The sequence below is a fragment of the Pan paniscus genome, chromosome 10 (assembly GCF_029289425.2).
Source record: "Pan paniscus chromosome 10, NHGRI_mPanPan1-v2.0_pri, whole genome shotgun sequence".
In the NCBI taxonomy this organism is placed as follows: domain Eukaryota; kingdom Metazoa; phylum Chordata; class Mammalia; order Primates; family Hominidae; genus Pan; species Pan paniscus.
Window position 1 is genome coordinate 52,563,824 of NC_073259.2, and position 506,004 is coordinate 53,069,827.

General features: G+C 36.5%; 1 protein-coding gene across 2 annotated transcripts; it reads right to left on the reverse strand.

Annotated features, from left to right (window-relative positions):
- Positions 1–2,118: 2,118 nt before the first annotated feature.
- PDZRN4 (PDZ domain containing ring finger 4) lies at positions 2,119–388,594 on the reverse strand. 2 transcript variants are annotated; one of them, XM_008951057.5, is made up of 10 exons: positions 387,821–388,594; positions 385,382–385,468; positions 382,741–382,848; positions 70,116–70,372; positions 66,899–67,001; positions 24,049–24,147; positions 21,038–21,100; positions 13,159–13,260; positions 8,917–9,033; positions 2,119–4,458 (listed from the first exon to the last, which is right to left on the reverse strand). In XM_008951057.5, exons 1-10 carry the CDS (start codon positions 388,466–388,468, stop codon positions 2,932–2,934), a joined length of 3,111 nt encoding a protein of 1,036 aa, XP_008949305.4. In that variant the 5' UTR covers positions 388,469–388,594; the 3' UTR covers positions 2,119–2,931. The 2 variants fall into 2 exon arrangements, with proteins under 2 accessions (XP_008949305.4, XP_034791913.1); XM_034936022.2 differs by lacking the exons at positions 382,741–382,848; positions 385,382–385,468; positions 387,821–388,594 and adding an exon at positions 140,052–140,376.
- Positions 388,595–506,004: the final 117,410 nt, after the last annotated feature.

The following is a 506,004-nucleotide window of genomic DNA, read 5'->3' on the forward strand; positions in this document are numbered from 1 at the left end:
ACATTCACGTATTTCTTCTGAACTGGAATAAAATATCCCGCATATAACCAATTATTTTTCTTTGCAGAGCAACAGATTTATTATTCATTTACGTGAAAAAAGTTTAGCACAAAGATATGTTATGTAGAAAGATAAAGCATGACACTTTTTATATTTTCACTGATTTTTTAAAAAGAGACATTTCTCAACTTGTAGAACTATATAAACACAGACATGAAAGACACCAGCATCACATTTTTAAACAATTGGCAAGCACATTGGGCCTTAATAAAAATAAAATTAAACTGGTAATTTTGGAAACTACATACTGTGAGATGTGTACATGTTTCTTCTGGAAAAATCTACATGTTGGTTCCTAATGAAGATTATCTATTAGAGTAATTCAAAGGCAATGAATATTTCAACCTAGTTGTGTCAAGAGGAGAAACAATAATGACAGGCATTAGATCTGGAAAGAACTGAGCACTTAAGATAGACAGGCATTCTTATGTGATTCAAAAGTTAACTCTAGGTGCTCAAAAGTTAACTCTCTAGGTGCTCTGGGGGCAGTCTTATTCACTGGATTAACAATAGCTCAAATTACAAGTGATGAAATTTTCAGTTGCCTTAGGTTGCTATTACTATCACTATCTTAAAGTTTTTGAGTCCAGCTTTTCATTATATATAAATAAGATTAGTTTCTTTTCATCTGTGTGATAGCCCTTCAAAAGACAAGAACTTGAAAGGGTAGAAGAGCAAGGAAAACAGTAACAAAAGGACGAATATGTGGAGGAGAGAGATAAATGCATAAAATAATTAGCTCAACTAAAATTCATTATTATTCAAATGGCATCCTACCAGCTTACAAAGACAGAGGGGGGTCATGAGGGCTTTCCTCTAGGAACTTCAAATCTATGCAGGGAGACAATAAGTTCTATGCATGTATGTGATTCAATAACAAAAGAATACAATTTCCAAGGTGAAGCAATAGGCATGATAGTATATGTCAAATAGCTGAGAAAGTCTGATGTCATTAAAAGAGTCTCCAAAAAGGAAATATATGTGATCCCATGCCAAGGGAGGCGTAGGATTTGTCACAGAAACCCCAGACAGGACGATAGCATAGGATAACCTGAGTGGAAATGATTAGGCTGTTAAGGAGTCAGGAGTAACTCAGAGAAGATCTAAATAGAAAGAGCAATAGGCAAGGCCCACAAGTTAATGGAGGCCATAGGAGTCTGATTCTAGAGCTCCTAGGAAGCCACTGTAGGTTTTTAAATGGGAAAGTAGCTTCAGAAATAAGCAGACGTTGTGTATCCATTATGTTAAAACAATCTGCTAAGCTGAATGAAAATTTGATCAAACTCATGTTTGCATGTACATAGTTTGATCTGGCCTTTCACTTTGGAGGTATGATGATGGATATGCAATATAGTTCATATGTTTATATGGTGAAAAGTTAGATTTAAAAAATGTATCTAGTCGTCTAATAATCTTACCTTTTAATAAACTGACATATGAAGCATTTATACTTGACTATGCTGAGGATTTTGCAAATATGGTTCCCTAAAATTATTTATAAATTATTAAAATTTATTTATCAACTAAATACACATAGCACTACGGACTGAATTGTGTTCCTCCAAAATTCATATGTTGAAACCCTAACCCCTAGTGTGTTTGACCTTGACCCTTTCAGTCTTCAGAACTATGAGAAATTGATGCCTAGCACAGTGGTTCACACCTGTAATCTCAGCACTTTGGAAGGCCTCAGTAGGAGGATTGCTTGAATCCAGGAGTTCAAGACTAGCCTGGCAACAAAGTGAGACCACCATTTAAAAAAAAAAAAAAAAAAAAACTATGAGAAATAAATTCCTGTTGTTTAAGTATGGCATTATGTTATGATAGCCAGAGCAGACTAACATACATTGCAGCATTATAAACAATCTCAGACACTTCACTGATATTCTCTCTCCATGGCATTCTTTAAATTTTTCTTGGTTTTACCTTAAAAGTGGGTGGCAGGCAACGGGAACATGAACTAATGGCTATTGAATGTTGAGTTAGCATCTGTTAGATGCTGTACATATATTATCGAATTTAATCCTGGTAGGCATATGTGACACAGTGATCTATAGGGAATGTTTCAATACAACTTTATTGGAAACAAGTGATAGAAAATGTGCACATTTTATAATCCACAATTAGGCGTCTTCTAAATAGTATACACATATAACTACTTTATAACTGTCAACCACTGTGGACAAGGAAAATAAAACACTCCTTGATAATTTTTCTGAAGGATAATCAATAATTTATTTCTCTTTAATTGTCACAATTACCATAATTATCTAGCTACATGACCAGTGTCACTACATATCACAGGAAGATTGTCCACCTACACTTTACTGAGACAAAGACAATGGCCATTTATGTGTTAAATGTACAATGGGATGTTAAAAGCAGTGACTTTTATGTGTAAGACAAGATGTGGCACATGATTTATTACGAACAGGTTTGATTTAAAATGTATTATGCCAAGAAACAAGCATAGAAATGTTTTGGCATTGAGTTATTATTAAAGTAGAAAATAAGTAAACTAGAGAAATAAATCCAGATTTTCACTTACATTAGATACATTGAAGTAGGAAATTAATTGGCTCCTCAGTATTTTTGTGCAAGTTTTTTTTGTTTCTTTCCTTTTGTTTTTGATTTTTTTATAAACGAGTAATATGAATATATCACAAGTAAAAGAAAGATCTCAGCCAAAAAGAAGGTACCAGTATATGAAAAACAAATGAAAAATTACCAGGTATTTTTTGCTTACAAAAAATTTAAACTATAAAGAGTCACAAAATATATATAAAAACGCCACATTGAACGAGGCAATCATACTCTACCGAAACTGGTAGCATCCTCTTAAAATCAGTCGCATGCATTCCATTCATTCGGTCATACAGTGGTCACCGACAAGAAGGCATTATGGACTCTCGTGCCATCTGGAGACTTGGCCCCATGGGTCATCAGTTCTTGGATTGTCATCCAGTTGTCCAAAATTTTCTTGTTTCTCTTTTTCATCATCTTTTTGTGACTCAGTTCAATGATATTGATCTCCTTCTTGCCCTCACTGCCACTCTGAGGGCTCTCCTTGAGACACTCTAACCTGCTTCGCATCATGAACTCACGGCGACGGCGCTGCTCTTTGGCCCTAACCAGGTGCTGCTTTCTCTCCTCTTTGCTCCAGTAGCGCCCCATTTTCATCTCGCTCATGGTGTCATCGTCTGTGGTCATGCCACTCCGCTCTTCCTTGATCTTTAAGGCACGTTCCTTCAGGATTCGGTCTCGCACGGGTCTCTTTGTGATGTACCGTGTCCCGTCGCTCCTAATTTTCACCTTCCATTCCATCTTGGGCTCTGAACACTTCTGAGACTCCTTGCACATGCTCACCAAGCTGAGCTGACTCTGAGCATACTCGACTGCAGATTTCTGTTGAATTAACTGCATGTAGCTTTGATAATGCCGGGCGTGTGCTGGGATGTTTGCATATCTATATGAGGAGCTGTGGTAAGGAGAGAGGTAAGGGATGTGTTCGCTGACTGCCTTCTCTTGATCAGGAAGCTTGCTGCCTTCTAAAATCTTCTCCTTGCTTTCAGCGCTACAACCTTGCTCAGTGGTTTTGGCTTTGGTGGAGGTCGACTCTTTACTGCTCTGTCCGGAAGAGGACTGGGTGGCTGCCATTGTGCTTCTCAGGTTTTTCTTATTGGTGAGGTTGATCACCCTTGGAAGGGAACTGTCAGGGGAACGGTCTACAGTGAGCGGAGTACTTCTGCAGCTCTCAGCTGTGTTGTAAGCACTAGAACTGTCCTTGTCAGACTTTTCTGGATGCTCCATGATGTCATCTAGCTTTCCCCTTTGCATATCTATGCTGGTGTTATAATTCCGGAATCCTCCATCATGCAATGTCCAGATGTCTCCATACTGGTCTGTCACTTTCTGGAGCCTGTGAGCCTGCATGATATTCTGACACTCAAGCTCAATGTTTCTCAGCTCTTCATTAAGCAACTGTAGCTCATGCTCCACTCCCTCTTGCTCCCCTTGATTGCATTCAATTGTGCTGCTTGAGTAATACAGGTCATACTCTCCATGATTTCGAATCTTGCATTTGAGCTCCAAGAGCTGCCTGAATCTTTCACAGTCCTCATCTGGGTTGCCAATGCAGTCTGAGTCAATGTATTCACCAGACACGAGGCTCTCATTGTACTGAAGTTCAACACTTCCCAGAGTGTCTTGGCTCTGCCCCAGGTCTCTCTTGCTCTTCAAAGATGTGCTATTGGGGTCCTCGGCTGCATTCTCCTGCTCTGAGCTCTCATCATTTCGCAAGCTTTCATCTGTACGTCCTACTCCACTGTCCTTCTCATGGTTGTTGGATGAGGATGTTGCAGTGTCTGTTGTGCCTTCTTCTTCTTCTTGCTTTTTTGGCTAAGAAAATGATGTTGAAAGAACAAAGAAAATTAATGATTTTGGAAGACATTTGTTATTAAAAATCTTGTTTGAAAACCAATGTTTCCTGGCAAAGTTGCATCTCCTAGACAGTTGCTCTAATTTAGGGTCCATCACAATTTTAGAAATAAAGGAAATTAGCTCATGGCAGCTTTTTATACAATGAAATGAAGAAAACAAAACCCGCTTGAATATGGCTATGATATTCACTTGGATATAAATAAGACAGAATGCATTCAAATAAGTGATTCTTTAGGTTTTCTCTTACTTGGGAAACTCGGGGGTGAAGGTGTATAAACAAAGTGACTGTATGAATTTCTGAGGTGATAATATGCAAAAGAATAAGACAGAATGTCTAAATAGTCTTCAGCAATATGGAGACCTGATGTTCAGAAGCCACAATCACCTTATGTTTTTCCCCTTAAGTACAGAGGAAACTTCACTGGCTTAGTAATATGCTGACAATGGGTAAGCCAAACATCACAGAGTTTTAGGACTAAGTTAACATTATGTACTGGAGCCTAGGACATTGCTATCTATAGGTGAGGATGCTCAATTCCAAAAGGATTCAGGTTATTAGTGGCAGATTCAGGTTATTCATGACAGATGGAGGCAAAGCTTCATCTTCCAGTGCCAGAATTTCTTATATGTCCAGGATGCCATATTCCTGAATACATGTGCTCTGACCTCAGTGCACTCTAAATCATGTTTCTCAAAAGCAACAACAATGTTTTAGGACTCATTGGGGTTGTATAAGATTTTTCTGCTCTTAACCAGGGATTTTTTTTCAAAGATAAATTTTAGTCTATTGAGAATAAAAATTCAGTCCTATGAAAATTTGAACAGCACTGATTGCCAGACATGGGCATAATATCAAAAAAATTTTGACACTTATGTCACATATATGTATATAGGCATGCATGTATGTTTATGTAGTGTGTGTGTGTGTGTGTGTGTGAGAGAGAGAGAGAGAGACTCTGGTAATTTTTGGCTTTAATGTAAAACAATTAACTGTAACTGTCCTAATAAGATGCATATGTAGTTCTTTCTCTGTGAATATGGTAAAGTTACTTTCACCTCTATCAGTCATCATATGATAATCTATAAGGCAGTTAGTGTCTAGGTTATATCTGCCTTATGCCTAAGTTTATTCACTATATATATATATAGATAGATAGATAGGTATAGATATAGCTCCATCCCTCTAGAAGATGTAATTACACAATTAAATATAATCAAGCCAACAGCTAGTGCTAAAGAAGGATAGAACGGGTGACAAAAGATATTCTAAAAGAAGTCTAAAAAGGTCTCTCTAGATAATTGTTATTTTGTTCCACAAAAGTAGTGGCAGAAAAAAAAGTAACAATATCAAGAGGAGAGAACATAACCATGTATCAGCTTATTCTATGACTCTCAATCTTTCTTTCCCTGGAAGATGTTCCTTCATTTGTTGAAAACATACTGAGATTTATCTTAAATGTCTTATTGATTAAAAAATTATAATAAGTAACTGTAACGAACAATGGGAAGCTTGCTGCATCCCTAGGCTGTGACTTATAAGGTGACAATAGTATTTAATATGGCAATGTCTGTATACTACACCATATAACTCTCAAAGAATGTTATTGATACTGGGCATTTGAATTTATATATCGTGTTATTTATAATTATATTTTTCTAATATCTTGTCATGAGCTGAAAAATACAAGAAGACTAGTAATTTCTTTCTTATTTTACATGCAGATGACATAATAATGACAAATTATGCTATGGGAGATGTTGCACAATGTAACGGCATTCATAAGACCAAACATACTGTGTAAAATGAAACTTTCCATAAAGTAGGTTCACATATGGGTATGTATTTTATTTTTTCAATTGAATATCCCCTTTCCCTTGTTATTGGTCTATGAACAACTGTGAAAATAAAATAGTTTTCTATTCTCAAACCTAGAATTCCTAGTTTCTAATGCAATGCTACTCTATCATTTATCATTTCCCTATGGAATTATTATAGTGACAGGCAATGTTTCTACCTAGACATTTCTAATGTAGTATTATTGTTTATAAGGGCAAAGGACTTTTAAAGGTTTCTGTACTTCTCATCATTTTTTAGTCTCATGGTGAAGAAAAAAATTCCACACAATGAGAATCTAACCTCAGGGACATCTAGTGTTACCTCACGAGACCTAACATTTGTATTACCTCTGATGAGTAGGCAGCATTTGACACCGTTGTCACTTTACCTGGACAGGATTTCTCCCTGCTTTCCTTATTCCAACATCCTCCTATCAATTCAGTATCAGGTCACATTTTGTATCTAAGAAAAAAAAGCCTGGAGCAAGGACTTTCTTGCTTGTAACCAGCAGCTGCCACCAAAAATATCTTTATTTTTGGCCAGTGTTGAAGTTATACATAAAAATTTTAATCTGCCCTATCTATACTGAAAGACAGTCACCACAGTAGCGATATTACTTGTGAGCATGAAATTCTGTTTGTGGAGTGGCCAAACTCCACATAATGAGCACATGAGTATATCACATATGACTATGTTGATGCTATAGTGTGCAATCTAATTATTTATTTAATATGTGGACATGTGCACACACATACACATTTCTGTTATGGGATGTTAGCAAGCTGAATATTTCATTATTCAACATGGTAAAGTGATAGAATGTTTGTGCTGCAAGTTTCTAAGCCTGTCAAGATTTTCAAAAAAATTATCATCTTTTAAGATGTGTTAAGAATTAATGTTGAGGCCAGGTGCAGTGGCTCATGCCTGCAATCCCAACACTTTAGGAGGCTGAGGCTGGTGGAGCACTTGAGGTCAGGAGTTCGAGGCCAGCCTGGTCAACATGGTGAAACTCCATCTCTACTAAAAATACAAAAATTAGCTGGGTGTGGTGGCAGGACCCTGTAATCCCAGCACTTTAAGAAGCTGACGCTGGTGGACCACTTGAGGTCAGGAGTTCGAGAACGGCCTGATCAACATGGTGAAACCTCATCTGTACTAAAAATACAAAAATTAGCTGAGCATGATGGCGTGCACTTATAGTCCCAGCTACTCAGGAGGCTGAGGCAGGAGAATCGCTTGAGCCCAGGAGGCAGAGGTTGCAGTGAGCTGAGATTGTGTCACTGCACTCCATCCTGGGCGACAGAGTGAGACTCTATCTTAAAATAATAATAATAATAATAATGATAATAATAATAATAGACAGGGCACGGCGGCTCATGCCTGTAATCCCAGAACTTTGGGAGGCCGAGGCAGGTGGATCACGAGGTCAGAGTTTAAGACCAGTCTGACCAACATGGTGAAACCCTGTCTCTATTAAAAATACAAAAATTAGCTGGGCATGGTGGTGGGCATGTGTAATCCCAGCTACTCAGGAGGCTGAGGCAGGAGAATCAATTGAACCCGGGAGGCAGAGGTTCCAGTGAGCTGAGATTGTGCCACTGCACTCCAGCCTGAGCGACAGAGCAAGATTCCGTATATATATACATATATATATGTATATATATAATAAAATACATATAATAATGTTGAGAATAGGAAGATAATTAAACAAATCAGTAAACTGAAAACAAAATTATATCAGGCAGATAAATGACATGAGTGTAACATAAAAAATCTAGAATACATTGAACTTGTTTTTGTAAAATGGGAAAATGACAATAAAAATAATATACTAATCACACTGTGATCTTTTACTAGTTATGAATCCATTAAGGACAGCAGTTCTGCTCATTTTTCTTTTTATTCTCAGTTTCAAGTGGGGTACTTGGAACATATTAGGAGTTCAAAGTTTTTAGTTGAATGAATATGTGACTTCAAGGCAAAATGATGTTAATAATCTCAAACTATGCTATGAGAAATGTTGCACAAGTTATACTATGGGAAATGTGACAACAGCAGCCATAAGACCAAGGATAATCTCTATGATTATTCAGAATATACAGGTGTAATCACGCCATCCAGTACGCAAATAAAACTGATGGCTTACATCATATCATCTTCATCCTATAGTGATAGCCTAAGTATTCAAATAGATACATTAATATTTTAGAGTAAAAAAAAATTACTTATTGGGGAAGCTACCTCAGTTTGTTTTCAGCTGGCATATTGATAAGCAACACACATTTTTTACTCTTAAATTTCTGCAATTAGTTTGAAGTAGTGCCTGGGTCAACATTTGGATACTACTGTACTGTATTAACAATTGTCTCCAAGCTTCCCAAACTGGATATATTCTTAATGGAAAAACATTTTATTTATTCCCCCTGCTTCATTTGAGATGATCATTTGCTCTAAAAAATTACCATGATAGAGATGTTGGATTAAACCCTTTGATTTTGTTTTCATCTCCATTTATGGTTACACATTAAAAAAAGAACAAGCAACATATCAAATGATGTAGTTCAAATTGTTGGCCCTACCTGCTCCACCTCATTGGCAGTGGGCTGCATTGCTTCATTATGCTCTTCTTCCAACATCTCCAAGTTTAACTCCTCTAAGAATTCATTCCTTTCATCTTCCAGCCAGCCTTCATCCAGCTGCAAAAGAATACATTAGTACATTATATTATGTTAGTGAGAACTCATGCTAAAATAGAGTAAACTTAAATGGCCAGTGCCTGACGAGTTCCTTTTATCATAATGATTCCCTTCAGAATACCAGCCTCCCACAGTTCACCTCTCAGAAAGAAGAAAAGGTGATAAAAAAAAAAAAAAAGGACTCTTATGCCTTTTATCCTTTCCTGAAACGGGACTACAGATTTTCTCTCATAACCAAGTAAATCTCACAGCACAGAATATTACCTTCTTTCAAAATGTATGAAAAGCATCCTGCATAATCCACAGCTGTCATGCTCATTACCTCCAACAGTCCCGTGTTAAAAGGACTGCCATGCTACTAATTGGGCTATGAGACAATTGGGCTGTTTTCTTTAACAACAACCCCCAACGAGACTGCACACAAAGTGCCCCCCATACGCTCATGCTATCCTCATCCTGCTTTTTTCTTTTTAGGTGGGCTCCCATGTTAACAAGATGGCTGCCTGCCACAAAAGAATCTACAGACAACATTTATTTTGTCTGTGAAGAAAGGAAAATTCTAAGTTATTCTTCTCAAGGAAAGGAAAGAAAAGCAATATTACTCCATGTCTATTTTAATTTGTTTTCAGGCCCAATTTTACAGGAAAAACACCTCAGTGGATGTGACATTTAAGGGTGGTGGAGTGGTGTGGGGCATGCAGGGTTTTGTTTATGGGTGTTGAAAACAAGTATTCTTGTAGGACTCTTAATGCAAATTGAACTGAACAAATCCCTTCGGCTTTTCAATACAAAGTGAAGTGGAAAACTGGTGGTTACCTGGCTAATATGATCTAATATGATCAATGTTGACAGTTACTACAGATAATTTGCCTCAAAGTGGATTTTTGGAGCTGGATTACATAAATTAGCTGCCTATGCTGATTAAATTAATTGGATTATTGTCAAAACTCTGCATCACCCTGTACAAAGAAATAGCATTCTAGTGAGCAAACATGGATAATAGTTTGAGATATTTTCACCACCAATGAACTGGCAAAATAAGCTTTTAAACATAACCGAACTTCTACAACTTAAAAACAAACTGGAAAGGACATTAAGCTGCACCAAAAGAGGCATTAGCATATAGGTATCATCTTTATTAATATGCAGGCAAATCATAGATTTCATGATATCTATTAAAGGCCATGTAGAACTTAAATGACCTCAAACTTAACTGGGGCCCAAAGTGCTGGCACATTTGTTCATCCTCATTTATCGTAATGTCGCCTGAATAATTTGATCAAATTCCTGTGACTTTGATATGCAGATGAGCTATGATAATTATGCCAAGTAAAAATGTAAATTCAGCCCAATTTATAATTGTTCAAATTTTACATTCTTTAATCTTTTTCAAGTATCATAAAGCTACAAATGCCAGACCTCATAAAAAATTACTTAAAATGCGGAGTGCTTACTATTCACAAACACATCAAGGAATTTTTCTTTAATCAGGTCAAAATAAAGTATTTTCTAACACTGATATAGTGAATGATGAAACAGAGTCCTTTGAGGATTAAATGAAGTAGTGGGGAAAATAAAGAGAAAATGGTCAAAATTAATGATTCCCCATAACTCTTTTCTTATTGAGTAATCCAGTAGATTCCTGAGTTGCCAGCCACAGTCATTATATGTCTATTTTGATAAGGCTTTCTTTTAGGCTGGAGGTGCACACAGCACAATTAGCAAGGGAGATTCTTCTTGCTCACTTCCTTCTTCTCTCCTATTTCCCCCTTTCTACCTAGATGTACATTCACTACGGTTTGAGTCTAATGTAATGGCAGAGACAGACGTCTCCCTTGAGCTGAGCTGCAGGAAAAGAGGGATTGTTACTACTAAGAGTGGGGATCTATCTGCACCAAAGGGGGCCACATGTGGCATCCCAGAAAAAGGAACAACCTACACTGTCTCAAAGGTAGTGGCTACAAGTTCTTATGAGAATCCTCTCTGCCCCAGTGTCCTGAGGGAAATAGGACAGAAAAGCAATATCTTTAATGGTCTCAGGAAGAAAATGGGCAGAAAATGAAAGAGAGTTGACAGGAAATGAGGAAAATGAGTTATTTAAAAATATTGCACAGATGTACAATACTGCCCCCAGCAACTCTGTAGATCATTTCCAAGAATCTAGAGAGTATTTGAAACGTTAAAAAATTTTTTTAAAAAGCTAGAAAAAGCACACAAAAGCTTCCACATTCTCCCTGAATAAAATACACACGCAAAAAAAAAACATACAACGAGATAAATTGAGTTCAATGGAAAAATATGGGTGATATAAAGACAAGATTTTTTTTAGTTTTTTTTGCCACTTTATAGCATGTACTGATTAAATTACATTTTAAAAGTATGGTATTAAAATGTATTTCTTTTCCTGATTTCTCTGGAAATCTGTTTTTTTTTTCTATAGGCAATTAGCTTCCTTCCAGTGGAATGAAGGTTTCTTTAGGATCAAGGGGCTAATGGAGATCATAATTTTGACAGGCAGGACAGCATCCTATGGAGTCAGACAACCATCTTTCATCAAATGTGGAAAGGGAAGTCTCATTTGAAAATTCATCCTTCAGCATTGACTCTTTTGGAGAAAAAGGTCAGAAGTGTAGCCAGATACTCAAATTTTCCACTGGTTCTACCCAGCATATGCATTCCATCAAAGATTAACAGGATCTGGTCTATGTTATTAATTTCTATTATTTCTACAGCCCATTATGGCCACTATGTGGCATAGTTTAAGGAAATGCTTTAGTTCTAAATTAATGAGGTTCTCTAGCAGTTACATGGAAAGGGCAGGGAAACCACATTATAACATAAAAATATCTTCTCTACAATAGAGATGGCAACTTCAATTTATCATAAATTTCACTAATATGCATTTAGCCCCTTTATTATGTTCTTTTTTGAAGAAAATGGGAGCAGCGAGATAACTGGGTTGAGAAATTTCCAGATAATTGGTATAATTTCATATGTATTTAAAAATTCACTCCCACATAGGCAGTGTGGGGATTTTGTGGGCTTTTTCCCCCACTCCTAAGACCTCAGGTGTGTAACTTTACTCTGCCCCAGGCTATGGCAGACTTTATGAGAACCATTTAGAATGGGCAAGGGCATAAACGAAATATATGCGGAAAGGGTGATCTTTTATAACCACTATATTCAAGTCAGGATTCAGTCTGACACTGGAATACACTTACTCAATGTAATTTATAGATAGTATGTAGTTACTCAGTCTGAAAAATATCAGATCAATAACCGAGGAGACAAATGGCGATATAACTAACTTTACTCAAACTACTGACAGATGGATAGACTGGTGACAATGTTTTGTCCCTTCTGCCTTGTGGTGGGAGATAAAAAGGATATAAAAGGAAGCCCCAATAGTACTTTTTTTCCATTACCTTTACTCTACTTTCATGACATCTTCTTCCATAAAGATCTAAAAAATTCATTTAGAAGTTATTAGTTTTTGGCTGGACAATTGTTTTGGTCACACTAAACTTGGAAACAATTCATTTACTATACATGGAACCAGATCATGCTATACAAGACATTCTAATTGATAAAGTTATTTTAAAAATATTTAAGTTGATGACTAGATAGGCTAGTGTTTCTCTCGTGGAGCTTCTTCCAAGATACCTTCATATGCCATTTAAGTATTTTCAGATGGAAACTTAAAGCAAGGATCCACACAGAATTAAAAGGATCCACACAGCCATTTTTCATTTGAGTATTTATTTAAGTAAGTGGCAAATTGAAGGAGAGAATCACAATTCAATTTGGTATGCTTTTCCCCCCTTAAAAGGGATATTTAGCTGCCATTCTATGGAGCAATATAAGGAAGTCTTTAATGTGTAATACTTTCGATAAATTAGGAAAGATCAGTCTTTATTGTATTTTGTATACCTTAATTGCTTTCATATGTATTTTTAAAATTCACTCCCACATAGGCCATCTGGTGGGTTATATGGGGAGAGATAACCATGATAATGATCTGATAGAGAATAGCAGACAATGAATATAAATTCATTCACGAATTTACATTCAGTGAATTCAATGAATATAAAGTTCAGTCTCAAGACTTTTGATCTCTGTTCTGACCTGAATCTCTGGCCTTGCAACAAGCAGCACGATTCTCTTACACTCATCGTTAGACAGCAAGGCCACTGCTTCTTCTCGATTCTGGACATCTTCCCCATTTATCTAGAAAACAAATGAGAGTGGCACATTAGTTTCCATTTCCACAATGCTGCACACAATAAATGGCAAATATCAGCTCATTTATGGTAAATGTATGGACAGTGAAGCTCACACAATGGGCTCATCTTCAGCCCTTCAGCTCAAAGTGCCTTCACTCAATTACGCGCTTACTGTAAGAGCCATATCGATCCGTGAAGGATGGCGGACATCAGAGGAAGCAGCTATGTTCATAAATGTCCAACCTGCGCCCTGGCAACATACATCTAGCAACACAATTAACCAGCTCCTGACAGGTGACGTTCATCTTTCTTCGCTCAGAGTAATGGAAGTGTCACTCTGAGATAATAGTGCTGGGGGAAGAAGGACTGGCAATACCACAACTGAAATCCGTCATTCTGCACGCTTGCCGCGAGCCAATTAGAGAGCTGCAGTATTATCTCTCACCAGGCAATGCTCCCAGGCCACTGCTGATTGCATTTTTATTTAATCATTTCATATTTGCGTGTGGGTCTGACCCAGTTGCCCAAACATCATCGTCAGGATAAATCTCAGTGTTTAACTGATCAAAGTAAAATAACATTCTCATCAATACTCCATTTCCCTTCTAATATCTATCCATTTCCTAAAGTAATAAAACTAATGAAATATCTTCAGACTCATCTCTTAAATTTAAAAATTTAAAAAATATTAACATAGAGTAAAATTGAATTTTTAAAATAATGATGAGTGAAAGAAACCAAGCTTGACTAAACTTTAGATTTCATGGAAAAGATTCCAGTGACATTAGAAATATATCTTTTTACTTTTTCTAAGTTCTAAAGAAAGAGTAAATAAGATTTGTAAAGTTTCTTTTTTTAAACTACATTTTCATGTGCAAATATATTTAGCTCTTAATTAATAAAACTTTTTCCTTTGGATATTTAATAATTATTTTCTTTTATTGATTACTCAACTCCATAGAGACAGCAAGATTTTTGACTTATAATTATATGTAATCAAATAATGGGAAAGAAATTCCAGTTAAAGAGATCAAGTAATTCTGTCTAAAATAGTATTAATTACTTGAATAAATGAAGCAGATGGAAAACTTAGCAGCACTGACCATTCTTTTTTCAATAATCTAATGTCTTTCACTAAGGACTTCTGCTTAAAAGCATGAAGTAGACTATTGAGGTTTTTCTCCTCATAGGTCTCTGGGTTTCTGGCAGATGCATGAGGACAGACGTAATTATCTGAAAACAAGCCCATGAATTTCAACTTTGAACCACAATAAATAATCCTTATTCCTATACTCTTATATGTATTTAGTGCAAGGAAAGCAGGCAATAATAGTAAAAATATATATATATGGGCACAAGTTGTATTTTCTTACTCCAATCACTGTCATTTCTCACTTGTATACACAGAAAGGAAATTCAGTGGTTATAAGTTTCACATGCATTCCCTATTTGTTTTTGAAATTCACAAATAAAATTCATCCAGTTAGGAAACAAAAGCTGATTCCACAATGGGAAATAATGACTGGGAAGGATATGTTGCGGTTTGTCATAAATACCTCTAGAAAAGTATGTGTGCACTGACTCCAAGGCCTTTTTTCTCAAATAAAGATAAATTGGCAGTGGGGGATTCCACTATACTTCCCCTACCCTCTATTAAGTGTAGTTTTAAAATAATGACTTTGTAGTATTTACTCTATTTGCACTTTGAGGGCTTATGTCTGTTTCATGGTAATTCTTAGTAATATATTTGCAATGCATTTATTTGTCTGTCAAACATGGACCTGTTTATTCATCTCCTCTCCACTACAGGCACATCTGATCCTAAGAGAATTGAATTGGGTGATCTTACACAGCTTGTCTTCATCTTTTCTGTTTGAAATATACTTCTCACTTCTTTTTTTCCTGGTCTCCACTTGACTGTACATATATATATATATATAGTCTTTATATATATAACTTAATATATATAATATATATATAAAATATATATTTCCTCATCCTTCATCTAAATTGCACTTACCATTAATCTAAATACTTATTCATGTTAGTCTAATGCTGCTATTAAGTTTGCTATCTTAAGATGCATATAATAATAGTGCCTTTCTCAGAGGGTCTTTATAAGGATTACATGAGTCGATACAGGTAAAAATCTTAAATAGTGCCTGGTACATAGAATGTCTTCAATGCTGGCACATATTACTGTTGATGCTATTGTTATTGTTGTTATTACTATCATCATTTATATTTTAATCCTTAGTAAAGACAAGACTCTTTTGTGCTAAATAAAGCAAATAGAGTGAAATTTATAGAAAGTTATTAAATGCATAGTAGTAAACATGGTTTTGTTTTAAAAGATATCTACCTCATATGTATTTCTAACTCTTAGAGGACCATCAGGAAACAATGGGGTTTTTTGCCTTTTAGTTTCTTTACAGTTGGTATTCATTTCTCTCCCCTGAGAACTCATTATGACCAGAGCTATGGTCTCTGGTCCTGGCAACAATTAGTTCTTACATTGGGGCAACAGATCATTTCTTGCAGAAACACTTCTACCTTCAGGATCGTACCTGGGATGAAATCACTGACACAGAAATCTGTCATTAAAATGTAATTTATTGTTTCTTTTAGAAAATAAGTGCCACAGTTTAGCCAACTGGTTGGTAGATGCTATTGTACTCAGGACATTAGTTTTACACCCAAACTGATACTGGGGCAAGAAATGTAGACATGGGTTTCAGCAAAGATACTGCTCAAGGAATGAAAAGAATTGAGGAACAGAATCAGATAGAGCTTTCAACCTTCGGTTGCTCTTGGTCCTGAAATAATGGTTTATAGTTACAGGATTGTTTGTGGGAATGCAGCCTGCTGTGCCAGGAAAATACCAGGCAGACATGGAAGTGGAGGACCCAGCAATAAGGGAGGGAGACAGATGAGTGTCATGTCACATAGCTTAATGGAGGACTTCCACTTTAGGAAAATAGAGGGAAAGAGAACCAAGAGAAAGACAGCAGGTAAGTTTTGTTAACGTAACTGTCTCATTTTCTTTACATGGCCATATGTAAATGTTAGTTTCAAAATGGATATTGCCTTGGCTAAGAAGAGATCTGTGGTACTTATATGGATAGATCTGTCAAAATCTCACTTTAGGCCCAATCTCCTGTATGTGTGTATGAGTGTGTTTTGCGTGTGTGTGTGTGTAAAGCCCTAAAAGCTTAGAAATGAGATGTAATATAGCTTTTCTCTTCCATATACCAATATCTAGGTTTTTTCTATTATTGTACCAGAGGTAGGTGGGCAACTCAAATTCTTGACATCCAACCATCAAGAATCTTAGGCAATAAGAAAAGATTTATTTCAAGTGTGTTTATATTTTAGTATGGAGACAAAGGAGGTGATCAAAGTCTAGAGACATAGATGTGGAAAAAACAGAAATAGGGAGGAAATATCCAAAGGGGAGAAAATAAAAGAATATGAGAACCGGGGTATTAGTTTGTTCTCATGCTTCTATAAAGAAATACCTGAGACTGGGTAATTTATAAAGAAAAGAGGATTAATTGGTTCACAGTTCTGCATGACTGGGGAGGCCTCAGGAAACTTACAATCATGGAAGAAGGCACCTTTTCACAGGGTGGCAGGAGAGAGAATGAGTGCCGAGCAAAGGGAAAAAAGCCCATTATAAAACCATCAGATCTTGAAAGAACTCACTCACTATCATGAGAACAGCATGGGAGTAACCGCCCCCATGATTCAATTACCTACCACTGGGTCCCTCCCACCACACATAGGGATTATGGGAACTATAATTCAAGATGAGATTTGGGTGGGGACATAGTTAAACCATATCAACCAGTTTATGTGTAGAACAGAGAAATGAAGAGAGAGCTCATTAGAAGTCCTGTTGTTTCACTGAGTTCTTGTAAAGTTTCGTCAGGAAGTCATCCTTAGGAACATTATTGAGCTTTTGGCCAACATGAGATTAGGAGGCTTACATGGAATATTACAGGTTTACCATCCCAAGGAGAAAAGGAGAATATAGCATTCTCTCCTTGGAAACTCCTTGGAAAGCTAGTCACATATGTGGTCTTTTACTCTTGTTATCTGATTCAGAAATGCCATATTCAGCACTGCAATTTTGTGAGAGAATGTCCCCAGATTAATTCCTGGAGACATTTGATATAAGTTCCTGGCAATGACACAGCAGACAGAACTGTGAAGGAATGAAAAGGAAGAACTTTCCTTGCAGACTAAAAACACAGGAGAACCACAACTATTCTCAGGAAGTTGGTTCCTGGTTTCTCTTCTGCACAATCCCTACTCTATAACAATCCCCTTTGTGTGAGAGCACGTGTGTGTGTGTGTGTGTATGTGTGTGTGAGTGAGATGTCATTGGGTGAGTTCACCTACAGGCCCATGGTGTGCTACATTAAGAAAAGTTTGGCTACACAATGAGGGCAGGGCCATTGACATACTTTACTTAGGTCAAATGAACAGAAAATTAAAATCACAATTGCTCTAAAAGGATTCATTTAAATAAAAGTCATCCAAGAAATTTAAGGATAAGAAGTAAATCCTCTATTTTTCCCACTCTCGTCTCTCTGGGAAAGGAGTCATTAACTGCTCATTACAGGGTATCCCATAATCTCCTCATCAACCATAAGGGAGGTATTTGTCTCTGGGTACAATTTTGTCAGAGTTTTACTCAATATAATTTCATAATCACCCTTAAGACTCTTTGTTTCCTATGTGTGAAAACAGAATTGTATTCCAGGTGTTTTTACTGGGACATGTATTAAGTGTGACATATTTGTCACAGAATATAAAGTAATCAGGCGGAAAACAGCACTTTAACATCCTGCTATTGTTTCCTTAGTGAATCTAGACCATTAAGAAATGCTTTATTATCTAGCAGGTATTTTCTCTAAAAACTTACCTGCCCACAATATCGCTAAGGATTTGGAAGTGTCATAACATACAGTATGCATGTATGGAAACACATGCACTTTATTTCCATCCAACTATACCCACAGAACAAATGAATGAAATTTTAATAACTGTATTTGTGTATCTAGCCTAGGGAAGAGTGGTTAGCTGGGAACTAGGAAGGGTGCCAGGTACAGTAGGAGGTATGGGATATGAAGTAGATGGCAAGAGGAAGAAGTACCAGCTGGCAACAGCAAGGGAGGAGTAAGAAAAATGACACAATATAGACCTAATGCATCTGCAAGTGTATCCAAATAAGGTCATTTTATGTTGGGGCACAGACCTTCCAGACTTTCCAATCACTGAGCATTTTACTCTATTATAGTATTGTGGAATGAATGCTGGATGTAACGTGACTCTGAGCATCAAAAGATTACATTATTTTCAGTATATTTTACTGGAGATGTTAACAAAGTGAACAATACGTTTAAAATTATTTCAAAATTTAAAAAATAGTAAAACACTTTTGAAGCTTTTGTTACCTGGATGATACACGAAAATGGTCCCTTTAATTTCTTAACGAAGCTGTACAAGCAAAGCCTTTCAACAGATGTTACTCATCTACCCTATCATTCTCTCTACTGAATACCCTGGTTTCATTCATTGATTTATTCATGTGCATGTGTTAAAGATGACAGAAATGCGGTGGTCAACAAGACTATGTCTTGGCTTCCTGGTCCACTTTTCATTCCCCTGTGTATGACAGACGTAGTTCCATTTTGTTTACTATAGATCACTATTTCGGGAGCTCACTGAAGGAGAAATTATGTACTTGAGGTTTTCTGAAAACTAGTGGGACCCCAAACGATCATTAATTCACACTTTGTATTCTTTCCTGTTTGGAGCCTTAACAGAAGGTCCACGGTAAAAAAAAAAAAAAAAAAGGAGCTCTGCACTATCTAGCTAGAGGAGGAACAGGCAGTGAGGAGGGGGTGTGATTCCATGAGTGTTGTCCTGAACAAGGGAGAGAACTGCAGAAAGTTGGGCAGGACATGTGCCCAGGCCATGCAGGCAGAGTGTTACCATGACAGTGTCATGCTGTACTGTAATCATCTGTGTATGTTCCTGTCTTCCTAAACAGAGACGGCGTGCTCCAAATGCTGGGACAACATCTTGTCTATTTTTGAAACCATGGTTTTCGGATTCCAAAAGTGTGGAATCCAAAAAAACACTCTCCAAGCGTCTGTATCCAACAAGGAGAAATAGTAGCTCTGAAACAGTGGCAGTGACGGTTTAACAGCTTATCGCTCCCTGGATTTATCATTCAAGTCCTCCTCTCTGTTTCACAGTTGTGATCAGCAGTGAAATTCCATCCCAAAGGACCTCTGGCCTTATCTTGGGGTTGATCTGTTCACAAGAGCTGGGGAGTTTGTGTGTCTCCTTGCAGCCATTCTTTTTTTTTTTTTTTTTTTTGAGAGTGTCTCACTCTGTCATCCAGGCTGGAGTACAGTGGTGGCATCTCGGCTCACTGCAACCTCTGTCTCCCAGGTTCAAGCGATTCTCCTGCCTCAGCCTCCCAAGTAGGTGGGATTACAGGTGGCTGCCACCAGGCCTGGCTAGTTTTTGTATTGTTTAGTAGAGACAGGGTTTCACCATGTTGGCCAGGCTGATCTCAAACTCTTGACCTCAGGTGATCTGCCTGCCTCGGCCTTCCAAAGTGCTGGGATTACAGGTGTGAGCCACCAGGCCTGGCCCCTGCAGCCATTCTTTATGGGAGAGGACTCAGAAAGGAGAGAGCAAGGAGGTGAAGGCAGGTTTAGGATAGAAACTGGCTTTCAGCTATTCCTGATTTGGCCTAAAACTCTTTCCAGCCTCACATCCCTCCTACAGTCTGCTTACTATCTCTTGCATAAAGCTGAAATGTAATCAGTCTCTATGTTTCCATATTTCCATGTGGGGAATAAAACATATTCTCCTTCATCTCCCAGCAACTCATTGGTAAATACAGTAGGGCACTACACAACAGCTTTTCAGTCAACAATGGACTGCAGATACGTCAATGGGCCCATAAGATTATAATACCATGCTTTTACTATACCTTTTCTATGTTTAGATACATAAAGAGTTACCATTGTGTCACAATTACCTACAGTATTTAGTGCAGTAAAATGCTGTACAGGTTTGTAACCTAGGAGGAGTAGGCTACGCCAGCTAGCCTAAGTGTGTATGTAGTAGGCTGTACCATCTAGGTCTGTGTAAGTACACTCTCCAATGTTTGCACAACCTGGAAATCATCTAATGACATTTCTCAAAACATATTAAGTGACTCATGACTGTAGTTGGCACCTTCAAACTTCTAGACTTTCATATAGCAAAGGAACATCTAGATCCATGTTCACTTAATTTATTCTGGAAAAGGCAGCAATAACTGCTGCTGCTAGTAATAATAGCCATTAATATTTATTAACTACTTATACATTGTGTTAAGCGTATGGCATGCATAATCTCATTTCACATTCACAACAACAATAGGTTATTATTACCATTTTTTTTAAGATGAGGAAATAAAGCTTAGGATGAGAGGAGGTTATGCAGTGTGCCAAGCAAATGGTGAAGCTGGAAGAGAAGTCAAATTTGACTCCAGAGATGGTATTCTGAACCACTAATTATTAGCTAATCACTCTTAATATCTCGCACCATCCTAAATTAGTTTTAAATGACAGCACTTTTTTTTTGGTTTTGTAGATGTTAGTATCCAAAAGCAAAGACAAATTCTTTTCTCAACAGTTTACAAGAAACAAAGTAAAATAGTAACTTTGGACAGATTGTGGGAAACTAAAGGAAATTACTATAACACCTACTTGCAAAATCCGATCCCCTTCTCGAATCCGGCCGTCTTTGGCAGCAATGCTATTTGGGTCAACCTGTAATGAAGAGGACATACATCTTCAACTAGGTATGAAACATTCCTTCAAGAACTTAAAAATATGGCTTTAAAATATATTTTGAAAAAGCTGTTTCAAAATTCTCTGTTGATTTGTGACAGTATACGTCATATTTCTCTCCAACAAAACTCATTGATTCTAAAAATGTAAATGAGCTATTTTAGAATGAACATGAATAAAATTGTGAGGACTAGAGCAGAACTTAATCTGAAGACCAGTTTTCCACCATTCCTCTATTTATTCTTTCCTTTTTCCCTTCATTCTTTTTTTTTTTCACATTTATTCACTCATTTCTGTATCCCAACTGTCACACATGATCTTCAGTTGACGTGAGGTGATGGTAATGCTAGGACTCTCTGGACCCAGGAAATTTACTTTTTGTCTTAGCAAAGCTGATAGCTATAGTGTAAGTCTGTCCTTTTTTTTTTTCTTTTTTTTCTTTCTTTCTTTTTTTTTTTTTGAGACGGAGTCTCGCTCTGTCGCTCAGGCTGGAGTGCAGTGGCGCCATCTCCGCTCACTGCAAGCTCCGCCTCCCGGGTTCATGCCATTCTCCTGCCTCAGACTCCCGAGTAGCTGTGACTACAGATGCCTGCCACCACACCTGGCTAATTTTTTTTTTTTTTTTTTTTTTGTATTTTTAGGAGAGATGGGGTTTCACCGTGTTAGCCAGGATGGTCTCGATCCCCTGACCTTGTGATCCACCCGCCTTGGCCTCCCAAAGTGCGGGGATTACAGGCGTGAGCCACCGCGCCCGGCCCAAGACCATACTTATTAAAGAGAATTATGTCTCATGGGCACATTAATTTATATATAAAGACATTTACAACCTATATTGCTCAAGAAACACACACACACACACACACACACACGCACATCTGATCCATGCATTTAATTACTCAGTACTACTTTACATGTGGGGTAAAGTATATTAACTATAAACTATTTTAGAATGTATAGATATTTAAGGCTGTATTAGGAGCTTATCAGCATTTTAATGGGCTAAATTGAGTGATGACTTATAGTTCACTGGGGGTAATTTCATCTATCAGATTTCATGTGATGGCTTCAAACTTTATTTAGGCTTGTTGCATCAAAGCTTTTTTTTTAAGCAAACTGTTTCAAGTGTAGCATAAGGTTGATCCATCCTATCCATATGTTAGATATTACTTTCTTATTATGGGTGCCACCTAGTAATTGAGTCTTAAATCATCAATCAAGAATAAGTGACACTATAATTACATGTAAGAGGTAAAAGGAAAACATTCCTTCCAAGTACATATGTTCAGATCCTGTGGCTTCTTTCCCTTCCCTGAAAAGTGCAGCTCCAATTCTGACATATTTAAATAGTAAATAGAGACTTACTAGAAGGAAGTGAAGGGTGATTCATGAACTGTATCCCATTTAAAAACCACTCACAATCTAAAGCCTCATCTTTAGAACTGTAATCAAACTAATATTAAACTTCTACCTTCCTACCTCTGTACATATTACAAAAGATAATGCCACAGGTGTTTCCTTATACTTCCTCACCCTAATCAGAGGAATTATCCTAATTGCATATTTAAAAGAAGTACATAAGTTGAATATTATCTGGAGATTTTTCCATCGCAGAAGCCAGTCAGTAAATTTTTTGGCAGAGGGATAAAGAGTAATATTTTACACTTACACAGTTGTGTTGTTTTCTAAATACATTAATTACATTATCTCTTCCACATTCTAAGCAGGTCTATCAAAACAATAAGATAAGCACTGTTGTACTCACCTTCTAGTTGAGAAAGCTGAAGCTCAGTATATTAGGTAACGTTTTCAAGATTATGGCCAAGAAAACTCAGAACAGCATAGAGCAGCAATTAGTATCTAGTTTGTCTAACTTCTGCATTTATATATAAACATATGTACACATATGTTTTGCACATATAAGTATGTAATTTTTTATCATAAGCATATTTAATTTTAATTTATTTATATTTAGAGACAGGGTCTCATTCTGTCACTCATTGTGTCACTGCACTGGAGTGCAGTGGCACAATCATAGCTCACCGTAACATCGAATTACTGTGCTCAAGCAATCCTATTGCCAAAGCCTCCTGAGTAGTTAGGACTACCGGCATATGCCACCATGACTGACTAATTAATTTTTTTTTTTTTTTTTTTGTAGAGACAGGGTCAAACTCCTGGCCATAGGCAATCTTCCTGTCTCGGCTTCTCAAAGTGCAGGGTTTATAGGCATAAGCCACTGTGCCCAGCCTAAATTTTTAAAAACATTCCTTCCCACTTCACATAAAATAATGCTTTTTGCGAGTTTTAAAAAATCATCTCTTGTAATACAATTTGCTTCACAGTCTTTAAAAGGAATGAACACTAACAGTATCTCACATTTTAGACTCTCACTTGTGCATTGCTTCTTGGTCTTTGCCTAAGATCAAGTGTGGAATCTCACTTGCGGGGTTGAATAAAACAAACTAATAGATGCACTCATTGGGTATTCAAATGTATCAATGCCATCAGCAGAGTAAAAGATGTGATTATTGTGAGTAGTAATTTAAAACAATTAGCCAGTGCTACTGTTAGTAGAACTCATAAAAGACACAGTAGAATGGAAGGACAGATGTTTGAGGATCAAAAACTTTGCTGGACTTGCTGCATTCTTATGGGAATTTATTCAAATTTGGACAATGTTACCACTTTTGCACTTTTCCTTGCTGGGATTCTGGGGTGAAAGTGTTCACATTAAACAAGCTCATAATAATTACATTACTTGGGCAGAATAATTTACTTTCCTAATTGAAAGTGACACGTTTTGGAACATGGCCAATTCCAATTCTTCACATTCAAGCCTCTGAAGGAAGGGTTTTCTCATTGTGAGTCATTTCGCTCTGTTCTTCCTAGTCTCCCTCCTCGAATTTCCCCTCCATGGCGTTTCTTACCTCGCTGACATAAATGCCGGTGTCTTCTTCATCATCTGTTCGGTAACAGACTGTCAGGCCCAGCTTCTCTTGACTGCTAACACGACACAACTCGACCTCCTGAGAGAACAACACACACAGATGACATTTATGTCAGAGAGAAAATCTGCAGCAGAATGGAGAACTCACTGATATTCTTTGGGTCACTCTGGCAAGTATTAATAATTATTGCCCAACATTGGAAATTAACTTTTTTTTTTAACCAATATTATTCAAATGTTCTTTCAGCATGGATTTCTATGTAGGGAAGCCAGTGTTTTATATTTTTATTGTAAGTTTGGAGATACACAGTTGTTTGCATCAAGCTGTCAATGCAAAACTGCTTAAAAATTACACAATAATGTATAAATCAAATACATGTATACATGAATATACTGGAATCAATAAAATATTTGAGAATGTCAAAGTTAGTGGCAAAATGTTCATAAAAACATGAGGAGTTACTATTACATATTTTTATTTGTATTGTAAGAAAACAAGTTCAAATAATAAAAAAAAGATATACCAAGCCGTTTCCATCAATTCTGCTCTGAAGTTCTACACAATATGATAATAAGCGTTTTGTATAGGTCAGGCTAAGGTTTTCTATTAGTTTGTAGAAACTCTCATTCTTGGAAAGAAATGGGTTCATCCAGGCTGAAGGGAGAGACATCAAAAGCCATTTGGGGCAGAGGCAATGATTCAAAATGAAGCAGTAAATGAACAAGAAAATACATTTACTGAAACACATGGCTAAGGGCTTGAAATGTCAGTCCTCAGGTAATGTATATTGAATTCATTTCCTGATTTATGTTCAGTAAAATAATAATACATTTCAGTGTATTTCAGTTTTATATAATGAAATGGACTTGTACTACTTTCAGAAGCAGATGACTTCAGGATAAATTACATATTTCCAAGGATTAAAACACAAATTAGCACACTAATTATGGAGAATTTATTCCTATTGGATGTAGAATATAAGACCCATTAGTAAATAATTGGATGAAGAAGAACAATGTCTATTTAAATTAGAAGTGAAGTCTGGATCAATTTCTAGCACTCAGGCTCTGTGGGAGCTCTGAATTTGTCTGTCTTGCTTAATGCTCTTTCTCCAGTGCCTAGAACAGGATATTTCAGCGTGGGCACTCAGTAACAACTAGCTGAAGGGTGACTAATTTTATTTCAAAAATCTTTCCAGGTGCACACAGATTTTTGTAAAACCATAAGTAGGTAGTCTTTCCTCTTTGATTGGAAATAGAGGTGAGGTGTGTGTGTGTGTAAAGATTATGAAAGTTGATAAGAATAGAGTGCTAAGGTCTAAATGTTTGTGTTCCCTACAATTTGTGTTAGGGTTTCAACATATTTTACCTACCAAGGAGGTGGGGCCTTTGGTAGGTGATTACCAAAGGTAATCAACTTTGGTAGGTCGTAAGAGCTGCTGAGCCCTCATGAAAAAGATTAGTGCCCTTAGGAAGAGGCCCCAGAGAGCTATCTTGCCTCTTTCACCATGTAAGGACAGACACAGTGAGAAGGTGCCCTCTATGAGGAACAGGCCCTCACCAGACACTAAAACTCCTGGTGCCTTGAACTTCTACTTCCTAAACTCTAGAACTGTGATAAACTTGTTTCTGTTGTTTAGAAGCCACCCTGTTCATGGTATTTTGTTATAGCAGCCCAAATGTATAAAGACAAAAAGTATTCATTTAATTGTCTAAAATCTGAAATAGTTACCAGTACAAAATGAAGGAAAACTTACTTAACTTCAAACAAGAGAGTATTTCCCAGAACACTCTGTACATTTGAGTATATATCCTCCTTTTCAATTTTGTATTTGAATGAAGTCCTTGTCAGTGGATAATAACCTGTTTAAAAATGATGTGCTGTACATCATGGGTAAATCCTTAGCAAGGGGATTTGCTCTCATAAACTCCAGTGACCAATAATTTCACAGATAATAGCAAATAAAACTAAATTTAAATCCTCTATTCTGAGATAGGTACTGCAAATTAGTGAAATGCATGAAACTAAGAAGAATGCTGACTTTCTGACTGGTGGACAAAGATACTCTATATTATAGTGCTTAAAAAGGTTATAGTGTAGGCTGCACAGTAAAGAGAAAAGGTGAAACATCCTTTTTCCTAGATGTAGACTAGGAAACAGTGAAATGATTTGGCACCAGAAGCAAAAATGTACACACCAAGCAAAGTTCTTTTCAAAACTGGTAATAATTAATGCCTCCAGAGGGAAAGAATACTTGACTAAAACTGCAACATTAGGAAGGAATTATAGCAACAAAATAGCTTCAATTACAGCAACAAGGTATATAGTCAAGGAGTATCTCTTAGTGATTCCTAAGAGGCCAATAAGGAAACCTACACACTCCAAAACGAGCTGAGATTGGGACCTTTAAATCAACACAAATGAGGAGCTGTAGCCAAAGCTGAGATCCACCGACTTTCAATGCCCTAACAAAGCACGGAAGCAACTCTCAGTATTGTGAGAAGACATTTTCAGGGGGGGGACATTCTTTTTTGAACGTTTTCTCCACATTCTCAATGGTGTACTTTGACTTTGGTGTTTGCTTAGAACAACTGTTTGGCAATAAAATTGAGTGAATGTATTAAAACAAAAAGGGCACAATCTGCCTATAATTCTTCAACACCACAAATCAAAGCACTTACCCAAGTATCTCAGAGGAAAGGAGACTAAGGTCCTCAGGTCAAAGTAACTTTTCAATATTTTCCTTACCTTGGACCAAACCAAAACTGTGAAACAGGTCTCAAAGTTATCTCCATGGTCTTTGTTTCCAATATTCCCCTTTGTAAGACACTCAACACCCTCCTATTTCCTTTCAGCTGCTTGGAGTCCCTGAGGTATGAGTATTATAGATTTGCCATTTTGCTTGTCCCCTAACAAAACCTGGCATTCAGTGTGATTTTCCATTCTCTCACAGATAACTCTTGAGACATAAAAATAATTGATACATAAATATCTCTCAAAGGAATCATCATTAACAATTACTTAACATGTGACCCCATCAGGCTTTAGCGCATATTAATAAAGGCTGAAAATACAAAGCCTTAATGCAAGGGACTAAACCCTTGGCAGAAAGCCTTCAGGCACCATAAGAGACCCAAGTTAGATTTTCCTGGAACCCGCAAACCACCTCACACCAGTCCCAAGTGTGAAGTTGTATTTCTTGGTTGAGATTGTCTCAGATACTACATAGTTTATATTAAAACACAGAAACATACATTTTAGAATCAAAGTTCCCTTAATTCTATGTCAAAATAACTCATAAGCAGCTACCTGTAGACAATTTTGTTTGTAGGAGGCAAAGGTGGCTTTATAAAGACTTTGATTATCTGAAAGGAATTCTGCAGCACAGGTTTAATTAAGTATTCCCTTCACAGGACACACAAGCCTCTGACTTCTGAAGAAACAACCTCCTGGTAATAGAGAATGTTTTCCCTAACAACTTTCATACCTTTCCCTCTGTCACTTGGAAGCTGTTTGATGAAACACATAAAAGTGAAATGCTACCTCTGTACATTTTTCCATGGAGACAATTCATGAGTGTATACAAATCAAAGCCAAGCCTGCATGGATGGCAGCGCTAACCATCCATAAGTCATTTGTCACTAGAGTGAAAGAATCACTTCACACACCTGGTGAAACTACATTTATTTTGACTTAAATGTACTTCAAGACGTGCTATTCTGGGGACGCGTCTAAAGTCTCTTTAAAAAAAATCAAACTTCAGCATCTAATATTGTGAGAAATTGATTATATATAGGTTGAAGGTGGAGTAGAAGATTAGAGTTTGTTATTAAAGCTTGCTGTGAAACATCTTTCTAATCATAGAATGACACAAATGGGATTTTTACATACATTGGTTGTACTCCAGTGGTGTGAAATTTTTATATTTTTTTGTGATTGAGTCTAGGGAGAAATGAGAAACTTAGAAAAAAAATGCTTTCTAGATAGAACTCTCTCTTACTGGGGAAAGAAACAAGAGTTGACACTGCTTAAAAAGCATTGGCTTTTTAAGCAGCATTGTTCTCAAACTTTAGGCCCATGCATGCCATAAAGATTTTCCTCTTCGTAAGAAAATTCAAATGCAGTCAGCACTATTCAAGTCTGAGGAAGAGCTAGGGCTAGACACGCTAGCCATTTATATCAGTTGACAACAGGGGAATGTAGGGTCTTTTATGTCCATATCTTTATTTATTTTCCTGGTTTTCATTTATTAGACAATACATGCACTTTTGCTCAATCTGAGTGTTAATCATATATCATCTTACATTTTTTAATGTTGATTAGCAACTAGTGAAATATGCTTTGTTGTTCCAATAAAACACTTATTTCAAAAAATAAATCAAATGAGAAATATTAAAACTTTAATGCCCACAGCTAAGAGAAAGCTAGATAGTCTATTATAAAAATATTGCTTCAGTATCATTATCTCCTGCATAATGGAATCTGGGGATAATACTTAGTGAAAAATAAATCACGAAACTCCTGGAATATCAAATCCCTCTGACAAAACATTTCAGGTTTGCACCCTCCAACTCCAAATTATTCATAACAAGTTGCTGCAACTAATAATTAAATCACATTTCTGTAGAGACATAAGGGTAAAAGCTAAAGCTTATCGTCATGTCTTTTCTCTAACATCCTTAACCCCGCCTGTTTATTTGACTACTTCTTTTTCAAGGGTCTTCTGAAATATGGGCAGCTTTTAACCTCCAATTTCCCATTCTTAGAATCAGAGACATTCTGGATTCTTTGGGAAAGAAAGCAGTCACATTTCTCTAGGCCCAGGTTGGCTGCTTCTCACTGTGGGCTCTGAATCCCCTTAAAAAGTCATCAATGACCTATTTGGTGTAGATTTTATACGTTAACAAAGAAGGAAACATTATTTTTGCCTCTACTGTTAATGGGGGAGGAAATGAATTCATGATGCTGGCAAACAACAATCGATGTCAGGAAATCTGGACCAGGAATAGAAAAGAGAAACATAAATTGAAGTAAGTGAGAAGTGATTCATACATTTTGTTTTTATTTTATTTTTTAATTCTTTTTTTGAGACAGAGTCTCACTCTGTCGCCCAGGCTGGAATGCAGTGGTATGATCTCGGCTGACTGCAACCTCCACTCCCAGGTTCAAGCGAGTCTCCTGTCTCAGCCTCCTTAGTAGCTGGGATTACAGGTGCCTGCCACCACGCCTGGCTAATTTTTGTATTTTTAGTAGAGATGGGGTTTCACCATGTTGGCCAGGTTGGTCTCAAACTCCTGACCTCAAGTGATCTGCCAGCCTTGGCCTCCCAAAGTGCTGGGATTAGAGGCATAAGCCACCGTGCCTGGCCATGATCCATAAATTTTGTGTCATTACTTCTGCTGTGACAACTAGGGAACCAGGCAGACTGCATGGAAACCTTTCCTAGAATGGGCTTCCACCCAAAAGCAATCTGTCTAAAACAAAGAACAAAGCTATAGAAGGAAACCAGGAAGACACTTCTGTTTACATCAGGAAGGTTTTTTCCCCCTTCTCTATTTTGCTTGTTGTATCTTTTGAGGAAATTGCAATTACTTTGCTATTTGTTAGTGTCATGTGGTTTACCTTTGGAAGAATCCAGAATCCAAGGTTTTTCATAGTTGAATGTTGAGTTTTTAGCAGATATTAAAATGATCATTTATTAGGTTCCTAAAGGTATTGCTAACTATCCACGGCCATTTGTGATTTGATTTCCTGACTCACATGTCAGTTTTTGGGACATCTCCATCAAAATAGTTTAACATGCTATAAGCAATGTGTAGAAGAGGACATTCATAAAATGTCATTTTCATAGTTGCCTTATTTTAAAAATAGCAATGTTAAGCACTTCACTTCCTGGTCAGCTCAAATGCTCTTGCATTCCCACTCCAGCACTTTTGTTCTCTCGCTAGAGCTTGAACCTGTTGACCCTTCCCCTTCTCACTGTCAATAATTCCCTCAGGCTCACTCCTGTCTCCTGATGCAGCTTGAAATTCACAGTTAGACGTAGTATCTTTTTTTGGCTTTTAAAATAACCTTTATTTTTAAAAAGTTAATATGTGCATTACAGGAAACTGAAAAACACAAGAAGCAAAGAGCAAAGTCATTCACAATCACAAGCAGTTTATAGTTTGACATGTTCTTCTAGGTCCTGTGCATGTGTAGGCACAACATTCAGTTTTATGAGACTGAGATCGTACAGTATGTATCATGATTTTTCACACATCATGAATATTTACCAGTTCAAAATCCCAAAGCTATACGAGTATTTTGATAACCAAGAATACACTACACCAACTCAATCTGTTAAACAATAATCTAATCCTGCCTTTCTTGGGACAAAAATGGCAACATGACTCTAGATAAAAAGCATTGGCAGAGTTCTGAAATCCTCAACTACCCTATTCTCTTTGTCCACTGTATCATCCAGAAGAAGGTCAATTGTGGTTAAGACCAAGTATTCACCTCCCTGCTTCCCCAGCTAAGCAGTGACATGGTCCCAGAGGGGATGCACACCATGACGACCATAGTGACTGCTTTCCCTGTATGTTCATTACCACAATTTGCAAATGGGCAATCCATGCTGCCCGACAATTATACTCCACTTTCCTTGCCAAGTTGCTGTTTCACATGCTAAAGGAACTAGTGCCATAATTCCTCCTTTTTCAAATTTCCAACAAAAACCACCCACTCTTAGTTGATGACGTTATCTGATAGTTCACTGGATCCTAGTGGGTTATTATGACCTCAACTTTCTGCTCTCCCAGTCTGGTATCTCGTACCTCTTCTGTCTGCAGTTCTGCTACCGTGCCCTTCTCTCTCTTCATGCTTGGCTGGTCATCTTGTTCTAGACTTCATGGAGGAAAAAGAAACCATGGAATGGAAACCTCTGTGTCTTCCCTCCACTTGTCAATCCACATGCATTTGTACGTAGAAAGACTCTCTGGGCTGCCTTTCTATACAGCAAAAGAAAAATCCCCAATCCTACCAAAGTTGAGTGCCTCCATTCATGCTCTGTAAACCATTCCTTTATTATTTTTCAAGAATTTATCTCATGGAATTATTCCTTCTTATCCTGTATTACTTATTTCAGTATCCTCATTAGATCACTCTCATTGTCACACACACACACACACACACTCACGCACACATTAATATCATCAATATGGGCTGGGGCAGAGGGAAATCTTGTGGACATGGTAGTCAGTTCTAGGTTGGGGGCTACTGGAAGAATCCAGCAAATTTTGAAGAGATCATAAAATTAGTCTTGGTGTTTACCAAGGAGACCAAATTTCCAAACAGAGAAACATTGACCATGCAAAGGCACAGAGGTAGGAAACAGCATTTCATGTTAGAGGAACTTTACGTAGTTAATGTGTGCGAAGCTAAGAGTTTAAGATTGGGCTGGGTGAGGGGTCATGGTGAACACTAAAACTGCAGAGGTAGGCAAAGGCCAGATCACGGAAGGATGACTACACCCTATTAAATAATTTGGGTTCTTTGCAGAAAGTAAACGGGGCTATTATAAAAGAAATAAAACTATCATATTTGTAGTTTAGAAAGATGACTTCAGCACTAGCATAGTGGGTGAGTTGGAGGGATTAAGCGAATGTTACCAGTTCATGCAAGAGAAGCTAAGGGCTTGAATGCAAGCAGTGTCATTGTCCTATCGGTTCTTAAACACAGTTATCATTATTTCCATTTCATAGATGAAGAAAAGAAGCCACAGAGAGAACTTGGGCCCAAAGTCACACAGCAAGTCAAAAGTGGAGTTGGGATTCACATTCCACCTAAGGGACCTGGTCTGAATTCTAAACAGCACCTTCCTCTGATTTCATAGTATATTGCTCTTTCTCATTTTTCAGCTCTCAGCTTAATTGCCAGATGGTACCACTGTCCATCACTCTTCCTGAAATAGGGGTCCTGAAGTCCTCTATCAAAATTTCACTGATGTAGTAGCTTCTTGGCAATTATGAGCATTTATTTTTCTTTCTTTTTTTAATTAGAAAATTTGTATTTCATTAATATGTTTAGTTTTAAAATTACCTGTTTATTGTTCTCTAAGAAGGTCTTTATCTGTTAGGTCTGTTATTATATCCCACAGCATTAGATATGAAACAAAAAGAAATTTGTTTCTCTGATGATGGCACCTTGCCTTCTTTTACTTTGCATTTCTAGTACCAGCAGAGGACTGAGAGCTTATGAGAAGCCCCACATGCGTTTGTTGAATTAGTTAACTGCTAAAGCGAAGTTGGGTGTAGGGTGTAATTGCTTTTGCTATATTTGTACAGCAGCATAATTGTCTTAGATTAAGTAGAATACGTTCCGAAAGCTGTACAAACAATAGATGTGACCCAGTCTCTTATCTCTGCCAACAAGAAAAGTAATCAAAAAATGAACTGTAAAATTAAAACAAAATTATCTATGAAGTTACTCATTCTAAGAATTCCTCTAGCATGTTCAGTTTTTACTTATTCACTTTACTCACTGGACATTTTCCTAGCACCTGCTACATGCAATGGATTACACTTGGAAACTTATTCTGTACCAAACATTGCTCTAAATGATTTGTGAATAATGTTTCATTTAATTGTTAAGAATCTGATAGGATAATACAGTGCACAGTAGTTATCTCTGGTCCATCTAGCATTTATTCACGGTTTTTTTGGAAATATGACCCTAAATTTATTTTGCAGAATTACACCTTTTTCTTTCTAGTCCATGTGTTTGTTCAGGGCTGATTCCAGCTCCAGGGCTGGGCTTGTGATCTAGGGATTAGCTAATGAGTGCATTTTATTTAGTTCACTGGGTATAGTGATCATTTCAAAAATGAGGATTTAGTTCGAGCCCATCAAAATCAGGTTCATGACTTTTGTTGAAACTATTAGGAAAAGAACACTTGTCTTTTCTATTGTATTTGAACCACAAAAATGTAGATCAGGAGTAGCTCAAAGCTTTATCATGCCACAATATATAGACCCTGAGAATGGATTCAAAAAAGCGAATAAAAGCCAAAGATGGAGAAAGATTGAAATTTAGTGCCACTATTTGAGCCCCTGCAACAAGTTATATCTAAAACAATAAACCTTTGGAATTTTTAGCAAGGAGAGCCAATAAAACTCCTTTTTCCCTTAAGCATTTGTTTTGGGTCTTCTGTTTCTTGGACTGTAGTCCCAATTGCTTTTGGTAGGTATTATCTACAAATTTTATGTTATAAATGAGGAAATTCAGAGCCAGCATTAAGTAATTTATTTAAGGTCACTCAGCAACTACCATCAGAATCAGAAATTGAACACAGATCTCTCTCTCTCTCTCTCTCACACATACACACACTTTTTAATTCTGAAGATTGCTTTTTTAAGAGATGCATTCTTATAGTCCAATGGTCATTTAAGAGATCATTGTCTATAGACGGAGGCTTAAGCACATAAAGAATTCACTATAGTGCAATGGGATATGTGGTAAAAGATAGATGGGATGAATCAAGAGGCAAGATGAGCCACAAAAGGGGATGCTCCAGAGAGAAGCTACTGTTTACATGGAGGGTGAGAAGTTCAGTGTTGGCTACCATTAAGAGGGTTTAGGGATGTATTAAGAGAGGACACTAGAGAGGTGGATTAGGACTGATTTCTAACAGGTCTCATAACCAAAGTCCTGGGCAGAAAAGGGAGAGGGAGGGCAATATGCATAATCTGTGGCTTCCATCTTATATAAAACATAAGCAATTATAAAATTAGGATGATTGAGAGAAAGCAAGAACTTGATTTTCTGGTATTTAACCCAAGCAAAAGCATAAATTTCTTCTATTTTATCTGTAGTATTGATTAATTTTTTAGAAAAAAAAACATAATTATGATTTACTTCCTAGAATTATTTGGGAGGGAATTTTAGACATAATCTAACTTGCCTTCTATCTTTTCTAAATTGAAATGACTTACCCACATTCATCTGACAATTTAGTGGCAGAGCTGAGAGTAGAAACCAGGCCTCCTGACTTTCATTCAATTGCTCTTTTTATTGTTACCATGCTGATACTGTTCTTCAATCAAGTCATTCTGACCTGGAACTGAGGTCTGGGGGTTCATGGAAAGGTGTGTGTTGGGGGTGGCAGAGTCACTGAATGGGAGAGCGATGCTGAATGAAGCGTATTATCCAGATGAAATGTGTGGAGGCAGGAACAAGGTGGAGAGCTTTGTTTGTTGTGATGTCAACTGAATGAGGATGGAGAGCATAGAATTCTTAGGAAAGCAAGGCTTGAGTTGAAAAGATCTTTACTATTCTTTCAACCCTTAGTGTCTATAGCAAATTTTAAAAGAAGAAAGAGCAGACTTCACTTTTATAGAAGAGTACTGTCCATTCTCGGAGAGGCTCAAATCCCTATTGTAATGTCTATAGTGCTGCTTTCACCCGGCCCTGCGGTCTTTATTGCATCTCCACTCTCAGCATTTGTAAACTGTCTTTCCTTTGAATTACTGAAAATAGCTTTTCAAAAGAGAGTGTTAACAACCTTCTTTTGACATTAGCTATGTGCACTCTGCAAAGTAAGCAACCCATAAGGAAGGGGTGACCCTTTGTGCTGTGGTTGTCTCTGATTCGATGATTGTACTTCTTGGTTACATCTGTTATCATGCTCTTGAGTTGGCTATGTTTTCAGCAAAGGAAGTCAGCTAAAGAGATACCATCTACTGTTTGGGATACCGTTTTATAGTTTAAAAAGTCACTTTGAAGACATATTCACTTCAGAAAGGCAAAATACCTTTTGTCTAAATATAAGAGCAGATACAGATAATAGATAGCTACTTCGGGTGCCAGAAAGAGGATTGTCAGGGATAAAAGCAAAGTCTAAACATTCGCAAAATGATCCACAAGAGTGCCTTCAAGGGAATTTTTAAAAATAGGTCTAGAAGGGCCGGGCATGGTGGCTCAGGCCTGTAATCCCAGCACTTTGGGAGGCCGAGGCAGGCGGATCATGAGGTCAGGAGGTCGAGACCATCCTGGCTAACACGGTGAAACCCCGTCTCTACTAAAAATACAAAAAATTAGCCGGGCGTGGTGGTGGGTGCCTGTAGTCCCAGCTACTCGGGAGGCTGAGGCTGGAGAATGGTGTGAATCCAGGAGGTAGAGCTTGCAGTGAGCTGAGATTGAGCCACTGCACTCCACTCCAGCCTGGGCGACAGAGCAAGACTCCGTCTCAAAAAAAAAAAAAAAAAGGTCTAGTAGAAGTAATAAATATCAACTTTGGGTGACATACTATGGTGGTAAGGGTTATCATTGCCTTATCTAGTGGGAATCAATGTCGTTGGCAGCCAACATTTTGGAATCTTGTAAGCCCTGTTAAATATTTGGCGCAAGAGTTGGGACACTGCTTAGCCCTTGAGAGGTAGGATAGATGGGTAAGGACAAAGGAGGCAGAATTAAGAGTTGTAGGGCTGGCTGGGCATGGTGGCTCACACCTGTATCCCCAGCACGTTGGAAGGCCAAGGTGGGCGGATTATGAGGTCAGGAGATCAAGACCATCCTGGCTAGCATGGTGAAACCCTGTTGCTACTAAAAATACAAAAAGAAAAAATTAGCTGGGCATGGTGGTGGGTGCCTGTAGTCCCAGCTACTCGGGAGGCTGAGGCAGGAGAATGGCGTGAACCCAGGAGGCGGAGCTTGCGGTGAGCCAAGATCACACCACTGCACTCCAGGCTGGGTGACAGAGTGAGACTCCCTCTCAGAAACAACAACAACAACAACAACAACAACAACGAAAAAAAAGGGGCCTTGGGGCTGTAGGGCTGCAGTCCAAGAAAAAGGCAAGTAGGAAAGTTTATTTAGGTTTGCTAAGGCTGAAAGACTGCTCCAAAGCACACAGAGTTAATAGAGAGGCTATATTTACTGTAAAATTGAGCTAGAAATTAATGAAAGAAAAGAATCTGGGGCATGTTAACAAAAACTAATTTTTGAACTTGCATAGAGATGTTAATTTAAATTTATCAAATGTTATTCCGTTTATCATGCTTTATGATGGACCTATATGCTGATGAGGAATGACAATTATTTGCAAAAAATATAGTGCAAACCTACTGTTTTCTTCATAGGTGGATCATATTGTTTGTGTTACATAGAAATGACAAAGGTTTTACATAGAAAACATTACACAGAATGAATATGTTCCTGAAGGTAGATCAAAGAAAGAAATCCTTTCATATTATTATATTTTTATACCCAATGCTCAGACATTCATTGAGAATATGACATAATAATGAATTAAATCTCTTCCATGCCCTACTATAACACCCCTAAAATACAGTATTTTCTTCTAGGGTCTGATGGTCAGTGAGAAATCTGATCTACAAGATTAATTATTAAAAAATGCTTGGAGTTTCTCATCTTCAGGTTAGTACCACAGTGTATAATAACAAAAAATGTTGTTGTAAATACATAATGATTAATCATAAGTAATGGGCTGATCCTGAATTGATGTATGATTTCCAATTTGGTAGGTTCTACATTTTGTCACTGGTCATAATTCCAAAGCATTTAAAAAACTCATTTAATAGCACAAATTCTAGATTTTTTCTTTTCTATTCCTTCTTTTTAGAGCCAGCTCTCCTAGTTATTTTTAATGCCAGTCTATTATGATACATGAAATGCATTACATCTTTACTGTACTGGCAATAAAATTCTAGTAACATGCATTAAAACCAATTAGTAGACCTGAATATCTCCTGATCTGATGAATGAGAAGAGGAGGGTCTACATGTATCTATTTCAGATATTATACATTGAATTCCAGACTGGGAGATGCCCGTGTCTATGTTGACACAACAGAGATTTGTCAGTCCTCCTCAGAACTTCTCTTTATTTGAAAAGCATTCAGGAACTTTTCCAGCATGTGTTATTAAGAAAACATAAAAGGAAGATTAACAAAGAAGAAGAAGAATAAAAAATAAGTAACCCTGTTGATAAGATGAACTTCATTTCTATCAGCTGGTTACTGAAGCAGGAAATAGAGGCTTTTCTAATGAGGCAGTGGGCTATTCCGGCAATGTTTCTAAGCTATTTTATACTGGGGAGAGGGAGTTTTTCCTGTGGTCATCATAACAGGAAAAGGTACAAGACTTAAGGCTGTCAAGATCCTATGAATGTAATAATAATTGTTCCCAAATTGCTTTTCTCTGTTCTTTTTCTTGTTAGGTAAGGTAATATTTTAATATAATTAAATATGTTCAGACATTTCTGATCTAATCAAATAAACTGTGAAATAGATTTACTAAAAAATATAACAAAAGATCATAAAATATTGATGTTAAACTTTAGTGTTTTATTCACATTTTAAACCTTTTTTTCCCAAAAAACTCAGGATATTTGAATTTTTTAAACAAGCAGGAAGATATGCATTTTAAATATATATATACTCTTAGAAGAGAAAAAGTCATTTTAAGGAGATATGTCCATTCTGGAGGAGGAGAATTAGAGGAGCTCCCACAAAATATATATATTATATTTACGCATAATATATATATATACACACATATATCACTTATTGGCATAATTGCATGTGCACATACCTTCTAAGTTTTATTATAACTAGTTGCCTGTACCTCCTGGATTTATAGCTAACAGCGGACTGTAATGTTTAACACTGACATTGTGTTATCATCTATTTCACAAAATGCAAAATAAATGATGGTATAGAATTTTGTGCACTGTTAAATTTTCATAAGAATGTACATACTGTCACACATATATATCGATAATTTATTCTAGATAGTATAATTCTTCCAGTGACTGGTGCATAGCTGTATAATTGTATGTTTGTATAATGATGATGACAATTTGTGTCATTTTAAAGAAATTCGAGTAGTATTTTATAACATTTGAATATAGGATTAAATTAATCATCAAATTAATTTTAATGTTTAATTTATTTAACGTATTTATTTATTAAAAATGTTTAATTTTTTTGCCCAACAATTATATCAATTGCGTTTTCCTTGGGCCTTTAAAGAGTGGACATGTTTCTCCATTTGTTGTTAATGGATTAATCTGATCATTTGGCCATTTGAAATTAATTTCAATCACTGCATTATCTATTCTTCATTCTGGTTTAGTAGCTACATGAAAAAACATGGATCATCGAAATTAACCCGAGTATATCAGCATCTGTTCACTAGTGCATAATTTATAATAGCAAAGTATCATGAATATCCTCCATGTCCACAATATGACGTTTCTTAAATAAGTAAGGAAATATCTAAACAATGAATTTTATTACTCTGAAGAACTTTTATAAAAAGCAAAATGATCACAAATTTGTAAAACATAACCTCATTCTTCAAAGTCTTGTATTCAAAGAAAAATTTCTAGATGGAAATAGTAGTTAGCTCTAGTTGCTGTTATTATGAAGATGGTTACTTTTTTTTAATATATCTTTGTATTTCCAGACATTTTTGCTGTGACCATATAGTTACTTAAGATTAGAAAAATAAGCATTATTTTAAAATACAAATATTTATCCTTAATAAAATAAATAATGGATACACCATAAAATCTGCTCATCTCTTTTCTTTCTCTCCTACCTGATCAACTTGTTTACTGGAAAATATTAATTAAGAATCAAGAAAACAGTGGAATTTGATTGATTCAGTGGAGTGCAGCCAAGCTTTTCAGCTGCCAAGTTTAGTGCCTGAAGTTCTTTCTGCTGGCACCAGAACCAGATCTCCACATGAGCGGGTTGGTCTTAGTGACTCTTCACAGATCTGATCTTCTTCCTAAGCTGGTTAATGACCTTATCATTTTGCCAGTCATCCAGGTTTAGGTCTTCTCTTCAGGGTTATCTTTTCCCCCTTGCTTTCTACTCCCTCTGTTGCTGCTACAGTTCAGGATGATGTAATCTCTTTCCTAACTGTTCTATCTCCTTGAATTCATCTGGTACATTACTGCCTGATGAATCTTCTTAATATAAGTCCTTAAACACATCATTACATCCTTACAGCACTACTGAAGTCCAAACTCCTCAGATTGACACTATAGGCCCTCTGTAATCTGATCTCAAACAACATTTCCCCCAAATCTGCTGCTATTCCACTCACACATCTGACGACCTAGCCAAACTGAAGTAGGAACCACCCACCAACTCTGTTGTAGGGATTCCTCTTCCTCCTCACAGAAAATGTATGCCACTTCGTTTACTATCCTAATTAAAATTCTACCTATGATTCAAGATTTAGTGAACTATGAATTTCCAAAGGATAGAGCAAATGTATTCAGCTTTGTATCTCATTGTTGATTATAGAACTTTGCAAGTAAGAAGTGCTCATTGCCCATTTGCCACATAAATGCACACATTTCAAACCACGTGTTTACCACAGTCTTATTTTATCACCAGAAGTGCTTTTCCACCCTCTGAGTACACAGAGATCTCTGCATCTCTATCTCAACACATATCATACTTGAGCTTATAGTGTTTTAATGGAAGACAGGGACAATCCCAGCTTAAGGCCCTATACTATGCTCAGACCAGTATTCAGTTACATCAGGACATGTCTAGAAGACTAGTATAAGGGCCTGCTAGGACCCATATGAAATAGGGCTTAAGAGTCTTTTTGTGGAAAATAATACTGATACTCAGGAAACAAAGATTCAAGGAGTATGACTCAAAAACATAGAAGTTTCATATTTGCCAGTAGGTATTGCTAGGTACTATGAAAAATATGCCTGCTAAAAACAGCTAATGATGCTTCTTTTTGTTAAACATACTAACAAGATGACAAAATAACAGTAAATACTAAGAGGACAAAACAAATGAGTGAAGGTAAGAATTTGAAGAAGAAGAAAAATCAAGAAGGGTTTTTTTTTTTTTTTTTACTTTTCAATAGATGTTATTTTTTTCAGGCAGTTTTAAGTTCACAGAAAAATTTAGCAGAAAGTACAGAGATTTTCCATCCTTCTTTCACACATACATAGCCTTTTCTATTATCAACATCCCCCACCAGAGTAGCATATTTGTAATAGTTGATAAAACTACATTAACACATCATCATCTCTCAAAGTCCATAGTTGATATTAGGGTTCACTCTTGGTATTATACATTCTGTGGGTTTGGACAAGTGTATAATGGCATGTATATACCATTACAGTATCACATGGAACAGTTTCACTGCCCTAAAAACCCTCTGTGCTACACTTTTTCATCCCTTCTGCCACAATATCCTCTGAAAACCACTGATCTTTTTATTTTCTCTGTAGTTTTGCCTTTCCATGTAGTTGGAATCATACAGTATGTAGTCTTTTTAGACTGGCTTCTTTCACTTAGTAATGTGTATTTATGTTTGCTCCATGTTTTTTTCATGGCTTGACAGCTTATTTCTTTCAGCACTGAATGATATTCCATTGTCTAGAGGTAAACCTAGTGCATTTATCTATTCACCTACTGAAAGACATCTTGGTTGCTTTCCTGTTTTAGCAATTAAGGAAGTAGATTTTAACCTTGAGCATATTTACTGATTTAAGTGAACCTCAGCCTCAATGTTGACAGTTTCATAGGGCATGAAGGACAGGAGACAAAGCCCATGGTGTAGAGTCTAATAGGAGACCACGAGAATGAATCTGGGAACCCGACGGCTATACTCTTAGTGAACAAGAAACACACAGGACCCCTCCCAAGGGATTGTAAAGAAAAGTGTTGCCTTAGTCCATTTACACAGCTAGGACAGAATATCAAGACTGGGTAATTTATAATACAAATTAAAAGAAGTTTATTTGCCTCATGGTTCTGGAGGGCTGGGAAGTCTAAGCTGGAGGGGCCAGCATCTGGTGAAGAACCTCTTGTTGCATCATCCCACGGTGGAAGGGCAAAGAGAGGGCAAAAGAGAGACAGAGAAAAAGTGACCAAACTCACCATTTTTTAATGAACCCACTGCTGTAATAACAAACCCACTCCCATGGTAAGAGCATTAACGCATTTGTGACAACACAGCCCTCATGGTCCAATAGCCTCTCATCAGGTCCACCTCCCAATACTGCTGTATGGGAGATTAAGTTTCCAACACATGCTTTTTGGGGGACACATTCAAACAGTAACAGTTGCCTATTATACATTTTGGCCTGAGTGAAAAGGAAAAAAGTCTCACTTGAGAATGCACCAATAATAAACTGGCCCTTATAGAAACCTCACAGAAGTTTGCAGTTCAAATTCACACTAACTTGTGAACTGTGTCTAAAATAGTTCAAGCTGATAATTAAGCTTAAAAGACTCCTAAGAGGGTAATATCTTCAGAAGTCTGGCAGAAACAAACACACTTTCTAACCAGAAACCCAGGTCAAAGGGTCCCAGAGATAAAGTTAAAATGAGCTTACAGTCAAATTTCACAAAACACACAAAGAAACAACGCATCATGAGTGAGATCCAGCAACAGAAAAAAGTAGTTGAATAATTGCAAAGCCATTAGAAATATACAGAGATTTAACACAACAGAAGAAATATGAGAAGGGATTGCAAATATAAGTAAAGAGTTAGTATAAAAATAACTAACGTGAAGAAAGAAGAATTTATAAACATTAGAACTGTAACAATTGAAATGAAAATTTAATGGATGCATTTAACCACAGGTTGGACATACCTGAGGAGGGAAATTACTCAACTGGAAATTAGTGAACTAGAAGGTAGATTAGACAGAATTATCTAGAATGCACACAAAGACACAAAGAAATAAAAACTAGGAGATAGTAGTTAGGAAATATGGAGATAAAGACAGAATATTGTGTAACTGATGAAAAGTGCTAATCCACAGATGCAGAAATAACCTTCTTCACTATGTATTGTATTTATATTATGGATCAGTAAATACATGGTGGAAAGATATCTTTATTGTGCTGAGACAAAACATCTGCAAACCTAGAGTTCTATACCTAGGGAAAATATCTTTTTGGAACAAGGGTAAAGTAAAGATATTTTCAGACAAACAAAAAACCTAAGTATTTTGCCAATAGCAGACTGTAACTAAAGGAAACTTTAAAAGATGTACATGGATGGAGCTGGAAGCCATTAGCCTCAGCAAACTAATGCAGGAGCAGAAAACCAAACAATGCATATTCTCACTTATAAGTGGGAGCTGAACAATGAAAACACATGGACATAGGGAGGGGAACAACACACACTAGAGCCTGTGAGGAGTGAGGGGAAGGGGGAAGGGAGAACATCAGGAAAAATAGCTAATCCATCCTGGGCTTAATACCTAGGTATTGGGTTGATAGGTGCAGCAAACCACCATGACACATCTTTACCTATGTAACAGACCTGTACATCCTGCACTTGTACCCCGGAACTTAAAATAAAAAAAAAAAGTTAAAAAGAGATGTGTAAATTCAGAAGGTAAATTCAGATGGAAGGTCTGTGGTTTAAAAAGGAATGAAAAGCAAAGAAAATCTAACCAAATCTGGAATGTATATAGCAACTTATAATGAGTATAATGACTTAAAAAGTCAAAATAATGCCAGAAGGAATTTAAATGCTTATGAAGGTAACATATGAATCAGCCAGAGAGTGGATACAATTTAAGTGTTCCTGAGTCCTTTTATTGTTTAAGGAAAGTAAAAGAATTAATTAATTTTGAAATTGTTAAACTCAAATTTCTAAGATAAGCACTAGAAGAATAGAAATAGTATATATTACTTCTAATTCAACAGAGAGAAAAAAATTGGATGAGAAAAATAGTCAATCAATTCACATAAAAGATTTTTAAACAGGGAAGAAGAAACAGAAAAGGCAAAACAAGAGATGCATAGTATGATGTAATGTAATTAAATACAAATTTATAAATAGTTATAAGTAAATAATTATAAGTGTAAATAGAACAAAAGACAGAAAATGACAAAATGGAAATGTGAACAAGAACCACCACCACTTGCAAAGCAATAATAATTCAGCTATACAAAAAATGTGTAGGAAACACCTGTAATTAGAAGCTTCAGGAAGTTAGAAGAAAAACATCTAAAACACAATTCAGAAAAGTTGAAAGTAAAAGATTGGTAAAAGATACGCCACAAAATACTTAGAGAAGCTGGTATAGCTATATTTTCAAATAAAAAATACTTTTGGACAAACAGCATCACAATAAATAATGAGGGCTACTAAATTTTTTAAAAAGTTAAACTGAGGCTGGGCTCAGTGGCTCACGCCTGTAATCCCAGCACTTTGGGAGGCTGAGACAGGTGGATCACAAGGTCAGGAGTTCAAGACCAGCCTGACCAACATGGTGAAACCCTGTTTCTACTAAAAATACAAAAATTAGCCAGGTGTGGTGGCACGTGCCTATAATCCCAGCTACTCAGGAGGCTGAGGCGGGAGAATTGCTTGAACCCGGAAAGGGGAGGTTGCAGTGAGCCAAGATCGTGCCACTGCCCTCCAGCCTGGGGGACAGAGCGAGACTCCATCTCAAAAAAAAAAAAAAAAAAAAAAAGAAAAGTTAAGCTGACCAGGAAGAAATAAACATTTCTGAACTTGGATGTACCTCAATTCATGATCCCGAATTGTAGAAAAAAAAAATGACAGAATTAGAAGTAGACTTTGACAAATCTATTAACATAATGGTAATTGATAGATCAATTAGGCAATACACTTTAGCGTGTAGATGATTTGAACAATATGATTAACAGGTTGATCTAATGTATAGTTATAGACCATTATCCCCAATAAATGCAAAAAATATATATATTTTTCAAGCATGAATTAATCTTTCATGAAAAATGTTCTCCTCAACATAATAATAGCAAACACATTACATTTAATTTGTACTAGGCAGTGTTACAAGCAATTTAGAATACATTTAGTCCTCACAACAATTCTAAGGGTTTGGTATATAAATATTCCCTTTTTATATGTGAGAACGCTGAGGCACAAAGAGGTTAAGTGATTTTTCCAAGGTCATACAATCCAAAAATGGAAGAGCTGGGATTTCCGAAGTCTGTACTCTTACCTACTATGTAATATTGCAGAAAAATACGCACTACTTGGGAATTAAGCTAATAGAAATATGTGTAATCATATGGAGAAAATTATAAAATCTGTTGACAAATATTAAAGAGGACCTAGAGAAAAGAAGAACTAATGTTCATGATTTGGAAGAATCAATGGCAAAAAGAGTCAGTTCTTCCTAAGTGGATGTATAGATTCAAAATCTATAACATTGCTGTAGACATGCAAAGTTAATTCAAAAATGTATATGAACTACCAAATGACAAAGAATAATGAAGATATTTGTAAGAATAAAGTAACAGGATTAGTCAGCCAGCTACCAAGACTTCTTATAAAGATATAACAATTTAAGACAGTGTAGTATGACACAGAGTTTGACAAAATGACTCATGGGACAGATTGGAGAGACCAGAAACGGACTCACACATATACAGAAACTTGATTTATGATGGAGTTATAACTACATACCAGGTGAAAAATGGACTTTCAATTAGTAGTACTGAGGAAATATGTTGTACATATCAGAAAAATAAATTTAGGCCCCAAATTCTAACAACAGTAAAAAATAATCTCTGTGGGTTAAAAATTAAAGTAAAAGGCCAAATTGTTTTTAAAAATTTAGAATACAAAGAGAAACTACTTTTTCTTTGCGAAGGAAAGATTTTTTAGACTAGATAGAAGAATCATGAACCATAAAAAAATTAATATATTTTACTGCATTAAAATTAGGAACTTTTGTTTATCATAAATACTATGGCAAATACTAAGCAAAAAGCAAGTCACACACCGGAAATAGTGTTTGTATTTGCAGCATATGAAGGGTTGATTTTAAAATATATAAAGAGCTAAAAAGTAAATAAACGAAATACAGTCCATATAGAAATTAGCATTATAAGAAAGAAGAAAACAGAACAGGCCAATAAACATATTGAAGTGATGCGGAAGTGCTGTGTAGAAAACAGCATGGTCCCTTTAAATGATAAGGAAGTGGGGAAGGGAAGTGCTGGGGAGGGAAGGTGGTCCCTACCTAGGGCTCCACCCCCACGGACCTAGGCGGGAACAGGCATTTTTCTTTTCCTGCCCAAATGTTGAATTTCCCAAGACCACCCTGGCCTGCCATGGCCCCATCCTGGGCCTATAAAAGCCTAAGACCCTAGCAGGCAGACACACAAGAGGCTGGACCTCAGGAGGAGCAGATTAGCCGAAGAAGATAACAAGCACCTGCATGTTGACAGAAACACATCGGAGGAGGAACACACAAGCAGCTGGACTTGGAGAGGACGTTGTAAGCACCGACAGGCACTGGAACTCCGGCAGGCCATCCACTGGCGGAATGACATGGAGTTTGGCTGGGGCGGTTGGAGGAGAGCCCAGGCAGCTGAGTGGCCCTACTCCGAGGGAAAATCATCTCCCTTCTGGCTCCCTCATCTCCTGAGAGCTACTTCCACTCAATAAAACCTTGCACTCATTCTCCAAGCCCAGGTGTGATCCGATTCTTCAGGTACACCAAGGCAAGAACCCTGGATACAGAAAGCCCTCTGTCCTTGCAACAAATAGAGGGTCTAATTGAGCTAGTTAACACAAGCAGCCTATAGATGGCAAAATTAAAATAGAGCACCCTGTAACACATGCCCACTGGGGCTTCAGGACTGTAAATATCTACCCCTAGACACTGCTGTGGGGTCGAAGCCCCACAGCCTGCCCGTCTGTATGCTACCCTAGGGGTTTGAGCAGCAGGGCACTGAAGAAGCGAGCCACACCCCCATTGCACTCTCTGCCAGAAGGGCAAGGGAACTTTTCCCATTTCAAAGGGATCCTCAACGTCATTCGATATCACCGGAAGAAAGATTTTAAACCAACTGGAGAAAATTAGAAGTCAGAGAAATCATAAGTCCGATCATGCCTACCCAGTGTTTGTGAGAATGTGGTGCTCTGGGAGCACCTCCACATAATTAGTATGAGTCAGAATTGCTCAAGCACTAACTTCTTAGTAAATATATTATAAAGATCTGCATATCCTATGCCCAGGAGTTCCCCCAGAGAACTCTATTAATATGCACCAGTCTATGCATAAAAGAATGTTCACAGCACATTGTAATATTACAAAACTAAAACACCCAAACGCCCACCAAGTGAATACATAAACTGCACCATTTTAAAAAATGTTAATCCTATATAGCAGTGAACACGAGTGATTTCCAGCTACACATTACAACTTGGATGAACTAGGAACTTCGTTCAGAATTTTCGGAAAAAAATACAGGTTTCAGAAGAACCATACTGTATTCAATATTTTTCCATGTATATAAACATGCAAAGTTAAATAACACATTAATTATAGCTACAAACTTATGTGGCACAATTATAAAGATAACCAAGATAATAATAAACATAAAATTCAAAATAGTGGTTCAGGCATGCACAGAACTGCAATGTCATGATCATGTTGCTTTTCTAAACGTGAGCGTTGGGTAGACGGCATTCACTGAATCTTTGTTCAAAGGCAAGTTGATATTGTAGCATAGTATTTATCACTCAGAGTATTGTAGATCTGCCATTGAAGTCTTATGCCATTGTTCTAAAAGTATAATAGAGAAATAGTGAAAATGAAAGACCCATTTCAGCTCTTGATAACACCAAAAGCATAAAGACAGACACAGGTTGCTTCTTCTCCTTGAGGTAATTGTTGGAACATGGCATGGCATTACACCGTGATCTGGGCAACCTGTCTGAACCAGTCAGAAGTGGAGAGAAGGAAAGAGAGTGGGCATCAGAACATTGGGTCCAGAAGAGGATATGATCAGCACAGTTGAAGCCAGAGAGAAGGAAAATGTCAGATTTCATGGAATAGCAACAAAAGAGTTTGAGATCACATATGACGCATACCCTGAGGACACTCAGAATCTTCTGGAAGGATTTTGAGGAGTGACTTGAGGAACTCCCACAAAAACATAGGAAGAGTAGAGTCAGGAAAATAGTTTTATAACTGCCTAAGGTTGGCATTTTCTAAGATAACTGGGCAACTGTTATTTGTGTACTTATAATGAATAATAGATATTAATTCACTGTGGCCAGAAGGTGCATATATCTTTTATCCTAGTAGTACCTTACAAAATGTAAAAGAATAAACACTTTTTGCATAAATGCATAAATGTGTGTGTCTGATGCTAGATATTAGGGATATCATCTTTTAAAAAAAGGAAGTTGCATGATTATGGTAGCACTAAAGTGCTCTTGAATTAGTTAGTCTCCTAATACTGTTTGGTGTAACCAAATTTAACTCAATATCTAATCTAGGACAAATATGGCCATGGAAAGAGGACTGTGCAAACACGTTTCCTTCAGCTTATAAAGGGAATGAGAAATGAGTGTAATACAGACAGTAATTTGGTACACTTGGAAATCCAGAAATTCACACACACACACACACAAACACACACACACGTGCACATGCATGCACACTCCTCTTGAATATATACCGGCCCTAGAAAGCTCAGTCCTTTTCAGCTTGGCGATGCCACTGGTATCCAGCACCCCAGGAAGTCACTTTCTCTGAATGCTCCTGGCTAAAATGCGGAGATTCTGCAAATTACTTCTGTAATGGGCAATGGAGAGGAAAAAGTGGATGAAATTCAACATAGGAAAAGCCAATTTGAGTACTATAAAATGTTTTCTAACGATGGAGTCTATTAGGTCTTGAAATAATCTCAGCAGGAGAATGTGAAGGCTGTATCAAAAAAAAAAAGGACTTAAAAAACTGCAATAAAAATTTTGATTTAAACTGTCAATAGGGCAAATGTCTGCAGCAGATGAAAGGCAGGACCTTCAGAACATTACCAGGGTTATAACACTTTTTGAAAACTTATGTGTTAAAGAAAAAAACCTTACAATTCACTGCTGTGTGCCGGAAAGTAAAGGAAATTGTAGTTTCAAAGAACTGTTATTTTCTTTCTATAAGAAAAATCAGTTTAATCTTCAAAAATATGTTTTCTCAACACAAACAACGCGAGGCAGGATGGTCTGGAACTAAACAGCAGTGGATGTGAGCCTGCCATAATTAGAGTTTGTCTAATATCTCATGTTTTTAAAAACAATTCAAGAATTTTTGAGTTTCCACAATGAATGGAAGTTTTGCTGATGACCACGCAGTGGACAGACCTAAGTCCTGCTGTTGCTCTATTAAGAATTTGGCTCTTTCCTTTCTAGGTTTTACAAGCAATGTGTTCATGTACATAAATAACCACAATCTCATTTGTAAAGAGAAAATAAAGAAAAAGTTTATGTACAGAGTGCACTGTGGACTTCACGTAAGCCCTGGAGGGTCCTCTGAGACTTTCATTTCTTTCTTTCACAAAAGCAGAAGATGAAGTTTAAGTGCCTTCCTGTGTATTTAATTTAAAGATACCAGCCACTCTATTCAGAACTAAGTCCTAAAACAAAAACAAAAACAAACAAAAAAAACCCCCAAAAACGGCTCCTTGTTCCTCAGACACCATCCATGCATGAGGTGATGAACTTTTTAGGATTTTAGAAGTAGGCGCTACTGTAATCTCGTGGGCCTTTCTGTTTCACAGAATTTACTACCCTTTTTGCTAAATGGCTACAGAGAATTGATGAAGTTCATGCCGTCTCTTTTAAAGCTATTGAAACTCTTCAGTTGTGAAAATAGCCTAATGAAAGTAGCCTCTTTATCCTCCTCCTACACTTGCAGACTGGTCTGGAATGAATATCTCACATAGGTAGGCATAGCCTCAATGTGTTTTGGGGGCTATTTGGGTGGAAATAGAAAAATCTCAGAGTGAGACAGAACCAGTCTAGAGGTAAACAGGCTGCAAATGCTGGCAGCTGTGCCGTTACAAATAAGCCTGCATTCCCCACTGTCGTCTCACTTATCAATTTTGACAGGTGACTGTCTTGGCTCCTTAGAACATTTATCAAGGAGGACACATTGTGCTGAATGTCAAGCTTGCCCAAATGACTTTGGTCAGTGGTTGGCTATAAAGAAAATTTGGCTCATAACCACTTGTCATGCATGGGAAAGATAACAGTTGACCTAAATAATGTGTGCTTATTTTAAAAAGCCCTTATTTACTTATTTGACTCGATCCTCTTCTATTCTCAACACCTTAATTCTAGTTATTTTCATATCCCAACTGGTCTATAAAAATTGGCCCCTCATTTATTGCTTTTCTTTGGGTTTTGTTCCTGCAAATTCCTACAAAAATGGGTCTATCTGGAATGCTAATCTGACCCCCATCACACTTCTTCTATTATGGAATTGCTGTCCCATTATCTGTAGCGTAAAGTCCAAGTTTCTCATTATGAAAAGGCTTTTCCTTATATGGTCCTGCCCATGGTCCAGTCATGTCTTTCTTCACTTCTTGTAACATAATTCTCTTGTTAGACTGACCTATTTGCATTTCCTGGAACCTCCTGTGCTTGTCAGTGCCTTCACCTTTCCATTTGCTCTTGCTTTAAATGTCTGCCTGGTCAAAATTCTGCTCAGGTATCATTTCCTCACTGCCCATTTCCCAAAGAGTCAGCCACTGACTTCTCTGTACCACATCTGTATTTTATTATTGTGAATGTCTCACGGTAGTGTAATTATATATGTCTTCCCGTTTCCACATCTACATCTAACAGAAGACAGTGCCTTATTTATTTTGGCTTACCAATGTTCAGCATTGAACCTGAAACTGTATTGCTCAAAAATATTTATTTCTGAACTTAATTGGGTCACTATGGCTTTCAGATAGCTGAAAGGAAAGCATCAGTATATTACAGTAGAAGTGGAAGTCATTTCAAAATCTTTGGATGTAAGAGCAAAATTTAGTAAAATATCAAAAAAATTTAACACTGTGTATTTAATTACATATTATGGGAATACCATGATCTGTGTTTGTATGCATAAGAATTAGACTGTGAAGTAGCACAATTTTATATCTTTGACTACTGATGTGCATAAAGTTGTAAAACTAAGAACTGAGACAAATGTCTGATAGTAGGGTGTGTGAAACTTAAAAAGCAGTGAAAAACAAGTATTTTATAAATATTTTGCAAAAATTTCTTCAATTTGTGTTTATGTTTAATAACAACATTAATTTATTTTGTCAGGACTTTCCTTATGCTCCACATTCCAACAATTACCATCATGTTTTAAAATAAGCAAGGCAACTCTTCGTGCATTGGAAATTATGAGAAATCCTTGGAAAATGAAAAGCAGAAGGGATTATGTTAAAGCCTTAAGCTAAGGCAAGATCAAATGAGAACCAAGAGGTTTATTCTCCAGCACTTGTGAACCAGAGAGTCTCTGAGCTTGGAGATTCCAGACAAATGGGATGAAGGGGTGCCATGCACACTGAGGATTCCTGCAGCCCCGTCCTCTCTGCCAGCTCAGAATGCCAAGAGCCACAGGTCAGCTCTCTTAAGCCTCCCCATAGCTCTAAGACATATGGTTTTAGTAGCCCCACATTTAGATACAGGAAACTAGCTTTAGTCCAGATAGAGCTGTCCTAGAATTGGAAGGAAGGGCAGTGTGGTATTATGGAGGCAAAGGAGAAAGAGCCTCTCAGGGACATGCAATGGCCAAGTACACCAGGTGTTGTTGAGATTATAAGGTAGTGGAAGGTAGGACTGGATTTGGTCTTTCAACTATTACTTATCATCCTCAAATCAGATTTCAATGGGTTGAGAAATAAATGAGATTTTTAAAAAATGGCAGAGAATCAAAGTACTATTTTACGATGTTTGGGAAAAGGGACAATAGAGAATATGAAAGTCAAATATACAAATGGGCTTAATTTGAATTTTTTTTTTGATGAAGGACACTTGAATATATTCAGACCTACTATGTTTCTCAGAGCATTCTTCCTTGTGCATGGCTCTGAATCATGTTTCAAGTGCTTGTACTCGGACCCTATCATCCACAAGGTATGGAGTTTCTTTTCCATTTTTTCCTTTCTTCATAAATATTCTCTACTATAGGTGATGAAATTGAGACTTACAATGGTTAAATGATGGAATAGAGATATATAACAAATCTACGTAGATCTATCTATACCTATATCTATCTTACATATCTGTATTCCATCATTTATATGGTTTCATATGTGTATATGTGGCATATGCTTACACTATGAGTTTATATATACATACATATATATTTACATATATTTCACATATGTGTCAGCCATGATATTACATGTTCTTATATATTATCTCATATAATCCTATGAAGTATGTATTATTAATATTATCTTTTCACAGGCAAAGAACCCGAGTGTCAGAGACGTCTCACAAGTACTAAGCAGCGAAGCTTGATTTGAGTTCACTTCAGGCTGATTCCAAAAATAGTGAAATATAATTCCTCCTCAAATCAGCGATACAATTAGACCTCTAGTTTGTTGGTAATACAATTTTGAAAGTCTGTCTTTGGCCTTTTTCTCTCCCCTGGGACTCTCTCATCCAGGCCTGGTATCTCCCTGAGTGCTGTATTGCAATAGCGGCCCACTCAGCATCTTTATATGCATGTCTAAGAGGACTCTGAAACCTAATGTGCCCTAAAACTCCTGATTTCTGCCTCCTAATTCCCCACACCACACTTTCCCTCCCTCAGTTTTCCTCCTTTTAGGAAATAGCTATCTAATAGCTCAACTTCAAAAATGAAGAAGCTGCTTTCAACTCCTTTGTTTTCCTTATTCCCATAATTAGTCAATCAGCGATAATGTCTGTCATGTTTCAAAAATATTCACTGGCTTCTCTTCCCTTCTAGTAACTGACCAAATCACCATCTGCTCTCACCTGAATTAGCACAATCACCTCTTACTTACCACCTTTCTCTGTGTCCTTACCAAACTTGACAGCGTATTTGCCAAAAGGCAGCCAAAGTTATATTTTTAAAATAGAAATTAAAATAAAATAAAATATAAAAATAGAAATCATTCTGTTTCCTTCTTAAATCCCTCTAATATCCTTTTATTTCACTTATAATAAAATCCATAAGCCTTATGATTTGCAAGGTCCTGAATTATCGGGCCTGTAATTCTCCCCTGTCTTCTATAAACACCATTCCAACAACTCTGGCCTTTTTCTTTGCGTAGTACATTGAGCTCCTTCTTTCCTAAGGGACTCTGAACTCTATACTTTCCCTTTCTGTAGATGAGCATCTGCTCTGGAGCCAGGCTACCACAATGTGAATACCAGCTCCTCCATTAACCCACTATGAACAGTTCTTGACCTTTTCTCTGCCTCAGTTCTTTCATATGTAAAATGGGAATAGTTATAATACCTGTCTCATACTGTTGTAGTAAAGTTGAAATGAGTTAATATGCCATTGGGATTTTGATAGGAATTGCATTGAATCTGTAGATCACTTTTGGGTAGTACAGACATCCTAAGAATATTAATTCTTCCAGTCCAGGAACATGAGATGTCTTTCCATTTGTCTGTGTCTGCTTTAATTTATTTCAATATTGTTTTATACATTTCAGGGTACAAGTTATTTGCCTCCTTGGCTATACTTATTCCTAAGTATTTTATCTTTAATGCTGTTGTGAATGAAATTGTTTTCTTAATTTCTTTTTCAGACAGTTCCTTGTTAGTGTACAGAAGTGCAACTAATTTTTGTATGTTGATTTTGTATCCTGCAACTTTACTAAATATGTTTATGGCATAGGTTGTGGTGATGATTTCATAAGTGTATACTTATCTCCAAGCTCATCAAGCTGTATACATTAAACATGCACAGATTTTATATGTTCATACCTCTATAAAGTGGCTTAAAAATGAGTACATGAGTCAATATACACTAGTACTTTCCAGCAAGGGATAGTTGTTGTTGTTATTGGTGAAGATTATTATTCCTTTTGATCTTTGTGTGGGTGGTTTTTTCTTTCAGTTTTCAGCTTTCAGAGAGGCCTTCTTTGGCTATTCTGTCTGTACTTGTCCCATACTGGAATTTCACACTATTTTCTTCCTAACACTGTCTTCATCTGAGATTTTCTTACTTCTCTTAATTTTTATTGCTTCTTTCCATTTTGAATACAAACTCCAGGAGAGCAGTGGCACCATGTTGTTGCCCCCTGTGTTCCCAGTACCTGAGACAGTCTCTAATACGAACTGGGTGCTTAATAAATATTTGCTGAGCAATGTGTGAAGTCACAGGCTCCAACTAACACTTAAAGGCTGACATTCTTAGCTCTGAACTCCACTGAGCTCACTATGTTTGGCTGTAACTCCATGTGTCCATCTACTTTCTAGACGCTTCCACGTGAATGTTCCCATGTCTCAAATTGTCCACAAGCAAACCTATAGCTATGCTCCTTCTCCAGCATTTTCTTCCTCAGTCAACAGCATCTACATGAGAGGGACCTTTCAGCTAATTGGGAAAACTGGCAGCCATTTTTCTCTCAGGGCCACGAAATGATGGCATATATCTGAATATATACATATCTACCATGTATGTGCCAGTCAGGACTACACGTTCTCATATATTATCACATTTAATATTCACAAATATGTATTATTAATACTATCTTCTTTTCACAGATAAGGAACCCGAGGCTCAGAGGGGTCACACAGGACTAAGCACTGGAGTCTGATTTGAGTGCACTTCAGGCTGATTCCAAATATACCTAAATACAACTTCTCTTCCAATAAGAGTGATACAATTAGATGTCTAGTATCTTGGGAATAAAAGTTTTTGAAGGAATGACTTGTAAATTAATGGGCAAGTTATTTATAGGGAAGAGTGAATGAGGACTTAATGAGGGGAATTTATTTCATATAGTTGGAATATGAGCAAAATAATTTGGGGAATAGAAAGTCTTCTAGAATCCTTTTCACATGATTGATCTGATACTAATCAGCTATTGATCATTTTGAATTATAATATTATGAACGTCTATACTTTATTACCATACAGCTATGCACATGTTTAAGACCATTAAGGAAAGTGACAGGAAATGACCCTAAAGCTAATTTCCCAACATCTGAGAGAACATATGGCTTTCTTTTCTTTTGGCAGACATAAAGAATAGAGCCTGCATATAAAATGGCCAGTCCAGTATTGAAGTGGTGATAATGTTAATTCATTTCCTTCTGTAAGAATCAGATAGTAAAACTAATTGAATATTCACATGTGCTGCCACCTATATGAATTAATCTATGTCTGTGAATTAGTTTATCCATCCTACACTCGGTTGTATTGCATGAGAATGCATTCCAAAAAAATATTTTAAGGTGAATAAATCTAAAAGCACATCATTTGGGAGACTTAGACCTTCAAGTTAACCCAGAAAAAAGTAAGTCATGGAAAGTCTGCTGGTCATGCAAATTATCTGAGTGAGACAAAGAGAAGTTTGGAGTCCCTTTCACTTTCATTTTGGAGAGAGAGATTTTGTTAATTTCTTTGTCTATCAGACAGGAAGTGATTAAATCATTATTAACTAAAAACATTTAGTGATGTCTCCACACAGGGAATCAGTTTTCTTTTGAATTTCCCAACTGCATTGCTCACATGCTCTTAAAGCATATTTACAACCTTTGCTTAAAAGGATTTGTAACTGTCTTTACTTGGCAGATAGCCATGTACAAGTCAAAGGAAGGAAAAATTCTTTAAGGATTATGAACTTCCTGGCTGCAAAAAAGGCTCAACAGCTGTCAGTGGATCCTCTAGTTACTCATAAACATTCCCTTGGAAAAACACTACCCTTCCAACAGCTATTTAGGAGTCTTAGGCCTCTCTCATAAGATAAACCACAGGTAATCACATAATATGTAGGATGTATTAGTTTTAATTTGTTTATAAAAACAAAGTGAAATACTATATCCTCTTGACAATTACACAGTCTAGGAAAGAACACATACTCAATTACATGCCAAAGGGGAAACTGAATAATGAAATACCAATAACAAGCATACAGTCCTTTTAAAATAATAAAAAAATCATTTCTTAAGAGAAAGAAGAAATTCTTGCCCAGCACTTGCCATTAACTAGCTGTGACAGGTGAATATTTAACCTTCACAGGCTTCAGTTTCCTCTGTCAAGTACATCTGATGTGCTTCTATAGCCTCCTTATGGTTCATATGCACCATGTCAAAGTTCTCTTTATTTTAACTCTCTTTGGTCCAAATATGATGTAATCATTTTTAATCCATATGTGTTTTTCCATTATTTCAAATTTCTATCTCTAATATCTCTTATTGTGCCTTGATTACTAAAGAACTCTATTCATCTTATACAATGTATAACTTTTTTTTCCCAACAAGCTTTCTACGGCAAATTCCTATTTGGTAACTGCTTCTTATAGAATCCTTCATTCCTACTGAGAAGAATCTGGGACTTTAAAAACCTGGTATGCTCAAGAGAGCAAAAAGAGCAAATGGTGTCAATGTGTTTTACAGAATGAAGAAAAAGTATCAGATTTAACTTCTAACATTTTGCTACTATTGAAATGTTTTGCTAACAAATATAAATATGAAAAGAGAATATCTGTAAGAGGGTGAGAACAATGAAATGAAAGCACAGGCAAAAGAATATTTGAGAGACTGGTCAATTTTAACTTCGGCTGGTGAATAACTTCTACTGCAGAGCTCCAACTTACAATTAGATTTCGGTTCCAAAACTGTGGTTTCTATAATAGCTTGCATCAACACCAAATACAAACATATGTTGCCTTAAATGTCTTATTTTAAGTAATGAAATATGGACATTTAAAATTCAACGATGTCTAGAAGTGCTGTATCTCAGTTCAAGCCAAGTGGTTATCAGCTTTGTGCCTTCATCTTCACATTCTCCTAATCTGTTTCATTTATGATGACTACAGGCGTAGATTATTTGTTGTTGTATTTAAAAATATTACCATCCAGTGCTTCATCTGTAAACATCATTATTACTGCTGACATCTTTCTCTGGGTTTGAAATGAGCCAAAAGATTTATTTGCTCCATCAACACACTTTAAACATGCTACCAGCCAATAATGCGGCTGAGTTAGAGGCTGTGTGTGTGTGTGTGTGTGTGTGTGTGTGTGTGTGTGTGTGTGTGTGTCTGTATTTAGGCATGTTTACTGGAAAAGTAAATAATAATTTCAAATTTAAACTACAAAAATATGATCATATTTTCTCTCATATTTAATTTGAAGAACAAAACAACTTTCTGAAAAAGTGAGAGGTATATCCAAAGAGTCTCAGTTCTAAATCCTTTTCGAGATTTATGCTTTAGCTTTGCTAGCCTGCAAGTGTCTTTAAGATTTAGTCATTGCTTCAATCATTCTACCATGTGCAGAGTACTTGGAAGAGAGGGATGCATAAAACAAGGTCAACCATACTGAAGAAGGTTAGAGACTTTTGGCAGAACCCAAAATAAGAAAAAACAATAATGGCACATAAGGCAAATGGAAGAGAGGGCAGAGGCCAGAATCTAAGCATTTTTTAAGAAGAATTCAGTACTTCTTTAAGTGAAAAACTGTAACCATATCTTTTGTTTGTCAAATATTTAAGAGTTCAAAAAACTTTTTTGCTTTTGTGTTCTTATTTCTACCTCCGTCATGAAATCAGTGGTATAGAACAGTGTGGAGGAAGAGAAGAGGGGATAATCCAGGCAGAGGAAAGCAAGAACAAAAACAAAAAACCAAGACAACGTCATCCTTGGGGAACTGCAGGCAGTTTGTGTGTGCAGAAGCACAGCATTCCCACATCACACTTGGATTAGTGGGAGGTGAACACAGAGAGGCAGATGGGAAGTGCTTCATGTGCTATGGAGTTTACATTTCATTATACAGGCCTGAGTTTTCCAAACTGGAATGTCAGGGGAGCCAGAAAACCACAATTTAAGCACTTTGCATCTTCCTGGAGTATCAATTTGTGAAAGTGGGTGTGGGGAAACCACAATATATCTACTAAGAGGTAAAACGCAAATTTCAAAAGAAAATGAAGCACAAAACTGGCATGAAATTGTTCTTTAGGCCGTACACCCAGACTTGGTGGGCTAAGACCCCTCACGTTCCTCATTTTTCCTCTATGAAAAAGCACTGAAGAGCACTGGTAGAAGCAATAAAAAAAATCACTGAAGAATTTTCAGCAGAGGAGTGACACGATCATTCATAGTAAGAAAGAGATGGAGGTGGCAGAGACTAAGATCAGGAAGACGTGAGGAGACTACTGCTTCAGAGGAATTGGGGATAGGGCCTGGCTGTGAAGATGCACCAGGCTCAACTGAGAACATTTTGTGGATGTTGGAGGTGAGAAGTAGGAAGGAATCAGGGCTGCTCTCAGCTTTCTGGTCTGTGCCACTTTACCTAGAAAGCAAGTTTGTTTTAAGGATTAGAGGTGATCTCTAAAGCATGTAGTTGAGAGACCGGCAACACAGTAAATGCTCAGAACACAGTAACTCTTAGAATTGTGCAGCTGATGAGGCTGTTAAACAAGACAGGACAGAAGAACAGGCAGATTTGGGGCAGAACATGCTTAATTTAGGAGGCATTTCCTGATTTCATTTAAAATGTCCTTCAACTTTGAAAATTCAAATCTCTTAAAACTTATCTGTTTTTTTTCAACCTTATGCTTATGGACCTATATTTGAATATACAGTTGACATGGAAGTAGGTATATATTACATACTAACTATAATGTTAAGCCCATTTACTATGTTGATGAAACTATATTATTTCCATAAACTGGATATTTATTCCAAGCACCTTTTATTTATTTATATAGAGTTGGGGGTCTTGCTTTGTCACCCAGGCTGGAGCACAGTGGTGTGATCAGAGCTCACTGCAGCCTCTAACTCCTGGGATCAATAATCCTCCCACCTCAGTCTCTTGACTAGCTGGGACCACAGATGCATGCCACCATGCCCAGTTAATTATTTATTTTTTTTGTAGATACGGGGTCTCTCTACATAGGCCAGACTGGTCTCAAACTCCTGGCCTTAAGCCATGCTCCTTTTAAAATGTGCTTTAAATAAAGGTTATATAATAATAAAGGAAATACGCCCACTTAATACTAATGATACTACTCTCATATATTGCTTGTAAGAATAATTTAATACATCTTTTCTTGGAAAGCAATTTTTTAATAAATATTTATCTGAAGTATTATAAACTATTCTTGTGCATTGATACAATAATTTTACTTTGGGAAAATTTTCTCAGGGAGATAACTCTGAAATGCAGACAAAGACTTATGCATAAAGCAGTTAATTATAGCTCTTAATGATTTAAATAAAACCTGGAAAAAATGCTGAAACCCCCCAAAATGGCAAAATTGCACTCATACGGTGTACATAGAAAAGGAAAACACACACAAAATATAAACTGTGGTTATCTTAGGTGGTACAATTTCCATCATATTTAAAAATTGTATTTTGGATCTGAAATGCATAGATTGGATTTACCGGTTCTCTTTCATTTATATTCAATTACATTGAACTGGATTATTTAATAGACAGTGAATATTGGTAAATGCAGCATGTAACCAGAAACCAGAGTATTATCAATAGCTTATGCCCTTGAAGGAGAAGGAGAACTGTAATCCTAATATAAAACACATCATCTTTAGGATTCCACTCATTCATTTCAGAGACAATGTGATATAGTGAAGAAAAAATTCAAACTAGGATTATTTTCTGCATTTTTAAATTAACAAATATGTATTATATGTAAATAAAGTAATTTATTTTCTAGTTTTTACAGACTGCATCTTCCATTTCAAATTGGTAAATGTATATGAGCTAACTTGCTCTGAATGCTAAAGCTAAAGTCAGAGATAATACGGAGAGGTGTGCTACTTGATACCAATTGAGATATATGGTACTACACATAGACCAGTGTGAGGCCATGTGAGTGTGTGGGCTTTCTCTGTAACAACTAAAAAAAATGTGGGTTGATATGTTTAAACTGTTAGAATACTCGTAAAAATTTTTAAGGATTTGACCATGAATTTTTCTCACTTTGCTTATGTGAGTTACATTCTAGAAATAGATGCAGACCAATCACTCCACAGCCAACACTGGTTGTTCTGTGGAGCACACAGGTGGAATATGATTCATTCAAGAGACAGATCTAGAACTGGGGCCACACTCCTAGTCTGTTTCCTTCCACTCTATTTTATTGCCTCTGAAAAGAATATTAGAATCTTTAATATGAATTTTGCTTTATATTGTAAAAGACAGCTCTCCTTTTTCTGCCACTATGGAAACAGTTTTTGAAAGCAGAATAGAAGTCACCGGAAAATATGATTTGATATGCAAATATGCACCTTAAACACAACCTTTCACAGACACCTTTAAGTAATGCAAGGAAATCCTCTGAATGTGTATCATAAGTATCTTCAAACAAAAATTGAATGTTGGCATTTTGATAAAAGTCATATATGTAGTACAAGGAATCTTTATTTTATATCTAGATCCCTGGTAAAATAAATGTGCCCATGGTTACCTGGTTTAATAACCAGCTTGGAAGGTTCAATTTACTTTTCATTGTTTTCTTAGGAAATAAGGTTTAGTGTTGTCACAATCAGTGAGGCGAAAGACAGATTTGCTTCTTATTTGTTTTATGAAATTACATGAACAAATTAATAGCAATACTAATCTTGTTTCATTCAGTAAGAAATCTGAAAGAATTATAATACTGTGGTAACTGTTGCCAACTTTGTGGCATTTTTCTTTCTAGTGACAATGCAAGACTTACAAGAAAATAATAAGGAATATCAATTTAGGGAAATCATGCAATTTAATAAACTTAGGTATTCAATTTAAGAAATTCTGCTTGGAATCTTAGGATTATACAACATGTGATTATGAAGTATCGGTCTCAACCAAAGTTCAGTAAGTATAAAAACAGGACAACCACACAATGTATTGTCTAACTAGGATACTTTCGAAAGTAAAAAAAAAAAAGCTGCTATTCATAATGAGCCATACATCAAGACTGTTTAGGGCAAACCAGGATGTATAGGTACCCTAACAGACCAGAACCCCCGTCATTCTTTAACTACATAAATTAGCATGTCTATTTACCAGGGTTCGACAGCTTACGCATTTGTGGTAAAACATGCATATGTTCCTTGGTAAAAGAGAAACAATAAAAATCCCAATTTTCTTCCTTTACAAACTGGCTCAGGTATACACTTAAATCCATTTCCTCTAATTACTAGACAAATTGATATCCTATGAAAAAAGACTTTCTCACTTTATTTCAAATTGTTATTCTCCATCAGCCTTCTTCTCCTCTCCCTCAATTTAGCACTTTGTACTTGTTTTGGGGACTTATAAAATAAGAATAGTAGCAGCAATGTTTATTGATTCATCACACAAATACTACTGAGGACTCATTGTGTGCCAGGGCATGTGCTGGGCTCTCCTGGTGATGTGCAGATAATTACAAGTGGTCACTTCTATTATGAAAGACTATCCATTTAGAAGAATAGACAAGTACATAAATGACTATAGCCTGGGGCATAATCTAAACGACAGAAAATATTTACAGAATGCGGTGTGGGAGTTCAGTGGTGGGAAAGATTGCGGTACATGGCAGGAGGACATCATGGAATGCTTCTGATGGAGTGATGATTGACTCTTGTCTTTGAATGATAGCAGAGATTGTCAGAAAAGCATTCCAGAGGCACAGCAGCCCACGAGCAAAGGCACAAAGAAAGGAAAGCACACAGCTTCCTCTGAGTATTGTTGTGCTGTGGAGTTTGACCCCAAGGTGCTGGAAAGGTGAGGTGGTGAGAGGGTTCCAAGGACCCTCAATGCCAGGCAGAGGATTTCAGAGTGAATTCAAGGAACAGAGTCATACAAGATGATAAACAAAGGAGTTAACCAATGAGAGTCACACTTGAGAAGGTTTGATCTGGCAGTGGTGAATAGGACAGCCTGCAAAGACTAGGGACTGGCTACAAGACACCAAAAACTAGCCTAAAGGTAGAACATTGTTGGAAACAAAGGGAAGGCAGCAGTGATAAGGAGAAACATGCCACAGAGCATCTGGAAATACTAGCTCCGATATATGATCACTTATTGGTTTGGCCTACATGACTAAGATTCTCATCTGAAATATTTGAGAAAATGGTGGTGACATTAATAGGCTCTTCAGTGAACCAACTCCAGACTGACAGAATACCATCTTATCGTTAATGCTCAGGTAATAAAAAATTTTCACACTTCATCCAGATCAGTTTTCAATTCAGTAAATTTCCCAAAGGAATGGCACTTATGAAGGTGATTTTTTTAATGGATTATTTTACTGCCCCAGTAGTAAGTGGTATAAAATTATTTTAGCTATTTCATTAATAATTCTAAAATGTGACTAACAAGCGGAAGAAAAGGGACTAAGTGGAAGACATTCAGTGAGTTAAACAAATCTAAATATGCTACTCTTTTATACTCTATACACTATTTTCTCGTTTATCTACTTTAACATACAGATAACATATGGTCTCTTTATCAATTATGTTTCATACCCATCATGTTTCTTCCATCATTGGCTTTCAAACTCTTTGATAGGTTTGCCTCTCTCAAGATCAGAGATGGACAGAGCCATCTCTGGATGGACAGAGACAGCCCCCGCTGGCTAGTGGGGGAAGCGCTTATTTCCCTGTCTGTTGCAGTGTTTCTCACATATGCTGATTGAGCCCTTGTTCAACAAGTAATAAAGGGGGTACAAGTGTTTATTAGAGAACATGCCAAATTTATACCAAATATGAGATTCTATGATTTTATAAGGTGGCCAGTAAAGATAAATTTTCATGGAGACCATTAGCTTTCTACTACATTACTTATGTCTCCCTATTTTTCACCCTCTTTGCCCTTTCCTTACAAGTGTTTGAGACAAAAATGGCATTAGGATTAAAACTCCTGACTCCAAGAACAAATACCTGCTGGAAAGCAAGAGGGCATTTGTTATAACTGGACAGTGGTCCCAAGTTCTTTTCCACTTCCCTTTGTATGGAAAAGAGGAAAGGGACTGAGTGGCTCAGAAGTTGGTCCATGCAGACACCAATGGGAACCCTCATTTATTCCTTCATGAAATATGCGTTGAGCACCCACTGTGAAACAGACCATGTGATACAATGATAAGCAAGGCAGATAAAGCTGCTGCCCTCAGAGCCTTAAGATCCATATAGCTCTATACATGCATCATGCTAGGGACTTGTTTTGTTTTCAACACTGGCTTCACAAATCATGAAGTTGCTCAAAAAATATGACAGAATCTAGTTAATAATTATCCTCTTGTTATTTTTTGAATGAAAATTTCCCTGATTCATGATTCTCTTTTCTTTATGTAAGAGAGAGATTATATACCTAAAATCTCACAAATATTCAGCACATATTTGCAGGGATCTAGCTCCAGGAAATACATTTTGCAAAATGACACTTCTCAGCACAGCACAAGGGTTAACTTATGCCTTGCATAAGGACTGCCAAGAGGAAGCTAATTAATATGCTAAGTGCTCACTCCTATTTATAGACACCGGTCCAAGTTTGGTTTTCGGTTAACATGTACATAGAACTCTGACATATATTTATCCTCTCTTTTCCACTTTTAATACCTCTTCAAGCAAAGTTCTAAATTTTTTTGGCTTACGTTTTTATGATATTGGACGCATAAAGGGTACTTATTTCAGCCTTTTGTATATGTTTCTTTGCCTGATCATTGAGGGAGAAGTAAAAATGATTTCAAGTGATATTTCTAAGTGATAAAAATCTGCAGGCACAGAACTGTTGCTTGTCTTGACTAACATGATGTTTTATACTATCTAAATTTTGCGTGTATTGGTTTCTGACCCCTCTATCAGCATTAGCATTGACTTTTGAGAGTTAACAGCAAATGCTGTAGATAATTCAGCATCTTCCTTGCACTCAGGCAGTTGCAAACATATCTTTATTAGGAGTCAGGCAAAAAGATCTCTGTGTTTCTTAAAACCTTTCCCTTTAAATTATTTCTAGTAGAGGTTGGATTTGAGATCTACCTCTGACTTGCTAAGGGCTGTTTATGATTTATTTCAACCTTTAGCTGGCTCTAGGGGGAAAAATGAACAAAGTTGAAACTAAAAGAAGGAGAAGCTTAATCCTTAGTGAAATTCCAGTGGCATGGAACACCCTGACTCTTATGATGGGTGCATTGTTAAATTTTTATATGTTTATTTTTTCTCAAAAATAAAATTAAACTCATTTATCATTTTTAATTAGAGAACAAGTGCCATCATTTTTTAAAGAGAACAAGTTTCAAGCTGTGAGTCTTTTAATGTAGACTGGTCCTCTGAGACTTTTCTGAAGCACAATGTGGAAATTTTAAACCCAGTCAAATATTTTTCTTAGGAAATTGGTGATAGGTCATGGTGAGATATGTGTGTCATTAAATTTTCATAGAGGTTCCTAACACACCAGAGTCACCATAACATGGACACTGACTATAATAACTCCAAAGAAGCATTTGCTTGTCTGCCGTGGCTCTGAAGGGACCTGTTACAGTCCATCAGTGAAATAATCTGCATGTTAAAAGTCCCTAAATATGTATTTACAAGATAGTCAGATCTGTTTTGGTCTATTGGGTTAATAATCCATGCACTAAGTCTGTATATAAGTACTCACGAAATACACAGATCAGCTTTGGTTCACTGAGTTAATAGTAAGTAGGTCTTTAAAAAGGCACCTAAATAGCCACATAGTTTGTATTTTAGCAAGTTCAGAAATGCAATCTATATACTAGAAGCTATTTCTTTTAAAGTGTGGATGCATTGTTCTTGTTCCGGTGGATGCCAAAAGGTGTGCTTCACTCTAACCTGTAATATTTTGCCATTAAAATGTCAGAAGAAAATTGCCATAGCACAAACTATATTGAAGCTCTGAGGCACAGCCCTCCAGGCTGGGGTGGATGCTGTCCTAGATTATGTCATACGTACTCCATCCGCTATCACCGCCCAGGTCCAATACCCCACTCCCTCTCAGCTGACTTTGCTTCCTTCCTGTCAGTCTCAGCCCAGCAGCTGGAGTAATCCTGTTATGGCCTTCCTATGTTCCAGCAACTTCCCATCTCAGAGTCAAAGCAACTTCCTATATCATGGTCAAAGCCAAAGGCTCGACAAAATACGCCCTCCTTTCTCTGAATTCACCCCTTCCACTCTCTCACTGGTCTCTTTGCTACTCCTTGTACACCCCAGCATGCTTCTGCTTCAGGTCCTTTGCACCTGCCCTTCCTTCTTTCTGAAAATCTCCTTTCACATGGCTAGATCTCTTATATTCTTTAGTTCTCTTATGAGAGAAGTCTCCCATGACCACTCTGTATAAGACAGCAACATCCTGTCCGACACCACTCTTATTATTTTCCATTAGTACTTCTCACCATTGAAAAGAATATGTCTTTACTTGTTTGTTTATTGTTGACCTCCCTCTCCTAGAAGCTCCTTCCACTGGGGCAGGAGCTTCCTAATCCCATGCATAGATAACTGCCTGGTACATTTTAAGTCCTCATTAAATATTTATGGTACAAATGAATGAAAGCAGATGAAAAAGGAGTCTTCTTTCTACTTCCTTGATTGCCTGGTTGTGCTCATGTTTAGGTTGAAGAGGAATACATATCTCTTTCTGAGCTGAAGTCTTCTTCTTGGCCATTAAACCTCACTTTCCTGTGATATTCTCTCAGTGGCACAAAACTGGTACTTCCTTAAGGTGCTCATCCATCCTGTTCCTAGAGCTATAGGGTTATATTGAAGCTCCTAGAGGAGCTAGGGTCATCTCAGCTGGTCACAGAAACATCAGATCAGTCTGCTATAGGGTTATAATGAAGCTCCTAGAGGAGCTAGGGTCATCTCAGCTGGTCACAGAAACATCAGATCAGTCTGCTTCTAGGTGCAAGAGTAAAAGTGCAACACATAGACAGAATTAGCATTTCTAAATCTCTTCACTGAATGAGCCTAATGGTGTCCACCACAGGCTCCAATGATGGCAGTGGACTGACTAGATTTTGCAGTTTGATGCAGCCACAAGGGATGGCATGTGCCACTCTATGTGTGTGTCACATAACGGTAACAGACTGAGGAGTACTGGGCAGAACCATTATTCTCTCTTGAATCTGGTAAATTTCTCTGGAGGTATTCTCCCATGCCTCCACTCCCACCTTTAACCATGCATGTTGTTCTCAAATGCATCCTTTCTAATGATTGAAAACTGTCATAGCAACTCCTTCCTTATTTGAATTTCACAGGAACATTCTTTATTTCAGTCACTCAGAAAGGAGTCTTTGGCAACGGAATCACAGCTGACAGCAAATTAATGACTATGATGCTGTGATTAGTTGAGATTACAGGCTACAGAGAGCTTGTCTGAGAATTCACCACTGACATCATCCTGATGCTGGCTTCTGCTGGGGATTACTATTGGTCAAAAAAGAGGATGTGGTTCAGTTACAGTAAGCTCCATAGAAATGTAAGGAAATCTGTCTGTATTGTAATATTTCAATGACATGCTGATTCATTTAAAGGGCTTTTACTGTTAACTTGCTTAGCCTAAACAATCTTCCCCTATGCCCTCCCCCAGCACACTGACTTATTTTAATAAAGCTTTAAGGCATCCAAATAAAAAGTTGAAGTGATCTACATAATTCCAGTCCCCAAACTGAAAGTATTCATTAACCAAAAGGAAAACATAAGAATCTTGAATTATTTGGATAAGTCATTCAATTTTATAATTTATTTTACATGAATAGACAAAGCAATGGATATTGTAATGCATGTCAGTGCTTGAGTAGATTTAGAAAATAAAACTTTTCAATCAACTTAATAAAGAGGAGGTAAAAATTTAACATGAACAACACAAGAATGACAAAAACCGTCTACTCAGTTATCAGTTGTCATTTCACATCCTTCTAAATTTTGGCTGCAAAGAAATAATGATTTCTGTAATCCCCAGGAATGACTTTTGTGGGGAGAAGATTTCAAACAAACGTCCATTTGCTTTAGATGAGCTTCCTTATTTGATTTAAGATCCTCCTAAGGGAAGAGATTTCAGGATTTCCTGGTTGTAAAGTGGAAGAGAACACTTTGCTGAACTTGTATGACATCACCTGAAGCATTAAAAGGGCAGGTGACCATGGGTTCTCTGCCTGTTTACCAAAGCTTCTTTACTTCCTCAATCTATTTTATTTTTAAATGTCAGAGTAGTCTGAAACCTTTCAAAGATATTCAGGCTGCAGAAGCAGAGGAAATATTAGGATACATTCTTTAACTTTTGTGAGAGCTTTTAAATAATCAATGGATGGACTTTTCGAATTGTTATATATCACAGTACAGATATTCTGACATTAAACCATGTGAAGAATAAATAGTTTAACAACAAAGGGCATGAGGCCATCTCTATTTCTAGGAAGTCTGTGAAATGGCTCTTTAGAGTACAGACCAGAGGCACAAAGAGAATATTGCATTTCCAAAGAATACAATATAATAAAATTTAGTTTATCAATGAAAATTAGAATATTATACAACAAATGAAAATAGTAAACACAATCTTTGTTTTAAATATATTTTTCAAACTCTACTTGGAAATCCACATATATTATAGAACAGATTTTAAAAATGTAGCTGTTGCAATATTATTTATTAAAAAGCAACAAAATGAGAGCAAATTATATTTAAGCTAATACTATAAAAATATTTTCCAATATACTTAAAACACTAGAGCCACATAGCTAAAGCAAACAGTATTTGAAAGATCTTACACTGGATATGTAATAGACAAGACATTTCTCACTGTAATAAATTAATTTCTTTGTTATACAAAACCCCTCAACCGTAACTTCATGAAGAAATGTGAAGTGGTATGAAAATGATCTTACCTCATATTCAAAGTCTTCTGTTCTGTCTGCATCAGCAGGCAAGCTGGAAATATACTCATTGTCCTCATAAAATTCATGCTCCATTGGATGTAGAGAATGGCAGCTATGGGGAATGTAGCAATATGATAGGAATAGATTAAAAGGGTTGTTTTCCAGATTAAAACTGATTTTAGAATTTCACTTTAGTTTGCTCTGCTTTGGAATAAGATCTGTAGTGATCTAGTCTTTAAACAAACTACAGCTGAAGAAAAGCAATAGCTTTTCTTTCTCCCTCTACGTGAAGTCCATCAATTTGCAATTTCTGAGAGAATGCTAGGAATAAGGGCCTGTGGTCAGAGTTGTATTCTGTGGAAAGACTGATGTGAAATCTCTGACAGTCCGTGGTGCTTTATTGATACTTTCTGGCCTGCTTCCATTCCACTGAATGTGACAAGCTCCACACGTGGGTGTGTGGCATTTGAGATTGCAGTCTACTCAAAGAGGGGTATTTTGTCATAAAGCACTACCAATTTCATAATCCACAGCTGCAAACTATTTTTTGAAAACCATTTTCAAAAGCACATATTTTTCCAGACTCTAAAATGTGCTCACATTGTCCCCTCCTCTCTTTCTTAAGATCCCCCTTTCTCACTCTCCCTCATAATGCACATTTTCCCCTCTTTGATCAAGGACATATACACAAATATTAAAGAACATTCATGGCGATCAATCAGTGGAAACTCCTATAAGCCACAAGGTTTCAAAATACCTTTAGAAAATTCTCAGTGACAGAGAGAGCAGATTACATTAAGGAAATGAGAGAATATGGCTTTTATGTATTTCAACTTTTAGGAAATTTTTAAATAGTTTGTAAACATGTTATTCGATTTAGTATGTTCTGATATAAAGACTACACATCATACCATATGAAGACTAAGCATAGTTTAACAGCAAAGAGCATAAGGCCTTTTCTATTTCTAAAAGACACTGAAAAAGCCTAAACACAATTGACAAGTTGGTTGCAGATGAGACCTCTAACTCCTGCCAGTGTGGATCTTTTTGAAAAATTGGAGATAGCAGTATCAATTAGTTCCCTTCTCCCTTGTTGAAAGGCAAGAGACCCATCCTCATGCCCTCATACTATAGTCAGCGTAAATATTCTACCAGCCTCTCCTCACTACTATCTATGGCTGTCAGCTCCACACAGGTCTAACTAGTGTGGGACAAAATGGTAAAAGTAATACAGGCAGCACCTTGCCTTGTGTCTACCAGATAAATCTCCTTGCTTATAGCTGGACTGGGTCCGCATAGCCCTTTTGGGCTCTTGGAATATCGAAGCCTGCTGCTTTGGACATCTGATGTGTTTCCCTTGTCTTTCGGATAGTAAGAAGGGAGCCCTGCTGTGAGAAACACTTTATTCATTCGATGTTTATTTAGTGGCTGCCAGATGCAACGCCAAGTGCTGGAAATATGTTGGTTTACAAAATCCAATTCTGCCCTATTAATTGGGGAAAGCAGCAAAGTGGGAATTTTAATACAGTGCAATAATTAAGGGAAAAATACAGGAGCCTTGGGAGCACATGGTAGGGGTGGACCCACTGCAGCCCTAGGAAGTTTTCTAGAGGAGGTTGTCTCTAAGCTAAGGTCTGCAGGACCTAGGAAGAGCAGCAAGATGCACTGGCTAAGGGGGTAGGCATTGGGGTCAGACCTCTTAGGCCTAGAAGCCTGGCCCTGTCACTTTTTTGCTATGTGATCTTGGCCATGTTACTTAATATCTGTTCCCTCATCTTAGACATAGAATGTTGATAATATAATGTACTCCCTCCTAAGATTATTGTGAGAACTAAATGAGTCAATAAATGCAAAACGTTTGGAATAATACTGAAAGCATGTTAAGTTAGCTAATACAAGCTAGCTATTATTATTCATTCAAGGAAGTATTTGTTGGATGGCTACTATATTTAGGCTGTATTAATGAATATTATACATTTGTTTCCTTGCTTTTTGTTCAACTCCCCTTGTAGAATATAAACTCTAGAAGGCAGTGACTTTATTTTTGTTCGTAGTTTTATGCCAAGCATCTAGTTGCAAGCCCTGACACATCCAATTTGTGTCTGATACAAAGGGCTATTTAAAAGGTAATGGATGAATGAATAAAGAGATACCCAAGACAAACAGATCCCCTGCCTTCCTGGAACTCGAAGTCTCAAGGAGTGTTTTCAGAACTTGGCTGCACATTAGGATTGCCTAGGGAGACTTTTGAAAGTTTCTGATGCCTAAGCCTTACTCTAAGAATTCTCATTTAATTGGCCTAAGGAGTGATTCAGGTACTGATACAGCTTCTGAAAGTTCCCAGGTGATTCTATTGTACATCTGTGACCCACTGAAACGGGCTTATGGGAGCCAGCCATCAAAGGGCAGGAAAGTGGCATGACTCAGATCTTTGTTTTACGAAGTAGAGAGCGGATTGGAGTAGGTGATGAAAATGCAGGCTAAGGAGACTATTGCTCTTACAAACTCTCAATGTTTGAATATTTGCTCGAAAGCTCACAGAACACAATGAATTGGGCAAGCATACTTTTAAAACTGTTCAAGCAGGATTATTTGAATAAAATCTCTCTGACTTCCTTTAAATTAGGCAAAAATCAGGAGGAAGTATTCCTTGAATAGATCTTTATTTGACAGCACTATACTTACTCTCTGACAGCCAAGATCCTTTGTTTATATCTCAATATATTGGGTAATTGCTTTCTTCAGAGAATTGCACTTTAATTAAATCAATTTCCTAGCTTCTCTTTAAAGAAGAGAAATGCAAGGAAGAGAGAGAGGTGGCCCACAGAGGAGAATGTGGTGCCAAGATGCCACTTCCACATGAGTCTTAATAAGGTTTTTGGCAGCTTTGGTGAGAAAAGTGATTTCCCTGACCAGTGTTCATGAGTAGCATGAGGCTTTTGACAGCTAGTAATATGAAGATGAACTAATCAGAGCCAGAATTTTTTATAGCAGCTAGCAAGTATGATTACCCAGGTGGAGCAACCATGTGGGTCAGGGAGAGTAGCTAGCAGGGACCACTGAGAACTAATTGCACATATCAAAACAGGGGAGACATTTTCCAAACGGAGCTGGGAAGCCTGTCTCCATAACTGTCAACCTGCTAGTGGAACTGCTTCTTTTCAACATCTGCTTTACGTGACAAATGGAAACAAACAGGGCTTTGGAAGAAATGACAGAAAAATACCTGTCTGAGAGCAGGAATGGACAGATGTCTGGCACTGGAGGGGTAGGTGGACGAAGCTTGGCCAGAGCCATGATGTGTTCGAAGGTGATGTCCGTCTGAGTGCTGGCATTCATAAGCTGCACTTCTGAAGCCATCCCATAGGCTGGTCTACTAAGAGGTGTTCGCCTTAACACCTGCACCACAATGGGCTCCTTGGCATTGCGAAAAGCTTCCACTGCCTCTTCATGAGTGGCCTTTGAAAGATCCTTCCCATTGACCTACAAACATATAAGGACATTGTTCATCTCAGAGGAAAGATCAGAGAGGCTGTCATGATAGATTAATAAAAGATAGAGAGAAAGGTTTCAACCAGCCCTGATATGAATTTTGTAATGGAATATTTAATCAGATATTAATATTTACTGAAGTCTTTACCAACATGATGAAGTACCTGAGATTACAACAACAATTAATTCTGTATCTTTATAAAGTATCTGGAGTTGGTTAACTAGTAAAACAGCAGAACTATTAGCAAAGATTTAAAAATTTAAGTAACACATCTGCTTCAGAAAAGGGTCACCAAAGTCTTCAGATAGATAGAAATGTTAAGTATATCCTACTTTTTCATGATCTATCAATCTCTCGGTGAGATTTTCAAATTTAATCAAGGTCTTACTTGCCTAAAATTTAATTTTTTAAGATATTGTCAAATTTCCTCCATATTCATAATGTTTTAATCCAAGACTATGTTATTGCCCATGTGCATTTTATCCTAAATCCTCACTGTTTGAAGTGTGGTCTGTGAACCAGCAGCATCAGCATCACATGAAAGATGATTAGAAATACAGAATCCCTGGCACCACCCTGGACCCACTGAATCAGAATACTCACAAGATTCCGGCTTTATATTTATATTCACTGAAAGAAGCAATGCTCTAAAATTCCTCTGAATGGGTATATTATGTCCCTCTAGATACTCACTTGTTTTAATTTCTACCAATTCATGACTCTCCAAGGTAGCCCTGGACATTACAGAGAAAGAGGTGAAGTCTCCCTTTGTCCTCAGTCATTGCTTCTCAACAGGGGCAGAAACCATTGGCATTTGGGAGAGAAAAATTATTCTTTTTGTGGGACTCTCCTATGCCAGCTTACCAAGGGCCAGGAATGTTTCCCAACCTCTGTGGTTCCCAAAACACCTACACATTTTCCCTAGCAACCTTGTGGGAGGCAAAACAGACCACTCTCAAATATTTGTCAATTTATTCCCCTAAAATGAGTCCTGATAACACAGCCTTTTAGCGGAAGTTGTGTTTTAATAAAGGACTCTAGAATCCTGAAAGAGCTTTATGACTCTCGCCCCAGATGAATCGATAATGCTGGTTTTTGCAGATATGAAGAGCTATCTGGTGGCACAATACTGTGCCCAATATCCCTGAAACTATACCATCTCTAGACAGCTAACTAAGCCACCCGCCTGTTGGTGAGGCACTGATAACTGTTACGCACCAGCAAACCCTTAGAGATCCCTGGGTGCCTAAAAAAGAAGCAAAAGAAGTCACTGAGTTGCAGCTGTAGAGAAACTGCTGACATTCGAATGAGCACATTCTCTCTCCCTGAGTAGACAAGGAATATGTGTGTGCTCAGAGCAAGTGTGGGGCATTTTGGGGTAAATGATACAATGCCAGGTAGAAATCATCACGTCATGTAGAGGCAGGCTTAATGACCTGGAGGAGCTAATTTACTCAATGGACCCTGAAAGAGTTAATGTGCCTTCAAAAAATGAGCAATTAAGCTTCTTCACCAGCAAAATATGTCCCAATTCAGTTCTTGCTCTTGAATCACTAGTAAGAAACCCCAGGTGGAGATCTGACTGGGTGTTTACCAGTGTGAACACATTCACTAATCTATGCATTCTCTGTCTGATTCTTTCTTTCATGAACTAAACTTGAAAAATTATCACTGAGTTTTCATTGATACACCTTGGAATATCTGACTTGGGGCACATGAGGATATGTGGACATGAGACACCTATGGACATGATCACACTCATTCCTTTAGCTTCTGCTGTATGACAGGCGCTCAGGCCGGGGCCACTACTGTCTCCCCTGAGGACATGTAGACAGCAGATGATATAAGAAATCCCAGAACGAAAAAGCACAACATAAAATCTAGCCCCTTTCATTGAATAATATCATCCCATATGTTTCATATTGTGGTCAGTATTTATACATTCCAGATTGTGGAAGATAATCAAGTGGTAGGTAAGACTGCTCTGTGAGAATTGATGCAGTAGGTAAAAATTGCTCTTTTGTCCTCAGCCTTCCTGCTTCAGGATGTACCCTCAGTTTAGTGAAGATCTGTTCCTGCAGGAACCCACACCCTTCCCTCTCTGAAAAGAAATCTCAGTCACACAGTCTGTTATCAACTATTTATTTATTTATTTTTATTTTTTATTTTTTGAGATGGAGTCTTGCTCTGTTGCCCAGGCTGGAGTACAGTGGCGTGATCTCAGCTCACTATAACCTCCGCCTCCCAGGTTCAATGATTCTCCTGCCTCAGCCGCCCAAGTAGCTGGGATTACAGGCGCATGCCACCATGCCAGGCTAATTTTTGTATTTTTAGTAGAGACGGGGTTTCACTATGTTGGCCAGGATGGTCTCTAACTCCTGACCTCGTGATCTACCCGCCTCAGCCTCCCAAAGTGCTGGGATTGCAGGCATGAGCCACCACTCCTGGCCTTATCAACTATTCAATATATCTACTGGAACTGTGTCAACATGTTATCTTTTCCTATAAGCCTTGCATCAAGAGGAATCCCTAATAGTGGTAGAGTGAAATAAGACCACTTTTTTGAGGCAACTTTATCCAATATCTGAAGGTAAAGTGAAAAACTCGTGACCAGGGTTTCTTCCAGTTGTACATTAAATTCTACTAATGCACAAAGTGTTTCAATAAGTAGTAGACAGATAAATGCCATTCACCTATTTTTTCCCCAAGACAAGGCAAGGCTCATTTTTCCTCAGCCTTGCATGTTAATCTAGTCCTGGTGTTCTGAATGTTTATTTGCTTCAGTGATCTTCGAAGCAACAGAGATTTTTAAAAAGTGAGATTCCTACTGATAATGATTATTTATCTGTGTTACTATAAGCTAAGTAGGATTGTTTTTGCAAAATCCAGAAGAGTATAGTTTTTTTCTGAGGAAATATAAAAATCATTGAAAAGTATTTGAGGCTGTGAAATCATTATTGTAATGCTTAGTATGTGCAAACAATATTAGCGTTCATATGTCAAGATCAATGGCTATTTATTATATGACCTATACATTCATTTATTTATTATCATGAAATTTATATGCAAATTTCATTCTTTTCTCTAAGAACAATCAAATACAATCTTAAAAAAAGGACAGTCAGTGTAATCTCAAGATCTTACTTGCCTATTGGGGAATGCTCTTTTCTTCCAGTTATCATGCAGCTGACCTCTATTTTCATAAGCTATTTAATATCTCTCAAAGTAAAGAAGTCTATGACCTTTAAATGCTCTACTGCTACACATGATCCCTTAGAAAATGCAAGCATTGATGATCCTAAACACATTTTTTTTTCACTTCACTTGAAGTTCATCAACATACTGTTAGCCCATCAAAAGGTCACCATTTTATATATTATGCCTTTCCCAAGAAAAGAAAAGAAGAGCTTAATTGGGATTTTCTGGCAATTGCTCTGCTCAGTTATCATCAGTTGCAGCTAGAGAGAAGAATTATATGGGAAGAATATCTACAGTTAACCCTCTAGGAGAAATTTGTTAACAACAGCAAAACTTCCTTTTTTTTCAAGTGATTAGTTTTTAAACCAATAACAGATATTTGGTGTTTCATATTGCCATATCCTTACTTATTATTCTATTTCTTTACCACTATATTCTGTCCCTCCATCCCACCTTCCCTTTTTTCCTCTTCCCTCTTACTCCTTTGTCTCAATCTTAAATTTAGTCTTGTACGGATGACATATAGTTTTTAATTGTTTTGTGAGATGAGACTAAAGATGAAGAAACTATCCATTAAAGGAGTCCCATTTAAAATAGGTAGTTAAGGGTAGATACCCAATATTTCTGGGTGTCCAGTAAAAGGTGGGAAGATCTTTTGCTAGAGGAATACAGATGAGTTGATTTTCAGGAGAAAATATGAATATGGTTAGGAGCAAAACCGAGGGAAGAGGGTGCAAGGTAACTTGTTTACTGAAAAAAATACCCATGTGTTATGGGGTTTGAGTTTGCATGCAGAAGGATTTTAAGAAAGAGCAATTTGATTTAAGCATACCATAGGAAAAGAGCCTTTTTCCAAAAGGGTTGTTATATCGAATGATTGAGAGGATAGGGTGTCATAATAAACAGGAGTAGTATATGCAATAATTTCCTCTATTGCCATAACTTCTGGCGTTTCGATAGCTGTGGCCCAAACTGATTTGGTTCCATTGTAACCGGGCAACTAGCATACAACTGAAAAGATTTGTGCGATTGATATTTGGTAAGAGGCTAGTAGTCCCAGGGTGGGACGATTGGATTCTGAAATGATAATTTAGCCACCGGACTTGAGATAAATGAAAAAGCAGACACATTATGCAACGAGAGGTTATCAGAATTGGCAACAGCAAAAAAAGAAGAAAGGATGATGCCAATGAGAGAAATTCTAGGATAAACAGTGACATGTGGTTGTCCCGAGACAAACTAAATGTAGGATTAGAAAAAAAGTGGAGAGGGTAGTCTTAATCATTCTTAATCATATGAAACTTGAAGCAGTTATAAGGTATGTATTCAAATGAATTAACAAGTAAATGGATGATAGGAAACTAGAAGAAAAATTGATCATAGGAAACCATTTTCTGAGAAGGTCTTCACCTCATCCCTGCACTTATCAATTCAGATCAGCACAGACAAATATCCTTAAAGATTATATATTCAAGTGATGGCTTGTAATAAACACATGTAAATTTTTAGATACAAAAATAATTATCCTGTTTCTAAAAAGTTATTATTTCCCATTATATTGATAGCATAATGTTAAGTGGATAAAGAAAAAGCAATCACTTTTCAGTGATCAATGTAAGAAATGTGCGAATACATTTCTTATGGCAGATGGGCTAATGAATCCATAAGCAACTTGCGAATGTTAGGTAAAGAAGAGGGCTTTTCATATGTAAACCATATCATGGTAATATTTGATGAAGCTTCTGTTTAATGAATCATCTACCCTTTTGGATATACTGCAAAATCTGGGCCACTCTTCAATAACTTCCCCAGAGTGCCTAGGGGCCTCAGCTTGGATTTGAGCTGTTCCCCTTTGATTATTCCTCCAAATCCAACCACATGCAAAATTTTCTTGGATATCAGAAAACAAACAGCCTTTTTTGATTTTCTTTTGAAGTGCTAACAAGTGCATGAATAACTCAGTCACTCTAGTGAGAAGCCATTTCTAGAGTCAGCTGTTTGAGAATGATGAGGGTTTCCAAACCTCCATGCCTCTTATGAGAAATAAGGGCTTCTAAGCACCTATGGCTTTCAAGGGAGAATAAATTTAAGAAGGCGCCATAAAAGAAGCATAGAATTCCAAGGATTATGGACAATTGATATAACCGAATTTGAAATTGAGGATAAGTATAAAATACTTGTGTATTATAATTCTGGTTGGACATGATCCTGTACCTGGTTAGTCTACAAGATCTCCCACCCTCACTAGTAAATGTGGAATTAATTTTGACTGAAGTCCCTAAGTGACGCAGAGTCAATTCTCTATTTGATAATTAGGGAGGTGTTGCCAAAGCACAATCTAGTAACATTTTACAGAAGGAAGAAACAATATTTAAATTGCTGCTAAAATGTTTGTTACAGAAGGAATTTCAGATAATCTGAACCCTATATTCATCAAAACACTTGTCATATACAATCTTCAAATTAATTTTAAGAAATTTCAGCTCACTGCTTTTTTTCCCTAAACTTTGGTATGATTGACTCTATTTGAACATTGTTATATTAATGGAATATAGCACAGTGTAAAATATATTTATAATAAAAAGAAGTCACATAATAGGAATCTGCAAAATTGTATGAAGGAAACCTGACTAAAATTAACTTCGATCTTTAAAAAAAGGTTATCAATGAACAAAACAATCACTGATATGTAGGTTTGTGTTCTTCATATAATTTCAGAACCTAAGTACATAGGAAATGTTAGATTGCATCAACCCCAAAGTCCATTTAGTCCAGTGTTCCGCTTTGGACAGTGCTATAATTGGATTTTTGGAAGAGAATATGGTGATTATTCCATGTGACACAATAAGCAGACTTATCCTAAAGTGATCCTGGGGCTTCTTCTGCTTGTCTGTCTGGACAACAAGAGACTGGGAGCTTCATTTCCCTGGGTATGGTGTGTTGCAGCTTCCCTTAGCTCCAAAATCCCCAGGGACTTTGCCAGGCAGCTGGCTTTCTCAGACAAATGAAAATAAGTGATATCTAACCCAGGCAGCCTGAACCTCCAGTAGTCTGTTCCCTTACTGACAATGTTCCCTATAAGAGAGAGCAACAATAGGGTGGGATCCCTCTGTTGAAATACAGACCCACCGCATGCCCACAGTTTCTGGTCCCTTGCTTGACTGTGTATTGCTGATTCCTGACTTGTGTGTTTCCTTAATAAAGACTGTTGCCTAACCTATTACTTGTGACATTTTGGGATTTGCCTCTACCAATCTGATTTAACATAACACCCATTTGCAACCTAAGATAATTGAATGCCTTGGAAATGCTTACGTATGTAACAGTATTGAATTGAGGACTCCCAGCATCCCAATGAGATATTTGAAAAGCCTACTATTACATTTAGTTAATAGATTGTGACACTGAGGTCACAATAGTCCAGTATGTTGCTTCTGATCCCTTCTACAGAGCACTTTGATGGTAAGGCATTCTCAAATGCAAGCAGGACTCATTTTTAATTTTTCATATGAAGAGGTTATGGATCCATTATTTGTGAACTTATCCAAACTGTTCCTGAACCAATGAATAATTTTGGTTATAGGTAATCTTGAGGATGTATCTGTTGCAACTGCTTTTTCCTTTCATTATCTTTTCCTTGTCTTGCTTTTTTTGTATCCCTCCTTCTGTATTTTCTCTTCCTTTCCTTGTTCCCACTGTCACACTTCTCTTTTAAGCTTCCCCATCAAAGCATTTAACACCTTTGAAGAGTGCATATTTATATGAATTATTCCTATAATTAAGAAACGTGTTATGATATGTTCTGATTCTTACTGAGGAAAACAAACTAAAATGCACACGACATAGTTTTATTAACCTCTTTATGAATAAGTTTATTTCCCCTCACCTTAAGGAAAGAAATGGAAGTTTCTGCTTTTTGGCACATGAGTTGTTTGTCTTTGGTTTGTCTTTCAGATCCACAATCTGCTCTTTTTACCCAGCTCTCTGTCTTGGCACCCCTGCCTCACCCAGGATCTCTACTGTTTTTTTGTTTGGTTAAGCCAATGGTTAGAGAGTATTACAGGTCTTTATCCAGTCCCCAAGACTCTAGCTCTTGCTTGGCTCTGCTCACAATCCTGACTCACCTTCACTCTTCAGGTCTACAGGTAGTAAGAACGTCTCTCTCTCTCTTGCTATTCCCTAGGTTCTTTATCTTAACTCTGCTCATGCGTTTGTAAGTTTTTCCATCATTAAACTTTCTTCAATTGAACGCTTTGATTATGCTATTTGTTTTCTTCTGGGACCCTAAACATGAAACTCTTCTGACTTTAACAAAAATGTGGCAAGAACTAAAATTTGTTATCTTTGCAAATTAACTTTACTATCAAAAGTAGTTGCATCTAAAATGAGATTATGAGTTTGTCAGATTTAGCAAATTTACACATTTTTAAGGGAGATTTTAAAATATAACTTTTATTGAGATCATAGAACAAATTTAAAGTATTTATATAGTTGTTTGATGTGTACAGGTATTTTGTAGAATATCCCTGCTATGGTTTGAATGTGTCCCTCAAAGTTCACATGTTAGAAACTTAATCCCCAATGCAACAGTGTTGAGATATGAAAACGTTCAGAGGTGATTAGTTTATAAAAGCTCTGCACTCACGGATGGATTAATGCTATTATCACATGAGTGGGTTCCTGATAAAACAATGTGTTTACTCTCCTTCCCAAACCTTTTGCTCTCTGGCATCCTCTCTTGCCACGTGGTGCCTTCCACCATGTTATGACACAGAAAGAAGGCCTTTGCCAGATGCTGGCACCTTGATATTGAACTTAGCACCCTCAAGAACTGTGAGAAACACATTTTTTAAAATTATAAATTGCCCAGTATGTGGTATTCTGTTACAGCAGCAGAAAGCAAACTATGACAATCCCTCCATTTGGGTTTGTCTAATGTTTGTCTTGATTAGACTCAGGTTATATATTTATGTATTTTGAGCAGGAATGTCCAGAAGTGGTGGTGTGTCCTTTTCAGCCTATCTTATCAGGAGGCATGTAATGTTTATTTGTCTATTACTGGTGATGTTAACATTTATGACTTGATAAGAGAGAGAGAGAGAGAGATTGAGACCCTAAGCAAATGTAAACTGTTAATTAATCTTAAAATTTGGGGAGCCTAGGTGAATTACATTTGAGAATTTTTATACTATTCTTGGAACTTAAAATTATTATTTTTTATTCTCATAATTTTTTGATGTCTGAAACTGAAAAAAAAGTTTCATAATATTGTTATATTTATTATTAGTTAAAAATAGATTCATGCTGTAATCATTTAGAGTTCACAAATAATTATAAGGAATTGATAGATGAATAGCTTCCTGTAGAGTTTGTTTCTGTTGCATATCCCTAGAAAAACAAATTCTTACTGTACTATGAATGTCTTTTTTTCTCTGTGTGCACATGCACACACACACACATATCCCTACAAGCAAAAAACACAGATTTGTGTCACCAACTTTATCTTTGTCATAACAATTCATCTACTGAATATCACCTGATATCCTGCTCTCCAAGCTGAGCTATTTAAAAAGATAGATGGCTGCCTCCTGGCTAATTGTGGGAGTTCTTTCATTACTACAAAAAGACTTTTTATATCTCAAGTGACTCTATATGCAGTGAAAAATGACTCAAATCTTTGGAGAAGATCCCACTGATGAAATGGTTGGCTAACAACTACTTACTGACCTTTTACTTCCTAACGTAATACTAAACTGATGTAGGTGATTATTAATAAACCTATTCACTGAGTTGTGACATATCAGACCCAAGTATTTAAAACATAACAAGGAATTCAGATGGAGACAAAATTTTCTATAACAGGTCTAAGGATATAAAGGCATAAGGCATATATACAATAAACACTTGAAATAAACTCAAATTATTTCATTGGGAAAAAAATGTCATTGTCATTAAACAACTCAGGTTTCTTAAAAAAAAATCCTGCAAACAACATCAACAACTGAGGATTTGGACAGAGCTATTCATCTTTCATATCCATTGAACAAGAGGAAATGTGCTCTTAGCCCTTGGACAAGATCTTTTTTGTCCCATCTTTGTGATGAGAGCACAAAAGGATGTAGAAATCTACCTTGCAACTTAGCCACACTAGCACTAGCTGGAAAATACCTATTTGTTAAATAAACGAAATAAATTGTACCACATAAAGGAATAGGAGACAGTGAATTACAACAACAGGGCGTCTGTCATAACGGGAAAGAAGATGGTAAAGTATCTTCACCAGAGGTTCATTATACCCTATCTATGAGAGCAACATAAGGCTTCACTATTTAAATGCTTCTGTACAAAACGCACTGAATGATAAGAAACTGGAAATTGTGTTTAGTGCTGTAGTTTCAGGGCCTAAAAATGTGCTTGGCACATACTTGAAAATAATTATGTGTTAAATACATTTTCATATATTTCTTTATCAAGAACCATGTTTAAACAAATATGATTGCACTTGTCACTAAAATCACCTGTGTTCACAATGCAAACTGCATTACATTCACTTCCCAGCTCCATTCTGTAGCCCAGTTGTCCACATTATTCCGTTGACTTAAATGTATTGTACAAATGATTTCTGAGTGGCAAGCAAAGGTCAGGGCTGCTCTGCTCTTAAACCCCTCAATGCCCTGTCATTCATTGTTGTAGCAGAAAAGAGCATCGATGTGGGAATCACTCAGAACTGGGCCTAAACACAGTTTTGGGGACTAGCTGTGTGACTTTGAGAAAGTTACTGAAACTCTCTGAGCCTCTACTTCTTCATGTGGAAAAGGGGATAATAATACCCACTCAGAGTTGCAGATAGGATCAAATAAAAACAAAGCTAGGGCAGCCGGCACAGTGCTATGGTGGTGATCCATAACACTTCCTTCCCTCCCTCCTTCCTTCCTGGGTAACTCCTGAGTGACAGAGATGAGGCTACTCTCTGGGGATACACGTTACATTCCTGGCAGTGACAATGACAGTAATACTAGTTCGCACTGAGTGAGCACTCACAGAGTGCCAGGAGCTGAGCCAAGCCCTTGGCCTATATTATCTCAATCACATCCAAGAACAGTCATGGGAGGTAAGTATGTTATCCCCATTTGAACGTTGTGGAAGCTGAGTGTAAATGAGTGTAACAGGCTGAGCAAGGAAAGGCACCTGCTCTTACAATCTGGGAAAAACAACATATACATCTATAATTGTAACCAAACTCATAAAAAGCTGAAAGGAAGGTATTAACAGCTCTGCAAGAGCACAAAGGGCTAACTATGCCTGTGCTATTGGGATGTGACTCCAGGACTTTGACGTTTCAGGTGGGTCTGATGAGATGAAAAACTTTATAAACTGCACAGATGGGAGAAAGGAGAGGAACCCCAGGGTTGAGGCATGAAAGAGTAAGTCCTCTGGGGACCACGAGAGGTCTGGGGTGACTGAGTCTTGGGGAAGAGGTTGTAGAGAAAGACACCTTTAACATAGATCCTAATGTCCTCCATGGGTCATGGTAAAGGATTTTTAAAAAATACCTTTCATCTGAAAAGTAGTGTGGCCTCATTTAGGTTTAGGGGTATAAAACTTGGAAGGCTGTGGTGAGACATAACTGAATGGAAGCAGGGAAACCATTTAGGAAATTAGTGGGAAAAATGACGGGTACTTGAGTCAAGACAGGGACAGTGTGGATAGTCCAGTTGGAGGAGGATGAAGAGAGCTGTAAAATGGTATCCTGATGCTGCCATTCACATGGATTTCAGTGGGCCCCATGGATTCAGATTGGCAGATTTTCTATAACAGCCAGCCTCGGTATCTATTCCCATCAATTAATCCACACCATGCAGAAATACAAGCTGTAGAGGTTGAATTTTAAGTATATAAAGGCATTCCAAGTAGACGTTGCCCATCCCTTGAAGACTTACATTTTCAGAGGTTATTTTAGAAATCAAAATTCACTTCTTCCAATATTCTGAAACTCAATTTTTCCAGTTATTACCGACCTAGCCAATTGGGTAACTGTTCCACCATAAACACATTCAATCTGTCTCTCTGTTTCTCTTTCTCTTTTTCACACACACACACACACATGCACAAACACACACACTTATACTTTCTAAGGTCCTCCACCTGCATCATTATACCTTTGTGTAGGATATAAACTTAGAAAGGTATGTTACCAAAGAGAATATATAGAAGTTGTGCAACATGGACATTAACATAAGAAAGTAGAACTTGCATGACATACAACTGTCCCTTTCAATACCAGCATTTTTAACTTAGTGCCTACACAATGAATGGTATTTCACATCAGTTTGAAAGGACAGGACAAAATTTGAACAAGCAACCAGTTTCCTAGGAGAAGCAGGAGGCTTAAATCACTTTCAACAATCAATTCTGCCATTTGAATGCAGCCTGACACTTGTTGAGTTCAGTCGATGACATGAAATCACAGTAGAAAGGCCAAACCCTAAGGGAAATTCACAAGCTTCTACATCTGCAAGTAAAACCACCTGAACTTGTGCCCATAACCTTCCCAACACCATGCCCTTAACTTTCTCAAATTCATTGATTTAGAAAAGAAATATTTTGTTCTATATTAATGAAACATAGATTGATGCCTAAGGCAAAAAAAAAAAAATAAAGTAAATGCATTTAAAATAGCAACTGATGCTATTTTCTATAGAATAGTTGGAATTTGCCCCAGTAATTTCATCGACATGGTCGTCTCTAAGTGCACCTTGAAATAGACTATAATAACAACAACAGTAACAAAAACTTGTTGAGCGCTTACTATTTGTGTCACACATGATGCTTGGTACTATCTGCCCCTAGAGGTGCAGAAATTATTATATTCATCCTATAGGTTAAAAAACTAAATAACTTAAGCAACTTGCTGAAGATGACACTATGTGAAAAAATACCCAGGATTTTTCTATACATTCATATTAATTATTTTTAAACATCAATAAAATATTTAGCATAGAAGCTCTAAAACTTGAACAAGATGATTGATGTGAAGTTTATTCTCCTATTTCCTTTTAGTAAATACAGCAAGTAGTTCATAAGATTACAATTAAGTGGTGAATTAACTGCCTGATCCCCATTCGTAACCGTGTGGATAATTGTTCTAACTTATGTTCCCAGGACAAGGAAACTCCAGTTGCAAAATGAAAAAAAAATGTTTCTGTGACAGGAATAGGTTAGACAAAATGCTCTCCAAGGATTACCTCAGTTCCAAATATGTATAATAATGTATGCATATGCATGAATAAGCACTATTCTTGATGCAGCTTAAAACTTCGGTAAAGAGAATCCCCCCCCCAATTATTTTTTTAATATAAGTGAATCAGGAAAAGCTCAGAAAGGAGGTGACTTAGTGCCTGCCAATTTTCCAGCCTAGGCCACCTTTGAGGTAAAGCTGTTGCTGCCTTACAAAAATTCAGCAGCCCACTGAGATAAGATAGGACAAAGTTCCAAGTGAAAAAGACCACCTGGGTTCTTACCTGCTTTTACCTTTGTGGACACAATCACTATGAGTGATTCAAACAGGATTTCCCTAAGACAGCAGCTGGAGTGTATAGAGAGTTGTAACCAACTGAAGGTTTCAGGTCTATCTGAGAGCATGCGTGTACAACGAGGCAATAATATTTGGGGCGGCACTTTCTGAAAACCATGTTTTACATGACACTATGGTTGCCTCAGCAAGCAAACAAGACAGGGCAAAAAAGTGGATGCATCTCCACCAAATAGAGTCATCACATCCTTAAATTCAAATTGCCACAACATTTTTCTATACTAATACTGTTGATTTTATTTAGCTTTATTTGGAAGAGTAGGGGAGAAGGGCACAGTTTTGTACATTTACTTCCTTCAAACAATTAACATCTGTATGCTTTTGAAATAATTTTCAGCAGATAAAACAATCCTGCCAATGCCCAGTAAAAGCTCTCCATTGTTCCATGTCTGCACAAATTACTTTGCATCTCCGATGATTTTATGTACATTTAATCACTAAAGATTAATTACATGGCATACGGAAACCAGTGAAACACTGCAGAGATAACTTCAGTTTAAGTGCACATGCAGCTAACTTGTGGCTTTTTAGAACAATTTTAATTAAAAGCACTAGAAGAATCATCGGGCTGAAAATATTAGGAGCTCTGGGATGGATGAACTTAGCATAGCTAATTAATTGTATATTTAATCAAAGCAGCCTTTGGCTGTAATTAATAAACTATTTTCCTCTGGTAATAAATATTTAGTTCTGTAAAACAGAATGTATAATTTCCAGAATGTCATATGCACAGAAGAATGGGACAGAAAATGAGCATTTCCACGCCAGCTTTCAAGGGAAGGTTGATTTTGTTGATTTAGAGGGGATGTTGTCTATGTCTTTTTCATTCATTTTAAATGTCATCTCATAGTGGCAGCTTACAAATAGCTATCCCTGAGTGACTTGGACATTTCAAAGGTGTAAAGAATAATCCAAAAGGAGAGACTAGTAGAATGCAAAATGAAGTCTGATTTTTTTCTTACACCACCAAGATCTCATACTTTAAAGAACTTTGGGTAGCTTCATCTTAATACAAACGCTAGGACAGTTAGACTTGGCATTAAACAGTTCCTTCCCTTCACTTCCTTTTAAATGACTGAATGAGACTCAGAGCTTTTCAACTCTTACAACCTGGTAAAATGCACAAATCACAAAGCAAAGTTAAAACACGCTCTTCCTTGCAGCAACATGATGGCTTTTACTTTGAATAGTAAACACTCGTCCCCTCCCAACCTTCTCTGCTCTTAAGGTATGCTATCCATGATAAGAACAGCATAATTTTGCTCTTCTGACCCTTTTCTTAATTTTTGTGAAAGAAACTCTCTAATGGGAGGCAGTCATGTGCTTTTCATATTATCTAATAGTTCTTTCTTCTCCTTGTCTTCTTGAAAGCAAGATTTAAATTCAAGGGTTTTACATATAAAAGAATTAAGATAATAAGTTAATCTTAGATGATAAGTTTTCCTTACTTTTTACAGATGTTTTAATGTGTAAAACTTAAAAATTAACTATCATATTGCCATTGCTGTTTTATTTTTTGAGACTGTTACAGTAACAGGTGGGATTTAGAAGTTGTACATATTGAAGAACATGCATTTTGTATGCATCTGATGCAAGTGCTTGATATGCTAATCAATTCATAGCATAAATCCCATTTTTCTGGGGGTTATGTGGTCTTCATATGAATATGTATGAAAGAAACAAGTATAAATTAGGTTATTAAAATTATATCAAGTGAAAATATTTTTATTCAGTCTATACTGGGTGTTAATAAAGGTCTAGGAACCAGATACAGAATAGAATAAAACACAGAGGCAAAAATTTGCAGGTTTCACAAAGGCCACCAGTAATAACATATGATCAGAAGTAGCTCTTATTGAATACATGATAATGTATTCAATGCTTAATCAGTTTATAATATAATGTGTAATTTCCAATGACAACAAAACTATTAAAGACAATGATCCTGAAAACTGCAGAAGATAGTCTTGTCTTTTTTAGAATTGTGCCTTAGTTGGCCACTCTTGACACAGGCTCTCCCAGTGATCCACTAAAGTTATCTATGAAGGCACAGGCAAAAAACATTCACCCTGACAGGGAAAGCCAGTATTCATGGTTTTTGTTTTTTATTTTTTTGTTTGTTTGTTTTTGAGATGGAGTCTCACTCTGTGGCTCAGGCTGGAGTGCAGTGGCATGATCTTGGCTCACTGCAACCTCCACCTCACAGGTTCAAGCGATTCTCCTGCCTCAGCCTCTTAACTAGCTGGGTCTGCAGGGGTGCGCCACCACACCAGGCTAATTTTTTGTATTTTTAGTAGAGACAGAGTTTCACTGTGTTAGCCAAGATGGTCTCAATTTCCTGACCTCATGATCTGCCCTCCTCGGCCTCCCAAAGTGCTGGGATTAGAGGTGTGAGCCACCACGCCCGGCCAGGATTCATGGTTACCTTATTTGTCCCAATTTTTACAGAATTGTTCACTTACTAATTGGACTCGACTGACAGTTTAGACAACTTTCTCTGAAGACTCACATATTGGGATAAAATGGGCATGCAGTATGTACGTGTAATTTAACAGCTACCCCACTGGACACTCAGAAGAGTAATGTGGCAGATGTGCTACTACACTGTAGGGAACCCTCAGAGAACCTGGCAGTGCTCATGCTTGCCTTGAAATGTTCTGTGCTACTTAGAGTACGGAAGCCTCCTCTGCTCTGTCTTGTTGGAACCCACGAAAGATTATTCTGACTCAGATATGAATCTGAGTTATGTACTTCCAGGGCTGAGAAGATGGACTTTGAAGGGTGAGATTGCACCAATAGTTAGAAGATGGGAATTTCTTGAAATGTGTGGGGAGAATTGCATAGTAGAAGTTCAAAGTAGAGGACTTTGTTCCAGCCTGGGTGACAAAGTGAGATCCCCTCTCTAAAATCAATAAGCCAATAAATTAATAAATCAGTAAAACGAAGGATGTTGAAGAGCAACCAGCCTCAAGACAAGAGAGTCTTGGGACTCTGAGGAACTCATGAGGAGGTGCTCCTGTGGGGGAGATAACATATAATAAATGCAATAATAAATATAAAACATACTATAATATATAATATATGCACATATATAAAGAGTAATTAATATGGGAGATAGAGTAGGAAGTCAACAAAATACACAAATTATTTCTAATACTTTGTAATCGACATGGCATTCCAAATAATTTTCTTTGAATGTTTGTCTGCAAATAATTACGGCCCATTTAGACACGCTGAGAAAGCATGCTTGCAAATTTTTGGGTGGTATAGATTTGAAGGAGCAGAATACTATACACAAAAAGCCTTGGATTCATGGTCAGAAGACTTAAATAGTCTTTCTAGTTTCACCGTTTGCTACCAATGTAGACTTGGAGAAAACTCTCAAGCTCTGGAAACTTCAATCCATGGTAAGTTTCAAACACATGTGAAGTCATCAAAGATGAGGGGAGTTAGTCTTGATATCTGCAATTTATTTGGCAATTTATATGTTAATTATCACTCCAATATTTATTTCACTGCTCACAGGAGTTTTAAGTATTATCCACATCTTAAATAAGAGGCAAATATTGGTTTAATTGATTTTTTTTTTTACTAAGGTCACACAACAAGTGGTAAAGCTGAGATTAAAAGTCTTGACTTTTAATGCCCAGATTAGTTAATTAATCACTGTACAGTATATAGGAAATGGTTGTTAATTTAAACTCAAATATGTTCTCAGCAAAATTACTTATCAAAGAAGTCAATGATAACAAGAAGCCGGAATCTATTATTGATTCTCAAGCTCTAATGACTATATTTGATTTGAGTATTAATAGAAACCAGAGCCCAGAACTATTGGCTGAACTTGGCCCTTGTGAAATACTCAATTTGCAGGTTATGGCTAATTGGTGTCAACATTAAAGTTTTACTGATGTCCTAGTCTTATCAAATGACAGCTTCGCAAAGTAAGAGTTCTCTTTTGGAAAAAAAAAAAAAACCTGGAAATCTCAGTAAAATATTTAAGCTTTATGAAGTCTAAATCTTTCAAAATAAAATAATAAATTTTGTTTAGAGAAGGACGAGTTGACTGCCCCTCATTGCTTATACTAAACACTGCATGTAAAGTGCTGAGATTCCAAACATAGAGGTAAGTTCATCTACTGCTCCATTACCCTCATGATTACTCTAATACAAGGTGCACAGAGAGGAGCAGCTGTGGGAATTATTTCCTAAGTGACTGAACTTCTTGTTGAATATTGCTAGAACCTTTAGTCTGGGATTTCTCAACTGCAGTACTGTTGGCATTTTGGGCTGGATAATTCTTTGTTGTAGCAGGCTGTCTTCTGCATTAAGGATGTTTAGCAGCATCCCTGGCCTGTACCCACTAGATGTCAGAAGCACACCTCTGCCCCCACCCAAAACATCTCCAAAAATGTCTCCAGAGAGTGCCAAATATTCCCTAGACTAGCAGCGGTGTCCAACCTTTTGGCTTCCCTGGGCTACATTGGGAGAAGAAGAATTGTCTTGGGCCACACATAAAATACACTACCACTAACAATAGCTGATGAGCTAAAAAAAAATCGCAAAAAATAACCTCATAATTTAAGAAAGTTTACAAATTTATTTAAACAAAGTTTATGCATTTGTGATGGGCCACTTTCAAAGCTGTCCTGGGCCGTATGCAGCCCATGGGCTGTGGGTTAGTAAAACTTGCCCCAGAGGGTGAGATCACATCTACTTGAGAACATTTACTTTAGGCTTCCTTTGAGTCACAATTTACTCCATTAAGATTGAAGAATGCTGGATCTAATCGGGACCTGGTTTTCCTATAAGAGAGATAAAACACTATAACACAGAAGTTGAAGGATAAAGCTTCACCTCTGTTTCATGGATTATTGTTTTCATTTTATATTTTAAAGGAAAAAATTGACTTGGATTATATCTGAATAAAATAGCAAGGAATATTACTTAACAGAGCTTCATTTTTTTTCCCTCCAGCCCGGAGAAGTTAACTGTGATGTTGTCGTTCTTCCACTATGGCATTGTCCTGGTGTACAGCCTCAGAAGCTGTCATTGTCTATCAGTGACTGCACGCCAGGTTTCTTGAGCTGCCATTAATGAGATAAAATTATTCTTTGATGGCAGTGGCCATATGACAAGGATTGAGAAGACAAGGATCCCTGGATTCCAGAGGATTGTCACTTAGTTATTTCAACAAATAGCGTGTTTCAATAAATTTTCCACATAGATCTTATCTTCTATCTCTTATTTAATATTGTAATTTCCTCTAAACTTAAGTTTTCCAAATCCTTCTCAAGTAGTGATAACTTCAGGTATAACATTTGACTCTAATGCACACCCTAATAAATAATAACATAAACACTGTTAATATGCACTGAAAACTGTTCGAGATTCCATGTGCTCTTCTACAAATGCTCTGCTTCATGTTGATTATCCGTACACTTCACTGACTTGGGTCAGGATTTAGGATGCTGGATAATGGAATGTGGAGGAGATGGCAGAGTATAGTTTTGCACGGCTAAAAGGCAGTGATACATTGCCGGATTAAAATAATACTTTGTAACATTTGTTCTGAAAATAGTACTTGACTATTTGGTGCTCCTGACATGACTACATACTGTTATTTTGGATGCCTATGGAAAGAAACACAGCAGACTCATTGCTTATTCATTCATTCATATATAATGCATTTCTTTCTAGATTTAAAAAGGATACATACATATGTATTTTCAAAAAGGCTATAAAAGTCAATTACTATGTTTACCCAATGAAGAACTACTTTCTTAAGTTTAACTCCAATTTGGGAAAATTCTCACTTTAAGAAGCAGTCGACATTTTCCATCTTTCCTCATTAAGGGTGGCTGAGCACGATATGGAAAGAGGTGATCAAGTGTGACAGAATCTGTGCTTTGTCTATACCAGTTGCTTCCACTATAATTTTAATTGCTAGATATCAGGGCTTCAGATACTTCAACTAGATGTCAAGAGACAAGCCTTATGAATTAAAGAATATTGTTGGTATATAACCAAACATGTAAATAGACACTTTGCATAATTAGCTAATTTTTAGAAGCCAACATATTTTTAGAGTTCTCAATATTGAACACTTTTTAATACACATAGTTGAGGTTCTCTGTTTATAGTGTTTCAACTTCTATTCTATTTAGAGCTGGTTACAGTAGAATCAAAGGCAAATGATGTTATTAAAACTCAAAGCTAACAGTTATAATTTAAATATAATTAGATGTTGAGACCTTTCTAGTGTGCAATGTTATGCTCCTGTCAAAGCACTGGGAATGCTAATTAAAATGGAAAATTAGAAAATATTTTTCCTGAGTCTGGGATTAGTTTCTTCCTCCTTTTTTCCCTTCCGTTTTCATCATGAGTTAAAAAAAAAAATTATTGGGCACCAGCCATGTGCCAGACCTTGTTCTAGGCACTGAGATAATGTCAATGAACAAGTCAGACAAAATCTCTGACCTCAGAGTGTTTACATTTTAGTAAGGCAGACAATCAATGTAAAAATACTTCAATTAATTTTAAGCATATGGAAAGTTGATTATGTGTCAACTGCTATGAAAAAAATATAAAACAATGAGAAGAATTGGGGCAGGAGGAGGGGAGTTGTAGTATTTCTTTTGTGGTCTGTGTAGGTCTCACTGAGATGGTGCTAGACATTGGAATGAAGATTTAATTAAGAGGTAAGGAATGCTCCTGCCGCTAGCTGGAACCTAAGGAGAGAAGCAGCCATGGCAAAGGCCCAAGGGTGGAAGCATTTCTGACACATTTGTGTACCCCAGGGAGGAAGAGAGAGCAGAGGAGGGTGAGCAGGGGAGAGGAGTAAGAGATGAGCTCACAGGAATCAGACACCTAGGCCACTCCGTGGACAGGGACTTTTACCTTGAGTTGCTTTCCCATGACACACAACTTTCCGAGAAAGCTTTCTCCCCTTTTCTTACTCTGATTTTTTTTTCTCTATTTTCATCATTCACATTCCCATTTGGTCAATCTGCCTCCTTCCCTCTCTGCCATTGCCTGCACTTTCCCAGCTGCTACCTTCTCATATTATTGCTATTTCTCTTGCAATCTTCAGGTAGACTGTCCACAGAAATCATAAACCCTCATTCACTGGGTTCTTACTCTGTGCCCAGCATGATGCATTATATAGAATCTTGTTTGATTCTACTTTTGCAATAACTCCCTTATGTTGGGCATTATTACTTCACCTATTTTTTGCATGACAGAGATGAAGTTTACGTATCTTGGTTTATGTTATATAAAAGCAATGAGGTTTGAACCCCAGTTAGGCTGGCTCCATACACAAGATAACACCAAGTTACATTGTTTCCTGTGTTTTTGTATCCCCAACTCAAATCAAAAAGTATCTCAAACATTGGATTTAACAAAATGGGACTCCCATATTTATTTTTTTCAGTGTTAGATTTAATCTGCCCTCAATATTTTAATGTCTTTTACAATTTCTCTGTCCAGTGGTCATCCAGCCTGTACACAAAAACTCCTAGCAACAAAGGGCTGAAATAATGTTTTTAAAAAATATGTAGAACTATGATATAACATAGGTCCATGATAGTCCATTGTTCCGCCTTACATAAAACTGGAAACTATTGATTGTGATTTTTCACGTAATAATATTGAAAAGCTACTGTCACCTTTCCATTTTTTCTTCTTTCCTAAACAGTATGTTGTCTTAGTCTATCTCAGTAAGTGCTAAATTTTTTAACTAATTTAACAGCATACCTTTAGGTGTATTTCTGGTTAAATTGTTTTTTGAGACTAAGTTGTAGCAAAGACACATACAGGAAATGGTAAACTGTCTTGCCTTTATTTCTATTTCAAAACAAACACAAATAGTAAATTAAGGACCAATAAATGATTTCTGGAGTTTAATCATGTCAGAGAACAAGAATGACTCATCGTTTATTTATTTAAAATAGTTTGCTATAATTATCATAGATTTTTAAATCCAAAATGCTGATTCAATGATATTCCAGGTAATAAGCTATTTTTGTTTTCTTTTTTCCGTATAACCTCATATAGAAATAAAACAGAGCAGGACTCAGAAGAGAGAGAGGGAGAGAAAGAAAGAAAAAGAGAGAGAGAGAGAGAGAGAAAGATTATGAGCAATTCTAGATTTCAGTGGTTAGGAGTGATCTTAGATATGTGACAGTAAGAATAGCAACACCTCCGGTGAGTCCTGGCATGCTGGGAATTTCCTGACTTGTCATTTCCGTACCGGAATTGAAACACAGGAATAGCTAGTCTCTAAATTCTAGTCATCTCAGGATAGGTATAGGGGTGCACACTGTCTGACTTGCCTGCCCAGGGATAGCCTTCTTCTTGTTCGCTCAATGACCTCCTCTGCCACAGTGCCTGAAAGTCCTCCCTTTCCCTCTACTTTATCCCTCAATTAGAAAACAAACAAGCACATCTTTTCTGGAAATAGCAACACATAGTATTAGCATTTACTGCAACTTACTGTAGATATGTTTGTCAGATCAACTCATATCAAAACTCTGGTACTCAGAAACCTGGGTCCAGAGCAAGTATGTTTTCCCCTGAGGAGGTTGAGGTTGGAGAAAAGGGGCAGATTGTGAGGCATGGGATGGATGATTAGGGAGTCAGACCTGGGAAACATGGTAAGGACCAGCCTTGGACAGCCAGAGGGAGGTTACAATCTAAAAGACACAAGTCACTTTGTTGTCAGGATTGTAGGCAACCCTGACCTACTACCTGATATTCTTTGGTGTCTGATGTCCTGTAATGAGGGAAAACGTCAACATGCCCACAAAGACTATTAGGACAAGAAGCTTCATCTGTGGGTTAAGGAGACAGAATCATAAGGGTTACGTAAATAGCCCAAAGATACACTGTTAAGTTTACAGCAAATCTGGGCAACAGAAATCTATCTGGTCTTTGGACTCCTTGGTTTGGTCAGGGTTATATGAGGTGAGATGGAAATATAGAAAACAATGTTTCTAATAACTAACATTAATAAAGCACATACTATTCACAAGTGTTAAATATCCTGTATGCATTCAGCATTTAGTAAGTGAAAAACCTCATTGTGGTGGGATGCTCCTATTACGTTTTTGGGGCAGGTGAGAAACAGATGCAGTGATTTTAAGTGACTTACCTAAACTCACATAGCTAGCTCAGGAACAGTCAGGATTTGAACAAAAACTCTTAGTGACTTTACTAACATGCCAAAAGGCACTAAGGTTAACAATATCAAGTTAGTTGGTTGGTTGCAGTAAGAAGAAGCCAACACATAAATAATTTTTTCAATCCTGCAATTTTGAGAAAGGTAGATTTCAAGTTCAAAAATTCACATAGATTTACTTTGATCTCTTATGATTATTTGAGTATTTACAAATATCTTTTCTCAATTTCACCTTGTCCCTCAACTTGTGAGGAAAAATCCTCCCTCAATTTTGCTATAGGACACTAATAAGTTCTCTGTGTAATAGAGATCATTATTCTCTTTCATTTAAAAACAAGTTGATGAACTTTATTAGGGTATCTAACAAAAAGGAGGAGTAGAATCTTACACACAAACTCAAGATATTTTCATCTATTTAGGTATTTGAAAAATGTATGATTTTTTTCAGAATGGAATCCAGGTTAAATTTAACAAAGGTAAAAGATGAGCACAACAAATTTAGATTAAAAGAATATAAGTTCACATGTCAAATGAAGAGGGCTCTTTTCTCATAAATGCAATGTGTGTACTACTGGACTATGCATTAAGCCAAAGAGAATTTCTACTTGATTGGTTGTTTATTTCTTTCCTTTTCAAGGCCACATTGGAGCGAAGGCTAGATGCTTTAATAAGCTGCCCAAAATCTTTAAAAAAAGACTAGCAGTAAGATGCCATAATTTATGGATCCTGACAAGAACCATTAATTGTCACTGTGTTGTTATCATTTGAACTCATACAGTCGATTTAGTCTATGTTCTTGTGAGATCTGGGAAGATCATTAAAAGAAGCTGGAGGCTAAGCACAGATAATAGGAGTATTTTAATATTTTTGATGCTTTTACAAGGAATAGCGTTTCTTACATCAATTCTACACATTGCTCTGAAGCTCCCTACATGGGGTGGGGAAGGGTTGGGAATCTCAGTCACTGTCTCTTTTCGCTTCCTGACTGCTTCCTCTCCCACCCTGCAAAAAGAGAGATTTAGGATCCTGTTCAAGCCCTGTGGCACCATAAGAATCCTAAGAAATTTCAAAAGAGATATATTATTTTTCACTCTTCTTGATATCCTTCTCTTTTAGTAAGCTTACTGTGTAGGATCTTGTGTAAGTTCATAGACAGAATGAAAATGAATTGCCACTTTTTGATAACCTTAAAAAAGGAAATTGAAAAATGAAGAAGAAATAATCAACTTTGGTTGTGGAGGTCACCTACTATCTATTCTTTCATAAAGAGGGGAAAATATAAAAGGGTAAGAATATTTAAAGGCTGAGCTGGAATATAGGCTGTGCTTTAGATCTCATGTAAATTATGTCTCCTGAAAAATTCCACTTCATGACTGCTTCTCAAATGCCACATGTAATATATATTATATATAATTTTTAATATCAATATGAATTTTCTCAAAAAGTTAAATATTTTTGTTTATATAAATACAAATAATTGCATAATATTAAAAATGTTCTTGAAACACTGAGGGTTGATCCTGGGCTAACCTCTGATGGATGCCCTGCTTCCCCCATTCCCTCATACCCAGCCTCACTCATCAGAAGGCCAATACACTTGTGCCATCCTTGCTACCTTTCTCACTATACTCTAGGTATACTCTCCTATCCCATTCTAGTTGGTTTTCTTCTTCTATAATGTATCATTAAAATGTTCTTCTCTGAGACTCAGCTGAGGTACAGTAGAAAATATACTGATCTTAGCCTTATAAAATGGACTTAAATCTCAGCTCTCTTATTTACTTAAATTTGATAATGCCCTAATGTCTCTAAGCCTCAGTTTCTTCATCTGTAAAATGGGAGAATAATATTAATCTTACAGGACTTTTATGAGAAATAAATAACTCAACATATATGACAGAAGCTGATATGGATCCTGCCACTTTAAGTACTTAATGATTGTTAATTGAATGTGAATCTTACCTGGTGACAAATACTATTGGTTGGCTAGCCAACAGTTATTTCCCTCTTCCTTTTTTTCCTTGTTGTAGAATCCAAGTTCTCATCCTAAACTAAATATTTCAGATTTTTCTTTTCCAACTTCCTTGATAGCTACAAGCATATACAATCCTACACTGGTCCAAAGTATTTCTGTGGGAATCTGCTGAGGCATATCTAGGATTTTTCATTTTGATATCAGAGAGAGGTGACAAGGAAAACACCTTCTCTTTCTTTCCACCTTAGGTTTTGCTGTGTGAAGATGTGATGCTTACAGCTGTGGCAGCCCCTTTGTGACAATGAGGAAAAGTCTAAAAGAAAGAGAAGGCAACCCAATGGTCAGACATCAGTGATTCACTGATCCAAGCTAGGAACAGTTATTTCTGGAATGTTTTGATATGATCAAAATGAATTTGAAGTCCTCTATTTAATCCATTTTTGGTGGGGTATGTTAGTTGTTGCCAAAAAGCATTAAAAATGCCAAAACTAAAGAAAGTCTTTAAAAAGTATTGTTATAATTAAATTATTCTTCTTAATCGGGTAAATTGATCATGGTTATCTACAAACATCTAGTAAATGCTTACTCTACATAGAGAAATGTAATATATACTACATTGGCAAATAAATATAAGATTTAGTTTCTGTCTGGAGAGGCTCTCAATTTAGTTGTAGAGATTGGACATGTACGTAAAAAAGATAAACAATAATGTAATATAGCATATACTAAGTGAGAAATTACTAGTGCAAACAATCAGTGTGGGCTGAAAAAACTCTCAAGATTACTGAGGATCAGGGAAAACTTTACAGAAGACTTGGATTTGAGCTTGTTTTGAAGGGAAGTTTAAGGAACATGTTTTCAAATGGAAAATAAAGAGAAAGCCAGAGAAAGATAGCTGGATCAATCACATACAAAAAGGAAGACTTTTGGTATGATAAGACTAATTTACCAGATTCAAATTTTCATATGGAAAAACAGGGAGAGGGAGTAAGGGGCAGATTGTGGGGGTTTAAATGCCAAGTTAATAAGCTGGACTTGGTTGTTTGGCAGGAGGGTTTTGAGCAAAGAAGTATATGTAGCTTCATTCTTGAGAAAGAGTAATTTGGTAATATTCTTTAGGCTAGGTTGGAAGGAAGAGAAACTGAGGATTGGAGAGCAAATGAGGTGAGTGTCTAATTATGGGTGGTCAGACTGGGAAGAGAAAAAACAGAGATGACTATGAGCTGCTCCTGTTATGATGGGTGATAGGTTCCTATCACTGATAGGTTGGTACAAATGGATAGATCATGACATGGCTCACAGGCAGCAACCGCTACAGGAGAAATATGAGGCATTATGGGAAATGGTGAGATAGATATAGTTTGGGGTTCATGCATTTGGAGAAATCCTTACACCACACTTTCCTCATGTGCAGCTTAATTCATTTATACAGAGGGGGGAAAATGAAGATGTCTAAAATATAGCCTATTAGAAAAAAAAACCCTGTAATTTAAGGCTTTGTTTTGGCTTTTATACTTAATTTATCTGACATGTATTGTTTTAGTTTATCAAACAAAATAATTTTGATTTAGTCATGTTTTGAAATTATATTCTGTATCACCTGCTGAAATCGTATTTATTCTTAATTCTATAGAGTATCAGCATATTCACCTAGACTCACATTTGAGTTGAATAGAATGTCTCTTTCTATTCCTACTCCCCTATCTTGCTTTCTGTTGACAATCTGAAAAAAAATCTTCCAGGAGAAGAGAAGGTAAGAAATTATAAAATATTTATATGAAAATCTGCATTTGGTAACTGAGCCTGATATTGGGAAAAAATTAATAGCAATGTTGATTTGTTTATATGTTTTCATTTATTATATTCCTTCAAGCTTCATTCATGTAGAAGTAAATACATTGTAGAAACTGTCCCACCAGGCATTTGGGATATGAAATAAAACCCACTACTATTAGCTTTATATCCTGAAAGCATGTTATGTTTTGATGTCCAACCCAGAATCAGTCTCTAAAAGATCAAAACCTCAGAAAGATCTCTTACTCTATTGAACATCTATATTCTTAATATAATAAATAGATAGAGAACAAAGAGGTGGGAATACATTTTATTTCAAATATCAACTTGACTATGCATAATATTCCAGCCACTTGGTGACTGAGCAATGAACTAATGTGAGATTTGCATGTATTGTGATCAAAACTAGAATGAGGTGACAAGCTAGCTTCACTTAGAAAGGACTCCAGGCCACGGAGACAATAAACAGGCCAGCTGCTCTCTCAACAGGTGGCAGGTGAAAGAAGATGATTATCGTGCATGAGAGAAGAAATTGCTAGTATTTCCAAATCATGCCCATGAACTTTTAATTATAATAGCTAATTTAGAGAGGAAGAATTCTACACCAATGTTTCATGAGCATTATACAGACTTAAAATATGCAAAGAATTACATCTCTTTACAAGACATGAACCATCTTGTTTCATGAAAATTACATTAATTCATTTGATTTAGTTTTATAAAGTTATGGACCAATGATGTTCATTCACATTTAATATAATAGCTATTCAGAGTAGATGAAACAGTCAGGTGGATCAAATGAGTGGTTTTAAGGATAAAAAGTATTTTAATATGTGCATACATTAATTAAATCCCACATTTCTTACATTTTCTGGGCTCTCATATTCTTTAGTGCAAATTTGTTATTGATATCTTGAACAAAGAGACATGTCCACATGTTTCTATAAAGAGATCTATACACGGGTATTCTGGAATTTCTCTTGTGAAGTCTTTCTTGCATCTAGCCATCTTTCCAGAGAGGAAGCTCTTTTCTCTGTGCACAGCAGGAACTCATGTGTATGGAGTTCCTTTGAACTGATGATGATGGCAGTGATTACAATTCCCATGCAACTTAGAGAACTGCTACTTCAATTTAAACTATTTCTTCTTGCTCACTCTTCAGTGAAAATAGTGAGCAGCTGGTTAACCTCTTTCATAAAATAATCCCATGCACATGAGGAGTTATTCAATCATTCTCTCAGCCATAGAAGAATTTTGAAGTAATAATGGAACCAAGTAAAAGTGAATGGATACATAGTATCATAATACTATCAATAACTATATTCACTGATCTATTGGACTGTAAAAAAAAGAAAAAATACTGTGTCATCTACTTTCGTTTCCTGACAAATCAATACTATTCCAATCTCAAGAGGATGTCAGCTTTTCTTTCTATCAATCAAAAACAGATACCCACATCCAAGTCAGGATATGATTACATTCTTTTATCTGTCCCCTACTGTATCTCATTAATATGTCATTGGTAAAAGTCATTATTCCTAATCCTGGACTCTTCCTGTCAATTGTGATATTGGGTATTTGGATGGATTTCATTAACAAGAAAAAAAACTTACTTGTTTTCACAACTACTTGAATTTATTTTGGGAAGGGAGGACAAGATTGCTTTGGTCTTTATTTTCTCAACTCATGAAAAACTAAAAACACTATTATTTTCCCTTAGAATTTTGATTTGGAACATCTCTACAAATGCTGAAGCTTTGTCATTTTATGTGTGTTTCTGAAGTAATATGGTTTTAACAGAGTTTATCAAACATTAGCTTAGCTTCATCAATTTTTCCTAGGAGAACTCCCTGGATATCAGGAACAGTGTGTGTTGTGTTGTGTGTATGTGGTGTGTGTATGTGAAGGGCCCAAACTCATTATGATTATAAAACATCTTAGGATTTTCTTTCTAAATATCATTATTAGGTCATGTTGTCATCACAGTTGTATTTGTTCCTCCGTATAAAAGGACTTTTATAAAACTGTAGAGAATGGGAGGAAAAGTTTGTGTCTTGTCAGATTTTAGTTTGTGTCTTGGCTTCATTTAAATTGACAACAGGTGAAAATGTTTTTGAACATATTTACATATTATAATAGGAATAGTCTCTGCTCTTTTATTTTTTTGTAACAAATGAAAACCAGCTTCTCAAATACCAGCATAACTCAAACTAATGTATATATGTAAGTATATTTAATTTTACAGGCTGGGTGCAGTGGCTCATGCTTGTAATCCCAGCACTTTGGGAGGCTGAGACAGGCGGATCACCTGAGGTCAGGAGCTAGAGATCAGCCTGGCCAACATGCTGAAACCTCGTCTCTACTAAAAATACAAAAATTAGCTAGATATTGTGGTGCATGCCTGTAATCCCAGCTACTCGGGAGGCTGAGCCACGAGAATCGCTTGAACCTGGGAGGCGGAGGTTGCAGTGAGCTGAGATTGCACCACTGCACTCCAGCCTGGGTGACAGAGTGAGTCTTCATCTCCAAAAAAACAAAAAACAAAAAAATTTAATGTATTATTAGTGTAATAACATTTAAGGTACCTATGAGATAAAATATATTATTGGGGGACACAGAACCAGTGGTCACAAAGAAAAGACCAAAGCAGCCACATTTGTCCTCTTATCTATATCATGTAGATTAATTTGCTCACTGATAAGCAAGAGAATAATATGATGAAATAAATTTAATGCCATACTTACAGTGGATGGCCAACATGTCAACAATGCCAAAGGTTTAAGGAAAAATTCTCTTACCTGAAAAATGCAAGAAAAATCCAAAGATAAGCATTTCATAATCAAAATCATTACCACATGCATGGTAAAGGCGCCTGTGGGCTTTTCATAATGTCATGTTTATTCTAGGATATTTTTATTTGGCTGTTTTGTGCAGAGTTGGTCTGTTCACCAAATAACCGTCATTTATATTTATATTCATAATTGTACATCATGCCAGTTTTGAAACCATACTAAAAAAGGCTTATGTTTTTCTGGTTCTGTAGTAAAAAGAACCTTTTGCTGATGGCTGCTACCTTCTAAACAATGGAAATTAAAAAAAGGAATTAAAATACTCAAACTGTGCCACAATTGTCCCCAACCCAAACCACATCCATCCTTTTCACCATCCTTTTCGGCTGTCCTTAACAGACATGTGCCAACCTCTTTTCTAGACAATTTCACCTTCAATACTGCTGAGAATCTGCCCACTAATGACCATAATGAAACATGCTTTGTGTGAGAGCCTGTTCATTTATTTTCATTCCCGTGAGTGCCTTCAGAGACCAGAGTTGCAATCACGGCTACTTACTATTTAATTCCCAGCCAAATTTATGGTCAAATTGAAAAATGGAGGCAGGCAGCCTGATGTAGGATGCTTTTGTCTGAAGTGTCCTTATGGAATCATTATACTTTCATTAATCTTTAATCTGCAATTAAACAATCAGTCCTATGTAAAAGATAGCTGCAAACAGATCCCCTGCATGTGTCCTAGACAATATATCTTAATGGGAGGTGTAGAGGAAGGGTGAGAGTAAGGTGTAATTAGGACTAAATTCATCATGGATCCTGCTTCAGTGGGAGGTTATTTATGGAGCTGAAAGTTGCTCATGCAAAATGACTTTTGTATATTCAGATCTTCACTAAATAGCCTCCTTGTCTTACAGTGTGGGGGACTGCAGAATAACAAAACACAAATGCAAGCGTGAGGAAGAGGGGAGGAAGCTTGGCTTGACTGATAAATGTCTTGGCAGAAATTGTAACCTGCCTTGCATCTGCAGCTTCCCAATTAAGAGGACTGCTTTGCAGCTTCCACAGATGCTTAATTGGAGATCGAGGCCGCCAGGCAGGCATGGGAACCACCATCATTATCAGGTGGTTTGAGGACGTTAGGTGCTCAGGCTTGTCAATTTCCTTTCACTATCAGAGCTGTCAACAATGTGTCACCTTTCTGAAAGAGTGAAACACCTGGATAAGAGGAGCTTTTCATAAATACAACAAACAAAGCTCTTAGAGTAGACCAAAGGTTTCAGGTGTTCCTCGGGTAGGAGCATTGGGAAGGGGAGGCTCTATAGGCCTTTCTGTCTGGCAAAAACAAACATTAGAAGAGGGCTAAGTGGGTGAAGCAGTATCAAACAAAAAGGTCATCTGTTTCAGTTTTGAGTGGTCACCTAATTCAGCTTTTGTAAAGAATGGCATTTAAACACTAGTTAATTTTAAGTCTCATTTAACAATTTACAATAAAAATGAGATACAAACCTCCTATTTTTAATCTCTAATTGTGATTCTACCCCTAGTTTGTTATGCTGTTTCTTTAGCAATGCATACATAGCATGGAAATGAGTAGTGTCAGTCAATTTTGCAGGAACAACTATTATTACACATGTAAAGTCAACCTAACAAAGAGAAACAAATCAGGGAGGTAATTTTTATTTCAACACCTTGTTTCTTTCTTTATATACAAAGTTTTCAAAATCATAATCATGTACTTACAGGGATACTAAAAGACTAACTTCAAGGTACTTTGGGATCTCAAAGGCTGTCAGTCAACAAATGGCATTGGGATATGCTCCCTGTGTGTGTGTGTGTGTGTGTGCACAAGTGTGGTATGAATGGAGGTTTGCTGGGTGCTAAGGAGGATTTTTGGGTGTTGGAGACACAATATCCTCAAGGAGCTGAAATTCTTTACATGTGGAACTATAGCTTAAAATACCAAGTAGCAAGTGCCAAAAAATGGTACAGACAACATTTACTCCCGGAGGTCAAAAGAGGAAAACAAAGGGGAGGACAGCAAAGGAGATAAGTAGAAAGGGATCTGTAAATATTGTGTTCAAGATATCATCCAGGCATTGAACATTTCTAACACATCTCAAATACTACATGCATACAAAAGGAATTATGATTTTCATGAAATTATGTATAAAAGAAATAAACAAAATTTGAGCTCTAATATTATGCCATTGACTTGCTCTTTCAGAGTGGTTTAGATCCAGGAGAACACAGGGCCAAAATACTTTGCTATTTATAATCAAGAAATAAAAGTCACTTTGAGTACGTGAATGTTCTTATGAGAATTTTCTACAATACCATTTAAAGCTGCAAAGAATGTGTTTCTCCACATCACTTATAGCCTAGCAATCAAGTGCTCTAGATAAACATAATTAATGCCATGAAAGCAATAGTCATATATTGATTCTAACTACTAAACCATTAAGACAATTCTAAGGTAATATTTTGTTAAACATCTGGTGATTTATTTTACCCTACATTTTTACAGGCTGCAAATTTCAGATTTTATTGGGAAAAGATAGAGCTGAGACCATAATCTCCAGAAAAAAGAGAAATATGATACCTGGTCCTCATTTTTCTACAATTTTCCTTATAGACTCAAGAGCATAGCTATTATTAACTATCTAGATAATTCTTATTCATTCAATCATATTTATTGAGCATCTATTATGTTACTGGGTGCTGTGTTAGGCAATGAGGATTCAAAGGGATGAGAGAACCTAGAAATCACTTCTAGGTAGGAGAAACAGAAACACAGACACATTATTATGATATACTGTAACCACACTATTGAATATAAGTACATCCAATGTACAATGGGAAATTCAGGTATCTATGTCCAGTAATTCTCTAGATAGTTCTACTTGCATTTTCCAGCCTGGGCACAAAATCTGCCTCAAAATATTCCTTGCAAATTTCTTTTATATCAGATAGTTTTATTTTAATTCTAGCTAGTCAGAATCAATTGTGCATCCTCAGAGTCAAATATTTTTCTTTCACAGCTATGCTTCATATTTAATTAGTTCTCACATCTGCTTTATTCTTCCTTTGTAGGATTTCCCACAGTTTTTTTTCTCTGTGTCCTCACCAATTCTGCCCTAATCCAGGCCTCAGTCATCTCAGAGTAAAATGATAGCCATAATCCTCCACCTGACTTCCCATTGAAGTACTTAATAATACTTGCAAGCCACTTTGCATAGATGATTGTCCTGCTCAAATCCTTTAGTGTCCCTGAGATCCCCAGTTTCACAGCTATTAGAAGAGTGCATAAGAACACAGACCCTAGGGCAAAGCCTCCTGTGTTTGAATATCAACTCCATCATTTACAAACTGTAAGACTTTGAGCAAGTTAGAAAACCCCTGGGTACCTCATTTAGCTCTAACAGAAAGTGAGAATAATAATAGCACACTCATTGGGTTGTTGTGTAGTTTAAATGCATTCATTTTTGCCAAGTGCTTAGATCTAAGCCTGTTGTATAATAAATGCTTTATAAGAGATTAAAAATAATTTTAAAATATAGCCTTTGACAAGACACTTAACCTCTCTGGATCTCAGTTTCTTATCTGTGCAATTGATAATTAATTTCTTCAGTTGGGTAAAATTGAGAAGTCATATGTCAGTGTCTGACACGTAGTAGATACTCAGTATGTGGTGGCTATTATTGGTTGTGATGCAAAGACCTCAGCCTAACATTGAGGACTAGACAGAAACTAATTAATCTTTCTCATTTATCCCCCACTGCATTTAATCTTCACTTTGGCTGGACAATTTCTTATCCTCTTCACAGGCCATGGGCACCTCTGTGCTGTTCTTTTAGTTACACTGTTTCTCCAGCCTGAGTAGCTTAACTTTTATTTTGCCATTCATCCAAATTCTACCAGGTGTTCAAATCTCCATTCAAGGCTTACCCATTTTCAGTGAAGGTTTTTCCTAAAAACTCTGATTCTCAAAGACTTTCCTAAAAATTACAATACTAAGTATTTTGGTTGCTTTCAAAGACTTTATTACACAATATTTATAACTTGGTCACTTAGTAGGTTGGGTTTTATTGGATATCAGGAGGGGCACTGGGGACAGCTCCACTGGATATAAGAGGTAGAGACAAAGATCAGATGTTGGAGATAGCGGGCAGTGGGTGGGGATAGAGACAGGTGCTTAGTAAGCAGGTCACCAGGGCCACAGCTGGAGAGATAAATACATAACAAGAGATAATCAACAGGAGTGCAAGCTTGAATCAGCATGAAACACGCAGTGTGTGCAGTTGCCATGGGGCCCATGGCCAGAAGTTAGAGAAATCTGGCAGGAACACTCAGAAGTGTTCTTGGGAGGTACAGTGGGGATGCCATGGCTCTTCCTGAAATCCTGAGAGCTTATTCCTGCCCTTGAACTTCTATTGGTTTTATAGGAAAGGCTCTTGGAGCCCCAGCATCTGAGCACAATCCCATTCTAAGATTTCCTGAGTGGTATCATTTAAATTTACAGGTATGTATGGTTTGTTATGGTTTGTTCCTATTGTAAACTCTCTTATGACAAGGACCATGCATTACTCTTTTTGAATCCTTGCATCTCCCCCTTTATAATTTATGACCTACTCTTAATAAGAAATAATTGTGGTATTATGTTGGTAACAGGCTGAATCATATGGAATTGCCAATTTGTGATCACTTTTTGACCTCTTAAAATGGTGATTTCATAGGGTCAGTTAAATATATTTTATCTATTCCATAAGGCTTTACTTAAAAAAAAAAAAAACTGTAATATCTTACCCAACTTAAGAGGCTAAAGTGACTCTCAACTTCTTTTGTCTTTTCTGTTCTGAAATAAAGTGTATTTGCATTCTATCCACTTATTGGCTGCTCAATAATGGCATGCTTAGTTAGCTACATTGCAAAGATTATTATGTAAAAACCTAATACTTTAACATTTTGGTTGTTGCTAGTAAAAAGAACTTTAAACTAGTAAGGTCCAGAGCAAGGGATGTGATATTCAATTTCTTAGTTTCACATATGATTCCACTAGTTAGCAGGGCAATGCCTATGGGATAGTTATTTAGCTATTCTATGCCTCAGTTTTCTAACTGTTAAAGTGGAAATGGTATTACTACCATCTCATATGTTTATCAAGAAAACCACATGAGTTAACATACATAAACCTCTTAGAGTGACACCTGGTACTATTATGATTTTAACATGCAATCATGGTAAAAAGGGATGTGATGAGCCTAGGATACCTCTTTTTAAAAACATTGAACTTTTCTACATTATATACATAGATCAAACATCAGACTATACTCCATTAGTATACATAATTATTGTCAATTAAAATTAAATTAATAAAAGATCATTTGAGTACCAAAAAAATTAAAAACACTGTCAGAGAAAATTAATTACTTTTTAATGTATCTGAAGAGGTAAAATGTGTCCTAACAAAAATATATATCTATAGAAGTGTATCTAGTTGTTTTGTCACAGTGGTTTAATAAACAGTACTGTGTGATATGAAATATTTCAAATGGAATTGGTCTTTCTAATAAGTAATACAGGGCCAGGCGCAGTGGCTTATGCCTGTAATCCCAGCACTTTGGGAGGCCAAGGTGGGTGGATCACCTGAGGTCAGGAGGTCGAGGCCAGCTTGACCAACATGGAGAAACCCCATCTCTACTAAAAATACAAAATTAGCTGGGCGTGGTGGCACGTGCCTGTAATCCCAGCTACTCGGGAGGCTGAGGCAGGAGAATTGCTTGAACCTGGGAGGCGTGGAGGTTGCAGTGAGCCGAGACGTGCCACTGCACTCCAGCCTGGGCAAGAAGAGTGAAACTCCTGTCTCAAAAAAAAAAAAAAAAGTAATATAGAATAATATTGTTATTAAATTCATGTACATTTTTTACTTGGACTGGTTTTGATTGATATCATTTGCCACCTATCAATTACTTTGAAGTTAATTAGAAATATAATTACTTAGGCTAACAGAAAACTTAGTGTATGAAAATGTATTTTTAAAAAAGCAAATTGACTTCTACAAAGAAATTTTTATAAAAGTAGCACATTTTATTTTAAATGGAGCATTATTCTCAGCATATTTTTCAATGATTTATATTTATAATCATCACCCTAATAATTATTATAATGATTATTATTACATAGTTCATCATAAGAGCTAAAGTAATTTCAACGTGCATTCATTTATTCATACAACTATCTCTAAGTTTCTGTATAAAAATCATCACAATCATCATCATTAATATCATCAAATGGTCTATTCAAATTTATAGAATAAATAATTACTATTTATTATAGAAATTATATAAATAAATTATAAATATTACATAAATAATTTCTACCTTGTAGAAGGCAATATTTTAAAGGCAAACCAATAGATAGAATCATCCTCTTTGCCAAAGTAAAGAATAAATCCTTTTGAAAGCTAAATTCAGCTATCCTAATATATTTTCAAATGTGGCAACAGAAACAATTTACTCTGGAATTGACTGCATTTCACATTTCTCCTTGACTTCACCTGTTATATGTGACAATAAATAGCAAACAAGATAAAACAATAAACATAAAGACCTTCAGCAAGAGTGAGAAGAAAAAGAACATGATGTTGGTTAACAGAAATTACTCTTTCTCCATTTGCATACTTTCATAATATTTAAGTTGCTTAAGGGAGGCTGCCATAGGGGTGCGCTTTGTCCTAAGAAAGTTTGTCACTGTAGCTCTGCACCCACAAGTTTCTTAAAGGGGTCATTTCCAACCACCTCTGTGTTCATAGTGTATGATTAACTCAGTCAGGAGTGTTGCTAAGTAGAGGATTTGCATATTGGTGGAGCTAGATGATTTTATGTGTTCATGTGTGTTATTACATATTTGTATTGTACATTTTCCCTTATTTTCCAGAACTTCTAGGCTGTTTATTGCCTATGGCTGCTGTGACTAGTTCTCTACCAGAAGTTCATGCTGTGCTGGTGTGGGGCTGTGGCGGAGGGTGCTCCTGAGCCAGGGACTGTACCTCCTGGCTCCCCCATTGTGTGGGTTTTGGCCATGAGGCTCGTTCTTGCCAATCGAGTAAAAGCAGAAGCGATCTGTATCATTTCTGGTCAGGACTTTTAAGAAGTGGGTGGGAATTGAACAATGAGAACACATGGACACAAGAAGGGGAACATCACACACCGGGGACGGTTTTGGGGTGGGGGGAGGGGGAAGAGATAGCATTAGGAGATAAACCTAATGCTAAATGACGAGTTAATGGGTGCAGCACACCAACATGGCACATGTATACATATGTAACAAACCTGCACGTTGTGCACATGTACCCTAAAACTTAAAGTATAATAATAAAAAAAAAAAAAAAAAAGAAGTGGGTGGGAATTTCTACTCTCCTGTTTTCCCCTTCTGCTGGCTGGAAGCAGAGGATTCTGAAGCCACAGGGAATGACAGAGGTAGATGGAAGGAACCTGGGTCTCTGAATCATATGGAGGAAGGTCTCCCACCAACAAACAAAAACAAACAAACAACACAAAAACACATACAAAAAAACCCAAACAAAACAAAACAAAAGAGTATCCAATACCAAGTTAATTTTTTTTTTTCTCTCCTGGAGGAGATTTTTGCCAAAATAAGTCTGAGTTTCCTTGTCACTACCATCACAAACTTACTAAGCATGAGGGTGATTTGTTTAATTGTGTCACTGGATGAAAGGTTACAGGTAGAGATCTCAATTGTATCCACAAATCTAAAAGGGTTTGTAAATTTTCTGACAAACCCATCTCGATAAACAGAGTAGAGACCCAGAAATAAGATTTTAAAGGCCTTCAAGTAGTCAAAATAAATGAATGCCATACACTCCTGGTGCCAAATGACAGGACTTTCCACAGGGAGACTCCATAAGACCTCACTCTGAGCTCTTTATACTTATTTTACAGACAATTTTATGAAGCATTTATTTATTTATGTATTTATTTTTATTTTTTATTTTTGAGACAGAGTCTTGCTCTGTCGCCCAGCCTGGAGTGCAGTGGCGTGATCTCTACTCACTGCAAGCTCTGCCTCCCGGGTTCACACCATTCTCCTGCCTCAGCCTCCCAAGTAGCTGGGACTACAGGCGCCCATCACCACGCCCAGCTAATTTTTGTATTTTTAGTAGAGACGGGGTTTCACCGTGTTAGCCAGGATGGTCTCGATCTCCTGACCTCGTGATCGGCCCCTCCTCGGCCTCCCAAAGTGCTGGAATTACAGGCGTGAGCCACCCTGCCTGGCAAGAAGCATTTCATTGGGGTTTCCAGTCTATGGCATGCAGAATTAGCAGACACACTAATACTAGCAAGAAACAGAACTACATTGATTAATGTGCAGAAAAAGGAAAAAAACCTCAAAAAATTAAAAGAAAACCTCAAAAACTTTGACAGAATCTACGTAGTAGAAGGAACACAACAGTACAAGTCACTGTGTTTAACTTAACTCGGTGTTCATTTTCATTTACAGCAAAGTCTGAATTTAGAAAATAATTATATACATACAAGGTAAGATTCACATAGGGTAAGCTACTGGCAACAAGGTCAGTTGAAATTCTTTGATTCCACACATTTGGTTAATATCAAATTATCCAATTATTTCACGAATTACAGTATTCCTTTTACAACTTCTCAATCATTTTTAGTGTACCTTTTTTCACACATAAATCTTCAGCCGGCTATTCAAGCAAAATAATGTCACTTACGAACTTAGAAAAAAAGTCAGTGTTCTAAACACTTTCCCCGATTCTGAATAGGAAATATTTCTTTGCCTAGTATCTCACTGTAGCATTCAGGAAACCTAGTACCACACAGTAACTTCCTGAGAAAAGGAGGGCTAAGAGGTGCAAGGTCAGATGATTTGAGTAACAATTTTTTTTTTTTTTTTTTTTGAGACAGAATCTTGCTCTGTCTCCCAGGCTAGAGTGAAGTGGCGCAATCTCGGCTCACTGCAACTTCCACCTACTGGGTTCAAGCGATTCTTGTGCCTCAGCCTCCTGAGGAGCTGGGATTACAGGCGTGAGCCATCATGCCCGACTGATTTGAGTAACAAAAATTAAAGACAAAAAACAAAAGAGTCAAAAAGGCTTATTAGAATCAATTCTGATTATTTTTGTCCACTCTAGAGGGGAAGAGATTACAAAGGACATTTAATTTTGTAAATTATGAATGTATGCAAAGGTTATTCTAACAAGTGTAAGTTACCTTTGTATAGAGAAAGACCCATAAAGTTAAGAAAATTAATCATAGTTTCTACAACTCAAAAGAAAGAAGCAGGCAGGGAATTTACTTGGGAAAGTGTGGCTATTAGCTAAGAATGTATATTTTTAGTGGATGAATGCGAGTAAGCAAAAAAAGTACACTTTTAGAAAAGGAAATTGACATTTCAGGCTTTCTGGTGGTTTCCCTTTTGGTTAAACTACAGTCAGGAATATCTGTCTTTGATATTATGTTATTTCATTGTCCACTTAGTTTTGGGCTTTGGTATACAGAGGGCAAACATACTCTGTAGTCTTTTAAAGGGAAAACATTCGCTCCTATGTATGGGTGAGAAAGAGTTTTCTTAAGACCATGTAAGTGTGTGGGAGATTTTTCTAAATATTTTCAATGATCCAGTAGCTCAATCTAAGGGATAGAGAATTAAATTGGGAGGTCATTCTAAATATTCAATGGCTCATGTTCAGTTTCCATATTCTGAGGGTCAGATGCATAATCTCTCAAATCATCCCTTTCTTCCCTATGCGCAGCCAGTACTTTGCCCACACTCCTATTACAACATCCCTCACATTGGGATGTAAATATTTGTATGCTGTTTCCTGTTTCATTTGAGGAGAAATGTAAGACCATGGGGTTTCTTTTTGTCATCTTTATTTTCTACCAACAAAATGCAATGCCTGGCACTAAGTAGATGTTCAATACTTGTTTGTTGAGTGAATGTAAGACTACCAAAAGTTACAGCAGGAATGCAATAAGTAATTTACAGGGGGAAAAGAGTCTTTCAGTAAGAATAGCAACTAGTTTACCAACAAAAAGGGGAATACACCATGAATTATGAATGATTCATGGAATAAGTGATTTCTCACTTTATATTAGCTTTTACTTGGCCAGAAAGTACAGAGTCCCCTGGGGCTTTCTGCATTATGAGTTGGGAGTCACCAGTATCACCAGGCAGTAGATCAAAATTAACAGGGAAGCTAGAGTCCATGGCTGGCTCTGTGTCACAGTTTTATATTTCTGGTTTGTGGTAAGGTAAGAGTGGATGTGTTAAACCTGCAAAACACTGCTGTGTTCTGGGCAAATGGTGAAGCCCTATCATAGTGACAGATACATCCAATTGCTTCCTCTGAATGAATATAGAACCCAGAAATTCCCTCACATTCAACTTGACACACTCAAAACCTCCTTTTGTTTTTGTTCTATTGAGTAGGATAGGAATAAAGTGAGGTGAAATAGCATTTCTGTAGCACTGAGACAAACAGTTCAATTGTGAATCATTTCTTAACACCTATAAAAGACACCTGGGGTATTAATTTCAATGACGATGGATTGTGAAAGAATGTACTATTATTACACATATTTTCAGTCAAAACCAAAATTCTCATTAGTTTTTCAGACCAATGCTATTAAACAAATTTTTTTCTGGGCCAATTTTTTTCTATGCTATTACCATGTAATGAGTTCAAACTCTCCACCTACCAAACTCTCACTGTGTCTACTGCTGCCCTTATATGTCATCGAAAGATATGAACAATATTTGTGGTTAGGTATGCCATGCTCCCATCAGGAGCGAAGCTATTTTGCGCTGTAATGCAAATGACTGCATTCATCAAAGGAGCTTTGTTAGTTATTCATTGTGTTCCTTATCATTCCATTCCCAAACCCCAGCCATTCTGCAGCAAGCACAGAGGTACGTCAGCAGCAGCAGCAGCCACTGTCAAAGGTATCCTTATCAGACGAAGCAGCGTGCACTGGGAATGACCTGCCAAGTCACTGCAGGCTCTTGTCTTCCTATTCTTTTGTGCATAGTGGGATTCTTTGTCCTTATTCTATGATCTGCTTTTCTCAGCATGGTTCATGGTGCAAGACCCATAAACACATCTGGAAACAAAACAAAACAAAACAAAACCAAAAAAAAAAAAAAAAAACACTGGAAATATAAAGGATTTGTGATTGTGAAAACACCAGGCTCTCTTTTTCTTCTTTTCGTGCAAAATGAATTACTTTGTCCAACCCTTCTACATGGAAAGCTTAGGTGTCCCCCCCTCCACGTTTTTAATGCAAACATAATTATTTAAAGATGTCATAAAACTCTGAGAAGCCTAGTAAGAGTGGAGAGAAGGAAAGCCCAAAGGGATATTGACAAGTTGAGAAAGGGTCATCTAACGTCTCCGACAGAGGCAGGCACAGGGGGCTCTTTTTCATTACAACTAACACAGCTTAACTGAGTTCAACATACCCTCCTCCCTCCTCTGGGGAAAGGTTTTCTTTTTGGATGGGCACTAGAGATTAATCCTCCTGTAATTTCTCCTGCTTTTCTAACTGTCAGGGGATTTGTGTTGGAGATAATGGCGGTATTAATGCCTAACCTAGGTGTAGAAATTGCCTTAATATAACAGGGATCATGAGGAGCACACCAATAATTGCCCCTGAGTGATAGCCCTTAAAGTAAATGGCAATATAGGCGGGCCCACATCCAGCCGTCTTTAATGAAGTTTGGGGCTTTTCTGATGAGATTCCCTACACAATAGGCAGAGAATCAAGGCAGCCTCATGAGTTTTAACCTCTAGCCTGGATTTAATATGGCCTTATTAAAGATCCTGGCTAGGTTCATTCTGGCATGAAATGTAATAAAAACAAGGCACAAAATGTTCTGTAATTAAAGCAGTTTGGATAGTATTATCAGATACTTAATAATTAAGGATTTTATCAGACAGTGGTACTGGACAAGGAAGCAAACAATACACTGATAATGAACTGATAATGGCATTGAAACCAAGGCTATTAAAAAAAACCACTGAAACAGTAATGCGTATATTTTGTGAAAGTACTATGGCATTATAACTTAAGTTATATAAGTATCACTGGGTGAAACTCTATAAATAAACAGTTGGCAGGAAACTAAAATAGTCTTAAGTAAAAATTCGTCACATCCTGCTCCTCTTCATCTCCACTGCCACAGTGAACTGGAGGAAGGGAGAGAGACTGGTTAGTTCCCAACTGTCCAGATATAACACAAGGCTATGGCAGTGGGGAGAAGGAAAGGGGAAGAACAAAAGCTATGTTAAAGACTAACAACTGCTGGAACACCAAAGAGACTATAAATGATGTTATTATATTAACCTATCTATAAGCAAAGAAGGGCATTTACTATTGTTTCAATACATAATCTTTCCATTTATAATGTTTTAACATAGTATTTCGTTAGCTTTTCTTTGGCCAACAAATTTTTCAGAAACATGCATATTTTCTTAAGCTTCTTGATTTAGAAAAAAAGAGTTTAAAAAAAATAACCTCAGTTGTTAGATGTGTGAAGCAATTACAAGTGAAATCTCTGTGGTTGTTCACTGATGTGTTTAGATATCAAAATGTAAACGTATTTTTCTCTTCCATATTTGTCCAATATAAAGTTCTTCCTCTCCCTGCAACACAAAGGGCAAACCATGTAAGTAGAAGGGCATTGGTAGATGATTCTTATGCCCTTAGAGAAAGGAGTAGAGTTAGGGGCATGACAGTTGGCTATTCATATTCACTGTCTTAGGGGATAAAAAGTACAAAAGGCGGCCAGGTGCAGTGGCTCATGCCTGTAATCTCAGTACTTTGGGAGGCCAAGGTGGGCAGATCACTGGAGGTCAGGAGTTTGAGACCAGCCTGGCCAATATGGCAAAACCCCATCTCTACTAAAAATGCAAAAATTAGCCAGGCGTGGTGACAGGCACTCGTAATCCCAGCTACTAGGAAGGCTGAGGGAGGAGAATCACTTGAACCTGGGAGGAGGGGGTTGCAGTGAGCTGAGATCATGCCACTACACTCCAGCCTGAGCAACAAGAGCAAGACTCTGTCTCAAAAAAAAAAAAAAAAAAGTACAACAGGCACTATAACATTTATTCACTCATTTAACAATGAAATTTAACCCAATGGTTCTAAACAGGCTCTAGTTATCACATAATGTCTTCATTGTCACAAAATGTCTTTGCTTTTTCTAAGAGTGATGACTAAATTACCCAGATGAATGAATTAAAGAGAAAAAGGTTTAAGTTAGTATTTGGCTGTTTTTATTTACAAATTCTCATATGTAAACCCTGTTGCAAAACGTCTCCAATTTAGAAAACTAAAATTTTATGCCAAAAAGAATAAGAAAAAAATACATCAACTACAATTTTAGAATGCATATTAATTGTGCTTGTAATTTTCTAAATATTCAGATCTCATGTCTAGACTGGCTCTTCCCTAGACACTATTGAATGAATGACGGACTCCAGTGAATGGCATCAGAATGGAAATGATTAGCAGGACAGATGGCTATTCTGTTCACTTGAACTTGAACTCTTCCATTTTATAGAATTGATCAATATATAAGAGCTGTATTCTATTTTTTTTTTTTCCTGGAAGCTAGTACAGTGGGAGGCTAGAACTGGGCTAATTCTCTTGGCATTCAGCTGGATTTAACTGAAGAGAGCCAGTTGTATCATCTGTGGAATGTGTTTTGCCCCTGTGTTCGTTCAGGACTAGGCTGGCATATGATTGCTTGACTATTCTGGTTGAACATGGCTGGTGTTATAGAGTGTGGAGGACAAAGCAGCCACTTCTAGAGGTAACTGAATTCTATTCTCCTGGCGTGCTTGGAAATGCAAATCCAACCTTCGCAATAGACTCACGGTGGAAGCCATGAGAGCTCTGGTCATCCTGTGTGCCCCAGAGCTGTTGTACCTCCTGTGGGGGTAAGCTGGCTCCCAGAATCATCCATATGCTTGGCCAGATTGGAGCCTTCTGTTAGATGGAAATGGCTAATCCATATCGCATTGAGACTAGATCTTTAACTACTGAAGGAAATGTGTATTGTCCTCCATTTTATCAGAGGCCGTATCTAAGTTCCAGTTGTTTTCTGATAATAAATTCAACAGGAATGGAAAACAAAAATGTACTTACAAACCAAGTGGGTGTGAGTAACCTACAATTTCTGTTTTAGACTTAAATTTCTCACAGGGCACCTTTCTATGTGAATTAGCAAGAGTTACATGCTAAATATAGATGTGGTGATTACCCTATAGTATTCTATTTTATGGTGTTTTACACCTGTAAAGCACTGTGCACTGTGCCCTATGAGGATGGTGTGAGTTCTCATTTGTTTATTTAAAGATTATATTATTTTATATCCCCAATGAATAAGACATTCTACTAGATACTGTAGAGGGAAAAAAGAGTCTTAGGGTTCCTTCTCTTGTTCCAAGAAGATCATAACCTAAGGATGAAATCCTCAAAATCTGAATAATTCTAATCCAGAGTATGAAGAACTAATTCCAAGACATATAAATTAGGAGTACTACAGATTTAAAGAAAGTATAGTTGAGGAAGTCAGGAAAAGCTTTGGGGCTGGGTAGGCATCCCTGAAGTGGAGAAAATGTTTCCAGCAGAAACCTTGGAATGGGCCAACTTCAAAAGAAAGTTACAAATCAGCCATTTGTCCAGTTTGGCATTTGTACATTTCAGAGCACAGGGAAATATGGCTTGAGAGAAAGGTGGGTTTGATCACAGCTTTGCAGTCTTAAAATACTTGCTAATCACAACTGATTTGGTGATTTTGTAGATAGTTGGAAGCTACTGAAGATTTCTGAGAAAGAGAATGCTATAGTTTGATATTCTTTAAGAATACATATCTGGCAGCAGGGTGGCAAGGCTGTGCCTATCATGGACAGAAGCAATCTCAGGGGTCAGATATTCCATCCCTACTTCTGATCCTTGAGGAAGCCAAGATGCACCCAGAGTTTGACAGTGGACAGACCACAATTCCTTTTACACATCTCAAATCCTTTTACATCTGGCCAATTGTTCTTGCTAATATCACTGTTGAATTATCGTAATTCTTGTGTTTCTTATAAGACCATTTTCTGAAAAAGAAATCACAGAATTACTGATACATAATTGTGTTCATCAATTTTTTATAATATATTCTCTCTATAGCAAAGGAGTCTCCCCCTCATCTAAAATTCACATTTTTTAAACTTGATTTGCCAAAATCTGACATTAATCAATGTTCTCTGCCTTTTTCTCAGAGGTTGGCTAGAAAAGATTTCAGAATCCAGGCAGGAGACACTTCCTAGGTCTTCCTAAAGATATGTCTGTATATCCTTAAACATAGTCTAGGAACTCTTCTGAAGGAATGACTAACTGGTGAGCAATTTTTTACCTGGATAGCTTCATTTGTTTTACTCAGGTAGAGAGATTAGCAGCATCTTGTGACTAATGATCAATGACTTTTAAACCATGTCAATACCTTTTTAGAGTTAAAGCATAATGAAAACTTAATGAAGGCTTCCTGGCACATTAACTTTCTATGAGAAATATACATAAGAAATGCATGCTCAGCACTTGAATGACTCCATCTGAGTTTTATAGGTATTCCTGACTTAACAATTTCGTTCCACAAACACTGCATATCTATTTTGTAAAAGCACTATATTAAGCAATTCTGCGAAATACAAAAATCATATATGAAGTGGATATTTTCCTCAAGGACCCTTTAAAATGTAAGTTAATTTTCTTGTGTTTAATCTTGAAAAGATCTGAAAATCAAGTTTAGAAAGCAAGCTGAACTACTGGTTGGCAGAAGAGATAGATATCGCATAGTCATATCAGAGCGAATGTAATCAGAGCTATTACCAAAGTCTAACCCTTGGGAGCACAATGTGAGGTTAATTATAAATGTGAACATGAGTCACATTTTCCTGAAAACCTACTGTGTGCAAGCATTATTCTAGGGGCATGGGGGGTTGGGTGAGAGAGTGAAGCAAATATGAGAAGTGGGTTTTGTTCTGGAGGAGAAAGACAGGCATGCACTCAATTAAAATATAAAGCATCTGCTGAAAGTTCAATAAGAGAGTTTCAAACAATATTATGGATTTTTGGAGGTGAATCCATTTATTCTATTTAGGGCTCTGAGAGGACATCATAAAGTAGATACCATTTCAATTGGGTCTAAAGGTGATATGGGATTTCTAAACATAAAGAAATAAGGGAAGAATCATATCAATCTTGATCCCAAAATTTTAATATTTGTATTTGGGTAAATCTGGTTAATATATATGAATATCAAAGACACACTGGAGGAGTAAGCTATCCCTAGCTATCTAATAACGCGTGGAGGTGTGGTTGTTGGGAGTCTTGTCTGTTACTCTCTCTAGGAAAGCAACACTGTAGGCTGTTATCCTTAGCAAACTAACACAGGAATAGAAAACCAAATACCACATGTAATGATGAGAACACATGGACACATAGAGGAGAACAACATGCCCTAGGGCCTTTTGGTCCCAGAGTGGAGAATTTGAGGATGGAGAGGATCAGGAAAATTAACTAATGGGTACTAGGCTTAATACCTGGGTGATGAAATAATCTGTACAACAAACCCCCATGATGCACGTTTACCTATGTAACAAACCTGCACTTGTACATCTGAAATTTAAAATGAAAGTTGAAAAAAAAAGGAAAGTAATACTCATGCAGCACAATGGTTGTTTTATGCTGTTGCTTTTGTGCTTGTCATTTGTTTGGTTGGTAGAATCATGTGGAGTCCCTGCAGTACTCGTCAAATGACTCAGGTCTCTCTAAAGCCCAAGGCCCAGGGAAACTGCTGCACTTTTTACACAGGGAAACTCTAGGGAACATCACTCAGTGCAGAGGAAAAGCTAAAGCTGTGTCTGAGGACAGCCACAGCAGTAGAAAAGACCCCTTGTATATGCAGGGATCAGATGGAACAATTTGAAACTCCAATGAACTTTTGCTATCCACTTTGCTGTCCCTTAGATGAGCAACATGAAAGTGTTCTACTCATGACAGACACATTTCCCATGAACTTATTCATCTAGAGTTATATGTGCATTTTACAGCAAGACATAACTCTACCCTTTTCTACTCAAGAAAATATAGCGGAACTGAGTAACACTGGGGATTAGAGGACTACTCTCTCCTCCTCCTCCTATATTTACATCTACGTATATATGGTTTGTGAACATTGAGTCCTTTTATACAATTATTGGTAACATATTGTTTGCAAAATACGTCACAACTTCTAAGACACATTTGAATATTTCAAAAATATATTGACACAATTGGAAGGAGGCTAAGCCAGTTATTTCTCCATACTCCTGCCTTCAAGAAGGCTCTTAGAAGATTGGTACAGGAATCTGCTCCTAAGACTTTCTCATAATAAAATCCAAGTGAATTCATCTGGAAACAATATTTCTTTCCAGACTCAGTTTATAAGTTGAACACAAAAAGAAAGTTTCATTCAGGAAATGCTTCTCTATTAAGCCTCATTTCCAGCATGTTAAAAAATATGCACTAGAAAGTTTGAACTAATTAAATATAAGCTTATTTTCATTCACTGAAAAATTAGAAGTTTTAATCACTCTATATTTAATATGCAATATTGTAAGAAAGTAGCAAGTGTATAACTTTGCCTATTCCTAAAACCTACCTAACTAGGATATTCAATATAGGAATAAACTCTTGTTAAACGTGCAACCAATATATACATAAAAAGGTAACAGTAAAAACATGTGGTAGGCAGGCTATGTTTATGATCCCCTGACAGAAAATATATAAATAGGGAAAATTTACCACTCATTCACAAGAGCTTAATGAAGCAGAACTAAGATCCCACACATACTCTCCATCAGGTTAGGAACATTGGCAATTTCTCAATTTCATGCAGAATAGCATTGTTCAAGTCACAGCTCCTGAAACAAAGGTCATTTTTTCTCCTTCAGTCAAAACAGTAAAGCTGTAATTGTTCTAGAAGTTTTCATTTTTTTTTTAACTAATGTTAATTTAATGGGTATTTTTCCCCAATACCCCTGAATGTACATGATGCAGGGCTATGCTGTCTTCAAAAATCAATCTGTTCCATGCATTGTGACATGTAACTACATTTAATTGATGTTTATTGCAAGGCAAAATGATTTATAGTGTCTAATAAGCATTCACAATTTAGAGCCTGTTGTTCATAACAGCTTCCTGAAATAACAGAATCTTGGGGTATATAAGTCTGTTTATAAAGGCTATTAAAAACATTGCATTTATTTAGCTGTGGATCTAATTCAGCTATAGGCAGGATGAAAAATCAAGCAACAGCAAATGCTGCTATGGCTAAGTCTGGTAATGGCTAATTGAAAGGTTGCAGTGGGTAAGAAGGCTTAAATACAGCCCAGATTTTAGACAAAGGCATGCTTCCAATTTCTGAATGTTCATTTATATTTCCGCAAGCTGCATTACTGGGTTGGCCAAAAGAGGCATATGGAGTTTCAACTACTCTTTAAGCTGCACATTTTTAACTTCCACATGAAAACACATTTTAAAATTTGTTACATCACCTTGGATCATATACCAGGTCTGAAAACTCTCTTCTAGCACTTCCTTAAATTGTTTTGAAATGTTGGTATAAAAGGTCAGATTAACAAATCTACGGGATATACTAAAGAAAAAAAAGTAATAAATACAGACAAATCACCTTCCTATCAACCTGGAATGTGCTGACATTATTTTGGACAGATATTTAGCCCATCTAAACCATAGGATAAAGCTGCCAGTATTTGTCTGAATTTTGGCACCCATTCTTCTACTAGTCTACAAATCCTTTGAACTCTGATCTCAAACCTAATTCCTCATCTACTCCCAAAGATCTGCCCTTCTCTGTTTCCTATCTCAGTGCCAATGTCCATCCTCTTCCCAGTTGCTGCAATCTGAAACATCGGAAACTTCTGTGACTTCTTTCTCTCCCTAACCCCCTCATGGAAATCAGTCACCAAACTGTGCTGCTCTGGCCTGGCTTCCCTTCACTGCCATGTCTTCCAAGCCAGCTCTCTGCCCCTATTCTCACTACTCTTGCCCAGAGATTGGGATTTTCTGTTGACCTCTAGTCTCTCTTACATACCACCCTTCTCAGTCCCACCTACAGGAGCCTCCAGGGCCACTGTGGGGTACACAGTACTCAGTCCATCCTCCTCAACTCCCAGAATTTAGCCGTGCAAAGCTCCTTACTTCATCTGGCAAAAAAATGGCTATACTAAAAACCAGTGTGAAAATTTCCTGCCCTACTTAGCTAATAGTAACCCTCCCTTATTATAGCTGAGCATAGATCTGATCTTGCCACTTCTTTTCTGAAAGAATTTGAAGATTTCTAACTACCTATAAAAGTCACTCTCGGCTGGGTGTGGTGGCTCATGCCTGTAATTCCAGCACTTTGGCAGGCCAAGGCAGGCGGATCACCTGAGGTCAGTAGTTCAAGACCAGCCTGGCCGATGTGGTGAAACCCTGTCTCTACCAAAAATACAAAATTAGCTGGGCATGGTGGTGCATGTCTGTAATCCCAGCTACTCAGGAGGCTGAGACAGGAGAATCACTTGAACCTGGGAAGTGGAGATTGCAGTGAGTCAAGATTGTGCCATTGCACTCCAGCTTGGGCAACAAGAGCGAAACTCCATCTCACATACACACACACAAAAAAAGTCACTCTCCTCAGACTAACACCTTCTAGATTTCCCAGATTCAGACTCTCTGCTTTTAACATCTTTACAGCCAGAATGCTACACCCTCATCTGTCAAGGAATAGTTTGAATTGCATGTTCTTCATGAAGTTTTCTGGTGGTCCCCTTAGTCCAATTCCCCCTCCCTTTTCCCCGCTCTTCTCATCAATTGTATTTTGTCTCACTATATAATGATTTGCCTGAAAGACATAAAGCCCCTACAGGGTCAAGATCCTGTCTTACACACCTCTGGAGCCTCACTTTGCTACTGCAATGCCTTGCACCTAGAATCACTCACACTCAGTAAATATTTGTTGGATTTAATTGGATGGTCATTATCAACCCCTGGGTTAATTTACTACTCCTATCACCAAAAAGTTACTAATGCTTTCAATTACTTATAATAGCTACATTTTAAACTTGCAAATTAAATTACTTTATTTTAAAACAAATGCCATGTTTCTGACATTGGTACAAGGAAAATAAGCATTGATGGAAAAGATCTTGGTCCCCTAGAAAACGTAGGTATAACCACATGACTCAAATGGACACAATAATCCCTCATTTTATTCTGCTATAGCTAAAAAAAGGAAGAGAAAGATAACTCATTGCTTCATGGCTGTGAAGTTTGTTATGAAGCTTCAAAAAAATTTAAATGCTTATTTTAGTATTTGCTAGAAAATCTGAAAGAAAATCGTCTTTAAAATTCCAGCAACTTTTCTTCTGTGAAAAATTTAGTTCGGATTATTCATTACATTCCCATCCCACTTTACAAAGCACCTGATAGCAAAATGCATTTCAGAAAAATGCGGCTAATACTTTTGAGAACAGCCGTTTTTCTGAAAAATAATATTTTTGTTTATACAAATTGCACCTAAGTTAAACTTTCATGGAGGATATGATATACTCCAATAGCATAGTGTTTATATCATATTAAGGTCTACCATTTGCTGAGAAGTGGACTTGGTGCCCTGGGAACAATAAAGAATTAAAAGATTGAGAAATACAGTATTTTCATGTGTGAATAATTAGTCAGAGATCTAGTAAGGAGTATAAGAAAATCTATAGTATAATTAGATGCTAAAGGATTTAGCACAGATAAAGGCTCATCTGTATTTAAGGGAAACAATCCTGTCTTCCTGGTATGGCCATCACCCTTTGCCCACACACTATGGTTGCAAACTTAGGCATGATGTTTGGTTCTGCCTTCTCCATTGGCCCTTCCATTCAGTTAGTGTCAAGAAGTAATAACTCTAAGCCCTTTCTTTAAAATTTCTCTCAGTCTCCTATTTTAACTTTGGGTTCCATTGTCATACTCAATTGCAGAATCTCCTCATTTCTGTATTAACTTTCTCGTTCTTTCCTTTAGATTTATCTGCACCTGCATGTGACCACACCATTTGGCCTGCTCAGGTGATCCAGTGACCATTCATTATGTGGTTAAGCCAGTTCAAACACCAGTTATGATATTTATAAGGCCCTCTGCAGTATGTCTTCATTCATTCATTTACTCATTCATTAAGTCAACACTTATTCCCTAACACTTGTTTTAGGCCAAGCACTATTCCAGGCACTGGGGATATCATTTTTATTGAAACACTAATTTTATTAATATAGAAAGGACCTGGTTATGTCTTCTTGGATTATTCCCTTGCCTAATTCAGCTGGTTTTCTCCTTTACAAAATGGGAAAACATCTTGCCTGCCTTATTTAGGTCACTGGATTTCTGGAAAACTTAAACATGAGGTAGGGCAGTGAAAAATGTTTATAATCTCTAAAAGAATAAACAACCATTCATTCTTTTATAAATTTTTGAGTTATCCTGGGGAGAAGTACATTCAAGTAACTTAAGCAGGAGGGAAATTGGTTCCAACTGAGGTGTCTGTGGAAGGCTATCAGGATGCAGTGTTCTCTGAGCAAGGTATAACTGGGATAACTGGACTTTGTCCTGCAACCACTGGAGAATCTGTCAAAGAAGCTAGAAGAACAATGTACTGGCAGCAGGGTGGATGATGGCTTGAAGCTTAGAGACTGGAAGCAAAGAGAGAGATCAGAGGTTGAGAGAAAATGTGGGCTTAATAAATCCAGAAGGTTGGTGGTAAAGGAAAGGAGAGATAATGCTGAAAGAAATACAGATGAAAGAAATGTTGAAGATGAAGAACATTAGAATTTGGCAACTTGGATATGTGGTGGTTGAGGGGACAGGGTGAGGGACACACATGAGTAGACAATGTAGACAATGGTTCCCTAATTAGGATTTACAGTGAGAGAATGGCCTGTAATATCCCTACTGGGAAAGAACAAATTTCTATTCAACCAAGATGGGTTTAATTTTGAATGGTGAGACTGAAGTACACACATCTTATGGTCAGTACTGAATATTTATGAAATACTGACATAACAGGAAGTATTACTGGAGCCAAAATGCAGTAAGCGGTTTGAAGAAACAGCATTTCATAAGGACTTCTCAGATTAATGTACAAGATTTATGGTACAGAATCCTAAGATCGGGGAGGAGTTTGAAAGAAGGTTCAGTACAAGATGCTACTCCAATTAAACTGTTATTAATATTGTTATTTTATTATTTATTTTTGCTGCAATAGTTGAAAGGGGAACTGATTTTCTCAGAACGCCCCACTTGATGACAATTTTTTTGAGTTCTGGAAGTGCAACTCTTTGTATTTGAATTAAATTAATTCATTCTTTATTCCCACTGCTAATACAATGACCTAGATTTCAGGCTGTCAAGATTTGCAAATGTAAAATGATAAGACTATCTTTTTCATGAGATTTTAGTGTCAAGATTATTTACTAAATGCTGCTATCTAAGGGAGTTATTTTAGTATTCTAGTTTCCAAGCCTCCTCTTTGTAGGCTATTCCATGGGATTCATATTTTATACTTGCTTTTATAATTTATATTTCATTTCAGATCTTAAAAAAGCACTACACATTTAAACAAAATTCATCTCCCTAAAAAATCCATAGAGAGAATTTTTAAATGTTAGGATAGAATATAAATTGAACTGTAGACTTCAAGGTTTTAAGACATCATTTCTATAGAACTGCATATGATTCCTTAACAATTTCTAGACCCTGCACTCTCCAATACAATAGTCTAGCCACATGTGGCAACTGAAATTTAAATTGGCTAAAATGACCAAATGTAGAAGTTCAATTCCTGAGTTACACCAGCCATACTTCAACTGTTCAACAGTCCTATGTGGCTAGTGGCTATTGTACTTGATGGAACAAATATAGAATATTTCCATTATCGCAGATATTTCTATTGGAAAGTGCTGGTTCAGGCCATTTTTTACATAAGGGAAAGGATCTAACTGTATTCTCCTTAGTTCCATTTGTCCCACAGTTGGTCAAGTATTTGTATAGCACATGATCACTAATGTTGCTGAAAATGTGGACCAGCTTGGCCACAGCCAACTTGACAGCTGTTCACAGATATATTCCTATGGTCAAAGTCCTAGAATAGCTCCTGCCATCCTTGTGACCAGTGTCACACCGGAAGAATGTTTCTTATTTCCTGTCTCCCTCAAGGGACCATGCTATCCATACCACTCAAATTACCCCAAAGATCCCTGCGTATTCAATCTCCCGCAAGGGAATACAGACCAAAGTAACTAGTCTCATATTATTTATTTATTATTTGGCCACATTTATTTCATTTTGAATTTTGTAAGAAAAGAAAAAAATACATCTTTTAAAAATGTGACTCTACCATGTCTCCTAAGAAACAAGTCCACACTGTTTCCTCTAACTCAAACACAGGAACCTCAGGAGGAAAGAGGTGTTGAGACCGAAGCCTGATCTCAGCCAGTGGGCAGGCTTTATTTTTCCCCTAACACATTCAATAATGTAATTAAACAAATGTGTTGTGAGTATTGCAGAGATATCTTGCTGTTCTGCAATTTGTTGAACACAAAGATAACATTCAATAGATCCAAGAAAAACCTAGGAAGATTGAGCCTTCCAAAATCACTTTGGTTTTGGCTTCAGCTTACAATAATGGTCAATTTAATTATTGGCTATCACAGAGCATAAAATGAGCCATTATGATAGCTCATCAGAAGAAAAAACCCTGACACGAAGGCGTCTGATTTAATTGGTTCTGGTACTGAGAATTCACCAAAACAATCCCTGACTATAAACAATGTTACAGCTATTAAATTCATCTTATAAAGATCAAACATTTCAGAAGGAGATTAAATTTTAAAGCGAGCTGAAAAATGCACCCTTATAAACAGGAAACTCTGTTTAGTAAACCTGCTAATTAAAGCACTTAATAAATGGGGGAAACCCCCCACTCTAAATCTCTTGTTGGTACTGGAGAATTTTCATTTACGCTTTCAGAGAAATAATCAATCGAAGGGCACATTTTTCTTCTCTTTGTTCTTTCCCATCAATTTTAATGGGTACAGAACATCAGTCACACCAAATGTAATGGGACAAGAAGATGGATGAGTACATTTGAAGCCACTAGTCACAGGATAGAAAACATCCTGATGAGGTGACCGTGGCAGCACAGACTTCAACAATATGGTCTGGGCAATATTTAGTAGGTGAAACTATGTTGCTACATGATTTGGTATTAGCACTCAGCAAAATCAATCTCCAGACACAATTTACCACATGTCCGCAGGTCAGACTTTCAAAGTCACATTCTCAGAATATGCTCCAATGACACACTCTTAATTCCAGAAATGATTTAAACAAGCAACAAAGTGGGTAAAGAGGAGAAGGACAATGTAACCTTAAGGAGCCCGACCTTGTCTCATAAGTGATTAAAATTACCTGGAAAGGAAAATTTTATTATGGCTTAGAAATTATGTCCACATATTACAAGATGAATTGGTGTACACAGTGGGTGCTGAAGACTGAGATCCCATCTTCAGGATTGAGGGACTCACTCCCCCAGGGGCGGGGGGCATGGGCTGCTGCAGCTTCTTCCTACTCTGGAAACTGAATTCAGTCAAAGGGAGTTGCTTTATTCAAAGCTATGCTCACTCCTCCAGGGATAATGGCATGGCTCTTTTGCCTGGTTCCGGACAACTCTGACAGGCCATTCCAGTTTCAGAGCTCTCTCTGCCATCAGATCAGCAGGGGTCTCTGTTAAGATTGCATCATAGTTCTACATTTTCCTCTGCCCAGCCCTACTACCTTCATTTCCTCCCAGGTGTTGTTCCTGGGACAACTCTCCAGGCTTCTCACATGCAAATCTCTGCCTCAGAGCCTGTTTCTGGGGCCACTTAAGCTAAGACAGTATACATAATTAAAACACTTTTTCGCTGCAGCAAATTAAGGTAACTGAAATGCTGGACTAAATGAAATATTAACAACTATGGATATTCAGGTTCACAATTACTTACGTACTATTACTTCATTTGGACTTACACAGACGAGGTGTTTTCTATTTAGCTTATTTAAAATTTTAAATTAAAAAAATTAAATCTATTGCATTTAACACTTTAAGTAAAGAGTTTGACTCTGTGGGTCTCTATATCCCTAGGTAACCCAGTAACTAATTAAAATGTAGCAACATATTCAGGAGCAGGGGTACCATTTGCTATGCATGATGGCTTCTTATTTGGAGCCCTGAAGGTAATATTAGGCATCATAAGACCACTCCTTGGTTCCCACCTCTGACTACTATAATTTTTCTTTCTTTCTTTCTTTTTTTTTTTTTTTTTTAAGACGGAGGCTCACTTTGTCGCCCAGGCTGGAGTGCAGTGGTGCAATCTTGGTTCACTGCAAGCTCCACCTTCCAGGTTCATACCATTCTCCTGCCTCAGCCTCCCGTGTAGCTGGGACCACAGGCACCCGCCACCACGACTGGCTAATTTTTTTTTTTTTTGTATTTTTTAGTAGAGACGGGGTTTCACCGTGTTAGCCAGAATGGTCTCAATCTCCTGACCTTGTGATTCGCCTGCCTCAGCCTCCCAAAGTGCTGGGATTACAGGCGTGAGCCATAGATAGTTCCCTAAGGTCCTATTAGCCACTTTTTTTTTTTTTTTGTCTCTTATTCACCTTCTAAAAGCAATAACTTATTACAGGATATTAAAGAAATGAAACCAACCCTATATGAAACATATCAACAAAAGATTCTACATCTCAAATTAATAAGTGCTTTTCCCTCTTTCAGAATTTTCTGTGATCTATGAAACACAGATAATACTGGCCAGAAAGCTGCAAATACTTCAAAGCTGCCAAAGCAAACTTCAAAGTGAGAAGCCAGGTTTAAAATGATTTTCTGGTTGTAGTAGAAGATGAGAATGAGGTATCTTTGGTGTGAGGAAGAAGAGGAAAGCACCCCAGAGCAGTCATTAGCACATTGACAATATTGTTACTAGTTGTGCTCCAGGACACCAGAGGGGACCTGGTGATCATGTTCATCAGCACAGACAAGGTGTCCATTACTCAGCCAGAAAACGGCAGTCCATCAGAGAAGATCATTTCATCAATGAGATGATCTTAGAAACTGCGAGAAGGCAATTATATACACCATTTGCTCTAAATGCTTTTGTCACTCTTTTGTTTGATTTTTTGTTTTATTTTTGTCATTGATCAGTTACAAAACCATAATTTCATCTTCCTGAAATTTAAGACCTACTTACTTTGCTTTCAAGAGACTGGAGTGACACTATAAAAGATTTGTAAGGCAACTTCTTTGTAAATTTATATTTAACTTACTTTCACCAACTTTTTGTAATAGTATCCAAATGGAGCCCATAAACCTGAACAAAAATGTACAGTCACAGACTCTATTTAATACCTGTTAATAACCAACTATGTATATCCACATCATACAAATAAATTGGTAATATTTATACCTTTGCTGAGGTTACTAGTATTTATTGGTGACATTTTTATTCAGAAGGTAGAAATGAAAAAGATTAAATTAAGCCATTTAGTCTATGCCAATTCAGGAGGAGATATTTTCTAAGTTTTTTTTAAATCTAAATTGCACATCCAAGGAAACAGTATTATATTGAATGGAAGACTGTTATGGTCTGACTTTCTCTCAATTCTATCAACTGTATTAAAGAGAAAGTTAGACTAAAACAGTCTTCCATTCAGTACAATACTATCTCCTTGGATGTGAAATTTTGTCCCCAAAAAACTTAAAAAAATTTTACATTATATATATATAGTAATATATACACAGATATATACATATATGTAGTTTGTTTGTTTGTATTGAGACAGGGTCTTGCTCTGTCACACAGGCAGGGGTGCAGTGGCACAATTACAGCTCACTGCAGCCTGGATATCCCAGCCTCAAGCAATCCTCTTGTCTTAGCCTCCCACGTAGCTGAAAGTAAAGGCATGAACCACCAAACTCGGCTACTTTCTTTTATTTTTTACTTTTAGTAGAGATGGTTTTACTATGTTGGCCAGGCTGGTTTCAAACTTCTGGCCTCAAGTGATCCCCCCGCCTCAGCCTCCCAAAAGTGCTGGGATTACAGGCATGAGCCACGGCACTTGGTCTCAACGAATTCTTGATGTTTGAGTAAATTTATCCTCAGGTAGAAACATCACTTTTGCATGTAGTTCTTAAAACGGCCAACATAAGCAAGACAGTAAAGATATCTTTCCTCCCTCCCTCCTTCTTCAGATTCCCCAGTATCTGAATAAGATTCTAGTCTTACATGGGAAATATGGTTAGCATTTTGGTCACAGTTTAAAGCTAAGTTTTGTGGAATGGAAAATTAATCTTGGTTAAAATGAATTTTTAAAAGCAGTAACTTAACTTCCACCCTTTCTGAGTTGTCTATCTAAGGTTATATGTGGGCCACTGAATTAGTTTCCTGAAAAGCTTAACTGATATTGGGCATATGAGGGGAGATTATCTTTACTTTCATATGTTTTTCATGGTTCAAACAATATCCTAGATGTAAAAGTAATAACAAATAATACAAGTAAAAGAAATATGGTTTTGAGTTATTCAACGATGTATGTTTAGTATATTATTAAATTGGGTTAGGTTTTATTTAAAGCTTAAAGTTTTAAAAATGATTCTCATGGTTTTCTTAGGCTACTCTTTGTTTTATATGACTTTAATTTGGATATTTGCAGTTGAAGAAATTCTCATTTTAGTACTATCATAATTATGAAGCCCAAAGGCATCATCATCAAATAACATTTAGGCAATTTCCAGTATATTTTATAACTATCACTTACATCCTTTTTATACTAAAGAGGAGTGTATATAAAATCAATAATTTGACAATTTAGCTATACTTGACTATTTCAATGATGGACAAAAACCACGTAAAATAAAAACAAATATATTAAAGTATTTTTACACAAAATAGTGAATTCAATTTTACAGCACAGAAGGCAGCAAAAGGAGACACATCACAATTACTAAGTCAATAATTGATTCATTTAATTTTATACAGATATATCCTATTTTAGATGCCTTATTTTAATTTTTACTTTTACTTTTAATTTTCATCTATGCTACAGACAATTATCATCACTATGACATCTCATGACACTTTGTTCCCCCTGTCTTTCTCTCACACACAGAACTAATATTGCTCTTTGCATCATAGTTATTTGCGTGCACATCCATTACCCATGTCTGCTGGATAGTAACCCCCTTGAGGGCAGGGATCCCATCTTATTATGCTATTGTGTCACCTTCATCATCTGACTCTGGAGACAGGATTCATTTAGTATTTAGTCATGCACCTTTACTTGAGAAACACCTGTAGAGGTACTGAGGTAGAGGCTGAGGATGCAGAGATTGAAGACAGGGTTTTTGACCTCCAGAGATTCGGAGATCAGTGAAGCTGCAAGTAAACTGAGAAAACAATAGCATTTGGTACATATTATGACAGATATATGAACTGGGTACCTTGGAAAGAGAAAAGAAAGGACCTACTCAAGTCAAAGGACTCTAGGAAGATTTCCTGGAAAAAAACAATGTCTGAACCACACTTTGAGGAGTATTATAACTTATTCAGATGAAGAAAAATGGGAGGATTCTGGAAAGAAAGAACAGCTTAGTGTGTTGGTCGGTTTGACAGTTGAATAATAAAAATTCTATCATTTTTTGTCATGACTGGAGATCTTAAGATGAGGTCCTAATGTGTTGGGTCAGCATAAAGCGAGGTAATGAAATGCTTGGTCTGGGATAAGAGAGACAGGAAGAGGAGCCCAGTTGGGGCAAAGGAAGGGCCAATAAATGTTTTGTTTTTGGAGAAAAGCAATGACAGTTTCCTCAATTCTAAGGGGCAAGTTCTTCCCAATATCTTATTGTTTCTGAAATTGGGATATAGCTTGCAGTCAATATGCATATTAAAATATGTTTGTCAATCCCACTCCCCCCAGCTGTTCTTAAATTTGACAATGAACCTCATAATTAATATGTGTCTTAAAATAGGTGGCATCTTCAAAATCAAGAAAACATAGCATATGTAGTTTCTTTAATGATTTTATTTTCAAACAGAACTCAGTGAATACTGGAGACAATAACAAAATGTTTCCTTGGTGAATGCAGTTTTCACTATGTCCCCACTCCTATTCTTTGACTCAATTTGTATTAAATAGCTGCTCTGGGCCATACCACTGCATGGGATGGTAGAACTGCATAGGCGCAGCAGAACTAAATATACACACAGAAGCATCTGACTATACTTTAAGTTGTGAAGCATGATGGAAGAGAATCATTGAGAAGAGTGAACTAACTCTGTCCTGGACTCAGTGAAAACTCCATAAGTGGCAAACTTTGGATTGAGCCATAAGGTATTAGGGCTTTTACCAGAATAGGGGTGAGGAAGGAGAGGTGGGAAAGGCACTGTAGGCATAAGGGACTTTGTGTTGAAAGAAAAAGACATGGGAAAAATCACATTGTCTTAAATAGAAAGTTATAGTTTTCTTTGGTTAAAATTTTAGCTGTTAGGAGAGAATGAGGAAACAAAACAGATTGCGAGGAACCTTTCATGGCAGAAATGGATTTATGGAAAAGTGGGGAAAGGCTTTCAAGCCCTCAAAAGTGGGGAGTGACAAGTCACCTTCCCATACTGATCAGCTGTCATAGGTGAGATAATTTCACTGAAGTTACTAAAATGATGGGGAAAGAAGTAGTTGTGAGGATTTCTCTTCCTATGCCGAAAAGAGCATCTTCCATAGACCCTTTCAAGGGAAAACAATTTAAAAAGCATCTTTTATTGATTCTCTTACTTCTTTCTTCCCTTCCTCTCCTCCATTCCTTCTTCCATTTTTTTTCTTTATGAGATACTTATTGAGTGCCTACTATATGTCAGATATTCAAAATTTATGGATAAGTTCAGTGGATAAATATGAAATGGGACATTTGGTATTTACAATAAAATGAACATGTACTCTAACATTAGGCAGATCCTGGTTTGAACTCCAGGTGTCCTGCATGCTGACAATATGAATTTGTTACTTGACTACTTTGTGCTTTAGTTTTCTCATCTGTAAAATGGGGACAGTATTACATATCTCATAGGGTCATTGTTAGACTGAAATGATACCCTAACTATAAAAATTACCATTTATGTAATGCCTGTAATGTGTTATACCCTTTAAATGTATTATGTCATTTAATCCTCAAGAAAACACTTACAGGTTCAGACTTATCAATTAAACAGAGGCTCAATGAAGTTAAGTAACTCACAGTTAGAGAGAAGACTGCTTGATTCAAAAGTCTCTATTCTTTCTTCTATACACAGTGTTTCTCCCATGCTATGCTTGATATTTAGTGTGCAATCACCAAAGGCAGTAACACTACAATGTGCCATCTTAGTAAAACATTTTTATTATTTTCCATGTTGTCTTAACACTGAGGCTCACAACTCCATAGGCAAAGTCAACTTCAAACATTATAAACATGACTCATTAAGGAAACAAAGGGCATACTTGAGCAAATGGCAAAATCTACCTATTGTAGGTCAAGTTAGCGTGGCTGAGCTCTTTTAACTAAAGTACCAAGCAAACAATATTTATACATATTCTATGATTAAAATTGACTGAAGACTCTATTTGATTGCATCCTCAGGGTGTTTTGTGTCTCATGGGGATGACGGCACTAAGCCCCTTCACTTTTGTGTGGAGATCAAGATCCTCAATAACTATAGTCGTCCCATATCCTGCTTTAGTCCAGCTGTTCCCATTACCCCAAAATATGTCCTATAAGTCATCTTTCTGTGATTTGGCTTTTACAATACATCCTGGACATCAAACACATTACCTTTGACTAAATGGTATGCAATGATTATGCTGAAGCAAAAAAAAAAAATTGCCCTTGGCTCCTAAACTAGGCCATTGGGAATAATATCCACTGTCTGGCTGTTCCATGAAGTTTCTTAGATGCCCCTTGCTCATAGAGAACTATCTTTTCTCTGCCATGTCCACTGTACTAAGGTCATACCTTTCCACATTTCCTTCTAATTCCTTCATGATACACTCCTGGAAGACTGGCTTCTTTTTTTCCTTATGCTTCTTTTGTGTCCTGTGTTACTATCTAGCAGAGTTCTGAGCACAAAGCACATGCAGAATCATTATTTTTGGTATTCAGTGAGAAATGCTCTTTCCCAAACTTTGCTTTACCTAAAAAAAAACCATCTAAATTCTACCATGATTCAGTTATAGAAAAACATTTACTGTCACTGATTACAATAGTGGTCTTTCATCTGCAGATTTATTATTTTTTAAACCATACTAAGTAGTTTGGAAATTCTCTTTGTTCCTATACTCTTGGGAGAGTCTTTTTCATTGTTAATAAAGATATCTGAAACAGACCCTTAAGAGGCCTAGGAGTGAGAGGTTAGTTCAGAAAAAAAAAATCTAATTTCCACTGAGATGAGAGCAAGTTTCCAAAATAAATAAATAAATAAATAAATAAATAAATAAATAAATAAAGCCCTACAATGTTTCTATAAAGCTACATAAAACAGAAGGGAGGGGGAAAAGCAAAGCTTCAGAGGACCTAAACAACCATAAAGCAAGATTTACAGCTTGCTACAGAATGGCACAAATTAGCAATTAGATGTTACATGTTGAAATACAGGAGAATATGGGGCTGCTTCCTTTTAAGCTTTTTGTTGAGGGAAGCAATAAAGTATTCATAATAACCCTTTTAAGGCTAGTATTCCACATTGAAAGTGATAGAATTAAGAAAGAAGAAATGAATACAGCTGGAAGGGAGATGGAGATGGGACAGGTTATATTGATGACTTTGGAAACTTTGCATTTAGATATAGAAAACACAGCTGCATTTGAATTATCTATAATTCTAAATCTGAAGACATGATTGCTACCCAGTGCTACTCTAAATTCACATGAGTCACAAGAAGAAGTTTTTTAAGAATAATACCTAAAATTCTCAAGGTGCATGCCCTAGGATGGAAAATGAGAGAAAACAGTGCCTGGAAAAGATTGAATGATTGAGGCAGATCCTGTTTTGGGCAATGTGCTCACTTTTTCCCCATGAATTATAAACATGTCAAGAGTATAGAATCTTCATAAAACCACAAGCTGGGGACCTCTTTTGAGTGACTACCTAGTGATTTAATTCTTGGGTCTTTCTTAATCATTTAATCAGATTGATTGCATACCTATTAAATGACTTGTGAAAATTCAATATATGAAAATCTACTTATATAAAATGAATGTACTGGACAGTGATTGACTGTTGTGGGAGGATTTTTGCACTATCAATTAATCTTTATTCTTAATTACTTAACACTTATAAAGAAACCACTTTTTGCCAAAGATATGCAGTTCATTTGTTACTAACATGATTGGAAATGAATAACAAATGTGCAGGTTAAATAATTATGTAAATAAGATCATGTGTTTTGGAAATATTTGTAACCAAAATTGAAATTAAATAATTTTCTAATGAGAATATCTTACTTCACCAACAAATTCAGGTGAGTCGAAGAGTCAAATATCTAAGCATATTTTCTAGCTAAGATTTTAGTAACGTGCCTCCCTTGTGTATAATTTGGAAACAGTGAAAATGTTTTCCTACAGTATTCCATCTAAATAGATATGCAATTAGAAATGGCTGCCTTTCTCTTAGGTCTGTGTCAATTAAACAGTGAAAATATAAAGAAGTTATATATTTTTAATAAAATATATGATATTTTGATCTTTCTATGATGGAAGGGCTCTTCACTTATTAAACCTACCTAAATTAATTATAATCATTAAAATATTTATTTTTATAAAAGGTCTTTTGCATATCAAAACCACTCTGACATTTAAGATTTTCTTCAAAGGTCTTGAATAAGGAACATTCTAGCTAAATGTACATGTTTTATTTTTTAATCACTATATTATCATCACTCTCTGAACATCATAGCTCAAGATGTAAAATCAACTTATCTTACTTTTTAAAGGAAAGGTAGTGATAACTTTCATTTTTCATTTCACAATTTTAAGTAATTTTGCACTTAACAAAAAGGGACAAGAAAAGCTTTACTCCAGTGATAGCAGTAACTTCATTTTTGACAATCTGTCATATCTAAAGTTTTTGAAAGTTCAATCTCTTCTTTTAATCCAACACTTTTTGGATTATTTTTCCACATTTCTGCATTGAAATGCTCTGTGAGCATCACCAGGTTAGGCTCTCCAGTAAGCCAATGCTGAGAATATAGTGATTATAATGTAGTGTGCAAGATGTTTACTAAGGAGTGTTCCCTTTGTGGAAGGGACAGGAAGGAACCAGGATTGGGCAGAAGGAGTGAACTGTGAGGCCCAACACCAGCTACAGGGAGCTCTTAAGCTCAAATTGCCTTTCAGAGTGTCCCAAGTCAGGCTTGGGGCAGAAGATGGCCAGACCTGTATATACTTGGATATTTGCCTCCCAGGAAGGGGAATGACGTTGGGTGAAGGATTTTCTGCAGCTAAGACAGTTAAAGTGGAGCCGAAAGTTAAAGGCTTTTGCTGACAGCACGCCCAGCAGCTGGAGCAAGTCTGTTCTAAAGAGGCATCTGAGTAGCACATAGCATATTTTCAAATCCAAAGACACTCGGTTCTTATTACACACTCTAATACAATTGACCACACTGGCCACTCCGATTTTAAATCTCTCTCCTCTTGACTTCCATAACTTTCTGCTTATTTTCCTTCCTACTCTGTAACAATATCAGTCTTTTCCTTTTCTTTCTTCTTATTGGCCTGTTTCTCAGTGCTTATACCTCTCCTCACTTTTTGGTTCTCCTTACTTATCACATCTGCGTGGGTGATCTCATCCAACAGACACATATATGCCAAGTTTTAGTTTTGAATATTCACTATTCCACTGTCCCTGGACATTGCTTAGATATCCTGCAAATGAAATCAACAATCTCCTCTTCCTTTTCAGAACACACTTCCCTTCTTTTATTTCTTCTCTCTATAAACTTCACGACATCAACCCAGTCTCAAGAGCCACATACCTATTGAAATTACCTCCTAGTAGACCTCACTTTTGTTCTCCTTTTACATTCTTTTGACCACTAACTTAGGCTTTTCAGCAGCCTCCTGGTTGGTTTCGCTTGTTGTAGTCTTGCTGTAGTGCACCATCCCCAAGTCAAGCCCAATTGGCCCCAAACACACACCATAACCAAATCTACAATTGAACTCTTTTTTTTTTTTTTTACATTGACATTTACATCATATTGTTTTATTTTCTGAGGTTCTTGAAACGTGTATAATTTGCTTAGAGTTAGTTTTCCATGTGTGAGAAAAATCCCTCCATGTGAAAGGTCTTTCTTTTTTTTTTTTTTTTTTTTTTATTATACTTTAAGTTTTAGGGTACATGTGCACATTGTGCAGGTTAGTTACATATGTATACATGTGCCATGCTGGTGCGCTGCACCCACCAACTCGTCATCTAGCATTAGGTATATCTCCCAATGCTATCCCTCCCCCCTCCCCCCTCCCCACCACAGTCCCCAGAGTATGATATTCCCCTTCCTGTGTCCATGTGATCTCATTGTTCAATTCCCACCTGTGAGTGAGAATATGCGGTGTTTGGTTTTTTGTTCTTGCGATAGTTTACTGAGAATGATGGTTTCCAATTTCATCCATGTCCCTACAAAGGATATGAACTCATCATTTTTTATGGCTGCATAGTATTCCATGGTGTATATGTGCCACATTTTCTTAATCCAGTCTATCATTGTTGGACATTTAAAAAGCCTTTGACAAAATTCAACAACCCTTCATGCTAAAAACTCTCAATAAATTAGGTATTGATGGGACATATTTCAAAATAATAAGAGCTATCTATGACAAACCCACAGCCAATATCATACTGAATGGGCAAAAACTGGAAGCATTCCCTTTGAAAACTGGCACAAGACAGGGATGCCCTCTCTCACCGCTCCTATTCAACATAGTGTTGGAAGTTCTGGCCAGGGCAATCAGGCAGGAGAAGGAAATAAAGGGTATTCAATTAGGAAAAGAGGAAGTCAAATTGTCCCTGTTTGCAGACGACATGATTGTTTATCTAGAAAACCCCATCGTCTCAGCCCAAAATCTCCTTAAGGTGATAAGCAACTTCAGCAAAGTCTCAGGATACAAAATCAATGTACAAAAATCACAAGCATTCTTATACACCAACAACAGACAAACAGAGAGCCAAATCATCAGTGAACTCCCATTCACAATTGCTTCAAAGAGAATAAAATACCTAGGAATCCAACTTACAAGGAATGTGAAGCACCTCTTCAAGGAGAACTACAAACCACTGCTCAAGGAAATAAAAGAGGATACAAACAAATGGAAGAACATTCCTTGCTCATGGGTAGGAAGAATCAATATCGTGAAAATGGCCATACTGCCCAAGGTAATTTACAATTGAACTCTTATCACAGTTCTCTTTCTCTTAAAAAAATGAACAGAAAATTGGAAGATGGGAAATTCTTTAGGGTCTGTCTTGAGCACTGTCAGGCCATACCCAGGGAGTCTGCCTCTTACTTTAGCATTTAGCGATACCTATTGCTTATAGTTTCCAACTCCCAATCCATTGACATCTACTGCCTGTTTACCACCTCCACCGGCTTTTTAAAAACCCTTTCATCATTTTAGTTTCTCCTCCCTTCTTCTCCCCCACTCTCCAAGCTCCCATCATGCTGAGCAGCACCTTTGCATTTCCATAGCTGTCTGTCAATATCTCTGTTGATTCAATATTTACCAGGTTAAATTGAACATTCTCTGCTTATGCCTCTCTTATGCTACCAGACTGTGCATTTCTCAAAAGCAAGGACTATCACATGGCAAAGTCCAGGGCTTGGCACATATTAAGCAATCAGAGCTTACCCAAAGTTTTTGAACTGAACCACATGTCTAGAGTTTAAGACATCTGCTGAGTAGTTGATAAAAGCAAGACATTACTATAGTGCATCCTCACTTGTTATTCTGATTTTAAGGAACAGACACCTCATTCTAGCAAATAAAATGGAGGTTTATCATAGGAAGGTATTGGAACTGGGGAAATAAAGCCATTCTGAGGACTTGCTATTTATTTCTTAGCCTTTCTCATGACCCATCTGTTTCATTTCTTAGATGTCTCTGATTCTCTTGGTAGGTCAGATCCTCATAGATATGGTGGAACACAAACCCCCAAGCTTCCCCACCAACATTCCTTTGTACCCTTGCCCCATTACTAGTGTCCTACTTCCCAATATAAATTTCTGAGACTGAAAAAACCTAACTGAACCCTCAACTTTATGCACAAGGTACTTGTCCCTGGTTTAATCAGCTGTTAGATATAAAGTAGAGAGGAAGACAGAGTGATATGGGCCTTTGCCAGCAGGTGTGGATGGGGTAGTTTAATTCCAAAGAGGCTGCAGATGAGCAGGGCATCCTGGTGAGTCCTAGAGGATCTGCTGTGAGAGTGAAGGTGAAAGGACAAACAAGAACCTGGCCTGCCCTCCAGATGCTTATAATTCACTCATACAGAATTGACTATAATACCAGGCAGGCAAACATGAAAAGGAGTCCGAAGGTGGGAGAGATTAATTTTTTTAAAAAAAGAACAATAATTGCAGAAATTTCTCTGCACAAGGAGACATTTGAATAACTAGTGATAGAAGAAAATAGTGGCAGAGGTGATTACAAGGTGTATTCCACAGAGGCTGAAGAAAAGTGGAAGTAAGTTACAAGGGTCCAAATTGGGAGGCCTACCTTAAGAGAAAAGCAAAAAATAGAGTCTGGAGCAATTACAAATTGCATTAGAGGAAGAATAGGAAGAGGGACAATTGGAAAGAAACCTAGAAGCAGCTCAAGAGGGCCTTTAATACTGGAATAAGAAATGTTTACTTCATTTTATAGTAATTGGGAGCCATTAAACATTTTCTGGAAAATTATTCCAGCAGCAGCCATCAGGGTGGAGTGACACAATGACAAATTCTAAGAGGGAAAATTCTTACGGTATCAGAGAGAGTTAATCAAAGGAGTTGTGATTGTGGGAAGGCAGGAATTGATGCTGGGAATGTGCACAAATAAGAGAGCCAGGGGAGCCACTGTGTGAGTGGAGAAGGCAGAAGTGGCCCTTTTCATTCAGTGGTTTTGAGTTTTGTTGAAAGCAAAAGGGAGGGTGAGACCTTCACTGGCGCTAAGGAACATGGGAAAGGGATAAAGTCTGGGGGAAAATGTTAAGAGACTATGAGTAGGGGTTACATAGTATGAGACAAAATAAATTTCTGAAAGATCTAGGACAGCACCCAGAGAAGGGAGATTATATGAGATCCAAGAAACATTCTAGAATAGAGGAGACTTTAGCATATTTAAAAGCTATGGGAAGGGATCCTGTAACTATTTCATGGTATATTGTGATGATTAAATAAGATGATGCTTAGGGAAAAGTGCTTAGCACAGTGTCTGAATATTCTAAGTTCTCATTGTCAGCTGCTGCCAATATTGTTACTTTCAATGCAGGTTCTGTTTCAGTTTATGTTACTAATTCACAGATGCAGGTGGTGGGGAGACCTCTTAGCTGTGCCAAACCATTCAAATTAATAAATGTACTCTCTCTTGTGCTACAGTATCCACTTAGAAGAGAACAGCAGTCACAGCAGTGACATTGCCTGAGAACTAGTGCTAGTCTACTTCTGGTTTTCCTGAGATTGAAGGCAAATTAATTTCTTTACCCTGATGTGGGAAGTGAATAAGAATAGAATCTTGCATATCACAATATGAGATTTAAATGAAATCCTATAAACAGCTTCTTGTTAATAGTATGGTCTTCTAAATATTTGCTCCCAATTTTAACACATTATTGGACACCAATGAATATCCCATCAATAATCACCATCACATAATCAATCAAAAAGTTACACTGGATTCATATGTGAAAAAATCAAGCTTAAACGTCATTAGATTTAAGTATTATTATATAATCTTACTCAGAAATAAATCTGTTATTAGGTCAGAAATACCTAACAAGCTATTGTAGCTCTCTTGGTCCAGATGGGTATTTAATCAAATTAATAAGAAACAGGCAGTTCAGTTTGTGTCAATAGAAGGACATTGTTCCCATTACTCCTTTATTAATTCATAAGAGGTTAATAAATAACTTACTTTGAATAAAATAAATCACTGCAGATAAAAACTGTGTCCCTGGCACATATAAAAGTTAATAGGTGCGTAAAGATGCATGGAAACCGCATGGTGTGAAGGTTACTGGGTCCACCCAAACCCTAGATTCTTGTATCTGTGTGCATACTGGAGCCTGATTGGCCCAACTCCAGTTGAAAATAATTTTCTTGAGGTGACATTCCATCTCTTGTGCCAATTGAAAGTCTTAGCTCCTCCAGAGGAGCAAAAAATATCAACAAAATATAAACTTGACCTCATTTCACACCTAAGCACACCATTCTGATTGTTTTACTGGACTCCTCAGCGAGCACATTTGGTTTGTTTACTGCAGTTATAAACCAGAAACTGCATTCTATGTGTCCTGTATTATCAGGTCACTAAATCTAGAAAGAAAACGTGGAAAAGTTCAATATCATAATGATTCTATTATAAAGAATTAAACATTTTTCCTGTTGATCATATGTTTCGTGATCGCTGCTAATCTTAAATTTTCACATCTCCTGGTAAACTTTATTTTGCCTTAGCTCATAAGCAATAGTAACAAAAGAAACAAAAAGGCAAATGATCTGAGAATTACAATTCTTTAAATAAATATGATTTGGGCAATCAGGTGTTAGTGTATGTGCCAGAAAGTTTATTTTAATATACAGCTAGAAACAGGCTTCCAATCACAAGTCACTTTTGTAAATAGTATCCTCTCTTATGGGGGAAGCTATGTGCCCTCCTGAACACCTGGTTAAGAACATGTTCACTTTCATGTGTGCTCTGAGCTGCCTTTCCTCCAAATAAAAATAGAAACTAGTTTGCAGCACCACACGGGGCTCCAGCGTATTATATGAGCCTATCACTGGTTTCCTTTGATATCTTATCTATTCCATTAACTCAATAAAATAGAAGGCAAAGCTGGGGACAAACTGTAGGAGGGCTCCCCTTGGAAAACACATGCAAGACCTTTAAGCTGGGGCTTTAGCTTATCTAATAAAAGCCAGTTAAATGGAAGCTAATACTTCATTTTTCACCCCCTTTATTAAAGATCATAAGTACTGCAACTCAGGAGTAGAGAAAATAAAATAAATATATGGAGGAGTACAGGTAGAGGCAATAAAGAGCATGGCTTATCTATTTTCTCAAGATTTAGGAAGCACTTGAAGGCAAAACTCACAGACAAGCATTTTAAAAATCCATAACAAAGGCTCCTGCTTCTTAGCAAATACAGTGGTCCTTTCTGGCTGCAGTAATCCTGCTGGATTTCTTAGTAGAATATAAACAGCTTAACCTAGGCATAATCAGGGAGGATGCCACCTACCACGCTCTCCATATTATACTTTTATATAAATTTAGTAATTCAGATTAAAGAAAAAGATTGATGAATCCACTCCTCTGCTCCTCCACCATCCAAAGAGAAACAATACTAGAACTCAAACTCTAACAACCAAACTAAGGAAAGTGTTCCACCTAGAGACTGTTTTCATGAGTCAAAGTGGATGAGAGCTCATCTAGGAAATGAATATTATTTTAGCCTATCCTTGCAAGTTTGTATTAAAAAATGAAGCAAAAGGTATTGCCCCGGTGTAATTAACAATGTTAATCTTCTTTTTCCTCTCTATGGTGATAAAGCAGTCATTTTTATATTTAATTAATGCAGAAGATCATTTTGGAAACTGGCTAATGAGCCTCTGATCACATTACCATGAAAATGTGCATTAACATTGCAACTGAGGAGGCTGTTTCATGTGTAGCAAATCCACTTTGTAATTAGCCCACTGTGAAATGAATCACGTCAGGGGGAAATCTGAGGGAGCCAGTGGGCACTTGGCTACTGCTGTGCCATGGGCCACCAACATCCCAAGCATCGTCTTTCATCAGCAATCTTGTCTAAGAACAAATGTAGCACTGTGTCACCTTTGGGACAAACTGGAAGAAGGGAGAAATAAACTTTATTTTGCTAGATAAGAAATTCGAACTTGAGCATACACTCCCAGGGGAACCTCCCCCAATAAAACAGTAAGTTAAGAAAATTCTGTTAAAACTATAAAGGCTCAGGATCTAGTTTTCTTATTTGTATTCCTAAAAGCCCTCAGATACACATAAAAGAGACATCTAAATTTATACACTTTTTTCTAGGTCACCTACAGTTGTTGTAATAAGCTCTCAAAATTAATTTCTAGTGCTAAACAAACAAAAACCTTATAAAAAGGATCCAAGAACAAGTGGTAAGAGAATTTCTTTATCTCCTGTTTCAGCCAGGACATAGCATATATTTTTTCCTCATGTAATACAAAATTACTAGGTCTTCCTCTTAAACCAAAGCACAAATTCTCAATTCATCCAATAATTTCCTATGGCTAACAAGATTTGGCAGGAAACTTCTCCTGTCTATTGAAAATAACTGAGATCATAGACCTATTAAACCCCAATATTTATGCAGACAATGATACAATTGATTTTCAAATGTCAACAGTATTTCAAAATGAAAGAGATATCTCAAAATATTACAGACATGGATCTCAGTGCTACTCCTGTTATGTGACTGACATCTTGGCAGTAGATACACAAAATGTTAAAAAGAATCCCACAGGAAGTCATCTGAAGGGGGAGTGGCAAGGAAGCTGAAAACTGCCACCCAAAACCAAAATTAAAAGCCCCAAACCAGCAAGTCTGCCCTCAATTCTGAAATGTACTGAAAGAAAAAATAAAGCTAGCCAGAATTCATTTACCATCTTTCAGACAAACACAAAGCCTGGCTCTTAGTTGCTGGTATCAGACCCTGCACTCACCTGGGAAACTTCATACAGCAGTTTGTAGTGTTCCTCTCTTTTCTGAAAAGTGCACAAATTGCAGCCCATTCTAAGAAGCAGAGAGAGAGAGCAAATCTTCTAATTTCCCCAGAACTGAAAGGCAAGTGAACTGAAAGGGAATCACCCTCCAGACTTGACTACTGTTTTTCATCAGTCACTTCATTCCAGAAACACAGACAAACCGCTGTTAGCTGGAAGCGTAAGCCAGAGTGGTGTGTAGCAGCATGCTCTTCTTCGCTTTCCCTAAGTATCTTGCACTCACCGATACACACACAGAGTTTCCAGTCAGTTCATGGCAACACTCCCCCGTCTCTGCATCAGTGCACATGACTACACAGATTCCAGCTCATGAATATTAAAAGTGCCTCATTGATTATTTATGACAGAACATGTTAGCAGGGAGGGGTGTCATAGCTGCTGCTGATGACAGATGAATATTCACTAATTAAGAAGCAAATGTAGTGTGGTTAAACAAAATTCACTTGTGTCAATACCATCTCTGTTTATTAAGGATAGAGGGGTTGCATATAGGGCATTTAAAAAAAAACATACACTTAATTTCTCCATTGATATAAGCTTTTAATATGGGAATAAGAAATTCAGAAACAGAAATATACTTAGTTTACATATCCATGCTCTGCAACAAGAAGGAGAAATATTTTTAGCATTATTAAACCTAGGGGAAAATGAGTAGGGATAATTATTTACATTTATAAAATAAACACAGAAGCAAAGGAAATTTTGGGGGGTGACATGGAAAAGGAAGAGAAGGCAGGGGCATCATTCAGTTTTAATTCTGATACTACAAAAATAACTGAATAGTTCATATGTAAAGACCATTACTTACTAAGGAGGAAATAAGGGATATTCTCTTAATTCTAAAGAATATTTAGCAAGTATTAGCAGATGATACTTGTACAGATAATTAATATTTTAATTAGATAATGAAGGCCCATCTATTGAGTATATATTTGTAGCATATAACGCATGTAGATTTGTATTCAAAAAGTAGATCAATACAATGCGTTTTCTAAGAAAAATTTCAAATGCTTATAGTATTTATGCTAATTTTATTAAAGTCATATATAATATTTTAGAAAGCTGATACTGGCGATAGTTAAACTTGAATGTAATGCACAATGACTCCATTTATGATTCTATATTTAGAGTTCATAATGATCAAAGGTGAACAGAGACTTAAAAACTAAGCTTAGATGTTTAGATAACAGAAGTAATGCATTTCATTTCACACTCTTGCAAATACATGTGTTGTATTGCAAGCTGGCGGTTTTTGTCCCTTAAAGATATACTACAAACAGCTAAAGCAGATAATAAAAGAAAATTCCTTTTGTTCCCACACTGACTTATCCACACCCTCTGCTAATTAAGAAGTATGTCCTTGTTCCAGCACATCTTTAAACTGGACAGGATAGCAGGTGGGTTCCAAAGCAAAAATAATTACTTGGAAACTGATGACTCTGGTTAGGAATTACACTGGATCTTGAGATTTTTAATTGCTCATCACTGACGAATAGCTACGTTTTGGGGTCCAGTTTCCTAAAAGTGCTTTGTCACATGTTTAGAATCGATAACAGGAAATGATTCTAATGAGCACTAATTGTTAACAAATTGGCTTTGCAACTAGCAACACCTCAACACCAGCAAGTAGCAAGGAGATGAACAATCATCTGCTGCTTATCAGTTGTTTCCCTTGGGATGTAATAATCCGATTTTCTGGGCCTAATTTCACCTAACAGCCTGGATGAAAGCCAAGCTGAGTGACATACATGAAAGTGGCATCATAATTGGGAACAGTGTGTGTGAAAAAAGTTCTCCAGGACTTCTAGCAAATTAGAAACCACTTGTAGGAGATATTAATTTTAGGACTTGATCCCTCTATGGAAAGAATGTTTTCAAAAAGGTATTTGAAGTGGCCTTTATAAAAATTAATGGTGGCCACAAACACAAGCAATCTCCTTCTTCTCAGGTGCAACTGTTAAAACATAAATGTCTGATGCTTTTGAAAGTTTTAACTTCTCTAAGCCTCTATATCACTTCCCATGAAGTATTCTCATGCTAGAGTTCACATCCTCAAAGCAAACATTGACTATTTCTTTGAAGGATTCTAAATTGCTGAGTTGTGGAAGAATTATTGATTCTCAGATGTTCATACTCTGTATTTTATTTTATTTTATTTTATTTTATTTTTTTGAGACAGTGTCTTGCTCTGTTGCCCAGGGTGGAGTGCAGTGGCGCCATTTTGGCTCACTGGAACCTCTGCCTCCCAGGTTCAAGCGATTCTTCCGCCTGAGCTTCCTGAGTAGCTGGGATTACAGGTGTGTGCCACCATGCCTGGCTACTTTTTTGTATTTTTAGTAGAGACGGGGTTTCACCATGTTAGCCAGGATGGTCTCGATCTCCTGACCTTGTGATCTGCCTGCTTCGGCCTCCCAAGGTGCTGGGATTACAGGCGTGAGCCAACGCACCCAGCCCATACTCTGTATTTTTTTAAAAGTCAGATCAAGGAATTAGAGTGCAGTAAGGCAAAGATAGCTCACCCTTCTATCAATGAAAATGTTTGCTTTTTCCACTGATAAAACTCTCTTGTGTGATAGGTTTTGAAAGCCAAGTAAGAAATTTAATTATCAAAACTGGTTCTTATTGGAGCTTTCTTCTCTGTAAATGCAGTTTGCATTTAAAGAACAATGAAACAATCATAGCTTTAAAAATATTTTCTTATTTATCAAAAAGTGAAGAATGAACATTCTAGGGAAGTAAGCAAGTTCAAATAGAAGCTCACCCTTCAGCAGCTCCTCCTGGCTGTTTTCTTTATTCATTCCTAATCCCTCTATTCTTGTGTTTCTATCTCAGGAAGCAAGAGCAGCTTTTCCAATCACGTATCAAATGCTGCCCTTGGCCCATTTACCCTGGAGAGATTCTACCTTCTGCTTCTAATGGACTCCTTCTATAGAACTGAAGAGTGACTTGGAAAAGGGAGATTCATAATTCCAGAGTTCTCTAAATTTCATTAGAATATGATGGTTAAGTTTTCCAATAACTAAATCTTGCATTGGAGCATAAAGTTAGAAGTAGACAGGGACAAAAGCATTCATTTGAACATTGCCCTGAAAATGCAAATAGAGCAGATATTATCTGTCTTGGGCAATAATAATACGGGATAAAAAATAAGTAGGGAATGAAGAACTATCTTTCCAAGTATCCTTAGAAAATAAACTCATCAAAATGTAAAACATACGTCGTGTGTGTATTTCAAGATATAGTTACTTATTTTAAATGCCTTTAATTTGTGTGAGTTTACTCCACACAAATTTATTGGCATTCAAAATAGGACACATTTGTCAAGATCTAGACTGACGTATAAGAGGCTAAACTGGCAAGTGAAAGGAAGGAATCCAACATTTTTCTTGCTTTTTCCATATAAACTGTACTACTGAGTAGCGAAAGAGTAGATGAGAGGGAGTTTCTCTTTATAGAATCATTCTGACTAATAATTGAAGATTAAATGATAGACTGTCATGCCAGCAGTCCTTAATTCATTCAAGGATCTAAGTACTGTGAATGAATGGTGTCTAGCATGACACAGTCACACACACACGAGATAAGTGTACAATATGTGCCACCTGAGACAGAAAAATTACACAGCCCTTAAATTTGCCTTTTCAAATGTGAGCAAATGTCAGCGAATGCAGAGAACAGAGGAGCATATTAAGCTAAACCATGGGGATGCAATCAGCTAAATTCAGACTGTGAGCAACGCTACATAGACAGGTGCATATTCCAGTTTCAGAGATAAAAAGAGAAAGAGAGAGAGAAGACGAAGAGGAAGTCTATAGATTTAAAAAGATTTTAATAACAATAAAAAGTCATTACTCTATATTTTCACATATACATATCATTTGGTTGATAAAATTCTAAATAAAAGTAGGAAAATGATTACCAAAAAAGTCAGGATGGTGGTTACTCTTTAGGAAGGGACACCAGAAAGTTTCATCATGGCCAGCAAAGTTCTAACTCCTGATAGGGGCAGTAGTTTTCCTAGGTGGTCACATTACTATTCATTAAACTGACATTTGTTATTGGTGTTTTCTATATTTTTGCTATATTTAACAATAAGACTTCAAAAAGACTAATTTACAAAAGAGGCTGTGCCTATGTCTCATCCCTGGCTGCCAATGTAGTACATAATTGTGCCCCTTATCAAGAAAGGAATAGAAAATCCAAGTGAGCCTATTCTGAATCACCAATCCCATTGAGCCTGTGACAGCTGTCATAAATTTCAGATGATGGCTTGCTTATGCCTTTTGCAATGACTCCAGTGTTCTTTTCCTGTGCCAGTGTGGAAGTTCCGTACGTAACTCCGCTTGATTACCCTCTCTTTACCCTTGCCACTATCACATGCAGATCTTCCAACTCTGCCTGCTACCTACCTTGACATGTGGCTTACAAATTTCTAGTCCCAGTTCTGCATTCATTTCAGGAGACACTTATGTGCTTTTGAATATTAGTAGACACGTAGCTGCCTAACATTTTCTGCAGTTAAATACCTTATGTGTAATCATAAAGACAAAGAACCTGAGGCCCAGAGAGACTGTGACTTGTGGAAGGTCAACCTGAGTACAGACATCTGAACTCAGTTTTCCAATGACAAATTCTGTGGTGGAATTCAATCTGTAACATCCTGAGCTGTCTCTCTTGCAGAAGAAGCTAGAGCTACACCAACATGTCTTATTTGATGATTGAGGAAATGGAGGATAGCATCTGAAAGTGCTGAAATTTAAGAAAATAAAAGAGAATAAATTTTCAAAGACAGATGTAGCTTAAAATAAGGGGAATGGCTTGTGGTTAAAGATGTAAACTTTATGTATTAAAATGCTGAAATTTTTTGAATGTCACAGCTAAATATCTTTTATCAGCTAATGTCCCACAATAATCAGTAATTAGGAGCTGTACCTGAACACACACTAGGATGACCAGCTTATCTTCATATGCCTGGGACTTTGTTGGTTTTGGCACTGAAAGTTTTAAATCCTGAATTCCTTAGTTCTGCACAAACTGGTCATTTGAATACACGATTCTTTTTTCAGGCTCCAGCAAAGCTGAACTGCTCTATACACGTCTACATCTCCCTACCTGTGCTCCAGTTGTTACCTCATTCTGCTTATTCTTTGGAAACCCCACAAATTGAACTATCCACCCAATTGTCCAGTTTAAAGGCTCCTTCTTCCTTGATCCCATCCGCTAGCAGTAACTTCTTCAACTTCTGAATTCTTCATGCATTTTATCCCTACCTATTTGAAGGCACAAATTACTTCTCCTTCACATCATTTTTAGCTGCATGCTTTACCTCTCTTATTGGACTATAAGACATGTAAGAGCAACATTAACATTTAATTGATCTTTGAGCCCCCCAAACTCATAGAATTGTACCTTTCACATTCTGTACCTTTAATAAACATATATTGAATTAATGAGTGTAACTGGGAAATGACAGCATACCTGAGTTGGGCAAAGTGACATAAATTTATGTTTGTAACACACACTAGCAATGACTAATTGCTATATGACATTTTCCCCCATAGGATTGCTTCAAGAATATTAAAGAATATTCTTAACATTCAAGAATATTAAGTTAAAAGACTGAAAGGCCATGAACATAAACCATTTTTAGTTTGATTCAAATCCATAAACATAAATTTGAAAGTCTATGAAAGAAAAACATCGGTGACAGGTATATAAATGAATACTGTACGATTCAAATGTGCTTTGTCAGTTGTGTATTTATGTGTATACACTATCTGTACATTTAAATTCACGTTCTGCTCTACATATCAGCAAATTATTCACTTATTTATTTCACAAATATTTACTGTGTGCTTATCATATGTCCGGTAGTATATGAATGCCAGATTTTTGTAGTTGTATATCATCTAATTTTCACTCTATCTCTGAGGTAAAGATGTCAGATATTGTCCTTTATTAATACAGAAATCATTAGATGTTGAGATTTCTAATGCTGGAAAACCTAGAACTTTGCCTTTTGATTCTAATCTAGTTTTATTTTTAACAGCACTATGCAACATTAACTAACATCATGAATTTAGAAAGATGCTTCTGCTAATAGTTCCCATGTGTCATCCCCTCCTTGGTTATAGCTCAACAGATCAATGTGTAAGCAAGCATCCTTTCCTCACTGTGTTCACTAGTTGAACATCTTCAATTTGCATTTAGTTATTGCTTGCAGAATGAAGAGTGCCTCACCAACTTATGAACTCCTAAGAGTTGTCACAAACATTATTAGACTAGACTCCAATGGAAAGAAAGAGCATAAGATTTCAAAGAAGAAGACTAGGCTTCTCATCTGAGCCTTGTCACTGTCACCTGTGTGGGCTTGTACAACTTACATGCTCTGAGATAACACTTACCCTACAGGCTGACTGTGAAGACGAAATAAGGTAACAGACCTGAGGAAGATTCATGAACTATGAAGTATTCTGTCCTATTGGCGTGCTGGTTAAGCATGGTTTCTGGAGTCAGTGTGCCCTGGGTCAAGTCTCAGTTTCCCTGATCTCTATTGATGTAATGTGGGGCAAATCATTAGTGTTTTTTCAATCTTCTCTGTTTCTTGGTTTCTCATCTCTAAAACAGGGATAATAATAGCACCTACTATACAGTTATTGCAAGAGATGAACTTGCTGTGATGATAATTTGTGTCAAGTATACCTGGCACAGAGTACGTATGTGCCCAATACTTGTTGGCCATTAGTAATCACAGGACTAAGTATAATGATAATGATGACTTTCATTTTCAATTTCCAAGTTGATATGGTTTGGATCTGCGTCCCCACCCAAATCTCATGTCAAATTGTAATTCCCAGTGTTGGAGGTGGGGCCTAGTGCGAGGTGATTAGATCATGGTTTACCAACTTCATGAATGGTTTACCACCATCCCCTTGGTACTGTTCTCCTGAGAGGGTCCTCACAAGATCTGGTTGTTTAAAAGTCCGTAGCACTACTCCCATCTTGCTCCTGCTCTCACCATGTGAGATGCCTCTTTCCCCCTTTGCTTTCAGTCATGATTGAAAGTTCCCTGCAGCCTCCACAGAAGCAGAAGCCTCTATGCTTCCTGTACAGCCTGCACAACTGTGAGCCAATTAAACCTCTTTTCTTCATAAACTACCCAGTCTCAAGTATTTCTTTATAGCAATGTGAGAACAGACTAATACATGATTTATCTTTACAATTTTTGTTATGTTAAATCTCTATTACATTGTTTGAAATTTTATACTTCTGTCCACCTTGTTTGCCATTGTACACTGTGCAACAACTGCTAAAAGGCTTTTTGTTTCCTAGTTCTTTATATAACAGAAATAGTTGCACAGAAGTACTCATTGTGTAAATGTGATGCATGTACACACACACACCCCTCTATTTCTTTTCTATATAAAGAATGTAATACATACAGAATAATAATTCTCATATTCTATTTCTTTCTTTCTTTTTTTTTTTTTAGATGGAGTCTCGCTCTGTCACCAGGCTGGAGTGCAGTGGCACAATCTTGGCTCACTGCAACCTCTGCCTCCTGGGTTCAAGTAATTCTCCTGCCTAAGCCTCCCAAGTAACTGGGATTACAGGCACATGCCACCACACCCAGCTAATTTTTGTATTTTTAGTAGAGACAGGGATTTCACCATGTTGGCCAGGATGGTCTCGATCTCTTGACCTCGTGATCCACCCACCTTGGACTCCCAAAGTGCTGGGATTACAGGTGTGAGCCACCGTGCCTGGCCTATTTGTTTCTTTTAATGCACAATGTGTGAATAAGGCAGACATAAGTGTACTAGAAACCAATAATGGCATCTGAAGCAAGATTTCTTGCAATCATAAAACAGGGAGTCCAGTGACATTTCTTTTGGTCTAGTCACGACTACTAATCTAGCCCCGTATAAAGTTGGCTTTATTTATTTGATCATATAGAGGCCAAGGTACCATGTTTGGATAATGTCACACCATTCAGCAACATCACAGGTATTATGTAGGGTTTCCACTGAATGCTACTATCACTATTTTTAGTTCTGCAAAAGTGGTCTAGTAAAGCTCAGTACAAACTTTCATTCAACCAGTATTTATTGAATAGTAGTGTAAGTACAGCAGTGATAATACGTAGACATTTTAAAAAATAAGAGCTAACACTTATTTAGTACATTTTGTATGCCATTGTTCCAGCACTATATGGTATTAATTGTATTTAATTCCCACATTAACACTCTGAGATGTACACTCTTAATATATCCTCTCTGCATGGGCAGTAAATAGGTCACGTCAGTAGTAAATGAGGGAGCCAGGATTCAAACCCAAACAATCTGCATCTACTACTTAACCAGTACTTTCCATTGCCTGTCACTCAGAGACAGTCATCATTATGACAAATTCCTAGAGGGCCAGAAGAAGGAATTCTGGTGATGCTCACAGCACACTGAGATGTAAGGATTTCCCCGAGGACTGGAATCGTAGTCTAAAATTAACTTCCAGGTTCCCTGTTGTGTCCTCAAGCATGGCTACATAAAACAGATTGAATAAAACCTAAGCAATTTCATAACCTTACTCCACTCCACTGGTGATTGGGTACTGCTGCATTGAATATGTACGGATAACTGTAGAATATTTTTCCTTCTTGGTAGTTATTATGGTAGGCAATATATGGGCTGATATTAGGGCAGTCATTTTACATCTCTGTTTTAAGGAATAATCAACAGCTACTTAAGGCAGGTAAATTTGGAGGTTTTAAGAAAAGTAAAGGTAGAGATTTACCGATGACTCTAAATATATATCTCCAGACTTAATTTCCCTCTTAATTTCAGACCCATCAATTCATTGACCACTGACGTTTCCATTGGGACTATTAAAAACATATTAAATTCTACCTAGCAAAACTTAACTCATGGTTCTTTTCCCCCATAACTGCTTCTCCACACGTTCTCCATATCACAGAATGGCCTGACTATTCTCAGGCACTCAAGTTTGAGGTTTGAGCATTGCCTTGGCTCTTCCCTCTCCCTACATCTAGTGACAAGGCCCCGTCAATCTGAACTGTGCAGTCTCTCATTCCTTCATTTCATCCTCTCCTATGCCACTTTCCTAGATTCAGGATATCATCTTCTCTCAGCCAGGTCCTGCATTCGCTCATGAGCATCTGGAGTTTCTAATGGTGTGAGGAGCAAGTTGTTGATTTCTTGCTCTTCTCTGCGTACACACACACATTTGTAAGCCCATCTTGCCCCTGATTCCCTGGTCGCAACTCCTCTCACTCTTGCTCACTCTTGCTATCATACACACATACATATACACGTGCACACACACGTGCATGTACACAAAAGAGAACACAAAACAGAAATTTCTGCTTTAAGAGCGAAGGTTACAACTCTGCTAACATGACTCTGTCTTTTTGGTATATTTCTCTCTTTTTTTTAGAGTGTGGACAATTCTATCTGGTACTGCAATACATGTTCATTCCTCTCTCAACATTGGATTCTGCTCAAATATTCAGTCATTATAACGGTAGTCAAGGTATATAAAGGTCCCAGATCTCATGGAGCAAACGTTATTGTGAGAAGAAAGCATAAGTAAACACAAGCTATGGTTATATAACATTTCCAGAAAATAACAGGGTCAACACAGGAAATTAACACACGGTTGTATAATAGGGAGTAACTAGATCATCCTTCTTAGATATTCTAGAGCCTGGAATGTGCTTTCCTGTCTGCTTTATTCCCTGCCTGCTTATATGCATGCATATATATAACCAAGTACAGATAAATCAAAAAAAGTAGGCAGGTAGTGGGATAGGAAGTAAAGAGACGAGTTTTGTTTTGTTTTTGTTGTTGTTTTTTTGAGATGGAGTCTCACTCTATTGCCCAAGCTGAAGTGCAATGGCGTAATCTTGGCTCACCACAACCTCTGCCTCCCGGGTTCAACCGATTCTCCTGCCTCAGCCTCCTAAGTAGCTGGGATTACAAGCACCTGCCACTATGCCCAACTAATTTTTGTATTTTTAGTAGAGACAGGGTTTCACCATGTTGACCAGGTGGGTCTGGAACTCCTGACCTCAGGTAATCTGCCCACCAGCCTTCCAAATTGCTAGGATTACAGGCCTGCGCCAGGTGGTCAGGACCTGAAGTTTTCTCAACCTTCGGGATCCTAGAAAATCTCTTCTCTGTTGTGTTCCTTGCATTTTCAGACCTAAATCATTCAATTCCCACTTTTTTCCATCATGAAAATGGTCCTCATATGGTTGTCTAAAACATTAGCACTAAAAAATCGGCATGTTAATATCCATTAATTTCTGTGAAACTGATAATATAGAATGTTTAATTGCATTACACATTCTGGCCCAGGACACATTATCATCAGAATGAGCATGTATTCGGATGCTTGTTAGACTTTGAAGTAATCTAGAAGCATATTTGAGCCTCACTCTAAAAAACTTGTATGAAGTTGAACAAGTTACACATTGAGGCGTGCTGAAATGCCTCAGTTCCTCACTATGAAATAGGGATATTCATAGTACCTACCACAAAGGGGTCTTATGAACATGAACTTTACCCAGTGCCTGCTGCATGTACGTGTTCAATAAATATTAGTTAATATGTTATAGCTTATAATATAGCCTTGCCAAAGTGTCTAAATTCTAGCATTGTGAAAATATTCCAAAAAACAGGCAGCCATATTATTCCTTTGTCTATATTTTGGCAAATGTCTAGATGGATACTTTGGAGCATCAATTTTTCTCCAGGAGCAGTTAAATTCCTTTAAGATAAAAATGTTTGGTGTCATAGTGACTGGCAGCCAGGGAGAAGCAGAAAACAGCCATATGGTTACGGGAGGTAGAAACTGGGCTAAGACATGGACCATCCAAGTTCTGCAAATGTTTGCTGAGAACTTCCTATTCACCATACTTTATGCTGGCTTCTAGATCCATAGCACTTAACTAGGGGTGTGTGTAGGAATCAGCTGGGAAGCTTTTTCAAGTTGCAAGTGCACAAGCTCAATTCCTAGGGCTTCTGAGTTATTCATAGCAAATCTGAGATGGGCCTGGGAATATGCATTTTTACGCATCCCACAGAAAACTCATTTGTGTGCATCCATTCCTCCCTTCTAAGTCTACATGTAAGGTATTAAACTAGACAAATTCTTGAATGCCTCACATCATTATAATTTCTGATATGCTAACTTTTGTGATTATGAAGATTACTGGATCTGTTACTAATTTGAAAAGGAAACTAACATTTAAGAAACACCTATTTTATCTAAAGTTTTTTACATCTCAAAAAAATTCTATTAAGATGTGCATTTTCACATTTAAAAACTCAGGTTCAAAATATTGTGCAATTTGATCAAAGTCACACTGTTAATTGAATGGAGAAGCTGGCATTTAAATACAAATAGGTTTGATTCTGAGATCATGTCTTTTTCAATAAGATATACTCTTCCCATGAGGACCCACTTCATTTAGCATAGCATCTTTGGTCCTGCATGCCATGAATGAAGAAGAGTCAGTGGTAGAGTTGGTCTTGAATCAGTCATTGTTTCCTTGTGTAGTTTACCAGACATGTCCTACCTATGGGATGTAAAGGTGAGTAAATTCTTACTAGACCTGTGGGACAGGCTGGGATTTAGCTTCTAGGATCAGTTATGGGTTGGGCATAAAGAAGCCCCCACCGAACCTATCTACTGGTGGGACAGCAATTGGCCCAGCTGTTGGTGACAGGCAAAGAGAATTAAATGCTGTTTACTGGGTAACAGGATCTGTCTTGGATATGTCTGGTCCTTTCCCAGTGGATTTAGTTATTAGATTTCAGGGTCCACCTCAGCTTAACTAAGAAGCATTATACATTGATGGATTTAAAAACAAAAACAATTTTAGGAATTCTAACCTGAAACTGCAATTTCCATCTCAAATGCCCTAAGTGCTTTATCATCACTACTTTCTGCTCCTCATGAAACAGATTTCAACCGTAAGCAACTAAGCTCCAGACAGGTTGAACTTGGTGTCTAGAGATACTGGAAATCAAAAGAGAAATCACATATTTTAGAAGAGTGGATGGATTTATATTTTTGCTTGATAAGTTGTACATTATGGGAAATCATCTCATTAATACTGAACCCACTATATTTTGATAGGCTTTAGTAGGTTAAAGAAGACCCATTAAAAATCCGCAATTGCTATTGACTGAATTAGATCAACTACACAGTATTTGCATAACTCCTGATGAAATGCTTTCTAGTTGTTTGCTTAAGTTGAATGAAAAGTGAATCCTCTGACTCAAGTGTGAATGTGGACATATTTTTTTTCTGGCTTTATTTTATAGCACAGGAGACAGTAGTCCTTAGATTTGGTGTCTTATTCTCATAGATGCTTGGAGAAAAACACAATTATATTTGAAGACCTCTCCTTTATGCATTGGTGTGGAAATTCTGTACAGGAACACCATCTGGCATGTAACAGAACACTACTTGTAAGAAAAAATTGTCCAGTTGTTCCTGGAACATTGGATTCTTTCCTGGGCCAATGTATTTGAATTTTCTCTGCCCCAGTGTGTAGGAAGGGCTGAGCTTTCCTCCTACTCCTTGGCTATACTTCCACCTTCCATACCAGATAATGCCCAGCTTCTAGGTTACCTTCCTACCAGCTTGTTTCCTCACTCGTGTTAGAAAGTTAACTTTATTTTTAGGTCTTTCATTTTTAATTTTGTTTGAGTGTGTGTGTTCATGTACCAACATAATGTTTTAAGTTTTAAAAACAAATCAATGGAATCATTTGCATTGCCTGGTATAATAATTTATTTAAAATTGATCGTTTTATTTTTCTCTTTTAATCTATTAAAAAGCCTGTTACTGAAAGTATTTTATTTTTTAATCATATGTTGTGAATGTTGTTTCGATCCATGCCATCTTCCTAATTGTGTCAGAGTCTTTGTGGTATATCAACTGACCTATTTTCTTTTCCCAGCCCCAGAAGACAATGTTTGCCAATGTCTATGTATCTAAGTGGGGTGATATGACAAGCTGTGGTCAACTAGTTATGGGCAGAAGTGCAAGAGCATCGTCAGGCCTGGCCTCTTACATATGCTGCTCTCAGTCTTTCTCTCCACTCACTCCAGGCTTGTAAGCATAAGCCACCAATGTAACAAAGTCACATAGTGGAAATAGATCCCTGACTCACTATCTGGAGAAAAGTCACTCAGAGGAGCTTCCTGACTTGCACATAACTCTTTATAAAGGAAAAATTCACCTTTTCTTCATGAAACTACTAAGTATTTGAAGACTGTTTGTTGCCCCAGCATAGCTTAGCATGACTAAGACTCAAAGTAAACACTTCTGACTTCATGTATTAAGCAAACATATTTAAATTATAGTTAGCATGAAAAAATTCAATCCATTGAACCAAGTAACAGGTCGTAATTGCTTCTAGCAACCAATTTTGTGTAAAGACATATAGCAACGTTATCTAGCATGATTGAATGATTATTCAGTAATGTCAGTATAAAAATTGTTAAGTTTCTCTACACACCATCCAAATTTTCATCAGATCATGTGTTTAATCATACATATGCAATATTTGTTTGGAACAAAGGGAGAACAAATCCAACATAAGGAAAGCTTTATATAATCAAACTAAGTATATACATGGTGTGTCATATAGAGCTAAAGATCCCTTGAAGCAAAATCACTGTCCGTTTCAGAAATATGAACTCTCAGAGGAAGTTTGCATTTTAACTGGCTTAAGATTGCAACTGCATAGCAAACAAATATTGCATAAGTAGTTTAAGCTAATTCCTTATCAAGCAATAAATATTTTTTCACAAAGCAGAGTAGGGCTTGCAGGAAACCAGACATAGAATGGACAGCATTTATTAATTTTTAGAGAACAGGCATTTCCAAAACATGAGGAACTTCCCAACATGGCAAGAGTAATGGAGCCATATGAGCTTTGGAATACAACAGTCATGGGCTTAAATTCCAACCCTACAACGTGAACTACAAGACCATGTTTAACTCTGAGTCTGTTTCTCCATTTGTGAGATGGAGTTTATAGCTTCTTCCTCATGGTGCTGCTGATAGGACTGATTACCTGAAATGACTGATCCCCATATATTAACTATCTTTTCTTACCCCAGCTCGCCATAGCCTTATCACTTTCTGAATGATTTGGAAAGATTACAATCACTAACTGTTCAAAATCATAATGGCAAATTCACATCAACTTTTTAACCAGTGGGAGTAGGAGTCCAATGGCAAAATAAACAGAAAACTTCTGTTTTGGGGAAAGACTCAGGAATATGGAATTAACACCAGAAGTTGGGCAACATTTTTATGGCAGTATGCCTGTTATAGGACAATGTGATGCATAAAAGTTTAAAGGTATGGGATTTCAGAGATGCAGCAAAATTTTAGGAAAACTGTCCTAGTAGAATGAAGGTTAAAGATATATGCAGCCATAAAAAAGGATGAGTTAATGCGCCTTTGTGGGGACATGGATGGAGCTGGAAACCATCATTCTCAGAAAACTAATGCAAGAACCGAAAACCAAACACCTCATGTTCTCACTCATCAGTGGGAGTTGAACAATGAGAATACATTGACACAGGGAGGGGAACATCACACACTGGGGCCTGTCAGGGGATGGGGGACTAGGGGAGGGATAGCATTAGGAGAAATACCTAATGTAGATGACAGGTTGACGGGTGCAGCAAACCACCATGGCATGTCTATACCCACGTAACAAACCTGCATGTTCTGCACATGTGCCCCAGAACTTAAAGTATAATAAAAAAAAAAGTTTCAGCAAATAAAAAAAGATTTATCTAACTTAAATTACTCCTGAGGAGTACAAAAAATCAACACTCAAGAAATAAAAACCATAGTTGAGTCTGTGTTGCCAATTTTTAACTAACAAAGAGGAGTTGCTGAACAGAGCATATCAGAAGGTAAGAGCCATGTAAAACCAGAATCAGCATATGTAAAAGGAAGGAAGATACTGGAGGATAGAAGTTTGGCTAATCATTTTGCAAGTGTCTTGGATAAATGCCATATTGACAAAAGAAATTTCCATTGTGTGTGCATATGTGTGTACACACACACATATTATTAATGTGTATGTATATATTTATGAAATTTGGGACATTAGTAATGGTTTTTGATATGGTTTGGCTCTGTGTCCCCACCCAAATCTGGTCTTGAATTACAATCCCCACATGTCGAGGGAGGGATCTGGTGGAAGGTGATTGGATCATGGGGGCCATTTCCCCCATGCTGTTCTGACAGTAAGTGAGTTCTTAGGGGAGCTGAAGGTTTAAAAGTGTGGCACATTCCCCCTCATCCACTCTCTCTCTCTCCTGTCACCATGTGAAGAAGGTCCTTGCTTCCCCTTCACCTTCCAATGTGATTGTAAGTCTCCTGAGGCCTCCCCAGTCATGTGGAACTGTGAGTCAATTAAACCTTGTTCCTTCATAAATTACCCAGTCTCAGGGAGTATCTTTATAGCAGTGTGAAAATGGACATATCCATTTCTAGTGGAGTTTTACTATAATAATGATAACCAACACAAATTCACTGAAGGGCGCCAGATAATCTGATCAGTACCTGTGACACACAGCTCATTTGACTGAGGATATATTCCACAATTTCTGCCATATAATGAACAGATACACACTACTCTCTTCTAATATTAGTTAGCAATATGAAGATAAGTTATGTGTGCATTGACTTCTTTTTCTGCTTTAATCATAAATTCATTTAACTATTTCCCTAGGTATAGCATATGATATGGTGTACAAATCAGTGAGAATAAAATTACAAATGAAAGCAAAATTGATAACTCTGTCAGCCTCAAGAAATACCAAGATAATGAGCCAAGAGACTCTAATTAAAAACAATCCATTAAATTCATCTACTTATTCAACAAGTATTTATTGATACATGTGGGTACTCTGCTCATCTTAAATAATTAAATAAATAAATCGTCAAAACAGAATTATCAGTAGAGCTCCAGCATACTAATCACTGCGGGATATTAGCTTGCCAAGAGATCTATTTTATATATTGTTTACTTATAAACATATTATACATGTACATGTATTTTATTGTTGGTAATACTTTACTATTTTTCAGAAAAATATAATAAGATGGGATATATTTAGCAGACAGAAATGGAGGGGCTGAGAAAGAAAAATTGTTAGTAGAAGAAATAGTGAAGAAACAAGTTACATACTTAAGAAATAATGGGAACATTAAAGGGGTGACACTTAATTTAGTCTGGTGCAAAGTGTGGAATCCCTCAGGAGAGATCAAACTGACTATTAGGTGAACAGTTTTGAGGGTCTGTATTTGTTCTTTCTGTAGTGGGTAATGAAGAGCTACTAAATGTTTCCATGTAAGAGAGTGCCAACATTTATTTTATCATTCCAAGGGTCCTAAACAAAAAGATACAAATAGGCTGGGCACGGTGGCTCATGCCTGTAATCCCAGCATTTTGGGAGGCCAAGGCAGGTGGATCATCTGAGGTCAGGAGTTTGAGACCAGCCTGTCCAACATGGTGAATCCCCATCTCTACTTAAAATACAAAAATCAACCGGGAGTGGTGGTGGGTAATCCCGGCTACTCAGGAGGTTGAGGCAGGAGAATCACTTGAACCTGGGAGACAGAGGTTGCAGTGAGCTGAGGTCATGCCATTGCACTCCTGGGTGACAAAGCAAGATTCTGTCTCAAAAGAAAAAAAAGAAACAAATAGTAGTCTAATAACATTAGGAATTATAAAAAGTAATGATGTTTTACAATAGTGTGTAAACAGTCTTGAACAGGGAATTGAAAAGAGGTATATGCAATAAATGAGAAATGCTACAGAGGTGGGAATAAGAGGTTTTGCCAAATGATTGGCAAGTGATAGGAGGAAATCAATGGCGAGTGCATTTGCAAGACTGAGTGTCTGGGTTAAAGGCTACATCATTTATAAAAATAATGAAGTCAGGAGGAAGACGTACCGTGAATAACGAATATAAACAGATATGAGTTGAGTATGATGAGATTGAGGTGCTTCTCAGAACAAAGATGTTCTTCATGGAGTTGAAATTTTGAATAGAGATGTCAAAGATAATAATATGGATGTGAAGATCACTAATACGTATTTAAAACTGAGGCAGGGAGTTGGGCATTCAAAGAAAAAGATAGAAGAAAAAAAGGGTCAAGAACTGAGCTTTTGGATATCCCTAGATTTTAAAATAAATCAAAAGATGAAGGGTCAAGAGAATAAAGACAAGAGTTAAGGGAGTTGCAAATCTGCAGAAATATAATTTCAAACAGAGGGAATTGTCAGTAGGGTCAAGAGAGACTGAGAAGACCAGGCAGGGGAGCTATGTAGGGAGAGGTGGGTTTATTGATTGGAACGTATCAGTCATGTTTGAGAGAGCTACTTAAGAGTAAGGCAGAGGGGGCTGTACTGAGTTGAATGAGGAATGGGACAAATAATGAGGTGGAGGCAGCAGACAAAAACCAGTCTTTCAAGAAGTTTGTAATGGCAAGAAGACAGAGCTAATGTGATAATTCCAGGAGACAGTAGGATCAAAGGAAGGATTGGTTTGCTTGTTTTCTAATAGGAATGAGTTCAAGAAAGAAGAGGCTGAAGATGCTGAAGGGAGACAGAGTACAAATCTAGAAAAGGTGAGAGTGGATAGGAGGAAAGGCACAGTAAAGGCAATATTTAGGTACTGATTGAAGGAAGATTTTATTTTCTTAGGCAGAAGACAATTCTGACTAAAGATATGGACAATTTAGCAGTGTGAGAAGAACAGAGATTTGAATGAACTCACTTCAGATGTCCTTGCACTCAGTAATGCAGGAAGTGAGGTTATAGTTTTCTTAAGCTTAAATTAAAACAAAAAATAAATAAATCAAGTACTCAATAAATAGCAAAAATTTCAGTTACTCTAATGCTGAAGAAAATCATGTTTCCTTCAAGGACATGGAAACTGCCTCTTAGAAGTGACAACCTGCTTTGCTTTTGTTGTGATAAAATTTACATCAAGCATATGCAAAACAATTGCAGTTCCAAGCAATGATCTTATAGCCTGATGGATGTAAGGGAAGCACCAAATATTACCAATAAGGAGTCTGCATGTGCTGCATGCATCTGACAGCTGGCTAGTTTGATTTAAAATTACAATTTGAACCGATATAGACTCTTATTTCTTGACAGTCATTAACCGAGAGCCATAAAAATGCCATTAATTCTGCAGTAGTCAGCAAAATGCTTTAAAATGATCTAACACTAATGTACCCCACTCCTGTAAAACCCCCATGGTGAGAAAGGTTTACTCTGTAATACTAGTTGGGTTTTCAGAAGCTTACAATCCCTGCCAATGCATCTGCTTTCCAGAAGATCATTAGGTAAAAATCCCAAGGCACCACAACCAACCTGGCTTTGGTTACCTTACTGTCTGGTAGAGAAGAAAATTAATGTTATTTGATGAGTCTCTCTCCCAAGATTGGCTAGTGTATAGTTACTGGACCAGCTGTCTGAGGGGTACTTGGGTCTGTTCTAAGCCGACCCAGCTCATTGTCTACATGGATCCCAAGTCTCAACATAGCACACTAACACACCAACTGCAGCCTGCACCAGCTGTTACACTATTGTACAGGTACTTAACAGGATTACAGCACATGATTTGGCAGCAAGGACTTTGTTGTCCAACCAGCTTTATGGTGACTCTCGCAGAAGCCATCCTACTTTTTAAACAGGCATAAAACCAAAACACCAGATATGAAACAGGTATTCAAGACAAGAAGCCCAGGAGAAAAGAAAGGCTCCTAATACAGGGTTATTGCTAAAGTCCATTTAACAAAGGATTTCTCTTTCACTCTCATTTCCTGTGGAAAATAATACAAATTAGCACAGGAAAATCCTACTTTATCTCTGAATGGAGTTACATAGACTTAATCTGAAATCTGCTTTTCTTCTACTGGCTACGAGAAGCCAAGCAGGGCATCCCAACAAATTGCAAGGGGAGATTTGTCACATTTGACTAGTTCTCAGGCTGTGGGTTGTCAGCTAGATGCTGATCTGAGACAGCAGTTACCCCCCAGCTGACACCTACACCCTACACTGGTCACCCAGCGATTCTTCTCCAGCCAAACCCTTTTCCCTTGGCTGCTGCTAAATGTGCTCAGGGAAATGGCAATAGATCAACACTTCCTTCATACATCAGAGCTCTCCTCCAAGGAGGACTGCAGGAAAATTGCTTTGTTTTACATAACAACAAACTCTGAAATTTCAGGGTAGAAAAGTAGCCACAGGCAAAATGTAGTGACTCTCACAGATTCTCCCATTTAACCATTTAAAATAGGACAAAGTCATGACTATTTAGAGAGATGAAGCTTGCTTTTAGATTTGCATAAAACATGATCACACATTTTTTTTAAGTTCAGATTTTCTTTTTAAACTAGGAATAAAACTATTTTAGGGCCATTTTTAAGGTTGGTATCTGTAGGTACTACCTCCTATTACTTCTTTGTTTTGATGTAAACTGGAATGCCTTTGTTAGTGTTTGAAAATGTATATCACAATACATTTCTTCCAGTTATGATTTTCAGATAATGCACCAGCAGAATTGATAACAATGATTCATTTAGGATGACACTCTACTTTCAACTAATGTTCCGTAGAATGAAAACAATGTTTCCAAGTTTTTCAATTTAGATTTTAAAGCATGTTAGTATTTTTAAAAAGTGAATACATGCAACATCAATATACTTTTGTTGTTTGTCAATGTCAGTTATACATTCAAATAAATGATAATCTGCTGCAGAAAGATGCTCATAGAAGCAGGAAAAATAATCCTATTAGAACTGCATAAATTCTACTTTGCATTTAATGTTCAGTATTTTTATAAAAATATACAAACCTGTAATTACACAAGTGGTATGTTGCATATGTAAGGCAAAGACGATTATTTGTTGCAAGGATAAACAATAAGACAATGAATTGGAGTTTGTGTTACATGGCTATCAAGGGAGTTAACATGTTAGACTGTTTGTCTATATATATATGAAAGTGTGGTGAAATCTTGAGGCCCACACAATGTGTCTTCCCCCTTACAGTTCAATTCTCTCTATTTAACCAACATACACTGTATAGTCTTGCCATTCTACAACATTCTCATGCATTTCTGGTCATATTATTTCCTCTACCTTTAATACCATCACCTATCTGAGAATGCAAACTTTACCAGTTCTGTGAGCTTTTCTCTTCTTTCTGAGGCAGAATCAAGTGCCTCCTCTCTATACTTTCTCACTACTTTGTAATTATTGCTATAATAGGAGTTCTGACATTGCATCCTTAGTGGCCTGCTGTATTGCAACATCTTGGAGTACAAGCATCATCTTTGTGTTCCTGGCATCTTGAATACTGCCTGGTACACAACAGAAATTCAGTAAGTACTGATGGATGACTGAATGAGAAATGTGAAACTAAAATAGTGGCTAAATTAAGGAAGAACATCATCATATATAAATCTCCTAAACTATTAGCATTGTCAATGATTTTGACAATTGTCCTCCTTGAAATTAGGTAATGCTATTCAGTTTGTGCTAGCAATGGCACTTATCAAATTTTCTCTGGCCAAAGATGGCATTGCCTGTAAAACATCTGGCAATTTAATATCAGCTTGGTGAAAGAGAGGAAAGGAAACACTATGACATTAAAGACATGTATGAATTACAAGCCTTTTAAAAAACATTTCCAAAAATGTTAAAAATATCTAAATATGTGTTTCTTTAGATTTGAGGAAATATGGCAATTTCCTTTCCAAGTAAGAATATCAGGAAATCATAACTGACCAAGCTATGGAATTCTTCTGAACATTCCAAATCTAAAAGCCATAAACAGAGGTTACCTCTTTAGTTGTATTACAAACATAAAATAAGGCTATCATACAGAAAGTCAAATTCCAGTTTCTTTAAGAACCTATTCTTTAGATGCTTTTATCACTAAATTTAAACATAAAGGCATACGATGATTTTAAGTAAGGAGTATTAAAGTAGTGTTCTGGGGAAAGTTTACACATATTTGGACTCAGCTGGAGTACCCTGCTGCAGTATCTAAGAATAGACCAAATCCTACACATACTTCAGAACCAACTTGAACAAAACTAGAACATCTACCCAGGGAAGAAAACCAATTCATTCCTTGTAGCCACCGCCTGTGGCTAAATCTGTCCAAATTTCTAGCTGTATATAAAAATAAATGTCGAGAAAAGTAAAAGACCATTTTCTTTTTTTCTTTAGATGGAGTTTCGCTGTTGTTGCCCAGGCTGGAGTGCATTGGTGCGATCTCTGCTCACTGCAACCTCCGCCTCCTGGGTTCAAGCTATTCTCCTGCCTCAGCCTCCCGAGTAGCCTCCTGAATAGGATTACAGGTGACTGCCACCACAGCTGGCTAATTTTTTTTTGTATTTTTAGTAGAGACAGGGTTTCACCATGTTGGCCAGGCTGGTCTCAAACTCCTGACCTCAGGTGATCCACCGGCCTCAGCCTTCCAAAGTGCTGGGATTACAGGCGTGAGCCACTGCGCCTGGCCAAAACCAAATGTTTTTAATCAGAAAGAAAGTCCTTCTTTCGCCATTTTTTTGTTTTCAGAAAGAGGAAAAAGATTCTCTTATTTACAACAGAAGAAAAATGTTACCTCTAAAATAAAAATTTACTTACCACACTTTAAACTACAGTGGATGTATGTCTACAGAGAAAGGAACAAATATGAACATAAATTTTGTACACTTGCTCACATTTTAATTCAAATCCTCTTTTTCAATTTACACTATGTTTAAGTCCTCAAATTTTAATGGCATGATTTGGGAAAAATATTTGTCAATCTCAGAGAAAATATTTGGGTCTCTATCAATCACACAGTTGTAAAGTCACGGAAGAAAACTGAAATATGGTTTTGCTTCTAGGTCCTGTGTGTCCTAGCTAGACTTAGTCTGTTTCATTCTATTTAAAATTTAAAATGAATTTAAAGTATACACATATTATACTCGCAAGAATGAAAATAAGACAAAACTTAGAATAATTTTATTTCAAGAGTCAAGATCTTGATTATCTAACTAAGTAAGCAGATAGTAAAATGTGACATATTCAGCACATTCCTCCCATGATAAATTACCCTTTGCAAAACTGAAAGACATACTGTAACTCAATGTTAAGGTTGCTATGGCAAAGCATGCCTTCTGGACACAATTTCTCATTTCCAAATAATTATGTTTTATCTACCATAAGGTAACCAATTTCTTCCTTTAGATATGGAAGAAAAACATTTCTATACTTAACTACAATACTTCCCCAAAGTCTGAATTTCACCAAAATATTGGATGCTTTACAACAAAGATTGTTAGCTTTTAGAAATTTGACAGGGTCAATATTTTCCTATTCATAGGCCAAGATGTTTGTTCATTCAATTTTTATTTATATATGGGTAGTATATACTGCTATACTCTAGGAGGAAAAAGTAAATTCTGAACCAGTAACTGAATATTACAATGATATGTATATCTTTGTTATATATATAACATTTATTACATATATTATATATTACACATATATTTGTAATATATATTATTTCATATATATAATAAATTTCCATCGACTTTTCCTCCTAAATATATTTCAATTCCACCCATATGTCTACATTTTTCATTGTATCCAACTAGGCTGCAATTAGTGTCATCTCTTAACCGAACAGCACAAAACTGGTCTCATATATCCTGCCCACTTCCAACACTTTCCACAAGTTCTCTATGGCTCATCTCAATGGAGGTATATTTTAATATACAATCAAGATCATACTACATCCCTGCTTTAAATCTGTATTGAATTCCTGGGTGTCTTAAGGTCAAATACCTGAATCCATAACATTGTTTGCAATGTCCAACATGATTAGAACCTCTCTTTCCAGCCTGAGCTCATACTGCTCATTTTCAGTCACCAGCTTTCATTCAGTTCTTCACATGTGCTCTTCCCTTGACTCTGCTATCTCAGGGCCTTTGGCTCTGCTAGTCCCTGTGAATAAAGAACGCTTCTCTTTGTCTTGTAAATGCCTACTCATTTTACTATGACACTTCTGGGACACCTTTCCTCTGGCTCAAAATGATATTATTTGTTTGCTACACATCTTTGTAGCATTTTATATTTTTCCATCATGGTAGTTATCATAGTTTTAATTATTTTTGTAAAAATTTCATATATGCTTATCTGCTTCACTAAGTAAGCTCTTTTTAGTTTTTAGGTTTTAGATATTAATAATTTTTTTAATTTGAAGATGGTTGTACATTACTTATTGGAAGACATCCATCTTTGTTTTCTTTTCTTCTTTCTTTTCCTTTTTATACTTTTTATTTTTTTCAGACAAAAATAAAGGGAAAATAATTTTTAAAAATGAACAAAATTGCTGAGAAATACGAGATTATGTAATTATGTAAAGTAACAAAACTTACAAATTATTGGCATTCTTGAGAAATAAAGAGAAAAAGTAAACAGCCTGGAAGACATATTTGAGGAACCAATTCAAGAAAATTTCCCTAATCTTGCTAGAGAAGTAGACATCCAGATGCAAGAAATCCAGAGAACACATTCCAAATACTATACAAAATGAGCATCACCAAGGCATATAGTCATCAGACTGCCTAAGGTTAATGCTAAAGAAAAAAATCTTAAAGGCAGCTAGAGAAAAAGGTCAGGTCATGTGCAAAGGGAGCCCTGTCAGGCTAACAACAGACTTCTCAGCAGAAACCCTACAAGCCAGAAGAGACTGGGGGCCTATTTTCAGCATTCTCAAAGAAAAGAAATTCTAACCAAGAATTTCATACCCTGCCAAACTAAGTGAGTAAGTGGAGAAATAAATTTTTTTTCAGACAAGCAATCATTAAGGGAAATTATTACCACTAGACCAGTCTTACAAGAGAATCTTAAGGGAGTTCTAAACATGGAGATGAAAGAATGATACCTGCTACTACAAAACCACACCTAAGTACATAGCCCACAGATTCCTTAAAATAACCACATAATAGAAACTATGAAACAACCAGCTAACAACTTCATGGTAGGATCAAAACCTCATATATCAATATTAACCTTGAATGTAAACGGTCTTAACACCCCACTTAAAAGTCAGAGAGTGGCAAGTTGGATTAAAAAAACAAGACATATCTATCTGCTGTCTTCAAAGGCTCATCTCACATATAAGGGCACCCATAGACTCATTTTTAATTTAAAAAATTTAAATTGACACATAATAATTGTACATATTTATTCAGTACACAATGAATAAACATTATATGTGCTGCAACACATATAATGTATAGGGATCATATCAGGATAATTAGCACGTCCGTCGTCTTAAACATTGATCATTTCTTTGTATGGGGAACATTCAATCCTCCTTCTAGCTATTTGAAACTATATAGTATAGTATTATTAACTATAGTCATCTTACAGTGGTATAGAACACTAGAACTTATTCCTTCTATCTAGCTATATCTCTTATATACTTTAACAAATCCCTCCCTATCCCCTGTTTCTCCCTATCCTTCCCAGCCTCTAGTGCCTTCTGTTTTACTTTTTAATTGCATGAAAATATTCTTTTAGCTCCCACATATGAGTGAGAACATATGATTTTTAACTTTCTATTCCTGGCTTATTTCACTCAATATCATGTCTTGAAGTTCTATCCATGTTGCTGTGAATGACAAGATTTTGTTCTTTTTTATGGCTGAATAGCATCCCATTATGTATGTATACCACATTTTCCTTATCCATTCACCATTGCTGGACACCTAGCTATGACTATTCTTTTTTTTTTTTTTTTCAGATGGAGTCTCACTCTGTTGCCCAGGCTGGAGTGCAGTGGCATGATCTCGGCTCACTGCAGCCTCCACCTCCCAGGTTTAAGTAATTCTTGTGCCTCAGCCTTCTGAATAGCTGGGATTACAGGCACATGCCACCACATCTGACTAATTTTTGTATTTTTAGTAAAGATGGGGTTTCACCATGTTGTCAAGGCTGGTCTTTAACTCCTGACCTCAAGTGATCTGCCCACCTCGGCCTCCCAAAGTGCTGGGATTACAGGCATGAGCCACCATGCCTGGCCTAGTTATGGCTATTATAAAATAGATATTGAGGATTTAGATATTTTACTTCCCCTTCAGCATTTGGTATTCATTGTTCTATCGCAGTTTTTATTTAAATCAATATTTAGTAATTATATCATTTAACTATGTATATATGATTCATAGCCACATCATGTGAAACATTCTGATTATATTTCATTTCTTATACAATGTCTTGTTTTCCCTGGAGTTAATATTGACCGTCCTTTTTGTTTGTTTACTGAGTATTTATCTATACATCTTTGCAACAGAGGCTGATAAATGTCACCTGTTATCACCCGTCTCTCCTTCCAAAGAAAGAGAACTCCCAACTTTTAACCTGGCACATGATTACCCAAAATGAAGACTCCATATATCAGCCATGGCCAAGTTTCTGACCAATGAGATGTAAGTAAAATGTCATGTGGCAATTCCCAGGAGCCTTCCTGAAATCACTTCTCGCTCATGCCCTTTGCTAGTTTTTCATCATCACCCTTTTCTCCTTCGTGCTGTCTTTCCAACAGAAATAAAACAGACATGACTGGATGTGAAACAGTCATTTGGACCATGAAGTGACCTTGGAAAAGGAAGCCAGGTATGTCTGTGCACATTGTTCAAGGGGGTCTACGACTGCTACATTACATAGAAAATTGTACTTAACATATATCCAGATAGGTGGGAAAAATCTACGGGAATTATCAGAGTTTCAATGAGTGGACCCTTACTCTAAAAATACTAATTGAAGTTTATGTAATGCAATCTGTTTATTTTACAAGTAAGGAAACTGCCCTAGACATATACCTTGCCTTAACTAAGATCATATATAAGTGTATAGCAGACACCGGAGTAGACCTGATTTGACTTGACTAGACCAGACTTGGCCCTCTTCTCTAAGCTTTCTTCTCAACTTCTTTATCTCCCTCTGTCAACAAGAAGAGTTCTTCTTAGCTATAACTACCTGGAAGAAAAAGTTGCTGATCACATTGAGAACTGAAATTAATAGCGGAAGAAAGTGAAGAGTGAAGAACATAGCTGCTCTATTTTGTTTACTATAGGGCCTTGTAAAGAATTAACTAGGTTTAAATGAAATGCCTTTTGATGTATTTTACTTGAAATAGCATTCTTGCTTCAATTAAGCAGTCCCCAGAAAAGCAATAACACGGTAGGATCAAATAAGCCAGAATTTGCTTATCCTCCAAGTTCGCTGGCGTGCTAAAAAGTCAAACTCAGGATGCAATATCTGTGCTTTTGTTGATGAGTGCCCAATAAACAAGGAACTCCGAATCAATTGATTTTTTTGTCTTTCAGCTGGTGAGAGAAGTCAGTCTGATCAATGACAGTTCTCACTCACAGGTGCAAGTTGTACTAATCTAACCCATGACTAAAGCAGAGAAACCTAAGGGGAGGTGGTGTGTCTCCAAGGTGGCACATGGGACTGCCATCTTTCTCCTTCCTTTTCACTTTTCCTTTCTTAAATGGAAAGATGAAGGAAGTGGGGCTGGAAATGAAGACTAGTACTACAAATAGGAGAGCTGTACTTATATCTGGGGGTAACACTGGTTTTATTTGTTCTAACCTTCTAGGCATTAGGTTGTAAAACTTATGCTAGGCTGGGCACGGTGGCTCATGCCTATAATCCTAGCACTTTGGGAGGCTGAGGCAGGAGGACTGCTTAAGCCTAGGAGTTTGAGACCAGTCTGGACAACATAGTGGGACACTATCTTTACAAAAAAAAAAAAAAAAAAAAATATATATATATATATATATATATATATATATATATATTTTAAAGCTCAGTGTGGTGGCACGTGCCTGTGGTCCTAGCTATTCGGGAGCCTGAGATGGGAGGATTGGTTGAACCTTGGAGGTATGGGCTGCAGTCAGCCTTGATCACACCACTGTACTCCATCCAGCCTGAGTGACACAGTAAAACTCTGTCTCAAAATAGAAAATATCCCCCAAAACCTACGCCTCACTTGCTACAAATTCCTAAGCAGATTTGAGTAACTCTTTCTCAGGTATCTCTGCACCCAACGGTGAGAAAAGGCATTTTGTCATGTTATGTAATTTCATCCTGACAACAGCCCTTTCACTTTTAAAGATGAGGAAATTAAGGCTGAGACAGGTTTAACAGTTAGAGCCATTAAGCCAGAGTGTGGGATTCCCAATTAAATCATTCTTTTCATTTCAGTGCAGCATTCTTCCTCCTGGATAGGGTACCCAACAAAATATACTTTGGATTCTAAATGCTAAAGAAAAGACTGCATCATCTAAACTGTGAATATAATATAATATTTTAGCATTTCACTTCAGCCTGGCCCAAAACAATATCAGAAGGCTCAATAGTAAAATGGTTGCACAGTAGATATGTTAATTATAGCATTGCCTATGATAAGGAAGTCTTAGTTGCAGCTTATATTTAAAGGCAGACTTATGCACAAGTTTCAGAATATTCATCTTTACCATCGTAATTATTTTACGTGTACGTATGTATGTATGTATCTGTGAGTATGTGTATTTCCCAGCATATGAGAATATGAAAGCTTTTAGGAAATATTTATTGCTTATGATTTCTAAGCAAATACACTAAAGAAGGCGAGACATGACCATGCCAAACAGAACATGAAAAATCGTATTAGAAATTATTCTGGGAGAAATCATATATGCTATTGTTCACATTTTTAAAATGTTTCATTTTCTCAAAAAGATAAAATGTTGAAATAGAGGTGTATATGCTGGTATGGGTTGAATTATGTCCCTCCAAAAAATATGTTGAAGTCCTAACCTCCAGTGCCTCAGAATGTGATCTTCTTTGAAAACAGGGTTATTTTAGATGTAATTAGTCAAGATGAGGTCGTGCTGGTTTCTGATCCAATAGGACTGGTGTCCGTATAAGAAGATAGCCCTGTGAAGACACAGACTCAGAGAGAATTCTAATATGGAGATGGAAGCAAAATCTGGAGTCATGCTGCTCCAAGCTAAGGAATACCTGGGGCTACCAGAAGCTCGAAGAAGCAGGAGAAGTTCCTCCCTAGAGGCTTCAGAGAACATGACATCTGACACATTGATTTCAGTTGGCTGATCTTCAAAGCGATGAGGTGAATTTCTGTTGTTTTAAGCCACCCAGAGACAGCCCTAAGAAATTAATGCACATGCTAATACTAGTTTTCTCTAAGTTTCATTGAGAATATTGAAAAATATATATTTAAATATCTGGATCTTATTGAGAATACAAAGAAGACTTTCATACGTTGGTATTTCTGAATCTTCATTTATAAAGTGTTAAATAACTTATGCCCAAAAGAAAAAATCGGTCAGAAATTACCTCATATCAGTAAGTTCTATAGTAAAGGAATAAATGCATCTAAGAATGACACATGAAATATTTCCCCTCAATGCTCCTGTAACACCCTATGAATCCCTCTGTCTACTTATCTTTTTCCCCAAAGGACTGGGAAGAACTTGAGGATAGATATCTTGTTTTTTTTTTTGGGAATTTTGCACCTACCAGAGTGCCTGGGGATCTGGTCAAGACTCAATAACTATATGTCCCAAGTGAATAAATGAAGGAATAATAAAATAGCATAGATTTTAACCCTTAAAAAATCTAGAAATAAGAGGTATTTAAAATAAGAGGTATTTTTGTTTTCTAAAAGTATGATAAATTCCCTTTATTTACAGGTTATATTAATATGACTTTAAAGAGACATTTTATCATCTTCAACTCTTATCATAGTTCTTATCTCTATTGTTACATTTAGAAATATAATCAATCTCCTCTTTTAAAATGCATTCCATAACAGTAATAGTTTTGCCTATGATACCACTTGGATTCTACTTACATATCTGAGTAGGTTGGAAAATGTGTAGATGTTTTTAAAGGAAAAGAACAGAAGTTTTCATTTTTCATTCAAGCAAGCATTAATAATAAAAATGAACATCTTCTGGCCCCAAGAGTAATAAGGAGAAAGAAAAAGAGGGAGAAAGAGAGCAAGAGAGTGCGAGAGAGTGAGAGAGAGAGAGCAAGAGAGACAGAGACAGAGAGAGAGAGAGAAGACAGAGAGAGAGAGAGAGAGAAATGTTTAGGAAGGAGAAAGGAAGAAGAAAAATAGAAAAATAGTTTCTTCATTTATTCAACCAGATCTTTGAAAATTTTACAAGAACATCATATTGTTTTTTGGAAAAATATATAAAATTCCGATTTCCAAAGTCTTCAGCAGACCTCCAGTTGTAAGAGAAGCCATATAATCTTTCCATCTTCTGTGCTCATATTCAGCATAGCTCTTTAGGGAACTATTCCTCCTTTGAATAAAATACCATTTTCACTTCAGAAGACTTCATCTCTTACGTTGAAAAAGATGATGTTTTAATCAGCTCCCCCACACTTCCACTTTGAGAAAACTTGGACTCTGGAAACTTGCAGAAAGGGAGCTCCACTATGTGTACTTTACCCAGAGCAGCTTAAAATAAAAACCTGTTGTGCTAAAAGGAAAGCAATTTACAAACATCTTTATCTTTCTGTTTCAGAACACTTCTAAATTAAAAACAATAAGCTTTTCATAATGCATGAATCAGTATCTTCTAAATGTTTCCACGAAGGTGAAATATTCCTTTCTTTATAGAATACAAATGCTTAATTTTTCTCTCCTACTCACTTTCTTGGTCTTAGTTTATCATGCTTTCTCATTTGTAATATCCATTTCCTGAAATTATTTCTGACATTTTTTTCTAGTTGATAAACACTGTCAAGGTAATTATTAAGTGTATATTTCTCTACTCAGCTAACTCGCCTTATTATCAAACATCACACTCTAAAAACTAATTGTATGTTCAGTCAACGGGCTGCATGTTTAAGAATTTTAATTACTTTTCTATGATCACTTTATATTCTGTACATAACATCCAGGTAACACAGCTTCTACGATGATAAGCAGTTTAATTAGAAAGCTTAGATAAGAAAAATGCCTTTTACGTTACCAAATTTGTTCATGCCAGTTGCGTGATAACTTGGACTCATCTTTTCTCGCAGAATTTAAAAATGTGAAATGTTAATATTAGGTGAACCTTACTTCCTAACAGTCTAGCAAATGCTTGATTAATATGCCATTTGTTTTTTTTCTCTTTTGTACATGTAAACACTGCAGTTGTAATTAGATTGCAAAACTGAACCTGCCTTTAATCTTTGTGCCAGTCCAAACAAACAAGTTTTTTCTCACACTCCTAAGCTGGCACGAGAATCACAACAAATAGACGCAAATGTAAGCTGTGAGCTGCCAATAGCATGCCTGCCCTTTCCACAAACTGTCTCAGAGGATCGCCATTGATTTCCTAGTTATTATGAACATGAAATTATTGAATGACAGATGATAGAGTGTTAGGTCCTACAAGTATTTTCCCAAATGGGTTATCCAGCCAGGGTTGCCATGGTAACTATGCTGTTTGACAGACCTTCCCACAAAGAACCCTTTGCTCAGAATTCAGCATCAAATAGCTCTCTGCTTACTACAGGCTCATGTTAAAACACAGAACTTGGAAGCCTTCTTATAAAGAAAAGAAGGGTTTTCTTGCTAGCTAAGTCCACTCCATTATCCAAAGTACTAGCCTAAAATGACGGTGAGATATTATAGGTCAGTATTATCCCCAAGTGGATGAGGACTTTGCCAAGGGCTGAACCTTGTACTATTAATAAAGGCAGTGTTAATTCACAGAAAATAAATGAATAGTTCTGAGAGCATAAGGTCCATGGGGACTATAAGTTCTTTATCATAACACACAGCTCATTAGGAGGAACAATGCTCATCAATCAGGCATTTCTTGAACACCTAAAGGTTGTAGCATTTCTTGTCAGTGCAATATTCAAACTATGAACATGGGTTGGGATTGCATTTTTCTCTTTCTTTTGTTGGTGCCACACACACAAGGGAAATAAAACAACATTTTCAAATTAGAATTGTCTTTTTTTTTTTTTTTTTTTGAGACGGAGTTTCACTCTTGTTGCCCAGGCTGGAGGGCAATGGCGCAATTTTGGCTCACTGCAATCTCCGCCTCCCAGGTTCAAACGATTCTCCTGCCTCAGCCTCCCGAGAAGCTGGGATTACAGTAGTAGAGTCGAGGTTTTGCTATGTTGGTCCGGCTGGTCTCGAATTGCTGGCCTCAGGTGATCTGCCCGCCTCGGCCTCCCAAAGTGCTGGGATTACAGGCGTGAGCCACCGTGCCGGGCCTGAATTGTCTTTTTAAGCAATGCATTTTTAAGGGTAATTTCTCTAGTTGATAGGTCTCTTCCTCAATTTGGGGTTCACATTCAACAGATTGATAATGAGAAGTCATAAGTTGGATTGATCAAGATGAGTTGTCCCGAATGACTGTAAAACAGTAATTTCACATCAGAACAACAAATTGAGGACATCACAGTAGCTTGGTAATGATGTAAGGAGCCATCCTCCTGACAATAGTAGGCGTTGACTTCTTCTTTTATACATATTTTGTTTCGTTTTCAACCAAACTGTTTTATTTTTCAACTAAATGTGTCATTTCCTCATTTTCTTTTCTTCTCACTAAATATAACATTGCTCTTAATAAACATTGTGGAAATTAAAGAGCTTTAATATTGTTACTTGTTAGACTTATCTAGTACTTGTATTTTAGTCTTTAGGCAGAATCATCACTCAAAAAAAAAGCAGAAATTAGGTTAAATTTTGGATACATTTAATGGTTTTTATTATTGAAATATTTTGTTTTTTTTTTTTAGTTTTAAATATGTATTTATTTATTTTGGATACAGAGGGTACATGTGCTGGTCTGTTACATGAGTATATTCCACCCAGGTAGTGAGCATAGTACTCAACAGGTAGTTTTTCAACCCATGTTTCCCCTGCCCCCCACCCTGCTGTAGTACTCTGCAGTGTCTATTGTTCCAACATTTATGTTCACATGTGTTCAATGTTTAGTTCCCAGTTATAAGTGAGAACATGTGGTATTTGGTTTTCTGTTTCTGCATTAATTTGCTAAGGACTATGGTCTCCAGCTCTACCCATGTTGCTGTGAAGGACATGATTTCATTCTTCTTTATGGCTGTGTAGTATTCCATGGTGTATAGGTACCACATTTTCTTTATCCAATTCAGTACTGATGTGCATTTAGGTTGGTTACATGTCTTTGCTATTGTGAATAGCATGGCAATAAATACATGAGCGTATGTGTCTTTTTGGCATAATGATCTATTTTCCTTTGGGTATATACCCAGTAATGAAATTTCTGGGTCAAATGGTAGCTCTGTTTTCAGTTCTTTGCGAAATCTCTTAACTGCTTTCCCCAGTGGCTGAGCTAATTTAAATTCATACCAGTAGTGTGTAAGCATTTCGTTTTCTCTGCAGCCTTGCCAGCATCTGTTGCTTTATGACTTTTTAATAATAACCATTCTGACTGGAGTGAGATGGCATCTCATTGTGGTTTTGATTTGCATTTCTCTGATAATTGGTGATGACAAGCATTTTTTCATATGTTTGTTGGCTGTTTGTATGTCTTCTTTTGAGAAGTGTCTGTTCATGTCCTTTGCCCATTTTTTAATATGGTTGTTTTTTTGCTGTTGAATTAAGTTCATTATCGATTCTGGTTATTAGACTTTTGTTGGATGCATAGTTTGTGAATATTTTCTTCCATTCTGTAGGTTGTCTGTTTACTGATAGCTTGTTGTGCAGAAGCTCTTTAGTTACTAGGTCCCACTTGTCAATTCTTATTTTTTTTGCAATTGCTTTTGGGGACTTAGCCAAAAATTATTTGTCAAGTCCAATGTTGAGAAGGGTGTTTCCTAGGTTTTCTTCTAGGATTTTTATAGTTTGAGATATTACATTTAAATCTTTAATTACTTTTTGTATATGTTTTACCATATACAAACTGTATATGGGTACAGTTTGTACATATACAAACTGTAAGGGTACAGTTTCATCCTTCTTCAAATGACTAGCCAGTTATCCCAGCATCATTTGTCGAATAGGGAGTCCTTTCCCCATTGCTTGTTTTTTTGGTCTTGTTGAAGATTAGATGTAAGCGTGTGACTTCATTTCTAAGTTTTCTGTTCTGTTCCATTTGTCTATGTGTCTGATTTTGTAACAGTACTATGCTCTTTTTTTTTTTTAGTATAGCTTGAAATTGGGTAGTGTGATGCCTCCAGCTTAGAATTGCTATTCATGCTCTTTTTCAGTTAGGTATGAATTTTAGAATAGTTTTTTTTTCCAGTTCTGTGAAGAATGATATTGGTAGTTTGATAGGAAGTACATTGGATCTGTAAATTGCTCTGGGCAGTATGGCCATTTTAATAATAGTGATTCCTCTAATCCAAGAGCGTGGAATGTTTTTCCATTTACTTGTGTCATCTCTGATTTCGTTCAGCAGTGTTTTGTAGTTTTCCTTGTATAGGGCTTTCACCTCCTTGGTTAGCTGTATTCTTAGGCATTTCATTTCCTTTGTGGCTATTGTAAAGGAGATTGTGTTTTTGAATTGACTCTCAACCTGGACGTTATTGATGTATAACTCTCTGGGAACTTTTATCTCTGTGCTCCAATGGCTTTGGAATTTCTTTCACACTCTCTCATAGATGCCATGCTACTCGCATTTCTATGGCCATGATTACAGTTGGTCTTCCGAATCCATGGGTTTTGCATCTGTGGATTCAACCAACCGCAGATCGAAAATATTTGAAAAAATAACAATACAAAAATTAAAAATAATTTAAATAAAAATGATACAGCATAACAACTATTTATATATCATTTACATTGTATTAGGTATTATAAGTATTCTAGAGATGGTTTAAACTATGTAGGAGGATGTGCATTGGTTTTATGCAAATACTATGCCATTTTATATAAAGGACTTCAGCATCAGCACGTTTTGGTATCCCTGAGGGTTCCTGCAGCCAACACCCCAATAGATACCAAGGGACAACTGCACTCCCTTCTTATCACATATGGCTTACTGCAAATTATCTTTCTACTTATCCATTTATTGGGTTTATATTTTGTTTGGTATTGCATTTTTTTGTGATTTTTAGAATTGCATTTCATATGCCTGGTACTAAAAAGTAATTAACAAATATTTTGAATGAATAAATTGTATGCTAGTATTGAATAAAATTTACCTAACATTTCAGGAGACTCTAGTAAAGATTCTCTCTCACTTATTGTCAGAAAAACAATTGTTTTTCTGACAATAATTGTTCTAATTGAAATGTAAAGCCAAACTTTTCAGTGAGGACTGAAATATGCTTACTCTTTCCTGTCATCCCAACCCCCACAAGAACCAACCGTGTATTTCTAGTACATTTATTGGCTTAACATATAAAGAGAATATTCTGTAACTCTTAGGATCCAAAACCTTGGAGTGAGGGGCATATGTGATTTACCTGGAACACTTTTTCAAAACAGCCAAAATATTTCCTTCCCCATCTCTCACATTCCCGATGGAAATACCTTATATTCACCATGTATTTGGGGGAGCAAAAGAGGTTTCAAAATTCATTTTTCTAATTCTACTGTTACAAATGGTCTTTCCAGCTCACAGCTATGTTTTACAATTGAAGTTATGATACGAGAGGGTAGACATGAAAATCAGGGCAAAAAAACCAGCCAAACAAAAAAGAGCAGATATTTTCCCAAACTTTCGCCCCGAGGTTTCCTAGCCCCTGGGGCTCAGTATTAAATGTGTGGGGGGAATCACAAGTTCTCATCACATCGCTGGATGGTAATATGCTGCCTATTGCTATGAAGCTGGGTTTAATTCAAATGAATGAGCAGGAGGAAGACACTCCATTAATTCTGAATTTTTAAAAGTTATTATGGCTTCCCTTTTTAGACTTCTAGAAACAGGAACAATTACAAATCTGGCTTGAATTATTAAGCGATGAGTCACCCAACAGTGAGATCTAAGTTATCATGAAATATATCAATTCCCTAAATTTGATACCACGATATTAGCTTCTCTTTGCAATTTAGCTCACGTTACACACAAAACACTGTGCCAGGTGCTGTGTGGACAAATAAGACATAAGACGCTGACGCTGCCCTCAAATAGCTTAGTTTTTTATTTGTTTGCTTTGGATTGTTTTCTTATACAAAACAGAAAATAACTTTTTTTTACCTCTAATCAATCATAAGTAAAAATCACTGGTGATTCTGACTTTTGAGAGAGTATATATATATGTATATACTCAGTATATATATATATATATATGTATATACTCAGTATATATATATGTATATACTCAGTGTGTATACATATATACTCAGTGTGTATACATATATACTCAGTGTGTATATATATATATACTCAGTGTGTATATATACATTTATATACTCAGTGTGTATATATATATATACTCAGTGTGTATATATATATATACTCAGTGTGTATATATATATATACTCAGTGTGTATATATATATATACTCAGTGTGTGTATATATATATATATACTCAGTGTGTGTATATATATATATATACTCAGTGTGTGTATATATATATATATACTCAGTGTGTATATATATATATATATATATACTCAGTGTGTATATATATATATATATATATTTTTTTTTTTTTTCTTTTCCTGCTCCAGGGGTGGGAGGAGTGGGAAGAAGTTACAAGTGTGGTGAGGGAGCGCCACATCCATAGGGTGCTTTTATGCTGACCTCAAGGGATAAACAGAATCTTTTACATGAAGAGAGAGAAATGAGGGTGGAGTCTTGTAGGTGAGGGGCACAGAATGTACAAGGCCCTGAGGAATTTAATGCTTCACACAACGAAGAGGGGGAATCATTTTTGGCTGTTTTGGCATGGTCTGGGGATAACTCTAGGAGATTAAAGATGGAGACTGGGGACAGATTATAGTCTTTTTGTGACATTCTATGGAATTTGGACTTCATCTTGCAGATAATGTTGTTGTGTTTATGTTGGAAAGGAAAGATTCTGCCAATACCAGAAAGGCTAGACTGAACAACCAACAGGAAACGTATTACAACAAGGTAGATAAAGTATGGAAGCATTTGCACAAAAGTGAAGACTAGAATGGCAAAGAAGAGATGGATTCAAGAAGCCCTATGAAGGTAACAGTCTGGATCGGTGAAAAAGGTTGAGGCAAGGGAGGAAGAAACTGAGGAAGATTCTGAGGTTGCTGACTCGATAATTAATGGATAGTAAATGCAAGTGAAGAGAGCATTTTATAAATTACACATTCATAGTAAACTATTAAATTTAGTATACAGCACAATGTAAGTGCAACTTTAAAAGAAAACTGAAACATACTTATTAGATATGTTAGAGAAATTGATGTTACTTTTATGAGCTAGTGGAGAGAAACTTTCAGTTTTAAATAGCTTAGTTCTCAGTAGACACTCATTGTTTCCTGAATGAGGGAAATGGTACAATTTATTCATTTGGCTATGGGCATGCAAAATGTTAAGTTGGTGACAATTTGTATCTTCGTGGGTATTTTTAACTTACTTAGCAAGCAGATTAAGGGAATAAATTATTAGGCAAAACTTGTAACATTTACACAGAAAATTTCAATTGTCTGTAAGTGGATTTTTGCTATATACCAAGTACATTATGATTAGCCACCTCTTTGAAAGGTAAACATTTAAGTAATGAGAAAGAATTTTTAAAATGCTTCAACATGAAATGAATGAGAATGCCAACTACATCATAAAATCCAGAATTTTAACAATACAATCCAAAGCCAAATAACAGTCAGGATTCAGGCCTACCTCAAAAATGCAAAGAATATAAATGCAGGGAAAGCAAAGGAGGGCTAATTTTGGCCAAGTTGGCTATATTTCCCTGGAATGAAGTTAGCTACTTGAACATTTTTATAAAAAGATGTTTTACATGACTTGTAAAGCAACATCTGTTCCTAAAGGAACTTTTATAGGATAAGTCTTAATGAAATTATTTTTCATTGAGGGCTAGTTTAGATTCTACTGTAAGAAAGAACCGAATGATGCACTAGGGCAGTTTTATGGAGTTGTCTTCACCTGACTACATCCCCCCACTCACTCCATATTTCTCCCTCTAGCTGAAAGCTGTAAACATTTTAGGGCTTTGTGATAGTCCCAGAACAAAGCAGAACATATGTAGTATATTTTCATATGAGAAGAAAAAAACCCCAAACCCATGAGGTCCTAATTTCTAAAGTATGCCTTCTGCCCAAAATGCACCCTTGATGGTGCCTCGAAAGTGTTGCAAATCACTTAACACAAATTATTCAGATTTAGATGAATCTGAAGCCCCATCAGAAGAATATTAGTGGACTATTTCACATGGAGCCCAATTATATGATTTCTGTATCATTCCCTGACTACCCACTAAAATTTTGCTGATATTAGCCTATCCAAAATGCCTTTCCAGGATTTAAGTACCAATAGTGTCTATTACAAAATTCATCCGCGGTTTCTGTCAGATTTCAGTTAAATGCACAACAGGGAGAAAAAGCTGCTAGAAAACTGCAGATTCCATGGATAAAGAAACAAGGAGATGTATTGTGTATTGCTCTCATATTCTTGCAACCAGCACCTGAGTTATCTGATGACTGCTTCATAACTGAAGGCTGCTGCAATATCCCTTTTGAAAAGTTGCACAATAGCCCAAGTTTAAAAGAGATCAACATTTTACATATGAAGCCAGTACAGAGGGCCATAACATTCTCTCTCTCTTCCCCATCCCCCCAGCCCCCTTTTTACTGTGCCCTTTGCAGAATGTGTGGAGCCTCCTTTATCAGGCCAAGAGAGAAGAAGCTTCTGCATAAACAGAAGTGATTGGATTCTACCCTAAAAACGAAAAACCCATTGAACAATTAAGGAAGAAATATAAGGGGAAATTTTTTTCCCTTGTGTTAATGTCAATATTAACATACCACTATAGGTTGAAATACTTTTTTTTTTTTTTTGAGACAAAGTTTCACTCTTGTTGCCCAGGCTGGAGTGCAATGGCACAATCTTCACTCACTACAACCTCTGCCCCCTGGGTTCAAGCAATTCTCCTGCCTCAGCCTCCCAGGTAGCTGGAATTATAGGCACTCACCACCATGCCTAGCTAATTTTTGGTATTTTTAGTAGAGATGGGGTTTCACCATGTTGCCCAGGCTGGTCTCGAACTCCAGACCTCAGGTGATCCACCTGCCTTGGCCTCCCAAAGTACTGGGATTACAGGCATGAGCCACTGAGCCCAGCCAATATACTTTTAAAACCCTATTAATTTGTAAATTTTTAAGTGTGTACCATTGAGAAAGAAAAGAAAAAGAAATCTTTAGCAAGTTGGCAAAATAGGCAGAAAGAATAAGCAATAGAATATAGGGACACAATTCACTATTTGAATTTTAATACTCTTATGCTTTCATATGTGTTCATATATGCATATAATGCCTGTTGACTGATTTTTTCTTCTTTTTTTATATACCTTGATCACTGTTATTTTTGGCAATCAATATGTATTATTTGTATAATTAAAAATAATTAATGAATTTTAATGAATCAAGTTAGTGTTTTTGAATTGCATACTTTTTTACTACATACAATAAATACTTTATTTTTAGACCTTTCTAGTTTTCTGTTTTTTAGCTAAGATCCAATAACTCAAATCCTTAAAAAATAATTCAAATAAGTGGAAGGATTGAAAGATACTTTTGCAAGTGCTTGTTTTACAGCTGAGAGTGTTTTACAAATGAATTTGTACAGATGAGATGAAAATAGTTTATTTGAATTTAATCTAATAAAATCTTAGAATTAGAGCACTAAGGGAAGAGTTTCAGATTAATTAAGTTATCATTCATGCAACCAAAAAAATACTGAGCACCTAGTGTGCATTAGACACTATTGTAATTTCTGGAATAAAAACTCTTGTATTATAATTTACATACAGCAGGTATGAAAGAAATGAGAAGAGAAAGCTGTATCTTTGAATTTCTACCCCCTGGGTGACTGAATAGGCTTCAGTTGTGATATAAATTAAAGAAGTATAACATTTGATTTTTAACAAAAGCATAAAAAATTTACTAAATGGAAGTTACACACAAGTTACAGCTTGCAGCATTTGTAAGTCATTATAATTCTTGATTCAAATTATTACAGCTAAATATATCACCATGAATCTTTTGGTTGTGATTTGATCTGTTCATTCTGTTGGGGAGTGTTCTAATATTTTTCTAGAAAAGGGAGAACAGATCAAGGTCTTTTCCTTCCTACTTCTTTCCCTTCATTTTCTTTTCTAACTTGAACTACTTTTTTTTTTGTCTAATCACTGACTTCATCTACACTTTGTCCCACTTCCCCATTCCTTAGTGACATCTTCAGCAAATCCCATAGTTTCGCAGTCACCTTCAGTTATTAAAAATTATATTGAACTTAATTTAAAACTCTAGTTTCATGACTGCTTTTAATCCACTCTTTCCTAATGCCGGCCAGTCTTCTGATCTGGGGGAAATGAAATAAGAGGACATGGGGTCTGCAAATGGGGGTGCATTTTAAAATGTATTGTCATATTGAGAGTAGATTAGTAATAGTAATAGCAGGCAAAATTTCCAGAACATATCATATGGCTCAGGTTCTTTACTGGAAACATTTTATACCTTAATTCTTCACATCATCTCAGAGACCCAAACAGGTTAATAACCTTCCCAAGGTCCCCCGGGCTGTAGGCAGCAAAGTTCAGATTTGAACTTGAGTTCTTGTGACTCTAATGCCTATTTTTTTTAAACCATGTTACCTCTCTTCTCTATAAGTGGCAATTCTGTGTATCTTTTACCATAAGACACAGCCTCAAGGGATAGGATAACATATAGTCATGTAATAGAGAAAAAAATATAAGTGACTTAAAAAGTAAACTATCACTTTCTAATAAAAGTATTATTAGTTCTTCAAGGGCATAGACACCAATACATAACAGCAAAACTTTAAAACATCCATTGACTAGAGTTGTTCTTGATTTGTAAGGGTAAGAGTAACCCAGAAAACAAAATGTGGGCTCTTAAAATTTCTCTGGATTTTCCCCAAGATTTAATGTACTAAAAAAGACTGAATTCTGAAAGCAATTAAATACAGCATTTTTTTTGCCCAGCTTGCCTTGTCAATCCTATTAGACGAAACTCTAATTAAGACTGGAAAAGTGGTTATTTTATCTGCCAAATGAAAATAATTTAGTGCAAGTTAATAAGGGTTGGATTATTACTGATTGGCCATTTTTATTCCAGCTTGTTATAATAGTAGAAATTGCTTTCAAAAGACATACTAGTTTTGCCAGTCATTTACAAGCACAGGGCAAAGCAAGAATCCTTTGTTGTGCCTATTTTTGGATTGAAAATAAGACGGAAATCTACTAGAGTACAAAGCTAAACACATCCTTAGAAATCACAACTGCATGTAGCATGAAGGGAGAGAGAGGTCAATGAAGTAATTCCAGTATTTTATTAGTGTTTTATTTTAACACAATGTCATTCATTTAACAAATCAAGTATCAGTTTAGAATTTAAAGAATTTAGAAATAGAGTTATCTTTAAAACAATTAAGCATTATTGCTTACAAATAGAATATATCCACCAAACTAGACACGCCACTTAAAAATGTATTTTATGGGCAAGAGAATAACAACTAAGTATTATAAAAACTGTATTTGGGAATTTTTTTTTACATTACACTAAAATGATTTTTAGCTAATGGTTCATCATAAAGTAACAGCTGATAAGAATGACTTTAAAATTCACTCTTGAATACCCGACATTCTCACTGTGCACACACTTAATCTTTTATCATTTTCTCCAAATATGTCTCAAAAATATGAAGAAATCACTTTGCTTCAAAAATACTTTTCAATATGATTCTTCAGCAATATGAAGAAATCAAAAAGTCTTTACATTAGATCTTCTAGTTAAAGAATATAATACAAATAGACAATGAAAACAGCCATGGATATAAAGAACTATGTAGTTTAATCACAAATGTGATTGGAAGTGGATCTTCCCTCAGTTCAGCTTTCTGATGACACTGCAGCCCCAGCCAACGCCTTGATCAAAACCTCACAAGAGACGTTGAGCCTGAAACAGCCAGTTTTGTTGCTCCTGAATTCTTGACTCACATAAATTGTGAGCTAATAATGTTTGTTTTTAGCTGCTACAATTTTGGGTAATTTGCTACACAATAATAGAAAGACCAACACTGATTTTGATATCCGGAAATTGTGTGCTGCCATAACAATAACAACAACAACAACAACAACAACAACAACAATAGCAAACACTAAAATGCAAGAGTAGCTTTTGAATCAGGCAGTGGACTTTTGGGAGAGTGTTAGTAAGCGGCCAGCATGCCTTGAAGAAACTGTCTTATGGTCTTTGATAGGACTGTAGAGGAGAATTTTCAGGAAAGTAAGGTAAATATCATTGGAAACTAGAGGAAAAAGAATCCTTATTATGAAGTGGCAGAAAACGTTCACAGCCCCTTTACCTGCAGTAACATGAAAATTAATAAATTGGCTAGTAAAATGTGATGACCTAATTAAGGTCATTTCCAAGCAAATCATCAAAGTTGCTTTCTGGGTTCTTTTTGCTGTTTATAGTAAAATGCAGCAGAATAAAGATGAACTGGAGGAATGACTGGTAAACAAACAGAGGTGAAAGTTGATGGTTTTGAAAATTCTTACTCTTTTTGTGGGGTACATGATGAAAAAATTAAAAAAATGCCTTCTGAGAAAATATTAAACATAGGGTACTACCAAGAAAACTTGGTTCAAAGATAAAGTAAAGGGCATTCCTATAAAATTTTTAATTAAGATCTCAGAAAAATCTAAGGTAGTGTCCTAATATACTATTCAGCTAAACAAAAGGCCTCTAATGAAATCAATGTTTGTCCAGTCTTCCAAATAAGCAATAAAACTTCTAGAAAAATTTAAAGTGTTGTTCCTCAGCTGAAGCCTAAGGTAAAGATAGGTATACTTTGAAGATAGTTTTGAGTGTGACTTTTGTAAAATGGAGTGGATACCAATAAGTCACTAAAGACCCAAATTTTAAAAGAATTATAAATGTATACACATCATTAGCTTATACTGAAAAAAGCAAAGATAACACAAAATGAAATATGACTTTTGGACTTCCAAAATTCAACTCACTGGAAGCAGCAAAGAAAATGACTCAGCGGTAAACATGTGCAAACTTTCATGAAAAACAGAGGTTGATTTCAAGCCCAGAAGATGAAGCCAAGGTCCATGGAAAAATCATTCCCAGACTCTGAGACCCAATCAAATAATTTCAGAATTGCTATGGACCAGTGACTCCTTTATGTCTCCCATTTCTCCCATTTTTAAACAGGAATGTCTATATCAATTACAATATACCTGTCATACTGTTGTATTTGGGGAGTGTGGGGAGCAGATACTTTGCTTTTTTAGTTTCACAGGTTTACATATTAAGAGGGGCTATACTCAAGAGGATGTATTTAAGGATCTATAGCAGAAGAGACTCATCCACACCTAGACTTGATATGGATGATGAAGTTCTGGATTTAGAGTTGATGCTATAATGAAATGAGACTTTTGGGAGCCTGGACAGGGGTGGGTGTATTTAGCATAGTGGGAGCTATATAAATAATTTGTGATAAGAAAGTGAACTGCAGTGGTTTAAAAAATTATTTCATACTTTTTCCTTCAAGAGGTAGAGCTTAATTTGCCTTTCCTTGCTTGTAGTATGGACATTCACTTCTAATGAATAAAAAAATAGCAGAAGCGATGGTATGCCACTCTCAAATTAGGTTATAAAAAGACTGTGGCTTCTGGTTTGGCTCTCTCTCTCTCTCTCTTGCCCTCTCTTTCTCTCTCTCTCTCATTTCTCATTCACTCACTCTATCTCTCTCTCATTTACTCTAAGAGAAGCCAGCTTCCATGTTATGAGTACACTCAGAAAATCTATGATGGTGCATGCATGGCAAGGAACTGAAGTCTCTGGTCAACAGTTAGTGAGGAACTAAGACCTCTAACAACCACATGAGTGACTGTGGAAGCAAAATCTCCCCAGTAGAATCTTCAGATGCGATTGCAGCCTTGGCCAATAGCTTGGTCAATCTCATGAGTGACCCCGAGCCAGCTAAGATGTTGCTGGATTCCTGACCCACAGAAACATGAGATAACAATGTTTGTGTTTTAAGCTGCTACCTTTTGGAGCAATTTGTTATGCAATAATTGAAACTTAATGCACTGTAATTAGAAGGTATATTTTGTAGATTCTGCTATCATACAAAGCCTTACAGATTTCACCTGTATCTCTTAGAAGGCTGTCACTCTTGGAATAGCATCTTTGGGAGTGTCCTGCAATAGACCGAATATATGTATCCTCCCAAGATTCATATACTGAAATCCTAACCCCCAGTGAGATTGGATGGGAAGTCAGGGCTTTGGTAGATAATTAGGTTGTGATGGAGAATCCCTGATGAATGGGATTAGGGCCCTTATAATAGGAACCCCAGAGAGCCCTCTCACCATATTTCCACCATGTGAGGATGCAATGAGAAGACAGCTGTCTGCAACCCAGAACAAGGCCCTCACTTAATCTGATCATGTTTGCACTCTGATCTCAGACATCTAGCCTCTGAACAAGAGAAATACATTTCCATTTATAAGGCATTCAATCTAAGATATTTTGCTATATAGTGGCTCAAATTGACTAAGATATGTTCTGATCTGCCATGTAAGATATTCCTCTACTCTATAACTGTCATTGCAGAGACGCTACCTGTACCTGCCTACCTAACAACCAGGTGTTCTGGTTATCAGTTCCAGTTGAGCCCAGCTGCACAACCATCCCGACAAGGTCCCAGGCATGTGCCTCCTGCTAAGGCACCAAGCATGGCAGTGAAGTGGTCTTGGGTCCTCCAGATTAGCTCGCCTTCCAACCGAATATCATTAAGTAATCTCAGTCAGCCCTACATAGAGAAAATAATCACTCTGCAAGCCTTGCATAAATTCTTAGCCCACAAAATCATGAGACATAATAAAATAGTTGTTGTTTTAAATTGTTGTTGAGAACCTGTTATACAATAATAGATATCTAGAACAGTTACCATTTTAATTCTAGGAAAAGCATTCTTTACACAGCAATGCATAATAAGAAAAGCTACATTTTTTTTTATTTTAGAAGGGTTTCTAGATCTTTCCTGAGCTCATAAGACCCTAAGAAGTCATACAAAGCCATATATATATGAGTGAGGCATCAGCATCCTACCATTCAGTTTTTTAAATATGTACTTGCTACAACTAATTGGGTTGCACAGCAGCTACACACAGCCACGGCAACAATGCAAACCTTTTAAATAAATCTAATATGTTTGTGCATTTACCCAGCAAATATTTATTAGCCTCAGACTAATTATAGTGATGAAAAGGAAAATTATTGTTATATAACAAATTCTTGTGCTAAGTGTATATAAAACTACTGCATGATTTAAAAAGAGGAAAAAGTACTACTTCTAAATACTCACTGCATAGTAAATCCTATAAATTGAAATCAGCACTCAATGAAGGAAACAAAGAAAGGAATTGAAGAATTTAGTGGAATAGAAAATCTTTTCATTCCATAGGCACTGGTGATAGTGAGAACACTTATACAGTGTTATCATGCTTAACCCATAATGCCTGGGGCACAACAGGTACCCAATAAATCTTCCTGAATGAATAACACATTTGAATAAATAAATATAGCATATGGTAGTAGAATGCAGTGGCTAAGAGCATTGCTTTGATTCTTGTCTCAAGGCTAATTATAAACTTAGAATATTTTCCTCCACTATCTGGGCTACTTTGCCTTGTGGTTTGGTGTTCAAAACACAGCTAATAATAAAATGTTTCTTGGCAGCCATTTTCTACTGTACATATAGTTTCATTAGGAATCTTGATGAAAGAGACGGCTGGTGAAGAAGAGGTTTGCAGTGCTCCTACATACCCCAAATATAAAATAATGCCAACTATTTCCAATAGGAGTCAATAGGTCATAGCTCACTTTATTAATAACTTCTGGCATAACTAGGATGTAAGTAAGGGGAGGACATTCTGAAAGGAATAATGGTGTGAACACAAGTCCACTGAAAAGAATACACATATCATACTCTGGTAATATGGAGCCTTCTAGTGCAATGTATTGCAATCAGCAGTTGTGAACCATTGGCAAGCTAAGACATCAAGTTAGTGAAATACAGCCAGCCTTTTAAATGAAATATTGAAACAGAATATAATATACATATATATTATAGAATAGAAAGTATTGAAGTGAATCACATGAGATAGGAGTAGGTCTTTTAAAAATAATATTTATTTCTGATGTGTGTGTGTGTTTGTATGTACACTGAGTCCCAGTGAATAAGTTCTTTCTCTGGGGTCATGATCAAAGAAACATAAGAATCATTGTCCTAGAGGAACACCAGTGGAAGCTATTGGGGAATCTTGAATAGCAGGAACCAAAGCCTTTATTTTATTCTTCTATCACAGCAAAGCCTTTAGGACAGATTCATACTTTAATTCACCTCTAAGTGTTGAATTCACAAGAATTCTGATATCAGTATATTTTATGTGACCTAATTTTGTTAAGAACTACAAAAGACAAGTTTCTCCATTTTAGTGAATATAACATCTATAGCATAAAGCTATCCTGTAACCTCTTGTCTTTTTCAATTTTACATATTCTCCTTAAAGTCCTGTGCTACTAAGAAAGATTTAATAGGATTTGAAACAAACACCACTCCAGGGCTTCCTCGTCTTCATCACTTGTTGATTTTTGACTATGACACTTATTCAATTAGAACTGACTCACCAATCATGCACTTCTTCGCTAAAGTCAGCTTTCTCACACCAGAGAGAAGGCTATTCAGTTAGTAAAGATTTTTCAATGAACCTGGGGCCAAAAAGGAAAACAGAAATTTACAGTGCTAAAGGATATAAACTAGTGATTGGGGGAGGAGTACATCTCAAAGACTCCATTTTCCTCATATTATGACATCCAAGAAATTGGTCGGTTAGAAGTGGGTCCAAAAATAATCATTTCAAAATGTTCCTGATTGTGAGATTATTTAATGTGTTCCTTGACACGAGCCTCAGTAAGTAAGGTGGCTCAAGCTCTTCTCAGTTATCATGTCAATTCTCTCTTGGCCACAGATTCTGGGTGACCAGAAAGTCCACCTTGTCATGTGTTGGTTATACGGTGAGCTTGGAGAGAGCAGGACTTGTTAAGATTGTCAAGTACCATTCATAAATTTATGCCTATGGAGTTGTTCCTCCCTGGAAGGGAATCAAATAACTCATGCTTTTTGAAAATTGCTTATGACAGCTTTTCAGTCTGCTTTAGGCTGGCTCTCTGGGGTGATTTGTATTTTCATATACTACTTATACATTAAAAAATTTACACCTGTCAGGTATTGACAGAGTGCCTCCATCCCTAACCTTCTTCAGGGGGGCACTCTTTGCTTCCATACATTATCCAAATAAGTTTCTATCAAGAGTGAGGGTGACATAACAGGCAAAGCATAAGAAATATAAAGCATGCAGGTATGGAATTTTAACAAGAAACCAAGTCTTGGGACTTTCTGAGGGGAAGAAAGTTGTAATACTCCGGGAATATTTGAAATTGCATGTCCAGCCATAGGCTAATAGTGGGGAGATACCATTATTCTAGTTGTAGTCTAGAATTTGCACAGTTTGTTTTATTGTTCATGATAGAATCATATTTTCTTCCTACATCTAGGACTTAACGCTTAGCATTAGAAAAAATAAAACTATTCATAGTATCTTCCTTCTTTGTTTTAAAATAAATGACAATAAATATTATTACCAAGTTGTTTGCATTAGTTATTTGGTTTTACTTGCTTTTGAAATTGCTTGCACCACAGGAGCTTGCAAAATCTTACCTCCTGCAGACCACTGTTACATTATTCTTACCAACAACACACTGGAATTTAAGACTGTGTTGAATATTGATGGGATAATATGTTATTTAGTCCAATTAGAAGGACATGTATGATCTAAACCCCAGAAATCATCAAGTTGGAAATATAAAAAAAGCTTTTACTTTTTTTTTTTTTTGCTCAGGAGTTCTCAAACCCCAGACTACCAGGTGAAAATAGTATTTTACTTAGAGAGTATGGGGCAAAATTCTTTCTTTCAGAAAATACCCTCTAGTTTGTTCTCACCCCTTAGAAGTTCATATGGGTTGGTTAGGGGTGGGGAGCAAAACAAAATAGAACAACAATGACAAATGAGCAGCCCAATCAACTTGGGAAATAAAATGGTATAGCGAAAACATTAACGCAAATATCTCAGGCTGCATTTAATGAAGAAACAATTAATATTCATTTGAACATAAAAAGTTGTTTTTTATACTCATTGTGTTTATAAATAACACCCTAGCAACTCTTCTGGGCAGTAATACTTAATTACTCCTGCTCTTAAAGTCTAATAAATGGCTAGATTATCAGTGTTAAGAGTACACAATTTGTCAATTGTAAATTAATGTTATTGAAATTATCACGGCCCTCAACTGTAAAAAGGGTTTTAATCTCAGGCACCTACCCAAGATTTACCACCCTTACTTTGCAACTGACATGCCAATTGTTGAATTATTGGCTTTTAGCCATTAATTTATCTTATTTTAAGAATAATCTGTCCTTTTCGACATTACCTAAGAGGCTACTGAAATCCCAAAGTGCTTAAGACTGGATTATTTGTATTCAATGTAATGGTGAATGTCACGACTACACTCAGTGTTTTGCAGAAGGTGGTAAAATCCAGCAGAACCCACAGGTGGAAATGTCTGATCACGCTTCCAGGTGAGTCCAACTTCCATTTGACCTCTTTGTGCCCAGCACGAAGGGCAATAGCAAAGGAGAGCTGGAGGGTTAAGAATTGACAAGTCATAGTCCATAAACAGGGAATAGTGTATGGAAACCTGGGGCCACATGATGCTACAGAGATTGTCAAGTATCTCAGTAGACATTCAAATCACTTCATTTCTAATATTACATCTACATTGCTGAGGGAGTGACAGATTGCACTAGATAATCTCTAAATCTCATGAAAATTAAGACAGACTAAAGTCAAGATAAACATGGTATAGTAGATGACTGGTCCAGGAACAAGTAAATATGGATTTATATCTCCCTTAGCCATTAACTAGCTACTTTCTAAATTCCCTTTCATTTATAAATTCTGGAATGGCATGCTCTACTTGCTTACATTTGCAGATCATTTGTTACAAATTTGGGCTTCATTTAAAAGCCTAGAGAATGCCTTTAAAGGATTTTGGTGATAAAACAGGATGTGTTTTTAGCATTTTAAGTATTAATTTAAATTTACTAACTATAATTAGATGTTGCTTCACTTAGGAACATATTAATATTCTCATTTACCGTATTTTTTATATCTTATCATGGGCCTTTCGAGTACACTCCATTTTAGATCTAAGCATTTTAAAAGGAGTCAAAATTCTTAGTTTGAACTAACATTTATTTTCTCCTACTTTTTCATATAATTTTAAGTACCTGCAGAGACATTTAACTATCCAACCATAACCATCTCTGCCTATGACATGTGAAATTATCTCAGCCATCACAGCCAACTTTATGACAAGTTTCATCAGTGTCACCGACAAGCCAATCAGTTAGTCATTGATATTTGCTTATTACCATCCAGAGAGAAAAGTACCATGAGTATACATGAAGAAGACATAGTACACTGTCCTTACTCTTAAAAACTCACGATAGCTTTAAAAATAAGATGAATACACAAAAAAGATACCTAATATTTGAAGGTAACTGCCAAAGATACATAAACTCAGTGAATGGAAGCTCCATCCTTTTAATTGCTTTAATCAAAAACTTTATAGACACTCTTGACTTTTTTTCTCTCTCCTACACAAAATCCAATCCTGAATCTGTCTTCCAAATTATGCTGTTTCTGAACATTTCTCACCATCTCCATTCTTTACCACTTGACAGCTTCTCACCTATACTACTCCAATAGTTTCTGAAATGTATGCTTGCTTCCACTTTTGGTTCCTTACAGTCTATTCTCAAAACAACAATCAAATTAGAAAAAGGTAAAGGAGATATCACAAGAGATTTGCTCAAAATCCTCCAGTAGCTTACATTTCAATTACAGTAAAAGCCAAAGTCTTGACAGTGGCCTACAAAATGCTTCAAAATTTGGCTCTTGCGATTCCTCCAACTTTCCTTTTTTTTTTTTAATCTTTTATTTTAAGCTCAGAGGTACATGTGTAGTTTGTTACATAGGTAAACTTGTAAGATTATTTTATCACCCAAGTATTAAGCCTAGTATCCATTAGTTATTTTTCCTGACCCTCTCCTTCCAACCACCCTCCACGCTCTAATAGGCCCCAGCGTGTGTTGTTCCCTCTATTGATCCATGTGGTCTCATCATTACATGTGGTATTTGGTTTTCTGTTCTTGTGTTAGTTTGCTAATGGTAATGTCCTCTAGCTCCACCCATAGCCCTGCAAAGGCCATTATCTCATTTTTTTATGACTGCATAATATTCCATGGCGTATATGTGCCACATTTTCTTTATCCAGTCTAACATGGATAGGCAATTAAGTTTGTTCCATGTATTTGCTATTGTGGATAGTGTTGCAAGGAACATATGCATGCATCTATATAATAGAGTGAGTTATACTCCTTTGGGAATATATCCAGTAATGGGATTGCTGGGTCAAATGGTATTTCTGTCTTTAGGTCTTGAGGAACCATCACACTGTCTTCCACAATGATTTAACTAATTTACACCAATACCAACAGTGTGTAAGTGTTCCTTTTTCTCCACAACCTCACCAGCATCTGTTATTTTTTGACTTTTTAATGATAGCCATTCTGACTGGTGTGAGATGGTAGCTCATTGTGGTTTTGATTTGCATTTCTCTAATGATCGGTGATGTTGTGCTTTTTTTCATATGATTGTTGGCCACTGTATGTCTTCCTTTGAAAAGTGTCTGTTCATGGCCTATGCCCATTTTTTTTTTTTTTTTTTTTTTTGTTGGAGTCTTGCTTTGTCACCCAGGCTGGAGTGCAGTGGTGCAATCTCAGCTTCCTGCAATCTTCACCTTCCAGGTTCAGCATTCAAGCTATACTCCTGCCTCAGCCTCCCAAGTAGCTGGGAATACAGGCACACACTGCCACGCCTGGCTAATTTTTTTGTATGTTAGTACAGATGAGGTTTCACCATTTTGCCCAGGCTGGTTGCAAACTCCTGAGCTTAGGCAATCCACCCGCCTCAGTCTCCCAAAGTGCTGGGATTACAGGCATCAGCCACTGCACCCGGCCTATGCACTCTTTTTAATGGGGTTGTTTGTTTCTTGTAAATTTGTTTAAGTTCCTTATAGATGCTGGACAGTAAGCCTTTGTTAGAGGAATAGTTTGAAAAAATATTCTCTCATTCTTTAGGTTATTTACTCTGTTGATAGTTCATTTTGCTGTGCAGAAGCTCTTTAGTTTAATTAGATCCTATTTGTGAATTTTTGATTTTATTGCCATTGTTTTTGGTGTCTTCATCAAAAAATCATTGCTCGTGCCTATGTCTGAATGATATTGCCTAGGTGGTCTTCCAGGATTTAGCTTGGGATTTTAAATTTAAGTGTTTAATCTGTCTTGAGTTAATTTTTGTAAGTGTTGTACAGAAGGGGTCCAGTTTCAATCTTCTGCATATGGCTAACCAGTTATCCCAGCATCATTTATTGAATAGGGAATCCTTTCCCCATTGCTTGTTTTTGTTAGGTTTGATGAAGATCAGATAGTTGTAGGTGTGCAGTCTTACTTCTGGGTTTTCTATTTTGTTCCATTGGTCTATGTGTCACTTTTTGTTCCAGTACCACCCTGTTTTGGTTACTGTATCCCTGTGGTATAGTTTCAAGTTGGGTACTGTGATGCCTCCAGCTTTGTTCTTTTTGCTTAGGATTGCCCTTGGTTATTCAGGCTCTTTTTTGATTCCATATGTATTTTAAAATAGTTTTTCCTAGTTCTATAAAGAATGCAAATGGTAGTTTAATAGGTATAGCATTGAACTTATAAATTGCTTTGGGAAATGTGGCCGTTATAACAATATCGATTCTTCCTATCCATGAGCATGGAATGTTTTTCAATTTGTTTGTGTCACCTCTGATTTCTTTGAGCAGTGGTTTGTAGTTCTCATTGTAGAGATCTTTCACCTCCCTAGTTATCTGTATTCCTAGGTATGTTATTCAATTTGTGCCAAAGTTTGACTTCTTCTCTTCGTATTTGAATGCAATTTATTTCTTTCTCTTGCCTGATTGCCCTAGCCAGGACTTCCAGTACTATGTTGAGTAGAAGTAGTGAGAGAGAATATCTTTGTCTTGTGTTGGTTTTCAAGGGGAATGCTTCCTGCTTTTGCCCATTCAGTATGATGTTGGTTTGGGTTTGTCATAGATGGCTCTTATTATTTTGAGGTATATTTCCTGAATACCTAGTTTATTGAGAATTTCTAACATGAATGGATATTGAATTTTATCGAAGACTTTTCTGCACCTATTGAGGCAATCATGCAGTTTTTGTCTTTAGTTCTGTTTATGTGAGGAATCACATTTACTGATTTGTGTATGTTGAACAAACCTTGCATCCCTGGGATAAAGCCTACTTGATTGTGGTAGATGAGCTTTTTGGTGTGCAGCTCGATTTGGTTGGCCAGTATTTTGTTGAGGATTTTTGTATGTATGTTCATCAAGGTTATTGGCCTGAAGTTTTCTTTTTTTGTTGTACCTCTGCCAGGTTTTGGTATCAGGATGATGCTTGCCTCATAGAATGAGTTAGGGAGGAGTCCTTCCTCCTCAACTTTTTGGAATAGCAGGGATGGTACCAACTCTTCTTTGTACATCTGGTAGAATTCAGCTATGAATCCATCTGGTCCTGGGCTTTTTTTGGTTGGTGGGCTACTTATTACTAACTAAATTTCAGAGCTCATTGTTGCTCTGTTCAGCGATTCAGTTTCTTCCTTGTTCAGTCTTGGAAGGGTGTATGTGCCCAGGAATTTACTAATTTCTTCTATATTTTCTAGTTTATATGCATAGAGGCATTTATAATATTCCCTGATGGTTGTTTATATTTCTGTGGGGCCAGTGGTAATATCCCCTTTGTTGTTTCTGATGATGTTTATTTGAATCTTCCCTTTTCTTCAACCTTACTTTCTGCTGTGTTTTCTTTGTTCATTCTGTTCTAGAACATTGGCCTTCAAATAGGCTAATAGCATGTCCATTTTACTTCGCTTTGGCTGTTCCTTCTGTCTGGAATGCCTTTCCCCTGTGACATTTGCAAGGCCATGTCCATTGCCTCCTTCATTCTTTGGCTCAAGTGTTGCCTTGTTTTTCTGATCTTCCTTTTCAATTGTGCAACTCCTCCCCAGAATTTCCTATCACCTGAAGCTTACTTTGTTTTTCTTTAAGGTACTTATCATATTCTACTATGCAGTATTATTTCCTTACACATTTTGTTCATGGTCTGTCTCTCCCCACTAGAAATACTTTCCATTTTTTAAATGCTGCAGGGGATCAGTGTTGTAAATCATAGTTGGCATCAAGTAGGTGCTAAGTGGTTATTGAATGAATGAGTAAATTGAGAATGTAGGATTCATCATTGTGCTTTCTAATGCAATCAGGTGTATCTTATCTGTAAGCAGTAGTAAGAGGAAAGCCTTCACTTACTGAATTCCTGCCAAGTACCAGGCAGGATTCTAAGTGTTTAGCATACACCACCTTTAATCTTAAAGCCCCTGGAGTTGGGCATTGCTGTTACTTCTAGTATTATTATTTCCCTTTTCCTGGGTGAAATTGAGTCTCACCCAGGGCACACAGTTGAGTTAATAGGAGATGCATGATTCCAGTCAACATATGATGACTTTGGCAGAGCCTGTCCTTTTTGCCTTACACTATACAACCTTTTGAGAGCTAAGAAAAGGGCCTCACAAGCCAAGAAATAAGACAGAGTCAACAGTTATAGTATACTCACAGTAGCTAGGATGTGCTGTCCTAGGAAGTAACCCATTCCAAGAGCGGAGGACATCTGGGTCTCTCCAAGATCAATTCTACTCTATTGGAAAAGTAACTGATTGTAACAACTTAAAATAATCCAGCACTACTGAATTCTCTTTGAAGACAGTAATAATTTGATCTATATTGAGTCAAAAAACAGGAAACCCGTAAAAGAAAGTTTCTGTCTGTGTTAAATCTAGTGTTGTTAAAGGGAAGAAAAACACTGAGTAAGGAGAATATTACTAGCATTGTTTATACTGTGAGTGGTACAGATGTCTACCATGTTTTTCTGTACCTGGAAGAAATAGCCTTTAAAAAAGTCTCCAGAGTGAATGGAAAAAGATTTATAAACTGATTACCTTTTGCAAAAACATTATTCAAATGACTTTTTTTTGTTATTTAATAAATGAATTAGCAGCCTAGGTGATGGGAGTGAGGCCCTGTCTCAAAAAAAGTCAGAAAAGCTTAGTCTCTATAGAATCGCTTGAACCCGGGAGGCGAAGGTTGCAGTGAGCTGAGATCACGCCACTGCACTCCAGCCTGGGCGACAGACAGAGATTCCATCTAAAAAAAAAAAAAAAAAAAAAAATCTCCATAGTGAAACTGATATTACCATGTTAAAATTCTCATTCCTCCTGTATCATGATGAACTGATTATTACAGGAGCCTCCAAGGAGGTACTTTGAAGACAAGAAATTGACTACTCCATTCCATGAAAAGGTTTTCCCATATATCCTCAATACTTTTTGATAAATAAAGTAACATTCTGGTGTCTGCATTAGTCTTCTAAAACTTGCACTAATGTAAATCAGCTACAAATATCTCATTATGTTTTGACAAAATTAAAACTTATGGGGAAACATTTACCTATAATATGGTATAGTAAGTATTACAATACAAACATACAAAGTAATAGCAAACATTAATAACAGAGTTATGAATCCATGTTAAAGGAGAAAGCCATACAAAGGAGGGGTTTTCTAACTGATTCTGCAGGAGAAGGAGTTTACTCAGATCCTTCTGGGCTCTGAAGTTCTTTGAAACATTTATCTTTGCTAATCATGAAAACTCAGTATGACTTGGTGCTTATGAATGTATTCTAAAACATACATTTTTATTTAAGTTGGTGCTTTTACCATAAATATATGAAAGTATTTATTTCTATTGACAATTTTAAAATGCATTGCTTTTCATATTTCTTTTCAGATTTTCTGCCTTCTTTCTCTCAGAGTGCCTCCACAGAACAGCTTTGCTGGAGTCATTTCCCTGCCAGAAGGGAGGCAAATTTCTGGAGCATCTACATGGCAAAAAATGACGAAATAGTGTGCTCCAAAATTCCAAATTAGGTGCCAAAGTCCTCATTCAGTGCTCTAAAGAGCAAAAAGGCACAGAAGGTCCTATTTCACTGGCCTCACACAACTGAGGACCTAGAAGCATAATCAGGTGTTGAACAGTCATATCTGAGGCTCAATGCATTACAAAATAATAATATCATAAAAATGGAATTCACTTATGTTGCACTTAAATAAATACATTGTGTTCATTTACTACCTTTCTAGGGAAAATCCCAAAGAGAAAAAAACATATGAAAAGGTTATAAATCATTTTATTTTTGTCTGCAAAATGAAAACTGGCAAAAAAAGACCAGCTTTATTCTATATCAGTATAATGCATTTGTTAGCAAATAACCTAAGTACTTTTGTGTATTCTTTAGTAGTAGCCCTTTCTTAACACGTTCTTGTGCTATACAGCTATAAATGGAGATATAAATTAAAAGAATAGTTGTAGAAACACATTACATGAAAGAAAAAAGATCAGTGCATTTACACCTAAGTCCCTCCATGTCTTTACCCAGCCTTCCACAAAGTTGCTGAATAGTGTAATGGAAAAGGCGCATCTTGGAAAAGGCAGAGAGATTGCTGATTAGTACATATGTAAACTTTGCCAAGTAACTTATTCCCTGAGAGTCCTAGGGCCCTATTCTGTATAAGGGCTAAGCCTACTTTGCAAGGTAATTCCTAACAGTCAAGATTCTGGCAAGAATATGAACTTGCCTTTAATAAAGATTGATAAATCAACCAATGAGGGGATGAATGAAAGAACTTATACTCCAGAAAAGCTTGATGAACTTCAATTTCCTAAGTTTGCAATCAGTTACCTTGGTCAGCCAGTGGACATGCACAGCGCAGGGAAACTAGTCAGTGACCATACCCAAACACAGGGCAGAGCCTGTGGTCTCACCCAATTGTAGAGCACAGTCTGACGCTCTGACCAATTATAGAGCCCAGACTGCAGCCCATTCCTGAAAATGTAGCAAGAAGCCAGCAGCACTACTTGGCTGGGGAGCACATCCTGGGGCCCCAGCTAGCTTGGCGTGATAATGGAACCCATTCTGAAGCTCAGTCCAATTGCTGAGTCCAACTAGCAGCACCACATGGGCAGGGAGTATAGACTGTGACCCCATTTGACCAAAGGTGATTGTGGAGCCAAGCCTGAATGCAGAGCTCATCCAGCAGCCCTGCCTGACTATGGAGTCAGACAGTGGTCAAACCTAAACTGAGAGCATGGACGATGGCCCTACCAAATAAGAGATCTTGACAGTTAGCCCTACCTGCCTGTAAATGCTACCAGCTGGCCCATCCAGAAGCACAGGTTGAACTGACTAGAGAAGGACTTTCCCTGTTAAAGTAAATGTCTAAGGGCTGGAAGAGGTGGCCATTTCCTCAAACGTACACATACCAATGCAGGGATCAAGGAAACATTATACCACTAAGTAAATTAATAAAGCTACAATAACTGACCCTAAAGAAATGGAGATGTATGAACTGACTAACAAAGAATCAAGAAAAACCCTTTAAATGAAGTTCAGTGAACTACAAGAAAACATGGAAATTAAGCAAAATTAGAAAAACAATAAATGAACGAAACTGCAAGTTCAACAAAGAAAGATAAATATTTTTAAACTATAGAGAGAAAAAAATTAAGAGCTGAAGAACACAATGACTAAACTGAAATTTTGAATAGAGACCCATGATAGCACACTCAAGTGGAATAAAGAGTCAGTGAACTTGAAGACAGGCTGTTTGAAATTATCCAGGAAGAAGAGCAAAAAGAAAGAATAACAAAAAGAAGTGAGTGAAGAAAATCTGCAAGACTTAAGGCATACCATCAAGCAAAACTATATATTATGGAAATAAGAGGGGAGAGAGAGAGAGAGAGAGAGAGAGAGAGAAAGTTGCAGAAAGTGCAGAAAGTCTATTTAAAGAAATAACAGCTGAAAATTCTCCAAATTTGGGGTGAGAAATGGACATCCAGATTCATGAGACCCAAATAGTCCTAAATAGGTTTAATCTAAAAAGGTTTATTTACACTGAAACACATTGTAATAAGATTGCCAAAAGTGAAAGACAAAGAGAGAATTTTGAAAGCACAAGAGAAAAGTGACATCACATAGAAAGGAGCCTCAATTAGACTATTAGAGTATTTCTCAGCAGAAACCTCAGCAGACAGTGGGGTGATATGTTTAAAATATTGAAAGAAAAAAATCTTCCAGTCAACCATACTATACATAGCAAAGCTATTCTATAGACATGAAGACAGAGATAAAGGCTTTTCTAAATGAACAAGAGCTGAGGAAGTTCCTCACTACTAGAATTGCCTTACAAGAAATGCCACATGGATTACTTCGAGTTGAAATGAAAACATTAATTACAATGTAAAAACATATGAATATATAACACCAGATAAGGTAAATATAGAGTTAGATTTAGAATTCTTTAATATTGTAATGGTGATACATAAATCACTTTCAACTTTGGTATAAAAGGTAAAAAACAAATGTATTAAAAATAACGATAATTATAATAATTTGTTATTGAACACACAATAAAACAAATGTAAGCTGTAACAGCAACAACTTAAAATGACAAGGGGGAAATAAGTAAAACTATGGAGTTTTCTACATGATCAAAGTTAAGTTTTTATAGCTTAAGTAGGACGTTATAACTATAAAATATTTTATTTAAGCCATATGTTAACCATAAAGGAAATCTGTAGTAAATAAAGAAAGGTTTAACAGAAAGGAATCAAAGTATGCTGCCACAAAAAAGTCATCAAGTCACAATAGAAGACAACAAAAGAGGAAGAAAGGAACAAGGAAACTAACGAGAGTCAGAAAACAATCAGCAAAATGGCAATAGCAAGGCCTTATCTATTACTCTCAATGTAAATGAATTAAATCCTCAAATCAAAAGACAGAGTGGCTAAATGGATTAAAAAACAAAACCCAGGAACCATGATGCCCACAAAAGACTCATTTTGGATTTAAGGACACAAATAGTCTAACAGTGATGGAATAAAAAAAGATATTCCATGCAATGAAAATCAAAAGAGAGCAGGGGTGACTAAATTTACATCGGAGAAGATAGAGTGGAAGTGATAAATGGTCATAAGAGACAAAGAAGGTAAATATATAATATTAAAGAGGTGAATTCATCAAAAAGATATAACAATTGAAATACATATGCATCCAGCATTGGAACATGTAAATATATCAAGCAAATGCTAACAGAACTGAAAGGAGACATAAATAGCAATTTTATAATAGTAGGAAATTTTAATAGTAGGAAACAAGGAATAGATAATCACATGAAAATCAATAAGGAAACAGTGGTTTTTAACAACACTATAGACCAAATTACCTAACAGATATAAACAAAACATTTCATCCAACAGAAGCAAAATACACATTCTTCTCAAATACACATAAAGTATTCCATAGGAAAGATCATATGTTAGATCCCAAAACATCTCTTAATAATTGCAAGAAGACTAAAAAAAAATCAAGTACTTTTTGGGCCAAAATGGTATGAAATAGGAAATCAATAATAAAAGAAAATTGAAAAATTCTCAACTATATGGATATTAAACAACACACTCCTAAACAAGATATATTTAAATAAAAAATCAAAAGAAATAAAAAATTGTGATATGAACAAAAATGGAAAAAATGACATTATGGAATGCAGCAAAAATGTTCTAAAAGAAAAGTTTAAAGCTATAAATGCCCACAAGAAAAACAGAAGGATCTAAAATAAACAATCTAATTTTATACCTTACAAAACTAGAAAAAGAACAACCAAAGCCCACATTTGGCAGAATAAAAAAAAATAAAGTATTATTTATTAAATAAATGAAATAGAGAATAGAAAAACAATTGAAAAGGTCAACAAAATGAAGGGATGGTTTTCTGAAAAGCTAAACAAAATTGATGAAACTTTACCTAGACCAACCAAAAAAAAAAAAAAAACAGAAAATAGAGACAGAAGACTCAAATAAATGCAATTATAAACGAAAGAGGAGATATAACTGATATTACAGAAATACAAAGAATCATCAAAATCTACCATGAACATATATCAACAAATTAGACAACCTAAAAAATGAATAAATTCCTGGAAACATATAACCTAGGAAAACTGAATCATAAAAAAGGCACAATGATGAATAAAGAAATTTAATTGGTAATCAACAGCCTCCCAAGAAAGAAAAGCCCAAACCATATAGCACCTTTGAAAAACAGAGAGACTATAGATTACTACACATGTGAACTTTGCCAAATAATTTATTCCCTGAGAGTCTCAGTATCCCCAGTATTCACTGATGAATTCTACCAAACATTTAAATAATAATTAATGCCAATTCTTCTTAAGCTTCTCCAAAAAAATTGAAGAGGGAGGCTGGGCGCTGTGGCTCACGCCTGTAATCCCAGCACTTTCGGAGGCTGAGGTGGGCAGATCACCTGAGGTCAGGAGTTCAAGAACAGCTTGGCCAACGTGGTGAAACCCCATCTCTACTAAAAATAGAAAAACTAGCTGGGCATGGTGGCATACACCTGTAATCCCAGCTACTTGGGAGGCTGAGGCAAGAGAATTGCTTGAACCTGGGAGGCAGAGGTTGCAGTGAGCCAAGATCATGCCATTGTACTCCAGTCTAGGTGATAAGAGCAAAACTCTGTCTCAAAAAAAAAAAAAAAAAAAAAAAGTTGAAGACAGAAGGAGCACTTCCAAACTCATTTTATGAGCCCATTATTACCCTGATATGAAAATTGGATAAAGACAATACAAGAAAAGAAAATTACCAGCCAATATCTCTGATGAACATAGATGCGAAAATTCTCAAAATACAGCAAATTGAGTTCAATAGCACATTAAAAGGCTCGTACACCATGATCAGCTTTGATTTATCCCTGGAATGTAAGGACAGTTCAGCATAAACAAGTCAATAAATACAACCCATCATATTAACAGGAAGAAGAATGAAAATCTGTAATGATAATTTCAATAGATGCCCAAAAAGCATATAGCATAATTCCACATTCTTTCTTGATAAAAACCCTCAACAAATTGGGTATAGAATGAATGTACATCAACATAATAATGGTCATAGATGATAAGTCCACAGCTAACATCATCTTCAGCAATGAAAACCTGAATTCTTTTAAGATCAGGAAAGTGACAAGCATTCCCACTCTCATCACTTGTATTCAATATAGTACTGGAAATTCTAGCGATAGCATCAAGCAAGAAGAAGAAATACATGGCATCCAAATTGAAAAGGAAGAATTATATTATCTCTATTTGCATATAATATAATCTTATATGTAGAAAACCCTAAAGATTCCACCAAAAAACCCTGAGAGAACTAACAAATGAATTCATTAAAGTTGCAAGATGCAAAACAACATAGAAAAGTAATACAGTTCTGTATACTAACAATGAACTTTCTAAAAAAGAAATTAAGAAAATACCATTTACAATAGACTCAAATCTATAATACTTAGGAATAAATTTAATCAAAGAGGTGAACAATCTGTACACTGAAAACTATATTTTTTTTTTTGAGGTGGAGTCTCACTCTGTTGACCAGGCTGGAGTGCAGTGGCATGATCTCAGCTCGCTGCAAGCTCCGCCTCCCGGGTTCACACCATTCTCCTGCTTCAGCCTCCCGAGTAGCTGGACTACAGGTGCATGCTGCCATGCCCGGCTAATTTTTTTGTATTTTTAATAGAGATAGGGTTTCACCATGGTAGCCAGGAAGGTCTTGATCTCCTGACCTTGTGATCCGCCCGCCTTGGCCTCCCAAGAAAACTACAATTTTTAAGAAAGACGTTGAAGACAACATAAACAATTGGAAAAATATCTTCTATTCATGGATCAAAAGAATTAATATAGTAAAAATAGCCATACACTAACCAAAGCTATCTATAGATTCAATGCAATCTTTATCAAAATCCTAATGAGATTTTTCACAGAAATGGAAAAAAAATCCTTTCATATGGAACCACAGAAGACCCCTAATAGTAGAAGTAATCTTGAGAAAGAACAACAAAGTTGGAGACATCACACTTCCTGATTTCAAACTGTATTACAAATCTGTAGTAATCAAAACAGTATGATACTGGCATAAAAACAGATGCATAGACCAATGGAATAGAAAGAAGAGCTGAAAAATAAACCCAGGCATATATAGTCAACTAGTATTTGATAAAAGTGCCAAGAATACACAATGGGGAAAGGAGAGTCTCTTCAACAAATGGTGTTGGAAAAACTGAATATGCATATGCAGAAAATGAAATTGAACCTCTATCTTACACAACTCGCAAAATTTAACTCAAAATAGAATTAAAACTTAAATATAAATCATAAAACCACAAAACTCCTTTAAGAAAACACAGGGGAAAAACTCCTTGACACTGGTCTTGGCAATGACTTTTTGGAGATGAAACTAAAAGCACAAGCCACAAAAGCAAAAGTAAGTAAGTGGACGATATCAAACTAAAATGATTCTGTACAACGAAAAAAGCATCAACAAAATAAAAAAGCAACCAATGGAATGGTAGAGAATATTTTCAAACCATATACCTGACAAATGGTTAAAATAAAACTATATTAGAAACTCATACAACTCAATAGAATAAAAGCAAATAATCCAATTAAAGAAACAGGCAAAGGGCTTGAACTGACATTTTTCCAAAGAAGACATATGGATGGCCAGTAAATACATGAAAATATATTCAATATAAGTGACCATAAAGGAAATACAAATAAAAACCACAATGAACTCTCACCCCACACCTGTTAGGATGGCTATTATCTAAAAAAAACAAGAGATAACAAATGTTTATAAGGATGTGGAGAAAAGGGAACCCTTGTGCATTGTTGATGGGAATAAAAATTGGTACAACCATTATGGAAAACAGTATGAAGCTTTTCAAAAAATTAAAAGTAGAATTACCATATGATCCATCAATCTTGCTTCTGGGTATAAATCTGAAGGAAACAAAATCAGTATGTTGAAAAGATACCAGCACTCCCATGTTCAGTTGGCATTATTCACAATAGCCAAGACAAACTAAAAAATTGTGAGATATACACAGACATACATACACACAAATTGTATTCAGCCATATCCAAGGAAAAAAATAAGGAAATCCTGCTATTTGTGATGAAATGGATGAAACTTGAAGGCATTATGCTAAGTAAAATAAGTCACACAGAGAAATACAAATGATGTATAATCTTGCTTATATGTGGAATTCAAAAATATCACTCAGAAATTAAGAGTAGAATGGATGTTGCCAGGGGATGGGGCTTGGGGGAAATGAGAAGTTCAAAGGATACAAAATATAAGCAGAAGCTCTGGGGAGCTAATGCACAGCATGCTGACTAAAGTTAACAATACTGTATTTTACATTTGAAATTTGCCAACAGAGTAGACCTTAAATGTTCTCACCTCACAAATACACACACACACACAAACACACAAATGGTAACTAGGTTAGGTGAGAGATCTTTTAACTAACTTGATTGTGGTAATCCTTTCATAATATATAGGTATATCAAACCATTATATTGTATACTTTATACAATTTTGTCAATTATACCTCAATAAAGCTTGAAAATGAAACGGAATATTTTAAAAGAATGTTTGTTAACTTCTCAGGGTTTTAATTGCCTCATTTGTAAAGGAGGGATAATAATACCTAGCTTATAGGATTACTATATTCAATGAGTTAGTACATGCAATTCATTGAGAATAGTGCTTTGGATATAGAGAGCTCTTAATAAATTATAATGTTATTCAAGATCCCCTCCTCTTGAAATTTCATTCTATCTATCATCTAATTGTAGCTCAAATGCCATTCTACTTACAAAATTGTATATGATCATCCTTGTCATAAGTTGAATATATGTATTGGCTCTCGTTGAATAGCACACTACCCTGAAACTTGATAGGTTAAAACAATTCACATTATCTTGTATAGTTTCTGAGAGTAAGGGGTCTGAGAACAGCTTAGCTGGGTGGTTCTGAATTGAGGGTTTTCTCAGAGGTTGTAATCAAGTTGTAGACTGAGGCTGTAGTCATCTCAAAGTTTTACTGAGACTGGAGAATTTACTGTTTACAGCCTTGGCTCCTATCAGCTGTTAGCTAGAGACCTTCATTCTTTCCCACATGGGCCTGTCTACGAAACTGTTCTACAGGGTCACTAGCTTCTGCCAGAGCAAGTGACTTGAAGAGAGAGAGAGAGAAAGAGAGAGAGCACAAAATGAAAACAAATGTCTTTTTATAACCTAATCTCAGAAGAGGTATAACATTATTTCTCCCTTGTGGGGAAAGTCACTAGGTCTAGCCCATTCTTAAGGGAAAAATAACTAAATTTCAACTTCACCTCTTGAAGAGAGTAGTATAAAAGAATTTGTGTACATATTTTAAGAACCACTACAATGTCCTTCCTCCCAACTGATACTTTCAGGCCAGATCTTTCTCCTGAGCTCTAGAAATGGTAGCCAACTTCCCTAAGGAAACCTCAGAGGCAGCCTTCAATTTATCCCCTCCATTCATGCTTAATTTCAACAAATCTTCAAGTTTTTTCAAGTGTAATTCCTAAATATCTGTTGAACATTCCCACTTTTCTATAGACCTACTGCTATCCTTTTAGCCTAGAATAAGCTCTTCTCTGAAACCCTTGCTGATCTATTGCAAGAGCATGTGAGGTCACTTCCCCTGTAGAGTTCTGAGACAGAGTGGGACAAGACTCGGCCCTCACTGGGATTTAGCCCCCAGCCCCACTAACATTTTTTCTCCATATCCAGCAATTACCAGATCATGCACTGTCACTATCCCTGCTGACTGCATTGCCCACATGCACACAAGACCAGAAAAATGACTTACCTTTACTCCATGTTTCATTATAATACTAAACTCCCCTCCCAGGAAGGGGCTTATCTGCCATTTTTTGATCACATCATGTATGTACTAACATGATTTCTCACTGTACCTGCATACCCTGAGCTCCACCCCACACATGTTATGACTGTTCATGTACCTCAGGCATTTTCACATCACCCTTCCTAAAACACTGCAAAGACCTGTCCTCAAGGAGGTAGCCAAAGAACTCTCGCTCCAGCGCTGTCTCCCTTGTGTTCAAGCATAAGTCCCTAATAATGCTCTGTCTGGGGAACTTGCTTGACCTCATGTGAATTTCTATTTCATGGGAGCCCAAGAACCTGTGTGTTGCGGGAAGTCAGGGACCCCGAACGGAGGGACCAGCTAAAGCCATGGCAGAAGAACATAAATTGTGAAGATTTCATGGACATTTATTAGTTCCCCAAATTAATACTTTTATAATTTCTTATGCCTGTCTTTACTGCAATCTCTGAACATAAACTGTGAAGATTTCATGGACACTTATCACTTCCTCAATCAATGCCCTTGTGATTTCCTATGCCAGTCTTTACTTTAGTCTCTTAATCCCATCATCTTCATAAGCTGAGGAGGATGTATGTCACCTCAGGACCCTGTGATGACTGCATTAACTGCACAAATTGTTTGTAGAGCATGTGTGTTTGAACAATATGAAATCTGGGCATCTTGAAAAAAGAACAGGATAACAGCAATGTTCAGGGAATAAGAGAGAACCTTAAACTCTGACTGCTGGTGAGCCAGGCAGAAGAGGGCCATATTTCTCTTCTTTCAAAAGCAAATGGGAAAAATATTGCTGAATTCTTTTTCTCAGTGAGGAACATCCCTGAGAAAGAGAATGCATCCCTGAGGGTAGGCCTCTGAAATGGCTGCTTCAGGGGCGGCTGTCTTTTATGGTCGCAGCTGTAGGGATGAAATAAGCCCCAGTCTCCTGTAGCGCTCCCAGGCTTATTAGGACGAGGAAATTCCCAATAATTTTGGTCAGACTGGCTGGCTGTCTGCTCTCAAACCCTGTCTCTTGATAAGATGCTATCAATGACAATCTGTGCCTGAAACTTCATTAGCAATTTTAATTTCACCCCCGTCCTGTGGTCCTGTGATCTTGCCCTGCCTCCGTTTGCCTTGTGATATTCTATTACCTTGTGAAGCATGTGATCTCTGTGACCCACACCTTATTCATACACTCCCTCACCTTTTGAAAATCACTAATAAAAACTTGCTGATTTTGAAGCTTGGGGGGCATCACGGAACCTGCTGACATGTGATGTCTCCCCCGGACACCCAGTTTTAAAATTTCTCTATTTTGTACTCTGTCCCTTTATTTCTCAGACCAGCCAACACTTAGGGAAAATAGAAGATAAACTACGTGAAATATCGGGGCTGAATTTCGCCTGATATCTGTGGTGGGTAAAAGTTTTTTAAATTCATCCTGAATAGACTTCTTTCCAAATTAAAATATCCCATCATAACCTTTCTCTAATCCCTGTCATGTTTCTCCAGCACCTTCAGGATAAAGTCTAAACTGTCTTAAATGGCTTAGAAGATCTTTCATGATTTAGCCTCTTCTCTAGACTTAAGTGTGATCACACCTCCTCAACCCCCAACTCCTCACTCAACATTTTAGCTACCTATGTGAATAGTTATGCAAATACCTTTATTACCATTAAAAATGCTATTCCCTGTATGTGAACCAAGTTTATATCTCTGGTATACCTGACTCTTCATCTATCTGGCTCATCCCTATCATCCTTCAGTTTTCCATTATATGTAAGTTCCTCTGAGAAGTTTTACTTAAATTCCTTTAATAACAACTGCCCCACACTTTGACATTGAACTGTGTTCTTATTCCCATAGCAACATTTATCACCCAGTCTTGTGATTGCCTATTTAATTATTATCTACATTTCCACCCGACTAGACTGTTTGCTTTCCAGACTATCATTTTCACGTTATATTACCAAAGTCTAGCATAACATCCACCATATAGTAGAAATACATTGAATAGTTGCTAAATGAATGCATAATAATCACATTTTATATAACAGGTTTTATAATTACAAGGCTGGGCCACACTGTAATTTTCTGGTTATTTTACCATCTGTACTCAATGTGAAGCACTTGAAGGATCTTATCTTTCTTTTTTTTTCCCCCTTTAATCCCTTATAGGGCATAGCTTTACATCTTTCCTTTAGGGGAAAAATTATATGCAAAAATTTTTAAAAGACTACCAATAAAAATTTATACTAAGTCCCACACCGTAGTTAGCAAGTGGAAATACAAAGGTGAATACATTCCTCAGGAGGCTGACATCTAGTAGGAGTATAGACTTGCAGGGAATAAAGGGAATAAACTAGGGAAAGTGTACTGAAGCCAGATTTGGATGACCTGCCGCCTCGCCAGATATAAATTAGCTAGGTTAATCTGGGTGAACATTGACGGCATATCTCACATTCGACATGCATAAAACAAAGGAGGTCTCCTAGAAATATGGTGGGCTACATCAATGAGACCTCACTTCTCACAACACATACATTAAAATGCTGGATAGCGTATAAGCAAACACTTTTTTAAGTACATAGCAAGTTCAGAAAACAAACCAAATCAACCAAACAAACAAATAAACATTTGGCAAAAATAAAGTGAAAACCAAAAAAGCTAAACCCTCTAGCGGATGCCATGATAGCTCAGGCAGTTACAGACTCTTTCATTTGTTGTTGTTTAGTTTTTCTTTCTTTTTTTGTTTGGCTACAGAATCTAGGACCTAGTATTTTAATGCCTTGGTCTCAAATGAGACAAGGAGTTGGATTTAAATCTTACATGAACCAGAAATTTGTAGGGCTGTCTTCTTTCTGAAAAAAGACCAGAAAAAATTCAATCACTGACTCAGAATAGCAGAAAGAAGCCTGCTATTTTCCTGGAATTCTGAGAGGAAAACAATGAAACAATAATGTAAAATTTCTTCTGATAAATCAAAATTCCTAGCCAGTGCCATATACAGTTTGTAATTTGAAGTCAACCTTATATTAATATAATAGTTATAGAATCTCAAACCAAAAATTTAACATAAAAAGTAGTGAAAGATTGGTCCTGGGATATAAATATGCCAACTTAAAAAAATCAATCTAGAGTAATAGTTAATATATATAGGATATATATTTATATGTAATATATAATAGTACTCTAGAATTGTATATAAAAATCATCAAATAAGGGCTCACTAAAAAACTGTAAATATACATGGAGAAATGATTTACTTTATGGAGAGCCGGTTGATACTGAAAATTATCTAAAATAAAATTTCAGAAAGTGCATATAATAGAGGAATCTAAGAATATAGAATATGATGAAAACAATCAGAGAAGTAAATGATTGAACATGAATTATAAGAAAAAAGCAGAATAACATAAAAAATAAAAGGGAATATTTAAAATAGAATAATAAAAATAAACACAGTCAATGAAATTTTTTGAGTACATTAGAAATAGCTAAAGTGAGGAATGCATACACTGGAAGATAGATATGAGGAAATTAAAGAGAAGGCAATACAGAGTGATTAAAAGCAAGTAATTATGAAGACCAAGATATGCATGGTTTAAAAATATCTAGTATAAACCTAAAAGAAGTTCCAGAAGAAGAAAACAGGGAAAATGCAGAATGATAACAGCTATGAGTTTACCAGATTTATATAAACATAAGATTCCTCATTGTAGAAAAATATCAAGCCCTGAGCAGATAAGCAAAAAGAAATCACACTCTAGACATAGTGCTGTATAACTGTAAGACATCAAAGACAAAGTGAAAAATCTTAAGCAACAGAGAGAAAAGGCAGAATTAGTTATTTGACTGATAAAAGACTTTTCATTAGCAAAGTGAGAAATAAGAAATAACGGATAAATATTTTTAAAGGACAAAGGGAAAATAACTGTCAACTACAAATTTTATTATTGGCTAATTTATTGTATAAGAGAGTGATCAGATAAATAAATTTTCAGTATGAAAAACAAAATGCAAGAAGTTGCCTCATGTAGACGTGGTGAAAAGAATTGATGATATTTATTCATTAAGAAGAAAATTGATTCTAGAAGGAAGGAATAGAATCGAGATAAAAGAAGCAACAATAAGTGCAAATTGGTAAACATGGTGATGATTTCAAATAGCATTGACTGTAAAAACATCAATTATAATTAGTTTAGGGGCTTTTTAAACAAGGGGGAAATTAATAGATAAAAATAATGCATAATTTAAAATGGTGGATAAGAATTAAAATACCATGAGGTCCTTTGGGAGAAATACACAAATATTTATTCTAGATTTTAGATCAAGTATGCATACAAAAGTTTTAAGACTAATTACTAAGTAATGAAAATGAGATGCTTAATATCTGAATCATGGGAGTAGATCTGGATTAAAATATTTTGATTAATCTGGGATAGAAGAATTGATGGGGTGGTGAAATGGAAGATAGAACATGGCAAATAAAAAATAAAAATATGTATAGTTAAGTTAAGACAATAATTCCTTTTAATAATTTAACTGCTACTTTATAAAGAGCAAACATTATTCTGGTTTGTATTTAATTTGAATTAAATATATTCTATGACTTACATGCATACTTTATTTAAAAATGATATAAATGCGCAGAGAGATTCTGAAATTAAATTTAAAATAAGTTAGAATCCAATTAAAAACAATTAAAATCTAATGTTGAAAATGTACACACTTAAAGACTTAATGTCATAAGAAGTTTGACAGAAAAGGAAATGACAAAATATTAATGAAATGAAAATTAAAAAGAGCATTGATACAATGTTAAGTGCAAACAAAATAGGTTTAAAGGGTTATTAGCAACAAAGAACAATTTTACTTATAAATGAAATGAACAGTACAAGAGGAAAAGGTAACCTTATTGATCATATATCCACTTAACTACATATTCTTACAAGGCATAAAGAAAAAAATTAAGAGAACTACAAGGAAGAATTGGCAAATGCACAATTGTACTGTAAGATTTTATCATACCATTCTGAGAAACTGAAAACAGACAAAAAAGTAGTGCAGGTAAAATGAGATGCTGTTTATAGTACCTAGAAACATTATCTTCCCTTCCCAACAAAATTCATTTAATAAGCTATAATAAAGATAGGGTCATTACATTACTCAATACTGTTTTTATATGACCACTTAATAGTTGAGTTTGACACACAAAAATAATTATCTTTATGAAAAAGTTTTTCATAACAGGAAATGAGTACAATCTGGGTAGTACTTTTTAGCAAGAAAAGTTTAAAAGTGATTTATTTAAAGTGAAAATGGAAAGTTACCTTCAAGATTGGTTCGATCTTGGGTAACTCTCTTACTTATGTAAATATGAAACAGTACACTTCCATTGTCCTAGGAGGCACCCATAAGAAACGTGCAGCCAGAGCTTTACATTTTCATTGAGAGCAGCCACTGACCACCATCCCCTTGGCTCCCCAGACTGCTCTTCACTTGGGAGGAGATGAGCTAATGTATACAGGAGCACCTTAATGGAAGAGATACAGATCTAAACATTCCTTTAAAGAACAAATAATATCATAATGTTTTGCATGGAGTGAGATAATGCCAACTGAAATCTGCAGGCAAGAAAGATGCCAAAAGCCCCCACCCCAAAAAACTTAGAGGTGAGAAAACTGGGAAGACTAGACTGGGGCTTCTGTGCTCAATCTCAGGGTTGTCTTGATTGAGAGTTATTTGGAAAATAATAGCTGACAGCTTCTGTTTTAAGTGTGTGTGTATGTGCGTGTATATAATTCCTTTAAATCTCACCAAATACTCATCCTTCCACAGCTCAATGAGGAACAGCTATATGACTCTCTCATGTACATGAGTTTGAAGCACCTTCTTATTTATTCTCTGGCACTATTAGGTGTGCTTGGGGGGAAATGGTTGAAAGTGAAGCATAAAGTCAAGAGTAGTAAATACTGGAAATGCTCAACAGAGTGGGACTATCTTCTCTAGAGAAAACATCCTGTCCTGCACAGAGATCTGGACCAGCAAGGACATAATCACAGCTGTGGACAGAGTGGCAACAAATTGTGCAGGTCCTATTTTCAACAGTGGCACCCTGTGGCAGACAGAAGTAAAGGCAGGCAAATGGTGAGGAACGATCTTATTTTTCATCTTTCTCTACTTTGATTTTAAAAGTAGGACTGGGCTTTTTGACCAAGAGGAAACAAGGAGAGGAAAGACAAGTGCCCTGCTAATTAGATAGGGAGGTAACTCAAGTGGTTTTGGTAAGTATTGCAAAAAGAGGACATCGTATTTTCTACTCTGTACTATGGTGCATACAGGTTTCATCTGTTCTCTCAGCAGTCACAAAACCAGATTGTTAAACTCAGTGCCAATGATTTCAAGACATTTCTCTCAAAGAATCCTTCTGCCTTTTGGACATGGCGCTAGGATTTTTTTTCCTTGTTTTTGTTTTCAATAACTAAATAATGAGATTTTATATTATAATTAATTTAATTCATAGATTCCTCAAATCTTCTTGAAAATAGGCAGAATAATATGTTAAAAATAGTAAACTATTTGAATTTTTTCATAGCTATAATCCAAATGGAACACACAAATTACCCCAAGCTATTTTATGGCAATAACAAGAAGCTCTCATCTTGTGAAATTGTTCATGAAGGACAAATAGAAAGAAAGAATGTGCACCGATGAGACACTGTAGGCTTCTACACAGATTTGCTAGGAAACATAACGTTTCTTTCTTTTTTATTTATTTATTTATTTATTTATTTTGAGACAGAGTCTTGCTCTGTCACCCAGGCTGGAGTGCAATGGTACGATCTCGACTCACTACAACCTCTGCCTCCCAGGTTCAAGCAATTCTCCTGCCTCAGCCTCCTGAGTAGTTGGGAGTCCAGGCAGCACCACCATGCCTGGTTAATTTTTGTATTTTTAGTAGAGACGAGGTTTCACCATATTAGTCAGGCTGATCTCAAAATCCTGACCTTATGTGATCCACCCACCTCGGCCTCCCAAAGTGCTGGGATTACAGGTGTGAGCCACCGCACCTGGCTGGAAACATAACATTTTTACCAATCAACTCAAGTTTCAGATCTTAAGCAATGATAGACTTGATTCCTATTTGAGGCCTTGTAAGTACAGGTACTAGGGAATGTAAGGGACAAAGGTGTTGCACATCAGGAGATTCGTGTGTCTAGATTTTTGCCTCTTGTAATCTCATGCAGCTGAAGTTGCATGCCCCCTAGCCTAGGGAGGAATGGGCTCAAACAGCTCCCCCTAGGTCTAATCACCTTTACCAGTCTCATAGGACTATCCATGCTCTGTATCACCACCCCAGCACCCTCTCATCCCCCAACTGCATTGTAGCCCACTCAGGCACATTTCAGATAATTCAGAATTGTGCTAGAGCAATTTGCAAAGACATTTTCAATTAAAATGCAATTCGCAATTTCCTAATCTTACAAAAAGATATATTCTATTATAATAACTGTAATGTAATTACAATTTATAGTAAATATTAAGGCAATTTTCTCATGGTAGTAAATGCCGAGAGGATCTATTGCCTTATGTAGAATTTTAGAATTTACCTTTCTTTGTCTAACCTTTTTCTCTGTCAAACCCATTAATACCCATTTTATTGCTGAAGTCTTACTAAAGAAACAGGTTACCCCAAAAGGAAACATTATGGTATATTCCATTAAACACAGTAAAACTTTAAATTTCATATACAAATAGGTTATCCAATTACATGGTAAATGTGTCATTTGTTCATTGTCCAGTACACAATATATTTACAGGAAAATTACCAGGAACTTCTCAGCTGTATCAGAGCTCAACCTTATATTTAGATGCAGTCATATATTACTGCTGATAATGTGATGTCAGTGAATAGATTGGAATTTTTCACTGTCCTTTATCAAGATAAATTGTTCTGTCAATAGCAAATGGCTGGCAAGTATTAACACTCTGCACACTATATGACTTTTCATTCCCTGCAAAAATTGTATTTAATGCTTTTGCACAAAATCTATGGCCGTGACTATCCTTATTACCTATTTAACTACCTTTTAAAAGGAGGATTTATTTCTGCAAATTAGGACCAGGGTAACAAGATGGTATCATGCATCATAAACTTTAAGTCAATACAAGGCAGGACACTTGCAGTTTGAATGGGAAAATACCTTGCTCTCATCTCTTGGTCATCCAATAGTATTAGCAATCTGTGGTGGGAGCAGCTGCTCAGAGCAGAACTTTATCTTGGCCTCCTTCCATCTCCACTGCCACGATGTCCCACAGTAGCAATTTGCTCATTGGCCTATTACTTTCAATAGGTATTTCAGTAATTGGCTATTTCACACTTGTAAGGCTTGAACTGGCAGAGAGCAAAGGCCAGGCAACCAGTCTGTCAGGGTCTAGCAAGCTGGTCATTCATCAATTATAATCAGCTTTTACAAGAGTGAGTGAATCCTCTGAAACCTTGTTTGCTCTGATCAGCTTTGCTACCAGTATAATTTGACCCTAAACTGAGCTGAGTCCTTATCTGAAGAATGTAAAAGTTGTTCTACAGTGACAAGCATGTTTGTTTATTCAGACCCCTGGAGAGACTGATTCGGGCTCAAAGAGGGGAAAGGGAATATGTTGATAATCTTGAGAATTCTGGGTTTCTTCTGCTTTTGTAGCTACTTGCTATCCATCAACACAACACCCTTTCTTTTGCTAAAAATAAACATTAAAGGGCATCAAAATAATTTATTTCACAATGATTAATTATACAAGAGAGGGTCATCAAATTAAGAATTGAATTCCTGTAAGATGAGGTTTACTCTGGCCTGAGAGGTTGGGAGTCTTTTGCAATCATGTGGGTTATTTTAGAAACATCTATTTAAATAGAACATACAATTAAATAAAACACACATTATAATAGCTGAACCGATGTATGTGCTCACATGCACAATCAATTACTTGATTTAATATGATCGAGGCTAAGCTAGAAAAACAATTTGCTAGAAACTTTAGGTCCATAGCAATAAATCAGTATGGGCTTCATTCACATATAAGAATAGCATTTTTTCTCTTCTTAGCCATCCCCAATATCTTCTATTATTTCCCATTTTACTGAACTCTAAGAGAACAGAAAAACCTGACACAAATTTAAGTTTTCGAGAAAAAAATCTGAAATTTAGATAATATGTAAGACTTTGCAAATTTCAAATGAGGTGCAACTGTCCCAGTAGTTTTAGGTCCTAGGCATGTGGGTCACTGCTAATTTATGTAACTCACCCTAGGGGGCTAGAAAAACTACATTTGTATAATTTAGAAACAGAGAAAATGCATGTTAACATCCAGGATTTATTTCTTTCTCCCCACCTGCATCTCTTTCTTCAAAAAGAATAAGACAATCCCTACTTGAAATGCATGTGTACAAAATTGCTAATGGAAATAACCAATCTTTATTACAATGTCTGCTACTTGCCATCCACCAGTACCTATGATTCCCGTACTACGAATCCTATATTCCCCCTTCCCAAAGGCCAATTCAGTCTGTTGACCAGCTGATGACAAGGTGATCTGTCATCTAGCAACTGCCTTGAGCACAAATAAAATACACAACCAAAAATGGAACCTGTTTAGTAGGGATTTTCATAAAATTTCAACTTAAAAACTGTAAAGGATAGATGATTTAGAAAGCTGTTAGAGATGCTCAAAAATCAATTCTAAATTTTGAAAAGACATGAGTAAAGCTCTTAATAAATCTACTTTCAAAGAGTTATGTACTCTTACTAGTTGAATAAATGAAGTGACACTGACGCATATCTAATTGTAATACATCACAAGATAATCTGTCAAGCCCAAGTGCTCAGGCCCTGTCACCCCACTTCATCCATTATTTATCTACAACCTTCATTGCCAGCAAAATCCCTATGAGGCATGTAGTATGGCATTGAAGACTGAGGTTCCGCCACTCAGAAAAAAACTTTCAGAAAGCTTACTGGATAATAATTATTAAACACTGTGTAAATGATTACTGTGGGAAGGATACATTTAAAAAGCACCAGAATTATCCCAGAAAAAATCATGACACATTTCATTTAGCTGGCCAATGCACTGGATGTTCCATACTAACAAAGCTTACTTGAGTGAAACTATAAGGCCACCAAATGCCTTTTCTTTGTCAGAGGGCAATCAAATCTCCATGATCTTCTTCCTTGTATTATTATATTAACTGGAAAGATGATAAAGTGAACTTACAACTTATAACACTGAACTTACAATATCTGCTTCCGTAATAGACAAGCAAATGAAGGGCCCAGTGCCATTATTTTCTTTCTTTATTCTCTCCTCTTTCTTTTTAAATTGCTAAGTTGAAGAAGTTCCAAAGATGAGGAATTATACACGTTTAACCACTTTCTCAATGTGGAAAGCCTGTGTCTGGCAGTTGCTGGAAGGTAGTCGTCATTTTCTGCTCACCCTTTCTACCAGCACACATCGCCCTGTCCAATTTGCCTTTGCTAGCGACAGGGACCTGCTAAACAAATGCATCCTGAGCAAATGCAACCCAAACAAATGAAATCTGAATAAATGCATCCTTAACAGATCCATCCTGAGCAAATGCAGCCTGAACAAATGCATCCTGAACAGATGCATCCGGAACAGATGCATCCCAAACAGTTACATCCTGAATAAATACATCCTTAACAAATGCACCTGAACAAATGCAACTTGAATAAATGCATCCTGAACAAATGCAGCCTGAATAAATGCACCTTGATTTTACAATCACAATTCCACAGTGTTGTTTATTTTGTTTGTTTGCTTATTTTTTCTTAAGGAATCACTATCATATTTCATAGTAAGCATATTTTTTTCAAATATGTTCTTAAATAATGAAGATAAAAATGCACATTTGAAACCATTTTAAGGATTCAGCCAGCTCCTCTGCTTCAGTCATGAGGGGGTAATAAAAACAAAAAGCTGTTTCAGGCATTTAGTAGTAGAAAATGAAAGTTCCTCTAAATTAGGTGGCTATATTCCTCTCCCAGTCCAATTACTAGCTTTATTATTTGTCAATAAAATACCAAATAAAAGACTAGTCTCTAGATAAGACAGCTGTTGCCATTTGGACCCTGTGATACTTCATGCTCTCAAACTGTGGGGTGGAAGTTGCTGATTACAGCTTCATATCACTAACAGGTGCCCTAAGGCCCAAATCTTATGTACTTTTCTGTGGAAAGAAAAATTATAATAAAAGAACAGAACATATACATCATAGACAAGCTAAGATTATGCAAGTTGCTGTTTTATGGACTTGTAACATTTGAACTTGAGTTTTAGAACATCCTTTGTGATTAATAAAAGTCATAATTAATGTAGGAATATCATAGCTAGAAGTCATTCTGGTGTGAGGCAGTAACTAAACTGCTTGCCACAGCCTCACACAATTCCTCCTAACTACATCGCATCTTGTTCCATAGCAGCTGCTTCCCATCACTTCCCTGGACAGAAGGGCAGCGGATTACATGCCTTTGCTCTGGAGACCTATGTATCTCCTTGACAATGTGCAGGAAAGCCCACCATGTGGAAAAGACAAGTTTGCTCCTTTCCTTTGAAGATAGATATTTGCTAAACTTGCAGGATCATTAGGCTACCCTGTGAAAGAATAGATTTTCTTTCTTTAAGACTTTACTTCCCTAAAGAAAAAATATATATATAGCCACCATCTTATGTAGCTTTTAAGAGAGCTGCAATTAGGACAAAAATTCAAGCTTATTCCATTTGATATAAGGTTCTTATATTTGAAGAGTTTTTTAAAAATTATTATTTTTAATCAGAAGCCAGCTTCAGTCTTTGAAATCCAGATTCTCTTCTCTAATGTGGATCAAAATAAATTCTCCCACATTGAGAAGTATAAAAAAATCCAGGCAAAATAAAGTAATTATAAGTTTATTTTCACTTTGCAAGCAAGGGTGGGTGGAGGAGTCTGGGCTCTACTTGATGATTGTGGCAGTACTAACAATTAATTTAGGACGATGGTGCGACATGAAAATAAAACTTCTTCTGATTGAATTTCAAGGACTATTCTGTTTAACTAGCTTCAAGAGTCCTTTTTTGATCATAATAAAATTATTTGCCATATGGTTCAGATGTTTGTGATCCCCTCTCAATGAGAGGATTATGCATGAGATAAAATGCCTACTGTAGCTGCAGCCAAGCACACAGCTGGTTCTGATAATGCCAACAAATGGCTTCATCCATCTCAATGTCACGTAGGAGCTGGTGCGACGCGAGTCAGCCCCGAGTACAATTAAAATCTACATCATCTGTGAGAAAGGTGATGGAGGTTCTGACATCAGAGCTGTGCCAGATTCATCCTCTTTCCACAGTAACAGAAGAAACGTGTTGCCCCTTTCACCCCGTCACACTAATGATGTGCTGTGCAGATCCCTTCCTGTGCACATTAAAGGTACTAAATCAAGGGGCCTTCTATTTAAAAGCTTCACCTTTATCTGACATTCAGTAGCAAGATGTCCATTTCTAAACTTCAGTTGTGTATTCCTTGCTTCTTTTTTTGTGATGAGATGTCATTTATGTCTACCAGCGAAATATAAATAGAAAAGTTTATGATCCATATGGCCTCAAATTGTGGCAGTATGCAGAAATTTCCTTGTTTTAGTTCCACAATGTTCAACCACACTAATAAAATCAGGTTTGAACATCCATTTGTTCCAGAAAGCCAAATTTTATTGCTAAAACATTCATAACTCATAACAAGCAAGCTCAATACCAATTCAGGGACAATCATCTTTATCTGCATGTCTTAAGTAAAAATTAAAAGGAGTTTAGGCAGGAATTATGTTCTTTTTGCCTTGTTGTATTAGGAGGAAACCTTCCAAATATATTTCATTAGCATTTCCAATGACTTTCTTTTAAAATTAAATGGAATAGAAAGAAGTTACTGAAAGCTAATTCTATAATTATTTGTTTATGTACTTTTGTTATATACTTTTGTCTCTACTGAGCGATTATTCTTGAAAGACAAAACTGTAATCCGTAAACTAGCACACTAATCTCTCATGTAACTGGAAGACAAAAATACTCACACTAAATAAGGAAATCCATGCTGTAAAGTCAAAGGAAAATCTGTGTAAGATGTATAAATATGTGTGTGTAAACATGTATTTGTATATATTGCATATGCATGTATGTACATGTGTATGTTCCAAAGAATACACACACACACACACACACACAGACACACTTTACTTATTCTTTGGAATGATAAATAGGTTTTTTGGGATACTTTTTGCCCTAATTTGGTAACCCTGAAATAAGTTAGAAAACCTCATGCAACAGAAGGCAGATAATTGTCAATGGACATATGGACATTAGCTATTTCAGATGGCAACTTTTCCATGCTCTTCCTGTGTCAGTTATGGTCTATAATATATAAAAGGTAATTTTTAATCAAGCTCCTTTCAGGTAGTCTACTAATGTAAAAATTACACCTTTAGTCTGTTCGGTTTATGAAAAATGTATAAAATGCAAGTCAATTATTCAATAATTTTTTTGCACCAAATAAGCCATATAACTCACTATGCAGCGTTCTGTGATAATTTCTATAGCATAGGTTGTGGTCATTCTAAACCAGTAGGTTTCTGCCTTAGCTGCATGTTAGTATCACTTGTGGTATTTTTAAAAGTAAAGATGCCAGTGACTCACCCCAAATATGCTGGAACTGAATGTCTGGGAGTGGGTCCTAGACTTTTGTGAAAGATTCTCCAGGCAATAGCTAAAGCACCATGAGAGATGGAGACTTGTGTCCTAAACATTGCCTAAAAATTATTTTATATTTGAATTTCCAGCACCACTATAATAATTTTATCAGTTACGGATGTTTCTTGAGTTAAGCAAAAGAAATCAGTAACATTTCTGACACAAATTCATCCAATCCTATAAATAGTTCTTAGAAGATTACAGTATGTTCAGCTCTATGAACATAATAGCTCTATGAACATAGCATAGCATAGCTAAGATAATAGCTAGGTATTATGTAGGAGTACAAAAGAAATAGAAGTCATGGTTTCTATGTCATGGAGCTAATCATCTTAGGAAAATGACACACAGCAATCTTAACCAAATGTATTATAATTGTCACATTGGATGATGCTTACAATAATTGTCAAAGAGGCAGCTGAACTAGAAAGGACGAGTGTGCAGGCATATGTTGATTATCCCCCTATGGAAAACTTCAACTAGTATTACTATGAATAGCAACATCCACTACTGTTTCTTAGAAATGATTTTTTAAATTGTCACACAAAACTTCTAGGAGAAACCTGACAGACTAACAGTTACAATAGAATAGATAAGGTACCTTGCTTTGTACATGTATAAGTCCGTTCTCATGCTGCTAATAAAGACATACTCAAGACTGGGTAATTTACAAAGGAAAGAGGTTTAATTGATTCACAGGTCTCACAGTGCTGGGGAGGCCTCACAATCATGGTGGAAGGTAAAGGAGGAGCAAAGCCACGTCATACATGGAGACAGGCAAAAAGAGAGCATGTGCAAGGGAACTCCCATTTATAAAACCATCAGATCTCATGAGACTTATTTACTATCAAAAGAACATAATGGGAAAGACCCCCCTGCCCCATGATTCCATTACAGTTGGGAATTATAATTCCCACTTGTATGGGAGTTACAATTCAAGATGAGATTTGGGTGGGGACACAACCAAACCATGTCAGTGCAGTAAGTCCTAGCTTGCCAAATAAAGGTTCTGTTTCTTAACTCCAAATGAAGATTGCCTACAGAAGATTGCTTTTCAGAATGCAGTACTAAAAGTATTTAAGAGGTGGGCAAATCAGTAGATATATTAATGTAATAATTTGAACACAGAAGTGTCCCTTTTCTAACCCAAATTAGCTATTGAAGAGATTTCTAGTTTTATTCCAATTCAATTCCAAACCCTTCTCAACCATAATACAATTAATCAGCTCTTTCCTTCTAAGAATAAAAAAAATGTTAGAAGTTTGGTGATTGAAAATGCCTTTGAAGAAAGTAGCAGGAATAATAATTCTGAATGAGAAATGTAAAGGCCAGAGAGAAGGAAAGACTTGCGGTAAAGTCACCCAGTTAACAACATAATGTAAATAACAATAGAAATGGGCTGAAGTGGTATCATTAAACAATTTTCTGAACTTTGTTAGACAAATCAACCCCAGACCTTTAATCATTAAATTAAATAATTTAAATAAATTTAATAAGTAAAGGCCAATTGTTTCAGAAATGTTAGTAATGGAACCCAGTAGAAAAAATAAAATCTCTACTGAGTGGCTTTTGCTAAAAGAAAGAATCATAACCTAGCTTTGACATGTGCTCACAATATGTAAATCAGCATGCAAATCACTCAAGCAACTGGAAGATGAAAGTGTATACACAAAATAAAATCATCCATGGCTCTGTGCTTTAGAGTCAAAGGAAAACCTTTCTAAGACGCACTGAAAGTTGTTAAATATATTCAAGTTTCACATATGGGTGATTTACAGCTGTGGCAGGACAGTCTTGTCACTCAGATTAGTTCAAGGTAAGTAGGTTTGAAATCAGACAGACTCAAATTCTTCCCCGACTCTGTGACTTACTAGCTGGTGACATTGGGCAAATCAACTTTTTTTCAGCTTTAGTTTCATCTATACAATGGAAAAAAGTAAGTAGATATGAAAGTAAGAGTATGGTAATTGTCCAGGACATTTTTCTTGACACATTGAAAATTTCAGGAAAAGGCAGAATAATAATGATGCTATTAACAAAATGAATAACTGGGAAATTTATTGGTTAAATACAAGAAAATAGAGTTTAATAAAAATATTCTCTTTCTATGCTGAGGAAATATATATGAGAGTTCTGGTAAACCTAAATGTAATTCTTCATTTCAGCATACATAACTAGTTGGGGTGGCTGCTGTTAAGCAAAGGGCCACAATTTTGAGGCTGTGCTTTTTGTCAACCTCCCATAATCTTCCTGTGTTGAGAATATCAATTCCTACTAAGGGAACACGCTTCTCTGAGGCATTACCACAAATCTGCAAATTCACATCGTTCAAAATGGAATTTTTTCAGACCTGCTAGTTGTCCCCAAGTTTCACATCCTCACTTCCTCACTTATGATTGTCTCCAAAGCAAGAGGCAGAGTAACAATATCAGCCAATGTCTTGGCTGAAGTGAAAGACATGAAAATTTCCTCTTGGGTTGCATATGGCCTGTTTCTCACTTATCAGGTACTGGGGAGAGTGTTCCTCCCTTAGAGAGAGGCTAGAGGGGATACAGCTTGTTAGAAAACTGAGGGATATCCAGGAACAATTCAGAGACTGATCTTGTATCTAATAGCTGGGTACTGGAACATTTTAGTGGCTGCATAGCTGTTGCTACCACTCAAACAGCCAGCCAGGGCTAACATGGTCATCAGAGATGAGCCAAAACCTATTGCCTCACAAAATTCAAAAAGTTGTGTGCATTATTGCAGGCCTCAGCAGCCTCATTAAATACTAGGTACAGTATATGCTTAAGCTAAAGCCCATGAATGTAGGAATTACTCATTGATGTAAGATCAACTTATAAGGAGAAAATTACTCATATGCTGTCAATATCATGAGGCCAGGGACCATGCTCATTGTGTTCCTCTTTGTATGCCTAGCTTCTAGATAAGTCTGAGACCTAGAAGGTACCAAGTTATTTAATTAACAAATAAATGAAAATAATACCATACTGGTGAAGAGAATGGGCCTTAGAATACGTCAAGCACTATTTATTTAACTTTTCATGGCTTCAGTTTTCTCTTATGTAGATGTATATAGTAGTATAAACTGGCTTGTTGGGTTGTTAGGATGAATAAATTATTTATTGCTAGCAAGTAGCATAGGGCACAGAATAAGTGTTCTAAACATATTGATATTCTGGAGTATGGCCTTCATGTAGGCATGTGTGTGTGTTCGTGTTTGTGTGTGTGGGTGTGAGAGAAGGAGAGAGAGAAAGAGACAGAGGCAGAGAGAGAAAGAGACAGAGAGAGGGGAAGTTAATGTAAATCTTTCTAGATTTTGGAGCCAGAATTAATAAAACCACCCTTTTAGAGTTCTGTTTTTCATCTGCATAAAAAAATTAAAAACCTTTAAACAAGCATTCCAAATAATTCTCCTCTGAAAACAGCTTGAGAGTTTATTAGTTCTAACCCTGATTCCCTGAGGTAAACTGTGGACTTGCAGATTGGTAAACCTAAGTACTTGAAATGAATCTTAAAATCACTCAACAATGAGGTCTCCCAACAAAAGAATAATGAAATACTAATTTGGAACATTTTTCTGAACAGAATGACACTTGTTACTCATTCTTCCCTTTAGTTGTTCAAAGATAAAATTGACTCAGTGATGGTGTCAGATCCAAGTCTCTACCAGATGAAATCAGTTCTAAAAGGTCATAGTAAAATTAGGAAAGGCAGATGGAAAATGTGCTGATAACAGCTGGTAGCCCCCAAAAGTGTGCACACTGGTATAATTATGGTATCAGACATTGCTCTTTCATCTCTTTTCTCTATGTGCTTCTTTAATTCCAGGAGATACAATTATCTTGGTGGTTGAAATTCAATAACATACAATACAGGTTGATGGTTGGGAAGACATCATTAGGTTCTTAGTCAATATAGAATTCTTCTTGTCAATGTAGACTATCAAGGAATAAGCATGAATACACTCCTGCTTAAGGCCTTCAGTATAGATTCTAAAACCTGCCACCTTCCAACATTATTATTGTTATTTTTTATCACTTCCTCCTAACAATGTTAAAGAATAGAAAACATAAATTATATCTAAAAAGAGGAAACAATCATTTAACTTCCCCTTGTTTTAATCAGTTTTCTAATATTGAATCCAATCGCCATTAATTCAAACTTTTAAATATAATTTAAAAAATATTCTTATGATTCTTCAATTGGGTGCAGTTTAATTTAGTCAGCATGTAGTGTTTCAAAGATTCTTAGTTTCTAAATTGAAAGTGTGCTTAGTTTATGTTTATTCTTACATCTTGGCCCTACATAGATCATTGAATCCATTGCTGTATCAGAGAGATAATGGCCAGAGCAACTTCAAAGAGAGTAAATTTTTTAGTCAGTTCAATTCTCAGAACTAAATAAAAACAAAAGAGGATCTTTGAATGTTCACATATAATTTTTGCTTTCATATTTATACTTTTGAAAGTCTATAGAGGCAGGAACCCACTTGTAAAGTCACAGTGGGGGTGATTTTCATTGTACTGAGTAATGGCATGCACATAATACATGCGTTCATTTGTCAAGCACCAAAAAACCACTCTCTCCTGGTTAGTGTTTCTTTTTTTTCCTCCCTCTTGGATAACTGTGCATGAAACAAAAGTTTAATTCTCTGAACAAGCTCCAGAAAACTTGGAGACACTAATACTTTTTGATCACCTTCTTCTATTTCCATTTTTCATGTTGTGGGACCCAGCTGTCTGCTTACAAGACTACAAAGATTTTGTTTAATACAGTATCAATGTTCTTGGTTTACCATTGACAGATTTGAAAAGGTTGTTAAAAACTGAATGCATATATGCAAATGTTTTGTTATTAAATGGAAACATTCCAAGAACTCAAATGATCCATGTGAAATTTTAATTATAACTTAACAGCTGCTTGAGCTAATTGAAGGATATCAGAAAGGTGATTTCCTTCTCATTGTAATTAAAGAGTTAAGCCTAATTTGCTGTTGTCAGAACAAGACTAAATACCAATCTGGTCTGCCTAATTATATTAAAAGGTAAACAGATAACTGCTAGAAAAGGGTAGGGCCCATCCTAATAAAGACAACAGGTTCTCAATGTGTCATCACCGCCCCACTCGTATTGGAATATGAACGATGACCTTTAAGGAAAGTAGCAACTGTTCTCAACTTCTGCTATGAAGGCTGCAATTTCATCTTGCAGCATCATCTGTTCACTCCCTCTGGTAGCCAATTTTATTTTCCTGAACCAGAGTTCCGATTTCTCAGTCCTTTCCCCAAGGGCCCTCAGCGATCTCTTCACTTAAGAGATAAGAAAGCAGAGGCCAACAGAGGGCAAGAATATCTTCAAAGCAAACACTTAGTCGGTGGCAAAACAAGACTCTTGATTAAACAGTGTGGTGCTTTCCCCACTATTCTCTGTGCTTTGCATCTACTAACATGGAATTTACCTTGCCTCAATTCCACTGCATTACAGTAACATGGAAATATACATTGAATTCTTCGGTTATCTTTGTAATGGTATGTACGATATTACTTGCCCTTTGTTCCAGGAGGTCTGGAAAGTTACATTTTCGAATTATTCTACAGGAATGTGATGGAGGAGTGTCCTGTATGAGCAATACCAACCTTTAATATCTAATTGAATGGGGTTAAAACTCTTACTCAGCAGTGCAAGGATCTTAGATGTAAAATAAAGGAATCATTTTATCTAAGCCTGGTATTTTCTGCTTCTTATGATAGCCTTCCTCACTTCTGGGTAGGCCTCCAGAGATTAAAACAGGGATGTGAAATTCAGCTGCCAAGAGTTCTGGCAATTCTGATATTTCTTGGATAATTCTTGTTCTCCTTCATTTATGAATTCAATTTCTTTCTATCAGCCCATAATATAAATGTAGCCAGTATTTGTTTCTGTCCTTTTTTTTTCACTTTCCAAAAAAAGAGACTCATAGGTAAAAATTCATATGAATTCTGTATGGGACTGAAGAGGGAGAGGCTTATTTAATAATCTTTGGATTGTTCTCAATGGACACTTGCATCCTTCCCTTTGATGCAAATACATATTATAAGTGAGGCAAGGTTGAAAACAGAGAATCCATGTGTGGTCTATATGTTAGCCCTCAGGCATGTCAGGGAAGATTATGGAGAGGACCAATACTCTACAATTCTTCATCAGTGCAATAACCCATTTGCTTAGAGAAGTACCTGACACATACCTTATTACTATTAAGGTTTTGATTATCACTTCTCTAATCTGTGCTCAATCTCATATTGCTATCGCCTAATTATATATTTGTTGCATCTACTCAAACTCAACCTGTTTAACCTTTTCCCATGCAAGCCAGCTGCCTTGTTAATATGGCCCACTTCTCCTATATGATCATTCTAGTTACCGTCTCTCAAATTATTTATCCTGCATAACACTGATGTTAATTTTCATAAAGTATCCCTTAGGTAATGCCATCCTACTACTCAAAATGCTTTCATATTGGGATAATTCCTGTAAATTGAAGTTCAAACTCCTTAGGCTGATATGAAAAGCCCTCATAATCTCATCCTAAACTCTTGCACTTGTTATAATTCTTAAATGAAGATGACAGAAAATTCTAACTGGTTAAAGTAGAAAAGGCAATTGTTGGAAGAATTACTGGGTTGCTTACAGAGTTGTTAGGGAGGAAAGAGAATTGATTTAGAAAATGGACATGAAACAAGAGAGGCCAGGCAGCCCCTGAGCCATTCTAGAGAGAACACTTCTGCCTCCACCACTGCCACAGCTTGCCACACCTCCTCACCAATGCTGCTTGCTATAGGTTGACACCAAATGCATTACCATCACTACCACACAGACTGGATGTAGGTGCCCTTGCTCTCCAAATTCATGTCTCATTACAACTGGGTTGTGATTCCAAGTTCCCAGACAAGTCATCTACTTTAGCTGAACTTATGTCTGTGCCCTATCTTTTGTTATAAAGTCACTGGATCAACATGCATCTGGACTTGACAAGTTCAAAAACAGTAAGTAAGGTCTGACTCCTACCAATGCTCATATAGGAGGAAATTCTGCAAACACTGGAAACGAATTCAGATGACAGGAAAAACAGAAAATATATCAAAATAAAAAGAGAGAGAGAAAGTGAATGGGTGAGCGAGTGAAAGAGTGGAATTCTAGGATTAACTAATGAAACCATCAACCCATTAAGTTATGGTGCATTCAGTCATCGCAAGAAAAAAAATCCTATTCTGTCTCATCTTCACAAATAATTAAAATAATTATGAATATGCATATTAAAATATCTAGTATATCACCAACAAATAGAAGTGCCTAATTGACAAACATTTCTTCCATTCTAGATGAAATGCCTTTCTCTCTTCGTTTTCCCAGATCTACCCAACCTAAGGATTTGCTTGCCAACTATATTGTCCAAGAAGTTATCTTAGAACACTCCAACTCACTGTTATTCATCTCTTCTAAATTCCTATTGCATTTAATCCATATTATTCATTATGGTCTTTGTCATTTATATTGTCACACTGTTAGCTACCTTTTCACATGTGTAGTTTTATATCCTCAGATTGCAACCTTCATGACAATAAAGACTATGTGCTATAATTCTTTGTATCAATGCTCACATCTATCATTATATCTTTGGGGAGGCAAACACATAAGAAATGCTTACTGATTGCCTGTTTAGCCCGGAAGTTGGTTTTAAATTAAATTCTGAATCACCCACCTCCACGTACTTTCTCATTCATATAAAAAGAAAAGTGCAGAAAAAAATTGGGTTAATAAGTGAGCTGATTTCCTATTAGTCAAGGCCTTATCACAATAAGCTTCTAGAATAATTGAACTCTCATATAATTTTTTTGTTTCACTTTAAAGCATGTAACAGAAGTTCTGGAATACATAGAGTGAAAGAATTGACAACAATATGTTTACCAGGGGCAGAAATGCCATGATAAATGAAAAGAACTCAAGGTCTCTTATCCTGAGTAGAACAGGAACTGCCAGTCACCCAAATAAATCACCCACTACTCCCTTGCCACTGGCTCATACTGTTAGCGTCTGACATGCTTAAGTCTGTTCCATCTAAATCAACAAAAGCACTTTCTTGACAGTCTGTCCTTTGCAGGATGACACCTTCCTTTTCTCTCTTTCCTTTCACAGCCATGCTTCTTAAAAGTGTAGCCCATGCTCACTCTCCAAGCTGGCACCATCACTCCATTTAATCTGTTAATACTGAGTTCACCAGGTAACTTTCATTTGCCAAATCCAGTGCACCCTTGTCAGAAAGTATCTTACATGACCACATGGTGTAATCCAATACACCCCCACTTTTTTCAAATAGTCACCTCCTTAGTTTTCATGCTATTTATTTCCCAGCTCTACTTTCTCATTTTTATTCCTTTGAAAATTTTATTTATTTTTTATTTATTTATTTATTTATTTATTTTGAGACAATGGTCTCTCTTTGTTGCCCAGACTGATCTCACACTCCTGAGCTCAAGTAATCCTCCCACCTCAGCCTCTTGAGTAGCTGGGATTACAGGCAAGTATCACCATGCCCAGTTTATTCTCCTGAGATTTTAAAAAATACTTCTCCTACTTCAATACACCTGTTTGATATTGAGTGTTCTCCAAATTATTGTCCTTAGCCTTATTCTCTTTGATATGGTTTGGCTCTGTGTCCCCACCCAAATCTCGTGTCAAATTGTAATTTCTAGTTTTGGAGGAGGGGCCTGGTGGGAGGTGACTGAATCATGAAGGTGAACTTCCCCCTTGCTGATCTTGTGACAGAGTTCTCATGAGATTTGGTTGTTTGAAAGTGTGTAGCACCTCCCCCTTCTCTCTCTCTCCTTCTGGCCATGTGAAGATGTGCTTGCTTCCCCTTCACTTTCCACCATGATTATAAGTTTCCTGAGGCCTCACCAGAAGCAGAAATCTGTACAGCCTATAGAACCATAAGCCAATTAAACCTCTTTTCTTTATAAATTACCCAATCTCAAGTGTGTCTTCATAGCAGTGCAAGAACGAACTCATACACTCCTCTTACCTTTTCATCTATTTATATGTCTGAATCCCCCACTGACTTTCAAACTCTTTACAGAAGAAGCTGTTTTACCTACAACACCATACAACTACCTAATAAAGAGTACTCCTCCTTGGTTTTGCTTTGCTTAGTTTTAAGAAAATGGGTAACGATATTCCTCTGGAATTTCTGACATCACGTCATGTCTGAAGGGATTATCACCTAGAAGGTAATGACTCTAATCTATGTCTTCATGCTAGATTTCTGTATGTAAAACTCAAGTCATATATTTCATTGACTTTTGGTTAAAAATTTAAGATGCTTCTAACAACCAGAATAGTGTCCATAACCCAAAACTCCAGAAGAAATGCATGTATTCCACTTCCTTTTAATTAGACTTTTGTCAGATATTGAAGCCTATCTAGAATCAAAGTTTCAATACTTTCCAATCAAATTACACTGTGATGAATAGGTCCCTCTCAGGTGTGTTGCAGATGAAGGTAGGGAGGTATTGACTGCTGTTTCTACCCTGAGAGGGAGGCTGCTTCTGGGTCAGACAAACTCCAGTCCGATTTTGGATTGATGACATCTTCAGTTTCTAGATTCATAAAGTGGATATAAGAACATGTCCAACATGACTGGGGGGGATATATTCAAAACATGTATGTAACTTTCTAAGCTACTATTACTGTATTTTTGAAAGTTATATCTATTGTTTCCTGCATGATTTGCAAGAAACTATGCATTATATTTCATTTTGGCAGAAATTTATTAAGCTGAAAATCAGGCACTCATATTCAACTTAAACTAGAATACAACCCTCTTGAGAATGTGTTTGTATTTGTTCCTATAATTTTTGTTATTGTTTGCAGTTTTTCACTAACATGTATCAAATTTGAGAGATTTCATACATAATAAAGTTATTTTGAATCCTTGAGGACATCTTTTTTGTTTGATACCTTGAGTGCTTTAAGGACTTTTAAAATTTAGTTTCCTATAGACATTCATCAAGATTAATTACAAACAGTTGTTAACTCCCAGTGCCATCTTGTCTAGGCAACAAAGTCACAAGCATTACAGGTTGATGAAAAACACTAAACTCTGGAATTGCTTCACTTGCCCAAAGTACTAGGAACTAATATTAATTATATCAGTAAGCCATGGGAGCACACTTGATAATCTAACAGCACATTAGAGCGATTTGATAGCAGGGGATATGTCTTATTTGTTTTTATAATCCCAGCATTGAACACAGTACCTGTCACATAGGAGAAATTAAAGAAATATTTACAGAATGAAGGAATGATACATTCACCAAACTGATGGAAGACTCACTTACATAAAATATAAATTATATCTGTTCAAGCCTTATCAACAACTTTCTACTACAGATAGGATAAAATCTAAACTATTCATTTTTTTATTGTGTTGCTCCTGTACCCTTTACTCCAACCATGTGGTGTTATTTGCAGTTCCTCATATATATTATAATTCCTCATATAATTTTTCAATAATTAGCTCAAGGACACTCCCTATATGAGGCCCTTTTTGACTTCTGCAGGAAGAAATGACCACTGCATTTTTGTTATTGCTTCCCCATACCATATACATATACCTCTGTTATGAAATGCCTCATTGTAATCATGTATTTAATACATAAATACAATAAGTCTCCTCCCAAGCAAGAAAGCTCCTTATTCATTATTATATTACAAGATTCTCTTGTGGTGCTGGGTACAAACTAGGAAGTCAATAGATGTCGAATATAGAGTTCATTAATGTTTTTAAAGAAGGACACATGGATTATTAGAAGAGGTAGAAATGCAAGGGCAAATAAATAGTGAGTCTTTTCAGTTACATAAAGCCTAATAAATTAATATTTATTTATCTCAATAACCTATTTTATAATGGAGACATAGAAAGATAGCACAAAGTATACAGATAAAAATAAACATGGATGGTAAAATGGGTGCCTATAATAATCTCAAATTTGACTATAAACTTTAACTATAGATAATACAAAGAATATCCTAAATTCAGTCTTCTCTTTTGTTCAATTCACATGTCTTAATCTAGTATATATAAAGTATTTCACTTGACTAAATTGTAGTGGAAATTCCCCTTCTTATAGTCTCAAAGACTACTCTTAAATAATACAGGGAAAAGAAGTTAATCTACAACAGTGGTTCTCAAACTTTTATTCACAGAATATCCTTTACACAGTTAAAAGGGTACTGAAGATTCCAAAGAGCTTTTTGTTAATATAGATGATACCTCTTGATAGTAATTGTGTAAAAAATTGTGTCAAAAATTAAAATTTATAAATATTTATTTAAATGACCCTAGTAACCTCTTAACAGGCTAACATAAATAACATTTTAACAAAAAATAAATACATGTTACCAAACAGAAAATCATGACAAGAATAAAATATTTATATGAAAAATATTTAGATTCATATACGTACATAGATGGAACACAAAGGGACATTTTAATAGCTTTTACAGATAACTGTGGATATTCCTCTTTGATACTACACCAAAACTTGACAAATAGAAATTTATTAAAAGAGAGCTATGATGTGAAATCTGAACCCAGTAGCTTTTCTGTCAATATCCATGGCTTGTCTGTCATTCTTTTATATAAAATGGTGTTTCATTTAAAAAAAATGGAGTAATTCAGCTTGCAACTCAATCATACAAGCGCTTTTCCTTGAGACCACCATTATCACTTAAGTATGCAGCAGAGTGCTTTCTGTATGTTTCCCATTTAATCAAGCTATTAAAAAGACATGTATTCAAGGGTTGAGATCTAATAAAATTAATAATTTTACTACTACATCAAGAACATTCTTAAATGAAACTGGCATTTCTTCATTCATTCGTTTTATCTTTTTAACTTTTACTGCAAATCTGTAGTAGTAAGAACATATGACTACTAGCACAGTTTGGTGTCACTGCCTTAATTCAACCTAAGGCATAGCAGTTTTATCCATCATTGCTTCTGCATAATCAGCAAAATATTCATACAATGAAAAAGGCAAATAATATCTGAATCTTATTATGAAAATTATCTTGACTTAGCAGATCCCCTGTAAGAGTCCCAGGGGCCCCCAGAGTTTTGCTAGCCAAACTTTTAGAAGTGCTGCTCTACAGCACAGAATAGTTAAGATCAGCAATGCTGTACACTCCAGAAACCTAAATACAAGTGGTACTAGTCAATGATTTACTTGATTTTTACTAGTTAAGGGATAATCTCCCAAAACTTTACCTTTATTTTTAATTTAAGATAAAAATCATGAATAATACCACTACCTATAACCAGGAATAATCTTTCACCTTTGAATTTCCAGTACAAATGGTCATTACATTTCATGTGGTCCTTTTCATATTTTACTTTACATCTTAGTTCTTTGTGTCATGTCTGTTCCTCCTTATTAGGCAAAATCCCTCAGGGGCAAATTTCGCATCATGTTTTAGGAAAGGATCATAACTATATAATAGTTACTTAAAAATATTTGCTTCATTAACTTAACTAATATATCTGACCAAACCAGAAAGAATTAGGTCTATGCCATGAGATACACTTTACAGATGTTTTAAATGTTCAAATGTTTGAATTTAAAAGGTGAAGCTACAAAATTCTCAGAAGAAAACCTAGGAGTAAGTCTTTGTAACCTTGAGATAAGTAAATGCTTTCTTAGATATGACACCTAAAGCATAAGTAACAAAAGAAAATATACATTAGTTAGACTGTCAAAATTTAAAAATTTATGCAGCTAAAAATATCATCAGAAACTGAAAATGCAACCCGTAGAATAAGAAAAAGTATTTGCCGAAGCATACATCTGATAAGGAACTTGTACCCAAAATATCTAAAGAACTCTTACATGTCAACAACAAAAAGACAAATAACCCAATTTAAAAGTAGGCTAAGGATTTGAGTAGACATTTCTCCAAAGAAGATATGCAAATAGCAAATAAGCACAGAAAAAGATGATTAGTGTCATTAGTCATTAGCAAAATGCAAATCAAATCCACAATGAGATACCACTTCATACCCATAAAGATAGCTATAATAAAAAACACAATAGGAAGTGCTGAAGAAAATATGGTGAAACTAGAATCCGAATACATTGCTTTTGGGAATGTAAAATGATGGAGCTGTGAAAAACAATTTGGCAGTTTTTCAAAGGGTTAAACATAGAGTTTAACCTCATGACCCAGCAATTCCACTCCTAGGTATATACCCAAGGAAAATGAAAGCAAATATCCACACAAAAATTCATACATGAATGTTCACAGCAGCATTATCCATAATAGCCACATGTGGAAACAACTGGAAATGTCTATCAACTGATAGATAAACTAAATATGATTTATCCATGCAATGTAATATTATTTAGCAATAAAAACCAATGAAGTACCAAATATATGCAAGAAAATCAATGCACCTTTAAAACATTTTGCTAAGTGAAAGAAAACAGACACAAACAACCATATACTGTATGATTCTATTCATATGAAATGCCCAGAATAGGCAAATCTATAGAGACAAAATGTATATTAGTGAGAGGTTAGAGGAATGGAGAATGACAGCTAATAGTATGGGGTTTCTTTAGGAAGGACAAAAATGTCCTAAAACTAGATTGCTGTAATAAACCAAAAAACCAAACATATCCAAAACCATTGAATTGCATACTTAAAAAAATTATTTAGTACCATCCACCATCAAGCTTTTGGTTAGATTGTTTATATCAATGCCAAATAAATACAGCAATACTGATATATCTGTATTTACTATATTAAAAATTAAAATTTAGAGCACTAAAAAACAATGCTTAAAGGAACCTTCAAGGATGTCTAATATTATAGAATTTGAAAATGTAATCAATTTTAATTTAATTTATTTTTATTTTTATTTTATTTTATTTTTATTTTTTGAGACGGAGTCTTGCTCTTTCACCCAGGCCGGACTGCAGTGGCACTATCTCGGCTCACTGCAAGCTCCGCCTCCCAGGGTTACACCATTCTCCTGCCTCAGCCTCCCGAATAGCTGGGACTACAGGCGCCCGCCACCGCACCCAGCTAATTTTTTGTATTTTTAGTAGAGACGGAGTTTCACCGTTTTAGCCAGGATGCTCTCGATCTCCTGACCTCGTGATCCGCCCGCCTCGGCCTCCCAAAGTGCTGGGATTACAGGCGTGAGCCACCGTGCCCGGCCCAATTTATAAACCAAATATAGTTCATACTGCACCTTTTCAGGGGATGTGCACAAGATCTGCTTATAAACTAGGAAACTGGACAAGGGGCTTAATCTCGTGTTCACTTTCATCATCTGTACAATTGGAAATTGATCATTTCAAGATTAAATGAGAAAACAAAGTTTAACACAGACTGAATATCCTCCAGTAAACACTAAAAATGCTAGTTTTAATAAGAATAATAACTAATATTATTATTGGTAATAATATACATGTAATATATTATCAGAACTCTAAATACTTGATATTCACTGTCATACCCTTTCAAAATAAATATATATGACACACAATCCAATTGGAAAACAGTGATCATTTGCAGAAGTTTATCTTTCAGTTTTAATATTTGTACTGGACTTTCAAAAGTTCAATGAAAAATTCCAATACAAAAATTGGGGGCAAGAGGAAGAAAGGTGTATGCATCCCCACGCTTTGCTTCCTGGATAAAAACACTGTCTAGATCAAATTATTTTGCAACTCATCTCTCTCTATCCCAACAGAAGTAGATTTAAAGCAACTGAGAAGATAAATGATTCCTCACCAAAAGTGGGAGGAAAAATTAATTTGGGACTGGGACAACAAAACATTTATTTGTCATTACTGCACTGAGGAGTCCCAGAAAATGACTAGAACCCTTTGTATATTGTTTGCCTGCAAGAATCAATGTCTGTTTTCAGCCCTTTGTCAATTTCCTCCTCCTGATGCCTTAGTTCATTCTCACTGGAGGTTTTAGCAGTATTAACCATCCACAGTAGCTGAGTCAGTAAAGAAGTGAGAAGAGGGAGGAGGAAGACACACCGACAGGAGGGGGAGGGTGGGTCATGAATTTGTAAGAACTAATTTGTCTAATATTCAGTAACAAAAGGAACGCGTCTGTGCCGTGCATTAATGCAGCATCAATCACTGACTAACTGCTCGCCACACATAATGAGAACATTCTCTGGCCAGCCCCATGGTCTGTAAAGACAGCTGGGGAGATAATAACCCAAATGGAATTTTTATTTTAATGCAACTCCCATCCTTTAAACACAAAAATGAAACAGATTAAAGTTGGTAAAAATGTAACGGCCTTTCATAAAAGCTTAGTGTGATAACATATTTATTCCAGCAGTGATGCCTAAGAGCCTGAAATGTCTCCGCTTGATTGTTGGGATTCTCCAGTTTAATGGCCCTTTTCTTTTAATTCATTATGAGTTGCTTTAGACTCTCCAGTGGTTGTGTCTAATAGCATTGCTCATCTGATTACATTTCAGTACAGTTTTTCTTGAAACATGTTCGAAAAGCTGCACTTTATAATAACTAATTTTATTTTAAATCAAAATTATATCCCTATTGATAATTATGTAAAATTTTAAATATATATATTATGTATATCATATATCATATATATGATATATATCTTAAATGAAAAAATGAAAAATTAATTATTATAAAAGTGCACAGAAACAGGCATTATATTTAAAAACAGATCAGCTTCACTGCAACAGCAATGTAGGTCCTATGTTAGGAAAAACATTTCACCCAGTTTCCTATTTGTTTCTTTACTCTAAAAAACAAAGCCTAAGCAAGAAAGTTGTTTTTTTTTTTTCATTTGTTAGACGGTGGTAGTTTTTCTGTCCTAGAGATAGTTTAAGAATACATTTGAAAACAAACGTGAACATGAAAATAGCTTTTGACATTTAATGATTTTCTAAAAACTCATCAGCAACTAGGAAATCTACCTGAGCTTGTCCAAGAGTGGGTCATGAGGCACAATGAAATCAGTTCACTATGGCATTCGATATGTTGTCACTATTAGAAATAATGAACTGTCCAGGCAAGAGTTATTTCCTAAGACACTTTTAAAATGGTAAAGGCGCTGAGAGGAAATATGAAAAACAGTAAGCCTAACAATGACAAACAGGAGAAAAAAAATTTAATGAGGTCAAGTTGAAAATATAATTTAAGATAAAAAGCCTCATTGAACTCTGCCTGCTATTCTACTGCAACAGAATGATATAATCAACTTATTTGATCACCAGTATAGATTCTTACTCAGGGAAGCTGCTTTAACATGAAGAAAGAAACATAAAATGTCTGTGTTAAAAATGAGTAGAAACCTGAAGTATACAATTTTATAATATGCATTGCATTTTATTGGACCTAACATAATTACATTTTATGATAAAATTATTTTGAGATTAATATACCATAAGACTGCCAGAAATCTATGATATCTTTACATAAATTGAAATGCTTTTTTTAACTTTCTTGTTTTTATTGGCACATTGTACTTATACATATTTATAGGGTACAATTTGATGTTTTCATATATATATATGTTGTATAATGATCAAATCAGGGTACTTAACATACTCATCACCTTGTGCATTTATCATTCATTTGTAGTGAGACCATTCAAAAGCCTCTCTCCTAGCCTTTTTGTAATATACAATACTTACTGATAACAATGGTTGCCCTACTGTGCAGTAGAACACCAGAACTTATTCCTCCTATCTAATTGCAACATTGTACCTGGTATACAACTCTCTCTATCCTCCCCTCCCCCACTTCCCCTCTCCAGTCTCTGGTAAACACTGCTTTATTCTCTTCTTCCATGATAAAAACTTTTTAAAATTTTAATAGTTTTGGGCGTACAGGTAGTTATTGGTTACATGGATGAGTTCTTTAGTGGTGAATTCAGAGCAGAACTAAAAGAAATTGAAACAAAAAAATACAAAATGTAAATGAAACAAAAAGATGGTTCCTTGAAAAGATAAACAAAATTGAAAGGCCATTAGAGAAATTAACCAAGAAAAGAAGAGAGAAGTTTCAAGTAAGCTCAATTAGAAATGAAACTGGAGATATTACTACCAATACCACGGAAATACAAAATATCATTTAAGGCTATGATGAAAATCTTTATGCGCACAAACCAGAAAATCTAGAGGAAATGGATAAATTCCTGGAAACATACAACCCTCCCAGATTAAATCAGGAAGAAATAGAAACTCTGAATAGTATCTGTCTTTCTGTGTCTGGCTTATTTCACTTAACATTATATCCTCCAGGCCCATCTATGTTGTCACAAATGATAGTATTTTATTCTTTTTCATGGCTGAATAGGGTTTCACTGTGTATATAAACCACACATTCTTTATCCATTTATTGTTTTTCCATTCATTAATTGTTGGATACTTAGGGAAATTCCATATTTTCACTATTGTAGATAGTGCCACAATAAACATGGGAGTGTAGTTGTCTCTTCTATGTACAAATTTCATTTTCATTGGATAAATACCTAGTAGTTGGATTGCTGGAGCATATGGTAGTTCTATTTTTTAATTTTTTGAGAAAACTCCATCTCTCTTTCATAGTGGCTGCACTAATTTACAATCCCACCAACAATGTGTAAGTGTTCTCTTTTCTCCATATATTTGCCAATATATATTTTCTTTGGTCTTTTTGATAGTAGCCATTCTAACAGGATTGAGGTGATATCTCATTGTGGTTTTTATCTGCATTTTCCTGATTAGTTATGTTGAACATTTTCTTCATATACCTGTTGGTCATTTGTTTGTCTTCTTTTGGGAAATGTCTATTGAGATCATTTGCTCATTTAAAAAATTTGATTATTATATTTTTTCTGTGGAGTTGTTTAAGTTCTTTATATACTCTGGATATTAACTCCTTGTCAGATGTATAGTTTGCTATAGTTTGCAAATATTTTCTTCCATTCTGTAGGTTGTCTGTTAAGGGTTTCTTTTGCTGTGCAAAGCATTTTAGTTTGTTGTAATCCCATATGCCTATTTTTGCTTTTGTTACCCGCACTTCTGGGGCCTTATTTTAAAAATCCTTACCCAGCCCACTGTTATAAAGCATTTCCCTTATGCTATTTTATAGCAGTTTCATAGTTTGGCAGTTTATATTTGAGTCTTTAATCCCATTTTGAGTTGATTTTTGTATATGGTGAGACGTAGGGGCTGAGTGTCATTCTTCTGGATGTGAATATCTAATTACCCCAGCACCATTTATTGAATAAACTATCTTTTTCCCAATATATGTTGTTGCCACCTTTGTCAAAAATCAGTTGGCTGTAAGTGTGTAAATTTTTTTCTGGGATTTTTATTGTGTTCCATTGGTGTATATGTTTGTTTTTATGACAGTACCATGCTGTTTTGGTTACTGCAGCTTTGTAGTGTATTTTGGAGTCAAGTAGTGTGATACCTTCAGCTTTTTAATTTTTGCTTAGGATTGCTTTGGCTGTTCAGGGTCTTTTGTGTTTTCATATGAATTTTAGAATTTTTGTCTTTATTCCTGTGAAAAATGTCATTGGTATTTTGACAATGATTGCATTAAACTTGTAGATCACTTTGGGTAGTATGGCTGTTTTAACAGTGTTAATTCTTTAAATCCATGAACAAAATCTATCTTTTCATTTATTTGTGTTTTCTTCAATTTCTTTTATCAATGTTTTATAGTTTTCAATGTAGAGAAGAGATTTTTCACCTTCTTGGTTAAGTTTGTTCCTAGCTATTTTTTTTGGTAGCTATTATAAATATAATTGTTTCATTGATTTCCTCTTAAGGTAGTTCACTATTAGTGCATAGAAATGCTACTGATTTTTATATGTTGATTTTGTTTCTTATAACTACTGGATTCATGTAATAGTCCAAACAGTTTTTCAGTGTTTTAGGATACTTTATATACAAGATCACATCTCCTGCAAATAGGGACAATTTAACTTCTTATTTTTAACAGGGATGCCTTTTATTTCTTTTTTTGCCTAATTGCTCTGGCTAGAACTTTCAATACTACATTGAATAGGAGTGGTAAAAGTAGGCACCTTTGTAATGTTTCTGATCTTAGAGGTTTCAGGTTTTCCCCATTCAGTATGATGTTAGCTACTGGTTTGTCATACATGGCCTTCATTGTGTTGAGATGCATATTCTCCATACCCAATTTTTTAAGAGTTTTTTTTTTTATCATGAAAGGATGTTGAACGTTGTCAAATGCTTTCTCTGCATCTATTGAAATGATCACATTTTTGTCTTTTTATTAATGTGTTTTAATGCATTTATTGATTTCTACATGTTGAACCATCCTTGAATCCCTGGATAAATCTCCCTTGGTGATAGTGAATTATCTTTTTAATGTACTGCTTGCTAGTTTGCTAGTATCTTGTTGAGAATTTTTGTATCTATGTTCATCAGTAATATTGGCCTGTAGTTTATTTTTTTGTTGTGTCCTTGTCTGGTTTTGGAATAAGAGTAATATGGCCTCATGAGTTTTGAAGTGCTTCCCCGTCTTCAATTTTCTGGAAGTGTTTGAGGGGACTTAGTATTAGTTCTTCTTTAAATCTATGGAAGAATTCAGCAGTGAAGCCAATGGGTCCTGGGCCTTTTTTTCATTAAAAAATGTCTGGGTATGTTGTAGCAACGTAGATTTATAGAGTACATGAGATATTTTGATACAGGGATTCAATATATGATAATCACATCAGGGTAAAGGGGGTATCCTTGATCTCAAGCACTTATCATTTCTTTGTGTTATGAACATTCTGATTATACTCTGGTTATTTAAAAATATACAGTAAATTAATGTTGACTGTAGTAACCCTGTTGTGCTATCAAATACTAGATCTTATTCATTACATCTAATTATATTTTTTCTTCCCATTACCCATCCCTACTTCCTCACCCCCAACCTCACTACCCTTCCCAGCCTCTGGTAACCATTATTCTACTCTCCATCTCCATAAGTTCAATTGCTTTCAGTTTTAGATTCCACAAATGAGTGAGGACATGTGAAGTTTGTCTGGCTGTGCCTGGCTTACTTCACTTAACATAATGTCCTCCAGTTCCATTCATGTTGTTGCAAATGACAGAATCTCATTCTTTTTCATGGCTGAATCGTTCTCTATTCTATACATGTACTGCATTTTCTTTATCCATTCATCTGTTGATGGACACTTAGGTTGCTTCCAAATCTTGGCTATTGTAAGCAGAACTGCAGTAAACACAGGAGTGCAGATATTACTTTGATAAACTTATTTCCTTTCTTTTGGGTATATACTCAGCAGTGAAATTGCTGGATCATATAGGAGGTCTATTTTTAGTTTTTTGAGGAACTTTCATAAGGTTCTTCATAGTGGCTGTACTAATTTATGGTGTAACCACCAACAGTGCACAAAAGTTCCTCTTTCTTCATATTCTCACCAGCATTCATTACTGCCCATTTTTTGAGACAAGCCATGTTAACTGGGGTAAAATAATATCTCATTTTAGTTTTGATTTGCATTTCTCTCATGATCCATGATGTTGATCTTCTTTTCATATACGTGATTGCCATTTGTATGTCTTCTTTTGAGAAATCTGTATTCAGCCCTTTTGCCCATTTTTAAATTGGATTATTAGATATTTTTCTATTGAGTTGTTTGAGTGCATTACATATTCTGGCTATTAATTCCTTGTCAGATGGAGAGTTCATGACCCCCATTCTATGGGTTGTCTGCTCACTTTGTTGATTGTTTCTTTTGCTGTATAGAAGCTTTTTAACTTGATATGGTCCCATTTGTCCATTTTGCTTTGTTGCTTTGCTGCTGATGCTTTTTGGGTATTACTCAAGAAATCTTTGCCCAGTCCAATGTCCTGGAGAGATTCTCCAATGTTTTCTTGTAGTCGTTTCATTAGTTTCAGGACTTAGATTTAAATCTTTACTTCATTTTGATTTGATGTTTGTATTTTGTGAGAAGAGTCTAGCTTTATTCTTTTGCATATGGATATCCAAGTTTCCCAGCACCATTTAGTGAAAAGAGTATTCTTTCCCCAACATGTGTTCTTGGCATCTTCGTCAAAACTGAGTTCACTGTAAATGGCTGCATTTATTTATGTGTTCTCTATTCTGTTCCATTCGTCTATGTGTTTGTTTTTAATGCCAGGTCTGTGCTGTTTTGGTTACCATAACTCTGTAGCATAATTTGAAGTCAGGTAATGTGATTCCTCCCATTTTGTTTTTTTTTTTGCTCGGAATGACTTTGGCTGCTTTGAATCTTTTGTGGTTCCATATACATTTTAGGAAACTTTTTTCTATTTTTGTGAAGAACATCATTGGTATTTTGACAGAGATTATATTGAATCTGTAGAATGATTTTGGTAGTATTGATGTTTTACCAATATTGAGTTTTCCAATCCATAAACATAGAATGTCTTTCCATTTTTTTGTTCCTTCTTTGATTTCTTACATTGTTTTAGTTTTCATTGTAGATATCTTTCACTGTTTTGGTTATGTTTAATCCTGGATATTTCCTGGGATTTTTTTGATGAACGATTTTTTTGTTGTTGTTTACTAATTCAATTTTCTCACTTGTGATCGGTTGGTTCAGTGTTTCTATTTCTTTATACTTTAATCTTGGTAGCTTGTATGTGTCTTAAGAATTTATAAATTTCTTCTATGTTCTCAAATTTGTTGGCATATGGTTGTTCTTAATAATCTCTTATGATCCTTTGTATTTCTGTGATGTTAGTTATCATGTCTCCATTTTCATCTCTCATTTTATTTATTTGGGTCTTCTCTTTTTTTCTTAGTCTAGTTGAAGTTTTGTTGATTTTTTTATCTTTTCGAAAAACCAATAGTTTGGTTGGTTGATCTTTTGAATTGTTTTTAAAAATCTCTCTTTCATTTGTTTCATCTCTGAGATTTATTTTTTGAATACTATTCAAAATGGAAAAATAAGGCCATAAGCATTTTACCTTAATATTGACATTCTGTTAAAAATCCATAATGCTATTCTTCATATATTGCTTACAAATTTCACTAATATGAAGAAGTATAAGAATTGGAATAGTTGGCACTGGATAAATACTATATGAATGAATGAATTAATTAATTGTACTTTCAGGTTACATTTTACTACTGAAATAGAACATTAAAAGATCAGAATAGATATTAATCCTTTTGAAATAACAAAATTATATACTATAGTCGCATACTTAGATATAGACACGATACAGAAAATGTTCCTTCCATTGATTTTCTAATTATAAATAGTCATCTAGACCATATTAGCAAGCAACTACAAAGACAGCACATAGGGGTTGGGCACAGTGGCATGCACATGTAGTCCCAGCTGCTTGGAAGGTTGAGGCAGGAGGATTGCTTGAGCCCAGCAGTTTGAGTCAAGCCTAGACAACATAGTAAGACTCCATCTCTTAAAACAAAAACAAAAAAAAGACAGCACATAGGAAGAGAATGGATCTTGTGGCCTCTATAAGGTCATCTATGTTGATGGCCCAGCATCCTTCATTTTATAGTATTGCTTTGGTCCGTTTAAGAAGAGGATTGGTGTCAAAGATGGTTAATCTCTGCAAGATTCCAAGGAATGACTTCATCCTCATCTTTGCAGGTGATCAAGGAAGCTGAACCCTGGGATCAAGGTCATCTGATAAGTTTTCGTGAGAATAAAGGAATGGCTCAGACAAAGAATAGCAGGGATTGTAACAACTGAGATCAGGTGATAATTATTGTATAACAAACTGGAAGTCTATGAAATTCCACTGGGCTTCTCTGAAGAACCAAGCTCCATTTCTCCTCCAGTCTGTCTCTCAGAATTCTGAATTTTACTTCCCATCCCTAAATTCACAGTTGAGAGCAATGTTCAGGGCAAGGTTGGAGGTCCCATCCTCTTCGCATCTGGTTGTCCATTTATCTTCCCCATTTTTGGTGGTACTCTTCTTCTTCTTTTAGGGTCACAGCTCTGACCTGGACATGGTACCTGTGGGTACCATTTGAGAAACTGGAAAGACGTGACAGGTATAGGAAAGCAGAGCAGTGGTCCCATTTCTCGAGTGGAGAAAAGTTTAAAATTCTCAAATCCCCCTAGTCACATTGAAACCACTTTTGCACAATTATAACTGAGGAAATTATGACAGTGAAAAAAATCAGACCTAACTAATTCCATCTTGCTTCTAACTTTTAAGCTGTCCTTGTTCATTCTTGGGTGTAGGCTGAACTAACTTTGGGAAGGAATTCAGTTCATAGTGTGACTCTGAAACAAAATTGATAACAGCCCTTTTCCAAAAAGACCCTCTTCTTGCCTGGGGACCAGTCTGCCTTTGCAGGACTAACAGTTTAGCTACAAGATTAGAAATTACAGTTTAGGGGTCATGCAGCCTCTGGCTCCAAGAGTCTGAACTGCCCCAAATTGCTCCTGGGATAACATCACTATTGTAGAACCTAAGATCAGTGCTTGAGATATTTTGCAGACCCTGCCCTAGATGGATCAGCTGATACCACACACACTGGTAATCTGGCTCAACCAGTTCTGCCATCCCACCCAGGAATAGAAGACAGCAAGAAAAACTCACGGCGACCCCCATGATTCCATCTTCAACCTGACCAATCAACATTCCCCACTTCCCAAGCCCCAACCCACCAAATTATCTTTAAAAACTTTGATCCCTGAATGCTCGGGGAGACAGATTTGAGTAACAATAAAACTCCGGTCTCCCACACAGCCCACTCTGCGTGAATTACTCTTTCTCCATTGCAATTCCCCTGTCTTGATAAATTGGCTCTGTCTAGGCAGCAGGCAAGGTGAACCCACTAGGTGGTTATGACATTGCATGTACAGAGAAAGTTGATGTTCTGAACACATCAGTTGCATGGCTACTATGTTCAAATTCTCCTGTAGGTTGACACTTCCTTATATGGAGAACTATATTCTGGGAAGAAATGTCAGTCTGGTGTTTACATGGAGTTGGCCACTGATTGGACCAGAGATGAGTATCTGACTCAGCAGTAATCAACTTCAGCAATTAGCTCAGCAACTGAGCTAGCCAGTGACATACAATGGTTACTACAAAAGCAGTGCATTATTCTCCTTTCCCAAAGCATCTACTTAGCAACCTCTCTTTATTCCTTCTCTTTGAATCACATATGCCAGGATGAATCAGCCGTTCATTGATACATACATTATTATAGAGGATACATTGAAGATTTGGCATATTATTGGCCAGATTTGTTGAATAGTAAGGATAATGGATTGTGTTGCCTCCGCATGCAATAAAAACTTTTCAACGAGAATTGTTAAATGAGGAGGAATGCCTCCTTAATTTGCATATAGATACATAAACCTAGAAAGGGCTATGATTATTTCTAAAAGAAAACTTTTTTTATATGCCTTATCCTAAAAGGAGTTGTTCTGTGCACCAGAATGCTATTTGTTAAAGAAACTCTCATTTTAGTGCACTGACCTTTTATAGTTAAAATTATTTGGATAAATTATATTACTACAAAAGCATAAAATATGACACAAAATTAAATAATGAGGTAAAGCTACCATGTTGATTTTCTTAGGAAATCAAGAGTTATATTTCATAGTTTGCTGCTCCAATAAAATTCATAAGTATACACCTTGGACATATTAACTCTATGTGTTTTTTCCTGAATATTGTGACTATTTTCCCACTACTGAGCAAAAGTCCACAAAGTAATATTAGCCTCTTCATTCTCAGTGCTGTAACCCAGTGGAAAACTAATATCCTGGGCAAACATTATAAATATGTTTTATTGTATACTACGGAGTGTTTGCATATCTTAATATCTTCAATACCTTCCTTCAACAACAAAGCAAATCAGGTCTGACACCATTAATTAGTTTTTCAAAAACTCAATAATTAACGTAGCTAAGAGTTATTGCTCCTTCTATCTGATTATATTAATATATAAGAAAAAGTACAACATTTGTGATGTGCAATAACATAGAATGATAGCAAATACCTAATGTAAATGACAAGTTAATGGGTGCAGCACACCAACATGGCACATGTATACATATGTAACAAACTTGAACATTGTGCTCATGTACCCTAGAACTTAAAGTATAATAATAAAAATAAATAAATAAAAAGAAAATGATAGCAAATAGGCAAATAGTGATTATTATTATAGTTCTGTTTCAAACACTTTCTTTGTCAATATTCTAAGCTGCTTTAGATGTGTAAATGAATCCCCCCTTGTCACCATCCAGAATATTGCATGAACAGTAGACTTTCACCTAAAATACCTTTATATTTAATATGTTTATATTTTCATTTTTACCTAACCTATTTTTTCAAGGATGCTGTATCAAGATAATTAATGCCCATTTTACTTTAAAATGTTAGGATAAGAATTCCAAAGCACATCAAAACCATACTGCTGCTTTTCAAAGAAAAGACTGTCACAGACAGAGTTGAAAGACTCACATATATTTCAGTCTGACTTTTAAATATATAGCGGTTTGAAAAAAAAATCTTATTACAATGGTGGTTTCTATTAGGGATGCTGACAAATTTAACCAATCTAGAACACAAGGTTACAGTTTCAGTGACAAGTGAATTAAAGGGAAATCAGATATTCTATAATCAATGATTTATCTCTTCTCCTCTATTTTAACCAAGGAATTAAATCCAGCCCCAGTTAGTCTAGTTATCTATGATGTGCAAGGCAGACATGATCCATTGTGTCCCCACTGTGAGTGACAGAATGAATGACAGCCTTTGCCAGTCAAAGCCGTGATAAGGACTGGGTTCTGAGAGAAGCTCCTGCTCCAGAGCCATCTGCATTGTCCCAGCCATCATGTCTGGCAGGAAAGCTGATTTGGAGATAAGGAGGTGATGGTGCTGAGCTTATTTCAGAGAAGGATCTCAGCAAACTAATCAGTGCCATCTGCATTTAGAACAACAGTCATCAATTTGGCTTCTTTCTTTCTTTCTTTTTTTTTTTTAACTTTGCATTAATGTCCCCCACTGAATACTTCTAAAGCTTCATTATATTTAGTATGCTACCAAAGATGGACTCTTGGTATTCAAGAGCAAACAAAACCAACAAAAACACCAAAAAGATCTGAGAATAATGAAAGGCAGAAGCAAGAAGGTCTGTGAAAAATTCTGTTCTGAGGGACTCAGACTGGTGTGAGGCTAGCAAAGACCTTGTTATAGGAGCTCAGAGATTCAAATGCTAATGAAGAGGCAAAGGTTTACTGGAGTCTTGCAGAGAGAAGGGTGGCCTTTGCCCAAGAGGCGTGCATAAATAAAAACAATAACAAAAATACTGCTAATAGAGTGGTAGTCAGCTGGTAATAAGGATCCCTGTCAGCAACTTGAAAGCCAAGTGGAATTAGAAAGAGAGGAAAATTTTGCTTTGGCCCAGGATTGTAGAATGTTTAATTGTTCAAATTCTCAGTATGTTTGCGCACACAAAAATAACTAAGTATGAAAAGTAACTTGGTTGAGCCAACACAGATTCTTCAGGAACTCTGAAACTCAGATAAAAGCAAAGTTAAATATGATAAACCCCACAAATCATGATGTGGTTGCCTTTGCATAGCTCTTCACAAAAATGCACTCTTTGATAGTATTTGGAAACAGTTAATGCTCAATAGTCTATGAGAACTGAGGAAATTTTCTGGTGGAATGCTTTAGGCATAACAAGATATTCCAGAATGTGTTTTTGTTTTGTCAAATTGCATGTCATTCTGGGGCTTTGCTATGGAGAATGGAGTGAAGGCAGAATGAAGGAGGGTCCAAGACCTGGATTAGCTGAAGATTGGACAGGAGGTAGAACTTGAGACTGGAACTCAGAATCTAACACAAAGGCAATAAGCAATGACCCTGGTCTGAAGCACATGGCAGAACCTGCTGTCAGACCACTGAGGAGCCAAGCTCTCCCCATTCATGGAGCAAGCAGTCTGTTCCATCATTTTGAATTTCACCAAGCAAAACAGATAGGACTTTACCCAGGTTCAAGTTGGGGGTGGCGGTCGTGAGGGTAGTGAGAAGCTGCTGTGCTGGAGCACACAGCTGCTGAGAAAGAAGGTTTACAGGGAGAGCTGAACTGCCTCTCCATGTCTGCAGCATAAATGCCAGAGACCCACAATGACCTATCTCAGAACCTTAGCTCATTGCTACCAAAATAGTCCCAGAGCAATCTGAAACTCAGTGAACATATTCTCCTACAGAGTTATTGATTTTCTCAATTTCCAATTAAGGTTTAACGTGCTGCACAGTGGTGTACAGGTGCAGACTTTGAGGTCAGGCTGCCAGGTTTGAATCCTAGCTCCATCACTCACTAGCGTGTGTGACTTTGGCAAAGATTCTTAAATTTTGTTGCCTTAGTTTACTAAACTGTGGATAGTGTCAGTAGTTCTTACTTTTCAGTAGGTTACTGTAATGATGGAATGGGTGGATCCATGCAAGGCATTTGAAATAGTAACTTGGCTCCCACTGAACTTGCAATAGCTATTTTGTTGTTATTGTCATTGTGGTTCCACATACTTCAGATCAAGGAGAGGGAGAAACTGTTTTTGTTATGCCCCCTCCTTCTACTTATTGCCACTTCCAGATCTTTTTTTTTTTTTTTAATCCTCCTCTTGTAAAACTTGTTATTCTGACCTCCAAACTACCCCTTTGGAGTAGTTTGTACTCAGTTCTTGGTCATTCCTCTTGATTCACAAATGAGTTCTGCTTTGGACCCACTCTTCCTTACCACACAAACTTCAGCCAGTAGGCTGATCATGCAATCACAAGACCCCAGGGTTCTTAACCTTCTTGTTTCAGAGGATCTTTCCCATCACAATATCTCCCATATCCTTTCTCCTGATGACCCGATCACTCTTCATCATCATCAGAATAGGCACCATCACGAAACCTGGAAAGAAAACATTCTGCCTTGGGACCACATTTCCTCTCCTCTCTTCCTGATTCCATTAAATTCCCTCCTTACAATATTATGGTCCTAAAGACATTTAAACCATTGAGTTTTTACCCTCTTTCACCTTCCTCCTAACTTTACTTCTCCAACTTAGAGGCAAAAGTTCATTATTAGAATCATATCAGATACAGTTTCTTTCTTGCTCCTTTGTACTCTCCTTGAAAAACACACATTCCAGGTGAACGTAACCATCTGCCATCTTAATGCTCCCTCCCAGGTACTTGAGTGTAACTGGAGAAAATTGTACAACCTGGCATACTGTTTTCACTTCATGACCTTATATGTCAAATGGGCTCTCAATACTAACCAGAAATTCTCTTTCTCAATTAAGCTCACTTCCTGATATCTGAGATGACTACTTCAAGTATTATCCTCTCTCGTTTCCTACCACAGATGACTATTTCAAACATTATTTTTGTTCATTTCCTACCCTAGCTCTTTGACTCATTCTTAGCTAATGCTCCAGATAGATTCGGCTGTGTCCTCACCCAAATCTCACATTGAATTGTAGTTCCCATAATCCCCATGTGTCATGGGAGGGACTGGATGGGAGGTAACTGAATCATAGGTTTTATAAGGGGCTTTTCTTGCTTTGCTCGGTTCTCATTCTCTCTCCTGCCGCCCTATAAAGAGGTGCCTTTCACCATGACTGTAAGTTTCCTGAGGCCTCCCCAGCTATATGGAACTGTGAGTCAATTAAATCTCTTTTCTTTATAAATTACCTAGTCTCAGATATTTCATCACAGCAGTGTGAAAATGGACTAATACAGTTCCATTCTTATATTTTACTGTGAAAATAGAAATCGCTGAATGCCAACTTCCTTATAACCAGATCTAAAACTTACTTATATACCCACAGAGCTTCTTTTTTTCCCTCGTTTAACATTTAAGAAATGTAAATGCCAATCTCTTGACAGGTGCTTAGAGTCCTTTTCAGCTTCTCTTTCAAGCTCTTTTTTTCCCATTTCTAAGTTAAATCCAATAGTTTTAGCCCTTCATATCCATTAACATTTTGAGAGATGTAATTGTTTCTAGGTTTATGTGGTCATTGACATATTTGTATATAAGCATGCTCATCTGTAAATGGTCAGATAAACCTACCGAAATATAGAAAATGATTAAGAATATACTTAACATCTTTAAAACCATAAGACAGGTCTTAATGCAGTAGAATAAGTGAAATATTATCCAAATATACCTGCTACTTCTCAGCTTTTCATAGTCATAAAATTCAAGTTCTCAGAGATTAAATATCCTCTGAATTTATTATGATTGCTTCATTGAATAGATTATACTTCTAAAATCAATTGGACGAATTTGCAATTTGCGATGTTAGTCTTCCCCAAAGTCTATTCAGATTTTAGATATTTTGAGTTTGAATCCACTTCAGTAATTCTCTCAGCTTTTTGGTCTCAATTGTTATGGAACAAAATAACTACATTAAAACTGTACAATGTTATAATTTAAAGCTGGATACTGAAAGCCTTTTAATGATATGAGCTAAAGGCAGTATCAAAATATTTCTGGGGTGATTTCTTGAAAGATTATTGCATTGAATGCATACAAAGTCATGCATATTGTTTCAACAACTTTTTTTTTTTTTTCCAGAAAGGCAAATAAAGACTAATTATTCTCACTTTGAGAAACTTAAAAAAGTAACTTATTCTGAATTACTTTGGCTGCTGGATAGTATTATTTTGAATGTATTTCTTCACTTGCATATTGACCTAATACTTTTTGGCTTTTCTTATTTTAATAACAGTAGGAATAGTAACTAAAATTTATAGAAGCTTATTCCAGCATATTTATATTGTGCTAAGAGCTTAGACACATTAGATGTTTTAATTTTCTCATGAGCTTTATGGAATAGGTACTATTAGGAAAGATCATAGGAAATTGTCTTTTTTTTTTTTTTTTACCATATTAGACCTACAGAACTGCAAGTTATATGATTTAAACTGATTTTAATATCCCCATTTTACAGATGAGGATACTGAGATACAGAGAAGTGAAGTTGATTGCTCAAGACTTGTGTCATAGTCAGGTCAGGTGGTTCAAGAGCTGGAAGACTTAAAACCCAGAATGGTGTCTTAGCAACACTTGGAATGTCAAGATAACTCTTTCTTCTATTGGAGAAGTTTGATCAACGACAACTCGTGAGTTCTGCAACGTGGGTTATCAATGGTTTAACTCATTCAGATTTTATCAAAAATACTTTGTACTTTGTCCTCCAGAGTAGCACTCACTATGCTAATTTTGGAAGCATAAAAGTAACATAAAATTTTTTAAACAATACATGATAATCCTAAATTATTCATTGTTATGGAAAATCAAATAACAAAGGATTTTTAAATGATTTAGCTTTTCTCTTGAGGAAACATGAAAAAGCACATTATCTCTGTATGCTATAATTCTCAGACTAATCAAAATCCAGCCTTCAGGCGAGGAATGTCCAGTGGCTATCATGAGAGAATCAGGTATAAAAGATTATAGGGGAGGATTGAGGATTCATCCTTAGGTGTCAGGTCTGATCAACTTGAGTAAGAACAGTACTTGGCTTGAATGATGGTTTACTCTACAGAAATATTTTCTTTGCATGATGATTTTGTATATTTTCTCATAAATTTAGTGGAGTTGAATTTGTATAAACAATGTCAGATGAAACAACATTCATTAAAAAGCCTAGAAAAGGAATTTAATCAGCAATTAAGAATTTCATTTTGCCTGTTCTTAGTAGTCATTATTTTAGCATTATTCTACAATTATATTAAAGAAAAAATGCACATTAACATTACATTACTACACATACACTCACACCAAAAATGACAACAGATAAATCTATTGTCATAAACAATATGCTGAATTGACTTGAAAACATAATTAGGGGACTGATTAAAAGTGACTAAGATGGCTGAATTAACTAAGCAGAAAAAAATTTCACAAGCTACCATGGGATTTATAAACACATGCTTTGACAAATATTTACTCTTTGATGAACTTTCCTTTTCAAAAACATAACATGGAGAAAACATAGTGCATCAACATATGGAAAGTATCAGCTTAGAATGTGTAGGTATTAAAGTTAGTTTCAGCCATGGAAGAACATATTGAATACACGTTCCTATATTAAATACAGTCTCACCTACTTTAGGAGAATGGGTGTGTGTAATACGAGCAACTGGGAATGCTTCAAAGGAGGTTTTCATCTCTGAGGCTTCCCAAACAAATAAACATCAAGCTATAATACCCAATAACTAGCAGCGGATGCTGTCAAGAAGATGCAATACGATTCTAACCGTATCCCTAGATTCACTTGCAGAGGAAGAAATTTAAAGTTGAAATAGAGGCGAGGAACAAGTCCAAACCCTAAAGAGAGGACAATCACCTCAAGCCCAAGTTTGCTTCCATTCTGTTTTATAGTGCCCAAATTTGTTTAAGTTACAAAAGGCATTAGTGAACTCTGTGAAAGCTGCTTCCTGGAGTACTGTTGATAATACTGTACTCCAAATCTTCTCCTCCTGGCCAATAAACAAAGTAACAAATCAGAAAAGCCTCACTCCCAGTCACAAAATAAAATCCACTCAACTATGCTTAAATGTCTGTCTCCTGTCTTCCTGAGTCTGGTAAGACTTGTTTGTTTTGAGTCACAGATACATGTTATCCTTCTCTGGAAAGAAGACTGCTGTATGGAAATATTAAGTCTATCAGTGAAAGCAGCACCATCCTCCATGCTGATGGGCTCTTAGAAAGAACTTAGACACCTCTTTCTTGGGAAGATCCAGACAGATATAAACAGATTTTTAACAACCAATGTTTTTTTAAAAAAGTTGAGCTGTTTTATAAACAAACCTGCCAAATCTGCAACTGTATATATATTCTATTTGTTTTAGATACAGAGCATCACTCTGCTGCCCAGGCTTGAGTGTAGTGGCATTATCATAGCTCACTGTAACCATGAACTCGTGGTCTTGCTTCCTAAGCCTCTCATGTAGTTGGGATTACAGGCATGTGACACCAAACTGGGCTATTCTATTTATTTTTTATTATTTGTAGAGATGGGGTCTGGCTATGTTGCCCAGGCTGTTGTTCTATATTTTTCAGTATTATATACACAGTATATTTTTCTGGACACATTTTATCTAGTGCATAGCCAGCAAATACCAAAGAACCCCCACACAATCTTAATCTGCTTTTTGTATAAAGTCAATGACTCTGATCAAAGATTAAAAACAAGGATATTTACAATTAAAGTTTAGATTTTGTTTTCAGCTTTATCTTTCACTGTTCTTTTATAGTGCATAGTTAATAGTTGGGTAAACCACCTCGTGTCTTCTGAGCCCCATTAAATACAGTTTGAATTCCTAATCATATATATACCATATTTTTTTCATATTTGACTTCATTAGTGTAGTTTTGCTAATATCAGCCATGTCCCAGCATAAACAAAAAATTAAAAATATTTTAATTGCTTCAGTAAGACTAAAACAAATATATTTGAATGCATAAGTATGTGTAGAGGACTGGATATGTAAAGTATCTCACATTTATAGTTATAGCTGTATACTTATACACACACACATGCACACACACACACAGACACACACATACATATACCAACATACAGAGAGCAGTTTAACATTATTTTATATCCCAGTTAAATAACATGTGAGTTCATTTTTAAAGAGGAACCACTGGAGAGGTTGTAGTGACTGGTGACTGTGAGTTCTTTAACAACAGAAAGTTAAAAGTGATAGTAGCCATTTCAGCCTTAAGCCCCTGGCCTTCTGCACTGTTTCAAGAGTGTGCTGAGAGCTCACATGCTTTTTGCTGTTTATCCTCTACTTCACAAGCTACACATAGGTTTTATTCAAATTGAACAGGCCTCTCCAGTTGATTGACGTTCACAGCTAAAACCACTTTCCCAAAATTAAAGCAGCAGAAATCAAGGTGCATACTCTAGCAGTGATAACAGTTGCCCTGTAAATTCAAAACAATGTGCTGTAGCTTAGGTGTCTTAGGTACAGAGGGAAAAGATTTTGCAAAGAAGTAACATCAAAAGAACAGAGAGAGGCTTGTGCTTTAGCACTGTGGATTAACTGCAAAAGGAAAGTCCCCTAAGGAGCAAACCCACAGGAGGATATGCTCAAGCTTTCTGCCAATAACTAACAGCTGAAAGAAAGAAAGGGCTATTGGGGGAGAGAGAAATTAAAAAAAAAAATGGCCTGAACAATGTAAGCTCAAGGCTGCACTTACCACCCCAAGTTAGCAAAATGGAGAATATGTACTCAAATTAGAAAGAAACAAAGCCTTCTTAATGGTAGAAAACCAGGGAATACAGAAAGAAAGAGGAATTGCATCTTCAAGAGAAATAGAGATTGTCAATGACTATACTGACCTGGAGAGAAACTGATTGAAAAAAATGGAGAGAGAAATAATTCAGTTCAGACATTCGGGAGCAAATAATATGTCATTCAGTATTATTTCCTTTTATTTTAATTGAACTTATTTGTCCATGTACTTTATTAACACCAGGATAACCTGTTATATATGATATTCACTTTAGCTAATGATATTTTACTTTTTCTTTAGATGTTTAAATTATACTCTGCTCTTGTGGGAACTGTTTGCTTCCTCATTTTCCAACTGTAAGCAGGAATAAATTTTACCTTATCATGTGCATCTAGTTAGGACTCCTGTGGTTTCATGGAGGAAAATATACTGGGTCGAAGATAACTGCCTGCACCAGAATTATGCTTGATGCTAATAACCATTGTTTGTTGCTTAGAGCTTCCTGATCCTCTCACCCTTGCTGAGGCTAGGGTATCTTGATCCCATGTGGGCCAAATTTTCTACTCACTTTTTAATCCTTTTCTGCTCAATCTTCAACCTTGCTCTGTGACTCCTGCCACCTGATATCCACATGGAACAATTTTTGTGATTTTTAAAAATATCAAGATGTGTTTTTAATTAATGGAATTTGAAGTTCATTTAGTGGATCATGCCAGAAAATAAAAGCAAATAGGATAGAAACAATCAAAGTCCACCAGCTGCAATATGGTTAGGTAAACTGTGTGTGTATGTTGTCATGTAAGTGCATTGCTACCGGTTATGGTCAAGAAACATTGAAAGAGGCTGGGCATGGTGGCTCACGCCTGTAATCCCAGCACTGTGGAAGGCCAAGGTGGGCAGATTGCTCGAGCCCAGAAATTTGAGACCACCCTGGGCAATGTGGTGAAACCCCATCTCTACAAAAAAATACAAAAATTAGCCGAGTGTGGTGGCACATGCTTACAGTCCCAGCTATTCAGGAGGCCAAGGTGGGAGGATTGCTTGAACCTGGGAGGTTGAGGTTGTTGTGAGCCATGATATCATGCCACTGTACTCCCAAGGCAACAGAATGAGACCTTGTCTCAAAAAAAAGAAAAAAAAAGAGAAGAGAAACATCGAAAGCACTGTCGTGGAAGAGCACTTATCCCTGAAACTAAAGAGTCGAAAACATCCCCAATGGAATTATTCTGGAAGGCCTTTTCAATTTATTTGATAATATATTTATTGTATTCAAGTTTTCCAAGACATGCACTTTAAGTCTATTTATTTCTTATCATAGCGTATGTTCCATGTTGGGAATAATGCTTGTTTGCTAAAATAAATGTGTTTTTTAATCACTCTGACTTTTTAATTTCACCATATCTAAGGTTCGAAAATCACATTAACTGAGACAGATCAATAGTTAAACTCTCTAGTAAATGATCTTTGACAGAAACTAAATTCTGGGCCTTGAGTGTTGCTCTTAACTAACCCGTAGCTGACCTTCTCTAGAAGGGCCTCACTGGCTTCCCATAGCTGTCAACCTCCTTGCTGTTGACTTGAGTTTGTTGAGTTTCCAACACTTGGTATCCTCCTCCCTAGCATAACCCGTCTTATCTTATTTCCTCAGAGATGGTTGGTTACATGTTTTTAAAATTGATTATTATACTATTTCTGATAATCCAGTTAAAGAGGACAATAAGCATGAAGATACTGTAATCACTAATGCATACAAATGAATCTTGGTTCATTTTATTTTCAGTAAAATCCGCAAATTATGCCATCTAAACACACTGGTACAAACAACTTTCATAGAAATGTTAATTTCTAACATAAGTTTTGCTAATTTTTTGAAGTAAGGATTCAAATGCCACTGAATTATCACATAATGATATGACCTAAAATTAAAACCCCAGACACTGGAATATTTATTATCAAGGATACTATATTATAGAGAAAAAGGTAATAATCATGGTATAATACTTATTATTTCACAAACATTAATTATATACATTTAAATATCTCCATAGTTGGTCCACAGTTTAAGAGAGATATTTGCTCTACTATATTAATTGATAAAATAGATAGACTGGAGGTATCTAGACCCATGCTATCTAATAGCAATATAATGTGAGCACAGATGAGAGCCACATATGTAATTTCAAATGTTAAATGTCCTAGTGTCTACCTTTTTAAAAAGTAGCAGGGAACAGTTGGAGTTAATTCTAATATATTTTATTTAACTCCAAATATTCTCACATCAACATGTACTCAATATAAAGATTGATAAGGTATTTTTATATTTTTATACCAAGTCTTTGAAATCTAGCACTTTTCAATTCACACTTGTCATGTTTTAATTGTTCAAAAGTCATCTGTGACTATTGACTACTATGTTGGAAAGCACACAGATCTAGAATATATGACAAATACCACAATTAGTTTTGCACCAACCTAATACCTATCTGGATTTATAGAAATACACACCATAATGTTCTTTTAAATCACTTATTATTGATGACACATGTATGACAAACCAGTTGCTGGATTGTAGAGATCTGTGTGTAAACGAAAAATATTGCTATTTTCCCAAAGACACAAGAGAAAATATGTAGTTAATGGATAGACAGCTCTTCAATTAAAATGTGCTTTTCATATAAATTGTATAATTTCTGCTCTTTCATAATGTTTCTCAAAAAGTACTAGAATATACAGTTGTTTCAATAGCTCAACAAGCTGAACTACTGAATAAAACAGTAATCTCTTTCCTGATTTTTAAAGTATGGCCTAATCTTCAAACACTTGTTTTACCTAGAAATTTGCACAGATTTTTTTTTTGTATAGTAAGATATAAATGGGATGTTTAAGGAGACATTTAATAACTTGCTGGTGGTATCTGCAAAATCTCATGCAGAGGAATGAAAGAAGGAAAAATCAGATCATTTTTATTTAGATATGTTTTATTTAAGCAATCACTCCATATCATAATGAATCGCAGCATCATATTGAAAACACTAACTGTAACAAACAACATCCTATTTCATATATTACTGCAAGTGGGGTTTTGGAAGTTCAGTTATAAGACTATGAATGTCTTATAATAGTTAAGTACCTAGAATTCAAAAGAAATAAGCCTAAACAGTTGTTTACGTTTAAGAGCCACACAGCTAAAGTTTTGGATTATATCTTTATAACGTGTTTTCTGTTTGAGTTTAATAATAATATATTAACTCAGGTTAACCTGTCATTTAAAAAAATTAATATAAATCACATCTCTACAAGAAATTTTATAACCATACTTATTAATAAAATAAAACTAATGTGTATTACCATATAAATGTGCAGAAAATATTTAGATATTTTATAATTCATTATTAGAAAAGAAAAAATTAAATGTTCAAATTATAGCATTTGTTACTGTATTAGTGACATACTTTTTGGATAATATAAATAATTTTATGACTGTTTTAAAGCATATATTTCAAATTATATAAAATTTATTATACTCTTCTTATTCTACAACTTGGTTATGATTATTTTTTGCTTTTATTTGCCTGAACAATACAATAAGAAGATCAATCTCTTCATCTGGCAAAAATATTACTTTTTCATCTTCTGCTTATCTTGGAGGCAATTTCAATAAGTTCATTGCTTTTGGGCTTTATTCTATTTTATTGTTCTTTTATCTTTTTTAAAGATATCTATCAAATTCAACTAAAGATCTTATGTAAATGTAAGAATGAGGTCAATATTTTCATATATTACTAAGAAGGTAAATTATTTATATTTTTAAAACTGACTTTGAGCTTTCATTCCAATACAAATGAAGAATTACTTTATTTAAATATTTCCTTTAAGGCATGTCCTCTCCATAGAAGACTGTTCCAGCATAGTCCTCCTGTCAATTTGAAGCTGCAACTGAGATGCTAACCTTAGGAGTAAAGCAGAGAACTTTATCCTGCTGGGCGTAAAGGAAATGCAATATTTTGATAAGATCCAGAAAGTCCTAAAGAAAAGTAATGCAACCATTAATCTAGCTACCTTCATCACCAGCCAGCCAGAGTGGGATGAGGAAACACATTTCTTTACTGGATTGGCCTTATTTGCCCTCTACCATGTTTTTCATTACTCTAGAAATCCAGTAGATATCATTTTCAAGATTTTAAAACAATCTAATTTTTTTCAAGATGTATGAGAAAGAAAATAAAATGAAAGAAAGAAAAAAAAGAAAAAAAGGAAAGAAATCGAGAAAAAGATCATAATTCAGATTCCTTTAAATGAAGATGTTTCCAATAACTTTAAGAACATTTTGCCGGGCGCGGTGGCTCATGCCTGTAATCCCAGCACTTTGGGAGGCCAAGGCGGGAGGATCACGAGGTCAGGATATCGAGATCATCCTGGCTAACATGGTGAAAACCCGTCTCTACTAAAAATACAAAAAACAATAATTAGCCGGGCGTGGTGGTGGGCACCTGTAGTCCCAGCTACTCAGGAGGCTGGGGCAGGAGAATGGCGTGAACCAGGGAGGCGGAGCTTGCAGTGAGCAGAGATCCTGCCACTGCACTCCAGCCTGGGTGACAGAGCGAGACTCTGTCTCAAAAAAAAAAAAAAAAAGGAAAGAAAATCTAAGTTTCCAAAGTTCATTTTATACAACATTCCATAATACACTCATTGTATAAAATGAGATCTAGCTATACAGTTTGGAGTACTTTCCCAGTATGAGATCCAAAATTACCCAGTAGGAATCCTCAAAGTCTACCTACAAAAATTTTGAGGAGCTGAGCACAGTGGTTCGAGCCTGTAATCCAAGCATTTGGGAGGCCGAGGTGGACGGATTGAGGTCAGGAGTTTGAGACCAGCCTAGCCAACATGGTGAAACCCTGCCTCTAGTAAAAACAAAAAAATAGCTGGGTGTGGTGGCACGTTCCTGTAGTCCCAGCTACTTGGGAGGCTGAGGTAGGAGGACCGCTTGAACCCAGGGGGCAGAGGTTGCAGTAAGCCAAAATCACACCATTGCACTGAAGCCTGGGTGAAGAGCAAGACTGTCTCAAAAAAACAAAACAAAACAAAAATTGAGGAAATCTTAACATTGGTGCACCAGCCCGGAGGTGTGTTAAGAACCAGTTTTAAATATATAATTTCTAATATGCTTTCTGGGTGGAGAGGTAATTTGATTGGTTTATAAACATATCCACCTAAATGAAGGAGAAAACAGTAAGTTTTCCAACCATAAATCCCAATATAATTATTCAAATTGGAAAGTTATAATAATTCCAAAATATCCTCGATGATAGCATCTCTGTTCAAGGAAATCAAAGGTTTGTTTGTCACATTTACACAGGTGATCATCGTCTTATTATGTCTTTGTTTCCTAAGGCAATATGAGATGGCCTATTTATTTAAAAAACAGTGATTAAGACTGATCAGACTCCATCCAAAAAACCAAAACCAAAACAAACAAACAAAGCAAAGGAGTAGATGCTACAAGTGAGCTGAATGAATAGGTTATGAAGAAAATGAACAGTGATATTGACTAGAATTTCTAGGAACTGAGGTAAATGAAATAATATTGGGTTAGTTTTTACTTTTCCATGAGAGAGCACACAAAATCTGCATATAGAAACACACTGTTTACTAGGAATAATGTCACAAAGGAAATTTCTCTGTCAGGCTGTGTGTGAAGATCAGTGAAATCTGCGCAATATTATAAATTACAGCATTAAAAACAGATCCAGAAATAATGTTGAAATGATCCTAAGATTAGAAGCAGGGAATACACCACTAAATCTTAACTCAGTGAAGGCATTTCTGTGCCATTGAGGCAGTGTGGTCCAGGCATACCACTTTCCCATGACCGACCTAATTTAATAAAAGAGCAGATGGAAAACTCAAAAACTAAAGGGCTGCATAATCCAGCTTTTGTGACATAAACAGCAGACACCTTATTTTTAAAAAGTGCATATGAGAAGTTTTTGTTTAGTTCACTATTAGGTTTCCCAGTATGTAAGAAAAATTTTAGAAATTTATGCTGAAAAATGAAGATTTTACTTTATACTAAAATGTTTCAGGCGTATGATTATCCAAACTTGTAAAAGTTGTAATATCTAATTGTATTTTATTATAGAAATGATATATATTTACTGTGAAAATGCTAGAAGATGCAAGCAAACAAAAAGAACAAAATAAAAATTACATAAAATTGTTACCACCTAGAGATAACTGGTGTTAATTTTGTGGTGTGATTTCTTCTTGAAATTTTTATAGTTATAAGATTATTTATTCTAATTAACTTGACTCATGTACTCTGCTGAATTTTAATTCACAGATTGTCATTCAAAAGGAGAGATGAGGTTTTTTCTCTGTATTGTCACTTCCTACTTCATTCAATGAAATGTTCACATGTTAAGACTTTTAAAACCATACTGAGTCAACTATTTCACTGTTGACATCTGCTTGTCTCTGATTGCAGGACAGCCTGAGGTCAACTGGAAATACATGTCTCCCTTCTGACCAGGTGCCCAGGGTCTCCCCATTCAGTTATAGGTCCACTGCTAGAAAGGAAGAACTGATAAGAGGACACCTCAAGACAATGTGAATAGGGTTTTGTCCTGTGTTCTAACAACATCCCAGATAACAAAGCTCTTCTTGAATTGTTAAGATAGAAAACCGATGGCCATAACTGACTTCTCAGCAGCAAGAAATCCAAACATTTATTGATAGACAAAATGAAAACAAGTGGAATCTATTTAGTCGCCACACATCAGGAGAGATGAAATGTCAACACAGGATCTAATATTGCTCCCGGGGCACATCTAAGGAAACTGGTAGCACCCACACAGGTCTGCGAGTCCAATAGCATTCTCAGAAACCCCTCCAAGCCAAGGAATGTGAAGTGGGATGGCGAGACCACCAGCAATTACCTGGAACACAGCCAAGTCCCTAGTGCTGAAACGATGTTCTCGCTACCTCAGCCCCTAGGTGGGACTGTGCAGAAGATGGATAACAGCAGGCACTGGGACAGCAGCTGTAAGACAGGCCGAGCAGGGAGGCTGCAAGGCCCAGTGGTGGCGGAATAAATGCCTAAAGACGTGCAGAAGCACAGTCTAAAGTCATACTGCACAGCTGCCGCTGCTGGGAAGCAATAGGAGGTGGCCAACCCAAGACAAGCAGCAGAGATGGAGTGGCTCTTGTTGCAGAAAAGGGTAGGGCTAGCATACGTTTAAAAAGCAGGCGGCAGGCAATATACTTCTGCAAGGGTTGCAGGTGTATTGCACCTAGGGTGCAACCACACGGTCTCAGGTGAGATAAATAGTTTTTGTTTTTTGTTTTTGTTGTTTTTTACCTCTAGGAACATTTAATAATGACTTTCAACCTCAGCTACATTATCTGAAAGAACCAAGGTGTCCTATCTGGGGAAGAAAAGAAAAGTTAAACCCTGGCTGATTTTGGAATTGGTGGGCAGGTTATTCATGAGAGGGCCTGTGTGCTTGTGAGCTTTTGCCTTTCAGTGAAAGGAGGAGGAAAGAGATTTGTGCCAAGGTGCTGTGGAGAGACAGTAGATGTGGCATTGAGGAGGAGCGGTGGCTGGTTTTAAGGGTCTTTGAAGCAAGCAGTTTGTGCAGAATGATGAGGAAGGGACTGTATTCATGGGAGGCTGTGAGACTGTGGCCACAAACACTGAGAACCCAGGCCCCCAGTGACCTAGCTCACGACAGAGTGAGAGCAGGTCATAGGCTTCTCTCCCAAACTCTGCAAAGCAGTCCACCCACAGCTTCAGTACCCAGGGCATTCATCATTACAGCCACTACTGGAGGCTTAGGTCAGTTTTCGGGGTGCATCAAAGGCAGCTGGAGCAACAGAACATGAATAAACCTTCCAAAAACCCTCTGTGAAATCTTAGGGAGGCTGAGGAAGACTTCAAAGGGAGGTTAAGTTCTCTGTTGTTGAAATAAGTGTCAGAATTTAGGCATTAATGCGACCATGATCTCATTTGTACTAGTGAGGTCTGAAGCATTCAAGACGCATGTGAAAATTTGCATGTTTGTTTTAGGTTACAGATGTTCTGAGAAAGTAATTATGCAACATACGTGCTAGGGTTTAAAGTAGGTCCTGGCATGAAGAAGTTACTTATTTCTTCCAGAAACATGGTACAAGGAACTTTACATGATCTTTCCTTCTAATCCTTGTGACAGGCCACTTTCCAAATTATTAAATGATAATTATTAATGTCTCTGAAATAAGATTCAGAGAGGTAATAATCTATCCATCATCAAACAGTTGTAAGTGAAAGAGTCAGAACAGGAAGAGACTTCCTACTCCTATTTTCCTGTCCCCACTCACATTACACTTAGATTTCTCAAACAGAAGTGGGAAGGGAAGGGAGGTGATGGAGAAAATCATTAGAATCTGGTGTGCTTAGTTTTAAAAAGCACAACCAATAAATCCGCTGTTTTCCTTATACAACTGCAGAAGGTAAAGTGTGATACAAATGCTCTTGGCTGGTAGGCACAGTGGATGATGTTATGTGGCTAGGGGGTCCCTACATCTCACCATGTTGACTTACCACAAGGACCTGGCATATGCAGAAGCTCAGTGAGACACCGCAATGTATTAATAACTTGTTATTTGTCTCTGGGTGTTGGGATTGTGGTTAATTCTTATTTTCTTCTTTGTTTTCCCAATTTTCTACAATAAGCATGCATCATTTCTAAACACAAAAGTAGTTTCTAAGGGTTCAGTTAATTTTGAAGTTTAATGCATATTAGAGTATGGAAATAATTTTGATTGAGTAGTCATAGTGAGAAGGTAGCAAATAGAATTATATATAGGTACTTAAATAAAATGTCTCTAGGAAAAACAATGAAGGAAAACATGCTAAATCCCAGGTCATTTTGATTATCTTCTGAAAACTGATCCTAAGACTCAAATCTAGGTAATAATAAATGATCTAAACAACAGAGTTTTCCAGCAGCTCTGTTCTCTTTTAGGGTTGTTTTTTAATGGGATATTCAATAAATATAAATAAGCAATTTCATGACAAGTACATTAATGAGTAAACTACCTATTGTTTAAGGGATAAAGCAATGAGAAGAATGAAGGGCTACACGTGCCTCCATGGGGAACATCAAAATCACCTGCCTGTGGTTTTTTTCAACTTACAAAACCTGCCTGAACATTTCGTACCACCTGCTACTATCTTTTCCCAGATTTGGATACATCAGTGGTTAAAAATAGGAAGCGATTGAAAATCACTCTTGTAGTGAGTTACTACCCTGATGTTAATGTGTTCAATTCTCCCAGTGTGTGCAGGTGGAGAACAGTGGAGAAGGTGGAGCCCGGAGTCCATGTATAACTGTCCAAAAGTGTCACATTGAAAATACTAGAAAAAAATTCTTAGTGCACTAGGGACAATTTTCATTATAATTTACAATTATTCATACTAATTATATCACTATGAGCAAAATTTGAGTTAAAATAATTTCCACAGGGTTTCTTTCTTTGTTTTGCTTTTGCTTCACAAAGGAAAAAAACAATCTCACGATGGTTAATTTTATGGGTCAACTTGGCTAGTCACAGTTCCCATATATTTGGTTATACCAGTCTAGATACCTCTGAAGGCATTTTTTTAGACGAGCTGAACACTTAAATCAGTAGACTCTGAGTAAAGCAGATTATTCTCCATCCTGTGGGTGGACCTCATCCAATCAGTTGAAGATCTTAAGAGAAAAAAGACTGACCTTCCCTTAGGAAGACACAACTCTACCTTCAGACTGACTTCCAACTTGAGCAACATCAACTCTTCCTTGCATCTGCAGCATGCTGGCCTGCTCTGCAGATACTGAATTTGACAGCCCCACAACCATGTGAGTCCATTCCTTAAAATAATTTTTTATCTCTTTATCTGTTTCTAGGTAGATAGATGTTTACCTATTTATCTCTCTCTCTCTCTAAATATATATATGAGAATTATGCAAATATACATACTTGTATACTACATAGATATATTCTCTATGTAATATACAAATATACTCTCTCTCTCTCTCTCTCTCTCTATATATATATGTATACTTTATGTAAGTTATGATTCTCTGGAGAACTCTAATATAACACCCCCTTACTCCCAAAAAGAGCAAGTGACATTGGGTACTTGATGATTAAAAGCTTTTCTACCATTACAAGGCAAGCTGCTGTACCTGCCTTAGCCCTTATGTGATGGATAGGAAAACAGACAGACTCACAGAAACCTTGAGGGGAGTCAATGAGATGGAGGCCAGGTGTTCTGGCAAATAATAGACAAACCTCAATGCATGACTGAAAGTATCAGAATTTAAAATGATATTATCAAATTTGGGCTCATGAATGCCATAAGAAATAAGATTTCAGTTTCTTTTATAGGAGGTAATTGGATTAAATTGCTTAAAGTACTAACAAGCTAGACTATAAGTGATCTTATAAGCCATACAAACATGGGTACTCATGATACAACCATTTCTATTGATGCCATGTATTGGAATCCTCTTGAAATAGACATTTGTATTATTTTCATAGGTTATAATAAATATTTAGTTGTGTCTATACTTGTAGGACATTCATTGTCCTGGGCTACAGTTTTTATTTTATACACACACACACACACACACACACACACACACACACACATTTGCCTTTTTCCTCTAGTAATCATACTGATCTCAGAGCTGCTCATTAGAAATGCTTCCTAGATTATTTGCTCATGGTGAATACTAATCATACAATGAAAGCACCATTCCAACTATTAAGAAAGAAAAAGCAGATCCTCTTCCTCATTGCTTCCCTATCTTGATTTTAATATATGCTTTCCTCTTACCCAGGATTATTTATTTATACTGGCATGTCTTCTAAACTAGAGGGGTCAATACATGAAAAATAGAGAAATTGTAATAATAGATTATGATCACTAGGTACGAATATCAGGAGAAAGAGACAGCATTCAAGTTGGAATCAATAGCTTTCCTATTAAAAAAAGAAAATGGGTTACAGTTCTACCTGTTTTAGGGTTCCAAGAAAGAAAATATATTATTTTAAGACTTATTTCTGAAGGATTTGCCTCTCTCCCTGGACACTTCACCCTACCTCACTTCATAAGTCACATGCTGTCTAGACCAGCTTCAAGGTTCACTCTAAAAAGATTACATTCACAGGGTCACTGAGAGTGAAGGTGGGGGAAGGAGATTTCAGACTGGAGAATGGAGCTTTGATTTATGTTGGGTTGCAAATTTAGGTTCTGACCAGGACTTTCTACCTTTCCAATTTAAAAAGCTAGGACAACAGCAAAATAAAACAACTTGCAATACAATTTAAATGAGTATAATAAATTAGGATAAGGGCAGGGCAATTTACCTACATAGTACTTATATGTAGTTCTAGAATAATCACTGTACTTTACAAGTACTGCATAATACTGTTTAAAATCCTATCACTGGATCATTCATTCCTCATTTTCCTAGTGTTACAAGCTTATTATATCAAAACTGCATTTATAATTTATTAAAGAAAATCACAAGAATTATAGTTTTATACTAACCAAGATTAAAAATCAAACTATAATGGTAACAAATAATATTGGAATCTTTATGCTCATGTTAATTTTTTATATTTTACTCAAAAACAGGGGTTGTAGTGTTTATGTGCTCTCATACCTTTCATATGCATCTTCATTTAATTCAAAGGTCAAATGCCAGTGGTGTGGATCAAAGCTTTATAATATAATAACAAGAGTGGGAAAAAAATCAAATGTCAGTTGGCTTTTTCACTATGGTGATCATGACAGTAGAAATAATAAACTAAACTGAATTTCATATACTGGTCAGCAGAGGAGGTTTTCATTGTTATGAAGTAGGCATGCATAAGAACAAGGACAAGTAGAGTTCATCAAATGTCACTTCACAATGAAATATCTTCTCACTTGTTTCCTGTAGGTTTGGCTTCATAAGCTTTCAGACTGAAAATATGGATAATATAACTGAGTGGAATTCAGAAAGAGTAAGAAATGCAGACAGATGAATTTCCCTGAACATTTAGGCATATGGTTTTGGCTTAGTCTACACCACTGTATACCATGAAAACAGATCACCTAGAGTCACAATTTCTCCTAGGTGACCTCTGTCTGCATGAGTTACCATTCTTGATGACTTAAAGCTAGTTTTTACATGGATATTTGAATTCTGAAATCTCAAGAAGCATTTTCTTTATTCTGTTTAAAAAGACTTACAATGGACATGTACCATAGGGAAATTTGAAAAAAACTTGAAAAAGAAAAAAAATCATAGTGAACAGTCTAGATATCTCCATATTGGGAATATCTGAATGGGAAAAACAAAAGCAAAAAGAATCCTACTGAAAGAAAAAAAATAACCAAAACAAGACAAACCCAAATGACAAGACCTTCACATTTCAGCCACACAAACATTCCACTCTTACCCAAATGTTCCACATTCTTTTTGATGTCTACATTTTTATTCATGCATGAAATTGCCCTCTTCCTTCTTCCTTTTGGAATATTTCTACTCAATACTCAAGACTCAGTTAAAATTCAGCCTCTTTGGTGAAGGCTACAGACTCCTCCATAGACACTTTTTGGACTATGCTACCACAGCATATTCTACATCTTTAAATTGTACTACTTACAGTGTATTGTAATTTTCAAAGTCTTTGTTCTGTTACCACCTCTATGATAGGGACTGTGAACTAGTCTTGATATCATGAGACTAAGGAGAGTGCCTAATACTTAGCTGATCCTCAATGAATGAGAAAGGAAGGGAGGGAAAAATATAGGGTTGGAGGATCAGAAACTTAACTTGCTGTGATGATAAACCAAATTTAACTTCTATAGGGATCACCTATGAAAAGAACTTGACAGCATCTGGGCTGCTAGAAGAGGAGGGTATTGAGAAAACACAATTACTTACTACAGGTTATCCTTACCTAAAAGCTGTTCATACTTATAATAATAAAACCTGAATTCATTTCTGGAGCTTGTCTAATTATAGAGCCATCAAATTATTAACAATAAGTGGTAATTTCCAAGGCAAGATGTAATAGGTGGTCTCAAAGTATCTGTTTTCTAACACATAAGAATGAATAAACATTTATCTTCTGATATAAAGACGAAAGGCATTGAAAGCCCATTACTCTCAGTTTATACACACAGATACACACAAAACACAGCATTCAACAATTTTCTCTTCAAAATTGACCAAGATTTGGAGAATACAGATGGTAGAATGAAATTAAAGGTGTTCAAAATCATTCATTGTGTCAAAAATCACTAAATGCTGACTTTGTACCTGGCAATAAAAAGTAGATGTAACACTTCCTCCTGCCCTGCCTCTGAGTTGTACCTGGTCTATTGGAGGTACAGACTTATGACAAGTTCACACAGCAATGTGATGGACAGATGCTATGGCTGATGTCCATGGATGGGGCTCAACGAGGAGGAAGAATTCCTTTTCTTGGAGAGTCAAGAAAGTCATCTCAACAGAGGTGCCTATTAGTGAAGATTGAAAAGTGGAGTTCTCAGGGAAGCTGGGGAGACTGAAAGGGATGGGGCCTTCTCGGCACCAGGACAAATGAGCAGAGGTACAGCAGAATGACCCACGTAGGTCTTTCCAATAGTACCAGTCCGCTGGAGATAAGCTGGGTTTGCCAGTGAGAGCCACTTGTGAGTAGGAATATTGTTCAAAGCAGTAAGACATGCTTTAATTTGAGCAAATAAATAATAAAAGCATATTTGCATTTTACAATGGCAAAAGGAAAATTGGGGATGGTGAAAAAGTGGAGTGGGAAAGGAAAATTTTAAATCTTTTGTAACAGATGAAGGATGGTGATGCAGTGAACTAATGTGGTAGTACAGTGGGAATGAGGAGGAAAGAGATTTACAAAAGGGTTAGGAGTAAGTATTGAATATGTGATGGTGATTTAAGAGACATTTAAGATTGGGGTTCTAAATCAATAGGATAATTTTTGTATTTCTGGTTTGGAAGATGGTATGAATAATGCTCCAGTTCACACAGATGGATAATACAGGGGGAATGAAGAGTGTGGAAATAAGGCAATAAGTGTCCTGAGTTTATGTTGCTTATGAGACATCCAGACGGAGATGCTTGGTGGACAGTCAGAGTTTCTGGGCATAACACTAAGAAGGGCAGTGCGATTTGGCCATAATGGACACTGGAGTTGCCAGCCTCCGGGGGCTGCAGGAGTGAATGAAATTGCCTGGGAACAGAATATAGAAAAAGAAGAAAAGAAGGTGATAGGGTTTGGCTCTGTGTCCACACTCAAATCTCACCTTGAATTGTAATAATCCCCATGTGCCATGAGAAGGACCTGCTGGGAAGTAATTGAATCTCGGGGGCAGGACTTTCCCATGCTGTTCTAGTAATAGTGAATAAGTCTCATGGGATCTGATGGTTTTATAAAGGGGAGTTCCCCTACACATGTTCTCTCTTGCCTGCTGCCATGTTAGACACCTCTTTGCTCTTCCTTCATCTTCCACCATAGTTGTGAAGCCTCCCCAGCCATGTGGAACTGTGAGTCCATTAAACCTCTTTCCTTTATAAATTACCCAGTCTCAGATATGTCTTTATTAGCAGCATGAGAACAGACTAATACAGAAGGCCACACGCCCAGCCTCAGGAGCAGAGTATGTACAGATAGGCAAAGTCAAGTGAGCAAATGAAGATACTACAAGACCTGGATTTATTAAAAGAACAAACCCAACGTTTGCCACATTCTAAGTTCAGTGGAATGATTTTGGAAGTCTCTTTTTGCTATAGAGAAACTCAAAATGTGTATGTGTGGTTTTTTTTTCTTCCCCATAAAAGCAGTTTGGCAAAGAGGGAAAGCTGCTCATAAATATAAAAATACTCAGAAAAAAAATAGAAACCCTAAATGAAATATAATGATCATGAAGACACTTTGGACAAAATGGAATGCACTGTGCACATGTATTTTAAGTAATACTATTTAAGTTTTAGTATTTGGGCATGGTAGAAAAAGAACCCTAACACTGACTGAGAAAAACATGATTTTAGCAGCAGGATCAACCTAAGCTTTCCTCTCACTCAGCTGCCTGGTAGCTATAAAAAGTACTATGCCAAATCACTGGCAGCGAAGAATGTTGTTTTTAAAAAGAAAAAAGTTTTTTTCAAGTCAGATATTTTTATATGTACTATGTTTAAAAGAAATTGCAATAACTTTTTTATAAAGCTAAGCATTCTTTTGTAATAGGTGTAATAATTTTCTAACGTTTTCTTTTAAAAGTCACACGATACCTATCAAGTCTCTGTCAAATGCACACATTTTTACACCTGATATAAATGTATTTCTGTTTCTACAGAGCATCAATAACTCATACAGCAAGTGAAACAGTCAATGATTCATACATATTTTTAAATTTGAATATAATCAACTGAAGTTTGACATTGTATGAAGACATTTTGTGTTCTGTAAGAGTAGGCAGAAATTTGGGAAGTCAAGTCCCTGAAGTACTAATGACATAATTTCTAATTTCATCACAATGGTTCCTGATATTTCAGTCTTAACATTATTGAATGCAGTAGCTCTCAACCCAGGATACACAGCAAAATCACTTTGTGGACCTTTAAAATTACAGATATTCAGGCCCACCTGAACTTACTGATGTGAAACGGGTATTTCTACATCCTGAAAATTCCAGCATGTGACATCACACCGCCTCATTCTGAACTCCTATATTGTATATTGCTGATTAACTTTCATAGGCAAAGGCATAATTTCCCCCACATAAGACTTTAACGGGGATATATATTTTTTTTAAATTCTCATTGCTTATAGCATAGACATCATACCCAACATATATATTTATTGACTGTGTGGTTTTTAAACAATTTATCAAAACCAAATGAATCTATATAATGATGTGGTACCAGGGTGTTAGTTTTGGAGAAAAATTATATAGCGTCCTAAATTGTTGACAAGGATAATCAAATTATTTAATGCTTTCATCTATTTTTGATGATTTGGTGCAACAAGAGTTTTGCAGATATGAAAAAGATTTTTTAATAGTTGTTATCTGTGCTGAAGTAAATGCATTATTAGCAGGAGACCTAATTTACATTCTAGATCAGAGAAAGCTGATAGTAGAACTTTCATATGCTCATGAGATTTAACTCTTAGATCTGTGTATTTCCCTTAATCCTATGTGAACTTTACGAACATACAAAAAACCCTTTTATGTTTGTTAGAACAACTTGCCCTAAATGTAAATGGATTCTAAGGTAAAGTTACTAAAGAAAGTGACAAAATATTTGTAAGAATTTGTCTCATGAATAAAATATTACAATATGGTAGTGTTTTAGATATAGAATAACGTGGGGGAAAAATGTAGCCTTTGCTTTTCTGTAAATCTTTCCTTTTATCTTAAGAAATATTTTGTCCTTCATCCTCAAGAGCAACAATTGACACTGATTACTTAGCAACAGTATAAAGCCTGGCATGGTCAAGCTGTGATAATGGAACCATCAATGTAGTTATAATGTACTTAGGTCCTAAGGATAGCATTTGCAAATGAAACTGTGACCCAGGCTAAATCCTCTTCGCAAGTGTGGAAGGGTTAAGAGCAACTGAATAGAGCTCTTTAATACTGAAAGTCACAAGGTGAAAAAAAAAGGAGGATGAGGTTAAGAGTGAGATATGATCTTTAGAAAATTCTACAGATTGTTAACATGTAAAACCTATCACTTTATTATTTTTAATCCCCAATGGACATTGATAATGTGCAAATTTTAGTAACACTTTAAATATATGCGTGCACACACACACACACAAACAAAAATGAAAGTTCCTCACAAGGCTGGATGCGGTGGCTCACACCTGTAATCCCAGCACTTTGGGAGGCCAAGGCGGGTGGATCGCTTGAGGCCAGTAGTTCAAGACCAGCCTGGCTAACAAGGCAAAACTCTGTTTCTACTAAAAATACAAAAATTAGACAGGTGTGGTGGTATGTGCCTGTAGTCCTAGCTACTCGGGAGGCTGAGACAAAAGAATCACTTGAAGCCAGGAGACAGAGGTTGCAGTGAGCCGAGATCACACCACTGCACTCCAGCCTGGGTGACAGAGTAAGACTCTGTCTCAAAAAAAAATAAAAAAGAGAGGATGCAGTCTCTCAAATAGTGAAAAGAGATAGCTTGCTTTTTCTTTCTACAACCATGTTGGATATTGTATATATTCTGTTCATTTTTGTCAGTCTGATAATCAATAATTTCCATTTATTTGATCATTAGTGTGAAGTATTTTTTAAAAATATTTTTTACCATTATTCAGTATTACCTGATGCTACTAGCTTTGCCTCATTTTCTATTGTATCGTTTAACTTTTTCTTATTTATTTATTTATTTATTTATTCATTTATATCAAGGCTTTACATATTACAGCCATTAACTTTACCTGTTATTTATCATGCAGATAGTTTCTAACAGTCATATTTTTAACTTTAATATTACTTATAGTTACCTTGACTATGTCTCCCAAAGAAGCATGTGTTGAAAACTTAATTCTCAGTGCAACAATGTTGGGAGGTGGGGCCTAATGAGAGATGATTAGGCCATGAGGGTGGAGTGAATGGATTAATGCTGTTATCTCAGACTTCATAAGGGTTTCTTATAAAAGGAAAAGTTCAGCCCCCTTCTCTTTCTCTCTGTCTCTTTTTCTTTCCCTCTCAGTCCTTCTGCCATGGAATGACACAGCAAGAAAGCCTCACAAGATGCTGGCCCCTCAATTTTAGACTATCCAGCCTCCAGAACTGTGAGTCAATAAATTTCTGATCATTACAAATTAGCCAGTCTATGGTATTCTGTTTATATCAAACACAAAACTGACTGAGACGGTTACTTTTATTTTTAGAATTTTCAAGTTTCAAGTTAGGTTTCTTGTGGTGCTTAGGAAGGCCTTCCCTACTGAAAGTATATGAAACATCAGATCCTATATTTTCTTCTAGTACTTTTATGGTATTGTTTTTGAGGGTAGTATTGTAGGTCTTTAATCTAGGTCTCTCATTTTGGGTCTTTAATCCTTCTGGAAGTTATTTTATGTATACTTTTAAATAGGAATATAAGCTTTTTTTCCCAAATGGAAATGTGAACATAAAATATATTGAGGTAATTTATTATAAGCATATTTATGAGTGTGATAAATCACATTCTGCATAATGGTTTCTTAGGAAGAAAATAATGAATAGTATTCTTTATTCCCAGAATACTGTGTAAAGTATAAAAACAAACAATATGAATCTAACTTCACTGGGTAAACTATTTTCCTCAAAAACAATTTCCGGAATATTTATCACTTAAGTATTCAAATATAAGTACACGCTCTTTTTGAACACAAACATATACCCCAAAGCTTTTAAAATCAGATATAAATATATTCTTGGATTATTTGACATTTGCCATTGTCTAAACCTCTCTTTTCTCCTATTTATAAAGACAATCAAGTTGACAATATGAGATTTATTTCTAGTGCTCAGTTTGGAATTTGAGATTGTCTCAGGATTTCATCTTTGGTATTGCTTCCTGAGACTTCTTGCTTCTGACATTATAATCTAGTTTCCAACTGACTCACTTTTCTCAAACAAAGAATGCTAAGGTAAACATTTTTTACACATATGAATAATGTGATATAAAAAAGTGAGAATTATACATCTTCAAATCTCAGGTTCCTCAACTGATATTTAAGGATCTTAATGTCACATCACAAGTCAAGGTGCAAATTAAATGAGAGGATATAGGAAAGAGTCCACTGCTGGGTCTTGTACATAGTGACAGACAATAAATACTAATGCTTTTACCTTTTCCATTTCTCAAAAACACGTATATTATCAATGAGGCCAGAAGTGTTTTTTTGTTTTACCTTAATAAAAGGTAAAGGGAAAAATGTTAATAGCTAAAAATAATATAGAAACGTTATGAATTTTTAAGTAAAAAATTATTTTTTGATGTTAGAATGTTAGAAAATAATATATATACATCAGAATTACAGATATTGAAGGGCTATGGTTATGGAGTCATGATTTTAAATTCAACCACTTAATAACTGCAGGTACTTGAGAAAAGTACTTAACCTAAGCTTTAGTTTTTGCTTTTTCTTCCATATATAAAGTTGTTGTTTTTTTGTTCCATATATAAAGTGGGCAATATAACAGCAATAATCTCACAGAAGTGATGTATAGATTAGATAAAATGATATCTATAAAACATACCTATTATACCAATGGTTGACACTTCACAAGGTATCAGTACGTGTAAAGTATTATGATTTCAAATTGACCAAATATGTTTTCATATGTAATCAAGAGTGGATTTCACATGTAATCAAGAGTGAAAAGATTGTTCTGGAAGAAATGTGGTAAGAAAAAAATACCACATTTTGTGAAGCTGCTGTAGTATAATACAAATAAATGTTTACCAAAAAAAAAATATATCTGGCTCTCCAAAGTTCCTTCTTCATGTAAGGATCTCCTCATCTTTTGCTTTACTTATGGCCCTCTCAAATGCCTATGTTGAAGCCCTAATCTCCAGTGTGATGGTATTCAGAGGTGGGGCCTATGGAAGTTAATTAGGTTTCAATGAGGCCATGAAGGTAGGGCCCTTGTGATGGGATTAGTCCCTTTTAAGAAGAACAAGTGAGAGACAGAGCTCTTTTGCCCTGAGCACTCATCAAAGAAAGGTCATGGGAAGAGGTAGTGTACAGATATAGAATGAGAAGGCAGCCATCTGCACGCCAGAAAGAGAGCCCTCACCAGAACTCAACCATGCTGTCACCCTAATCTCAGAATTCCCAGCATGCAGAACTGTGAGAAATAAGTATCTTTTGTTTAGGCTACCTAGTCTATGGTATTTGCTGTGGTACCCCAAGCAGAATAAGATAGGAATTGGTACTGAGAAATAGGGTGCTGCTATAACAAATACTGAAAAAAATTTTGAAGCAGCTTTGGAACTAGGTAATGAATACAGGCTCATTTCAAGGTGCATGATAGAAAATGTCAGGGTTGCCATAAAGGGATTATTAAAAGTGATTCTTGTGTCCTCATCAGATGGAAATGAGGAGCATCTTAGTGGACAATGAAGAAAAGGTGATCCTCATTATATGGAGGCAAGGAACATGGCTGAATTGTTTTTGTGTTCTAGTGTTTTGTGGAAGGCAGAACTTGGGAGTGAAACTGTTGAAGGAGTGGCTTGGTTTCTCCTGACTGCTTCTAGCAAAACTCAAGAAGAGAGAAATGAATTGAAGAAGAAATTGTTAAGCAAAAAGGAACCAGAACTTAAACATTTGGAGAATTCTCGGCCTATCTGTATTGCAAAAAATGAGAAAGCATGTTCAGAAAAGAACAGTAAGGTTGTGACTGACTGACCGTTGGATACAAAGATTAGTAGAGTTGTGAACTATGTACCGAATCACCCACCCCAGTCGAAACATTGCCAGCTAGAACTGAAGGGGATGGAGGGAGATGGAAGGGAAGGATGGCTGTCAGACTTCTTTGACTGTACAGGACATGGCAATAAAAATATTCAGCTACAAATTTGTGCTATTTTTCAAGAAAAGGAAAGAATGGCCCCAAAGGCAATTCAGAGATCATCAGGGCCACTACCTCAGTTTCAACAGACCCAACAGTCTCTGGTCAAAGCCATGGGGCAGGGCTGCCTGGAGCCATGAGGTTGTAGTCCCTGCCCAGCAGAGCCATGGTATAGCCAGGGCTACCACAGAGAGCCACCGCTTGAGGGGTGGCTCCCTGAGCTGTGGAGACAATGTTGCCACCCTAGTGGGCCTGGAGGGTTGAGTATTAAACCAATGATTGTTCTCAATCCTTAGGATCTCATGGAATTTGCCTTGTTAAGTTTCAGGTTTATCTAGGACCCATTCTTCCTTTTGATTTTTCCCTTTTGGAATGCAAATGCCTGTACTATGCCTGTCCCACTATTGTGTTTTTGAAACGCGTGACTTACTAGTTTCACAGGTTTATAGCTGGAGAGGAATTCTGCCTCCAGAGGAATTGTACCTTGAGCCTCAACCATATCTGACATAGATGATATTTAGATGAGACTCTGGACTTTAGACTTAAAAGTTGATGCTGGAATAATTAAGACATTTGTCTTAACATTGTCAAGATGGAACAAATGTATTTTACATATGAGAAGGACACAAATTTTGTGGGGCCAGGGGAAGAATGCTATTGGTTCAATGCTCATGTCCCCCCCCAAACAAATGTATATGCTGAAGACCTAATCTTCAATGTGATGGTATTTGGAGGTAGGGCTTTTGGGAGGTAATTAGGTTTAGATGAGGTCCTGGGGATGGAGTGACCATGGTGGGGTTAGTGTCCTTGTAAGAAGATGAAGAGACCTTTCTCCCTCACTACCTTTGCCATATAGGACCCACCTACAAGGCAGCCCACACAAGATACCAAATCTTCTGGCAATTTGATCTTGGATTTCCCTACCTCCAGCATTGTGAGAAATACACATCAGTTGTTCAATCTACTCAGTCTATGGTATTTTATTATAGTCACTAGAGTTGATTGAGATAAATAACTAACACTTAATAGTACTTATTGCATGTTTGGCACTGTTCTAAGTGTTTTCATCCACTTGTTTTCCCAAGTCTTCCCAAGTTTTCTCACTGTTTCTGGTTTACTAATGGCATCCATCCAGGTTTCCAAAGATGCAGTAGATTTGTTGTATGTGTGTAAGTTCAACAGTATTTTAGCAGGAGGGAAAAGAATGAAACGTGTTGGCTTTCCTCAGCCACTTTGAATAGGAAGCAAAACACCCGAATGATTTTTCTAACACAAAACTGATAATGTCACCCCTCTACTGCAAGTCTGTTCTCACAGTTTATGTCATGAGCCCAATACCTCCCAGTCTCTCCTCTCCTCCTAACTTCCTTGCAGACTCCAAAACTGGCCCAGCTGCTATACCACCTTTTCCTTTTAATCTGCTATTCTTGCCTGTCTGCAATGCTGTGCTCTTTTTAACCCACCTAATAGTCATATTCCCATACTGCAAGACCCAACCATGTAGTATGTTTATGAAGTATGTTATGCAGTATGCAGTTATGTAGTATGTTTATGAAGGAAGTTTGTGACATCTCCTCTAACTGCTCTCAGCCAAAGTGGAAGGCAATGTCATGCATTCTGTGCTTGCTGCATTCTTCTATTGTTGCATTCACTACTCTCTATTGAAATGATTTGTTTGCTTGCATCTCTTATCCGTTAGTCATTGAGTTTACTTAAAAAGGGAACCATATCCTATTCATTTTTATATCTCTAGCATTTGGCAGAATGTCTCTAAAGCAAGCATTCTCATTGGGGTTGATATCACCTTCAGTGTAGCAAAACTTGTTGCTTAAGAAGGCATTGAAGAAATCTTAGCTCTTACAATGATTTGTGGCCCTCCAAAAGGCTGAAGTACAAACAAAAACAAATATATGATATATCTGAGGTATTGAAATTCCTGGGAAGAGAGCACTGAGTGGGGGAAAGTTTGGAAAAAGCTTCGTAGGTGAAGATAATTTAAAAAACAGTTTGAGAAACATTGCTTTGAGATAAGCACTAAATCAAGGTTTATTTTTAGTTTTTAGATTTAGATAAGCACTAAATCAAGGAAGAAATGGATTAATTCAAACTCTAGTCTGATACCTATTATTCCGGTGACTGCGTAATCACTTAACTCCTTTTGATCTGATATCATACAAAGCTAGTGAATGATTAAAGCATATGACATATAGGAAAGCACTTTGTAAACTCGAAAGTATGTAAACAGCATACTCTTCCGTGCTTTGAGACTATATGCCACCAGAATGCATTTCCTCTCCTTCTCTACCCAGCAAATTCCCATATATCCCTCAAGAGAGAATTTTTCATGTTTTGTGAAGGATTTTCTGACCTCCTCAGGGAAAGCTGCGCTAGTCTCATAATATCTTTATATGTCTGTGTTCCTTACCTAGAGCATGAGATTTTTGAGCCCAGAGTTTGTGTCTTGTTCACAGTAGGTACTAAAACAAGAGTCAAATGAATTAAAAAAGCTGAGGTCATGCACTTGCATGTCTGTGATAAACAACCTCCCCAGTTCTGCAGTCACACAGAGTGACAATAAATAATCTGCCCCCTAATGTATCCAGAACTCTGAGCATACTCAGATTTTAGCCAGTCTGAAAAAGCAAGAGCACATAATTGAAGGCAACCAGCCTTTGGTGGACATGTGGAAGCCTAGGTGCATGCCACAGGTCTGCAAGAATCTTTTCAATCACGTGCTCGAATACTGACAGTATTGGCATTATTTTCAAGTAAGCAAGATGATGACAAATCAGACATAGCTCCTCCAACATTTAAATAAAACACAATATATATTGAGTGCTTAGCTAGATGAAGTCTTGTAGAAACCTAACTGAATGTGAGATTTCCAGAGGAAAGAGGCGAGTTCTTCAGTATTTTTATTTCTAAACATCATCTTTTATAATTAGATGTATGTAGCCTTTGGCCTATGCAGAGATACAAAAGTTTTAGAATATGGTTCATAGATAGAGAAAACTTCTGCGAAGCCCGTAGGCATGAGATCATACATAACTGTGATCAAACCACAGGCTAGCTGGAAATCACCCTTAGGCACTTAGCACAAAGGACTCAGGAGGGTTTTCTCTAAAAATCTCCTTTGTAATTATGCCACATCATATTTTGCCGAGGGCATGGTCTGACTGGTGGTTTTACTGATTTACTGGCCAACACTGACAACATTATAAAAATAGAAGGCTTGTAGTAATCATTGTAACTACTGTGGAGTCTCCCTGAAGACCGTCTTTATCCTGCCATGAGATCATGTGCTTCTAGTGGGTAATTCTTCAGATCATGTGTGCCACGGCTCACTGACTCCACTCTATCAGTACTAGGGCCAGTATTACGGACTAAATACTTGTCGCTTTTAGATTTTCAACACAAGAGTGTCTGAGTAGTGTATGTGTGTGTGTGTGTGTGTGTGTGTGTGTGTGTGTGTATTTTATATATATATATGAAATCAGGACAGGACTAAAATAGTATTCTCCTGGACAGAAAAATTTATAATGTGATTTACCCTTTAGGATACCCTTAGATTCTAAGGTTCACTTAGATTAGGTACATCTCATGTCATCCATTATGGATGGAGGAGGAGTGCAAAATTAACAATTGATAAACTAAGAGTTATAAAAAATGACACACAGAAAACATTTCTACAAGGCTGTGACATCTCATTGAATAAATGAAGAATTTTTAATAATATAAAGAAACTTCCCAAAATGCACTGTGCAAATTCAGCATGAATGAAACAATTTAATTTCCTTTCCGGATTATGAATCTGATTCTATAACCCACTCCCTAGAGAACAATTTAAGTGTCTATGAGAGGTACATAAAGAGCATGTGGTTCTCAATATTATCCTTACATCTTCAATCCTGTACATCATTATATCTTAAGAAAAATTCTGCACACAAAACATCCTGGAAATATCACTTGATGTTGTATTTTAAAAACTGGGGTGTACACCCCTTCCCTTGGATATACTTTGGTGAACAAAATGCACAAGAAGCTACAATATCAATATTATCTTTTGGAGTGGACAATTTCATTTTAACAAGTGGTGATTGTGGCTATATGATTTTAATAATAAAATATATAATAATGTAGAAATACAAAAGTACACAAATTTTTAAGATTAAACAAACTTCAAAGAAATGTTACATTTGAGGTCAGTCTAAATATTCTGAGTAGTTCTGTATGTATGTACATACAAAAATATACACACATATAAACATCTATATACACACATGCATGTATTCATATGCACATATATAATCAGACACATATACACACAAGCATACACACATACACAAATGTTATATGAAATATTCTATTAATGTTATAATTGAAAACAGAGGAGAAAAGCTTATTTAACCAATACTATATTATGGACTTGGGATGGATATTTAAAATGCCTTATCTCAAATAATGACATCAACAGATTTGAAAATTAATACTAGGTCACTTTCAGAGACGAGCCATGTGAGATTCAAGAAGGCAAAATAACTTGCCTGAGACCACATGGCTAAAATTATGAAGGTTTGATCTCAAATCTAGAATTGTGAGACTCAAGCAAATCCCGAGCTCTTTCCATCCACATTTTGGTGCCAGGCATCCTGATACCTAAATTCTGCCAGCCACTAACTAACCTTGTTTTTTCTTGCTATGCCACAGTGAAAAGGAAAAAAAAAAGTTGTTTGGAAAGCATTGCTTATAAAATAGCTGTTAGATTTAGCATTATCTTTTTTGGGGGGTTATAATATGTAGTATGATTAACTGCAATAAGCTCTTGAATTTAGTGAGATATTAAAAACTTCTGAATTATGTACAGGAAGACATAGAATCCCAATAATGTGACTTCATTCTTCTATAAGGATTATATCCTTATGTCTTATCCTTATATCCTTATATCTTATGTAAAGATCATGAAATCTGTTCATAGTCATATTTCATTTGCTACATACCTAAAATAGAAACAACAGTCCTCATCATGGCAATAATACAGTTATTCCACTGTTCTGCAGAATAACAAAGGGAATTTTCAAGTATTGAAAATTTGAGAAAAGCTAAATGTGTTAAATGTAAAACACTAGAAATCCTCACAGTGCGTATCTGGAAGAAAAGAATATATTCAAATGGGCATGATGTCTGTCTGTGTTTCCTTTCTCATCATTTCTGCCTCTTCCCCTATCCCCCTTTGAAAGCAAACAGCCAAATATTCACAATAACCTAAAGAGTGTATGAGTTTGGGGATATTTCCCAGCAATCATCTATAAGCTAATAACTGTCAAAGGACAGAGATGATATCAAAAATAAGGTCAACATTTAGAACTGGAAACAAAAATAATCTATAGTGATAAGAAATTCCCCTTATAGATAATCCAGTACTTTAAAAATAACAACAACCCCTTTCACCTTGGCTGCTTTCCTGCAGATAAACAGAAGCCATAACACAGAACTCCTGTTTTGATAACCTTGATCTCTTGAGTCCACTGTCATTTCAAGTTCTGGGTCTAGAAAGACATATTTATTTTCCCTGAAGCTTTCCATAAAACACAAGGAAGTCTTAGAAGATATAATAGCTCTGAAAAATCACAAAGTTATATTGTAAAACTACAGAAAGTTTTCATAATGATCTCTGGGTACAGCTGACCAGTATGTGAAAGGCCCTAGGGATATTTGACAAATATCTTATGGATATAATAGGGAGAACACTTGAGGTTTTTATTTCCTTAATGTACACATATCCTGAGGCCGAATGAATATCTTTATTAGAGGTCATTTCTCAAAGAAGAGATAATGATCACAAGGGAAAAAATAAAACCTACATATTATGAAATATTTCTAATATGTGTTTGATTTTAATTGGGCACATTTCTGGGTGTGCCAGACAGTTTATTAAACTGTTTCACATAAAAATGTTATACATATATATCTCAAAATATAATTAAGAGTTATTTTAGTTCTGTTATTTAATATCTGTATTTGAAACATTATTGAACTGTGATTCAGGAAAACTGTGTTAATTGTAGTACTAAATTTATCAGGAGTTGGGACTTTGGCATATCATTTATTGACATAGTACATTTGTTTTCAAAAACGAAGGTGCATAATTATAAATACACTTATTTCAGAAGATTTTTGGAAGACAAAAGTAAATGTATATTAAAAGAGTAGCTAAAAGAGCTATGCAAAAGCAATGGAACACTGCTATCATTGTTACATAGTATTTTCCATTTTAGAATGTACTTATCAGTAATATATACCTAAAGATGACATAAAAATATACATTATATAAAATATGACACAAATAAATACATCTATACATTCATAAATATTATAAGATTTATCTTGGAATAATACTGGTAGAAGATATTCAGAGATCAAAATAGATAAACAATTGAATAAAGATATATGCACTAAGTCTATTTTTAATAGGGGATGGTGACATGCATGTATTTTTGAAAGAAACTTTGTTCATGAAAGCATCATAAAATAGTATTATCTATCAACTGTTATTGCAGTACAAAGATAAAAAATAACTTGTGTAATATCTTAATATATAAATATACTTAAATGGCTTTTAGTGACTGAAATTGCTGAGTCTGTTCTTGTGAAACACAAATACACAGTGAAATATGCTTTGAAAACTAACTCAATTTTATAAAGTAAAAACATAGTAGGATTATTTACAGTTGTTTCCCATAAGATTAAATTAAAATAATTTTATTACCTGAACAACTACTCTGAAAGTTTTACTCTAGAAGAACCAGCAGATAAAAAGGAATAGCAATTTTGTCTCTGAACAGTGTCACTATAAAGAAAGATTGTAAGGGTGTCATCTAAGCCTAAAAAAACAGGAGATTATAAAATAAATGAATTCTGGGCAAGAAAATAGCTAGCATCAACTTGGATGTGAACTCAGAACCAATAATTAAAATAAACTACACACAAATTGTGTGTCCAACAGAAGCATTCTGAGATTCAAGAAATCTTGATGATTTAATTGGATTACAAAAGAGAGGAAAAATCTAACTCTACTCATTGAGAAAGAGTGTCCAGACCAAGGCTTAATTGCAGAAACTTTTAATTTCTCTCTCTCTCTCTCATTTTACTCTCCGAAACCAAAAACAAGAACATTTCAGAGAAAGTTTTTGACTGATTATTTTTAGGGCTTAAAGCAGCTCGAGAAAATGGCCAGCTCTCTTTATTTTTAATAATTATTTGCCCTAGAATGTTGTAAAATGAAGAATTCCTCCAAGAACCTAGGTTCACTGCCTGCTTATTGCTCTAACTGAAGAATGCATGGAGCAACTCTGGCATTAGTGTCTGAGACAGCACTCTGTGGATGACATCAGAAAAAAAGGGCCGCAGAATAATAGGAATTAGAAAACAAGGCCAAAGGGGGAGGCAGTGATCACACAACAGATTGTTGGGGCTCTAACAGCAATGAGAGAGTGAATCCTTAGAGAACTGATCACCACTAAACCACTTTAAAGTGTAGAAGGGGTATATGTTGCTTTCTCAAAGAAAAAGAATATTCTCCCCAAGTCTTATTAATCAATAAATAATAGAAATTCAAATGTTAATTATAATCTAGAACATTTATATTTCTTTCTAGGAGATACTGTACTGTTCTATTTCACCTGTTTGGCTCATTTAATGGTATTGGAAATGTTAATGGTATCAGAACTAATTTAAAATAAGCTTCAGCAAATAGGCCTTAGTTTATACATTGAACTTCATTCTAATTTATATCCTAGCTCCATTAGACAGCTTTTCTCATCCAATCCAAATCAGGTAATTTATAAAGAAATTTACCACAGAAAGCATATCATTTTTAAAAATTCATAAAACAAATAAAATGAAACCTAAAAATCTGTACACTAGTATCACGGGGGATGGAGTATATGCAGATATCTAAAAACAAAAAGCAAATTTGACTGGCAATGAAGCTTTGGTATCGTTAAGTCTTCAAATTTATTAATGCAGGATTATTCAACCAGAATAGCACATTCTTAGCCTGGAAAACAGGGAAAGAATGTATAACATACAAATAGCAAAATGTGAGAATATACAAAAATAATCTTCAAGCACTACAAATTATCACGGGGAGCAATTTCGAAGTTCAATTCTTAAAATATATTTGACCTATATATTAACATATATATTGACATATATATTAAGAACTGTTAATAGTATTTTCCCTGGGGTAAGATTATTGGGAATTTTAATTTCTGACATTGTTTCTATAATATAAAAATGATCATTAAAGATTAAAACATAGGTTTGGACTAGAAAATACAAATTGGTTTCTGTATTCTATAGGACAGACTAGGAATGGAGTCTGAAAGGGATAATGGAAAAACAGTTACAAATTTACTTTGGGAGATTTCAAAGCTGTCACTGTGTTAATACAGCACTAAGTCTAAAACAGGGGATTCTCCAGGTTGATTAGAAATTGTTTTAATCGATCTTCCTCTCCATTCTGGATTCTTGTGTCTCTTAGAGAATGACTATAATTAAATATCACATTTTCTTTTTTAGCCTAATAGTCAGTTTGGTTAATTTTTTGTGTTCTTTTACCCCAACTAAATGACTGAGTGCTTGAGAATCACATGGACAAGGGCTTAGGGCACAAGTTATAGAGAGCCGTTTTCCACTGGGGTTGGCTGGAGAAGGAAGAGGAAGGAAAGATTCTCCCCTTTCCACTGAAGAGGAATATTTTATATGTCCCTCCAGTGGCACTTGGTAAACAGGCTACATCTTAACAAACCATTTTTCAATGTCCTAGCACCTTTTAGGCCAGCCAGCACTAGTTTACTGTCTGCCCTCAATTTTAATGGTGTCAGAACTAGTTCGAAATAAGATTCAGAGAACAGGCCTTAGTTTATACATGAGCTTGTAAAAAGTCACAGCGCCAGTGAAAGCACTCCTGTGGACACATAGTGAAGCTGGGGTCAGGGACAGGACCAGGGCCAGAACTAGGGCCTTTGAAATACATTATCCCCTGGGTTAAAGATTTCATTTGTTCTGTCAGATTTTTAAAAATTTATTTTAGTCCAATGTTATTGTCTCTGTCCTATTTAAAATTAAAATATCCTAGTATTATAATTAAATGTTTTTTTCCTTACATTCCATCAACTGCTCAAAAGTATGATATATTTTGGTTTGTTATACAAGGGGACTTCAAAAAGTTTGTGGAAAATGGAATTAAAAGATGAAAATTAAAAAACAGAAATTTTACTTCTCAACATAAACTCCATCAAGTTCAAGACACATTTATAAGTGATGTTACCAGCCATTTAGTTCATCCCTAAGAAACTGAACATCCTGGGAATTCAACCACATCAGTGTAGTCTTTTTTACACTATTAACTGAAGAAAAATTGATGCCCTTTACCTATTTTTTGTTTTTGTTTTTTGAGTCAGGGTCTTGCTCTCTTGCCCAGGCTGGAGTGCAGTGGCATGATCATGGCTCACTGCAGTGTCAACCTCCTGGGCTCAAGTGATCCTCCCACCTCAGCCTCCTGGTAGCTAGGACTACAGGCACACGCCACATGACTGGCTAATTTTTGTATTTTTTGTAGAGATAAGGTCTTGCCATGTTGCCCAGGCTGGTTTCGAATTCCTGAGCTCAGGTGATCCTCCTGTCTCAGCCTCCCAAGTTGCTGGGATTACAGGTGTAAGCCACCATGCCCAGCCTTACAGATTTTTTAATATTAGAAAATAAAAAGAAGGAAGAGGAGCCAAATCATGACTGTGAGGTGGATGCCTAATGATTTCCTATCAAAACTCTTGAAAAAGTGCCCTTTGTTGATGAAAGCAATGAGCAGGAACATTGTCATGGTAGAGAAGGATTCTCTAGGAAACAGGAAAGCTTTCTTGGGAATTTTTCTGTTAAACTTTCATCTAACTTTCTCAAAGTACCTTTATAATAAGAAGATGTTACTGTTTTTTGACCCTTCATAAAGTCAACAAGCCAAATGCCTTGAGCAGCCCCCAAAAATGTTGCCAAGAAATTTGTTCTTGACCTGTCTACTTTTGCTTTGGCTGGACCACAGCCACCTCTTGGTAGCCATTGCTTTGATTGTGCTTTGTCTTCAGAATTGCATTGGTAAAGCCATGTTTCATCTCCTGTTATAGTTCTTTGATGAAATCCTTTAGGATCTTGATCCCACTTGTTTAAAATTTCTGTTGAAAGCTCTGCTCTTGTCTGCAGCTGATCTGGATGCAACAATTTTGACACTCATCAGGTGGAAAATTTGCTCAACTTTTTTTAGCCAGAGTTGCATAAGCTGACCTAGTTGAGATGTCTATGGTATGGGCTATTGTTTCTGCTTTTAACCATAGATCCTTTTCAATTATGGCACAAGCAAGATGAAATTTTTCCTCAAAAAATTTAATTTTTGAGGAAATGGATGGTCTGTGCCTGCAGGCTTCATCTTCAACATTGTCTCATCTGTTTTGAAAAAAAGTTATCCATTTGTAAACTGCTGATTTATTTGGGGCATTGTCCCCATAAACTTTTTGCAAAGCATCCATAATTTCACCATTCTTCCACCCAAGCTTTACCGTACATTTGATGTTTGTTCTTGCTTCAATTTCAGTAGAATTCGTGCTGCTCTGATAGGGTCTCTTTTGAAACTGATGTCTTACCCTTCATAGTACCTCAAACTAGATCCTGTTCAGACATGTTATATCACATTCATATGAGCTTATTTTGTGGCCAAAAATTTTGAAATCCATGCATAATTTTTTCATAATACAGATTTTCCAAGAACTTCTTGAAGACCCCTCTCATATTTAGGCCATTATTTTCTTATGGAGTTTTTGACTGTTTAATTTTGGTGAGGGGGTGGTATAGGGATAGTGCATTTCTGTGTATTTGTTCTTTTTCTGACTTTCCTAATTACCTTTCTTTTGTCCTGCAGAGAAAAAAAAATGCCTTCACAATTAACAATTTCTAGCTTCTTAGTAATTTTATCTTTGAGTTAAATCAATTTATATTCTTTCTTCGTTTTACATTTTCTGAAATTGGGGACTATTTTTGATTTGATGACAATATGGGAACTCTTTGTAATTGACCTCAATGAATTGTTTCCAGTGTTTCCTGTATCTCAAATCCTTTTTTTAATTTTCATGATGGTTTGGCCAGAGTACACCTTCAGGTGACTTCTTCACAAAGGGTGAGTAGAAGATAAACTTCTGAAGTTCTTGAATTTCTGAAATTGTCTTTATTTTGACCTTATCATTTAAAGACATCTTGACTGGGTATGGAATTCCAGTTTGAAACATTACCTCTCAAAATTTGAAAGGATTGCTCCATTGTCTCTGCTGTGGTACTGATGAGAAATCAGAGCTACTGCGATTTTTTTTTTACATGTCTATGACCACATTTCCCTTTCTAGAAGACTTTGGGCTCTTTGAAGAAGATTCATGTCTCTATTCAGCTCTATGAAATTTTCTTTGTTCATTTACTTGATAATTTCCCCCATTTTCTAATTTTTCTCCTTTTAGAATTTATGTTAAGGATATTTAGCCTCCTGAGTTGTTCTATGTTTTTCTGTTGAAGAGATCTCTTAGATCTCTTAAACCTTATCTTCCAGGTTTACAATAGGACTTTAGAAAATTGTTTTTGTAATCCTGTTTATAATATGCAAAGCTCTGCCTTAATTTCTAAGTAGTTTCATTGATGAAATGTGATTTGTTGAGCTCAGGTATAAAAAGAGGTAATACTTAAGGTAATAGAGTTGTAATCTATTCTATTTTAATAAAGAAACTTAGTTTCAAAGTACTCTCTTTGTTATACTATTTTAAGTAAAATAATTTTAAATGTTAAATATTTAAAATGAATGAATTCCCTTCCCTCATTTAAGAGTCTTCATAAAGTCCTCACAGTTTTCACACTGTTCTTCTTATATTTTTATCCATTGAAATCAATCTTGCCATTTATAGTTCATATAAAATTATTAGTAGAAATTAATCTCTGCTTAAGAAAGAGGCAATTCAGTATGCTAAATTCAGATTTTGTTCTACAACACTTAGTTTCATACACATAATAATATTGGGAAGTATATTTTACAGGTGAGAAACAGCCTGTGAGATGGCAAGTGACTTGCACAACGAGTGTGTTAAACGCAGGACTTGCATCCAGGTCTGCCTGACTTTGAAAGTTCATGCCTCTCCTATAACACTACACTGCAAAGAGAAGGGGACGTTTCAATGGCATGAAAGTTTAAGGTGAATATTTTGCCTGTGAAACACGTACTCTTGTGATACAAACAAACAAACTATAGAGGAAAAAAAGAAACAAAAACAAAAACCCCAAAACAACATAACTATAAAACTCTGAGCCTATTTATGCAAACATCTTCAAATTAATCCAAGCAACCCTATTGTTTATTGAATGCCATGTCTTTGTAGAATACTTATGAAAAGAGAAGACAGATTCTTGCTTATTTGTAATGGTCATATTTTCCAGCTTTGATATTTAGCATTAGAAACTTGTTTTATTGGCTTTATTTTGCAGTACTGTATCATTCTCCGTGACATCTAGAATGAATAATTAAACAGGTAACTGTGAAACACTACAGAAATTAATTTTAAGAGGACAAATGGGATCAGGGAACACAGCATACACTGCATTTTACTGAAAACACCTTCAGCCATTACACTAAATAATCCATGTCACATCCTCTGGTAATTTCCAGGGTGATTTCCTTTTGCCAGGATGAGTTATTTCTGCCTCTACTTGGAGTACAACATACCAGGGATATGCATTAATGGTGAGTTTGCTTTTTTGAAACAGGAGGAGAACAGTTAAAGATTCTAAGGAAATCTGCCAAACTGCTGGCACTTTGCTCTGACATTCATTCCTAATACTGGCGGAGAGAGTTGGGGCCACTGGCTTTATGGCTATTTAGGTGATGACTCTTGACAGAGCAGGAGCGCAGGTAGTAGGGGAGAGCCAGAAAAGGATGGAGTGGGGAAGGAGCTAGCTCAGTCACTTGAGTGGAGAGGGCTAAGCTTTATAGAGGCTATGGCAGATACGATGCTACATGTGTGTCCATATTTTTTTCCTCATCAGCACCAGGAAAATTACATTGCCTAGGACAATTAATTACGTGTCCTCTACCCACATTCCACCAGCCAGAAGTTAGTCATAGAGCCCCACCTTGCATTGAGGTGGGGCTTCAATGACTAACTTCTGGCTGGTGGAATGTGGGTATAAGACACAAATACTTTTTTTAGAACTGGCCATAAAATAACCATGAAATAACCTGAGTGACCTGTTCTCCAGCGTCCCTCCTATCTCCCTTTCACTTCCAGCTTACCCAGAGTGAGCAGCCAGAAGCAAGGTGCACGTGCCTCCAAGATGTTAGTGGAGCCACAGCATGCAAGGACCCCAGAATTCCTAGCCGTATCTCAGAAAAGAGACTCCTAAGAGAGCTGCCTGACCAGAAACATTCACATTGGTCTTTTCATAATAGTGAGGATTTGGAGTTGTTTATTAAAACCCTTAGCCAATTTTGTCAATATAGAGTCTAAAACATTACTCATAATGGTGTGATGCACAACTCTCTGGGACATAGTTTCCAAGTTTGCTGAATCTTACTAAAGTGAACGTTCTTCTCCAAATTCCTTAAAGAATGAAGACAACAGATTAGCAGCATGCTTCAGCATACTTAGAATGTCATTTTAAAAACTAAGAAGAAGTCTCATGCTACCAGGCATGGCCAAGATAATATCATGAGTACTTAAAAAGTGAATAAATATCTGGGCTATCTGGGGTTCCAGACACTAATTCTACCCAAACGAGTGGCAAAAGGAAGCACAAACCCAGTCAAAGGGGGGTCCTGAAATGTAAGAATCAAATCCAGAAAAAACCTCAAATGGTAAGTTCAAAAACACAATGAAATTTGTAAGTGAACATTTCTTACAGGGCCCTTATTACTTCCTTCTCTGACCCCCACACCTTTGCCATTTTTTCTCTTGGTCTGCACTTCCTGCAAACATGTGCTCTCCAGCATCATGAAACCAGATCTTCCTACAAATAATGATCCTTAGAAGGCCAAGATCTAGAACGGTATTCTCCCCTTTCATAAAGATTTTTGAGCCTTGTGATGGGAATGAACAACTCTCTCTAGCTGTTTGCTTAAACCTGTTGTTCTTCCCATTTTCCTCAGTCCTTCTGTTCACTGCAATTTATAACTTCATAGTTGTAAATACGGATTACATCTCTTTCTTGCCTAAGAACTATTATGCCTGACCCACTTTTTTCTCTAACGCCTGCTGTTCATGCTTTGTTTGTTGCTTGTGTGCCTGCTCATTAATTGATTCACCTCTGCTGAAGACTGCCAAACACAACCTGGGTGGATGCAGATCCTTTAGCCTGTTTTCCCAATGCTAGTAGATTTCCAGTTATCCTGGTCCTGGCTGCCTCCCAGTTTGGTACTCAGGGTTCCTGTGCTGAGACTCCTAGTAAGGTTGCATCTCATGTACCAGGTTTGAGGTAATGGGGTGCCTCCTTGGAAATGAAATGACTACATTAGGGGGGTCTCTATGGAGAAGAATAACTGCAGGATTTGCCCACCCTGCCATAGATCCTCCTCATGGTGTTTACAAAGCTGTCTTACTTCCTTCACAATCTTATTCTCTTCACAACCCCTGTTCATAAAACTTGAGCATATGAGGAGAACCAACCAAGACTCACGTAGTTCTGGCCTCACTCAATAACTATAAACATTACCTGTCTATAGTGTATTGAGCACCTACTGTGTTTAAGCGGTACCCTTGGCTTTGGGAGGCTTAGGATGAATAATGATTTTATGACATGTAAATAAAGAAAAATAATATTTATTGAGTACTTTCAAATTTTCCAGAAACTCTGAAAGTCATTATTCCCAATTTGCAGATAATAAAACAGATTCAGAGAGTTTAAGTATATATAGAAGTTTATATAGCCACTAAATAAGAAATTAGGGGTAAAACTGAATTCTGGCTACATCCAAGAAATGCTACAACGCTCACAAAGGCCTTCACCTAAGCAAATTTAAGGTAAGGTTATGACTTTCTTGGCCCTTCCATTCAAATCTTATGCTTCAGAAACACTTTTTATTAGAACAAATAATAGTGTTTCTGATCACTAATATCTCAGAAATTATTCAACACTTTCAATGATCATAATGTTCCTAGAAACCAAGTAAAATAAAATTTTTATATCTTTTTGTTATATCTGTGCAAAAAGTACATATAATCTAGTGGATAACATAATTCAGACATCTTGAAAGTGTTTTATAAGTTCCATCTTAGAATTTACATTACCCAAGATTAATTGTAGCATGTTTTTTTTAAAAAGCAACTTTGGAAGCAAACAAAATAGATCCCACATCTTTAAAAAGGAGGCTTTCATTCTCTCATTTAAAGGTATGCTTTGTTCAATTTAGAAAGAGATAAATATAGGATTCAAAGAATGTTTAAGGAAATGAATCAAATTACTTAGACATAGAAAATTGTAAATTTTTGTAAACGAACATGAAAAATTTGAAACTTCTAAAGGGGGTATTCATGGCAGACCCAGGAAAGGTAATAAATACCTCATTAGACCATGAAAAATGACCGGTTATTCCTTCTCCAAAAGACTGTTGAATACCTATTTTTCTGAGACTAGGGTAAATGTATGAAATTATACCTCATAGATTTAGTCATGGTCTATTTCAGAATTATTATTCTATGAAAGCTCATTAAGAAATATCAATACTAGATTTTGTATTTTTCTAGATCTTTCTTTCAAGTTAAAGTGTTTGTGTATATATATATCAGAATGTGTGTGCTCTAGAACACCTATGTATGAAGATGTATAATTTTCCCGAAGGGTGATTTTTTTCATATATGTGAAGGAATTTTCTATTTCTTTTACATTTTCTAAATAAAATGGCAAAAAGGAATTTCCTGGAAAATGCGATAAATCAGTGACCTATTAACTTTTCTTTTAAAGTGTATTCCACAGAGCAACCAGTTTCAGAATTTCTATTTTCCAAACAAAAGACGTTTTGAATCAAAGAATTTTTTAAAAGCCTTCACTCAATGAGGTATAAAATTCCCTATTAAAGCATATTTGATATTTTGCTTTGGAAGTTTTTTATTAAAAAACTGTCTTCCCTAAGTAGAAACAATGCATGTTAGCCAACCACAGTACTTTAAATCGTCTTTCATCTGAGCTTATGGTAGGGATGCTAAAAGGATTCTGTTCCAAAGCACAATGGATCTCAAGCATCAAATAAATCTCCAACTACACATGAACCTAAAGGAAAGGCCCACCACCAGTACTTCCTATGTACACAGTGGCTTCTCACAAATCAGTAGATAGCCTTAAGCTTAATATTTGATGGCATGCCCTACTTGCTGTCAAAATTTCCAAGGCTTTCATAACAATTACTGGAGATGCACCATGCAGTCAGAATTCCACTTTCTTCTTTAGGGTACACTCACAAAGCAAATGGAAGAGGTAAGTTAATGGCAAAGAACTTCGCACCGCTATTTTCTTTACTATCCCCAATCTGGAGACAAACAGAAGGCATCTGTCTTCAAAATTGCTGTCACCATAGTGCTTCATGCTTTCCTAATCTGTATATTGGACTGCAGCAATCTCTTCTGTGGGGGCCAGCTCAGAGGACCCACTGGGGCAGAACAGAGGCCACACACAAGCCATTTGAAATGCGTGAAAGCCATGCCGTGCCTTGCAAGCTGCACTGGTTACATATTTACTTCAAAATGAAGTCAAGTTGATGTGGTCCAAAAGGCCCTCTATTACATAAATTCTAGTTTCCTTAGAAATTGACCATCTTCATGCAGCTCAGCTGGTGTGCTGCTGCTTATAGTCCCTGCATTTATATTTCAGGAACACGAAGGAGCAGTGAGCCTGAACTGTTATTTCCCACCTGTTTCAATCCATATATTTTTCTGGACTAGTTCAGACTCTTTTGTATGAAAATCACATCTCCACCCATATTGGTTAATACACCAGTGGATTAAAATGTACTATTATTATAGTTTTATGACTCTAATTAGTTTGAATGTTTAAAATGAGCTTAAGTTATAAGTCATACTATTACATTGCAGTAAAAAGTACTGTGTGGATGCATCAAATCACTGTTTTCTTAACTGTTCGTGGATGAGCATAAACTTAATATATGGATACTTAGTTCAAGACAGCAGAGGATTGGGAAGCAATCTTATGCATCAAAAAGGGCTGAAGTTTTGTTCAGAATTCATTTGCACAGTTTTAACATAATAAAATAATGCCAAAATGAAATATCCGTCTCACCTCCTTCAGAGCAGCTGTTGTTTTCCATCTAGTGTTTCTGATAATTTTTTTTCAGATCTTTGTTACCATAGGAGAAAATTGTAATGTGTTAAAATTTCAGGTGTGTATTCTCAGCCAAAAGAGTGATTTAAAATGGGGCCTTGTCAACATATGTATAAACCATTATGCCTGCTGTTATCCTAGGAAAAATTAATACATACAGAAGGCTTGGATAGTTTAACAAAGTTTATATAAACACAATTCTTTAAATCCTACACAATCAATTTAAATTCGCTACTAATGAGGCTGGGTTGCTACCATTTGAAATAAGTGAGGTCATGGTGAACCGATGGCCATTGTAGTACCAAGAAAAGCAGTTCCTAGAAAGGTATCCGTATTTTTAAGAGGATAAAATAACAACAGTGAGGATTTATTGACTTCTCATCCATGCAAAGATAACTAAGAGTCAGGGTGAAGCCATTTCGAGCAGTTTCACAGTATTACAGAACGACTTCTATTTTTTAAAGAAACACTGCACCATATTGCAAATAGAGATACAAAGAAGAACTACAGTTCCAATTAGGACAAAATCAGCCACTCCAGGCAATAAAACAACAGGAGGCATCACAATATTGATACCTGAGAAATACTGCCACTTGTTATCTAACCATATCACTCACTCAAAACATTACCCAGGAGAATCGGAGCCAGTCTAAACACTTCAGAAACCATCCAGAGCCGTATGGCACACTATTCTTTCAGACCTCAGGAGTAAAAGTTAGCCAGGGCCTACTGACATACTAAAATGATTTATTATCACGGGGCTGAACGAATGCATTCTGCTTTACAACTCTCCCAGCAGTCCAGGGGAGAGGCTGCGTTTATTACCTACAGTACCTAATGCCCGCTGAAGAGCTCTGTATTATTCATAAGACTGCCTTTTTTGTGCCATCATAATGCTGATAAATTATGAAAAAATGCATATTTCATTTCAATTTATAACATATTGTTGTATACACATCAATACATCACGTTGCAGCAGGCGGAGCAAGTATTATTGCTGACAGCTGTTGACATGCTTCAATAAAGCCCAAACAAAGGGGCTTCACTGATAATCCTAAGTCACAACTAGCATTCCAAACAAAAGGCCACTTCTTTCTCTCATAATATTTAGAGGAGATCTGAAGAAATGTCAGTGCTACATAAGGGAGAAACTTTGGTGACAGTCCTGGGAAATATGTTTAATTTTCTACCCAAATTCACTGAAGGGGGTTGGGGAGTTTACACTAAACAGTAAGGCTTCTGTCCAAACTGTAGATCCTTAAGTAAAGAACAGGAAGTCTAATTTATGAAAGGAGAGTTCTTTTCAGAGTTTTCTGTTTGATTAGGTTGCTTTCTCTTTCTTTTCTTGCCTCAGATGGTGAAGTGCCTAACTCTAAAAACACACTCTGAGCAGAAGGTCCTAAAAGAAGGCAAGAGATTTTCTATGAACTCTGACTTCCTCTGCAGTTTGCAGTTCTGCAAGTTATTTTCACGTTAAAGTAGTCAAACTGCATAGACAAATGATATTCAGATCTTTGCAAACAAATTTAGTAATTTCCTATTTTAACACCATATACAAAGGAATAGTTTAAATGTAATGAATGAAAGCTAATTTGGGTAGAATTGATACTTTTAATAAGGGCAAGTTTCTTTTAGACACCAAGAATTCACTTGATACAATTTTGAGCTACAAAGGATCTTAGAGTTCATCCATTTAGCTAGTTCATTTTACAAGTTAGAAATCTGAGCTCATGAAGTCTTCTTTAGGCTATGCCTCTACCAGAACCATGACTATGGCTGTAGCAGAACCATGATTAGAACTCAGGTTTGTCTCTTTCTAACTTAGTCTTTCTGTTATTCCAAGTGAACCTTCTGGAGTTTAAATTGCAGTTTTATATAGAAGATTTTTGAATGATTTAAATAATGCTTGGAGACAATGATCTATTTCTGCATATCACTACATCAAAAGATGTTGCTGGCTGGGGTCCTCTGCGGACATTAGTTAGAATGAGAAGGCTACAAAAGCTACCTTGATGTGTTTTTATGTCTAAGGAAGAAAACGGTACTGATTAAAAAAATAAAAACAAGTGGCATCACTTCCAAGCCTAGGTAACATAAAGACCATGAAAAGAAGGTGTGAAAAATTAAATGATTAACATAGAAAAATATCCCATATATTTTAAAATGTAAACAGTCATAACTTCGCATGTATGGGGTGTGTCATAATACATCATCAGAGTCATTTGCCACTGTGAAATCCTAAGCTGCTGCTATGAAATCAGTGCCTCTCTGCCCTATGGGTCTTCTGCAAACAACAGCAATGTCCAAAGCAAAGACTTGTAGTGAACACCCAAACATTTACTCTTCCTGGTGTTGACACATCCATTTACACATCGAGACAGCCACTTGTGCCTCCAAGAATAGTGAGTGGACCAGAAATGTTATTTAAACAGAGCTTGCCTGCTTTTAATGAAATGGGATTGTGAAACAGCCATTGTACACAAACTTCCTCACAGACCTTAGAATGTGTGCCCAGTTGATCATGCAAACCAGGTCAGGGATTAGCTGGGGAATGTTTTTTAAAAAATAGAGTCTCTAAGGAGGTTGGGAGAGTGGGGTAGTTCTCCCTTGGCTGCTAAAGTCTGCAGTGGGCTCCCAACAAAAACAACAACAACAACAACAAAAAAAAAAAAAAAAAAAAAAAAGAGGAAGGAAAATGATCTGTAAAGGAAAAATAGGACTTTCTGAGCGATCAGCCCTCTTCTTTAGTGTCTATCTTAGAACCTAAAAGTCAGATTTTATGTTGCTGTTTTTTTTCAAACATGTACACTTTTAATATACCAGCATACTTAAATACAAAATAGTAACACAGAATTTTAGGCAGAATAGTCTCCTTAGCATGACAACTCTTGATCTGCCCATACTGAAGGGCAGCCTTACCTCCTGTCACATTCCCAATTCATCAAGCAATCAGGAGTTCAATTTTTGTTTCTTATTGACCACTTTGGTATTTTATTTTATTTTTTTCTCTTTTAAATTATACTTTAAGTTCTGGGACACATGTGCAGAAAGTGCACGTTTGTTATGTAGGTATACATGTGCCATGGTGGTTTGCTGCACCCAACAACCCGTCATCTACATTAAGTTTTTCTCCTAATGCTCTCCCTCCCCTTGCCCACCACCCCCTGACAGGCCCCACTGTGTGATGTTCCCCTCCTTGTGCCCATATGTTCTCATTGTTCAACTCCTACTTATGAGTGAGAACATGCGGTGTTTGGTTTTCTGTTCTTGTGTTAGTTTGCTGAGAATGATGGTTTCCAGCTTCATCCATGTCCCTGCAAAGGACATGAACTCATTTTTTATGGCTGCATAGTATTCCATGGTGTACATGTGCCATATTTTCTTTGTCCAGTCTAACGTTGATGGTCATTTGGTTGGTTCCAACTCTTTGCTATTGTGAACAGTGCTGCAATAAACATACATGTGCATGTATCTTTATAGTAGAATGATTTATAATCCTTTGGGTATATAACCAGTAATGGGATTGCTGGGTCGAATGGTATTTCTGGCTCTAGATCCTTGAGGAATCACCACACTGTCTTCCAAAATGGTTGAACTAATTTACACTCTTGTCAACAGTGTAAAAGTGTTCCTATTTCTCCACATCCTCTGCAGGTTCTGTTATTTCCTGACTTTTTAATGACTGCCATTCTAACTGGAATGAGATGGTATCTCATTGTGGTTTTGATTTGCATTTCTGTAATGACCAGTGATGATGAGCTTCTTTTCATATGTTTGTTAGCCACATAAATGTCTTCTTTTGAGAAGTGTCTGTTCATATTCTTTGCCTGTTTTTTGATGGGTTTTTTTTTTTTTTTCTTGTAAATTTGTTTAAGTTCTTTGTAGATTCTGGATATTAGCCCTTTGTCAGATGGATAGATTGCAAAAATTTTCTCCCATTCTGTAGGTTGCCTGTTCACTCTGATGATAGTTTCTTTTGCTGTACAGAAGCTCTTTAGTTTAATTAGATCCCATTTGTCTATTTTGGCTTTTTTTGTCATTGCTTTTGGTGTTTTAGTCATGAAGTCCTTGCCCATGCTATGTTCTGAATGGTATTGCCTAGGTTTTCTTCTAGGGTTTTTAAGGTTTTAGATCTTATGTTTAAGTCTTTAATCCATCTTGAGTAAATTTTTGTATAAGATGTAAGCAAGGGGTCCAGTTTCAGTTTTCTGCATATGGCTAGCCAGCTTTCCCAACACTATTTATTAAATATGGAATCCTTTCCCTAATGCTTGTTTTTGTCAGGTTTGTCAAAGATCAGATGGTTTTAGGTGTGTGGCATTATTTCTGAGGCTTCTGTTCTGTTTCATTGGTCTATATATCTGTTTTGGTACCAATATGATGATGTTTTGGTTATTGTAGCCTTGTAATGTAGTTTGAAGTCAGGTCGCATGATGCCTCCAGCTTTGTTCCTTTTGCTTAGGATTGTCTGGCCTATATGGGCCCTTTTTTTGGTTCCATTTGAAATTTAAAGTAGTTTTTTTCTAATTCTGTGAAGAAAGTCAATAATAGCTTGTTGGAAATAGCATTGCATCAAAATTACTTTGGGCAGTATGGCCATTTTCAGAATATTGATTCCTCCTATCCATCAGCATGGAATGTTTTTCTATTTGCTTGTGTCCTCTCTTATTTCCTTGAGCAGTGGTTTGTAGCTCTCCTTGAGGAGGTCCTTCACATCCCTTGTAAGTTGTATTTCTAGGTATTTTATTCTTTTTGTAGCAATTGTGAATGGGAGTTTGCTCATGATTTGGCTCTTTGTCTGTTATTGGTGTATAGGAATGCTAATAGTTTCTTTGCACATTTATTTTGTATCCTGAGACTTTGCTGAAGTTGCTTATCAGCTTAAGGAGTTTTGGGGCTGAGACAATGGGGTTTCCTAAATATACAATCATGTCATCTGCAAACAGAGATAATTTGATTTCCTCTCTTCCTATTTGAAGACCTTTATTTCTTTCTCTTGCCTGATTACCCTGGCCAGAACTTCCAATACCATGTTGAATAGGAGTGGTGAGAGAGAGCATCCTTGTCTTGTGCCAGTTTTCAAAGGGAATGCTTCCAGTTTTTGCCCATTCAGTATGATATTGGCTGTGGGTCTGTCATAAATAGCTCTTATTATTTTGAGATATGTTCCATCAGTACCTAGTTTATTGAGTGTTTTTAGCATGAAGGCATGTTGAATCTTATTGAAAGCCTTTTCTGCATCTATTGAAATAATCACGTGATTTTTGTCCTTGATTGTGTTTATGTGATGGATTACATTTATTGATTTGCATATGTTGAACCAGCCTTGCATCCCAGGGATGAAGCCAACTTGATCACGGTGGAAAAGCTTTTTGATGTGCTGCTGGATTCGGTTTGCCAGTGTTTTATTGAGGATTTTCGCATTGATGTTTATCACGGATATTGGTCTGAAATGTTGTTGTTGTTGTGTCTCTGCCAGGTTGGGGTATCAGGATGATGCTGGCCTCATCAAATGAGTTAGGGAGGATTCCCTCGTTTTCTGTTGTTCGGAATAGTTTCAGAAGGAATGGGATCAGCTTCACTTTGTACCTCTGGTAGAATTCGGCTGTGAATCTGTCTGGTCCTGGGCTTTTTTGGCTAGTAGGCTATTAATTACTGCCTCAATTTCAGAACTTGTTTTTGTTCTATTCAGGGATTTGATTTCTTCCTAGTTTAGTCTGGGGAGGGTGTATGTATCCAGGAATTTATCCATTCTTCCAGATTTTCTAGTTTATTTGCACAGAAGTGTTATAGTATTCTCTGACGGTAGTTTGTATTTCTGTGGGAACAGTGGTCATATCCCCTTTATCATTTTTTATTGTGTCTATTTGATTCTTCTCTCGTTTCTTCTTTATTAGTCTGGCTAATGGTCTGTCTATTTTGTTAATCTTTTCAAAAAAACAGCCCCTGGATTCATTGATTTTTTTGAAGGGTTTTCCCTGCTCCTATCTCCTTCGGTTCAATTGTCATCTTAGTTATTTGTTGCCTTCTGCTAGCTTTTGAATTTGTTTGCTCTTGCTTCTCTAGTTGTTTTAATTGCGATGTTAGGGTGTCGATTTTAGATCTTTGCCACTTTCTCCTGTGGGCATTTAGTGCTATAAATTTCCCTCCAAACACTGCTTTAGCTGTGTCCCAGAGATTCTGGTACATTGTGTCTTTGATCTCATTGGTTTCAAAGAACTTATTTATTTCCCGCCTTCATTTCATTATTTACCCAGTAGTCATTCAGGAGCAGGTTGTTCAGTTTCCATGTAGTTGTATGGTTTTGAGTGAGTTTCTTAATCCTGAGTTCTAGTTTGATTGCACTGTGGTCTGAGAGACTGTTTGTTTTGATTTCCGTTCTTTTGCATTTGCTGAGGATTGTTTTATTTCCAATCATGTGGTTGATTTTAGAATAAGTGCAATGTGGTGCTGAGAAGAATGCATATTCTGTTGATTTTGGGTGAAGAGTTCTGTAGATGTCTATTAGGTCTGCTTGGTCCAGAGCTGAGTTCAATTCCTGAATATCCTTGTTAATTTTCTGTCTCATTGATCTGTCTAATATTGACAGTGGGGTGTTAAAATCTCCCCCTATTATTGTGTGGTAGTCTAAGTCTCTTTGTAGGTCTCTAATAACTTGCTTTATGAAACTGAGTGCTCCTGTATTGGGTGCATATATATTTAGGATAGTTAGCTCTTCTTGTTGCATTGATCCCTTTACCATTATGTAATGCCCTTCTTTGTCTTTTTAAATCTTTGTTGGTTTAAAGTCTATTTTATCAGAGACTAGTATTGCAACCCCTGTTTTTTTTGCTTTCCATTTGCGTGGTAAATATTCCTCTATCCCTTTATTTTGAGCCTATGTGTATCGTTGCACATGAGATGGGTCTACTGAATATTGCACACCAATGGATCTTGACTCTTCATCGAATTTGCCAGTCTTTGCCTCTTAATTGGGGCATTTAGCACGGTTACATTTAAGGTTAATATTGTTATGTATGAATTTGATTCTGTCATTATGATGCTAGCTGGTTATTTTGCCCATTAGATGATGCAGTTTCTTCATACTGTCAATGGTCTTTACATTTCGGTATGTTTTTGCAGTGGCTGGTAGTGGTTTTTCCTTTCCATATTTAGTGCTTTCTTCAGGAGCTCTTGTAAGGCAGGCCTGGTGGTGACAAAATCCCTCAGGGCAATCAGGCAACGAAAGCATCCTGAACTGTGTTTTCCAGCTTGGTTCCATTCGCCCTGTCACTTTCAGGTACACCAGTGAAACATAGGTTTGGTCTTTTCACATAGTCCCATATTTCTTGGAGGCTTTGTTCATTCCTTTTCATTCTTTTTTCTCTGATCTTGTCTTCATGCTTTATTTCATTGAGTTGATCTTTAACCTCTGATATCCTTTCTTCCACTTGATCGATTTGGCTATTGATACTTGTGTATGCTTTGCGAAGTTCTTGTGCTATGTTTTTCAGCTCCATCGGGTCATTTATGTTCTTCTCTAAACTGGTTATTCTAGTTAGCAATTCCTCTAACCTTTTATCAAGGTTCTTAGCTTCCTTGCATTGAGTTAGAACATGCTCCTTTAGCTTGGAGGAGTTTGTTATTACCCACCTTCTGAAGCCTACTTCTGTCAATTCATCAAACTCATTCTCTGTCCAGTTTTGTTCCCTTGCTGGCGAGGAGTTGTGATCCTTTGGAGTAGAAGAGGCATTCTGGTTTTTGAAATCTTCAGCCTATTTGCACTGGTTTTTCCTCATCTTTGTGGATTTATCTACCTTTGATCTTTGCTGTTGGTGATCTTTGGATGGAGTTTTTGCGTGGTCATCCGTTTTGTTGATGTTGATGATACTGCTTTCTGTTTGTTAGTCTTCCTTCTAACAGTCAGGCCCTTCTTCTGCAGGTCTGCTGGAGTTTGCTGTGGGTCCACTCCAGACCCTGTTTACCTGGGTATCACCAGCAGAGGATGCAGAACAGCAGAGATTGCTGCCTGCTCCTTCCTCTGGAAGCTTTGTCCCAGAGGGGAACCTGCCAGATGCCAGCTGGAGCTCTCCTGTATGAGGTGTCTGTCAAACCCTGCTGGGAGGTGTCTCCTAGTCAGGAGGCACGGGGGTCAGGGACCCACTTGAGGAGGCAGTCTGTCCGTTCTCAGAGCTGGAACTCTGTGCTGGGAGATCCGCTGCTGTCTTTAGAGCCTGCAGGTATGAACGTTTAAGTCTGCTGAAGCTGCACCCACATCCACCCCTTCTGCCTGGTGCTCTGTCCCAGGGAGATGGGAATTTTATCTATAAGCCCCTGACTGGGGCTGCTGCCTTTCTTTCAGAGATGCCCTGCTCAGAGAGGAGAACTCTAGAGAGGCAGTCTCGCTACAGTGGCTTTGCTGAGCTGCGGTGGGCTCCACCCAGTTCGAGCTTCCTGGTAGCTTTGTTTACACTGTGAGGGGAATACTGTCTAATTAAGCCTCAGTAATGTGGACGCCCCTCCCCGCACCAAGCTCGAGTGTCCCAGGTTGACTTCAGACTGCTGTGCTGGCAGCGAGAATTTCAACCAGTGGATCTTAGCTTGCTGGGCTCCATGGGGGTGGGATCCGCTGAGGAAGACTACTTGGTTCCCTGGCTTCAGCTCCCTTTCCAGGGGAGTAAACGGGTCTGTCTTGCTGGCATTCCAGGCACCACTGGGGTACGGAAAAAAACTCCCACAGCTAGCTCAGTGTCTGCCCAAATGGCTGCCCAATTTTGTGCTAGAAACCCAGGGCCCTGGTGGTGTAGGCACCCGAGGGAATCTCTTGGTCTGCCGGTTGCAAAGACCCTGGGAAAAGCATAGTATCTAGGCTGCATAGCACCGTCCCTCATGGCAGGGTCCCTCAGGGATTCCCTTGGCAAAAGGAGGGATTTTTCTGACCCCTTGTGCTTCCCAGGTGAGGCGACACCCCACCCTGCTTCTGCTCGCCCTCCATGGGTTGCACCCACTGTCTAACCAGTCCCAATGAGAAGAACCGGGTACCTCTGTTGGAAATGCAGAAATCACCCACCTTCTGCATGGGCCTTGCTGGGAGCTGCAGACCAGAGCTGTTCCTATTCGGCCATCTTGCCCAGGAATTCCCTATGTTGCTGTTTTCTACCTTACAGTTCTATAGACTGATGGAAAAAAGAAGTCTTCAAGTTTTAAAAATCTTCTTATATGCCTTGCAGGTGGCCTTTTATTAATCATTATTGTCTCTTTATAGGCTATCCTCAATACTACTATAATTATCTCCAACTCTAGTTCTTTGTTTCAACCCATGTCTTCTTCCCTCTATTGAAAACATTAGTACTTCCTTGAAATAGTAATATGTTTGATTTCTACATTTTCAGTTTTAAGGAAATTCACATTTCACACAGACTGGAGCCAGGTCAATTAATATTCTTATCTGAGGACACAGAGACTTATTTAGGTTAATAAATAAATAAATACAAGCTTTCCTAGAAAAACCAAAATAGAAACTAATTATTCAATAATAGTGGCTCCTACTTATTGTTGGAAACTACTACCCATCTTTAAATACCATGACCATCATTTTTTATAAAATGAAGACGCTGCTTCTCATTTATGTTCATAAATTGGGCCAACAAGTTTTAGCTTTTTAGGTTTTAAAAACTGCCTGCCTACTTCATGTAAACAAAATCAAAGCTGAGATGACTAGACATAATATTTTGACAATTTTATTTTCTCTTTTTGATTGCTTAAGAAAGTTCTTAAATAATTTTGAGTTTAAGGGAATCTTATAAATCTCTCTAGTTCAGCATTCTTATTTTATAAATGACTTACGTCAAGAATGATTGATTTGTTTAAAGTATAAAAGAGCATTGATTCTCAAACTTTACCAACCCAAACATTTGAAAAACACTGTATACCCGAACCCTGCGTGTAACTGGTTTCCCAGTGCCCTTTGAGAGTCACTTAACAAGAATCCTAGCACATAGTTATTTTTATGTCACCCTGCCTTTATTTTTAGTGTCCCAAAAATCCTTCTGGAGTTACAAATATGGCAGGATATTTAACTGGGACTTTTTCTTTCTGTTTTAGCTGAAGGCTGAAAGGCTGAGATAAGGGCCATTATCCATGCATCCTTAGTAGGGGCTCCATCACTATGCGGGGCTTGCTAAAATGGCATCCCAAAACAAGTACTGAGGCCCTCCATTTAATCCGCACTAAGAAGATATTTAGAAATTAGAAAGTTCAAAGGATGGGAGTGTTTGGAATAGAATTTCCTTAGGAACAGTTGTTGTGATGTAGCATTTTCCGCTGTTCCCTTATCTCTATCTTGAGTAAAAGGACTTTCAAGGGAACTACGGGACAAGGTTTAACTTTGAATGAGGTAGGGAATTTTGATTATTAAGAGACTGTTTTCATAATTAAAAGTTACTGAAGCCATGGGACTGCTTTCACTTTTCATCAGAAGCACAGAAATAGCTGGCCCCTCTAGCAGGGTTTTAGGGACAGTGGAAGGAAAAATAATGCTTTATATTGCACCATATTGAGTTCTGCTCTTTCAATGTAATCGTTACACAAAGTAATCTTTTGTAAAGTCAATAAACCTGTTCATTTAACGGACTGCTAAGATTAACTAATGCGTGTACATTAACCCATCTCAATGATTAACCGTCTGCACAAAAGAAATTAAAAAGTCTCCTTGAATTTGGTGAAAAACATTATCCTGGATAGGGAGATGACAACCTTTTATGGTATCTTGTGTCCATGTTTTTCTTCCATGACTTCTGAATATAACATAAGACTCAGCTTGGAGGATATATCCAATCATGGCCTTATAAAAAGCCTCCTCTTTCAGTCTTATTATCTTATGAGTCATGCATATAACAAAAGGTAAAAGGGATTTGAATTTTGAGTACAGCCAGGGAACAGGAGGAAAAGGATCATCTTAGTGTCCATGCAAACATATTGAGTGCCAAAGGTCTGTGTTGACTTATAGCTACAGCTTTTACATCTAAGAGCATCATTAGCATAATTGGCTTTTGGATCAGATGGAGGCCATTAGCCTTAAATTCTTTGCCGAGGACTAAAATGTCTAACTAATATCCTTTTTATTCCACATCACCTTTCACTTGCTCACATAAATTATCTTCCTCTCCCCTAGACATAAGAAAAGAAAATCATCTTTATCCATATGGAACCTCTGTATGTGAATTCTATTTATAGCCGCTAATCTACCAAAGAGAAATTGATTACCTCTAACAAACATTACTTTTCCTACACACCAAAGAGCAGCAGAGTCTCTTCAATCGTTGCAACAAGAGCTGTTCACCAACCTTATTTCAGTTGGAGGTTAGACTTTCGTTCCAGCAGTAACTCTAGATTAGTGTCAGCACAGCTGGGGATCACTGATTAGTCCAGCTAGTCTGGTCTACAGAGTCAATCATCCACCCACCTGGACCAGGTGAGCTATCACCACAGTGTGCGTAAGGTGAGAAAGAGATTGGGTTAAGAAGGCCGGCCATCTGTTTATAGACATCATACCTGCACTGGTGCGTAAACTGAGTTCACAACGCTCAGAATGAAAGCTGACTCTTTCCTCAGTGGGAAATTCGCCTCTGCAGTGCCTGTGAGCTAACAAATCCACCCAGAACTCACGCCCATTTTATTTTCAGCAACGGCCTTGTAGTTAGGGGCAGCAGGATTTTATATCGTTGGCCCTATAAATTAACTAAAACTACGTGAAAAATGAAAAGGCTTCATTTGATGGGAAGCAGGGTTTTAGTACCCAAGTTCAGACGCTTGCGTACTCTGCCATCTGCTGGTTCATGTATAGAATGTTTAAAATTCCTGTGCACGCTCATTGCTGTTTTTTGTCTGTTTTGCATTTTCATTGTTCTGCTGAATTTATGAAACTGATTTTTAAAGTTGCAATTTAAAACAACATACTCAATTTGTTGCTAGAAGTGAATCTCTTTTAAAGAATTGTTATATTTTAGAATACATTGAGATTTAGAGAAAAGTGGTAAATATAGTACAGAGAGTTTCCATATATCCAGATTCCCCTCTTGTTACCATCTTGCATTAGTGTGGTACATTTGTCACACTAGCTAACCATTATGCATAACATTATTATTAAAGTAGAACTGGGTCTCTAAGAATGGTAAATACTGCTGACTCTGGTTTATCCAGACAAATATAGGGTACTGACCACAGATAGATAATAAGAGTAGCTAACATTCCTGCCTGGCACTGTGCTTAGTACTTTACACACGTTAGCTGATGTGATTCTTGTAACCTGCAGAATAGTATGACTACCTTCTATTCCCAGTGTATTAGGAAAATAAATCTCATAGTGATTGCTGGCCCTAACATTAAGAGCTGTGTGACTTTGGGTAAGTTTTATTCAAAGAATTTCTCATAAATTTATTGCAAGGCTTTAATCAAGGAATATATACTGGGAAACACTTAGCAGAATCTATGACACATATGAAATATGACATGTATAAATATGATGTATGAATATATGAAATATATATTTTCATAAATATATTCATATTTCATATAAATATATGAGCTATGACATGTATAAAATAATCCCCAGGTCTATCTGAATCTATCTGAGGCCAGGGTCTACTCGTTAAACTGCTACAATAACTATAATATACTAAAAAGGGTTCTTAAAACACCAGAGAAGAGCTTATTTGTATAAATCATTTTCTTGTATGGTTTCTGCTTTCTTGTATTAGGTCCCTGTTTCTTTTTGGTTTCCATTATCTCCCCACCACCTTCCGTATGAAATTTTAATACCACAAATATGCTGTATATCTGTTTACATACTGCAGTTCTTTGGAGAGCCACAAACCATTGCAATATGTAAGCTTACTTGCCCTCCAAGGACCAATATTTGTCCCTTGGGATTGCTGTCATCCCTATCGAGAATGTCCTAGGCTTCCTACACCATTCACCCTTCTCATTAATAACTATGAAACTACTGCTAGTTAACCACATCTATCAAGATAGAAAAGCATATAAATCTGGAGTTTCCTCTGCCTGTAACCATTTACCCAACTCTGAAACTCACAAGTACTATCGTAGTCTTCTCTAGTCTCACATCCCTCAAAATCACCTTCATTTTTCACATCCAGCCTGTACATTTTCTCTAAATTATTTCCTTAGGTTCAATGAGTCTCCATTTTTATTTTAAAAAATGAAATGCTTTATACTCATCACTGAAACCTTTGTAGGCAGATATTAAAAATTATTTCCTACTCTTGTGGCCATATTTGGGTTTGAATCCTATCTCCTTTACTTACTATATATCTATAGCCTTATATGTAATAATCCCTCAGAAATGATTATTTTTTTAAAAAAATCCATAGTATACTCTTATAAAATTTTAAGGGAGATAAATAAAAATTACACCAACCGCCTAGCACAGACCCTAGCATGCAGTGTGTAAAGATGTGGAGCAGAGAGGATCTATTTCCTTCCTGCCTCCCCTGTCACTCCACTGAGCTCACTTCTTCTAAGTTTGTTATTCAGGCCACTGCAAAAATCCTGCCAACAACTTGGCCTCGAAATCATTTAATGGGAAAGAACTGAAAGATTGAATTTTTGGCAATGAAAACTATAAAATATTGGGACTTACATTCTAGTGGGTTAGTTCAAGTAAAATGATAAATAAATATACAACAAGTAGTAGTAAGCATTATGAAGAAAAATGAGCCAGTAAGAGAGTTATGATGGGGAAGAATGCTAATTTTATAAGGTGGTAAGACAGAGGCTATCTGAAATACGGACTTTTTATCAGAGACTTTAAATGAGGAAATGAGCCACACAGTTCCCTGGGATAACTGTCGTTAGGCATATCCACTCTCCCTTCCAGAGTTGCTTCTGGCATCAGTTTGATCCCATGCCAGTCAAGCCGCTCAGCTTAGTCATGAGTTAAAATGTTCAGCATCTTAGTCTAAAGCACTGATCCCTGTAGCATCCGGACTACATAGATGCATCACATGCCTAGTCCGACACTGACCCACCAATGAGCTCTTGGGCCTGAATCTACCTAATTATACTGTCAGCCAAAATTGTTCTGTCTATAATAATTCACTGGGAGACTTTGCAAATATTTGGCTGATTTCAGAGCATTTTTTTCCTACCACATTTCCCTAATGGCGAGTCCAGTGATTCAGTAAACAGGAAGGGAATTAATCTTTAACTGTCTTCAGATATTTCAAGGGTGTATACTTCATGACCACACCAGGCAAAGTTTGAGCCAGGGAATGCTAGCCATGATAGATTTGGCAAAATATAAGAAAACTTTTCCTAATGGAATCATCTGAAGAAGAAGCAGGCTGTCTTGGGAGATCTGCTCTCCACCATGGATTCAGGTATTTCAATGGTGTCTAGGGATACAAGAGGTAGAGATAATGTCAATGTTACATAGATTTTAGTTGGTATTTAAAGAATGGCTTCTAATATCCCTGAGCATCTATGGTACTATATTTGCTTCCAAAATATTTTCTAATTCGGAACTTTCATTAATTCAGGCAATCCTTCTTTCTAGCTTAAACTAGGAAGTGTTCACTAAACATAGAAACAAGCTCAGCATTTTAAGCGTTTTCCATTTATAATGATCAACTCTATATATTCCTTCAAATTGCACCTTTATGCCATATCTATTTAAATTTTGAAAGATTTATTATTTTAAATAATGCTTGGTATGAAAGAAGTTATATAGTCAAAGATTTTAACTACACAATACACAGAGCGGCTATTAATAAAACATATTTCTGTTCTGTTTTTTAAAAACCCTGACATTTTCAAAAGGAAAATACCAGCTTTACACACACTCATTAGGATGACCTACTTTTTGACATGTGGCTACAATTTATTCTACCACTTATTGGTGAGGTAGTTATCCCAGTACAAAATGAAAAAAATATATAATGTCCTTACTTAAAAGGTTATATGAACTTAACTTAAATGCCATGTCCCACATAGAAGAAGGCAAGACCCCTTTTATGACAAAGTAAAGACAAAATGAACCCCATATTTCTGTTGTTGCTGACCAAGCTTGCATTCAAGGACTTTAGATCTTGATGCATTAAGAAAAATGATAAATGGTAATGGGATGACATTAAGGCATAATTGCTGAACTAGTTCTTTGGCATCTGCTGCCATGAAGGTAAATTTAATGATAAATAGCATACATTTGGTAATTTTATACTATAATAAGACATGTTTGCAAATCAACCATAGTTTTTGCAGGTAAACCTGAAAACATATATTATCAATTAAAAATAAGATTTTATGTTCAGTCATTTTTTAGGTATTATAAAAATTCCTAAAATTGCTAATTTCTGACTGAATATACTTTTTCTTTAATGAAACACTTCATTTATTGGTTTCTACATCATTTATAGAGTAGTGTCAAAACTTCCAAGCATACAAGTTCCTTACTAGCTTCACCCTTTATCACTTCCCCCATCTCTGGGAGATGCCCTATATGTAAGTTACAGTTAAGGCTACTTGTAGTTTCTATCACGCTATACTGCTTCATTCTCTGTCCTGAATTCACTGTTTCTTCTTCTCAGAATACATTTTTCTTCTTTAAGTGTCTGGGGAACTGCATTTTCAGATTTGGTTATAATGACTTTCATGACACTCTCCACAACCAGGTTTGATCATTCTTGCTCTTGCCAGCATACTGTCTTATGCAATCTTCCATTACTGTACTTATCAAACTGGATTATAACTTGCTTTCCTTCTATGTCTATTTCCTTCTTTAGGAACACTTTGGAAGAAGAAACTGAGCCTCTTTGATATTTCTATCCATAGTGCCTAACATTACTTTATTAAAATGTACATTTTTGAATGAATAAACTTGATCCAAATGGATAGTCAACACTTTGTTAATTTTCCATGCCCATGATTGCTTAAATTTAACATAAGCAGTCTACTAAATGAAGCCCAGACAAGCTTAAGCAAAATAACAAGGAAATGAGCCTTTCAGGAACTGCCAAGACTGTAGTTCTCATTGATTGCAGAATTCAATTTCCTCCTAAATATTTTGATTATTAGGACTTTAATGTGACTTCTGGAAATTCAGAGTTACAACCAACAGCATCTATTTTGCTGTTCTCCCACCTGGACAGCAACTTAACCAACTCATCCCGTGGTCACTCTAAAGGCCTTTAATTGACAATTCGATGCCACAAAGGGGAAAGAAAACAAAGCACTTCCTAAGTAAATATGTCATTATAAAATAAAGATAGAAATATTTTTTCAAGCATGGCAAATATTTTTATAACTTTTGAACTGCCGATAAAGTTTTAAATTTTTTTCTGGCAGTCTTGATACATGTGCTTTAAAAGTGTATCCATTTCTTACTAAAAGAGTCAATTATACTTACTAAACACACACAATTATACTTACTAAACTAAACTTACTTACTTTGCCTCCTGAGAAGTTAGAAATAACTGATAGTATAGGTATATATTTATTGAGGCAATTAAATCCGTGACCCTTAAAAGCAGTCTTAAGTAGCTGCAAAGATTTAATACTCATTTAATACAATAAATGGGCCATTATAGTAATGATGCTTTAAAATTAATAAGTCAAACAGGTCACTTTAGGATCAATATATATGGTCTGTGAAGTATATTTCATACATATTCCATTTAGGAATATTTTATTTGAAGATCCTGATCTGTATGTCTCAACTGAGTTAGAAATTTTCATAACCAAAGAAAACAATATTTTTACCAGTTGACTTTAGGCTGATTCACCACATATCATTGGCACTTTGGCTTTAAAACCAGAAGAGGTTATTTATTTATGAATTTTATGTTCCTAAAGTAAATATTAGTGGAGGGAAAAAAGTAAGTAATTCATTGAATGGACATAGACAAAATCTTTGATTTTTATTGTTTATGTGAATTAAGGAAGCAAGTTAAATTTTTTTTGCCATTCTTTCATTCCAAAAAAAATACTCTATTTGGTAGAGAAAGGAATTGCTTTTTGAGATATTCTGTATAGTAGAGGCTTATATAAACAAGAAATGATGTTGCAAAATCATTTGTTGCCTGTGCAGTATTGAAATATAAAGATCTTTTATGAGATCAAAATAATGAAAACAGGCCTGGCAGCATGTGTTTTATTTCCATATTTCAGATATTCCCCAACGATAACCACAAGGTCCTCTGAGGGGAGTGTATTTGTTTTCAATGCAATTGTAATAGAATGAAGGGAAGCTTTTGCTTACTAATGTGCTGCATTTCTAATAATTCTTTCCATCCACTTGCAAATGTGAATTGTCACCGCTGATTTATGTTCATTAATCAAAACGGCAAATGCATGTGGAGTGCAGAATGAGGGTCCAGGCTGTTGTCTGAAAAATGTGATCAATCATCACTGATTGGCATTTTGAGTTAAACTATACAAGAATGTGGAAGAACAGATGCTTGCTAGGAACAAGGGAAAGGAAGTTAGGGCCAGGAGGCTAGCATTTTAATTGGCAAGATTCAAGGTGGTTAAAACAGACTAGACCAAAAATTCTGAGTTTTGGAATAAGAGAAAATAATTATGCAAAACCCAGGGAAGAATGACTTTTCAAACTACCTTCATGTGAAAGATACCTTTAAAACAATGCTATAGATGCTTTAAAATGGTACCTGCAGTTGTGATTTAATAGGGCCATGAAAATAGGACTTGACCCATATTTTTTGTACCTAAGGGAAAGTAGCTAAGTGTAATGAGAATCAGCTATTCATAAAACAAAAAACTTGGAAGATATTTAATGTATCCTGTCTCTATTTTGTGCTTTGTGTTGGAGGAGTGGATTTATTAAATTAGTTTTTTTTAAATCTCTAGATACAGTCTTTCAAGAAAAAATAATAGCTATATTGTTTTAAGCTGATGAGATAAGAATATTTATATACATTGAGGTTTAGATAATATAAAACACAAAATGAAAAATAATATAAAAGCAAATTATATAAGTCAAGTAGAATTAGTCATATATGTGATGCTATGAAGACTATATTTCAGACTTATAAAATAAAATTTCATTGTGTAAAAATAAAGTTTTGACATTTTAATAATCAACTTTACTATATTGTATTATTTTTAAACAAATTTTTCACTAAATCAGTTTAGGAAAGAGCACTTCTCATTAAAATATTACTTCCCCACTACATATACTGAGTTTTTAACACTCTCATGATGATATACACACAATAATTATTTTGAGATTTCTACATAACTAACAAATTAATAAAAGAATGAATAAATTTTGCATGTAATCTGCATCATTTCTTCCAATTGGCTGCATCTCTATCCTGTTAGGATATAAAAATATCAAGAAATAGTTACTACAAAAGTAAGTACATTTATCGTATGATTAATCAGTTAGTTTAAAATGGTGAATTCTGACTGCAGTGAAGATAAGATGGAATAAAGATTCCAATTTTGTATCTTCACTGAAAGCAAGTGGAAATTTTGAGAAAGCCAAAGTTCTATAAACATGATTTTTTTAAAGAAATAAGCCTTTTGTTACACAAGCCATCTATGCATTTTATGACTTAGTTCCCCTTACTATTAAGTGATAGAATTCAATTTTCTTTAAATTCATTAATCTTTATTTCTATAAGTTGCTTAAATTATGGCCAGGTTACATGCATTAACAATCTAATTCTAAATACACTCACACACACACACACACACACACACACACACACACCACACACACACAGACACACACACACACAATGGTTACGATCCAAAAATTATCCCAGATAATTGCAGAGTTAATTGAGTAAAATCTATTGTTACATCTATTAGCTCATTTAATTTATAACATGTGGTGATGGGAAAATAATTATCACTGCTTTAGAAATGAGTAACTGACTCTCCCATAGCTGTTAAATGGGCAAGCGTGAAATTAAAGTCAAATCCAGGTTTATATGACTACTAACTCAGTCCACTTTACCACAATGACCCATTAGAATTTATTCAAAAAACCAGAGAGAGACAGACAAAGCAAAAGAGAGAGGTAGGGGGAGAGACATTTCATCTTATATGGCATTTAGTTGACTTTATAGAAATATTTTAGCAATATCGTGTGTGTGTATCAGAATGTTTATTATGGTTTAAAACCTGGTGTTGACTTTATTTCTTCCCCAAGGATAACCCACAGGTCTGTGCATAGCAAGTCTTTATTATTACATCCTTAAACTTTCCATCGTGTGCTTTATTTAAAGTTTGGCTTTTCATCTTTCTTTGGAATACCTCAAGAAACAACACAGTCTGATACAGTGGAAAACTTCAAAATATGGCATATAGAGTCTTGAACTCTGGGCAGGCTGTGTTAGAAACATGGAGAAACTGACGCCAGGCCTGGCCCATGTCTTTATGCCCTGTAATATTAAGGCTTTCAAATTGCTGAAAGAATTTGAAAATTATTTTCTACAAAAAGTCTGTTTTGAACAATTTATTTAGTTTAGATCAGAAGTGTTGTTTTCTCTCCCTTTTTTTTCCTTGTAATTGGGAATGCATCAGAAGCCATGAAATGCTGACTGTGGTAACAAGGTTCTGTTGGAATCAATTATGTTGGGCTGCAAGAAGCTATCTGCTTCCTGTATGATACATAACATCCAGCTTAAATAGTATCAACAATTATAAGCTGCTCTCAAATTTCTATATAGCTTTCTCTAGGGAGAATTTGTTATTGTCAGTCAGCTGTCAAATGCTTATAGTATGATTAATGAATCATATTTAGATGATTGACAGTGAAAGTCTACTTTATAGAATGTGTCAATCATTTTTATAGGTGCTTTCCATTTTCATGGACACTAGCAATACTGTTCTTAGCTTCAGAACCATTATAACCTCAATTCTGTTTGCTGTAGGCCCCTAGCTGCACAGAGATCTGGAGAAGATTTTATTCCATTTCCTTTTACGTTGCTTTAGGCTAAACCTAAATATCCTTGTTTGCTCTCCAAGCTCAAGGCAGGAGCTAGGTGAAGCAGACAATACATTTCAAGTGAAAAATTTATGATTGGGGGTTACTATACAGAATTGTATTATCCAGTTGATAATTTATAAGGCAAGGCACAAAATGAAATCCCTTAGTTTCAATCACGCAATTTTCCATGTTTTTATCCTTCAATGATTTGTTCTTCGTGTCCCTCTAATGTCCTTTCTCCAATTTAATTTGAACTTTTAGAAACACACCAACCTCTTCAAATGAAAGGTACTCCATTAGAATAATATTAACATTGCTAAAAAATGGAGATTTCATTAGTCTGACTCTAAAATTCTTTATGTTGGAAAAGAATGATGTATTTAATTGGAAATTATGATGTGATTTCCTACTGTGTTGGTTCTCTTTATGTTTCTAAAATTATATTTACAATAAAGTTTAACAGACAACTGTCTTTGAGGGAAAAAGTCAAGTTTTTTGTATCTGGAAATAATTAAAAACCAAATAATGAGACCATGTTAAAAAGTCTAGCACTGGTAATTCTAATTTGTTTAACCTTTATCCTTTGGAGCCTGTCTGGTTTGGTCAAGACAACACGTGTGAACAGGAGGCAGACTATGCCATCTCTGTTCTCTTGCTTCTTTTGTTATTTGCAGTGAATCCAGACACAGGTAAAAACACAAGTGAAACTATCTTCCTGCCCATGTGAGGCAACACAATATGAAGGACTGTAAATTTTTGTGTGAGATCTGGCCTCATCTGGCAGCTGTTTGATTACTGGCAATTTGCTAAACTTCTCTCAAGTCTCCTCATCTGTAAAGTTGACACAACACTACTTGGACCTAGGGGTGTTTGGGGATTTAAACAAAATATGTTAATTACCTGGTATGTGACTTGTACAACATAGGAGCCAAGTTAAAAATAAAAAAAATGCCTCTTTTGTATCTGTCGCAGAACCTAGTATAACAGAAACCTATGCATAGTATGCATGATGTTGCTTAATAAATATTTGTTGAATTTAATTTAATGATATCAGAGTAGTTCAGAGTGGAGGTCTCTGGCTTCCCCTGGGCCACCATGGAAGCAATGGCAGCCTTAGTAACAGGTGCCTTTGTTAGGATTCTTTTTCTTTAGTGAAAGGGATTAACAGAGCAACTTTCTTACTCACACCTTCTTCTTCCTTTTTGTTTGTTTGTTTGTTTCATTTTGAGACTGATTTTGCTCTGTTGCCCAGACGGGAGTGCAGTGGTGAGATCTCAGCTCACTGCAACCTCCATCTCCTGGGTTCAAGCAATTCTCCTACCTCAGCCTCTTAAATAGCTGAGATTACAGGCGTCCACCTCCATACCCAGTTAATTTTTTTTTTTTTGTATTTTTAGTAGAGATGGGGTTTCATCATGTTGGCGAGGCTGGTCTCGAACTCCTGACCTCTGTGATAGACCTGCCTTGGCCTCCCAAAGTGCTGGGATTACAGGCATGATCCACTGCACCTGGCCCTTTCTTCTTCCTTTTATTGCAACTCCAATTTTTATCAATATCATAGAGAAAGGACATTTCTAACCTCTGATTCAATGGAAAACTCTGGTTCTCTCTTCTGTTTTTTTCTGTTCCATATTCTTACCTTTGTCTTTTTTTTCTTCTTCTTCCAGATATAGGAATGGCATTCAGGTTAAAGTAACATGCCAGCTCCAGTTGATTGGTAATAGCTGTCTAGAGATGGGTTCTGATCAATTTCAGTAGGAATGATCAATTAGCAATGTCTGCCATAGGCACAGGAGGGGTAATACACTATGTGTGCCAAGTATTTGCCATCTTATCCCAATCCACTACAGTATATTTTTGTTTCATTATACACTGAAAGTCTTAAGCAGTTTTCACATTATCCATGTAAGATGATAGCCAAAGTCTGGATAGGTTTGTCTCGGAGAGTCCATAGACCAACACTACAGTTATTTTTAACTAGCAGTTTGTAGAGCCCGTGAAAAAAAAGAGTTTCATGAGCAAAGAGTTTCATGAGCAAAGAATGCTTTGACGCACTGAGATGGTGGGCTGGTCGTCTAACTGTATAGATGGACAGACGGATGGACAACCTGATATAATTCTGGAAATATGTACTACAAAATCTGTGAAAAAATTGGAAAGAGTATTTAGCTTTATGGTATTATCTTAAGAACTATTCATCAACTATTAACTGATGTATTATTTATAAAAGACAGCATCATTTATCAATTATAAAATAATTGAATACTTTCACAAGAAATATTTTACTATTTTAGAACAAAAATATTTTTTCCCAACAAACATATTCTGGATATTTACACAGCCTTCACTGATTCAAAAAACAGATCAGTCTAAGATTATGAGTGGACTAAAAAGCTAAAATGTTAGAACAACCAACTACTACCCCCACTTCCATTCTTGCCAGAATTGGTCTTTGTGCCATTCTTCTTTAATAATTTCTTAGATTTCTTAAAATATCTTTTCCTAAGGTGAGTTCTTGACCTGGGTCAAAGAGTAGCCTGGGATCTAGCTTCCTGCTTCATATTTGCTTCCTACTGCTCAGAGCACCACTGACTGTAACTGAAAATGTAAATTGCAGTCCAGCTCCCAATATCCAACTAGGTGCACAGGTAAAATGGGATTCTCAGTTTCAGTTAGTATCAATACCAAGAGGAAAAAAATGCAATTAACTTATTGATTTTAATATCTCATTTTAAGTCATGAACGAAGCAACACTGGGTGAAAGCAAATCATTTTATTATGAACCGAGAAGAAAAAGGCTTTGATTTGAATAACTTATTTTCAGCTATGCATTTTACATAGATATTAGAGCCATCATAATTTATTTTTATTGTTTAATTTCTTTTTTTCAATGTAAACTATTTCCCCTGTGTTTATTTTTATGGTACCCTGATATTTATGGCACATCATTCTGGTTTGCAATTGATAATAGTATCCTTTACAATACATTGATTTAAGTTAAAAATATGATGCAATGAAATAACTAAGTACAAGTGGTATATGGATCTGGCTAAGAAAAAAGTGTGAATGGCCTTTGTCTAGTCCATCCTTGGGTCAGTCAGCAGCTGTCCCTATGCTAAGAAACAACTGAGGACTGACTCATAGATTTCAAAGAAAGCAGCACTCCTAATGTAGTTCTTTAATGCCTAGTGTTTTCCTTAAATGCTCAATTTTTTTGATGCAATATATTTTAATCTAACCTTCAGGATTTAAGACAGGATTTGAGATCTGTCCTTGCTATGTTTCTGGTGTCACATAGAATGGTTTCTTAAGGTAAAACCATATCCACAACATATTAATTCTTAATTATATTTGAATTAAATAAAACTTTAAATCTATGTTAAATTATATAAACTGGTTACATGAGTTCAGGTGTATTTTCAAACTTAGAAATATAACTTGGGTTGATGATTCAGTAGAAGTCTTGCATTTATAAACCATGCATGTAAAATATATGTTCTTTAAATGATCAACTTTGAAAAGAAGCCCAGGATTTCTTCACTTATACATGTAGATCTCTAAATTTTTAAATTCCAAGCAAGTTTGTTATTCACTTTTAAGGACTCATTTGACATTATATTGTGAACAAAAAGGTTTTTTTACAATTTATTCTAGATATGGGGGGGTACATGTGCAGGTTTGTTACATGGATATGTTGTACAATGCTGAGGTCTGGGCTTCAACTGAACCCGTCACCCAAATAGTGAACATAGTACCCACTAGATAGTTTTTCATTCCTTTCTCTCCTCCTTCTTTCCCTCCTCACTTTTGGAGTACCCAGTGTCTAGTGTTTCCATCTTTATGTTCATGAGTACCCACTTATAAGTGAGAACATGTGGTATTTGATTTTCTGTTTCAGCGTTAATTCACTTAAGATAATGGCTCCAGCTGCATCCAGGTTGCTTCAAATGACATGATTTCATTCTGAAAAAGGTTTTCTACAATACAATTGTAGAAGGACATTTACTGCACCATCTATTTGTATTTATCAAGTTAAATATACACCTGCAAGATTTAAATTCAAATTTAGAATAATTTCTTTTACAGCTCTAAATATAAATAAAATATTAAAATTCAGCTGATGGTTTGTGTTTCAGAAAAATAAAACACTAATGAAAAAAACAGAACTAAATAATTCCTTTTGTTAAGAATGCTGTTTTCAAAACTCACACAGAGAGGCAGCGTAATACTCTGTTCTTTCACTAGTATATTTTCTCAGCTTCAGAGCAATATTATATTGCCCTCTAATGGATTTTTTGAACCACTACATGATAAAAAGAAAATAAGAAAAAGAACATATTTCAACGGTGATAACAAATTTCCAAGAGCTATGACTAAGTTCAATTCTAACTACTATTGGTATGATGCTTTATTCATAATGATTTTAAAAAACAATGTCATAATTTTGTAAATTGTATACACTCAGGTTGAAGTTTACTTTCATAAAGCCAAAGTCACTTGATAGTCTTTGGAATTAGAGAACAATTAGCTCTGCCAATACAATGTTTTCATTATTTTGTTATCATATAAAAAACAATGTATTCATTGTACCTACAGCCTTAAGTAATTATATGGCAGCTAAATGATAGAATTTCCATAGGTTTTTTCTCTTTCCTTAAATTGGTAAATTTATAAGTCTGCACATATTGTTAACTATACTTTTATATTTTCAAATATTGCTGAAATTGCAAGGACAAAAAGGTTAAGTCAAGGGTGTGTTTTTCATGGAGTCAGTTTTTGGCCACAGCTTGATTTTACCTTTGATCACAGAGGTAAAAGCATGTTGATGGATAAATGTAAACCTATTATCAATACAAGGGGAAAGGAGGAGCCTCCTTCTTGTATTTTAAGGTGTGGGATTATATATGATAAATATTTTATTGTATAGTTTATACTAGTAACTTGCTTTTAAATTTAATATAAGCACAAAAATTCATGTGATTGCTAATTCTTATTTTCTACCAACATTTTGCTTTTAACTTATTGATAGACTCTATTTTCATTTTCTTTAGAGACTGAATTTTGCTCTGTTGCCCAGGCTGGAGTGCAGTGGTGGGATCTCGGCTCACTGCAACCTCCGCCTCCCAGGTTCAAATGATTTTCCTGCCTCAGCCTCCTGAGTAGCTGGGATTACAGGCAAGTGCCACCATGCTCAGCTAATTTTTGTATTTTTAGTGGAGACAGGGTTTCACCATGTTGGTCAGGCTGTTCCTGAACTGCTGACCTCAAGTGATCCGCCCGCCTTGGCCACCCAAAGTGCTGGGATTACAGGCATGCACCACCATGCTGGCTAATTTTTGTATTTTTAGTAGAGGCGGGGTTTCACCATATTGGCCAGGCTGGTCTTGAACTCCTGACCTCAAGCGATCCGCCCACCTCGGCCACCCAAAGTGCTGGGATTACAGGCATGAGCAACCGCGCCCAACTATTTTCATTTTCTTTAAGTGAATACAAGATACATTTTGATAAAAAGGCTTTATCAGTACATTCCCCCACCACCACCAAAAAAAGGTATCAGCATGAGTAATTCATTTTATATGTCTCATTGATACATGTACGTGTGTGTACACACACACACACATTATTTTTGCTTTGAGACTTCACTAAAGGAATCAGTAATAATTTCGAGGAATCACTGAAGTTACCTTAAGCATGAGGTAATCTATACCATGTATATTTTATTAAATAGTATATACTATGTGGTTTAGATTAGTGAGATATATTTTATATATATATACATATATACAGTATTTTTTATCCCTACTTAAAAAATCAGGCTAAAAATGGTAACTTAATTGACTGACCTATTAATCTTTAAGATTTGTCTTCAATTGAATTCTAGAAACGCCGACATCTTATCTTGCTCTAGTGATCTACATTTACCTTCTAATAATTTTACATAGAATCCATCTAAAATGATATTTCACTATTAAAATTATCTAGCATATCTAAACAAACAGTATTCAGCCCATGACTAGTTTCCCCTTGAGTTTTCTCTGTCAGTGATCACTTCTATAGTTTTACTTAATGGTGTTTATTAACCAATAGCAATTTCACCCTTTCAAAATCCAATCTTCCTTCAAATATCATCGCAAATTCTATGTCTTCAATGGAAGTTGTATCTTTGTATCTTTTAGTCTGTACCTCTACAACCATACTGATGCTATTGCATAAGAAATTATTATAAGAATTACACATTACAAAATAACTGAATTTTTTTCCAGCTCCCTCACTTACTTGAAAGTTTCTAAAAATCACAAACCTTGACTTACTCATTTTTGCATACTCAGGCCACGGGCATTCCATTTTATGAAGACACTCAACAGAAGCTTCTTAAACAGAACCAAATGTATGATAACACATCAGACAAGGGCCAGCAAGTGAATGTTGTGGACACATAGGTGACTGCTTATCTCAGTGCATGGCCGTAGACAGATTGTGGTCATGGTCTTTCAGCAGGCAAAACTATAATGAATGTTACAGCACTGTATCATCAATCAGCACCACTGGGAAATGGAAAAAGAGTTCCAGAAGTCCTCGTTTTGGAGAAGACGCTAATTTAGGGAACTGGACCAGTCATCTGGGAGGCATGAAGGAGTACAAATGGAATCACGGGGGAGGCAATGGAAGGATGAAGATTGGAAGAGAAATTGCAATCACCAGACAAATGTCCAGAGTTTAATGGGGAGCCAGTAAGCCCATCTTCAGGACTTCAGGCTGCCCATTCTGTATCCTTCCCATTCTTGTCCACCACCACAGATACTATTCTCCCCATCCCATGTTCTCTGGCATGGATCTGCCAGCATAAGAATGCGTTCCTCTTTCTTACATTACACTTCATTGTAAATTGCTGGATTTGGTAGAACTGAAGAGATTTCAAAACAATAAAAAGAGAAATAGAACTATTTGAGGCCGGGCACGGTGGCTCACGCCTGTAATCCTAGCACTTTGGGAGGCCGAGGAGGGGGGATCACGAGGTCAGGAGATCGAGACCATCCTGGCTAACGCGGTGAAACCCTGTCTCTACTAAAAATACAAAATATTAGCTGGGCGAGGTGGTGTACGCCTGTAGTCCCAGCTACTCGAGAGGCTGAGGCAGGAGAATGGCGTGAACCCGGGAGGCAGAGCTTGCAGTGAACCGAGATTGCGCCACGGCACTCCAGCCTGGGCGATAGAGCGAGACTCCGTCTCAAAAAATAAGAAAACAAACAAACAGAGAAATAGAACTACTTTGCCTTTGTAAAAGAATGAAATCTAATTTCTTTAATTGCTAAATCTTGATTAAGCCTTCAACTTCTGATGAAGCAGAATTCATCTATCACAAGTTATTAGATTTCTAACAAATAATCCACATGGAATGGGGCTTACACATTTTCCCTTAGGTATATTTTAAAGAAATTTGTAACTGCCTTCTACTAAATACTACAGTTTACATTCTTCACAAATATTCTGAATACGTTTTTCGAAATGCAACGAAAGGTAGTTTTTTTTTTCTAATAAAAATTGATATAAACTAGGATGAGAAACTCTAGGGAATTCCTGAACCCCTAGAAAATTTGCACATCCCTAATAAACCAAGAGGACAGAGAATCCTATGTCTTTTAAAACTGGGATGTGCTTTGGAATTTATGAGGCAACATAATAAATATAGTGCATCTTTCTGCATCACCAATTTAACTCAATTAATAGAAACATGTTTTTTTCTAATTAAAAAGGAGAGATAAATCATGGAATTTGATTTCCATAAAACACAAGATTTAAAACTATCTTGACTACGGGGGGTGATATTGTAGAAAATCAGCAGAACCACGGGGTTAGAAGCTCGTTATTTTCTGTCAGAGATATTTCAAGTGTGAGAAATGTTAATGTTTCTCTGTGGATGAAACTAAGAAAGTGCAGACTATAGAAAATCCAAATTATGACTTCAATTGTACACAAGTTTATATAAGATTCTTATTACTGACTTTAAAATATATAATAGCATCACCTTGTCTAGACTCATAGTGGACACAACAGACCATCGGTTAAGTATTTTGATGGAACTAATAAAACATTAACTTTTCTTTCTTATTTGCTGAAAATGTAGCAAATAATATTTTTAATATTAAGAAATGTGGCTTTACTAATACTTAAATAAGACAACCTTAGTTTCATAATGCTGTTATATAAAAAATATAATTTTATATTAACTCATGTACAGTTGGAGTCATAACTTACATATGCTACATTCTGAATTTCTTTAAGCCCTTAGTTTATTTTAGTTTCAAAATAAAATAAAGCTTCACAATTCCACTCAATTGCACTGCTTGTTTAATCAGAGACCACCCACAAAAGATGGCACTTCTCATACCCTTTGTTTAGTGGACACTCCCCACTCCACACATCTCTGCTGTTATGTTAGGGAAGCTATACAAAAATGCTGCTAGAAAATAGGATGAATGAAGTATTGTTGTTCCTATCCTAATACGTGAGTCAAAAAATAAAAAATAAAACACATGAAAAGGAAATCTTTCTAAAAATATGATCCAAAGAATTGGCCAAAAGAAAGAACAGTCTGAAAGATCTTACTTTTGAAATGTGAATTTAATTGCTTTCAGTATTTTTGATAGAAAATGCATTAGATTATTTTCATTAACCTAATACAAAACAATTCCAAAGATTGCTTCCAGATACTCCAAACAAATAAGCTTGCCAACAGTATTCTAAAATAAAGTAGAAAATGTCCTAGTATGATTCTAAGCTGTTCCTTCAAGGTCAGCATTCTCTCTTATCAGAAATATAGATGAAAAAGACATCTGTAACTGACACTTCGATTTCTATAGATTTGCTTGCAAAATAAATAGAATTTATAATCCTAGTAAGTGAAATAGTTACCAATGAAGATATCTAAAAGAGAGGGCTAAAACTAAGCTGATTAGCTTAAAAGTAGCCCTCTAGACTAAACTCATTTGTGAACTAATTACATGATGCAAAGTAATCAGTCCGGCCAATATACTCATATTTTTTTAAGATTTTATTTTTATTTTAAATGCTTAACATAGTTTTCAGACTTGTTTCTCTTGTTTCTTGAAGTCTTTGTCCACAGATGTGGTTAGAGTCTGCAACAAAGGTCATCTGAGAGCCTAAGCAGGTACTGACTTAATTCTACCATGAGGAGCAGATCCAACCCTCAGTCTAATTTCATCCAACACAAATAAACACTTTCAAGTACCAGTGTTTCTTGACATGCCAGTTTTGTTAAAATGCAGTATTACAATATTCAGTGACTGTTTTTAAAAGGCTATAACACGGTGATATTGTGTGAGCAGATACGTAAGCATGTCCCTCACTCTGCATCTTTTTCTCAATATGAACGGTTTCTATGTATTTGTATTTTCATGTCTATTTTTATGAGTGTCTCTCTGACTCTTCTTTATTTTCTCCTGTCTTTCCCTTTCCACTCTGTCTTTTCTCCTCAATAGGCTAAATATGAAAATATTTAATGTTATTGTTACTATAAAGTTATGCATCATAGGACCAGTTGAAAATGCTTATAATATACAGATGAAAATAAAAATCAGCCAACGATAGCCATAATTATCCATTATACTTTTGGTAAGTTTGCTTCCAGTGTCTTTTATGTGTGTATTTAAATGCAGGTTAATTTCTAAATGCATGCAATTGTTTTCAAAATTGATGCTTCAACCTATGATGAAGGAGAGAGAGTGTTAATGAATTGTAGTGCCCCCCCATGTACTACTTACTAGTGTCTTTACCAACATAAAAGCCAAAAAATGAGCTAAAGTCTGTATTTACCATCTCCATCATCATCATCACTACTCATAACATTAATCAGACAGCACCTCCATCATTCCCTTTTTCCCTTATCTTGCTTTGTCCTTGGGGTATGTGTTACCACCTGACATATCTCTTAGCTTATTTATTTATTGATCATCTCTCCTACTAGAATATAAACCCCATAAGAGCAAGGAATTTGGTGTTTGTTCATCACTACATCCCTAGCACTAGAATAGTGTACAAGCAAATAGTATGCACTCAATAAATATTTGTGGAATACATAAATTATATGTAGTTTCATGCTTTTGGTACTTAATTTTAAGAGAGTAGTCTTTGTATTTTCATCATGTATTTTATGGTTTAAAAATGATATTTATGACAGAATAGTTGCTTTTTACCCCCTTTTCTTTTAATAGGGGAGAGAAAAGATTTCTTAAAGCTAATCTATACAAACATGACTTCTATCACCAATGACTCTTACTCCAGATTATGTGTAAAATAAGGCATTTTATTTCTAGTATTTGTCTTTGTCTCACTCTTTCTACCTCCTCTCTCTCTTGTTCTCTCCTTTCCTCCCTCCTTCTATTTACCAAAATAAAAAATTGAGGCTATAGGTTTTATTCGTTCAAATGGCTAAAAATTAAACAAGATATAAATATTTTCCTTTGGATACTAGAAGAAAAAATAGAAACATAAAATTTACAATTTACAACACAATACAAAACAATTGGGCTTAGAGCACACCAACTGGTCCAGTATAGTCTCTGCCAGCTTCACATTAATAGGACAAATAGTGATGGAGTAACCCTCAGAAGTTATTACACAGGGAGTAGCTCATTGTGTCTAAATCCAGCCCCTATCACTTGCTATGTGACCATGCCCGGATCACTCAAGTTCTGGTACTGTTTCTTCATTTATAAAAAGGATAATAATATTACTTACTCTAAAATTTGTTGAATAGGTTAAATAACATCAAAAGCATCAGCAGAGGTACATAAGTGCTGAATTAATGTTACCTTCTAATATTACTGTTAAATCTATAAACAGGCAAATTTTAGGACACCTGTGGTTTGTCCCACTCATAGGAAGACAAACAAAAATGCGTGAATAGATGAAAAGGGCAAATAAATCACAGTCAATTTCCATTTGAGAATATTTCCTCCAACTAGAGCAATAGTGAAATTCATTCAAAATAAACACAATTGAAAGACCCAATCTCCTGGCAAATCACTTACTGAATTTCATGATACCACACTTCCCTGTTTTACTCTTTCCTCTCTTCTATGTGTCCAAAGGCTTTCTGCACTTCCACTGGCCATTAAATATTGAATTTCTTGGAGACTCTTTTCTTCTTCCTCTAAGGTCTATTCCAGGGGCATCCCATTTACACCCAAGGCTTCAGTTACCTCTCCTGTGCAGTTGACTCACCATTGCTATGTTCTAAATCTGTGTTGAATCCTAATCACTAAGGTGATGGTATTAGAAGGCAGGGCCTATGAGAGACGATTAGGTGATGAGGGCAAGCACCTGCATGAACAGGATTAGTGCCCTTATGAAAGAGGCCTCTGAGCTGCCTTGCCTCTTCCACCATGTGAGGACACAATGAAAAGTCAGCAATCTGCAACCTGGAAGAGGACCATCACCTGAAACTAACCTGCTAGTACCATGATCTTGGACTTCCCAGCTTCTGGAAAACAATGCTAAGTAGTTATGCTTATCTTAGGAAGAAAGAGAATTCATTCAGGGGTTTTCAGGAGCATATTTGATCTACATTTGAAAAGCATTACTTAGGCTGCAATTTGGAGTATAGGTTGGTTGGGGTACTGAGAGGAAGTGAGTATAAGTAGACGATGCAGGAGGCACAGTCCAGGTGATAAATTAATGTAGCCTAAGCTGGGTTGAAGAATGTGGAGGAAAGTGAGTAGGTTCAAGAAATATTTAGAAGGGAAAAGCAATGAAATATGGTGATATGTATAACAATGAAATATGGTGATATGTATAAGCAATAAATATGGAGAGATGGCTAGCCAGTTGACTAATTAGAGATGGTTTATGACTCATTCAATTGGATGAATGGACATACCATTCCCTGAGATAGGCAGATGACAGATTTGGTAGAAAAACAGAAGATTGAGATGGATCTTTTGAGTTAGAAAGGGCTTGAGACACACAAGAAGGTAGCCAGGTAGACACTTAGATATGAAAGTCTGGAGATGGTCATGATCCAGCCAAATGAATGTGTGTCTTAGTTCAGTCAGCTATGACAAGATACTATATAAAGTGAGTATCTTGTAAACAACATAAATTTATTCCTCACAGTTCTGGAAGCCCTAAAAATTCAACTTTTCTTTGCCTTACGTCAAGAGGATAGAAAAGAGAAGGTAAATGTTGGCTTGTGTATAGGGGGATCAATATGTTGCTCCAGGTTTCTATAACACATTTTAGCTATTCCATACTTATTTATTGAATATTCAATTGAATGGAGACATAATCTCAGAGCATAAAGGTATTTAAGTGTTCCCTTTTTGCCACACTTCTTAATTTTTTTTTCAATGAGCAAACAATCTTAAATATTTTCTTTTACATTATACAACATCATCAAAATTTGACTCTGAGATAGTTGGACCTTAGAAAGTATTCAAGAAATTTTTATTCATTTTAAAATATCCTGTTCAGAAAATTGTTTTCCTTTTCCTTTTACAGACCCTTTTACTTAGAATACCAATAAAATCACTTTTATATGACTAGGAAATACATAGTTTTATTTTGAAAATTATCCTTACACATTTGCCTGTCAATGCATTAAAAAAATTTTTTTCTTAATAGTCTTTCAGTGACCATAATTTCCACAGAGAATGTGAATCCTCAAGAGCCGATATGATTTAATGTGTGTCCCCTCCAAATCTTATGTTGAAATTTGATCCCCAGTGCTGGAAATTGGGCTTGGTGGGAGGTGTTTGGGTCATGGGAGTGAATTTCTCACCAATGGTTTTGTACCCACCCCATGGCAATAAGTGAGTTCTTGCTCTGTTAATTCACAGGAGAGCTGGTTGTTCAAAGGAGCTTGGCTCTGCCCCTTGCTCCCTCTCTTTGCTCCCTCTCTCACCATGTGATGGGCGGACTCCCCCGTCACCTTCTGCCATGAGTAAAAGCTTCCTGAGGCCTCACCAGAAGCAGATACTGGTGCCATGCTTCCTGTACAGCTCGCAAAACCGTGAGCCAATTAAACCTCTTTTCTTTCTAAATTAACCAGCCTGAGGTATTTCTTTATAGCAACACAAAAACTGACTAATGTAAAAGCCTTTGTACATACACTTCAGGAAGTTAAAATGTAATAAAAACAGGTTCCCTCAACATCCTCCTCAAGGCATGTTGGTAGACATGACAGAAGGTAGAACGTAATCTAATCATTTTACTTCCCTACTTAAAACTCTCCAATTATTCCTACTACCCTTACCAAAAACAAAACAAAACAAAAACAAAAAAAACAAAACTTTCTGTTAAGGTTTATGGAATCACCAGCAGGCCATGAACAGCCCCAGTTTAGATCTGTTGTCTTGGCTTAATTATCAAACTCTATATTAATCTTTACATATTCTGGTTTGTGTGACAAACATACCTGTCTTACCTAAAGGACCTGCATGATCTGGCTGCCCTGCTGATCACTTGCGCCTTCTCCCTCACCACTTCCCCACTGTGCACTCTATACTCTGGCCCCACTACACCTGTCTCACTAAACTCTGTCCCCTAGATTTCCCCATAAATCACTCCTGCATCAATTAGTCCCCTTTCCACACCCAGGGAGCCAAATCTTTCGTTGTCTTTTCTTTTTCTCTTTCTTTTCTTTTCTTTATGCTGGAGGGCAGTGGTGTGACTGCAGCTCAGCCTCAATGTCCTTGGCTCAAGCAATCCTCCCACTTCAGCCTCCCAGGTAACTGCACCAGCATGCCTGGCTAATTTTTTTTATTTTTATTTTTTTGTAGATACTGGGTCTCCCTATGTTGCCTAGGCTAGTCTAGAACTCTTGGCCTTAAGTGATCCTCCTGCTTCCCAAAATGTTGGAATTACAGGCATGAGCTACTGTGCCTGGCCAGAGCAACCTCTTACTAATCTATCAGTTCTCACTTAGACATCACCACTTCCAAGGGCATGGCTGCCTAGGCAATGTGGTCTTATAGCACTGTGACTCACTCATTGCACAGCATTTTAATTTCTTTGTTTTACTGCCTGCATCTTCAGACTTGGGACTGCAGAGGATCTGTCTTGTCTCCCATACTCAGCATAATTTCTGGCACATAGGAAATGGTAAAATATTTATTACATAAATGAGCATGGGTATAGTGGTCTACTTTCTAATTTGCAACAGGCTTTTCAATATATCTTATTCAAACAACACTAAATATCAACATTCCCATAATTATATAAGAAACTATTATTCAGAAAGATTTCATTTGGGTGTAACTGTTAAGCATTATAGTTTTGAGTCAGTCTCATTCAAATCCTAGCCCTGCCACCTATTAGCCATGTGACTTTGAGTATCTTACTTCGTCTCCTGAAGCTTTGTTTTTTTAAAGCCTACCTATTGGGTATTTGGGGAAGATTAAATAATATCATGCATATAAAGTGTTTAGTGTAATATCTTCACTATGCTAAATAACAAACTGTGGCTGCTTCTGATCTCTCTGGCAGTATAGAAGAAAATGCTGATGTATACTTTTTTTTCCTTTTTCCTTTGAAATAGTTTTACTTTATATATATATATTTACTGAGGTAAAATACACATATTTAATTTACCACCTTTACTATTTTTAAGTGTGTAGTTCAAAGGTAATAAACACACACATGCAAACACACACACACACGCAAACACACACACACACATATATATAAATATATATATATATATATATTTCCTTTTATCTCTCCTCTCCCTCTTCCCTTCCTGGCCTCTAGTGGCCAGGAATCTATTCTCTATCTTCATGAGGTCCACTTTTATTAGATTCTCCATATGAGTGAGAATATGCAATAGTTGTCTTTCTCTGCTTGGCTTATTTCACTTAGCACATGGACTCCAGTTTCATCTATGTTGCTGCACATGACACAATTTCATTCTTTTTGTGGCTGAATAATATCTCATTGTGTATATGTATCACATTTTCTTTATCCATTTATCTTTTGATGGACACACAGTTCCATATTTTAGCTATTGTGAATAGTGCTGTGATAAACATGGGAGTGCAGGTATATCTTTGATATATTGAATTTCATCTTTTTGGCCATATGCCCAGTAGTGAAATTGCTGGATCATATGGAAGTTTTAGTTTTAGTTTTTTGAGGAACCTCCATCCTGTTCTTCATATTGGCTTTACTAATTTACATTCCCAGTAACAGTAATGGGGGTTCCCCTTTCTCAACATCTTCACCAGGCTCTGTTATTGTCTGTCTTTTTGATACAAGCCATTTTAACTGGAGTGAGATGATTCTGTATTTGGTTTTGAGTCTTTTCAAGAGATGGCACTGATAAAACTGGATAACTGTATGCAGAAGAATGAAACTAGAACCCTGTCTCTTACCATACACAAAAAGCAAATCAAAATGGATTAAAGATTAGTTCTAAGCCTGAAACTATGAAACTACTAGAAGAAAACATTGGGAGAAACATTTCAGGATATTAAGCTAGGCAAAGATTTTTTTGTGTAAGACTTCAAAAGCACAGGCAATCAAAGCAAAAATAGACAACTGGGATGACATCAAGTTAAAAAGCTCCTGCACAGCAAGGGAAACAATCAACAAAGTAAAATGATAATCAATAGAATGGGATTTCTACAGTTTTATCTCAATTCAATACCGACATTAATGCCACACAATTCCAAGTGTTGCTCTTTCCCACATGTTCATCTCACTACATATTCATTTGTTCTTACACACTCAATATTCATATTTTTCTTTCAAAATCAACTTTGTTGAGATATAATTTACATACAATAAAATATACCCATTTTAAGTATATATTTTGAAAATGTACACCCAACTAACCACCACTACAATTCAAGATCTAAAACATTTTCAGCACCTCAAAATATTTCCTAATGTTCACTTATTGTAAATTCTTCCTACTTACTTCCTAGTCTCAGGCAATCACTGATCTGCTTTCTGTTAAGACTGTTTTGTCTTTTTTCTTTTTTTCAGAGTCTTGCTGTGTCACCCAGGCTGGAGTGCAGTGGCCCAATCTCAACTCACTGCAACCTCCACCTCCCGGGTTCAAGCAATTCTCCTCCCTCAGCCTCCCTAGTAGCTGGGATTACAGGTGTGTGCCATCATATCAAGCCAATTTTTGTAGTTTTAGTAGAGATGTGGTTTCAACATGTTGGCCAGACTGGTCTCAAACTCCTGTGATCCCCCTGCTTCGGCCTCCCGAAGGGCTGGGATTACAGGCATGAGCCACTGCGCCTGGCCTGTTTTGCCTAAAATTTAAGTGTTTCTTGTGAATGAAACTTTTGTGTATGCCTGCTATCACTCAGGATAACATTTAGAATTTGCCTCTATCAGTGGTCATTCCATTTTGTTGTTGAGTAGTACTTCATTGTATGAACATTTACCTGTTTGTGGCATTTGGGTTACTTCAAGATATTTGCTATTATCAAAAGAGCACCCTCCTATGTTTGTGTTTTTATTTCTCTGTATTAAATACCTAGGAGTAGAATTACTGATCATACCATAAAGTATTTATAAGACATTGCCAAAGGTTTCCATTGTATTGCAATGCTTATTTTACTTCATTTTATTATTTATTTATTTATTTATTTATTTGAAACAGGGTCTTGCTTTGTCACCCGATCTGGAGTGCAGTGGCTTGATCATGGCTTACTGCATCCTCTATCTCCTGGGTTCAATCAATTCTCCCACCTCAACATCCTGAGTAGCTGGGACTACAGGTGCATACTACCATGCCCACCTAATTTTTGTATTTTTTGTAGAGACAGGGTTTCAGTGTGTTGCTTAGGCTGGTCTTGAACCCCCGGGCTCTAGCAGTCTGCCTGCGTCAGCCTCCTAAAGTGTTGGGATTACAGGCGTGAGCCACCATGCCTCGCCTTATTTTAAATATAACGTTTTTATAATTTGGTTTGTTGTGTAAATTTTTGTTTAATGACTTGTTGACTATATTGTAATCTGACCACACAAGGCTAGTGTGAATGACTCAGGTAAGAGGGGAATAAGATGTTGGATGATTTATCATAGATCATATACAAAGGGTCTTCAAACAGTTCATGGAAAATGTGTATTATTTTAAAAATTATGCATGAATTTCAAATTTATTTGCATCAAAATAAACTAACTTTTTATAACATGTCTGAACAGAATCTAGTTTGAAGAACTAAGGATAAGACAGTTTGTAAAGAGACCCTATCAGAGCAATATTAACTCTGCTAAAATTGAAGTAAGAACAAATACCAAATTTATAATGAAGCTTGGGAGGAAGAATGGTGAAATCACTGATACTTTACAAAAAGTTTATAGGGAAAATGCCCCCAAAGAAACAAGCAGTTTACAAATTTTAAGAAGAGGTGAGAATATGTTGAAGATGAAGCCCATGGCAGCAGATTACCATATCAATTTTTGAGGAAAATAATTCATCTTTTTCATGCCCTAATTGAAGAGGACTGATGATTAAAAGCTGAAACAATAGCCAACACCACAAACATCTCAGTTGGTTCAGCTTACATCATCTGACTGAAAAATTGAAGTTGAGCAAACTTTCCACTTGATGGGTACCAAAACTATTGTACCCAGATCAGCTGCAGAAAAAAACAGAGCTTTTAATGGAAATTTTAAACAAATGGGATCGAGATCTTGAAGCAGTTTTTTAAAGAATTCTAACAGGAGGTAAAACATGTCTTTACCAGTACAATCCTGAAAACAAAGTACAATCAAAGCAATGACTACCAAGAGTTGGCTGTGGTCCAGTCAAAGTAAAAGTGGACCAGTCAAGAGTGAAAGCAGTTCTTTGTGATACTCAAGCAGCAGTTCTTTGTGATACTCAAGGCACTTTGCCTGTTGAATTTCTGGAGGGTTGACAAACAATAACATCTGCTTATTATGAAGATATTTTGAGAAAGCCACAACTTTAGCAGAAAAACACCCAGGAAAGATTTACTAGTCTTTCTCCACCATGTCAATGCTCCTGCTCATTCCTCTCAACACGTAAGTGCAACTTTGTGAAAGTTTCAACAGGAAATCATTAGGCATCTACCTTCCAGTTCTAATTTGGCTCCTCCAAACTTCTTTTCATTTGCCAAGTTTAACAAATCTGTCAAGCACACCCATTTTTCTCCAGTTAATAACGTAAAAAAGATAGCATTGGCATGGTTAAATTCCCAGAACTTTTAGTTATTTAGGGATGGACTAAAAGCCTGGCATCATTGCTTACAAAAGTATCTTGAACTTGATGGAGGTTATTTTGAGAAATATAGTTTATATTTTTCATTTTTGTCTTTTAATTTCATTTTTCTACAAACTATTTGAAGTTCCCTCATATGAAAAGAAAGCAAGATGGTGGTGGAATAGTCAAGGCATTTCTTGTTAGTACTCTTACCTTTCTTGAAAATGTTTTTGGAGGTGAGCAAATCAACAAGACTGTACTCATAACAACCGTTTTTCTTGTAACACAGAACTCTTTCTGAAAATTAGTTGTTCACTTTTGCTAAATCATGGAATGAACCAGAAGTACAGACTAGTTACAAAAAAATAATACTTTGAGAGTCTGGAGTGGTCAGAAGACACTTAAGTAACACATTTACAATGATATGTCTGAACACCTAAGTCAAGAGCAAACAAGTATGCAAGTTACCATACCCATTTTCTCCATAGTTGTCTATACCATCTAGACAAATCTACAAAGGATCAGTCTAAAAGACGTGTCCCCTTAATTGAGATTTCTGTCTCACGACTACGCTTCCTGGAGAAAAGTGTGCGTAAATTAGATTGATTTCCCATAAAACTTCATGGGGAAATTTAAACATACACACATACCCCCTCACTATAAATGAAGGAAAGACTTCAGTTGCCAAATCCAAACTCTATACCTATGAATGTGAATGCACTCTGCTTCTTTACCTTCCTACTAGCTTCTACAGTTGGCAATTTAGTGCAGAGTTAAGTCAACAGAACATGTCAAAGTGTAAAGTCTTCAAATCAAAGAAAGGCTGCATAATACTTCAGGCCCCAGTAAGTCATCGGCAAAGCACTCTTGGATGATGATAAATCCATTGTTATGCTTCTTAAATAATTAAGGTTGAAAATAAACTGCAATAGCAAGGGAATGGTGTATTCCGGGCATCGCAATTATGTTCCTGTCACCCTACTACTAACTTCTGTCTAGCCTCAAAGCCATTTATTCAGGTCCCTTCTTCCCCAAATCCTCACAATTCAGCAACAAAGCTAGACCACAGGCTTTATAGCAGCACATTGCCATATTGTCTGGCATCCAAATGGTGTGCAAGTTCCCATATACTAATTTATTTTCTCCAAAATAACTTCTTTTGACATGCTGTATACAATCTGTACAAGTCATCCTCAATACAGCAATTTGTCTTAATTAGTGACAAGATACCTCTTCATGCAAAATAGTTCATACTAACAATGTACTTTTTGTGGTACTGGGTCAGTGCAGAAGTACTTGTGATTTATGCCATTAAAAGTAATGGCAAACCCATTACTTTTTTCATACCTACCTGCATGTTCAGACATTGAGTCTTATAATTATCTTTTTGAAATTGATTCTCTATCTCTGTGTGTGTATATGTGTGTGTATACACACATGTGCACATGTGAATACGCATGTATAACATGGTCATTTTTGTTTAGTAATAACCAAGAAGCTTTTACTTCAGAGTAATTTAAGATAAATACTGGGAAATCATAAATGTCCACTAAATCTATCTAAGTACTATGCATATATGGTTCATATAATAACCATGACATCTAAATGCTTTCTGGTTATTACCAAACAAATATTACTTTGTAATCAGGTTGTAATTACTAATGACATTATATAAATTACTCTGGGGATAATTACATTATGCCAAGCAAATAATCTGTATTTTAGTTTATTTTTAAAATGCTACATCACAGTGCAATTATTTATAATAAGATATCTTTTAATATTTATTTTAAAATTTATTTCACTTCTAAGACTGCTGGTAGAATGCTTTCCAGATGTTTGCATTTTTGGTTAATTGCTATATATGAAATATGTTAGAGCTCACAATATATGTCAAAAACTGCACACTGCAATCATTAACATAAATGACCTGAGTTCTTTTTCTGACAGTCTACCATAATGATTAATTACTGCCATTCAAAACTCACAATTTCACACTGGCTTTCCTGAGTAGGAGGGTAAAATCTTGGCTATTACTGTCCATTACACACTAACTTACTGGATTTAGTCATTGAATTCTAAGTAAACATTTTCCTTTCAAGCAATTAAAATGTTACTTTTCTTGTCATTTGCAGTAAGTCTCTGTTTTCAGCATATCACGTGTAATTCGTAAAACCTATGGTGCATGTGCATGGTGATGAAATGTTTCTTAGCCAAAAAATTTTGGATTCCATTATAGAAAGTCTTGATAACCCATAAGATTTAGGTTTGTAAGCTTCATCTAACACTTTGGGTATTGTTCTGTATGACTCTAAAAGTACTCAGCAACATGCCAGCTGAGGCATATCCATAATTTTCACACACTATTATTTGCTGAATCAAAACAAATAGGCAAATAATAATTTTCTAAATATAGTTGCTAACCCTCTGGGCAACATCGGTTTAAATATCAGAACAAAGTGGTGAAGTGAACCTGCAACAGCTAGCATCATTTCAGTTCATTGCAGCCTGCTTTGTGCAAGTTATTTCCCTTTTCACCATGACTGCCTAAAACAACAGTCCAATAACTTTCACATCTGTGAGCCTTCAGCACATGGATTAATGCCATTGCTCTCTGTAGCTGAAATGCCTGATAATTGTATGCATGTCCCAAGTATATTAACTTAAATCAGGATCTTCTAAAACCTTAGTTTGAGCATAGATCTTTTAAAATCAATTTCCAAATACCCATGTTCAAAACAGGCTACCCTAAGCACAAATGCTATTTTTCTTTTTAAAAGTCTTTAAATATTTTGGAAACATAAGTATTTATTAAAAGGATGGGAGATAAATGGGCACTTTAAAAAAATTGTTACATCAAGGTACATTCTGTCTTCTATCCAAGCCTACTATGCCAAGAAACATATAACAATTAGTATGTTAGAGATTTATTGTATTTCTCCAAGCTGGTCACAAGTAAAGCCAAGCCCAGGAATTGGAGTCAAAAGGGCAATGAACCCTACCACAGAGGAAGAACATTTGTTCATCACATAAAACATTTTAAAGGAACCCCCCCAAATTAAATCAACAATCAATCAACTTATATTGGGTAATTTCAGTGGTCAGTGATGTGGTCAGTGGTACCAGCATGTGTAAATATCAGCTTGTTAAAACAGATTCTGAAGCCACACTTTCAAAGATTGTGATTCAGTGAGTTTTACTGGGGCCTGAAAATCTGCCTGTCTAGCAGCTCCTCAGGTAATGCTAGATCTGCCAGTCTGCATACCTTAATTAGGAGATAATGTAGTAGGCAATATAATAAGCATCTTACTTCCAGAGTTCTCTTCTCAACCAGCTGTGATACATTGTTCCCCCGTACTCTCTAAACATTTTTACTTATGTTGTACCTTGGACCATGATTATTTTGGTATTAATTCCTTTACTAAATTTTAAATTATTTGACCCTGGGATTCCATCAGCATTATAGTCCTCATAGTGCCTAGCACAGAACACTGGATATATTGGATCTCAATATATTTGTTGAATTTGAAAGAAAAAAAAAGGAAGAAAGGGATGGATGAATGACATAGAAATTCCTGAAGGCCTGAAAACAAAGTGAGGCAAAATATCCCAGCTGAAGACTCAATACAGAATGATCTCTGTACCTTTCAGAGTAAATAGAAAAAAAATTAACTGTATAGAATGTCTGTATGGAGCAATGCTTCTAGCTTCCAAAGCAATGCAGAGGTCATTTTCTTCACTGTATTTCATGTTCAGTGGCATAACAGGACTCATTAGTGGTCCCAAGGCATTAAGAATAACAGAGTTGAACTCAAATTTGCTGTTTTACAACTCCCACTGAATGGGAAGTTTCATAAGATAAAGAACATGAGAGCAGAAAGAGTTGCTGTAGGAAAATTGGTTGTGATGTCAAGCCCCTGCAGTTGATCTCACCAAAATGCCAGGAACTTGTTACCTCATCTATAGCTCCAACAAACCACTACAAGTTAACTGAAAAAAATTAGATATAGTAATAGTGTCACAAAATGTCACAGGGCAACAAGCTCCAAACGTTTTGGATGAAAACTTCCTCTGCACATGAAAGAACCCAATAACAAGAAGAATATTTTTATACAGAATTTCCTCAAGAGGATTGGATTTAGATTAACATCCATCCATACCTATCCACACAGCATAATCTGTTGCCAAAAATTTAACTATCTTGTAATGACAGCTTTTCAATATAGAGTGAAATACACTGTCCATCAACTGTACAATTAACTGTACAGTTGAAATACCCTGTCAATTAACTGTACAATTGTTTTAAAACCTTGATGAGTATATTGGACTAATCAAAATCATATTCATTGCTGATAAAACAAAAGTTTTAAAAAATCTATGCAGACAGAGCTCATATTAAATATTGAAATGATGTAATCAAATGACATCAAAGCAAATTATCAAAGACACTTTATTTTTCTGAGAAATCTCCCTACAGTTGGAACATGTCTCCTGTCTACCCAAAGCTCCTCAATCTGCATGCTATTAATAACCATCCTAAATTTTGAAGACTTAAAATCTCAGATGGCTTTTGTCTCCCTAGAGAATAATTCCATATGCCTCCACATTGCAAACAAGATCCTTCGCTTTCCCCAGACTACCCCTCTAATTCACCTTCTATCATCCAACTGGACTGAGCCACATCTAATTTGTAGCCTAGGCATTGTTCTGTTTCTTTGCAGGGCAGATGTGACATAAGGGTGGGGCTGCCCTTCTTTTGCTCTCCATTTTAATGAGTTCTTGCTTTGATTTCCATGAGGACTCAGTCTAAATACTGTTTCCTCTGTAAAGACTCCCCCTCAGCATAGGAACAGTTACTGTTTCATCCATTATATTGCCATAGATTTTTTTTCACTTTTTATTATGGAAAATGTTGAACGTTTTAAAACACAGAAAGAATTAATCCCTATATTCCCATTACCCAGATTCAACATTTATGAACACATTTTTAATGTACAGAAATTATTCCCTCCACCACATATCATTTTGAAGCCAATCCTAGGTATCCTATTACATTATCCATATGTATTTCAGTGTATACAAAACTTTTTATAGGATTCTACTAGAGGGGTTGTCATATCATATTCTAATTAATTTTGTACATGTCCATCTTTCCTGCTTGAAGGCAGAGCTCTTATTTTATTAACATTTGAATCCCCAAGGATTGAAATAGTATCAGGCATATGGTCGATATGTGTTTGTTGATAAAATAATTCATTTGTTCATTTATTCATTCAACAAATTTGTATTAAATGCCTAACAGGAGGCTGCACTGTTCCAGGTTCTAGAGATGTCATGAACAAAACAGGCAAAGTCCCTGTGCTCAGAAATCTTTTGCTCGGGGAACTGCAATAAACCAATACATATATAATACACAAGAGGATGAGAATGCTATGAAATACAATAACACACTGCCAAGATGCTAGCTAGACAGTGCCCAGGGTGGTAACTAGGAATGCTATCTTATTTGGGATAATTGAGGAAAATCTCCCTGATAAGGTGCCATTGGACCAGAGATCAATGTGAAGGGAGTGTCAAGACAGTGGTATGCTTGGGTGAAGGCCTTCCAGGGGCAAGCCTGGCATGGGCAACACTCTGAGGCGGGAGTCTGCTGGACCTGCTGAAGGAACAGGAAGGGTTCTGGTTTGGCAAGGGTGGAGTAAGCAAAGGAGAGAGGTGTAGGAGGTAGGGTCAGAGATGCAGCAGTGGAGCAGATCATGTAGAACAATGGCCAAGGAAAGAACTTCGGATTTTACTGAGGAAAATGGGAACTCGTTGCAGAACTTTGAGCAGAGGAGTAACATGATTTGACTTACAGCCACAGGAACACTCTGGCTGTGGTATGGAGAATACACCTTAGTGGCACAAAAGAGGAAGGGAGAGAGACCAGTTAGAAGGTATTGAAATATTCTAGGAGAGCGACAAAATGGCTTAGTGTAGATGGTGAGATGGAATCTCAGGTAAGGTGTGGGAACAGGAGACAAGGGTGACTCTGAGGGTTTGGCCTAAGCAACTGGAAGAACAGAATGGCCATTTACCAAGTTGGGGGAGTATTTTGGGGGCAGGAATTGGAAATCAAAAGTTTGAGACGTGGGGAATTTGAGACGTCTATTAGATGTCCAGTTGAAAATGTTGGGAAAGAAGATGGAGTTTGGGATAAAGGTCAGACCTACACATAAAATATTAGGAGGCATAAAGGCTCCTCCAGCCTTGGATCTGGCTGAGATCACCTGAGAGTAGGTAGGAAATAAAAGCCATCAGAGTACTCAGTCTGGAGGCACATTGAGAGACGGAATATGAGAGAGAAATGAATGATGTTTGAGTGAATATCTTAGCTAAGCTTATGAAATAGGAACATGAGTTATAGGGATATCATGTCTTCATATAAAGTCCTATATTATATCTAATGTATTATAAATAGAAATGATATTCTGCTACTGTGAATTAGCTATCAGGCAGTGCTATCCCATAGAGAAATGAAAAAGTCCTGAATCTGTAACACATAGTAAGAAAAATCATTACCTCAAATTAAAGTATGAAAGATAATTTTATTTTATTTATTTTATTTGTTAATAATATATTTATTTTAATTGTAGTTGTGAACAGAAAGGGACTCCAATAGGTCTATCTGGCTTTAAATACGGACTAACTAAAAATATTTTTAACGTATTCAAATGCTGTTATATCACTTGCATGAATAATAACTTCTGCTTCTCAGCTAGTTGCCTTGTCATTACCTTGGCACAACTCATGAAATCTGGTCATAAACCTAAAGTATTTTAAAATCAATATTTTTCCTTATTTAACTGACTGAACTTATTAATTTTTTAGATTGTAATTATTCATTGTAATACCAGAACAATTAACCAAGCTGCCCCAACTAATAAAAATTAAAACAAATCCAAAAGGTGAAGTCTGTGTAAAAGGTTAAAGTTGAAAATATAACTTAGAGAAGTCTGACCTTGACTATGTCTCCCTATATCTTGCTATGCTTTTCACTCCATATGCAATCTGCTGACGGTAACAAGAACATTCTTCAGGCAAAATGAAGAGATACAAGGAAAACTTGCATTTCATAGGGGAAAACTCTGCTTTCCTCTACACTCAAAAACTTTTTGATCTAAAAATACAGGAGGCAGAAGTAACAGACAAAGAAAATACTGAAAAGAATCTCACCTAGAATCAGATATGATGAAAGCATTAGGACCAATACACACTGCAATTAGGTGAAAAAGAGGAGCCAGAAGTTTATTAAGAAAAAGATGCTTCTGCCAATTCTATTTACCACTGGGCAGTGGCTATGCTGAGTGCTATGCTTAGAAGGGCACTGCAATTTTTTGCTAAGTGCATTAACTCCACAGCTGTGGAGACCTACAGGAAGTGACAGCTGCTCTCCATCCTCAAGAACGTGTTAAGGGAAAGTCATGTTTTGCAGCAGAAGTTTTATCTAACTGACATTTTGGGTGAAGCAAGAAAAAAATCGAAGTCAGCCTGGGCTATATGGCAAAACCCTGTCTGAAATCCAAATCAACTTTGTGTGTGTGTGTGTGTGTGTGTGTGTGTGTGTGTCCACAAGAACAAGAATAAAATGCTTCCTAATCTTAATAGTTCTTAATAATTTTGTGTTACAATTTGGAATAACAAGAGTGCTTTGTGTTGATCCTGAATAGTTTTAGAGCTCCCTTGTCCAGTGCTTCTATCAGAGATTGTGTGGATAGTTGTGTAACCAGCGAGGTATTATTAACATCGCATCCAATACATAACATTTATGGATATACATATTAACCTAAGTTATTGAGATACATTTTGTAAATGTTCAAATCATCAGATGATGGACTGCAGAACTCTGTCTCTCAAATCACACTTGAAATTCTCTTTCCCTCCTTGAGAAATTTATTTTTAGCATATCAATCAACTGTTTTGGAAAACGGACTAGAAAGTAGATATCAGTATGACATCTTGTTTTCAATAGGGTTTAAGGAATCCTGAAGATTTGTATTTAAAAATTTTTTTTCCATATGACCTGTGGGAGATGCTGACACTTTCATCACAGAGTTAAACACATACCTGGCTCAAGAGTTGGAGAAGCTGAAAAATCTTGCAGGAATCAGAGGAACTCTGGACCCACTTGCTTGCTGCCTCCTGCCAACAACATGAGCAGGCAGATCTCTCACACTGTGTGTGAGCTGCAACTGCAAGTGACCCTACCAAATTTCCAAGAGTGAAACATAGCTGTTGCTTCATTCTGTCTTCTAAATCTGGCAGAAATTTCTCTTGTTGCTCATCTTAGACCAAAGCTATACTGGAAAGTTCTGACAGACTTAGTTCTAGCTTAGCTCAACTAAACAGTATGGAGTTGTGAAATCTTAAGAGTGGCTGACACTATAAACAATCTAGGCTGGTCCCAGGAAAGCGTTCAGTGATCATAATAAAAGCATGAATACTAATAAACACTTTTAATGTTATCTTAAGAAACACAAGGTCAAATCACCAATGGTTTATAAAGGAAAAAAAATGTCTGTAATTCCTATTATAGACCTTGCACTATATTAAGTGTTTCAATATTTACTGTATTATTTAATTCTCACAACAATATTGCAATGTATTTGTTATTATCCCCATTTTATAGATGAGGGAACTGAGATTCAGAGGAAATAAGTAACACCCATAACTACTGGGCCAGTATGTGGTAGAACAAAGGGTCAGGCCAAGCCAATCTGGTAACAAAAGCCCACGCTCTTTTGCTTAAGGATTGATTTTTAAGTCAGTTTGACTTTACTGTCTTTTTGGATTAATTTGCCTTACCCCTTTTAACAAATCCAAAAATCTAGATGCACAACAAAATTAACAACCAAACACAGTATATCATAGCTCCAGATCTTAATCCCTGGTATCCTTTATCTGCACAGATTGAGTATTCATAATCCAAAAATCCAGAATTTGAAACCTTGTGAGCACCAGCAAAATACTCAAAGGAAATGTTCACTGGAGAATCTGCAATTTTCAATTTTAGGATTAGGGATACTGTACCCATAAAGGTATATTCCAAAATATATTTAAAAAATCCAAAATCTGAAACACTTCTGGTCTTGAGCATTTTGGATAAGGGATACACAACTTGGAATAATAAGGAAAGAGCTAAAAGAGCTGGGGGTTGGGAGGGGGGAGGAGCAAAATAGATACTGAAGTTTTACCACTCTAAAACTTCATAATCCATAATCAATACAGAATTAGTAGATCAAGAGACAAGTAGTTTATATACGCTATGGTCTGAATGTTGTGTTCCCCCAAAATTCATATGTTGAAATCCTAACCCCCAACATGGTAGTATTAGGAGGTGGGTCTTTGAGAGGTGAGTAGGTAATAAGGGCTTTGCCCTTATCAATAGTGAATAGGATTAGTGCGCTTATATCAAAGAGATCCCAGAGAGTTAGCTGGCCCCGTCCACCATGTGAGGACACAACTCGAGGGCCCTGTCTACAAGGAAGTGAATCCCCACCAGACACCGCATCTGCTAGCACCTTGACCTTGAACTTCCCAGCCTCCAGAACTGTGAGAAATAAATTTCTATTGTTTATAAGCCACCTAATTTATGGTACTTTGTTATAGCAGCTTGAACAGACTATTTGAGTCATTGGCAGCCAGTTTGAGTCATTTTATTGATGCGTTCACTGTCTTCATTGTAACTACATATCTGGCAGCCAAAAGCAGACACAAAGTATACATTAAATGCCTCTTCAGCTACTTCTAGTAGATGCACCTCTAAAATTTAGATTTTAGCTTTTTACTTTTTAGTATGATGCTGAAAAACTACAGTTATTACACCCATTATGTTTTGAGACAGGGCCTTGTGTGGTCCTTGGATGCACATATGGGAATTGAATCTCATTATGTCATTGATGGAGATATCAAGAATCTCATTATGTCGTTGATGGAGATATCAAGAAACAAATATTAAGGAAATCACCCTCGAAAAGACTTCTGGCAAACATTAGCTAGAAATTTGTCAAATGCTTACAATTAATGTAAATTCAGTTATAATAGTAATACTTACAAGGACAAATTTTTCAAAGCAGTGAGCAAAGAGAAGAAAGAAAATACAATATGCAATACAATTTGCCGCATTTTCAGCAACATGAACTGCTGCCTGCTTCAGTGATTTACTGCATGCTGCCCAAGTGGGCAATATGTGCCTTTAAAAAAATGCACACATTAGAACTCTCTAAAAAGGGAAAACTGATTCTCATAATGGATATATCAGGGTTTAAAATACTATCAAATATCTTTTCTCTGAAAAAAATTTAGCCCAATCCATTTCAAGGTTTTCATTTTTAACATTTGCCTTTTTAAATATGTGCTTTTATATTCTTCAAAATCCAACATTACACAACTCTGTTTACTCCTGTAGCATCTCCGGTATATATGCTTCCCAGTGAATCAGCAGAAAATATAAGCTGTTTAAGAAAGGACAATTTGACTTTCTAAAGCTTCGTAAAATAAAATCCGATTTCTTGAAAATGACTTATTTGATGTGTCTTTTGTCACCTTTCTTACCCCCAATAGCATACGGCACCTTTTACCTGGTAGTACTCAGCTAATATTTGGTAAATGAATTGAACACTGTAAAGCATGTAATTTCCCTATGTTATTACACTATTTCCAAATTGGGAAAACAGAACAGGTGGCAGATTTATCCCCTATAGTATTTTTTCCTTCAACTTTTATTTTAAGTTCAGGGATACATGTGCATGTTTGTGACATGGGTAAACATGTGCCATGGTGGTTTGCTGCACAGTTCAACCCATCACCTAGGTATTAAGGCAAGCATTTGCTAGCTATTCTTCCTGATGCTGTCCCTCCCCACAACATTCCTCCACCCAACAGGCCCCAGTGTGTATGGTTCAGCCCGCATGTGTCCATGTGTTCTCATCATTCAGCTCCCACTTGTAAGTGAGAACATGTGGTGTTTGGTTTTCTGTCCCTGCATTAGTTTGCTGAGGATAATGACTTCCAACTCCATCCATGCCCCTGCAAAGGACATGATCTTGTTCCTTTTTATGGCTGCATACTATTCCATGGTGTATATTTACCACATTATCTTTATCCAGTCTATCATTGATGGGTATTCAGGTTGATTCTATGTCTTTGCTATTGTGAATAGTGCTGCAAAGAATATATGCATGTAGGTGTCTTTACAATAGAATGACCTCTAGTCCTTTGGGTATACTACTCAGTAATAGGATTGCTGGGTCAAATGGTATTTCTGCCTCTAGGTCTTTGAGGAATCACCACACTGTCTTTCACAATGTTTGAACTAATTTGCATTCTCGCCAACAGTGTAAAAGCATTCCCTTTTCTACACAACCTCGCCAGCATCTGTTGTTTTTTTAATTTATTTTTTAATAATAGCACTTCGGAGTTTTTTATTTTATTTTTTATTTTTTAATAATAGCCATTCTGAGGTTTTTTATTTTATTTTTTATTTTTTAATAATAGCCATTCTGACTGGTATGAGATGGTATCTCATTGTGGTTTTGATTGGAATTTCTCTAATGATCAGTGATGTTGAGCTTTTTTTCTTGTGCTTTTTGGCTGCGTGTATGTCTTCTTTTGAGAGGTGTCTGTCCATGTTCTTTGCCCACTTTTTAATTGGGTTGTTTGTTTTCTTTCTTCTAAATTTGTTTAAGTTCCTTGTAGACTCTGGATATTAGACCTTTGTCAGATGGACAGGTTGCAAAAATTTTCTCCCATTCTGTAGGTTTTCTCTTCACTCTAATGATAGATTCTTTTGCTTTGCAGAAGCTCTGTAGTTTAATTAAATCCCATTTGTCAAATTTAACCTGATAAGCAACTTCTGAAAAGTCTCAGGATACAAAATCGATGTGCAAAACATTACTAGCATTCCTATACATCAACAGCAGGCAAGCAGAGAGAGCCAAATCATGAATGAACTGTCATTTACAATTGCCACAAAGAGAGTAAAATACCTAGGAATACAGCTGACAAGGAAAGTGAAGGCCCTCTTCAAAGAGAACTACAAACCACTGCTCAAGGAAATCAAAGAAGACACAAGCAGATGCAAAAACATTCCATGCTCATGGTTAGAAAGAATCAATATCGTGAAAATGGCCATACTGCTCAAAGTAATCTATAGAGTCAGTGTTATTCCCGTTAAACTACCATTGACATTCTTCACAGAATTAGAAAAAAAACTATTTTAAAATTCATATGGAAAGAAAAAAGAGCCTGAGTAGCCAAGACAATCCTAAGCAAAAAGAACAAAGCTGGAGGCATCACGCTACCCAACTTCAAACTGTACTACAAGGCTTTAGTAACCAAAATAGCACAGTACTGCTACAAAAACAGACACATAGACAAATGGAACAGAATAGAGATCTCAGAAATAAGACCACACACCTACAACTATGTGAATTTTGACAAAGCTGAGAAAAACAAGCAATGGAGAAAGGACTCCCCATTTAATTAATGGTGCTGGGAGAGCTGGCTAGCCATATGCAGAAAATTGAAACTGGACCCCTTCCTTACAACTTATACAAAAATTAACTCAAGATGGATTAACGACTGAACTGTAAAACCCAAAATTATAAAAATCCTAGAAGAAAATCTAGGCAATACCATTCAGGACATAGGTATGGGCAAATATTTCATGACAAAAATGTTAAAGTATTAAATTAGATTATTTTACCATACATTACAAAGCAACACATACTGGGAATACAGTAGCAATAAAATCAGGAAAGCTTGTAATTGAGACATTTATTTAAACATCTATAGCAATAACATGGCCAATATGATCCATAAAGGTGTTTGCTACAAATGTGTCCATATTTAGTAACCTTAATTTTGTCAGATGTTTTATACTTCCATTTTATGAGAAAAAACTAGGAAATACATTTCTTTTTAAAATATTATGAAATAATTACTTTATTTCATCAAGTATTTCTGGACTGTATACTCTGTTCATTTGAAAACTCTAGATTCCCATTTTTCCCAAGAAGTGCCTATGAGGGGGCACCAATATCAAGAAGGTATAATGATTACAAGTTAATATCACCTAATTATGTTTTTATTTTCATGTTTTATTTTTCCAATGATGCAAGTTAGTTTTGTGAATTCTAATCCTTCTTGCCTTTTTGCAATCTGTTACTTATGTTAAATGTTTCCTGTGTATACATTTGAAATGTTATCAGTCTTCCATTTTTAGAGTATAATATTATGAAAAAGACATTTTCTCTCTTCTCTGGAGCCCCCTCTTCAATAAACCCCACACATAAAATAAAATAGATGCAGAAGCTTAAAATATAAATTGTTATGGGGCTATGAAAGAAAATCCAAGTATCTATGGTCTTATCACACCTTCCTTATTCTATTGATTGTGCTGAAATTCAGAAAGAATGGTGAGCTAATAAAGTGGGAAGAAAAAATTAAGATCTAGGTCTAATTGTTTCACTTGCCATATTGGCAAAAAGAAACAAAAAAACAATCCCCAGACTGTCATATGCTATGACATCCAAATCTATCGCCTCTTCAGAGTCCCACTCCCCCACACCCATTCAAGTCCTCATTATCTATTGCCCATACTATTGAAAAGGCCTCCTAACTGATCTTTCTTCTCTCTTAGTCTCTTTTCCTTCATCTCTAATTTGTTTTGCAATGCACCAGCCTTATCTTCTTCTCCTTCTATAAAGTCCTAAAACAGGCACCAACATGACACCCAAGGCTCTCTGTAATCTTGCCCTAAATGAGCCTCCCGCCTCACCTTCACTTTGTTTCCTCTGTGCTCCAGCCATGCCAGATTTCCCAATGCTCAGTCCGAGTACTGTGAAGCACCCTGCCCCCAATTCTGCTATGTCTCACTCTGTCATACACATCTGAAATGCCACTTCCTTCAAGGTGATTTCTTTGATCTTTGATCCCTGCAAAGAATCAATCTTTCCTGCCTTTGTGCTACGAAGGCACAAATAAGATAATTTTCTTCTGTCCCTCATGACATTTGTACATTTACTTTTATCTGTGTTATATTAAAGGTAGTCTTTCTTATCCACTAGATTGCAAACTTCTTTGGTTAGAAACTGTATTCAATCACTCTTCAATGTCTTTTAATCTAGGTGCTCAGTAAACATGGGTTATCAGACTGTAAAAAACATTTCAAATAAATGTAGAGTTTATTTTCTCTGGGATTAATTTGATTCCTGAAATGGCTAAGTTACTAACTTACACAGTTAAATATAACTCTTTAGCTTTAATTTAACTTTGAAAGTTCAACAATGAAAAAAATGAGTGTTATACATTTGGAAATGAAATTACGTAATGCTGATGCCTGGTAGTGTTCAAGCTGGTTAAACAAATATTTTTGGTGTGCCTGTGATACACAAAGCTTTAAGTTTGTGCATATCTATGCATTTCATCAAAGGTTGTAAACTGATTGCCTGTATGCCAAATGGCCCCTGAGGCCCGCATGTATGTGGTTTGGTTCTTCATAGAGGGTTTTTAAAATTTTCAAACCAGCATTTAAAAATTGAGATGTTTTACATCTAAATTTAGGTTTCTATTTTTTTCTAAAAAACATAAGGTCTAGCATTTCTGGGCCCACATGCTTTTAAATTAACTTATGTGTCTAGTTCCCCCAAATCCTCACCATTCAAAAGCACACTGTGTGCATAGGAACTCACTCCCTGATCCTTCATGGGTGAAGTCTGCCTAGCCCTTCTAAGTTTTTCGAATGTGTGGCCCTGGTTAATATAATTGCTTATCTTCTTTGTTAGTTTAATATTTTCTAAGAAAAACTATAATATTGAAAAGCTAAACTTTAAACCCATATTGTTTTTAGTTTTGTTTCATTTTTTGGCCTTTTTCTTATTTTCCTAGGAGGTATATATTGTTGCAAAAGAAACACAATGGCACAATAATACATCAGGTGAGAAGGTCCTAGGGCTTGAGCCATACCTATTGCTATCAAGATGAAGAGTTCATATTTGATTGTACTACTTTAAAAGTTTATATCTGAACAACATAAAATTACAGTGCTCATCTCAAAACCAGTATTCTTTAATTCTTACTTTATAATTGATAAGACAGACGAGGCATATTTAGGAATTCATCATATTTCAATGCTCTGAAAGGTGTTTCTAATAGGTTTCTAAAGGACTGTGTGTTTAGGTAACATTCTAACCCCTTCCGGTGTAGGTTAGTGGGGTCATTTACACAGACTGTTGGCTGGCTTCAAAAGCTGGGGTCTGAGGAGTGCCAGGAATGCATCCTTCCTCAGTCTCTCAGCCGGTCCACTTCAATTAGTCCCATATTTATTCACTCGTGCTCACTGACATTTCATCTTTGAAGGCTGAGACAGGCTGTCTCCATCTGTCGTAGGGTTAAGTAACCATCTCCAATTTCAGGAGATTCAATGAGCTAGAAAATACAGCTCTCATCCAATCAACTTTTAAAGGACACATTTATATAACCACTGAAGAGCAACTGAGAAAAGAAAACGTTGTCCTTTAGGGTTTTTATGCATGTGATTATTCCATCTCATACATGACTAATATGTACATTTAGATGAACCGCAAAAGCTTCCTATGTGCTCAAATGTGACTACAAACTCTTATCCCAGGAATCCAGAAACCATCATTAAACAGTCTGTCTTTCTAGTTAGATATCTCTATCGGTGATAACATGAAAATCTTATATTTTCCACAAAAATTGTTTCACATTGTGATTATGGAAGTCCCTTTTTATAAATGGAATACACCCATACCCTCTGCCTAGGTTCTAGATTTCTCTGTTTTGAAGCTCTGAAAAATACATTTGAACTTTCCTAAGATAACTTTTCTGACCAATGGTCTTGAGTTTCTATTTTAATCCTGGCTGCTCATATTCCTAATTTACATGAGAATTCCAAATGTATGATTTCAGAGAAGGTATTCTTTATGTACATGTTTTGAAGGTAAAGAAAATTACGGGTTTCAATACTTGCCAAGATAATTTTGAAAAATACAGTGACAGTAGTAGCTCTATAAATTGGGGGGTTTAAAGGAAAACTATCAATATATATTATCAAGCAGATGCTTTCCAAAGGTTGGCTTTTTTGAGGTTTCTATTAATCAAGGAGCAATAAATTCACTAAAATGAATATTCCTCAAAGGGCCAATATTGCTTTCTGACTGGGGCCAATCAGAGAGTGATTCTCTGCTACATCTGGAAATAGATTTCTTTGTTTTTTTTTAACTTTATTATTATTATACTTTAAGTTTTAGGGTACATGTGCACAACGTGCAGGTTTGTTACATATGTATACATGTGCCATGTTGGTGTGCTGCACCCATTAATTCGTCATTTAGCATTAGGTATGTCTCCTAATGCTATCCCCCCTCCCCCCACCACACAACAGTCCCCAGTGTGTGATGTTCCCCTTCCTGTGTCCATGTGTTCTCATTGTTCAATTCCCACCTATGAGTGAGAACATGCGGTGTTTGGTTTTTTGTCCTTGCTATAGTTTGCTGAGAATGATGGTTTCCAGCTTCATCCATGTCCCTACAAAGGACATGAACTCATCCTTTTTTATGGCTGTGTAGTACTCCATGGTGTATATGTGCCACATTTTCTTTATCCAGTCTATCATTGTTGGACATTTGGGTTGGTTCCAAGTCTTTGCTATTGTGAATAGTGCTGCTATAAACATACGTGTGCATGTGTCTTTATAGCAGCATGATTTAAAATCCTTTGGGTATATACCCAGTAATGGGATGGCTGGGTCAAATGGTATTTCTAGTTCTAGATCCCTGAGGAATCGCCACACTGACTCCCACAATGGTTGAACTAGTTTACAGTCCCACCAACAGTGTAAAAGTGTTCCTATTTCTCCACATCCTCTCCAGCACCTGTTGTTTCCTGACTTTTTAATGATTGCCATTCTAACTGGTGTGAGATGGTTTCTCATTTTGGTTTTGATTTGCATTTCTCTGATGGCCAGTGATGATGAGCATTTTTTCATGTGTTTTTGGCTGCATGAATGTCTTCTTTTGAGAAGTGTCTGTTCATATCCTTCACCCACTTTGATGGGGTTGTTTGTTTTTTTATTTTCAAACTATACTACAAGGCTACAGTAACCAAAACAGCATGGTACTAGTACCAAAACAGAGATATAGACCAATGGAACAGAACAGAGCCCTCAGAAATAAGGCCGCATATCTACATCTATCTGATCTTTGACAAACCTGACAAAAACAAGCAATGGGGAAAGGATTGCCTATTTAATAAATGGTGCTGGGAAAATTGGCTAGCCATATGTAGAAAGCTGAAACTGGATCCCTTCCTTACACTTTATACAAAAATTAATTCAAGATGGATTAAAGACTTAAATGTTAGACCTAAAACCATAAAAACCCTAGAAGAAAACCTAGGCAATACCATTCAGGACATAGGCATGGGCAAGGACTTCATGTCTAAAACACCAAAAGCAATGGCAACAAAAGCCAAAATTGACAAATGAGATCTCGTTAAACTAAAGAGCTTCTGCACAGCAAAAGAAACTACCATCAGAGTGAACAGGCAACCTACAGAATGGGAGAAAATTTTTGCAACCTACTCATCTGACAAAGGGTTAATATCCAGAATCTACAAAGATTTCTTTGTTATCCCTCTCCTGATGTGCTAAACATGTAAGGATAAGAGAAACTTCATCTAGAACCATATAAATTTCACAATGAGCTGTCAAATTCTAGGCCTTGAGGATGCAGCTGATGAACACCCGCTTACAGATCCAGGAACTGCCTATGGAAAAATAGCAAAGGAATTTTTTTTTTCTTATTGCACATTCAGTGTATCCTGAACCAGGGAAAGCATAATAATGCCATTCCTTATTTACCATCCTCTGCTGAAGGGCAGGTGAGGCTACATGAGCATCACCTTACACCTGCTTTATTATGAAAATAAATATTCTGCAACAGTATATGAAGACAGCATTTCATTAAAACTTAGGAATTTAAATTTCAGCTCTTACTTTTTTAGCATGCAGTTCCGTAATTGATTTATAATCTCAGTGGTTCTGCTGCTTCAGATGGCATTCTACAACATGTCTTTGCAATTTTCTAAAACTGGCCTTTTAGAAATAGTCAAAAAAATTTTTTTATATACCTCATCTTTGTTTAGAAACAAAGAACTAATGTAAGTAAATCTTCAAATAATTCACTTAAAACAATTATAATTTCAATGATTTTTAAATTTTATATACTTTAAATTTAGTTACAAACAGTGCCATGGTAGTTTGAAAATGCTACTGTATAATGATCCTGTCTTTTTCAGAATAACTTCAACAATAAGAATTATCAGCCTGCTTTCATGGAACCATAAATTTTTGGTACTAGAACTGACCACAACTCAAGATGTAGTTTAGTAACTGTAATTGACAAATAAGGAAATCACAGTTCAGAAAATGTGAGAACTAGTCACTGTCATATAGCAAAGTTAGGGCTGGGCCCTATAAAATAATAGCTTCAGGTTTTTCTGTCATCACTATTTAGTAAAAATAAATGAAACTAATATAATTTTGAAACAGCAAAAATGACTAAGTAAATTCTTATAAAGTCTAAGAAAAGATGCCATGCCGTTCAGTACATAATTAGGAAAAACCATCACTCTGGAATAATCATACCTCCAGGGAAATCTATTTGCATGCCACCATCACTCTAACAACATGGGAGTCAAATAGATCGGCAAGTTAGCTATACTACCTTGCAGTGTTTTTGCTGTTATGTGTGTCACAACAGACCAAATCTGATCCTTTCTGCAATGAATGATGTTACTGGAAAATTAGGCAATGTAAATGCCAACAAATGAGTTTTTAATGCTGATGCCACAAAGGCATGTTAACATACATATATTTTTCTCTAATAAAAATCCTGAATAAAGCAATTGAGAAATTTATAAAACCCGGAATGGCAACAGAGCAATCTTACTGCTCAAGGGCTTATCAAGTCTAAATCAGCTCCTAACTCCCTGTATCTGTTTAGCCCTAATGAGTGTTTTTCATTCAATACATCATGTTACTATAGGAGGCAATGTGAGTTCATGAATGAATTTCTGTTTGATATATCCTTGATATTTCTTTTTGAAAACACACATGCACGTGTGTACACACACACCTACACACTCCATTAAACCAAAGGGGAAGTGATGGAAATTACTTTAAATTAATCCTACCATGGCAGATTCAGGCAGCTTAGAGACAAAACAAAGAGTATATTGTTATTTTTGAATGTGACTGAAATTTTCCTGTTTTCTGGGTAAAAAAAGAGATTAGCTGTGTGTTAATATAAAAGAACTACCATGCATGTGACTATTACAAATAAAAGCAAGTATAAGAGTTGGAAATGAAAGACAAAAATCTATTTTTTTCTGAAAATTTCTAAAATAATTGAAACACTGTCTAAGAATAACAAATGACTTCAAAAAAGACGAAAAATTTTCAAGTGCAGTGATATAGGTGAAATACACTTTATTTGGAATCTACCATTTCCAAGGAAGGAAGACTAGGATGTTATTGATTCCACACTACTATTAAAACAGGCCATCCTTATTTCTAACAGATTGCATGTATAACTTATCAGTAATGATAAATTCTTTGGGATACATGCCAGTGGAGAGAAGCAGAAATAAAGATAATCCAGCAAAGCAATAATCTAGAAATCACAAATATGACCTTTGATTGGGTGGTATGATTTTTGTTTTGTATTTTAACAGAAGATGCAGTTACTAGTTATTATTTCTTCAGAGTAATAAATATTCATTACAGTTATCCTGCCTGAACACATTCCAGTGATAAGTAGAGGGGCTGGGAAGGCAGTCAGGGCTAAAAATCTGCAACTGAGGCAATCATGGATGTATAAGTGTCCTCTAATATAAAGTTTCAAAAACCTCCCTACTTTCACATGGAATGCACTGTCCCTTACCCAGAACCTAAAGAGCGTGTGTACTCTGCTTGATCAACTTAAAGCTGGAGAGGGGGTGGCTTACTTTAAATTGTGCTGACATAGTGCCCTCCCCAGCAGCAATGTCCTCTATATTCAAAAATGTTATCCGGTTTGTGATTTCTGGTCTCCAGAAGAGACACAGATGGCTTTGAAAAATGATTACTGTTGAATTATAAGGAAATCCCCAACACAGCAATACGAATCAGGTCATGAACAAGCTCTGACAAAAGCCGCTTGTGGAAACTTGGGAAAAACCACTAAGTCCACCAACTTTATGTGTAATAAAAATTATTGTATTTAAAAAAATATATACAGTTGGATCATCCCTTAGCTTCCAGCCTGGCAAAAGAGAGTCTCTTCCTAGTAAGAAATGTAGAGAATGTCATTGACCTCACCTTGGACTCTGAAGGTAGAGAAAGGCTGTTAATAAAATGGGAAATCTCTCAGGCCCCAAGCTCTAAGCATTCATTCACAAGACTTCTGAAGGCCAGCACAAGAAGGGTTACAAATGAAAAAATCCAAGGGCACCACATCCAATGGTGCCAGAGGTCATGGAGTTCTTTTAAAGAATAATGTGAAACTCAAGGAAAGCAGATACCAGAACTGCATCTATTCCCATGCTTTGATATAGCAGATAGGGAGTAAGACAAGGAAAAGGTCATGGACTGAGGGAGTGGGGTCTGGGTCAAGCAGTATTCACGTAGTGTGCAATCGTAACAGGCTACTCATGCTTACTTGAAATGCAGAGAATCTGCTGTTTAATGAGAAAGCAGATTTAACAGATATCACAGTGCACAGGGAATTTTGGTTGTGATCTTGAACCTGCCATTTTTGTTTATAAGACTTTTTAAGAATCCTGTCTGGCACTCTGTTTTATTTGAATAGGGAACTTTAAAAGATTCTTTCATGAAACAATTCTGGGGTGTGCCATAGTGAGCATCTTCAGGTTCATATTTTGCGTGGTCCATTACTAAGTTAAACAGGCACATTATTTCATCTAATGTTTACACTGATAACCCGAGACAGATCACCTGAGACGGATCATCTGTCTCAGGTTATCAGTGTAAACATTAGATGAAATAATGTGCAATTAGATAAATTAGCGAAAGAATGGGGGAAATTATGAAGCACTACATCATGCAGAATTTGATTGAGGTCATAGGTTTACTTCAGGGAGAGAATTTATATTTTTGGAAAAAAGGATGTCATATCTTCAGAATTCTTTAAGAATCTAAGCGTTAAATCCCATCCAGGCTGATACTCCAGCATAAACACTTCTTCTGTCTGATTTTTAAATTCTGTGAGATTATCTCTGTAGAAACAATTCATTTATTTCACATATAAAAACACAAAGAGTTTGAGAAAATCACCTCAGTTCATTGTGTATACTATTGAATTTCATAGAAATAGCTAATGAAGTACTAAGGAACATTGTTTCCTTGAGCTACTTAAAGGAAGCTGTCAATCTGAACTTTGTTTTCTCTCTAAGAAAACTCATGCTTATACTTGGCAATGATATTACAATTGTCTGATTCATAAAACTCAGAGCATGGTAGCCTCCTGAGCATGGCATACCCAGAACAAAGGTAGCCTTTTTATTTAGGAAGATGATAACATTCTCCTGGGATCCTTAACCCAGTTAACACTTTAACCCACCATACACTTTCTTTTTTTGGCAAAAGGCCTTTCAAAATCCAAGAGTCAGTCTTTTTTTTTGACCTATTATATCCAAGTTAAATAGACAGTTCATATAATACTAACGGTGTTGTGAACTTTCTTGAATACTCACAAATTCTCAGAGCAGCACAAAAAATTATTCTGTAGTCAGTAAGTCTGACTTCTGCCCCAATACTTAATTAAAATTAGCCTCCAGCCTAAAGAAACCCTCATGAATTTCCCTTCTGTGCTTTAAGATAATTATGATGACATAAATGGTGATGTACTGATGAATGGCTGCCACTGTTCAAGTGATTGGAGAAACAGTTGAAAACATCTTCACTGGGCTCTGGCAGATTCGAAGGAGGATTGTTCATAACTTTCTGTAATAAGTAGATGTGGCATTCAGTCTTTATGGCTCCATATCACTTCCATTCAGATGACTGTCTTTTCCTGTACCATTTTATTTTGTCATTTCTTGTAACACTTTATTTCTACTGTGGATGGCATCAAAGACCTTTTCTTTTATAGTATAATCAATCAGTCAACTAAATAGTACTGGTAAACATCTTTGAAAGTACTTATATTTTTAGAGTATGGTAATATACCATTTCAACCCTTTTGGTGTGTGTGTGTGTGTGTGTGTGTGTGTGTGTGTGTGTGTAGATTTTTGCTTGTTTTCTTAAGACACGACTTTTGCTTTTCCTTTCTATTTCTACTTTTGGCCATTTTGTTTCATTATCACACTTCACACAGGAGAGAAGTAGGCTGTGGTTCATTAAACACCAAACAGCATATATCTCATATGCACGTGGTCACACTAGAGATCCTGGTAGCATCAATGTCTTAATGTTTGTTGTTTTTGTTGCTATTGTTGAGACAGGGTCTGGCTCTGTTGTCAAGGCTGGAGTGCAAAGGCATGATCTTAGCACACTGCAACCTCCACCTCCTGGGTTCAAACCATCCTCCCACCTCAGCCACCCAAGTAGCTGGGACTACAGGTATGTGCCACCACACCTGGATAATTTTTGTATTTTGGGTAGAGATGGGGTTTTGCCATGTTGCCCAGGCTGGTTTTGAACTCCTGGGCTCAAGTGATCCTCCCACCTCGGCTTCCCAAAGTGCTGGAATTACAGGTGTGAGCCACTGCACCCAGCCTGATGTCTCAGTTTGCAACTGGTTAGGTCATTTGCAAATTCTATATTGGCCCTGACAAAATATAGAGAAGCAATGGGGTTATTCAAAATCACTGGGGATTTTAGTTCCTTGATTTAAGATAAACAGAACAAACCTCAAACTTAATCAGAATTACTTCTGAACACCACTTGACTGAACAAAGTTCTCATTCCCTAAATGTCACACATCTATCTTTTTAATTCACTATTATGCTTATTTTACTTACTATCTGTAAAAAATAATCTGACATTAGCATAACTCCTGGCTATTATTCTAAATATGTGTATTTTTCTATAGTTTTGAATAACTCTACCAATTTGGATAGGGAAAAGTTATCCGTTTAAGATGATATGCCTATTTGCAATTTGGGATATCCTGCAACTGCATGATACAAACAGGCAAGAAACCTGGGTATTAGATCGTAAAAACAGCAAGTTCAATATGGTCAATAGAAAGTCAGTTTGACTGACACAAAAAGAATCAGAAAGAATGCTATGCATAGGTCTTCAGAGGGTCTTCAGTCACAGCTCAATATTATGATATCTGGCCACTGATTATTTGGTATTTTCTTTAGGGCTTAACAGTTTTTCTAGCCTTAACATTATTAAAATACCAGAATGCATGGCAGGTGCAATACCTTGAAATACAGATTACAAATTTGAATCATGTGGCCAATATTTAAGCCACACACATTTTTTATGACCTTCACTGTTTTATACATCAGAGCTACATTTAAAATCGGGAGGATCTGTGCTTGACTCTATGAATGAACACCTTAAGTCAGTGTTTCCTTACCTTCATTTTTTTTTTAAGATTATGGACCCCTTTGGGAATCTAATCAAAGCTTTGTTCCTCCATAATTCCTTATTCCTTCAACAAAATTTACTCAAGAGCTTCTAGGTACCAGTCTTTGCTCTGGGCTCTGGAGTTCTTTGCAGTGAACAAAACCCCAAAATCCATGACCTCAAAGAGCTTTTGATCTAGTGAGAAGTAGATAGGAAAAAAAATCTAGGTACATAATGCAGTACATTAGAAGATGCTAGTACTATGGAGAAAAACAGAATAGGGAAGGGTGGCAGGAAGTGCTAGAGATGGAGAGCTGCAAATTAAAGAGGGTGATCAGGCAAATGCTCACCACGGACCTCATGTTGGAGCAAAGCCATGAAGCTGGTGAGCAAATGGGCCAGGGAAAGGTCTTTATTTTGTAACACATATAGGACAACATATGACACGCATCATTCTCCAGGCAATTTCAAGGGCTTTGTGTTAAAAAAAAAAAATGACACCAAATGATCAGTACCAACCTTTCAAGACATCATTTAACCACATCGTGGGATAAAGAGACTCAGAATGGGTAAATTGTTGACTGGAAAGAATGCCTGGAGAGGTAAGAATAGCAGGAAAAAAAATTCAAGTGGAGACAGGAGTGTGCTGTTGACAAGGGTTACCTACTCCAGCGGGGTGCCTGGCTCCAGAATAGCTCAGAAGGATAGGAGAAGGCATGATGAAAATGAAATTCTGAGATGCCAACTCCTACAACACCTTATAGCTGTTATAATTAACATGCAAAACAAGCTGAGACAATGGATATGACACAATTGACGACAGAAATGGCTTGGGTTTGTATTGGTTACTGACTTGGAGGTAAGGGATAAAGTTTCTAGATCCCCCACCCCCATATTCAGTTGTCTCTTAACATCTTACCACTTGGAATCATCCATTTTGATACAGAAAGAAAACAGAGAGAAATTAAAATAGGTGTGTTTTGTAAACATTTGTGGAAAATATTTGTGCTCCTTTAGCTAAATTAAAAAATTATTACAAAAGCATTTAAGTATAAAGCACTAAATTATAAGATAATTTTCCACAATTATATGTGTTTGGTTTAAAAGTAATACAGGTGACAGATGACATCAGAAAAAAAAACACAATGTAATATAAAGCGAATTATACTTCCCAATATGAATGATAAAATACATTACATTATTGATTCAGAGCTTTATTTTTAGCTTTCTTCTTTTCAATTTATTACATCAGATGCAACCACCCAGAGTTTAAAGTATTAAGATATTATTCTTCCTGTTTATAGACTGAAATTACAGCTATCTTTATTTAGCTTTGCAACTTAATGTGGTAAATAACTGCAAATTCTGGCAGTAAAAAATCATCAACAAGATAACGTAAGTCCAATAATTAATTCATAATGTACTATTTCTTGATAAAAATGTGAATAAATGAAAGCTATATTATATTTTTCTCAGTATAGCATGACTTTTTATACTCTGGAGACAGGAGAACTGTATAATGATCATTTGAATAGGTAAAACTTGTTCCTATTTTTCTTTAAGTATTCTATTTTTATTTTTCAGGCCAGGTATTATGATTTATGCTTAAGAAAACATGATCTCTATTACTAAAGTAGGATGGGGCAGTGTTAGGGTATTATTATGTAGTGATTAAAGCAATGAGAACTAGAGTTAATCAGCCTGCATTCAAATTCTGATGAAGCTACTGATCTTAAAGTGTTCATTTCCTCATCCGTGCAATTGGAATATTAGCAATAGCCACTGCTGTTGCAGCTCTTGTTGTTATATAATAAAAGGTGTATTGAATTAAGAGTCAGGAATTTTGACTTCTTGTCCCATCTCTAGGATTAAAGTAGATAAATTACTCTAAGACACAAACTCAGATTTTCTTACCTATACTATAAAATTGGAATTATCTCCATGATCAGAAAATATTCACAATTCTCTACTTCTCAGAACAGAAATTCTCTTGATTTTCTCTTTACTTTGTTCTTTAACTCCACTAAAAGCACTATCACTTGATCTCTTCCTCACGAAAGCCATTTGAACCTGTAAGTTTATCAAGTGTCATGCACAGGAAAGGTTCCACTCTTGTTCATACCCCAGCTATTAATTTTGGCAGTAATATTTAATACAATAAATGTACAAGACTGCAACAAAAAATAATGTAATGAATATGTATCAATAGATGGCTCATAACATGTCACACTTTAGCTGGCCATTGGTTAAGAGATTCATGGCACAGTATGGGGCAAGTAACATAATCTCTCTGAGCATGGTTTACCCATTTGTAAAACGGGGTTAATAAAAGCCCCAACTCAAGTGCTTCCATGAGGATTGAATGCCACAGACTGGCAAGTAGTGAGCTTTCATTAAATGATAGTTCCTGGACAGCCCAGCTCCAGGACAAAATCCTATGGGTGACCTCTCAGATGCAACCATAGGCAATTGCAAAGCTTTGCCTGGCAGGCCTCAAGGGCAAGCTGCTCTGGCCACACCAAACTTGGTGCAGTTTTCTGCAGAGAGTTGCACTCTAGAACTTAGTCCCCCTCCTACCATGTCCAGGACCCTTCTGGTCAGAGGCCTCTTTAGTGGAAGGCCGTGGCTGAAACACTTTTCTCCACTAAGATTCTGTACCTTTCCACTCCTAGCCCTTCCCTCTAACCCTGCCCTGGACCCACAGGGTCATAAAGGGGCTGCAGCCTTATTTTTTGGGTTTCTCAGCAGTGAGACAACTCCCCCTGCCTGTGCTGCACCCACCTGGCCATCGCCCAGTGCCATTCCACAGAGAAAATGGGGCTGAGGAGCTGTCAGTTCTTTCCGCCTCTTGCTAGCTCTGCTGCAGTGAGTGAATACAGGCTTGAGTACTACTTCAGCTCACTGTCCTAAGTGACCACTTCAAGACCTAATGGCCTAACAACTCCCAGCATCAATATTATTATCTTATTTTTAACATTTTAAAAACAAAAATTACTCTGATTTGGAATTTTGTATTTGGAATGCAAAAGATTACCCTTTTTAAATAAAACACCACAATCAGTGTATTCTGTGTCTACAGGATTTGAGAGCAAGAGGTATATGTTATTCATCTTTGTGTCCTTTGTGTGATTATCTGAACTAAATACATATAGATGGGCTGGGTAGGGGGAGAGAAGGAGGGAGGAGTAGAGAAGAGAAGGAAGAGACAGGGAGGAATAGGGATGAATGGAATTTAGAAAATTTTAATGAGAACCTGACAAGACTAATCTTTTCTTTAATGTATACATACACAAACCATCATAAAAGTAATTTATTTATTATATTCCAAATATTGATGATACTGCTCTGGATACAAATAAACCTATCACATGCTTACTATGAGTTCCTTCAAGGTGTTGCTTCTTATAGAGTCTAAGAAGAGCCAAATAAATATTGTAATACCTACCTGTTGTGCAAGCCTTACCCATTCTTTATATTAGACTGGTGCAAAAGTAATTGTGAGCTTTGCCATTTAAAAGAAGGCAAACACTGCAATTACTTTTGCACCAAGCTAATAATAAAGCAAAAATGGAATCTTAAATCTGTAATTTGGTTACCAAACATAAGCTACTAAAAATGAGTAGTTCTAGCCAAGATAAGAATTATAGGATATACACCATAGATACTGTGGGTTCTATCTAACAGGTTTCTTACTATAGAAACACAGCTTATAGTAGTTCTATAGAGCTATAAATAATCCATTATAGGCTGGGTGTGGTGGCTCATGCCTGTAATCCCAGCATTTTGGGAGGCTGAGGCAGGTGGATCACTTGAGGTCATGAGTTCGAGATCACCCTGGCCAATATGATGAATCCCCATCTCTACTAAAAATACAAAAACTAGCCGGGCATGGTGGTGTGCACCTGTAATCCCAGCTACTTGGGAGGCTGTGGCAGGAGAATCACTTGAACCCGGGAGGTGGAGGTTGCAGTGAGCTGAGCTTGCACCACTGCACTCCAGCCTGGGCGACAGAGTGAGACTCCATCTCAATAAAAAAATAGAAATAATAGTAATATATTACATTTTAGACAAACTCTATCAGAGAAACCTCATGAAATTTAGTATAAAACTCATTTTATACGAAATGAGTTTTCTCATTTCTGTGTGACCGAGTACAGCAGCAACCTGTTCCCTCTCAATCTGTACATCACAGCTGCCTAAGGGCAGATAGCAGTCTAAATAGGTGAGGTGGAGAGGGAAAAGAAATGCCGAAAAGGACATTCCAAAATGTGCACAAACATTTTTTTAAAAAGTTAAATAAGTATCCATTAGCAGGAAATGAGCTGCAGGTCAAATGTCCACGCCTAGCAAAAAATACCATATGGCCCATGGCCTATGATGCAAACACAATTTCCGATAGTCTGCATGGTAGACTATGTGCTCCATATGGAAAAGGCAGCACAGAGGGCCTCTGGTCATATGCTGGAACTCTGGTGGTGCCAACCCACCACCATCAACTCCACGTGAAGGAATAATTTGTGAGCATTGCAATGCTGCTTCTGTTTCTTTTACCACATTATATCTTAGAAGACAAACTTTGTTCTTTGTTGTCCATGGCCTTGGCCCCAAACCCTAAAAGGTTCTCCTTGTCTAGTATTTTTTTCTTGGCCAAGGTACAAATATGTCTCGATGAGTATCCCCTGTAGGGGACTGGATCTTTAAAAGCTGTCAGTTGTGCCAGGAAAGTTAGGGGCCCAGTTTTCTCTCCTTTCTTGTCCGTTGCCTCCTTCTCACCACTTAACTTTCTTGAGGACAACTAAAGTCTATAAGACTTGAAAAGGAAGGCCACACACACCCTTAATCAGATTTTTTCTCCTGAGTCACCGTAATTTGATCGCTAACTGCTTGAGATCTAGAAGCAGTTGGCTTTTCAAAGCCTGAAAAGCCTTAAATTACTACACTTTTAAAAATTCCTTATCAGTTCTGCTCATAAACTAGCCAGTTCTTTCCTGAGTTCATTTCCTTTTTGTGACATTTTGCCAAACACAGGTAATAAAAAAAACCCCACACTAATAAGGTTCTGTTTTTCAACCTATATATTGTCTAGCTTCCATATAATGCTCTACCAAATGTGTTGCCTGTAAGGATATGGATTAACATTGCTTCAGCCTTGGTTATCAGCTTCCTCTTCCCCATGTGCCTCATATAAGTTGATGCAATATATTTGGGTTACAATAGCACACCCACTTCACCGTACTAATTTCTGTGTTAGGACGAGTAAGTGCTGTAACAAACAATCCTCAAATCTCAGGGACTTAACATTAACTTAACAAGCCTTAAAGGTTTTGTTTCTTGATCACATAAATTCTGAAGTGGGTGTTCCCAGTCCAAGAGCTCTCCTGGGTAGCCCCTCTCCAAGGACTCTGGAATCTGGCCTCCTTCCAGTGTCCTTTGTTTCCTGACATGTGAGCAGGAAAGAGAGAGAGCAAGGCCAATTGCATGGATGCTTCATGGCCTAGAAACAATATTACTTCCATTTGTATTCCTTTGCCTAGAACTCAGTCATATCGTCCCACCTCTATGTCCACAGAAAAATGAAAATGTAGAAATGTACAATGTTGCCTCAGCCATAACTGGGTCATAGGCAGTGTATGTAGAAAGATGGAGCCTAAAATAGATGCTTTTCTCTATAGTATTTCATTTTGCTTCCAGCTTATTGTTGTGCTAACCACAAGTACTCAGATTTAACTAGTGTCAAGGTTAAGACCTCATTATTATGGATCTACCTTCTTGACTTATGCCTAACATTTTTCTGAATTGCCTGGTTTATTCCATAACCTCTCCCTCATTCCACTTACTTAGCCTTTTAGGGCTATGGAACTGACTACAAATTTACTATGTTTTTCCTTACCAGAGTCTAGTTGTATACACTATCCAAGTCAGCTTCTGGCATCAGCTCCTCTCGGAGCCATTTCTTTGTTCTTTCAAACACTTATTTTAAAATCATGTTACTGAGTGCTACTTGATGGCAGGTCCTTCCTCTAAGTAGTGAGGATTCTCTTCTGTGCTAAATTACATCCCCTTTCCCGGCCAAATTTGTATGTTGAAACCCTTAATCCTCAGTACCTCCAAATGTGACTGCATTTGGACATGGGGTCTTTAAAGAGGTAATTAAGATTCAGTGAGGCCATCAGGGTGATCTCTAATCCAATATGACTGGTGTTCTTCTAAGAAGAGATTAGGGCACAGACACAAGAGGAAAGGCCACCTGAAGACACAGCAAGAGGGTGGCCACCTACATGCCAAGGAAAAAGGACTCATGGGAAACTAACCCAGCCGACACTTGATCTTGGACTTCTAGCCTCCAAAACTGTGAGAAATTACATTTCTGTTAAGTTACCCAGTCTATGGGACTTTGTTATGGCAGCCCTAGCAAACTAATACAGACTTTACAGAGGCAGGTGGGGGAAAAGCCACCAACATAAAAATCTTCATACCCTCTTGGAGCTTAGCTTCTAGGTTCTCCTTATTGCTGGGCACAGATCTTTCTGACTAGTCTTGTCTCCTTTGCATTTTCTGCCTTTACTGAAAGCACTCCCATGGATTTACCCTCCCCGTGAGCAGAGTCAGACATCTTGAGGTCAAACTGACACAGAAGAGTCACCAAAATTTTCCCAATTAATGTTGTTGGTTATATCAGTAGCAGAAGCTACAACAGCTTAAAATTGTTGCTGAATAAATGGAATTCCTAATAAAATTTGTGGAATGCAGAACACAGCTTTGAGATATGCATTTAAAGAAAAAGATTCAGTTTTCTGCAAAACCAGCAAATACCCACAGCTAATTTCCAGTGATCATATCAAGGTTGCTTCTTCATACACTTCGTGAAGTATTACTGTGTGTTATCTAACAGTAAACTTTGTGCCTCTTCAAGGCAAGCTCATGTTTCTCGGGAGGCAGCTTTAATACCTCACCTCACGTATTTGTGCTGTTTAAAATTCAGATTATTAAGAACATTACCAAGGCTGCAATTGATTATCAAAGAAGTGAAGCTTACTCCCACTGTTAGAAGTGCCTCATTTCAACTTCTAGAGCATTATCGCTAGATTATTCTTTCTCCTTCATCTCCATTTTTAATAATAAAATATTTACAAAAAGGTAATATTTGCAGTAAATATAATCTGAGGTTTAAGACTATGCAGTTTTCTTCTCCCTACCATTCTTACCTCTAATCTTGACTGAACTCCTACTCAATCATCAAAATTCAGGTCAGAGATCATGCTCCCCGTGAACTTTCTCAGTCTTCTTCCCCTGGCTTCTTCCCACCAACCTCAGCTAGAACTAGGGTATCTTCTTTAAGCTTTCATCACAGCGTGAAAAACCCAGTGCTGTAATTCTCTAATCACCTTCAACCCTGAAAGACAGGATCTGTATCTCTGTACACAAGGTACCCTCTCTAAATGTATGTTAAATCAGACACCATTTATTTTTACTCTTAAGTTTCTACGTTATTATTCCTTTACCTAAGAATAATAATATTCCTAGTAAGATAATATTCCTAGATCTAGGAATATTCTAGGAACAATAATATTCCTAGTAAAATAATATTCCTACATCTAGGAATATTCTAGGAAAAATAATATTCCTAGCTATTGGAATAATAATGTAGAGACTTATGTGTAAAAATAAATAACTGCTTAAGGATTTGGAAACATTTCTACAGTTAAAGTTTCTTCACTTGTAGCCAAATATTTGAACTTGCCATAAAGGAACAGAAATTAACTGAAAACGTGCAAGGAGCAATGGATAGGAAATATTTGAACATACTTTAATCTTTGTGTTATATATTTGCTGAAAGTGAGTTGCAGTTAATGATTTTTAACAGTTCGTTTTATATTATTTTATTTAACAGATACAACCAAATTATTTGAGAGTCTTTCTTGAGGAGTCACTTATTACGCCCAATAATTGTTATTAGAAAGAACACTCTTTACAGGGGGTATGTCAGTATATGATAAAATTTTTATATAATGAGCATTTTCCTAGACATTAAATTTTTTTTGAAACAAAAGCACCAGAATATGAGATGCAAATCAGAAGTAAATTTGCTATAGCAGATTAATAGTACAGAATGAACGTTTTCACCTTTAAAATGTTCATAGTCAGTGATCAGGCCTGCTCTGAAACAGAATTGCATTTGTCAGCCCTTGATGTATTTCTTTAACACTCTGAGAACCTCTCTCATGTGCCCTGTCTTCTTTATCCTGCCTTCCCCTGACCAAGGGACAAGGTATCAACTGAAGTGAAAATGAAGTAAAGCAATGAACTAGGAGAGGAGTACAGAGTCATATAACAGACAAAAGGAAAAGAGGCTTTTACTTGAATTATGCCACAAATCAGACGAAAGAAAGATCACTGCTTTTTAAAAATTGACTTAATTCTTTTAATAGTTTCATTATGCAGAGGGAGCAGCCTGAACGGTAGAAAGACTTGGAAGGCTGCTTTTGAAAACTGGCCTCCCTCAAAAGTTTCAGTTCAGTGAATGAATTCATTTCCACAGCCTTTTGGCCTTCTGCTATCTGACTTGTACATTCCAAGTCCTTTTCCATTTTGGTGGGGAAGGCAGTGCTCTGTGGGAAGTTTATATGAATCATGTGGTATCTTTTTTCAGTATTTCTTCAGTGAAGTTATGGATGGGATTTAGAAAGGTCTTGGGAGCACAGAGCGGAACTCTGCAAACTGGGAAACGGCCAAAATGTAGCCTTGTCTATCTTGTTGGCAGCTCACAGTAAGCAGGCCAAGGATGGAAGGTGTCTGTATGTTTCCTTTAAAGGAAGGAAACAAGCAAGAAGAAGGAGAGGAGGCTGCGGTAGAGAAGAGAAAATGATCTCTTTTACCCAGAGAATCGTCTTCTTTCAGGCTAAACTGATTTTTAACAATCAGACCTACCTACGTCTTTGTTGACTGTTTCAAATATAAACTTTGTCCTTTTGATGGGAATGTCCTGGGGAAAATTTGGCATTACTATCTAATTGGATCTCTGAAACCTGCTATTTTTTTTCTCATGTTAAAAAGTGACAGCACTCATTTGGTGCTTTTATTTTGTTTTGAGACGGCTCTGCAGTAATGCATGAAAGCCTTAGAGCAGGACCAGGTTGCAGAGCCCAGCACAACAGGAAAATCATTGTTCAAAAACGTGAAGAATTTCAAGATGGTGACAGCAGAGCATTAAAATAAGGACAGGACCCCTCTAAACCTGAGCCCTGTGTAGCTGCTCAGTACTCACCCATGAAGCCAGCCCTGCCTTAGAGATTTCAAACAAAGACAAAATGGTTCATTGAGTTGCTCTGATTTGGAACATTGGCCTCTACTTCAGGAGCTGCTTGAACCTGAAGACTGAAAGTCCAGTCCAGACACTGCTCTAGCTTTAAGCACACTATTGCCTCATCTGCTGCTTAAACTAGCTTCTAACCTATCAGTTTTGACCAGGCAAACAAGAAAGGGATATGAAAGGATCATTCACAACAAAGGGAAGAAGCTGAAATCCACCTATTTGTTTTGAGAAGGATATGATGTTGGGGAGTTGATTTCTTCATGAGACAAATAGGTATTTCTACATGAGGAAAACTCTTCTATACAAGGCATTTATTATGAACATTAGTAAGGCAGGTGCCTCCTTTTTAAGAAGAATAGAGGGACATTAATTTAACTCAGCAGGTTGATTTGGTGATTTTTTTTTAATGTAATGCTTGATGATTCCATATTTCCTAAAAAAAAGAAAGGATGACAGATATCTGGTCTGTGTTCTGAAGTGAATTAATCAGATGATTAATCAAATAAATTAATTAGATGAATTGATCAGAGCAGATCAAATAAGCAGGCCCAGAATACTTTACTCAATTATTGCCTACTATAGAATAATCCAATTCAAAAAAGGATGTAAGTTTAGTGTTTGGAATATGCAGGCTTTCAGATCTGATGAACTATATGTTTTATAAATAAAAATAGTTAATTTAAAAGATACTCAAAGTTTTTCCTGGTTTTAAGTATCAAAATTTTACAGCTAAAATTGTTTTAGGAATGATTTCTGTCTTGTATTCAAGTCAAACTCTTTGAAACACAAGCTTCTAAAATCCTACCCATCGTTCAAGGTCTATATAGAATCCTTGATTCCCTAAAACTTAATTTTATTCTTCTTCCCTTAAACAAACAACTTTCACCCCCAGTACCTTCTATCCTGTTAATGGCACTGATTATGTAAGAATTTGCATAATGATTGCTTGCATTTCTTACTTCCTCTTTTTAAAAATCTATATAACATTATCAAGAACATTTAGATTACTCATTATTTCTCTATAATGTCCAGAACAATACTTTGAATGTACTCGTTGTACTAACTGTACTCACTCTGGATTTGGCCTATGGAAATGGATGTCACCTATTAGTTAAAATTTTATTTAACATAATTAAATTTGCTAACTAGTATCACTGAGACCAGAGTTCTGAGAAAGAAAAGAAATTGATAGAATGAGTTTGACAGGACCACAGGGGTAATAGGTATTTTAAGGTCCTTAACTAGTAATAGTACATTACATTTGTAGAACACTTTATGATTTACAAAATGCTTTCATGTAAATTACCTAACTAAACCTTTGTACTATCCTGAGATTTAGGAGAGCAAATTAAATTCAATGACAGATTTAAAAAAAAAACTATGGAGGCTTAGCGTGTTTATGAGGCTTTTTCAAAGACAAGTGGTAGACTCAAAGCACTGAATTTAGACCAGTATGGGAGAAAGTGGAGAAAACTGGTATTAGGATGAGAGGTGAAATGATAAACCCAGATAGTCTTTGCTTAAGGTGAAAAATTTGCAAGTTATAATTCAAGTGGATATAACAATTACCTGTAAAAAAAATCCTACAATATCTATGTAATCATCATGGCAGACAATCTGTTGAGGTTCTAATGACAGTGAATTATCAGCCAGAATGCAAATAAAACTAAAAGTACTTGCTTTACTATTCTACTAGTGAAAATAAAATTGTATACTTTTTGTTTATTATAAACTTTCAACATATCACTCGTGATAATTTAAAAAGTGATATTCAAATGGCATTCAAGAACACCATCAAGCAAACAATGTATAGATCTGAGTAGTCTAGACCTTAGAGATTATTTCACTAGGTCTGGGATTGAACTCTGGAATCTGCGTTTTTAACAAGCACCTCAAGAATGTGACATTATAATTTCTATACTATAGTTTTAGAACCTCTTCCCTAGAAGTCCTTAGTTAATACATGCTGAGATTGAGACAGCCCAGTAAACAATTTCCATTTTTCTAAGCCATTCCTTAATACCAAGATATCCTCAAAACTTAAACAAATGCATCCCTAATGGTGGAAATTCAAGCCAGGTAATTGGTGAGATGTGGAACATTTTGGTCAGGAAAGCAAGTTCACTATTCTCCATATCACAGAAGTGGCCTACCATGCAACTGTGTTTCAAGGCTATTTTCCATCCTAGAAAAATGTATACATCTCTCATGAGTCTCTTAATTTCACAAATATATCTCACAGATTTTTATAGTTCATGAGAATCATCCACAAAATAAGAGTATTAGACTTTACCAGCTATAAAACACTTCTTTGAACATTATTTAATGCTTTTCAGACATTTTTTTCTCTCAAACAGATACATTATATAGCATCGCCAAAGTATGATCAAATTTGTGAGTCACAGACTTCTGAAATCTTTTATTACCTGTTATAACTATTTTGAGTAGCTTTGATCTGTGTCATAAGATCTTATGTAAATTGCTTAATTTCTCTAAGCCCTAATCTCCACAGTAAGACAATGTGAAAAAAAGTCATTTATAATGGCTTTCAACTCTAACATTTCATAAATGTAGTTGTAATTTTAGTCTAGGCAGAAAATCATATGCTAAATAGGCTGAAGAAATTAAGCCTACACATATTTTTCTTTTTAAAATATAACCCTTTCTTTCATCTTTTACCTATTTATTCTAGCCAGAATTCTACTCAGGTTCGGATCTAGAGGATCATTTGTTATTTATGTTTCAGGAATTTCTCAACAGTCCCAAATAGATAATTTTTTTTTTTTTAAGGGACAGGGTCTCCTTCTATAGCCCAGGCTAGAGTGCAGTGGGGTGGTCATGTCTCACTGCAGCCTCAAACTCCTGAGCTCAAGTGATCCTCCTGCCTCAGCCTCCAAAGTAGTTGGAACTACAGGCATGTACCACCATGCCTGGTTAACTTTTTTTTTTTTTTTTTAATACAGGGTCTCACTATGTTGCTCAGGTGGGTCTTGAACTCTTGGCCTCAAGCAGTCTTCTGCTTTGGCCTTCCAAAGTGCTGAGATTAGAGGCATAAGCCAATATATCCAGAAGATAACATAATCAATAGTTTCCATAAGCTAGTTAGGTCAAGAATTATCCCACTACGTCTCTGATCAAGCTGCAGTACAAACCATACAGTCACTCAGTTTTAATAATTTAACAAAATTTTTACGAAGGTGGCTATGTACCACGCATTGCTTTAAATTTTTTGAAATATTAACTCATTTAATCTTGATAACAACTCTGAGGTTATTATCCTTATTTTAGGGATTAGGACATAGAGGACCAGAGAGGGTCAGTGACTCTTCTATACTAGAAGCAGCTGGTTGCAGGGCTGAAATTCCAATCCAGGCCACTGAACTCGAGACTGGGCTCCAAACCAATGCTCTGTGCTATTTTCTTAGATCAACTATTTGCAATGATGCTTTCCAAAACCTTGTTACAGGTTAATCAAAACACAAAATGCTGAAAAAACTGAGTCCCTTATGTGTCATCAGGACATCACTTAAAGCAAGCTTGTCTAATCTGCCTTATTTTGTTGTTGTTCTGTTTTGTTGTATTTTAGGCTTTCAGCAGCCTGAAGCCATAGTTTTTAGTTTCTGTCTCTAGTGATAAGCAGAAAGAGGGATGAGGAAAGGGCTTTACTGGCCCAACCAGACACAGAAACTAAGAACAAATGGCTGTACAAGTGAACTGTCAGTGTGGGCATTGCATACGCTCATGACTGTTTATTAAAGTGAAGAAGAGTAGCATTATTATTGTTAGACCAAAAGGAGGATGCCTGTTGCTTATGACTTCCCAGAGTCTGTTCGTGAAATATATGTTGAAGCCGTGGGTTTTCTCTCTACTGCCAAACCCCTCATCGAAACCATTGCCACCTGGCATCTGAACTACTGCACTGGCTGACTAGCCAGCCTCCCACTTCCATCTGGATTCCTCAAATCCACTTGCAACGTTACAGCAGAATGATTTCTTAAAATGGTAATTTGATCATGTCACTTCCCTGCTTAAATACTTTCATGGGTTCCTATTTTTCTTGGAATGAAAAAAGAAAACCCGATTTATAAATGGGGGAGGATATAATTTAACATCAAATTGGGGCACATTTGAGAATAACTAGGAGTATTAGTAATCATTTTGCCAGATCAACAAGGCTGCTAAGGGCCACCCAGATGTGTAGTCAACCTGTTTAAGAGACGTTCCAATAATTAGTCCCTCCCACTCTCCAATCCTTGCTGAGAGCCGTTCTTCCATCAGCTTTCTTTCAATTCCTATAATACACTAAGCCTTTTCCTATCACAGAGCTTCCACACATACTCATCTGTCTCTTTAAAAAGCTTTGTCCTCAAATCCTTGCCTAGCTAACACTTAGTCATGTTTCTAGTTATGCTATAAATGTCACTCTTCAAAGAAAAAATCCTTGATCTCTCAGATAAAAACCACCCACTCTACATCCATTATTTCCCCAAACAACAGCTAGAACTTCCCTCATACATTTACTACAATTCCTAATTTATTATTTAACTTGTGTCTATTACTTTACCATAATTCCAGTGTCTTAGGTGTAGTGTAACTAGTATTAGCACAGTAGCTGGCTCATAGCAAAAGCTAGGCAAATATTTATTGATAAAATTAATATTTTAAAAAAGAGAATTAGAGAATATGTACTCTTCACAGAAATTATCAATTTAATTCCAGACAAGTATTCTTATATAAAACACATGAAAAATAAGATGGGGCTGTGAACTTTTCCATATTTAGAGGACATGGGTATTCCACTTGGAATGATGTATGTAAATAAAAATAGTAGGGAAAAAAATCTACCTCTGAACAAGAAACTTCTTGCATAACTACTAGCTCACAAACCAAATCAAACAGAACAGGCAGAAACACTAAGAAACAAATGAAAGTAAAATATTGCATTGATATTGTAATATGTCTATATATAACAACAATACTTTGGTCTGAGAAAAACAAATGCTTAAATATCCATGTGTAGGTTTATGTCCCTCTAATGACAATATAATCTAATTAGGGCCCACAGAGATTTTGGAACATGTACTGGTATAAGGCAAGATTGAGTTAACATGAGATTCAGCCCTCTCACCATTAGGCTGACAGGTACAGGGCCCAGATAAAGGTTGATTCTGTTCCAGGGTACAGTGACAGGCAAGAATATAAAATAAAATATGCAAAGGGAGTTTCTCCATAAAACTAAACTAAGGCAAATATACCTATTTTAGAAATAATATACAAAGAAACCTGGTATCATATAAAGGGACCAATAAAAAGCCACTGACAGTTAAGTATCTACAGGTGAATGCACAATTAAATGCCTCGCGATGGGTTTCTGGTCTCGTTAAAAACTATAATCCTGAAACTATGTTTTCATTTCTATTTTAGCTAGTATAAGTGGCTTTTATTTTGCCTAAACTGATTTTTATACAGCTCATCAAATTAAATTGCATTTATATACATAAAGGCTTCTGTGCCTCCTGCCTAAACAGTCCAATTATCAAATCGGCAGAGTGTATCTACAGATGGCCTTCTTCCTGAAATTCCTTGTATTTCATTAGGTTTGCAGTTTCAGGATAATAGTTTTCTGATTAAGATCATATCTCTCTGTTTAAGTGACTAACACTAATCATGCTAATGATAATACATGAGCACCTCAGAGAAAAGCTTCTTCAACAGTGTAGAAATTACTAGAAAAAAAACAGATCTATTCACAAGGCTTTCTGTAAGTGCCACAAAGGAAAAGAAATAAAAGTAATGGGCAAGTATAAAAGAGATAAGAACCTCCTTTATATTCTACAACAGATTTTCTCCTAAAATAAACCAAAGCAATATAATCTGAAGTTATCTTCTAAGAACAATCCCAGGACTGGGTTGGCTTCTGAAAATTAAAATACCAATCTAGAATCTAGTCATCTTTCAACATCTTCGATTGTTTTTCCCCTCAGGGACAAAAGGGATATTGACAATTCTTTCAATAAGGTAATTATATATAAAGTACCCTTGTGTGGCAACTCTGGCAGCTGGAAATATTGGCAATGAAATAACTTATCTTCAACTTCGGGTATTTCCTGAGGGTGTGAAACACTGTCTTGTGATTTTTAAAATTTAAGATTTATTTGTATTCTCTGGCATTGTGTAGATATAAATTATCTATACAACTGACAATGTTTTAGAAATTACATTTGAATAAACATCTTGACTTAGAGAGAAGCTATAAATAATTAACAGAAATAGATTTCAATGATTTAGAATAAAAATGAGTTAACTCTTTTTGGACTTTAGTGTCTTTTGGTAAAATGTTCTAAACTAATTTGAAATCTTAGATATGGTTTCAGCAATTCTGGGGTTTTAAACCTCTAGCAAAATCCTTACCTACCAATCCATGAGAGGAAATACACAAAAAATATGGAAAACCACAGGTTATATTTTGGACTCTAGGTAAGTCCAGATTTATATGTGGCTTTCAGAATTTCCAAGATTTCTCCTCCAAAAGAAATAGTGGGTTTTAATAACATCTTTTCACCATGGTTTCATTTTTCAATAACTGTACACAAGTAAAATAATTTAAAGTATTTCTTATATTTTGACATATTAAAAATGTTCATCAATTGCTACAAATGAAGAGTAGATCTAAAGTATAATATTTTCTTCAATTTTTAAAACAGTTGTAAAATTTAAGTATATTTTAACACTTCCCTTCCAAAAGATATCAATAATAATTTAACATTATTCACTTATATTGTTTCTTGAACACTTTCTATAGAAAACTTGCCATTGACCAACAAAAGCCATAATTGACAAATGGGATCTAATTAAACTAAAGAGCTTCTGCACAGCATAAGAAACTACCATCAGAGTGAACAGGCAACCTACAGAATGGGAGAAAATTTTTGCAACCTACTCATCTGACAAAGGGCTAATATCCAGAATCTACAATGAACTCAAACAAATTTACAAGAAAAAAACAAACAACCCCATCAAAAAGAGGGTGAAGGATATGAACAGACACTTCTCAAAAGAAGACATTTATGCAGACAGAAAACACATGAAAAAATGCTCATCATCACTGGCCATCAGAGAAATGCAAATCAAAACCACAATGAGATACCATCTCACACCAGTTAGAATGGTGATCATTAAAAAGTCAGGAAACAACAGGTGCTGGAGAGGATGTGGAGAAATAGGAACACTTTTACACTGTTGGTGGGACTGTAAACTAGTTCAACCATTGTGGAAGTCAGTGTGGTGATTCCTCAGGGATCTAGAACTAGAAATACCATTTGACCCAGCCATCCCGTTACTGGGTATATACCCAAAGGACTATAAATCATGCTGCTATAAAGACACATGCACACGTATGCTTATTGCAGCACTATTCACAATAGCAAAGACTTGGAACCAACCCAAATGTCCAACAATGATAGACTGGATTAAGAAAATGTGGCACATATAAACCATGGAATACTATGCAGCCATAAAAAAGGATGAGTTCATGTCCTTTGTAGGGACATGGATGAAGCTGGAAACCATCATTCTCAGCAAACTATCGCAAGGACAAAAAACCAAACACCACATGTTCTCACTCATAGGTGGGAATTGAACAATGAGAACACATGGACACAGGAAGGGGAACATCACACACTGGGGCCTGTTGTGGGGTGGTGGGAGGGGGGAGGGATAGCATTAGGAGATATACCTAATGTTAAATGATGAGTTAATGGGTGCAGTACACCAACATGGCACATGTATACATATGTAACAAACCTTCACGTTGTGCACAGGTACCCTAAAACTTAAAGTATAATAAAAAATAAATAAATAAAATAAAAAAATAAAAAGAAAAAAGAAAACTTGCCATTGACATTGTGCTTATGGATAAAGAAAATGATGCCTAATTTTCAGATGTCGTCATCTGTGCCTAAATGACCTCTTAGAAAGCTAAAGAAAGTAACTGTTGATTTTTAAACTCATTTCCATTCAAAATAAACCACCACTTTTTCGTGATTCATGAAGTTAGCCACTCCTGTAGTATCCAAGCAGCTGTTTCCAAAATAAAAATTAAAAAATTATCTTACAAAGTCTTGATGCATTACTTGCAAACAGGGCAAAGAAAGAGAAAACACACATGCATGCATACACACACACACAAATACACACAGAGAAATTAACCATGTTAAGCACTTTCTTAACTTCATGTAACTTAACTTTCACAATCCCAAATTCCTATAGCATGAACAAGGTGAAAATTCATTATCTTTTATGTGTAAAACTTCTGGAAAATCTTTTTTTTTCCCCTAACAATATTTTTTAAAAAAAGGAAAGAAAAGGCAAAAAAGCACAAAGAACAAGAAAAAATGTTCATTAAAATTAACAATCTTCACTTTGTTTCCTTAATAATGCCTTCTACCCAGAGAATAAACAACAGGCTTCTTACTATTGAGTTATTTTTAAGAAAGAGAAAGTACTACATAGCATGCTTCCTACAGATTAGAGGTTCAAGCTTTTATTAAACAAAAAAAATATTCTTCTTTGATTTTGATATTAGAAAACCACTTCCATGTAAGGAATTAATCTGGATATAGTAGAGATGATAAGCAAATGCATTAGGTTGTGATCATTCTAAAAGGTCAAGTTTCTTCAGCTGCTACTGACAAAGATTAAAAGCTTGACAAAGATTAAAATAATTGACAAAGATTAAAAGCTAAATCCCTAAACTGATGCAAATATTACTGAAAAATCCCTTAGAAGCACAGAGATGGAGACAATATACATGAAGATGAAGATTTCTTTAGTGAAAACATTTCATATAGAAAACCACCTGAAATATTAAACTTTGGGAATCACTCTCAAAGCAGCAAAATCTCTTCAAATTATTCCCAGAATTGGATTTAAATATTTCCCCTGAACCAAATAGTCAAGTCTTAATCGTAAAGCTTACACTTAAAGACTTCTATTTTGTCACGTCAGATATTTCCAATAGATTATGAATCCTGGGATTTAACAGTTGAATCCTGGGAATAGAAGCAGTAGTGGACAAGAGATTGTTTACAAAGCTTAAAACACACAAAAGACAGGACACTCAGAACTAAGGATGACTATCTGTAACTGTGCTCCACAAAATGTTTCAGGATCTTTCAACAATGAAAGCTATTACAAACTCCAAGTGCCATAAGAAAACACATAATGATCACTATATTTCATTGATTTTTTTTTTTTTGTAAACTGTAAACATGGCTAATACTGTAATTCACTTGAATTCACTGCCTGGCTTAAAGAAGAGTTGGAGCCATCAACTCCATAGGTCTCCACTGCATGTTACAGCATGTTTACTATTCCTTCATATTAACCAGCCATATTTCCTCTTCAGACATAATGAAGTTTATTCTGATGAAATTGACCATGTCAAAGTTTAAATTATTGCTATTCACTGGAATCCTTTAATTGCACCAATGTGTTTATTACACATAGCTGTTTGCCTAGTGTTTGTCACACAATAAGGAGTTTATAAATGTTAGCTATTTTATAGCCATCATCATCCTTACCATTCTGATTGAATATAACAGCCATTTGGTATATAATTTATATTATGTGTTGAGATATATTTTGTGAGTACTTCCTGTATTAGATATTTATTTATGAATTACAGTAAGACAATTTATTTGGCAGTTCATGATCCCACATTATAAGATATTTAATTATATAAATATGCCTAGAATAATATTAATAGCATACTGTGTAAAACATAACATTTTTATATAAAAATTACATGAAAATTATTTTTCAATTGTTTATTAGATAATTTTGAGCCAACCAATTTTTTCAACTCTAAAATTCTATCTTGCCAGCTGTATGTCTGGGAATCTAACTTTATCTTAGGGTTAACTAAGTATGCCTCAATGACTGAATTCTGAATCAGTAGAATGTGACATTACTGGATTTTAATTTGGATCCAAAGAAAAATTACACATGTCTAAGAAAAGATATGCATTATAAAGTTCTGTGTTACAAAAAGAAATGTCCTCTAAGTGAAAGTTTGGGTAAGAAGAAAAACAAAGAATTTTTCTTCTTTGATCATCCTTATCTGTTGAAAAGAATTATGTCTCTTAAAAAATAACACCTACGCATTCAGAAGAAGTGAAAGGATTTGTAACACAGTGTATCTAGGCCAAAAGTATCAGTTTTGGGATCATATTAATCTTTGTGACACTATAACAAAGAATTGCAAAGCAAAATAGACAGTGTAAGACTGGTCCCTCTAAAAGAATAACATTAAAAATTGAGCACGCCAAGATGATCAAACATGATAATGTCAAAAGAAACACAGAATTACTTCTCTTTCTCCGAGAGAAAACCAGGTAAGATAGGATTTAATTGCTTTGTGATAGATGTGTATTTAAAAGAAACTTAGGAACCTTTTATTTATGCATTTAGTACATATTTATTGCACACCTCATATATATCAGCACAGAGTTTTGATAGCAGGGCTAGATTTGCTTTACCCTTGTAGTTAATAGTACTAATGTATTCATTAAATAGCTGAGTGCCTGCTGAGTGCCACTGGGTGTTGAAGGCACAGCAAAAGGCAGGATTTCTAAGCTCATGATGGTACTTAATAAAACAGGAGACTGAAATGGCCAATACACATTCAAAGATTTATTTAACTTCATTAGAGATCAAGGAAGTGCCAGAGTCATCTGCATACACCATTTCACCAGATGGATGAAATTAACAAAACACACAATACCAAGTCTTTGCAAGTATGTGGACTAATGGAAACTCTAAGACACTGCTGATGAGAATCTAAATTGCTAAAACCATTTGAAAAATCTGTTTGGAAGTAATGACTAAAGCTAAACATTTATATGTCCTCTGACCCTGCAAATGTACCCGTAAATGTGTTTGTGTGTGTGTATCATAAATACATGCATACGTACACAAAACAAGAATGTTCAGAGCACTGCTGTTGTAATAGCCTAGAACTGACCATTCCATTGAAGGTAAAATTCATAATTAGTTGTGGTAGAGTCATACAGTGAAATGCTACAATACTACACAGCTATAAGAATGAACAATTACATGCAGCAATGTAAGTGGACATCACAAGCACAGTGTTAAATAAAAGAAGTTGAACTCTAAAGAATAGCTATTGCGTGATTCTATTTATATAAAAGTCAAAAATAGGAAAAATGTAGAAGAAGGTAATGAAGGAACAGGGGAAGAAGGGAAGGTTTTGGGGAGCCTGCTATGCTCTGTTTCTTGATCTGGGTGCTGGTCTCGAGCATAACTTCACTTTTCGATCTTTTGTTGCATTAGACACTTATGATCTGTGATCTTCTGTAAACATTTACCTTAAAAAGAAACAGGTAATTTCTAATTATGATATTGCCAGGAGAAGGCAATATGAAAGAGCATCACGTGGGATTAGAGTTTAAACAGGAAAGACAGAGGAGGCTTGTTTGCAATGGTGATATCTGAGCTGAGTAGAAGGAATGAGTAGAAGTTAGTGAGGTTAAAGGAGGGGAAAGAGAATTCCAGTGAGAAGTCCTTGAGACGGGAAAGTGCTGGGTGCATTCTGAAACTGAAAGAGAAAGCCAGTGTAGCTTGAACAATGTGAGCTAAGGGGAGGGTGGACAAAGGAGTTGGATTTATATAGGAGTGCCAGAGGAGGAAGGACCTCATTGAATAGCTTAAGAACCTTACATTTTATCCCATGCGCAGGGAAGGTTTTCAGGAATTATAGACAGAAGGATCATAAGATGTAATTTGCATTCATAAATGATCTCTCTGGATGCTGTGAGAGGCAGTGCTACTCAGAGTGGACTAAGGACCAAAGACCAGTGCTAGGTCACGAACAGTTTGTTACTAATCTATGATAGGATAAGTACAGAAAGAGAGTTCAAGAATTTAGAATCATTTATGTTAACTTGGTAGGACAAATGATGAACCTAATAATAATAAGTACATAATAAAAAATGGTTCTGGTAGCATTTTGTCTCATTTTATTTCATTTTCTTCTAGTAATTCATTTTTATCTTATAGTCTATGAATCATAAAAATAAAATAAAATAATTAAATGTCTTTTAACAAAAATAGTTCAAGTAGTACTGGTATAGAGACAGATTTGACAGAGCACAGAAATGGTGGGTAAGAAACCATATGAAGTAAATTGCAATATTCTAGGAGAGGGAAGATGACATATTTGATTGAGAGAAAATTTTGTCTGAAAAAAGCTCCAGTGTCAATAGTACTTCTAACTATATCAAATCAAGTTTAAAAGGTGAACAGGCTCTGATATGGTTTGGCTGTGTCCCCACCCAAAATCTCATCCTGAATTGTAATTCCCATAATCCCCACGTCAAGGGAGAGACCAGGTGAAGGTAACTGAATCACAGGGGTGGTTCCCCCATGCTTTCTCGTGATAGTGAGTGAGTTCTCACAAGATCTGATGGTTTTATAAGTGTTTGGTAGTTCCTCCTGCATTTATTCTCCCTCCTGCTGCCTTGTGAAGAAGGTACCTTCCTTCCCTTTTACCTTTGGTCATTGTTGTAAGTTTCCTGAGACCTCCCCAGTCTAGGGCAGTTCTTTATAGCAGTGTGAGAATGGACTAATACAGGCTCCAAACTGGCCTAGTACTTCCAACACCCAGTGTATTACTGCAAGATCTTTTCTAACAAGCCTGCAGTAGAAAACAATGCTTGAACACCCTAGTTCTTCTTAAGGAACTCTCCTGTCCAGAGGGTAATCCATCAAGCCTTTTGTCTCTCTCCGTCTTTCTCTCAAGACTTTTTAGAGGACCTCTTTGAACCAATACCATCAAATGACTTCCTAACAGACATAGGGGATAGATTTCCATAGTCTATTTATACTAAACACCATGACACATTCTGCAATGAAGAGAATAAAAGAAAGGATACATAACCTCTGTGGTAGTGGACTACATTCTTGATATGAGATGATGATGAGCATACTGTTGGAAGGTGAAGACAAGGGAAAATGTTCAAGATACTTCTGGTACTTTTCTATTGCATTTATTTGCTACAAGCCCTTACTACTTCATATATGGACAACTGTGATACCCAACCATTAGCATCCCATCTCAAGTTCTTTCACTTTTCAAGTTAGGTATATACCCCAGTGAAATTTACTTTGGGATTTAATCTTTCAGTCATTGCTTTGCCTGTGTCATTCCACTGTTCAAACCTTATCACTGACTCCTTGTTGCCTATACCATAAAAAGCAAACTCCTTAGACAAACATGCAAGGCCTTCCCCTAACTTCTTCAAAGTCTGGCTTCAATGGACTTTTCATAGATTATCTACCATGAATCACTTATATAATTCTTAATAATAGGTAGTATTAAGCAATGGTTGAAGGCACAGATACAGGAGCTCTTACTGTGTGGCCTTGGCAAATTAGTTGATCTCTCTGTGCCTCAGTATTCTCATCTGTAAAATGGGACACCATTAATACCTACAGTACCAACCTCATAGAGTGTTGTGGGGATACAAAGAATTAATACCTGTAAAAAACCTAAAGAATGCTTGACATATAATAACCAATAATTATTAGCTACAATTTTTTCAGGTTAATCGACCAAATGGCTGCCAAGCAAGATACACAAGTCCTACCTTGTCATTTGACTCATGGTATTCTTCCTAAATATGGAAAACTCTTGTTCTATCCTCTCTCACCTCCTAATCCCTCTCTGACTTTTCCTGTAAGAGTCCTTTCAAGTGCCATTTCCCCTTAAAGCTTAAAGCTCTTAGGCTACCAGAATACCAAGGAAGTCTTCTTGGTAGCGATTCTATGCGAATTACTCATTCTGTGTTCCTTTTGTTGTTGTTGTTTTGTTTCGTTGTTGCTTGTTTAATTAATATACAACTATCTTCCCATCTTGATTATAAGCTCTTTAAGGTACTTCCAATCAATAACAGGTTTTTTTTCAACCTTCCGCAACAAAAGCCTATTATCATTTAAATATGTGTTTATGTACTTCATGAATCATGTTTGTAGCAAATTTCACTGTGAAAACTACCTTTTCTATAACTAACAAATGTTTGTTAACTATTTTTTTCTGAAATATGATTTCATAGAGTAAATCTATTGTTTCCCTTAGCTTCAATGCAATAGATCATGCAAATAAAACATCAAATCACCTAATTTTACATACAAATAACAATATTTTCATTTAACATTATATATTTTGTCAGGTATTCTATACTAAATTGCATCATACTCTAAATTATGAAAAATATTTATTTCCTTATCTAAGCAGCATAGTCAATTGCTCATCTAATGTTGTAAGTCAAAGATTTATTGCTCTACTTTTACAGCAATACAAAATTGTTTAAAATATTTGAAACCACATAATGAATAATGTCTATTCTTTGGGGTGTGTTTGATATGAAGATAACAATGTATCACCTCTGAGTTGCTGATTATAAAAGAAGTGATACATTCTTTTTAAGAACACTGTTATCTGCTTAAGAAAGAAGAGCAAAGCTGATTAAAAGTACTGTCTATAAAGCCATGGAACTGTGATGTGGCTGTAATAATTCATAGGCTTAAGAGGATCAGGCACCAAATCCACCCAACCCATGTCAGTCGCCTTTCTCTCCTTTGTGACACTTTCTCAAGACATTGGGAAGAATAATGATTTTTAGAAAAGACTGGGAAAGTTTCCATTCCTACCTCTTTGTAGAAACACTAAAATCTGCTAGGAATACAACAGCATGTACTTACGAAAGCACAACCTCCCTAAACTTGCCTTGAAAAGTTCCCAGCATCAAGCTCAGTGAGCTGTGCCTTAAGCTTCTTCAGAATGCCTCACAGCTGGGGCTACTGGTAATTATTCCAAGCAGCTCTCCCCAAGAGGACTTCAAAGAGGCTCCAGTGCCATCCCCAGTGCTCTAGGAAGCTTCCAGCTCTTTTGGTCTTTTCACAAGACCATTTACAAGGCTTGGAAACATTGAAAATATCTTTCATCTTTTTAGTTCCTCTGCAGTCAATCATGTTTTTGTTCAATTTCATAATTGGTCCAGTGCCATTCTCTGCACATCTGCTTTGCAGGCAAGCATGTAAATTCTGGCAGCTTTACCAGGGTTGTTCAAGTTCAATAACTAACATTCTGTAGGAGGGTGAAGGTGAGCACACATGTCTTCAGATCCAATTCAAGCATTTACATGAACAGAATTTGAAACATTGCCTTGTAGACTTGGATTCTTTCTTGATTTATAGGCTATAAGAAACGGTCTAGAAAGATACAATTGCTTTGATCCATTGTGGCTAGATTTTCAAGATCTTACAACTTAAGAAACAATAATCTTTCGACTTCTGATTGATCTTGTAATAAATATATGGCAAGAAGGAATCGTATGTTACAGGAGAGCCTTTGGGGACTGCCCAACTGGAAAAATTTCAGGGATGTTGAAAAACTCTTGGATCCATACCATAATGCCTAAAACCTTGACCTTGAGATTCATCCATTCATGTAGTCCATCATTCAAAGAAAATTCACAGAATGTCTGAAGTTTCCCAAGCACAATGCTGAGAGCAAAAGAGATGCTGAAGATAGTAAGTTCAATAAAATACTAAAACCACTTCTAAGAAACCCATACATTTATTGGGGGAAAAGACCATCAAAGAATAAATATATATCATAATACATGAAAATGCTATGAAAGTGAGAGGTATAAAGATCTATTGACAATGGAGAAGAAAAGATAGTATTGCTTAGTGGATTGCAAAGGGCTTCCAGGAGTAGAGGATATTTGAGGATACAAAGGAGTTTGTCAGCTACAGAAGGCTGTGGCACAGAATACCAGTTAGACGGAAAACAACAAATAAAAGCAGAGAGGCCTGTCTATAGGAAAAGGGAGGAGTTTCACGAAACAATAGTAGAGGGTTTTTCTTTTTTAATTGCACAAAGAAAGTAAGGATTTCAAACGGCTATTTTTGCTTCATGAAAAAAAACCTGGGTTTAACCAATTGAAAATATAATGCCAATAAAGGCCCCTAAGCAAAGGAGCAAAACAATGACAAGTTTTGCTGAGGGTAGAAAACAAGTGGAGTTATAGATAGCAGAGGCTGGAAGAAAGGAAAGTTTTCTCAAGAAGCTACTGTGCAGGCCCAGGTGAAAATGATAAAAGCTTAGGTGTCATTAAGGCATCATCTCTAGTTAAAGTTCAGATACTACGATGGAACAAACGTATATGGTTCAAATGGTGCAAGTGAATGTAAGGACCTTCTTTCCTGGCAATAAATGTTGCAGGGGAATAAGAAAGACAGAAAAGAGTTGCCAGGTGCCCAGGATGATTGAAAGGAAGAAAAGAAGGGCAAAAACCAGTATGTTAAGGCCCCAATTTGGAATTTTACCTAAAAGTAACTTTGGATCACAAATTAAAATGAATCAAAATAATGTTACAGGTGTTCTGATGAGATTTTTATAGCACAGAATGATGAGGAGAATGGGAACCACACTGAGAGCTTCAGACAGGAACACCAAATCCAGCTGTGCCGTGTGCAAGCTGCACAGTAAAAAGAGGTGGCCCTGTTTCCCTTCTCAGGAGTTTAGCACTCACAAGTCAAACACAAGTTCAAGTCTTAGAAATTTGAAATGGATATAACAGTGCTTAACACACTCAATGGTATAAGGATCTTTCCAGTCTTTTTTTGTAGGCTAACATAAAACAATGTTTATTAATAATAAAATCTCAGTGATGTGGCAAAACCACGATGACCAACTAGTTGGAAAATCTGAGGGACTGTCTAGGGTGACACTTATACTTACAGGAGAGAAACTGAGAAATGGAAAAGTTGAGAAATCTTTGAGTGACAATGTGACACAAATTCAGGGCCAAAATCCAGTTTAACACCTGCATCCTTTCCTGAAACTATAAGGCTGCCTCCATCCACAGATTCTACTGTTACCCTACCCGACTTAATGATTTGTAATCATGAATTAAACCAACTTCTAGGAGGACAGGGACACTGAATAAATCTACAGTGTCACTTCACTAAGGCAAGGTGGTAATGTCCATTTACACTCTTTTTAAAATGTATTTGTTATTTTTATAGATTTAGGGGTTACAAATGCAGTTTTTTTACGTGGATATGTTGCATCATGGTGAAGTCTGGGCTTTTAGGTAAACATGATCTGAATAAGATGCATTGTACCCACTAAGTAATTATCAGCCCTCAATCCACTTCCCTCCTCCCACCCTTCCACATCTTCAATGTCTGTTATTCCACTCTCTATGTCCACGTGTTCACATTGTTTGGCTCCCACTTTTAAATGAGAATATGTGGTATTTGACTTTCAGTGTCTGAGTGATTTCACCTAGGGTAATGGCCTCTAGTTCCATCTATGTTGCGCAAAACACACAATTTCATTCTTGTTTTTTATGGTGGCACAGTATTCTATGGTGTATATATGCACACCATGTTTTCTTTATCCAATCATCCACTGATGGACATGTAGGTTGATTCTGTGACTTTGCTATTGTGAATGGTGCTGCAATAAACATACAACTGCAGGCGTCTTTTTTATATAATGATTTTGTTCCTTTGGGTAGATACCCAGTAGTGTGATTGCTAAATCAAATGGTAGTTTTATTTTTAATCCTTTGGGAAATCGCCATAGTGTTTTCCACAGGAGTTACACGAATTTCCATTCCAACCAATAGCGTATAAGTGTTCTCTTTTCTCTGCATTTTCACCAACATCTATTGTTTTTTGACTTTTATTAATAACCATTTTCTGACTGGTGTAAGATGGTATCTCATTGTGATTTTAATTTGCATTTCTCTATGATTAGTGATATTTAGCTGTTTGAATTAGACATAAATTTGTCAAAAAACTAACTGCCCAGCAGATTTACAGGTAACCTATAGAAACTTGTAAATGCTTCTTATGCATAAAAAAATTAGCACCATTGCTTTGTGAGATAGTAAGATATAGTGTTTCATTAGGTATATACCGAGGTAGCAACTTGCAGATCTGATTCAATAACATTCCTAAATGTTTAGCTCTGAACTGCAATTAATTTTCCTGCTTTAACAGCTGCAGTCTGACTATGCAGAGTGTTAGCTAAATAAACGTGACAACTACCAAAGATTTTCATTTTAGCAGTACAGATAGTGATCACAGAGAATGCAGAGGTATAACATTACAGAAATAAAAGAAAGTGTAGTTGACAGTCTGGAGATAGTTAAAAAGTTTCTGATTTGTGAAACTCTTTCTTCTGGTAATAAACAGCACTTAATGGAAAGTGCTAAACTGACACTTCAATGTGGGAACTATTTTTATTTATTATTATTATTATTACTATACTTTAAGTTTTAGGGTACATGTGCACAATGTGCAGGTTAGTTACATATGTATACATGTGCCATGCTGGTGTGCTGCACCCATTAACTCGTAATTTAGCATTAGGTATATCGCCTAATGCTATCCCTGCCCCCACCTCCACCCCACAACAGTCCCCAGAGTGTGATGTTCCAATGTGGGAACTATTTCTAAAGAAAAGGAAAATGTCTTTTATGCTGCATTGCATTATGAATTTCAAGGTAAAAAATAGAATAAAAAGATTTTAATATATACACTAAAAAAATCCTCTGCTTTGTGCTCTGAGCTATTCATCTCAAAGATTCCACAGACATTCAGCCCCACTCTGGTCTCCAGAAGTTGAGAGAAGCACTGTGCCTCCAGCACTGTTTCAAACAACATTGGCTTGGAGCTGCAGGGGTTAGGGGAGTGCTGGGAGAAGAAAGTGTAAACAAAGAGCCATGAATGATTATCCACCCTTTCCCACTCTGGAGTTATGGTTGCATTGCCTGCTATCAGCATCATAGAAATAAGAGAGGAGACTGGGCACTATGGCTCACGCTTGTAATCCCAGCATTTCAGGAGGTCAAGGTGGACAGGTCGCTTGAGCCCAGGAGTTCAAGACCAGCCTGGGCAGCATGGTGAAACCCCATCTCTACAGAAAATTTTTTAAAAATTAGCCAGGTGAGGTGGGGTGCAACTGTAGTTCCAGCTACTTGGGAGGCTTAGGCTGGAGGATACCTTGAGTCCCAGAGGTAGAGGCTGCAGTGAGCTGTGATCATGCCACTACATTCCAGCCTAGGTGACAGAGCAAGATCCTGTCTCAAAAAAAAAAAAAAAAAAAAAAAAAAAAAAACAAGGAGAAGAAGAAGAAAGAAAGAATAGAGGAATCGATGCTAAAAGCAACAGTGAACTTTGTTTCTCAACTCCCTCCCACATACCACTTAGGCATCCTAACATGATGATAACTACAGCAATGGTCATGCCTTCTTCCAGAATTGTGCCCAACCTTCGATAGGATCAGGGATTTTCTGTGATTCCTTTGATTCTTGAAAGAATGAAAAACAGCATGCTTTTATTCAGCTGTATACTGTGGTGAATTCTTGGCGTATGTGAATTTCTGTGATGTTTCAAAATGCCTTCAACAATATCTTCTGCCTTTTCAGTCTCCAGTGATATTTTGACACCTAGTGTAACTCAAATATCACAACTGATTTTTTAAAATTTACAAGCATAAATAGTTTAACAAATATGGATGTGGAAATAGCTAGAAACTGGTTAACATAGTTGCTTGTGGAGACTGACTCCAAAAATTAACTTGGCTTATATTATGTGAAAAATATGACATAGGTTTACCTAATGACAGTAATTTTTTATTCTTTTATTATTCTTGAATTTTATCAATAGAATGCAAATATTAAAAAATAATACATGTTACTGGCCTTTGTTGAACTGTGGCAAAACTATTATAACTAATATATTTATTAGAGTTTATAAAATCTTTTTAACCATCAACAGAACAAAACCTTTAACATATCTACTTCCTCTTCAAGTGAATAACTTTGGAAAATTTTATTATTTTTTAAAAACAATTCATAAACTTGTATGTGTGCATCAAGCAATTAGCTACAGAAAATATTTTTGAGTATATCTTGACTATATATAAACCATAGAATCTCTTATTGTTTTTATTTTTTATTTCAGTTATATATCAGTAAATTCAAAGCATTTAGTAATGTGTCAGATTGTGCATAAGTCATATGGATAATTTTATAATATATGAACTAGTTTGTACCCTTTACACTGTTAACAAACTTGTTGCACCAGGTTTAAATCAGCATGACCATTTGAAATTCAAAAATTGATCCATTAAATTTGTTCAACGAACAAATCATTGATCACAAAACAGAAAATAAATTATTATCTTTACTTTAAAAATCTGTTTTAAAATATGCATCTGCACATTTTAAATTGATAGATTTCTTCTCAATTTCCAATTAGCTAAAAACTGGTTAAAGTTGATTGATATCATAATGACAGAGAAACTAAAATAACAGATAAGCATCAAATATTTCTAACTTTAATGATTACATAGGGATCTTTTACAACACACACCATATGCACAAGAAAAAACACACTTCTTGTTTAACTAAATATTAAAGTCGCACAAATATCTATTCACTCAAAAAGCTGATAGCATCACTGAACAACTAAGCAAGAGCAATTTATTTCTAATAATCTTCTTTCTAAAATATTTCATGCTATTTAACACACAACATTCTAGAAATATGCACATCATCTAACCCATTTCTTAACTGCAAATGTGGTCACATTGATCCATTCTAGACCTATAGCATATATACATAAAATCAGTGTACCCTGGTATAAAAGACACATTGAAAAATCTATATCATTGAGACAAATTTCAAGCTCTAGTCATTAACTGCTAATATATGCAAATGAAAGTGAATAATAATACCGCAGCTAGTTAAATTTCATTTGAATTTCTGTGGTTGATCTCCTTACTTTTTATCTTACAGGGTTTAAATAAGGTTAATTTGACATATATTAGTAACAGTACTATATAGGTATCTAGATGCACTTGATTTTCAACCATAGTTTTATAAAGTTACCACTTTAAAAAAACCAGTAGGTTTGTAACCAAATTGTTGTATGACAATATAAAAAAATTCTTTTTCTTTTCTAATGTAACATTAATGAAGCATACATAATATTGTCATCTAGCTAGAATAAGTTATTTTTTAAATTGCCAATATGTATTTCTGTTGTGTCTATGTGTTTGTGTGGGTGTAACAATATATGTATTCAGTTCCATCAGTTCTTCTAATAATATCAAATGTAGGAATTTATTTTCCAGTTGGTAACTGGACAACTTAATATGTTTTTGAGATAATGCAGAAAGTAATAGGGACAATCTTCTGTTTAAAGTATGTTGCCCTTTAGATCATACTGTGCACATTTTAACTTTAGAAGCTACAGCATGTGAATGTTTCCACTAGACAAATTGTCAAGACGAACTGGATAGCAACAGCGAAAGTAGGTCTGCACTTTCTCGGCAACAAAACTGGAAGAATAAAATCTTGATACAAGAGACCTCTTTAGATATAAATCAAAGTGTTTTTTTTTGGCAAAAGATAACTCTTCTTTTTTTCTAAATTGTGTAGCCGGCTAATTTATAAATGTTGTGCTCTTTTTTCCCAAAACAGCAAACTATTGGCTCTTCTATATTCTTCACACTTACTCTATGTCAATTCATTAAAAATTCAACTTTGTTTAGTGCACAGAGGATGAATGAAAAGCTAAAACTTTATTCAAAATTTAACATAGAAAATCTGCCTCCATTCTGATAGTTTATATAAATATTCAGAAAGATAGCACTAGTGATTATATAGCCTAGAGTGAACAGAATTTTTAAAAACAATAGTGGAGTCAAGTAAACCTTCCAAATTCCTATTTATAGCTTTACTAATCCATTGGAAATAAACTCAGTGATAAAAGTAACTTAACCATTTTTGGCAACAAAAAGTAATATTATCTTAACCAGTTAATAAAATGTCAAAAGGACAGAGATGGCAGATGGCAGGGACATAAAATTTCATTATCATAACTCAATTTTACTAGCATATAGGTGCTCACTTTATCACCCCCGAATACAACAATACAGTTAAAACATACAGAGAGTTCTCACCAGGTTTTCACAACAAAGAGAAAAAAAGGTATTTCTCTTTTTCTTTCATATAAAAGATAATGACAGGAACAAGGTAGCCATATTACACCAAGAAATATTAAAAGTATTGTATAATTTATTCCAAACTCTACTTATAAAATATTAATTACAAATTTAAAATATAATCATAGTTCCTCATCAGAAATGTTCCTCAACAGAGATTTATCATCCTTTTTTGAAATGTTATAATAATTAATCCTTTAATAATCAAGCAAGTGACATCATAGTTCATGGGAAACACAGGTTATTAAAACAGAGGTATTCATTAACACATTTGAAAACTTCAGGCATTTTATTCTTTCATCACAATATCTAACGAATTATATAGAATCATAATAGAGTTTTACATCTTTTTGGAGGCAGCGTCTTGCTCTGTTGCCTAGGCTAGAGAGCAGTGGCCTACACACAGCTCACCACAGCCTTGACCTCCTGGGTTTAACATCGAGTGATCCGCCCACCTCAGCCTCCTGAGTAGCTGGGACCATAGGTATGTGCCACCATGCCCAGCTAATTTTTTTGTTTTGTTTTTTGGTAGAGATGAAGTCTCACAATGTTGCCCAGTCAGGTCTCGAACTCCTAAGCTCAAGTGATGCTCCTGTCTCAGCCACCAAAAGTGCTGGCATTATAGGCATGAGCCACCTCTCCCAGTGACTTTTACATTTTTTGTAAGAAAGTAAAAACGATAATGCCTTTACTGCTACTAAGAATGTATATTCTAATAAGCACCACACCAAGGTAAAGTGGTAAATTTGGAAACTTAAAATATCCAAATCTTTCTTGCATGGATCATATACATGTTTTATCATTGTCTTACCTCCATGATTTTGTCATGAATCTCCAGGCCATCTGCTCTGTCAGCAGGTCCATTTTCTAAAATTTTTGAAACGTAAATTCCTTCAGTTGATGTTCCTTCCTGATTATTCTATTTTAAAAAAATCATTAGCAGAAGAAAGATGTAAGCAAAATTTAAATATTATTAGGGACAATTTACCAAATGTAACATTACCAATCCTCTGTAAACCTGCAACTCTCTTAGCTGGGGATTTGGCACAGAATTTTAACTTACTTAACACCAACTAGTCATTAATCAAGGTGGCAGTTTTAATGAATGAGTCCAGGGTCTCTGACAAGATTATCTATTTACTTCACATTTTTGAGTTCACATAAAAAAGCTATGGGAAAGGGCATGTACAAGGTGAAATAAACTGGCTTTTAAGTATTATTTATAAAACATCTCACTTCTAAAGAGAGACAGCAAGTAAAAGGGTGATGAGGTTAAAGAAGGAAAAAAACATATATCTGGTTCCCACTGTATAACTGGTTTGAGATGTGGTAGAGTTTTGAAATGTAATTTAGCTTTTTGATGTGCCAGATTTAGAAACATAGCTCTAGTTGTGTCTATTCACAGGAGACACTGGTAGCTTACTCAAGTGTAAAATCCCAAAAGATCACATCTAAACTGCAAGGGAACCTATGCAAAAGGGAACCCATGCAAACTCATCGTTACATATTTCCAGGTGCAGTCTGACTCATGATTAGTTAAACCTCAAACATAGCCAATATGGTAAAAATAGGACATTTTAGCCAGTCACAAGAAGTCAAAGCTTATTTTAGGGGAAAACATCCAACATCCTATAATAATACATCATATAATTTTAAATGTCATTTGACTTCATGACAGGTTAAATAAAATTATTTCTCATTAGCTGTCCTTATCATGAATTTTAAGAGACTTTTTAAAAAGGCCCGATGTCATCTAAATGTCAAATACCAAAATAGAATCTATAAAAATATTCCTTAGGGAAAATGATAACGAAAATGCTATGATGAAAAGGCTTTCATTTTAATAAATGAGGACTGTTTTAAAAAGAGAAGCACAGCAGTCATTAGTTGCTAAGTTTTCAAAATACTAAAAACAAGGAAGAAATATGTCACTGCCATCCTTACCTAAACAGAGCATATGGCCAACAATACTAAGACAGTTTCCTTGGACAACATCTACAATGCAGGATGCAAAAATTTCATGGCAGTTTATTGAGAAAAATTAAAGAACATCATTTTTTAAAACTTAACCACCTTTTTCCAGTTACGGTGAAAATTAAGTTGACACAGGAATTCAAAGATATAAAAGAACTTTGCAACTACAGTATATTCTATAAGTTTAAAATATGCATTTTGAAAACAATTGACATCAACATGAAGAATATTATTCATGCAATCAAACAAAGAACTTGGTTTGGGGAGCCAAAAATATTTCTAATCAACTGTTTTTCTTTAACATGGTACTTCCTATTGAAATCAATCATCCCTTGTTTCAACTGTTCATTCATTCATTCAATATATATTATTTTCTTCCTAGTCTGTATTAAGATCTTCAAACTGAGTAATTTCACTTAATAAATAGGTTTAAGCAGGCAATACAATTGCCTAATATTATCAAATAGAAATTGCCTACACATGGTATTGTGAAATAGGTTTATTCAAGAAATTTGCCAAAAGGACAATATAATTTAGATAAAATGTGAAATGTACTTTCCTTTTCTTCTTTTAAAGTAGCAAAGAGAACCAAGTTTGCTAGCTGTTGTTTTTTGTTTTTCTCAAAAATAAAGGCCAGGTGCAGTGGCTCAAGCCTGTAATCCCAGCACTTTGGGAGGTGAGGCAGGTGGATCACTTGATATTAGGAGTTCGAGACCAGCTTTGCCAACATTTTGTATTTTCTCTGCTACAAATACAAAAATTAGATGGGCGTGGTGGCACACGCCTGTAATCCCAGCTACTTGGGCGGTTGAGGCAGGAGAATCACTTGAACCAGAGGCAGTGGTTGCATTGAGCTGAGATCACGCTACTGCACTCCAGCCTGGGCTGCAGAGTGATACTCCATCTCAAAAAGAAAATAATTTAAAAAAATTAAAAAATAATAAAATCAGGGCCAGGCATGGTGGCTCACACCTGTAATCCTAGCACTTTGGGAGACCGTGAGGTGGATCACTTGGGGTGAGGAGGTCAAAACGAGCCTTGCCAACATGTGAAACTCTGTCTCTACTAAAAATACAAAAAATTAGCCGGGCGTGGTGGCAGGAGCCTGTAATCCCAGCTATTTGGGAGGCTGAGGCAGGAGAATCGCTTGAACCCAGGAGGAAGAGGTTGCAGTGAGCTGAGATCGTGCCACTGCACTCTAGCCTGGGCAACAGAGCAAGACTCTGTCTCAAACAAACAAAATAAATAAATAAATAAATGAATAAATAAATAAATAAAATCTGGGTATGTACTGGAATATTTGCATTAAGAAATCTGATATTTGATCACAAGCATAATTTTAAAGATTAAACCACTTGTTTTTCTTACTCAAAATCCACAAACAAAATCTAAGTCCTCTATTATTTTATAAGCAATGAGTAATGCTTATTAATGCTTATTTTATAAGTAACTAGTAATGCATTAACAAGGTGTTTTACCTGATTTGGTCGACCTCCTATAATATTGAATCCCAAAGTGTCATTTTCTCTTTCTAACACAATAGTGAATGGCTTATGCTCTCCATCCTAGAAAAAAATGTATAAAATGACTTAACTAGGTAAAAATATAAAAGAAAAATAAATCCTACAATAAGTTTTTATCTACCATAAGTTAACTGACATGTGAAAAGAGGAAAACTTTAAAATTAAAGATGGTTGAATGTGGCAGAAGGTTGACATTTTCCTATACTTACTTTGCAAGTATGTATTTGAAAAAGAACAACTGTGCATGTGAGGGGAAAAAGCCCTATTTTCAAAAATTACTAAATGGCTTTGCATTTTGAGACAGGAAGCTCTTTTATCCTAACGCAGTGTCTAAATCTGATTTCACTGTAATTGAAAACAGATTTCTGGTTAAACCTTGGAGGTATCTTTATTTTTCCCTCCATTACAGAAAAGTAAAATATAAATTATCAATAGTGTAAAATTTTTATTTTGTAAAGTCTTAAGGAGTTTAAGAAACACTGGAACTATTTATAAATTATAGTCATAATATTCATGTTGCTGTTGTAATGCAGGATCTGTTAGGCTACTGTAGTCCTAATTTTAAATAATATTCCTATTTGGTTTTGCATAATTCCTGCAGAATAAAAAAATAAGGGTTTGTGCTAGGTAAAGTAGTATGTATTTTTTCCTGCTGGCCAAATAATAGTAAAACAAATATGAATTATAGCTACAATGTTTATTAGTGAAGACTAACTTAAACATAGGATGAATTAGTGCTGGACTAGGTGGGTTTATTCATGGTTGTAGATGTTATTAACCTTTACTTGGAAACTATTTCTGAATGATAACATTCCATATGCATCATCATCACTGCTATCAGCATCACGATATTTTCCCAGGAGCTTTTCCCAGGCAATGCGCAGAGCAGCCCCTACTGGTAGTAGAAAAACATTTCTGAGGAACACATAGAAGGTTTTGGCTAGTCTGCAAATCATGGGCAGTTTTTCTCACTTCTCAGAATCATAGCTTGACTTGTTGCATGGACTTTTCTGTAATATTATTCTAGCTGTTCCTCCTTTCCTTCAACCATTGGTTTCCTACGACCTTGAAACCTGGACTGGTAATACAAAGCTTCTATCTGTGCTTTTCCCTGGGTCCTCCCGTTTTGTAAATTTACCTGTATATATGCGCATATGTATATGCACATATGAACTAGAGAAATACTCCTTGAAACCGGTCGTTTAATACACAGTGTGCTTCCATTCATCAAGGTAGAAACATTTTAGTCCCTCTCACTTCAATTTTCTCTTTTAGGTTCAAGACGGGCGCTTCTAAACTCAGTGCCTGAGTTAGAGGCAGTGTGGAGCAGCCAGTCCCAAATGGGAATCTTTCTGGGTTGCTCCTCCCCGGGAGTGCTGAAGAATGAAAACAGCTCCTTGAATGGAGCGCAAATTCTGCTAAATCCCTGCTCACCATGGCAGCGACCAACAATGTCAAACACTGTGCAGAAGTCCTCCGGGAGAGAAGTAACAGCTTTATAAACAAGCCTCTTCACACGGGGTGCTACAAAGAGGCTTGTTTATTCGGTCTGAAAGCCGGCGGGAGGACCAGGAGCGCAGTTCGGGGCCAGCAGCTTAGACAAAGAAGGGAAACAACCGCTGCCTGGGGGCTCGCAGGGCCGGTCTGACCACAGATGGAGGTTCTCGGACTGGACTTCCCAGGTCGCACACACACAATCTCAATCTCTCTCTCTCTCTCTCTCCACCAATAATGAGATCCCGAGGCAAGGAAGGCTTATTTAGGGAAAGTCAGAGTGATGAAAAGAACTCTGCAAGTCTAAGAAACCCCATCTCTCAACTCCTGAGGCTGTCCTGGCCCCAACGTGCCTCACAGTCCCCAACTTAATAGAAGGCAGTTGATTCAGGCAGTGGCAGCGCAAGTGTCATCAACGCTGACACCAGTCCCAGGTGTGCGTGCGCGGCTGCCAGGGCCTCGGGGATGCTGGTGGCCGCGGGAGAGGAAAGGCTGGGCGGGGAAAGTCTTTGCTTTCTGTCTTTCCTTCTCGGATTTGCTTCAGGCACGGGACAAGTGTTCAAAAAATAGGCAGAGACGGCGGGCAGGAGGGTGAAAGATGGAAAACGAGAGTCTGGATGGAAAATGAGTTTTCCCAATTCCTACTTTCCCGGGGGAAAGTTAGAATCGAATCTGTTTAACTCTTTACAATCGTAATTTAATCAGAAAAGGGACAATCCTTAACTTCGATGCCAATCCATTCGTAAGATAATGACAGGAAAGTATGATCAGGGTGTGGATGTTTCCTGCTGCATAGTGAGGAAGGATGCCCAATTCCAAAGGAATCCTGAAGCGTCAAAGAACCGCTCCTCTTCCCACCCCAATCGACCATGCCCGCGGTGACCACCCCCCTTTGCTTACCCTGCGGTGGCCGCCACCCAGGTCGCCGACGAAGTTGCGGACGTGAGCCATGTATTGGGTGAACTTCTCCTGGTACCTGCGCGCCGTGAGCTGCACCTCACCCTGCCGCGCCCAGAGCTGCGCCAGCAGCGCCTTCTCGCGCCGCCTCCAGGCGAGGACCCGAGGCCCGGGTCCCCGCCCGCGGCCACAGCGGCCGCCCGGCGGCCCCCCGCGCGCGCCCCCGCCCCGGCCAGCCCTGGGTGCCGGACCGCAGCCCCCCCGCGCGGGCACCTCCCCACCGCCCAGCCCCGAAGCGCAGCCCCGGCGGCTGCGGAGGCGGCGGGCAGGGCCGAAGTCGCAGTGCTCGACGTGCGCCTCCAGCTCGTGCAGCCTGACCGAGTGGCCGCAGCCGCGGGCGCGGTAGTCGCACTGGACGCGCAGCTTCTGGATGAGGCTGCACAGCGGCAGCACCCGGTACAGCTCGCCGGGCGCCAAGGGCTGGCACTGCAGCGGGCACCGGCGCCGCCGCACCGCCCAGGGCAGCAGGCAGCTGGCGCAGAAGACGTGCCCGCACGGCGTGCACAGGGGCTCTTCAAGCACCTGGCCGCACAGTTTGCACTCCAGAGCCGGGTCCACGGCTTCTGCGAAGCGCTCCAGGGCAAAGCCCATGTTAGGGATGGGGAAGAAAGGGGGAGCGAAAGCAGAGTCCGTCTTCTCCGAGCCCCCCTGCCTTCCCCGGGCCACCCCCGGGGCAGCCGTCTCGCGGCGGCGGCAGTGGCTAGTTGGAGGGAGGTGGCGGGTGGGAGGTGTGATCTCAGAGTTTGTTTGGCTTGAAGTTTTCAGGCTCCTGCTAGGTCCCCTGATTTCGCCCGTATTGACGCTAATAGAAGTAACCTCCAGAGACCCCCGCCTCCTTCGTTGCCCTGCGATTTATGTTCTTTCAAATTTTGGCCGCCCAGCTTACAATGGTCCTTGGGAACACTGTGTTCTCCTTCGCCTGAACAGTGAACTTCAAGCATCGAGGCGCCTCGCCCTGGGCAGGGCTGGTGATGGGTAAAGCGCTAATGTTGAGAAACAACTTTTAAATTCACCACAATGTAAGCTTCGGGAGAGCAGAATCTTTTTGTCTGTCTGGTTTTCCGCTGAATGCCCATGGCCCGCCCGGCGTCGAGTCTATCTCCAATATGTTTGAAATCGAAGCACTTTTGTTCTTTCACATCAAAACTACAAAATCAGAAGTTAGGAAACTGTGACCTTAGGAAATCACTATAAGGAAAATAACACTAGGAAATCCACAGGGCCAGGCTTCTCAAACCATGATCCAGAAATCAGGTGAGTTAGAATGGCGCGATCCTTGACCTAGCAGCAAAGATGGGGAAAAAGTCAAGGGCCCGCCTCAGGACACTGCCTTCTTAGGGAGCCCATGAACAGCCATGCAAGGCCTCCTCCCGAGTGAGGAAGCTGGGATTCTGAGTCTGACTCCAGGTTCAGTTGCCACAGCATCCATCTTCTACTTCCACGGGCGTTTTACTACTGAGGACGGGAATGTGATCATTTGGGAACCCGGAAGGGAAAATTAAAGGGAAGGATGATGAAAGAAAGCAGTGAAATAACATATACATAAAATCTTAGTGGCTGCTTCCTTCTACTTACCCTGAATGAACCCTTTGGATCCAAATTGCCTCCCCTCCTAGTTTGACTCTTCAAATTGTGTAGCATGACAAGCCGTCCTGAAAACACGCAGTAGGGCGTCATTCCAAACCCTTCTTACTCCACTTCCTTTCCCATCTTCTGAACCTTAGGAATGCAGAGATCCTGTCACCTGGCTGCATATCACTTACTGCCATTATCCTGAAGCTGCCACCAGATGCTTGGGTGGGTTTTATAAATTAATCATTGATGATTCCTTGCTGCCAATTGAGCTTTGTTCCTGGAAAGCTTGTAATTCTCTATGACACCAAATGGCATCAGTTGGAATTGATGAGAACAGCTCCAGACTTTGTCTTTTAAATCCTTGGAGCTAACTGAAGAATTAGCAAAGACTAATAATAGAGGCTAATAACCTTCTGAGCCTTCTTTCTGTTTGAAAGATGAGATTTTGTTAGTTGTTCAATAACCAGTGACGATTGGTGTGCTAGATGTTTGATATGCTTTTAAACTCTTTTTCAAAATAAGATGCTATATTTCTCATTTAATACATATAGATTCATATGTGATAAAGTAACATTTGCCCCTATGTTCCAAATTTCCCCCTCTCTTTCAACCTTTCTACAAATAAATAGGCAAACAATGAATTTCTGATTAAATAAGAAATCATTTAACATTAACAGCATGAAAATATTTTTGTGAATTGCATAAACTGGAAATACATGTTCTAGAATTTATTAAAATACTTCTGGGCAGGAGAAATCTATTCCTTTTTTTAGCTATAGAAAAAGTTGTGACTTACAGCTATAAACATTTATAATTATAACCATGCATATACAGTTATAGCTATAGCTTGACATTTATTGGTTTTACAGTAAACACAATGACACTGACAGCATTTTTAAAAAGAGAGAGAAGAGATGGAATCTAAAAATATTCTTTTGAGACATGAGACTGTTAGGACCATGAGACTTCAGTTACTTGGAAAAAAAAAAAGTTCATATGATGTCCTTGGTATACCCATGCAATTCCTATAGCAAAAGTAAGGAGCATGAGCAAATTATGTTATGACTAATTCCAGGACGCATAACATTTTTATTATTAAAGAAAAGCAGATGTCAAAAACGTTGTCCACAGAGAATAGCAAGTTCCAAAATGAGGGCATGTAAAGTGAAACTGAGTAATGAAATAGGACAAACAGAACAGGAAAATCTTTTACGTAATAAAATAAAAGCCTAAGCATTTCCAAAAGAGCTAAGTATAAAGAAAAAACATGACAAGAATTGAACTCTAAGAGAATGGACACACCCAAGTGAACCTCATAAACTTTTGCCATCTGGAAACATTGTGGCATAAGTCTGTGACATCAGTTGAGTCAGATAGTCTCGTTTCACTTCCCAGACTGTAAAATATTTTTCTACATATTAGCAAAATTGTAATATCAGTGAAAAGCTTGAGTGAGCTAGGAATATGGAGCCTAATTAAATGGAAGTAATTAGCTTGGGTAAACAAAGAAAGCACTTTAAATTAGTTTAATGTATGCACAAATACTTCAGCAAAACAGACCCAGTAATATTTAGATGCTTTTTGGCAAATTAGACAAATTAACACCTTGCATCTTTAGCTTGGGCATACTCTTATGTTTTCACTGATCATAATTGTCTATCATCTAAACATCCCTGGATAGTGAAAATTGCAGGCTGAATACTAACGCTTGGGGAAGAGCTGAAAGGAAAGCCACTGTCTTCTTGTTGGGCAAGGCCAGCTTCTAGCTGTGTTGTGCATTGTAGCCAAAACCAAGCCTGTTACATTTCTCATAACGTTTTGTTCAGCCTGGAGCTGAGATTGTGCTTTGCCAGCCAAGAAACAAAGGAAAGACTATGAATTCACTTAGCTTATTTCCAAGCCAAGAATCATGGCTTGATTCAAGTTATCTTTAAGCAGCAGTTTGGGAGGCCGAGGCAGGTGGATCACTTGAGGCTGGGACTTCGAAACCTGCCTGGCCAACTTGGTGAAACCCCATCTCTACTAAAAATTTATTAAAAATAATTAGCTGGGCATGGTGGCAGGTGTAATCCCAGCTACTCAGGAGGCTGAGGCAGGAGAATCGCTTGAACCTGGGAGGTGGAGGTTGCAGTGAGCCGAGATCACATCATTGCACTCCAGCCTGGGCAACAAGAGTGAAACTCCACCTCAAGGAAAAAATAAATAAATAAAATAAAATCTTTAAGCAATCAGTAGTTGGTTGAGTATTTTCAGCTTAGTAACTAGTTTTTGCTTTCATCTGCTATCAGCAGTCATACATTCATGAAAAGAGATTAAAACATTAAGTTGCTAAATTATTTGGGCCAATTCCTAGTGCAGTAATGAAACTGGGATGTGCCTTGGGTGTTTCCAGTGAGAAGAGGCAGGGTTCCATCCCAGCTGAGTCATGCCTACTTCCAAGAATGAATCTAGGAGTATTGGTTGTTGAGTCAAATGCTAAAAGTCCCAAAATAAAATATTGTATTCTAAGACTCAAAAATGATGAATGGAGAGGTAAAGTGTGAAAGAGAAAGATTTTTTTCACCTCATGCACAGATAATGCTTTGTCAAAACCAACTCATTTGTGACTCTTTTTCATGTTTTATTTATTTAATTAAGGGCCATGAAGTTGGAAAGGTTGGGGGAATTTTTCAAAGAATAGGACCTTAAACATTTATTTTATATATGTTCATATAGCATAAGTTAGTACTCCATATATAACAATAGTTTTTCAATTCTCTGTTATATAAACTTTCTCATAAAGAAAATTTCATCATCTATGTTTTTCTTTTCTCAATTCCCTGGTCATTTATCATAAATTAGTACTATTTCTATAATTATCCCAAGTGCTCTAAATGTAATCTGTAACTATATTAAATTACTCTGGTAGCTGAGGCAAAAGTACTTAGCCACTTTAGGTCAAAATATTTCCTGTGGAATACATTCATTTGTGTTGAAGTTAATGGACTTTGTTCTTATCTTGATAATTTTTCCATCATAATGTGGGATCCGATTTGCACCTAGTAGCATAAATGACTATGTTTGTAATGCATGAGATAATAACAAGGTCAATTTGACAGTACAGAAAAATTCCAAACTTGATAAGAACAATAAAAGATACTTTGAAGTTGAGTTAGTTGAAAGTTTATTAAAAATGAGGCAGATTTTTTTGTAGTTTACAAAAGTAGGCTGATAACATATTATGTTAGAGAAGTGATACATTTTGGATATGTTTTACTCCAAATTATACATAATCAGTTAAATCCTGAGAACACAGAGCAGTATCAATTCTTATAATTCCTGTCTGTTGACACATAATCCATTAGGAGTTATTTGCTATTATCTTGCTTTCCTGCTATCTTTGGCAAAATGTAGTTTGAAGGGGTATTATGACAGTACAGAATGCCATTTTTAAGGGGAATAAAGTAATATGAATAAAACAATTATATACACGAAAATTGAGTAAATAATTTACAATAATTGTGCAGTCTCTGCAGGAATGAATTATCAGACACAGCAGAATGAGGAATTTGAAGAAAATCAAATTAAAGTGAGGTATTAAATTAAAAATTGTGGCAACTTAAAATTAGATTACAGACTGATTCTTCTAAAGTCACCCAGACATTAGGAAGGGTACTAGTATTCTTTTTAAGAAGGGACTATTGTAAGAGATGGTTTATAGAGAAAAATAGATTAAATTCTGCATTTAGTTAACTTTAATTTTGTGTTATATCTTGTGGGTCATAGTCACTGACAAAGAGGGATGGTATAAAAAACAACCACAAGCTAATAGATAATAACTCTTACTATGTGACAGCCACAGCACTACATTCCCTACATACACAATCTCATTCAAATCTTCCAATGATGATTTTGAGTGGGTACTATTATTGTTCCCATAACTTGACAAGTTCACACAAATCAAAAGTGGCAGATCCTAGGCTTAAACTAAGATCAGCCTCACTAAAGAACTCAGACTCTTAAACGCTATATTGTATTGGCTTGTTTTTCTTACACTTGCCATGGGGTTATTTCAGAATAAAATATGCTATCGAATGTAATATGTGAATAGACGCTGTAATTGCATTCATTTGATTCCATTGTTTAAAAGCTCTCTTTTTGTTTTGCTTTCTCTGATGAGGGAAGTTCCAAAGTCATGTTTATTAGAGGCCTTTGAATAGTTTATGTAAATGAGAATATTGTTTAACTGTTCTATGCAATACCAATAACCAATATGGCTATTTTAGACCATTTTGTTCCACATAACTGGTCTTAAATAGCTGAAAGTTTTCTATGTAATAAACCAATTGCGTATGTTCTTTAAGTTTTGTCTTAATAAATCAATCACTATATATTTCAGTCAAACTCTTAATTTGTGCTTCATTCAATAAAAATTTTCTATGGTAATATTTTTCTGGATGTTTCTGCAAAATTACAGCAATTTTCACAGAATTTTGAGATGTGAGCTCATTAAGTCAGCTTGTTGCTTAGTGGAAGAAAAGAAATTATTTTGTCGATTGTCATTTTTTACTTATTACAGTGATGTGGAAACCATAATCTAAAACCAATGTAACTAAAGTTTGAAGACAAAACCAGGAAAAATATCACTGATCTCATTTACTATCAGTATTTCTTTGGGCTTCTGAAGCCACGTGTTTGCTCATTTATCCCAAACTCAAAGGAAATCTATACATAATTAATATTATATATTAATAATTTATTACATGAAAATATAATTTTTTAAAATAACAGATACTGGAAATTCCACATGGAAACTCTGTTGACTAGAATGATGTCTAAGAAACAAAGAGATGCTTTTGCCATGACTTGTTCTGCCATGCCATAGATTTGACAGAAATTATTTAATTTCAGTATAATCTCATCTATAAAATGAAATCATTGACACCTGTATCATCCTACCTCCCGGAAATCTTGAAAGAATAAATAAACTGTGGTCTGAGGGACAGCTTGTTATAATTTCTGTTCTTTTACATTTGCTGAGGAAAGCTTTACTTCCAACTATGAGGTCAACTTTGGAATAGGTGTGGTGCGGTGTTGAAAAGAATGTATATTCTGTTGATTTGGGGTGGAGAGTTCTGTAGATGTCTATTAGGTCCGCTTGGTGCAGAGCTGAGTTCAGTTCCTGGATATCTTTGCTAACCTTCTGTCTCACTGATCAGGATTAAGAAACTCACTCAAAACTGCTCAACTAATGGAAACTGAACAACCTGCTCCTGAATGACTATGGGGTACATAACGAAATGAAGGTAGAAATAAAGATGTTCTTTGAAACCAATGAGAACAAAGACACAACATACCAGAATCTCTGGGACACATTCAAAGCATGTGTAGAGGGAAATTTATAGCACTAAATGCCCACAAGAGAAAGCAGGAAAGATCTAAAATTGACACCCTAACATCACAATTAAAAGAACTAGAGAAGCAAGAGCAAACACATTCAAAAGCTAGCAGAAGGCAAGAAATAACTAAGATCAGAGCAGAACTGAAGGAAATAGAGATACAAAAACCCTTCAAAAAATCAATGAATCCAGGAGCTGGTTTTTTGAAAAGATCAACAAAATTCATAGACCACTAGCAAGACTGATAAAGAAGAAAACAAAGAAGAATCAAATAGACTCAATAAAAAATAAAAAAAGGGATATCACCACCAATCCCACAGAATACAAACTACCATCAGAGAATACCATAAACACCTCTATGGAAATAAACTAGAAAATCTAGAAGAAATGCATAAATTCCTCGACACATACACCCTCCAAAGACTAACCAGGAAGAAGTTGAATCTCTGAATAGACCAGTAACAGGATCTGAAATTAAGGCAATAATTAATAGCTTACCAACCAAAAAAAGTCCAGGACCAGATGGATTCACAGCCGAATTCTACCAGAGGTACAAGGAGGAGCTGGTACCATTCCCTCTGAAATTATTCCAATCAATAGAAAAAGAGGGAATCCTCCCTAACTTATGAGACCAGCGTTATCGTGATACCGAAGCCTGGCAGAGAGACAACAAAAAAAGAGAATTTTAGACCAATATCCTTGATGAACATTGATGCAAAAATCCTCGATAAAATACTGGCAAAACGAATCCAGCAGCACATCAAAAAGCTTATCCACCATGATCAAATGGGCTTCGTTCCTGGGATGCAAGGCTGGTTCAACATACACAAATCAATAAATGTAATCCAGCATATAAACAGAACCAATGATAAAAACCACATGATTATCTCAATAGATGCAAAAAAGGCCTTTGACAAAATTCAACAACACTTCATGCTAAAAACTCTCAATAAATTAGGTATTGATGGGATGTATCTCAAAATAATAAGAGCTATCTATGACAAACCCACAGCCAATATCATACTGAATGGGCCAAAACTGGAAGCATTCCTTTGAAAACTGGCACAAGACAGGGATGCCCTCTCTCACCACTCCTATTCAACATAGTGTTGGAAGTTCTGGCCAGGGCAATCAGGCAGGAGAAGGAAATAAAGGGTATTTAATTAGGAAAAGAGGATTTCAAATTGTCCCTGTTTGCAGATGACATGATTGTATATCTAGAAAACCCCATTGTCTCAGCCCAAAATCTCCTTAAGCTGATAAGCAACTTCAGCAAAGTCTCAGGATACAAAATCTATGTGCAAAAATCACAAGCATTCTTATACACCAATAACAGACGGAGAGCCAAATCATGAGTGAACTCCCATTCACAATTGCCTCAAAGACAATAAAATACCTAGGAATTCAACTTACAAGGGATGTGAAGGACCTCTTCAAGGAGAACTACAAACCACCGCTCAATGAAATAAAAGAGGATACAAACAAATGGAAGAACATTCCATGCTCATGGGTAGGAAGAATCAATATCGTGAAAATGGCCATACTGCCCAAGGTCATTTATAGATTCCATGCCGTCCCCATCAAACTACCAATGACTTTCTTCACAGAATTGGAAAAAAACTAATTTAAAGTTCATGTGGAACCAAAAAAGAGCCTGCATCACCAAATCAATCCTAAGCCAAAAGAACAAAGCTGGAGGCATCACGCTACCTGACTTCAAACTATACTACAAGGCTACAGTAACCAAAACAGCATGGTACTGGTACCAAAACAGAGATATAGACCAATGGAACAGAACAGAGCCCTCAGAAATAATGCCCCATAGCTACAACTATCTGATCTTTGACAAACCAGAGAAAAACAAGCAATGGGGAAAGGATTCCCTATTTAATAAATGGTGCTGGGAAAACTGGCTAGCCATATGTAGAAAGCTGAAACTGGATCCCTTCCTTACACCTTATACAAAAATTAATTCAAGATGGATTAAAGACTTACATGTTAGACCTAAAACCATAAAAACCCTAGAAGAAACCCTAGGCAATACCATTCAGGACATAGGCATGGGCAAGGACTTCAAGTCTAAAACACCAAAAGCAATGGCAACAGAAGCCAAAATTGACAAATGGGATCTAATTAAACTGAAGAGCTTCTGCACAGCAAAAGAAACTACCATCAGAGTGAACAGGCAACCTACAGAATGGGAGAAAATTTTTGCAACCTGCTCATCTGACAAACGGCTAATATACAGAATCTACAATGAACTCAAACAAATTTACAAGAAAAAAACAAACAACCCCATCAAAAAGTGGGCAAAGAATATGAACAGACACTTCTCAAAAGAAGACATTTATGCAGACAAAAGACACATGAAAAAATGCTCATCATCACTGGCCATCAGAGAACTGCAAATCAAAACCACAACGACATATCATCTCACACCAGTTAGAATGGTGATCATTAAAAAGTCAGGAAACAACAGGTGCTGGAGAGGATGTGGAGAAATAGGAACACTTTGACACTGTTGGTGGGACTGTAAACTAGTTCAACCCTTGTGGAAGTCAGTGTGGCGATTCCTCAGGGATCTAGAACTAGAAATACCATTTGACCCAGCCATCCCATTACTGGGTATATACTCAAAGGACTATAAAACATGCTGCTATAAAGACACATGCACACGTATGTTTATTGCGGCACTATTCACAATAGCAAAGACTTGGAACCAACCTAAATGTCCAACAATGATAGACTGGATTAAGAAAATGTGGCACATATCCACCATGGAATACTATGTAGCCATAAAAAGGATGAGTTCATGTCCTTTGTAGGGACATGGATGAAGCTGGAATCCATCATTCTCAGCAAACTATCGCAAGGACAAAAAACCAAACACCACATGTTCTCACTCATAGGTGGAAATTGAACAATGAGAACACATGGACACAGGAAGGGGAACATCACACTCTGGGGACTGTTGTGGGGTGGGGGAGGGGGAAGGGATAGCATTAGGAGATATACCTAACGTTTAATGAGGAGTTAATGGGTGCAGCACACCAAAATGGTACATGTATACATATGTAACAAACCTGCACTTTGTGCACATGTACCCTGAAACTTAAAGTATAACAAAAAAAAGATGGTAACAAAAAAGGAAAGAATAAATAAAATGTCTATACTATGTTTTGAATGCTTCAATTACCATTTACAATTAGTACAAAATGATTATATGTTACAGTAGAAATCAGAGTATCCTATTATTTATTAATGTAAAGCAAATACCCATCACTTCCTGTGAAGAGCCATATGTCCTCCCACTCTCAACCCAAAAGGAAGGTAGCACTTAGAGTATTGAGTGCACTAGAGTCTCTCAAAATATAGTTAAACTTGTGTAAATGGGAAGGCTTAGAGAATTTCTAGAAAAAATTCTCGTAGTTTGCTATTTGTAATGACTGTTTAAAAATATGTTTCTCTGTTTTAGTTTAATGTAATTTCTCTGTATAATTTTATGTTGAAGAGAAAGTACTTCATTCAAATGTATGCTGTTTGCCATAATTGAGAAAATGTCTAATAAAGATTTTCATGTTTTCAATAACTGTTATGTAATTAAAAATCACAGTTACCAGGAGTTGTAAATCTAATTACTCTGTTCCCTAGTTCTTACCTCCAATCAGTTTGAAGCATTATAACTTCTTTAAAGTCAATCCAAACTCACAGGAGATGGAAGAAGAGTCAAACTAGAAAATGATCCCTTAGTCATGACACAATAAAAAATCAAGAAGTTTTCTTTTTAACAGTTGATAAGTAGTATTGACTGTTAAGTTTTACATTTAAAAGATAGTTAAAAGTATTGCATTATTCAAATGATAAGAATTTAGTGTTTTCAGTAAGCTGGCCATGGTGGCTTACACCTGTAATCCCAGTACTTTGGGAGGCCGAGGCGGGCAGATTGCTTGAGCCCAGGAGTTTAAACCAGCCTGGGCACCATGGTGAAACCCCATTTCTACAAATAAATAAATAATAGCCTGGCGTGGTAGTGCACACCCATAGTCCCAGCAACCAGCAACTTGGGAGAATGAGGCGGGAGTATCACCTAAGCCCAGGAGGCAGAGGTTGCAGTGAGCCATGATCGTGCCACTGCACTCCAGCCTGGGCAACAGAGGAAGACCCTGTCTCAAAAAAAAAAAAAATTTTTTTTCAGAAATAACTTGCACTAAGAATGTTGTCATTGCAATAAATAAAATTTAGATGTAAATCTACTAAAATAAGAACTGATACAAAATGTACCCCTTATCTATGAAGAAATTCTCAGCAATACAAGGTGGATTTGGTAGTCATTATTTATTCTCCAACTTGGTTAGTTTTCTCTTCTTCCTTTCTTTCTCTCTCTCATTTTGTTGAAGTGTAACTGCTTTATTATGTTTTCTCTGATTATAAAATTGACATGTGCTCTTTGTGGAAAATAATCCACCATTGAGAGATAACAACCATTAATATTTGTTGTATAATTTTCCAGAAATATTCTTCAATATATACAGCTCTACTGTAGAATTTTTCAACAAATGAAGACCAATCTACCCAGTTTTGTAGTTTGTCTTTCTTCACCTCACCGTATAAATTCAATGCTTTTCCAGGTTATGAAATCAACAACAATATATATTTAAATTATTTTCTAGTTATTCATTGTATAGATGCATCATCTTTATAAAACTGAATCGATTATTAATGGATTTAGTTTGATTTTAGTGTTTGCACATTATAAACAATATTGCAATTAGAATTATTATATATTTTTGTTTTCATGTCAGACAAAGAGCTGGAATAAATTTCAATAACTGGAACATAGAACAATAATGTTTTTATTACCTTTATAACAATTTTGATACTTATCACTAGAATGAGAATCACTACAAACTCTGAAGCCAGGTTGCCTTGGTTCAAATCACAACTTGTGTTGTCTCGAAAAGAAAAGAATGAGTCTTTGTTTTGTATGTGTCTTACCACGTCTATTAAGTAGATATGCTTTCCTCGTTACAAGCCTAGAGAGAAGAGTGTCATTCAATGGAACTTTGAAGAAGAGCTAGGGAAACCACTCTTCCATCTGGATTTTTGAAGCCCCCAAAGCAATATTTCATATATGTTGGAAATCTTGTTCACCAGTTTTGTGATAGCATTATCTTTATTTGGTATTTCCAATGCTAAAATTATATATTTTTATGGAGAGCCAATTTCTATGCATGTTTGTATGCACAATATAATCGTCAGTGAATGTTTGTTTAATGTTTAATAAATATAAGTTTACGTGCAATTTTGATTCACAGTTAAGATTATGCTTAAAGTATTCATTTACAAAGTTATCCCACAACTGCACACCAAATTTCTGACTGGAATAAAGAGGTTGATCAATTCCGCTCATGTACTCCTCGCCCACTTTCTAGCTCCATGTTCCTTTCTCCTATCCGATTCATAATCATCCACCACATTTTATGCCCTTTGGATTGGTTGTCATCCCCACTCTTTCTGACTGTGTGTCTTTCTTTTCTTTTTAAAAATATTTGACATAGTTGTTTATCTTTTTAATCCAATGTTTTGCTTCTTTTACAATGCCCTTTTATGTAATCCCTCTTCTGTTTCCAAGAATATTTCTCATATGTTCAAACTTTCCTAGAAAACCTTTAGTCTTTAGCATTTCAACATTTAGCAGGATTTCCTCTGACACCTGAATTCCCCCTCAAGTTGAAGTAGTTCATTCTCCTAATCTCTAAATTCTAACAGCTAGGAAAAATAACATTTATTCATGGTCAGTTTCTATGAACACAACTTTTCACCTACGGCACCAAAAATTGAACTCCTATTGGCATTACCAATAGTTTGGAGTCTAGAGGTAGAGCAGGCTTTGTGTTTGCAGGTGGAATAATGTCTTCAATGACTCAGGTTCTTAACTTCTATGATCCTGGCTGGCTTCTAAGGCTGGTTTTCTTCATAGCTAAAGGATGGGTGCCAGTCATTGTCAGGGTTCTGTGTTTCCTCATGCATGTCAAACAGTCAGGGAGGTAGTTCTTCCTAGAAAAGCAAGCAAAGGGCCTTTCTAGAAAAATCCCAGCAAAAATCTTCTTGATTGTCATTGGCCATAATTGCTTATTAAAGCCGTTCCAGAACTACTCACCACTAAGGAGCATAGAATTATGCTGATTGACTCAGACTAACCAGGACCACACCTGGAGTTGGGGATGAGTCCAGCTTCCCTTGGGTGAACAGGGCTTTGAGGAAGAGGAGTGAATATCTGAACAAAAGAATAGTCCTCTTTGGAAAAATAATAGGAAATCATTAACTGACTGGAAATATCCCACAAACAGTCCTAAGCTTTAAATATGTTTTAGTCATTTAGGAGTCAAAACAACCTGAGAAAGGAGATATTATTATATTATTACTGTCACTATCTTTGTCTTATAGATGAGGAAGGTAAGATACAGAGTTTGAGTGACATGCTAAGGTTTCAGAGTTCTTAGTGGCAGAACTGGAATTTATACTTGGACATCTGGCTTATAAGACTTTGCTGTTAACCACTAAGGCATGTGGTGTTTCTTATAGCCATACACCATTTTGTTTTGAAGTTAATGATGAAAGACCCAGGCTTTGTAGTTAATGTAGTCCTTGAATTGAATTCTAGTTTCTATATGTACAGGCTGTACAATTCTTGTGGGAAATGACTTAACCTTTCTGAATGCTAATTTCTTTACCTGTAGAATGAGTAAAATAATGACTACTACACATATATTATGTTAACAATAATAAAATAGTGCTTATTTCTTGGACACATAGGAAGTGTTTAGTAAATGGCAGGTCTTCTCTAGGGCAAACATAATTCATGGTACAGAATTTGTAAATGTAAAATATACACAATAATAAAATGTCTGATTATTCTATTAATCATGCTACACAATATATAAACCTTTATTCCAATGATATAGAGAGTAGAATTTTACTTAAAGTATTTTCCTAAAATCTGACCCACATTAATAGATATGAATAAAACTACATACTGTATGCACTATTGCTCAGAAATGCTGTTTTTCAGTTAAATAATCTAAAAAGAATTGCATATAAAAGCACTTTAAACATTAGATATTTTTCTTTAATTTTTCACACAGTTATAAAGTTACTCTAACATGCCCCTGAATGTTGGCACAAAATCAAAATTTCAACTTAATGTGAATTCTGCCAAAATACTTAAGAAATATAAGCCCACAAATCTGGAGAACAATCTGGCAGCACTTAGTGACATCAAGAATGTGCAGCCCTATGACCCGGCAACTCTCCCCTGAGAGCCTCTTCCAAAGGTTGATCTGGAGGTTCTTTGCAGCTTTGTCTTGGCACCAGGGAATTATGAGAAACCTAGGTGTTCGTCTCCAGTAGAAGAGAGAAAAAAAAGTGTGGTAGATTAGCCTCTGGGCTGTGCAGTGGTCAAGAGCAATGATCTACATACAGCTGAGTCTATAGCCACAATGTTGAGTTAAAAATAACAATAAGCACATCTGTAGCAGAATGCCATGTTTATAAATTTAAAACAGAGACATTCATAAAACAACAATGCACGTTTTTCAAGGATACGTAGTAATTTAAGTGGAGTAGGTGACTATATAAAGAAGGTAATAGCAGTGAAGAGTGGGAATAAAAGCAAAAAATAAAGCAATAGAGTGACTTGCATAGACTAATAATGACGGTGTATCATGAATTGAGAATTATGATTAATTCAATTTCCTATTTCTAAGGCTCAGTAAAAACAAAAAAGAAAAAAACAGTGAGAGAAAGGGACAGGGTAGGAATGAAGGAAAAGGAAAGAGAAAATTACAGGCAGGTCCTACTTCATGCATATCCATTTAACAGCTTCTCTTTTAATCTTGTCATACTAAGTGTAATTCAATTTGCATACCTGTATATCACCAGAGCATATTTCCTGAAGATGGCTGCATAAATTGTGCCTATTTATAATGTCTATATAATTATTACAGAGATATTTAGATTTTAAATTGATTGATTTAAGCCATATTGAAAGTAAAAGCAGGAAAAGCAAATTACCTTTTTACCTGCTTTGGTCCTTTACTAGGTCTGCTGAGCATTTGCTATAACAGAATAGTTTCTACAGCTATTTTTCAATCCTGTTCTTCAGGAAGAGAAAATAATAATAAAAGGGTAGTATATGTTTTGTGAACATACTGTGCACTGGTGCACAAAGATAATATACGTTATATTTTTCTAAGTTAATTTTTCTGCTATGAGATAGTTTAGCTAAGATAAAGCGTATATCAAACATTAAGAGAACCTAAGAGGAAAGACAGAATACAGACACACACAGCATCTCTTTGGACTATGAAGATACCCTAGCTTACAAGATCCAGGACAGAACCTGGATATTTGGAGGGGTGAATGAGAAGGAATGGAGGGAGGAAATTGACAGGGAAGACAGGTGACTTCCACACAAATACTGCAAGAGTTAACACTGAGCCAAGCCTTCTCAAATTATCTAGTCCCAATCCAGCACGAAAATTGGGAAAGGAACAGGTTATTCAGTAAATGGTGTTAGGAAAATTACCTACATAGTATACTGGAAACAAAATCCATTTAAGTTTTAACCAATTTCCATTTGCCTACATAAGTTCTATATAATAAAAACATATTGAAATTCTAAAAATCTATCTGAAGAAAATAGAGAAAAATGTCAGTAGGTTTGCCTGCATTAAATTTAAAACTTCTGCAAATTAACAACAAAGTGAAAAAGTGAGTAATAAACATACATGTTATAAATCTCTAAGAAAATCATTGAAATACCAACAGAAAAATTAGTGAAGCGCATCTACACAAAAAATTCCAATAACTGAGAAATAAAAATTTAACTTTATGAAGTCAAAAATAGGTTACATAAAGAAGCAGCAAAGGAATGCTATTTGTCTAATGAATTAATCAAATTAATTTATTATTGACAGTGTAGACGTCTTGATACCTATGTGTGTCTATACATGTGTGGACTATCCGTTTACTGTGTGTCTGTGGTCTGTGTGTTCATCAGTGGGATTTACTTAATTTCACATTTCAAGATTGTGGGAAAATATAACCTTCCATGAAGATGTAAAATCAGTCTTATAAGGTTAATTGTTTTTCACAGTTTTATTTAGACTACACAATATACAGGAATCTAATTAACCTACACTGAATCACATGTTAATGACAAAGTTTAGTCTACAGTACAATGTGAGTGGATACTTTTTAAAAAATTAGATCACTCTGGGTCAATTTGATAACAATATTAAAAAATATAATGATCTCTGCTTTATACCATACACAAAATTTTAAGTATGAAAGTGTTCTAAATGAAAGGTATGCATATCTATGTATAAAACAAAAAACAACGAAGTCTTAGAAAAACAGCATAGAAGAACTTTTTTTTATTACCAGAAGAGGATAAAATTTCATAAACAAGATACATAAAGTGATAACCACAAAATTAAAAAATAATAAGGCTGGGTGCAGTGGCTCACGCCTGTAATCCCAGCACTTTGGGAGGCCGAGGCAGGTGGATCACCTGAGGTCAGGAAGGTCAGGAGTTCTAGACCAGCCTGACCAACATGATGAAACCCCGTCTCTACTAAAAATACAAAAATTAGCTGGGTATGGTGGCAGGCGCCTGTAATCCCAGCTACTCGGGAGGCTGAGGCAGGAGAATCACTTGAACCTGGGAGGCAGAGGTTGCAGTGAGCCGAGATCACACCATTGCACTCCAGCCTGGGCAACAAGAGCAAAACTGTCTGAAAAAAAAAATAAAAATAAAAAATAAAAAACTGGGTACTAGCTGAAAGAATGGAGTCACAGGATTTTTGTAAAATGAGACAATCTAAAGCATGTTTGTATACTGACTAGTGTGTTCTATTAGAGATGGAGAATGTGATTATGTAGGAGAAAGAAGGCATTGGAGAATTGTCACAGGTGGATTCTAATATGGCCCCAGTGATTCATAGTCCTTGAGTATTCATCCCTTTCCCCAAGTGTTGGCTAGCCTAGCAAATTGCTTCTAATGGAATGTGGTAGAGATTATAGGCTGTCACTCACATGATTAGGTTACATAAGACTATGACTACTGTCTTGCTTTCAGACTCTCTTCAGCTTTGATAAAACAAGCTGCCATATTGGGAAGTCCCATGTGGCAAGCATCTGATGATGGGTTCTATATAACAGCCAGCAAATAACTGAGTCTCACAGTCAACACAAGTATAGAAACTGATTTGTGTCAACAGCCACATAAGTGAAATTAGAAACATATACTTCCCCAGTTGAGTCTTCAGATGAGACTCCAATGCTGGCTGACACCTTGATTGCAGCTTTGTGAAAGACTCTGAAGCAGGGTACACAGGTGGGACATTTCCAGATATCTGATGCACAAAACCTTTGCTAATAAATATCTGTTATTTCAAGATGCTAAGTTTTGGGGTAATTTGTTACACAGCAATAGATAATGAATACCAGAGTAAATAATTTGAGACAGCAAATAAGAAGATCTAGAGCTGTGTAAGTGTTTGTTTGGATAGAAGCAGAGAATACTTCAACTACATAAGAAGAAAAAATTCAAAAATGTGGAGAGCCAATTTGGTAAGTTTGGAAATTGAACAATCAAAGGGGTTTGTTTATAAATAAAATATGGAGCAATTTCATCAAATAAGACTAAGGAGAAGAGAAAAAAGATGTACTAATTTTAAGAGAGAGAATGTTTGAAATAGTAGCTTTGGAGGATGGTGAAGCAAACATCCTGGGAAAGGGTAGCATGAATTTCAAACGTTAAGGATTATCTGCTCCTTTGAGAGACAGTATAGCTTCAGGATTGAGAACACAGGCTATGGAGCTGGGCCACCTATAGATTTTCCTAGTGTTGCCCCAGCAAATGACCACAAACTGAGTGACTTACAACAGAAACATATTCTCTCATAGTCCTGGAGACTAAAAGTCAAAATCAAAGTGTTAGCAAAGCCATGCTTGCTCTGGAGGCTTTAGAGGAGATTCCTTCCTTGCCTCTTCTTGTTTCTGGTAACTTCAGGCATTCTTAGGCTTGTGGCTGTATCTTTCCATTCTCTGCCTCCAAGGTCACATTGCTTCCTCCTCCTCCTCTCTGACTCTTCTTTCTTTTGTCTCTTAAAAGTACACTTATCATTGAAATCAGAGCCCACCCAGATAATCTAGATGATACCTCTCACGATCCTTAATTTACCTCAGAAAGACTGTTTTTCTGAGTAAGATCACAGTCACAGGTTCCAGGGGCTAGGATGTGGGCCTCCAGTCACCATTCAACTCACTATACCACTGATGTCCAACTCATGGTTCTGCTGTCTCTAACAGCGTGTCCTTGGGCAGGTCATTTCACTTCCCCGTGCCTTAGTTTGTTCATCTGTAGCACAGGGGGTTATGGGAGGAATATTAGATGAGTCTATATATATGTAAAGTGCCTATAATTGTTCTTTTTATGTATTAATTATTAATGAATTATTACAAAATGTGAACACTATTTACAATGGGAAAAATGACATATAAGTCAGATTGCTAAAATACACTTTTTTTCTCATTCTAATAGTTTACCCTGAACTCTTATTTTTGATGATGTCCGACTCTGGCCTTGACTCAGTAAAACATTTTTAAGACGGTTTAGTCATATATTTGTAAAGTGTGCATTTTTGCATGTTTTCTGATTTGAAAAACATTATTATAAATAACTTCCTTCTCAAAATGTGTTCCCTACCAGACAAGTAATTCAAGAATTATGATTCATTTGTCTTTATTATTTTTTTAAATTAGAGCACAAACAACAGGACTCTCCTATAAACATCTGGGGAGACGGAAAGAGGAGCAGAAAGACATAATTGCAAACAGGCATAATATTTTGCAAAAATTTAAATAATTTTCTATCTCAATTTAAATCTGACTTTCCCCATTTATAATATACCATGTGGTTTATCATGCAAGGAAAAGAGAGAGAGCAGATTCTACTGAGAACAAATTCAAAGTTAACTTTCCTGTGTCCATAAGAAGGCATTATTCTTGAAAGCTAGGGTTTACAGAAAAAAGAAATACTGTTTTTTTTAATTTTCAAAATATACATATCAGGAGCAACCCTGATATGTGTATTTTACCTGAAGATTTACCATAAGCCATAGGTAGAGGGGACTCAGAATATGACACAAGTACAGTACCCACTCGATGTCAGAAAAGAAAAGAGAAAAGAAGAAGCTGAAATGGTCAAACACATGTACCATTTCCCTCTTTCCTTCCTATATCCCTTCTGTAGTTAAACTCGATGTGAACATTCTTAGAAAAGTGTATTCTTTACCTCCATCCTCACACTTTCAAACCTTGGAAATGCTCAGGGCTTGAAATAGCAACCCTATCTCCCTATTTTCCCTCTGCTTTTGTGCCATATAAAGTGAATTCAGAAGTTGTTAAGTCCTCCAAGTAAGAGGTTTTAGGAAATTAGATGAATAGAGAGATAGTAGTGGTTGCCATGGAGGAGGGATAAGGTAACCCTGAAATAGAGACTTCAGGGCACACCAAACATTGGATTGGTTGGAGCAAGAAGAAAAGGTTTAGATATTGGTAGCACTGACAAGAACTGAGCCCGGGCCAAGTCAGAAAGGGGAGGAACATTAAGCCCTAGGGTGGCCACTTGGTCAGGTCTGCGTGAGACCGAGGTCATCAGGAGAGTATGAGACTTTCTATTTCAAAGCCAGGAAAGTCCTGGGAGAACCAACATGAGTTGATCCTTCTACCAGGCCTTAACTATGCTTAAACTAGGCCACAAGTTTCCATGAACTCAGACTTCAGTGGCAGAAACCAGCAGGATATATCTATGCATATGAGGCCATAACATACTCAATCTTCACACAATCTTACAAACCTGATGTCATAGCCAGATGTCATCTTAGCTACAAGAAAAGGTGAAGGCAACAAGTCCTGGGTTGTTGAAGAAATACTTAAACACTAATTATTTACATAAAAGAGATTGATTTTATCCCCAAAAACTGTTTAAACCAAGGAATATGCATTTAGCTGTTAAGCTTATGTTCTTCCTTCTTTCAGCAGTATGCGAGTGGGGCTCAGGAGCAGGAAGAAGTCAGTTATAGAACATGAAGGCACTCTAATTTCTTGCTCACCTAAGATAAAGGGTATAAGGTTTTGATATCTGTAGATATGTGTGGTGGCTTCATAGTGTGTCAATTTAGCTAAACTGGATTGATGTTTTGAGAATTCCTTTCCCTGAATGGTTTTGGATTCTGATAGGCCAAGAGCATAATTTGTGCAAGGTTTGGAAGGCAGAAATGATGCAGCAGCCATATGTATGCTGGGAAGGTTGGTAGAGGGTCAGGTGCTGTGTCCTCACACATTGTGTCCTACATCTGCTAGCTCACCTCCTTGGCATGGATCAACAGCTCTTGCAGCTCCCACTGGATACTTCTTCAGTTTCTCCAGATCTGAGCCATTTCATATACAGCTCCATGGCAGTGTCACCAATTTCTTCAAAGTTGGAGGCCAAGAGGCAGTGAGACTTAGATGCAGGTGCCAATGAAAGACAGAAGCAGGCTCCAGCACGTTCTTGTGGGTTCCAGCTCATCTTCATGGTCCTCAGTTTGTCTTTGTTCTCCAGACTTCTTATCTATCTCCACTTCCTTGCTGTTAGCACTTGCTGACTTCAGGCACAGCTTCAGATACAGGGGGGGTACACTTAGACAGATGCCCAATCAGCTGCCACAATCACACGAGATCTAATTACCATGATCAATGTGTTACATCCCTCAGAGTGGTTCAGCTTCTGTGATGGAATCCACAGGATCCCCAGTTGGTGATAGCAACCTTATTATCATCTTAATTTTTGAGATGAAGCCACCATAGGTAACAGAGTTTAAGTATTTAGCCCCAAGTCATACAGCTCATAAGTTGCAACCTGAGATTTAAATCTGGGTTTCTCTGGTTTCACATGCCTCACTTTTTCCAAGTTGGCTTTCATTAGTCATTATAATCCCAGCTCAATCAGTTGATTATGTTAGCCATTGCCTATTAAACTTCTGGAAGAATGAAACAGAGGGCAGGAAAATTATAACTTAGGAGAATGGAGAATGGGTGCTGCTAGGGAGGCAGGCCCAGGTGGAAAGCCGTGAAGGCTAAGTTCTGGTTGCCTGGGTTTGAAGGCCCTAATACTGGGAAATAACACACACCCTGTGTCAGGCTTTTCCTAAGTGCTTTACACTTATTAAATCATTTAAGCTTTACAGCAACTGTAAGAGGTGGGTATTATTACTAATCCTACTTTACAGATGGATAACATTACTCAATCAGTTGGCATAGAGCAAGGATTCACACGCAGAAAGTTGGCTTAAGGAGCTGTATTCTTTGAACAAAATAGAAAATATACTATATGGTAGAGATGAGTTTCACTAGGAGAGTCGGGACTTCACTGAACCCTAACTTTAGGTACCTCACAATTTGTCGAGCTAATGGCGCACTCAGGAAAAATAAAGGCCTGCCATTTGTTTTAAAGATAAAATAGAAAACAAATTACATTCCTAAGGATTTTCTCATGTAACTTATTTATCTTACACTTTTTACAGGATATTAAATAGCTAAGAAAAGTTTTGAGCAACTAAATATCATAACCACCAAGATTATGAATCACTAATATAAATTTCACTAAAGTCAAATTTCAGGAAAATGGACAATTTGCTAAACTGTGGATTGACAGATTCCTCAAGTGTTCACAGCAAATGTTCCAGCTTTACTAAGATTTTTGTTTAGTTGCTTTCTGTAGTAAATGATTGATTCTCATATTACACAGGCAATCTGCTTAATTACATTAATTTTTAAAGTTATGTCTATAGAAGAAAGGCCTTTATTGTTCACCTAACATAATTAAAAGTAGGAAAAAACAAATGAAATGTGAAGTCTAAAGAGGGATATAGCTGTTAACAAAAAGAAAAATGAAGGAGAAAAAAAGAAAAGAAGAAAGAGCATGGAGGATTTCCGGAGTATTTATTTTAATTCTTGGAATTGGGATTTTGAAATGAAGCTTAAATATTATTCTATTAGAATGCAATTTGCTCACTCTTAGGCTAAGCCAAGCATCCCAAAGATTCTGTGAAGAGAATCTTAATAACTGTTACTGCTTAATATAGGTAGGAGATGTCCTCCCGAACGTCAGGGACTCTTATCCTGGATGTCATCTTAAAGCAAAATAGAAAAAAGGGTTAAACCTCAGTAAAGATGTCTGAAAGTGAAGCATTAATTTGATCTCATTTTGCTATTTTTTGTTTTTGCTGTAAAGTAGGAGTTACATTAGAAAGAAGAAATGATCAAGTGAATAAAACTTAAGGAATATATATTTAATATATGACTGTTTTTTTAAAATCATACTTTAAGTTTTAGGGTACATGTGCACAATGTGCAGGTTAGTTATACATGTATACATGTGCCATGCTGGTGCGCTGTACCCACTAGCTCGTCATCTAGCATTAGGTATATCTCCCGATGCTATCCCTCCCCCCTCCCACCACCCCACAACAGTCCCCAGAGTGTGATATTCCCCTTCCTGTGTCCATGTGATCTCATTGTTCAGTTCCCACCTATGAGTGAGAATATGCGGTGTTTGGGTTTTTGTTCTTGCGATAGTTTGCTGAGAATGATGGTTTCCAATTTCATCCATGTCCCTACAAAGGACATGAACTCATCATTTTTTATGGCTGCATAGTATTCCATGGTGTATATGTGCCACATTTTCTTAATCCAGTCTATCATTGTTGGACATTTGGGTTGGTTCCAAGTCTTTGCTATTGTGAATAATGCCGCAATAAACATACGTGTGCATGTGTCTTTATATGACTCTTGAATAAATGAAAAGTGCCCTCATTACACTATCCCAAAAATATATTAGAGATGAAAAACAATGATTCTTCCAATTTCTGTAGGACCATAGGGTTTACAAAATGCATTCACAAATATTATATTTTTGATCTTCCCTCACATCAACTCCTCAAGGAAGGACAGGTATTACCATTCTCACTATTGTGCAATGAAAAAACTAAGTCTCAGAACTTTAAGTGAATTGTGCAAAGTCATAGGCTAGAATTTGAACATTGATCAACTAATCCTAAAATTAATGCTTATTTCACTTTTAAACTATTTAGCTTTTTGTTCTTAGTTTTGAAAAGCTTAGCACCAAGAATTATTGCCATTTTGCTTCTATATATCTTCTCCAGTTGAGATTATACACTAAACAGATTTATTTTCCATTATGCTTTACAATACTCAGGCCCCCTATTCTTCCATAAAACCAATTTTTTAATAAATGGTAACAGGACAATTAAAATATTCCCCCATAATACCATTTTAAAAAATGCATTTTACCAGAAATATCTGGATTTCGTTCTAATATCAATGCTGTGTAGAAGAACTAAATCATTTCTACTGACAAATTGGAGATACGGACTTACCAAAATTATGGGTTCTTTAGATTTTCGAAACGTCTAAATGTTTTATGGAAATGTATCAGAGAAAGAATAGAAATAGAATAAAAAGTTTCAATCAGAAAAATAAACTGGACCATTGACTTAGTTGCAAAACAAGTGACTTGCGTTTCTACCACAGAAGTTTAGCTTAAGTTCCAAGGTAAATAAGGGCCATGCTTTTCTATTTAATAAAATATTAGTATTCTGGCTTGTGAGAATCTCGATCTTTAGAAAAATATTTTGTTTTATGAAATACACCTTTTCCTAATCCAATCTATTCTCTAAGAGCCTGCATTAGGGGTAGAGATCTTTGTCTACTTTTGTTCTCAGTTGTAACTCTGATGCCCAGAGCAATATCTGACACATGATAAATACTCTACAAATATTTGCTAAGTGAATGAAGAAAATGTGTAAGCATAGGTTTAGTAGAGAAATTGGTTTCCTATTGTGTTAATCTGTTCTCACACTGCTAATAAAGGCATATTTGAGACTGGGTAATTTATAAAGAAAAAGAGGTTTAATGGACTCACAGTTCCACATGTCTGAGGAGGCCTCATAGTCCTGTGGTAAGGCAAAGGAGGAGCAAAGGCATGTCTTACGTGGCGGCAGGCAAGAGTGTATGTGCAGGGGAGATTGCCCTTTATAAAACCATCAGATCTCATGCGATTTATTCACTCTCATGAGAACAGCCTGGGAAAACCCACCTCCATGATTCAGTTACCTCCCACTGGATCCTTCCCATGACACATGGAGATTATGGGAGCTACAAGTCAAGATGATATTTGGGTGGGGACACAGCCAAACCATATCATCTAACTTCTTTCAAATAATAGAGATGTGTGAGGAGGATTGGGGTCATCAATATAGTTTATAAAATCTATTTTTTTTGTTCTTCACCCTATCCTTCAACTCTGGGCTTCACTTACTTGGCATTATTTCTGCTGTCTGTACACTTGATGATACAGGAAGGAACGAGGGGGTAAAGACAGTGAAACAGTCTAGGTTGGAGCAGGGGAAGAAGGATGGAATTCCATCTTTTCCTAGTCTTTTATCTTTTACTTAATTTCCATGTATGTCTTTTCCAACCTCTAATTTTAATTGCCCTCCATTCATCTGATAAATACTATCATTGACATATTTTCTACTACACACTTAATACATACCTCCTATAACCTGTTGGAACCTTAACAGACATGTATATCTCTGGAACAACTGCTAATAAAATTAGCAGCAGTCCTTTGAAAGTTGCAAGGAAATTGTCTAAATATTAAATTATTATGAACTTTGAAAATTAAAAATAAGGTGCAATAAAATATCACCAATCACAACAAAAATACATATAGCTAAATTTAAAGTCAACAATCCTTGCTAGCTATTGGTAATTCTGCTTTATTTAATTATCTGCAGAAAATTGTCAAAGGAAAGTTAGCTCCTGTTTCTCTAAAAATTCTGTTTTCATGTATGCTAACGGCTGTACTCTGATTTTAAGATTAGGCATGAAGACTTAGATTTGGCATCTAAGTGTCCATAGATCTTGTTCTATTGACAAACTGGAGATACGCACTTACCAAAATTAACAGTTCTTTAGATCCTTCAAAATGTCCGAATGTATTATGGAAATTTATCAGAGGAAGAAATTGGTTCAATATTCATATTAAAATATGAGTTTCTATGCTTCTTTTGGTAAACACTAAATTACTTAGCGTTCAGAAAAGCAATCCCCTAGAATAGTTTTAATAGTGTAGACTTTCTGTCCATTGACTCATAAAATCTCCCAAATTTAATTGTTCTGTGTATATTACAGCTGGCAGTGTACAGCTTGAGTTTAGAGTCTAATCTAATAATCGTGTCTGAAGTAAATTTTTAACAGAAAACCTTTTGAAATGAGGTCTTACCAGTCCCTTTTTCTCAAGCAGAAGAGTATTTTGATGGGTGCATTGATCTGTGACACACTCTGTGTCACCATTGAATAATACTTCAGTTTCCACAAATAATTATAATAAAATCAAAATATTAATATCATTATTATCTACTTGTAAATATATTCTGTTGCCCTACTTACTAACCTTTTTCTCTTTTCCCGTGACCTGTGGGTTTTGCATCTATTTCCACATTTTTCATATGTTATATCTTACCACACTCATGCCTTTACTTTTGAAAAGGAGACATTGCTTCTTACATTTTAGTATAATAATTTACTTTTTAACAGACAGGCATTTATATTCTTCATTTCTAAAATTTTATTTTAAAATTATGTTTATAATCAGCCTCACAAACATTCCTAAATAAATCATCTCAGTAATTTTGAAATTTACATGTTGTCTCGCCCTCCCTACATACTCCTTAAATTGAATAAATCACAAGTAGTTCCTGTTAATACTAAAAATTAAACATACTAATTTTTAAGGATATAAACCTAAACTTCACTGGTTCATAGTGAAGTGAAGGCTTAACTACTATTCCCTATAGAATTCTTTGTATGCAAACTTTTCTTAAATCACATCTGAATTGGTTTAGCTTCTGAAGAATCCAAAATAACTTTTAACAATATAGTTTCACACTCATGAAGTAACCCACAGCATGTACCTTGAAGATAAAGTTGAATAAACTCCTATGTTCTTCTTCTAACTCTGAACTTAATGTTAAAAAAGCATGTGCCACTAAAACAATATAGTCTACTGAGAAAGTCATAACATAGCACATATTTGGTTCTCCAGAGAAGGGTTGTCAAACTATGACCTAAAGGATGAATCTGACCTGCCACCTATTTTATCACTAAGGTTTTATTGGAATAAAGTTACATCAATTTGTTGATGTATTGTCTATGGCTTATTCCCACTACCATGGTAACAGGGACTGTATGGACCTCAAGGCCTGAAATGCTAACTATCTGCAGGCCCTTTATAGAAAATTCTCTAGAGCATTGTGTAAATAGCATCAGGGAGACCACATACGTCATCGACGCTATCAGAAGACGATGTCTGTGTTCAAATGTTTATATAACCCGTTGGTACTTTACAAATTAATTTGTACTGCTTTGTCAACCACACAGCTTAGAAAAATATACAGTGCAAATTTTAAAATAGTAAAAATGTTTTAAAGAAGGAGGTGACAGTGCTTCCTAAAATAAAGAAAATCAAACCAGTGTCCCTGATAAAGCATAATATAGCAGATAATAGAATTTTAAATGTCTACCTAATGTAGAATACCAGAATGAAGAAAATTGGACAGACATAGTGTTTGAGTCTAATTATTAAAATTAGAGAGTGAAAAAAATAGCCTTATCACCAGGAGTTTTTTTTTTTACTAAATAATTTTTTAAATGTTTATGGAATGAAACTTAATACAAATGGCTTTAAGTATGTAAAGTATACAATCAGTCAAGCGTAAAAAATTAAGGGTATTCAAATAGGAAGAGAGAAAGACAAACTGTCCTTGTTTGCAGATGACATGATCCTATATCCAGAAATCTCCATCATCTCAGCCCAATAGCTTCTCAAGCTGATAAGCAACTTCAGCAGTCTCAGGATACAAAATCAATGCGCAAAAGTCACAAGCATTCCTATACACTGACAACAGGCAAGCAGAGAGCCAAATCATGAACGAACTCCCATTCACGATTGCTGCAAAGAGAATAAAATACCTAGGAATACAGCTAAGGACCTCTTCAAGGAGAACTACAAACCACTACTCAAGGAAATCAGAGGGCACAAAGAAATGGAAAAACTATTTAATTCTTCTCTGTTTTCTTCATTAGTCTTGCTAGCTGTCTATCGATATTGTTGATCTTTTCAAAAAACCAGCTCCTGGATTCATTAATTTTTTGAAGGGTTTTTTCTGTCTCTATTTCCTTCAGTTCTGCTCTGATTTTAGTTATTTCTTGCCTTCTGCTAGCTTTTGAATGTGTTTGCTCTTGCTTTTCTAGTTCTTTTAATTGTGACGTTAGGGAGTCAATTTTGGATCTTTCCTGCTTTCTCTCATGGGCATTTAGTGCTATAAATTTCCCTCTACACACTGCTTTGAATGTGTACCAGAGATTCTGGTATATTGTGTCTTTGTTCTCATTGGTTTCAAAGAACATCTTTATTTCTGCCTTCATTTTGTTATGTACCCAGTAGACATTCAGGAGCAGGTTGTTCAGTTTCCATGTAGTTGAGTGGTTTTGATTGAGTTTCTTAGTCCTGAGTTCTAGTTTGATTGCACTGTGGTCTGAGAGACAATTTGTTATAATTTCTGTTCTTTTACAGTCGCTGAGGAGTGCTTTACTTCCAACTATACGGTCAATTTTGGAATAGGTGTGGTGTGGTGCTGAAAAAAATATATATTCTGTTGATTTGGGGTGGAGAGTTCTGTAGATGTCTATTAGGTCTGCTTGGTGCAGAGCTGAGTTCAATTCCTGGGTATCCTTGTTGACTTTCTGTCTCGTTGATCTGTCTAATGTTGACAGTGGGGTGTTAAATTCTCCGATTATTATTGTGTGGGAGTCTAAGTCTATAAAAAATGATAAAGGTGATATTATCACCGATCCCACAGAAATACAAACTACCATCAGAGAATACTACAAACACCTCTATGCAAATAAACTAGAAAATCTAGAAGAAATGGGTAAATTTCTCAACACATACACCCTCCCAAGAGTAAACTAGGAAGATGTTGAATCTCTGAATAGACCAATAACAGGCTCTGAAATTGTGGCAATAATCAATAGCTTACCAACCAAAAAAAGTCCAGGACCAGATGGATTCACAGCCGAATTCTACCAGAGGTACAAGGAGGAGCTGGTACCATTCCTTCTGAAACTATCTCAATCAATAGATAAAGGAATCCTCCCTAACTCATTTTATGAGGCCGGCATCATCCTGATACCAAAGACTGGCAGAGACACAACCAAAAAAGAGAATTTTAGACCAATATCCTTGATGAACATTGATGCAAAAATCCTCAACAAAATACTGGCAAGCCGAATCCAGCAGCATATCAAAAAGCTTTTCCACCATGATCAAGTGGGCTTCATCCCTGGGATGCAAGGCTGGTTCAACATATGCAAATCAATAAATGTAATCCAGCTTATAAACAGAATCAAAGACAAAAACCACATGATTATCTCAAGAGATGCAGAAAAGGCTTTGACAAAATTCAACAACCCTTCATGCTAAAAACTCTCAATAAATTAGGTATTGATGGGACATATCTCAAAATAATAAGAGCTATCTATGACAAACCCACAGCCAATATCATACTGAATGGGCCAAAACTGGAAGCATTCCATTTCAAAACTGGCACAAGACAGAGATGCCCTCTCTCACCACTCCTATTCAACATAGTGTTGGAAGTTCTGGCCAGGGCAATCAGGCAGGAGAAGAAAATTAAGGGTAGTCAATTAGGAAAAGAGGAAGTCAAATTGTCCCTGTTTGAAGATGACATGACTGTATATCTAGAAAACCCCATTGTCTCAGCCCAAAATCTCCTTAAGCTGATAAGCAACTTCAGCAAAGTCTCAGGATACAAAATCAATGTACAAAAATCACAAGCATTCTTATACACCAATAACAGACAAACAGAGAGCCAAATCATGAGTGAACTCCCATTCACAATTGCTTCCAAGAGAATAAAATACCTAGGAATCCAACTTAAAAGGATGTGAAGGACCTCTTCAAGGAGAACTACAAACCACTGCTCAAGGAAATAAAAGAGGATACAAAGAAATGGAAGAACATTCCATGCTCATGGGTAGGAAGAATCAATATCATGAAAATGGCCATACTGCCCAAGGTAATTTATAGATTCAATGCCATCTCCATCAAACTACTAATGACTTTCTTCACAGAACTGGAAAAAACTACTTTAAAGTTCATGTGGAACCAAAAAAGAGCCTGCATCACCAAATCAATCCTAAGCCAAAAGAACAAAGCTGGAGGCATCACGCTACCTGACTTCAAACTATACTACAAGGCTACAGTAACCAAAACAGCATGGTACTGGTGCCAAAACAGAGATATAGATCAATGGAACAGAACAGAGCCCTCAGAAATAATGCCCCATAGCTACAACTATCTGATCTTTGACAAACCTGAGAAAAACAAGCAATGGGGAAAGGATTCCCCATTTAATAAATGGTGCTGGGAAAACTGGCTAGCCATATGTAGAAAGCTGAAACTGGATCCCTTCCTTACACCTTATACAAAAATTAATTCAAGATGGAATAAAGACTTACATGTTAGACCTAAAACCATAAAAACCCTAGAAGAAACCCTAGGCAATACCATTCAGGACATAGGCATGGGCAAGGACTTCATGTCTAAAACACCAAAAGCAATGGCAACAAAAGCCAAAATTGAGAAATGAGATCTAATTAAACTAAAGAGCTTCTGCACAGCAAAAGAAACTACCATCAGAGTGAACAGGCAACCTACAAAATGGGAGAAAATTTTTGCAACCTGCTCATCTGACAAAGGGCTAATATCCAGAATCTACAATGAACTCAAACAAATTTACAAGAAAAAAACAAACAACCCCATCAAAAAGTGGGTGAAGGATATGAACAGACACTTCTCAAAGAGAAGACATTCATGCAGACAAAAGATACATGAAAAAATGCTCATCATCACTGGCCATCAGAGAAATGCAAATCAAAACCACAGTGAGATACCATCTCACACCAGTTAGAATGGCAATCATTAAAAAGTCAGGAAACAACAGGTGCTGGAGAGGATGTGGAGAAATAGGAACACTTTTACACTGTTGGTGGGACTGTAAACTAGTTCAACCATTGTGGAAGTCAGTGTGGCGATTCCTCACGGATCTAGAACTAAAAATACCATTTGACCCAGCCATCCCATTACTGGGTATATACCCAAAGGAGTATAAATCATGCTGCTATAAAGACACATGCACACGTATGTTTATTGCGGCACTACTCCCAATAGCAAAGACTTGGAACCAACCCAAATGTCCAACAATGATAGACTGGATTAAGGAAATGTGGCACATATACACCATGGAATACTATGCAGCCATAAAAAATGAAGAGTTCATGTCCGTTGTAGGGACATGGATGAAACTGGAAACCATCATTCTCAGCAAACTATCCCAAGGAGAAAAAACCAAACACTGCATGTTCTCACTCATAGATGGGAATTGAACAATGAGAACACATGGACAGAGGAAAGGGAACATCACACTCCGGGGACTGTTGTGTGGCGGGGGGAGGGGGGAGGGATAGCATTAGGAGATATACCTAATGCTAAATGACGAGTTAATGGGTGCAGCACACCAGCATGGCACATGTATACATATGTAACAAACCTGCACATTGTGCACATGTACCCTAAAACTTATAGTATAATAATAAAAAAAAAAAGAAATGGAAAATCTTTCCATGCTTACGGATAGCAAGCATCAATATCGTGTAAGTGGCCACACGGCTCTAAGTAATTTATAGACTCAATGCTATTTCCATTAAACTACCATTGAAATTCTCACAGAATTAGAAAAAACTATTTTAAAATTCATATGGAACCAAAAAAGGGCTCGTATAGCTAAGACAATCCTAAGCAAAAGGAACAAAGCTGGAGGCATCATGCTACCTGACCTCAACTATACTACGAGGCCACAGTAACCAAGAGAGTATAATACCGGTACAAAAACAGACACATAGACCAATGGAACAGAATACAGAGCTCAGAAATAAGACTGCACATCTACAAGCATCTGATCTTCAATAAACCTGACAAAAACAAACAATGAAGAAAGGATTCCCTATTTAATAAATGGTGCTAGGAGAACTGGCTAGCCGTATGCAGAACGTTGAAACTGGACCCCCTCCTCACACCTTAGACAAAAATTAACTCAAGATGGATTAAACACTTAAATGTAAAACCCAAAACTTTAAAAACCTTAGAAGAAAATCTAGACAATATCATTTAGGACTTAGGCACGGGCCAAGATTTCATGTTAAAGTCACCAAAAGCAATTGCAACACAAGCAAAAATTGACAAATTGGATCTAATTAAACTAAAGAGCTTTTGCACAGCAAAAGAAACTATCATCAGAGCAAACAGGCAACCTACAGTGTGGGAGAAAATTTTTGCAATCTATCCATCTGACAAAGGTCTAATATCCAGAATCTACAAGGAACTTAAACAAATTTACAATTAAAAAAAGACCTCATTAAAAAGTGGACAAAGGACATAAACAGACACTTCTCAAAAGAAGACATTCGTGTGCCCAGCAAACAGGAAAAAGCTAAACATCACTGATCATTAAGTGCAAATCAAAACCACAAGGAGATACTATCTAATGCCAGTTGGAATGGCAATTTTTAAAAAGTTAACAAGCAGCAGATACTGGCGAGATTTCAGAGAAATAGGAACGCTTTTACACTGTTGGGTATGTAAATTAGCTCAACCACTGTGGATGATGGTGTGGTGATTCCTTAGAGATCTAGAATCAGAAATACCATTTGACCCAGCAATCTCATTACTGAGTATGTACCCAAAAGAATACAAATCATTCTATTACAAAGATGCATGCACCTCTGTGTTTATTGCAGCACAATTCACAATAGCAAAGACACGGAATCAACTCAAATGCCCATCAACAATAGACTGGATAAAGAAAATGTAGTACATATACATCACGGGATACTATGAAGCCATAAAAAGGAACGAGATTATTTCCTTTGCAGGGACATGGATGGAATGGGGAACCATTATCCTCAGCAAACTAACAAAGGAACAGAAAACAAAACACTGCATGTTCTCACTTGTAAGTGGGAACTGAACAATGAGAAGACATGGACACAGGGAAGGGAACAACACCCACTGGCGCCTGTCAGTGGGTGGGGTGAAGGGAGGGAGAGCGTCAGGAATAATAGCTAATGCATGCTGGGCTTATTAACTAGGTGACGGTTTGGTAGGTGCAGCAAACTACCACGGCACATGTTTACCTGTGTAAGAAAACCTGCACATCCTGTACATGTATCCCAGACTTAAAATAAAGATAAAAATTTTAAAAACCCACCATTTCAACATGTCAATACAAACAAAATGTGTAAAATATACATCATAATAAAGAACCGGAACACTTCAGTGAATTTATGATTTAATTTTAGTTAAGTGTTTCCACAACTTGGTTAAGGTGTCAATATGCTAATGTTAATTTGTAAAAAATCTGAATTAGATTTTTAAAGGAATTTCGTTGTTTTTAAACATGTCTTATGAATGAAATGAGGTTTATCACTGTTGGTGACTTAAGGGTTTGGGGAATGTATAGCATCCCTCACTTATTAGGTGTTGGTGGCTGTACTGGACACATTAAGATGTTTTTCTCACACTAGATGAGAACATTTACTGTGGGATCAATTAACTAATAGTATTTTACACTCATATATTCACAATATAATTAGTCCTCTTGAAGAGGACTCAGGCTGGGATTTGAACTAAGTCTTGTCTTACTCTTTACTACCTCTTCACCATAAATTGTCTCATTCTGTTTTAAAGCTTTTAAGAGATCAGATATGATGTACCTCATTTAACTTCCTATATTAAAAAGTGAACATAGTACACAGGAGATGCACAAGAGTTGAAAGAAGGAAGGGGTTGGTAATTAAATATTGGTGCTGAAACAACAACAAGGAATATCTGACTATTTTAAATAACGATACTGTTTTTTTTAAAAAAATAATTAGGCTAATATACTCCAGAAGAACAATTAAAACCTACCACAAATAAAATATTAAAAAGAAGCCAAGCATGGTGACTCACACCTGTAATCCTACTACTGTGGGAGACCAAGGTGAGCAGATTGCTTAAACCCAAGTGTCTGAGACTAGCCTTGGCAGGATGGTGAAACCCCCACTCCACAATAAGTAAGTAAGTAAGTACATACATACATACATACATACGTACATACATACATACAAAAAATTAGCCAGGTGTGGTGGTGCATGCCTGTAGCAGCAGATACTCTGGAGACTGAGGTGGGAGGCCAACCCTGGAAGTCGAGGCTACAGTGAGCTGTGATCGCACCACTGTACTCCAGCCTGGATGGCAGAGTGAGACCCTGTCTTGAAAACATAAATAAATAAAGAGATAACTTACTAACATTTCATTAGTCTTTATAGGAATTCTTCTTTTCAAGGCCATCAATGACCTTCATGTTGATAAATCCAAAGATCAAGTCTCATTCCTTGAGTTTCTACCATCTTCCAAAGAATGACTCTTTTGCATCCTCCTTCACTAACTCTACCAACCTTAGCCCACTATCAAATATTCTTTGATGAATGTAATAAACCTTTATTACCTTGCTTTTTATGTAAAAACTTTATGTATTTATTTTCAAATCCTTTAAAATATACAAACTTGTCCTCATTCAATTGAAACGTTTTTCTACCTATGAAAACTGGATATCTTTGGGTGGAATGGGGGGATATCTAATAATTTTTCCTATTAGAATACATGGATTTTTTTTTCACTTAACAATTTTCACCCAGCAGAAGAGTTTTCCTGAAAAAATTAAAATAATTAAGCCAGAGATAGGTGTATTTGTCTAAAAGGCCCATTTGGAAAGAAATGCAGAAAATGTGCCCACATCATTCTTAAATATTATAGGTTGGGTGTGTTTTATTACTGTCACTCTCAAATAACTATTTAGAAAAACTATAATTCAGAATATCAACACAGATGTAGCTCAGAAAAATTTTCTTTTAAGAAAATTACATTAAAAAGCAATTACTGCATTTATAGTCCGTAAACCCATGTATGCCTGAATATGCCTCACCAAGCATTGAATGTATGCCTAATTATCACCCATAGGTCTGTAGGCATGGCAGGATGTGAATGCTGATAGGACAGAGTCTCAGAATAGTTGGTCAATGGTTATTAATTGGCTAGTGTACACTAAGAAGCAAAGGTTCATGGAAATTAATAATTCTTAACTTTATAAAATGTATTAGTTTATACATAGAAAATCTTAAATGAATTATAGCAGCATCTTAGATTTGTAAATCTGACTTGAAGCAATTAATCCTTTATTTCATTATCAATTGGGTCATAAATTCTAAAGCAAGAACTTTTAAAAATAGTGACTTCTTCATTAAGAACTGTTAAGTTTATAACTTTCCCAAACTGCTTTAGTTTCTTTCAAAAAAGCTTATTGCTCTTCCTGTCTACTTTTGTATACATGTTCACTTTTTGAGGCATGGGATATATTATTTATGCTCTTTAGAACACAAATTGATAGTCTTGGTGAAAATAAAAGTGGGTTGAATAAGTGGAAATCTATAATATTTTTATTTTTATGGGGAAGGGTAACTGAGTTAATGCCATGAATGTGCATGATTTTGATAGTCTAATTCCAAACTGGGCAACTCTTATCATTGATGACATGTTAATTATGTTACTTAGAACACTGAAAAATAGTTTTTCCCTCCCAGATTTTTTGGTTACTTCATTCTAATGTAGTGTTAGTCAATCAATGTTACACAGTATTAGTTTGTGCTAGTTCAAAGTCATAAAATTATTATTTAATGTGGGCCTGAGAATTTCAATATCAATTATATTTCTAGAAGTATGTAGCAGAAAAATTGTAATGTCTGTGTTAGTGGTGGATCAATAGTTGAAAGTTGGACTTGAGAACAGAAAAGATTGAAGAATAAAAATCAGATTGGTACCTAACAAGCTGTGCATTATTTTGGTCTAAGTTATTTAGGTCCTATTTTTTTTTTGAATTATGAAAAGTACCTACCACATTACTTGATACATAGTAGACATTAAACACTTTTTCACTTACTTTAAAATGTGAAAAGCAGTGAAGTCTGAGTTTGTTTCAATAAAATGCATTTCAGAAAAGGGAAACAAAAAATAGGCAAAGTTAGCAACTCTTTGGCTTGGCAATGTAAATGCTCCTGGAACCTTGGTATGGCAACATGAATATTAGACTCTGATTCAAAAATTTAGGTAATAAATGAAGCATCAAATTGCTAGATTAAAAGTGGGCAATAAAGTAAATTAATACTTAGTGTTGGATCAGAAATCCTACCAAGATACTCATGCATGTGTGCACACACATAACCACATAAAGATTTTAAGAGATTTTTAAAAAGAGCATTAAATAATATTTCAAATGTATTATTTTTACTACAGATGACTTGTGGCGATGAGTAACTATCATTTTCTTCTCTCCTTCTCCCAGCTACTATGGAAAAACAAATTACTTGCTATATAAAATACAGGTTATCAGCAATATTGCTAATTGATGGTGTAGCTGCCAAATTCCAAGTCACATTCTGACAAAGAATATGACCTAATGTTACTCAATAACATTTCACCAATCACAAGCCAGAAAATAACCAACAGTCAGTATTTTCTTTGGATCAGTAATGCAACCTAATAGTGGCAGTTAACATTAAATTAAAGGCCAGTAACCAGTTTAAAAAGTCTTAGTTTGTGATTTTTTTTTAACTAAAAAAAGGATATGTATTAAATGATGTTTGAGCTGAATTCAAAATATGGGGAAAATCCCACCAATTTGATTAAAAAGCTTTCAATGAGTATTTAATGAGTACCTACCCTTGCCCAGTGAAGGACGCTCTTAGGGATATAATGGTGGAGAATATAATCTCTGCTTACCATGAATTTACAATATGACTGGGTAAAGAAAACAAGCAGATTTAAAGCAAAACAGAAAAGCTCAATGGCTAAAACTGAACGCTATAGGAGATCTGAGACTAAAGGTAACTATATGAATCGTCATGGCCAGAAAATAACATTTCATAAAAGGTTAATTTAAAGAGAATGTGGGAATGGAACGTATTTCAGTGGTTCCCCTTGTCCCTGCAAATTAGCTTCCCTACACAGCTGAACTGGCACAGAGATAGGTAACTGTGCAGCATATCAATTGTTTAGGATACAAGAGCTTAATGTGATGAAAAATGATATAGGTTGTTTTGAATATTGTAGTTGTTAGCATGCAAATGGCAATTTAAATTATGAACATGTACAAACTTGAGCAACTAGACTTAAGGTCAGAAGCAAAGGACCAAGGATGTAGTACTGAGTGATGCAGGAAAATTACTCATTTCATTCACTCAGTGGCTAATGAATAGTTAACAGTATCAAGGCAGCTTGAGTGAGATAAAAATTAATATTGGATTAATAAGCATCAAGTCATTGGTACCATTTGAGAAATGGGAACAAAGACCAGAATGAGTAGATTTGTTAAATAAAATTGGCAGCAATTTTTGGAGAGATAAATATTTTTTTAAAAAAGGTGAGAGTTTGCATGTTATCTAGAACATTCTGAAAGTGCTCACCAATCTTATTCTTTCAAAAGGAAAAAAAATCATTGCTTTGATGGCTATTGTGACATATCATAATAGAGAAAAAAATCTTCAAAAAATTATCATTTTTCTCCTGTTAAAAAAGTAAAGCTAACCATGAACAAAGAAGACTGGATATTTGGTATTTCATAAGTGAATAATGCACATTTTCATGGGATTCTTCCACACCATGATGTAGCACGAAAGATGACTAATTCAGTTGTCAGAACACAGCAGCTCATCAACGTTAAAAGAGCTTAGGACATCATAAGTTTGTTTTGCTATAATACTTATGTAAGTAGCCAAACATTACTCATTCTCCCTGCTAACCTGTGTTCAACTTGTTCTTTCGTATTCATCACTAACCCAAATATGCTAACTTGAAAAGTTAGAAAAGAAATTTTTAAAAAGTCAAGATATTTAAAGGAAAACTATGCCTTAAGTTCAGTGAAATATATGAAACCATACAGTGGCTAAAAACAAATACCAAAATTGGAGTCAATTTATTTAATAATAATAAAATAATGAAGTGATAAAAATGGAATAAATAACAAAATATATGATTAAATAATATTGATATTTTATTTAAACAAAATATTTCAATAAAATTAGAGCTTCAGAAAAAAAAACAAAGAAGATGGGCTTATCTAAGAAATAATAGAAGAAATATTCTTAGAATAGACACATGTGAGTCTCTAAACTAGAAGAGATCATAGAATTTTTGACCAATGAATGGAAGATGACACCAGGCACATCATTAGGAATATTGGAAACTAAGGGGAAAACAAGAACCCTAAAATCTTCTGGGGAGTGGGGAATAAAAGCTGGTCACCTAGATAAGACTGAGAATCAGCATGGCCTTGGGTTCCTCATCAATACTGGAAGCTTAAAGACCATAGAGTAATGATTTCAAAATCCTGTTGGAAAGTTATTTCTGAGCTTGAAATCTATAGCCAGACATTATTAAACACATATGAGAATAAAGACATTTCAGGCACTCACGTTTCACAAATAATTTGTCTTCCATATACACATGCTTTGGAAACTATTATCAGGATATATTCCACCAAAATGAGGGAGTGAATAAAGAGAACAACTTGGAAATTAATTGTTGGAGCAAAGAAAACTGGAATCATCATAAAAGAGCCCAGGGAGATCTCACGTCGGTAGCTGAGTTGCAGGCCTAGAAAACAGCAGTATATTTGGAAGACCAGCAGGAATGTCTTTATTGAAAACAACAACAAACTGGAATGAAAAGTTTATTTAACGTGTGACCATGTAGAATGTAGTCTTCAGAAGGGTTCAGAGTTCTGCCTGAGTATTTGAAAGAACTGGTAACAAAGGAATAAATGATAACTAATAAATAATGACCATTATTAATTCCAGAAGAAAATATGTTGCACAAGAAAGAAAATATGTATCTCTTGATTTGTCAATGAATGACATTAACATAATGATAAAAAGGTAATTTCTGAATATTAAGAACTAAAATGTTTAGAAAAAAGAAAGAACAAAAAATTAAGAGAAATGTGAAAATATTAAGTTCATGTATTCCATATTAGAAGGTCAGTAGATAATATAGAGAATATTAGATAAATATCTTAAATTTTAGAGGAAATGCAAGAAAAAATAGCTAGAGATGAAAAAGATTGCTTCTAGGGTATGAGTTTGGATGATGGAGTTACAGGGGCTCCTGTTATTAGCTGTAAGCTTAACAGCAATATTTTATTTTTAAATTAATAACATGTTATTTTGATACAAAAAAACTAATAAAAATTGATATAGAAGCCACTACATATTTATAAACAGGAAACTGTTGTGTTGTGGCTTATGTTTTAAATGTCAATAATATATTAAATGAAAAAGAAACAAGATATAAATACTTATGTATAGGAAGATCTCTTGAAGGATGTACACAATCTGTACTTAACAGCAATTAACTCTGGCTGGTAGAATGTTGAGTGATTTTTAAAGGAGTGTAGACTGGGCACAGTGGCTCACGCCTGTAATCCCAGCAATTTGGGATGCCAAGGGGGGTGGATCACCTGAGGTCAGGAGTTCAAGACTAGCATGGCCAAAATGAAAAAACCCAGCCTCTACTAAAATACAAAATACAAAAATTAGCCAATCATGGTGGCAGGCACCTGTAATCCCAGCTCTTTGGGAGGCTGAGGCATGAGAATCACTTGAACCCAGAAGGTGGAGGTTGCAGTGAGCCAAGATTGTGCCACTGCACTCCAGCCTGGGCGACAGAGGGAGATTCTGTCTCAAAATAAATAAATTAATTAAATAAATAAAAATGATGAGTGCATTTTATTATTTTTCTATAACTAGCTTGTATTACTTGTCTAATGCCTGGAAAAATAAAATTCTTGGACGTCAGGGACCCTCAGGCAGGAGCTAATCAGATAAAGCTTAAGCTTGAGGGCCTCTCACTAGCACAAGGCAATGCATTTCATGTTCTGTTGTCTTTTGCTCTCCCCCTACCTATTGTGTAAGCTTAGGTCCCACAAAACCTAGATCTGCCTTAGACTTAGGTTCAGATTTTACCCATGCTACTTACTTATGGTGTGATCTTAGGGAAGTTACTTATAATTTAGGCAACTACTCTATAATGTCCTTATTTGGAAAGTGAAGATACTGTAATTTCAATATCAGAGTAAGGTGATATGGTTTGGCTGTGTCCCCACCCAAATCTCATCTTGAACTGTAGTTTCCATAATTCCCACGTATCGTGGGAGGGACCTGGTGGGAAGTGATTGGATCATGGGGGTGGTTTCCCCTATGCTGTTCTCATGATAGTGAGTGAGTTCTCATGAGATCTGACAGTTTTGTAAGTGTTTCGTATTTCCTCTGCTTGCATTCATTCCCTCCTGCCACTCTGTGATGTGGTACATTCTGCCACGATTGTAAATTTCCTGAGGCCTCACAGGTATGAGGAACTGTGAGTCAATTAAACTTCTTTCCTTTATAAATTACCCAGTCTTGGGTATTTCTTCATAGCAGTGTGAGAATAGACAAATATAGTAAATTGATATGAGGTAGTGGGGTGCTGCTGTAAAGATATCTAAAAATGTGTAAGCAACTTTGGAACTGGGTAACGGCAGAGGCTGGAACAGTTTGGAGGGCTCTGAAGAAGACAGTAAGATATGGGAAAGTTTGAAACTTCCTAGTGACTTGTTTACAGGTTTTGACCAAAATGCTGATAGTGATATGGGCAATGAAGTCCAGGCTGTGTTGGTCTCAGATGGAGATGAGGAACTTCTTGGGAACGGGAGCAAAGGTCATTCCTGTTATGCTTTAGCAAAGAGACTGGCAGCATTTTGCCCCTGCCCTAGGGATCAGTGGAACTTCAAACTTGAGAGAGATGATTTAGGGTATCTGGTGGAAGAAATTTCTTTTCCTTTTTTGTTTGAGACAGAGTCATACTCTGTTGCCAGGCTGGAGTGAAGTGGTGTGATCTCAGCTCACAGCAACCTCCGCCTCCTGGGTTTAAGTGATTCTCCTACCTCAGCCGCCTGAGTAGCTGGGATTACAGGCACCTGCCACCATGCCCAGCTAATTTTTGTATTTTTAGTAGAGACAGGGTTTCACCTCAAGAGCATCAAAGTTTGGAAAATTTGCAGACTGAGGATGTGATAGAAAAGAAAAACCCATTTTCTGGGGAGAAATTTAAGCTTGCTGCAGAAATTTGCATAAGCAATTAGCATCTGAATGTTAATCACCACGACAATGGGCAAAATGTCTCCAGGGCATGTCAGAGACCTTCACAGAAGTCCCTCCTATCACAAGCCTGGAGGCATAGGAGGGAAAAAATGGTTTCCTGAGCTGGGCCCAGGGCTCCCCTGCTCTGTGCAGCCTAGGGATATGGTACCCTGCATCCCAAGTGCTTCAGCTCCAGCTTTGGCTAAAAGGGTACAAGGTACAGCTCATGCCATTGCTTCAGAGGGTGCAAGCCCCAGGCTTTGGTGGCTTCCATGTGGTGTTGAGCCTGTGGGTACATGGAGGTCAAAAATTAAAATTTGGGAACCTCCACCTAGATTTCAGAGGATGTATGGAAATGTCTGGATGTCCAGGCAGAAGTTTGCTGCAGAAGCAGAACCCTCATGGTGAACCTCTGCTAGGATGGTGCAGAAAGGAAATGTGGGGTTGGAGCCCCCACACAGAGTCCCCACTGGGTCGCTGCCTAGTGGACCTGTGAGAAGAGGGCCACTGTCCTCCAGACCCGAGAATGGTAGATCCACTGACAGTTTGCACTGTCTGCCTGGAAAAGCTGCAGACATTCAACACCAGCTCATGAAAGCAGCCAGGAGGGGGCTGTACTCTGCAAAGCCAAGGCCTTGGGAGCCCACCTCTTGCATCAATGTGAAATATGGTGTCAAGGGAGATCATTTTGGAACTTTAAGGTTTAATGACTACCTATTGGATGTCATACTTGCATGGGAATTGTAGTCCCTTCATCCTGGCCATTTTTTCCCATTCAGAACATGTGTATTTACCCAATGCCTGTACTCTCATTGTATTTAGGAAGTAACTAACTTGCTTTTGATTTTACAGGCTCATAGGCAGCAGGAACTTGCCTTATATCAGATGAGACTTTGGACTTGGACTTTTGGGTTAATGCTGGAATGAGTTAAAACTTTGTGGGGCTGTTGGAAAGGGATTATTGTGTTTTGAAATGTGAACAAATGAGACTGGGATGGGCCAGGGATGGAATGATATGGTTTGGCTGTATCCCTACCAAAATGTCATCTTGAATTGTAGTTCCCATAATCCCAATGTGTCATGGGAGGGACCTGGTGGAACATGATTGGATCATGGGGGTGGTTTCCCTCATGTTAGTCTTGTGATAGTGAGTGAGTTCTCATTAGATCTGATGGTTTTATAAGTGTCTGGCACTTCCCCTGCTTGCACTCACTCCCTGCTGCCTCCCTGTGAAGAGGTGCCTTCTGCCATGGTTGTAAGTTTCCTGAGGCCTCCCTAGCAATGTGGAACTGTGAGTCAATTAAACCTCTTTCCTTTGTAAATTGCCCAGTCTCAGGTTTTTCTTCATAGTAGTGTGAGAACCAACTAAAACATAAGGATTAGATTACATCCAAAAAATAAAATGTCTTTCACTGGGCCTGGCATATGATAGACACTCTGTTAGTTCCTCAATGTTTAACATCTTTTAAAGAATAAGTTGTAAAAAGAACTTTATGCTCCTTAAGATATCAGAACTATCCTTAAATTGCAGCTGAATATACTATAAGTGTTTTGTCGTGGAACATGCAGAACTCTTTAGCTACTCTGGCAGGCTTCTCTGGATGGCCTAATTTATGCTTTGTTTGTAATTACATATATTTTGCTTGTTTATTTTAACTAAATACATGTCATTGGCCTTCTATCCCCATGAAAGAGAAAAATATGGTCATCTGTGAAAACCCTGTATACTATATTAGTTTTCCTAGGGCTGTTGTAACAAGGTACCACAAACTGGGTGGCTTAAAACAACAGAAGTGTATTCACTCACAGTTCTAGAGGCAAGCAGTTCAATAAAAAGTTGTCAGCAGGGCCACACTCCCTCCTAAGGTTCTTGGGGAGAATCCTTCCTTGCCTCTTCCTAGCTTCTGGTGGATGCAACAATCCTTGGAGTTCCTCCTCTCATAGCTGCATCACTCCATTCTTTGCTCCCATCGTTATTACATGACTCTTTCCCTCTGTGTGTGTGTGTGTGTGTGTGTGTGTGTGTGTCTGTCTGTCTCCAAATTCCTTTTTTCTTTTAACGTCATCAGTCATTGGACTTAAGGCTCAGACTAATCCAGTATGATCTCACTTTAACTTGATTCATTGTAAAGACTATATTTCCAAATAAGGTCACATTCACAGGTACATATCTTTAGGAGGACACAATTCAACCCCACAACACATACCAATTATGTTAGCCATCCTGAGATACACTTAGCTTCAAACTTTATTCTATTTTAATTGGCACATTTTTCTAATTTCTAGGAAAAAAGGAAAGGTTTTATGAAGTCTTAACAGAAATTTAATGAATCCAGCACCACTTTAATTTGAAGGTGGTTTTTAAATGGATTTTACTTTTTCAAATAATATTGAATTTAGTTTTTATGATATGGATACCTTTTTGATTTTGCATATTTTTCTATGTAAGTGGAACAATTTATGAAAAAATATCCAAGTATCAATAATGGCTTCTGCTTTACAAAAATGTAATGTGAAGAAATGTTTTAGCAAGTGTTAAAGTACATTAAATTATCAACCTAGTTTTTCACTCATGATAAAAAGTAAACTGATTGGTAAGGCTTGAATCTAAATCTAAATTAAAGTTTACTTTGGAAACCTGTAATAAAACCTTGATATCTCAAACTCCATTTCATGAGTCATACCCAGTATTCCCTTGAGGTTAGCAGGATGAAAAAGTTTACTATAGCTAAGCAGTTTAGGTCAAATCGATGGGCATACCACAAAATAAACTTAATGGGCCCTAATAAAAATTGCTTTGTGCAATAGATCCTAAATTAGGAGTGCAAGCACTGCCTATTTGAATATTACATTGAAGACAGTGACTTACCTAATTTGAAAAAATTGAGCTAATTGCTTTCTGCTTTATAGCTGTGTTTTACTGTTACTCAAATGAAATATATATGTACATATATGTATGTATGCATATATAGGTGCATATATTATTTCTGATTCTTTTTTGAATTTCATATCAAACCATAGTTATGTGTATGTTTCAAAAAGTAATATATTAATATTTTTATTACTTATCTATGAAAATATTAAATATCTTCTAATTATCAAACTGAGACTTTTTATATGTATATATTTAGTTGTTCTTTCCACAGCTTTCAAATTGGGTATTTTTTGTGTTTCATAATGTTGCACTCAACCTAATTTTGCTTTGAATACCAAACACAGGATAGATTTTTCAGAAGAATGTCATAAGTTTCTTAATGTCAGGCACTGAGGCCTATTTGACTACTTGTATCTTCAGTGCCTAGCATAACCTGGCACACAGTAGGTAGTTGATAAATGGTTTTGATTGAAGGAATGACACTGGCATGGTGAAAATGGAATGTTTGCCTGTAGCTAGAAAACACCCTCTCAATTCCATAAGTTTAGAAATGGAGAGAGTGGAAAACGTATCTTCTTAGGCATCTATGGACTTGTTCCGAAATGTCCTTGGCATGACTTTTAAACCCAGAGGCACCTCAGATGGTACTGGACTATTTTAAATAAAAATATTTGTGTTTCAATCAGAATCCAGGCAGGAGACAAATGAGGTAATTGGGGAGAGTTTAAGGACAGAACTATTTAGAAAGTCGTGGGCAGAGTAAAGAGCATGGGACAAGGGATTGCATCTAAGGGTGAGGGGAGGACTATTATCACCTCTAGACCTCAAGGAGAAAGGGGAAGGAGCAATTACAAAAACCTGAGAGATCTTTCCACAGAGGAGCACAGCCATTGCAACCCATTCCCAGGAGGAGGAGTCGGAGAATAAACACCTGTTCTCCAGCTTCCTTTACTTCTGGATCTCCTATCGGTGCTTTTATTCCCTGGACCCAGCAGTCAACAAAGGGTCACAGAACAGGACGGAAAGGGAAGAAAGTCTGGAGGGACTGATGGTGCATATCTAGTGGGCTTTTCTTTTTCATTTTACTGTTTGACATATAGTCTAAGCTAAAGGATAAAGAAAACTTTCTTAGATACCTTCCAAAGGATATTTATTTAGTAAGCATAGAAGAGGTTTAATACAGTTCTAGAGACAACTAAGAAACTTTGTAGTCTAGAACACCTAAAATTGGTATTCCCAATGATCCATCAATTCACTATTTATATAGAGCATGTTTCATGCCAGGTACTGTGCTGGCGGTGAAAAGATACACAAGACAGACATGCCCTGCCCATATAAAATTCACATGTTGGAGGGGATGTAGACAATACTAACTAGAAAGAGAAGCAGGATGACTGTTGGTTATAAGCATCGCAAAGCTAATAAACATGGAAAGAAGATAGAGAATAACCGGGTAGGCCACTTTAGGAAACAACGGGAAAACCTCTCTGAAAAAGAAACCTGAAGCAAAAGCAACAGCCATTCCATTGGTTTTCCAACACCGGGTTGTGGGTCATAAACATGATTTAGAGCGCCCCGAATGGCATTTTCTCTTTATATAAATAGAATACAAATGATCAAAGTTCTTCACACATACTGAGAGAGTGGTCTGTGAGACTCTGCTTTCTTATCTGTGGACACGCTATGTTTGTGGGCTGGATTTTTAATGTAAACTTACTCTTTAGGTGGATTATAACCTAACACTGCAGCGTCTAATCTGCCCTTTCTCCAGACCTCACCCTCCAGATCTCTTCCATTTTGCCCTTTGGAACAAATAGCCAATCCCTTTTTCAGTAACTTATTTTCTGAACATTCCTTCTCTTCTCTTGTCTTATATGAAATGTGGCCAGGCGCGGTGGCTCACGCCTGTAATCCCAGCACTTTGGGAGGCCAAGGCGGGCGGATCACGAGGTCAGGAGATCCAGACCACGGTGAAACCCCATCTCTACTAAAAATACAAAAAATTAGCAGGGCGCAATGGCAGGCTCCTGTAGTCCCAGCTACTCGGGAGGCTGAGGCAGGAGGATGGCGTGAACCCGGGAGGCGGAGCTTGCGGTGAGCAGGTGAGCCGAAATCGCGCCACTGCACTCCAGCCTGGGCGACAGTGAGACTCCGTCTCAAAAAAAAAAAAAAAAAAAAAAAGAAATGTGGCCATCGTATCCTGCTGACACTGCATACCTGGCAAGACTCTGGAGTAAAGAGTGTTTTGTTTTGTTTTTGTTTTCCTTGAACATACCTCAGGGCTCAGAAAAGGGGAAGGCGTGTCTTCTGCCATTCCTGGAGCTGTTTCCACGCATTCTCCATCCTTCTCATTCCAATACAGCGGGCTCTTTGAAATTTGTGCCAGCAAGCTTTATCAACTGCCACCCTCCTTCTGAGTTTCACCTGTCAGCCTCCAGGCCACACCCCTTTCATTCATGGTGACTTCAGTGGTTGTTCCCTGCCTTCTTCAGCATACTCACTCTGGAACTGTTCCTGCCGATTCTATGTCTGCTTGGATGATCTACCAAATAACTTGCTTTCTTAATTCCTTGACCTCACCTGTATTTTTTTAAAATTTCACCCCATCTCATTTAACAATAACATGGTCTTTCCACATTATAATTATATGAAACTTAAACACCACCAGAATTTTTATTTCAATCTTTTGACTTTCACTGCCCCCCTCCTACAGTTAGCTTACTTAGTCTTGTTCTCCTACTCCAGCAATTCTTTGCCTTCATTGAAACCTTTAATTCTTTACAACTGTTTTCTATAGCAACTACATTCCTGTAATTCTCATTGCTATGGTTATACAGCTTAGATTTCATGGCCAATAATTAAAAATACTTACTTGTAAAAACTCTTAATTTTCATGCATCTGTCTCCTTCCTTCAATATCTGCCTGGAAAACTCCAAGGGTGGTAAACCTCAGCCATTCTGATAGATGCAGGAGGCAGATAAGGGAGGATCCCCAGAGGATCTCCAACCTGCTCCACAGGTGTTTACATCAGATGCTTTTATGCAGACTAGGGAAACTGCTCCAGGCCTTGTCTGTGCATGCCCACAACAGACTGTGGGCCCACCTGTACACTGGAAAAATGGGGTGGAGCCACCGGTGCTTTGCACCTTATGCAGTGGGGAGGAGCCTGGCCTCTTCAGCTCGTGTGTGTGGTGGCCTAGTATTCAATCTGTGAGGTAGGAGCCTGTTGGCAGGACCCCTTCTTTTTCCACTGAGAACTTTCTTTTAATAAATTCTGCTCTCCTTGCCTTTCAATGTGTCTGCGTGCCTAATCTTTCCTGGTCGTGTGACAAGAACCCAGATGTTCGCTGAACTAAGGAGCAAAAAAATCCTGCATCAATTCCCATATTAAATACTTGAGCATATAAATGTTGCTGGAAAAAACATACAACTGTACCAAGTAGTCTCACCTTATATTCACAACCACAAATCTCAAGTGAGGGCTCAACTTTGGTCGGAAATCATACTCTGTCACTCTGGAACATTTGTTCTCCTATTATCTAAAATATTTATTTCAAATTACCTCCCTTTTCTCAAACTCCAACATTCTTCCTTCCTTTCTTCCTTTTAGCTAATACCTTCAAGGGGAAAATAGGAGCAATTAGGCAGAAGCTCCCATACCTATATACCCCCAAATCCACCACTCTTCTGACAGCCTGTGTCTGTCCTGTTACAACAGATGCAGTGCCCCCACATCTGTTGTAACACATCAAAGGGTACACTCCCTCACTTACTCCTTGATCCTGTCCTCTAATCCCCTAACACCCTCTCAAGAGCCTCCCACCCCGTCCCTTCCCTCTCCTGCATCCCCAATGTCACCATCTCTGCTACTCTGCTGGTTCATTTTCCTCAGCACACATACATATTGTAGGAATTTTTTCCTTCAGCTCTTCCAGCATATTTCTGGTATTCTTAAAAATAGAATCTTGAAAATCATACCAGTGTAATCTCTGTATTAAATAATTTCTCTTTCTTATTTTCAACTTACTCCAGTACAATTTCTATCTCTATCACTATCCTAAAATTGATACCATCAAAGTGTTAAAGTCTTCCTCATTTCCAAACCCAGTAGTTATACTTGGGGCCTCATCTTACTCAACTTCTCCAACTATTCAACATAATTATATATTCTCTGATTATTGAACCCTTTCTTCATTTGGCTTTTGAAATATCACACTCTAGTGTTTATCTTCTATCACACTGACATCTTTTTTAGTTTCCTCTGCTGACTTTTCTTCCTTGTCTTAATCTCTAGATGGCCAGAGCTTTTTCTTCTGTGTGTGTTTTTTGGCTGGGTAATATCCTCCAGCTCAGGGCTTTAAATAGTATCTGCATGATGATTTACAACAAGTTTATAGCTTCACCCCAGACTGGTCTCCTGGACTGCAGACTTGAATATGTAATTGCTCACTTGACGTACCCACCTGCATGTCCAGTAGTCATCTCAAGCTTAGAATGATCCGAAGGAAACTCTTATTTATTTATTTATTATTTTTGAGACAGAGTCTCACTCCATCACCCAGACTGGAGTGCAGTGGCACGATCTAAACTCACTGCAACCTCTGCCTCCCAGATTCAAGAGATTCTCCTGCCTCAGCCTCCTGAGTAGCTGGGACTACAGGCATATGCCACCACACCTGGCTAATTTCTGTATTTTTAGTAGAGATGGAGTGTGACCATGTTGGCCAGGTTGGTCTTGAACGCCTGACCTCAGGTGATCCGCCAACCCTGGCTCCCCAAAGTGTTGGGAATACAGGCATTAGCCACCAGGCCCAGCCCAAAGGAAACTCTTAATTCACTCCACTCAATCAAAACTTGTTTTTCTCACAGTCATACCCATCAGAAAATTTCATCTTCATCCACTTAATTGTTTAAGCTAAAAACCTATGAATCATTCTTGCTTTCTCTTTTTCTTCATCTCATCTTATTGATTAGCAAGCCATTTCTCTATCTCCAGATGTCCTGTTTGTTACATCTACGGTGATACCAGCCTGGTTACCTGGTTACCAAATTCTCTAACCTGAGCTGTTTCAGGTTTTCTGTGACCTGATTTCCCTGCTTCCCTCTTGCAAGTTAAAGTTATTTTTAGATACTTACATCTGAACATAGCACTCATCTACTTAGTCTACTTTAATGGTTTATGATTAAGTGTAAAATAAAACCCAAAATCCTTACCCTGAAATAGAGGTCCTACCTCATCTGGCCCCTGCTTCCCTCTCTGCCTTACCTCTTATTATTCTTGCCTTCACTCACCAAGTTCTAATCACTGTGACCTTCTTTCTATGCTGTTTATATGCTATATTTACTCCTTCCTGTACTCTCAGCTTAGAAAATTCCTCCTCTGAATCATCACTAGTGTTTTTTGTTTTTTTGGTTTCTTTTTTTGTCACTAAGATCTTAGCTTAGATGCAACTTCCTTATAGAGGCCTTCTTTGAACCATCAATTTAAATCAATGCCCCAAACACTCTTTACTACATCCCCTTGATTAATTGCATCATAGCTCTAATCACTATCTGATGTATTCTTGTTGGTTTGTTTATTGTCTGTTCTTTGCATTAGGTTGTTGGTTTCATGAGAGCAGGGCCTGCATTTTTGTTTTCTGAACTTCTAACAATGCCTGCCCTATCATGATTTCATAATACACTTGAACATATGAAAGAATGCTTCAGAACTTTGTTTTAGTATGATTTATTATTATTTTCATGGCTTCATGGCTTTCTTTGCCTCTGTCTTCCACATAGCAGTTGCAATGGAGAAACTCACAGTTTATAGATCCAACAGCTTGAGATCGCTGTTTCTTTTCCTTCCTTTCTCTTTTAAGCCAAATTTTAGGCCCTGTGCAGTGGCTCCTTCCTGTAATCCCAACACTTTGAGAGGCCAAGCCAGGCAGATCACTTGAGCCTCAGGAGTTTAAGACCAGCCTGGGCAACATGGTGAAACCCCATCTCACAATTAAAAAAAAAAAAAAAAGTTTGCCAGGTGTGGTGGCATGAGCCTGTAGCCACAGTTACTCAGTTACTGGGAAGGATGAGGTGGGAGGATCACCAGAGCCTAGGGAAGTCAAGGCTGCAGTGCAGTGAGCCATGATTGTGTCATGGCACTCCAGCCTAGGTGACAGAGTAAGACCCTGTCTCAAAATAAATAAATAATTAATTAATTTTTAAAAAATTAAGCCACATTTTAAATTCTGATGGAAGGGATGTTGCTGTTAAAGATTTTGTTACCATTATTATTATTTTATTATACTTTATGTTCTGGGTTACATGTGCAGAACGTGCAGTTTTGTTACATAGGTATACAGTGCCCTCGTGGTTTGCTGCACCCATCAACCCGTCACCTACATTGGGTATTTCTCCTAATGTTACCCTTCCCCTTGCCCCTCAACCCCCGACAGGCCCCAGTGTGTGATGTTCCCCTCCCTGTGTCCTGTGTTCTCAGTGTTCAACTCCCACTTATAAGTGAGAACATGCATTGTTTGGTTTTCTGATCTTGTGATAGTTTGCTGAGAATGATGGTTTCCAGCTTCATCCATGTCCCTGCAAAGGACATGAACTCATCCTTTTTTATGGCTGCATAGTATTCCATGGTGTATATGTGCCACATTTGCTTTATCCAGTCTTACATTGATGGGCATTTGGGTTGGTTCTAAGTCTGCTATGTGAATAGTGCTGCAATAAACATACGTGTGCATGTGTCTTTATAGCAGCATGATTTATAATCCTTTGGGTATATGCCCAGTAATGGGATTGCTGGGACAAATGGCATTTCTAGTTCAGATTCTTGAGAAATAACCACACTGTCTTGCACAATGGTTGAAGTAATTTACACTCCCACCAACTGTGTAAAAGCATTCCCATTTCTCCACAACCTCTCCAGCACCTGTTTTTTCCTGACTTTTTAATGATTGCCATTCTAACTGGCATGAGATGGTATCTCATTGTGGTTTTGATTTGCATTTCCCTGATGACCAGTGATGATGAGCATTTTTTCATACTTCTGTTGGCTGCATAAATGTCTTCTTTTGAGAAGTGTCTGTTCACATCCTTTGCCCATTTTTTGATGGGGTTGTTTGTTTTTTTTCTTATAAATTTATTTAAGTTCTTTGTAGATTCTGGATATTAGCCCTTTGTCAGACAGATAGATTGCAAAAATTTTCTCATGTTCTGTTGCCTGTTCACTCTGATGATAGTTTCTTTTGCTGTGCAGAAGCTGTTTAGTTTAATTAGATCCCATTTGTCAATTTTGGCTTTTGTTGCCATTGCTCTTGGTGTTTTAGGCATGAAGTCTTTGCCTATGCCTGTGTCCTGAATGGTATTATTATAAGCAGGACAGACATTCCAAAATGTCTTTGTGACCCAAGCTAAGTTCCTTTATGCCTCATGTCTTTGTGTTTGTTGCATCTTCTGTCTAGCATGTCTCTGTTTGACACCAATGCTCCCTCTCCAATTATGTGTGAAATCTAACATTCCCATTGGGTCTTATTTGTGTTAGTTGCTTTTATGTTTGGGCTCCCTTTGCAAGCATATATATCCATATCATAAGACTAATTATTGACTTTGCTATGAAGTTTTATTAATATGCCTGTCTCTCCAACTAAACATAGTGCTCTTTAAGGCTGTGAATCATATCATAATTTTTGCATATCCATGGCTGAGCACAGTGGAAGGCCCTAATTAGTATGATTTCTTCACATGTGGCAAAGCAAGTAGGCAGGCATAAAAATTAAATTTCATATAAATTTTGTAGCAGTGAATAGAACAGTGGGGCTAAGGAGGAGAAATAAGAGAGGGTTAGAAAAAGGAAGTTTTAAATTTACATATGAAAAGATTTGGGGGTCAAGGCACTGGAGTAAAGATTTTATAGGTGAAGAAAGAATAGGCTGGATTTAGTAACAGAAGGAAAGACAATATTGGGAGCATAGAAATCTTTTGCTGCCTAGTAATTCTCTCTCAATATTTCCTTTAAAAATCTTAGGAAAAAAAGTATCAGAAATGTGATAGAGGTATAAATGTGCATGAAATCAGTAATATATTATGTTGGTGCAAAAGTAATTGTAGTTTTTTTTCCATTACCTTTAATGGCAAAATAATAAATAGAGAATTGTGAGTCATTGTTTGGCTTTTTCTTTACCACTGCAAATTATTCTAAATGATCACATTATACAACAGTAAGCATTGCAACAGAGTTTTCATATTTGCAGAAGGTGAGTTATTCCTACTGACATGGGACAAACTCAGCCATCTGAACTTTTATGCGAAAGATACATTAAAATAAAAAGAAAGAAATGTTAATTAAAGAAAATAATAAGTGAAAATTAAAATTAAATAAAAAGGACAAAGAACACAACTATCAAGAATGCCAGGCCCCCATGGTCCACTCTGAATGTCTTTGGGTTTATGTTCAAGGAAATCCTATCTGGATTTGTATCTAGCGATGACACTTCCTAGATGTTAACTGGATAATTTACTTAACCTCTCTAAGCCTCTCATCTGTAAAATTAGGTTTTCAAGAGGATTACTTAAGAAAAACCCATATAAAGGCTGTATTAGTCACATCTTTTGAGTAGCAAGAAACTCAACACAAATTAACCTAGTTAAGAAAGAAAAGAATACAAAACATACTGACTCATGTAACCGAGAATTCCAAGCACAGTTGGACCTAGGAACTTAAATGATATCACCTAGGTTTGTCTGTGAGCTTAATTCTCAGGCAACATCTTTCTATATAGACAGAAAGAAGAATGCTGGCAGCCTCCAACCTGAATTCTTATATCTCATAGTCCAAAGAGAGTTGAGAGCTTTCTCATAGTCTTTAGAAAGACTCTGATGCTTTCAGGCTAGGACACATATATGCTTCTGTATAAATCACAGTATCCTGAGGTGTGTAGAACTGCAGGTTAAGGATGCTCTTATACATATCTTTGGGAATGGGTAGGGCATCATAATTTACAGTTCCACCAGGAGCCCTTGGAGACAGAAAAGATGGTTTCCTGAGGGAATGGATAAGGACAGATATAACCATGATTTCTACTACTCTATAAATTGCCATACCTATGAGATGAGGGGCTTGTAAGGGAAGATGTATGTCAAACAGGCAGAAAATGTGACCTTATTCTCCCTTTCTGCCTCCCTTCTTTCCTCTCCCTTCTCTTCTTTCTTCTCTACAAAGTTTTCTCTTGGATTATTTGAGTCACTCTGCATTTTACCTAGAAATCATCTTAATTCTGCATCTCTCTGTGGCAAAGCTTAGATAAGTGAATCTTGGCAGAAACTTTTAGGTAAAAATAGTTATGAAATTAGACACTCTGATAAATTTCTATAGTGCATTATCATCCTTATATTGGCACACAAATTGAGTTGTAGAAGCAAAACAAGTCAAGTCTAATATAATTCTCTCACAATAGTCACGGTTTTATTTACAAATATCTCTACTTTAATGTTGCAGCTAGGTGGCGAACATTAAATAAAGTTGTTTCCTTCAAAATATTTAAAGATTTACCATTATGTAATGGCCTTCTTTGTCTCTTTTGATCTTTGTTGGTTTAAAGTCTGTTTTATCAGAGACTAGGATTGCAACCCCTGCCTTTTTTTGTTTTCCATTTGCTTGGTAGATCTTCCTCCATCCTTTTATTTTGAGCCTATGTGTGTCTCTGCACGTGAGATGGGTTTCCTGAATACAGCACACTGATGGGTCTTGACTCTTTATCCAACTTGCCAGTCTGTGTCTTTTAATTGGAGAATTTAGTCCATTTACAGTTAAAGTTAATATTGTTATGTGTGAATTTGATCCTGTCATTATGACGTTAGCTGGTGATTTTGCTCGTTAGTTGATGCAGTTTCTTCCTGGTCTTGATGGTCTTTACATTTTGGCATGATTTTGCAGCGGCTGGTACTGGTTGTTCCTTTCCATGTTTAGCGCTTCCTTCAGGAGCTCTTTTAGGGCAGGCCTGGTGGTGACAAAATCTCTCAGCATTTGCTTGTCTGTAAAGTATTTTATTTCTCCTTCACTTATGAAGCTTAGTTTGGCTGGATATGAAATTCTGGGTTGAAAATTCTTTTCTTTAAGAATGTTGAATATTGGCCCCCACTCTCTTCTGGCTTGTAGGGTTTCTGCCGAGAGATCCGCTGTTAGTCTGATGGGCTTCCCTTTGAGGGTAACCCGACCTTTCTGTCTGGCTGCCCTTAACATTTTTTCCTTCATTTCAACTTTGGTGAATCTGACAATTATGTGTCTTGGAGTTGCTCTTCTTGAGGAGTATCTTTGTGGCGTTCTCTGTATTTCCTGAATCTGAACGTTGGCCTGCCTTGCTAGATTGGGGAAGTTCTCCTGGATAATATCCTGCAGAGTGTTTTCCAACTTGGTTTCATTCTCCGCATCACTTTCAGGTACACCAATCAGACGTAGATTTGGTCTTTTCACATAGTCCCATATTTCTTGGAGGCTTTGCTCATTTCTTTTTATTCTTTTTTCTCTAGACTTCCCTTCTCGCTTCGTTTCATTCATTTCATCTTCCATTGCTGATACCCTTTCTTCCAGTTGATCGCATCGGCTCCTGAGGCTTCTGGATCAATTCAACAAGAGGAGCTAACTAGCCTAAATATTTATGCACCCAATACAGGAGCACCCAGATTCATAAAGCAAGTCCTGAGTGACCTAAAAAGAGACTTAGACTCCCACACATTAATAATGGGGGACTTTAACACCCCACTGTCAACATTAGACAGATCAAGGAGACAGAAAGTCAACAAGGATACCCAGGAATTGAACTCAGCTCTGCACCAAGCGGACCTAATAGACATTTACAGAACTCTCCACCCCAAATCAACAGAATATACATTTTTTTCAGCACCACACCACACATATTCCAAAATTGACCACATAGTTGGAAGTAAAGCTCTCCTCAGTAAATGTAAAAGAACAGAAATTATAACAAACTATCTCTCAGACCACAGTGCAATCAAACTAGAACTCAGGATTAAGAATCTCACTCAAAGCCGCTCAACTACATGGAAACTGAGCAACCTGCTCCTGAATGACTACTGGGTACATAATGAAATGAAGGCAGAAATAAAGATGTTCTTTGAAATCAACGACAACAAAGACACAACATACCAGAATCTCTGGGACGCATTCAAAGCAGTGTGTAGAGGGAAATTTATAGCATTAAATGCCCACAAGAGAAAGCAGGAAAGATCCAAAATTGACACCCTAACATCACAATTAAAAGAACTAGAAAAGCAAGAGCAAACACATTCAAAAGCTAGCAGAAGGCAAGAAATAACTAAAATCAGAGCAGAACTGAAGGAAATAGAGACACAAAGAATCCTTCAAAAAATTAATGAATCCAGGAGCTGGTTTTTTGAAAGGATCAACAAAATTGATAGACCGCTAGCAAGACTAATAAAGAAAAAAAGAGAGAAGAATCAAATAGACGCAATAAAAAATGATAAAGGGGATATCACCACCGATCCCACAGAAATACAAACTACCATCAGAGAATACTACAAACACCTCTACGCAAATAAACTAGAAAATCTAGAAGAAATGGATACATTCCTCGACACATACACTCTCCCAAGACTAAACCAGGAAGAAGTTGAATCTCTGAATAGACCAATAACAGGAGCTGAAATTGTGGCAATAATCAATAGTTTACCAACCAAAAAGAGTCCAGGACCAGATGGATTCACAGCCGAATTCTACCAGAGGTACAAGGAGGAACTGGTACCATTCCTTCTGAAACTATTCCAATCAATAGAAAAAGAGGGAATCCTCCCTAACTCATTTTATGAGGCCAGCATCATTCTGATACCAAAGCCAGGCAGAGACACAACCAAAAAAGAGAATTTTAGACCAATATCCTTGATGAACATAGATGCAAAAATCCTCAATAAAATACTGGCAAACCGAATCCAGCAGCACATCAAAAAGCTTATCCACCATGATCAAGTGGGCTTCATCCCTGGGATGCAAGGCTGGTTCAATATACACAAATCAATAAATGTAATCCGGCATATAAACAGAGCCAAAGACAAAAACCACATGATTATCTCAATAGATGCAGAAAAAGCCTTTGACAAAATTCAACAACCCTTCATGCTAAAAACTCTCAATAAATTAGGTATTGATGGGACATATTTCAAAATAATAAGAGCTATCTATGACAAACCCACAGCCAATATCATACTGAATGGGCAAAAACTGGAAGCATTCCCTTTGAAAACTGGCACAAGACAGGGATGCCCTCTCTCACCGCTCCTATTCAACATAGTGTTGGAAGTTCTGGCCAGGGCAATCAGGCAGGAGAAGGAAATAAAGGGTATTCAATTAGGAAAAGAGGAAGTCAAATTGTCCCTGTTTGCAGACGACATGATTGTTTATCTAGAAAACCCCATCATCTCAGCCCAAAATCTCCTTAAGCTGATAAGCAACTTCAGCAAAGTCTCAGGATACAAAATCAATGTACAAAAATCACAAGCATTCTTATACACCAACAACAGACAAACAGAGAGCCAAATCATGAGTGAACTCCCATTCACAATTGCTTCAAAGAGAATAAAATACCTAGGAATCCAACTTACAAGGGATGTGAAGCACCTCTTCAAGGAGAACTACAAACCACTGCTCAAGGAAATAAAAGAGGATACAAACAAATGGAAGAATATTCCTTGCTCATGGGTAGGAAGAATCAATATCGTGAAAATGGCCATACTGCCCAAGGTAATTTACAGATTCAATGCCATCCCCATCAAGCTACCAATGACTTTCTTCACAGAATTGGAAAAAACTACTTTAAAGTTCATATGGAACCAAAAGAGAGCCCGCATCGCCAAGTCAATCCTAAGCCAAAAGAACAAAGCTGGACGCATCACACTACCTGACTTCAAACTATACTAAAAGGCTACAGTAACCAAAACAGCATGGTACTGGTACCAAAACAGAAATATAGATCAATGGAACAGAACAGAGCCCTCAGAAATAACGCCGCTTACCTACAACTATCTGATCTTTGACAAACCTGAGAAAAACAAGCAATGGGGAAAGGATTCCCTATTTAATAAATGGTGCTGGGAAAACTGGCTAGCCATATGTAGAAAGCTGAAACTGGATCCCTTCCTTACACCTTATACAAAAATCAATTCAAGATGGATTAAAGATTTAAACGTTAGACCTAAAACCATAAAAACCCTAGAAGAAAACCTAGGCATTACCATTCAGGACATAGGCGTGGGCAAAGACTTCATGTCCAAAACACCAAAAGCAATGGCAACAAAAGCCAAAATTGACAAATGGGATCTAATTAAACTAAAGAGCTTCTGCACAGCAAAAGAAACTACCATCAGAGTGAATAGGCAACCTACAACATGGGAGAAAATTTTTGCAACCTACTCATCTGACAAAGGGCTAATATCCAGAATCTACAATGAACTCAAACAAAGTTACAAGAAAAAAACAAACAACCCCATCAAAAAGTGGGTGAAGGACATGAACAGGCACTTCTCAAAAGAAGACATTTATGCAGCCAAAAAACACATGAAAAAATGCTCATCATCACTGGCCATCAGAGAAATGCAAATCAAAACCACTATGAGATATCATCTCACACCAGTTAGAATGGCAATCATTCAAAAGTCAGGAAACAACAGGTGCTGGAGAGGATGTGGAGAAATAGGAACACTTTTACACTGTTGGTGGGACTGTAAACTAGTTCAACCATTGTGGAAGTCAGTGTGGCGATTCCTCAGGGATCTAGAACTAGAAATACCATTTGACCCAGCCATCCCATTACTGGGTATATACCCAAATGACTGTAAATCATGCTGCTATAAAGACACATGCACACGTATGTTTATTGCGGCATTATTCACAATAGCAAAGACTTGGAACCAACCCAAATGTCCAACAATGATAGACTGGATTAAGAAAATGTGGCACATATACACCATGGAATACTATGCAGCCATAAAAAATGATGAGTTCATATCCTTTGTAGGGACATGGATGAATTTGGAAACCATCATTCTCAGTAAACTATCGCAAGAACAAAAAACAAAACACCGCATATTCTCACTCATAGGTGGGAATTGAACAATGAGATCACATGGACACAGGAAGGGGAATATCATACTCTGGGGACTGTGGTGGGGAGGGGGGAGGGGGGAGGGATAGCATTGGGAGATATACCTAATGCTAGATGACGAGTTAGTGGGTGCAGCGCACCAGCATGGCACATGTATACATATGTAACTAACCTGCACAATGTGCACATGTACCCTAAAACTTAAAGTATAATTAAAAAAGAAAAAAAAAGAAAAAAAATATTTAAAGATTTAAAGATTATGGGCCCCAAAGACACAAATAAATAGATAGGAGGCAGAGACTTTTACTCTCCTTATTACTGGCCTCACAGCATGATGTCTGAATTGAGGTAGGTGCCTTGAAGGTTGACCCTCACTGGTGGAGTAGTGATTGCAAAACTTTTCAAACTGAGCAGTAAGCTTTTGATTGCACACACATAAAACCTGTAATTTCACATCATGGTAATATGGAACTATGTGGCAATATTTAAAACTTTTTGCTTGCAATATATCTTTCAAGACAGATTCTTAACATGTTTCATAAACCTTCACAACCACCCCTTGAGGTAAGTTTTGTCTTCCTTTTTTTTCCCCATCTCCAGTGAGGTCTATATTTTCCCTAGATTTGAAGTGCATCACTTCCATTGCCTGTAGATGCTTTCTGAATGCAATATCCATAAAACAATGCTTTTAATAAAATAAGGTGTTAGGCATGCAATTATCTCCTTTGTTAGATGTAGATATGTTCTAGGTTTTTACATAATCAGTAATGAGTCTTCAGCAATTTGGAAACAATAGTGGTAGCTAATGAGCAGAAGGAATTCTAATTATACGTGTATGTGTGTGGTTGGATGGGATTGTGGTTATTGAGGTATAAATGTGTTTGCACAGAACTAGGCAGCATGTTAATTTCACCCCCTGCATTTCCTCCTCAATAAAGCAGGTGTTGGCAGTCACGGTGGGGTGTTGTGGGGCATGAGGCTCAAGATTGAGGCTATGCCAGTAGGACATGACATATCAGATATTTTGTTTTTACTTGAAAATGCTTCCCATTGTCCTGATTCAGCTAGGAACTAAGAGAGAACAGGATCAGTTCACTTTCTTAGACAGTCAATGTTCACAAACCTTACCAGTCAGGGTTTTTGCAAGTAATAGCTCCCAGAGACAAGGTTATGAGATACAACATTTTAATGCAGGGATACTATCAATCTGAAAATATAGCACAAAGATAAAGAATTATATTTTGGCATTTAAAAGCACATGATATAAGCAATGATAAAGAAACAATTTAGATTGATTAGAAATGCACCTGACTGGGAGATATGAAATGGGTAAACCTGGCTACCACTTACTTAACCCTGAGCTAGTCCAGGCATATCTCCTACGCTGTTCTTTATCTACAAAATGAGTGGCTGGCTGCCATGATCTAAAGATCCATTCTGGTTACAACACAGATTGGAAAGTACCATTGGACAAATCATTTAATTCAGCTCTGCTTCCTCATTTGTAAAATAGCAGCAATACCTGCCTTGAGTTTCTCACGTAACTATTGTGCAATTAAATGAGATTATGCATATGAAAGCCCTATACAAAATAACAATTTATTCAAAGGTTAACTTATCTTACTACTAAAGTTAAATGAAACAACTAATTAATCGGAGAAGTTGGATACGGGTCTTATGACTTTTAAGTAATTTATCATTGGGAGTCTTCATTTGGAAATTCATCATATGAAGTATCAGAAAAAATTTGTCATCATTGCTGTACCCATTCACACTTTATCTGCAGCATTTTCTAATTTTCTGTACATTTTACTGCTTATTCTCTCACTTTTCCTCCAGTTACCATCAAATATTCATCCATTCATTTTTTAAAAGTCAATACATAATAATAATACATAATGCATAGGCCTTATTTGCACACAAGATATTCTCAACGGAGGATACCTGCCATTTTATTTTTCTTTTTCAATGGGCTTTTCTCTTAATTTCTTCATTTACTTTAATTGAATTCCTTACATCTCTTTCTTGTATCCTATTTAATAAATCAGAAAACATTTACCAAGCACCTACTAAAAGGGTAGGGACAGTGCTGAATGCTGGCATACAGAGTCCTTAGATAACTGACCCTTTATTGCAGAGATGAGTAAAGAAACTCTGACTTGCAGCAAAACATGATCAGTCTTCCATAGAGGTATACTTGAAGTGTAATGGAAGCACAGTGAAGAGTCAATCAGACAAGGAGGTGAAGAGAAGGGCCCTGAAGAAACATACCTGAGCTTAAGTTTGAAAGATGACTGGTATTTGACTAAACCAATATGGAGATAAACTATTCCAGGGACCAGCAGGTGAAGGCAAAGAAGAGTGTAATTCCTTTGACGGAACCACAGGTGGATTGGTATAGATGGGGGAAAAATAGGTTCTGTGTGAGGGAATAATAGGATATAAGCTCCTGGAGAAAGCAGAGACCAGGCTCCTAACACTTATACACTAAGCTAAGTAGTTTGAACTTTGTTGTGAAGGTTTTGATGAATCATTATAAGGGCCTATACAGATCAAATAAATATTTCAGCAAGGTCACCCTAAGAGCTGTGTGCATAATGGACTTGCTTGAAGAAACTGGAGGCAACTCTTCCACTGTGTTAAAGTTGCATTTTCTTCAACAGCAGTTCAACATCCAGAACTAAAAAAAATCATCAGCGCTAGAAATTAGAGGGAAGCTGTCATTTTATATGGAAAAGGACATCTTTAAGGGTAGTGAAATCTCAGCTTCCAAGTATGAATTTTGTGGTTTTCTTGGCAACCATATCTTTGCAAATATATTTTATTTTATTCCATTTTTGTAGAAACATGGTCTCACTCTGTTGCTCAGGCTTGAGTACAGTGATGCAATCAATCATAGCTCATTGTAACCTGGAACTTCTGGCCTCAAGTGATCCTTCCACCTCAGACTCCTGTGTAGCTGGGACTACAGGAGTGTGCCACCATGCCTGGCTAACTAAATGAAATGTTTTCTTTTGTAGAGATAGGGTCTCTCTATGTTGTCCAGGCGGTCTTGAATTCCTGGCCTCAAGCAATTCTCCCACTTCAGCCTCCCAAGTTGTGGAATTACAGGTGTGAACTACTGCACCCAGCTGCAAATATATTTTAAAATAGTCAAACATTTTAGATAGGTTTGCTATGTTATAGCTTATGCCAACCATGTTGCCAAATGCAAATTCAAGCAGAAACAGAACTTGATGGCCCAGAGAACAGCACTAGAGGGACTGTAGGGGGTTGGTCTGACCCTTCTTACTTTGGCAAACGGCTAGAAGAGTAATTAGGAAGCCATTGCCATTTTCTAGGAGATAATTAATGACAGACTGATCCAAAAAAATGGCAGAGAGGATGAGACTGGTAAAAGAGCTACCAAGGACACAGATGGCATGGCATCAGGGCATCAGATAAACTTGAGCTGAAATCCCCAGTCTGCTAATAGTCATTGTGTAGGCTATTTGACCTCTTTGTTTCTTATTTTCCTTATATGTAAAATAGTGAAGATCTCATGGATGGTTTGAGGATTAAATGAGACAATGTATGTTAAATGCATAGCACATCATGCTCCGGTTTCTGGTTCAGAGTTAGTGGGTCAGTGGTGATAGAGAACAACTACTGCTGTGGTTTTCTTTTCATGTCTGCTTCTTTCCCTCTTTTGTCCCCAAGGTTAAAATTATTCTTATTCTTTTTCTCTTCTTATTCCTGCCTTACTCTTCTTTTGCAAATCTGACCATCTCTTGTTACTTTTATTTTTATGAAGAACTACTCTGAGAAAATGAAGAAATGGCACTTTCTTGAAGATGTCACACTTTGTTTAGAAGAGGGTTCCTATCACCTTACTAGTTCTTCACTACAGGACAAGCAAGCTAGCCTGTCCCAAATCACCCTGAAGACTTGTGGTGAGGTTTGAAGGCATCATCTCCTCCATTCCGGGGCAGGGGCATTCCCTGTCTGCTCCACACTGGATTGGATCCTTCTGTTCTATGTTCCACAGCACCCTGTGCTCATTCCAACTTTAGGTCAAATGACACATATCATAATGATCAGTTCACTGTGTGTCTCCCTCCTTCATTAATTCCCCAAGGGTGGAGTAGTGAATGTCACTGACTCAATACTGAGATTGATGACAAGTTTATTACTTATGATGCTTGCCCAACTGCTTACTCTTCCAAGGACAAATAGATATAAACTAGGTCTCGAGAGTGAATATTTCTTTTTTTTTTCTTACAAGAAATAAATAAATAAATGAATAAATCTCCCCTTATTTGAGAAAAAAGGTATGTGTTGATGTTGGATTGGGGCGATGTCCTCATGGAGCAAACATTTTATGATAGTCCAATATACTAATGGGAAATGTCTATTACAGGAGACATTAAATCCCACATCCTAAATCACATGTAACACTTATGATACAGAAGGAAAATATGAACATTTTTATTTTCTATGAAGCATGTGTAAAATATGCTTGGCTATGTGGCTTAATAAATATTAATATAATGCAACCCTTTTAAAGAGTATAATATAAAATGAGAGTATCGTATATGTATATATGTACATATACACATATACATGTATAGATATAAATATATTAGATCTTTACACCAACAGTTCTTGTGGAACATGGCAACCAAATGATATCGTTATGAGTTACCCTTGATTCTTCATGCAGGGGAACCTACTCTTCGGTCATGAAGTCCTTACAAACCAATGCTTTCATCTATAGAGTCTTGAGGCTAATTTATGTATTTGTTTCTTTAGAAGTTATATAATAACATGCAGAAAAGTAAAGTTAGCTTTACATGTTGTTCACTCTTTTGAAATAGTAGCTTTAGGTCTGATTTACTTCTAATATCATTAGCAAATATTTTCTGCAAAGATTTTACCCTTCTTTACATGGCTTTCTCAGACAATTGGAAGAAATGCCTTGTACTTATTGTGTTGTTTTGTTGTTTTTCAGTTCCAGACTGACCACTGATATCATGGATTCTCTATTTAACATAGAATGTATTACTAACTGAACCATGAGAAAATAAAATAAACTAACAGAAGCAGAAAATATAATAATGAAAGAAATCCAAGATAAAGTGTGCATTAGGCCATTCTTGCATTGCGATTTTCTGTTTTAGTCTGTTTTTGCACTGCTATAAAAAAATACCTGAGACTGGGTAATTTATAAGAAAAGAGGTTTTATTGGCTCACGATTCTGCAGGTTGTACAGGAAGCATAGTGGCATCTGCTTCTGGGGAGTCCTTAGAATCAGGCACTTCACATGGTGAAAGCAGGTGCAAGAGGGAGAGTGTGTGCCACACACTTTTAAACAGCCAGATCCTAAAAGAAGTCTCTCACTATCATGAGGACAGCACCAAGAGGATGGTGCTAAACCATTCATGGGAAATCCACCCCCATGATCCATTCACCTGCCACCAGGTCCCACCACCAATATTAAGGACTACAATTCAACATAACTTTTGGGCAGGGACAAATATACAAACTATATCATTCTCCCTTTTGATACAGGCATTTTATTATTTTTATTTTGTTCAAATAGAACGCTTTTCCTGTAAGTTACTTAAGGCATCCTAAAAATCTGAGTTAACATGCCCTGACTCTCATGACACAGGACTACAGATCTTGAAATACAGAGCTTAGTCTGCTAGGGCTGTCATAACAAAATTCTACAGCTTGTGTGGCTTAAACTACAGAGATTTATTTTCTCACAGTTCTGAAGGCTAGAAGTCCAAGAGGAAGGTTCCTTCAGGGTTGATTTTTGGTGAGGTCTCTCTTCTTGGCTTGCAGATGCCTGCCTTCTTATTGGATCCTGGCATGGCTTTTTCTCTTGATGCATGCTGAGAGCAAGAAGAATCTCATGCCTCTTCATCTTCTTATGAAGACACCAGGCATATTGAAATATGGCTCCCCCCTTATCACCTCATTTAATCTTAATAACCTCCTTTAAGGTCCAATATCTACTTACTGTCACAATGGGGGTTAAGATTTCAACCTATGAGTTCTCAGGGGACAAAATTCCATTCATAACATAAAGGATAAAATTAATAGGTCTAATAAGTTGAAATGATTTTTTGTAATAATTTATTCATTATAAAATTCATGTGGCTGTGCTCTGCTATGGCATATTCAAAAGGGAAGGAAATTCAAAAGGGAAGGAAACTCCAAAGTTAAAACTCTATATTAGAAAATCTTGTGTATAAATTTAGGTCCAAATATTGACTGAGAAGCCCTTGGCTGACTGTTGAGAAGATTTAAATCCATAAACATGGGAGAAAAACTGTTGTACTTTCCTTTGCCACAGCTTTCCTTTACTTTATGAGTTCTCTCTCATCTCTGGGATTTTTTTCCCCATCACTCAGAGAGATATTTTCTAGATCATGCCAGTCACAAGAGAAGATTTATTGACTGTGATCAGTACTAAGCATGACAATTACCACACTATAAACTACACTAAAACTTTAAAGCCATTTGAAAGTGGAAGGCAAAGAGACATCTACTTCAAGCCTCTGCAAAACTTATAAGCTCCAGTTCAGCTTTTCTATGATATTTATAAAATTCACAAAGAAATTTCACAGATATTATCCTTTGAAGCTCAAATTATGCCATGAGAGGGGGGAGAAAAATATTCTTATTTTTACAAAGAAAAAAAAAGCTGTCCTAATTACCAGAGGCAAAATTGAAACCTGGTTTTAGTAACTACAACTTCAATACATTTTTGAATTCATTTACATACATTTTACTGATGCCTTTTCATTCAGAAGCTTGTTGCTTCTTCAGTTTCTTCAAACTTTCTACCCAACCCCAAAAGAATAAATATGATCAAAGGAAAAACAAATACATGAGTATTTTATTACAAGTACTCCAAAAATAATTGTTTCTTTTCTAGAAGAAAAGGGAATTATAAAAATTGAGATCCAGAATCAGCCAGTTTTCAAGGAGGCTTCATATTCTCAGGCATTCTTTTTCTATAGTAATCTTTACAAAATGTTCACTTCATCAAAATCCTCTGCATAAAATGCTTCCATGTTTATCCTATATCTACATCTAGAAGAAAATACATTCCCATTAGGATGCTAAACAAGATACAGACTTTGTCTACCTCTCAAGCTTTGCTAATTTAGTTTCCATTCTTGATGTTCTTCAAAAAAAGCTTCCTTTTTCCTATCTCAATACCTACTCATCCTTCAAGAATCAGCTCCAATATCACCCTAATTTGCAAAGTTTATCCTTGGGTTTCACAAGAAAAACTGAATTGTGTTTCTCTTCCTACTCTAAACAATGATTTCTTTTAATTTTGATTTTTAATTTTTCTCTCTCCAATCTTGAGTAAAGGCTGGGGAGGCCAGCCACTCTGTTCTATGTATCTTTAGATTCCAACACCTTGTCCTAGGTATGTAATAAATGTTTATTAAATAAACCAATGAATTAATAAACTAAAACAAAGATACAGGCTGGATATATGGAGGCGACATCTTGTCAAGAGGTAAAAAAAATGGACTTTAGATTGGATCTATGTTTGAGTCCCACTTTTGACACACATTACCTAATACTAACCATGGACAACTTACCTTATCTCTCTGTTTCAACATCTATATAATAAAGATACACAAAGGAGCCTGGGATGGTTAGCACTGGGCCTGGTTCATGAACTACTCAACATAGGCATCATTTTAATTGTAATAATAATAAATTTTACTGAGGGAATGGCTAATAGGGTATAGTTGGTGCATAGCCACTCTAAGCAAGAGGAATAGGTCAAACCTATTGCTAAAGGACAGAGAAAGAGGTTTCACAGTATGTCATATTATAATTCTTTGAGAAACTGCTCTCCCTGCCAACAACCCTGCCTGTATGATGGATGAGGTGACATAAGACAAGCTGAGGTGAAGCCAAACAGAAAACAGGATGACTTTTTAAAAAGAAAAAAGAAGTGCTATTAACAAGCAATAGTCAAAATCAAAGCATGGTCTTTATGAAATCTCAGTGTGGCTACCAGTCACCTAACATGTTTTCAGCTACAAATTCCCACAAAGCTAGTGATCACAGCTACTTTAATTCTTTGTAATACAAAGTACAAAGAACATTAACTAAGATGAATTCTCCTCCTAATCAATCATCCTCTATTCCTCATCAAGAAAAATTAGTTACAAAGCCCCTATCCATGGGACTGTGCAGAGAATTGTAACCTTTATGAAAGCATCAGATATTCTTAGAGAGAAAATTAAATATCTCTGAAATTATATGCAAATACTCTTGTGTTTATCTTTTCTTCTATTTTATAAGATTAAAAGCACTTCTATTAATGCTGATTATCAGTGTCTTTTGTTTAACATTCCCACGTTTGTAAATACAACAAAACTTTAATACAACTTGTAATAATTCATCACGTAATTGTAGCTGGACTCGTGTTTAATAACCTTTTAACATTTTACTCTTTAAAAGTATTTGCTAGCAAATTAGTACTAAAATCCAAATTTTAGGTTGGAAATTGGACATATATAGGAGACAATATTCATTAAACATAATGTAAAATATTCACACATATATGGTCTGGAGTCAGGGCCAATGAATCCTATTACTATCAACTCATAATCAGTCTTTGATAACTCCCTGCTTTACTTGGAAATTCTATTAATTAGCTCAACAGATCAAGTTAATATTCAAGCTTGGGAACGCACACACACACACAACTGTACACAAACCAGATGAAATAATTTTGTACATTTAATGATTTTCAGAAAAACATTACACAATTAAAATAAATACTTTTAAACTATTTGCAGCAGATTCATTTTAGACCACAAACACAGTGTGCAAAAAAATTATTTTTCTTGTTCTGCTTAAATAAACTCCCATCATATTGAACCTATGAAAAATGGATTTTTAGTCATGAATAGAGGCAATGTCCAGATTTACATTTCCTTTCCATCACAGAAAGCCCATCAGAGAAAGGGCCCTGAACTGCAATCTTGAATGTATTCAAATTCTCATTTTCCAGGCGAACAGGCAGTCCCTGACCTGTGGTAGCTCTGTCATTCACTGCCCAGGCTGGTCTGGACTGGGGGCCTTAGCACTTGATTCAGCTTCCCAAAAGCCAATGGGCCCTAGACTTCACATTACCCACCACACCTTATCAGTGCTGTAAACCCAGAATAACTCTTGCCTTTAGGCTGCATCTACTTTCAGTTCTGCTATATTCTCTCTGGTTTTTACACACCTTGGCTATAGGATTAATGCTTGAAACCTGGAATGGGCAGAGGGAAGCCAGGTGGAGTGGAAAGGAAGAGATGAGCATATAGCAAGAATCAATCCAGATCACTGTATAAGCCATTTCTCTAATCTCATTTTAAAAATAAGTCAGAAGACAGTGATGAGTTTTAAGATAAAGCTTTAATAATTGGAATACTCTAGAAGTCACTGAGTGTTTCTTAAAAAGGCAAATGACGGTAATAAATCAACCTTAGAATAAGAAGGCGGAACTAAAGGAAAATTAACTGTTTTGAAGCTCATCTTAATTGTGATTGTTAATTTTATGTGTCAACTTGACTGGACCATGGGATGCCCAGATATTTGGTTAAACATTATTCCTGGGAGTGTCTATGAGGGTATTTCTGGAATAGATAAACATTTGAACTGGTCAATTGCATAAAACAGATAAGATTCCCCACTGTGAGTGGACATCATCCAATCTGTTGAGGGCCTGCATAGAACAAAAAGGCAGAGAACATTGAATTCCCTCTCTGTCTGATGGTTGAAGTGGGACATGGAGCTCCTCCTGCCCTTGGTGCTCCTGGTTTTCAGGACTTCAGACTTGGACTGGAATCTATGCCATTGACCTCCGACTCTCAGGCCTTCAGACTACAGCAATAGTTTTCCTAAGTCTCCAGCTTGCAGACAGCAATATCAGATTATGGGACTTCTCAGCCTCCATATCTGAGCCAATACTTTGTGATAAAGAAAGATATTCTACTGGTTCTGCTTGTCTGGAGAACACTGATGAATACATGTAAGCTTCTAAAAGTGTCTCTTTAAAATCTATGTTTCTTTTAAAATCTCCTTTAAGTAGACTTTACTCCATAGCATAAGAAATCTGTCTTCATTCACAATATTTCTTTTGAAATGCTTGTCTTACTCTGTCTTACTCTGGAGTCTTCTCTGAATTTTAGAGGCTGCCTGGGAGGAGGTGAAAAATGAATTAATTAATCTGTATTCTACAACATCTATTATTCCCATCAGAGCAACCCCACTCAGATATATTCATTCTACAGAGAACTTCCTAGTAAACTGCTTTTTGAAGAAAAGATTCTCTAGAAAACAAAATGTGTGAAAAACTACTATAGGGTATCAGAGAAATGACTATTGTGATAGAATAAAAGGTAGATGCTAAAATACGTAATCTATAAAGCTAATGAAATTTTTTATCACGTGAAAGGGCAAAGGCAACACTAGTAAAATTAACAATCAAAAGACCTTATTAACTATCAAAGTATCTATATTTGTAGTCCTCTCAGCCTAACATTTTGTCGGTAAGCATTTTTAAATAAGCAATTGAAAATTATCTCTGTAGGTAGAAAATTCAATACTCAGAGATTTTAGAGGAAAATAGAATATGAATTGTAATTCCTTTTATATATCCAAGTATACTGTTCTACATATTTTCCTTAAAAGAGACCTCTACTTTATTTATCATCTATAATGTTCACATTGAGTAAAACCTCAATATCTATAATAATTATTATTTTTAATAATGGCATTACTAAAATGATAAGAAAAAAGAATAAGACGAGGAGAAGAAATCCGGTTTAGGAAAGGAAAAAAAAAAAACACCTGTAACAACAGAAGCAGCTCTGTCTGAAGGCCTATTTTACCACCTAATACGTTGTTTAACTTCTCTGAGCCTCAGTATCTTCATCTATGAACTGAAGTGAATGAAGTTAATGATAATTTTAACATGAAGTGCCAGGTACTCTTCTAAGCATGCAGTATCCATTATTTCATTCATCACACACTGGGGGCCTTAGCACGTGATTCAGCTTCCCAAAGGCCAATGGGCCCTAGACTTCACATTACCCACCACACCTATGAGGTGGTTGCTACTATTATCACCGTTCACATGGGGAAACTGGAGCCCAGGAAAGGTAAATACCTTGTCCAAGATCACTGTATTAGTCTGTTGTCCTGCTGATAATAAAGACATATGCAAGACTGGGTAATTTATAAGGAAAGAGGCTTAATTCACTCACAGTTTCTTATGGCTGGGGAGGCCTCATAATCATGGTGGAAGGCAAATGAGGAGAAAAGTCACATCTTACATGGTGGCAGGCAAGAGAGCTTGTACAGGGGAACTGCCCTTTATAAATCCATCAGATCTCATGAAACTTATTCACTGTAAAGAGAACAGCATGGGAAAGACCTGTCCCCATGATTCAATTACCTCCCTCAGGGTCCCTCTCACAACACGTGGGAATTATGGGAACTACAATCAAGATGAGATTTTGGTAGTGACACAGCCAAACCATATCAGTCATGTAGTCACCAAATGGTAAAGTTGGGATTCAAACCTAAGCAGTCTGACTCCAAGGCTACACTCTTAGCCACTATTTTATATTTCATCTTTAGGGAGTTGAACCCATACATTAAGACTACAGAGTCTTTGTTCTTTAACCCTTGGTTGATAGGTTATCATTCATTCTACAGATATTTATTTGCATCTACTACGTGTCAGCTACTCTTGTAAACAATGAAGATACCTAGTATATCTAGTAATAAAGGCAGGACAAATGATTACTCTAAAATGCTTATGTTATAATAAGGATGAAACAAAATAATCAAACAAAGTTTGTATAATATGTCAGGTGATAGTAAGTGCTAAGAATAAAAATAGAAAAAAAGGAATTGAGATAATAGGGGCAGTTCCTATTTAGTTTAGTATAGAAGGCTTTCCTGACATGGTAATGCTTGAATAGAGATAAGAATAAAATGAGTGAATTTTCTGGAGTGATTATAAGGATTATATGAAATAAGTACATACAGCTACCTAAGAGAGTAGCTGTGTCATAATAGGGGCTGTCAATTGTACTTTCTTCTTGAGTGAGGAAAATTGTGCCCTAGTAGAAGGCAAAGCCTTGACGGAACACCTTTTTCATTCAAGCTATTTTTTTTTTCAGTAAAAAAATAAAAAACAAATATGACCAAAAGTCTCCAAATCCCCTTGAGCACTCAAATTTACAAAAGCAAAAGCATTGCAAACTGAGATAAGTACAAGCTTTGTGTCCATCTGTTTGTGTGTGTATGTGAGAGACAAAGAGTTCAATGACAGGGTAAAAGGAGAGAGAAAATTTGATAGAGACATTCAAGGATTTAGGCAGAAAGTGCTGACATACTTGTGAGCATTTCTGAGCATGAAGTGTCTGATGTGCTAATAAATAATGCTTCAGAATTCAGAACTTTTGTACAGTCAGAGGAAGATGAACATTTCACTGCTTCTGGATTTCAACCAGCTCAATTAATACCATATATACCATATGGCTCACCCAAATTCATGAATCACAGGTACAATTACCGTTGTGTTTTAAACAGTACCATGACTATCATAATGCCATGCAGAGAAATTAGTTTCCTTTGGGAAAATTATGTGGACATTAAAATTTTATGTGACTTACTTGAAAAAAACATTGGGTTGTAATAGCTCTAAATTTATTTTTAATAATATATAACTGTGAATATCCATCAGAGCATATGACTTACCAGAGTCCACACAGTGCTTTTAGGGATTACTTCATTTCATGGTTTCAGTATTAAATTAAAGTAAAATTCATATAAAACTCTACCTGAAATGTAATACAGAATCCAGGTGCAGGGATAGTAAAATAGTAATTACTTTGGCCTTCTTGGCTTGGACAGGTGGATCAGACCAGGTTAGTTGTTGCTTGCTGTTGTTGCATAAACTTTGCAGCCACTTACTGATATCTGTGCCCATCTATTTAATTTAATGTAAATACTTAGTTGATAGATATAATATAGGGAATTTGAGTAATGGAAGGTGGGGGACACAAATGTGCTTTTGTTTCTCTAATGGTAACAAAAGTTCTTTGCAGGAGGAAATAATTGGAGGAACTCTAATCCAGTCAGCTGCTCTCTGTTTCACCTATTGCACGATTTGATTAAGTTTTTGGCTCTCCCGGTGGAGGTCCTTGCCAGAGAACGGGGTGCTACAGGAGACCACACCCTCTGAGCAAGTCCTCTCTGTACTCTTCCACCTTGCCCTTTCCTTCACCCAAAACTGTCAGCCTTGCTTTTCCAAACTTTTCCATATCATGTGCTCTAACTCAAGCTGTTGCACTCCTCTAAATTGCTGTTCAGATTATTTTATCTAAGAAGGGAATTCTCCAAGTTTAAAAGTATCAGGCATGCAATATTTCAGTCACATAATAAATCTTTTTAGTATGACCTCATGCCATGGCCCTTCAAAATACATCAAATTAAAGCTTTAAAAACCAAACACTGTCAGAAGGAATAGTGTAATAACCCCTTTGAGTGGCTGAAGCCTCTATTCTTCATCTCCTCTCTAAATTTCTCCATAAATTGCAAGCCTAAATTTGTTTTGAAGGAGGTGGTAACTATGATGATGATAACAAACAGTATTCTGCAAAGTCAGAGAACTGATTCTTTTCTTATCATAGTATTATTTTACTTAATAAATTAATAGTAAAATCAAATATTAATAATAAACATAGCTCTCAAATTAAGCTCTTTAGATGAAGTAATTTGTCTGAGAATAGATCCACCCATATCTTTTTCCAGAAATCTAACTTGCAAGAAACATTAATGCAACATGTCTTTTTCACTAACAGAAAAAGCACAGTAGTTGTGCTGGCTTATTTTAAAATAAATATTCAATATGAATTTACATAATAATTTGGCTTTACAGGAATTTTATATTTTAGTAACTAAGTAACATTAAAAAATACAGTAATTTATTACTTCATGTAAGATAAGGGTAATAGTATTATAACTATGGAAACAACTTTTGATCAAAAATATTGTCAAGACACAGACCTTTCCATGAGTGTTGCCTTCTATGTTCACACCCTTTCTAGGTGTGGTATGACTTTTCTTCATTCCTTATAAAACCTAAATACTAAATATAAATAATGCTTACAATGCACATACCGTATGGTCTACACTGAAACAGATAGGTAGTTTTAATTTCAGAAAGCCACATTTCTGATTTTATAGCAGCCCCTATGTATCATTTATTCACTTAAATTTTATCTCAACCCTCAGAGGAAACTTATTGCATATCCCATCATCAAACTTCAAAAGATACAGTTTGTTATCCTAAATAAGTGTTCTTTCCTTACAGTGACAGCATAGCCTACAAATCTGATTTCATGAAAACTTTCTTTACCTCCATTGATATTCATGTACTTTTTTAGATATTGTCCTAAGGCCAATAGGCTTTTGGCAGAGGAGATAGTGGGCAAATCTGTGAATATGAATGTTAAATAGGAGTGGCTTTGTTGTATTTTTGAGACTTCTGAACCACTTTTCGGATTCACTCACAATCAGTTAATACACTAATCAGTTGTATTTTGAGACATCTAATATGTATGGGAGAAGCAAAATCCCTGTGCAATCATCAAATTGGGTCATCTCGAAATATAAAATATAAACAAGTGTTAAATGGTGTCATGAATCAGGAAGTACTAAATGAATTCAGAGGAGTAAGTCAGCTACAACACTTGTAGAGACTTCAAGATCACCTGTTTTTGATGAGTGGGCAAAAAAGATACTGGAAGGAAAGAAAGAAATTTCAGGTGGAGGAAGAGACTGAGCCTTGGAGACATAGGCCTGGTTAAAAATATTCTCCAGAAGTGAAAGGGATTGTTCTCTCTAGAGTTTAATGGGAAATGATTTTAGATTGTTTGAGTGAGGGCAGAGAATGAAGGACTTTGAAATCCTGGTAGTGAAGGGATCTATAATAGTAGCCTCTTAAAGTGAACTCTTGTAAAATCTTCAGCAGGTACATGAAAACTGTATGTGAGAAATCTTGACATATTGGATTGGAATTAAGAGAAACTAAGGTCATAGGACCTCACAGTCAGGCAGAGGATTGTTCTTCCTAATGTCCAGAAAATAATTATAGCAAGAAAATAGTTGTCTGTGATGAAATAAATTTGAAAAGTCATTAAAATCAAAGGAAGATATAATTACTCTCAACCAATAATGACAGACTAGTGGAGGCCTTAAAAAGATTTGTAAAGTTTATTGGGCCAGCCAAACAGGTGAATACCTATTCCATAGCTGTGCCTGCCTTCTTTCTTACTGCCACACTTTAGACGACATCATTATTTTGTCTGGAATGCACTTCCTCTCCCTTGCTAACTATAACAATAATAGCACCTGATATTTACAGAATGCCTTATACTTGTGAATTTGCAAAATGGTTAACTTCGTTATGTGGGTGGAACCAGAAAAAAGTGATTTGCCCAATTATATAATCTAGAATAAGACTAACTCTAGTTCTTGAGCTCTTTAACACCTCTATTTTTAAAAAAGATTTTGATTGACCAAAATAAAGTTTCAAATATGGAGCTCAACTATAAGGTAATTCCTGAGAATTGCTCTTGGGTAATGATAGTAGTTATTCCTATGTTGACATGCCAACCTGTCAGATTAGAGGTGAAGCTTGATTTAATCCTCATCAAGATTAAATTAAATTAAATCAATTATTTTTTCCCAGTCTTTCCTAGATGTAAGATCTTCACTCGTTACAACCTTCCCACTGTGTGTTGGTGGAAAATTCACCTATTTCCTCTTTGGCCTTATGCTAGAGAGAGGCACAGGTGAAGGTCCTTTCAAGGGGTTTAACGATTGGCATGAATATGTGTTGTTTGCACACAGATTCTGTTTTCCAGGCAGCGTGCCCATCTTCATTTGCATTTTTGTTTATTATTTCTTCAGCATTCCACATGCTATTCAGCTGGCTGTTTTGTGAATCTGATCACATTTGGCTTGCTATTCTTTAAAAGGGAAAATGTCATTTTAAGATGGGGAATAGATCTATATCTGGAATGGGATACAATTTGTAATTCTGAGTCTTTTGTGTTGTTCCATTCATTTGTTTACCAGAGCATTCTCTGGATGCTGTAGGGGTACCCTATGGAAAGAAGCCTTTCTGAGGTTCCTATTATAACACAAAAAGAGAAAAATACAGGGAAAATGGGATCTATGAAAAAACAAAACAATATGCCATAATTTACCACGTTTAAATTCAAGCAGGTTTTCAGTATTTTTTTTTTGGTAGTAGAGTTTGAGATATGTGGCTTACATCCAGCTAACATGCTTCATGTAGTAATGTGTATAATGTGCCTGGTGTGTGTGCATGTGTGTGTGTGTGTGTGTGTGTGTGTTTAAGAGAGAGAATTAAGAGAGAGAGATAATTGGAAAAATATCATTAAACAGTTCCACTTACATTAAGGTGCCTCTCTACCATCATGAATCACCAGCCAGGAGGCACCTTTCTCTGGTGATTAATTCCAATTCGATTTTATTTAAAAAATTATTTCTTGGTTTATAGCACCGTGAGAGACATTATTATGGATGCTAAGATGAATAGAAGTTTATTTAGGGCAAAGGGAGAAAAAGGATGACAGCCACAGGGAGCTATCTCTACAAATAAATGAGCTTTCAGTAAAGCAAGGCACATTGGGAAATGGAGGTCCTGAGCATCTGCAGTCTAGTGGGGAGTGGAGAGATGGCCACGGAGGATGAAACAGACGAGACCGTAAGGATATGGGAATGTACTGTATGTTATTCAAAAGAAATCAGAATTTATTCTCTCTGTAAGGGTAACTACTATTAACATTTTTATTTAGACACAGAACATGGTTTTTGGTTTCTGGCCTATAGTCTACCTCCCATTCTCCACCAACTCTGAAGTGATGAGCAGGAGTAATAAAGGCATTCTCCCTAATTCTGCTTTTGTCAGTGCTCTCACAAAATTTGTAGGGTGGAAACAAGTGCCTAAGAGCTTCAATTCGTATATAGGCATAGTTTGTAGGGAGGGGAACTAGTGCCTAATAGCTTAAATTCGTATGTAGACATAGCTGGTTTTATCGTTCAACAAGATTACACATTTCTGGATTCCTAGTCAAATTTAGTCTGCAGGTCACAGGCAGTATGCTTCCTAACAAAGATCTATTGCCTTTTTGTCTCTACTTGCAGACTAGTTCACTCTAACCTGAAATTTTGCTGCTGGAATTTTGTGATACAATTGTCTGCTGGAAGTTTCGAGAAGCAGCCAGCACACAAACACATTCTGATTTTTTCCCACTTATTTACCCAAGGCCATAGCACTGGCTGATACTTCATTTATCTTCCAAAGTATAGTAAGCAATATGTTTTTCAAAAATAATTTCAACTTTTAATTTCGATTGAGGGGGTACCTACGCAGGTTTGTTATGTGGGTATATTGTGTGATGCTGAGGTTTGGCGTACAACTGATCCCATCATCCAGATAGTGAGAATAGTACCCAACAGCTAGTTTTTCAACCCTTGCCCTGCTCCCTCTTCTATTCTTCCCCAGTGTCTATTATTGCCATCTTTAAGTCCATGAGTACCTGATGCTTAGCTGCTGCTTATAAATGAGAACATGTGGTATTTGGCTTTCTGTTCCTGCATTAATTTGATAAGCAATATTTTGACTCAATGCTTTGCAATTTCTTTATTTTATTTTATTATTATTATACTTTAAGTTTTAGGATACATGTGCACAATGTGCAGGTTAGTTACATATGTATACATGTGTCATTCTGGTGTGCTGCACCCATTAACTCGTCATTTAGCATTAGGTGTATCTCCTAATGCTATCCCTCCCCCCTCTCCCCACCCCACAACAGTCCCCAGACTGTGATGTTCCCCTTCTTGTGTCCATGTGTTCTCATTGTTCAATTCCCACCTATGAGTGAGAATATGCTGTGTTTGGTTTTTTGTTCTTGCAATAGTTTACTGAGAATGATGATTTCCAATTTCATCCATGTCCCTACAAAGGACATGAACTCATCATTTTTTATGGCTGCATAGTATTCCATGGTGTATATGTGCCACATTTTCTTAATCCAGTCTATCATTGTTGGACATTTGGGTTGGTTCCAAGTCTTTGCTATTGTGAATAGTGCCACAATAAACATACGTGTGCATGTGACTTTATAGCAGCATGATTTATAGCATGGTACTGGTGCCAAAACAGAGATATAGATCAATGGAACAGAACAGAGCCCTCAGAAATAACACCGCATATCTACAACTATCTGATCTTTGACAAACCTGAGAAAAACAAGCAATGGGAAAAGGATTCCCTATTTAATAAATGGTGCTGGGAAAACTGGCTAGCCATATGTAGAAAGCTGAAACTGGATCCCTTCCTTATACCTTATACAAAAATAATTCAAGATGGATTAAAGACTTAAACGTTAGACCTAAAACCATAAAAACCCTAGAAGAAAACCTAGGCATTACCATTCAGGACATAGGCATGGGCAAGGACTTCATGTCTAAAACACCAAAAGCAATGGCAACAAAAGACAAAATTGACAAATGGGATCTAATTAAACTCAAGAGCTTCTGCACAGCAAAAGAAACTACCACCAGAGTGAACAGGCAACCTACAAAATGGGAGAAAATTTTCACAACCTACTCATCTGACAAAGGGCTAATATCCAGAATCTACAATGAACTCAAACAAACTTATGAGAAAAAAACAAACAACCCCATCAAAAAGTGGGCAAAGGACATGAACAGACATTTCTCAAAAGAAGACATTTATGCAGCCAAAAAACACAGAAAAAATGCTCACCATCACTGGCCATCAGAGAAATGCAAATCAAAACCACAATGAGATACCATCTCACACCAGTTAGAATGGCAATCACTAAAAAGTCAGGAAACAACAGGTGCTGGAGAGGATGTGGAGAAATAGGAACACTTTTACACTGTTGGTGGGACTGTAAACTAGTTCAACCCTTGTGGAAGTCAGTGTGGCGATTCCTCAGGGATCTAGAACTAGAAATACCATTTGACCCAGCCATCCCATTACTGGGTATATACCCAAAGGACTATAAATCATGCTGCTATAAAGTCACATGCAATTTCTTAACAAAAGTCACCAGGCTTCCAAGCTCCAATATTTATATCCCCTCCACCTCTACTGAGTCAATGCCACATTTTAGATTTTTTTATTTTTTGTGTTCCACTTCTATCAAATTTTGGTAGTTAATACAAATAATAAACAAAGATCAATGCCAATTTTGTTAGTTTTCACAGAAATTTTTTAAATAATGAAACAATAATGAAAATAAAATAATAAAACAAGTAAAAATTCAATGATAAATAACAATAAATGTGAAGTAAAATGGTACTCATACATGCATATTGGCAAAACTATGTTTTCATTTGATTGAGCAACATAGATCAAGATTAATAATGTGTTTTGATATGCAGTAACATTGATACAAACCTTTTAAAGAAATAATAAACTTTATATAAAACCAATGTGTATGATTTGCTTCCTGTCATCAATAAAAATAGGAAGCTATTTGCCTCAGTCTGTTTGAGCTGCTATAACAGAATACAATAGACTTAGTGGCTTATAAACAAGAGAAATGTATTTCTCACAGTTCTGGAAGCTGAGATGTCTGAGATCAAGGCGCTGGCAGATTTGGTGTCTGGTGAGGGTCCACTTTCTGATTCATACATGGCTGTCATTTGGCTGCATCTTCACATGGCAGAAGGAACCAGGGAGCTCTCAGGGTCCTTTTATAAAGGCACTAATCTCACCTAGGATGGCTCCTTCATGAGCCTAACCACCTTCATGCCCTAATCACCTCTCAAAGGCCGCACCTCCAAACCCCATCAAATTAGAGATAAGATATCAACATATCAATTTTGTAAGGGACACAAACTTTTCATCCATGGTCTACTTGAATATTGAAATGAAGAAAAGTAGATAAGACAATTACAAAACCTCTACTCAACAGAATATTATGTAGCTATGAAAATAATTATGAAGACTATGTTGTCACATGTTAAAGGGCTCATTGTATAAAAACCAGTTTATAAAATTACATGCACGTAATGACTGCAAGCAAGTGAAGTAATGTATAAAAAATTATTGGATATGATTATAGCTAATTGATTATAGCTGTTCTATTGAGTGATGAGATCATGTCATTTTTCTACAATTTCCAAGGTTTTGTCCAGGAAAAATACCTAAAGAATTATGGTCTATGAACTGACATGACTTACCTATAAAAAATAATAAACTGAACCTGTATTATTAAAACAGTTTAAAAGGGGCATATTACTGTAGTCTGGTGGTTTAGAGTGAAAACGTATTTTGTAAAGATTGGGCTTTATGCTACTTGCAGAACAGCTGTCTTTATCCATTTATCCACTAATTATTTTCTATAACTTATTTACTTAAAGTTATACAAACTGCTGGTAATTTGTTAAATTCCATAGAGGTTTATCAAATTAATTCTTAGTCAATCTCCTCTGGTAGTGTTTGAGGCTCAGTTTAAAATTATTTTTGAAATATACACACCAACATTCCACAATATATGTATAACTCTTATAAAATGGTTTTCTATTTTCTATCTTTTTGTTTTGTGTGTGTGTGTGTGTTTGTGTGTGTTCATTTGTTTTTACTGTGAGCTTCTTCCATTTCCCTAATTCTGCAAACTATTTCTGAAGTATTTAAAACAATACTTTTTAACTTGCCACAAAATAACTTTGGTATAGCTAACGGGGGAATGTCAATATAAATTTGATAGGTAGAAGATCAAAGGCAGAGTAGATTTTTTAAAAAAGGAAAGACATGTGTGATATACACATAGTAAAATCCCGTGGTTTGGAATCCTGTGATCTGAGTTTAGTTAGATTCGCGGTCTTTTGTTTTTCCCTCTTGGAACTCTTATATCCACTACATGAGTCTATTCTTCTCTGTGTTAATACTTTTATAAGAATACTGATGGCCATTTTTTTAATGGGGAAGCTCATGTGCTACATATTGTTTCTCTTCCAATTGTTTATATCAAGATAAATCTATTTTCATTTGAACAAACTATATTACCTCTCCTGAGTAAAGATCACTTTTATAATTTTTGCAGGATAGATTTTTAGATTATTTTGTAGTAGTTCCGGTAGCTTTCCCAATAATAATTCTAATACTTGAGTTCACTCACTATTACCTCTCCCTTATATCTTACTATTTTCATTTGTCTTTTTCTTCTGCACTTCTTGGGAGCATCTCAAGTTTGTCTTCCAACCATTGATATTCATTGTTACTTAGTATTTTAGTTTGCTTTGATTTTTAATTTTCCTCCACCCTATCTGTATCTATTACACTTACATTCTTTTGTTTGCGACCTTTACATCTATACCTGCATTTATAATTGTCTCTCTTCCGGGGCTGGATCTTTATCTCTTGAATTAAGGGGGTCAATTTCCCAAAATGTTCATCTGGCTTAGTAAATATTGATATTCCTCTGAATCTTTAGGATACTGATTCTTTTTACTTGCTCTGCAATAAGGTTGCCTGATTATTTGTGTGTGTGCTCTGTGTGTGTGTGTGTACCTCATTCTTGTCTTCATAGAAGTCATTGCAGAACATGATATTGATAAATAACTAAAATTGGTGATTTGCTCTGTTTACTTGGTTGATGTTAACTCCAAAACAAATGTCTAGCAGACTTTTGTCTAATTCAGATTTGAGGGACAAATACGAGAACATCTTACAGTTCCTAAGACCGTTATTTTTTATATGAAGAAAAATATTTATTTATTTAAAGATAGGTTCTCACTATGTTGCCTAGGCTGGTCTTGTTCTTCCGTCCTCAAGCAATCCTCCAGCCTCTGCCTCCTAAGTATGTGGGATTATAGGCATGAGCCACTATGCTTAGCAATAAAATACTTATTTTTAAAAGCTACACACCCCAATTTCAAATACTTTCACCTTTTTCTTGAGTGCTCTCCATCTACATAATTTAACTGTGGGGATTCTACTTCCAAGTCCTCAGTGTGACATTCTCAGTATCCTTTCTTCTTATCCGTCTCCCTCAGTAACATCAGTTTCCTCAATAACATCACAGAATCCCTAACTCAACACTCCCACCCACCCCACCATATGCATTTTGTCAAATACTTCTGGAATTTAAGTCCTTGACTACATACAGCAGGAAAGAGAAATTTTAACTGGTAGGAGAAATACAGCAATCATGATTTAACACCCAAAAAACCAAAGGTGGGTGGCCACTTTTCTAGTTTTTCACTCCATGATTATTATTTTATTCAATAAATATTTATTAAGCTCCACTATATGCCAGAACTGAGCTAGGTACTGGAAATACCATGGTAATAATGAGAAAACAAAAACTATGATCTCTATTTTCATAGACCTTACATTCCAATGGGAGAGATAAACATGAATAATCATAATGTCTCTCTTTCATTTTTAATAAAAAATTGTGGTAAATATGACAAAGGAAAAGCATAGAGAAAGGGAAAGTAGTCGAGGATTAAGAATGATTCTCTGGGTAGATGACATTTAAGCTGAGAACTAAAGAAGGAGAAGGGGTTAACCATGTGCCGAGCATAAATGTGGTTGTCAGGTGAGAACAGGGCTGGAGAGCAGGCAGTGGGAACACAGCCTGTTAAATGCCCGGGGGTAGCAAAGAACTTGGCACCAATCTCATGTGTCTGAAAAAGAAACCATTTAGTTAAGGAAAAATGAAGCATAATTTTTCCTACAAGTGAACCTGATGTACAAAGTCCGTCACCCCTTTTATTGTTGTTTTATTTTGCCAGTTCTATTTCAGCAAGTAGACAGTACGATCTTCTTTATAGTGTCATCATGAGTTTTCAATCTTAAAATCATATTAATAAGTATTTTTGGCAGAATCTGAAGGAAGATTTGCTAATTGGCTGACATTTTAAGGAGAATCTATCAAGTGATCAAGCATTCTCGAAGCAGAAGCACAGTAACTAAAAAGACCACAAGGATGACTATTACAGTTGTGAGGTTGGCTTACACTCTTCCATAGGTTTGGCTAGTAAGGAGTCAACAATCCTAGAGAGATCCCGACAATTTGCTTCTTATGCAAAAGCAAAGCAACATCAGCATGATGATGTCAGCTCCCCATGTTCCTGTTTCCACATTATGATACTAACCCCAAAGAGTCAGATGATGAGTGACATCAGTGAAGTGTCACTCTGTCATGGAGGAGCAGCCTCTATACTACAGCCAAGCAGGTTTATAAACTTAGTCAAGAAGTCTGCAACTGTATTCAAAGAGGTGAGGTGAGGTAGAAAAGTCCTTTACTCAACTGAAACCAGAATCATCTTGTGGGAGTCTTCCACATGATTGGAATGAGAAACTGCCTTACAGCAACTCCTTAAAAGGTGTACCTCCCCTTACACCAAAAACGAGAGTCACAGAACTCGCCATCGAGCCTTAAGTCAGACTATGGTCAAGCATTGCCCTGCGTGGAGTTATGCAAGATTGCCAGGGCACCATGGCAGAGCCATTTCCCTATGGAACCCCCTGTTTGTTTTCAATACTCTTCTAAAATATGTGCTCCCAGTGTCCTTTATGATAATCAAAAGAAGTTCATAGCAATGCCTTATAGAAAAATAATGCAAACTATTATGATAGTAAAACAAAATGGGAACTCTCTTCCTCTCTTTCCATATTTATACATATATTCTCTATCACTCTCTCTGATATACATTCCCTAAACCACAGGCTTTTGCCCTAAGTTTTTGTTATTCAAGATGACTAAATTGTATCTCCATCCCCTTTTTAGGGAGATGGAAATAATTTCTAGAGAATTTTAAGGCTATAGGCTAACATAGATAGGGACAATTACCTCTGGCTCAGAGAAGAGAGTCCTTATCCCTATTGAAGAAACTCAGGAAAGACTTCTGGAAAACATGACACCCGGGCTAATATCTAATGGAAGAGAATAAGTTCAACTTGTAGCTCTATTCTTGGCGTATAATAAGTATTCAAAAATGTCAGATGAAGGATGATACAGAGCCAGTGTTGTGGTTGGAAATAAAGGCCAGGACAAGCCAATGTGGCATCTCATTAAACTGTCTAAGTATTTTACATCTTACCTTGAAGGTGATTTTAGAAGTTAAAATTATATATATTTAATTTTTAATTTCAGATTATATTTATTTATGCATTAGACCAATAACTCTGGCAACAGGGAGCATAGATTCATACCCCCACCATCCCCCAGCCCCAAGAAGCTAACTCAAATGGAAATAGAACAAAACAGAAAATAACAAAAATAGATTAGCAGGGCTTCAAAATGGAAACTGAAAATCTGACTCTAAAATTTATATGGAAATTCAGAAGAACAAGAGTAGCTAAGACAATCTTGCATTACACATTCTTATGTGTAAGAAATCTTGCTTTATGGATATCAAGACTTGCTATATGGTAGATAATTAAGAGAGAGTGGGGCTGCATCAACTATAGACACGTAAACCAATGCAATGAAATAGATGCCCAGAAAAAGGCTCACATAGATATAGATATTTGATTTATGCAAACATTTGTACTTTAGAGAAATACAAGAAAGAATACTCTAGTCAATAGAAAGTGCTAGGTTGTTTGGATAACTATATGGGAAAGATGTCTTACCAAAAAATTGTTTCTAGGTGGACACTAGACATAAATATGGAAGGCAAAATAATAAAGCATCTAAATAAAGATAACAGAGGAGAATATCTTCATGACTATTGTTAGGAAGTAACTTTTAAAATAAAACATAAACACAATCATAAATTCATTAAACTACTTCAAAATTAAGTACTTTTAATCAAACTACACCATTTGAGAGGCTGAAAAACAGGCTACAAAGTGAGATAACTATTTTCTTCATCTATAACTGAACTTATGAATAATATAAAGGACTCCTACCATTGCAGACTGAATTGTGTCCTCTGAAGATTCATATGTTGAAGCCCTAACTTCCAATGTTTCTGTGTTTGCAGATACAGCCTTTAAGGTCATAAGAGTGGGGTCCTAATATGATACGACTGATGTTCTTGTAAGAAGAGAGCAAAACAGAGTCTGCCACTCTCACACAGAGAAGAGGCTATTAAGGATACAGTGAGATGGCAGCTGTCTGGAAACCAGGAAGGAGCCTCACTAAAATCCAGCCCTGATGGCACCTGGATCATGGACTTTCAATTCCAGCACTGTGAGAAAATAAATTTCTGCTGCTTAAGCCACCCAGTCTGATATTTTGTGATGGCAGTCCAAGCTGACTAAGACACCTGCCAATCATTAAGAAAAAGACAACCCAGCAAGGAGAAAAAGGCAAGAGACTTGAACAAGCACCTCACAAAAATACCTCAAGGGCCAATACATATGACAGAATATATATAGCATCGGGGATCTGCACAGGAAAACAGAAGCTACTCTATGTATTCCAGGTGTGAAGGGCTTTATTAGAGGGAATTAGAAGCTTATAAAAACATTTAGAGAGCTGGAAGAGTAGAGCTCAGAGAAGCTCCCACCCTCTCAGTCTACATCAGTAAAGCCAATAGTTCCCAGGAGTTTGTGTTCTCCATATAATAGTTCTCAACAGGCTTCTATGAATCTAATGTCTGCCTATGAGTCTTGCTACAACTTCTTCTGAAGAATATGACCTTCCCTTCCCTTCTAGGAATTGCCTCTAAATGTTAGACTTCAATGCAAAATAAGACAGGCGGTTGTTAGGACTGTAGTCTCTGGTTTACCCTCTGTCATACAGAAAATATCTTAGTAGGGATGCTAAATTTAATACACTCAATTCAGAACAGTGTTCAACTTCATTTTTAATCAGCAAAATAGGAAACAAACCTATGTACAGGTTCATTACACACCCATTAGATGGCTAAAAGTAAAAAGATTGGCAATACTAAGTGTTGGTGAGTATGTTGAGTGATAATAGTCCTCATAAAAGTGTAGAAGTGTGAATTAGTATAATTAGCTTAACCACATTGGAAAGAAATTTGGCACTTTCTATTAAGTTGACCATATGCATATCATGTGACTCAATTCACTTTTAAATATATCCAACAAATATATGTAAACACATGTACCAAAGACCATGCTATAATGTCCACGGCTCAAATATTTGTAGTAGGCATACCCTGGAAATAATCCAAATGACCATAAATAATGCCTAAATTATGGTAGACTCAAACAATGGTATACTAAAGAGCAAATAAAACAAGTAAGTTATATGCAGCCAGACGGACAAATTTTAAAAATATAACATAGCCTGAAAGAAACCAGAAAAAATATACATACCTTGTTATTTGACTCATATAACATTTAAGACAGGCAAGAATGAACTATTGTGTTAGGAATCAGGATACTGGTTACCTTTAAAGGAAATAAATCAATGAGGAGGAGGAGAATTTCTGGTTACTGAAAATTATCCATCCCAGAAATATTCATATTGTAATAATTTATTGAGTTGTACAATTATATTTTATTGATCATTTTCTTTGCCTTCTACATCATAATAACAAAGGTAAAAATATACTAAACAAATAGCAAACATGCAAATCAGTAAACAAGCAAAAACTTCAAAATTAGGAAAAACAATCTCACCAAGAGAGACACAACAATGGAAAGGTATAATTTAGTACTTTGTCTTAAAAAGTAACAGAAAGGAAATAAACAAGATGTTCTTTCAGGTCTTAGTACTATTCCCAAACCTATCCCTGCTGTTACCTCCCAAATGTGCCAAATGTGATACTCAAAAGCTGAAAAAATTCAGGAAATGTTTACTTAATGAGAAGTGGATGCAGGGGAAAGTGGGAGCTTGGAGGAAAGCTCTGAAAGACAAGGGCAGAGCTGTGAAAGACAGAGCAATTATCATTGCTGTGTTCTAGCTGGGAAAAAAAAAATGTCACCAGGCCTCAATATTCTATAGGACTCTGTTCTGAATTTGCAGAAAGGAAGAGAAGAAAGAAAGAAAAAGTTCTAATTAACAACCTAAGAGAAAGCTGGAAGTCCTTTAAAAGAAAAGAAGACAAATATGCTTGTGGATGATAATTGGTGTTTTTGAAGTAGAAAGCCCCCAAATAAAGTGATTTGAAGATATAATAGAAAATAATTTATTTGATGTAAGAGCTAAATCTGTATTTTAAAAGTTTATGTGAAAGATGCAAATATCAAGATGTGTTCTGGCTGTTATTAAACTTTCGGCATGAATGTGGAAAAAGAAAGTTACCAACAAAGAGATCAGGCTGGACTTGAACATTCTTACAACAATAATCAGTATCAGAAGATAACAGATCATGTTCACAAAGTCTTGAAGGAATGAATATTATGGCCAGTTTTTTTTTTTTATTCACTGAACAAGCATTTTGGAAATACTAAAAAAATTCAGGAATTACTGTGCCCATGATTACTTCTTGGAAAAACACAACCCAAATGACCGAATGATTAAATCCAGAAAATCAGAAGAAGAGTGGAAAACTAGTAGCAAAAATCAGTGAGACAGCTAATAGCAGGAAATATGAGGAGCAAGGTCTATAGCATTTTGGTTGGTAAAAAAGTAAATAATTGTTTGCCCCATTAGGAGACAAGTTTCTCAAGTTTGCAGCAATTCAGGAATACAGATCTTACAAACCTTTCTTGGGAGAAGAAGAAAAAAAATCTTATATTGAAATCTGAGGTAGGTAGAATTCTAAAATGCCCCTCTAAGGTTCCCAGCCCCTGCAATACACACACCTTCTCCCAGTTATTCAATTCAACACCAATCTAGGTACACAGATTTTACACATATAATTAAGGTGCCAGGTCAGTTGTTCCTACAATATGAAGATTTTCCAAGTGGGTGTGACCTAATCACATAAACCTTTAAAAAGAGTGCTTTCTCCCACTCGTTGCTGAAGAAAAAAGTCAGAGATGTATAGTATGAGAAGAAAGTGGTTCAACATTTCTGGCTTGAAGACAGAAGGCAAGGCAGCCAAGTAGCTTCTAGTTGCTGTGAATGGCCCCAGCTGACATTCAGTAAGCAAGGATGAGAATTCTGCCAACAATTAGAATTGCTTGGAAGTTGACTTTTCCCTAGAGCCTCCAGATGAGAACCCACCCTGATTGACACCTTGATTTCAGCCTGTGATTCCCTTGGCAGAGGACACAGGGAGGCTGTGCCCGTCTTCTGACCTATAGAACTGTGAGTTATTAGATGAGTATTGTGTTACATCATTAAGTTTGCAGTAATTTGCTACATCGCAACAGAAAATTTTAAAATCTCCAGACAATTCAGAAATATATAAACAATGGTAATACGGTGAGGGGCTGAATTTATATAAAAATAGGAGATATGAATAATCAAGAACAAAAACCATTAAAAAATCCTGCAGCAATTATTCACTCAATTTTTTTCTGTAAACAAATATCAAGTTCCTATATGACACTATTGTCCCAGGCACTGAACCTAAAACAGTGAACAGAACAGGGAAATTTTCCTGCCCTTGTGGAAACATTCTAATAAGGGGATGGCGAACAATAAACAAAGTAAGTAAAACGCACAATATGTCAGATGGTGATAAGTTCTATGGAGAAAAACAAGCTAGAGAGAGAAATGGATGGAAAGTTTGAAGAGAGGACTGTGATTTAAGTTGGGAGGTCAGAACAGTATGGCAATTTCTCAAAAAACTGCAAACAGAACTAACATACAGTCTAGCAATCCTACTGCTGGGAATTTATCCAAAGGAAAGGAAGTCAGTATATCAAAGAGATACATAGACTGCCATGTTCATTGCAGCATTATTCACAATAACAAGATATGGAGTCAACCGAGTGGTGTCTGTCAACAGATGAATAGAAAAAAATATGGAATGTATATATACACAATGGAATAATATTTGGCCATAAAAAAGAATTAAATCCTACTATTTGCAGCAACATGAATGGAACTGGAGGGCATTATGTTAAACGAAATAAGTCAAGCACAGAAAGACAAATATTGCATGTTTACATTCATATGTGGGAGCTTAAAAAGTTGATCTCATGAAGTTAGAGAGTAGGATGATGGTTACCAGTAGGATGATGGCTGGGAAGGGTGTTTGGGTGTTGGGGAGATGGTGATGAAGAGAGGTTGGTAAATGGGTACAAACACAGTTAGATAGAACGAATGAGTTCTAATGTTCGATAGCAGAGAGGGTGACTATAGTTAACAACAATGCATTGTATATTTCACAATAACAAGAAGAGAGGACTTGAGATGTTCCCAACATGTAAAATAATAGATCCTTGAGATGGAAATCCCAAACACCCTCACTTAATGGTTATACAGCCTATGCCTGTAACAAAATATCACATCACATGTAACCCATAAATATATACACATACTTGTGTCAATAAAATATTTAAATCAATCAATCAATGGGGTGGTCAGGAAAGGCCACCCTGAGAAGTTGGCATCTGAGTAAATCTTTCATGGTGACAGAGTCTGAAGCAAAGTGGTTCCAGAAAGAAGAAACATCAAGTATCAAAAGCATAAGGCGGGAACATACCTGGTGTAGTTGGGAAGGCCGGTGTGCTTGGAGTGAAATAGTAGGAGGTGGGATGAAATGAGTAACAGGGCAAGATTGCATTGGGCTTTCTAGGCCAATGTTAGGGCTTTGAAGTGTTTTGCTCAAAGGGTTAAAATCACTGTATTGTCTTTGTAAGAACATCATTCTGTCTGCTGTGTTGAGATGTGACTGAGGGGCCAGGGCCAGGGCCAGAGCAGAGCAGAAAGGCCAGGTGGCAGACTATGCAAGGATCTGAGGGTGAGGGATGGCGACCTGGACCAAGTTATGGCAGTAAAGGTGCTGGAAGGTGGGCAGGTTCTGGAGACATTTAGGAGGTAGAGCCAGCAGAATATGGTCTGGAATTGGAGTGAGGGAGATGGAGAGGACTCAAGAATGATGAATGACTTCAAGTTTTATGGACTGAGCAAGTGGAAGCCTGAAGCTGCTTATGACCCAAATGGCCAAGACATTAGGAAGAGCAAGTTTTAATCTACTGGAGAGCTGAAAGCTGGTCATATTGTGCTTGAGTTATCATTAAGAATCCAAATATTACAGAATAGAGTGTAAGTGATATAAACCTTCAGAATATAATTTAAAACAGAACAAAGTAAAGTAAAATAAAATAAAATGAAATGAAATGAAATAAAAACAAACAAAAACCAAAAACAGGATCACTAATTTTAGGTGAAAGAAGAGGGGTGGTAGGAGGCAGTGTTTGAACATTCATTTCCTCGTCTTCATAGGAGCCATTCATCTACTGCCTGCAACTGAGATATTTAGCTAAAAAGAAAAAAATGACTTAACAACTTAAATTTTGTGGTAATCATTTAAAATTTAATTTAGATGAATATTTTAGGTCATGGTATTTTTTTGATGAAGAAACAATTACCAAAAATTTAACAACAATTCATTTCATTTTCACGCAGCATTGTTCACTTTTAAATTTTAAATTAAAATAAAATAGCATGTCATAATTTTGAAAATGAAAATAGCAAGTACAATTCTATTTTAATAATATTAGTTTGATCTCAATCTAGTTATCTATACCTCTATGTTTCTTTATGAATGGAGATGTCTGGAATTAAGGTAACAAATTTAACAATGATTATTTCTAGTTGATAGAATTTTTTTAACTTTATTTTTTATGTTGTATGGCTTGGATTTTTTTAAACATGCAAATTTTTATAATCAATAAATATACATTTGTTACAACAGGTATGGGTAATAAAGTACAAGTAATAAAAGCATTTTCTATTTATTCTATATTAACAAAAATTGCAAAATAACAATTGAATGACTGAGAGTACCTCTGGGAAACTGATTTCCAAGCCAGACTCATAAATACACATATCTATATGTGTACTACTAGGTCAGTGGTGTTAACCTTATAAGTAAACACCACTGTCTGAAGTGATTAATATATAATTCTGTTTGGGAAAGTGATTTAACACATTAATTGATGGGACTGGATTATTCATTACCAGAATTCTTGACACCATTTTGGGATGATTTAATCCAGTGTCCATATTCATTGCGACCCAGAAGAGCTGAGTTGCTTTGATATCATTTCACTGTTTCCTCTTTCTTATGATTAACAAATGATGAGTGATCATGGCTATTCGAATAGGAAGTCTATATCCTGGAGCTTTGACATCCAACATGCCATGAGTCACATGAGGCCATTTTAATTTAAATTAATAATAATTAAACTTAACATTTAGTTTCTCCTCACACTGGTATGTTTCAAGTTCTCACTGGCTAGTGGCTGCCCCTTTAGACAGTGCAAATATAGAATATTTCCATCATCTCAGAATGTTTGAGGGGGCAGTGCTGGTTTGAAACCAATTTGTTCCATGAAGAAAGTTTTTTGAAATGTTTCTCTAAAGTGTGTTATCTCTCTTTTAAGTTATTTATCTAGGTCACTTTTGAAAATTGTCATTTCATAAAAAGCAAGACGTATTATATATCATCTTGTGATTTGACAAGTTTGAGAATTTGGAATAGAATTACAAAAATAACTTGTGAAAAGACATTAAAACTGACTTCAAATGATGATGTCCTTGTCGACAAAGCTCTGGTCTTAGGGCTAACAACAATCTTTTTTTTTTTTTTTTTTTCCTACTTGAGAGGCTTAGGCAGGAGAATTGCTTGAATCTGGAAGGTGGAGCTTGCAGTGAGACAAGATCGCACCACTGCACACCAGCCTGGGTGACAGAGTGAGACTCTGCCTCAATAAAAAAAAAAAAGAATCTTGAATAATCTTCAAATCTTGGTCTTTGAGCCCACAAGAATTGTCCATAGAGTTTATTTATAAGTCTGGCTAATGACAGGAAATCACATAAGTTATAGTTCAGATTAAGTGCAAAATCTTTGTCATTATTTTATACTTTTTAATGAAGCATTTTACAAAAGTTTATAAAGTATCTACCAGACATATTGAAAATTCATTCTCAAATGTTTGACTTAATTTTTCTATGTCTGGAAATTTAAATGACACCTGTATCAACTACACTTAAGGTACCATAGGAGATAACTTTTTCTTAGGACTAAATTTCCCCACTAGAAACCCAGGATTTGATCTAATAATGGCAGTCAGCCAATCAACCTCAAGGATTAACTTAAAGTATCTCTTGCTTACAAAGCAAAATGGCAAGGCCCTAGATATTAGGGTTTATTTAATTTAATTTGCTCTGCCTACAAATAATCAACACCTCTCACCATAACTCGTGAAAAGCATTTATATTAATGAGTAATTCTGTTGACACACATTTAATACTGCTGTATTATATTAATTGCTTTTCAAAAATAATAGTACTTATGGTTTCCAGAATCACAAACAAATCATAATCACCAGCATTTAAAGTGGATTATTGTGTGAACTCGGAATTGCTTTCTGTGAACATTCCATAAACTTGTGGGGAGACTGATGTTGCAATCGTTTATTCTTTACACATTTTGTTTCAGAATGATTCCCTCTCCTCGGCATTAGTTCAGGTATTTGGTTTCAAAACATTTTTCGAGTTTTTAAGTATGTGTTTGCAAACACATTGTCGTCATGAAGCATGAAGGATAAAGACATGATTTAATGTTTTATGTTGTATGAATAAAAATGTGGTCTTCTAAATTATATCTCGGGAGTTAAGAGTTCTGTTATCTCTCTTAATATTTGTTTACAGACTAAAATAAACAAACCAATTATAAAGTACCAAAAGTAAAATCAGATTTTATAAAAAAGAACCTCTGAGTCAAAATATTTGGTTGAATGATTATCGGTCTTTTTTTCTAAATTACAAAGTTGTATGTACACATTTTCCATTTCTGTTAGCATTTTTGAATATTTAATAAAAAGTACTTGGGATAAATACTGGCTTTACATAATTATTGCTTTACTAGTGAGATTGAAGTTTAGCCCAGACAGAAAAAATCTAGATGTCTTAAGGGATAAAATTCCATATGCTCATGATCCCCTCTTTTGAAAGATATCATGGAAATAAAGGAATAAAGTCAGTATTGGACATGGGTGTTTGGTGATACACATGGACTGTTTAACTTCATTGTAGGGGCTTGAGAGGATTCCACGCCTTCTGGAAATTTTGGGATCCCCAAGGATCAAGAGTGACCCTGTGTAGTCTGTTTTCTATGTATCGTTTTTTACAACACAACATAAGGGAAGACGGAGATGAAGACTCAGTAATCTACGAAGGGCTTGCCCCTCTGTTGACACCTAGGGTGAAATCTCCAACTCACTATTTTGAATAGCCCAGTTAGTTATCTCCTCAGCATATTGAAGGATCTGTCTCCATTCTCTAGCTGCACTGAACCCAGTTATACTGGCTGCTTTCAAAATAACATACTCTGCTGAGCTTAAATCCCTTTCTTTTCATGGGTTGGGAGTTCTAGATGCTCAACAATACCGAAATAGCAATGATCTGTATGAAAAAGCACCATGCAAGCAAAGTTAAAAGTAAAATGATAGACTGGAAAATAGATGTAACAACACATAACAGACAATAATTAGAGTATGGCCATCATGCTGACGAAGATTCTGGTAAATTTATATCTCATGACTGTTGATTAATTTAAATTGCTTCAGTTTTTTTTTTCTTTTTTTACAATAGATCTTGGCAGTGGTCAAGCTGTCAAAATTCATAATGCACTTTTTTTTAACCCAATTGTATTGCTTGCACAATATTCATGTTCCTTTTTTATAATAAGATTCTGATATTTCTTTGGAAATCTCTCCCATCTTTATCGAATTAAATTGTGTTGGAACTGCCAATCAAGGTACCCCACCCTATTCAAGGACAATAGGCTGGCATGTGATTTAAACAGGGCTATTCATGCCCCCCTCCTTGGACTTTAAATCTCGACCAGGATCTAAAAACACTGAAGTGCTAAAGAAATTGTTCATTTATAGATTTCATCAGTCTATGATGTTATATATGTTAGATATACCATTACTGTACGTATCACTTAGAAAAAGGTATCAATTTTACAGACAATGTTTTCTTACCACTTAGAAATTTTCTCTTTAGCAAAAGAGCTCTTTTAGATGTACTTAGAAATATATTATTCTTGCATGCAAAAAGAAAAAAATATAAATGAAATAAATTGGCTGAGGTATGCCTAAATCCTCTTCATTTTGTGAATCATTTTTGACTCAGTGTTCTCTTATAAATCAGTTTTTGACTCCGAGTACTTAGTGTTCTTAATTCTCTGAGCCATAAAGACAGTAGATGATGGAGCACATTTTAGTCTCACATATTTTCTTCCAAATCTCTGACATCCATTCAGCAACTTTTGGTACTTACAGTCATTTCTTCAACACTGAATATTTACTTCACCAATATAAAATATATGCACTGCTGCTGCTTTTATGTGTTTTTGCATACACAGTAGCTTTTTCAATAAACACCAATTCATAATATAATCAAGATGTTCTGGATGTAAACACCATTAGGTGTGGTTCTCCAATTGTAGGCCATGCTCGTTACTTAGCTGTCGTGAGCACAGTATTAATGTCATGACCAAGTTCTCAAGCACTCACACAAGGTCATGTACTCGAAAAAAAGTATTTTTATGACCATAATTGTGATATACCATCAATGATAAGACACATCCCAATGTTATAGATGCTAAAATATAAAAAAAACTTCAGCTTGGAATTGATTAAATATGTTTTTTGTATATATCAGTGATGTCATAGCGCCTATAATCTCTAAAACCTGATCTTTCAGACTTTTCTTAATTTAGCAGTTCTTATATGTTTCAGACACTCTCCTAAGTGCTTTACATGGGTTATGTAATTGGAATTCTTGACACACCATATGAGGTAGATACAGTGTGTCTGTGTATATGTATAATACTACAGTTGTACCTGGTATGGGGGCATTGGTTCCAGGACCCACTGTGAATTCCAAAATTCATTGATCCTCAAGTTCCTTATATAAAATGGCATAGTAATATTTGCATATCACCTACACACATCCTGCTGTATATTTTAAATCTTCTCTAGACTACTTATAATACTTAATACACTGTAAATGCTATGTAAATAGTTGTTATAGTATATTTTAAAATTTGTATTATTTGTACTGTGTTTTCCAACTATTTTTAATTTGCTATTGGTTGAATCAGCAAACGTGGAACTCAAAGATATGGAGGGCCAACTGTGTGTATAAAATACATAAAGAACATATATAATACCTACAAGTATATACAAAATTCTATGTAATAAAAATTGGAAGCAGTCTAAATATCTTTTAGTAAAAGAGAAATTAAACTATACATGGCATGTTAAACTAAATTATAACCAGCTTCAGTGTTAAAGCTGCATAGTGACCCAAGACACTTCTCTAGTGACCCAAGACACTTCTCTAGTGACCTTCTTTAGCTATGAAGTATAAGCTAACCTGGCAGTCATCGCCCTGGGGAAAGGGTGTGAAACGGGAGCAGTATCAACAAATGCCTGTGGGGCCAGACAGCTGGCCAGTGGATTAGGAATAGGAAGGCCCAGCAACCTCTGTTATCTGCAGAGTGAAGGCCTTCTTTAGAGAGGGAGGCCGTACTCAATTCCAGCTGTTTCCTGGTGGACACATATCCCATTGTTGCTAGATCTGTCAGCTTTTTCAAGAAAAGCCAGGAATCCAGTATTTCACATGAAATTCATTGACAAGTAGTGAAAAAGACAGCGCAGGCCAAAAATAAATAAATAAATAAATGCAGGACATCATTCAGTTTGGGTAAGGTAAATAAATACAAAGTAAGATAAAGAAGTCAGAGGACTGTCTTGCCTCAGCCTTCATTTTTAAGGTATATGGCCTTCTAGGGAAAAAGGACTACATTTACCAGCTTCCCTAAGAAGAAGGTAAAACTTTGTCACTTGGTAGATTTCAGGAAGCTTCATTAAAAGCAGCCAAAACATGCCCTTTGCTGTTTTTTCCCCCCATCTTCTTCTGCTCCACTGCCTGGAACCCTCTTAAATCTTGAAGACTAGAAAAAACAGATTGGTGAAATGGAAGGAGCCTAAATTCTCAAATACTTTGTGGAACAAAACTGCCAAACCAGTTCTCCTCTTTCTTCTTCCACATTTCTAAGGGAAAAGAAATATATTTCTGTATTTTTAAAACCAATATTATCTGCTTATGAAGCTAATGTTAACTTGGAAAATTAAATTTAAAAACTGAGAAACTTGCTAGGCTTTGCAAAACAGCTCATTAAACTGCCTCCTATAGCTTCATGCATCTTATATAATGTGGCTGCTGAGGTTTAAGTTACCAAGCAGAATATTAGAATGAAGAAAAGTGTTGTCCATATTTGGGGTTGTTCAGGAAGCATGTACGAGAAAAAGACAAGCCATATTCTAAGTAGTATTTGAAAACAAGCAAACAAAAGAGTATATGTCTGTGTTAAGAGTATATGTCTGTGCCTAGAAATTAAAAAGAGCTGAAGATCACATAATTCTGTTACACATTTTTGTGAGTTGCAAAGCATTCTTCAATTCTTTGAGTCATGTGAAGGCTTCAGTAAGCAAAAGCACGGAGATGAAAACAGCAGTGGTAGGGCTAATAACAGAAAAGGGGAAGAACTATAAAACTCTATACAGAAAATGCACATTAAATAGAAAGACAAAAATAGTAAATAAATAAAAGAATGCAAAGAGGGAACACTAATCATAAGAAAATTGTAGTGGACCTATTAGTATGAGACAAAGTAAACTTTAAGACTAGAAATATTACTAGAGATATTAAGAGATATTGTTTTAAAAGGATCAAGTCATCAAGTATATGTGACAATACTAATTGTATTTGTACCCAATTACAGAGCTTCAAAATACCAAAAAAAAAAAAAAGAAAACACACACACACACACACACACACACACACACAACACCAAAACCAAAACCAATAGAACTGAAAGGAGAAATACGCATATTCAAAGTTATAATTGGGTACGCAACTCTCCTCTCTCAGTTAATTTTAGAATACAGAACATTGGTAAGGATATAGAAGATCAGAAGAATACTAACAACCAACGTGGCTTATGATATTTATAGAACACTATTCATACAAAACAACAGAATGCGCATTTATTTCAAGTGCACATTGACTAATCACCAAGAGAGACCATATTCTAGACCATCACATAAGTCCCAATATATTTAAGGGGAATAAAATCATAGAGAGATCACCACAATTATATTAAATTAAAATCAATTAAAATGGATTTTAATCTCACAGGAACAGAAAACAAACACTGAATGTTCTGACTTATAAGTGAGAGCTGAACAATGGGAGCTTAAAGTATTTGAAAATTGAACAATTTCAAATACTAAATAACTCATGGTTCAAAAATCGCAAAAGAATTTGGAAATATTTAACCTAAATAATAGTGAAAAAAGAACATAGTGCAATGCAATTAGAACATTGGTTAGAGAGAATTTATCATTTTATTTTAGTTTTAGTATTTTATTTTATATTTACTTATTTTTTAATCAACTTTTATTTTAAGTTCTAGGGTACATGTGCAGAATGTGCAGGTTTGTTACATAGGTAAACGTGTGCCCTGATGGTTTGTCCCACAGATCAACCCATCATCCAGGTATTAAGCCTGGCACCCATGAGCTGTTCTTGATGCTCTCCCTCCCTCTGGCCCCCTGACGGGCCCCAGTGTATGTTCTTCACCACCATGTGTCCATGTGTTCTCATCGTTCAGCTCCCACTTAATAAGTAAGAACATGTGGTGTTTGGTTTTCTGTTCCTGCATTAGTTTGCTGAGAATAATGGCTTCCAACTCCATCCATGTCCCTGCAAAGGACATGATCTTGTTCCTTTTTATGGCTGCATACCATTTCTTAGTGTATATGTACCACATTTTTAAAATCTAGTCTGCTGTTGATGGGCATTTGGATTGATTCTAGGTCTTTTCTATTGAGAATAGGCTGCAATGAACATATACGTGCATGTATATTTATAATAGAATGATTTATATTCCTTGGGACACATACCCAGTAAAGGGATTGCTGGATCAAATGATATTTCTGCTTCTAGATCTTTGAAGAATTGCCACACTGTCCTCCACAATGGAGGAACTAATTTACATTCCCACCAAAAGTGTAGAAGTGTTCTTTTTCTCTGCAACCTTGCCAGCATCTGTTGTTTTTTGACCCTTGACTTTTTAATAATTGCCATTCTGACTGGCATAAGATGGTATCTTGTTTTTTGTTTGTTTGTTTGTTTTTTGAGGCGGAGTCTTGCTCTGTCACCCAGGCTGGAGTACAGTGGTGCAATCTCGGCTCACTACAACTTCTGCCTCCCGGGTTCAAGTGATTCTCTTGCCTCAGTCTCCTGAGTAGCTGGGATTATAGGTGCGTGCCATCACACCCAGCTAATTTTTGTATTTTTACTAGAGATGGGGTTTCACCATGTTGGTCAGGCTGGTCTCCATCTCCTGACCTCGTGATCCGCCCACCTCGGCCTCCCAAAGTGCTGGAATTACAGGCATGAGCCATGGCACCCATCCCCTCATTGTGGTTTTGATTTGCATTTCTTTAAATCCTTACATGGAAAAGAAGAAAGGCCTTAAATCAGGTGCAAACATTCTTAAAAATTATTTTGTCCCATGATGATATTTTAGTGAACAAAGAGGAAAAAAGGAGTCAATCCTACAAAAATTCTTTTAGAAAATAGAAGGAACATTTTCTAACTCATTTTATGAGGCCAGGAATACCATGACATTAAGCCAGACAAAATTTTAAAAGAAGAAAAAACTACAGATAAATGTCTTTCATGAACATACAAAATTGACACAAAAATCCCTAATAAAATGTATAAAAATGGATTACCCAAGAATACAATGTTGGTTTATCATTTGAAAATCAGTCAATGTAATTCACCATATTAACTGATCAAGAAAGAAAATATGATCATTTGCTTGTCAGCACCTAGCATTTTATTGTGAGCAAGAGACCTCATTAATTCTCCCATTTCTCTCTCTCTCTCTCTCATCATGATAGACTCATATATTATATTTTTCAATGATTTATAATTCATTGCTGTCCTTATTTATCTTGTTCAAATGGTCCCAGATTTGACTAGTGGCAATCCTTCAAATTGGTTCTTATTTTCTTGTGAAATGTTCCACATCATGTTTTGGATAGCTCTTACTTTCTGGCAGAACTAATGTTCCAGGCTCATCTTGTACCTGCCCTGCCCTAACCCTGGAATTAGTCATTACTCAGAAGAGCCCTGGTTCCTTTTTAGGTTGAGTGGTAGTAGAGACTAAGATCTGGTATCTAGACATGCTCATTGCAGTCATTGCTGTTGGGGACCTTTGCCCTTCCAGTGAACTAAATTAGAAAATATATGCATGTGTATACTCATACATACATACTACCCACACAGATCGTATGCATGTTCACATAAACAAGGATATGTATATGTGGGTAGAAAAACCATACACACGTATACATACATATGTATTTTTATATATACATACACGTACATGCATATATATATCATACACACATATTTTAGAAATTCTAATCCATTCCAATAGGGTTCTTTCTTGCCTTGCCCCATTCCACATTTTATGTCCCTTCTAGGTTGTGCATTTTTATATTTTGCTTTTATTTTTAGTTTCTGGTCATATTGCACTGAGATCAATGTTTACAGAGTATTTCCACTGAATGAAACTTACTATGTTTTTGTGTGTGCCTTAATATAGAGTCAATTGTTGTGACTATTTCATGCATGCTTGAGAAAAATGATTTTTTTAAACTTTTGGGTGTAGTGCTTGATATATATCCAAAAAGATCTATATTATTATGTTGTTTAGATCTTTCATGTCCTTATTATTTTGTCTACTCTATTATGCTGTATCATCTTAAGTTGTATATATGCAAATTATGTAATATTTACTGTTTCTTTTTCTCTTTGATGTGTCTTTTTTCCTTTTTTAAAAAATAGTTTTGGTATTTAAAAAGCTTTATATTTTATTCTGGTGGCTAATTTTACATTAATACATTTTATAATGCCCTTAATATTATTTTTTCTGTATTTAACCTTTTTGCTATCTCCCATATTAGTTTTAAATCGTATCTTTTGAGGCCTGTTACCTATACAAAAGTTAATAATATCATTCTACTTTCTACATTCTTTCTCCCTTGTTTTCACCTTTTTAAAGTTGCATTCTTTCTACTCTGTCAGAAAGTATAATGTTTTGAAATTATTCTCCTATAACCTCACTATGGTTTACATTTTAGCTTTTCAATTATGTGCAGTATTCACCATCAGTTCCTTTGCTGGAATTTTCCAGTCAGCTTTAGGTTGTATAAAGCTTACCCTGCCGTAGATTCCTCAAAAAGGGCACAGGTGGAGAGCATCCGATGAGTTCTTCCATGTTCAAAATATGTTTCTTCAGCTTTGATATATGAAGACCTGTGGTTTGCATTTTCTTTCCTTAGGTTTCTTGAAAGGCAGCTCTACTGCTGTTTTACTTTGTTTGTTATTGATATGAGTTGAATATTTTTGTCTTTGTGATTTTTGATGAGACAACAATAAATGTCCTATTGGATGAGTTTTATGTTGCTTGCATTGAAACACATCTTAACTCTAATGCACCCCCTGCACCAATCTCTAGAGCCAGCAGGATACAACTGGTTTAAGTCAATCAGAGCCAACTTTTAGTAATGAGGATGAGGTTTAAATTAACCTAATCATCTGGCTTAGAGGAGGAAAACTGAGATGTTATGCCCTTGAATGTAGGGAAAGGGTTGCTGGGCAGTAAATAACAGCTGCTTTAGCAATGGAGTCTGTAAATGGAAGTCTGGAAAAAACTGCTCAGAGAGATAGAAAAAGAAAATGACCAGGTAAAATATAAGTACATAGAGAGTGAGTGGCATACAACATGGATAGAAAGTGATTGAAGAGGAAAAAGACACAAATGAAGACTTACAGCCAAGGAATTTAGTTTTCTCCCTTGGGAATTTTTGAAGAGTTTGTGTAGTGTGTTTCCTTGTGTTGAGTGTTTAGGGACGCATCCAAGGATGAATTCGGGAAATGAAGAAATGGTAGTCCTGGTAGCTTGATGATGGAAGGAAAGCTCAGTTGAAACAAATGTGAGAACATGTTTGTGGCTGTTTCAGACTGCATACCTGTGAGTATCGCTCCAGGAAAACATGTGAGTTATTCATCTCAATGGAGACATTTCTACTATGAGTCTAGGAGGGGCTTAAAATCAGCTCATGTAATAGTATCATTGAAAAAGATTAAAGCCCCAATACAGGAGCAAGCTCCCGAGAAATTGTGCATGGCAGTACAGGAAAGAGATGAACTATCAGTGGTGGAGGTAAGATGAATGGATTTTTGGATTGCCAGTATCTAGTACATTCTCAGATTTAGAATCGACATATTTAATGTCAATTTACATAACAAATAGAATTATTTAGTTATAGATATTAAATAAAGCTTAAAGTTTGTACTTTATTTTACCTATGTCCAGGAGAACTAGGAAAAAATGGGAATAGAAAAATTAGGGTATTTATCACTCAATACTTCTTAATGATGAATATTTGGGGAAATTTTTGTGGCAAATATACTGATTCAGGTATGAAATACATAATGTTAGGTCATTTTGTAAAACCGCACCTCTGAGAGACATTGTTTTGAAACCATTTGAAAAGTTTGCCAGGTAATTTATAGTATAATGTTTTACATGTTTTGTTATTCGGAATAGTAACATAAACTTATTAACTGTGAAACAATCACGTTGCTTATGGGAATTTTTTACTGAGATTATCACTCCAAGAGAAGAAGCCTAAGTTGGAAAAACAGAAGACTGAATAGTAGCTCTCTAAGATGTCAGGTCTCAATCCCTGGAAACTGCAAATTTTAATTCATGTGGCAAAGACTTTACATGTGTGATTAAGGATATTGAGGTAGGAATATTATCCTAAATTATCAGGATTAGTCCTAAATTCAATATATGTCTTTATAAGCGGGAGACAGAGGAGGATTTGACATGTATAGAAGAGGAAAAGGCAAAGAGGAGGAAGGTAAATGTTGGACTGATGTGACCACAAGCCAAAGCATTCCAGCAGTCACCAAAAGCTAGAAGAAGCAAGGGATGGATTCTCCTTAGAACCTTTAGAGGGAGTATGACCCTGACAATGTCTTGATTCTGGTTCACTGACACTGATTTGGAACCTCTGGCTCCAGAACTGTGACAGAATAAATCTCTGTTATTTTAAGCCACCAAGCTTGTGGTAATTACTTACAGTGGTCATAAGAAATAAATACAGTTGTCAAAGGGAATGGCATATTTTTTAAAGCAATCATCGATTTTGCCATCTAAGAGATTATGCACTGAAAATTATTTTATGAGTTGTCTTATTGTACGTGGTCTACAATTATTTAATTCTTAAATGCCAATGTTTATGAGAGCAGATAAACAGAAATTAACTATGAAAGTTCAAGTAAGTCCATATTTAGCCTCACATGTGTTAGAAATCTTTAGAATCAACTTCCCAGAGATCGTAACTAAAAATCCAAACCACACTTAATCAAATCTGGTAGACCCTTTAAATAATTAATGAGAAAATATATTTTAGAGGCCTTAAAAAGGTCTGCATGGTCAGCCAAAAAACACATGAAAAAATGTTCACCATCACTGGCCGTCAGAGAAATGCAAATCAAAACCACAATGAGATACCATCTCACACCAGTTAGAATGGCAATCATTAAAAAGTCAGGAAACAACAGGTGCTGGAGAGGATGTGGAGAAATAGGAACACTTTTACACTGTTGGTGGGACTGTAAACTAGTTCAACCCTTGTGGAAGTCAGTGTGGCGATTCCTCAGGGATCTAGAACTAGAAATACCATTTGACCCAGCCATCCCATTACTGGGTATATACCAAAAGGACTATAAATCATGCTGCTTTAAAGACACATGCACACGTATGTTTATTGTGGCATTATTCACAATAGCAAAGACTTGGAACCAACCCACATGTCCAACAATGATAGACTGGATTAAGAAAATGTGGCACATATACACCATGGAATACTATGCAGCCATAAAAAATGATGAGTTCATGTCCTTTGTAGGGACATGGATGAAACTGGAAACCATCATTCTCAGTAAACTATCACAAGGACAAAAAACCAAACATCGCATGTTCTCACTCATAGGTGGGAATTGAACAATGAGAACACATGGACACAGGAAGGGGAACATCACACTCTGGGGACTGTTGTGGGGGGTGGGATAGAATTAGGAGATATACCTAATGCTAAATGACGAGTTAATGGGTGCAGCACAGCAGCATGGCACATGTATACATATGTAACTAACCTGCACATTGTGCACATGTACCCTAAAACTTAAAGTATAATAATAATAAAATAAAATAAAAAATTTAAAAAAAGGTCTGCATGGTAACATTCAAGTGTGTTGTCAGCTGCTCTTCAGCTCATGAGAGGAAGTTGCTTTCCACTACTTAACTTCCACCTTCTCCTGATTTTATGAGTCTACTTCTTCAAAGCCAGCATAGCCCGATTGCTCATCTTTTAAAAATTTTTTCCTGAATAGCAATTGCCAGATTTTCTGTGGTGTGGTTTAAGTGACTGCATATTTGAAATTTTAGAAATCCTATAGAAACTTTCAAGAACTATAGCTTTCCGAGAGGTGTTATCAGAAGACACAGGTAAATGAAGGTATTCGAAGGAATGATGAATAAGATGACATTTGTCCTTAGCAGATTCTAGAGAATGAGCAGAAAAGAGGCAGCTGCTCAGGAACCCAACCCCAAAGAGCAGCCTGTCACAGAAGGTGGAGGGTGATGGGACAACCTGGAGATCAAAGGGCTTCCTGTGGTTATTCTGGGGACAGACATCTGTCTGAGGCAGCTCTTTGATCTGGGCTTGCTGACCCACATGGCATTTTATGCCTCTCTAGTATGGCCACCCAAACTGAGCTTTTCTGAGTGCCAGAGAACAGAGTGCTCCCCTTGAAGATTCATCACCATGTTATGCTAATCAGAATTAAAAAAACAAGGAAAGAAAGGAAAAAAAGTAAAACAAAAAAAAGTTCTGAAAAAATATATTGGCAGACATTGTGGCTCATGCCTATAGTCCTAGTTACTCTAGAGGCTGAAGTGGGAGGATGGCTTGAGCTCAGGAGTTCTAGGCTGCAGAGAGCTATGATTGTGCCACTGCACTCCAGCTGGGCTGACAGTGTGAGACTCTGTTTCTAAAAGAAAAAAATTTTATGAACTTGAATAGGTAGCATTCTTTATTTAATCATGAATGAATCATGATTTTGTATAACTTCATAGAGGCCTGGAGGCAGTATTTCTCTGGCTAAAGAGTGTTTGATTATGCAAAATAAACAGAAAAATAAATTCACTGTAAAGTTCTAGGTGTCAGTAATAAGAAAGGCTGCAATTTCTTTTTACAGATTGAGATAATGAAAATAGTATTATAAAAATGTATTGTACTTTTCTTCCTGCATTCAAAGCACAGAAAGAGATTGCTTGTCAGTTAGGACTTAGCCCACGAGTGCTCAGGACCAAGCATATATATGGAGTGAGATAGAAATACTCTTTATATGATGGATGTGAGATCCAAGTGAATAATTAGAGGGAGGCATAATTTATTTGTCTTTTTGTCTAATATTAATATTATAGAACTTTGGGATACAAGTTGGAGGAAATGTATCTTTCTGCTTGATTTGATGATATAGAGAGGTTGAGCCAGTAATTATTTATGTAAACTCCTACCTATTAGAGTGAACAAACCTGAAATTCACAAGGATCATGTATCTAGGTCAATATCTCCAGATCTGGAATTCCACTCTATCATTTAAGTCTTCTAGTAATTTTTTTTCCTAAAGAGTTGCTGTGTTTTCCAAGATTTTCAAGGGGTTTTTCAAATCCTCCCAAACTGGATTGCTTAGATTATGCCATTTCATGCCATATGAGCCATTTCAGAAATAAGCAATCTGCCAGTCCATAATAAGACTACTTTTTTAAGAACAGGAGTTACAATTTAAGTAAGAGAAAGTCATGAATATACAGGATCAATAGTGTCTCAAGTGCCAAAAATGTCAATCGGTCAATCTTATCTGAGAGCTTTTTTGGGACCTGACGTCATTTTCTAAATCTGCCTCTTTACTTTCCTGAATAACTTTAATTCTACACAAGTGTATCTGAAATGAAAAGTGTAACTGTATCTGTATTTACTAATGTTAAGAATAATTTTTATTAGACATTCACATTATGCTTTACATTCTTCCTCAGCCCCTCTTTAATCACCTTCTTTATCCTGGATGATGATCACTGTGGACTCTGTAATTTTAGCACCTTCTGAAAGCTTCAGACCACTACAAATGCTTTAAATATTGACCATTTCTAATCCCTGAATCAAGCCAAAAAAGGTTGTATTTCCTTTTCTTCAAAGCCCTTCTCTTCTCAAATTATTTTGAGTTAGGGTGTGAAAAGTTTGCCTGTGCTATTCTTTACAAATAATATTTGCATTTTAACTCTTGCCTATAACGACTTAATTTAGGGTTCTTCAAGCTGGTTCTGGTCTAAGAACATGCTTCCCACAAATTCTGAGAGTACTAAGGAGAATTTAAAACTTCTGATCATTTGATTATTATCTTTGGATGATATCTTTAAAAATAATGCAGGCATATTCTGGATCTTCTAGATGACCATGGGGTAACTAAATGTTTCCTATAATTGCATTCCTAGAGTATGTGTTTACAATTTCATTGGTGCCAAGTGCCAATTTCATTGGTACAATCTCTGGTTAATAAGAAAGGAACAGATGTGAACTTAATGATAAATAATAATTTTGCACTAAGTGATGTCCAAATGTCAGCACTGTCTGCCAAAAACTAGGACAGAAAAGTACGGTGGAAGGATTCAGATATCTAGGCCCATGGGCAGCAATGTAATTTCAGCAAAACAACATCAGTAGTCATATTAAATCAGTTATTAATTTTAATATTACTGGCCTTGTATCTTCATTTTATTTTTAAATTTGTTTTGATATGAGTTACAAGAACAAGAAATCTATAACTGATTTTACATTCTATATATTTAAATAACATTTTAATAATAATTTTAGTCAACTGAATAGCTTGTGATTGTTGAGTTGATATGTTTGATTTCAGCTGTGGTTTCCTCAAATTTAAGGGACACTAGTTTAAAGGAAAGAAAGATAATTATATAGAAATCTACAATTCATCAGACAGTTTGTCCTTCTGGTAATTTGCAAATCACTCAATACCAGTAGTTTTCATCCCAATAATTGGTTTTGGAAATGGAAAATAGGTAAGTAGTCAGTCAATGTTTCTGGGCACAACAGATTAAGTGAGGAGGGAAATGTTGATCTATCCACTATTAAAATATCTATATGACAATATTCTCTAAAGGAGAATCTCATCATTTACAAACAATGAAATATTAGAGAGGCAAACTTTTAAGCAATATAACGTATTTCTGCTTATCTAAGCAAGTTCTTTGTAGAGTCATGATGATATTTCAGATTTTTACTTTACAGACTAACATGCATTAAGCTGTCCTCCACTGTAGTCTGAATTAGGTGTAAAAGGCGAACATTATTATTTCACCATTTGTTTGCCCTCCAAGGTGGCCTATTACCTGTTAGATAAAGCACAGTTTTTATTTATTTATTTATTATTATTTTTTTTTAGCAGGGTCTATAAAGCACTCACCATCCACTTTTGTCCATCACTCCGGCCTCAATTCTCATACTCCAGCCATACTGTCCTTCTTACAACCTCTGGGCCTCACTAGGCTTCTCTCAATTTGGGGCCTTCACGGTGCCTTTCTTTTTGCTGGGCACCTTCTTCTCCTCATTGGTCCCCATGTAATACCCAGGCTTTTTTCTTTTCAGGTAGTCTCATATCCATTGTTCCCTCTGAGAAACTTCTCCTGATTCCTAGACTGCTGCTGCCAAGCCCACTCCATTTTCAAAGCATCTTAAATCTTCCCTATCATAGGACTTATCACACTTGATTATAATTTGTTCTTTAGTCATCTGTATTTCTTGTTAACCAAGAATAATAACTTTTATAAGCCCCTTGTAGGAGATATGTGCATGAAATAACCACACTCCCTATTCTAACAATTTTACCTTAGGACATAATTAGAAATGCAGAGTTATGTACAATTAGGTTTAGTGAATTTTTAGTATCTTATTGAAACATAACATGGATATATATAAAACTGTGCAAGTCATAAGTGTAAAACTTAATGAATTTTCACACACTGCAATTACCACCCAGATTAGGAAAAACCATCTCCCTAGAAGTCCCTTCATGCTCCCTGTCACTCACTACCCTCACCTGCCTTTCCAAATATAAACAATATCCTGACTTCTAATGAAATAGACCAATTTTTCCTGTTCTTGTACTTTTTTGTTGATATATAATAGTTGTACATATTTTGGGGGTATGTGTAATATTTTGATACGTGCTCAAATGTGTAATGATCAAACCATGGCAATTACTGTCCCTGAACTTTTTAAAAAGTAATCCTACAGCATGTATTCTTTTGTGTTTGGCTTCTCCATCCTATTTATGTGTGTAAGATACATTCCTGTTGAATGTAGCAATAGGCTCTACATATTCATTGTCATATAATATTTTATTACATGAAAGTTACCTGTGATGGTTAAATTTATGTGCCAGTTTGACGGGGTTAAGGTATACCCAGAGAGCTGCCAAAACATTATTTCTGGGTATGCCATTGAGGATGTTTACTGAAGAGATTAGCATTTAAGTGAGTAGACTGAGTAAAGAAGATGGTCCTCACCAATGTGGCTAGGCATCATCCAATCTGTTGAAGGCCTAAGTAGAACAAAGAGGTAGAGGAAGGGTGAATTTACTCTCTCTGTTGGAGCTGAGACATCCATCACTTCCTGCCCTGACATCAGCACTTCTGGTTCTCAGGCCTTGTACTTGAACTGGAACTATACCACCACATTTCCTGGGCCTTTAGCTTGCAGATAGGAAATGGGGGGACTTCATAATCATGTGAGCCAGTCTCTCATAATAAATCTCTGTCTATCTATCTATCTTTCATCTATCTATTTTCTATCCTATTCATTCTGTTTCTCTGGAGAACCTGACTAATACAATACCATATGGTATTTATCTAAGCTATTATTGATGGGCATTTAGGTCGATTTTAAATTTGAGCTATTAGGAACAATGCTAGCGTGAACATTCTTATACTTGGTGCACATATGCACACATTTTTCTATCATATATACCCATAAGTGAAATCACTTGCTCATAAGATATGTGCATTAGGCCACGTTCATACTACTAAGAAGAAATACCTGAGACTGTGTAATTTATAAAGAAAAAGAGGTTTAATGGACTCACAGTTCCACATGGCTGGGGAGGCCTCACAATCATGGTGGAAGGCAAAGGAGGAGCAAAGGCACATCTTACAGGGCAGCAGGCAAGAGAGCATGTGCAGGCGAAATGTCCTTCATAAATCCATCAGATCTTGTGAGACTTATTCGCTATCATGAGAACATCAAGGGAAAAAAATAGCCATATGATTCAATTACCTCCCACTGGTTGTCTCCCACAACATGTGGGGATTATGGAAGCTCCAATTCAAGATAAGATTTGGGGGGAGGAGCCGAGATGGCCAAATAGGAACAGCTCCGGTCTACATCTCCCAGCGTGAGCGACGCAGAAGACTGGTGATTTCTGCATTTCCATCTGAGGTACCGGGTTCATCTCACTAGGGAGTGCCAGACAGTGGGTGCAGGTCAGTGGGTGCGCGCACCGTGAGCGAGCCTAAGCAGGGCGAGGCATTGCCTCACTCGGGAAGCACAAGGGGTCAGGGGGTTCCCTTTCCTAGTCAAAGAAAGGGGTGACAGATGGCACCTGGAAAATCGGGTCACTCCCACCCGAATACTGCGCTATTCCAACGGGCTTAAAAAACCACACACCAGGAGATTAACATCCCGCACCTGGCTCGGAGGGTCCTACGCCCAAGGAATCTCGCTGATTGCTAGCACAGCAGTCTGAGATCAAACTGCAAGGTGGCAGCGAGGCTGGGGGAGGGGTGCCTGCCATTGCCCAGGCTTGCTTAGGTAAACAAAGCAGCCGGGAAGTGCGAGCTGGGTGGAGCCCACCACAGCTCAAGGAGGCCTGCCTGCCTCTGTAGGCTCCACCTCTGGGGGCAGGGCACAGACAAACAAAAAGACAGCAGTAACCTCTGCAGACTTAAATGTCCCTGTCTGACAGCTTTGAAGAGAGCAGTGGTTCTCCCAGCATGCAGCTGGAGATCTGAGAACGGGCAGACTGCCTCCTCAAGTGGGTCCCTGACCCCTGACACCCGAGCAGCCTAACTGGGAGGCACCCCCCAGCAGGGGCACACTGACACCTCACAGGGCCCAGTACTCCAACAGACCTGCAGCTGAGGGTCCTGTCTGTTAGAAGGAAAACTAACAAACAGAAAGGACATCCACACCAAAAACCCATCTGTACATCACCATCAACAAAGACCAAAAGTAGATAAAACCACAAAGATGGGGAAAAAACAGAGCAGAAAAACTGGAAACTCTAAAAAGCAGAGCACCTCTCCTCCTCCAAAGGAACGCAGTTCCTCACCAGCAATGGAACAAAGCTGGACAGAGAATGACTTTGACGAGCTGAGAGAAGAAGGCTTCAGATGATCAAATTACTCCGAGCTACGGGAGGACATTCAAACCAAAGACAAAGAAGTTGAAAGCTTTGAAAAAAATTTAGAAGAATGTATAACTAGAATAACCAATACAGAGAAGTGCTTAAAGGAGCTGATGGAGCTGAAAACCAAGGCTCGAGAACTACATGAAGAATGCAGAAGCCTCAGGAGCCGGTGCGATCAACTGGAAGAAAGGGTATCAGCGATGGAAGATGAAATGACTGAAATGAAGTGAGAAGGGAAGTTTAGAGAAAAAAGAATAAAAAGAAATGAGCAAAGCCTCCAAGAAATATGGGACTATGTGAAAAGACCAAATCTACATCTGATTGGTGTACCTGAAAGTGACGGGGAGAATGGAACCAAGATGGAAAACACTTTGCAGGATATTATCCAGGAGAACTTCCCCAATCTAGAAAGGCAGGCCAACATTCAGATTCAGGAAACACACAGAATGCCACAAAGATACTCCTCGAGAAGAGCAACTCCAAGACACACAATTGTCAGATTCACCAAAGTTGAAATGAAGGAAAAAATGTTAAGGGCAGCCAGAGAGGAAGGTCGGGTTACACTCAAAGGGAAGCCCATCAGACTAACAGTGGATGTTTCGGCAGAAACTCTACAAGCCAGATAAGAGTGGGGGCCAATATTCAACATTCTCAAAGAAAAGAATTTTCAACCCAGAATTCCATATCCAGCCAAACTAAGCTTCATAAGTGAAGGAGAAATAAAATACTTTACAGACAAGCAAATGCTGAGAGATTTTGTCACCACCAGGCCTGCCCTAAAAGAGCTCCTGAAGGAAGCGCTAAACATGGAAAGGAGCAACCGGTACCAGCTGCTGCAAAATCATGCCAAACTGTAAAGACCATAGAGACTAGGAAGAAACTGCATCAACTAACGAGCAAAAGAACCAGCTAACATCATAATGACAGGATCAAATTCACACATAACAATATTGACTTTAAATGTAAATGGACTAAATGCTCCAATTAAAAGACACACACTGGCAAATTGGATAAAGAGTCACGACCCATCAGTGTGCTGTATTCAGGAAACCCATCTCACGTGCAGAGACACACATAGGCTCAAAATAAAAGGATGGAGGAAGATCTACCAAGCAAATTGAAAACAAAAAAAGGCAGGGGTTGCAATCCTAGTCTCTGATAAAACAGACTTTAAACCAACAAAGACCAAAGAGACAAAGAAGGCCATTACATAATGGTAAAGGGATCAATTCAACAAGAAGAGCTAACTATCCTAAATATATATGCACCCAATACAGGAGCACCCAGATTCATAAAGCAAGTCCTGAGTGACCTACAAAGAGACTTAGACTCCCACACAATAATAATGGGAGATTTTAACACCCCACTGTCAACATTAGACAGATCAACGAGACAGAAAGTTAACAAGGATACCCAGGAATTGACCTCAGCTCTGCACCAAGTGGACCTAATAGACATCTACAGAACTCTCCACCCCAAATCAACAGAATATACATTTTTTTCAGTACCACACCACACCTATTCCAAAATTGACCATATACTTGGAAGTAAAGCACTCCTCAGCAAATGTAAAAAAACAGAAATTATAACAAACTATCTCTCAGACCACAGTGCAATCAAACTAGAACTCAGGATTAAGAATCTCACTCAAAACCGCTCAACTACATGGAAACTGGACAACCTGCTCCTGAATGACTACTGGGTACATAACGAAATGAAGGCAGAAATAAAGATGTTCTTTGAAACCAACAAGAACAAACACACAACATACCAGAATCTCTGGGACGCATTCAAAGCAGTGTGTAGAGGGAAATTTATAGCACTAAGTGCCCACGAGAGAAAGCAGGAAAGATCTAAAATTGACACCCTAACATCACAATTAAAAGAACTAGAAAAGCAAGAGCAAACACATACAAAAGCTAGCAGAAGGCAAGAAATAACTAAAATCAGAGCAGAACTGAAGGAAATAGAGACACAAAAAACCCTTCAAAAAATTAATGAATCCAGGAGCTGGTTTTTTGAAAGGATCAACAAAATTGATAGACCGCTAGCAAGACTAATAAAGAAGAAAAGAGAGAAGAATCAAATAGACGCAATAAAAAATGATAAAGGGGATATCACCACCGATCCCACAGAAATACAAACTACCATCAGAGAATACTACAAACACCTCTACGCAAATAAACTAGAAAATCTAGAAGAAATGGATAAATTCCTTGACACACACACTCTCCCAAGACTAAACCAGGAAGAAGTTGACTCTCTGAATAGACCAATAACAGGCTCTGAAATTGTGGCAGTAATTAATAGCTTAGCAACCAAAAAGAGTCCAGGACCAGATGGATTCACAGCCAAATTCTACCAGAGGTACAAGGAGGAACTGGTACCATTCCTTCTGAAACTATTCCAATCAATAGAAAAAGAGGGAATCCTCCCTAATTCATTTTATGAGGCCAGCATCATCCTGATACCAAAGCCAGGCAGAGACACAACCAAAAAAGAGAATTTTAGACCAATATCCTTGATGAACATTGATGCAAAAATCCTCAATAAAATACTGCCAACCGAATCCAGCAGCACATCAAAAAGCTTATCCACCATGATCAAGTGGGCTTCATCCCTGGGATGCAAGGCTGGTTCAATATACGCAAACCAATAAATGTAATCCAGCATATAAACAGAACCAAAGACAAAAACCACATGATTATCTCAATAGATGCAGAAAAGGCCTTTGAGAAAATTCAACAACCCTTCATGCTAAAAACTCTCAATAAATTAGGTATTGATGGGACATATTTCAAAATAGTAAGAGCTATCTATGACAAACCCACAGCCAATATCATACTGAATGGGCAAAAACTGGAAGCATTCCATTTCAAAACTGGCACAAGACAGAGATGCCCTCTCTCACCACTCCTATTCAACATAGTGTTGGAAGTTCTGGCCAGGGCAATTAGGCAGGAGAAGGAAATAAAGGGTATTCAATTAGGAAAAGAGGAAGTCAAATTGTCCCTGTTTGCAGGCAACATGATTGTATATCTAGAAAACTCCACTGTCTCAGCCCAAAATCTCCTTAAGCTGATAAGCAACTTCAGCAAAGTCTCAGTATATAAAATCAATGTACAAAAATCACAAGCCTTCTTATACACCAACAACAGACAAACAGAGAGCCAAATCATGAGTGAACTCCCATTCACAATTGCTTCAAAGAGAAGAAAATACCTAGGAATCCAACTTACAAGAGATGTGAAGGACCTCTTCAAGGAGAACTACAAATCACTGCTCAAGGAAATAAAAGAGGATACAAAGAAATGGAAGAATATTCCATGCTCATGGGTAGGAAGAATCAATATCGTGAAAATGGCCATACTGTCCAAGATAATTTACAGATTCAATGCCATCCCCATCAAGCTACCAATGACTTTCTTCACAGAATTGGAAAAAACCACTTTAAAGTTCATATGGAACCTAAAAAGAGCCCGCATCACCAAGTCAATCCTAAGCCAAAAGAACAAAGCTGGAGACATCACACTACCTGACTTCAAACTATACTACAAGGCTACAGTAACCAAAACAGCATGGTACTGGTACCAAAACAGAGATATAGATCAATGGAACAGAATGGAGCCCTTAGAAATAACGCCACGTAGCTACAACTATCTGATCTTTGACAAACCTGAGAAAAACAAGCAATGGGGAAAGGATTCCTTATTTAATAAATGGTGCTGGGAAAACTGGCTAGCCATAAGTAGAAAGCTGAAACTGGATCCCTTCCTTATACCTTATACAAAAATCAATTCAAGATGGATTAAACACTTAAACGTTAGACCTAAAACCATAAAAACCCTAGAAGAAAACCTAGGCATTACCATTCAGGACATAGGCATGGGCAAGGACTTCATGTCTAAAACACCAAAAGCAATGGCAACAAAAGCCAAAATTGACAAATGGGATCTAATTAAACTAAAGAGCTTCTTCACAGCAAAAGAAACTACCATCAGAGTGAACAGGCAACCTACAAAATGGGAGAAAATTTTCGCAACCTACTCATCTGACAAAGGGCTAATATCCAGAATCTACAATGAACTCAAACAAATTTACAAGAAAAAAACAAACAACCCCATCAAAAAGTGGGCAAAGGACATGAACAGACACTTCTCAAAAGAAGACATTTATGCAGCCAAAAAACACATGAAAAAATGCTCACCATCACTGGCCATCAGAGATATGCAAATCAAAACCACAATGAGATACCATCTCACACCAGTTAGAATGGCGATCATTAAAAAGTCAGGAAAAAACAAGTGCTGGAGAGTTTGTGAAGAAATAGGAACACTTTTACACTGTTGGTGGGACTGTAAACTAGTTCAACCATTGTGGAAGTCAGTGTGGCTATTGATTCCTCAGGGATCTAGAACTAGAAATACCATTTGACCCAGCCATCCCATTACTGGGTATATACCAAAAGGACTATAAATCATGCTGCTTTAAAGACACATGCACACGTCTGTTTATTGCGGCATTATTCACAATAGCAAAGACTTGGAACCAACCCACATGTCCAACAATGATAGACTGGATTAAGAAAATGTGGCACATATACACCATGGAATACTATGCAGCCATAAAAAATGATGAGTTCATGTCCTTTGTAGGGACATGGATGAAATTGGAAATCATCATTCTCAGTAAACTATCGCAAGAACAAAAAACCAAACACCGCATATTCTCACTCATAGGTGGGAATTGAACAATGAGAACACATGGACACAGGAAGGGGAACATCACACTCTGGGGACTGTTGTGGGGTGGGGGGGGGGAGGAATAGGATTGGGAGATATACCTAATGCTAGATGAGGAGTTAGTGGGTGCAGCACACCAGCATGGCACAGGTATACATATGTAACTAACCTGCACATTGTGCACATGTACCCTAAAACTTAAAGTATAATAATAAATAAATAAATAAATAAATAAAAAAGATTTGGATGCTGACACAGCCAAACCATATTATTTTTCCCCTAGTCCTCCCAAATCTGATGTTCTCACATTTCAAAACAAATTTTACCTTTCCAACAGTTCCTCAAATTCTTAACTCATTTCAGCATTAACTTAAAAGTCCACAGTCCAAAGTCCCACCCGAGACAAGGAAAGAACCTTCCACCTATGAGCTTGTAAAAACAAAAGCAAGTTAGTTACTTTCTAGATACAATGAAGGCCCAAGCATTGGGTAAATACACCCATTTCAAATGGGAGAAATTGGCCAAAAGAAGGGGCTACAGGCCCCACACAAGTCCAAAATCCAGCAGGGCAGTCAAAACTTAAAGATCCAAAATGATCTCCTTTGACTCTATGTCTCACATCCGGATCAGGCTGATGTAAGAGGTGGGTTCCCATGGTCTTTGGGACCATGTGGCTTTGCAGGGTATAGCCCCCTTCTGGCTGCTTTCCCAGGCTGGCATTGTGTGTCTGTGGCTTTTCCAGGCACATGTTGCAAGCTGCCAGTGGATATACCATTCTGGGGTCTGGAGGATGGTGGTCCTCTTCTCACAGCTCCACTAGGCAGTGCCCTAGTAGAGACCCATTGTGGGGACTCCCACCCCAGATTTCCCTTCTGCACTGCCCTAGCAAAGGTTCTCCATGAAGGCTTTGACCCTGCAGCACACTTCTGCCTGGACATCCAGGTGTTTCTCTACATCCTCTGAACTCCAGGCAGAGGTTCCCAAACCTCAATTCTTGACTTCTGTGTACACGCAAGCCCAACACCATGTGAAAACCACCAAGACCTGGGCCTTGCACCCTCTGAAGCAGTGGCCTGAACTGTACATTGACCCTTTTTAGCCATGCTGGGATGTAGGGCACCAAGTCCTGAGGCTACACAGAGCAGCAAAGCTGTGGGCCGAGCCCACAAAATCATTTTTTCCTCCTGGGCCTACCAGCTTTTGAAGGAATGGGCTGCCATGAAGACCTCTGAATGGACTGGAGACATTTTCTCCATTGTCTTGGAATTAACATTTGGCTCCTTGATACATATGCAATTTTCTGCAGTCAGCTTGCATTTTTGCTCAGAAGATGCATTTTTTCTTTTCTATTGCATTGTCAAGCTGCACATTTTCCAAACTTTTATGCTTTGCTTTCCTTTTAAATATAAGTTTCAATTCCAAACCATATCTTTGTGAACACATAAAACTGAATGTTTTCAACAGCAACCAAGTCACCTCTTGAATGCTTTGCTGCTTAGACATTTCTTCCACCAGATACCCTAAATCATGTCTCTCAAGTTCAAAGTTCCACAGAGCTCTAGGGCAGGGACAAATGCCACCGGTCTTTTTGCTAAAATATAGCAAGAGTCACCTTTATTCCAGATCCCAACAAATTCCACATCTCCATCTGAGACCACCTCAGCCTGGCCTTCATTGTCCGTATCGCTATCAGCATTTTGGTCAAAGCTATTCATCAAGTCTCTAGGAAGTTCCAAACTTTCCCACACTTTCCTGTCTTTTTCTGAGCCCTCCAAACTGTTCCAGCCTCTGCCTGTTACCCAGTTTCAAAGTCACTTCTACATTTTTGGATATCCTTATAGTACCCCTCTCTACTGGTACCAATTTAGTGTATTAGTCCATTTTCACACTGCTATGAAGAAATACCTGAGACTGGGTAATTTATAAAGAAAAAGGGGTTTAATCAACTCACAGTTCCACATGGCTGGGGAGGCTTCACAATCATGGCAGAAGGTGAAGGAGGAGCAAAGGCATGTCTTACATGGTGGCAGGCAAGAGACTATGTGCAGGGGAACTGCCCTTTATAAAACCATCAGATCACATGAGACCCATTCACTATCAGGAGAGTAGCACAGGAAAAACCTGTCCCTGAGATTCAATTACCTCCCACTGGGTCCTTCCCATGACATATGGGCTTTATGGGAACTATAGTTCAAGATGTGATTTGGGTGGGGACACAGCCAAACCATATCAGTATGTGTATGTTTAAGATTTCTATAGAATGTTAAAATGTTTTGTTATGACCAGATGATTTACAAAAGAAAAATATATAAGTAATAATTATACAAAGAGGTGGTCAGAACATTTAGTAATCAGAGAAATGTAAATTAAAACACTTTACACATGACCAGATTGGGTAAATTTTGTATCTATATAATATCAAACTTGGATGAGAAAATGGAAATCCTCAAGTGTTGAAAGAAGTGAAAACTGGAGTCACCTCTTTCAAATTGGTATGACTTAATTTTTCTCATTGCTGTATCCTCAACATGGAGAGGAGAAGTACACTGTTGAATGAATGAATATGCATGATAAATAGTATATTATACACATGTACAATAATCTAGTAATTCTATTACTGAATGGTAGCCAGAAAAATTCCCATAGAGGTACACGAAGAAGCATGCAAAATGTTTACTGTAAAATTATCTCCAGTGGGGAGATTATAAAACAGAATGGGAACAAAGGGATAAAGTGTACCAAAATTAACCAGGGGAATAAACTAGACATACATATAGATATATCAGAAAAAGTAATGTTAAACAAAAGAGCTATGAAGCAGAATAGAATATGCAGCAAAATATAATTTATATAAATAAAACCAAATATATGAATTCTATTTATTGTTCATGTAATAGCATATAAATAAAATAAAGAAGATTAATTGAAAGGACAAACATTGAATACATGACAGTGAAAGCATGGTGTGATGTGGGATTGGAGATAAAATAGAGAAATACATAATAAAATACATAAATAAATACATAAAAATAAATAAAAAATGAGACATTGTGCATAGGGCGTTAGTGTGTGCCACAAATTTTAGAGTATTATTGCTTATGTCAATATGATCTAGCATGCCTGTGGTGCAAACATTTAGAAATGAAATGTTGCAGAAACAATACTCAGAAGAGGAGGTCCTGGATATATCCTGGGTGTACAACTATAGATACATTTCTTCCTCTCTAGTGATCACCCTTCAATGAACCTTTTCTCCACCTGCAATTTTTTACAGACTTAAACCTGTAAACATAGCATTGTCAAAAGCCGATTGTTATTTTAGTAAAGAGTTCTCGCGATATTAGAATATGTGAAATAAGCACATTATCAATCAAGTAACATAAAAATATTTCTAGAAAATATGCTAAAACACTGAAAATCTAAAACCTCTGTTTTTTATTCAACAATCCATTCATTGTATATGTGTTGAGTCCTTATTTCATGCATGGGCTTGTACTAATGTGTGAAGATGTAAAGAAATAGTGAAACAGTTGAGTTAAATATAACTCTTTGAGCTGTTGCCTTTATGATAGCTATAAAGGTAAAAACTATTTCCCTGGACAGCCATGCTCATCTCAGCTCCCACTGGGATCCCAGACAGCCAAACTGGAGTCTTGCCAATTACTTTTCAACATCCTAACCTAAATATAACTTTCATCTTCTTTACCCTAAATTTAGTCAAAGAAGCTGCAAGTGTTCATAAGAAATGAAAAGTACCATATTTATATTCCACACATTTTTAAAATATGTTAACATCTCTTAAAATAGGATGCATCTTAAAATTAATGATATCTTTCGATTGCACTTAGCCAGGAGACAACTATGGCAGAGTTGTTACTGCCTACACATAAGCCACCTTATCATAACTTTTTATATTATCATTACTTCAATTGAGTTGGAAATATTTTGGAGATAACACAGGAGTTTGAATGCTTTTTAAGTGTCTTATAATTCAGCACTGAAATTAAATAATAGCATACAGAAATACATGAAAATAGAGTAGCTGGGCATATAGGGTTACCTTTGTTATTTCTATTGGTCAAATTGGACAACTTCATTTTTTTAAATTTTTGTCAACAAGTCACTTAAGAGTCTTAATCATATGCCAATTGTGTAGTTATCTATTACTATATAATAAATTACTCCAAAATGTAGTGGCTTAACACAACAAATAATTATTATCTCACATAGTTCCTGAAGGTCACAAACCTGGGAGCAGATATTTGGGTGGTTCTAGCTCAAGGTCTTTCATTACATTGCAGTTAGGCTTTCAGCCTAGATTGTATTCATCTGAAGGCTTGACTGAGGCTGATATGCTGGCAAGATGGCTCACTCACAGGGATGCTGGCAGGAGGTATCAGTTTCTCACTATATGAGTATCTCCACAGGGCTGACTGAATTCCCTCAGAACATAACAACTGGCTTCTCAAAGAGACATTGATCTAAGAGAGAGAGAGAGAGAATGATTAAGATGGAGACCACACTAGCTTTTAATGACCTAGTTTCCAAAGTCCTCCACTGTCACTTCTGCTTTATCCCATTCTCTAGAGGTGATTCATTAAATTCAGCACACCCTCAAGGGGACCAGAATTACATTCCACCTCTTGAAGAGAAGAGTTTATGAACATGTTTTTTTCAATGGCCACAATAACTTTCTGTTGATGTATCATAAGATTAAGAAAACACTGGCAGAATGGGCATCAGAAGCTTGAAAGAAATATTGGAGCATCCTTTAAGTAATGATGTAGACACCAATACCACCAAAATATGACATTTTGTAACAAAATACAAACATCGACTACTCAGAGTTTAGGAATGATTTATGAGAGTCTTATTCTAAATGTGGAGAATTTGTAGGACTATCTTAGCACAATTTTTGTATAGTTTCTTCATTGTCTATGCATAACAAACCATAAAAACATATTTCCAAATAAGTAGCTGTTTCAATAAGAATAACAATTCTACATGATAAACAAGCATTGTGTTATAGTTTAATTATAAATTTTTTTCTTTTTTAATAGTAAAATTGATGGCCTCTTAGATCCAGTGGAATTTGGTAAGTATCTGTGGTACATTACATCATTTGGCTCCAATTCTTCAACACTCCCTATGTCCACACCCTTTGCTGTACCTTTAAAGTGCCCACCCACATATGTGGGTGACCTGCCTTGCCTCTTGGCTCTGGGTTTATAATATGACTCGATCTGGTCAATAGGATGTTAGCAGACATGAGGCAAGCAAAAGCTTGAGAGAGTAGCTACATGTTTCCACTCGCTTTCTTGCACCTCTGTCAGCCGTGAGAACGTGCTAGGTCTAGTCTGCTGGAGAATGGGAGAAAAGTGAAGCGGAGCCAAGTTATCCTAAAGGCCCCATCTAAGGGCAGCTTTGAACAGCTGACAGTCAGCTGACTCCCGAACATGTGAGGGAGTTCAGTTCAGATAAGCAAAGCCACGTATCTGACCTACTGCTGTCCAAATGTGTGAGCAATTTTTTTATTGTTATATGCCACTGAGGTTTTGTGAATAACGAATATAGTTCACTTAAAATAGTGCATGTGTTTGCAGCACTTTAATGTGACACGTCTCTTCCCTGTAATTAATTGAAGTGCTTGTGTAATGTGGATAAGCTTTTCTAATGAAGTTTCAAAGTCCCTTGGATATTCATGTCATTCTTAGAAATAATAAAAGCAGTGTAGACGGGACTGATTGACAATGGTTTCCCTTCACCTTTCATCACCAGGAATAGTGCACATTTAAAATGTGGTAAAAGGAGGGTCTTCGTGCTGACAGCCACCTGATATTTCTTCTGGGGGAACCATCCTTCTCCACTCCATCTAGTCATGGTGGGAATTAATTTCTTTTCTTTCCTTCCTTCCTTCCTTCCTTCCTTCATTCCTTCCTTCCTTCCTTCCTTCCTTCCTTTCTTCCTTCCTTCCTTCTCTCTTTCTCTCTTTCTCTTTCTTTCTCTC

Coding starts and splice junctions, on each gene's coding strand:
- PDZRN4 (XM_008951057.5), bottom strand. CDS start 388,468: ATGGGCTTTGCCCTGGAGCGCTTCGCAGAAGCCGTGGACCCGGCTCTG. Junction 67,002..70,115: donor CCATTCCTGCTCTCAGACAG/GTATTTTTCTGT, acceptor CATTCCCCATAG/CTGCCATTCTCTACATCCAA. Junction 9,034..13,158: donor TTGCAAGGCCAGAGATTCAG/GTCAGAACAGAG, acceptor ATTCTTTTGCAG/CTGGATGAAGGCTGGCTGGA.